Raw genomic sequence first — 576,716 nt, forward strand, 5'->3', positions numbered from 1 at the left:
TACTGACATTCATCACCAAACCATTCTTGTTTGACCATTCATATATTTCATGTAAGTCTTCACTGATTTTTTGGATGGCCACGTTTGCTTGTTGAGGCAAAAAGCCAGTGAACAGCTGAGTATCATCAGTATATAGATGAACAGTACCATGTGAAACATGTCCTGGCAAATCCGCGGTATAAATATTGAATAATAAAGGTCCAAGAATACTGCCCTGTGGTACACCCTTGTTATATGTGGTCAAATCAGATCTTGCCCCATCCAACTCTACTAACTGCATTCTATTCCTCAAGTAGCATTTTTTTTTCACTTCCTCGTCTGCAAGCACCCAAATAAATGGCGTATGGATGGTTGGTGTCATTTGAAAAGACAGATACGGTACTCCTGCTTTATCAACGACCATAATAAAGCATTTAGTTTTATCACACAGACTTATTCCTATTGAAAGTTTTCAAACTGGCAGAATATGTGCATTTAAATATGGGGAATGACCAATACAACCGATTATGTCTAAAATCTCATTATTGCGCTGTTTAAAATCATGAATGTTTTTGTTGAGCTTACTATACACGCCTATCGTACATGAAACGTGAATAATAAAATTGTACCACGAACAATAATTATTACTTTGTTAGAATCGCGCTTTGTAATTATCCTACAATTGAACAGGTCTATTATTTACGGTACTCTAGAATTAAATTCATTTGGAGCAATTCTGAAATAACGTCCCCCATAGACATGTATAGACGTTGAGCATTGCTGATGTTTCGCATCTGAGTGTCAGATGTTTAGTTTGTGCTCTTTTATTAAATTACAACAGTCCGTATTAAATGGGAGCGATGTAAATTGAATAATCCCGCGGTGGCGGAGTAAATTAAACTTGTAGTGTATTCATAACTTATTGTTTAGACGCAAGTTTGAAAGTTGTTTTGTTTAATTATAAAGATTAATTTAGCATAATGAACAACAAGGATGGATATGATGTTCTGGTCAGTCTTGTTTCACTCTGTATTTTTTTTCATAACTATACGCTCTTTAAAACTAGTAAGAGCGAATGAAGAAGCCTAACAGAGACAAGCAAAAGTTATCAAAACATTTTCCATATTTTTTTATGGGTTTTTGTGATTGGTGAATTTCATATTCCACGGTTGCGGAAAATCTAGGATTCCATATTTGTTCAGCCGGTTGCAATTGCCTACTTATCCGTTCTCTAAATTGTTAAGGAATAAACCAATATCCCTGATGTAGGAGTAGAAAAGTTTTATTTGAATTTCCAATCATTCATTACCTGCTTCACTCCACTTATTTTTGATACAATCAATACGGTTTTTGCATCCGGGTTTTTATTTAATACTTATTTGTATCGAAAGTAACAATAAAGGATACTTGACTCTATTGTTTCGGCATGCCGGAACAGTGACAAAATAATAGGAAACTGGATCCTAAAATATATTGACAGGCTGTTAGACTTTTTTGTCAACGAAATAAAAGCTAATTAGGTGAAAGCATCCGATAAAGCCCTCGACATTACACAACTCTGCCTTCAAACCGACTATAGAAAACAGCTGATGGGAGAAGAGAACGACCGATAAGTATCGACTTTATTAAAGAGAATGAATTAGGACCTTTATTGCTTTCGGAAATACCATGTTTAACGTCCAGGAAATAAATTGATTGCGGCTTTTATTGTAGTTCGTGTTGCGACCTGTGTTTGAGTTTTAAACTTTTATTTCCAGTTCAATTTAATATTTGAATGGGGTGGTATATTATTTTCCATTGTCTGGCACACCGGTTATTATTTACAATAACTCTATTTTCTTTTGAAGGCAACTATGGAAAGCAAAATCTATTAAATTGGCGAGTATACTCTAAAGTCACTAAGCCACATTTCTATTAATGAAATATGCTACATTATTAACAAATGTTACGTAACAGGTTTAGACATTTACTTCTAATGCCTTGATTCAAATTAGTAGTAGTAGTACAGCTACTGTAAACCCATACAGTAATACGCCATTATATTAATGTGAATTTCATGTGTATTATTCCACGGCAAATATCAGAGTTTCTGAATTATGCATTTGATGTTCGAATGCTGACAGAGGGAACGTATTTTGTGTTAAATAATGTACGATTTGGATACTAAGGTAAACATTATTTTTCCATTGCTTATAATAACTTCTACTTGCACTTTCTACTCTCTAAAGTTTTGTAGAAATAAAATTAAAGGCACGAGTAAGAGTCAAACGTAAACAACCACCCTTTTATTGGTTAATTGTTGCCAAGACTATAAAATTTGTTATTACCTTCCATTGGTGGAGATTAGGCTTCCATTTATATTACAGTCGTAAAAAGTGTGAATGCAAGCTTCAATAAATGAAGAATTCAATTAGAGTTCAATTAGGCACATTATTTTCGTAGGTAATTTTATTACCCGATAAAGACAGTTAGTTTCTTTCAAAAGGTAGCTTCAGAAATTGTGTTTTAATTGTTTTTAAGTAAAAAATTACATTAAAATTGTTGTATACTGGATCAATATCGATGTCAGAGCAAACAACGTATAGGAAATTTAATAACTTATAACATAAAAAAACAATCATAAAGGTTATGTTACATTATGTAATAAGTGAGTAGACCATTGCTGTGTCTCAAACATAATGATCTCTTCGATCACAGCTCACTCTGAATATCCAGCTCTTCCAGGAACCGGCTGATATTCCTGTGCGAGATGTTGTATTTGTGCTGTTTTGGAACATTTCGTAACAAATCTGAAATAAAAGTGTACTTACCTAATAGTTATGACAAGTTGCTGTGCCGGAATTATGCACCTGTTCTTCACAAAATTGCTGAAATGTTTTTCCAAACGGTTACTCGTTTTCTGCAGCAGATAATCAAATGCGCGAACTGACATTCTCATATAATTAAAAAATGATCTGGATATAGTATAAGTTTAAAATGCAAATGGTAAAATTCTCCATACAAGTATCATTTTGTCCTTCCGCCCCCATTTGCGGGCGTAAAATAGCACTTTTACTTTTACTAATAATCACTCTTTTAGCATTGAACAAGGGTTCAAAGCATTACATCTATGTGAAAAGAACAATCTTCTTAATCTTCTAGAAGTTTGAGAAATTAATAATGCCTCTAATGCCGGCCACTGCCTTCTTCAGATCTCTGAATTTCTAACGCTGCCAGCACATTTGCTCCTTTCTTTCCCTTTTCCATTTCCTTCCCTCCTAACCTTAGCCTCTCCCTTGCGATCTTCCTCCATCCAGGCTTCCATATGTCGCGCATGTATAAAGCAAGCTTACCAATTCTATAACTGGTAGTTTTTAAATGTATTCTAATTCTGCTTAAAACCTAAAAGTTTATAGTTAGTTTTAATCAATTAATTAAAGTCATTTGTTTACTTTTGTTTTGGTTCCCTCTCTTATTCCGCTACAGTGACATTGTTGGCGGATGACAACATGACTTGTTCATCTGTCAATTTTCAATTTTGTAAGTCACTTGCACTCACTTTGTTAAGGGTTTATCAGCACCATCTATAGCGTTTGAATTCGAATCTCAACGGTTCCCTTCTCCTCGCTTTTACAGCCTATCAAGGTGGTTTTAACGGTTTTTTGGAATTCTTTCACCTCATCGTCCATTTTGTCCTGACTGCCTGTACGGAATTAGTGGGATGGAGTTCAAGGACTGTAGCTTGTTTCTTTGAGGGTCACCCTAACCCAGGGCCAATGTAGCCCTTTGAAGCTGGAATGACCCGCAATCCACATTGGTGTAACATTGTTGGTTACTCACAGTGTAGGTGAAATCATAAAAGTGGCGAATAAACACGGAACCTTCTCCACAATCTATTAATTTAATTAAATCATTTTTGTTACTCTCAGGCGAACAATAACAACAAAATAAAGAGAAAGAAGGTGGGAAAGAGTGAGTTGGGATGGATTGGTGATTAAATTAAAAAACTATCACAAATTAAACATCAAAGATCAGTAAAGTGACTGCTGTCTGTGAGTAAATTAATCAATAAATTACCAATTGAATGAATGATTCGAATATTCTTAACCAAAAAGGATTCTTCTTTATGATAAAAAAATACTTCTTTTGATTGGTAATACACAAGTACATAAGCACAATACGAAAGTTAAAACTTGGCCAACTCTTGTTTTATGTTGTGCACATTTGTGCTGTGCTTCTGCATCTATAAATTGAGGCCGCATTCATTTTTACCCTCCATGGAGCGAGCATAGCTTTTTTGACGTCACAATGACGTAATTTGACAATTGGTCAAATTATGGTCTTGCCAAATTACGTCATCGTGACGTCAATTACGCTCTGCTCGCTCCATGGAGCTTGAAAACGAATCATGTATTAATGCCTGTTTCCCCGACTCTCTCAAGTCTTTTTAAGGAAAAATTAAACTAAGTTGAGGTTTAAATGTGACAGATCAGATGCAAAATAACACAGTTTAAACTAAATTTATCTAAGCTGTCCTAATTCAACTTAGCCAATGTTGGGGTAACGAACATAAGTTCCTATACTATGCTTGGGCTTGTGTTGTGTCGATCTATAGCTTTAGGGTTTAAACAGTTTTATGATAGATATTACTTTAACTGTGACATTTTTTTCACAATATGTCACAGTTAAAGTCACATTTAATATGGACCTGCTTAAATATATCTGGTGTTGTAAGTAACTTTAAATTTGTTGGTAAACATAAGTCTTCTATATTTATGACCGTCAGTTAAAAGCGTATTGTTGTATAGTTTGTTTAAAACATTTTTGCGTTTTACTGCCTTGGACATATATGAAATAAAATGGGTTTTGGAAGTCAATTACTCAATAGCTTGGCATGATCCACATTAATTAAACAAATAGGTAAAGTAATCTCATATTCAGTATTAAATGGCAAGCAACGTAGCTCCAATTTTTCTTCCCACAGATAGGAGCGGCTTTTTTGGTGATTTAGCGTTTCTAATTCGTTTCTGGCCATAAAACCGACACTTATCGTCAGTTATCTTTCATATCAAACCGTTTTTCTCCCTAAATTCGAAGATAAATCCTTAGAAGGTTCGGTGTTTCTAATGGAACTTGTATTAATTAATAGCGTGTTCGTTTATTTCTTTTACATGATGAAATCGCTTACAATTCTCTACTAGTGACAATAGTGTGTCACGTTTTTTTTTTCTTTAAAAGCACCGCAATCAAAACTCATTCAATAAAGGATTATTCCGGGTTCTCTTTTATTGTAAAAATATTTTTGAAAGTCCTCGAAGATTGAAAAATGTTCAAATGTGAAAATACAGTCACGTATTTTGCTAACAATGTGTCGCTTTAGTAGATTGAAAGAGTTATTTTCCCCTCTAGAGGGTTGACTAACCATAAAAGAAGGAAAGTGCATTATTGTGTGTTGTGGGACGATTTTTTAAAGTTGATTGCAGAGTCCCATTGTCAGTTTGCGTAGACGGAAAAGCTTGAAGAATTATAAAAAGCTAAGCTCATACGAGAAAAGTTTCATGTTCCCAAAAGTATTTCCTACTTGTGCTAAGTTAAAAATCGAACTAGGTTCGGGAAAGTTGAAGCTAAGTGAAAACGGAACGGTAAACTTGCTGGAAAATTGTCCCCTAAGTTTATCTGAAGATTTAAAAATCTCATCTCGCTCTTTCTACACGTACTAGCTTTTCCAAGCAAAAATTCTATATTCCTGATAATTGAAAGCATTGGGATTGGTCCACTTTTCTCGTTGACCGTTTTTGATCTTAGGCAAATTGTGAACGACCAAACCACTTTGCTAAAACGAAAGTGCGTTTTCTCGTTTATTTTTAATAAGCCCCATGACGGCACCGTATACAGTACGTGCCCTAATCCCAATTCGCTAATATTTTTCAATTTTCCCGGCGAAATTATTAATACAGCTTTTATTAACGACGCTTCATAAAACGTGAGCTTCAACCCCATGTTGCTCGTTTATATTTTAGGACGGCATAAATAAAGCGATTTTAAATGTTGCTTTTCGTATATTAAAATTTGCAAATGTACTTTTTATATCTCATTTACCAGTTTATTTTTCCTGGCATTGATGATTAAACATTTGAACCGAATGAAAATTTATTATCCACTTATCAGATTGCCTTCTTCATTAAAATAATCTTACGATAGGATTTTAATAAAAAATCGTAAATAACATATTTTCGAACTATTTCTTACGATGTACCAACCACATGTTATATCAGAACTTACTATTGAAAGCTTATAGTGCATGAAAGGATAATAATAATATAATAATAATATATTTATAGCTAACTGCTATATAATTTTAGCTAACAGCTATATACAAAAAACACACAACAGTAAGTATAGGTATACAATTCTAAATATTTTCAAAATACGGACATATTTACAATGTGTTCGCGTAAATGGACTTTAAACATTCTCACAGTATTACATCGTTTTATACTTTTTGGTAGCTGATTATAATTAAGAAGTCCTCTATATAAAGGCGAATTTAGGGCTTGATCTGTATTACAATGTCTTAAAATAATAAAATCATCACAATTTCTTGTGCTGTAACTATGGACCTCAGAAAAGGTTGTTATTTTTCTACACAGGTATTCCGGCAGTAACCCCCGTTTCATTTTAAAAATAAACAAATACACATCAAACATTATCATCTGACGTACGGATAACATATTTAAAGTTTTCTGCATGGTACTTATTGAGACATATCTGTTACACTTAAGGATGGTTCTCATCGCTCTGTTCTGTACGATCTCGAACTCCCGCACCTTAAAACTGGGTAGACCATAAAGAACAGTGGAACAGAATAGCAAATGCGGCGAAGCGATACTATTATATAACAATAGTTTGGTGTACAATGACAAATTTTTTCCGACTCTAGAAATAAAATTAACTTTCTTTGCATATTTCCTTAACGTATAGTCAGCAAGAGCATGGAATGTTAGACATGGATCAAAAATTACTCCCAAATACTTGATGTTTTGCTCATAAGATATGCTATGACCATTTATTTTCAGATCTATCTCGTCAATATTAAAGCTATTCAATTTACATTTTCTTCCAAATATACAAAATTTAGTTTTTGCTGTATTTATGCTCAGGTTATTCTTGCACAACCAATTAAACAAATGTTGAAACAAATCTTGATTTACTTTCTGCTGCATCTGCATTAAGTTAGTTCCAGATATATAAATCATAGTATCATCCGCGAACAGTTCGACTCCACAATTCTCAACCACGCCCACAATATCATTTATGTACAATAAAAACAACAACGGTCCCAAAACCGTCCCCTGTGGCACCCCATTCTCAACCGGTAAAGAATCAGACATACTATTATTTAACTTAACTTTTTGTCACCTATCATTCAAGTACGACTCAAACCACCGCACCACAACATGTTTGAGGCCCACATTACTAAGTTTCTGCAATAAAATACTTCTTGAGACAGTTTCAAATGCCCTCTTCAGGTGTAAAAATGCAGCAAGTACAAAATTACCACTATCTATACTATTAATAAAACTATCACAAACGCTGACCAACACAGATTCACTAGAATGTTTTTCTCTAAAACCAGACTGATTTGGTATCAAAATATTATTCTTATCACAGTGAAGCTGTAGTTGCGCTTTTACTACCAATTCTAATACTTTTTCGTACAACTCGACTGTATTTATGGGTCGAAACTCAGTGTGTACCCTAGTGTTCTGCACTTTAGGGACATGGATGTAAAAGAACTATTTGTCGGACGTTTGAAAATGTCCGTGTATGTATATCGAATACATTAGACACTTTAAGTGGCAGGAAGACGTAATATTCAAGATGACGTACGTATTTAAGGATTTTGCGTTTATGTTAAAATTGACTTTGTTCGTATTAAGTTTTACCTTACACGGTATACGCTATTTCAGGTATCAAATTGCACTGTAAGGCAGGACATCTGTCAACCTCGTGATTTCTCTTAAATTTTCTTTGATTTTTGCAGTTTATTGTGTGTTCTTAAGACGTTCTTGTTTTCTTTGTATGTTGTATACTTATAACACGTACGCTACATAATGGATGACATTCTTGAAATTGCCATTCTCAATTCCGACTGGGAAGATGAAGACGACTTGGATGATTTGCTGCTTATGCACTTGCATAATGAAAATAATATAGTGTTAAGAAAAGAGCTCTATGGCTCCCCATCTCTTGGGGTCTTCACATGGGATTTACCCATACACTTCCCTTGCCAAATATAAATCTAACTTCTTTGTAAATCTAAAGCGCAATTTGAAATCTGATTGTTCCATGTTTTGTTAGAAAAATAACATGAATCATTAAACGTTGATTGACAGAAACCTCTTTGCGGGTTGCGTATAACGTACACGTTATAGCCCGTAAAGTTACGTTACACCGCAATACGTTAAAGCCGTTATCCGTTATTTTTATTGGTAGTTTAGGTTTTGCTGCCACTTAAAGTGTCTATTAATATCAAAACGACGCGGCGTAAGCTCCATGTACTCGTCGTTCTTACGATTTGTCCTATTTTTGTTTGCATTATCCTAGTTTTAAAGCATTCATTAAATATTAAATGGAATTTGTATAGCAGCATCAGATAAAGTCAAACTCGAAAGATTATATAGGTGTCCAGGAGAACCCTGGACATAGGAGATTAACATGGGAAATCAGTTTTTATTTTTTTGCGCCTGCACGGTTCATTTAATGGAAAAACGCTTTAGATAAAAGTTGTAGAGCACATTTTCGGCTACCGACTTGTATTTTTTTCAATACCATAGATTTGACCATTAAGACGCAAAACGGTTCTAAAATTCGGAAATTTAAAAGTTTGCGCCAAGCGGTCGTTAAATTTACCTGCCGCAGTGCTACTAACCTTTCAAAAGCATAACAAATCGCGGTCCGTCATTTTCTAATCAAAACATTTAAAACTAGTTTATTTAGCAATAATTTTGAGTTACTACCCACATAATGCAAAGAAAATAAAAGGAAATCGTGATAAACTCATGCTGGAGTTTAGAGGATGACTGAACCACCTATCTCAAGCCTCTTCATAAGACTTCAAACGATTGCCAGATCTTTGAAGATAAAAGTTTCCTACTGTACAGGGACAACAACAAAGGGGCCAAATACTTCCTTCAAAAGTGATGTGATTTAGCTTCAATGTGCTTAACTTCATTAACTATCATCAGTGAGGGTATTCATCAGTGTTGTAACTAAACCTGAAGATGATTCAGTGTTGATATCTGACTTAAATCTCAAAATTTGATCTGACTATGAAATGTGAATAATCTTAAACTGGCTATAAAACCTCTGAGAAACCCCTTCTAGGAACAGAATATGGACCACAGTCAAATTATCAGCCAGGTGGCAAACGTTTTTGTATATGGGTAAGTATAATCGAAAAACCAATTTTTCAATTGATCTATCTACATGAGCTGTTCTGCTGTTCTATTCTAGGTTTATTAACAACATTATAATTGTGTTCTTTTTTCCACACACTCAATTGATCCAAATAAAACTTTGTACACTGAAGGTTTGTACTAATTATTTATTCACAGTTCAAGGTACAGTATACATTTGCTTCAAGTGAAAATCTTAGGTACAATAAGGTGGTAAAGAAAACTGGTCTTACCACATAAACAGTGATTGTTCCACAGATTGCGTGTGAGTGGGTGAACCTTTCACCATACAAGCTATGCTAAAAACAACTTTGTCTTACTAACCTAATGTTTGTTTGGATAATAGTGGAGTTCCAAATTAGCAAAGGTAAGTCAAATGTAGTGATTGAAAGTCTCTAAAGAGCTTGCTTCTAATTCAATAAATTTTACAGGGCATACCTTTACCAATCAAATATGAACTCGAGTTACACATTACTTGCAAATAAACTATTTTTGGTTAGTAGACATTTTACAAGTATCCTTGTAGGTGAATGATGTTCAAGTTAACTACGAGTAATAGAGCTAATTAAATATCAGTACTTACCTTACCCTGTAGAACTAGAAAAAAAACATTGATAATCAGTTATAAAAAATGCCTTATTATTAACATCATACAATATAAAATCACTTAAACACTATGGTGTGTTGACAACACTACAAAACAGAAGGATACAATAAAACTAGCAGTCACATAGGTCACTAAATCGCATCATTTTTGAGGGAAGTATTTTGTGGTCCGTGTATAGTAAAGCAACTTATCTTCAAAGATCTGGCAGGTTTCATTGTCCACTGTTTTCATCACTTTAAATTATTTGAACTGTTAAGAAGAGGCTTGAGATAGGTGATGCGGTCGTCCTTATTAAATATTTGCAAGCAAAACCAGTATTTTCTTAAAGAACTTTGCTACAAAGTAAATAAGTTGGGTAGAGACATTGAATGAGGTTATAAATGCAACTTTGGGCTGTGGCTACTGATAAAGTATCTTTTTCTACAAACATTCAATAATGATGCATTTTTCGCTTGCTGTCCAGAGCATCGGCCACAATGCATGCCATTGTTGAAAATGTCAGTGTCACCAGTTTGATATCAGAATTCAATTGAGTATAGTTTTGATCCTGTTTTTGAGTACCTACGCAGTAAGTTTAGTTGTATTAGATATTTAGCGATGTTTGTAGAAAAAATATTGTACGTATTACGCTCACAATGTGACTTTAATGCTCTCGAATGCTTGCTGCGCTCCACTTTGTGTCGCGCAGCAATCTTCTTCATTTTCAGAGCATAAAAGTCATGGTTTTCGCTCTTAATACATAAATAACTATTTTCTACAAACATTCAATAAAGATGCATCTGTAGCATTATATAAATTAGCTTATATCATAGAGTACATAAACATAAACCTCAGTTAAATTTGATTTGCCGCAATTTTCTATTCGTCTCTAGTATGCATTTACACGACTCCACAGAGCAATAGTTCGAATCATAGTGCCTTGCGTATCGAACTTAAAAAAAGTTTGGTATATATTTCCAAGCGTACCAAATCAAAAGTGACTTAACTTAATACACCACTGTTTACACCAAAAAGGCTAGAACTTTGATTTGAATATGGTTCGGGGTCAACCGTTAGTACGCGTATTAAGTTAGCGGTGTAAACTAGACCAGTATATCGTATCTAAGTATTGTAAAACTAAATTGTAATTACTAGAAGTAAAAATAAACACAAAAAAATATTTATAGAAGTTTGGTATAATGCCCACAGCTTTAAAACCCTCGTCTTAGCAACCAGAAGCTGTCCAGACCCGATCAAACAAAATAAATAAAGGTATGCTCTGAGATAATTAAGACAATCATTTCAACCATGAAAATTTCATTTGCATTTCTCCTACACTTTTGGTGGTTTTTATTACTCGGTTATTGATAACTTTTTAGGCAACTGCCATACGACGCTGGATATACTGGTTCCCGTCCCAGTTCCTGTTCGGCCTTTGTGCTTCTTCTTCTTTAAGTGCCATCTCCTCTCAGAAGGTTGGCAATCATCATGGCTATCCTCACTTTCGATGCTGCAGCTCTAAACAACTCAGTGGAACTACAGTTATACCATCCTCTCAGGTTATTCAACCAAGAGATACGTCTTCTTCCTCTGCTTCTTTTCCCCTGTATCTTTCCCTGCATAATGTTCTGCAACAATACATATTTATCTCCCCTCATCACATGGCCCAGATATTGCAGCTTCCTTATTTTAATTGTGTTTAATATTTCCTTTTCTTTTCTAAGGCCTTTGTGCAGTACAGAACAAATTCAACCAAACGCTATAAGCCGAAAAATACCAAAAATAAGTGTTTGTTTATTTACCATCTGAATAAACAATTTGTGCATTCCACTATTTGCCTAACAAACAACATTAGCTGCAAAATCTAGGCAATTTTTAAAAAATTGTGAATGTCATCTTCGGAAGATGACCAAATTTCCATATCATCATTAGCATCGCTAGTTTCGCTGGACAGTGAATTACAACCCACAGATGCAAGAAGTGTAAAACGGGGACTGATAGAATCCCTCAAATTAAACTCAAAGTGCCGACGTTGTTGAGATCCTACACAACTTAGAGCGCAAACAAAGGATTAAATTCCAAACCATCTCTAATCATCTTCGTGCTATGCATGGTGGTAAATCGATTGCTAAGTCAGGGACAAGGAAGCAAGATCCATTGTCCATTAAAGAAAATAAAGAAACACTAACCGCAAGTCAATTTGTGGTGCCTGCTATTCTTACACATACCCTTGACGAAAAACAAACTATAAATTCATCCTCCACTCAACCACTCGAGCCAAACAAAATGTTGCAGCCCACTGGTGACGACGATACTGGGGCGCAATCACCACCCACCGAAAATACCGATAAGTTCGTAACACCATTAAGAACAGTGAAATGGTCAAAAGCTTTTGATAATTCTGGCATTGTTACACAAACAAGCAACAAATTTGATCCTTTAAAAGTGGATGAAATGGAAATTGAAAGTACCGTCCCCATTCAGGATGAAATACGAACAAAAGCTCAGCAGGTGCCTTCCAAAAAAAATGACAAACCGCCACCAATTGTCTTACCCGGACACTTGAAAAGTCACTCTGAACTTATCCACAACATTAATCAGATAGTGAAAAAGAAATACTCACTAAAATACGCCAAAAAATCATTATTATTTACTGTGAATGTGCAAGCGACTTGTCGAATTTAAAAAGGAGTCTTGTTAGCGACAAAAGGGAGGTCCATACATATACATCCAGCAATGAACGCCACTCATGCTTTTGTTCTTCGTGGACTTGAGGGAAACATCTCACCTGAAGACATTAAACTGTATCTAGATGACGAATACAACATCACAGCCAGGGAGGTTTATCTCATGAAAGGTACCTTCAAACCTCTTTATTTAGTTGTTCTTGACAGTTCTTATACTGTACAATCTAAGAAACAAAGTGAGAGAAGTGCTAAATGTGAAAGTTTCGTGGGAAAATCGAAAAAACCAGCGGGAGATGGCTCAATGCAGAAAATGCCAGACATGGGGACACGTCTCTCGAAACTGTCATCGAAACGTTAAGTGCTCTAAATGCGCGGGAAACCACGAGATAACTCAGTGCACCCCTGAGAACACTGTCAAATGCGCAAATTGCAATGGTCCACATCGCTCTTTTGACACTTCGTGCCCAGTTTACACTTATCGCATTGCTGCTGCTCAAAGCAAGCGTCCTGTTCAACAACAGCCGAAGAAATACATCGATGCACCGTTACCAGCACGACCAGCCTGGGGCGCCCCAAGAAACCATGTACAGATGCCGCCAGATGCAACTGAGTCGAACTCAATTACCAGAGATGACCACAATGTTGAAGCCTCAAACAGAGTACAAGGGTGCAATGCTTCTGAAGCTGTGGGCGGAACTCAGAGTAAGTTTTTGACCCTAAGAAATAAATTTGAGGAACTAGAATCACTAATTAATCTTGATAATCTAATAGACGCACTTAATCATTACACAGCACAGCTCAAAAAATGTAGATCCCCTGACGAAAAGTTTTTGGCTTCGCAAAAATTCTTCACCTACGAATTAAAACAATTTAATATCTAAATTCATTAAATATCTTATTTTTCTTCATACTACCAATATCATGCAAAATTTATCACTGTTATTTACACACCTTTCTACATTTCAGCATTGTTTTCAAAATTCAACTTGATGTCGTGGAATGCAAATGGAATCAAAGGCCATAGTGCCGAATTAATTTATTACTTGAACCATAAAAAAGTTGATGTTGCTTGTATCTGTGAGACTCGACTAAATCAACAGGATAAAATAAAATTCAAAAATTTCTCTGGAAAGAATTGACAGAACTAATCGCCGTGGGGGAGGCGTAGCAATATTGGTAAATAATAAGTTTTCGTACAAGCGAATAGCACAAAATACGTCACCTCTGGAACATGTTTCAATTGAACTCCAAAGCGGTATTATTATTACCTGTATATATGCAACGCCAACGCGAAACTTTACTTTTGCCGACCTTGAAGCTCTTTTTCCTCCTTATCGCAAAACCATTGTGATAGGTGATTTTAATGCACGCAGCAGATTTTGGAAAAATAATCGTCAAAATAATCGCGGTATTACCCTTGCAGATTTTCTGATATCTCGACAAGACATTCAGTTGTTGCATACTGACTCACCAACCCACTATACTAGCAACCGAATGTCACCTTCTTACATTCACCTCGCCCTCAATGGGCCTGTCCCACAATTTTTTTTTATTTCATAACTACAAAGACTGATTGAAAATATTATACCCGTATTTTTTTGTTTTCAAAAATATTAAGTCTAAATAGAAAAAAAATGATGATAAAAACTACATTAATCTCATGTTTCAAACGCCCGCCGCCGGTGACGTACTACACTATCAACCAATCAGCGACAAGAAGTGAAACAGATGGCGTGCAACAGCCAATAAAATCGCCCAGAATTACGTACGTCACATGCGCGTCAAAACAGATCTTTTAAATTTATGGACAAATTCAAACTAATGTAAGAACATTTACGACCATAATTTTTTCTTCAAGAATATGAAAAATTAGTTTTTTGATCCTATTCTTTAGATTCCAGTCATTAAAACAAAAATTTATGATATGTGGGATAGGCCCATTACAGATGTTACATTGCACTATGGATGTATCTATGCTATTTGTACAATAGTGTAATTAAAGTAACGTGATACGCCGAGCGCACTATAGTTACTAACACTTCATGACTAAGTCATGTTGGTCGATGTTTTGGACCAGAGTAAAAGCATACAATACATTCAGGGAGCGCTGAGCGGAAAATTGGGTCTGCCTCCGAGGTCTTCAACCCTTATGCAGACATTTGAGGTATTTCGAATCACTAATGCGTTATGAGTATTGATTGACATGAGTTAATTGAGTATAAATCTTGATTTTATTCATTGCTGGAAAATTAAATACAAAAAACCAGCTAAAAAGTTATCAGGTACAGCAGCACGCGTTTTATAAAATTTGATTGGTTAAAGAAAAGTTGATTATGAGAAAGGTCGGTTAACTAAAGTAGTAGCGAGGAATGCAAAATGTTTATACAGATATTGAAATATTTATATATGAACTTCTGAATTTTATTAGGTTGTATTGCATTTGTGAGTTAACAATCCTTATGGTGGATGCCAAGGCTCGTAGAATAAGGAAAGTCTTTTATATGGTGGACCATGCGTAATAGGTTTTTGCGGGTTGAACCTTACTCCAGTCAAATTTGTCGTTAGACGGGAGCCAGTTATTCCATATCTATAAAATGTTTCAGATAAACTGTCAATGTATTGAGAAATGTATTCTACTCCGGTGAACTCATGGAGGTCTTGTATTCGCGTGTATCTTCCGGCGGACAAAACGCCACGAAGAATTCTATTTTGAAAAACTTGCAAGCGTTTTCTTTGCGTGTCAGATATTGAACACCAAATAGGTGCTCCGTAAGTTAAAGCTGGTCTAATTATAGTTTTATAAATTAACAGTTTGTTAAATGGTGATAGATGAGACTTTGGGCAGGTTAAGGGGTATAATTTTTGTTGAGCGGAAAATGTGCGACTGAGAGTGTATGAGATGTGGTTCTGGAATGAAAGTCGATCGTCCAGCCTCACACCTAGGTATTTTGCAACTTTCTTTTGTTTGATTTCAGCCCCGTCCACGATTAACGGGTTTATAATGCGATTGTTTGAAAACTTTCTTGTAAATACAACCAATTCTGTTTTAGTTGCATTCAAAGTTAGTTTCCATTTTTGAAAGTAGGGTAATATTTTAGTGAGATGGTGAGCCAGGCGTTGTTTAGCGGCTTGTGCATAAAAGCTTTGACTATATATTGCTGTATCATCAGCGTATAAAGCCAAGTTAGTTAGAGGAAATGTTGGAAAGTCAGCAACATAGAGCGTGCAGAGGAGTGGAGATAGAACAGTTCCTTGTGGAACACCTGACTTTAAATTTCCGGGGAGTGAATAAGCATTTTCTATTCTCACTTGAAAGCATCTTCCAGATAAATATGAACTCAACAGTGAAATGAAACATAGAGGAATATTATAAGTGACAGCTACTTTGTAAATTAAGCCCAGATGCCAAACAGTATCAAACGCTTTCTCCATATCTAATAAAAGCAAAGCGGTGTTCATTTTTTTTTGTAGCCTTCAAAATTATCATTGACAATTCGCGCTGCTAATAGATTGGTGTTATGTCGTGGACGGAAACCAAATTGTTCGTCTGGAATCAGGTTTAATTCGTCGTTCACATTTCTTAACCGACGCAAAAAAAGCTTTTCCACTAATTTTGAAAGGGTACTCAGTAATGAAATTGGTCGATAAGACGAGGGATTTTTATTTGGTTTAATAATCATTATTATTATTGCCTGCTTAAACTGAGAAGGAAAGTGTTGAAGTCTGAAGATGGCATTAATTATTTTGACTAACTGAACAACTGCTTTCCGAAGCAAATTTTTCAGCAATCGGTAAGGAATTCCGTCAGGCCCTGGAGCTTTATTATTAGGGAAGGTTTTAAGTGTGTCACGAATTTCTTTTGGGCTAACTTGTATTTTATCAATGATGTGAGGTGGTATGGGATAGGTGTCGACGGAATTTTTTTTGGCTGTGTCAGCTATTTTAACATGTTCTGGCATGGAGTTTGGCTTTTCTGTGTATACCGATTGTAAATAATTTGAGAATGCTTCTGCCTTTTCAGCGTCAGTAAAATTTTCTACCCCATTATAAGAGATAGTAGGAAGTTTTTCGTACTTGTAACGAATTTTTCTTGTCAGTCTCCATAGGGACTGATCACAAGGCGACAACTGATTTAAAGTGTTTGTCCACTTTTCATTTTTGAATGCAGATATTCGTTGCCGAATACTTACCGATAATGTGTTCATTCTCACTCTATCCACTTCACGTCTAAACCGCTGCCATTTTTTTCGGACTATATTTTTGAATTTAATAAGGTTAATGATATCTGGTGGGAGATTGTCTGAATCAGGTCTGCAACTAATTTTAGTAGCTAAACGGTCTCGTTCATGTTGAATTATACTAGTAAGTTTGTCGATTTCATTTTCAATCTGTGTGTTCGTTACAATGTCGTTAGAGATATTTACATTCTGGGATACTCGCAGTCGAAATAGATCCCAGTTAAAGTTTTTGTATGAAAGAATCGCCCTAAACCCATTTGCATGAGAAGTCCGACCTTCAGTCCAGCTTAAGTGAATTGGAAGATGGTCAGAACTTAAAGCGTTGTCAACCGTGATATTTGACAAATTACGCAAGCCACAATGGGCCTATCCCACATATCATAAATTTTTGTTTTAATGACTGGAATCTAAAGAATAGGATCAAAAAACTAATTTTTCATATTCTTGAAGAAAAAATTATGGTCGTAAATGTTCTTACATTAGTTTGAATTTGTCCATAAATTTAAAAGATCTGTTTTGACGCGCATGTGACGTACGTAATTCTGGGCGATTTTATTGGCTGTTGCACGCCATCTGTTTCACTTCTTGTCGCTGATTGGTTGATAGTGTAGTACGTCACCGGCGGCGGGCGTTTGAAACATGAGATTAATGTAGTTTTTATCATCATTTTTTTTCTATTTAGACTTAATATTTTTGAAAACAAAAAAATACGGGTATAATATTTTCAATCAGTCTTTGTAGTTATGAAATAAAAAAAAATTGTGGGACAGGCCCATTGAGGGCGAGGTGAATGTAAGAAGGTGACATTCGGTTGCTAGTATAGTGGGTTGGTGAGTCAGTATGCAACAACTGAATGTCTTGTCGAGATATCAGAAAATCTGCAAGGGTAATACCGCGATTATTTTGACGATTATTTTTCCAAAATCTGCTGCGTGCATTAAAATCACCTATCACAATGGTTTTGCGATAAGGAGGAAAAAGAGCTTCAAGGTCGGCAAAAGTAAAGTTTCGCGTTGGCGTTGCATATATACAGGTAATAATAATACCGCTTTGGAGTTCAATTGAAACATGTTCCAGAGGTGACGTATTTTGTGCTATTCGCTTGTACGAAAACTTATTATTTACCAATATTGCTACGCCTCCCCCACGGCGATTAGTTCTGTCAATTCTTTCCAGAGAAATTTTTGAATTTTATTTTATCCTGTTGATTTAGTCGAGTCTCACAGATACAAGCAACATCAACTTTTTTATGGTTCAAGTAATAAATTAATTCGGCACTATGGCCTTTGATTCCATTTGCATTCCACGACATCAAGTTGAATTTTGAAAACAATGCTGAAATGTAGAAAGGTGTGTAAATAACAGTGATAAATTTTGCATGATATTGGTAGTATGAAGAAAAATAAGATATTTAATGAATTTAGATATTAAATTGTTTTAATTCGTAGGTGAAGAATTTTTGCGAAGCCAAAAACTTTTCGTCAGGGGATCTACATTTTTTGAGCTGTGCTGTGTAATGTAGTTTTTATCATCATTTTTTTTCTATTTAGACTTAATATTTTTGAAAACAAAAAAATACGGGTATAATATTTTCAATCCGTCTTTGTAGTTATGAAATAAAAAAAAATTGTGGGACAGGCCCATTTGTAAATAAATATTTTTGAGTTGAGTTGAGGTTCCCGTCCGATCACCGCAGTCAAGCAGCGTAGGACGTGGTTAGTACTTGGATGGGTGACCGCCTGGGAACACCACGTGTAGTTGCCTTTTTTTTGCACTTGTGGACGAAAATGATATGAAACTTTTTTCTTTGAAGTCGATTATATCATTTTTTAAGAACTAGCTACAGCTCTGAGATAATTAAGACAGTCATTTCAACCATGAAAATGACATTTGCATTTCTCCTACACTTTTGGTGGTTTTTATTACTCGGTTATTAATTATTTTACAGGCAACTGCCATACCACGCTGGATATACCGGTTCCCGTCCAGTTACTGCCCAGCTTTCGCATGGTGCAGACGGAATTTTCTTATCTTGCGCCGTATTTATCGTATCGGTACCAACGTTATCTACCATCAACACAAACGTAGAAATTCCGTAGTTTTTTCCATATTAGTGCGTGTTTGAGAAGGTTTAAATTTCAAGCCCGTATACCTATATGCCGCATGTCATCATCGGATGATGATGTAGAGTCCATCTCATCTTTGGTATCTATTGACTCTACAATCTCCCCAACGGATGCAAAAGGTCAAAGAAAAAAGCTGATCCAATCCCTTAAAGCCAACCCTAAGTGCAGGAGATGCAATGAAATCTTGAACAGTCTGGAGCGAAAACAAAAAATTAAGTCCCAGACAATTTCAAATCACATTCGAGTGTATCACGAGGCCAAGCTACTTAAAAAATTAACTAGCAAGAAGTCCACTCCCACGTATGAACTACTATCAACAAACAAACACCTAGCTTCCATAAAAGACCTATACTCTACTGGAAACGAAACAGTGATTCCTGAAGCTGAACCAAGTATATTACCAGGTAGCACTTACAAACAAATCGAGGAAGTCAACATGGCAACAAGGGACGACAACGAATTTATTACACCTCTAAAAACGGTTAAATGGGATACAGCTTTTGGCGATTCTACTACCAATGCCACAATACCAGTTTCCAATCGCTTTGAACCACTCCATCAGGAACAACCCGAACCTACTAGCATGGAAGTAGCCGACAACTTGCCCGAAAACTCTCAAAGCCAAATCAGAAATAAAGCACAGGAAACCATCTCACAACGATCTGATAAACCGCCTCCAATTGTTTTACCCGGATATTTAAGAAGCCATGCAGAACTTATTAACAATATAAACATCCTGGTGAAGAAAAAATACTCTCTAAAATATGCTAAAAAATCAGTGGTCATTTACTGTGAATGTCCGACTGATTGGATGAATTTAAAACGAAATTTAATCACTGAAAAGAGAGAATTTCACACCTACGCAGCTAGTAACGAACGCACACACGCTTTCGTTCTACGAGGATTAGAAGGCAATATAACAGCAGAGGATATCAAGGAAAGCTTAATTGATGAACACACTATCACACCCAGAGAAGTCTACTTAATGAAAGGAACGTTCAGACCATTATATTTGGTAGTACTGGACAGTTCCTACACACTGGCAAAGTTAAGAGGCAAAGTCCGCAGTATATTAAATGTCAAAATATCCTGGGAAAATCGGAAAAATCAACGTGAGATGACCCAATGCCGAAAATGCCAAACATGGGGACATGTGGCCAGAAACTGCCATCGGACGACCAAATGTTCAAAATGCGCTGGCAACCACGAAATAACCCAGTGTCAGCCGGAAAATCCAATAAAGTGCGCCAACTGTGGAGAATCACATAGATCCTTTGACAGTTCTTGCCCAGTGTACGAATATCGTCTAGGTGCCATCCGTAGCAAGAAAACTTTGCCATCACAACCCACAAAGTACATTGATGCCCCACCACCATCACGGCCAGCTTGGAATCAGCAGAGAGCAACCTCAAGCCCCCCAGCAGCGCTGAAAGCATACAACTCAAATTTCCCGGAAACTCTAAAGAATAGAGACAGTCGCAACGCTCAGGCAGTGACGGACGAGACGCAGAGTAAGTTCATGACCCTTAAAAGTAAATTTGAGGAACTCGAGTCATTAATCAATATAAACAACCTAATATCCGCCATAACACATTACACAGCTCAATTAAAAACCTGCTCTACAGCAGAAGAAAAATTTCTTATCTCACAAAAGTTTTTTGCATCAGAATTAAAACATTTTCAAATCTAAAATAATTAAAGCTATGATGGGGACTGTTTATAACCACGTTATTGTACAAAATAATACCCAAAATCTTTTTCGAAACTGCTATAAACAATATCAAAAATACAACTTGTTGCCACTTTCAATATAATGTTTTGGAATAGTAATGGTATCAAGAATCACGTTAATGAGCTGATTTATTACCTAGCACTTAAAAAGATACACATTGCCTGTATTTGCGAGACCCGTCTTACTAATGCCGACAAAGTTAAATTGAGAAATTATAAAATAGAACGTGTTGATAGACCCAACAATAGAGGGGGAGGTGTCTTAATCTTAATTGAAAATAGTATAAACTATAAATTACTGCATCAATTTCAATCGCCGATCGAGCACGTCTCTATTGAACTAGAAAGTGGAATAATAATTACCAGTGTATACGCACCCCCGACGAGAAATTTTTCTCTGAACGACATTGAAGCACTTTTTCCTTACAGGAAAAGAACTTTAATACTAGGCGACTTTAATGCGCGTAGCAGACTTTGGAATAACAGACGACAAAATCGCCGAGGCACTGTCTTAGCAGATTTTGTCCTGGCTCGTGATGACGTCCAACTATTACATACTGACACACCGACCCACTACCCCTCTAATGGAATGACACCTACATATAGACCTGGGACTAAACTACGGTTTGCGTGACTTAACTGATCCTACGACTGACAATGCTCTTAGCTCTGACCACTTACCAATTCACTTGACCTGGAAAAGCGGACGTACTAAAATAAATAACTTCATTTACTCATACAAGAGCCTTAACTGGAACCTGTTCAGAAAAAACATATCACAGCACATAAATATTCGTAGTGACATATCAACACCAATGCAAATTGACAATGAAGTAGATAGATTTATTTCACTCATTCAACGCGAAAGAGACCGTTTAGCTACTAAAATTCCAAATAGCCCACAACTAGACAATCTCCCACAAGAAATCATCGACTTAATCAAGTTCAGAAATAAAATTCGTAAAAAATGGCAACGTTTTAGGAGGGAGGTAGACAAAGCTCGAATAACGGCCGTTACATCCTCTATTAAGCAAAAAATTCGTGCTTACAGAAATGAATGCTGGACGAAAACTCTAAGTGAATTGTCAATAACAGATCAGTCGCTCTGGAAAATGACCAGAAAACTTAATAAACAGCGCGAAAAACTTGATGTCATTTCCTATAATGGAGTCGACTATCTGTCAGACCTTGGCAAAGCAGAAGCAATTTCCACTCACATGGAGTCAGTATATAGCGAATTACCAGACACAACCACCGAACAAGAACATATCACTGAAACTAAAAACAAATTCACTCTTCAAACCTATCCAATCCCCCCTCGTGTTATGGAAAAACTCTTAGTAAACCCCAAAGAAATCTATGATATTTTAAAAACATTCCCAAACAATAAAGCCCCAGGGCCAGATGGTATTCCTTATCGCCTACTTAAAAATCTCCCCCAAAAAGCAATTGTGCAACTTATGCATATAATAAATAGCATTCTACGTCTCCAATATTTTCCTATGCAGTTTAAACGTACACTAGTGATACCGATTCGTAAACCTGGTAAAGATCCCTCTTCTCCTTCATCCTACCGTCCCATTTCACTCCTTAACACATTGTCAAAGGTTGTTGAAAGAGTAATTTTGCATCGTGTAAGAAAAATTGCCGATCAACAAAAACTTATTCCGAAGGAACAGTTTGGATTCCGCCCCGGTCATAACACTACCCTTTTGGCTGCTAAAATAGTTACCGACGTTTTTCAAGCATATAATAAACAAATGAACACAGCACTTCTTCTGTTAGATATGGAAAAAGCATTCGACACCGTCTGGCATGCAGGACTTATTTATAAACTTGCTGTAGTGCATAATTTACCTCTTTATTTTATTTCACTTATTCATTCATATTTAGAAAACCGGTCATTTCAAATAAAAGTGGAAACTAGTCTTTCAAATGTAAAACATATTAAATCAGGAGTACCCCAAGGATCGGTCCTGTCTCCACTTTTGTATATATTGTATGTTGCCGATTTTCCAAAATCTCCAACGACAAATTTGGCCTTATATGCTGACGATACGGCAATATATACTAGTAGTTTCTATGCACAAGCCGCCAAGCAACGACTTGCACACCATCTTACACTAATATCTCCCTACTTTGCAAAATGGAAACTGAAAATGAATCCAAATAAAACTGAATTGGTCGTTTTTACAAAAAAGTTCACGAATCAACGTATTTTTAACCCACTTATTGTGGAAGGAATACCAATCACTCAACAGAAAGTAGCAAAATATTTAGGAATCAAGCTAGATGAACGCCTATATTTCCATGACCATGTTTCATTCACTCTAGCGCGTACCTTTTCCGCACAACAGAAACTATACCCTCTGACATGCCCGAAGTCTCCACTCTCTCCATATAATAAATTACTCATTTATAAATTAATTATTAGACCAACATTAACCTACGGAGCGCCCGTTTGGTGCTCTATATCGGACACACAACGACAACGACTACAAAAATTCCAAAATCGAATTCTGAGGGGAGTACTCTCTGCCGACAGATATGCACGAATTAGCGATTTGCATGATTTCACAGGGATCGAATACATATCAGATCATATTAATATTCTATCTGAAAAATTTTACAGATGCAAAATTTTTGGATCACCAATCACACGAAACCTAACCCAAGTGAGGTATGATCCTGATAATATCACAAAGCATGGTCCGCCATACAAAAAATTGTCTCTCTACTACGAACCATGGCATCCTCCCTAATTTAAATATAAAAATAAATAATAAATCTAGTTAGAGCAAATCGAAAGCAATGTGTATACCTATTCAAAACAGGGTTCCTATCGAATATTATTAAAATTCCAATGCGGCAAAATCTTTACTATATATACATCTAACGGCAGATTCCATATCATATAAACAATAAACACCTGTTGTTCTTGTTGACTGTTTTTGGGCGAGTTCAAATCACCCTATCACCAAACTATAAAAACTGAAAATTGATAAGCGCGCTACTGTACCTAAACAAACTTAAGCTGGTTTTTTGTGTGTGAATTTTTCCAGCCTATAAAAACTTAATATCAATACTAAAATCAATTTCTATACCTACGCCTCTTTCCGACTCCGATTATAGAGATCCTCAAATGTCTACATAAGGGTCATAACCCAGGAGGGAGACTAAACTATGCGTCTACGTCTAAACTTCCTAAACATATTGTGACATATTTAAGGTCCATTACAACGACCGGCATGATGTAATCGTGTTTATAAAATGATTCTCTTTTGTACGCCCGGCGTATTGTGAGAATCAATACTTCAATTACTTAGTTTTTATATGTTTATAGTTTGTTCTTTACTATTCTAATTGTGTAAATAAATGTATTTGTTGTTGTTGTTGTGGTTCCCGTCCGATCACCGCAGTCAAGCAGCGTAGGGCGTGGTTAGTACCTGGATGGGTGACCGCCTGGGAACACCACGTGTAGTTGCCTTTTTTTTGCACTTGTGGACGAAAGTTATATGAAATTTATGCTTTTTTCTTTGAAGTCGGTTATATCATCTTTTTACAAACTAGCTACAGCTCTGAGATAATTTAGCCATTCATTTCAACCATGAAAATGACATTTGCATTTCTCCAACACTTTTGGTGGTTTTTATTACTCGGTTATTGATAATTTTATAGGCAACTGCCATACCACGCTGGATATACCGGTTCCCGTCCGATCACCGCAGTCAAGCAGCGTAGGGCGTGGTTAGTACTTGGATGGGTGACCGCCTGGGAACACCACGTGTAGTTGCCTTTTTTTTTGCACTTGTGGACGAAAATTATATGAACTTTATGCTTTTTTCTTTGAAAACTTTTTATAAAAGTCAAGTTTCTTTAGTATTACTGAAATCTACCGAAAAAACGAGATTTAAATATATGATTTTCATCATTTATAACCTTTTATCTTACCACGCAATGCACGGTTTAGCAGTAAAAAATCAAAAACTGACTTTGCCAAACTTTTCCGCAAAAAAATACGATTTTGTCTGCACAAATGCACTCATTCATAGTAACGGGAAATTTTCATCCACTCAGGACAGTTTACTACTGACAAAAGTGTTGTTGACATCGATAAAATCCGGTTTTTTATCGCGATAACGGTTTTTTGTCAGTGTTGTTATGGAAATATGACCAGTTTGTTTGATACCCGTGACTGCCACACTGTCAGCACATACTTACAAAAATTAATCAAAATAAGTTTAAATAATTGTTTATATCGATTTAGTACAAAATCACATGAAGAAATACGAGATTTACCTTTTTCGGAGCAGCACGTTCAGTTAACACTAGAAAGTCTATATGGCGCCAAACTACTTTTTTTTGTACTGCTAACTACGTGTTAGATGAGACCACTCCGACGTTAAAAATCGTAGAATGCATGGAAAGATTACAAAGAGTATTCAGTGAAGACAGTTTGGAACAGAACTGCTAATGTTCAATTATTGCTAAAAGATGATCAATCCATTTTTCGACATTGAGCTTTAACGTTGCCGAAAGGCAAAAAATGCTAAACGTAAACAACTTTAACGACTTCCTTCTTGATTTTAATTAAATGTATTCTTTGAAATAAATATTGAAATACTTTACAACTTCAGTGAGAGAGAGCATGAACTAATAAGACTATGGTTAAAGTGTGCAATAATTAGATTAATTCCGGCATTTGTCCAGTAGAATTTAATTCGACCTCAAATTTTTCTGATAAATTTTTCGTGCATTTGTATCAAACATTGTTTCCTTAAGCAAAACACCAGCATCAAAAAATACTCTGCACTAAAAAGCTCGGTATATTTAATCTTGTGCTGGTTTAACGTGGTTTTGCTAGGCAACATTGATTTCGTACCTACAGACAAAATTTATCCGATTATTTCTTTCCTATCAATTTTGACCAATCGCTATCAAGAATTAGTATAACAAATGTAAATTTTGACAAGTTGCCTTGTAAAAACAAACTTGATGGTTTCTATGCTGTGTTGCTATGTAGGTACCGTTACCAACAACAAAAATCACAAACGACGCTTACGAATTTATTAATTTTTCAACTGAAACTTTTTTTTTATTACTCCTAGATACATCAGCAATCTGCCAATAAGGCAATGAGCTTTACATTTGACAAAGTTAATGAATGACATGTAGAGTTTCACACCAGTGACTGATCTCTTTATAAATAGATTCAATTGCTTGAGAGTTGCCCGAAAATTGTTTTAAACTAATAACTTATACCATTTAATGCCATATTGCGACTCAATAACGTTCCTTCCGCCTGGAAAGTTGCCCAAATCATCATGATTCCTAAACCAGGGAAAAAGCCTGAGGAAGTTTCGTCATACAGGCCCATAAGTTTACTACCGATGCTTTCTAAAGTCTTCGAAAAATTATTTGCCAAAAGACTAAACACTGTAATAGAAGAAAGAAAAATTACTCCAAATCACCAGTTCGGATTTCGTAACAAGCATGGAACAATAGAACAAGTACATCGTGTGGTATGTCATATCAACAGAGATCTAAACGCGAAACGGTACTGTTCCGCTGCGTTTCTTAATATCACAGGCTTTTGACAAAGTGTGGCATACTGGGCTGCAGATAAAAATAAAGAAACTATTTCCTCATTGTTACTATCTGCTCTTAGAATCTTATTTATCGGAGAGGCACTTTCAAGTCAAGCATGGCAACGAATACAACAAGTTATATCCCATACATTCTGGTGTTCCCCAAGGTAGCGTGCTCGGCCCGATACTATATTTATTATACACTGCGGACCTACCCACAACAAGGACGACTTCGGTGGCGACATAGGCTGACGACACTGTTGTCTTGGCCTCCCATACGGATCCTGTATCTGCTTCAAGAAACCTCCAACTGAACCTTAACAAGTTGCAAATCTGGCTAAAAAAAATGGCGCATAAAAGCCAACGAAACAAAGTCCGTTCATGTCACATACACTCTACGGAAAGAAACCTGTCCGCCAGTAAAAATCAATAACTGTCAGCTCCCACAAGCAGAAGAAGCTAAGTATCTTGGCATGCATTTAGACAGGCGTCTTACATGGAAAAAACATATATTCACAAAACGCAAACAACTAGGATTGAAACTGAGTCAGATGTACTGGTTGATAGGCCGTAAATCGAAACTCTCTTTCGACAACCAACTGTTGCTCTACCAATCCATTCTTAAGCCCATCTGGACTTATGGTATTCCGCTAGTGACTCTAACCAGAACAAAGTATTGCGTATGATTGTTGATGCGCCTTTCTACATTTCCAACGAAATAATATTACACGACATTCCAATGGAGTCCGTATTGGCAACTGTCCAACGATACAGTGTGAGATACAGCGAGAGACTGGCAGTGCATCCCAACGCATTAGCTAGACAAATAAAATCGGGCGAGGCTAGGGAACAGCGCAGGCTGAAGCGTCTGTTGCCATCTGATCTGTCCAAACGGGTGGTCTAATCAACAATAAGTGAAATACTAAGACTATAGTGTACTCAAATAGTTTAATTAGTTAATTAGTTTTAAACTTAAACTCAAAATGAATCGGTTTGGAAATGTTTCCGAAAGTAAAATTAACGCGGCTGTTGAAAATAGTGTTCCATTAAAACTCAGAAGACTCACACATCGATCTGGAAGCAATTTATGGAATTTTGCCAAGCAAAAAATTACCAATTACTCCAGACAACAACTACAGGCGAGCTAAATTTAATCCTCAAGGACTGGGCATGGAACATGCGTAAAGCTAATGGAAAAGACTATAAAGAACTGTGTGTAAAAGTAATGTGGAATATCGTTGCCAAAAAACTACAGGAAAAATATTTTCAAGAATTTAATATCGTGTTCGACCCATTCCACGACATTACCTTTAAGCCAGCTAGAGACGCTCGAAATGCGAAAAGGAGAAGTCTCCAGGAACATGAAGAAAAAAGGAAAACAAGTTCAGCTTCTTTAAATATGGACGAGTACTACGGACTACTTATGGGATGAGACAACTCCAACCAGGTTGCAGCGTAAATTTTACTTTATTGCAGCAGTTGAGCTTGCTTGGAGGGGCGGAGAAGCGGCTCGTTGCTTAACAGAACATTTTAAAGAAGAAATTGATAATTATGGGATCAAAACAGGTGAGATATTGCTTTTTAATTTTGCAACAAAATCTGTAAATATTTATTGTAATTTGGCACAAAAAACGCTTATATCAAAACAAAATATGTGCGCATCAACTCTACAGCTCTACGAGAAAATTAAAGATACATCAACGAAAAATGGTAAGAGCAATGCTTGGATCGGCGAAGGAGGTATCGAATCGAAATGGACAGGCCACGTAGCTAGACTAAGAAAGTACTTGAGTGGAGACCACCAGCTGACAATCTTAGCAGAGGACGGCCGCCAACCCGGTAGATAGGTTAGGTTAGGTCAGAAGAGCTTCAGGGAATTGGATCGGAGAGGCATAGAGCAGGAACAGATGGAAGATACTGTGGGAGGCCTTCGTCCAGCAGTGGATGATAATACGGCGATTGATGATTGATGTGTGTTGGTAATAGCCTTACAATATTTTAGGCTAAAATCCATGAAATAGTGTGCTTAAAAATGCTCCGATAATGTTCTTTGAGGTAAATAGGTCATTATTAGGTTAGGTTAGATTTTCTTTAAATCTAAACTGGTATGGAATACTACAGAGTTCCTAAAACTATCGTCCAGCAATAAAAACCGAATCACGTTTATAGAAATAAAATTGCCGATACTGTGCAAAACAAGAAGCCAGGGTTTCTTGTTTTTCCTTTTACGGGACCGGACTTTTTCTTCGAACTGGCAAGTAGCTACCTAAAGGCGGACATTCGTAAATAGGAGACACTGGAGTCCTATTGGAGGTAGAGTACCACCAATACATCATAAGCTACAATCATAAGCTGAATTCATATATGTAGATAGGTCAAGCGAGACTACTGTAAGCAAGTCTTACCGCTTTTTACCCTACCATAACTGAAGAGAAAGAGGTAAGTAGGTCTGGAAAAAAGCACCGTTAATAAGCATGGGAATTTTCCTAAGTTCTAGTGGTGCCCTCTGTCCGGAAAAAAATATGTCACCTGACAGAGAAGGTCTTCTAGCGCTTTTTTTTCGTGAGGAAAAAGCAAGACACAGCTCGGGTAGCACCGGGTTAACTGCAGAAAGGTTCTACCCAAGTTTAGCAAAGAAATTCTCATCACCCAGGGAAAAGTTTTGTCATAGGGACGGCTGGTCAGTTTCCTTCATGGGGATACTATCTTACGAGTATACTGCTTCCTGTAGTACCTGATTGTCTCTGATGGCTTCTTTTTGGAATAATTCCCTGCGTTCTGTTTGACCCTGACATGCCATAGGGCTGTCAAAAGTCCGCTATTTTACACATAATGGGAAGAGGAAAATAAGTTACTTCAGATGAGTTTTATCTGTGTATACCTCGGAAACCGATGCGTAGTTCAGGTTCAGGGTTAAAATCTTACTGAGTCTTATTTTGTTCCAAAGTACCACATTCAAGACATTATTTTTGCATGTTATGAGGTACAGTTTGGCTGCTTGATTTTTGATCGGAGCATGTGGCTTCTCCGTCATTTTTTAATCCAGTTTTATCCCAAGGTGGGATGCCTTGTGGTCCCTACCCTTCGATATCCCCATCTTTCAACCCCACGTTTTTTTTTAATCGCACATTTGCTCGTCTTTTGAATACTATAGCTTGGTTTTTCTTCGCGTTTAGCTCAATTTTGCACCACTTCTCCAAAGCCCCAATCTTTTTCTGAAGGTGTCTGCATCTGGTCGCTCTTGCTACTGGTCACAATAACAATTTGGTCAGCATAGAGATAAACTGGTTCGCTGAGTTTTAGGCAAATCTCAAACATAAGTGTTACAGGGGAAAGACGGCTGACTGACCGTAAAGCATGATCTTAATCAAAAGACAACAAGATGGTAAAATCATAATGTTGTAAACACGTTACAGTTTTAAGACGCCATATGATAATATAACAAAAGATGTAAGTTAAACTTAAAGTATTGATAAATAAAAATAAGAAAGCAACAATTTTAGTGCAACAATGTTCTAATTTACTAAGATTTAATCTCAGTACTAAGGAAGAGCAAAAAACAATGCTTTAAACTGACTAATCATATTATTTTATTTTTGGAGAAACGCAATAAAAACTCATCGAATATAATAATCTCTAAAATTCTGGCGTCGTATGGTCTGAAATAAAACCACACACTAAACGACAATAACGAGTGCAAGAGGACAACATTTTACTATTAAGCGAACGAAATAATTGATCTTTATGCAGACTTTTATGTTCCCGCTAATTAAAAAAACGTATTTAATAAAAAGGAGAAATAAGCTATGGAATTTTCTTGGGGGCTCTGAGGAGTAATAGGACTGGAAAAAGATGTTAGTGCCTGCGAGAGACACGGTTTTTCCATTAACACCAACACAATAACTACTTAAGGAAACGACATTGTTTGGTGTCATTAGGGCTGCCATTGTTTATTTATACTGGCGCTGCCGGGTAAGGTTTCAAACTTTGAAGGCAATCAGTGCATTAGTGTTGATTGGGGAATACATCCTATAGGATAAAATCACTTTTTAAGTAAAGCTTTGTTAAATTGAGGTTTTGAATAAAAGTTTCTGTTTTTTTTTTCAGTCCGCTCGATAATAGAATTGATTAGCGCCGAAACGACAGAAGGTAAAAAATAGAAACTTTAGAGGAGTTTCAAGCCCGCGCAAATACTGTCCTTTGGCAGAATACCTTTTAACCCATCTGTGCCAAGTCTACTGCAGTATCTTATAAATTCATCTAATAACTCCTTTGCAATGGGTTGTTGCATATAATAGCATTATCAACTTGGCATTAACATTTCTTATTTTATGAAATATCCCCCCGAACACATAATTTACACAAAATGTGCATTAATTATAAACCTAAAAAAAATAAAATTACCACAAAAAATTAATATACTCAAACCTTATCTATACTCAATTATGTAAACAGTATCATTTGTAACATCTGACTGCTTCTTCTTTTATTATGATCATTAGTTACGTTGGACACTTTTTAAGTAGTTGTAATAAAGTAAAATACAACTAAAACACATTTTATACACTTTTATTCAATAACCAACTCATTAGCATGGATTGATTTTCGGTTCTGATAAGAAAGAAAATTACAATTCAATTCAATAATAATAGCACTAGCTTTGTAAGTATATTTCAAAGGAAATCATGTATATGCTTTTGAAACTAATTGGACCAACCTCAAAGCTGTCAGGAAACAACACTTTCCTCTTGCAGATAATTACGAGGCCAAACAAAATGCAAATCCTTCGGAAGAAACCCAACCTTTGCATACGTAATTACCACTTCCTTATACCTACACTGTCAACGTCTTTCTCTTTTCCTAACGAACTAATCAATTTTAAACCGAAACTCGATCCAGTAAATCTCAGCGAACAAGGTCTGAGTTGGAAATACTCAGAGGCGTACGCATTGATTTTACTTCATTAAAATGCATGTGCTGACCTGATATCTTTTCATTTAAAATAGCATCAATAAAATAGTTTTAAAAGTTTCAGCACAAGTTATTATTAATTGGAGTTTGGTTTGAATTTGGGACATGTTTGTAATATTGAGAGGTGAGTTTGGGTCGTTACAGATTAATGGTTTTAAAGAAAAAACGACATTTTGTAGTCTTTGAAAAGAATACGACGACAATGGTAAAAGAGATGTAGAAGGTTAGAACTGCGTGGGACGTCTAACAGCATATAGGAGGAAATAGGATTTTCTCCACATGAGTGCATAGCTAAATGAAAGTTGTAAACCCAAGGATAATTTTATCTGGAACATTGAGTAATTAATACGATCTAGGGGAGCGAAAGCCATCAACGATCCGTGGAATGATGCACGGCTACGTGGCAGGTAATTTAAGTTTTCCGCGTCGATATTCTCTAGTAAGATAATATAGACATCGAGCTGTGGCAATATTGTCAACGCATTGTCCCGTATTCTTGTTAGAATAATTATATCATATTATTAAAAAGATATTGCCTGACGCAAGTGGTCAGTTCTAACAACAAAGCAGCGTTAACCAAATCTAAAAATCATGTTGACAATGCTGCAGCAGAAAAACTGCACGTTAGGCGACAATTTTGTTTGCTACTACCAGCGCTCCCTAGTCAAACAAATAAGTACTTGAGTTGGAGCTAGAATTGTGTTAAACTTTCGGACGGTGATAAAAACAGTGGATAATGAAGACCTGCGAGATCTTTGAAGATAAGTTTCTTTACTGTACAGGGACAACCACAAAGAGGCCAAATTCTTCAAAAGTGATGTAATTTAGCTTCAATGTGCTTAACTTCATGGACTGTTATCAGGGAGGGTCTTCATCAGTCTTGTAGCTAAAACTAAAAGTGTTACGCTGATAATTTGATCTGACTGTGAAGCGTGAAGAATCTTAATCAAACTGGTTATAAAACCTCTGAGGAGGAACAGAATATGGACTTACACAGTCAAATTAACAGTAGAGTGGCAAAAGTTTTTGTATACATATAGATAGGTATAATCAAAAAACATATGAGTTGATGAGTATTTTAGTTTATTAATTAAAAAATAAAAAAAAAAACTTTTTTCTTGGGGCACATACGAGTACTTAGGGCCCGCTAGCTCCGAATAGGGGCAATTTTCAACCATAGTTTATGTGGCACTTTGTCGTGTATTTTTTATGTTTTCGACCCTTTAAGTATCCTACAATCAATTTGGACTACCCTGTATTATTAACCAAGGTTTAGACAGAAGCTTTTATTGACCTACATGCCAAGAACAAGATCTCAAAAATTTGGATATGCCGACGATTGGGCACTAGCAACTCAACACAAATGTATGGAGGAAACAGAGGGTATACTCACAAATGATCTGAGAACCATGGGGAGCTACTTTCGTAAATGAAGGTTCCAGACTAGCTCAGCCAAAACGGCGGCTGCGTGCACTGGAACAATAAATTAGCAAACAGAGAACTCACAGTCTACTTCAATAACAATCTTCTATCCCACAATAAAACTTCAAAATATCTAGCTACACCACCGCCACGCAGAATACCTGCAAAACTTATTGACATTACTAGAACAGTGAAGAAGAGAAGAAAAGGCTAAATTTGAAATATGTATTAGTAAAACTTTTCATTAATGAAAGCTGAAAACATACACGCCATTGGATTTGCTTTTTCTTTCTCCTCTCACCCTTCATCAAAACATCGGCCAGAGATACGTCACTGACCTTACTATTGAGATCATATAATATTATACTACAAATTCGTCTTTTTCATTGCGCAGATTCTAAAATTATAGTCGGCAACGGCTATATTTTGCACACCAGGGCAACAGTAAATTAAGCTGCAGTGATATTTCATTTAGCTTATTAACATTTTCATTTATTCTTCCAAATTGGGATGCGCGCCTTAAAATCATGCCTCTAATTTAAATGCGAACCTTTCGCTGCGAGATAGAAACGAAAAAGTTTGCTTAGAGGTAAAGTTGTTTTACCAGCTCTCGCATCTGCCAAACATTATTCAAATATTCTAATGTGAGGGGCTGAATGTACTTTTAGATGCAACGTCGATAAGTTTGATCTTTTCGCGGTCATTCCTGAACTGAATTACAAAAAATATTAAGTAGTTTTCTTTAAACAGGGTGCTTCGTCGTCGTCAACGTCGTTATTATTTACGTATATTGATCATACAAGACTTGTGACGTTAGTGTATATCTTTACTGATACAGTTTCTGTCTCATTGTAACTTATCTTGATAAAACGGTACATACGGTGTTACTACAGCTTAAAACTCAGGTTAACACTTGGAACAAGAATTTAATAGTTGACTAACCGAACTAACTAACTTTTGTAACGACAAACTTTGAACTTCTGAAGGCCTTTGTAAGAATAATGTATACTGACGTATTGGTGCCAGCAGTACCAATATCGCGCAATGAGTGGTTTGGTATTTTAGCAATAGTTATTTACATTACTAGTGGGGTATGAGCATTTTTATAGTCACGAGTGGGAGTGTTGCCACGACGAGGTCGTAGACCGAGTTGTGGTGATCACACGAGTACGTTAATTTGCCATACCCCACGGGTGATGTACAACATTTTATCTACGACCATCAGAAGCAGCGTAAAGTAAGAAGAAAATTCATATTTTGTGCAATGTGAACTATTTAGGAACGTCTCGTATAATATGCTTGCTACGGGTAGTTATTTGTTACCCTTAAATTTTGTCATCTACGCTGTACTGTTTTGGTGTTGTTGCTATGGTGGCCATTTGTTTCCACATATTACTTAAGCGACAATTTAACAGTGTCAGTCACAAATTTTTAAAAGTGCATTTCGTTATGAACATGTCTGAAGAACTTCCGTCAGATATTGAAGAAGCTGCCGCAAACGTGGTATCTGGCTTGTTGCCTGCCAAGTCAAAGGCGATATGAAAAAATGTATCAAAGTTATGTTTAAATTCAATAAACAATTACAGCAGAAATTTTCATTTAAAGTTGTTTTATCGCACTAGTGCGATAAAATCGATTATTATCTCACTAGTGCGGTAAAATCGCTCATTACGTAACTCAAAATGAGCTATGTAATGAATGATTACCATGCTAGGAGTAGATAAAATATATAAACAAGCCAGTCACAGCAATTTGACAGCCATATTGGTTAAATACCGTCATCGTGTCACTGTCAAAATTCAACGTTTTTAGTGAAATGCATGGGAAATTAGTGGTGGTAGTGCTCATTCTGGTGGAATTGGTGTGGGCAAGAAAACGATCTTGTTCCAGTCCGATTTACTGCGAGGGCGAGCTATTGCACCTGATCCAGACCGCAAAAATCTTTAACGACTCGAAAACGTTCGTGGACATGGCACTAAAAAACCCCGTGAATAAAACAATGGAAAATTTCGATGTTTTCATGCGCAAAACTGATTACCACCCTACACAGAACGAAATCCGCGAATTCGTTTACAAAAACTTTCAAATGATTGGAGAAATCGAGGATTTCCATCCAAGGGACTGGAGAGCGGAGCCCCGGATCGTGAAGGAGGTCGAAGACCCAAAAATCCGTTCATTTCTGATTAAACTAATCGCAATTTGGCCTCAACTAACCAGGAAGATTTCCCAGCACGTGTTTGACAGGCCTGACACGTTTTCTCTCATTCCAGTGCGTAATGCTTTTATCATCCCCGGGGGTAGGTTTAAGGAGTTTTACTACTGGGACACTTACTGGATTTTAAAGGGCTTGCTACTGACTGACATGAAGGAAACCGCTAAAGGGGTGATGGATAATTTCTTCTTCATGGTGAGGACGTACGGTTTTGTCCCTAATGGAGGGAGGATTTACTACCTCAACCGTTCCCAACCCCCTGTATTAACCCTAATGATGAAAGACTATATTAGGTACACCAGTGATTTTGAGTACTTAAGATCACACGTGGGGGTGCTTGTGCAGGAATTACAGTTTTGGCTCAAGAAACGCACGGTAAAGCTGTCGATCAACGGGGAGGTGTTCCAATTAGCCCACTTTGATTCCGAGAGTGACACTCCTCGACCAGAATCCTACTTGGAAGATTTGGAGACTTGTTCAGTGCATAACACCACCGAGTCCCAGTTAGAATGCTATACGGACCTAAAAAGTGGGGCGGAAAGTGGTTGGGACTTCTCCTCCCGGTGGATTTTTGATGAAAGTGGCAACCCTGGCCCAGACCTGTCAAAAATCAAAACTCGCCGAAATTTGCCAGTAGACCTAAACTCGTTCCTTTACAAATCATTTAAGTGCATGCACTTGTTTTATACCATGTTAAGACAACCCCAGGACGCCAAATACTGGTTGGAAATTGCGGATTTATGGAAATACAACATAGAGCAAATCCTTTATTCCCCTGAGGATGGTATGTGGTTTGATTACGACTCCAAACAACACAAACACCGCAAATACTTTGCGGCTAGTAATTTTGCTCCGTTGTGGGCTGAAGCTATGGAAGAGGATGTGCGGAAAGCGCGCGGTAATTTGGCAGTGCAATATCTGAAAAAACACGGTATTCTAGACTACCACGGTGTGCCGTCCACCCTAATGCCCACCGGGCTGCAGTGGGATTTCCCAAACGCTTGGTCGCCCTACCAAAACATGATTATTTTTGGTTTGGAACGGTCTGGTGATGAGGAAGCGCAGGACACTGCCAAATTGTTGGCGTACCGTTGGGTGCAATCGAATATTAAAGCGTACGACGAGAATAAGGTTATGTTTGAAAAGTATAGTGCGCAAGCGAGCGGTACTTTTGGCGGTGGTGGGGAGTACCACATCCAGTCTGGCTTTGGGTGGACGAATGGGGCTATTATGGAGATAATCGACTATTACTTTCGGGTGAAAAAGCGCAGACATAAAGGGCTGCAAGACTGATGTTGTTGATTTTATTGTTGTTTTTTTTTTTTAATAAACTTTATCAACCTTAGCTGTCTTCTAGTGGCCTAGTGGCCATTTTTCAATCTTGTTTTTTCTTTTGAGTTTTGAGTTACTACCCACATAGTGCAAACAGAATAAAACGAAAACGTTATAAAGATACTTTATCAGTAGTCACAGACCAAAAATCTGGTACGTTGCATTTATAACCTCGTTCAATGTCTCTACCTAACTTATTTACTTTGTATCTAAGATCTTTAAGAAAACACTGGTTTTGCTTGCAAATATTTAATGAGGACGAACGAATCACCTATCTTAAGCCTCTTCATAACATTTCAAACGATTTAAGATGATGAAAACAGTGAACAATGAAGGTCTGCCAGATCTTTGAAGATAAGTTTCCTTACTGTACAGGAAAAACCACAAAAAGGTCAAATACTTCCTTCAAAAGTGATGTGTAATTTAGCTTCAATGTGCTTAACTTCATAGACTATCATCAGTAAGGGTCTTCATCAGTCTTGTAACTAAAACTTAAAGTGATTCAATGTTGATATCTGACTTAAATTTCATAATTTGATCTGACTGTGAAGTGTGAAGAATCCTAATCAAACTGGCTATAAAACCTCTGAGAAACCCTTCTAGGGACAGAATATGGACTTACACAGTCAAATTTTCAGTAGGGTGGCCAAAGTTTTTGTATATGGGTAGGTATAATCGAAAAACCAACTTTTTAATTGAGCTGTCCTATTCTAGGTTTATTAACAAAAATGTGAATCAGGGACACTTTAGTGACATGTAGGTTAATTGGTAATGAACCAAATGGGACACTTTAGTCACATGTAGGTTAATAGGTAATGAACCAAATTTGTTTATTTTATATGTGTTAATTATTATTCCACCACTCCATATTTCCACACACTCAATTGTTCCAAATAAAACTTTGTACAGGGTGTCCCAATAAGCCTTGAACGCGGCTGTTCCTCGGAAACTATACATAGTACGGCTACGAGAAAAAAATTGTATTAGTAAATGTGACCAAGAGAAAAGGCTGGAAATAATTTTCAGCTTTCTAAATTCACCTCTAGGGGGCGTTTCGATACTACTAAAATGAAAAATGTCCAATAACTCTGAAAATTTAAATGGAAAGGTATAATAATAATAACTTTCCGGTAGAGATCGTTTTTCCGAAAGTTGCAATTTTATATTAGATATCTTGAAAAAAACAAATGCAATGCTATAGCTTCCTATTACCTATTCCAAAAGCCATCAGATTATGTATTGTTGTGTGAAAACTGCAGTACTCTATCTCTTTTGTAACACGAGATATTATTGAAAAATCGTTAAGAATAGACTTTTTACAGTTATAAACATTACATTATTAACCAAATTAGAAGACTATGGTCACATTCGTTTTCACGAATGGAGCTTGAAAACGAATGCGGCCTATATGTTGCTCAGGGGGTGGTTATAATGGCAGTCATTAGTACACGCAATTCCGTTTCGATTCAGACTATTTTCTTTTTTTTTTTTCGATTCAGTTTTTCACTTTCAAGTGGCGCCTTCTCGTGGTTCTACTTGCCATGATTTTTTTTGTCTGTCTGGGAATTGAAATTAGTGTAATAGTTTCAGTTCACCAAACTCAGTTTGTGTGGTATCAACTGCGTCGTTTGCTATCTGAAACACGTCCGACCTAGACACCAAAACTCTCATTAATTGGCATTTGATTTCCCAAGTGTAGGTACTCCCCATATACCTGAGGCAATTTAATATCCGCTACCTGGAGAGGCGTTCGATGGAGGACTAGCCACCCTACAAGGGGTATAAACAAACGAAAGTTAATCGATTCATCTATTAAGAGACAGCCCTTATGTCCGTTCTTATGACAGCTTAGGTAAATTTGGTTAGATAGTGTTATTTTTTTAAGAAATCCAACACTTCAACCTAAAAAAGAAGGTTTTCAACACATGTGTTTTGCCAGTCTTGACTTATGGTACGGAAACAATGACTCTCACAGTTAAAAGCGTGAATAGATTAAGCACAACATAATGAGCAATCGAAAGAACTATGTTGGGGGTAAGTTTAAGGGATCATATACAGAACGAGGAAATTAGAAAAAGAACAAAAGTCGTTGTTATAGAGCACATCGCACGTCAGAAATGGCGTTGGGTGGGGCATGTGGCACTACAACACAATGACAGATAGACAAGACGTATAGTACAGTGGCGTCCAAGGCAACATAAAAGAAGTGCTGGTCGTCCACAGAAACGATGGATCGACGATATTAAAGAGATAGCGGGAAGGAAATTGCACCAGATGGCAATGAATTGATCCGAATGGAAGCAGCAAGGTGGGGCCTATGTCCACGAGTGGATGCAAAAGGGTTGCTGAACGAAGAAGAAGAAGAAGAAGAAGAAGAGATGTAGTAGAAAGAAGATTATTTTTTTGTTCAGAATCTATTTTTTTTATTTAGTTTTCAAATCTACAGAACTGTACTACAACAAACAGTCGGAAAACACAACTCAAATATCAAATATAGGTTCGACTGCTATGACGAATAAAAGTTCAATTTTTAATAATTCGCTTTTAACATGAACACTGATTTATTAAGATTATCCCCGATTTTATCACTTTATTTATGTTTTGTTATTAAATCCATAAATTTGCTGTAACGGCGCGACGCTCGGCATCATCGAGTTAATATTTTCCTACCAACTTTTTATTTTCACTAATAAATCACGTCTCTGTTTCGTTTTTCCCTTGTGTCTATAGATAACGCTAATAGTTGTTGTTTATTTTTTTTAAGGCAATTTTTACTTCACACTGGTGAAATCCATAAAAAGTTTTTTTTAACACCTGCGTCAAACTAATAATTTAGTTTTTTCATGTGTTTAAATTTTTTATATTTTAATTTTAACAGATAACAGATTTTTTTTTCTCAAAAAAAATCGAATAATAAATCAAGTTAATTACAGTTCCAACATAAAAAATTTCAATGACAATTATTTAATTCGAAGAAAAATCGTGTTTGCAAAGAAGAATGAAAAATTAGGGTCGCAGATTTCAGGACATAGAATTCGCTAATTAAACAAATGGGCCTTTCAGTTCAAACAATTAGGAAAACCGTTGAATTTAAATCGAAACCCGTTTTAGAAAATTAATATTGCGCAATCGAAAAAAAAAAAAGAACGAACGATTTAATTAGGCATTTTAATTAAAGCGGTTTTCTCCAATATTGGAAATGAAAATTACAGTCTCAATTTACGCATATTAACTCGAAACCTTTTATAGTTCGGGTCTGGAGTTTACATTATACATTATGTAGTTGGAAATGGAGCGTAAGAAAATTCAATCAGCTTGGAGCATAGCATTTGCCCTTTACTAGAAATACAATGTTGTATCTGACAGTATTGACCCTTTCCCTAGAAAGAAAAATGGGTGCTAGAATGGGTAGATATATAAAAGAGAAACGAGCTTATTCAGAAACTAATTAAGTTGTACGTGTTTTGTTCCTTCTTGAGTCTCTCTTAGCGAAATTGCCGCTACCTGGAAAATATCGCTCGAAAAACTTTTATGGAGGTGCCGCTAATTTACTCGATGAATTTAATTAGCATGACTGTTATAAAATACTTAGGAGCAAAGTGATTTTTAGTTGAGTTATTTCTTCGACAGAAAATTACACAAATTTGGAAACGTGGGCGTCGACGTCGACCAATTTAGTACATCTGTTCGCTTTCAGAATGATGGATGATAATGTCGGCGTAATCAGCTTTGATTATGTGCCAAAAACTCAATGAAAATATGATGGTTTTGCTTCAAACGGCATACATTAGTAATATTATTAATACTCTTAGTACATCATGTCAGTAATAAATAGTAAAATAAGTTTAAAATCACTTGAATAGTTCTATACGTATCCGCAGAAAAGCGATATTTTATTTATTTATTTAAAGGTACTCATCACAAACACCTGCTAGAGGTAATTACATGCAATTCTTCTTCTTATCACGCCCTCTCCTGCCGAAGGTTGGCGATCCAAATGGCAATTGTAGCTCTGGAAACTGCAGCACGAAGGATTTCTGCAGACGAGAGGTCAAACCATCTCCTTAAATCTTTTAACCATGAGTTCTGGCGTCTTCCTACTGATCTTTTCATTTTTCTTTCCTTAATGGTGCTCGCATCCATCTAACACGTACATTTCGAAAGCTTCTATTCTCTTTTCGGTCTGTGGATTTAGTGTCCAGCTTTCACATCCATAGAGTAGAACAGAGAAGATGTAGCATCTGATCATTCAAGGTCTGAGTTGCAAACTGAGGTTAGTCTTATAAAAAATGATTTCATACTTATAAAGATTTTTCTCGCTTGCTCAATCCTTGAAAGTATTTCCCTTTTCGGGTCGCACTGGCTATTGATGTTAGCTCCCAAATATTGTATTGAGGTCATTTGTTCGATTGTTTGTCCCTTGACACGCAGGTGTGCATTTATTGGAGTCTTAGAAAAGACCAATAGTTTGGTCTTGGAGACATTGAGATGCAATCCAAACATCTCGCTATAGTAAACTACGGAATCTATGATGCTTTGCAGTTCTTGTACATCGTTGGCTATTATAACCGTATCATCGGCGTATCTGATTTTGTTTATTGGCGTTCCATTGATCTTGATTCCACCTTGGACTCCATCCAGTGCCTCTCTGAATATCGTTTCTGAGTACAGATTAAACAGGAGTGGAGACAAGCCGCAACCCTGTCGAACACCCCGTCTGATCTGCATACCTTCAGGCAATGGGGTGGCAGAAATAAAAGAACTACAATTAACTTAAAATTAGGATACGGACTAAGTAACATAACAAACTAAAGAGAGAAACACAACCAGAAAGTACCGACAATCAAGTGTTGGTCTAGGAAGGCTGAAGAAACTTAATTTGACTTTCAGACGTACGTATTGAAAATGTCTATGTTGTTTTCACATAAAAAACAATTACAATGACTAAGCGTGATGTCAAGTGGAGAACCACTTGTATTGACATAAAATATATTCTTATATCTTAATCTAAGCTGTAATTATATTTAATATTGTTTACGACATGTTCAGTAAAAGAAACAGTACCGAACGGACCACTCGCCTATCAAGGAGACTCTGCATTCCAAACATGCCAAGCATAATCCTGTAGGACACTAAAATAATGGATAGACAGGGTAAACATTACATTTTTTAAAATAGAGAAATCACAAGAATTTTTTTTTGTACTTTTTCAATAAGCTCTTTATGATAGTCAGTTGTGGGCACCATACTGTAGATGCATACTCTAAGTGAGACCTTACAAAGCTATTGTAAATCCTGATTACAATGTCAATATTCTGGAAATATTTAGTGTTTTTCTTGACAAAGCCCAGGACTCTATAGGTCCTATTAACAATATCTTCATAATTCATTCTGAAAGTAAAATCAGCCCCAATAGTGACTCCAAGATCCCTACACCGTTCCCTCCTTGGCAGTGCATTGTCGTTAATTAAATAAGTGTTTACTATTCTTACTAGACGTCTGGTAAAGGTCATGGAGAAACATTTCTCGACATTTAAAGAGAGTCTATTGTTTTTGAACCAACTGATAACAAAGTCCAGATCTTGTTGAACTGCAATAGTATCTGCCTGCGAAGAAACCTTTTTAAAGATCTTGAAGTCATCAGCAAACAGCAGGCACTGAGAGCCTGTAATGCACCTTGGCAAGTCATTAATAAAAATCAAAAACAGGAGAGGAGCTATGTTACTTCCCTGCGGAACCTTAGAATTATAGCATAGTATTTCTCGGAGTACCCCACAACATTATTAGTATAGCCAATTGAAGCAAGTAGTAGATGAGGATTTACTCTGTCAAAAGCCTTCTCAACATCTGTGTAAATGACATCGAGCTGCTTCTTATTCTCTATGGCTCTAGAGCAGAAGTCACTAAAACACACAATATGTTATTCATAACGCTTTCTGCATGAGTTTCGTAAATTGCTCTACGAATGATGCGAATGATGCGATCATGCAGGGAACCGTGTTTGTTTACATTTTGCATTTTGAGGTTAACATTGACAGCAGACCGGGCCGAATATCATTTTTAGTGCTCGAGGCGCTTTCAGCGTGAACAACTTGAGAGTACAAGGTTTTAGAATGGTTTTTTTATAAAATGCCGGGATTGCTGGGCTCATTGAGACGGCTATGCACCTGGAGAGACGTATTCGATGGGGTAACAGCAGGACTTACACCGACATTTTGTGACTGAGACGCGATTACAAACGGCATAAAGTCCCCATGTATGTTTTGATTGTCTTGTACGTACGGTTTTGGACTTTTACCTCCAGCTTTGTTTAGGGCTAATAAACCAAGTTTTCCTTCAGGTATTAATTCTTGATAATGACCATCTTGCCTTTGATAACATCTTCCTTAGCCAACAGCAACTCGCGTATACTTTCACGCGTGTTTTCGACGGAAAATTTTTTTTCCTCACAACACTTTACAAGATTATTCTTTCCAACGGCAACCAGGCCTACTATCCTTAATGCACAGGAAGTATGATACACTACTTCACAAATAACACATCTCGCAATTAAGTTTACAACACTTTTCTGGCAGTATTTGCAAACTTTCTAAGAACCACCTTTCTCGGAGTCATCCGAAGATCATGTTAGACCCGAGGAACTCCGAAGCAGTAAAAAACTGAACAACTCCTAGTGCATGACAAAAAAACATGAGGTAAGAAACTTTTTGGGATTTTCTGATATAGCGTGGTTTTTCTGATATAGACAGAAGAAAAATAATTAGTTTTTAGTGTACTAATCGTAGAATGTATATATTGTAGAATAATTACCCTTATTTAATTTCAAAACATTTAATTCCTAACTGGTACAAATCACAGATTTATTTCCAATTTAATTATTGTAAAATAATTTGGCGAAAAAAGGCACTGCCAAAATTAGCTCACATTAAGAATGATTAATGCTTCTGTGGTTAAAAAAAAAACACATATTTTATGTAAATTCAATTTAAAAAGGTACAAGATAATTACAGCAATTCCATTTAACTTTTTCCGGAAAGATATTGTGAATATTCCTCTCAATAACTCTTTTATTAATTAAAACTGTAATATTTTCCCGACCAGAGCTGGGATTGACCATTGAAAAGTTTTTGATTTATTGTTATTATGAAGAGGAATTTGTTTCTTTTTCTTTGAACTGTTTTTTAAAACGAGATCATAGCAAGCCCGTCCAATCAAAGCTAGATTAAGGATCAAATGACTTTTTACATATTTGTGAAGCAGTTTTGAAGGCGGGAAAATACGGATGGTCAAATGTGGTCTACCTGAATGTCGTTATGCAGCATGCAAGCATACAAGATACATCACGGTTTACGGTAACGGCATACTAGGTATACTAGAATTAACTAGAAGAGGGCTCAATACTTTTTAAGAAATTTGAAGTTTTGTCTATGTCGAGTGCAAACCCTCTTTTTAAAATATTTTCAATTGTGCCGTGTCGCCGGATCAACAGAAAATAAATACTTACCTCTTTGGATTTTCAAATGGCCTACCATGTGTATTAGCACATTTTTAAATACTCTTCACGATTCTAAGCGGTTTTCATATTGCACATTTTATACCGATACTCAACTGATGCGTAGTTTTACGATAACTAATAGAGGGGCCACTTTACGCATAACCCTAGAGCTAAATTATCTTAGAAGCAGTTATAGTAGAATTTTGAACGGTACATTTTACGACATCTGCTGATACACACGGAGTATTTTTTAGCACTTGAAAACGAATGAAACTCTTTTTTTATCAGCAGGAAAAAAGCACTAAATTTATTAGTAGGGAGAAATACATAATCAGAATAGAAAGAAAGCATAAACTTACTTACTTGTTGGATTTTATTTAATTCAATTGACATCACATCAGAAATTTCTTAAACTCTTTCTTTAAGGAAATCTTTCCTGGACGTTTCCTCCTCCAAAATAAACTAAAAATTGCTTTCATTAATACTCTAACTCATAATTTCAGATGCACTGTCAAAGAGACCTATTCATTGTTATGTTATGTTAATAAAAATGAATAACAACATAATAAAAACATAAATAAATATTTGCAGCAGTACGTAGTTTAATTCAACGAAAAGACTATGGTTATTGCAGAACTTAGACTAACATTGTTTTGATCAATTCCAATTCAACAAAAACCAATGTGTTTAAAGGTAAATGTTTAACTTAAAGCAACATTTATCCAACGTTAATTCTAAACCATATTTATTCAGCAAGAAATTAAAAAGGTTAAAATCAACGTTTATCATAAAGTCAATCCAATACGGCCAAGTCACCAGCCTTGTTGGACAGGGTTCAAAGACTTGTCTGCGTCTGTATTACAGGTGCAATAAATACTGCCCCAACAAGGGCACTGGAGCGGCTATGTGGGCTCGAGCCGCTGCACCTGTTTATACAAAAAGAACCCGCCAGGGCAGCCCACAGACTGGCAGGTCTCAATATGCTGATTATAGACTCAGCTGTGGGGTCATTTCGGGGGCTGGGGGGAGACGTTGAGGGAGTGCCCGGAACTGTTGATAAAGCAGGATTGGGTGCCTCCGACGCTTCTGTCAAGCGGACCTCTAAAGTTTGTAGTACCCGTGAGGAAGGACTGTAAATTCTTTCAAAACTCTATCCTCCCGTCGCATGGAGACGTCTGGTTTACAGATGGATCCAAAACCGTGATGGGGGCAGGGGCAGGTGTGTATGATGCGACTTTGGGGACGACGCTTAGCTTCCCTCTAGGCTGCCACTGTACCATCTTTTAAGCCGAGATCTTCGCGATCATCCGATGTGGGTAGTTCATTTTAAACTCACCGCTACGCCGGAAGGATATATTTATCTGTACAGACAGCAAGGCAGCAATGGCTGTCTTAAGAGCTGATTCAACTACGTCTGCGCTGGTGCTGGAGTGTAACAAGACACTCCTGTGGCTCACGCTGATGGCCAAGGTACGTCTAACTTGGGTTCCAGAGCACTCCAATGTTAGGGGAAACGAGGAGGCGGACAGGTTGGCCCTTCGTGGTTCCAAAGAGAGACCCGTAGGGCCCGAACCTATTGTAGGACTAGCCGCCGCGGTCGGATCCGCCATTGTGGACTCTTCTGGCAAAGATCCGATATTGCTTGGGAGGAGGCCGGAGGCGTGCGGCAGTCGCGATGTCTCATGGGCTTCTTTCCAAGAAACAAGTCGAAGTCCCTGATGAAATTATCCAGAAAGGACCTCAGATGTGTGACAGGACTTCCCTCGGGTCACTGTCAGATGAGAACACACATTCACATTCTGGGTCTGTCGCAGGATCCGGTATGTCGCATATGTCTGGAAGACGAGGAAACTCCGATACACGTTCTCACACAGTGCCCGGGACTTGCGACGATCAGAAAAGAGCTTTGGGGTAAGAGTATGATCAACCCCTTAGATATTCAAGGTACCCGGCCAAGGAGGCTCTGCGGCTTTGTCAGGGCCACCGAACTGGAGGGGTACTAGCTTGTGATGGGTCACAATGGGCCCGGCTAGCGGCCTAAGTGTTTTCTCCGAACGGAGCCCCTCTAACTATATTCATTCACAATATTCAAAGTATATCCAAGAAACTTATATTGAACGTTGATTAAACTTTGAACTGTATACAAATGTGACATTTTCAAAAGACATGCGGTTTGGTAACTCACGTAATTGTTTCATAATTAACATACTGTGTATTAATTAAATCCAATGTCAAAGCCTTTGAAATGCAGCATTTCTTTAAACGGTCCAGGTAAATAACCAAGAAGTTTTAAACTATTTAATAAGTTCATGTCATAAAAGTTGACTAAATACACCTGGATATATTAAAACGTTAAAACTCGGAGAAGTTCATTACAGCAAAGCAAACGGGTCATGAAATTCAGAGACGCCTTTGCTTGTCGGCATTTCTTTGATGTGTTTGTAATAAAGTGGGAAGAATTTAGTGAAGTTAACTACGTAAATTTAGTTACAAAACGACGTCGCGTCTAGCGTCTTTTTAAGTTGCTCGTTCGACAAACTGAGGACACGTTTTAATGAAAATGCCCGTCGTAGACCGGCAAATAAATTGCACGTCTATGAAAGGTTTCAAGTCAATTAAAAAAAAAATTGCATGTAGCGAAAGGAAAAGTTTCATGCCCTGGCGAGTTTAAAACTTTAGTACGTTAAATTGACAAAACTTTGCTATTTAAATTAAAAACAAGGATTAGTTGGTAAGTCAATATTGGTGATGAGCAGTTTCAATTTACATCTCTACCTCTGGACCCTCGATTCCACAAAACACAATAAATACCGTAAATCTGCAGTTCTTCGAGAAAAGCACTTAAGGATATTTGTCAAAAAGTTAAAGCAAACAAGTTTCGAAGTCTGCTTACGACTGGAAGTTCAGAGGTCTGATATTTCGGTATGTGAGTTCGGAAACTAGACAAAGGGATGGCTTTGTTTGTTCAACTTTTAGCGAAATAAACGCATATGCCTGAGTTGTGTAGAATGGTATTACGAAATAAGAAGTTACATTATAAATTTGTTGGTGCCTGTGAAAGAGACACATTTTTAACGTAGCAAAAAAATATTGTCACATTTAAATTGTAAATTCGTTTGCTTTTGCTTAACTTGATGGAAACCATAATGTATTAACTAAAAATAAATTAACCATGTAGTGGATATGTGAATTGAGTAAATCCAAATACAATCATTATTCTAGACATAAATTACAAAATAATAACTCTTCCATCCAATGCCAAATACTAACACTAAATAAAATGATACTTGCATTTGAAATAAATAGAAATAATAAAAACATAATCAAAAGCTGATAATGGTTGCCAAAAACTGAAACATTGTACAGGGTGATTGATTCAATTTTGACCACCCCCTTAACTTCAATAATTTTGATTTTAGCAAAAAACGTTAAATACAAAACTAGTAGATATTTAGGTCTACTTTATTCTTAGATAAACAGTTATTATACAGAGTGTCCCAAATCTGAGTAACGAACCAAACTTATGTTTTTTTAAATACAATGATGAACTTTTTATCCGACATTTGAATTCTACGTCAAATTCTAGGCCTAATTGATGTAAAATATTTGTATAGATATTGAACTGTTTCTGCAGCAGGGTCCTTGATTGGTTGAATTTTGACCACCCCCTTAACTTTTTTATTTTTGATTTTAGTTAAAAAACTAGTTGTAACAACTTAATTGTAGATATTTAAGTCTACTTTACTCTTAGATAAACAATTATTATAGAAGGTGTCCCAAATTTGAGTAACCAAATTAACCCTTAATCACATAGTCGAGGCAATAATATTAATATACAATAAGTATAACAGATGCTGCTGCGGAAAAAGTTGAATATTGATACAGACATTTTACATCAATTAGGCCTAGAATTTGACGTAGAATTCAAATATCGGATAAAAAGTTAGTCATTGTATTTAAAAAAACATAAGTTTGGTTCGTTACTCAGATTTGGGACACCCTGTATAATAACTGTTTAGCTAAGAATAAAGTAGACCTAAATATCTACTAGTTTTGTATTTAACGTTTTTTGCTAAAATCAAAATTATGGAAGTTAAGGGGTTGGTCAAAATTCAATCCACCCTGTACATGGTACATGGTGTCAGGATTTAGTGTGTTTGGACAGGAAAACCCCATTTCCCAGCTAGATAGGAAAAAACTAGTATAAATGGTTATAGGTCGATTTTTGGAAAAAGATTTATGGCATAAACCGTATTTCCATATCTTTTTAGTTTGCGGCGCTAGAGGGCGTTTTTAGAATTTGGCCCATTTTGAAAACTCTTTACAACTTTTTTATTTATTAAAATATTGAAGTGAAAAACATTCTCTTCTTATATTTTTCCGAGATCTTACGATCTGTTAATTCTGAACACGGCTTTGCAGTGTTTCCTGGGATGTTGATTGTCAGCTGTCCTTCCATCTTTTAGGTGGTCTTCCCGTTGGTCTAGTACCTACTGATTTTCCTTCCAACACGATACATGGTAGACGGTTTTTTTCTATTCCCTTTACGTGATTGTACCACTCTCTCTTTCTCTGCCTTCCCCATCATCGCACTATGTCCTGCATTCCACATTGTTCCCGGATATCCGTGTTTTTCACTCTGTTTCTTCAGGTTTTTCCTACGATCATTCTTAAAGTCTCCATCTCTGCTACTCGCATCATACACTTTGTTTTATCTGTTTTCTATGCCGTATGTCATAATGGGTCTTACTCATGTTTTCTATAGTGTCACACCCGTGTTAGTATGAGTTATGGTGCACACCCAGTACCGAGCGTAGTTAGCAAGGTTAAGGTAATGAGGTCGCTGATGAGTATAAAATATGCACCGCAGCTCCACTAAAGCACCCAACTCTGGGATCCTCCCCAGGGAGAGGACACTGATTAGCCTGGGTATACCTTCTGTGCAACGAACAGTGGAGCAGTCATCAGCCGACTTAACCCCTTTACTAAAGCGCCTTTAACGGTGTGGCAAATGCTTCGGAGCTTATAGCCTAGAGTTCCATTCACCCTCCGATAAGCGCTCGCCTTCCCCGCTCCCTGTGTATTAATGGAATAATAAAGATAGTATAGTAATAGATTTGCACACCTGAAGTTCCTTCCCTCTAAGCTACTTTGCTCTCTGTTAGCATGTATTGATTTGCAGATTTGCCCATACGATTTCCCTAAGGCATCCTGATAATGCCGCAGCTTTATTGATTCGACTGGGCCATGACTACTTGACAGATCTATGCCAAGCTATCTAAATTGTGATACTTGTTCTATAATTTTGCTTTCAATAGCAAGTTAATATCGAGCAGGTTTCCTGGCGACACTTTGTTTTGTTAGTAGAGATTGTTATGTGAAGCCGTTGGCTGATTTGGAGGAATCTGAAAAGCTGCCTTTGAAGGTCGTCTTCGTTTTCCGCCGTCTGCATAACACATCATGCTAAATTCTTTTGTTGTTAATCCTGTACCCAGGTTCAGGGATGTCACTTCTATAATTTTATCCATGAGGATATTGAACAGAGACGATCTGAGACTATCCCCCTGATTCCTTCTAGTATTGTAATGCTATTTGATATATGGTTTTAGGATTTTACTTTTGTTGTGTTGTGACTATTTAGATTGTGAATTACGTTTGTAATGTTTGCTGGTGTACTCTTTTCTATTAAGCTCTTGATTATGTCGTCTAAACGCTATTTACCAAATGTAATTCGTCAGATTTATGAAGCACATATACGCCGGTGTGTTAAATTCTATTGCCTTTTCTTATATTTGTTTGACAATAAAGATAGCATCTATTGTTGATCTGTTTCTCCTAAACCACTGTTGTTCTTCACAGTGCTCTATGAGTTTTTCTAGCTTATTCTTTAATATTCCTGTAATAAGTTTCATTGTAGTACGTAGCAGTGTAATTCCTCTGTGCATGATTGTTTAGGCATGTGTTCTCTCCCTTTTTAAAAATTGCGATTGTGATGTTTTGAAGCCAATCCTGCAGTATTTGTGTTGTACGCAGAATATTCTTAAACGGTAGGCATAGGCGCCTAGTAAGATCTTGTCCGCCATACTTCAGAAGCTCGTTATGTGTGTTATCTGATCCCGGAGCTTTCTATTTTCGATTTGTCAATGGTGGCGTTAGAAACTGTTTGATGATCTTCCAACATTTTAAAACATAAATATTGTTATTTTAATTGAATTCCAAAATTTAACCATTACATATGATACATCATCGTAACCAAAATAATAGTCCAATTCAAAAAATCTATCAAAAATTATAATTTTTTTGGATTCTTCAGAAAATTCTAGACATAATTCATGTACAATGACCCATACCTATCTTCAACTGTTTCAGAAATATTAAGTGTTTTCAGATGTCTAACTAAAATTAATATTAAAAAAAGAAAATTATTTTATTTCACAAATAATGTAAAAAAAAACAAAAAAACATTAATTTCAATGTAAGAGATGTTCAAAATGTTCGCGAAAATAAGTATTGAGTGTAATGTAGCGAATTTGTGAAATAAAATAATTTTCTTTTTTTAATGTTAATTTTTGTAATACATCTGAAAACACTTAATATTTCCGAAACAGTTGAAGATAGGTATGGGATATTGTACATGAATTATGTCTAGAATTTTCTGAAGAATCCAAAAAACTAATAATATACAGGGGGTTGTATTTAAAATAAGAAAGTTGGTATCGGCCACTGTCACAGGACACACCCTCTACATAATTTTATTTTTTTTTAAATGCGCATCTAAAAATAGAAATCGACGTGTCCAAGCGTTTTTCGCAACACGCTCTCGTTTATTCGTTATCGAATTTATTCCATTTGGCTGTTCCACACTGTATAAACAGCCTGTATATGTACCGATTGTTCCAATTTGGAAGGTTCTAGAGAGTCCTCTTTGTTCAGAAAACGTCTATTGATTCCCGAACTTTCTAGCTAACACATCTTCGATAATACTGGGGCGGTTTCGAAAGTAGTTGTGTCAGGCTCTGCAGTTTAGGTACAGGGGTTTATAATACATGTGGATAACTTCGTTATTTTCAGTCCTAGAGAATTAAGACCTTTTATTAAGATAGTTAGTTTGGTGCACAATTGTGCAATTTTTGCGTAAATTTAGCGAAATCTACAGCAAGAAGACCAAAAGTTTTGAATCTAAACTTCAGGAAATATTCTGATGTTCACGCGTCCTTGGTCAACAATATGTTCACTTATTTGTTACACATGTAGAAAAATCGATCGATAAAAAACAACACATGTGATAGTCTGCTGATAGGGATGTGACATCATTTGTCATTTGGGGGCTTCAGCATATTAGAAAAAAATACAAAAAACGTTAAAAGTATAGGAAAAGTGTTTTCTATATACTGGGTAGATAGAAATTATGTCAGAACGTGTGTGTGTGTGACATAACATAATGTGTTCTGTGTCAAATTTTTTTGACACAGAAACACTTTATTTTCAATCATCTATTCAGACTCATTCTGTATTTGTATACAACTGACAACATACTGACTAACTTTAACTACAATGGGTTTTCCTTGAAAAATATACAGTGGACATTATTTAATACTGTTACTGCAGACACCTACTTTCATTTACAAAGCAAATTAAAGGACCTTTACCACAAAGCAAGAGGCATCATTTGTAACCTAAAACTCAAATTTTGTTAGAACAATGGATGTTCGTTTCAGCAGTTAATTTATCATAACAAGAAATTACCTAGCCTTACCAAACAATTTCAACACAAACCTTCCACCTTGTTGACGGATGAGCGATAGTAGTAATTCTGACAAAGAGCTTGTCGTTTTTTTTAAATGGTGTCATAGTAGTCTAATTTTAATTGGCATTCGTAATTGCCAGCCATTGCACCACTCAAAGCTGAAATATGTTTTTGGTTATAAATCAAACCGGTTTGCACAATAATTATTTACCCTTAAAAAGTTTGAAAAGTGAAATTTTGTTCGCATGCGACTGCAGTTTAGTCGAAAAAACAGGTTTTACGCTAAAAGCAAGTTTTACATTTCTACCAGTTTATATAGAGTATCATTTTTTGAGAAACTGGGTTCATGTTATCATTGTTAAACAAAAACAAATAAAAAGATTAACATCGTATTGATCAAATTATTTATTACTTTTTCTTGGAAAAATTCCCGGTGAATCAAAGGGAAGTATTCTGATCTACCAGCCATTTTGCAAGATTGAAAAACAGTTTCGGGATAATGGGCAGTTTAGAAAAATTAATCAATGACAGAATGCGCTTAATGAAGATGTGAATATACTCCTCTCTATTTAACAAAATCATGTCCATGCAATGGTCCATGCCATAACTTGCCTCAACTGTCAATTTCAGCGGTCAATCGTTAATATTTCAAATTCATTAAGATTATAGGTTTTTTAAATTATATCTAAATACCTACCTTATGGCTGGACACACTTCTTCTACGACTAGTGTCTTAAACAGTCTGAAAAGGTGCAGAGTTATATTTAGTGGGGAAGATGATCAAATACTTCTGATGGAAATTGTAGCAAACAATCCCTATGTAGATGCAACCAAATGGAAGGACATCTAAATTTTTGCCAAACCACTGAAAAAAACCATCAATAAAACGAAAACAATTTGGAATTGGTGATCCTTTTGCTTCTAGAACTTTCCAGATTAAACCATTGCTGGTTTCTTAAGTTAGATCATAAATGTCCAAAGTTATTATATGCGGTTTACCACATAATCAATTATTTTTGATAAAGCTGGTGCTGCTCTGCCAAATAAGCGTTCCAAATCAATCAGCCTGTTTGGGTGTGGTAGTCACCTTAAAAGAATGCAGAGTCCTTCTTGTACTATATGTCGATAATTTATTGGGGATTTGTAGTGATTAAGTTAGGATTGGAATATCACCTTCCTTAAAGCGAAAAAACCTTTAACATTCTTTCTAGCTTAGAAAACCTAATCACAGACTCTATAAAATTCAGCCCTATTCTCATTCCGATTTCAATTTAAAACTTCCAGTAATAAAACATCATCCTAATCACTATCTGAATCAGAAGATTCAAACAAAACAATATTTTCATCAACCATTTTGACCGATTTGATTAAAATTTTAAATTGTGAGTTTAGGGTTGTTTTGTTATTTGTTTTTAACACTGCTTACAAATGCAGCCGTCTGGTGACGTTAGAGGCTATCTGAAAAACCGGAACCGAAACTATTTTAAAATTTGTCAAATATCGTTTAATGTAACGTATAAGCTATATGGTTAGCGGTGTGCTCTCCTTTTAAAACCGGCCTTATCCAACCTGAGGTGTGCTCCCCAAGCAGTTCTTCTCATCATGATGTGGAGGGGTGTGAGGTCGAGAATTACCTCTGTGCTTCCGTGAGGGTCGATCTCATTGGTCCCGTTATGCAAAGACATGCAAGTAAATTCCTAAAGGAACTAAATCTTGAGGGGCTGCTATGAACAAGGAAACCTTGAGATAGCAGAAGAAGATGGGGTACAATAGATCTAATCAGGTCGCAGTACATCTGTCACCATCCACACCTACCATTACCATGGTTAGCGATCGTTTGTCCGTGCCTTTACGAAAACTGTCTATTGGGCAAACAAAACCCAACCTAAATGAGGAAAAGTCGCACTCAACGTCTAGAAAAAATTTGGACAAGAATTGTTGGTGACCCAGTTTTCTAACAAGAAAATTTCAATGAGCAAGATATTTAAATTTTGTTGGCAAGCGGAATTGTTTTGAACTTCGGTAGTCTGTTTTCAAATCTGGATGAAACTGATATTTCGGATAGAAGCATATCATAGAACCAATCCGGTTTCAACAAGACCTGCCTCCTCATTTTGCAAGACCTGTGCGTAAATATCTGGTTGATTTATTTCCAGGCAGATGGATTAGAAAGAGAAATCTGAGTGGCCTCCTAGGTCTCCGTATCTAACAGTTCTGGACATTCTTTATGGAGATATTTCAAATGCAGGGAGGTGAAGGTACCAATAACAGACGAGTGTAGACTTATATTATACAGTGTGTCCAGGATAAGGAGGGCCACTATGGGGATCTTGGTAACGGTTAGAGATACAGATTTGGTTAAATGGAAGAAAAAGTTGCGTAATTATGGCCATAATAGAATGACATTTAGAAAACAACAAAATATTTTTTGGTTTTTGAGACATTTTGAAAAAAATGAATTTTTTGACTTTGCATTTTTTTTGTGGGGGTTGGGGGTTTCCAGTTAATATTGGACCTAGACCGAAACTAATGATACTTCTTCACCGCTCCTTGTAAAGATCTTTAAAGTGGCATCATCAACCTCATTTTTTAAAATGCGGTCATTGGTTTTTAATATCAGATTTTGAAAGCCACTTTTATTCCAAATTCAATGATGTATGACACTTTATGGTTAAAATGCGTTTTACTCTTTTTTTTGAGCTTAATAAAAAAATGTCCTATTACGGATCTGAAAATTGTTTTTTGTTATTTTTTTAAATTAAAAATTACATATGCCCAATTGTTTCGGTTATTTATATGGTTATTATTAATTTATACTTAAAAAAAAGAAAAAAAAACAGTTTTCTCCAATTCCAAAAGTAAAAATAAAAAAAAGTTTCATACATTATTGAAATCGGAATAAAAAGGGCTTTCAGAATCTCACATAAAAACATCAGGATCGTATTTAAAAAAATGATGTTGATAATGATTTCACAACAACAAAACGTCGAAGTGAAAAACTGATAATGCCACTAAAAAGAAGCTTTAAAAGTTGCTATGGGGAAATGACATTATTAGTCCAATATTAACGTCACAAAAAAATAAAATGCAAATTCAAAAAATTCACTTTTCACTTTTTCCAAAATTTCTCAAAAACAAAAATGATTTCTATGTTTTCTAAATGTAATTTTATTAAGGCCATGATTTCGCAACTTTTCTCCCATTTAACCAAATCTGTATCTCTAACCGTTTTCAAGATCCTCATAGTGGCCCTCCTTATCCTAGACACACTTATTTTCGTATCTCTTCAGTATCGTTTATATGATATGATTTCTGAACTGAATTAGATTTGTTCAATTTTTCGTACTAGTAAATTTTAGTTATAGTATATTACATACTCAGGTGGAAAGTGTTTGATTTCTGTAGAGAAATTAGGTAGTTTAGAACTTAGACATACTTCCATTGTAGTAAACGGCATAAAATGGACATTTTTTAGATAGAGCCAACTGTCATTTTAATTTAAAATGATAAAGTTAAGTACATTTTTTGTTTTACTTCGATATTTTAATAAACAAAAAAGTTGTGGGGCGTTTTCAAAATGGGCAAAATTTGAAAAACGCCCTCTAACGCCGCGAACTGGCAAGATATCAAAATACGGTTTTTGTCATTACTCTTTTCTCAAAAATTGACCTCTAGATATGAATACTAGTTTTTTCCCATCTAGTCCGGAAATAGGGTTTTCCTGTCAAAACACTCTAAATTCGCACACCTTGTATATTATGCTAACAATAATACTTACTGCTCGGTGCCCAATCCCACATGGTCCTTTTATTTTTCTGGATCGTGCTTTTCATTTTGTTCTCTCCCCCCTTTTATATATGGCAGCTAGGAATTCCCTTTGAGTAATGCTTTTAACAAATGCACTTTACAAGTACCTACACACACACTGAAAAAGTGCATTTTTTCTCCCGATGCTAATAGCATTTTAGTCTCGAGTGCGTTTTTGTTCTGTCTTTTAAATGGAACGGTGACGTATCATATTAAAGCGGTATACGGGACGTAAAAGAAACGACTTAAATTTGAAGAGGCAATTTACAAAAATGGTATTTCATGTCGGTTTGTTAAATTATTTTACTTACAACTGTCAACTAAAAAAAACGTTTTTCGTTTCTGCAGCGTGATATTTTTGAAGTAAAAACACAATAATATATTAGCCTTTCTGTTATGTGTAATGCAAAGTGTAATTTAGTTAATTAATTAGTAAATAATATGAATATAGGGCGTTAATGTCAACATGTTACAGACTTTGAGAATATACGCCACTCAAAAAACGATGAAAATGTTTCACCTATACATTATGAACAAATAATACCTTGGAAACGGTGTAGGTTATAGTGTCTATAACAACCTGAGGGCATTATAGGCAGGCGTTATGATAACGCCCACTTATACCGCCCTGAAACATTTTATAATATTAGCAAAGACACTTTCATTGTTCCATGTGATAAAAACTTCGTATTTCCTATCCTAGGATGCTTTTGACTTTTTAGGTAATAAACTATCATTATTAGCTTGTGCTTCATTTTCTTTTAGATTTTTTAAATTTCGTCCAGCGTTTGCCATTTTCAGGCCGAAACAGCCCGAGAACCTATGGCCCGAGGGACATTATGTTCACTCTAACGTCCTTGGTACATAAATAGCTATAATACCAGTATGTCCGAAAACATAACGTTTCTATTTGAAAATTCATGTTAAATTCATAACAATGAGGATTTGCTGATTTAATGATGGTTCAAATTATTTATACAGTTTATAGTCGATGGTTTGACATTTTTGCCTACTTGCAATCAAATAATACTCGTATGAGTATGTTGATATGCTTTTGATTTATGGCAAATTGCAGCGGCCAAACCTAAAGCACGGGTCACACTAGGCTGCTAGCCAACCGCGAATTTTGAAGAAACCAATATCAGCGGTCTATCAGCATGATGTGACCATAAAATTGGCCGCTAGCATCATCAGCCAGCTAGTATTTGTCAGCGGCTGACAATGTTGAACTTGTCCAACTTTTGCCAGCAGACAGCGGCCACTGTCAGCCGCTGATCGGCGTGTCAAATTAATCTGTCAATCCTGTTTGCATCGAACATTCATGTCATCACATCCATAGTCATCACCATTTCAATACCGTTATTTTTAATGATCAACTCGTCAATCACTGTTATTTATATCGACAATTTTGTGTCAGTTGACCTAAGCGGATTCAATTTGTTCAGTATAAACTTGGTTATTATCAGTCCCATTATGTATTACTCAATCTAATAATGGATGACGTTAAAGGTTGATGTCATTATGACGTGTAGGCATATTAATATTAAATAAACTGCTCGCCACGTCAACCGGGACCTTAATGTTTTTGGGTCATTTTTAAAACTACGCCATTCTGAAACGAATCAGCAGATTTTAATGCGGTTTGGACCGTCATTGAGCTTGGTTTATTGGCTCTTTACTGATGTAAAAAACCTTTGCTTTAATGCACTTTAACTGCCTTATACAGAGTGTGAAAGAAGTGCGTGCAAAAAAGGGAAATTTTCAAGTAGTAGTAGTTGTTTTTTTTTTGGGCGTTTCCCAAGTAACGTCCCATGTCTCAATAAATATTGATTTATCCAAAAAAGACGACATTACAGTGCTCAAGCTCGAATTAAGTTTTGGCAGCAGCTTTTTATGTGTCATTTTAGTTGGGTGTAGATCCAATATTATCTTTTACATAATTTTTGAACCAACCCCATGACCAATAAGACCATACGGGGTGGCTAAAGACAATCAAAGTGGGACAAGAACGTGCGCAATAAACGAAAGTATTAAGTTACAGCCACTTTACTAATAAATAATTTTAACTTTTTTCTTACATAGGAACTTGTTGTCTATGGTATTACCTTGGGACGTTTTTGGGCGTTTTTTAATTAACGTCATGTATCCGAAGAAATATCGATTTTTACGGAAAATGGATAAAACACTGTTCAATCTTGAATTGAGCCATATTAGCAGGTTTGTATCTATCATTCAAATTCCGTTGTATGTTCAACATTATCTGTTACATAATCTGAGTACTTGTCAGGACAAGTCCCATATTTGGTAAGACTTTACAGGGTGTCCAGCGACAGTGATTGAAACTTAAAATTGTTTGCACAAATTGTTCTTCCACTTGAACTGTCTCTAAACACCCTGTATGGTTCTATCGGTTAAAAGAGTTGACTTAAAATTATGCAACACATATGGGTCCTACACCTGACTTAAAATGACAGTTCAAAGGTACTTCCAATTCGAGATTGAGCACTGCTATGTCGCATTTTTCGGATACATCGCTATTTCTTGAGTCACAGGATGCTAATTTGCAACGGCCAAAAATGTCCCGAGATATAAACAACACTTCCTTAAGTTAAAACAAACCCAAATCAAATTATTGATCAATTGGGGACAACTTGAAAATTTTACTTTTTTGCACGCGCTTCTTTTCCACCCTGTATAGTACAGTGGCGGTGCATTTAAGTCAGAGTTTTTTCCCTCAACCAAAATCCCATAAATTAAGCTCAATGATAGTCCAAACTGCATTAAAATCGTTTCGTCTAGAAATGGCAAAGTTTTAAAAATGACTCAAAAAAATTACTGTTCCGGTTGAGGTGTCGCGCAGTTTATTTTATAGAAATGTGGTAAGTCGGTTATTATTACCGAACGACAATGAATCAATCGAGGATGGTAATAATTCTGTGGCCTGACCTACAGGGTGTTAAATTTCCGGACTTGAAAAAGCATCAGAAAATACTTAAAGTTGGCTAAATAAACTAGAGTCCAAAATTGTTTTGTTGTAAATATACAGAGGGTAAAAATTTGATTAAAAAAATATCAAAAACAAAGAGTGTTTTTCACATAATTCAAAGTTTTTGCCACTCTACTTTTTTAATAGGTGACCGGTTTCGGCCAAAGTCATCATCAGACCAATGTCGCAGGCAAACACTCAATGATTCAAATTGTGTGATTTGTTTCGTTGTTCTCCTTGTTATTGAAAATCTAGCGGCCCACTTTGAGTTTTTGCTGCACTCTTAAGCCCACTGGTTCAACAAAACGAAGTATCAACACAAAGATAACGAAACACAAAGTTGTAGCCACTGGGAAAAACCGAAAAGTCAGCTTTAGTGGTGTGGGCACTGATGTCCACAATAAAAAGGAGGCAGAAATGCAACAATGCTTTTAATAAATAAACGGATAAACGGATACGAAGGTGATATCTTGTACGTTCAAGTCTCAACTGTCAGTCAACAACAACAATAACGAAACGGTTGCTGAACATGTCACTGAATCAAAGTCCGTCGTGCCGTGGAACTTCAGGTAAGCAAGGTTGGCCCCAGGTGGTCAGGGAAAGGCTTAGTGACCTCCACAGGTACTCCCCCCCAAGCGACTTGGCCATAGTCCAGTTCAACCTGCCTGGTCACTGAAACAGACCTTCTTCTTGCGGGAGTAGGTGCGTAGGGGTGCTACTGAAGTTGAGGATCTGTCTGAACTGATTTTGAGACTGTTCTTGAAGTTCTTGGACTGGACAGCGCTCGATGAAGGTCGGCTTGATGAACTCTAAGAAAAACATGAGAACAAGTAAACAAATCTTGGTGAACAAAAGCGGCTTTCTTATGATAATGAGCGGCAGGCATTGAACGAATTAATTGCATGTGTTGTCTAAATCTTTCAAGAAAAGTTTGAGGATCAGGGAGCATATCGACATCTGTTAAGAACTCTCCAGGAAGTCGTAACGTAGTCTCATACACCATCTCCGCAGCTGTGCCTTTTAGGTCCTATTTGAAACTAGTTCTGAGGCCTAAAAGAACAGTGGGCAAAACGTCAACCCATTCATTGTTACCATGGCACATGATAGAGGCTTTCAGAGAAAGATGCCAACGTTCCACCATTCCGTTGGCAGCCGGGTGGTAAGCTGTTGTTCGAATCCTCTTGGAACCTATTAAATTGGTTAAAGATAGAAAAAATTGCGATTCAAATTGCGATCCTCGGTCGGTGGTGATGGTAACAGGAGCTCCAAAACGTGAAATCCAATGAGTGTAAAAAGCAGTGATGACAGTGTCCACAGTGATGTCCTTAATTAGAATGGCTTCTGGCCAACGTGTGAAACGATCAATAACACTTAAACAGTTACGAAATCCTCTGGATAGTGGTAAAGGTGCAACTAAGTCAAGATGAACATGAGCAAAACGACAATTTGATATGTTAAAATGTCCAACAGGTTTTTTGGTATGCTTGTGTACTTTACTTTTTTGACAAGCTAGACAAGTTCTTGCCCATTCAGCAATATCCTTGTTCGTACCTTGGCCAAACAAAGTGTTTTTGTATTAATTTACGTGTTGCTCGACCACTTGGATTTGATAAGTTGTGTGTGTTTTCAAAAACCGTTTTCCTGAGTGAAACGGGAACATAAGGACGGATCTCAGGAGTTGATGTGTCACAGAAGATGAGGTTTTCTGATTCATCAAGCTGCCAACGTTGCAACTTTAATTACGATCTTGAAAAATTCAAGATGTGAGGAAGCTCTGGATAAGTGGCTTGCTCCTGAGCAAGATCTTCTGTGGAGATGATCACCAGCATGTTGATTTTATCTACTCTTGAAAAAGCATCTGCAATGAGGTTGTCATCTCCTGAAACGGAAGTTATTGAAGTTGCAAATTGACTTATAAAATCCAAGTGGCGTAATTGACGAAGTGAAGCTTTATCTGCTCGCTGTTGCAGTGCATAAATAAGTGGTTTGTGATCTGTTTTTACTGTAAGTTGTCTACCTTCAACCATACAACGGAAAAATGTAATGCTGCTATAGATTGCCAAAAGCTCACGGTCGTAAGTGCTATAATTTTGTTCAGTTTTACTTAGCTTTTTTGAAAAGAACCCGATGGGTTGCCATTTTCCACCTATTTCTTGTTCAAGAACTGCGCCAATAGCTGCGTCTGAAGCGTCCGTGTCTAACGCCAAAGGGACGTTTTCTTTCGGATGCGCGCAAAGCATGAAGTGGGGCTTGCGTGGTAGTCGCATTTTTGAGAAAACGTGTGTAAAAATTGATGATACCTTAAAAATCTGACAAAGTTTTGTGTTTATTAAAATTTTGAATGGCCATGACATGCTCCGGAAGTGGTTGAGTTCCATTCTCATTGATCAGGTAGCCCAAATAAGTGACTTCTTTCTTGATGAAATGTGATTTAGCCACATTAATAGTCAAAATTCCATAATCACAGAGACTCTGAAAAACTTGCCTGAGGCGCTGTAGATGCTGCTTGCCATCTGTTGAAGCTATTAAGATATCATCAATATAACAATAAACAAAATCTAAACCACGCAAAACTTAATTCATAAAACGTTTCATTCTGTGTCTTCTATTATTTGGTGTATTTCCCCGATAAAATCTTGGGTCACCCTGTATAATTACTTATGTTAACCGGAGAATACACTTGATGTATTTTGTTTTCTAGAAACAAATTTCCTATTTTGCATACTTGCTCACTATTTGCAAAAACTGACTAAAGACATCAATTTCATAAAAAAGCTTAATTTGAAACTTTTGGGATATTGTATTATCATAACATTCATCTGTGCCACCCATATGCGGTTTAGGGTCAGTTTTTGCTTAATCTGTTATAAGTTGACGTAGCGTTTTCAAGCCGCTTACCCTCGAGATACCTTTGCAATCTCACGAAAGGGTCTCATAATAAACGAAAATTAAACACTGCCCTGAACAAGGCCTCGGCTACTCTATAGTCTTATCAAAAATATAATGAAGAACCCTTTCATTTACGAGCGACATTGTGTTTTTAGTCATTTCATCGTAAATTACATTTTTGTGTTCTCATAAAGTACAGCTACTACCGAACAATAAGAAAAATACAGAAAATTAATTAGTTACATTTTTTGCGGTAACAAGAGGTGGATCTGGGATATTCTGACTACTTTATAGTACGGTATTTGAATTCAAAGACAAAATTGTTCCTTGTTATTTAGGGGAGTTGGAGTTTAATGATTTATGGAAAAATAGATGGCTTTTGATCGAGGCGATAGAGGTAAATTATTTTAAGTGTCTAACCAGTGTCATTATCAGTAAATAGAGGACTAACCATAGACAGTATTTATTATTTACGTGAAAGTGTAGGGGACAGACTCTATTTTTAATAGTACGTGTAAAAAGACTCGAAAATAGTGTGGCAAAGCTAGTAAATTTTGTCTCTTTTGAAGTGGTAACGAAGCTCACAAAAATCTTTTTCTTGGTGTGTTTCTCTTTGAATACCCTTAATAGATATTGAGCAAAACAAATTTTAGTCTGTCTATAGGTGCATACGACTAGTAAACTGGAATTTTATTTGAAAAGTACATAATATCAATGATCAGCTGTATTAAAAGCAATTTCATCCCCTGCATATTGAATCGGCTCTAAAACGTGACATGTCTAAAGAATCCAAGTACACGTGTCCCTGTTGTTGTAATTCGAGAAGTTGCATTTCGCGTTATGAAAGTCGAAGTAATGCAATAGGAGAACTGCACGTGCCAACATTTTTTGCTTTGATTTGATTGCTAGTTAGGGCAGCCATTTGTTAGAACTGGAAGTTGATTGGTCAACTATAATTGAAAATTATTGAATCGGTTTACGTAATCGAATTTGTGGAACAATTATACGTAAATTTCCGTTTAAAACATTTTATTGTAATAAGAATGACAATAGCCACTATTTGAATTACAAATCCTTACATTGATTTCAGCTTCTTTCAGTTTTTTCCTACGTTCTTAGGAAGTTTTTGGATTAGTTATTCGATTACGCAAGGTGTTACGACTTGCAAAAATTGTTTAATGTAAAAGTTATTTAAAAATGTTGAATGAGATCATTGTTTTATTTGCTGCCGAAAGGGTGTGATATAATTTTAATTATATGTAATATTATTTAAAAATTATTATATGAAAAGGAAACTGAAAAGCCGTGTAGCAAAAATAAAATTTAAGGCGGCGCAGACGTCAGATCCTGCAGCGCATGCTCCGATCAGATTGCCAAAGAGTGATCGTGATAAAGATACTTAACTTAGAACCAAAAGGGTAGTCATCATCCATTTTTATAGCCGTAGTAGGATCCGCCAACCCTTTTATTGAAAAGCGGGAAAGGCGTAAGGAAACAACCCAAAAACATTACCAAAAAAACCAGAAATCAACAACAAAAATAAGTAGAATAAATCGAAAGGATATCTTAACCTACCTAATTAATGTCAAATGCACAAAGTTTACCGTATTATGATGGAAGTTTTTATATTTTCATGTGATTGCTGAATAAAATAAAGAATGTGAAATTTAAAAGAAGCCAAAGTTTGCAAATTATTCGAATAGCTTGAGAATAGTTGAGGGTATATCAACAAATTTTCTACCCGTTGGGAGCCTGTGGCGGATACGTCGGATACGTATCTGCTTCCAATGGACAAAAAAACAGCAATAAATAAATTTAAAAAAAACTGAAAAAAAATAACGAATTTCCATTCTTAGACATTCTAATCAAAAAAGACATAAACAAATTTGAAACAAAAGTATATAGAAAACTAACCCACACAAATAGATATTTAAACTACAAATCCAATCATCCAATAATAATTGTAAAAAAAAGGTATTGTAAACAGTTTATTTGATAGAGCCAAAATTATTTGCACTAATGAACAATTTAATAAAGAAAAATTGTTTACTAACCTTTTTATTCCTTACATTCCAGGTATTTCTGACAAAATCAAACGAATAGCTAAAAAATATAACATCAGAACAATATTTAGAACTCAAAACACATTAAGATCACACTTAACTTAAACAAAACCTCACAATGAAAATGAATCTACAAGCAACGCGATATACCAGGTGTCCAAGAGCATCCTTGACATAGGAGATTAACATGGGAAAACGGTTTTGATTTTTTTGCGCCTGTACGGTTGATTTGATTGAAAAATCGTAATAATGAAAGTTGTAGTACCTATCACGGACTAGTTTTCTGTATTTTTTTCAGATCTCTAATTTGAGCGCTTTCGTCGTAAAACACAAACAAAAATGCGATAATTTAAATTTTTTACCTGCACTGTATAAGCGGTTGTCGAGCAACCGTACCAGCAACAATGACCTGTTTACCCGTTGCCCGACAACCGCCTATACAGTGCAGGCCAAAAGTTTAAATTTTCTCATTTTTGTTCGTGTTTTACGACGAAAGGGCTCAAGTTAGAGAGCCGAAAAAAATACAGAAAACTAGTCCGTGATAGGTACTACAACTTTCATTATTACGATTTTTCAATCAAATCAACCGTACAGGCGCAAAAAAATCAAAACCGTTTTCCCATGTGTAATCTCCTATGTCCAGGAGCACCTGGTATAAAATTCCTTGCGAATGCAATCAATTTTATATTGGTGAAACCTCCAGACCTTTAAAAAACGTATTAACGAACACCAAAATTATTTAAGAACTGGAGACTTTCACAAATCTAATATATGCCAACACGCGTTTGATAATGATCATAGAGTCAAATGGAATGAATGTAGTATCATAGACAAAGAAACTTTTTCAAAAAGACGTAAAATAAAAGAAAGTGCATATATTAGATTAAACCATGACTCCTGTGTTGCGACATCCTCTATTAATATTGACCAAACTTGGTTAAATATTCTAGAGGAGGAGATAACACTTGGTCATATCAAACGAAACTGAAATTTCTTGTAATTTTGTTTTCATTATAAAACCCACCTTTCACTACAACAATAAATAATCTTTTCTATTGGAATGACAAAAAGTCAAAATTTATGTCAATTTTCATTGACAAAACCCTTCTCGGAGTTCCAAACTGAACATTATCAGGTTTAATATTTATTAAGTTGTTGTTTTCTGTGTTCTGCCGTTGTGTTCTTTTTTAGATTCTCTGAAGACGGTGGTAGATTTTCCACCGAAACGTCAGCGTTTTTAGGTATCAAGACCGAGCCTAAGTCAGTGGTCTTGTGTTGGGACGACTAGGTTAATGTTATTTTCATGTTATTTTCAACTTAGTTGAAAATAGTGCGAAATTCCATTTTTCCAACAAACCTTTTTTGTGTGAGACAGAAGACCCAATAAACAAAGAAAAAATAAATAAATAAGTTATACAAGGTTAGTTACTGAATACGTATCTAATTTCACAAGTTATGGAAAAGACTTTTGATGAGATACAACTATTCTGCACCAACGCATTCTCAGTTACACACGAGGTTACACCACAATAAGCGAGGAGCAGCAAGGTTTCCGGAAAAACCGTTTGATGATTGATGCAGTGTTCGTTGTCAGGTAGAAAAGGCAATAGATTATAACAAAACTACATATCTGTGCTTCCGTACATATCTGGGATCCGGAATATCGCTTGTGTCTGGAAGACGAGGAAACTCCGATACATGTTCTCACACAGTGACCGGCACTTGCGACGATCAGAAAAGAGCTTTGGGGTAAGAGTGTAATCAACCCCTTAGATATTCAAGGTACCCGGCCAAGGAGTCAGGGCCACCAAACTGGAGGGTTACTAGCTTGTGATGGGTCACAATGGGCCCAGCTAGCGGCCTAAGTGTCTTCTCCGTAGGGAGCCGATCTAACAATATCATCATCATCATATCTGTGCTTTATAGAATTGAAAGCGTTAAACAGAATAAGGCTGAAGGATGTAATGAATGAGCTGAAGCATCACTAAGATGGATAGAGAGCTCAACGCAAAAAACACCACAGCAGTAGGAACAGCATTATCAATAACAGAAAAATACAGCAAAAGCACAAGGATACGACAAGGAGAGAGTCTCAGTCCACTGCTGTTCAACATCAGAATGGACGGAGGAATAGAGTAAGTGCTCAAGGTTGACAAGGTAAACTGGGCATACAAGATGGGAAACCAACAACTTAAGATAATAATGTTACGCAGACGAAATAATAACCACCAAAACAAATAGCATGGTGATCGCCAGGGAACCACGCAGATGCAAACTAACTATCCGATAGTTCATCAAACATGAGTTGACATGCATTATGGCATTTTGCTGAAAAACGCTTCTTAAGGAAGATACAGTCCTCCAAAATTTAGTTTAAAAAATCTTTTTTTTTGCAATAACTGTCAGACCGTTGGAGTAATTAGGTATGATCAAATTTTGAACAAGTACTTTTTGAAAAACATAATTAAAATATTCCTCTTCCAAATAAAAAGATGCGTCAATAAAAACCTGCTTGACCGCCAAAGCACAACCCTCCAAATCACTGTAGGAGTAGAAAAAAACTAATTTTTCTACTCCTACATGGATATTGGTTAATTCCTTAACAGTTTAGAGAACGGATAAGTAGGCAATTGCCACCGGTTGAACGAATATAGAATCCTAGACTTTCCACAACTGTGCGATATGAAATACCCCAATCACAGGCAATTTTTAGCGTGCGATATGAAATAGACTTGTTTTTGTATGAAATAGGCTAGAAAGAGAGTAGTTTTTTTTGTGAAATTTGGTAAGTAAGCTCAGGCGAATTGCCCATATCGCCCTCGTCCGATTGAGCACTGTGCCTTCGTCCTTGTGCGATAAGGACATCTTATTCACCTTTGTTGAACAAAATACTATTCTAATAGCTAACATTTCAAAAAATGATTTAGGGTAATTTCACGTCGTCATAAAATCATAATAATTCCACTGTACGACTGGTTTATTTAATGTGGTAGATGACCAATTTTTTAAATTAACCAGAGAATTTTTATTCTAGCATGTTTTCCTTACAAATTATGCAAAGTTTGCTATCAAGAAAATTATCGGTAATTTTAAGTTTTCGTGGTATTACCACCGAATTTTTTTTTATAGAAAATATTTGCAGAATTTCAAGCACATTCCGAAAATCTCCATTATTAGCCCTGTTATTTTAAGGATAGGAATATTTTGTTAATAATTTTTAAATTAATCTTTTTAAATTACCTCAAATGGCTATCATTTTTGTAATTTCATACAAGGATGCCCGAAAATGGGGGTTGGTCAGTCCCCATTAAAAAATCCTTTACAACACATCTTCCATAAACGTTGATGATGGTTACATAAGCAGAAAAACAAATAGTTAAAATTAAAAAAATATCTCATCGTGACAATTTCATTGACCCTTTCCATTTAATAAGTTTCAAAGCTTTTTTTCGGATATCTCTAAATAATAAATAATTTACATACTGCTGACTGATATAGTCCATATAAAAATTTCAACACTCAAGGAAATTTTGGTATCCATAAAATGTTTAGAAATTTTTAAACGATTAAACCGAGTTTCATCTACCCTGTCGTGCGTTACAAATAAATGCGACATTCTCGTGACGGCACTAAACTCGGATTTACACCAGCAAGAAATCTGTTTCGGCCATTTTAAAAGCAATGCGAAATGCTAGTTGTTATCGTGCTGTACATTCGTCAACTGGTTTTCAGGATTTCGTGGTTATTTACTGCAGGAAGCGTCCAGTCTGTTTGCTTTTGTTGGATCGTCGTTAATGCAATTTTTCTAGTCCGCCTGGAAGATTGTATCTTTGCTGAAAAATATCCTATGCTAATCTAGATTTTTTTGTAACCTATACTGTTCAACAAAAATTAGAGATTCCAGGATAAAAATTAGAACCGATTAATCGAAAATTTCAACGAAGACGTAGTTCACAAAAGCAATGACCTGAAAGTTACAGTTTTAGAGAAGTCGTTCGGGAATTTGCGACAAAGCCAGCCATGTTGTACAACTAATTGGATTATCCGGAGCCCCAAAGACTTTTAATTATACATTGTCGAAAGACGGCTTGAACTTTTGGTAATTAAAAAAGGTTTTTTTACTTTTCAAGATACCGAAAATCGAACTCTAGGAAAAAGAAATATTATGGTTTCAATTTAAGTTCGGTGCCTTATTTCGAAGTACAAAATGACACTTTTAAATGAAAAAATAAATCTACTACTCGGCGCCTCCACCATGTCACGTTGCGGGGTAGCCCAGAGGGAAGAAAACTCAGGTTTCCACAGGTAACCCACTTTATTTGTGAAGTTAAAATAATAGGTACCTACAATAATCTTACCTCCAGATTGTCAAGATGGCGAGGAGCATGATGTGGGATGCAGGTAAGAGTAGGTAGAAGGTTCACGGAGGCAAACGCTTTATCGGCGATGAATGAACCCTAGACTCGTGTTCGATGGCATTCACCGGGCCAGTAAAGTCGTTATGGTTCTAGCAAAGGGAGGTAAGTAGGTGCGGCAACCCTTGCTGCACGCCCACACTATTTTCTTTGCTAGGGCTGATACTCGGGTGTGGCACTTGGTCACCTACTGCTTCACGTTTCGTTACACAAGAGGCGTACCCAGACTAACCCAGATATCAGTCAGTAACCTCCCTCTGGGGAAGACCCCAGAGTTCGGTGATTTGTACGTGCTTTTGGTGCTGTATTTATATCCACATCATGACCTCAATTCGCCGATCTTGCTTACACAGACATTGTACTGGGGGAGACCGAGGCAATATTTGGTAACGGAACATAGTGTAATTTCTATGTTACAATACTATTTTAGGCGTTTTATGAAAATCTGGACAAACGATTAATCTGAAAAGATGAATGTTTAAGTAATGTGTGTAACACTTGCTAAGATAACCGATAACCAATGGAGCTGTGAACAAACCGAGCTAATTATATGGTGATAACTAGCTTAATTAGGAACCTTGTGACCTGAACATTAAAACAACTAAAGGTCAACATTTGTGATAGCAGCTAATTATAAGTGCTTAGTTAGGTTAGGATGGGTCAATAGGCTTGCCTGACAACTGTCCCTAGACTCCTAGGCGATCAGCCCCTGTGCAGGAACGATATCTTTGTCCCACGTCCAACTTGAGCCTTTATGACAATCACGAGTACTGGTACAGGTTTCAGGATTATCCTGGTAATAGCGGATCGAGATGTCTAGCCCTATGGATTAAGAAACGAAACCCTGGTGTTTTGCCCTAACCAAGGGCTTTTTAGTTGTTCTTGAAAATAGTAGATATCCCTTCCGGACATTAACGGCTCAGCTGGCTCTAACCCCGGTTACAAATACAAAAGGCACAAGAAATCCACGTACGTGACAATACTAGGCACTCGAAAAAGTCCTCAACTACGAGTTACAAGGAAAATACCTAGGCGGTCTTGGGTATGCTACGTGCATTTTTTTGCAAAAATTTGCTCGTAGCATACGTTTTTCACTGAACTATCCTATAATGAAAAAAGTACTACCACTAATAAAATAAAGTGGCATAACCTCAAACTTCAGAAGTTAACAAATAACTAAACCGCAATATTATGAAAACAACCAGGTAAGTGGATTGTGCAGATTATTTAAAAAAATTGAAAAAATCAACGATCATTTCAAAAGGGTAAACATGCATGCCAAATTTCATTTAAGTAAATTTTTTTGCACTTCTGCCTTTTTTTTGAAGAAATCCCTACAGGGGTTTCCATTAAAAAAACACAAGTTTTAATGTTCTTATGACTGGCGACAAATATATAAATTTTCAGCCACTTTGTATAATTTAGAATCAATTTCTTACCGTAATAATAGTTCGTCAGCTTTTAATGAACTGTTACCAAAATGTTTTTGTTACAAATCAAGATAACTGACTAAAGAATTTATTGATGCAATGTTAGCATTAAAAAAATCAATAATGTTGCAAAATCTCGGAAGCGGTGAAAGGTACACAGATTGCCATTCTGAATTTATCAGAATCTATACAAGATCTTAAAATAACAAAGTTGCTTCTAGTTTTTAGTACAAGCAGCAACGTGGCACTGGTAAAACTATTTATATGGTAGAGCTGATACCTAAGACGCAAACTTTCAGAATGATCGTACCTTCAGATCTTCAAAAACGTCTAAGGTATAGTATATACGAAGTCAGTTGAAACTACTCAAAAAACAATTCTGGTGGAATAATCGTCGGCGTCTTTGTTAAACATGGGCGGCGTTATAAAAATTTATTAAGGCGCTTTTTGCATGAACTGATCAATAAAACAAGTAAGAAAAAGGTATCATTGTTAATAAACAATGTAACTTAAACCCCCAAGAACTGTATTAAATATGTAAACACACACTGAACAATATTATTTATATTTTAATATGATACGAATGAAAACTCTAAATACCGGCCTGCACTGCCTTTTCCACAAGTACGGAAGCTAATCGAGGGTCTAACAAGCATCTGAAAAAACTAACAATAGATTCTAAAATGCTGGCCAATAGAAACTGTGATGCAACCAATCAAACAGCTTTACGGTGGTTATACTCAGAATTATTGATGACACTCACACATCAAGTCCACGTTGACTCGCTGCAAATTTCTACGGGGGACAATCACATACAAATTTGCTCGTTTTTCCCTATGCTTTATGTGGTGTGTTGATCGAACCCCGTATTTTGACCTGTCCCAACTGACTTCGTATAGACTATACCATCCACTGTTGGACACTCTGTATGTGGTTACCATAAAAAATTGTTAATAAACAATTGATCATGACTGCATTACTGTTTTTTTTTTCATTATAAATTGTTAGGAAGTATGCCTTACATAAATTTTGTTCTTATTAATGCAACTTCTGTTTTTAAAAAACTTTTATTTATTAAAAACGAACGAAATTACATTTGAACGTTAACCAAGCGAGATATCTTAATGACTAATTACATGCACAAATGCTGCTGTATAAATAGGAAAATAAATGCTGACTTAACAAGCTAGTGTGAGGATGTCTATTTAGTATTAGATCATCAGAAATGGCCATATAACTCCTCCCTCACTAAGACTGAGAAAATCGGGGTACATTTTCGAGGGTTTCTAGTTGTATGTCCACTTTTACATTGTCCTTATTTTTCCTATAGTAAAAGTAAATTACAATACCAATAATGATTAAGATAATAACTAATATTAATATAATTGATACGCTAGAGCTAACAACATCGAATTTCTTAAGATGATGTACAGTTAATTGTTTTGCTCTTTCTAAGTCTTCATGAATCTTATCTAGATTAATTTCCGTTAATTGTAAAGGTTCAATTCCTTGTACCAATTTTTCATCAATAACGATGGTTGGCAATTTTAATCGTGAACTGATGATTTCTGGATTTTGAGATTCATAAATCTTATCTTTTATTTTTGTTGAACATTCTGATGGTAAAATTAATGATGGTTGATTTATAATTTCAATCGATTTTTGATTTGGACATTGAAATTGAATGTTCTCACTTTGAGTTGGTATTATTATAATAGAATTATCCTCTAATTGAGTGACTGAAGTTTTCTTGAAATTTATTGGAACCATTGGACAATGATTTGTTAGATTTATTGATTTCATTACACAAGGTTCGTTTGAGTTTAAAACTTCCTCTAAACAAAGAGATATTTTCTCAATTTTTGGACATTTTTCCTTTAAATTATAGAAATCATTTGAAGATTTTAATAGGTATGGATTGGTAAGGGTTATTATTTGATTATTGATTGGGATCGGATAAACTCGATATAATGTGTAGGGTTTACCGGATATCAACGGGATCGCAATGTAGAAAATGATTAGGTCATTTTTTATAGTTACGTCCGTGTGAGCTGTCTCGTAGTATTTGATTAAGTTGTCAAAAGGAATTCGAGTTTCTGGTTTCAATTTATGAATAATCGCTCGTAATTCTTTGTATTTTAAGATGCTGTGATGTAGTATGTTAATTTCTGCAAAATTGATAGCAGTTTGCACATTGTTGCGAATTTCATTGAGGATGTGAATATTGTTTTCCAAGTTATCTAGTAATATGACTAAGTACATAGTCGTTGACGTAGACTGAGTCATTTGTGTTAAGTCGTTCACACGGTCTTGCAGTTTTTGCTGATTTGACTTTATGTTAGACAGCTGAGTATCAACGTCTTTTATTAGTTGCTTAACAATGGTTTGAGTTGAGGAAATATCATCATGTAAAGTATTGATTTTCCTGGATGATTTTAATGTAATTGTCATAACGTTCGCCATCATCCGCATCTAATGTTCCATATAAGTATTTTTGTGCTTTTCCCAGAAAATTGAATAGTCCTCTTTTAGTTCTACGTTTTGTCTTGTAATGAGTGATAAAGTCTTTGATTGAATATACTTGATTTAGTAAATCACTAATTCTAGTAACTAAAAGATTGTACATAGGTTTTTGTACTTTATCAATTGTTTGATTAACTTGCAAAAGAGTTTTTTCAGTTAATATTAAACTTTGCCTCATATTAGTTAAGTTTATATGATAATAAACATGATGGTAGTTGGTTATTATGTAACTTGGTCCTTCCTGTACGGGCAGTAGGGGGTTTGAAATTTCTTCGATTTTATACTGAGCGTTGACCAGTAATGGTAGTAGAATTAGCACTATCTTCATCTGAAATTTACAATCGTCTTTTAATGTCTTTAGGATGTCTTTGATTTCTAAACTTAGTCAATTTATATTTAGGTTTTAGATTTTTTGTTCTAGTAAAAGGAGTTGACATTAGTTGTTCTGTAAGTTCAGGTATCTCGGGGTCATTTTCGCGTTTTTCATTTAATTTTGACAAAACGTTGGCTTTTTTAGCGCTTAATTTTAAGTTTATTTTAGTATTTAATTCCTTAAAGGTTTCAGCTAACTCATGAATGTAGTCTGTTTGAATTTGATCAAGGTTTTTCTCAAAATTTAACTGATAGTTAAGATTTCCTTTGAGAATTTGAAAAGGCGTATACTCGTGTGAGGAATGAATACTGTTATTATAATTCAGTATTGCGATATCTACAAGTTCCTGAATCGTTTTTGTTCGATGATCATTTCTAATTGCAATAAGACTTTCTCTGAGGGTCGAATGAAAACGTTCGATTGGAGAGTTTGAGTTTGGGTTGTATGGTGTTGTAAAGTGTAACTCAATTCGGTAAGTCTTGCAAAGGTCTTGCACTAAATTACTTTTATCTACTCCTAGCATGGTAATCATTCATTACATAGCTCATTTTGAGTTACGTAATGAGCGATTTTACCGCACTAGTGCGATAATAATCGATTTTATCGCACTAGTGCGATAAAACAACTTTAAATGAAAATTTCTGCAGTAATTGTTTATTGAATTTAAACATAACTTTGATACATTTTTTCATATCGCCTTTGACTTGGCAGGCAACAAGCCAGATACCACGTTTGCGGCAGCTTCTTCAATATCTGACGGAAGTTCTTCAGACATGTTCATAACGAAATGCACTTTTAAAAATTTGTGACTGACACTGTTAAATTGTCGCTTAAGTAATATGTGGAAACAAATGGCCACCATAGCAACAACACCAAAACAGTACAGCGTAGATGACAAAATTTAAGGGTAACAAATAACTACCCGTAGCAAGCATATACGAGACGTTCCTAAATAGTTCACATTGCACAAAATATGAATTTTCTTCTTACTTTACGCTGCTTCTGATGGTCGTAGATAAAATGTTGTACATCACCCGTGGGGTATGGCAAATTAACGTACTCGTGTGATCACCACAACTCGGTCTACGACCTCGTCGTGGCAACACTCCCACTCGTGACTATAAAAATGCTCATACCCCACTAGTAATGTAAATAACTATTAAAGGACTGTGCGTTATCCGTGGTTATTTTGCATGGGGTTCCATGATGTGAAAACAGTTTAATTAAGTTTTGACATATTTCGATTGCTGTTTCATTTATAGGATAAGCTGCTGCAAATTTTGAAAAATTATCGATTATTGTTAAGAATTTCTGACCTGAAATAGAATAGATATCCATGTATATATGTTCAAAAGGCTTATTTCCGGTTGGTGTCGGTTTATAAATTACCTTGTATGGATGTCTTTCATATTTTGTCCGTTGACAGGTTTCACATGTGTTTACGTAATTAATTACATCTCTTTCTAAACTCGGCCAGTAATATCGTTGTTTTATATTTTTGATATTTTCGGTCATACCTCGATGAGATGTTTTTGTGGTGTGATATCTTTCAATAATCTCTTTTTGTTCATTGATGTTTGTAATGTCTTCTAATAATGTGTTAGAAATAAAAAGTTTGTATGAGTTATTTTTGAATGTTTCTTGAAAGATTCGAATTATTATTGGCTCCAATTCCTTATTTGGAAAATGTAGACAGTAGGTGTCTGGGGGTAAATGATTTATAAATAGTTGTTGAATTTCCTCGGTCACTGGTTCTTTGTTTATAAAGATAATTATTCTTTTCTTTACTTCGAAAAGGCTCTTTGTCAGAGTATAGGGTTTATCTTTATCCGTCCATTTAAATATTAATTGATGTTTGTAGGTGTTTAAACTTTTATTAACATATGGTGCTCCTAGAATAGGATTTTCTTGAGACGTGTGGACCGTTAGAGTATCTGAGTTGTCGTCTAGGGGTTGGTTATTTTCTTGAGGAATTTCTGAATTTAGGTCAGACTCATTAGCTGTTTCAGTGCTAAATGATTTTTCTGAATCCTGTGGCTTTTCTGAACTTTGTAATTTTCTTGGTGGCTTTATTTGAATGTCGGAAATTATTTTGATTGGAATTTTTCTCGGATTTTCAAATAGATTTTCCTGTGATTTAAAGAAATGTTTAATTCTATCTCGCCAAGAATATTGATCGTTTTCCTCATTGTTACTTTCGCATGCGGCTGACATATGTGTTAATGGTGGTTGTTCATAAGAGATAGGGTTTATTTCTCTAGGTGGGCGCGAAAGAGCGTCAGCGTTGGAATTTTGTGTTCCTTTTTTATAATTTATAGTATAGTCATATTCTTGTAATTTTAGTCTCCATCTGACAAGTTTCGAATTGGGTTCCTTTATAGAAAAGAGCCATTGAAGTGGTTTATGATCGGTAACTATAGCGAATTTTCGACCAAAAAGATAGGGTCTAAAATATTTAGTAGCCCATACTATGGCTAAAAGTTCTTTTTCTATAGTGGAATAGTTACATTCGGAGGGATTGAGGGTTCGGCTAGCATATGCTATAGGAAGGTCAGTTCCAATTGAACCTTGAGACAAAATTGCTCCGATTGCATAGTCTGATGCGTCTGTTGTAAGAATAAAGGGTTTCTCAAAATCGGGGTGTTGGAGAATTGGGTCATTCATTAGAATGTTTTTACATAAATTAAAAGAAATTTAAAAATGGTTTGTCATGAATAATTTTTACATTTTTCTTCAAACAATTAGTCAAAGGTTTAGTGATTTTAGCAAAATTTTTTATAAATTTTCTGTAGTAACCTACAAGGCCAAGAAATTATTTAATTTCTTTTGGGGTGTTTGGAATTTTGAAATTTTTTATAGCTTGCAGCTTTTTAGGGTTAGGTTTTATTCCTTCAGGGGTCACGACGTGTACTAAAAACTTGGCAGGTTTTTTGTAAGAACTCTGATTTGTCAAGTTGAATTTTCATGTTGTATGAAATTAGACGGTCAAAAACTTGTTTTAGAGAATCTAAATGTTCTTGCAAACTGGTGGAATATATAATTATGTCGTCCATATAGACTAAACAAATTTTTCCTTGTAGTCCGCGTAAGACATTGTCCATTGCTCTCTGAAAAGTTGAAGGGGCATTTTTCAATCCGAATGGCATTCTAGTATATTCATAGTGACCATGCTCTACATTGAAAGCTGTTTTGGATATGCTATTGGGATCCATCTCAATCTGGTGGAAACCGCTGGCTAGATCGAGGGTTGTAAAATATTGGCATCTACCAAGCTTGTCTAATATATCAGTGATATTTGGTAAGGGATATCGATCGTCGACAGTTTTCTCGTTAAGTTTCCTGTAATCGACTACCAATCGCCATTTTTTCTGACCAGAAGCGTCCATTTTTTTTGGTACGATCCATATAGGTGAACTCCATGGGGAATTAGATGGTTGAATTATTCCGTCTTCTAACATTTGGTTGACTTGTTTGTTCACTTCTTCCTTATGAACGTAAGGGTATCGGTAACTTTTAGTGTGAACTGGTAATTCGTCGGTGGTGTTAATGACGTTTAACTTTATTTGAAAATGTTAGTTTATCTCCAGGCTTATGCAAAACTTGTGAATAATTTTTAATTAGTTTAAAAAGTTGAACCTTTTCTTCCTGATTTAGGTGTTGATGTCTTATTAAATTTTCAAAGTTAACTTTTTCATGTTCTGAAAATTGTTTTTTGTTTGTGTGATGTTTCGTTTCAAAGTTAAAAATTTCAAAATTATTAAGATCTATTGATTCTAAAGGAAGATTATTTTTTGTGTTACATTCAAGAGTAAGAGTTTTATTAGTATGATTGAGTATGTCAAGAGTGTAAGTGTTGTCTACGATTGATACTAGTGTTGGTTGAATTTCTATCTCGTTGTCACGATAATAGGGCATTGTCCAAGTCGTATTGTTAGGTAATTCAGTTCTTAGTGTTGTTTTCTGAATGGTTTTTGGTGGAATTTCAATGACATAATGATCGAAATCTCGTCTATACTGAAATGGAATTTCCAGATATTGATTGATTAATCTTTCATTTTCTATGTCAATGCCTAACTTTAGTTTACGAATGTCTTTTATTCCTAAGATTCCATCGAAATATTCGTGAAATGGGTAAAGTATAAATTCTATCGAATCTGTTATGCCAAAGCATAAAAATAAGGGAATTTTTGCTTTACTTGTTGCTTTCCTTGAACCTGCACATGTATGTAGTGTACTTACATAAGGTTCGATTAAATTTGGAAAATGTGTTTCTGCTATTGATGGTCTAAGAAGAGATGCATGTGATCCAGTATCAATAAGTAATCGAATGTTATAATTTGGAATTTCTATATAAGGTAATTGATTGATCTGCATACTGTTTAAACTTAAACATGGTTGGTTTTGTCCGAGGCTTGTAGATGAAAATTTTCAAGCTGATCGACTAAACTTTCTTCTGGAGGTAACATCGAACTTGATTGATTATCTTCAAGGTTTTCAGTTTCAAAGTATGCGTCGTCGTTATTGTCAAATTCGGGTTGGTAATAATCATCATTAAATTCATTTTCAAGATGTGTTAATTCTTGAAAAGAGAAATTGGGTTTTCTTGTCTGTTGGAAATGATTATAAGGTCTGTATTCAGGTCTATTCTGTTGAGGTTGAGGACCTGGTGGAGTTAAATTTCGTTTTATGGTACTTACACCGGACATGGGTTGTGGAAATTGCGGCTTTGGATGGTTTCGTTGATTTGGTGCATTTTGTTGATGGTTTTGAGGTCGAAATTGTGATTTTTGGAATTGATTTTGTGGTCTATAAGAGTTTTGAGGTTTGAAAGAGTTGAAAGGCTTTTGAGTGTTTACAAAAGTTTGATTAGCAGGTTTGTTACTTGGTTTATTTTGATTCTGTAAATAGTTATTTTTGAAAGTAGTTTGGCTAGTCAATATTTCATAATTAGTTATTATATCAATTGCACTGTCCAAATTTTGAGGATTTTGAACAATTAATAGAGTTCGCAATTCACTTGAAATATTTGCTAAGAGATTTTGTGTCGCGGTAAGTTCATTTTGAGAAATTAATATACTTCTTGCTTCCGCATTCATTACTTCAGTACAGATTTTTGTGTTAATTTTGGTAACTAGAGATTTTAGTTTTTGAATATAATCTTGTGTAGATTCATTTGTTTTAGAAAGAAATATTAGCTGTTGCTGCAGGTTAGCTCTGGTGATTGGGTCACTGAACTTTTGCTGTAATGCATTTTTAATTTCGTCCCAAGTTTTAAGATCTGGGCGAGTTAAAAGAAAATCTTCAGCAGCACCTAATATTTTAGATTTTATTGCCAAAATTACATATTCTTGCTGTGATGGATCAGCATTAAAGTAACGTGTGTGAAATGTATTAACTTGGTTTACAAAGGATTCCAATCTCAGTGGATTTCCGTCAAAAGTTTTTAAAAGAGTAACAGTTGATCTTAAAGCATCACTCATTTTGTCAATAGGGGTACTTACTCCTAAATTAGTCTCTAAACTATTTCTTATACTACTATTATCAATTTCTTCTAATTGAAGCGGAAAATTTGTAGAAATTTCCGTATACAAATTAGTTAAACTTGAAGTTAAATTTTTATCTAAACTAATTTTTCGTTTTGGATACGATATATCCTCTAATACTCTATCTTTTTGAGTAAATTTCTTCATTTACTTTTCATTCTTAACTAACAGGTACACCAACTATAGGAAATTACTGACTCACAGTTGTCTCCCAGTATTTCGTCCTGTATCAAGCGGTACGTCGCTAAGTAGCTTCACTATCCAGGGTAGTACTGCTCGTAGGGGACACTAGCACGGCTAATATATCCCTGCTGGCTTCTCTCGTTATGGCGAACCAGAAAGCGATGTCTGCCAGGAGTCACAAGATGCTTTTGCGTTGGTCTTTTCTTCAGAATCCTTTCTTAACTGTTGACACAGAGAGGGTGCTACTTAATCCAGTGATGTAACATTCACGGACACACGTTTCACTTCGAAAACTCCGAACTTTTCACAAAAACCGAATTTTTATTTCGCACTCCGAAAGGATCCTACCGACTGCGCCAATTTTGTTCTTATTAATGCAACTTCTGTTTTTAAAAAACTTTTATTTATTAAAAACGAACGAAATTACATTTGAACGTTAACCAAGCGAGATATCTTAATGACTAATTACATGCACAAATGCTGCTGTATAAATAGGAAAATAAATGCTGACTTAACAAGCTAGTGTGAGGATGTCTATTTAGTATTAGATCATCAGAAATGGCCATATAACTCATACAACAAGTGTTTGTACTTGAATTAAATAAATAAAAACTTTTAATGAAAAACATATTTAAATTATTTATTTACAATTATTTTAATTAAAATATAAATTTCTATTTCAAATGTATGATATTGAACAAATCAATACACAAGACCCAGTGGTTGATAGCCTTTTTTCTATTGAAAATAAAGATTGTTTATATATATATATATAAATACACAATAAGATAAACATAAATATGTTTTAACAAGACAAATGTTTATTTAAAAGATAGTGCTGACTTTTTTAAATAAAATGAAATAGTGTTTAATTGAAATATTTGATAAAAAATTATTAATTCGTACATGTCTCATTCCTGTTTCAATACATATCCCATTGAACTTTACATTGGACACTGAAACTATTTTCGTTCGTATTAAAGAAATGGATTCGATAATATCAATCATCTATTTTGACATTATTAACCAAATATATGTTTGAACGAACTTCATTTTTGTTTAAAACAAGTGAGATTTTTATTCTGTATACTATTTTTCACTGTGTATCACTGTATACTATTTTTCTTATGCCACAATCCAAGACCTTGAATAAGCAATTAAAAATAAAATAATTGAAATGGTCTTTCAGTGTCAATTTTGTTGATCATTACCAATTTATCAAACGAAAGTCTGCCGCAAAGCTCCGATTCGTACAGGGCAAAACAACTTCTTCAGAAATTAATAGGTGGATTAAAAGTTGAAGCACTCTTCATTAAATACCGGTCGTTAATAATCTTACTTCGAACACAAAGTCTATTTGCTTTGTTTGTACAGACAGGCCGATTAAAAGTTCAGAAAATTAATGGATAAAGGCCGGTAAGAAAGAAATATCACTTCGTTTAAAACATCAAAATGAACTGTTGAAACATTGGGGCAGCTGGCATTCAATCTGAAGAACTGCCAGTGACAAGTTTAATAACAACTAGCGTCTTTTTTTAAAATAACAGGATTAACCTCTACAAACTTATATGTTGTAATACACCGTTGAAAAAGTAAAAATCAACAGAATTAAATGACGTAAAAATATATAGGATGTTCCATTTAAAAAAATGTAACTTACTGTCATATGTCAGAAACTAAACGTAATAGAAAAAAACTGACTACGCCATTGGATTCTACGTCAAAACTTCTACCGGAAACCGTTTTTCCTTTTTTGATAACTTTAATAGCAAATGAAATACAGAGAAGGATCCAAAATGACCAATTTTCAAAAGCCCCCCGTATCTTTGAAACAAAAGAAGTTTGCGCAGCCCACTCTTGGCCAATCATCTCAGCTCAGAAAAAGAGATCAGAACACGTATGCTACTTTTTTTCTATCTATTACCGTTTTCTCTGTACCCCGTAAAACCATCGAAAATGCAGCACCCTGTACAAAAAATGCCATATATATGTCATCAAAACACGGTTTGCTATCGGCTAATAAGGAAGGAAGAGAGTTTGCAAGTGGATAAAAAAATCGGATAAATTTTGCTGTTGATTTCATCGTTTCCACGAATTTTCACTACACTTCTATTGTTGCAATGTCTCACCTTGAGATTTTTGCTGGCACTGTCAATTTTGATGTTTGTTCGTATTGTTCTGTTTATGGCTCGCTTCGGATAGAGTTCTACTGCAGAAAATCAAAAGAACCAGAAAAAATTATTTCTGCCAGTACAAGGTAGTCGCAGTCTTATTATATTATTGATTATATTCATGGAATTGTCTTATTAAATACCATTCGAGCTCAGATTTTGAACAGGATAATTTTTCCGCTTGTCTTCTCATACTTTCTTTATGGTACAAAACCTGTTTGGCAAAATCACTCGAGCTGCGCACAAAAATTATCCGGATAAATCTGAGCTCTTATGGTATTGCCCCCAATAATTTTTGGAAAAATGTGCTACTGCTTTTTTCAAAATATATTTTATTTGTGGATTAAATTGATTAGAAAAAAATTTACATTTGTTTTAATTAAATATAGAATAAAAATCGTCAAATTACTGAGTTATAATAATAGTATTATGTAATAAATTTAGGAAAAATTACAAAAACCTCCAATTTGTAGTAGTACAAACTTTTTTAACTATAAATTTTATTCACGTGTAAGAATGAGCTACAAAACACATAATGCATTTTACAATGACCGTGTTCTAGAGCTTACAATAAAACCTACAAAAACCTAAAAGAGATAATAAGATACGACTGCACAACAGGAGCAAAGCAAAGTATAACAAAAATTCTGGCAATCAATCATTCGATTTGGTCTCTTTTGGTCCACATGACGTCACGGTTTCCAAGCAAGGATTAATAGTTATCTTTGACAGGGCCGTTCCAAGCTCTTTGGAAACAGATGGCCATTAGAACGTTTTAACGTGAAATATAGTTCCTGAAGTAATTAATAATTGCATTAATCGACCTGAAAATGTCGGGCAACCGCTCCAGTTATAAATGATTATTTCGTTTCAGCGTTTTTGAGTACTCTTGATTTTATTGTGTTTCGTTGGTATTTTGTCTGTCTGGTAAACAATTACATTGTTAAAATTAGATTTATAAATAGGCAACACGACCAACGATTACGATATCGAAAACAGTCATGGAACGTGCTGTAGACAGCGAAACTGACAATCACATGCACGAGTAACTCCCAATTGGTAACAAAATAATACCTAATCCCTGTAGAAGTAGTGTTTCGGAACCGTATTACAAATTTAATACGTAGGTTATAGCAGTTTCAATTGGGATTTATAGCCTCAACGTTCTGGAACTAAAGGGATTATCTTGTTCCAGGGCTCAAAAGTCACTTTATTATTTATTAACCGAGAGTAGTATTAATTTTTGCCAGGATCTCGCCTAGTTTTGTTTATCGTTGATTTGGAGATTGAGAACAGTTCTATTTTGTTTGGACTTGTTGTATAACAAAACTTAGTCATAGGAGTAAATACTAATCAATATAAAACTTTGAAATGAATTACATCCATTTATTCTACTCCTACACGCTATAAGAATATTTCCAGTTTAGACAGTCAGTTAGTGCTTGAACGGATAAGAAAGCCCTAATCAATGACTGCTAATTCTAGCTGTAATAACCATCAAAACATTGCATTTCAGCTTGCGATGTGGGACAGAAGAAAGGTTTTTCATGTTTCAATTAGTGTTCACTTACAGGGTCCTGCATCTGAACTTCCATGAACTCAATATGGGTAAGACTCATGGACACATATTATTGTAAAATTAGTATAGCTATACAGAGAGTGGCAGAAAATTTTCTAAATGGTAAACACCCTGTATTTAATTGTATTTTGGATATTTTTGTAATTATAAGATAGACTTCTTGTAGTACTGATGCATCTAACATGCACCGTTTTAGTGTTACCGTTTCTACATATTTAGAAATTTCTAAAATTGTTTTTTATAAGCCGATAATGCCAACTTCAATTAAAATTAGAGACTGTCTTTTACCATTATTTTTTTTCAATTTAAGTACGAAATTTTCAAATGGTCAAAAGAATTTACATAGTTCAACATGTTAATATTCAGGAATTAGCCCACATTTTCTCGAAAACGGTGGCAAGATGTGTTACTCATTTAACATAATTATTTTTCATAAAATCAATACTCTCAAAAAATGCAAGAACAAACCGAGTGTTCCATTAAAAAAAAAGCTTTACGACGCTAAATCTTTTTGCGATCTCTTGTACAGAGGGTATTTCAAATTCGAGAGTCCATTATTATTAAGCAATAGCAATTTAGAGTCCAATATTATTATTTATATTGCCGTTTTAACATTCGAAAAGTTCCGTTTACCTACTTCCGGAGATATTCGAAATAATACGAAATTTTGAAAAATCGGTTTTATTTTCTTTCGTTTTTTGTTAACCATCATCAACTTTATTTTTTTAAATACGGACCAAGATTTTTAATTTTTTAATTGAATTGCTTTATTTAATCCAAACAATACGGTATGCAATATGCAATACGGTATGAATATTTTGCAATTACAGTCTAGTCGAAAATTGTTTTCTATTAAGTTATTATTCTGTACTATTCTATTAGTCAGTCGCGGAAAAGTATCACTTTCCGCATTTGTTAGAAAAATAACTATATGTGAATATTTAAAATTTTTGGAAAAAAAGAAAATATAATAGAAAAATGCAACGGACAATAAACAGCAATTTGCTTAAAAAAAATAATAATGATTTATTTAGCATAATCACAACGCAACCCCACGGAGGTCTACAAAGTGCTTTGGTCAGGTTAAGGGGTAGCCCAGAGGGAGAACCCACTTTATTTGAGTATATGAAACAACAGGTACAATAATCTTACCCCCAGATCGCCAAGATGGCGAAGAGCATGATGTGGGATGATGGTTAGAGTTGAAGGGAGGTTCACGTAGGGCAACGCTTTATAGGGGATGAATGAACCCTAGACTCGTGTCCGAGGGCATTCACCGGGCCGGTAAAGACGTTATGGTACTAGCCAAGAGAGGCAAGTAGGTACGGCAACTGTTGCTGCACGCCCACACTATTTCCTTTGCTAGAGCTGATACTTGGGTGTTGCATTTGGTCACCTGCTCCACGTTTACGTTGCACAAGAGGCGTACCCAGACTAACCCAGAGATCAGTGACCTCCCTCTGGGGTAGACCCCAGAGTTTGGTGAAATAGTCGAGCTACGGTGCATCTTTTATACTCTTCAGCGACCTCATTATGCTAACCTTGCGGACTATATGCTGGTTACTGGGTGTTCACCGTAACTACTAACACAGGTGTGACAATATCTCTACAAGATCGTCCTCAAGATCTCTCAAGCTCAAGTAAACCGCTCTTCATTTATTTTAACAAATGCTCTTTCATAGAACGTAGCTGGAAAAGATAAAACATCCAGCTCCAAAATCACACAATCATTATCATCCTCTTCTTCTTCTAGCCCATTGGGGTCCATTGATCAATTTCCTCACCTTGACGAAACAATATTGCTGCGTCTGCTATTCCATTCCAGTCTCTGATGTTACGCAACCACAAGTGCTGCTTTTTACCAGATCCTTGGCGACATTCAATCTTTCCTTGGAATTTTGGAATAGAATACCGTTCAATACGAAATAAACTGCTCGCGACGTCAACCGGGACAGTGATGTTTTTGGGTAATTTTTAAAACTACGCCATTGTGAAACGAATCAACAAATTTTAATGCGGTTTGGACCGTCATTGAGCTTGGTTTATTGGCTCTTTACTGATGTAAAAAACTTTTGCTTTAATGCACTCTAACTGCCTCATACAGGGTGTGAAAGAAGTGCGTGCAAATTTAGGTGTTATTTAGGTCAATATCTCTGGAGGTTTTTGGGCGTTTCCCCATTAACGTCCCATGTCTCAAGAAATATTGATTTATCCAAAAAAGACGACATTACAGTGCTCAAGCTCGAATTAAGTTATGGCTGCAGCTTATTATGTGTCATTTTAGTTGGGTGTAGATCCAAGATTATCTTTTACATAATTTTTGAAGCAACCCCATGACCAATAAGACCATACAGGGTGGCTAAAGACAATAAAAGTGGGACATAAACGTGCACAAAAGAAGAAAAGTATTAAATTAGAGCCACTTTACTAATAAATAATTTTAACTTTTTTCTTACGTATGAACTTGTTGTCTAGGGTATTACCTCGGGACGTTTTTGGGCGTTATTTAATTAACGTCATGTGACCGAAGAAATATCGATTTTTCCGGAAAATGGATAAAACACTGTTCAATCTTGAATTTAGCCCCATTAGCAGGTTGTAACTATCATTGAAATACCGTTGTATGTTCAAAATTATCTGTTACATAATCTGAGTACTTTTCAGGACGAGCCCCATATTTGGTAAGACCTTACAGGGTGTCCAGCGACAGTGAGGGAAACTTGAAATTCTTAGCACAAATTGTTCTTCCACTTTAACTGTCTCTAAACACCCTGTATGGTTCTATCGGTTAAAGGAGTTGACAAAAAATTATGCATCACATAATATGGGACCTACACGTGACTTAAAATGCCAGTTCAAAGCTACTGCCTTAATTGGAAATTGAGCCCTGCTATGTCGCATTTTTTGGATACATAGCTATTTCTAGAGTCACAGGATGCTAATTGGGAAACGGCCAAAAAAGTCCCGAGATATTGACCTAAACAACATTTCCTTAAGTTAAAATAAACCCAAAACCAATTATTGATCAATTGGGGACTACTTGAAAATTTCACTTTGTTGCGCGCGCTTCTTTTCCACCCTGTATAGTACAGTGGCGGTGGATTTAAGTCAGAGTTTTTTCCCGGAACTGTTGATGAAGCAGGATCGGGTTCCTCCGACGCTTCTGTCCAGCCGACTTCTAAAGTTTGTAGTACCCGAGAGGGAGGAATGGGATTCTCTCGAAACTCTATCCTCCCGTCGCATGGAGACGTCTGGATCAAAAAAACCGTGACGGAGGCAGGGGCAGGTGAGTATGGTGCAACGTCGGGGACGAGGCTTAGATTCCCTCTAGACTGCCACTGTACCATCTTCCAAGCCAGGATCTTCAGGATCAGCCGATGGGGAAAGTTCATTTTAAACTCACCGCTACGCCGGAAGAATATATTTATCTGTACGGACAGCAAGGCAGCAATGGGTGCCTTAAAAGCTGATTCAACGACGTCTGCGCTGGTGCTGGAGTGTAGGAAGACACCCCTGACGCTCACGCGGACGGCCAATGTACGTCCAACTTGGTTTCCAGGGCACTCCTCCAGGGTGTCAGGAAAAAAAGAGGCGGACAGGTTAGCCTTTCGTGGCTCCAAAGGGAGACCTGTAGGAGCCGAACCTATTGTAGAGGACTAGCCGGCGCGGTCGAATCCGCCATTGTGGACCGTACCTTCTGGCAAAGATCCGATATTGCGGAGGCCGGAGGCATGCGGCAGTCGCGATATATCATGGGCTTCTTTCCAAGAAACAAGTCGAAGTCCGTGATGGAATTATCCAGAAAGGACCTCAGATCTGTGATAGGACTTCTCACGGGTCACTATCAGATGAGAAGACACATGCACATTCTGGGTATGTCACAGGATCCGGAATGTCGCTTGTGTCTGGAAGACTAGGAAACTCCGATACACGTTCTCACACAGTACACTTGCGACGATCAGAAAAGAGCTTTGGGGTAAGAGTGTAATCAACCCCTTAGATATTCAAGGTACCCGGCCAAGGAGGCTTTGCGGCTTGGTCAGGGCCACCGAACTGAAGGGGTACTAGCTTGTGATGGATCACAATGGGCCCGACTAACGGCCTAAGTGTCTTCTCCGAAGGGAGCCCATCTATCAATATCAATATCATCATGGTAGCTGATTGATGGCAGTAAAGGTTTCAGGCAGTAAAAGATTTTTATCTCCACCCCCGTATTCGTGTTTTATTCTGTCGACGACCTTTTGATTTAGATCGGTCTATAAATTAGGCAGAAATATCATAGTTCATGTTCCTACAGCGCTAGAACAATACTTGTAGACAGAGGAGCCTACAAGTATTGTAAGAATGTTGGAAAGTTTCTTTTTAAACTAAAAAATCTGAAACTTTTTCTTGTAGTACTTTGCTTTCTAAATTTCCATCAAAACAGATTACATTTCTTCAATTAAACAAAACCGAGATATTTAACTTTAGTCATAAAGCCACCACGTTTACGTAAAAACCGGTTCTTTATAAGCTTTCGACGTCAAAAAAAAAATGAAACCACGAATGCTCCCACAATTCCTAAAAGCCGGAGGCGCATTTTTACTTGGGGAAGCCACACCGTTTAGGCAAAATATTTTTTTTTGCTTGCCGAACGTGTTCTGCCTTTTAAAGACGTAGCCACGCGGAAAAAATCAAAGAAAGAACCATATATCCCAGTCAGCTGGCTGGCGATATATTAAAAGAATAAAAAAGGCCACCGCATTACATATATGTTTGGAACGAAGCTGAATGCTTGACGATCTGTAAACTAAAATTTTAGGATCATTAGGCCCCTCTCGAGAATATTTTGCGAATATAACGATATTTCATCCTAATCGATCTTAATGTTGCTTTTTTCAAAAAGTCAAAACGTTTTGTTGCAAAGTATCATAGTTTTCTGGTTAGTCTAGACCGCATTATCTTCAGTGAAACAAAACAAACACATCTGAAATTACGTATACGGATTTCACAGAATTTAAGTTGGCCAAGTGTAAATTCAAAGTTATTAAGAAGTGCCTAAATAATCCAGCGAAGTTATTAACCGACAACTTTGCCTGGAGTTAGTTGCGAAAAGCGAGAACAGCGTGGCTGGAAAAGAGAATGTAAAGCGTTTATCTGAGGAAGTAAAGTTAATTCTATCCCGACACAATACTAGTGAATACGTTGAAGTATTTACAGTACACTTAAGATAATATTTCAGCGTTAAAGCTGTTTCCGGAGCTAAAATTGTATCGCTAAAATTCACTAAAAGCCAGATTAAGTTAATGTAGGCTTGTTATATAGATAGATTCTCAACATCCTTTTAGCCAAATCAAATGATTTATATATTTTTCTTTTTAATAATTAACTTTTATATTGGTCTAGCTTAGTTTTGATAGTATGCTCCAATGTTTACTCGATTATTACTACCCTAAATTTTAGTTCGGTTCCGAGCTTCGATATTCAAATTAGCGCCCTTTATTTCCATTAATAGCTCCAGGAGATTGTGGTAATTATGCTTGGTAACTATGGCTTTGCAGGCTTTAATACTGCAAGACTGTTTAGCCGCACCGGCAGGGGTGCATAACCAAAATATCGTGTGGGAATATCCTTTGTTTGCAAAAAAAATTGCAACAAAACTATGTTTACTGGAGTTTATCGTTTATGCTCAAACCACACAGAAAAATACAGTATCATTATCAAGCTGGAATTAGAATGGAATTTTTAAGTGTTTATTAGTGTTTGAATGCATGCATGGTTTAGTAAAAAATAAAACAGAACATTAAGATTTTAATAACGAGTTTTGTAATAGTTATTTATTGAACAAGTGACTTAAACCATTTTTTATTCACGAACAGAACAATTAGGCTCTCGAGCGTAGCGAGTCATCAGTCTAAGTTGTGTGTTCGAGTGAATAAACAGGTTTACATCACGTGTTTTATACAATATTTTACTAAATTTCTACTTCTTATAATAAAAAATAGTGATTAAGATACCAAGGGCATTATAAGGACAATAATGTGTGCTTCGCTCAGTTGTCGACCTCAGCTTCGCTTCGGTCTGACAATCTTCGGAGCTCAGCACAATAATCGTCTTTTTCTACTCCTAGTAACATAATATACTATCAATAGTTATTAGCATCACTAGGGAGGAAAGTGCAACTTTTGCTGCGTTAAATAATTGACTAATAATAGGACAAAATGCGGTGTCCAATACTTCTAATGCTGTGACCATATGTCCCTATTACTAAAGCCCCCTGGCTATGTCAGGGTCGTTGTCTCTGGTCGCAAAGACTGGGGGAGCGATAAGGCACCACCAATTATGAAAGAAGGATCCTGTTGGATCACTGACGGATTCCAAACAAAAGTGCTGGAGCTAGCATCTTCGCTGACTCGGATCAGGTCAGAATACTGGTATAGCTTTGGGACACATGCTACTGTCTTCCAGGCAGAAATATTGTCACGTTAAGGGGTAGCTCAGAGGTAAGAATACTCGGTCCATAGATAACTCGCTTTATTGTACTAAAACATACAGATATCGCAGATAGCGAACGCTTTAGTGGGGATGAATGAACCCTAGACTTTTGTCCGAGGGCATTCACCGGGCCGGTGAAGACGTAGTAGTACTAGCAAAGGGAGGTAAGTAGGTACAGCAACTCATGCTGCACGCCCACACTATTTCCTTTGCTAGGGTGCGGCACTTGGTCACCTAATGCTCCACGTTGCGTTACACAAGAGGCGTACCCAGACTAACCCAGGGGTCAGTCAGTGACCTCCCGCTGGGGAAGACCCCATAGTTCGTCAGCGACCTCATTATGCTAACCTTGCTGACTATGCTGGCTACTAGGTGTGCACCGTAACTACTGCACGGGTGTGACATTATTTGCAATTTTGTCCTGTGGGCTCGAATTGTTATGTAGTCCCCAAATTGGATGAAATGTCAATATCTGCTCAGACAGCAGGGCAGCCTTCCAAGCGCTCAAGGCTGAGGAGATCAGCTCCCGGCTGGTGCTGGAATGTAAACCAATCTTCGAGGCACTCTCGTTGGAAAATAGCATCCCCCTCATATGGGTGCCAGAACTTTCTGATGTTCCTGGCAATGCGGAATCCGACCGTTTGGCTAGATTGGGCGCGCAAGAGCCGCCCATCAGCCTCAAAGCGTTAGTTGGGATCTCAAAGAGCATAGCTACTTGATCCATAGTGGCTTTGGCCAGGCAATTATTTTACAGCCGCTGGGTTGACGCCCTGGGCATGAGACAGGCCAAGGAACTCATAAGTGGCCCCAACGCTCTGAAAACTAAACAACTACTGAGACTCGACAGAAGCAACCTAAGAACGGTGACAGGTTTATTGACCGGTCATTGTCACCTGAGACGACATCAGTCTCTGATGGGTGTTGCTGAGGATTGCGAGTGTAGGGGATGCATAGAAGATGAAGAAACTTTGGGACGGGACTTGTCGTCATGAATTGTTCTGCCTTTTATAACTCGTGTATGCGCTTTCTGGGACAGCCAGTGTTGCTGCCCAAAAACATATAGGACATACTAATATGTGGAAGAGAAAAAGGTAGATAGCTGGATCCTGCCAAACAAAGTTAAGCCAAATCTAACTTTCATTCTATTTCTTGTGCCCTCATATAGGAATATTTTAGTTTTAATTATTTTAGGTTAGTATGTTTTTCATCATTTTGTTAGAAACACAATTGGAATTTTTCCAGTCGTCCGCTATTGTCTTTTGCTAGGATATGTGTAAATGAAAAAAAAAAAGATCTATTATGGATCTTCCATCTGTAAAGCCTGCCTGCTCTTCAGCATTTATGTCTGTGTATTTAAGTATTTTTCGTATAGTCTGTTAATAGACCCTGCAACAATTATTTCCCGATAGTGATCACTTTTTTATCTTTTTCCTATTAATAGGGATTATGTTATGATATTTAGATGCACCTTTTGAACAAGTTTCTCAAAGCACCACCTTTTCAGTCTTACATTTTGAATAGTTCTTCCGGTATGTTCCTCAAAGTTTCAATGGAAAACCGTGTAGAACTAGATTTGGACTAGATTTGTGTTGGGGTCTTCAAACACTCGCCTATTTTCTGTTAGCATCTAGGAAGAGAGTTAAGTTGTATTACTTCCAATGAGGCTGATGATTCCTTAATATAGTTATTGAAATTCCTCTTCTATATTAACAAATCATGTTTTTTGGTCAGTCCTATTTTTACTTTCTTTGGGTTTTTGTTTTTCAAGGTGTTAATTTTATGTCGTGTTGTACTTTGTTCATTTCTTGTGGGGTATCTTCTGGTTTCACAAGAGTAATATGGCCATAAGGAAAATATCTAAAATATTTTCGTGATTTTGAATGAAATCAGTGGAAACAACGGATGTTCGTTCGACAGCCCTATTAACTGATAATATTTCTTGATTCTGTTGCTTAATCTAGACAATTTTTGTTCTAATCAGTTTCTCTCTAAATGTTGTGGTTTTCGAGATATTGACTATTAAACATGGGATCACTATTTGGAAGGCTGTAGCAGGCAAACGGTTGAAATAGGGCAAAACGGTTTACATATTCTCATTTAAATTTTTTTAAGATCTATCTTTTGATGAATTTTTCAAAAAAATAAACAAACAAATACTCCAAATTTGAAATTTGTTGTTGGCCACCAACACCTGTACCAATATTATTGTAAAGTTGATTTGCTCACATATCCCTATAATACTTTTTCTTGTTTTCATTAGCAAAGTGGCCTCTATACATGTTGTAAGGAAGAAGACCATACGGATAGCAGTTTGTGGATGGCAAAGTGTTAAATTGTTATCATTTTAGAAGTGTCGACTGTTGACTTGCGTTTCCTATAAATTATAAATCATTCAAGTTTAAATATAGTTAAGTGAATTATTGTTCTGTTAGTCGGTTATCCTATTCTAAAGCAAACTATATTGCTTCGTAATATAAAAAACTTCATACCATCGAAAACTCCAATTTTAAAAATCTTTAAAATACAAGAACAACCATAGAAAGTAGTATATAAGCTAGACTAACATTACGATATTTAAAAGTGGCATTTTGAGTAATAATAGTTATTTATGCAACAAGTGCAAAAAGTACATATTTTTTGCACTAAAAAGTGTACTTTTTTGTATGATTTTATAAAAAGTTTTTTTTTTATTAGTTACTGCATTCTTGCTACATGTATACTTACTACTAAATTGAAATATTAATAATCAACTAAACCAAAGAAATTTAAAAAAACTGTTTAGACCCTTTAAGTCCTAGTGTATGTAAGTTTGAAAAAAAAAACATTTTTCTAATCAGTGGTACTATTGAAACATTAAGCACTTAGGTGTTTTAATAATTTGATTAAGGGATTTACATAACTGTATTTCTGAAATGCGTTTTAAACTCGACGCTAATCAAACAATCTGTAGGTTTATTACGAAGGGGCATTTTATCGCTTTCTTGGATCACAAAGCTCCATATTTATTAGTTTTAGAGAAATAAATCATTTATTAACCGTTTGATGGAAGCTGAAAAAAAATCCATTTTTGTGGCATTTAGCCGTATTGTTTACGAAAATGTTGAAACTATTGGTTATTTCCGTGTGAACGGAAGAAAAACTTAAGAAGATTTTCGCGTAATTTTGTAAAAGTAAAAAACAGATACCGATACAGAAGAGTTGATCTTATACAAAAAGCCTTTCTTTTCTAGTAGCCCTGCATTTTAGACAAATTAATCAAGACAGTAATTTTCTGTAATTTTACGCTGAATGTACACATAATGCTAAAAACACTATTACAATGAAAAAACAAACGATGGAATTTTGTAAGGGAACAGTTTTGTTTTAAGCTATATTTGAGTGTTTTATAATATTTTTTCGATATCTCATGTAACACAAAAATCACGTGGAGTCATATCTGGTGAACGGGGAGCCCACAAAATCGGTTCCATTTTCTGATCCGTTTGAAAATTGTTTGCTTAGATATTTTGGCAATGTAAAACAAAGTGTGCTGGTGCACCATCATGCTGAAAAACAATATTTCTTCAAATGTTAAGTGGGATATTTTCAAGCAAGTGAAAAAGTTTGTTCCAGAAAAATCCGATACACATGACCATCTAACCGTGCAGGCAGGAATTATGATTCCACTCCAGTCAATTAATTCTTAGCTTCAAATATGACTATTGTGTGTACTAAAAAGCTAACTCTAGTAAAGCAAGCCTTGTCTGTTCATAATACACTTCTAGGAAATCTTGATTCGTTGTCAATTTTATTCAAGTAAAATTCGGCAAATTAAACTACTGGGATAATCATCTGGAATTAACGCTTGCATTATTTGAATGTTAAACAAATGGATCTGGTAGTATGCAATTAGAAAAAAAAAATATATTTATATTTTTTTAATTTTTTATATTTTTAAATATAAAGCGACCCAAAACAATTCTCCTAAAATAATTTGCTCTAAAATCACCTTCAAATGTTCTTGATTAAATATTGGGTTACTAATGTTGGGACTCTTTTATGCTAACACGTGGTTTTAAGAGCTTAAATACCGGTTCGTAATATGTCTTACGTCACAAAATTGACAAAATAAGAAGCATAGAAAAGAGGTTATGTACTATGCACCACAGAGACAAATGAAATGTCACAAATGTAAAAGGATGTATTTGTTTACGTTAAGGGGTTTTGGGTTTTACCTAGTTGAGTGGAGAAAACAAGTACATTTATTATGTTTACATTCTTTTTATTCCTTATTTCCTTTAGGTTAGGTTAGTTAGCTTACGATACTCACTACACAGATATTATATGGATATGACATCACGAAATCACCCAATACCTGTGTCCTGTTTGTGTCACACGAGATAAGGATAAGGCTACAACAGTATATTGACAAAAAAAAGATAGAAACAGCAAAGCAGAATCGGTCTTTAAAAAAACCTTGTCAACCGGTAGTGTGCCACAACTTATTATCCAGCAACTGAGGTCATTTGAAGGTGATCTTGGGTCAAATTATATTGGGCGTTTTTACGGGGGATCAAATTAAATTGGGTGACTTTTGTTTGGGCTTAATTATTTTAGACTGAAATATATTAGGAACAATTATTTTGGGAATCAAGCCTCTTTGGATCATTTTATTTTAATCGCATCTAAAATAAAATGATCCAAAGAGGCTTGATTCCCAAAATATTTGATTACTAATAAACATTGAAATTTTCAATATTTGGAGGGCTGTAGCAGGCAAACATTTAATGTTATGCCAAAACGGATTGGAAGTTTTTTACAAGCTTTATCTAATTTTCGAAATAAAATTTTCAAACTTTTAAGTTTTAAACATTATTGATATTTTTGTTAAATTTTGTTACTGATTTCACGTAGTATGTGTTAATGATAAAATTACAAAATTTTTATAAATGTGTTTCTCTTGGCACTTTGAGTTATTTTTTTTGTCTTTACTGTTTTTACGATGGATACTTTTCTGAATCCACCTCGCACTCTTAGTTGACCACCCGGTACATCAAAAGCCAAAAAACAGCCAAATTGAATAGTTATTTGCGCACCAAAGGGGAAAAGTACAATTGTTAGTCCCGCGATCAATTTCAAGTAGTGATCAACATAGTTTGAAAGTGCAAAAAGCAGTTTACTCCAAAGTAGAGCATCTAATTTTTTCTACGACCAATGTTATGTTTTTTGAACAAAATCAGCAGTTAAATACTTCTTTGTTAATAATGTTGGATACCTGAATAAAAAAGGAAGTGTTGTAACCAAGGAAAAGTTTGTCAATTTGTCAAGAAAGTGTCAGAGACATCACATTTCACTTTTACTGGTGCATTATACTCCCTAGGAAGGAAAATACTTTCACTCCCTTGGGAGTAAAAGTCAGATTTTTATCTCCCAAATGAGGAAGGAAAGTTTTATTTTCTGTAGGGGTCGTAGAAAAATAATTTTAAGCAAATTTAGTATTTAGTTTTATTTTTAATCAAATATCCGTCATAGTTTACAGTATGGCTGAATAAATTCAGATAACTTTTAATTTATGGTTATAAAAATTGTTGTGCTTTAAGGACTGCTGCAGTATGTGATGAAAGAAATACGTCATACTTATGTGATACAACTGATTTTCATGTTTGAAGAAACAAGGTCGATGGCAAACAAAAAAAGCGTTAGGATACTACTTGATGAAGCAGTACAAATAGAAGTATTAAGACATTTTGCTATAAATCCTACAATGTACCTAAGCCAATGTCTAGGTATACCAGTGTGACTAAAAATATGCATTTTAGCGACCAAAAATCATTTCTCTTAAGGGTTCTGTAAATAAATACAACTCTAGATACTAAAGTGATGACATCCCCATGCTTTAAGAAAAGAACACACACAGTATATTATTGTTGGGTCTTTATTTATTAATGGAAATTTTAATGGCGATACTTACTTGAAAATATCAGAAAAATAAAAAATCAGTTAAATATTATTGGAGGTAGGAACTTTCAGATTAGTTGATTGGAAGAAGAGATCCAATAGAATGGCCGGCGAGATCACCAGATCTAACACCCCTCGACTTCTCTGGGGACTTGAAAACTGTTAAATATAAAACACAACAGCTTCACTGGATAATCTTCTGCAACGGATTATTACTGAATATTCATCAATTCCGAGAGAAGCGTTTCAGAATGTGAGAAATTAGATTGAAAATAGATTATGTTCTTGTTTAGTCAAAAGGAAATCCATCCTGTACATCTGATTTTGAAATTTATTTGTCTATTTGTTTAAATCTGTTTTAAATTGAAACAAAATTCTAGTGCAGTTATGAATATGGTTCAAAAAAAACTTTAACTTAAGGAAACACAACAAGATGGTGTCGTTTAAAATTTTAGGGATAGGGTGTATGAGACTTAATGACTCACTCACAACCAAGAAATATGGTAATTCTATCTTCCCCTATCTGTATAACATTTCTACCAAATTGTGTATTACTAATTGTTATTAATGAGGTGTTGATTTAGCCACAAATCATTCACAATTTACCATTTGTAGTAATTTTTTCATGAAGCAAACCAGCTATACAGTGCGTTTTTTTTAACGCGCAACATAGGATTTCACGTGTTAAATTTTTAAGCCCATGTTAGACCATGTTATTTTGGAACTACAAGTATAAAACTTGACGGGTGGCTGTTTCGTACCCTGAAGCTTAAGTAAGTTTACCAATTCGGCCTAAAAAGTGTTAAAAAGCTTGCAAAAAATCATCTTTTTTCGAAAAGGTTTTATCGTTTCATACTCCCTGTATGCATTGTTGTTTGGTTGTTGTTTTGTGCCCTGTTCTTTCTTGTTTTTGATACTGGCACGGCAGGTAGCAGGTAAAATTTGGCGTAGAAAGTAAAACAGGGTGATCATTAACTTTATATCAAGAAAGTTAAGAACAAAAGAAGTATTTTTTTATAAGTGAATTGTTCAAAGTGACCTCCGTTTGAAGCCAAACAGTATTCCAAACAATCATAAAATGCCCTTTTGACGTTCAAAAGATGTCGGGTCGTGATGCAGTCAAAATATGTCACTTTACCTGCTACCTGCCTTGCCAGTATAAAAACAACAAGGAACAACAATGCATACAGGGAGTATTGAACGATAAAATCTTTTCGAAAAAAAATGATTTTTTTCCAGTTTTTAATCACTTTTTAGACCAAATTGGTAGACTTACTTAAGCTTCAGGGTACTAAAGACACACCCGTCAAGTTATAGACTTGCAGTTCCAAAATAAAATGGTCTAACATGGGCTTAAAAATTTAACACGTAAAATCCTATGTTGCGCGTTAAAAAAAACGCACTGTATAGATAATCATATTTTAAATACATATACTACTGTATATTCTCCTTATTTCCTTTCCAAGACGTTAAGTCATACCTTTTACTTAAACCTGTCCAGAAAGCAAAAATCCTCTCTCCGAGTCATGAAACGCGTTACCATCACCGACCGACAAAATAATCGAATTTCGCAAACAAATTGCAACTTTAAGACGATCCAGCCTCACAAAAGCCATCGTGTAAAGTAAAAACCGGCATAATCTCCAAGAATTGGCGATAAAAGCAATAACAACACAAAACCTTGGACAAACTGCACTAGGAGGAAAATATACAAGCGCCAACGCAAACGATATAGCGCCTGTGCCCTGCTTACGGCTTATAGAGATACTCTCGGTAGAAGTGAGGCTGAACTTAGTCTCTATTTCGGCTCTGTACGGCGCTGAGGCTTTTGAACGATAGAGCCGCGTGTATACGTGAATATTACGTAAAATACGGGGCGATACGCGCGATGTTTTTTGATCAGAATTAATAAGGTAGTTGACGTTATTGTAGGTTGTTATATTGGAATGAACAATCAGCAGTGATTTATTTTCTTGGATTAAAAGGTGTTAACTTTGTTATCAGTGTCAATATGTGGGAATATCACAAAATGATTTATGTGTGGTTTTTTGGAGTATGGCTATTGTCAGTGGGCGTTAATGGTCGTGGGGAGCTTTACGAAAGAATTGGTAAGTCGTTTATGCAAATTGTTTTCTGGCAATTAAATTATCAGTTAATACAGAAGCATCAATATAATAAGTCATTAATTCACTTGCATTGACCCAATCCGACAGTACCTTTATAGCAAGATTGATCTCTGTTATTAATTTATAGAATAGTGTTAGTATCCCTTTAATACTAATCCATTAACCTGAACAATATATCTGGGTTACTCCATTGTTAACCCTATCCTTTAATAAGCACTACCAAAACGGATACTTATTTCCGTCAAACCTAAAATATCTGTCCAAGACAGTTGTAATTATTCGTAATGTTTATAATGGCAACTCTAGAATCTGTAATTTGCATTGGTGCTTTTGGTATTATTCGATCCTCTCAAAAAATGCGTCACAAAAAAAATGTAATCGAATAAACGGTTTCATTCCCTGTTTTAAATGCTCAAAAGAATAGAGCGGAATTCGCGAATTGCTCTAGTATTAAATTTGCTGGATGTTCAAGTCGGTAGGAATGTCGTATTTGGAATTCAGGCATGTGTGCGTCTGTTCAATTTTGCACTGCGAGCTGAAAGTTTAAAGTTGGAATATTTAAAGGTTGACAAAGCGTATGATTTGTGGAAAATTGCTTTGTGGTCGCTTAAAATTTTTCATTGTGAAAATATAGATTTATTTACATTTACTTTTCTGGTTTAATGAAACTTATTTTCGTAATTATAAGGGATTACTTGCAGACAAAAATCAACAATATATGCACTTAAGAAATAATCAAGAACCAAAAAAATGTTTGGTAAATTTTTTTGGTTTTCTACACACTGTATCTTTGAAATGCCTTTTCTAAATTGGATAAACGAAAAAGGCATTGAAAGACCGTTTCTTCTCGAAACAATACTGAAGAGACAGTTTGAATAAAACTGAACTTCATGCTTATAGAGAGTATTGAAAAATGTTCTGCAAATTTGTTGCACTTCAATCCACTGCATATAGCTTTGAAGCTATATGCAGTGGATTGAAGCTAGCTTTGAATAATTTTCCGGCTTTCCTGCCTATATCGTCTAATAGTCTGTTTATTTACTTTTGATTAGAAAACACCCATTAGTATATTACATACTTAGGTGGAAATTGTTTGATTTTTGTCGAGAAACTTTATCTCGAGACAGAAATACTATTTTATTTTCAACCGTATTTATCAAAATCTCAGCAAACTTTTAATAAAATATCCAGTTGAAATATTGATCGCTAATGTGACTGGTGATGTCTTTACAATTTTGAAAACGTCATTGTTGTGTCTTTAATATTTTGGGCTCAAATATATCTTAGCGTGTTTTTAACATGAAGATTGTTGAAGACGCAAATGTTACTTGTCTCGTGGCCCCATCTGAACTTCTAGCTGTTACAGAGATCATCAGTATCAATAGATTCAACCGGGTGGAAAGTACTTTCCACCTGTGTAGAAAGTGAGAGCAAGAAATTTTCATATTGCCACCTGGTTTATACACATAGAAAACAACGTTATTATATACATGGTTGAAAATAATAGTCTATTGCATTACCAGTCCAGAAAAAAGTTTCTTTCTACTTTTTTTGCGGAATTTTGCGGCCCAATAAACACTTTTCTGTTTGTGTGGTTTCCATGTTGAAAAACAGCCTTAATGTCATCTGTTATCGAACGACAAAAAATAGTTTTGCCGTTGACAGTTATTTTACTCCCTCAAGTCTGATTTGAGTTTAGACTATGAATCTTTTAATAGAAAGCCAAAGCGAAAATCAGGTCTAAACTTGCCGTTAATTTAAACAACTAAAATGACTTAAAAAGTGTAGGACCAGTACACTTTTATATGATAGTTTATTCAAAGTTAATTCTTGAATGACATTTGGGTTGTAACATCAATTCCTTTTGAAAACTCTTAGTCACAATATTAACAATGTTCACTGTTAAATCATTCACCATTGCGGATTGGATATTTTCATTCTAATTGTTAACACAGTTGAAAATTAGCCACAGGACAATTTCTGGATAGTTCGTCCTAAAACTAGACCTAGTAATGATATACTTTAAGGAGTTTAGCCTTAGTTTATCTTTCTTCCGTTGATTTGATGACCTGAACGGAATAGCCATTCGAATTCGATAGAAGGTCACATATTTTTGTATAATAAAAGTGACACTAGAGCTCATTGGTCTAATAGAAACAAAATACAATACCTTTGGAACCAATGACAATTATTAAAATATATTAACCTTTTTCGCCAACTTAAAACTTCAATTGCCACTTTGTTAGGTAATGAGCCAATATTACAATCCATTTGCAAAAACATAATCAAAAGAATTATTCAATTCTATTTACTCAATATTTCATATTACTTTCTAATTATTTATTGAATTAGTTTTTTTTTTCATTGAATTAAGATTTTTGGAAAGATTCTAACGTCAGACTAAATACTATCTTATTAAAAAACCTATTGATTTATTAAATTGTCCATAGGAATAATAGCGGTATTCATAATGACCGGGCATTATGAAAACTGGCCGGAATATCGGTTACGGTCAATAATCAAATTGACCGTAACATATAGGTACATTTGATTTAAATTTCAGCACCAACAGGCTGTCAATTTAGATGTAGAATCTCAACATTCCAGATCTCTTGATCACGAAATGCAGTATTAGGGACATAAACAAAGCCCCAAAGCAGGGTTGCGATTATGTGATTGCATGGTAAGGGGAAGTTAATATCCTCAGTAACTGCCCCACTAATAATTCCATAATTGGGCAATTTAATTTAATATTAGATTGTACCTAAAATCAGGTATTCAGGGTGTTTCAGGTTTTAATACGCAAATTCAAACAGTGTATTCAACGTATAAAAATAATTATAGTTGCTATTGCTATATAAACTATATTCCAGGGGGTCTATTGTTGAGCATACGCAATTTTAGAAACGTATGAAAATTATATGCAAATTTGAGAAGAAGCTTTAAACAACACGCATTATTATATCTATATTTACATATAATCGCATACGTAAATTAACATATGATGTCAAAAAATTACCCCCTGGTATGTAAGTTTTTGATTCCTAATCTATTTTTCTAGTGTTCCAATGATCTTTTCTTATTAAAAATTCGAAATCCTTATTTGATTTAAACACTTTTTTGTATCATTTATTTTTTCCGTATCTGTAACCGCTTACCTACCTACGTACCTAACTTCATAATGCACATTAGTAGAGAAAAAAATTGGAATAAGCTCAAGAAAATGGGAAAATGGTTCAATGTGAGATTCTAGGAAGGTCAGAAAACCTCAAAAGATGCTAGTTGCCAAGTCAAAATATTTAATAGCGGTAGAATAATCGGTCAAAAAACGGTAGATAACGGTATATAAAAAAATAAACAATTTACATAAGAAAAAAAAAATTATTTTATATTATTATGCAGGATGTTTTTTAAATAATTGCGAACAATTTTAATCTACATTGAAAAATAATGCCAATTTGCTGTATAAACCATATACTTCAAAAATACAAAGTTTTAACATTCGTGACGGATATCACGTGGTTTTAGAATATGATTTAGCTAGACATGACAATAACAGTCAAAATATCTGTCATAAATATCAGAAACACGTTTTATATCAAATACTACAAGAAAACTGTTAAAAACCTTGACTTTTCCACCTTTTAGCACAGTCAAGTTTTACGTTAGTGTCAATAATCACGTGGTTTTAGTACACTATTTAGCTAAACGGTCACGTGATAATTGTTAAAATAACTGTCATAAATTTAAGAAACACGTCTCGTTTTTACAACTGTGTTAAACTTTAATTCTTGCAGATTTTAGACAAATTTGGGTTAGAGGATAATTTAGGCAGTCACGTGACCCACAGAAAATGGCAGTTCTAAGCAGTTTTTTGGAATCCTCATTAAATTTCCTATTCAATAACCTACAAAATTTAGTACAGTCCAAAACAAAAGCGTGTCAAAGTTTGAATTGTCAGAAACATAAGCCGCATTCGTTTTCAAGCTCCGTGAGCGAGCAGAGCGTTTTTGACGTCACGATGACGTAATTTGGCAAAGCCATAATTTGGCCAATTGTCAAATTACGTCAAAAAAGCTCTGCTCGCTCCGTGCAGCGTGAAAACGAATGCGGCCATAGTTTGAAAGGACAGTCAAATACAAAATCGCTGGTAAAACCCACTTAAAATAAGAAAAAGACTGTTTTAAGCACAATTTTCGAATCTTCATTAAATTTCCTATCCAATAACCTGAAAAAACATTACAAAAGCGGTGTCAAAATTTGAAGTGCCTGTTAAAAACGGTAGATTAAATACAATAATAAAAACAGTAGACCTGGCAACATTGGCCATAACCTACTTAAATTAGTCCATTTTAGGCCAATTTTGACCCACTGTAATCATTTTTAAGAGAACTTAATAATTCTATTTTTTGATCGGGCCTGGACAAAAGATCGGAGGAAGATCCATAGAAAAAATTGCCCGACACCAATGGGCTTGTCTAAAGTATCAAAAATTATCGTAAATTCAGCTAAAAACATGCACATACCGTTTATATCGATTTTACTATTTTTGTTATAACAAATTGCGATGTTGACAATTTTGCAAGAGTAAAAACAATACAGGTTAATGAATCAGAGAACGTAAAATCTACAAGAAAATTGCAAATTTTTGATTTAAGTCAAAACTAAAAAAGTATTTTTAACTGCAGCAATTTCTTCATTTTTTATTTCTTATTTTTCCTTTTGTTCATTAAACTAATAGTTATTGAAAATGGGCAAAAACAAAATGTATTTTGTTCCAGCAAAAATTCCAAAATCGGTACAAATCGTAAAAGTTCATGTTTTTAGCTAAATTTACGATAGTTTTTGATATTTTAGCCAAGCTCATTGGTCTCGATCAATTCTTTTCTATTTAATATTTATCTTCCTTCGTCCTTTTATCGACGCCCGATCAAAAAACAAAAATATAAAGGTATCTTAAAAAAAATCGAAAAAATCCTTCAAATGAGTAAAAATTGGCTTAAAATGGCCTAATTTAAATAAATTATGTGTTAAGTAAACCTATCAAAATCTTGGGTTGGCTTTTTTTGAGGTCCCCTGACCATCATAGAATCTCAAATTCAGAAAAACACCGGAAATTTCTGGTCACTGCTAGTGAGAGGCCGTTTTCCACTATTTGGGACTCAAAAAACCCAAAAAACACGTTTTGTCGATAGGACCATACATGACCCAAATTTTGTTACGTAGTGTTATTCGTTCTAATAAAATGATGAGTGATGATCTCGAAAATACAAGATTTCCGTACTTTTCCTAAAAGGTGATCTGAATTTTTTTGCATCTAGTTTCAATCAGCTATAATATTCAACTAATTATATTAACAACAAATTCCTTTAAATCAACACTCACCGAGCAAACCGACCTCCAACTTTAAACATGCATACGTCTGTGTCACTAACCACAGGAGAAAATATATTTATATTCATTAATTGGAATTTAGCGTGGCGAATTTTGCAAGCAGGCTATTAAACTTGGAGATATTAATTCTCATTTCGAATTTTGCTTCTCTAATAGCTTAACGAGGTTGCAAATTTCTATATAATTGGGTTGAGTAACTTTGTTTGCCTGTTAAAATGCCTTTAAATAAATGGGTCGGGGTAAACTGCATCCGAATCTTTCATGTCGCTAGTAATAGCTCCTGATAATGAAAGAACGCTAATACGTGATTCATTATTCTTACGATGACAGTAACAAAAGTCGATTTGAACGTTTTGATATTATTCAATTCGCACACGAACCAATTATTTTGTGCTGGAAATTCTTTCGGAATCAGGGTGGGTAAACAATCTGGGAGAAGACCTGATAAACCTTAAAGTTTGAAGCCCACCGTAAACAAGATAACAAAATATTGACATGACTGGGATTTCGGACAAATTCCTCAATGCGTATAATCCAGCTTTTGATGGGTTACAATTTTGTGGAGAATTTTAACTTTTAATTTTAGAAGCATACTTCTAAAGCATATAGGAAGTGAATCATGACCAGATATTAGGATGGAACATTAACGTCAAATCTCTAAATTGGACTTATCAACTTTTGCGTGAATGATCTACAGTTGACCTCCTTCTTTATTGCTCCAGAGCAGCTCACGTACAGTTAGCAGCTGAATGTCTCTCTGGTCCCTCTTTAACAAACTAATACCTATCATTATCCTTCTGGCGCCCTTGACAATACGAATTAACTAGCAACGTTGCGCCTATCGTATTTTACCAATCAAAGGATCCGGTAATCCTTTATGACTATGTGGACCTCCAGATGCACAACGCCTCTGAGCACCCTTTTGATCTTCCATATCTACCACCTATTACCTATTACCAGCATCATCAGGACAACCTTGTCTGCCCCGGTTATGGTAGACGTTTTGGGCTTCCACGACCAGCTTTCATAACGTGAATCCAGAAACGTTGACGTGTATTTCGTATTTGGGCATTGATTATTTAATCCCCTAGAACTACTACCCTGTTAAAAAAAAATCCTGCTGACCGTGAACAACATCTATAAACATTAAAAATCTTGAAAATGGTGAGGTTTTGTTTTTTGTTTATCAATCCCAATCCTCTGACCGGTTTCGCCGTATTACGGCTCATCAGAGAGGCTATAGGGCTTGATAACCAAAGAACAAAACCTTCGTTCCAGTATAGTCAACTGGATGCCAGAAATGATAGTTGTGTGCAACATCTGGTGACATCTGTACTCAACTCTATGAGTTAGAAAGTACAGATGGCGTTCCAAAATCTAGGAACAGCACCATTAATGCCGCATCATTCGGTAAACACCGATCTGATTGGTTGAAAATGGTGAGGTTTTGTTTTTTGTTTATCAATCCCAAACCTCACCATTTTCAACCAATCAGATCGGTGTTTACCGAATGATGCGGCATTAATGGTGCTGTTCCTAGATTTTGGAACGCCATCTGTACTTTCTAACTCATAGAGTTGAGTACAGATGTCACCAGATGTTGCACACAACTATCATTTCTGGCATCCAGTTGACTATACTGGAACGAAGGTGTTGTTCTTTGGTTATCAAGCCCTATAGCCTCTCTGATGAGCCGTAATACGGCGAAACCGGTCAGAGGATTGGGATTGATAAACAAAAAACAAAACCTCACCATTTTCAACCAATCAGATCGGTGTTTACCGAATGATGCGGCATTAATGGTGCTGTTCCTAGATTTTGGAACGCCATCTGTACTTTCTAACTCATAGAGTTGAGTACAGATGTCACCAGATGTTGCACACAACTATTAAAAATCTTATTTAGAAAATAACAATATGAGACTTTATCGTACTGTTGCACCATGTTTTGTAGGCAAAATGAGTAGCACTACTAAATAGAAAATTATAGGACAGTTTTTGTGAATAATACAATAAACCTCGGCAAATAAATCGCATTATTTTTCCAGGTTTTGACGAGCGTGCCCTTCGGATTACAATCGCGCTTTTGTCGGATTGGGAAATTAGAGATACGGGGATAATTTGTACTGAAATACAAAAATGCTTTTATTACTGGTACGTGACTAAAATACAACTGCACAGCGGTCGAATAGAAAAAAAATACGCATCCAGTCGGATATTTAGAACTTTTCCGCATGATTTATAAATATTACACGTTTATATCGCCTATTTTTCAGCTTGTAAATAATGATATTCCTATAATTTAGCTTGAACGATGGTTTTTTTTTTCTGTTTATGGCATTTTACGTATATTAATTGTTTATAAATAAATATTTGGCTGCTGTATTTATCCAAACTGTCCGTATATTTTCCATTGTATAATTTTAAGTTTATTCTAAAAAGTTAATACTAATCGACACAAAGCATTCTATTAATAAAATTATCAGTGGCGGTCAGAGGAGAAAAAGAAAATTGATTTCATTTTCATTACAGGAATAATTGTGTATAGACAACCTCAAATAAGTGAGCAATGTGATTAAGAGGTAAACTACGATAAGACGTACATTTGTTCCTTTTAGTACATGTCATTGTATATTTATTTGCTCTTAAAGTGTGTCTAGTGTCAGGCTACATAAAATCCAGTAGTATCCTACATTTTGGATGCTCAACCGAAATCAACGGATCAACTGGACTGGAACCAATAGATAAAATGACAAGATTGATACCTATCGAAGAAAAATTTTTGATAAAAACGATTTATAAGTGAACTTTTGACAAACACTGTCAATTTGTTTAAACTAGACTTTTAAAAGTGCAAGAAACTCAGTGTCTACTTAGAGTCAGCAAATTCATAAATTGATATTTGGGGAAATCGAGCCAATAGAAAAGATTAAAGAGATGTTAGGATTTAATTTACATTTTTGGTCAAAAGATTATGAAAATAGCTTAACATTCATAGAAGGAAATTGTGAAGATTTTACCTCCTTTGCAAATATTTTGGTGAATACCAAAGGCGTATTAACGTGTCAATAGAGTTAATTTTTGATAGTTTAAACAATATCGAAACAATGCTAAATAATAACAATGATGAACTCGGGATTGATGAAAGTAACAAAGTCAAGGATAGCAATATTGAGTTTAGTGATGAAGAAAAGAAAAGTTTTGTACCTGAAGCGCAAGTTGCTTAACACTTTGCTATTAGTTTCCGTAACATTGAAGGTTCTATCAGACAATTTGTTGGTAATGGTTCATATCCAATCCAAGAATGGATACCAGACCTGGAGGATATGGCTAAATTTCTTGGGTGATGTAATTTGCAATTGTTAATTTTTGCAAAGAAGTCGATAAATGGCCTTGCTAAACTCTTTATGCAGAGTGAATTTGTGGTATTAACTCTTGGACATCACTGAAAACTTTACTTCTTCTTCTTCAATTACCTTATCCCTTTTGGATGTTGGGTATTAATATGGCAATTCGAACTTTATTAGCAGCTTGTCTAAGCAATTGGAAAGATGACAGGCCAAACCACTTTGTTATATTTTGCATCCAAAAGTGTCTTCTTCTACCCGGACCCCTTCTACCGTCCACTTTGCGCTGAAGGATAAGCTGGCTGAAGGCGATATTTGTCGTGTCTCATCAGTTGGCCAAAGTATTCCAGTTTCCTTTTCTTTACCATGAATATGACTTCCTGCACAACAAAATTTGCTTCTCAGATAAACGGTGCTCAGTTTCAGCTGATGCTTTCAGATCGCAAAATGAAGAGGAATCAATCATCAAAGAGTACTTTCTTAAGATGAAGGAACTTGCAAATAGATGAGGTAACATTGATGATGCTTCACTTAGAGTAGGTAGCTGATGAAATTTCTAATTAAGTAGTGTTAGGGTGCCAGGAATATTATATCAAAGCCGAATACATTACAGGCCTGTCTGTGTGTAGAGGCCTCTTCCATCATCATCTATTGGTTCTCGTCTCTGAATGTCATCACGCCATCTTGCTTGCGGTCTATCAATGTTTCTTTTTTACTTACGCGGCTTCCATTCCATGAGTGTTTTGGTCCTTTTGTTATTATCTCTGGCCACATGACCTGCCTAGCGTCATTTCAGCCTTATTGCGTGTACCACAACATCATCAATTCCTGTTCTTTGTCGGATGTCTTCATTTCGCACCCGATCTGTGTCTCATGTGATCTGATCACTTCTCATGTGTCTCAAACAAAAAGTTTATGATCAATAAGTTTTTCCCTTTATAGATATTCCTTTTATAGAGCGACAAATTTATAGAAGACTTTAACGATGACGCAAGATTCCGCTGATAAACTCACACAACAAGCCATGAAACGTGTATCGCTCGGCGTGAGCCTCCGAAACCACATCACAAATAAACAAATCAGGCAAAGATCAGAATTCCAAGACAGGAACTTAGCAAAAACACAAAATGGGACTTGAACAAGACGAATCATGGAGTGGAGGCCCAGAAACTATAAAAGAAACCGAGGACGGCAACCGACCATATGGACCGTTGACGTGAAAAGATTAACAAGAAACTACAAGCGTTATAGGATAGACAAAATTAGAAAAAAGTGAAGGAGGCCTGTGTCCAGCAGTGCACGCGATTGGCTGCATGATGATGATGGTGCCATAAGTTTATCTGTTTTCATAGACTAGACTTTCTAATGACGAACGAATGAAAGTCCGTTCTATCGTTGAAAATTTGGAAAGAAACGGCATCATTAGAAAATTTCAATCTCCGTATGCAAGCCCGATACTTTTAGTGAAAAACTAAACCAACGACTGAAGAATGTGTGTTGATTACCGTGCATTAAACACCAAAACTGTTAAAGCAAACAAATATCTATTGGCCAGATTTGAGGCTTAGCTAGCAGCTAGCAGGATGTAAATATTTTACTAATTTACCATAGATCTAGCTGCAGGATATCATCAGATACCGATATCGAATGAGAAAACCGCGTTTATAACGCTTGGTGGACATTATGAATATCTAAGAATACCTTTTGGACTTTTTAATGCACCTAGAGTTTTTCAACGAACTGTAAATCATATGTTAGGACCTCTTAGATTCACTCTAGCTTTGGCGTACCTGGATGAAATACTTTTACCTTCTCCTGATATTGAGACCGTTTTGAATCATTAAGAAATGCTCTTAATGTGTTTAGAGATGCAAGGTTTACTCTCAATATTACAAAGTGACACTTCTTCCAATCCAAAGTGGATTATCTAGGGCATGAGATTTCTGAATGTGGAATACGACGGACGGTGTACCGACGGAGTTGCATATTGACGCCTCAACGTGGGATATTGATATTACACAACAGTAGACAAACCTCCAAAGAGAAGCAAAGATATCATTCATATGAGTTCGAAGCCATGGCGGTGGTGTATTCTATGAAGCATTTCAGACCGCATCTTCTAGGTTTTAAATTCAAAGTAGTCACGATCTGCAATGCCTTAAGAATTTTGATTCCACGTATTGGAAGATGGTGGGTGTCGATTTCCGAATTGATTTCGAATACATACCAGGTACGAAAATGGGTCATGCAGATTCGTTAAGTCGCAATCCAGTGACTAAAACAGACAATTCGAGAGAATTGATAGATGTTAATATTGTTGAATTTACTATAGATGATGGATTTTAACTATTGATGGATTGACTGAAGATGATTGATGATTTTAACTGCTCAACTTGTCAACACCGAAGATCATCGTCAAGCCTTTCAGTTGATTGACAATAGAATTTTTAAACAAACAACTTCAGGAATATGATGACTAGTCCCAAAACATGCAAGAAAACAGGTCGCTTACTATCATGACGATGTTGGATATTTCGGATTAGAGAAATTACTTAAAGCTATGGAAGAGAGCTTCTTGTTTTCTGGAATGTGGCGTTAATTAAAGAGATACATTCAATGCAGTTTGACATGTTTATTTAACAAAATTCCGACAGGAAAGCAACCTGGTTAGGTACAACCTATTGAAATAGTTGATTTTACAGCTTTTAAAAAGATGAAAAAATCATCACCCTTTGATAAAAATTTCTTGTCGACGTGTTTGGAAACTTTGGAGTAACACGAAGGCTTATATGCGATAAAGGAGCAGCTTTTACATCAAAGAAGTTCAGAGAATACTGTGCTAAATATAGTATCAAACTGATAAACAACGCTACAGCAACGCCAAGGGCGAATAGACAAGTAGAAAGATAAAACCGGAAACTACTCCATGCAATAGCATCATCAACGGATGATGAGGAGAGATAGGATGAGTGTTTGGAGCAGATACGTTTTGGAATTAATTCTACTGTTAATGCTGTTAAGTGGGAAAATCGCGACTTTATAGCCACAAACAAAGCCATAAATGACAGATGAAACGAGAAATGATAGGAGCACACAGAAACAAGACACTGCTGCGAAACGTAGATATTAGGAGAGAAATAGATTGAGTAAGCTAAGTACTAAGGAGTCCTTACAAAAGAGAGAAATGGAGAGGGAGTTAAAGAGAGTTATAGAAAATAAAGCAGCGTATCTAGAAAGACGAAGAAAGTGGGAAAGAAAGAAAGTAGGAGATTCAAAAACAAAGAAAACCCAAAGAGGACAAACGTGATGCGAAAGGAAATAAAGTTACAGAAGCAAAATGCTCAACATAATTTGAATTATGCAGAGATGACTTGACAGAAGACGCAAAAAGAAGATTACTGCAATACAAGAAGAAAACAAAACACGTTAAAGTTACGAAGGAAGTCAATGACGTACAAATGACGTGATTTAGTGGTAGTGAAGTGAACTCAGTATGGGTCGAAAATCTTCAATTTCTAATATAAACGTAAAGAAACATTTGTATTATTTTGTATATTGGCCCGACTTGAATTTCTACTGACTTGAGTAACATTTTCTTGTAGAACGTTTCCAGGCCTTAATTTGTTCTTGTATTTTACAAGTGCTAAATTTTAAATTTTCTTCAGTTAATAAGCTTTCTCCAGGTGCTTTTTACAAAATCTAAAGCTGCTTTCCTTTGATTTTATTAAAACACAAGATCAATGTGTTATTTTCCACTGATATTATCATTTTTGCCTTGCCTCCCTTCTTTCGGACTTCGGAACTGCTTCTGTAGCATTTCTTGATTGAAATACTTTTTTGCGTAAGACTATATTAATCTCTCCAGGAGATTACCAACTACACTTCGGTCCCATAAAAATCATCTCTAGCATTTTTACATTTATTAACACAAGTTTCCACAGATAGTTGTTCATATAGTACGTTTTAAAGATAACTTGCTACTTCAGTAACAGTTTGACTCTGAATTTGCAGTTTAAAAATAATGAAAGATATCACATCGAATCAACCAAATTCCGGTATTTTTGAGCAATTTCCCACTGAAATTTCAATCAATTTTCTGCTGTTAGTAAAAGTGTTTGAATCATCTTTAATCTGTTGGATGTGCAGGGTTAAGAGGAAAAACTACATATTGAACTACTGCATTGAACTTAATCCAAATAATTATCATAATTTTTTAATTAGAATAGTTCATTGTAAACTGATAAGGCCGTAAAAGCATAAGTACTATTAATCTTAAAGCTTATGAATTTAAAATTATTTTGTATATATTAGGTTAGCAACAGAATCAAGCAGAAGGTTTTTATTAAATTAGATCGTGTACTACAAATTTATCTATCTGTCTAAGTAAAGCAAAAAAACTGAAAAAATAGTAAAAGCAGCAACTCTGTTCGAGTTTTAACAAACCTCTAAAAATACAAAGAAAGACGTTTTGAAGTTTTTACATTGTATGAAACATGGCAGGGAATTGTGATGGATTTAAAAGGTTTAGTCCTGCAGCGAATTAAGGGCAATTAAGAGAGGAACTGAACATCTTTTCTCTAAATAAGTTTTTTTTGCTCGTTTTATCCGGCAATGTTGTGAGCGAGGATGTGGCGCGAACTTCAGACCAAGCTCTAGTATTTGCTTTTGAAAAAACGTTCTTGAAAGCTGTAGTTTCTCGAGAAAGAAAATGCTTTAAGAGCCCTTAGTTTTTAATCGAAATTAGATTGAGGAAACCTGAAAAATGTTGCCAGTTTGAATTGAGCGGTTGAACTTTTACGGTCAAAGAGTACATTTTGTGCTTTTCAAATGGAAATGTTTATGATTTTCTCCAATATCCCTCCGTAATTATTACTGATAGTTCCTGAATAAACTATTCTAATTTTATACAGTGTCCCAAATTGGTTCTTTTTTACGTAGGACACGATGACGTAATTAGAAAAAATCTATCGTCATTGGTTTCCGAGATAAGGATGTAAATGCTTATGGTCGCCATCTTAAATTTTTGCATTTTTGTAAAGCGCTTAAAAAAATCCTTTTCAATGATGTACTTGATTAATAGCTTAGAAAGAAAAACGTTTTTTAAAATTTTTGTCGTAGCTGGTCTTGGAAAATGTCCCTCCATTATGAAAAACAAATTACAATCAGTGTGCTTTGTGCTACTAATTTCTATACTACAACTGCAGTATGCTACAAATTTCAATAATTTACAAAATCGCAAAAAAATAGGAACAGAACAGAATGGTTAGAGCAACTTTACAAAAACTTTTACTTAATCAAAATTAAACCCAATTCCACAGTTTTTGATTTTTTTTATAATGTCAGCCAAACTTTATTTTATTCTGTACGCAGAAATCAAATACTGGAGTCAATAACTAGAACATTTTTTCCCGATTTTGTAAATTATAAAAATTCGGAGATATAACCAAAGCTATAACACACTGACAGTCACTTGTTTTTGATAATGGTGGCGACATTTACCCAGGCCAACTATGATAAAAATTAAAAAAAAAACGTTTTTCTTCAAGTGCATCCTTGAAAAGGACTATTTTAAGCGTTTTCTAAAAATGCAAAAATTCAATATGGCGACCATACAAATTTACAAACTTATCATCCATATTTCGAAAACCAATGACGATAGATTTTTTCTCATTACGTCATCGTGTTTTACGTAAAAAAGTGTCCTAATAATGTCTTAGCTTCAAAACTCTCTTTGGCTTTGTTAAGGAGCTGTACGTGTTGAGTTTGCACTTGCACCTTATGAATGCTGGTGCGAGTGTTTGTTGATAAGTAGTTGTAAAAGTTGTCAGTTGTAAGTCAGTCGTTGAATAAAGCGAATTCAGTTTACTCTGCCTGTGCTCCCTTTGCCACGACTCAACATTTTGGCGCAGTCGGTGATCCCTCTTAGGACTGGTCAATTATTATGGCAAGTTTGTTAATCAGTTACATCGCATCAAAGGTCCTCTTGAGGACGTTTTTAGAAAGGACAGTGCCTTCAATTGGAGTCAAAAGCAAAATTCCGCTTTCCAAACAATTAAAAACCTTCTGAAGGATCCACTTCTTCTTGCCCACTATGACTCTCGTCAGAATTTAATTGTGGCAGCTGATGTATGTAATACAGATGTCGGAGGAGTTCTATTGCAACGTTATGCAGATGGAACAGGAAAAGCAGTATTCCATATGAGCAAGGCCCTCTCAAAATCACAGCAAAACTACAGTCAAATTGAAAAAGAAGCTTTTGCCCTTGTCACTGAAGTCGAGCGATTTCACAAATTTATTTGGGGACATCACTTTATTCTTTAATCCGATCACCGACCCTTGGTTGACCTGTTCAATATATCGAACTCGAAAGGTCTTAGTGAACGTACTGCAGCAAGACTGAAACGATGGGCACTACGTCTCATTGGATACGACTTCAACATCGAATAGATCAAGACAGACGATTTCGGACAGGCCGATGCTCTATCCCGTCTTATAAATGAAACCCGTCAAGATGCTTTTGATGAAGAAGTCGAACAAGTTATCGCCTCTATTCAAACTGTTGACCAAGAAATCATCGATATTACTAAGGAAGCACTTGGCTCTAGTAAAGCACGTCGAACTCAAAGAAATGAAATCAATTCTGATCGGGTTTTCAGTAAACTTAAAACCTGTATACAAAAGAACACGTTCAACAAGTCTGATGACGACTTAGTTCCTTTTGCTTCTCGGTTTAACGACATGAGCGTGATTGATGACATCATTCTATTCGGTGACCGAGTAGTCATTCAGGACAAATTGACAAAGTTTGCGCTTAATCAGCTTTATCTTAGACATCCAGGAATCCGCCGAATGAAGAATTTGGAACGACTTTATTTCTTCTGGCCCAAAATGGACAAAGACATCGAGCTGTCTGTACAGAAATGCAGTCATTGCGCTATAGTGGCCTCCAAGCCAACAAAGAATCCTCTTTGCGCTTGGCCGGATGCCGAAAAGCCGTGATCAAGAGTTATAATGGACTTTGCAGAACCAAACAAAGGTCAAGTGTTTTTGGTTATGACAGCTATAGTCGTTTTATTGACGCAGAATGGTTAAATCCTGCAACGGCAAATGTTACAGTTAATTATCTGCGTGCCGTATTCCGTCATTTTGTTCACTTCAACCGAATTCACTAAACTGTGCTCTGAGTTTTACATTATTCATCTTTGTTCACCGCCACGTATGCCGCAATCGAATAGTTTTGCAGAACGAATGGTGCAAACTGTCAAGAAAGCACTTGATAGTTCAAACAATTTGACCACAGTTGTTTCTGCATACAACTACACTCCTCATCGTAAACTTATAGGCTTACTCCTGTTGAAGTATTTTTTGGTCGCAAGGTCAAAACCCCGTTGGACATCTTCCGTCCAATAAAAGCATCCACTGCTGCTCTGACTGCGACCCAAGCAAAAATGAAGACTAAATTCGACTCTCATCACAATACTCGAGAACGCAACTTTCAAGTAGGAGAAAAGGTAATGATTGCATTGTGGAATGGGAGACGCGTAAATGGTACCATACGGAGCATCATCGGTAACTGCATTGCTGAAGTTGAAGTGGGAGATGATACTCATCGTAAACATTTCAATCAGATCTGGAAACGCAGCATGGATACCACTTCTAGATGCAATATGAATTTTGACTTTCTAAATCCATCTCCATTTGATTTAACTCCAGTCATTGAGCACAACCAGGGTAACATCAATGATCATCAGATAATTCCGGAGTAGTTTCCAGAACCTACTGACGTCCACCTACAAGATTCTTCAGGCACCACTAACCAGGAGCAGTACACCAATCGGAAACAACCAAGACGTTCTTGTAAGAGGCTAGTGGACTACTGAACTCTTGCGGGATGTCGACATCAGTGTCGGGAATCCGAGCTATAATAGGGGAGGAGTTATTGGGTTTGCACCTGCACCTTATGAATGCTGCTGGTGCGAGTGTTCGTTGATAAGTAGTTGTAAAAGTTGTCAGTTGTAAGTCAGTCGTTGAATAAAGTGAATTCAGTGTACTCTGCCTGTGCTCCCTCTGCCACGACCCAACAGTAAGCAATTAGCAATTTAAAATTCACCCTCGGACGTTTTTCCAATTTTCCGGAAAACGGAGAAAAATAATTTAATTTGGAAACGGGGAATAAGTTTCACATAAAATTCTCTAAAGCTTTTCCCATTTAACCAAGACTCAACCCAGCTCTGTAGCTCTTACGGTTACCAAGATACTAATACACGTAGAACCAATTTGGAACACACCGTATAGTGTAATTGTCAAAGCGTGAAGCAGCATCATTTACTAGCACTTAAACACTAATTGACAGATTCAAATTTGTTTTTTCCACGTTTTACTTACTTACCACGTTAATTAAAATTAGTATCCAATTATTTCGAGTATACTAGGCATTGAGGTAAACCATATTAAAATCGACTAATAGTTCAAAATTAATTACCATACTTTATGAAATTTTGTAGCGCGTTTTTCACTATAGCATAACGTTATCAAAAGAGACCATCATGGTTTAAATTAAGTATCGACTTACCTGCCTGCAGGAAAGCTATCATGATAAATTGTCTAATATTAAAACTAGGTATTTATTATTGTTTTTATATGATTAAAATGCAGTTAAACCATATTTTTTTTTAGGTAATGTTAGATTTTTTTAAATATTTTTGTAATAAAATAATTGCTTTTATTGGAATACTTTGAGAGTATCAGTAATTTACACAATTATTTTTTGTATTTCAATTGAATGAATTATTATTAGGTAATCCAATTTCATCTTATATTCTAAATGTTTTAAAGATGAACTGAATATACAGAGTGTTAATGAATAAGTGTAACACACTTACCAGACAGTAAATTAAAAATGTACTATTTTGGAATATGCAAATGTCAAGTTTCCCATAAAATGATAATATCTCAGAAACGGATTCAGATAAGTGTATTTAAGTATGCATGAAATATGTCTAGACTTTGTTAAAGAATTAAAAAATAAAGTAATATACAAGATGTTTCATTTAAAATAAGCGAGTTTTATTTTAGATGAACTAGTCCCATCGATTTGGGTATATTACCAAATTTTCAAAATTATTATGGTTTTCCAATTTGGATTATGTTCATATAGTTCTTAATATATGACGAGATTTGGGTGTCCGTTGCTTTTTCTAGATTTTTCTCCTTCGATAGATATTGAAGAAACCTGGTTGATATTTGTAACTTATTTGTTTGGTCATGGACAGTACGTTGGCTAGTTTGTAGCACTAGAAAACTATGATTCACACAAGCTGCAATTATTGATGATATGAGCAAGAAATAGAACAACTAGAGGACAACACAACAAACAAAGAGACATCAGAACAAAATTTCAGACGCCTGAACAAAAAAGCTTTTTGGAATTGATACTACGACAAATCAAAAATATAACTTGTTTTTAAGAACACTATTTTTTAATTCGTTCTACTGCAATACTTAAATCTGTTATTTAAAACAATCCTTTGCTTCAGGCCGAATTGCACTTGTTCTTAGTTATCTAATTTTCGTGGCACTGCCAACCTCCAGTTATCTTTAACAGCCTGGTTAGTCTTTATATTATCCGTTTTGTGTGGTTGAAAAAATTGTTTCATATGTTTGGTATTTGCATCTTACACTCGTTTTTCTCGGCAGATTCAAAATATTTATTAAAATTTGATAATAAAAATTACAAAAAAAAAAACAAAATGTGTATAATAAATCACTACGACTACCTTATCTCAAAAGAAATTAAAGTCCTTACTTTGGAAACTACTACTAAACTATTCATTTATTTGGAAGGACGCACTAATCATCACGGATCTAATCCATTTCATACAGAACACAGATCTGTTAAACTAATTCTATACTGGTCAAATCAAACCACTATATTTAGTTCATTGTATATTGATAAAATCGAACTCATTCTGTCCATTTCCCAACATTTTCTTTTTCCATTTCGTAAAGAACTTAATGTATTTCAACAGTTAAAAAGGACAAAAAGCAAGCTGAAATGAGGGCTCTAAACCTGAAATAAATTATCCAGTTGGGAATCGATCATGTTTATGGCCACAAATTGCATGCAACAAGAATCATTAAGCCTGACCTCTACTATAAAATATTAAAAGAGGTGGTATGGTAATATTTCTGGTAATTTATTGAAAATATGCCTTCAGTACGAGAAAGTGTATAATAAAAATTGAAATTAGATGTTATAGAAGTGAAACTAATGGGACTACGCCTTAAGAATTGGATATTAAGAACGAGTTTGAGGTTTTAGGTTAAGCAGTAAATGCCACCATTACTACAAAAATATTCTCTGCTAAGTTAAAAACTCTTTTATCTTAGTTGTTAATTATTATTTGTTTTTTGAACAGTATGTTCTTAGATTCTCTTTCCACGTCACGATATCCTATAATAAAACATCATGAAAGCATTTTCGATTAATTTGAAGTACGGAAAACTGCAGGGTAAGCCATTTAGTAGTTAATTAGATATTCCCGTGAAAGCCTATTAAGCTTTTTTTGCGATTTTTTTCCTACGTAAGTCGTTATTGTCTAGGATTTAGAGGCTTATCGTTTTTTTACATAGCTTGATGGTTTGTTACTAAGTTGTGAAAATACCGAACAGGAAAAAACTTCACGTACATGAAGTAGAGATGGTTTACTTAATAGTCACACCATTTACACATATTTTATACTCTTTTTATTAGTATTTTACTATCTTATATAAACCCTGATTAATATAACTTTAGGTGCACGTCATCAGGGTGAAAATGGGCGGCATTGTCAACATAGAAAACCTAACATAAGTAGAACTAAATCTGCAATACTAAGCGGTGAGTCACTGTTTTGCCAGTTCTTTGAATAATTTATCGCCGCTAGATGGCGCATATTGATTGAAGAGCCATCTACTGGCTGATAACGGAATTATAATGTGGCGGGAAATTTAAACGGTTCTCTTTATGATTTATGATGATAAATTTATGGTATGATTTTGCAAATTTCTTACGTCGATGTCGATCTTGGCGTTAAATAAATATAAGGTAAATCAACACAGATCTATAGCATCGACGTATAAAAGTTACAAAATCATACTTAGTAGGTAAGTATGTAATTTCAGAGACATTGACTGCATTTTCTGTCACATATGTAGCAACTAAAGATAGATATAAATTTATTTAGTAAAATAACAAGAAATAAATAAAGATAGCAGAGGATACTGCAACATAATATTGACATCTTGATTAACATTCTTGCTTCAATTTAAAAAATCTTAGTAACACCTAAATTAGGTACCTATGTTGTATAAATATTGAGAAAATACCTTAATGTGCGCACTTCTAATAACGACTAAACTTATGTGTGATACACTTCTATATCTGTTCGCATTGTCCAGATCAACAAAAAGCTCAAAATCCTTTTCCATGGAGCAAAGCCACCACTGTCTGGTTTGCAACCAGGAATCCCACAACCAGCTTTTTCCATGTTTAAAAAAAAAAAAAAACGATAAGGAAACACTCACAAAAAAGAAAAAAATTTGTTGCACAAAATAACACAGAAATTACAACCAATTGTTTTCCTTAGAAACGCAGGTTAGAAATAGGAAATAGGGTTAGGATTTAGAAAAAAAAAAATTAAACAAGTTGATCTTGATGTATGACATAACAGTATTGACACAAGTAAAATCCGACTGGCCCTCTTGCGGTCATTTTTTCTTCAAAGAACGTTCATATGTCTGGCTTCAGGCTACTCCAATGAATAAAAAGAATGTAAACATAGCAGGAAGGAGCAATAGCAAACAAAGTGGGTGACAGAAACAAGGGTGAGGGGGGGAGTATTATGGCGGCCGTCAATACTTGTTAATCTTGTCCACTGTACAACTTAATTTAAATTTGCAAAACTCAACTGTTAAAGAACCACAAACAAACAAAACAAACTAACACTAAACTACAACAAATACAAACAACAAATTTTAGCGGGTTTGAAACTCCAAACTTTCAATGACATTGCGTCAATTCAACTGCGCAGTAGGCGAATGCGCAATCAAAGATGGTGGACTTCCGTCCCCTTCGCTTAATGCACAAACGGGTTATAATTTGTTTTATTGTTACCTCCTGATACTTGTTCTTTTTACTCATTGGGCTACTCTATCTCAGTTTAGTGTCTATTTTTAGGTTGTCTATGATTGTCAATGCTATAAAAAACAAACCGAAATGATTTTACTTTCAAAGGTGACATTTAATGTCTGAACCGTGTTTGTTTACATTTTGAATTGCATTTGCACAAAGGTCTGAGTGGTGTTTACTGTTTTAATTAAACCTTTGGGGTATTGAGGGTGAGAGAAGCTTAGTTTAAGCGTGTTTGGGAGACCTTGAGGTGGGCGTTTTGAGATCTGATGTGTTTTACTCGGCATTTGTGTATAAGCTTTGAGTAATAATGGAGATATTAAAAATTTTTTGGATATGTTTGTTGCGCCGATTTTATGCTAATAAATGGTAATACTTTAGTACTGCAGACACATCACTAGATAAAACTATAGACCTTAGTTTCACACAGTAATCCAATAGAATAAAGTGGTTTTGGGCCAGTATTCAATGGTTTTGGCATAACAGATAGCTAAATGACAGGATGTAGTTTATCCACAAGTGAACCGTTGAATAATGACCGCACGAACGTAAAATGGAATCACAAGAGGCAAAAAGTTTCGAAAACGCTGTGATTTACGTCAAACTGTAATACTTCAAGACGTATAAGGATCGGGTGAGATAACGGGTAATCGGAATAGACAACATTGCGCACAATGGCCAACATATTTTAAAGCGCGTAATTTAAATTATTTAAATTATTAAATTTCCGTGTCTATGCAATGTTGTTGTCCAGCAAGTTTGGTTGGCAATAGAATCTGTGTTATGATGTGTGTCAAGTTATAATAATCAGTGTATACATAAGTAAATTTACCCTTTTTTAAGTGTACTCAATCAAAAGTGGTTTACTCTATTTCAGACTAACTTTACAAAATAACATAATGTAACTCTTATTAACCTTAGTTATCTGTGTTAAGCTAATGTATCCTATTCCATAAAATGGTAATCGATAGTTCTGTTAACTATAATTATTCTAATAGTTTATGAGCTCGCGTAAATGGGGATCGATGGATCCGGCAGCCAGAATATGTTTTTTCCAATCACACATAAATACTGACCATGTAGCAAACTGTTGTACTATTTAGTAAATAGATAACTGGGCAATTGTAGTAAGCTGAACGGATATTGCTGTCATCGACTAATCACAGCTAATCGTAGGCGTATGATTTAAAATAGTGTCACGAATAGCATAGATTGCACTATGTTCCGTTACCTAGTCGGGCCCCGGTCTCCCCTAGTGCACTGTCTGAATCAGCAAGACCGGCAAATTGGGGTCACGATGTGGGTTTCGCTTGGCGACACTTCAAGAGGTCTTGCAGGGCCTTAAGTAAGTCCTTTGGGCGTGCCGGACATAGGGGACCCAGCTCGTATCGAGAGGGTACCGCTTGGCGGCACTTCAGAAGGCCTTACGCCCATTCCCCCACACCCACGCATCGACACACCCCCTCTCAGAAAGTGTTCCATGCGCGTCCCGCCAGCGGCGGTGCTAGCGGCCCTCCTAGTCTGGGGGTAAGATCTATTTAGTGTAATCGAAGTAATAAATAAAGACCACATACTTGAGCTACGATTGTTGTTTCTCTTCCTACGCCACCCCCAAAACGTGACATGGTGGAGGCGCCTTGTTGAATCCCGGGGCTACTGATCTCCATATCTGTGGCCAAACCAAGCCGTACGCCCTAACAGGAATGAGAAAAGCGTACAACTTGAGATCAGCAAATCCTAGCAGCCCCTTTCAACCAAGGCACAGGAGTTCAAGCGTAGGAGACCCTTGGATGCAAGAAACAGATTACCTAACCCTTACGCTTGTAAATACAAGAAGGGAAGACACTGAGCAGCCACAAGAACCAGAAAACGATCTGGAAAATACGGTGATAGAGACAGGAACACAAATACACCCTGAAAAAGGAGATAAAGCATTAGAAGGCAAGAAGAGATCAAGGGAAATGGCGGACATTACCATTTCGACTGTGGAGGCAGGAGAAAAAACACCCGCATTACCTCAATTTATCAGCCCGCCGACGTTTAACCCGGGTAGCGATTCAGCTCCCCAATTTATAGGCACATACGAACGGACAGCGGTGGCCAATAGCTGGAACGAGGCCCTAAAAATCCTATACTTCCACTCGTCCCTGCAGGGCGCTGCAAACATTTGGTATAAAGAGTATAAAGCAGCAAACCCTGACAGCAACTGGCAACACATTTGTCAAGCATTCAAGACTGAGTTTAGCGACGGTATTAACAGTCGCCATTTGCTTGCAAAGTTAAGGCAAAGGAAGCAAAGGGACCTGGAACAGACAAAGAATTATTTCTATGATCTAAGGGTCCTATACGAAGAATACAAAGAAAACGTGGATCTCGACGAATTCGTAGATATTTTCCAGAGTGGGCTAAAAGATATACCAAGAGCTAAATACTACTGGCTCACAAATTTTCCTAATAACCCACCTAGGAACTTGGACGAAGTCAAAAAACTTTGCATCACAATAGATAACGCTCCTGAAAAGTTTTCGACACCGCTCACTTTTAGACCGCAGCATCAAATAGAAGAACAGGCCGCTGGACCAGTAGCACAAAGACAGTCACCTTTTGGCAGTCCCCGCCGTTACAGAACCCCGCCACCGCTCAGGAGAGACTATGGCACAAACCATGCCAGTAATCCAGAAAGCCAGTACCAATCCACGAGGACATATGACAACAGGCTCAGGTGCTACAACTGCGGTAAAATAGGCCACTTTGCTGCTGTGTGTAGAAGTAGACAGCAGCACCCAAACTCCAGGGGGTGGCAAAACTAAGCCCCGTCACCCTCTCCACTCGGGGCACAACGTGCTATAAGATACTATACATAAATGCTGTTGTGAACGATTATTACGTACCGGCGATTATTGACACAGGTGCGGAACTAAATGTGATAAGCCATCTCCTGGTCAACAAAAAACATAGGATCAGAGACCCACCCACGTTGCTTGTGACAGCTGGCGGTCAGAAAGTAAGAAGTCTAGGCGACACATTGGCATCACTGGAGCTCAGAGGCAATTACGAGAAAAAATTAGAAATTAAAGCAACGATATTGGAGAATACACCACAACCCCTTATTTTGGGCATGGAGTTCTTAAGGGAAATGCAGGCAGCAATTTGCTTAATATCCAACATACTCACCCTAAATCAAGATTTGGTGATACCGCTCGGGGCAAAGCAAGATTCTGCACCCAAAAAACCATGCAAAACACGAAGCTGGAGAGAAGTGATCCAAGAAATACCTGGGTCCATCTTCAGTCTTCCAAGCAGCACTGCATGGGCCTTTGCAGTCTCTTCAGCTCCCAGTAGGGACAGAGGTGTGGGAAAAGCCATCAGGGACCATTTGGCGGATTACAGCACAGAAGAACTACCCATAGGGAGCGTGGTCCGTTTGTTTAAGAAAAACAGACATACCCTACAGATGATAGTAAAAGAAGAGGGTAGCGAATATATCCCTACTCATACGCTCCAACATTGCTGTAGGAAATTGAAAGATTGGGCAATACGAAATAAAATAAGTAAGGTGGCTATACCTAGATTGACATCCGCAAACGCAAACAGCGAGTCAGATTGGGAGAAGCTTAAAGACTTGCTGTATGAGACTTTCAAGGAAACGAGTGTGACGGTGCTGGTTTCAAAAAATAGAGAACCCCGACCAAGAAAGACCAAGAAACCAGCTCCTGGAACACCCTGCCGAACTACATAGAAAACGATAACCGCTTGATAATTAAGTTGAAGGTTTGTTGAAGGGATTACACTCTGAAGCCAGGAGAGAAAAAATCCATCAAAACTGAACCAAAAATACCCCTATCTACAGAGATGTTATTAGTACAAAACGAGGGATGGCTAGTACGCAACAACCTACTATGCAACCTAGAAAGAGCCGAAAACTCTATATCATTGACCCTCGAGAACATAGGGCCAACTAGAAGGGTTATTTACAAAGACACAACGGTGGCACGGCTAGAAGAGCCCAGTGGTTTGAGCACCACAGCACTCTTTACAACACAGAGAATAGACGAAGAAGTGGTGACATTAGAAGACCACAAACTGGACCACATTACGGATAAGCAGTTCAAAAGGGAACTAGAGAGTCTACTAGTTGAATATGAGGATGTGTTTTGCAAGTCACCAAAATATATGGGCAAAACACAACTTATAGAGCACAAAATAGAAGTGACAGAAGACAAACCAGTAAAATGCCGCCCTTATAGAGTATCACAATCCGAGCGAGAAATCATTGACACACAAATAAAAGAAATGCTCGATTGCGGAGTAATAAGACCATGCCACTCGCCATGGGCGAGCCCCGTTGTACTGGTGAAAAAAAAAGATGGTACCACGAGGTTCTGCGTGGATTACAAAAGAACTATAAACCCAGTCACCAAAAAATCATGTTACCCGATACCACAAATCGATGACATTCTCACATACATGGGAAATGCCAAGTACTTTACAACTTTGGACATGTTCTCAGGTTACTGGCAGATACCTATAGAAGAGTCATCCAAACAATACACCGCTTTCACGGCACAGGGACATGGATCATACGAATTCAACGTGTTAAGCTTTGGTCTATGCAATGCACCAGCAACCTTCCAACAACTTGCAGATAAAATATTTAGGGATTTAAAGTGGAAGGACATACTAATATATCTAGATGATATTATTATTTATTCAGAGAACTTAGAGGAACACTTAGCAAAATTACAAAAAGTATTCCAGAAAATGAGAGAAGCCAATCTAACCTTAAAACCGAGTAAATGCGAATATTTACAGGAAAAGATAAGGATTTTGGGCTACACAGTAAGCAAAGAAGGAATAAGCCCAGAGGAAGAAAAACTTGCAGGGATTAAGCAATTCCCCACACCCAAGAAAACAAAGGACCTACAAAGCTTTTTAGGATTATGCAATTTTTATAGGAAATTTATAAAGGATTACGCGGTATTGGCACGGCCCTTACATGAGGCCACAAAAAAGAACAAATTCTGCTGGGGTGAAGATCAAGTGAAAGGATTTGAGCTGCTGAAAGAAAAACTCACGTCATCCCCAGTATTAAAACATTACAATCCAAATGTAGGATGTACAATGCACACGGACGCCTGTATAGATGGAATAGGGGCAATTCTGCTCCAAGAAGGCAGTGACGGTCAAGACCACCCGATAGCATATATAAGCCGGGCCTTGTCAAAAGCTGAGAAGAACTATTCGATCAGCGAGCTGGAGCTATTAGCAGCAGTCTGGGGGATGACCTACCTAAGGCATCTAATTTATGGTCACCCTGTAAAAATCGTAACAGATCATCACGCTTTATGTTGGATTCACAATGTGAAAGATCACTCAAGAAGATTAGCACGTTGGGCTCTCAAGTTGGCAGAATTTGACTACACGGTAGTCTACAAAAAAGGCAGTAAGCACCAAGATGCGGACTGTCTATCACGGAACCCGGTGGCAGGGTGGAGCGAAGTCGAATTGGATGAATTGGACGATATACCCACTTTCACGATATCAACGTTAGACATAGGAGAATTGCAGAATAAGGATAAGGCCATACTAGAATTAAAATCAGCAATAAGCAACCCCGAATCAACAAACGTTGACGCACTGACACGACGAAAAATAAAGAATTTTAGGCTGAGGGAGGGCGTTCTGTATAGAGCAACACAAACCAAGGAAGGACTGGAACACGCACTCGTGATACCCCGGTCACTTAGGGAGGAAATTTTGTGGGAAGCTCACAACGCACCTACCAGCGGACATATGGGGGTAACAAAAACCATAAGTAGACTGACTCCCAAATACTATTGGGATTCTAGGACTAAGGACGTCAGAAATTACGTTAAAGGATGTAGGGACTGCCAGGCGAGAAAAGGGCCAACAAATGATAAGCCATTGGGGTTACTCCAGCCAATAAAAGTGGGCAAGGTATTTGATAAAGTAGGGATAGACCTACTGGGACCATTCCGGAGGAGTAACCAAGGCAAGACAACGATAGTAGTGGTGACAGACTACGCGTCAAGATACGCCATCACAGCGGCCCTGCCTAACGGGAAGGCAGGACCTGTGGCAAAGTTCCTATTAGAACGAGTAATACTAATTCACGGCGTTCCTAGAAGCATCCTCAGCGATAGAGGCAAGGTATTCCAATCCGAACTAGTGCAGGAACTACAACAGATTATGGGTCTGAAAAGCAGTTTTACAACGGCATACCACCCCTCATGCAACGGCCTAACTGAACGCTTAAACAAAACGTTGGCAGACATGCTGTCACTATACTGCAACACAGAGCAGACAGATTGGTGCACTTATCTGCCTTTCGTGACATTTGCATACAATACGGCCAAACAAGAGACGACACGTTTTAGCCCATTTCAACTAATATTCGCAAGGAACCCCACACTCCCACTCGACGCCACCCTTTTAGAAACTGAGGACGAATCGAACACAAACGAATTACGAGAGAAAGCTTTATTGTTAAGGGCAATTGCTGTAGATAATATCCACAAAAAACAAGAGAAGGACAAGGACATTTACGACAAATATCACAGAGATGGTGAATTTGAGGTAGGAGATAGGGTGAAAATATTCATCCCAATCAGGAAAGTGGGAAAAAGTGAGAAACTACTGCTACGATGGTTCGGACCCTACAGAATAATAAAGAAACTCAGTGAAGTTAACTATGAAGTAAAACAGGAAAAAGGAAAAAAAAACGGATATAGTGCACATAGTGAGGATTTTACCATTTTACGATGAATGGACTTTGGGGGATATATCCGATGTGGATTCAGACGTAGAAAGCAAGGAAGTTGAACAATAAAATAAGTTGTAAGGGTAACATTTTGCATAAGTAGGGTGCAAACTCAGTATATTTCATAAAGCTTACATAGTCTAAACAATCATTGAAGTAGGTTGACCAATCATTACGCCCTCTCCCGCCAGGACAGCACAACCTAGAGCGACCATCCCGCGTACTTCGAAGGTGACAAGGAAAGTCAGTCCAAAGGGGCGCCACCACCCGCGAACTGAGTAACGGGTGCTCTGGCGCACAGGCAGGCAAGACGAAGCGGGACAAGGCCGCCCTCCACGAAGGAGCGACGGATTGCAGGAGAACCGCATGGGAGACAACAAGAGGAGCGTAATAAACTTGAGTTACGAATGGTCACACATTGTAAATAAAGCCATGGGGCACGTAGGTTATACAATTAAGTTAGGGTTAAGTGTCCGGGGCGAACACTTTTCAGAGGGGGGAGATGTCACGAATAGCATAGATTGCACTATGTTCCGTTACCTAGTCGGGCCCCGGTCTCCCCTAGTGCACTGTCTGAATCAGCAAGACCGGCAAATTGGGGTCACGATGTGGGTATTTAATCAGCGTCTCAAGCCATCGACGAGGACCGAACTCTGGGTCGGTCTATCGAGCATCAGTCCGAACTTTCTAGTGCCCGGACGGCTCGATACCTTCTTGGAATCCAGGCTGAAAAGACGAGAGTTCTTACGCAACCCTGAGGTGACCGTCCGAACTCTTGAACCTATCAGTACTTGAAGTAAGTCCTTTGGGCGTGTCGGTCAAAGGGGTTCCCAGCTCGTATCGAGAGGGTTTCGCTTGGCGACACTTCAAGAGGGCTTGCAGGGCCTTAAGTAAGTCCTTTGGGCGTGCCGGACATAGGGGACCCAGCTCGTATCGAGAGGGTACCGCTTGGCGGCACTTCAGAAGGCCTTACGCCCATTCCCCCACACCCACGCATCGACACACCCCCTCTCAGAAAGTGTTCCATGCGCGTCCCGCCAGCGGCGGTGCTAGCGGCCCTCCTAGTCTGGGGGTACGATCTATTTAGTGTAATCGAAGTAATAAATAAAGACCACATACTTGAGCTACGATTGTTGTTTCTCTTCCTACGCCACCCCCAAAACGTGACAATAGTAATCAACATTATTATGGATATTCTAAAAATAACGAGTTTGGCTATTGGCTAGTGGTTTCTGTATACGCTACAAATTGATTGATAACGTGACACTAAACAAAATCTTTTTATTTATGAATTCTGATTAACTTAAAAATAGAGGTATCGTGAGTTCCACTAGAATTTAAAAAAAAAAATCCGATTTAATTCAGTTCCTGCATTCAAATTAGGGCCCCTTAGGTTAATTAAATAAATCCCACTGATCGCTTATTAATAATTTAAATCAACCAAATAAATACAAAAAAAAACCACAGGCATCCCAAAAAATAAAAATAAAACTGTTAAAAAAAATAAATACTAATAAACTACTTGCCAGAAGTGAAACTTATCCCAAAGCGTCGTAAGCGCCCTTGATTTGTAAGTACTTCTAATTCTAGTTCTCTTCTAAGTACTAGTTCTAGTCCGTACACCTAGGCCATCAATCACAACAGTAGATCGTTCTTCCCTCGCTCCACTTCTGTTTGATTTATCTTTAAAATTATTTCCTTGTTTGTGTGACAAATCTTCTTAAAGGCTCATTAATCAGAGTATAGTAGATTACCCTTGCTTCGAACAACAAAGCAAATAACCGCAAACTACTCCAGTACTTGTACCAGTACTGAACAGTATTCTATCTGCTTCTGATATTTCCCTTTCGGGAAAATCAGAGTTGCAACGACGTCTCTTGTCTTGGGTAAGGAGATGCCCCGGCTGACAACGGGGCTCTTCTGCGCTCTTCTTGTCTTCAAATCTTCTTTCTTCGTCAGCTGGTTATCCTGGTGAAAGTCTTGCCATTCTTGCATACAAGAATATTTGTGAGAAGTTGGATCGTAGGTGAGGATGTTGGTTTCCTTACCCTGTAGCCTTTTGGGCAGGCGGGGGAAAATCTGGGAGGTGTAGCCAGAGCCTGGTTAGCACCGAGTTAGCTACGGATAGGTTCTACCCAAGTTTTTTGAATAAATTCTTGCCACCCGGGGGGAAAGTCAATGAGGGGGGGTCTTCTTCTTCTTGGTTTGTTGGTTCTGGCTGTCATCTGAAACTGAGAGACAGAAAAACATTAATATTAACTTTACCTCAAAAGAAGTTCGGTCAAGATCGGGAGTTTGTGAAATCCGGGTGATTGTCAGTTTTTCCGGGTGAGGCGGTTCAGCGCTGCCATCTATCGTCTAGCAGCTGATGTCTTGGCCGTTTGGGGGGGTTTCCATTTCCGGGTCATAGTGGATGACGTTCCTTATGAGTGGATTCTGGTGTTCCGCCTTCTTGTCAAAGAACTTGCGTGCGTGTTCTTTGATCTTCTCTGCCGCTGCCTTGTATTGAAGATTTCTGGTGATGGTGTCGTTTCTGACATACCCCGGGGCGTCGATGGCTGATGTTAGCGCTATGTTTTCTACTCGTGAAGGCGCTTCAAGTTGGTCTTTGCTGCTTATCTCCAGGCTGATGAGGCCTATGTCAGGTGTGGTTAGATGATGGTCCTGATAAGAGTCAGCTGCTTGGTCTTGACGCTTGTTTTGGCGTTTCTACCGATGACTGGGTAGAGCTGACTCTTGGCAAGCTTTGCTTTCGTCCGGGCTTTTTCGACCTGACACTTCCATGTTAGTGTTTTGTCTAGTTCTACGCCGCGGTATGTCGCGTTGTTACTCCATGGAATATCTTCATCTTGGACTCGGAGGTTGGCTTCCCGTTTTAGTTTGCGTCGCTAGCTAATTAGAAAGCTTGGTTGTTGGCGGCATTCAGTTGGATCTTCCATTTCATGCACCATTTTTCCAGTGTCTCCAGTTCGCCTTGCAGTCTTCGTATGAGTAGCCTGACGTTCCTGGATTTGGCCAGTAGCGCGGTGTCGTTTGCGTATAGCGCCAGGATATATCCTGCTGCGCGAGGTATGTCGCTAATGTAGATGTTGTACAGGAACGGTGAGAGGACTGCTTCCATCTCCCTGTCCGTCTTCGCTCTGAATTTTCGCTCAGTTAGGAAAGATCTCATTAATTTCACTTGGCTGATTGAGAATCCGGCATCCAGCATCTTGATAAGCAGTCCTTTATGCCAAACGCGATTACAGGGTTTTATACGTCCATCAAGACTGCTCCGATTGCTTCCTTGTGATGCAATATACTTGCGATGAATTCTATCATTCGGAGGATCTGTTGTTCTGTCGAGTGTCGTCGTCTGAATCCAAACTGCTCATCAGGAATGATGTGCAGCTCTTCTTCGGTTTCTTTGAGCTTCTTCAGGATGATTGCTTCCGCTAATTTCCCCATGCTTGGAAGTAAGCTGATTGGTCTGTATCGGTCCAGAAAATGCCGCAATCGCAGTGAAGCGTTGATGATGTCGGTCAGGGCGGCTAGTCGGTAGTCTTGGCAGGTTTCTCAGTGGAATGTATCCAGTTCCATCACATCCTGGTGCCTTTCTGGGTTTGAGACTCCGTATAATGTCTCGGAGTTCTTCGGTCGAGGTATGCCGTATTGGTGTGTTGTCCGGCTGCCTGTTGATATCTCTGGCTCTTCTCTCTACTTCGGTTTCCCAATCTTCAGCTTCGAGGTCTTCGGTGTCATTTTCTCAAAACTGTTGCTCCAGACTGTCGGTGAATGTCTCTGCTTTTTCTTGCTTCAGGTAGACAATCCCGTTTTCTCCATTCAGAAGCGGAATAGATTAAATCCCTTGACAATAAAACCTAATGAGATTGGAGTAACTAAGTAGTCCAAAGTGGTAAATGCTTTATTTTTCAAAAACCAAAGTTCATTTACTTTGACCTCTCATACTTCGATTAGTTAAGAGATGCTTTTTGTCCCAGTCCCCCAAAGTACAAATGGTGTTCCCAAATCTAGGAACAGCCCCATTAATGCTGCATCATTCGGTAAATACCGATCTGATTGGTTAAATATAGTTAAGTTTTGTTTTTTGTTTATCAATCCCAATCCTCTGCCCGGTTTCGCTGTATTACGGCTTATCAGAGAGGCTATAGGGCTTGATAACCAAAGAATAAAACCTTCATTCCAGTATAGTCAACTGGATACCAGAAATGATAGTTGTTGTACATCTGTACTCAACTCAATGAGTTAGAAAGTACAAATGGCATTCCCAAATCTAGGAACAGCCCCATTAATGCGGTAAACACCTATCTGATTGGTTATTATTTGGGTTATTATTTGTATTACAATTTATTATTATTATATTAAAATTCATCTCATGTCTTGATTGGTTTCAAAAATTTTTCAGATATTTTGTGGTTGCCAGCTTCAGCATTTCTTCCAGGTTATGTTTGAGTGAACGACATTAAGCAAATGTCCGTAGTATCGCATCGAGTATTGTCCCATGTCAGTAAAAAAGTTTTGTTTTTCCATGAATTATTTGTAAAAAATCAAGATTTGTTGATGGACCGAAATATATTTACAACGCTCCATTTCTTTTTTGCTACCATTTTGAATTTCTGCAATCTTTTTACCGGTATTCCACCTTCCGATTACATAACCTTCCAGTCCAAGTATTGCTATTTACTTTTGGAAGCTTCCATCCGTTTCAGGTTGACCATTCATTATTCCATTATTTTCTTCCATATCAACAATAGTTTATATCCACAAATCAAAGGTTCAGCTATAGTGAGAAACATTTTTGTGGCAAAAATTAAACCCATTTTTGTGTCTTACTGTACTTTAAACAAAATAATCTTCTTTAAACGTTAGGTTGGTGACATCTTCTGCATTTTCAATGGTACACTTTCAATGCACTCCAAAACTTCTTCACATTTGTTAACAATTTGACCAACGCAATAGCATTTACAATAAAGTTTCATCAAATCTCCTTCGCCAGATTCATGATTATAATCATATCTCTTTCAATTTGTTTTTACATAATAAAAAGTATTTAGTTGTGAGAGATAGAAAACAAATTTCGGTCGCGAAAACAGATGGCTCATGTTTAATTGTCTAAAGTTTTCGAAATTGGCGGTTTAATTTTAACTTGTCCAACTTTAAGCTCAGCTGTCAGCCAGTATTAAATAATGCGACTCGATTAATTTTAAACTTCACCGCGCGGCAGCACCATCTATTCGAAGTGCACTTTCCGGGATTAAAACAACCTTTGCCTGGCATCCGCTCATCCAATAAACTTCACTAGAACGAAATTGCGTTACCCTGTGGTCACCGTATTATGACTGCAAACTCGCTTAAGCCATGGGGAAAAATTTCCCAGGATTATATTTTAGGTGCGGCTGTCGCCATTCCACAATGGAACAAGCTGAAATAATATTGGACTGTGATGTGGAAAGTTTTTTTTCCATTTTGACCCAATTGCAATTGGACAAGTGTTTAGTTTCATTCGTATCGACTCAATAACTAAACAGCTATTACAACCAGTTACGAAAAAACTGACTGTGTGTACGAAAAAACTAATGGATATTGTATTTGCAGGACAACCGGAGCGAGGTTTTTGAAATTTTAACCATTTTTTTACATGATTTTTTATAGTTTCACCATACAACTTCTATGCCTATCTCTCAATCCGTTACAAAGCTTTGCCAAAGATATATTTATAGTAGGTTATTGTTAACATATCAAAATATTTAAAAAGTCAAACGTTGTATATGGTGGTCCAGTTTTAAGTGTTAATCATTCGATAGTCCATCAAAAATAAGTTGATTATGTCACTTTCCTAAGGAAGACACAGACCTTCAAAATTTCAGTTTGAAAAATGTTTTTTTTGCTATAACTGTCAGACCGACTAATTTTGATCAAATTTGGAACAAGTACTTATGAAATGAATTGTCATTATGTGATGTGAAAGACATTTGTGAAAATTATTTAGAGGTGTTGATATAGCGAGATAGTTTCTATTTTTCTGCTCTATTTTCTACGCTCACTGGATGTTATTCAAAATTGACAAAAATGTCTACTTGGGTTATTGTATTTTTTACTTTAAAATGGATCAAAAGGATTAAAATCTGGTCATCTGTGAGGTTTACTAGTTCATTTTTGACACTGCAATTTTTTATACTAGGAACTGTGTAAAACTGATCATTCCAGACTTATGAGAGTCCAAATTTGTACTGAATAATCTCAAAACTTGTTATTTATCACTAGGAATAGTTTTTAAATTAGTTTTTTCATAGTGTAATCCATTGTTGAGTGTCTTAAAGTGGATTTGAAGCACGAAAATAGTCCGGAAATCAAGACAAAGATTGTTGCCCATAAAACTAATTTTTTACTACTAAAAATAGTCTAAAAGTTTACTTTTACGACTAGAAATGACTAATTTACTAAGACTAAAGACAGTCCAAAAGTCTATTTCAGGTCTTTAATTAGTGTACAATTCAATTTTCTGGATTAAAACAAGTCTAGAACTCAATTAAACACTGGAAACAGTCCAAATTAGCTTTCAAAACTGATATCGTAGCATTTAATGCCAAGATTTATTACTTTTATCGTTGAGAAGTCTGAAATTAACCTTTTACTATTATAAATAGTTTTTAACTGATTTTTCAGTTTTAAAACACTAAAAACAGTTCGAATTTCTTAGAAATGTCCTGATTTTTTGCACCGATTAGTGTAGAAATCAATTTAATAGTGAATAAGATTGAAATGACATTTTCAAGACTATGGACAGTGTACAAACTGGGCTGTCAGGCCTGATAAGTCAAAAACTCTATGAAGATCCTGAAGAGCATAAAAACTCGACTCGTTTTCAGCCCTTTTTCAGGCTGAAAACAGCCTTAAAGCACTAAAAACAATCTAGATTTTTAAGAACTGCTCGAATTTTTAAAACTGAAGTGTCTAGAAGTCAATTTAGAGTTCAATTTAATAATGACAAAACTTGAAATGACATTTTAAAGCCTATGAAAAATGTCAAAATTGTTTTTTAAGTCTGCTATGACAAAAACTTGGTGAAGATAGCCTTAAAACTCGATTTTCCAAGCTAAAAGCAGTTTTAAAGCCCTAAAAATAGTACAGAGTTTTAAGAAATTGAAAACCAAAGTAAAAAAACTTGAAAAGTTAGCCTTCAAGTCAATTTTCATGAATCTAACGTCAATATCCTGTATTTAAGACTATTTTCAAGACTAAAATAATGAAATTTGTTTCAAATGATGAAAACTTACTTCAAATGCAAATTTTAAGCTTCTGATGTCACTTTTCATTGCATCAGAGTAATTTTTTGGTGTGCAAGTGAATTTTCAAGGTTTAAATGTGTGAATTTGTAGTCAAAAATTCTAGAGAAAGAAGTTTTTCATGTCTACAAGTTTTCAATACTAAACTTTTCCAACTTATCTGAAAACTATGACGACTGACTACAAAGACAGTTTTTAAGCCTCTTAAGTCAATTTTCAAAACTAAAGTCTTTCAATTTGTCAGAAAACTATGAAAACTGGTTACAAAGAAAATCTTTAAGCCTCTCAAGTCAATTTTCACCGTTTCAAAGTAAATTTATTGGTTTCTAAGTCAATTTTCAGAACTAAAGTCTTTCAAATTTCAATTTGTCTGGAAATTATGAAAACTGGATACATAAACATTAAACATTTTTAAGCTTGTTAAGTCAATTTTCAACGTTTTCAAGACAATTTTTAAGTCGGGTTGGGTTAGTTTTGGGTGTTTCAACGTAATAACTCAATTATCTCGTAAACGAAGTTTCAAATCAGAATTTTATAAGAGATGCTTATTTTTTCAAAATGAACAAGAAAAGTAAAAAAAACTGTAATTTTTGAAAAAAATTCTATCCAATCTTTCTGTATATACACCACTAGACAGTTTCGACAAACGTCATTAACATGAGTATTCATTTCATAACTACTCGTTCGAAAAATTTGATCAAAATTGCTCTAACAGTTATGACAAGAAACCGATTTTTGAAACTGAACTTGAAGGGCTATATTTTCCTTAGGAAGTATTTGGCAGGAAAATGAAATAATGCATGCCATCTTATTTTTTGATGCGCTATTGAATGCTGAATTATTGACATTTGAAACTGGACCATCCTGTGTACTGTCACACCCGTATTAGTAAACGTGACAATACTAAGTACTGTTGTTTGATCAAAAGAGGCAATACTTTCAGGTAGTCATATAAGCTGGAGAGGATAACTATAGATTCTTTGGGTGACAGGGACTGTGAAAACTCTGAACTCTCCCACACTGTAATCTGTACCTACAGGTCTAAGGACAAAGCAACAAAAGAACAAAAACTTTTTACCATCGCGAACAAAGTTGCAACAAATGTAACCCAAACATTACATAAATATGCAATTTAAACTAGGTCAACAAAATATACAAACAAATATGGTCCATTCTCCCGGTATTTTAATTAAATTTTACTTTAAATGGTCTTCTTGGTGTATTTTATACAATTGCTAAATTGCGTTGCAAGAAAATCCCACTAGACAACCGGCATGATTCGGAATTCCTTCATGTACACTTAACATGCGAGGAGAGAGAGACCGTTATTAAATTTTAATGTCATACAGGGAAATGGCACTTTGTCAGTTTTCTCATTGTTCCTAAAACGATCATCTTACTAATTAGACGTTTAAACTTATAGTCATATTATAAGGCTTCTTACCTAAATTTCAATCGGCTTACGAGCCGGATTTCTAATCAATTAATTAAATTCCCGGTCACGTAAAATGTACATAAAACGCATTGTATATTAGGTTAGGAAACTACATCGAGGTTCTTTCTTATGCAAATTACTTTGCCTTGGAAAAATTCAATATTTCGTGAAACGCGATTTTCTATTTAGCGTTCAGTGAATTAGTTGCACCTTCGCCTTTGATTATCTACGTTTTTTTGTGAAGGTCTAGTTTTATGAAATAAAAAGTCGACCTAGTTGTAGTCTCTAAACTGTTTAATAAAATTAATTACACGAATAAAACGGAAGACGGATTTAAGTATGGTTAAATCAATACATAAATAATTGCCTTGGTTATTAATTACGTGTTGGTACATTTTTTTCCCAGCTCACAATGCTAACGGGAAAGGTCATGAAATATTAAAAAAGTTAATATCAACGGGGCATATTTTATTTCTGTAAATAATACGCAGGTGAACCACGTGTCCAATATTGGAATTTGTATAGAAATAATTTAATAAATTTCCAAGATTCATTCGGGATCAATTTATTTTATTTAATCCGTGGAACTCTCAGTTGGTTTTTCTTGAAACAATTGGGCTTCATATCAACCAGCCACATTTTAATTTAATTAAATAAGTTAAATAAGTTAAAATGATTGTAATGGAATATGATTCTGTGTCCTTTAATGTCAGGAAGAAAGAGAATCGTAGAACGAAGAGTAACATGTTTAAAAATGAGTCATTTATATAATGCTGAGGGTGAATGTTTAAAAATATTTTGAAACATAAATATTTAAATGCTTTGATTGTTTTACACTTTTTACTTAAACTGGACTACGTTCATAGTTTACGAATACGGCCAAGTCACGAGTCTTGTGGGACAGGGTTCAAATACTTGTCTGCGTCTGTATTACAGGTGCAATGAAAACTGCTCCAACAAGGGCACTGGAGCGGCTATGTGGACTCTAGCCGCTGCACCTGTTTATACAAAAAGAAGCCGCCAGGGACGCCCACAGACTAGCAGGTCTCAATATGTTGATTACAGACTCAGCTGAATCGTGGGGTCATCTCGGAGACTGGGGGAGGCGTTGAGGGAGTGCCCGGAACTGTTGATGAAGCAGGATCGGGTGCCTCCGACACTTCTGTCCAGCGGACCTCTAAAGTTAGTAGTAACCGAGAGGGAGAAATGGGAATTCTCTCGAAACTCTATCCTCTCGTCGCATGGAGACGTCTGGTTTACAGATGGATCCAAAACCGTGACGGGGGCAGGAGCAGGGGTGTATGGTGCGACTTCGGGGACCAGGCTTAGCTTCCCTCTAGGCTGCCACTGTACCATCTTCCAAACCGAGATCTTCGCGATCATCCGATACGGGGAGGTCATTTTAAACTCACCGCTACGTCGGAAGGATATATTTATCTGAACGGACAGCAAGGCAGCAATAGCTGCCTTAAAAGCGCTGGAGCTGCTGTGCTGGAGTGTAACAAGACACTTCTGTCGCTCACGCTGATGGCCAAGGTACGTCTAGCTTGGGTTCCAGAGCACTCCGGTGTTAGGGAAAACGAGGAGGCGGACAGGTTGGCCCTTTATGGCTCCAAAGAGAAACCCGTAGGACCCAAACCTATTGTAGGACTAGATGGCGCGGTCGGATCCGCCATTGTGGACCGTATCTTCTGGCAAAGATCCGATATTGCTTGAGAGGAGGCCGGAGGCATGCGTCAGGCGAAGATGAATCATCTGAGTGAGTAATACTCATGCAAACAATAACTGGGCTGTGTATAATAACCAGGCTGTGAGAGTGATAATAAAATAGAAATTTTTGATTTGAAACAGCAGTGATTTCAAAAATTTACTGAGGTGTGGAATTGATACTATTCATCAATTTAAATTTGATAGTCATAGTAAAAATACTATTACTTCACTTTCGACACACTTTGATTGTTTTTGATCATCTACAAATTCTGTAAATTAAAAGTTTTATTCTTGTGCAAAACTATAATTAATTGACATTTAAATAACCATGGAATGTATTACGAGAGGAAGTGAGAAACGTTACACAGAAACAGTAGGTATATCATTGCAGCATGAATCATTATAAAAGTAAGATTCTTCAAAATAGTCCCCTCCTGCATCAATCCACTTACGGAGAGATGTTTGTCATGCCTAGAGGGTGCTCTGCAACTTCTCCACAGGAATACCTTTCAAGAACTTTGTAACATACGTTTGAATGTTTTTTATGGACTCTCATTGTCCATTACACTACTGGATCGGGACTGGAAGTTGGAATTAAATTCCAACACGACACTGCCCCCAGTTACACGGATTGCATCGTTACCAAATTTCTGGCACCCCAGTAGTTCGTTCCCCAGCCTTCTTACCGTCCTGATTTAGCTTTCTGTGACATTTTCTTCTTTCCCCGACTAAAGAGAGCAATGAAGGAAATGCCTTGGGAGTCCGTAAAAAACATCCAAATGGAGGTTACAACCTTTGGAAAAGCGTTCCTGTAGAGGAGTGGTAGGGTATCTTCCATGCATGACAGACAGGCCTTCGTAAGTGCATTATTGCATAAGGACACAGTTTTGAAACTTCTTAAGAAGTTATAGCTATCTATACAGATTCCTAGAAAATGCGGATTACTTTTATACCAAACTTCTTCATAAGTTGAAAGCGGAGATTACTAATTGATAAGAAATGCAAATAATAGAACCCAATAATATTGATGCAAATTTAGAAATATAGGAAAAAAATGGTTTACAATGTAAATTTGAGATTAAAGAAAAAATAAAACGTAATCATTATTATTAAAGAAAGTTTGCAAAAATAATAAAGATTAAAAAGGAAAAGCAATTGAAGCTGCCTTACTGACCTTTTCTTACGAAGCACAGGAACTTGCGACTTCCTAGAGAAGCTCAAAATGTAGGTAAGTAATCTATCAAATTGATGGAAGACTTAAAAGATTGCAAAATTGGGGATGATGAAGCAAATGTCTATGTGATAGTGCACACAAGCAAGTGAAGAAACAAGCAGCACAGGAAGCATCGAAAGAAAAAATACTCTGTTGCTCTGCAAACCTGGACAGAAGACTCTGTAAAGCTGTACACATTAGCAATGAAGCTAGTTATTCAACCCATAATTATTTCAACTTTCTCAACACAGTCTTCCTTCAAGACTTTTTGATGTTGCTAAAGCGTATTTTTCAGGTGACCTCACAAGTAGTAATCAAGGCATGTCAAGTCAGAAGTTCTTGTAACTCTGCTTTACTAGAAAAGACAAGTATTCCGGAGCACAGATGTGCTAATGTAAAATGCCTTGTTTAATGGCACAAGGCAAACATGTGCTCATTGAGTGCAAACACATGGTTGGTATAGAACTTGCTATGTCTGCAGCCAGCTTGATGGGGAATTATCTGCAGGTTCATGGTGTGGCTTGGTCTTTCGTAGAATTTGCGATCGGAATTTTTCTTGGGTTTCAACAGAGCTGCTTTTCGACTTTTTATTATATTGCTTATGTATTTTAGGTTTTTAATAGGTTCTATCAGCACTCATCATTGAGTTTCTAAAAATGTTTCACCAAAACTATGACGTGACATGAAAACAAGCGCTTAAATGAAAAAATTATAACCAATGTATTCAATTGCGAAATATACTTAAATAAAAAGATCGTTCAGTTTTGCTAGTCTGGGACTATTAGTGTTATTTCGTTCTACGGTGTAAATTTTTACGACTAGTAGTAGAAATAAAAATCATAATACTTTTAACGTAGCAGTGGCTCTAAAAGTCAAGTGGAAAACTCAAAGCCCGGCAAGCAAAGTAAAATCTTTAGATTTCTAAAAGTGAATCGTTAGATTTTGCGTGTTTGGAATGAAAATTGCTTTAGTTTAATCAAACGAGTAAAGCTGTGCAACGGCCGGAGATTTTATTAAGATGTATTAGGGCTGATTGTAATTCATATCTCTCAAGTTTCTGATTTCGACAGAATTTCTCGCATTCTCTCGGAAATCCGAAAAGCTGTTCCCAAGTTCAAATACAATGTAAATGGGCCATAAATACATCTATACCGTCCGGATATTGCCTCTTTTACATATGTTGAGTGCTGATATTTCGCTCTCTAAAATTTTATTGAATATTTACTTTATTGTCTGCTTTTGTAGAGAGGACAGGCTTTGCCAGCTTATAACGGTTGTAAAGAACATAACATCACTTTGCCTATGCCTTTCCATTATGCTATTACTTTCAAACCTTGTACGAAGCTTTTGGTTAGGTTCACCAAAAATTGATGTCTAATAATTAAAGTTGTAGTTTATAAAAGGTCTACTAAATATTGATATGTTGACCGTTTATTTCCAATAGAGCTTAATGAACCTCGCATGCAATTTGCGACCATACACACCATCGCTCTTGCACTGGATAATTCACTTAGTTTCAGGCGCTTTTGTGAGCTAAATGGGACACAGCGACGTGGCTTTTAAGTGGAAGTTATTTAAATCATGAAAAAACAACCTCAAAATTCTGTTTCAATATACTCGTTCTCAATTCTTTTTCACCACAATTCAATCCGAAACCACGCTGCATAAAATGCTTTCTTCAGAGAGATTCCAACTTCAATGTTATCCACAGGAAAGTGGAATTTGAAATTGGAGGGAAAATATATTTTTAAATGGAAAAAGGTATAAACAAAATTTCAATATCAATCTAGAGTTGAAACTGGGAATACCAATTTAGTATTTCCGATAGAGTTGGCATTTTTATTACAATCTTCGTTACTTTGTGCAGACTTTTGCATGAATTTAAAACCAATATTTTTAGCATGACAATAAATAGTCATTTAACCTGTGTACATTCTTAATAATAAAATGGGTACTTTATTGTCTAGAACCTGTCATCAAATTGAGTATTTTCAATACTAATCAAACGAAGACCTTGTTAACAGCAATGGAATATTTGCCTTTTAAATAAAATTGTAGATTAACGTATTCCATTTTGAGTCAATAAATAATGGGGGTAGCCACAAAAAGCTGTTCTAAAAACCAAAGTGGGAAGTATTTCATTTGATATTTGATTTATATGCTTTTACTATATCAGGTAGCATTTTATCGGTAACTAAACCATTTAAAAGGCGAAATATTAGGTGTTTTGCTACACTGTTTTTAATGCAGGACTGTTAATTATTATATTTTAATGTAAGATGTATTTTTGTGGTGAGAAGATATTTTCGTTTAAAAAAAAAAGTTATGTTTGACAATGTGTGGTATGGCATATTAACCGTGGTTGTTCTAAATTGGCATAATTGACACTATTGGCTTTAATTAGCCGAACATATCAAATAATAATAAGATGTAATTATCCGAAATTTAACAAATAATGGGGAGTCCCGGCCAAAATTTATACTGAATAAATGTCTAATAGTTCCTTAGTGCATTTTGCCACCTTTGGAATTTCAGTTTTTTAAGTCTATTTCTGTTAATACTCAAGAAGGATACTGATTTCGTGTTACACCGTATAATCTTAATTCATTTTGTGTTACCCCGTATTTTGATTGTTTATGTTCTCGAACGTTGTAGTTCAGCTGTTTGTGAGATTATGTCATAGTTTGAAGTTTAAAAGAGAATGCCAATTTCATGAATATTCCCGAATTCTCTCGAATCCATGGAAGTCTATATAAACAGCTGGGCTAGGACCCGTAGTTAGTCGTTGTTGTGATTGTTAACGCGTTGTCAGAGGTTAGACCACAGTTGTCAGTGTTTGTATGTAAACAAAAGGAAACACATTGCGAGTTAGAAGAATCGAGTGGCGTTTTTGTAGGAAAAACGGTACATTTGTTGTCAGGAGTGGGATTAGAGATTCAGAAAGACAGCTAAGATTACGAGGAAAGAAGAACCCGATCAACCTGCGGGAAGTGGACCTGTGTGTACCCGATTACAAAGTGCAAAAATGGAGGACACAGTGAAACAGCTTATGCAGATGATGAAGGAAATGAAAGCAGACATAAAAGAAGAAATGAAAGCAAACCGCAAAGAGATGATAGCAAGCCCAGACACTAAGTTAGAGGAGTTGAAAGCAAGCCAGGCCACAAAGTTGGAGGATATTAAAACGAATCAGATAAGTCAAGACCAGTTTGAGGCAAAGTTGCAAGCAATGCTAGTAAGTCAAGAACAAAAACTAGAGAATATGCAAGCCAGCCAAGACCGTAAGCTAGATGACATAAAAGGACAAATCACGGACCAAGAACAAAAACTGGATTGTGTGATAAATGAACTGAAAAGCGAGATGGAAACCAGGGTGGAAACTTTGGAGAAAAATGTGACAAACACCATCGAAGAAGTTACAGGAAAATTGAACAGTCCTTGAAGCCAACTATGATTGCCAGCTCAAATGGCTGTTCAAACATTAAACCTCCAGTCTATGATGGTAAGACCTCTTGGCAGATATACAAGAAACAGTTCAAAATCAAAAATCAAAATCAATATATTACATGCGTTACAAATTTAAGTACATTTGTTTGCACACGTCATGGTATTTCATAGTACTTATATATATACAGGGTGTCCCACGACGAAAGACATCGATTGATATTGGAAAAAGTATAAATAGGAGAGTTTTGAAAATTTGACAGGATACTGATGTGGGCATGCCCAGTCCAACTAAAATATTTTCAAGATGGTTGCACTTCCGTTTATACCGGAAGTCGATCACAACTTTCTTATTTTAAATAGAACACCCTATATATTATTACATATTTGGATTCCTCACAAAATTCTGACCAACTTTTGTGTATGCCTATCTCTAGTCGTTTTCGAAATATTTGATGTTTTTCCAAAAAAGTGACAGTTGCAACGCTCAACATATTTTTGTACTATGTCAAAACCGTATTTCATTTTGCAATGAAACTTTGGGTTGTTGTAAATAAAGGATCGTTTTATTAAACTGAGGGTGCGTAATGACTCATTTGTATACAGGGTCGTCAAAAAAAAATCATAAACTTGCCACTAAAAAAAATGAAAAATCTCAAGTTTTTTAAATAGAAACCCACATTTTTTATGACGGAATCATTTTGAGCATTAAAAATTACTATAAGTTTCAATTTACTTGCCTATACCTAAATCCAACCCATTTCGTTTTATTTGAGAATTAACCTGTTTTTTATTATGCTGCACGGTTGGGATTAGCTGGTACTCTAGTTAGTCATGCTTTTGATACACGGTGATATTGGAGACCTGCAGGGCATGTTAATAACACTAGTTTTGAGTGTTTTGACAACTGCAAATATGCCGTCGCGGTTACGTTATTCAAACCAAGATTACTTAAATCTGTTTATTATTTACGGAGAATGTGATAAAGTTGTAAGTAGAACATGTGAGGTATTTGCCGCTCGTTATCCAGAAAAACCAAAGCCATCACCAAAAGCTGTCAAGCAAATAATTGAAAATTTTAAGAATACGGGATATGTGAAGATAAAAGCTATTAAAACAAAACCAATCCTTAATAATACAAATGTAGAAATTGCAATTTTGGGCTATTTTGTTGCAAATCCAACTTTGTCAATAAGACAAGTTTCCGTAGAATCAGGCATATCCAAAAGCTCAATTCAGAGGATCCTGAAGAAACATAAATTTCACCCTTTTTCATTTAAATTAGTGCAACACTTAAAAGAGGTTGACTTTCCGAAGAGAGTTGTTTTTAGTGAGTTTTTGCTGACTAGTCACTATGGAGATGAATTGAAGGGTGCACGGGAAAAACAAGCTAAGTCAAATTTTGAAGTTTTTGAGTACAGCAGTTTTATCTCTAAAATCATTGTTAACTGGTCACCTATAGGCATTAGAAACAAAAATATTTTTTTATATATAAAGCCCCAGCATGCTTTTTTATTTAATATAATAATTACAAGGTTGTTGTTGAAGAAGATACAAAAATAGGGGTTGACTTAGCCTGTTTTTCACCAGATTTATATTATAAATATTAAATTCGTTAAGCTTAAGTAGCAAACAAGGTAATTCATAAATTAAAATGTATATCAAAAAATAATTAGTTGAAACCTTGTTTTTTTTTTAACTAATTAGTTACTAAAAAGGATGAAAGGTAAGTAGGTCATTCCCGTGTACGTCTTTCCTAAAATATGTTCTATTAGACGACGTAGCTCGTTTTTCTTCTGACTAAGTTTGGACCCTGTATAGCATCGCTATTGTCTATCGGGTGAAGCTGTTTTCTCAATTTGGCAAAAAATTGACTTAGCTTGTTTTTCCCGTGCACCCTTCAATTGTTTTTGAATAATATTATTTGGAGCGACGAGGCCAAATTCACTAAAAATGGAATGTTCAATAGACATAATTCCAACTATTGGTGTGACATAAATCCACACGTAATTAGAGAGAGAAATTTTCAAGAAATCTGGAATTTTTATAATAAAAAATGTTTATTCTCAAATAAAACGAAATGGGTTGGATTTAGGTATAGGCAAGTAAATTGAAACTTATAGTAATTTTTAATGCTCAAAATGATTCCGTCATAAAAAATGTGGGTTTCTATTTAAAAAACTTGAGATTTTTCATTTTTTTTAGTGGCAAGTTTATGATTTTTTTTTGACGACCCTGTATACAAATGAGGCATTACGCACCCTCAGTTTAATAAAACGATCCTTTATTTACAATAACCCAAAGTTTCATTGCAAAATGAAATACGGTTTTAACATAGTACAAAAATATGTTGAGCGTTGCAACTGTCACTTTTTTGGAAAAACATCAAATATTTCGAAAACGACTAGAGATAGGCATGCACAAAAGTTGGTCAGAATTTTGTGAGGAATCCAAATATGTAATAAAACGGCTAGAGATAGGCATAGGGCATTCTATACAAAAGTTGGTCAGAATTTTGTGAGGAATCCAAATATGTAATAATATATAGGGTGTTCTATTTAAAATAAAATAAGAAAGTTGTGATCGACTTCCGGTATAAACGGAAGTGCAACCATCTTGAAAATATTTTAGTTAGATTGGGCATGCCCACATCAGTATCCTGCCAAATTTTCAAAACTCTCCTATTTATACTTTTTCCAATATCAATCGATGTCTTTCGTCGTGGGACACCCTGTATATACATGTATTAAAATGACAATTTATTGCTCAACCTAACATAAACTAAAATCTGACTAAAATCTGACAGGACAACACCAATTAAAACTCTCCCCCCTCGGTCACACTCATATGAAATGCACCACCCAGGTATAAGTTTATGTTATAAAATGCATTTTTAAGTAGATAACACTTAATAGTCTTATTGTCCAGAAGCTGCACATCACTAGGCAAGGCATTATAAAATAGGGGTCCACAATAGTTCACTCCGTACCGACTATGACTCAGTCTCAATTTTTGTATGTTTATATGTAAATTTTGCCTGGTATTATGATTATGTATGTCACTATTTATTGTATAAGAACCAAGGGTCTCTCGCACATATTTTAAACACGTATATATATACAAGGATGGAATTGTAAATAGTTTATTTTTGGTATATACTTCCGCGACATCTTTCCTATAGCCCATCCCAAAAATGAACCGCAGAACCTTTCTCTGCAGCCCAAATATCCTGTTGGAATGTGGGGAGTGGCCCCATGCAAGTAAACCATATCTTGGCAACTCATTTCGCAAAGACCTTATCACAAAAATACTCTTTGAGAGTTTTGCAGCTATAAATTCAACATGATGCTCCCAAGATAATATGGGATCCAAGCAAAACCCCAGGAAAATTGAACTTTCCTGCTGTTCTATTGTTTTATGACTGAACAATATTGTTTTAGTTTTTGTTTCATTCAGGCTTAGACCATTTTTACCAAACCAAGTTAGTGCTGATTCTTGAGCAGCAGTAATTTTTTCATATACAGTTTTCATCTCCCTGTTTTTAACAAGAATTGTGGTGTCATCAGCAAAATGTATGGAGCCTGAGCCGGAAAACAAATTAAAGTGGTTTATATAAAGCAAAAAAAGTATCGGTCCTAGCACCGACCCCTGCGGAACTCCACAGGTGATTTTTCGAACGGTTCGAGCTGCTGCTGACGCGAATAACTGGACAATAGGTGACAAGGCCACCGCCTTGGTTTTCGTCACTTAGAGAAGAAGCTCTGGAGGTTTTGAAGACTCTAGATGAAAGCCACTATAAAAAGTATGATACTTAATCCAGTACTTGGAAATGAGGTTCAGAAACAAGCACCTGGAGCAAGTTTAGGAGGCACAGTAAGCGAGCAGGAGCCAAAGAACCAACGAAACTTTGCAACAATACGAAGCCGACATTGCTCGTTTGGTATGCTTGGCGTATGCGACTGCCTCACAAGATATTAGGGAGCGAATGGCGGTCCGGTCCTTCGTAAGAGGCCTTAAGGATTGTGACACGGAGCAAGCTTTACATCTAGCCAGATGCCAAACATTGCACAATGCCCTCGCCTGCGCCCTAGAGTTTGAGGCAGTCAAGCAAGTATCTCGAAGACATACACGGGTGCGTCGAGTAAGAGGCCTTACACCCGAGTACAGAAATCAATATGCCAGTCCTGACCACTCAATCACCCAGTCAGACTTGAATCGCCAACTAAAGACCTTTCGAAAAGTCTTAATGGAAATGTGGAGTAGAAGAAAGCAGGATAATCAAAACCCGCAAACAAAGCTCTTTACAAGAACTTTGGAATGCTGGAACTGTGGGGAAAAGGGGCATATTAGACCACAGTGCCCCAAACCCAGAACGCTAGAGAACCAAGAAAACTAAGAGCAGCCAATTTTCCGGTGCAAAAACTGGCTAGGCAACACTGTCAAGGCCCACCAACGATCATCAAAGTAGCACGACAATACCAGCGCGATAGTGACCGGCAAGGTTTGTGGACGAGACTGACAAATGGCTGTTGACACTGGTTCTTGTTACATCAGCGTAAGAACGGATAAAGTGGGGAAACACCAGGACCAAATTTATAATGGAGACTGCTGGGAGTGATTCTATGTCTGTTCTGGGAATCCATGAACCTGAGGTCAAGCTTGGACGACAAGTACTTCATCATGTAGCTTTTGTGACTAACAACCGATGATGTACTTTTGGGATTGGATCTTATGGAGCAACACAAATTCCAGTTGGACCAGAGTTAAAAAGATCGGACAGGACGAGATTGTTATGAATGTTATGACGACACCAGAACAAAGTTTCCGAACAAGAAAGGTTTCATTGCAAGAAGATGTCAATTTACCAGCAAGATCAGAAACCATTGTTAAGATTCACCTGGATGAAGAAATCGACTCAAACCAACTTCAGCCAGTAGAACCAAACTATGAAGAGCAAGACGGCGCTGTAAAGAAGAGCTTACGGCGCTGTAAAGGAGTGCTTGTGGTTCGAACCCTAGTACAACAGAAGAACGGCCAAGCTTATGTGAAGGTTGCTAACTTGAAGGAATGTGACCAAAGGTTGAAGAAAGGCGACATCATAGCCAAAACCGAGAGAGTAATAAGAGATTACAGTGGAGTACAGTGACGAAGGCGAAACCAAATCTCGGGAGTAACTCTCTTCACTGTTTGATACTAGTGGAAAAGGCCAGCACCACCCTGAAAGGACAAGAAAAACGGATTTTTGGCAATCTGCTTCTCAACTATCATGTGCCTTTTTCATGTGGGTGTTTGCCTTAAACGAAGCAGATTTGGAAAGAACTCATTTGGTGAGACATAAAATTGAAACCGGTGACTATTTGCCAATCAAGCAGGGTCCCAGAAGAATCCCATTTGCTAAACAAACGGAAGTGGAGAATCTGATAAAAGATATGGCAAATCGAAGCGTTATCGAGCCAGCCCTTGGAGTTCTCCTGTGGTACTAGTTACTAAGAAGGATATGTAACTACAAGATTTAGATTCGATCGACACTCTGGCCAATGCAAAATGGTTTTCTACCCTTGACTTAAAAAGTGGATATTAGCAAGTGGAAATGGACCAACGGGACAAAGAGAAAACTGCCTTTTCAAATGGAAATAGCCTGTGGCATTTTAACGTCATGTCATTTGGACTGTGCAATGCCCCTGCAACGTTCGAAGGACTTATGGAGACTGTACTTCGAGGATTGACCCGCGAAAACCTGCCATGGAATGATCCCTTCGAATGGACCCCAACATGTCAAGAAGACATGGAGAGACTCAAGGAAGCCCTTTCTTCACCGCCTGGGAGAGTTTATTCTGGACGCAGATGCTAGCAACACTGCTGTGGGCGTAGTCTTGTCTCAAAAACAAGATGGAGAAGAACGAGTAATAGCCTACTTCAGCAAAGGTTATCGAAACCAGAGACAAATTATTGTGTTACCAGGAAGGAGCTGTTAGCCGTAGTGAAAACAGTTGGACACTTTCATAAATACTTATATGGACAACGGTTCAAGCTAAGAACAGATCATGCATCTCTGAAATGGCTATTCCAATTCAAGAATCCGGAAGGCCAAATAGCTCGATGGCTACAAAACAGCTGCAGAACGACGACACAGAAAGGGACGTTTGCATGGAAAAGCAGACGCTGAGTCAAGACGACCTTGCCCAGAGGGTTGGAACCACTGCAAACGGCTTACCTTGCGGGACACCTTCTATAAAGAGCTGGGCTAGGACCGGTGAGTAGTTAGAAGTTGTTGTAATTGTTAACGCGTTGTCAGTTAAAAGTTAGACAGCAGTTGTCAGTGTTTGTTTGTAAACTAAAGGAAATATAGTGCGGCGAGTTAGAAATATCGAGTGGCGTTTTTGTGGAAAAAACGGTACAATATTATACGGTCAAAGTAACTTGTTTCACTCAAATCTTAAAATTACGTCATCGATGACGTGAATGCAGATTTCGTTGGCGTTTCCTTTATCTCATTTTTTCTATTTGATAGGACCAAATGATTGATGACTAACGAGTGTAATAATAATAATAATTGCTGCTCTGGTTATTTCCAACATGCAGCGCGTTGTGGCATTTTCCGGACATACATATAAATGAAATATTTACGTCCGAAAAAGCCGATCGAAATTCCATTGAGCAAAATATTTTATTCGGCACGCGATTTATATGAGTTTTTATATCATGCTTTATCATGGTTTTAAATAAAGGGTCAGCACTATTAACAGTTCAGTTTTAAATCATGGGCCGTAACCATATTGCGATGACTAGCGAGCACGGAATTGAACGTCCGGTTTGTTTTGCACTAAATAGTGGCAAACCCCGATTTTTTTACTTATGAAAAGAAGATACTAGTGTTTCGTCATTTGGTGTTACTAATAGTAAAGGTTCCGTCACGTAACTATGCGTGCATGTCATAGACAATCATGACGTCATAGATAAGCAATGTAGCCACCTCTCAACAATTTGTGAGGTAAAAGACATTCTGTTAAAATAGGTTATTTCTCAACTCACAGTATTTGTGCCAGCTTATAGTAATTAAGATACCAAGGACATTATAATGACAATACTGGGGGGTCCACTTCGACCGAGGGCATTATTTACTATAATGCCTGTGGTGTCTTCAATGTTTAATGTCCAACTTTCATTCATTCGATATTTAATTATGATCTTGACTGAAAATTAGTACTAGTATAGCTAATTACATGTACCATTACAAGGTAGTTTGGGTAACAATGATAAAATAATTTTTGTCAAAATACGCGCCTTCAAGTCGAATAAGATGTTAGAAGAAAGTTGTGAAAACCTGTCCGAAGAAACTCTACAAAAGGCTACACATACGATTGAAGCAATCGTACCTCAGAAGAGCAAGGAAGCATACAAAAAGGAGTCTAAGCAGTTTAACGAGTGGCTAGCTAGGTACTCCGTCCCAAACGTTAACGAAACAGTGATGTTAGCGTATTTTAAAGATTTATCAGATACGTATTCTCCCAATAGTCTTTGGACTAAGTTTTCTATGTTACGTAAAGAATTAGTCGTAAATAGAAAGACTAAAAGTACAGAGAAGTTTGTTCAGTTACAAGAATATTTGAAACCGAGAGAAAAGCATTATAAATCAAAGAAATCAAAAGTGCTGACTCGGGAGCAGGTTTTAACATTTTTTAAAGAAGCCCCGACCGAACAATATTTGCTGGAAAAAGTAATATTAGTAATTGGAATATTTGGGGCATGCAGAAGAGACAAGCTTGGGAAGATTTCGAATATCCAAGATAAAGGCGACAGCATACTTGTTCGTATTTGTGAAAGTAAAAATGGTCAATCAAGAAGTTTCTTGATTGTTGAAGAAACTGAAATGTTTGCGATAAATCTTAGTCGAGAGTATATCTATAACATATCTTTATCGTATATCTTTAACACCTACAAAAGCTATTGAGAGGTTTTTTTGACCTACCGAAATAAAAGTGTACCCTCTAAGATTGCTGCATATCTACGACTCGCAAAAAAATACACAGGGCATTGCCTAAGGCGTACAGCAGCAACACTTCACTCTGATGCAGGGAGTAGTTCAGACAGTCTAATGAGATTAGGAGGATGGAAGGGTGCTTCTGTGACACGCGAATACGTTGACGATAGCGACAGCTCGAAGAAGACGAATGCTTCTCTTGTGGCCGGAAACGTCGTCGCTACCATTACAACTACTACCAGTAACACAATAAGCACTCTGAAGAATAGTGCTTATTAGTTAGACCCTCCAACTTTCGGGCAAATTTGAGAACTGTGCCTTTTATTTTAACTAATAAAAAATAACTAAAAATAGTTAATTATTGTTTTCTTATGTTCTTTTGTACTTGTTTCATTTATTTTTATAGATTTTATCCCAAATTGCAGTAAGTTTCGAGTTGATCAGCTTTAGTGATTGGATTGGGCTCTACAAGTGTGTTTGCTCAACTCTCTTCCGTAGAATTGGGCTGACAATACTTAAACAGATCTTGTACAACCGAAAACTTGAACCATTTATGATTTTGTCATACTACTTAAGACCAATGTATGCATATAAATTCAAACTTTAAAATGAGATTTTCTTAGATGACTGTTTGACACAAACTGATGTGGAGGGAAAGATTAATGGTAAACGACCACGAGGAAGGTCTCCGACGCGCTGGGTGTATCAAACCAAAGAAATCATTGGTCACGGTCTGCAAGAAGCTTCTCTTGCAGCTCAGGATGGAGAAATCCGATCCGAGCAACAGAAACATGATGTGACCATGCTCTCCCGAGAGCAAAAAGGACAAGAGAGAGACACCTGCTATGAAAACACTTCCAATTTTTATTGACAACCTTGTCAACATGAGTTAGTTCGTTTACACCCATAAAGCTAACACAAAATTAATATTCAATAATATGGTAAACAAATTGCTACCTATAAATAAAGTTAGTTGTAATTTACTTGAATATTAGATTGGGTAGACACTCGGTTGTTTCGGACATTTTGTATGCCTAAAATTATTTCAATTTGTTGTAATGAAACTTGGTAGAAACGTAGTTATTCTGGGTGCGTATTCTTGAAACGAGAGAAAGGAGTCATAAAGACAAAAGTGTCCAGAACGTGACAGGAACCTGCCATTGTCAGCTTTTTCTGTTACATTCTATCAAAACGTCTCTTGAGAGTCCTTATCCCTGCTTACAAAAATTAGGGCACCAGTCTCAAAATTACGTCATCGATGACGTGCACGCATAGTTATGTGGCGGTTCTTTTAGTAAAATAGTTTTGTTTGTAATGATATGCAAAGTGCTGGTTGAAAGAATTATGGTACAATTAAATTTACCTGAAAAGAGTATCAAGACTTATTATGAGGAATCAATATGAAATAAAACCTAAAAAAAACAACAGTACCCAAATTTGTCTGGATATTTGATTAGTTATAGAAAAACATTTTATTAAAAATTAATAATCCTGTTTGGAACAATATTTCAACTTTGAACCAAATGAACAACTAACATACCAGTTTATAGAACATAATTTTCGTAGTCTTGTTAATTGCTTGACTATCTTAAATAGCGCACCTGGTCGTCCGTAATTCCGTTCCCAAACAACAGTCCAGACCAAAAAGGTAATTAGCACAGTCTCTTGCAATATATCGATCGGAAAATAGCAGTTTAGTTTCACGTGACCGGACTCTGGAATTAGCTTAGCACAAAATCGATGAATCAAGGCTGAGCAAGGGAATTTTTAGGAACAAATTATCGTTGATTACGGAGTTTTATCGCTGCGCTACCTGCCGATTTAAAAAAAAGGTAAACGAATTAGAATGAATAAAATATTGGCAGGTAAGTTCTTTTACGTTCGCTCCAATTTGACACTCCAAGATTTACATATTTACTTGTATGTACTGCTTCGTGCATAAAATATTAGTTTAAATCAGTGTCTGTCCGACCGACTGGAATGATTAAAATTTAACAAGCGTTCTCATAAAAGTTGCCAATCAATCTAATTACATCACGACCAAAATCGACAGCAAACATGGCGTGAAAGCTTCAATTATCAATAAGATATTTGACAGGGAAAAGAGTAGAAAACAAACATGGCGTGTGCATGCTCGATCGTGCACACTGCGGAATCTAATAACTGCTGTCGAGTAATTTAAAAATAGTACGGTTTAATTTCGCGTGATTAACCCTGGGAATCACTAAATACTAAATCATTCCGCTAAAAGGCTCCGTAAATACTGAAACGCTTGATATTAGGCTGAGACATGCTGCCCCTAAACACATGATTAAATTTCTGTTAAGTGACTGAAAGGTTCTGTAATTAAATACGTCTCAAACAGAAACCCGACTGACTGGGCATCTTTTTTTTTTGCTGATATCAGAAATTAAAACAATCAATAATAATTTAGACGAGCGGAAAATTTGTTAAATTATACAGTCTGTGCCAAAATGGTGATGTTTTAGAAATACATTAATGGTTAAATGAGGAAGGTTTAAGATAAGATACGAAAAAGAAAATGTTGCAGCACTGCATTTTCAAAAATTGTTGGCAGACCAAAAATAAAAAATTAATAAACTTAATATAATATAATTTCCAAAAATACAGGGTTACAAATTTGATGCATTAGCATTGCTATCTCAGAAACTATTGTTGATAGAGCTTTAGTTAAGTTTAAGTTTAGTTAAGTTAACTGGAGGCAAAGTTGCGCATTTTATTGCTAAATAATTTGGTAAAAAGAAAATTTGAAACATTTTATTACATCAAGTCGCTATTTTTCCACTTCTTTGAAATCTTAGCTTACAAGTTTTTCTAAGGGGTTCGAGGTGCAAGCGCAATATCGGAAAAATCACAACACTTGCTATATAAATTCCATTTATTCAATCAGCCTCAAATATAGTACTATCTTTTAATTGGCTTCGATAACAATAGGCGCAAAGCATATTTATACAATTCTAGCGGACAATGTCATTGTTTTAACATACCTGCTGGACATTTTGGGTCTAATTTGGCAGAAGGAGCTGGCTCTGGAGCTGACTTGGTGGCACTTCAACTTAGACTGACACTGAATTTAACATAAACCAAATTACTTGTGGCCTTTGGACTAGATTTCTGGGTGGTACTCTTTAAACTGTCCAAAAATTCGACTGCACTAGAACGTTGAAGTGGCACTTTTTTGGAAACACGGATACATTTCGAACGGTAAAATTGAACTGTCTTTCTGTTAATTTTGGTGGGTCTTTTATACCATGAATTTACGTCATTTTGTCGCATATTTTTGCGCCGGAGATGTGTTGTTAGGACAAAAGTCAAACCTTGAAATTCCTACCTGGTCCCAGGTGTTCGAAAGTCACCTTATACGAAAAGAAAAATATTTAATTTTCAACCAGGTAGGTATGTAATAACGTTATTTCTTATGTGTAAACCAGGTGGAGAGATGAAGATTACCTGCTTTTACTTTCCACACGGGTGGAAAGTGAGTACACCCGGGAGGAAAGTGAGTACTTTCCACCCCAGGAGACTGTCAATATGCGTTTTGTCATATCTGGGCTTACTTTTTACAGTTAAGAGACTGTCTGCTGTCACCTCTACAACAGCTCGCAGCTCAGGTGATGAGGAGTAACATACGTCTTCAGAAATCTCCATGTAAAAAGCACTTTAAGAAACGTTTTAGCTCAAAATATTAAAGACACAATAGCACAATAATGACGTCGATTGTAAACCAATCACCAGTCTATGTATAAAAGGATTGGGTCTTTTTTCAACTTCTCAAAACATGGACTCTCACTTTCACTCAAAGGGAAAAATCAGTTACACACTTACTTAAAGAAACCTCTGAGACGAATTTAATGGCGTGTGTACCACCCATACCAGTAAGTTGAGACTCATTTACTTTTACAGTCGCTTATCTTAATTAACCAATTTTTGTTATTTTGTTGACTAAATAAGATACTGCTTTAAATACTTAATATTTATTCATTTATTACATTATTTTACTATTGATATAATAAATACTATATACATATTGAGATGCATTCTTCAGCACTATAGCCTTCGAGTTTGCCTGTTGGTTGGTCTGTTAAATGGGGTTTGCTACTTTCATATAGGTTGGCAGGTCTAGTGATTCCTTATAGGACAACAACTTTAATAAGGCACACACTATCACTGACTTTCTGTTCTATCATGAACCATTCGGGAACAAGTTCAACAGACAGTGTATTTTACATTGAGTTGATGGTGCCACTCCCTAGAGACACTCTTACTATGGTCATTTATGGTATAAATCGGACACTAATTGTATATTAGTTTGCTAAAATCTCACAATACCCGTAAACAAACACATAATACAGAATATTAATATTTTGACTTGCCTTTTGGGGTTAGATTTAATTTGACAGATGACAATTAACTTCGATTATAGGGACTGCTTGCAAGTCGTCCGCAATTTCAACAAATAATTTTATTTCATTTAAAACACACAGAGCGTTTACCCCAAACTAATCACTTAATTAAATATTAAATAAATGGTCATTTAGGAATGTCTCATTAGCATAATTAATTAGGTACGTTATATAGGTAAGTCTATATTCACCAAGTTTAGATAAGCTGATGACAACGTGACAAAATTCATCGCAAACTTAGTTTTTTGACTATTTTTCCGTCTTTGTCTCGCCCATTATTTAGCAATGTTCTTCTGTCTGTTACATGGATTTGCTATGGCCAGTTTTCGATTTTCCATATCTGTATGAGTTTCTAGAGAATAAACTCGATATCGTATGGACTCCAGTTTGTACCTAAATACAATCGACTTGGAAACTGCTGATTGAAAATTGTTTTTTTAGCAGTCGTAATATGAAGGCATCCTAGCATGCAAAAAACGCATTTGTAAAGGCAAATTTTTCACGAATTCTGCAGGATTATTTTTAAAAAAATATCTGATCCGTTTAAACAATTTGGGGAAACTGCCGATAGCGGTTCAAACAAAATTCCAGTCGAACGTACCTGCCCAAATGAAAATTAGTGAATAAATACTACTACAGATACCAAGTAAAATAAAACATTGCGGTAGCAGTTTTTAAATTTTTTAGGATTTACTCAGTTGCATTATTATGGTTGATTAGATTAAATTAAAACCAAGTTACCAAGAAGACCAAAAGTTACCTGGATAAGCGACATTCAGAGAGCAATGTCGCAAAGAAAAATCTGATCTGAAAAGACCAGGAGACTGGGAGGTTCGAAGAGGCTGGAAGGACTAAATGATACCATCATCAAGTACATCATTGAAAAGGATTTTTTAAGCGCTTTCCAAAAACGAAAAAATTCAAGATGGCGGATATAAGAATTTACAAAGTTATCATCCATATCTCGGAAACCAATGACGATAATTTTTTTCTAATTACGTCATCGTGTTCTACGTAAAAAAGTGCCTTAATAATGTCTTAGTTTCAAAACTTTCTTTGGATTTGTTAAAGAGTGTTTGAAATGCAGCCTTTGACGATTTCCCAATTTTCCGGAAAACGGAGAAAGATAATCTAATTTGGAAACCGGAAATAAGTTTCACATAAAATTTACTAAAACTTTCCCCATTTAAGCGACTCTGTAGCTCTTACGGTTACCGAGATCCCAATACAAATAGAACCAATTTGGAACACACTGTATAAATTAAAGTTATCTACGAAAGGCTCAAAGGACTAATGTGGATCAACCGTCCATTAATATTTGCACATGATTATAGGGTGTCCCATTTTCGACACTTTGGGGGGTACCTCGTTTATTTTTGAAGATACAGGGTTTAAGTTTTTGCAATAGTGTGCTACTTTTTCGTAAATTGAAACATGGCGCCAGCAAAATACAATAATTATAGAATACGAATTTTAGAATGTATACATAAAATACATTCTAATTTTTTAGTTTTTTAAAACTTAATATTTATATCACTAAACAACACTTATGTTACAATGCAAGCTTATAATTTACCATTTAAGCATTGTTCGTGATCTCTTCGGCTTCAAGAAGTAGAATAATTTTTGAAGGACCAAAACCAATCATTGACATCTGGTCATCTGTCATACGAGTATGACACAGCCGCATTTGTTTTGTCGCTTTATAGAGCGTGCAGAGCGTATATGACGTAATTTGACAATTGTTTCAATTATGGTTTTGTTAAATTAAGTCATTGTAACACAAAATTCTCTCTGCTAGCTCCATGGAGCGTCAAAACGATTGTATACAAATTAGTGGAAATAAGTAATTAACATGTTAATAAGTGGGTGACATGAAAAAAATGATTTCAATCTTAAGTTCTGCTAAAGTAAAAACTCCAGACCATTACGATGCACAAGGGTCGAGGAATGCGGTTATTTCTTTCAAAGTATTGAGTTCACTGTAACAAAACTTTAATACAAGGTTTATTGAACACTGGAAAACTGCAATTATATTTCCAACAAACTACAACACCGCCCTAATTCGTAGGGTTCTATAGGAAACCATTGTATCGGGCTTGTTGAGTGTAGGTTTCCCAAAACAAACACTTTGTTCACGCTAGAAAAGTTTTGCGATAAGGAAAATGCTGCAAACTGTAAACCGATCATTGCGTGTCTGATCCATACATGCAGCATGGAACAGTAACGGGAATTTAACTGCGATATAAATATAGAATCGTTTAATTTCGCGTGATCGGACTAAGCCATCAATCCAATAAGCGATGTTATGGAAGAGACTAGCCAGGTGTTTGCAACGGATTACATTTCGCAGCAGTTCTACTGAGAAGGATGAACGTTTTATCTGCAATCTCGTAAACTTACTTTGAGAAGGAGAGAAAAAGTAAAAGGATTTTTGTGGAAAACCTACTAACAAGGTTTAAGACTCGAATAAGGCTTTTTGAAAAACTGCAGTCAGGAAACAAATATGTTTTAATTGGGTGAAACCTTATTTTATTATCTGAGATGATTTGTTATCGAGTTGCAAACCTAAATTAATGATGTGGCCCAGATTACATTGTTATTCGGGGCTAACAGACAGTTGTATACCCTTTATCAGACAGACTTTTGAACCGCCAAAATATAAATTATGGATTAATTGAGATACTCGTGACTGTTGGTGTTTCTCTATCAAATGATACTCCAGAAAGCGAGACAGATTGACCTAGATTTAAAATCAGCCTTGCAGCATCTTTTACTGATTGAACTCCTTACCGTATCTTTTTATTAATAAACGCTAATATGCTCATCTTGGTATATTATAAAGTGCATGCATTATTTTTATGATAATCCGGTTAGCGGTTTCTGCTCTCCAACTATAAGCAGACCTATCTCAGAAAATATACTGAAGAAATAGTATATTAAGTATCAAGAACAGTAAGTAAGCGAAGCCTCTAATTTGTCTGAGATCAGTAAAGCTGTTACTGATCTTACACTATTTTTTTTTTCGGCTTCAACAAAATGATCCTAATTATTAAATAAAATGAAAATATTCTAACAAATTCCCTTTAATCCTGTATGTTACTTCCCGTTCAGCTGAACGGTAAGTACAGCAGGTATTATTTACTTCCCGGTTTGTTAGCCGTAGCAACCAGAAACTAGACAGGAACTAGTCCTTCCCGCGTTTAAAACAGATGCTGTAATCACTCAAAATTAGAAACGTCGTATAATAGTTATTTGCGCAACTAGGGAGGAAAGTGCAGCTTTTGCTCCCGCGAACAATTTGAGACCCGACGCGAAACGGAGGGTTTCAATGTTAAAGGGTGCAAAAAGCAGTTTACGCCAGAGTTGCGCATCTAATTTTTTCTACGACCAATGTTATGTTTTATGGAAAAAAGCAGCATACAACATAAATACCTGGCTGAAAAAAGAGGTTGTTAATAAAAATATGTCTGTCAATTTGTCAAGAAAGTGACAAACTGTCTTTAGAAAGTGTGACTTTTACTGGTGGCACTTATTCTATCATGGGAGAAAAATACTTTCAGTCTCTCAGGGTGCGTATTCTTGAGACGAGGGAAGGGAGTTATCAAGAGAAAGACCTGTAGAATGTGACAGGAACCCGTTATTGTCAGCTTCTTCTGTCACATTCTATCAACACTTCTCCTGAGATTTCCGTTCCCTGCATTTAAGAATTAGGCCCCTGGTGGCACTTTCACTTCCCAGGTAGTGAAAGTGATACTTTTACCTCTCAAATTAGGGGGAGGAAAATTTTATTTTCTATAGGGGTCGTAGAGAAAAACGTTTTTTAACAAAAGTCGGCCTTGTTTTAAACCTCGGCTTTAAAATAGGTATAAAAAAAGATGGTTTATTTAATGTTGTCTGAGCTCAACACGCCTTCATAGTTAAATTAATGAACAAAAGAATTTCATTCTAATGTAAAATTTTTCAGAAATGAAAAACTGGTCTTTTTTTTTACTCCGACCCAATTCCATGCGAATTACAGCAATAATTTGAACGAGTGCAATTATAAAAAATCATAGACTATAGAGATATATAAAAGTGCTTTTAAAATTCGACAAAATTCAATATGTATCTGAAATAAATAATTTTTATGCAACAAAAGAGCAGATATTAAAATAAAATCCGTTTACTACAAACAGCATCTAATAAAGCATAATAGGTACCGTAAACAATATTATAACTAATTATTTACAGTAGCTATCTATACTATTCTGTACTAGCGATAAAACATGCTACTCTCTGTTCAGTGACTTCTGACTCTTGAGTCACATCCTTTATCTCATTTTATTAGATAAAGATCGACAAAAAAATGTGTGTATTATAACATCATTCTACCAGCTATTGTCAGTTTGACGGTTCAATAATTAATGTCAGGTTATTCTGACGTTTGTATCAGTTTTGCAAATAAATAGGGCGAGTAGTCTCAAATAGCGTTGTTGGGTATTCGATTTTGTCCACTCTTTTGTTAAAAGAAGAAGAGATGAGTTAGTTGTCTACCTAACCTAACTTTGTATGTTTGAGAAAAAAGGTGCATGCGGTACAGAAAGATTTTATATAAGTTTTCTTGGTGGTCTTTAATGTAAAACAGCCGTTTTCGTTATTAATAAACTTGTTAAAGTGAATGCCCTGATTCCTTATTTAGAAATATCGACAGTCAATATCCATCGTGTTTAATAAGACGGGTAGTTTTATTCAGAAACGCGATAAGTGTTCTTATTTGGGTTCAAAATGCTTTTCCGATATAGTGAAAAGGATCAAATTCTTATGTCACGACTTATAGACTATTTCCAGAAGAAGAAAGAGGCTGGAAAATAGTATAATCTATATTAAGAGCGAAAAGTACATATTTGCCACTTGCACATAAAAATTTAGCGTTCGGCTTCGCCTCAAGCTGCAATCATGTAAAAGCGGCAAAAGTACTTTTGGCTCGAAATATAGACGATATTTTTTTGTAAAGTACTTTTCCGCACGATCGTAGGAAATAGTATATTACATACTCAGGTGGAAAGTGTTTGATTTCTGTCGAGAAATCAGGTCGAACGAAAGGGGAACTTTATCTCGAGACAGCAATTAAACTTTCTACCGTGGTTTGTATACTATTTTATTTCCAACCAGTTTTCAAAATCTCATCAAACTTTTAATAAATCATTCAGTTTGTTGAAATATTGATTGCTAATAGTCTCTAACAATAAGGTAGTATAGGTACGAGTAGTTATGACTGCAACCACAATAAACGACTGGTGATTTGTTTACAATCTTGACAACATTATTCATTCAGTCATTATTGTGCTATTCTGTCTTTAATATTTTGAGCTGAAACGATTCTTAAAGTGCTTTTAACATGGAGATTTCTGAAGACGCAGATGTTACTCATCATCACCTGAGTTGCGAGCTGTTGCAGAGGTGGCGGCACAGTCTCTTAACTATAAAAAGTAAGCCCAGTTATGACAAAACGCACATTGACATTCACCCGGGTGGAAAGTGACATTTACCCGGGTGGAAAGTACTCACTTTGGTGGTGGAAAGTAAAAGCAGGTAATTTTCATCTTTCCACCTGGTTTACACATAAGAAATACCGTTATTACATACCTGGTTGAAAATAAAAAAACTTACACTGCTTTTAAATGGTAGAAAACCACAATTTTGTTTTACGCAAACTTTGCTCATATTTTAAAAAATTGCTAAATCGGATTTTTGTAAGAAAATATACAAAATAGTAGTAGATATAATAGTGACAGATATCACTTGGTTTTAGAGGATAATTTATCTAGGCAGTCACGTAAAAAAACGCAGAGCTGTAAAAAAAGCGCACAGTTATAAGATCGGCCACAAACTGTCGCTATAATGGTGGGAAAAATTGATTTTGTTTCCATTTCTTCCTTTATCGTTCCAATACGTTAAAAATATACTTTTTCGACTACTGACTTTGAAAGTACCACATGTACGCTTCCATTTCAAAGCACAAAGTGGTTATTTGCCGCACGTGTACAGAAAGTGAATCATTTTCTGTCCTAAAGCGTTTTCGCTTCCTACTAACAATCTACCCACCAACTTTTTCGGCGTTTTCATATCAACGCTTGACATACCTGTTTGAAATAAAGCCATTCCGTTACAGTGATTTATCGGTGACAATGAGTTCGAGCTAGGAAAATGATGTGAATTGTCCTTCTATTCCACCCCACAGCAGTCGTCGAAAAAATATCGTCTATATTTCGAGCCGAAAGTACTTTTGCCGCTTTTACATGATTGCAGCGTTCGGCTTCGCCTCAAGCTGCAATTTTCATGTGCAAGCGACAAATAACTACTTTCCGCTCTTAATATAGAATATACTATTTTTAATGAAAAGTTACTCTGAATTATATGAATTGCGAAAATAGGACTTTCCAACTGGTCGTAAGTAAAGTATAGTTCGTCACACGTGCTCTAAGGCATTTTACGCACTCATGGAATTGCACACTCGCCGCTAAGCAACTTATTCCATATCGTGCGTAAAATGCTTCTTACAGCACTAGTTACGTAATATACTATTACAATGTCATTTGCTTATTTTCATGAAACGACATTTATTAACAATATTACTTTGAAAAATCCATCTACTTTACTCATTTTATACTACATCCAAATAAACCTGTTATTTTTAATCGAATGGGTTTTATGACAGAAAGACACCTGCAAGAAAAAAAACATAGGTAGAGCTCGAATCAGCTAAGAAAAGGCCACAGGCGTCATCAAACGATGATGTCACGATCTCTGTACGTCTCGCTTTAAATATTGCTGCTCTCGTTACTTTCCAAGTTGTTGCAGCCAGTCAGTGGCGTGCTATTATTTTATCAGTAAAATGAAACATTTTCGTCGTTTTTAATAAAGAAAATAAAAGACAACAAGTTTTTCAAAGGAATGGAAACTCCTTCTGCTTCTTTCTTCATAAATTGTAAGACGTTACTGACGATTTCACGGCCTTGGCTGTATATGATAACACCTTTCTTTCCAACCTTTTTGAAAGACATTTTGACAAAATAACGTTTTTTATTCATAACACTATGTGAACTTCAACTGCGACCATCAACAATACAACCAAAACACCAGACTAAAACGGAACCTAACCTAACCCCCTAAGTCTCCCTGTCCGCCACTACATTTTTTTAAACTTGGCAACACCGTTTAGAGTGTCGGCTAGTAAAAGCATATAAAAAGGTCCAAATGTACCTGGCCGCTGCCGCATCTGTTTTAATTGTGTCCAAGTAAAAACCGTACTACGTTGCCAAGTGGCTTTTTGACCGCTTAACAATATATTTTCGGGAATATTTTAATAGGACGCCTCTGATTATATCTAATGCGACGGCAACTGTAGAAGGAGAAAGAAATAGTTTTAAAAACTGCGTCATTGATGATGCGGTGGCCTTTTCTCATCTGATTCGAGCTCTACATAGCAACATTCTTCCTTTAAACGTAACACTGCGGGAAATGAGAGCTCATGAAATTGGATTGGAGGATATTTTAACTCTACGCCGACGTCCCACTAATTAAGACTAAAGAGTTAATTTGCTAATATAAGAGCAGGAAGACAAACTGTTACATACGAATTAAAACCAAGATGAAACCAGGTGAAAATATGAGAACAATGCGTCAGAAAAAGCAATTTTCTTAGATTTTGAAACCTCAGTGTGAATCGTTTTACTGAGTAATAGATGGCGGAAAATGTTGAATAAGAGGAGGCTAATCAATAGGGAACAATTCTTGAAAAAGTGCTCTGCTATTCTTCTGTTGGCACTACGTTTAGTCGTTTCAATGTATACGGATCCACAGCTGCACGGGATCCTGTAAACTCCAGAAGCCGATAAAGGATCCCGTTTGTCCTTGGCCGATCTGAGACTTTGTTGTATCGTCCGGGTTGGTTTAAAGACCGTCTTGACTTGTCTTGTCTGCGTAGTTCGATGTTTTTTGGGCGAGTGTCTCTGTTGAATTGTTGTCTACTGTATCCGTTCCATCCGAAAACCCTTTCCAGATGTTTAAGCTCCTATTCTAATTCTGATGGTTCTCTCTTCTGATCGCAAATCCTTTTTGCCCGCTCCGATAGGGTTTTGATCACTCCTCTTTGGGATAACGATCCGTGTGTGTTCGTTTTCGATACACCGTGTGAGCCAGTGTTCCATTAGGTTTCCTTGTCACCATTACATCCAGGAAAGGTAGACGTCCTTCTTTTTCGGTCTCCATAGTAAATTGAATTCTTGGATTTACGGAGTTTAGATGTACCAAGAATCGCTGCGGTTCGTCTTCACCGTGGCTCCAAACTACAAAGGTATCGTTAACGTATCGAAACCAGCACTTTGGTTTCTTTGGAGCGATGTCTAGGGCATTTACTTCAAATGTTTCCATAAAATAGTTTGCTATTACCGGACTGAGAGGACTGTACAAATTCCATTGGACCACGGCTTATAACCCCGGAAAACTTTTGTATTTCACTTTAGTTGATAGTTACAAAAACTGCTGGTTTGTGAAAAATTATAATCTAGTAATAATCTAGTTTTTTACACCCTCATTATTTTTATAAAAGACTTGAGAAGTCATTATCCGTTGCATTTATTAAACTTTCAATAACAAGCCAAGAGCGAAAATAAATACGTATCTGTTCCTCGTAGGGTTCCGACCCTATTTTTTTTTTGAATACTAAAATTTTTTTTGTTGATCAATTCAAATTAAATTTTCGCTAAAATATTACATTATTTTATTTATTTTTATTTGTAAGTTGCTTTGTACTTTTTCTTTGTAAGTTGGTGGGACCTATTATAGCTAGAAGACCAAAAGCCCAAATGGTGAGAACAGCCATACAGTGCGCAAAAAATTCGGAAAAAGTTTACTCTGAACAACTCTGAAAATAAAAAGCACGGTTTTACAAGCAAAAGTAGAAAATAACCGACTTCTTACGGTCAGAATAGGTTAATCGGAACAGAATTTTGTTATAATGTTGATAAGCCAACAAAAATAGCATGACGTAACGATGCAATACACATTTGAATGTTTTGAATGCCACCAATATGACAATTAGGGAAGCAATCGTCACTTTTAAAACATGTACCTGCCTATTATTTTGTTACATCAATCAATTTTTGCGACCGACCCACCACCAACCCGTAAAGTGATATACCTAGTTTTAATTTTGTTTTTTTCGTCATTTACAGGTAAGACGATTTAAACAAAGGTAAAAGGGGTACCAAATATTGGACACAATTCAGGAACTTCAGGTACCGACCAAAAAAATCTTATAATTTTGGAACCAGGAAACCGAGCAGTTTCCGAAAAACTAGTACTTTACTACACCAAATTCTTTTGCGACATCCTGTACCCTGTACGCGAGTAAGTACCTGAGTAACTTAAAAACGTGCCTTACTTTAGTTTAGTCAGATATCTGAAGCTACGGTACGCAGCTGCAGCTACTGCACTGATTAAAGAAATAAATGTTTGTTTTGTTTAATAATTGAGAAGTTAAAAATATTGTAATAAATTAATTTTTGGCATTTGGACGTAAATGAAAAGTGAGATAAAAAATTTGTTCCGCATTAATCTGGACTTCTACTTCTACTACTAACAACGACCTCTACTTTTCCAGGGTAACTCTCTTTTAAAAGTTTAAATACTTTTAAAAGTAAAATTTTAGCCTGTATGGCTTATTAGTCGTATTTAGAAATTATGATTCGTAATAATAATGGCATGTTATGAGATATTTTTCTTAAAAAGGGCTAGAAGTCATTTTAAGCAATGGGTTAAAGTGACTTTCAGTGAAACTTTTATTTCAATTTTTCACACCTGGTATCGGTTACACAAACAAAACTTGTTTACTTGGAAAGATCTAGGGGATAATCCAACCCACCCGGTCAAAAACCAGATCGACTACATCTTAGTCAACAAAAGATTCCGAAACTCTGTCAACAGAGTCACAACATATCCAGGCAGATATTGGTTCTGACCATAATCCACTGGTTGTCGATATCAAGGTTCAGTTAAAGAGACTAACAAAAAACACGCATCAGGCTAAAATCGATATAAACGAACTCGACAGGAATATATTGTAAACTACTTTAAACAATAACAACACCAATGATAAAGACATCAACGCCAATGATAACGTCAATGATATTTGGAAAATGTTCCAGAACCATCTCAGTAAAGTCATAAATCAACATCCAACTACAAATGTCAGACCCAAAAAGCGACGGACTGACGAAATACTAGAAGTTATGGAACAAAGAAGAAGACTCAAGCATAATACGATGGAATATAGGAATAAACAAAGGAAAATTAAGAACAGGATCCGGGACGCTAAGTAAAAATGGATGACAGGCAGATGCAGAGAAATGGAAGAGCTGTAAAGGACACATGACATGTTCAACATGTACAAGAAAGTTAGGGAAGTTGCTGGCCTATATACTAGGAAAACTCCTGGTTGATAATACAGGCAGACTAATCATTGACGAACATGAGGTTCTTGAAGCCTGGAGTGGATACATAGCTGAACTATTTGATGACAACAGATCAGATCAACCAGACACCACTGATAGCGTGCAATGTCTAACTTTTGAAAATGATCCAAGAAGACAACATCGGGATTTTAGTTAAACTACTCAACATGGTGTACATCACTAGGGAAATACCAGAAGACTGGCTGAAGTCCGTGTTTATAACATTGCCTAAAAAAACAACGTGCAAAGAAATGCAGTGATTACAGGTTGATAAGTCTTATGAGCCAGACACTAAAAGTATTCCTTAGCATTATTCATAGAAGAATACACAAAAAATGTGAAAGTGATCTGGACGAAACCTAGTTTGGTTTTCGAAACGCTCTTGGTACCCGGGAAGCAATGTTTGCCTTAAATATTGTCACGTTAAGGGGTAGTTGAGGGGGAAGAACACACAGGTTTCCACAGGTAACCCACTTTTATTAGAATGTAGTGCCTTAGTGGCTAGACAGTAATCTTACCCCCAGATTGCCAAGATGACGGGGAGCATGATGTGGTTCGGGTTTGTCAGGGGAACACGGGGGGCGACGCTTTCACGGGGATGAATGAACCCTAGACTTAGGACTGAGGGCATTCACCGAGCCGGTAAAGACGTGAAGAACCTAACAAAGGGAGGTAAGTAGGTGCGGCAACTTATGCTGCTCGCCCACACTATTTTCTTTGCTAGGGCTGATCTAGGGTGTGGCACTTGGTCACCTACTGCTCCACGTTGCGTTACACAATAGGCGTCCCCAGACTAACCCAGAGATCAGTAATCTGTACGTGCTTTCGGTGCAGTATTTATACTCACATCATGACCTCAATTCGCCAATCTTGCTTACACAGACATTGTACTGGGGGAGACCGGGGCAACTTAGGGTAACGGCACCTAGTGTAATCTTTATGTTACATGCCCCTCCCCTAGAAAGTGTTCGCCCCGAACACTAAAATATCCTAATCGTACAAGTCTATAACAGCTTACATGCTACCAGGTGGGTTAATATGGTGGAACGAATCCTCTATTTATATAAAAAACTACAAGTAAACAATTCATTACGCTATGCTTCCCAGGGGTTGTCTATCAAGTCCGGCTGTTCGAGCATCATTACCCGCTACTCAGTTCACGGGTAACTCGGGTAAAAGTTCTCCGACCTTCTCGCCGGCTGGTGTGTACCCAGGTTCCGTATTATGTTTTGTGCGCTGGATGGGGTACTGTTGTTAGGTCCGGCATCATGCAACAAGAATTGTTTATGTTATTTAAATTATGTTATGTGTTCATTAACGATAAGAATTATGTTCTACTACCTTACTAATTTCCCTTACTCTGAATTGTCTACCTTTTTTACTGCTACTACTACTACTACTACGAGGATTTGGTGTTCCTCATCATCCCCCTCTTCTTTTTCTTCTGATATGTCTCCCAGTGTCCATTCATCATAGAATGGTAGTATTCTGCCTATGTGTACCACATCAGTTTTTCTGCCTCCCTCTTGCTTTACTTCGTAATTTACCTCGCTTATTTTTTTCGTAATTCTATATGGCCCAAACCACCTTAACAACAATTTCTCGCTCTTGCCCACTTTTCTTATTGGTATGAATATTTTTACTCTGTCCCCAACTTCATACTCCCCCTCTCTATGCTTAGAGTCGTAGAGCTCCTTATCTTTCCCCTGTTTTTTCTGTATGTTGTCCACTGCCAATGCCCTTATTATCAACGCTTTTTCCCTTAGCTCCTTGGCATTCGTGCTCGTTTCTTTATCTAAGCAAACTGCATCCAACGGCAGAGTCGGGCTTCGTACAAATATTAATTGAAAGGGCGTGAATTGCGTCGTCTCCTGTTTCGCCATGTTGTACGCGAAGGTGACGAAGGGCAGGTATGAACACCAGTCCGTTTGTTCCGTGTTACAATACAGCGACAGCATGTCGGCTAGTGTTTTGTTCAACCTTTCCGTCAACCCATTGCACGAAGGGTGATATGCTGTGGTGAAGGTGCTTTGGACGCCCATTATTTGTTGTAACTCTTGCACTATCTCTGACTGGAACACCTTTCCCCTGTCGCTCAGAATAGTACGGGGTACACCGTGTATTAAGAGCACTTTTTCTAGCAAGAATTTTGCTACTGGCGCTGCCTTGCCGTTAGGTAGGGCCGCTGTTATCGCGTATCTTGTTGCATAGTCTGTTACCACCACGATGGTTGTTTTTCCCAGATTGCTTTTCCGAAAAGGACCCAATAGGTCTATCCCCAGCTGATCGAACACTTGTCCTACTTGAATAGGCTGGAGTAGCCCCAAGGGTTTCCTGTTTGAGTGCTTTCGGTGCAGTATTTATACTCACATCATGACCCCAATTCGCCAATCTTGCTTACACAGACATTGTACTGGGGGAGACCGGGGCAACTTAGGGTAACGGCACCTAGTGTAATCTTTATGTTACAATATACTTCTTCAAAAGTGTCGCGATCAACATCAAGACATTTTTGTATGCTTTATAGACTACGAGAAAGCATTCGACAGGGTACAACATGAAAAACTTATAGATGTGCTGAGGAGAACTTAAGTTTATGACAGAGACATACGCTTTATTAAGAACCTGTATTGGCGACAACAGGCAATGGTCCGGGTCAATGGAAAACTAACTGACGAATGTCAGATTCGGCGTGGCGTGAGACAGGGATGTATACTGTCTCCACTGTTGTTCAACCTATATTCTAATAAAATATTTAAGCAGACGTTGCATGACCAGGAGTGCGGAGATAAGATTAACGGCGAACTGATCAATACCATCCGCTATGCCGATGACACCGCAATCTTATGTGATGATCTCCATGACCTTCAACGGCTTTTAGACTTGGTCAAGAGATGGGTCTAAATATAAATATCACTTAAACTAAGTTTATGGTTTTCAGTCGTCAGCCGTATAATTCAAAACATTGAAAGGGTTCCATGTTTCAAATATCTTGGTTGTTACATTACACAGCATCTGGACCTGAATAAAGAAGTCAAGTGCAAAATCGAGTCGGCCCGCCCAACCTTTCAAAAAATGAGATCACCCTTCTGCAATAATAATCTAAATTTAAAACTCCCCAAGAGAATGATCAAGTGCTACATATGGTCTATACTGTTGTATGGGGCAGAGATTTGGGCCTTAAAAGCAGCAACCATTAAACGTCTTGAAGCATTTCAAATGTGGCAACATAGACGTATGCTCCGAATCCCATGGGTAGCCATGCAGACAAATGAAGCGGTTTTAAATAGAGCAAGCGCCGTCCGCAAACTACTAATAACAGTGAAATGCCGAAAGCTGTTCTATCTGGATCACATACTCAGGGGTGATCGATACCGTATACTTCAACTTATAATAAAATGCAAGACAGAAGGCAGTAGAGGAGTCGGTAGAAGAGCATCGTGGTTAAGGAATCTTAGAGAATGGACCAGAATTCGAAGCGCAGAACAACTCTTTGGACTCGCAGAACACAACGCGCTATTGTGATTGCCTACATCAGGAGGACCTGATATGGCACCAGAAGAAGAAGGGTCTATTAAGATTGACGATTATGTTCATATTGGAAGTAGTGCCATGGACATTCTGTGCTTGATTAGTAATTGTAAATTAATATCTCGGGAATTTCAGCAATCTCAGGACCTAACACTCATATCATTTCATTTAGTATGTTTAAACCACAGTATGTACAAACTAACTTATAAAGGAAATAGTTTGTTATCAACATCTACGGTATACAACACCTGAGAGAGTAAAATTAAGTGTAATAGAGCAACCCAAAGTAACACTAACGTTGGCAACAATGAACGAGCCTTTGCTTGGACTAATTATACGTTTTGCATAATTTAAAACCTTATACGACCTCTTCCTGAAACCACCTTCTTTTTTTCCAAAAGCTGACCGGAAAACGGTCATTAGAATTCAAGGTTGAAACCGGCCAGACACGCCATGTTTGGTTTCTGCAATTTTCCCAAGCCAAATGTCTTATTGATAATAGAACGGTTCACGCCATGTTCGTTCTCCGTTCGCATTTATACGAAAAGCGATGAAAGATTTATTATTTTGGGTTCAGCTGCAGGGGTACATTTAAATGCACGGAAGGACGAAATTAAAGAATGAAATAGATATGAAATTTTATTGCTGTAATGCGTTCTCATCGGAAATATGTTACGTCGATAAATTATAATGGGCGCAGGAAATGACTCGATATATGTGGGTAATATCCGACATTAAAATATTGTACAGTAGTTACGACTGTATAACATGGATTACTGATGACAAAAACTAATAACAATTGTAATTACTAATAACGCAATAATATTTTAAATATATGGCTTTAAAGAATTATGGACAATGGAGCAAAACCCATCGACTAAACAAAAATGAATGGCATAAAAAATGTAATAAACCACTCAAAACATCGGTTTGTTAGACAAATGAAACGAAACTAGTTTATTATCCAACAAGCATGCAATGATAGCTATAACCTACAAAGATGAAGTCGTAATTCAACGAGTGAGATGTATTTATGTCATTATATGTGAGTAGCTTACTATAGTTTATGTTTCACCTATACATTATGAACAAAAAATACCCTGGAAACGGTGTAGATTATAGTGTTCATAAGAACCTGAGGACAGTATAGGCGGGCGTTATCATAATGCCCGCTTATAACGGCCTGAAACTTATTTTAATATTAACAATGGCAGTTTCATTGTTCCATGCTATAAAAACTTCGTATTCCCTATCCTAGGATACTATTGAATTTTAGGTAATACATTTTCGTTACCTTTTGTTGAACTTTCTTTTATATTTTCTAAAATTTCATCCAGCTTTTGCCCTTTTCCCTGACTGACGGGACTATCAAAGTCACAACATTCAGGTAAAATAAACACTCAACAATATACCGGTAAAGGTATACCTTACTTTTCAATGCAGGAAACTGTAAATAATTGCTGAATTAGGTGAAACATAAAACTTTGTATGCACCACAAGCGTTAGGGAGAGTATAATGTCCATCAGGCCGAAACCTATCCCTCGAGCCATAGGCCCTCTGGCTGTTTCGGCCATCACGACATTATGTTCTCTCTAACGCCCTTGGTACATAAATAGCTATTTTCTACCTCTCTGTAAAGACAAGCTGTTCCAAAAATAGCATGTTATCACACAGAAGTTGAATTCGCATTAGTTGTCAATGCGAGAATAGCCACTAACCACTAATTGTTATGTCTGGATTAATAACCGTAAGTAATTTACTCATTTAATTAGCGTATAGCTAATTACATGCTTTACTTAAATATATGAACTTTTTACCACACATTGAGTACAAACAATGAATCATTACTGGGTAAATTTGATTTAAGACGCATTTTATTATCCAAGTTATAATTACAATATTAAGGGTTATAAAAACCACAGTAGGGGTTTAGTACCAAATTTAATTTTAATTGAAAGTTTTTAGAACATTAGGTTATTACATTAGGAGTAGGTCGTTTAAAAAGAGCCAAATTTCCAAGAAATTATTTAGCATTATAAAAATGAATTGAAAACAAGTCATCGCCTTTTCCTTAGAAATGACGTCACTCGAAAACGGTTCCTACGTCGAGCGCGAGCATTCTAGACGCCGCGCGTACGAGGCACGCCGCGGCGTCTAGAATCCTTACGCTGCTAAACCGATTTAGCGTTAACCCTAATACAGGGTGGTTCCGTAAAAAGCGTATGCTACGTGCAAATATTTATTGATCCTTTGTAAACCGGTTTCGGCCCTTTAGGCCATCAGCAGCACTCAAACCTGCCGAGAGAAAAACAAGGGACAGCTCAGAGAGGTATACTTGCTGTTGAATGCCAATGTTACTCACTCGTCCGATCAAGGTTGATCCACCGGAGACCACCACGCAATCAGCTACAGAACATAGGTCCAGGCTGAAGGACAGAACTCAAGACGTCCACAAACATTCAGGGGCGCAAAACCCAACACATTAACACTCAGTCTAAGATTGCATCTCTAATCTAATTTAGCACTGTATGTTTATGCTAGTTAAAATTGTTAAAAGGTTCAATAAGGGTTAAAACAGCTTTGGGAGGTAGTAAATTAAAAATTAAAACGTTTGACGAGGGTCGGACGTTTTTTATTTAAAATTTTCCCTGAACCGTCCCTTAGGTCGTTAGAGGTCGTAATGACCCTACGAAGGTCGCGATGGGGTTTTAGACGGACAAAGTAGACAACTCAGAGACATCTACCATCAAGCCGACGAGAAAAAGAGAGGTAGTGAGAGATAAACCTCCCGGCGTACCAGCAGTACCGCCTGCCCGGTCGATATAACAATGGAGATGATGGTTTTGGATATGTTTATTGATTAGTGACGTCAGTATTAGTTTAGCTGTCTCCTGTGCCGGGGGGCGTAACTTCTATTGAGATTTACTTGTGTATTAACACACCGTGAATTAAGAGCCATTTCCTTCGTTATTTCTACATCCTCCAGAAAGCCTAGCCTGTTGAAGTTGCGGATTGACAAGTTGTGCAGGATTTTAGCATTAGTCCCGATGTCGAATTTGTGTCCAGTTTCAGTCAAATGTCCACCAGAAGCAGAACTGCTAGTCCTACTGAGATGTTCTCGGACTCTAGTTTGTAACGCTCTGATTGTGCGCCCGATGTAGGTGACGTCACAATCATTACACTCCAGGGTGTTTATTCTTGAAACAAGGGAAAGGAGTTATCAAGAGAAAGGTATGCAGAATGTGACAGGAACCTGCCATTATAAAGTCTTCTGTCACGTTCTATCCGCACTTCTCTTGAGAATCCTGTTCCATGTTTTCAAGAATTAGTTTGTACATACCACTTTTGTGCACATGGGTAAGTTTATCTTTGGAGTTGACGAGAAAGGACTTAAGAGACAAATTGTGGGTGTACGTAACACCTGAAGGCCGCCTTCTTATGCTGAGGGTGGTGATTGGAATCTTCAGGGATGGCATGAGCCGTTTGTGTTGGTTTCCTAAATATGGCGAATTTCAATTTATTATTGTTAATTTTTTATTATATAGTCAAGAAAGTTTTTTGTCCAATTCGGTTTCCAGAGTGAACTTGATTTTAGGGTGTACATGATTGATTTTTTCAGAATGGATTCAGAACAGAAATTTGGCACCATTCGTGTGCTCTTTGAGTGCTGATGATGGCCTAAATGGCCAAAACCGGGTCACAAAGGATTAATAAATATTTGCACGTAGCATATGCTTTTTACAGAACCACCCTGTGTTCTTCACCGTGCACACTTGGCATTACCCGCTAATTAACACTAATAACCTAACCAGTGTTTTACAGTTCAGAGCTGTTCAGTGGAATTGTAATTCGTAGGTGAAATTTGCCACGTGAAATACATTTCTGTTAGAGTGACGTTTCTGGAGCCTTAGCTTATCTCTCATTGCAAGTGAAAAATCACTTAAGGAAAAAAATTTCCAATCATTTCATTGGTCGGGGAAGCCAAATATCATGGCCACCACGAAGTTCAAATTTTAATCCTCCTTGTGGATAATATAGAACCTGAAGTCTTTTGTGCATAAAGAAATGAAAGATAACCGAAACAAATAATTATTAATACAAATTCAAAATGCTGTTGACACATTTTGCAACAATAATGGGCAGACATTTCAATGATTATTCATGTTCCATTTGTCACTTTGCTATACTAGAGGCAAGTTAGGATAATTTTAAGCGAATTATCTGGTGCAGGTGGCGACTTCTGAGCGCTGGCGTAAAACTAAGTTGAAAATCAAATTTGTTATTCCCAAAAAACCCCCGAATATCTAATCTAGCAATAAACTCTAGTTTGTGAGTTATTTTGAAAAGCTCATTTTAAAAGAATAACCTTGACTCCTGTTTCCGTTGACTTGTCGTAAGGTAAGTTGTGCTAAATCATATTATTTTGATCCCAGAATTCTGTCAATAACATATTTATCATTACTTATGGGACACCCAGCATATTTTATCGTGTCGACTTTATGATACTTGTGCATCCTGACACCATTTAATATTGATAACCCATTCAACAGTAATTAAGAAAGAAAGATAATTCTCACCCTATGCTGACTGTTTTTTGTATGTAATTAACCAATTTAATAAATAATAAACATATGCAACAACCCTATTTATTAAAAAAACGGCTCTTTTCTGGTGTTAAACCGATCTTAACTGTCCCTTACCGGTTTTCATGTTTTATTAACATTGTTATGTCAGCTCCAAAGTTAGGAAGTCAAGTAGAACAACATTTGGTACTTTTAACTTGATATCATTTGTGTCATAGCACCAAAATTACAAATTCCAATAACTTTTTTTAAGGCTTTGCTTCCTCAGTACCTGAAAAAAATATGTGGGTTTTAAGTCCAAAAAGATTTTGAATACCATGATTTATAAATATTTTTAGGTTTCTGACATCACAAATGTTATAGTTTTCTTAACTTCTTCCTCTTCAAACACCTTTGATTTTTTGGGTTAGTAAAACTATCTTTCTGCCTTTTTAAAAATGCGTGTAGTTTTAAATTCTATAAATTTCATTTAAAACAGGTAAAAAGTTAATTCCAGTCGATCTTGAGAAGTACGGAAGAGCACTTCGATCGTTACGTAATCGCCTTTGATAATGTCCGCCGCAGATGTGGACGAAACGTCAGGAAAAATGCCATTGGACCACGGCTTCTAAGCCCGGATAACTTTCATATTTCAGTTAATTATTACTTTACACTTTTCTATATCTATATCTCAATTGTTTTTTGTCACTTTCAGTGGCTCTTAATCCTGACACTAATTATGACCAACTAGGTCGTTATAATATCCTAGTTCTATTTTAACATACTGTTATTGGTTAAAACGTTTCCAACAATTTGTAGAAAATTGCTGGAATTTTGGAGAATGTTTATTATTCGATACAAAACATTTATTATTCTGACGGTTTGGTTAATGGATTACCATTAGCCGATTGAGCCGATCAAGTTTTATAAATGTTTACTGTTAGCGAATATAGAGATAGAGATACAGCTACTCAGACATTAATCAAACGAAAATAGCCTTATAAAGGCTCAATTGTCGAATTTAGGATTTTTTATGTCATTTTCATTTACTAAAATAAAAGATTTAATCTTGATTTAAATAGTCTGGTATTTTTAATGTAGCTATTATTTAAAGTAAGAAGTAAGTTTCAAAAGGCGTTTTGTTCTAATCACATTACTAATAAACGTACGTCAGTCATAGGTAAATCTATGGCTGACTTGCGTTTATTAGTAACGGTCATTTATCAAACATGCCACTAGCCATTAATCAGACATCGTCTATAAATCGTCATGGGAGTAAAGCCATTACTTCGTCTATACAGGGTAATTCAAATTCGACCCTCACCATTGGGATCTCAGAAACCATAAGAGAAACGAGAAAGTTTAAATTGGGGCAAAGTTGCGCAATTTAAAGCTCAACCAAATGCCGTTTTAAAAATTTCGAATTTCCGATTTCCGAGTACTTCCGAAGATATCCGGAAACAACTGAAAAATTGATTTTTTGTTTTTATTTATTTCTAACCTTATTTGAAAATATATCCCAAAACTAAAAGCATCTTTTTATTGCCACTTTTAACCAGCTATTCGATAATGGATTCAAATTTGCCACACAACGTTTCGTTTTTTGGCAGCCATCATCAACTTTCTTTTTTCTTATGGGCGCCATATTGAATGTTTAGCCCACCAAATAGTACGTTTTATTCTGATTTTAGTTATGTATAATAACTTATGATTTGCTTCATAAATAACAAAATAATTCAATAAAAACTAATTTTACCTTAGTTAGCTTTGAGTTAATGAGACGTTTTATGAAGATTACTTGGTAGTACTTGTTACACGCAATTGGCCTGAACATACTTAGTCACAAAGATGTACACGTGACTTAAACCGGTTTATTCACTCGAAGAGCTCAGGCCTAGTTGTTCTTTTCGTGAATAAAAAATGGTTTAAGTTACTTGCTGTATAAATAACTATTATTAAATTTTGCCCTATTATGGGTCAATTATTCAACGCTCAGCAACGATTTAAACAATCTTTTATTCACTAGTGATTTAATTTTTTTATAGATCACTTGTGATTTAAAATTTTAAGTTTAAGATTTTAAATCACTCTAAACAACATTAGCTTATTCATTTCTCGCTCACATCATTTAAAAGTAAAGCAGATAGGAAAACTTATTATTACAATGTTTAATTTGTACAGTTTTTTATATAATAGATACACATTTTTTATTCCATATATGTAACATAAAAATTGCAATCTTTCAAATTATTAAACTGCAGTTGAACTTCACCATCTACTGGAAAAACAATATCTTTTTCCAAATAGGTTTCTTTAAGGTTTTCTTTTTCCTCTAAATTTACTGCTCAGTTGTTGCTGATTCAGTTGTTTGTGGCGATGTTGAACATAATAATTCAACTCTGCTGTTAGTATCTTTTTTTTCCCCAGTTTAACCTAGTATCTTATGGGAAATGTTAATTTTGTTGGCAATTGAGTCTTCCACGTAACCCTCTGCTACCGTATTTGATCGCCAACCCCCATGTCTCTTAAGTACTGACAAGTCGGCACCAGAGTCTGCTAATAGCGTCGCAGAAGAATGTCGAAAGCTATGCCCCGTGTACTCTTCAGGATTTGACAATCCAATGAATTTTGCTATCTTTTGTGGTATTTTTGAAAAAGTGTTAATGCCCACTGGTTAAATAGTACACTTCTGCTTTTCATATCGTAATAAACATGAATAGCATGTACCGAATTACTGCTGTCGACAACAGTAAAAACTCGTTTTTTTATAATATATGTCTTTGAATCCGGAATCTGGACCACTAACACATTTTTTCTATCTTCTACATCGTCCACAGACATGTTTACCAATTCGCCAATCCGAGTTCCTCCGGCAACGCCCATGATTAGCACCACCTGCAATAGTTACAATCAAGATGGTAATTTAAAAAAGGTAATAATAATAAGTGTAATTATTTACCTTTAATAATAAATAGTCTTCATCCGGCGCACAATCCAGAAACTTTTCCAGATCTTCTCGTGTAAAAACCTTAGATTTTTTAGGCCTGTATCCAACAGAATGTTGCTTTAGAAAAGCTGTTGATGGAATCAACAACTTGATGGAATCTTTAGATAGAAAGTCATGTAACTAATTTATTATTTTGAATTATGTTCCCCACAAACCTGCTTAAATCGATATTTTTCTTTATTAAGAGCATATTCTTGAGTTGAGAGTGGTATGCCCATAAAGATGATAACTTTGTCTTTTTTGAACGCTCTAATATGTAGGCCAGAATTATAGTTTCATTTACTACTTTTGCATCATTTTTCCGTCTCCATTCAGAGCTGATATTCCTTTTCATAAATGGATCTTGATTTCCGTGGCACTAACTGTTCAACCGCTAGCTTGGCTTCTGCCAAAACAGTAGCCGAAACGTGAGGTTTTTCGTTAAGTTCCATTTTTTACACACAGAATACTAATCACAATGCTGACAAAAATTTAACAGAAATGTAATTTTAATTTTCCATTTAAAATTTAATAAAATATTGTATAAAACACGTGACTTAAACTTAAAAAAAAAAAAAATGGTTTAAGTCCCTTGCTGTATAAATAACTATTATAGCACTCATCGAAAGACTCGCCGAGTCTTTCCTGGTTTAATTGATATAACTCAAAATAAACGACATTCTACCGTGCCACTCTTCCTCCTCTACAACGTAGCATTATCAAAAATCAAATAAAATGTTTTAGATTTTGGCAACCATCATCAGCTTTTAGGTTTTCGTTTTGGCGTCTCCATATTAGAGTTTTACTTTTTATTTTTTTTTTGTATTGAGTATGGTGATTCATTAACAATTAATTAAGTTAGAGCGCGTTGATTTCATCTTCGAATATCGAAACTTCCGATTTCCGATTTTAGTAAAAGTCATATCGTATTCCACCTCTGTCCAGTCCTTGCTATACCATCATCTAATGTATTTTATGAATGTTTTTGCCCACCTGTTGTAGTCCTTTCATTTATCTTCTCCATTGTTCTGTCCTTAGTTTGCCTTTAGTTCTTGCTCGTCCTTCTCGTATAGGCTGTTCTTTCGTCGACGAGTAGTACATCGATTGTATTTTTGACTGTATTTTGCAACCGTGATCACCTCCATTGTTGGAATTGTTCTAAATGCACAGGTTATCATTATCCCTAACTTCCTATTAACTCCCTCAATCATGGATACATATTTTTTTATATTTTAGCGCTCTTCCCCATATCCATGGAGTACTCCAAGATATCTTACAGTTTCACTGCTTTTCAATATTCCGATGTCGTCCTGTATTCACATGGGTGTGAGTTTTCCGAGAACCAGCACGGATTACCATTTTCGTCTTCCTTTGAGATACTTTGATACCCATTAGCTGCAGATTTCTTGTGGTTTGCTGGACCTTAAATGTAATTCTACTAGTATCTGTGGTATGCTGATGACACGATCTTGTAACTTTGAAGACACACAACACCAACAAGAAGAATCACAACGACAGGCTACAAGCATTCAAAATATAGTGCTACTGTAGAGTGTGGCGTATTCCCTGGACAGATAGAATTACTAATGCCGAAGTGCTGAACCGGTTGCAGAAGAAGTGCGAAGTCATTAACACCATAAAGAAGTAAAGCTTCAATAACTGGGTCATATAATGAGAGGACAGAAATACACACTTTCCAATTAATAGTCCAAAAAAAAATGAATGGAAAGAGGGGCATTGGCAGACGACGTGTCCTGGCTGAAGAATCAAAGGGGTTTAACTGTAGCAATGTGCAACTGTTCAGAGGTGCAGTCAACAAGGTCCGGATTGCTGTGATTATAGCAAACCTCCGATAGAAGATGCACTATAGTAAAAAGGAGGAAAATAGTTTTGCTTTCCAGCATCTTCGTAGTCCTCGCCTTAACGACTCTCCGCAAAAGCCACGAGTTTCACTCCTTCCTCCCTAACCTAACCATGTAGTTGCTTATTTTCCTCTTCTCAAGAGCATGCACAATTACAGGCCAAGGAGCAGAATTGAAGGCATTTTTTTCGTCTATAAACATCAGAGCACAAAATAGTGTTTTGAAAAAGTATTTTTTTGTTTTTCGGTATGATGTAAATTAACTTTTAAAGGAAAAAAATACAAAAATCAAAAAATTACTTTTTTCTACATATCTCAAAAATTAAATAGAATACCTGATTTTGGATAACGCCACGTATACCACGTGTCCAAGAGCACCCTGGACATAGGAGATTAACATGGGAAAACGGTTTTTTTTGCGCCTGTACGGTTAATTTGATTGAAAAATCGTATTAATGAAAATTGTAGTACCTATCACGGACTAGTTTTCTGTATTTTTTTCAGATCTCTAACTTGAGCTCTTTCGTCGTAAAACACGAACAAAAATGGGAAAATTTAAACTTTTTACCTGCACTGTATAAGCGGTTGCCGAGCAACCGTATCAGCAACAATAACCTGTTTATCCGTTGCTCGACAACCGCTTATACAGTGCAGGCTAAAAGTTTGAATTTTCTCATTTTTGTTCGTGTTTTACGACGAAAGAGCTCAAGTTAGAGATCTGAAAAAAATACAGAAAACTAGTCCGTGATAGGTACTACAACTTTCATTAATACGATTTTTCAATCAAATCAACCGTACAGGCGCAAAAAAAACAAAACCGTTTTCCCATGTTAATCTCCTATGTCCAGGGTGCTCTTGGACACCTGGTATAACCTCCTAATTTCGCAAGTTTTTCCTAATTTAGCCGACTTTGGATCTCTTCTTTTATGGTCTCGGACATCCCCATGCAATGCCTACTTATGCTACACACTGTAGGATATAATGTTGCGCAGATAATTTTAGTATCCTTGAAGAATTCCCATCGGCATTCCAGGAAGATAAACCATTTTGATTGGTTAGGCAAAACATTTGTGTTTTGTTATTGCTTTTTGTGACAATCTATAAATTCCGCTTTAGAGTCTCGTATATCAATTAAGTACCTAAATTATCATCATTAACCTCTAAAAGCAACATGAAAAAAAATAATTTTACAGATAACTGTATATTCTAAAAGTTGTGCTTATTACCAACCTGGAAGAGCTATTCGTAAATCCTTCCCAAGCCCAATTAATTACATTAATCACCAGTGCTTACGCGAATAGGTATAGGCTAACCACAGTTCTGAACCTGTAGTAATAACTAACGACGTCAGCTTCATTTTCAATTAATGTGAAGCCGAATAATTTTCCTAATTTAACTGACAACATAAATTTACAACAGATCTAAATACATCAATGTAATGGTAATTAGTCGGCCTCTAAAATAACATACGGCTACAAAACTTCTTTCTCAGAATTATCCGGCAATTAAATAGGCAATTATCTAGTCACACGTCGTTTCAAGGATCTCTAAATATTTGCCAAGGCGGTTAACCGCTAAAGTTCCCAACGTTCTAGCAATATAGAGAATAGCTTGGGCCTAACCTCCAACCTAACTAAATATACGCCTATAGAGTTTAATGGCTTTGTAACTTTCCCAAATATCCGACACTACGGTTTTCGGGAAGACTAACTGCGGCGTAAACTACAAGAAGATTCCGCCATGAAGACATATTAGCTACGCACGTTTGATACCGCTTAATTGCCGTAAAAGCTGCCCATTTGTTACTGTGCACGTTGCACATTGTTGCAATATTGGAAGTTGCGTTTACCTCGACAATTTACTGCCTGAATGATGATAATATTGTTGATTGTGCGGGTTTCCAGCAAAAATATTAAATGCATGTCGGGCTTACTGGAATAGGATGAGTGACAAACTATATTAATGATCTGCAATTTGAAACGTGCGTATGAAATTTCAATGTAATTTTCTCCTTCAAATCATTGTGACACAAAACCACCGCTGCAATGAATAGGAAACTATACATGATGTCCTTGAATTGGTGTCACAAACTGTTTCTCCAACAATATTAGAAAATGTTCCTATAAACATGCTCTTTTAAATGTTGCTACTTTGAGATACAGAGTGTCAAAGTTGAAAAAAAAAATAGTTTTTTGTAAATATCTCCGGAACCGTTTGTCACACTCAGAGTAACTTTGCAATAATAGTCTCCCGGGAAACGCAGTTTTTTGTGTGTCCATTGATTTTAAACAAATCAGGTGGGATGAAACCTTAAAAGAGGGAGAAAAGTTTTATTTTCTAAAGGAGTCATAGAAAAATATAATTTTGTTATTTAATAACTTTAAGTAAAAAAAGGGAAAACATGCCAAAAGTATGAAATTTTTGGTTAAAAATCATACTCTGAACTCTTCATGGAAGATGTTGTTTAAGTTTTTTTTTGTAAGCCAAACTTTATACTGACAACTATAAGCAAATTTTTCCAATTAACCAGTGCATAAATTTTGCATATTTAACTGACTTTAAAGCAAATATCCACAAAAATTATGCATATAATATGTGCATATTTTCTTGATTTTCGGCTGCATATAATCCGTGCCATAGTTATAATTTATTCTGGTATAATGTGATGTTATAATTTTAAATAGTTAGGTCAAGTTTGAGGATAGCATAAAATAATTTAACAGCTAAATTTAAACATACTTAAAATATACTGTGCAAATCCAATCGCTCTCAACAAGTGAATGTTACAAATCCACAATATTTACAAAATTTTACATTAATAGTTATTTATATAACAAGTGACTTAATAGTATAATACGTAACTAGTGATGTAAGAAGCATTTTAAGCACGTAAAATGCCTTAGAGCACGTGTGACGTACTATACTTTACCTACGACCAAATGGAAAGTCCTGTTTTCGCAATTCATATAATTCAGAGTAATTTTTCATTAAAAAAGTATATTTTCAACGTATTGACATCATATTTGTACTAATCATAGGTATAGGTTGTTCTTAAAATAATCATTTATGGTGACATTACAGTTATTAAGAAGAAAGGGAAAACTTTCAGTAATATTACTTGATGTGTTTGCTATTGCAGATAATATTCTAGACGAAGTGGTAATTACTTAAAACTGTATGAACAGTGCATTACGTGATGATTTCCATCTAATATACTCTGATAAAGGAAAAAATGTAAACAAAATCAATTTTTCCCAGCATTAGAGCAATAGTTTGTAGCCGATCTTAAAACTGTGCGCTTTTTTTACAGCTGTGCGTTTTACGTAACGGAAAACTATGCGTAAGTAGCTATTTACACTGAGGTCGTAGGTAAAATTGTTTTTAAACCTCTAGTGAATAAAAAATTGTTTAAATCTGTGAAGTTTTTTTATAAACTATAAAATATCAGTCAACGCTTTTGTCTAGCCAGTTTAATATGGAGAGCTGGGTCGTTGATACTTTTTCAAAAGAAAAATGGTATCGGACGAGTCACACAATTACAACCCCAGAAATTCAAAATTCGATTTGAGCGCCAGCTCAGGAGGTGTGGTCGGCTCTATCTGTGTGTATGGGTGGTTTAATCAGTTGCTCATTATATGCCTGAAGGACCAATAAAATGATTACAATTAAATGCAAATTGTTGTATGTAAAAACAAAAAAGGTCTGAAGGACTTACCACTTAGATGTTCAAAAGTCAAATTGTAGCTTTAACGTAAAGAGAAATTTTATGAATTTTATCAACAAAAATTCATTAACGATAAATAATCTGATTGCTTGTGGAATAAGTAATAGGAAGCTATACCATTGCATTTGATTTTTTCGAGATATCTAAGATCGAACTAAGAGAACTAAGCTCAGGTTGTGTTCCAAACGAACTGAAAGTTAGTTTAATTGTGCCAGTGCCCAAAGTTCCTAAGCCATTATCCGCATCAGATTTTAGGCCTATAAATTTGCTCCCTCTTATTGATAAAGTAATAGAAACAATTGTATGTCGCCAGCTAAGAAATTATTTTGAATCAAATAAATTATTATATTCGGGGCAATCAGGATTTAGATCAAATCACTCGTGTGAATCTGCTCTCCAATATGTTTGTGCTGTGTGGAGAAATGAAATGGCTCGTGAAAATGTGACTGTCAGCGTTTTTGTAGATCTACAACGGGCGTTCGAAACGATTGATAGGGATATTCTGCTAAAAAAACTTCATAATTATGGTCTAAGGGGTAGTGTACTTATATGGTTTGAGAACTATCTACAGAGCAGATTCCATAAAACTAAAGTAAATAATCGCATATCAGAAAAAATAGTAAGCCAGTGGGGGGTTCCTTAGGGTAGTGTACTTGGGCCTGTCTTGTTTATAATATATGTGAATGATTTGCACTTGTTATTAAAAAGGTCTTTTATAAGTCTATTTGCGGACGACACTCTTATTTGTATGTCGGGTAGGCCGAGCGAAAACATTGCGGACTTATTAAATAGTGAGCTTAGCATTTTATATGATTGGTTGTGCCAAAATAAATTAAAACTGAATGTTAATAAAACTAAATGTATGGTGCTGGGTTCAACAAGAAATTGTCAAAAATTTGCAGAAGAAGGGTGTAACTTGTACATTAATGGTTCCTTAATTAAATGTGTAACAGAAATTAAATATTTAGGAGTAGTCTTAGATCCACAGTTAAATTTTTCAAAACATATTGATTTTTTATCTAAAAAATTGGGCAAGAAAATTGGATTTTTTTACCGTGTCTCACAATACTTGTCAGTGTATGCAAAAAGGTTAGTGTATAATCCAATAATTTTTCCACATTTTAATTACTGTTTTTCGCTGCTGATTTCTTGTACCCAAGATAACATCAATAGGTTACAAATTTTACAAAATAAGGCTATGCGTATTGTTCTAGGTTGTAATAGGTACACCTCTACTTATGACATGTTACAGACATTAAAATGGTTGAATATTAGACAACTAATTGCTAAAGCAAATATTGTTACTATTTATAAGATAGAGCATAACTACTATCCTGGCTATTTAAGTTCTGGTACGTAGATGTAGCTCTGTACCATAAACATCCGATCGGGCTGTGATTTCAATATCTCTTTTGTTAAAAGTACTTTGCTACAGAAATCATTGTTATATGATGGATTGCGCCTATATAACTCTCTTCCTGATAAACTTAGAGAAATTAACAACTTAGGATTGTTCCAGAAGAGGATAAAACGCTTTTTGTTTGATGAACAGTTTTAGTATCATAACTTTGGTGTTTGAATGTTTGTATAGTTGTTAAATAGTAAGTAACTTCACGTTTCAATGTTTATAAATGTTTTGTATTTACTAGCAAGAAATGCTAAATAAAGTACTACTTTACTTTACTTTAGATGAAAGTGCAATTTTTGTAAAAACGCCCTCTATCGAAAAGACCGAAAACTAAATGGAACATTGTTTTGGGACACTCTACAGGACAGAAAATGCTTTTTAAAATTTCGCACAAACGAAGTTTCTACGATTAGCCGTTTTCGAGATATTTCATGTTTTTCAAAGCATACTTTGGACTACTCCCACCACTTTATTTGAAGAGATAGACAAAAAGTTAAATAGTAAAAGTCTTCGTAGAGAATAGGGGATTACTTTTATAAGATTTTTACTATACTTTTCCATTTAAATTTTCAGAGTTTTTGGACATTTTTCATTTCAGTGGTATCGAAACGCCCCTTAGCGGTGGATTTAGAAAGCAATTATTTCCAGCATTTACCTTTGGCCACATTTAGTAATCAAATTTATTTTTCGTAGCCATACTATGTATAATTTTCGAGAAACAGCCGCGTGCACGGCTTATTATCAGCAGGTATTATCTTCCCGGTTTGTTGGCCCTAGCAACCAGAAACAAGCCAGGAACTAGTTCTTCCCGCCTTCAAAACAGATGCCACAGATGCTGTAATCACTCAAAATTAGACAAGTTGTACACAAAAATTGTTTATGGAAAAAGTGCAAAACGTCCCTAGATTTTAAGTTTAATTTTCTGTATACACAACAAATTTCAGAGCCGTAACAAAAGAATTATAGTTTAGGACACACAGTTGCGTCAAGAGTTATACAGTCACAAAGAGCAAACATGTGAAACCATTTTTTTTTTCAAAATTTCAGAGGTTCAAGAACCAATATCTCAAAGTTAGTTAGTTATTCGTGACCGGATCACACTATCTCCTTCCAAAAGTTTCGGGCTCTGATGGCCTTGTCATTTGCTAAAATTAGGTCATTCCCTGTCCCATGTTGGTGAAGGTCAGCAGGTGTGCAGGGTTCTGGATTTCTCCTCAAGAACACCGAGGGTCTTCGTGCTCTGGTAGCATTCCTAATTTTTGCAGGCTTTCTCTGCACCTCGAGAACCCTCTGCGAAGTCTGTTGAGCGTTCGCCATACTCTGAATGTCCCGGTTCAGGTCCTCTTTTTGTTCGGTGATTGGGTCTTGACTCCCAGCGCGCCATTTTTGGAGCCCTCTGGCTTCCTGAGAAACTTGCAAAGGTGCTGTCCTGGCCAAAAAACTGTGGCGTGATCGGAGTCTGGGTCTAGCAGATTGGTGACCTTAGAGCGGGTGCTCTCTCCTGGGTGCGTATTCTTGAAACCGCCATTTTCAGCTTCTGTCACCTTCTATCGACAATTCTCTTGAGAATTCCGTTCCCTGCTTTTAAGAATTAGGCCCCTGATGTGAGGCGGTGCTACCACAGTGAGAGAGAATACCTGATGAAGTGGCGTAGGTTTCAGGCAGTCTGTTATTAAGGCGAACTGCTTGATTCAAAGGGACGTCGACTTGTTTTGCGTCAGTGGATGCACACCATACTGGAGCGGCGTACTCGGCTGCAGAGAAGCTTAATGCAAGGGAGCAAATTTAATCAGCTTTTATTTTGTATGGCGGTTATGGCGGTGGAAAACATAGTTTCTGAGATAAAGAAAAGTACCGAAAATGAGACTTTTGAAACCTCCTCACCTCTTCGGCTTAAGGGCTACTGACTTTTGATACGTTCAGCTTAGAACACACTTAACTAGTCCAACCAAAGTTACGAAGTCAAAAAATGTGTTCTAAGCATTTCCCTCTATACTGAATAAAAATAGAAAATTTGTAAAAAAGGGGACGGTTAGAGAATTTAAAAACATAAGATAAAAGAGTAATTAAAACCGAAAGTGAAACCAGAACATAACAGTGGGTATCAAGAGATGATTAGTGTTATCAGTGAAATAACAATATTAAATTTAAGTCAGAAGGAATATCTAGGGCGAAATAACTAACTTTATGTATTTTAGGAATGAAAAGTGCACTTTTAATCCTTCGGGAATTAAAAATATAGTTCCAATCTCTGTGGGACCATGCCAACAACTGTCAGTAATACGAGCTGTCAATTTTCAAATTACCGAGTACGGTTAGTTTTGTGATTTTTTTATTTATATTTTATCGCATTAAGGGCTTAAAATAGTATATAAACCTAGTGACTAATGTGTTTTTAATCCCTTGGCCAATTCCTTTCAAAAACACGAGAATATGATTTGCCGCGGAATAAAAAGAGGCACTTTAGCCCCTAAGTTTATAATATACTATTTTAAACAGATAGGTACATGAAAAAAGGGTAGGAAGTTTATACATATAACATTTTCCAAGACTTTAATGTACTTATAAAAATAACTTCTGGTAGAAAATAAGCACATATGTTAGATAAAGAGTTACCAATATCATATTTTGAAAAATACGCAGATGATTCCAAAATCCGCAAAACTCAAATTTTTATCTTCGTAAATAATAACCATAATTATACGCTCGTTGAAGAATATACTGATATTCAACCAAACTGCAAACAAACTGTGTAAATTACATCGACAAAATCCTAAAGTAACTTCTTCCCAAAGCACTTCTGCTTATTAAAGCGACATAAATATAAAAAAAAAATGATTTCCATGTGAGCCATCTCAAGTTTCTATTCAAAGGCGAATACACACAAATACAAATTCAGTTTGTATCTCACCGAGAGAGGAATATATTTTCCTTCTTATTGCCTTCATGCAGCTTCTCCAGATTGGCTAAAAGGACTTTAAATGAAATACGGCTTTTCCTGCAATTTTGTTCTTTTCCTCGTCGTTCCCTTTTAACAACCGTCATTTGTATGAATTTGAATTAGCCAGACGTGTTCGCTTTTTGTGCGGCTTTCATAATATGGCACTATGCAATGATTGTATTAATATTGCTACGTGAGAAGGATTGTTACGTTAAATTACCCAACCTTAGAGGCAAACATTTCGAGAGAAATGTATATAGATTTTCTGTCTGAGAAATTTTACTCTGGCGTGAAACATTCCTTGATTATTTCCAAGGGTGCGATTTCTAGCGAAATTTTTCTAAACGTGCCTTCTTACACAAGAATAATACGTCCGCATTGGAATATTGCATGCACATAAATCAAAATTCTTTTCGTAACACGAGTACTTCTGAATGACTTTCGTATTTTAAGATATGCGAACAGCTAAAAGCTATTCTGCAATGGAAGAATGTTTAAATGGAAACGTAATGTGTTGCACAAAAATGCGGTTTCTTTAAGAGTTCGAATGCAATGCACTTACATTGCGACAAACTTTAAATGCCAAAATGTAATTTTCCTTGCATACAAATGCTTTCTCGGCACTTGCAATAGAGCAATAAAGGAAGCTTCCTCAAATTTCCAGGACTTGTTTCACTACAATTGCTAAATAAATAGTACATTCAAACACGCCAAACTTTCAGAGTAGTATAATTAACAACGCTGGAATTTGATTAAATTTTGAACTTTACAATATGAATATATGAAAGAACAAAACACGTTTTCAGGTGGAAAAAGTTTTCTTTAAGGCTTTCAGTCTTGTTCACTATTCTCTTTCGTTTTCACTTTTACTTTCGACCTAGTTCTGAATAAGTTTACAGCGAAATACACTTCAATATTCTTTTAAAAGTTTTTTTATAAGCTGTATGGCATGCAGAACAACGCCTACCGTTGTTGTGGTATTGTTGCGATTTCTTTTGAGAGAAAATTATAATTAAAAACGTTTGTTCGAACTGATTCTTTTAGTCATTGTGTGAAAAATATATTAATTTTATGTGGCGATTAGATGAATTTTAACTAAAATCAATCATTCGGTATATTTCGACTAAGAAATTGAGTTATTAAATTAAGTGATATTATTCAATAAATGCATAATCGCATATTAAGAAGGAAAAACTTACTATACCAAACATGCCAGGCAAATTTGTTAAGGTTTAATCCAACATATAACTTTCGTATTATTTTTAGATTTGTTTTTATTCATCGCATATAATTTCACTTTGTAATTTACCAACAACAATGGCTGTTTGGTTCAATTTGGTCATTTTTACATTTTGCCCTTTGACGATACTCGTTTTGACGTTAAACATCTATTCACCAATGATTTGAAAAATTTTGTGGCTTTTGACTATTCTATTTTCTAGCTGAGTTAGCATTGTTTTTTTATGTTAACAGTTTAAAAAAAGTGTTCAACTCATGAATCGAACGAAATTTCAGATCGCAAACATTTTTTTTAAAGAGTGGTCAATAAATATAATCTCAATTAATTTAGTTTCATGTTATTTGAAATTCATCATCTGTATTTGTTATGCTCTTTTCTTTGAATAAATATCGAGAATTTACGTTTGGACCTAAAGATTTGACGTGGGGATTGCGGTTTGTATGGGAATGTTTAATACATTTGAATCATACCTTACATTGAATAATTATTGCAATTTCAGAAAACCTTCCTTGGTCACACGAGGCTCATTTGAACATATTTTTCTTCTTGCAAGCCTGAGAACACTACACGACTGTAATTATTTCAAAGACACTAAGTATATCTAGCGCTGGAATGAGAAAGTTTTGTATAAAGGCAGCATTCAAAACTCGAATGAGATCATGTGATCAGACCATCAGGCAACCACATACAACACTTTCGATTCATTAATAGATCGATACTGATTGACTAAATGACTGAATCGACCTGAAACTAGAAATTCAATTAAAATTTAAATTTGAAATACTCGTACATACCTACGTTTATAAGAGTCTTGGAATTCTATGGAGGGCGTAAAATGTATCACTACGAATACATTTATATCATAGACGAGAGAGAAGCGGATTTAAGTAAAACCTTTGGTAATTTTGGATTATTGAACGTGTTTAGGAGATCTTTAAAAATAGAAAAAAGATGAAAAGTCGAACATGAGGAGATGACAACATATTCGTAATTTTTGGCATGATATCTAATATAGTTTATAGAAATTAGCGCAGGATGTAGAGTTGCTCAAACTGTTGGACGACAAAAGAATCACAGTTCTTCAGACGATATTTAATCGAATCTATAACACAGGCGAATATCCCGCCAAATGGTTAACATTGAATTTTGTCCCCTTGTCGAAAAAGAACAATGCAACAAAATGTGAGGACCACAGACTAATCAGCCTCATGAGTCACACACTGGAGATATTCCTTAAGATTTTCCACTACAGAATATCAATAAAGTGCGAAAGAAACATCGGATCCACCCAATTTGGATTCAGACGAGATTTAGGCACGAAAGAAACATTAGTTGCGACTCAGGTACTGATTCAGAACTGCAACGATCAGAGAAAGAACATAATGCTGTGTTTCATCGATTATGAAAAGACGTTCGATAGAGTCCAACAATATGAACTGATCCAACTCCTAAATAGATTGGACATAGACCAAAAAGACATCCGCTGCATTCAAAGCCTATACTGGAACCAAATGGCTGAAGTCGGAGTTGGTAACGATCTCACAGAAGCAAGACTCACCACTTCTCTTCAATTTATATTCTGAAGCCATCTTTCAGGAAGCGCTAGAAGAGCGTAACATGGGCGTTAAGGTAAATGGGTCAACAATATTCGTTATGCGGACGACAGAGTTCTAATTGCAGACAACATGGAGGATTTGCGGGATATGCTTGGGACTGTCGGGGAATGCAGTAAGATCAATATGCTCAATATCAACACCAAGAAGACTAAATTCATGATAATTACTCGAAAGCCACAAGAATTTCAATTCTCAATCCCAACATTATGAGAATCAACCAATAGAGCGAGTAAATAAATTTAAATATCTAGGAACGTGTCTGTGTGAAAACTGGGAATCAGACACAGAAATCAGATGCCGGATTGAAAATGCCCACAGTTCGTTCATAAAATTCAAAAAAGTGCTCACCAATACTGATTTCGATCTTGGCTTGAAAATTAGATTTGTCAAATGCTGTCAGGACAGTGTTGCTTTATGCCATGGAGGAATGGACACTGAAGGTGAGAACTATGAACAAGGTGGAAGCATTCGAGATGTGGGTCTAAAGGCGTGTACTGAGGATTCCATGGACTGGAAGAAGAACCAATGAGAAGAATCAATAAAGACCGCGAACTGTTAGACACCATTAAACGGCGAAAACAGGATACCTGGGCCACGTAATACGCAACGAGAGGTACCAATTCCTGCAATTGATAATTGAGGGAAAGAGAGGAACCGGCAGGAGAAAGATGCCATGGCTCCGCAACGTTAGGCAGTGGACAGGACTGAGAACAATGCAAGAACTAATGCAAACCATACGTAATAGGGAAGAGTGGACAAATGTGATTGCAAACATCCATTAATAGACACGCAGCAGAAGAAGAAGATCTAATATAATAAATACATTTTTTTATTGAGTCACTAAGGTCTTAAAGACATAAAAAATATATTACCAGATGTATTAAAAAAAAAAAAAATTCTTTCTCGAAAATCTACCTTGTTTGTAAATCCTCAAAACCGTTTGAAGTTACCAAAACACAAAAAGTTTGATAGTTTGCAAGCAAAAAGCTTGCTTCGTGTAGAAACGGTTTTTACATACAGATTCCGATCGATTTTGCCGATGGGAATCTGGGTTTTGGTTCTCCAATTCTGTTGAGAGCAGTTGCTGTGTTAAACTGATAACCTTTGGGTGTGTGTTGAATGACCAATTAATAATTGTTTGGACTGCCTGATATTAGGTGAATTGGCCGATTTTTGTAAAATTCTATATTAGTTTAATAAAAGTCCAACGAACTCACTGTTAGGACTCACCTGCAAGGAGACCCGCAAATCTATGCCCAATATTTAGAAACCCCCGTAAATTCTGTTACATCTTGGCGCCCAACGTGGGGCAGAGATGGATTTAAAGCACTCTTCAGAACAGCAGCAGGCCGGTTACGAATTGCGTAGCAGACAAAAAGCTCATAATACAACGGAAGAGGTAAGGTCAACGGGAGCGACTCCGAGAACAACAATCGCCTCAACGCAAGGTCACGAAGGACTCAGCAAACCACACCTGTACAGCAAGGTAGCAGGGATTTTAATTCGCATTTGTCTAATCCACCGTCGGCAGAACAAAGGGAATTGGAAAGTTTAAAGGATAACAATAACTGTACGATAATTAGAAACGACTGTGTTTAACCGGCTGTTAAGACAAGTTAGACAGAATGCGGAACATGTCCGCTATCGGCCAAATGTAGAAAGGGAAAGTGACCAATGCGAAAGGCTTAATAGAGGCTTAAACCTGGTGGAGAGGAAAAGTGACCTTACGAGAAAGGCAAATGTACATTTGTCAAATAATTTTCTAAATGAGTTTCCCGCAAATACTGAGCCTCTTCTTTATGTACAGGGTGTTCCAATAAGCCGTGCACGAGGCTGTTTCTCAGAACCGTAGGACGGAGTAGAAGTATTGTGTTACATAGTAGTACTTCGGAAAAAAAATCTGTTTAGTAAATGTGGGAAAGAGAAAATGCTGGAAATAATTTTCAGCTTTCTAAATCCACAGCTAGGGAGCTTTTCAATACTACTAAAATACTCAACAAAAGTTAAATGGGCTCGTATAACAAAAATAAAATAAACGTAATTGCGTGTTTTCGACGAACAATTTTACTATTTAACTTTATTTCTAAAAGCCTGTTCTTTAAGTGCCCCAAAACAACGTTGCATTTAATTTGCGGCCTTTCCGGAAGAGGTCGTTTTTCCAAAATTGACGGTTTCATCCTGTATAGCTCAAAAAAATCAAATGCAATGATATTGCTTTTCCTTACCTATTTCATAAAGAATCCAATTATCTATCGTGTACTGTATCTCTTCTGTAACACGAGCTATCAGAGAAAATCGTTAATAAAGGCGTTCTTACAGTTTACTAAACATTGCATTACTAATTAAATAAGACTACTATATGTTATTTAAAATTTCTGTTGTTTCTTTTTACAAACAAATGGTGCGTCTTCTTTCGAAAATAGCGTGTGAAGGATAAAAGTTGTGTATTTTATTGAGGTACATTAATGATAACAATATCAATTGGTTAAGTTACCGAGAGAATAGGCTGTCTTTAGATCAGGATTCGGAACTAACGATCATCTTCAAGTTCTTAAGAGCGTGATTTAGAAGTCTGTCAAATTTAATAAATCTCTAGTACTAATATTTGTAGATTATGAGAAGGCATTTGACACAGTAAACCAGTATGAGATGTTAAACCATCGATATACGACACTCATAAAACATATATTCATATGACAACGCTACAGCATCTGTTAGACTTCAACAAGAAAGTACAAAGTAATTTCCCATTAAAAGAGGCGTAAGAGAGGTAAGGCGTAGGAGGTGGTACCATCGCACCCATACTGTTCACTACCCCTTTTAGAATATATGTGTAAAGTGATAGACTGGGAGGAGATAGGTATAAATATACACGGCGAAAAGCTGAATTTTCTCAAATTTACGGATAACATCGTCTAGATCTGATGAATGTTGGACAAACTGTAAGATAACTCAAAAAGTAGGATATGAAAAAAAACTGAAATCATGACATATTTTGTGCTCGGTAGAACTGTTAGAGTAAGTGGAAAAATAGTAAAACAACTGCCTATAGATATCTAGGACATGAGATACCTAAACTGCTCTTAGAATAGGGTTGACGTGGGCTGCCTTTGGTAAGCTTAAAAGACGTCTTCAAATCGACACTCCCAATATGCCTAAAGAGAATGATTTTAAATCAATGTGTCCTAACGGTGCTAACATATAGTGCGGAGGCCTGAAAAGTAACAAAACAGACTAAGAAGAAAATTAGACATATGTATTGGGATTATCCGTAAAGGATCGAGTACCATACATTGAAATCCGCAGACGAATTGGACTGCAAGATGCCGTACAAACTATAGTCAGGCTTAAATGGAATTGAGCAGAATATATCGCTAGAATGACAAAATGCATTACGGAATGGAGAGACCAAGAGGGGATGCCCTAAGAAGTACCCCAACCAGATGACCAGACCATCTAAGAGTATAAGTGCAACCGAGGTTTGTATGAGAGTTGCGAGGTGTTGCGGATCTAATCTTTTCTACAAACGCTGTTATGTTTTTTTAATGAAAAAAAACAGCAGTTAAAGCTGTTAATTGAAGCTTGAGATTTTGAAAAAGCAAAAAAAAACAAGAAAAATCGTAAAGTTTTAAATTAACAGTCAAACTTTGGTTCAATGGAGTAGCTCTTTTTGATACGTGTGCAAATGCTCAGGAAAGGTAGACGTCCTTCTTTTTCGGTCTCCATAGTAAATTGAATTCTTGAATCGCTGCAGTTTGTCTTCACCGTGGCTTCAAACTACAAAGGTATCGTCAACGTATCGAAACCAGCACTTTGGTTTTCTTGGAGCGGTGTCCAGGGCATTAACTTCAAATGACTGTGTCCATAAAATAGTTTGCTATTACCGGATTAAGAGGACTGCTCAATGCTACACCATCATTCTGTTCGAAGAATTCACCCTGCCATTGGAAGTAAGTCGGTGGTTAGGTAGTGTCTGAATAATTTGGCGATGTCCAGTGGAAAATCTCGTTCTATCTGTTCCATAGCCGTTTTGATGGGTACCATAGTGAATAAAGAAACAAGATCAAAACTCACAACACCTGGAGATAAAGTTAAGGCATGCAATTTGTCCACAAAATGTGCTGAGTCTATGACGAAGCTGTCCGTCTTTCCTATTTTTGGTTGAAGGAGTGTTGTAAGTTACTTTGCTATCTCATAGGTAGGGCCTCCTATGGCACTAACGATTCATAGTCTGATAAAATAATAATATTCCATTTAAATAAGTAAGTTAGTACCTATTTCCATTACAACCATTGTGTGCCATAACATTCAAAATATTTTAGATGGATTGGGCATGCGGAATTTACTATAATGCTCAGTTTTCAAAACTTGCTAAGATACTCTTATATCGACGTGTCTTAAAACACGCTGTGTAAATAAATTATTTTTTTTAAGATGGTCACAAGTTCTTTCTTATTATGAATAGGAAAATGAAAGACAGAAAAATTATTTCCTTCTTATTTTTTTTTTCAGGTTCAATCTGTACGGTATTGACAAAACTTTGCACCTAATTTACATTTATATGGTGTCACTGCATGCACTGCATAAAAAGTTCGTGATAATAAAATCTTTATTTCAAAAACTATTCATTGTATTTTTATTTCAAAATTCTAAATTTTACAGATAAAATAATCTGATGAGATTAACAATTATCCCATTCACTGTCTACAAATATGATATATCTAAATCGTAATACAATACAGTTGTTAACAGCTAATTTATTTCATATATTGTGTTTAGCAAATTAACAGAATCGACATCATATTCTATTAGGTTGTGAAACTGCAATTGAAAATTGGGTTAAATAAATTAATGACATTATTGTCCGGCCTTTTTTGTTGACATCGGTCTAATTGCTAGCATGAATTGTTTACATCGTCGTTCAGTTTTGAATTCATTTTAATAGTACTTAAATGAGATAATGGCAATTGGAGTTTATTTAACACAGTTTGTTGACTGTTTTTATATTCGAGTACACTTTATTTTATTTTTAAGCAATTTTTTCTGTTACCGGGTGACAATAAAAAAATGTCAACGAAATTGTCACGAATGTGACATGAAAGTCTATTAAGTTTGAAATTGCTGGAGATTTTTATTTGATTCTTCGTTAAAAATACTACATATAAGTTATGTTTTAATTTTATTCAGTACTTTTAAGCGACTTTATTAAGATGTCAAACTTGAGAGAAAAAATGTTGGCTTTACATGAGTTGGAAAAGCGTCCGATCGATATTACGCGAATGCTCGGCATCGACAAATCTAACGTCCGACGAAACATCAAGCGGTTGGAAGAGCTCGGCCATACTGGTCGCCATCCAGGAAGTGGCAGAAAGCGCACCGTTAGAACCGCTAAGAACCGAGAGCTCGTAACGAGTCAGGCGAAATCCGAGGGTCTCCATGCGAAAAATCGCTCGTGAGACTGGTATTAATCGGGAATGAAAAAATGCAAACGACTCCTTCGTCGCCACCCTCCCCTTCAGTGGGACAAAATCCTCTTCTCAAATGAGAAGCTGTTCACCCTTGAACAAGCCCACAATCACCAGAACGATAGGAGCTGGTGTGTGGAGGTCTCGGGCACTTCGGCCATCGTCGAACATCGCCAAAATCCCGCGGCTGTTATGGTTTGGGCCGGAATTTGCGCCAGCGGCAAGACCCCCCTCGTTTTCGTGGAACAGGGGATCAAAATCAACAAAACAAGGACGTCTACCGCCGTGACATTCTTGATGCCGTCGTACTTCCGTGGGCTTAGCAGCACTTTGGCGATGCAGATTGGACTTTCCAACAGCACTCCGCTCCGGCCCACAAAACAAAAGCGACTCAGGACTGGTGCCGGATCCATTTTCCGGATTTCATTTCGTCGAAGGAATGGCCACCCTACTCGCCAGATCTAAATCCGATGGACTACAGTGTGTGATCTATTTTGGAGAACAGGACCTGTGCTACACGTCACAAAACTTTGGAGTCGCTGCAGCGGTCACTGCGTCGGAAATGGGACCGATTGTCGCTGGATGAGGTGCGTGGTGCGGCAGAAAATTTTCGGAATGTTATAGTCAAAATAGTTGTAGATCGTTCTAAGAAGTAGAAACTACGCCAACAACGCATTGAAATTATTTAATTTCACTATAAAAATCGCGAACATTTGGCAGAGACGGTTCGTAAAACTCGTACATTTTTGGGTGGCCGTGAACCTTATTGTCAGACAGCAATACAGAAATTGATGGAATAATTTGAGCTGTTGGGACAAGTTAGTGATTTGAAGAATAAAACAAGTGCATGAAACCATTGATCTTTTACGGGAAAAGTTTTCGGACCGTTTTATCTCTCGAAGAGGTGATCACAATTGGCCACCGAGATCTTGTGGTTTAACACCTTGCGACTTCTTCCTTTGGGGCCACGTGAAAGATAAGGTCTACGCCAACAGCCCAGCGTCGATTCAAAACCTCAAAGATGGATTTCGTGAGGCTATCGATCGAGTACATATAGCACAGCTACTTTGCGATTTGGTTATGGAAAACTTAATGAAAAAGATACTATCCTGTAGGCGTAGTCGTGGTGGTCATTTGGCTGATGTTGTTTTCCATTATTAACGGCATACCTTTCTTTTTATAATGAAATAAACATCCGATCATTTATCTCAAAAAATGATATTTTTCTTTGAATATCAAAATAACACCTCTCTTGGAATAACATACTTTTACAGTTATTATAAGGTTGTCCACGAAATTTCTGTGGTAATCTGCGTTATGTTTACAGGCGCGTCGAACAACGGCCTACCCTCTAGAACTCCATCATCATTGGAACTGAACATACATACAGAATACAGAAATCATTCAGTGCATTTGTAGAATGTAACATTAGGCTTATATTGGAACCAGATGGCATATTTGTCAATTGATGGTAATTACACAAAACAAATAGATATACAGGGATAAGTGAGGCAAGACTGTATTTATTTTGTTACCAAACTTATTTAACGTGTACCTACTCAGAATAGGTCTTTCAAGAAGCCTCGACAAAGTTGAGGAAGGATTTACTATAAACGGTACTAAACTTAATAACATAAGAAATGCAGATGATATCATTATGTTTGCAGATAACCTTCAAGGATTAGCTCTTACAGAACGGGTTGGAAATGAACAAAAAGCCAAACTCCTCGCGAGATGAGAGACATGGCGGAAGTGGACAAAGAACCAAAGATGATACTACTCTCAAGAAATACACGATGTCGTACGATCGAAAAGGCCCGCTCCGTGTTTATTAAAATGAGCTCGCTTTTTAAAACCTTAATCTATCGTTAGACATGAAGCTTAGACTCTTGCGTTGTTACGTTTTTTCGATTCTTCTGTATGACATAACTGAACACTTATTAAGGAGAATACCAGGCTGGATAGAAAGATATTGTAACTATTTTGGACAGAAAAAATTAGCAACGCAGACGTGATGGGACGGATGTAGAAAAAACTAGAGCTGTTGTTGTATCGGAAAATGCAGTATTTTGGCCACATAATGAGGAACCCAAATAGATACGGGTTGCTACAGAAAATCAAATCAAAATTAGCAGCAAAAGAGCACCTGACTGAAGAAATCTTGGTTGGCAAATCTTCGAACGTGGTTTGACAAATCATTAGTAGAACTTATCTAACTCGCTGTCAACAAAGTAGTAATAGCTATGCTGATAGATAACATCTGGACCGGATAGGCACTTGGAGAAGCAAAACAGAAACATTACATTGCTTATAAGCCGTGCATTTTTAGTTACATTACATTTTTAGTACATAAAAAAATACGTATGAATTAAGCCATTAATGGGTCTTAATACAAGCTGATTCGATCCCAAAAAGTGTGTTTACTCTGCCATATAAAGCTGATTGTGCTGTGGCAAAGTGTGTTTGAAAGTTTGGGTTTAAATTTTAAACAAATGTTCTCAAACAGTGTTACTTTGAGCAAAACTGATTGACTGAACTTTAATTTGGTATGCTTCATAACAAGACACAAAAGCTCACTCCAATAACCTCAACTTATAAACTTGACTAAACGTAATTAACGGATCCTTGATACCTGTGAAAGATTCCTTTGGTTTATGTTCACAGAGATCGGTTGCCTTTGAGATAATCACGTAAATTTTCTATTATGTAACTCAAACTATTAAGTCAATTAGTCCAGTGGCATCAGATAAAGTAGAACTCTACTATGGTAAAACGAGATTTCCACTAAAAGTGTCATACTTATTGTTTTAATTTTGGTGCCGCTTATTTCTTAAAACGAATAAAATGGAAACAAATATGTATAATTTATTAATTTTATTTTCAAGCAATAATTATGAGTATTTCAGCTATTAAGTTTTTTAAGTTTATCCTAATATATATATTTTAATTTGGCGTGTAGCCTAAGGTTTGGTCCAAACTCTCTATCTAAAATATTTTGGACTTTGCGGTGTTGCCAGATCAGTCGGAAAGAACACCAACTTTTGATTTTCAAATGGAACACCCTGTTTCTAATCTCATTTTTGAATTCCTCGCAAAAAGGCTAGTAATTAGTGTTGATAGTTTTCTATACCTATATTCGACCGTTTCTTAGATATTTCATAAAAATAGTCGATTTGTTAGCAAAACATTAGTCTAAATATTAATTATAATATAAAATAGTTATACCAGGTGTCCAAGAGCACCCTGGACATAGGAGATTAACATGGGAAAACGGTTTTGATTTTTTTGCGCCTGTACGGTTCATTTAATGGAAAAACGCTTTAGATAAAAGTTGTAGAGCACATTTTCAGCTATCTACTTGTAATTTTTTCAATACCGTAGATTTGACCATTAAGACGAAAAATGGATCTGAAATTCGGAAATTTTAAATCTCCCGCCAAGCGGTCGTTAAGAAAGTTTATATCCGGTCGTGCTACCAACCTTTCAAAATCATAACAAATCGTTGTCAGTCATTCTGTAATCAAAACATTCTCAAAACAAGTTTATTTAGTAATAATTTTGAGTTACTACCCATATACTGCGAAGAAAATACAAATAAATCATGATAAAAACACTTTATCAGGTGCAACAGTCCAAAAATCTGGTAAGTTGCGTTCATAACCTCATTCAATGTCTCTACTAAACTTATTTACTTTGTAGTAAAATTCTTTAAGAAAACACTGGTTTTGCTTGCAAATATTTAATGAAGATGACCGAATCACCTATCTCAAGCCTCTTTATAACACTACCAAACGATTTAAAGTGATAAAAACAATGGACTAGGAAGGCCTGCAGATGTTTGAAGATAAGTTGCTTTACTATACAGGGACCACAAAAGAGGGTAAATACTTCCCTCAAAAGTGGTGCAATTTAGTGACCTATGTGACTGATAGTTTTATTGTATCCTTCTGTTTTGTAGTGTTATCAACACACCATAGTGTTTAAGTGGTTTTACATTGTATGATGTTAATAAAAAGGCATTTTTCATAACTGATTGTCAATGTTTTTTCCCATCTCTACAGGGTAAGGTAAGTACTGATATTTAATTAGCTCCATTAGTTAACTTGAACATCATTCACCTACAAGGATACTTGTAAAATGTCTACTAATCAAACATAGTTTATTTGCAAGTAATGTGTAACTCGAGTTCACATTTGATTAGTAAAGGTATGTCCTGTGACATGGTGTATTGAATTAGAAGCAAATTGTTTCTCTTTAGAGACTTTCAATCACTACATTTCACCTACCTTTGCTAATTTGGAACTCCACTATTATCCAAACAAACATTAGGTTAGTAAGACAAAGTTGTTTTTAGCATAGCTTGTATGGTGAAAGGTTCACCCACTCACACTCAATCTGTGGAACAATCACTGTTTATGTGGTAAGACCAGTTTTCTTTGTCACCTATTGTACCTAAGTTTTTCACTTGAAGAAAATGTATACTGTACCTTGAACTGTGAATAAATAATTAATACAAATGTTCAGTGTACAAAGTTTTATTTGGAACAATTGAGTGTGTGGAAAAAAGAACACAATTATAATGTTAATACCTAAACCTAGAATAGAACAGCTCATGTAGATAGCTCAATTGAAAAGTTGGTTTTTCGACAATACCTACCCATATACAAAAAGTTTTGTCACCTGACTGATAATTTGACTGTGTAAGTCCATATTCTCTTCTTAGAAGGGGTTTCTCAGAGGTTTTATAGCCAGTTTAAGATTATTCACATTTCACAAGCACATCAAATTTTGAGATTTAAGTCAGATATCAACACTGAATCATTTTAAGTTTTAGTTGCAACACTGGTGAAGACCCTCGCTGATGATAGTCCATGAGGTTTGAAACTAAATCACACCACTTTTGAAGGAAGTATTTGGCCCCTTTGTTGTTGTCCCTGTACAGTAGGAAACTTATCTTCAAAGATCTTTATTGTCCACTGTTTTCATCACTTTAAATCGTTTGGTAGTGTTATGAAGAGGCTTGAGATAGGTGATTCGGTCATCCTCATTAAATATTTGCAAGCAAAACCAGTGTTTTCTTTAAGAATTTTGCTACAAAGTAAATAAGTTTAATAGAGACATTGAATGAGGTTATGAATGCAACTTACCAGATTTTTGGGCTGTGGCTACTGATAAAGTGTTTTTATCACGATTTATTTGTATTTTCTTCGCAGTATGTGGGTAGTAACTCAAAATTATTACTAAATAAACGTGTTTTGAATGTTTTGATTACAGAATGACTGACAGCGATTTGTTATGATTTTGAAAGGTTGGTAGCACGGCCGGATATAAACTTTCCTTAACGACCGCTTGGCGGGAGATTTAAAATTTCCGAATTTTAGATCCGTTTTTTGTCTTAATGGTCAAATCTACGGTATTGAAAAAATTACGAGTTGATAGCCGAAAATGTGCTATACAACTTTTATCTAAAGCGTTTTTCCATTAATTGAACCGTACAGGCGCAAAAAATTCAAAACCATTTTCCCATGTTAATCTCCTATGTCCAGGGTGCTCTTGGACACCTGGTATATGCAAATTAACTAGTTGAAACAATAGCTGTTACTTCTTCTGTTTCATCCCGTACTTTTATTCCTATTGCTTTTATGTTAAAAACGTTCAAGAACAAGTAAACAGTTTTATGAAAATAGCTGTTTAAAAATATTGAAATATGAGTTATCGTTTGCCTGTTACAGACTTTCAACTCTTGAAAATTTCAATGTTTAATGGAAAATATCTTGAAAACGGCAAAGTCTAATCTAAAACAAAAATTGACGAGACCAAGTAGCAGAATCGAAAAATGGTAATGTTGCAGTTTATTTTATATTAATGAGCTAATTTAATAATATTACATTGAAAATTGACAGGCAAGTAAAAAACTATACTATATTCAATTAGTATATTAAAATAGAAATAACATCGAGTTGAAAATGTGCAGCAAATTAGAGCTATTGCTAATGTCGCTTATCAGATATCAAATGCATACATTAATTTAATATTGAAAATTTGTTTATGTGAATAATGGTTCTAAAAAAATGGTAAATACAAATTTCTCATCACCCGCAGAAACAGTCGTTAACCGACCCCTTTACCGCAATCTTCCTGAATTTATTAAGAAAACCTTTCTAAATTTAATTTCAAATTCAAATATTCACTAAAGGACCCCCCTAATAAACTAGTTAATTAAGGTAAACATTTAACTTTACTGGAAAATTATGTTTCGGTCAGCTTAGACGTTCCAAATTTGTCTCGGAGGATTACAAAACTTTTCGGTTACCAGTTTTAAATACCAAACTTAAACTATTTGCGGATTGAAATGGAAACGGATCGACCAAACGCCACTCATAACCGATCTCACTAAAACCCGTCACGATAAATCACATACTTTTTATCTAGCACTTCGAAAGAGATCCCATCACGGTATCGCAAAATCCGTCGTTCCATTAAAATGCACTTTGGCGATGTTGATTTTCATCATGGTCTGCATTTAAATGCAGAATGCAGCTTTGCCTAAAACAATGAATCCCACGTTTCAGTCCATTTAGGGGGATCAAACCCGCCATATTACGTGGCCTGTGTGATATATGAGAATAGCGTGATTAAGTTTTAGAATCGATAAGATGTCGAGTAGAGGAACCGAGATAATGACTTTATAATACAACCGTAAAATAAATATGATGCAACTTTTTAGTTAGTTTTAGCTGAAAAATGATGGCATGAATATTTCAATATCTATAGTAAGATAAAGTTTTGTGGTCGTAAAGTTTGTTTTGATAGAAAGTTGTTATTAGTTTTGCATTAAAATTAAAATGTACTTCCACAGAATACTGAAATAGTAAAAGTTATCTTAATATTAGTTGTTGTGCAACATCTGGTGACATCTGTACTCAACTCTATGAGTTAGAAAGTACAGATGGCGTTCCCAAATCTAGGAACAGCACCATTAATGCCGCATCAATCGGTAAACACCGATCTGATTAGTTGAAAATGGTGAGGTTTTGTTTTTTCTTTATCAATCCCAATCCTCTGACCGGTTTCGCCGTATTACGGCTCATCAGAGAGGCTATAGGGCTTGATAACCAAAAAACAAAACCTTCTTTCCAGTATAGTCAACTGGATGCCAGAAATGATAGTTGTTGTGCAACATCTGGTGACATCTGTACTCAACTCTATGAGTTAGAAAGGACAGATGGCGTTCCCAAATCTGGGAACAGCACCATTAATGCCGCATCATTCGGTAAACACCGATCTGATTGGTTGAAAAGATAGAGATCCCCTAGATTTGGGAACGCCATCTGTACTTTCTCTCATAGAGTTGAGTACAGATGTCACCAGATGTTGCACAACAACTATCATTTCTGGCATCCAGTTGACTATACTGGAAAGAAGGTTTTGTTTTTTGGTTATCAAGCCCTATAGCCTCTCTGATGAGCCGTAATACGGCGAAACCGGTCAGAGGATTGGGATGATAAACAAAAACAAAATCTCACCATTTTCAACCAATCAGATCGGTGTTTACCGAATGATGCGGCATTAATGGTGCTGTTCCTAGATTTGGGAACGCCATCTGTACTTTCTAACTCATAGAATTGAGTACAGATGTCACCAGATGTTGCACAACAACTATCATTTCTGGCATCCAGTTGACTATACTGGAAAGAAGGTTTTGTTTTTTGGTTATCAAGCCCTATAGCCTCTCTGATGAGCCGTAATACGGCGAAACCGGTCAGAGGATTGGAATTGATAAACAAAAAACAAAACCTCACCATTCTTTTATCTTAATATTAGAACATGGTAAAATATATTTTGTTACTTCCACATAGATATTGGTTAATTTCTTAATAGTTTAGACAACGCAAGTAGGCAATTGCTGACTGAACGGATATGGAATCACGCGATGTATTTGTATGGTTTTTATGCGGAGTTGCCAATATGAACATGCTGATTTATACCGTTCAACATGCTCCCACCTTGAAAGGCTACTTACAAACCAGTACTAATATGTCAAAGGAAAAGTTTAACATGTAGTCAATGAATAGCTATTTAACAAGAAGAGACAGTTGAAACGAGAAAGCGATTTAGAAAGAGACGGACTCTTCCTACCAAAGTTAAGAAACAATCGACTGATATCGGCTTTGATCGTTGAATATCAGGAGTTTTATTGGTTGATCGTTCAGGTTGTTGAAAAACGTTGCTATATCTCAGACCACATCAAATAATTGTATTAAAACATCAGTTTAAAGTTGATAATAGTTAGTAAGGATTGTTTTTTTCCATTGATTAAGAGGCAAACCTAAAACACTTTGACTCAAATAAGTAAACATGATTATAAGAAATTAGTTTATTCACTTCAAAAATTAAAATCCAATTTTTTCTTCAAAATGAAAAAAGATAAGAAACAACCGGCAACATGTTTCCTACCAAAGACAAACCGAGGTCTGCTAAAAACATCACCCCAACATCAAAGGAATTATGCCAGATGTCCCTTCTTGTTAAATAGCTATTCTTTGATGTAATGCTTAACCATAACCTTATTCTAAGTAACGCTATGTAGATAGGGAACAGCCACTTGCAATCATTAACCCTTGGTTACATACTAGTATCCATAGGCAATGGCGCAAGTTTTACGACTACTTGTTTAATTGTGCCATACGCGGTTTTGACCGTTGTAACTTGTACAACACCATCTGTGCCCGTGTGCACTTTACTTACACGTCCAAGTTTCCAACGAAACGATGGTAAGTCATTATCATGAACCAAGACCAGTTCTCCAACAGCTAAATTTATCTTCCATTTTTGGCGTTGCTGAAGTTGACGAATATACTCAACAGACCATTTGTGCCAGAACTGCTGCTTGATTTTCTCAAGTTTCTCGTACAATGCTAATCGGTTTACTGGGGCATGTTAGGATATGGTAAATACGACAATTCTCGACCGATCAAAAAGTACGACGGAGTCAAAGCGCACAAATCGTTAGAATCACTCGATGATCGCGGCGAAGGTCGACTATTTAACATACATTCTGCTTGATAAAGAATTGTAAAAAGTATTCAAAGGTTGGCTTGAAAAGAAGATTTAACAGAATTTTCATTAAATGCCTTTTAGCGCATTTTATCCCGGCCTCCCAAATGCCTCCGTGATGTGCAGAATACGCAGCAATAAATTTCCAATTGATATCTAAGTCGGTACCAAGTTGTTTTATGATACAATTTTGCTGAGCTGACTTGATTTTCTTATTTCGATGGCTTCACTAACTGAATCAGAACCGGAAAGAATATCGTCAACCTAAAAGTCCTTTTTTAAAGCGTTGGCTGCAAGAGGATTTGATTGCAGATGATCTAGAGTCAACTGACAAAACAGATGCACTTGCTGTGCCGTAGACGACTGCATTTAGGAAGTATGAACGAAGTTCCTGATCTGAACTTAATCTCCACAAAATCAACTGAAGAAGTTTAAACTCAACGGCTACTATAGTACATTTTACAAATGTCTGCATTAATCACAAAGGAATGCTGTCTGAATCTTAGTTATATAGATACTAAGTCTTCTTGAACTATATAGGTCCAACCAACTGAATTAAGTTTTAAGAGATACCACAAGAAGTGTTGTGATGGAACTATCTTCTCTCAAAACTCCATGAAGAAGTCAATAAAAGTTTGTTTGACCATCAGAAGGTTGAAAAAGTAACAAGTAACTGCTCATAAACTGTCAATACTTTTTTATAACGAAAAAAACTGCTTTGCGGTCCATCTCTGGAATGACCTAACTTAGAAATAGATTCTTTAAGCGGAATGGAAACCACAAACCGACCATCTTCACTTCGACGAACAGTATCAATAAAATGTTGTTCTGCCATCTGTTCTTCTTGACACCAAGGACATCTTGTTGCAACTTCTTCCAAGTCCCAAAATGTTTTAAGTTGAACTTGTATTTCAGTTTGACTAACAAGGTGACAATCTGCAATTTGTTGGGAGTTTCAATCAGACACCTGACTTATAAAGTACCCTTTGCACAGGATTCTCCAAAAAACTTCGGCACCTATTAGCATGTCTTGCGACAAGTAGAATTTAGGATCAGACAATGAAATTTTACAAGGGATTCTAATCAAATTATGGCTCAATAAAAAGTGGTGGTTTATTTGTTCTCTTTGGTAATATGTAACATTGAATGGAAACACTGATATTCGTCTCAAAGGAACAAACTTGAAGTGTTCAACCTTGTGAAACTCTGACATTTGCTTCGTCTATGCCAGTGACTGAAATATTTGTTTCAAACTTAGATAAAGACAACTTATTTGCAAATTTACTGGACACAAAATTAGACTTTGAAGCATTGTCAAGCAACGCACGACATAAATGAGATTGTCCAGCAGCATCTACTACGTTTACCAACACGGTGGCTAGCAAAACTTGCTTTTGATTATAGACTTGACATGATTGTCTATGATGTGCACGCAGAGTTATGTGGCAGATCCTATATCTAAGTACCTACAGGTTAAATATGACTATCGTGTTCCTTTTTGAAAGCTTTGTTTTTGTTTAGTCATTAAACATATAAAACTCTTTTTTGGGACACAAGCTTATACAGGGTGTCCCACGATGAAAGACATCGATTGATATAGGAAAAAGTATAAATAGGAGAGTTTTGAAAATTAGGCAGGATACTGATGTGGGCATGCCCAATCTAACTAAAATATTTTCAAGATGGTTGCACTTTCGTTTATACCGGAAGTCGATCACAACTTTCTTATTTTAAATAGAACACCCTATATATTATTACATATTTGGATTCCTCACAAAATTCAAACCAACTTTTGTATAGAATGCCCTATGCCTATCTCTAGCCGTTTTCGAAATATTTGATGTTTTTCTAAAAAAGTGACAGTTGCAACGCTCAGCATATTTTTGTACTATGTTAAAACCGTATTTCATTTTGCAATGAAACTTTGGGTTATTGTAAATAAAGGATCGTTTGATTAAACTGAGGGTGCGTAATGGCTCATTTGTATACAGGGTCGTCAAAAAAAATATCATAAACTTGCCACTAAAAAAAATGAAAAATCTCAAGTTTTTTAAATAGAAACCCACATTTTTTATGACGGAATCATTTTGAGCATTAAAAATTACTACTAGTTTCAATTTACTTGCCTATACCTAAATCCAACCCATTTCGTTTTATTTGAGAATAAACATTTTTTATTATAAAAATTACAGATTTCTTGAAAATTTCTCTCTCTAATTACATGTGGATTTATGTCACACCAGTAGTATGAATTGTGTCTATTGAACATTCCATTTTTAGTGAATTTGGCCTCGTCGCTCTAAATAATATTATTCAAAAACAATTCTTCTCCATAGTGACTAGTCAGCAAAAACTCACTAAAAACCACTCTCTTCAGAAATTCAACCTCTTTTAAGTGTTGCACTAATTTAAATGAAAAAGGGTGAAATTTATGTTTCTTCAGGATCCTTTGAATTGAGCTTTTGGATATGCCTGATTCTACGGAAACTTGTCTTATTGCCGAAGTTGGATTTGCAACAAAATAGCCCAAAATTGCAATTTCTACATTTGTTTTATTAAGGATTGGTTTTGTTTTAATAGCTTTTCTCTTCACAGATCCGGTATTCTTAAAATTTTCAATTATTTGCTTGACAGCTTTTGGTGATGGCTTTGGTTTTTCTGGATAACGAGCGGCAAATACCTCACATGTTCTACTCGCAACTTTATCACATTCTCCGTAAATAATAAACAGATTTAAGTAATCTTGGTTTGAATAACGTAACCGCGACGGCGTATTTGCAGTTGTTAAAACACTCAAAACTAGTGTTATTAACATGCCCTGCAGGTCTCCAATATCACCGTGTGTCAAAAGCATGACCAACTAGAACACCACATAATCCCAACCGTGCAGCATAATAAAAAAATGTTTATTCTCAAATAAAACGAAATGGGTTGGATTTAGGTATAGACAAGTAAATTGAAACGTATAGTAATTTTTAATGCTCAAAATGATTCCGTCATAAAAAATGTGGGTTTCTATTTAAAAAACTTGAGATTTTTCATTTTTTTTAGTGGCAAGTTTATGATTTTTTTTTGACGACCCTGTATACAAATGAGTGATTACGCACCCTCAGTTTAATAAAACGGTCCTTTATTTACAATAACCCAAAGTTTCATTGCAAAATGAAATACGGTTTTGACAGAGTACAAAAATATGTTGAGCGTTGCAACTGTCACTTTTTTGGAAAAACATTAAATATTTCGAAAACGGCTAGAGATCCAAATATGTAATAATATATAGGGTGTTCTATTTAAAATAAGAAAGTTGTGATCGACTTCCGGTATAAACGGAAGTGCAACCATATTTTAGTTAGATTGGGCATGCCCACATCAGTATCCTGCCTAATTTTCAAAACTCTCCTATTTATACTTTTTCCAATATCAATCGATGTCTTTCGTCGTGGGACACCCTGTATAGCTCGCTAGCTCCAATAGGGGACACTTTTCCTCCATAGTGTATATGAATTTTTATGTATTTTCTACCCTTTAAGTATCCTACAATAAATTTGGACCACCCTCTATAGAGATGATTGAATCAAGCTTATTTAAATGCGATTGAATAATCGGACCAAGTGGATTTGGTCACTTAGTGCTAATGAATTTTTCTATTGCATTATCACAGACTGACGTTATAATTTAGTATTTTTGATGCAGTGCTTCAAAATTTTGGCAATCCAAATTGATATCTCTTATATAAGCGATGTGGTTACTCCCTGGCCGTGCATCTACACTTAACATTAAATCCTATTTTATGTGTTACTTTAAAGATCAAATTTACTTAATTTTGTGTTTTATAAAAAAGTTTTTGAAAAAATAAATAAATCGCAGAATCAATGAAACTAATGGAATTAATGCAGAAATATTCGAATGTAAGCTTTTTGTTTGAAGTAGCTGAAACTAAATTCAGTTCGCTAGGTAAACCAGTGAGCGTGTGGTAAATCACAAAAGACCGCGGGTATTAGAGCTCTTTAGGAGATTAACGGTTGATATCGATTAATAAAGTGAAGACGCCAGCAGCATCCCATGCAGATAACTTTACATTTTTAAAAAAAGGGAATATTGTACTATTTTTCTATTAAAAAAAGGGTAGCCAGTTATTCGTCGTACACAGCCTTGAACGCGGCTTTAAACTCTTTCGTGAGTTTGTTTTTAAATTTAATTTATACATGCACGCACTTTGACTACACATTACTCGTTGAACTAAACAAATTGCCGTAAAAAAAGTTATACATTATTGTAATACTAAGCATTTGAAGTAATATTAGACTATTTAGTTTTGAAATAGTTTCGAAACTAGGGATTGTAATAACGGCCAAGTCATTACGTAAAGTGCTCAGGCAGTTTAATGATGACGGTCCCATTCATCATCTCAGGTTACTCATGTCTGACCTCCAGGCAAGACGAATTGCCCGAATATTTGGCCTTTTCGACGTGGGTTGTTGCCAAGGTGGACACATTCCGTTATTACCGCTCTGATATTCATACAACTCGACCCTTTCGAGGTTGAACCCTTCTGTTAATGATGCGCTTTTATTTGACACATTAGTTGACGTCTAAACATTAATATCTTTTGTGTATTTTGTTTGAGCTTGGTGTATCTACATTTGCTGGATAATTGGATTTTAAAATATGGTTTTTCTAATTTTGGCATATAAAGTGACACTTTTCAAAACTGATTAGAGTGACAAAACGTTTTACTTTATGTAACTAGTTACATAAAGTATCAGTATCACTGAGTAAAGTATCACTTTATGTAACTAGTTATGAAAAGTTCATTTCATCACTCCCTGTTTTTATGCATTTCCGTAGAAACATATGGGCGACATCCATCATAACATGTCGTTGTCACTGTTTATACAAGGTGCTATGAAAGTGAATATTTGTGTTAAATCACTTTAAAAGATGGTTTTTACCGCTTTTTGGTCAAAATTAGAAAATATGGTTTATCTTTTAATCCGTTACGGTTTCGTAATCCTATAATAGGTGTCTTTGGAAATTTGTAAACCCTCTAAACTTGATCACTAACAAACAGGACAAGTTCTCCTATCATTTGAAATGCATTGAAATAATTGTGCTTTTTGAAAAAGGCTATATTATTTTATTAATTGGACGAGCCAAACTCAAAAATCTATTTTGGAATATTTAGCTGCCAAAATGGGCCAGAAGGTTTAGCAGTTAGAGGGCTGTAGTGAAAAGTACCATCTCCCAAACGAATAAATAGTTCAAAATGAAACTGTCAATTTACACTTCAAACGAAATATCATCTAAGACTGACGTTAACCAATATCCGACAAAAACCACACATGAAACCCTAGAATTTGCAAGTGGTCATGAATTAAACAGGTCTAAACAGACTGCGGATGCCTGACTCTGTTTAGCACCACGTAACAGCATGTGATTTGATAATCGCAGCAAACTACTTTTTTTCTACTCCTACATATTGGTCAATTTCTTTTAGATAAATGATAAGCAGGAAATTGCCATCGGCTGAACGAATTTGGAATCCTAGACTTTCCGCAACTGTAAGATATGAAATAGACATCACAGACAATTTTCAGCGTGCGATAATAGACTAATTGCAGCATGTATTTGATCAGCAATGGTGTACTTATTTTGTCAAAATTCGTTCAATTTTAGTTTTGAGTCTTCCTGTTTAATAATATAATCAAACTTTTGCAATATTTTATCTTATAATTTCCAATATCCAAATGCAACCTTCTACATTATGGACATCATATTCAATATTGAAAACAATGTTCAAAGTCAGAAACAACATTAATATTTCAACTTACTCTAAGGGTACGGACATAACGGGGACCCTCGCTTAGGACCATCGCTCCGACCAAAGCATGGTACTGTAGACCCTTGCTTTGAGCCTCGCTCAAGAGTGGTCATAACGAAGCTTCGACCTTCGCTAATTTGCGCCATTGCGCCTGTTAAACGGTAACGAGGCTGAGATAAACATGGATTATCCTCTTTGTCAGATGAGGAAGACATTTTATGAAACACAAGTGCTAAAATGTGGTACCTGTATAATCCATCACAATAAAGAACAGTGCATCCACTCAACAAAAAACGTTTCTTTATGTTATGGAGAATTTCATCATCTATATCAGGACTTAAGAAAAGATTTGGACCGTTTTTTTGAATATATGAGATTGAAGATATCTGCTTTCGATTACCTTTTAAACAAACTAAATGAGCATGCCCCTTGGTGCAAGGTCTAAAAAATACTAAGCTCGGTTCGATGGTTCCAGGCCTTGGCTTCGAACTATGCGCGGAGCGCTGCTTCGCGCTCCGTTATGACCATATACATTTAAAACTATGCGTTTATTAGTTTTTGTGAACGATGCTAGGGTACGATGCTATGGTCAGAGCGATGGTCGGCGCTCCGTTATGCCGCCCACTTAGTGTTTGTCTTTCCTAAAAACCCAATCGAGTGCTTAAAAGTAAAAAAATATTGAGTTTGGGTTAAATCCGAAATCTAACTAATCTAAAGTATTTGTTTACAACTACTAATTAAGTTTTTGTAGTACCTGGAAAGTTCTAAGAACTATAAAAAAAATACTTTTACCTACGACCTCAGTGTAAATAGCTAATTACGCATAGTTTTCCGTTACGTAATGAACCTCTTTACGCACAGTTGTAAAAAAACACACAGCTGTAAAAAAAGCGCACAGTTTTAAGATTGGCCACAAACTATCGCTCGCGCTGGGAAAAAATTATTTTGTTTATATTTCTTCCTTTATCAGAGTATATTAGATGGAGATCATCGCGTAATGCATTGTTCATACAGTTTTAAGTAACTACCACTTCGTCTAGAATATTATCTGCAATAGCAAACACATCAAGTAATATTACTGAAAGTTTTCCCTTTCTTCTTAATAACTGTAATGTCACCATAAATAATTATTTTAAGAACAACACTAATAATTATTTAAGTAACATGATTTGTGAATTTTTTTTTAACGTTATTATTTTTTTCTTAAGTGGCATAGTACATACCTATGATTAGTAGAAATATGATGTCAATATATTGAAAATATACTTTTTTAATGAAAAGTTACTCTGAATTATAATATGAATTGCGAAAAAAGGACTTAACATTTGGTCGTAGGTAAAGTATAGTACGTCATGATGTGTGAACATGAATAGCATGAACTGAACAGCATCATGGAATCATGTGTGATGATTCCATGATGCTTCTTACAGCACTAGTTACGTAATATACTAATTATTTTCAACCAGGTATGTAATAACGTTATTCGTATGTGTAAACCTGGTGGAAAGGTGAAAATTACCTGCTTTACTTTACGAATGTCAATATGCGTTTTGTCATATCTGGGCTTACTTTTTACAGTTAAAAGACTGTCTGCCGCCACCTCTGCAACAGCTCAGGTGATGATAAGTAACATCTGCGTCTTCAGAAATCTCCATGTTAAAAGCACTTTAAGAAACGTTTCAGCTCAACATATTAAATACACAATAGCACAATAATGACGTTGTCAAGATTGTAAACAAGTCAAAACACGCATGTCTGGAATTAGATCACAAATTCTAACCTACAAATCCTTTGAAAAATTAGTGCGTTCGGAAGTGAGTGATGATCAAGTGCCCTGAAAATCACATGATCATGAGAGTTTCAGTTTAATCATCATTCATTCAGTGAATAGGTGTGCTTGCACTCACTTAAAGATCTCTTCTACTCCTAGTAACATAATATATTATTAATGTTCATTGATTTTGTGCTGTGTTATTGTACTTTGCATAATAAAGCGAAAATAGTAATTTGTAACTTAATCTTACGAAAAAGAATAAAAAGAAATACATACAAAGAAATTTACTATATGCATACATATATTTAATACACAACGGCAAAATTTAACGTGCTATCGTAGTAAAATTACAAGCTAAACCATACAATTTACAAACAAGTACTAATTCTAAATGTGTTTTTTTTTTCGAGAACAAAAAGAAACAATATCAAGATGGCATCCCGATTGAGCACTCCAATGTGTACGATAGAGCAGGATAGGCTTTAAAATTGAGTACTGCTACCCTATGTCGAATGAAAAAGGCTGGAATTCAAGCTGACGACTTCTATTTCACCAACATTTCTAAGAAAATGTTGGTCAGTAAAACCAAAATAACCCCAAAAATAAAGAATTAAGAAGATATACATGAGTGGGTAGCTAAATGAGAATATCTTCAATCTCGGAGTCACTTAATTCCGAGCTTAATTCAGAATCTGAATCATTATTGGCTTCAGTAATAATGAGTGGTTCAATGTCTGAAACATCACAGTATTTTATGGTGTTCCAAGAATGGTTTATGAGCTTGTTGACATGTTGAATGTAGTTTTTCCAATGTTCTGCTGGCATTTCTCTTAAAACCCTTTCCCAAGTTGTCAATACTTCCACTGCTGTCCCTTGTAAACTTATCATATGTTCATCATATTTTCTCTTGCACTCGGACCAGACCATCTCTATAGGATTGTATTGGCAATGATATGGTGGTAATCTTAAAATTTTGTGGCCAAAAGATTTTACATATTCATCCAGGTAATATTTTTTTTGTGGAATCAATTTTGAACAAACTAAAGTCCAAATTTCATCTTTCATCGCTTTTTCTTCAAAATCGTAATTTTGTTTCCTTAACCAGGTAATTAATTTTTGTTTTGTCCAAGATTTCTGGGGAATTTCTTCTAAAAGTCCAGAATGGTAACTCGCATTGTCCATTATTATAAGTGATTTTTCCGATAAATTTGGGATAAGTTGATTTTTAAACCAATTTTCAAAGTTTTTTCGATTCATGTTGTCATGATAATCGCCTTTTTTCGAACCGCTTTTAAAAACCAAACTCGCATTATTAATGAAGCCATTTTCATTTCCTGCGTGAAGTACTATATAACGATCACCTGAAATAGTAGCAGAAGTCATCGTCATTGTATTCATGTGGACTCTTACTTCAATAAATTAACTTGAGTACGTTTAGTAGAACTTGTAAACATCGTGTCATCTTGCCAACTACTTCGAAAGGAACCTTTGCTATAAATCCACGTTTTATCCAAAAAAACAGGTGCTAATCCATTCGACGCTTCCTGGATTTTTGTATACTCCCTCAAAAATTTCATTCGCTTCATTTGGATGTCTGGAAGTTCCATCAAATATTGGCGGTTACTTGTCCTTTTCCATTTAAAACCGATGCTTTTACACCATCTTCGCAAAGCAGAAATGAAAGCGTTAAAATGCTCTCCAATTTGGTCAATTAAATGTTTTCGCACATTTGCCATTGTTACATATTCTTTTTTAGCATACATTGAATAAATTTAATCTCTTATTTTGTTCTTCATAAAAGCGGTTATTTTGTTTTTACTGACGGACATTTTCTTAGAAATGTTAGTGAAATAGGAGTCGTCAGCCTGAATTCCAGCCTTTTTTATTCGACATAGGGTAGCAGTACTCACTTTTAAAGCCTGTGATGCTTGTTGTGTCGTGCACCAAAGAAACTACCCGTTTCAAGGGCCGTCGACCGGTTCGTTAAATAAAATACGGAAGGTCTGTACAAAACACTTTAATTTCCTGACAAAACTAGCAAAATCTAATAAGTTTCCCGCTATCTTTTTCCCTTCTACATCCATACAATAACAACCTTGCTTAACCACACTTTTTTTAGGTTGTCTTCTACTTCTCTTCTTTTCCGCCCCATTCAACCGTCTCTTATACCCAACATTTCTGACATTCTCCCACCTAAGAAACATTGCTGACAAAAAAAATGTTTCTTAAAACTAAAATTAAGCTCGTAAAGCTAAACAAACCAAAGATGGTAACTACATCAAATTTCCTATAGAACAAACACTAGTCTAAATAACGACTTGGAATCTTACTAATGCGTCCACACCTAGTTGTTTTCTCGACTTCAATGCCAACATCTTCCATCTCAGGTTCACAACTCTCCTGAGAAAGCGGTATCTGTGGGTTTTCGCATTCTGTCGAAGTCACAGGCGAATCCCCTTCAGTCTCAGTTCGAACACGAAGCTTAAAATCGCCCAACTCTGAGAGTCTTTCAGGATCACGTCCACACTCCAATGGAAATAGTCGTTGTAGCGGACGAAGTAAGCACCCTTTGATAGTCTCCACCTTGACTAAACGAATCTGCCCATCTTTTCCTGGAAGTACGCCTACAACACGTCCGATAGGCCATTCCAAACGCTTCGTATTGTCGCTGCCGATGAGTACCAACTCACCAATGTCAACTGGGCGGGTCACTTTTCCATCGCAAAATAACTTCAACTGTCCCAAGTATTCTGAACGAAAACGTTTTCGCAACATTTCACGTAAAGTCTGAAGTTTCCGTATCTTACGGCTGAATGAAGTTTTGTCGATGACGTCACAATCGGGTAATCGGTCTTCTATCTGTTCTCTTAAAAACATGAGGGGAGTCAGTGCAGTCAGATCTTGGGGATCTTCTGACAAGTAGGTGAGAGGTCTGGAGTTGACTACTGACTCGCACTCACACAATAGCGTCGATAATTCTTCATAATTGAGGCTGGCTCGTCCCAACACTCGCCTTAATATCTGTTTTAGAACACCTATTAACCTTTCCCAAAATCCGCCCCACCAGGCTGCAGTAGGGGGGTTAAACTTCCAGGTAATACGCTGGATAGCGGTCTCTCGCGTAATTCTCTTCCAATCTAATGTCGCAAAAGCATTTGCTGCTCCTAGGAAATTCGTACCGTTGTCACTGTAAACAGTATTAGGTCTTCCTCTACGCGCTACAAATCGTTGAAGTGCCTGGAGGAAACTAGAAGTGGAGAGTGAAGTCGTAAGTTCTAAATGTACGGCTCGATACACGGCGCAAGTGAATAAACAGATCCAAGCCTTCTCTCCAGTTCTGAGATACAACGGTCCCGCAAAATCTACTCCGGTCACCTCAAAAACTGCCGCATCTCGTACACGATCCATAGGTAGCGGTGGCGTTTTCGCCGACAAGTTCTTGGAGTTAAACCGGTTACAAACCACACAGTGCTTTATTACGGATCTAATGGTACGCCTTCCGTTAAGCAACCAAAATTTCTCTCGAAGGAGTGAAAGTAGACCCTGGGTTCCGACATGACATGACTTAATATGGACTTCCATGATCATACTCTTCACTATAGGATGTTTAGATGGCAACACTATGGGAAAACGAAAGTCATCGTTATCTGACCTTGTAGATATTCTGGACATGAGACGAATTAATCCTTTTTCGTCACACATGGGGGAAAAACCAATTAGTCTTGAGTCATTCAATCCAGTGAAACAGTCAGCTTGCACTAGTTTCAGGATTTGTACCTCTGCCGCGTTATGCTCGTCCGCATCAAGTTCACCATACTTCTTTGTATCTGGGCGCTTGCAATTGTTAATAAATCTCTGGATCCACCCAAACATACGTACGGTTTTGGTGTACTTCTGAAAGTAATTAAAGTGCCAAATATCGGTTTTTTCCAAATGGTTCAATGTAGTGACAAGTTTCTTTTTCTTTTCCCCATTAATCTCTTCCTCATTGGGAACTTCAACGGCAGTTGGCCAAGTAACCGGGTCGTCGTAAAGCCATCGGGGTCCCTCCCACCATTTTAAGTCGAGTAACTGCTTCGGAGAGCACCCACGGGATGGTAAGTCAGCTGGATTACACACTCCAGGTAAATGTCGCCAGTCGTCTGCCGATGTCAGCTTTCTTATCTCGTTTACGCGGTTCCACACAAACACTCCCCATTCTTCCTTTCGTTGAATCCAATGTACCACAGTGGAAGAGTCGCTCCAAAAAAAACATGGAACTTCTTGTTCAAAATTTACCACCAAGGATGAGTAAAGACGAGCGCCTATGGTGGCCGCCAACAGTTCCAGTCGAGGTATGGTCATTTTTGTAGCTGCTTTACACAGAGGCGATATCCTTGCTTTTGCACCCAACAGAAATACCGACACTTTACCGCCTCGGACAGCTCGTAGAAAGACGACACAAGCATATGCTGATTGGCTGGCGTCACAAAACGTGTGCCAACTCAATTCCTCCGCTTCGTTGGTACCAGCCATTACCCAACGAGGTATTTTAATCTGTTGCAGGTAATGCAACTCATTAATCCAACTCATAAACTTGTGAGCTAAGTCTTCAGTCACTGGTTGATCCCAGGTCAGGTCGTCCTTCCATAATTGTTGAAGCATCAGCTTCGGTATGAGCGTAGTGGGACTGACAAAACCAATTGGGTCAAAAACTTTCTGTGTCAAAGCAAGTATCTGTCGTTTAGTAAGGGCGTTCATCTCCAAAGTAACGTCTTTCATGAAACTATAATTCAAAGTAAGATAATCTCCTTTGGGGTGCCAATTCAGTCCGAGCACTGCGCAGGTTTCTTCAAAATCACCAAAATCCATTCCTCCAGTGCGCTCCCACCCTCTTAGATCAAACAGTCCTTGTTTCATGACGATTGTTGATTCTCTGATGAACTTTTCAACTCCTGCTTCTGTGGATAAGCTAACCATACAATTATCCACATAAAAACTTCGTTTCAATTTTTCCACCGTCTCACGGGTATACAGCAGATTACTACTCGACTTAGTGGAACAGCATAAATTTAAACATTGGGACAGGTGATGATCCAAAGTGGCCCCAAGAAGGAAAGGACTGCTATTCAAACCAAAAACTACTCTTCGGTGGTTGTATACGACTTCGCGTCCTTGAGAGTCTAGCCATAAAAATTTTAAGAAGTCGCGATCTGCAGTATGTACACTTATTTGCAGGAAAGCCTTACGAATGTCCGCCACTACCCCAATCCTTTTTTCTCTGAATCTCAATAACATGGAAGGGATTTGTTCTATCAGATTGGGTCCTTTTTCAAGGCAGTGGTTTAGAGCAGGTTTCTCTTTCTCATGGGCCGAAGCGTCAAAAACCGGCCTTATTTTTGTAGTTAGACTGCTCTCTTTGATGACGGGCCTGTGGGGCAGGTAATGTCCCAGAAGATGATTAACTTTGTCTGGACTAACTTTCTCGATAATTCCTTCTGCTTCCCACTCGGCAAAAATCTGTTCGTATTGATCACATAAACCGGTGGATTTCAACCTTCGAACAACAGACTCTAATCTCTTCTGTGTTAAGCTATAATTGCTGGAAAGTGGAGCATGGTCTTCTATCCATGGTAACCTGACTTCATATCGCCCTTCTGAATCGATGTGGATTGTCTGATTAAAAAGTTCCCTGGCAGCAATGGCAGCTTCTTCTTTGCTGCGTTTATCCGAGGGTTCCTTAATCCCAAGAGCTTCCAGTTCCCACAGTTGAGTAAGGGACGCGTTTTGCACGAACAAATTTAACGTCGTCATGACGGTAGTTGAACGAGCGCCATTTTTGCTTGAAACTTTTCCCATAAGTGTCCAGCCTAGTTGAGTCTCCATGGCGATCAATCCACAGGGTAACTGTTCTCGTCGTCCGGTGTACAACATGCCTATAACATCAGCCCCTAACAACAATTCTATGGGACCAGACTGCCCACTATCTGATACTTGGACGCCCAAAATGTCTAACTCATTGGTCCAAGGTCCGTAAAACACCGGTGGTACAGTTCCACAAATAGTAAGTTGATCCAGGGCTTCAAAAGTATGGGAAAATAGACCTCTACAAACAGTAATATCAAAACACTCATGTGTCACCCACATCTCTGATCCCCCAAAAAGGCAATGTACAACCTTTTCCACTCTTTTGGGTTGACAGTAAAGCTGTGTGGCAGTATCTTTCAGTATATACGACCGTTGTGAGCCAGTATCCACCAGAGCCCTAACTACTTTTGACCCTCTATCTCCTTTTATTGTCACACGCAGCGTTTGCAAAAATACTTGAGTAGACGTGTGATTAGCTAGCGTATGGTCACGAAAATGACTACCACTTGGTTCCTCCGTCGTAGTTGGTTCGCACTGCTTGTCATTTCCACCATCCTGTTTAGTAGTGGCGAGTAACTCTGAGCACATTAAAGAAACGTGTGAACGACCACATAACAAACATCTCATTCTGCCCCTACATTGTCTCGACTGGTGACCAATTTTCAAACAACGAAAACAGGCTTTATACTTAGCGGCCACTTCTTTCCGTTGTTCTAGACTCATTTTTTGGGCTTTAAAACAGGCTTCGGACAAGTGAGTACCTGAACAAAACAAACAGCGATTAATGCGACCAACCTCTGCATTTACAAGACCCAAAGCAGTTGGTTCGTTATGAAGTCTGTCTTTTCCCCGTCTTTGACCGGCATTGTCTCCTCCAGACGACCTCATACCACTTCCTAAACCAAAGCCTTCAGCTGCTAGACTAATGCGCTGCTCATTTTCCACTTCTTGCTTAAGGAAAAGCATAAGTCGCTTTAGCCGAATTTCCAACGAAAAGTCGGTTGGGTCGTCACCACTAGCAGGGCTATTAAAAATAGCTGAACGTTGCCAAACCCTAAGTAAATCCTGGGGTAAACAAGACTCTATCAATGGATACAACATGGCGGAACATTTATCAGTTGTTATCCCAAGTGTCTCTAAAGCTCGCAACTGAGTTTCAATTTGGTCATATAGACTGCTTATCTCCATCTTTTGTTTAGAGGTTGTGTTGGTTAAAATCAACTTTAATAACTCCCTAACATATACCTCTATTTGGAGATCCTCCCTGCCAAATCTACTTTGCATGCTTTCTATAATTTTATAATAGTTCTCACTCATGGCCGGATAGCTCTCAACAAGTTGTCGTGCTCGACTTCCAGCTAAAGTTGCCTGGATTAAATATTCAATTTTATCATGGTTATCGATACTCTCGTCTTGGTGAACCTTTTTAAATTGAGCCCAAAAAGCCAACCAGTCTTTGATGCTACCGTCATAGTGTTTGAACTCAATACGAGGAAGTCTAAATTTACGCATACCTGTGTGGTTATCTTCAATACTCACAGTGCTTCTTCCATCAGCCCCCCTGTTATCACTACTTCCAGTTAGGGTACTAGATTCAATAACCTTGTTACATTTCAGCCTCAGTATAGTAAATTTCTTGGCATAAACATCACAGCTTTCTATATCAGCTTCCAGTTCAGCGGCTGTCGACGTTTCCAACAAAAGATCATATAGTTCACAGTCAATTTTGCTCAGACACTCGAATTTTGACTGTAACATTTCGAGGGAAGCTTGTATTAAGTCTTTGTCAGGATTTTCCGACTGTAACCCCACTTCTAGTTCATTCGCGGCTCGTGTAAACGCACTCCGGTACACGGTACGGCTTTTCTTTGTAATTTCAAGTCCCGTAGCCATAATAAACGATTTGCAAACCCGATTCAAAATCACTCAAAGTTTCGAGGTTAAAACGACAAAGTTCGAAACCCGGTAAAAGTTTACAAAACTCGACTGCAATGGTACGGATTTTCCACGCACTTTCCAGAGTAACACGGGGGTTTTCCAGCTTATTTACAGACCGAAAAAGAGTTCCACTATTTTCCACAATAAGTCCTGTCACGGTCGCCAAATGTTGTGTCGTGCACCAAAGAAACTACCCGTTTCAAGGGCCGTCGACCGGTTCGTTAAATAAAATACGGAAGGTCTGTACAAAACACTTTAATTTCCTGACAAAACTAGCAAAATCTAATAAAGTTTCCCGCTATCTTTTTCCCTTCTACATCCATACAATAACAACCTTGCTTAACCACACTTTTTTTAGGTTGTCTTCTACTTCTCTTCTTTTCCGCCCCATTCAACCGTCTCTTATACCCAACATTTCTGACAATGCTCTATCATATACATTGGAATAATCAATTGGGATGCCATCTTGAAACTGTTTCTTTTCGTACTCGAAAAAAAGCAGCACATTTAGAATTAGCACTTGGGCTTGCTCGTTGTAGCGCGGCATTTTTAATACTTTGATATTTGTTTATATCAAAGTGACAGTAAATGTCAACGTTTTTAATTTGACAAGATGACAAAATCAACAACGTGCCTTTTTTGCTAAAATTGTTTATTTCACATGTTTGATATGCGAGAAACAAAGATGTAAAAAGATGACGTCATTCTCAAAAGGTAAAAATCCGACTATAGCAATCAATATTTCAACTGGATGATTTATTAAAAGTTTGATGAGATTTTGATATATGGTTGAAAATAAAATAGTATACAAACCACGGTGGAAAATGTAATTTCTGTCTCGAGATAAAGTTGTAATGCCACTACCTAATCTCTCGACAGAAATCAAACACTTTCCACAGTATGTAATATACTATTACGGGCCATAGTTACCGTGTGGCGGGACATTCAAATTTTTTGAATTTTTAGGGGTTTTTGGCGTCTAAACAGCTAAACCCATAGTATTGAAATACAGGTTGATAGCCGAAGATGCACTTTACAACTTTTATTAAGAAAGTTTTTCAATTAAATGAACCATAGAGGTGCAAAAAATCAAAACCGTTTCCAATGTTAATCTCTTATGTCCAGGGTGGTCTTGGACACCTGGTATATCTCGGAAACTGGAAAGTATTGGGAAAGAAACTAATGACTTTCATAGATACAGAAAATAGAAAAGTGGATCTTCTCCAAAAACAGAACAGACAAATTATATTTCCATTTCTTGATTTTTAAAAGTTTATGGCAAAAAATAATTATTAACGGTGGACCATAATTCACAGTTAGTTGCTTGTAGCAAGCATTTAGGTTGCCATAGTTGGGTAAACACCAACTTATCAGGTCAATTGTTTAATCTGGTTCCTAGTACTCCTGCCAGATTGGCTGTGGGAATATGGCAATAATACCATGAATCAATTATTGAAAAAATCATCTGGAATGAGTATAATATTATCTAACAGTCGTGGATAGGAATATTTTCCTTTTGTTTCACCATCTAAATGCATATGCAAGGCGTGAACTAAAATAGAATGAAAAAAGCAATGTATAATTGAGAAGCGACGGTGAAACCATTAAAGTTTTGGAATAAAACACGAAAACGTTATAAATCAACAATAATATGTATTCTCCGGACATACTGATGTATCGACAAGGGAAATAAAAGTTAAAATTGAGTTTACCGTAGGTCAGAGTGAATGCAATTATGCCATGTGGGTATATTTTCGAGTTTTATTGTATTAACGTCCGTTTAAAAATGTGAGCACTTTTATTGGCTCGGTCTGGATTAAATTAAATTTTCTGCAGTTGGCGCGAACAGGACGTAGCTTTAATACATCGATGGAAATTAATTTAAATGTTCGGGACAAAACGTTAAGGAAAATTGAATTGTAGCATATTTCATTTCTCTCATTTTCCAAACTAATGTTGCTTATACGTATTTGATAATTCAGTCTATTCTAGGTCTCAATCGTTATTATCATGCTATTTCTTCGTCAATATATACTTTTTTGTCAAAGGAACCTAAATTACTTTGACCTCATTACGCTTAGTCAGGAAATTGGTTCGGGCACGTATACACGTGTATGAGGGTCAAGGCAAACGTCTCGAATGTACTTTTATAATGGATGCGTTTAACCTAAAACTTTTCTGCTTTGCTAATGATACGGCAGCGTTTAAATTGGCAGTGTTTATTGAGGAAAATCAAAATAGTCAAAGCCCATATGTGAGATCGTGATAGTTTTTTTCCTAAGGAAACTGGATCCAATTTGAACTTTTATTTCCCATGTCATTTAGTCGAATATGGCCGAAAAGAAAAACTTATAATTGAATTTGTTTGAAATTTTTCCAATAGTTCACATTTTCCGTGAATGTACAAATAACTTAATAACGATATCTTTTAGAAAGGTAGTTTTTTATTTCAATGAAGTTTTTTTTCGAGTGCTAGTTTACAGTTTGCCATAACTTGACAACTTTAGATTGCGGATGCTTTCGTTAAGTTTCACAAAAATTTTTTCTTATTTTTTTTTGCTTTTTCTAACGTTTTTTTCATAGATTTCAAAGCAATCCAAGTACTGTCTTTGTCGTGCATCATCAAGTTTGATAGCGAGACTTCAATTATACTTGCAGGATAGGCTGCAGCTGCAGATTCTAATGCAATTGAAAACCATATGTCTTGGGTCCTCCGTCAGGTTGCGAAACTAGCAGATTGCGTAGATTGTGTTATGCAGTAGTATAAAATGCAAAATTTTCTTCGGAATTACAGTATAACCAATAGTTTAACAAAAGAAAAACAAAAAAGGGGGTACGCTTTGCATGTTTCGCGTGCATCAGAACTCATATTCAGGAGCTGGAAGGTGAAACAGTCTACTAAACGAAATATGTTACATTTTAATAATTAATTATACGGGTACAAGAGAAACACATTTTTAATTCACTCCGTTACTACATACACCGGCAAAATTAGGAGAAGGGTCAAAATTTAGACTTAGTTTAACATCAATTTCCTCTCCAATCCTTCGCTTGATTTTGATCATCTTTTTTATGAATTGTAGCTTGATTCTTCATGAATTCGTCTTATTACGATTTTTAAATGGTTTGTCTTTATGTCATATACAGGGACAAAAAAGAAGTAAGAAATCTTCTGTGCTTTTTGAGACACCCTGTGGAGAGAATAACAGAGAATTGAAAATAGTTTATAACATCAAATTGTAGCCCGTTATTTTCTGAACATTACCTTTTTTTATTCCCTCTGATACCTCAATTATTAAAGAAAATACACACGGTTTCGAAGAAAATACGGATATTGATATCATTTTTCCACTTTCGAAGAAAATGTGGATATTTACCTCATTTTTCCACACCTGTGTTAGAGGTTTGCCATGGTTTTCTAATCGAATTTGCTATAAGTCATTGGTCATTGCCAAGCATCAATTTGATTCTTAAAAATCCAACATGAGTCATATGGCTTCTGCTGATGTGCCGAAGGCTGTAGCGTTGATTGAAATTGGTACAAGTCAGAGCGATGTTGCTGACATGTTGGGAAAATCAGAATCTATCGTAATGTAAGACGTTGGAGACAAACGGGAGAGTATGTGAGGAGATGAGGTCAAGGAAAAACGGTCAACCACGGCTAGAGATGACAGATTCATAAACTTGCAAACATTATTGAATAGGCGTAAAACAGTACCGCAATTAAGAAGCGAACTGGAAGAAGTACGTGGAAGAAGAACAAATGTCCGGACCACAAGCAGAAGGCTTAAGGAAGTTGATTTGAATGCATGTAGTACAAAAAAGCTCCATTACTCCAGCGACGTCATCGTGTGGCCAGACTAGGCTTTGCTAGGAAAATTGGGAAAATGATCAGTGGGCCAATGTTTTTTGTTCACAGATGAGAGTCAATTTTGTGTTAATTTCATCGACGGCAGAAGAGAACAAGATGAACAATTTAATTTTCCTCCCACTATGGTGGAGGCTCAGTGATGGTCTGGGGTGGAATATGGTTAGAGGCACGAACAGAGTTGGTGATTGTTAATGGAGCTTTAAATGCAGATGGATACATTCGAAATGTTCCAAGAAAACTTTTTGCTAATGCACGACAATGCCTGCCCGTCCTCACAAGCTTCGTTGTGTCTCCGATTTTTTGAATGTCGACGGAATAAGAACAATAGCGTGGCCGGCATGTTCTCCAGACATTAATCCTATTGAATATGTCTGGGACATGTTAGGTAGACGATTAAGGTCCAGAACTCCTGCAGTTCAAAATACCGAACAAGTAGCAGCTGCTCTGGTTGAGATTTGGGACAATCTGCCTCAAGACATGATTGATAATGTCATCAGAAGCATGAGGAGTTCTTTTGACCAGTTGACCTTTAAACACCCTCCGGTTTATTATAAAGCACAAATTGGACCAGTCCTAAGCCTGGATAAAGTGTAAAGGAAGCATAAAACTTAAAGTAAAAAGTTCTCAGAGAAACGACATGAATTTCATATCCAATTCGAGTGTCGACGTTGGTGAAATTAAGATAAATATCCACCTTTTCTTCGAAACCCTGTATAGGTTCTAATAATTGAGATATCAGAGCGAATAAAAAAAGAAAATGTTCGGAAATGAACAGGCCACAATTTGATGTTATAAAGTGATGTCAATTGTCAGTTGCTCAACCTTGAAATCCAAAAGAAAAGATATACGCCGTATTAAACCGAAAACAAGTGGTTAAAACATAAATTTTAAAAAACAAGTAAGGTTAAACATCATGGGAAAGTTTGAATAGTGGAGCGGGGACAGAAATAGAGAGGGGTTAAAAGTTCAGAGATCTGAAAAAGTAGGTTGAGATGTGATTCAATTGGTCATTAAGGAAAACAGATATACGATTACGTGATGCCTTGTTTATTTCAAGAACTTCTAGGAGGTTCAAGAGGTAGTCCTTCATGCAGAAATATAAAACATGAACCTAGCTCTCTATATTAAAAGAATGTTGATTGAAGTGAAGGTATCTTGCAAAGGACTTAATGAAGCTATTATTCAGTTTGGGATTGTTGCAAAATTTATCGTTTTTTTTAGTGTGTTCCTGAAATCGTGTGATAAATGTCCTAACCGTTTGACTAATGTAAAAGGCATCACACCGCGGCGTGCAGCAAGATAACCGGTAAACCACAGATCTATGAAGTATTTTGAATTGCAGATGAACTGCCGTTCTGTGTGCTGAATTTTACAACAAATGTTAGTCTTATTATTTAAAAATGTTTTTTTATGTAATCGTGCAAAAAAATACCGTTTAATGAATGATTTTTAGTGCAAAAAGTTGTACTTTTTGCACTTTGACAACAAAGTCTGTGTTGTTGTTATATTTGTGGGCAATGGTCATCAAACAACTCGATTTTATAAAAAATTTTGTATGCAACCCATGCAAAAAGTCCTTTTTTGCACTTACGTGTTGTTAAATTCGACCTTCGGTCTTGTATAAAACTTTCACATGCGTGCAAAAAAGATGTACTTTTTGCACTTGTGGCATAAATTTCCCGTCGACCATGTATTAACAGCCTTTTTTAATAGACAATAATGAGTGCAAAATCATTGACTAAATAACTATTAATTGTAAAGAGATTAAATAGAAGGTTTATTTGATAAATTTGTTAATAAGGGTATAATAAATTTTGTTTACAATAGAATCAGGGAAATGGTTATTAGATACTACTGTTTTTATCCACGAGAGTTCAATGTTGAGGGGTGGTTAGAAGTAAAGGGTATCAGACAGTTGTTACTGGTAGTCAGATCTAGAAAGAAAGATGTCAAGGAAAAGATGTCAGCGTAATATCATTAAGCCAGGAAGAAAGGTGGTAGCAAGGAGAGCCGCAAAATGATACTACAGGTCGAATGTAAATGTCAGGTTTATGGATTTTAGGGATGCCGTATAGTTCCGGAATGGATGGATTAATTGGTATAATTTTGTATTTGTTGAAGCTTAAGGAAGACAAGGTGGTATAAGTTCTATGGACAGTAGACTTAACATTTTTGTATTTTTATACCTCCACTTTGAGAATATGGACTAGTTCAAGCCTCCACAACACACCACAAATTCCACAGCTACTCCAACACTCCTCGAAAACTTTCTTGTTCTGCACTCCTTAATAATGTCGGTCTTCCGCATGTCCACTCTCTTCTGTATTTCTCAGGTCAAACGGGGATAATCTTAAGGGTAATCCTGCTAGCACCAGGCCAGTCCGCGTAGATGCCATCCTATATGGGCAGGTTATAGGAATATCGAATCGTCGGTTTATCGTCTCTATAATATTTTTATATTTCCGAATTCTAAGAACCTTAATACACACGGAGGTAAAATACAAAATGGTGGAAAAAGGGTGGAAGTATGCTTTCTTTTGCTCATTGATAGACCACCGCTCCTCCGCCATCAATCGATTTAGTTGAGCGATCTTTCCGTTAGCTCGACTCGCAACTTGGTTGGTCTGCATGATATGTAAATCTTAATACGTTCTCCAGATAAACTCACAAATGTCTTTGCTTCTCCTGATTCATCATCCTCCTGCCCTCTAATACTACAATCCCAGTCTTGGGGCAAGCCACTGTAAAACCCAACCTCCTCAAACCTCTTATTGCTTTGTGGTGCATATTGGCTCTTACCACAATGGTTAAAAAAAATTAATAGTTGAGTTAAATCGTCCGCATATGCATTAAAATCTACCATAAGCTCTTGTGTCTCTTTTAATGTGTTATTGCAAAACAAATGCTATAAAACGGAACCGTACCTAATAACACTACGTAAGTACGGACTCAAGAGGGTTTCCTTAGGACACCTCTAATTCTTCTACACTCTGTGTAGTTAAAGACCTGTTTAATTGGTCTCTCATTCCTTGATCAGCGCTTGAATTGTGGAAAGTAGGGTGTACCGAAAACATCTTTCTGGACGTTTAAGAGGCTGGAATGAATGTAATTGGGAGCCACACAGCGTAACACCAAATTCTAAGCACAACTAGACATTATTTTTGGCTACGACGACTGTTGTGTTCTAGTGATTTAAATGATTATATTAAACATCATAGGGTTACTAGATCGTGTATTACCTCAGATGAGTATGGTCGGTTTACAACAGTCGCCATAACGCTTTGGTGGGCGTTGATTCCGCTGAGAACGGTCGCCTGAATTTGGGTTCAAATTCTGCAAAGCTCTCTACTGGCTGTCGATTCAAATCTTGATTTTCAACTTTAGCCAGTGGATACGGAATGTTTTGAGATGGCTCCTGCCTAGGGTTTGAGCAGGAACCGGAACTTGCGGACGATACAAGGACGAGATACTAAATGTGTCATGGAAAACATTGAGATTATTGGCTTCACTCACCTCTTTCAATGCATACTCTTTGACTGAGCGAAAACAAAATTGGTTGTGGTGGAATCGCGGGTCTCCGGTGGGTGTTTTGAGGTTCTAAACGACTCCTTTAATAGATTTGATAGTTCCACAGGTTCACGGTTGATTGCTTAGACGTTGACAGTAGATTAATTTGTCTACTTGGAACTGTCAGAGTTTAGCTCCGTTGTGGCGGTTAAATTGTGATTCCAATGCTTCGTCTCTAACACAAATGGTTGTTGTTGGTAGAAGAAGGCTAAAGATGGTTGTTGGCATGCGTCCAAAAATATTTTACCAGGTGCTGCTGAACAAAGCTGAAAAGAAATTCTCGGATTCTTTCACTCATTTCTCCTCAATATTGTGTTCAGATGGTTTATTAAAAGAGGCGAATAAGCAAAAAACTAAAAGAACTTTGCAGCATTTGTGACAAATGCGGACAATGACGGGACGACAGTTCTCAATGTCAACTAAGGCAGATCAAGGTGGGGATCAAGGAATGTAAACTAACATCAGTAAGGTTAAAGTTACAAGTTGATTAACCCCCGTTTACACCATCGTACTTTAGGCTAAGCTTAAGTTAAGTGTGATCCAGACTGTGTACTTAAGCTGGGCTGGAAGTTCGACGGTGCAAATGGCGGTAAAACAGAAAAAACACAAGCGAAATTAGAGAAAATTTGAATTTAAAATAATGCGTGCCGACCTGGGAAAGGAAATCAGGAAACGGGTCTCCAAAGAAGGTCAACAAAAGGTTCAGGTGTCAGCTCGAGGTCCAACAGATTTGGTGAGGGACAGACGAAAAGGGGTGGTTAGAAGTTCAAAGACCTGAAGAATGGAGCCGAGGTGTGGTTCAACTGCCTGTTGAGGCAGGCGTGTTTACCACTCTAAGAGGCTTTGCAAATCTCAAGAACCTCTTACAGGTTCAAAAGATTATTCTTTACACAGAAATGCTAAGCTCGGAAGACTTGTTCAATGTTAAAGGTGTGATGGTTAAAATAAAGATGTCTTGCAAAATGGGACTTAATTAGAGCTTGCATCAAGGGGTTAGGGTTGTTAAGTAATTTATCTGCCTTCCTAACATGTTCATGAACACGAGTGGCAAACCTCCTACCTGTTTGGCCAATATAGAGTGCAGCAGGAGAGTTCATAAACTCCAGATCTGTGAAGTGTAGGCGTGGTGTCTTTGGTGTTGCAAAGGAATTGGTGTGAGGTGTGCTCGACTTTGAAACAAAGAGTGATGTTTAGAGGTTTAAAAATGTTCCTTAATTGTAGGGAAACAGGGCCTAGAACGAGGATAGAATAGTAGTTCGTTGGTTTAGGTTCGTCAGTTGTAAGTAAATTCTTGTTAGTAAACTTGGGGGGCCAAAAGACAAGAACCCATGGCTAAACCTTTAGTATCAAAAACAACAAACACCTACCATACATACAGGGAATATAGAAAGATAAAATCTTTACGAAAAAAGATGATTTTTTGCTAGTTTGTAAACACATTTTAGACCGAACTGGTGGTCTTACTTAAGCTTCAGGGTACTAAAGACACACCCGCCAAGTTCTACACCTGCAGTTCCAAAATAACATGGTCTAACATGGGCTTAAAAATTTAACTCGTAAAATCCTATGTTCCCTGTAAATATAAAAATTTTCATGTAGCAATATCCGAAATAAAGATTACTCATTTACTTACTAATTCATTCGCTTAAAGGTCAAATATTCATCCAAATAATAAAACCATTCTCGTTATATCGTGCATCTATTGATATTTAAAGGGTTTCTATTTACAGAAACACCTTTTGATATATGTTAACGGTCACGTTTGAGCAAGATATACCATACATTTAATATGTAACTTTTGGTATAAAATTACAACCAAAATCTCTGAAATAAGGCGAAAATTGTACAGGTATATTAGTAAAAGTTACATCAAAAAGTTTTTCATAGTTAAAGTTTTTTTGTATATTTTTTTTCTCGTCCAATTTCTGCTGTTGGAAGTTGACAACTCTAATTTGTACTAAAAGTTAAACTTTCATAAATAGCATTGTTCCTAATTTAATTCGGTCCCCTAAAACTCTAACTTCTCCGCAGTTTTATTTTTTTTTAGAAAATATGATGATAACTTGCTTTGGGTATTTTTGGAGATAAATATGTAAAAATTTCAGGCAAAAAGTCAACCACATGTATGATTAATAAGTATAGGTATATTCTTCAACAAGCATATAATGATTATTATCCTGCCATATAAAAATTAGAGTTTCTCTATATTTTTTTCTGAAAACACATTGTATTGTTTAATATAAGCCTAGAAATTTTATAAATATCCATTCAATACCAATTAGAAGAAAAAAAACCAAAATGCTCTCACAAAATACAGTTTGTGTTATTTCACAACGTGCTCTGCACCTAGACTATAATATGTGTGAAAAGATGATTTTTGGGACAAATATTTATCTTTTTTTAATTATAGACTCGTTTGATCTTTAGCATAGAGATAGAGCCTTATCCAAAACCAACCAAAATTTGAATAAAACATAAAGGGTTGACTATGTCATCATGTTGCTAAGCTTAAACTTAAACTTTTGTAATTTCAGTAAATGAAAAATATAGTAGTTTGCAACAACTTTTCATCACTATTCCATGCTGATATTACTTTATGCTAAATATCTGATACTTAATATGTAGTGTACTCTCTGATAAGTGACTTCTGACTGTTGCGTCACATCTTTTATCTTATTTCATTAGACAAAGATCGACAAAAAACGTGTGTTTTATAACATCATACTACCAGCTATTGTCGGTTTGACGGATCATTTAATGTCAGGCTATTTTGACGTTTTTATCAGTTCCGTAAATAAAAAATGAGAGTCCTCTTAAATAGAGTAGTTCTGTGTTCAAAATACCTTTATTTTCAACCAGGTATGTAATAACGCTATTTCTTATGTGTAAACCAGGTGGAAAGATGAAAATTACCTGCTTATACTTTCCACCCGGGTGGAAAGTGAGTACTTTGAGTACTTTCCACCCGGGTGAATGTCAATATGCGTTTTGTCATATCTGGGCTTACTTTTTGTGAAGAGACTGTGCCGCCAACTCTGCAACAGCTCGCAGATGAGGTGATGATGAGTAACAGCTGCGTCTTCAGAAATCTCCATGTTAAAAGCACTTTAAGAAACGTTTCAGCTCAAAATATTAAAGACAGAATAGCACAATAATGACGTTGTCAAGATTGTAAACAAATTACCTTTCAAGTAGTACGGGAAGTCATAACTACCCGTACACCTATACTACCTTATTGTTAGAGACTATTAGCAATCAATGTTTCAACTGAATGATTTATTAAAAGTTCGATGAGATTTTGATATTTGGTTGAAAATAAAATAGTATATAAACCACGGTAGAAAGTTTAATGTCTGTCTCGAGATAAAGTACCTAATCTCTAGACAGAAATCAAACACTATCCACCTGAGTATGTAATATACTATTCAAGTACAGTGAAAAGGAACAAATAAAGAAGGAAAAAGTGGCTGGAAAAACATTATTAATGCTAAACGATGTTTTCAAGTTTTTTTAATAACGTGCAGTTTGTTGATTAATGCCACATTTTAAAGAGGGTTTCCGATGCTTTAGGCATTTCGGAATCTACTGTCCAAAAAATCAGCTTGTACGGTGTAAATAAAGGTAAAAGCTTTAAAAATCGAATTAGCAAAAGGGCAGTGCTATCCAGAGTTTTTTTTGAACGAAACGTAAATATACAGATGTGATAATTTTATAGGAAATCAACGTTATGAAAAGAGAACCAATCCAAACATTATTGCTCACGTCAAAGAAAATAAAAACTTTTGCTTAAGCTCTTTTTTTGTATTTTACACCAATCAAAATTACAATTTAAAGATAATGCTGTAGAAGTACAACACCAGCTTAATATACAATTTATTGTATCACCTGCCTTAAGTTATAACCTAAAACTATAATCATTTTGACAATCAATCAACATCACATTTAATTACCGACGTACGTTTTTTGCTGGTGATTGTGAGGCAACAGTCAGAAGTCGCTGAACATAGAGTAGTTATAGTATAACTTACTGTGTAAAGTATTAACTCTATTTTTTGTTGCAGGTAAGTGTCTTTAGAAGTCACCTAGTTGAGTCTACATATAATTAAGCTCGTAAGTGGAAAATCAATTGCTATTGGCAAATTATGAGGACTTTTTTAATTACTAATAATAATGATAGCAATATCGCTAGGAAAGATTATATAATTAGTATCCATGATGTTTTGGGTATAATGGAGTCGTGTACCATAGTGGAATTAAGGTTTCAAAATATAAACTTAATACTGTTTATGCCTTACAATGTGTTATTAAGTTTTGTTATTCAATATTAAATCGGCAGCATTTTTATAAAACGCTTGTATAAATAAAATAAAAAAGCAAAATAAAACGATCCCCCGTGACTTAATTAGTCATTTTTTGTATCCAGTGCATTGTTGCTAAAGTTACTAACACTTGCCTAATTATGTCTTTTATCAAATCAACTAATTTGTATTAATTTTTGTATGTTCTGTCGGAGTATGTACGATTGCAGACCTAAAAAGTAAAAAAAATGCAAAAATATTTTTACTTTCTAGTGTGTCTGGGTTTAATTTAAACCATGAAACACTGAAACCAAAAAACAAACATTCTGTATTTTAAAGTGAATATGGCAACCTGTCATCTGCAATAACATTAGAATGTTATTCAGTGAAAGACAGTTGAGACGTTGAAAGTTGACATTTGGTAAAAATTCATATAAGACATACGTCCATACATATGTATTTTGTTTCGCTCAGTTCGCTATAAGAGAGACGGGACAACTGGACTTTTCTACGTCACATGGGAAATTTTAGTATATATTGTGCGAAATAAATATGGTTTATACTAACGTTTTCATTCTAGTTTACAAATAGAGCAAAAAAAAACGTGTGTCCCATATTTTTCCGAGTAGAGAAGAAGACCTCTCGGGACCTCCCATCACAAAAGCGGAAATTATAAGAGCGATCAATACATCCATAGATAGAAAGGCGATTGGCCCAGACCGCATACCTTTAGAGTTGCTCAAACTATTGGACGACAAAAACATTACAGTTCTTCAGACGATATTTCATCGAGTTTATAACACAGGCGAATATCCCGCCAAATGGTTAACATTGAATTTTGTCCCTTTGCCGAAAAAGAACAATGCAACAAAATGTGAGGACAACAGACTAATCAGCCTCATGAGTCACAGACTGAAAATATTCCTTAATATCAATCCACTATAGAATATCAATAAAATGCGAATGAAACAGCGGATCCACACAATTTGGATTCAGACGAGGTTTACGCACGAAAGAAGCATTAGTTGCGACTCAAGTACTGATTCAGAACTGCAACAATCAGAGAAAGGACATAATGCTGTGTTTCATCGATTATGAAAAGGCGTTCAGAGTCCAACATCATAAACTGATCCAAATCGTAAATAGATTGGACATAGACCAAAAAGACATCCGCTGCATTCAAAGACTAAAGCGTAAAAAAATTTAAATATCTAGGAACGTGGCTGTGTGAAAACTTGGAATCAGACACAGAAATCAAATGCCAGATTGAAAATGCCCGCAGTACGTTCAAGAAATTCAAAAAAGTGCTCACCAATACTGATTTCCATCTTGGCTTGAGAATTAGATTTGTCAAATGCCATGTGTGGAAAGTGTTGCTTTATGGCATGGAGGGATGGACACTGAAGGCGAGTACTATGAACAAGCTGGAAGCATTCCAGATGTGGATTTATAGGCGTGTACTGAAGATTCCATGGACTGCAAGGAGAACCAACGATGAGGTCTTGAGAATAATCAGTAAAGACCGCGAACTGTTAGACACCATTAAACGTCGAAAAACAGCATACCTGGGCCACGTAATACGCAACGAGAGGTACCAATTCCTGCAATTGATAATTGAGGGGAAGATTGAGGGAAAGGAAGAAGAGAAGAGAATCGGCAGGAAAAAGATGTCATGGCTCCGCAACGTTAGGCAGTGGACAGGACTGAGGACAATGCAAGAACTAATGCATACCATACGTAATAAGGAAGAGTGGACAAATGTGATCGCAAACATCCATTTCCAATGGACATGCAGCAGAAGAAAAGAGAAGACTACTTAGCATAAAAAATTTTAATACTTATACACTTTTAATCATCTTTGCAAACAGAGGCTTTCATTTTAGTAATATTACCTCGAATTTTACTATACATTTTTGTTCAAGTGAAAGAAAATTAATACTCGTAAGAACAATTTTGTACCTAACACATGCGGAAAGCGTCTTTCCCGCCCTTTCGAGCAGTCTCGTGCTAACAAGTTCGGAAAGTACCAACTTTTGCACTTCACAGGTCAATAACTATTTCTAAAATTAATAACAAGTGTGTTGAAGAGGTAGTCAAAATGTGTTTTAATCAGTTTACTTTACGCTGAGGTGAAAGCCCTAAGTTTATTTAAACTCTTCATTATGAATCCCAGCTAATTTGTAATTTACCCTTTATCAAAACAAATGAAATGTAATACCGAGAATTGAAAATGAACTTAATGGACCTATTTCTTATAATAATAACGATCGGGCAAGAAAAATGAAAAAATGTAAATGCGACCTCGAAGCAGAGATATTCGGGAGCGACCTGATGCTGTAATCGTGCTATATCAAAGTAAATCAATTTAGAGCTTTTTGTGGTAGCGCTCGAGAAAATTTATTTTAGAAATTTCGTTTTGTAAATGGCGAATTAGGTTTTTGCTTTCAGCAACCTTCCACTCCTATAAAAGATCACGTCGTTTCAGGACTCGCTTATCCCGAAATATACTTATCGATTACCAACTCTGTTTTATAGTTTTAAAGTCTGTTTCAAGTTAACGTTACTACTGCAACGTCAATATCACAAAATGCAGGTTATTGATATTTTATTAGAAAGCCATAGTATAATGACTCTGAATGAGTAATAGGTGATTTCTTGAAAAGCGGGCTGCAGTTTATTGTGTTGTTATTCCAACGTTCGCTCGGAGAATACAAATAACAAAAGCAACAAAATATGTCGGAAAACGAGAAATTTCTTGTTTCGGTTTCAAGTTGCATTGTTTCCTTTTATTTAATAAGCGGAAACGCAATCAATGTTTCTCATTAAGTTTGCCGTTTCATTTAAACGCAATTACTGCACAAAGCTCCTCGAGTTTTATCAATATTTCAAGACTGAAATGTTTTTATTATTAATACGTATCCAAGAAATAATAATTTTGTTAATTAAAATACAAGTGCAAAAAGTTATTGCGGAAGTAGATTGGGTAAAAAACGAGTATTTTTGAAAATCCTTTTCGCCATTCTCCATTATCATCAGTATTTTACCACCCCTGACTTTTGTTACCCAGACGTCCCGTCTTCTGGACAAAAGCAAAGCATCCGTCGCAGTGGCAAAAATTCAATTCACTTTAGAAATAGCAAGCAAGTATCAAGGAGTTCAACATTATAGTTCTGATAATTGATTTCCGATTAACAAAACTTTACATAATTTTAACATTTACATCACTAAACCAAAATTCACAAAAACTATTATTATTGAAGTCAACTCAAATAAACGTGATAAAATAAACTGAATGTGGCTATTTGTTTATTTTTAGGCAAACAATACTAGATAATTTAATTTAACTTGCAGCGTAATTACTCGAAAAACTTAATATCAGAACTATACACAAAAGTCAGTTTTTTTGCACTACAAAACAATTTGTAATAAATATAGAATAACTCTGGAATTTTGAAGTTCATATGTAAACGAGTGGACATGTACGTTTGTATGAACTTTTAATGCTAAGTACCCTACAAAAATGACGTTGCTAAGAAAATTCAATGTAACTCTTATTATAACTCCTATAACTTTCCACTACCTGTGGAAAGTTGACGGAAACGGCCACAATACCTGCAGATTTATGTAGTGAATAATAATAATAATAGTAATAATAATAATTCAAAAAGAAGTAGTAGTCCATTTTCTTTCAGTGGAGTTGTACAAGTACAAAAGGACGGGAATGACACTCAGTCTTCTCCACAATACTTTATTACGACCTTCAAAAGGTAAGGCCTGCTCTACTAATCGAACAGGCTATTCGATCGCCGCTGCCGTGGATGGTGGATTGGTTTTTAAATTTATCTTTTTTCCATAGGGTCTAACCCAGCCCTTAAAATGGGTCTAATTTTAATTTTAAATATTTGTGTTTAAATTTAAATAGGATGTAGTGTCAGTTTTTTCTTTTTTTCTCCATTCAGCTTTATTCCCACTTTTAACAACCTTAAATTCACAAACCTTTACAACATGGGTCTCACTGTCTCCCCGTTTCTAGAAAGACAGCCCGCACATTAATTGTCGAGTTGAGCTCCTGAAGATGGCCATTTATATGTCCGAAACTAGTAGAGCAGGCCTTACCTTTTGAAGGTCGTAATAAAGTATTGTGGAGAAGACTGCGTGTCATTCCCTTCCTTTTGTAATAATAATAATTGTTTATTAACTCCTCTTAACATCATCATAACTAGAGTCCGGATTAAAAAGCACTAAAATCGTGAAAAATTTATATTTATTTTTTCAAAAAAACATAAAAATCTGTAAAAATGATTTAAAAGCTCACAAAACTCTTTCAGAGATGCCAAAATTTTTAATTTTTTTGAGTTCCAGTTCTAGAATTTTTTTTAAGCTTTTAAACTGTTTTAAAAGCATCCAGTATATGGAAGATTTAAGACTTTTGAAAACTTTCACAATTATTTTGACCTACTTGAGGAGCATTTGGAAGGTTTTTGGAGAGTTTAAAAAGAGCATACTGATGGTTCTAGAATGCATTTTGAATCGCTTAAACGGTTATAGAATATTTTGCAAGCTTTAAACTGTTTTGAAATCTTTTGAGAGCTTCTAGACTAGTTCAAGAGCATTTGGAACCTTTTAGACTGTTCTAAAAGCCTTTAGAACCTTCTAGACTATTTTGAAAGATTTTTGCCTGTTTTATAAGCATCTTGAAGTTTCTGTAGTGTTTTAAAATCTTTTTAAGTTACTTTAGGAGCATTGAAGGTTCTAGACCGCTTTTAAGACATTTGAAACCTTGTAGAATATTCTAGAAACTTTTGAAAGCTTTTAAACTGTTCTAAAAGCATACGTAAACTTTTAGACTGTCTTGAGAGCTTCTAGACTGTTCTAAAATCTTTTGGAAGACTGCTTAAGAAGCATTTTGGAGTTTGTGTAGTATTTTGAAACCTTTTTAGTCTACTTTAAGAGAGTTTTGAACATACTGGGCTGATTTTAAAGCATTGGAAACCTTGTAAACGGTTTTAGAAACTTTTGGAATCTGTTAGACTGCTCTAGAAGCATATATACATTGTCAAAAACTAGTTAAACCATACAAAAAATAGTAGCAAATAAGCAAAAAAAACTAAAAGAGCACAAAAAGCAAAAAAAGCATGAAAAAAATCTGTGAAATCACGTGTTTTTGCATAAATCGTTCACATTAGATGTCAAAGGTTGATTGCTTTTATTATTTACAAAAGCAAAATTTCTACAAATCAGGACTCTAATAATCACACCTACCTATGAAAAACGACTTAAATCTTCTTTAGTTTTTTTTATCACTTTTTTCCAAGTTTACGAAAGAGCGTCTGATTCTAGCTGAAGCGTTTACACCAAGTTGACTTGTCTCACCTGCAGACGAGAAAAAGGCAAGTCAAATTCTTCTCTGTACTGCGTGCCATAACTGTGAATCTCCTGTCGTTTTACCAACGATTGTTGGCACTTCATTATATGAATCACCAATCCGTATAATCAGAACTAAAGATTTTAAGTGATTCCTGAATGGTTCCTGGTTCCCCAGATTCAACATTGCGCGTATATTTTTTTTTATCGTAACCGAGCTTCGGAGGCTCCTCATCAAATATATGTAAAAGCTGAGTTTGATGACTGATATGGGAGTTCCATGCGACTTTTTGATATAAGCTATTGTAAAAGTTTTGAAATCCTGACTTATTGTATGTTATCGTACCGGTTTATTAAAGAAAATCAACAATAAGGTTATGGCATTACACATATTGTTAGCAGCGGGCATCAATAAGACCTTTTAAAAAGCATGATATTTGACATTTGACAACGAAATTCCTCACGAATTAATTGACAAAGCGACGAAAGCAGGCAGTCACTTAGTTCCAGAATTATCGAGAGAATAGAACTGCAGAAATAATTCATGGCCATTGACACATAGTGCTCTTCAAAAAAAGTCACGTCTTTATCTATGAAAGAGGAGGTATTTCTTAAATATTTTAATTACCTGTCAAATATGTTAAAAATGTATTCAAACAATTTTTAAATTATTTAACACGTTCTTATTGAAAATCAGTAACAAATTTTGCTCCAGGAAATCAAAGGTTCTCAAAAGAGAGAAAGATGAAAGATTCCTCTCTAAAGCGCCCGATAGTATATACTAAATGTGTTAAACATTTTCAGCACAGTAGGAGTTTGTCTTAAACAGGAACTCATGAAGCTTACCTTAGATGGTATAAAAAAAGACAAAGGGAATATCTTAGATGTAACGATTCCAGACAAAGACTCACGTTACGAGAAAATTTCTAGTGTGTAATCATGATGAGTCTAATGCATGGACCTCTAGAAAAAATTCAGATTATTACATCAGGACAATACTGCACATCGGCGCTTCTTGGTAGCATACAAGACATCCAGAAACCTGAAATGTACACAAGCCATTATTTTTGTAGGTCGTCATATCCAATGCTGGCGAACTTTGGATCCAATATCACCAACATTAAGAGACACATTGGGTGGAAGTCGACCTCAGTTGCGGACCTCTAACAATAAGAAGATTGTAGAAAATATTATTTAAAATCTTACAAGCAGTAAATCCTTCTTAATGCCACCATTAGATGAGTAGTCCATCAGACAATCTTACTTCGATAGCTTCACAATATTCTACAAGTATTCATTATACAACATCGACAAACTACAGCCCGACAGCAAATTGAAATGGATTGTGGCATAAATGCATTTTATATGGTGTTAACACATCAATATTTAGTTACTATTGTTTTTTGTTCAAAATATGATTTGATTTGAAGTTTTAAATTTTGCAAGGCAAAATTGGTTATATTTTGCTAACTTTGTAATTTAATCTCTATCAAAGTAAAGTGATACTGTAAGAAAAAATGTTTTACCTAAACTATCCTTGAACTGACCGCAATTCAAAAATATTTATTTAAATTGAAAAATAGTAACAGCATATTTCATTTCTTATTAATTAAGAATACTCTTTTAAACATGGTCATATTACTATACATTTACATTCAGTTTAATAAATTGTAGAAAAATGTTCGTACCTAACACATGTCAAAATTGTCTTTCCCACCGTCAACTGGCTGCCTGAGCTCTGCTTCGCGTCGTTCGGTACTACAGCCTCGAGCGGAAAAGTCTCAACATACGTTAGGTAATAGTTATTTATTCAACAAGTGTAATAAACAGGTTTAAATCACGTGCTTCAATTTCGTCCTATTTATTAATGAATTATTCAACGCATAGCGCACCGATGAAACATTTTTTTATTCACTAGAGTTTTAAAAAATATGTTTCTATTAACGGATTAAAAATTCAACTTTTAACACGCTACTGAACTATTAAAAATACATTTTAAGGCACTTGCTTTGCTCGTACTGCAAACTTTCTCACGTGTGCTTTAAAAACGCACTTCTAACCATCAATTATAAATAGCTATTAAATCACTCTAAATGACATTCGCTTATTTACAGATGTAAACAAACAAACCCAATGTCACATATACGGGGCTCGGTGCAAATTTAATAGAACTGTGATTTTAGTTTTTTTAAATATACGACGTCGAAATGTAATAGAATATTGTATGAAACACGTAATTTAAACCTGTTTATTCACTCGAAGACAATGGTTTAAGTCACTTGTTGTATAATTAACTATTATTAAATTTCGACGCCTCATATTAAGAATAATATGTAAAAGTGTAATTTTATTTTTAGTTTTGTTAACTGATAATTTAAGGTGAAACTTTAAGGTTTGGATATTTTTTTCGTGAAATTAACAACCAAAGTTAACTTAAACTTAAATCTTGTTCTACAAAAAATGTGTTCAGAAATTTCTGAAGTTGCCAAAAAAGCACAGTAATTGTTGGACGAGCTGTATCATCCAGAACGTCCAGCGCTCATTTCTGATTTCCTCTGTAGTATGAATGGTTGGTTTTTGTGTAACAGAATAATAACAACCATATAACGATGAATACTTGGTTGTCTTCCATAATTTACCTTGTCAGCAATATGTTGTTGGAATTTTTAGAGTTCAAAAAGTAGCACGGTTTTGTCTTGTGGTAGATAACTGTTATGCTACGTAAATGAGTTTAGTCAAGAAATGCGTATATTTTTATTATAAAACTGATTACAAAAAAAGGTCAAACTTAAAAGGTGAAAATAACAATTTGGTGATTTGTGCTTACTTAATAGAAATCGTTGTAGCCGTTGTCGCAATTACTTTTAACATTTAAACTAGCTCTTATAGTGCAAAAAAATCACTACTACCCTAAATGGCGACTTCTTACATCAAAAGCAGTTCAAAAAACAGATAGTTATTAAACGCTTATGGGTAATTTTTTTTAAATAGAATAGCAATTTAGTACCACTCAGAACTTTCTTACGCCATAACCACGCATTAGTTTACGAACTTTAGCAACACCCCCCCATCCAAAATATCAATCAAACTTTCCAATTTCTAATTTAAGTTTTCAAGAACCCCACAGTAGTCGGTTGTATAGGTGAAATCCTTTTTAAGTAGGGGGTGTTTATTAATCTGTCAAGCGCAGATTTACTCTGTCACTGACATCGATTGATTCGGATTTCCTAGGACATTGAAATACCGAACCTGTAGTTGCATCCTAATGGACAATTTGAAGGAGAAACCATGTTTTATTAATGGGGAATTTATATCAACGAATAATATCGAACAAAGGCCCGAGAGGATATTCGATAAACGTCGGAATGTGCTGGAAACCGGGCAGGGTATTGACGACTGGGAAATGAAGATGTCCGGAATCATGATTGTTCAGAAGTTGTGAGGAAGCAAACTCGAATTGAACATTGTTGGCTCTTTGTCAATTTCTATAGTCCGACAAAAGTTGCACCGTAGTAAACGTAGTAAAACACACAGTTGGGTTACAAAATTGTAATTAGGTCATATGGTTTGTGAAACTGCATAGTTAGAAAGACACTCTTTATCTGGAATTTGACAAAAATCGTATTGGTTTACATTGACATCAAAAACTTATAATGGGCACAATTTACGTATTTTATTTTTACAAACTGTTGCTTAATTGAGTTATTATTCTCCTGGCGATCAAAGGTTTTGAAGATACCAAGAAAATAATGAGTTTCATAGTGCCAACACATTCATAGTCGTTTTCGTTGTTTGAATTCATTTTAATTTCCCACTTTTGTGGAAACTGCACCTGTCAGACCTTACCATGGTGAAAATTTGATGACGCAAACGAAAACTTGTTTTAATAAAATACTATCACTCTCCGTGAGTAGTTGTTACCAAGAATTTTGGCAGGGTTCGGTATATTGATGCTTACCAGTTTGTATACTTACTAATTTATATTGCAAATACTATTTCCGGTAGATCTTTTATATTTTTAATCAGTTGTGTTTACTTAAAAGTTTTGAAGTAAAATGCAAAATACCCAAGTACCATTAAACACGGCCACTTCTCTTAATTATTAATATTCAATTCTAAAATTTAATGTTATTTTTTTTAAATAGCTTAAAAACAGTGAAAGATACAAAGAAGGGACAAAATTAACATTTTGGAGTGATCAGTGGGCAGTGACCATTGTAAAATAATTAGCTCACTAAGCCTCATAAAGTAATATACAGGGTGACACATGTCGTGTGAATAGGTGTGTAGAGAACGGTCAGAGCTTAAAAGTTGGTTAAATTATGGCAAAATTATGCAATTTCGAATGTCTATATCGTCATAAAATTTCAAAAAATCCGATTACTTATTTAGGTATCATCAAAAAAATATTGAAATAACCTAGTTTATATTTTTTGCTTATTTATTTGATAAGATAACTAAAAATTGATGACACCATTGCCACTTTTCCTATACAACGTGGCAATATCAAATTTATTTATTTATTTACCATCTCATCTTATGGGCACCATATTAGATTTGTATATTTTTGAAAAGAGCTTTTATGTTTTTACGATTGATAAGACAAATCAAAGTTATTTAAACATGGTAATGTCTTATTTAAAGTCCGATGTTTGTGTTTTTGGTAATCAACATTATTTTTTTGAAATACGACCTTACCTCTTTTAAAGCAAATTCTGTGTAGTTCAATACGTGTCTTTAATAGATGTAAAAAATGATTTGTTTACATTTTCATTTTTTGTCTATTTAATGATGGTAATTACTCCAATGCAAAACGTTCGTTATAAAATTTAATATTTTAAGTAGGTATGTTGTACAATGACGAAAGTAGCAATCTCACAGTGATACCCATTTTTAAATTGTATGTCTAGTAAAATGGTTTTTTAAGTTTGAAAGAAGCTAAGAGGTTATTTCCTCAAAGAACCCAATTTTTCAAACTCTAACCTAAAATTCATAATCAAATGATGAACATCTATTAAATCAGGACAAACACTACATTCAGAATCTGCTTCAAAAAAGTAGAGTCGAATTTAAAAAATACTGTTGAGGGTGGCCTATTTTAAATTGAAATATAAGTAATAAATTTCACATAATACAGGGTGGTCCAAATTGATTGTAGGATACTTAAAGAGTAGAAAGTACATAAAAAATAAACCCCTGGAACATTCTCTGGTTAATTGAAAAGCTCGAGCGGTATTTAGTGAGATTATTTCTCGAAATGTCACCAAAAAGTCTCATTTTTATTAGGCTGAAGTATATTTGGACATTAACCACATTAAATAAACCAATCGTACAGTGGCATTGTTGTGATTTCATTCATGACGACGTGAAACTATCGGGGGTAATTGCACGAGTGCATAAAAATTACCGATAATTTTGCATGAAAACTTATCTCTTAACTGCATGAGTTTATTTTCATATTTTTTTGGCTTTTTTAGAAAAAAATATGAAAATGACCGAATGCAGTTTGCAAAGAAGAACAAGTTTGAACGCAGAATTATCAGGTCATTTTTAAGCACGAATGTAATTTTGGGGAATATTTCCCGAATAAAGAAAATGTTTTGGTTTTGCTGCAACTATAGATTGCTCAATGGAGCTCAATGAGCAACTTCCAAACTGTTCATTAATTTTTGTTGACATCGCGTTTGACATTGTTTGGTTATAAAAAGTCAAAAAACTGCGCAAGGACAACAATTAGTGTACTAGCAATAGGCTCTACAACAATGCAGTCGTTATAGATACGTACAGTGCAATTATCAATTTGTGTTATCGGGGGCAATACCACAAGAGCTCAGATTTAGCCGGATAATTTTTGTGCTTGTCTTAGAACACTTTCTTTTTGGTGTAACTGCACGAGACCTGTTGTAACTAAATCACGAGAGCGCAGCTCGAGTGATTTCGCCAAACAGGTCGAGTTTTGTACCATAAAGAAAGTATGAGAAGACAAGCGGAAAAATTATCCTGTTCAAAATCTGAGCTCGAATGGTATTTGATAAGACAATTCCATGAATATAATCAATAATATAATAAGACTGCGACTGCCTTGTACTGGCAGAAATACATTTTTCTGGTTCTTTTGATTTTCTGCAGTAGAACTCTAGCCGAAGCGAGCCATAACCAAAACAATACGAACAAACATCAAAATTGACAATGCCAGCAAAAACCTCAAGGTGAGACATTGCAACAATAGAAGTGTAGTGAAAATCCGTGGAAACGATGAAATCAACAGCAAAATTTATCCGATTTTTTTATCCGCTAGCAAACTCTCTTCCTTCCTTATTAGCCGATAGCAAACCGTGTTTTGATGACGTATATATGGCATTTTTTGTACATGAGTGGAATTGTCGCTGTAATTTTCGATAAAACCCCTTCTCATATGGGAGATACAGGGGGGGTTTGACAACAATTGTTTGGTTATAAAAAGTAAAAAAACTGCGCAACTGCGCATTAGTGTACTAGCAATAGGCTCTACAACAATGCAGTCGTTATAGATACGTACAGTGCAATTATCGAAATGCAGTTATCTCTTTAGAATGCAATTATCGCTGTCATTCTGGTGAAAATGCACTGCTCCTATGGGACATTTAACACATGAGGGAAATATTCGCTGTATTTTTTTCGAAAATTATCGAATTACCTTACCTTTTATTATTAATTATTTATTAATACCTTTTTTTCTATAAACGTGGTTGAGTGGAATAATCACGATAATAATCACTAGCTTGTAATATAAGAAGTGTTAAATTAAAATGTCTTTATTAAAATCTGGAGGTTGATAATGTTTTTCTACTTTGTGAAATAATGTCATGAAAGTCTAAGCACCAGCAAATTAAAAAGTACTCCATTTTTCGGCCAGAAAATGAGATTATATCAACATACAAGCACGCTTGAAATTTAACGACTTTATGCCTTAAAAACCAATTTAAGCTTTACGTGAAAATTAAAAGTAAAATTTGTTTTTCTGTCGTATAGTGGTGCAGAACTAATATACTGAATAGATACATTTAAAGTAAATACACTAGTTTAATAAGTAATACTCAAAATTCAATATGATGATACGAGATACCGAACGCTACCGAACACCATTGTAAGTTTTAATCAATAACAGAACACAAATGAATCGTACCAAATTGTCATACAAACATCTTTGTCAAGGAGCCACAAATCAAGCATTCAAAACCCAAAATACTACTTATAGTATAGACAACATATTGTACGCTGCTTAAAGAAAATCATCCCGTATGGCTAAACTCAAGCAGTTTTGCCGCAAATTAAATCACAAAAGGCAAAACTGACCACTCAAAACTTATTTTAACCCTAAATATCCCCAAATGTACCCTTGACCAAACCTTCTCGAGCAGAGTAATTGCTGTCTCCCAGGGATCATCCAAATAATAAGTTTAATTCTATTATTTATTCCAACAGTTTAGTGAATAGGTCTCGGAGTAGGTATTATTCGAATATGTGATTTGGGAATATACGTGAATTAAATTTAATATTAATAAGTTGATGTTATAGAATAATTGGTTTTATAGCTGTTCCACAGAACCATACAAGGTTTTCCTTAAGGGATTTGAAATATTTAACCAGATTAATGTAGTGGCAATTTTACCACGATATAAGTGAAGCTTTTTTACTGTTTTCCTACTATTTCATAGGTCATTTCTAAACAATTTTAAAATAAATAAAAGTGGGTACACTTTTTCTTTGCAACTTGCTTCTAAAAAAAATGTTACTTATGCAAAAATATATTCTCTGATTTCTGGTTTAAATAGTTATTTATGTATTAAGCGCAAAAAGTATGACTTTTATGCTCTGAGAATGACGTTTGCTGCGCGACACAAAGTGGAGCGTAGCAATCATTCGAGAGCATAAAAGTCACATTGTGCGCGTAATACATACAATATTTTTTCTACAAACATCGCTAAATATCTAATACAACTAAACTTACTGCGTAGGTACTCAAAAACAGGATCAAAACTATACACAATTGAATACTAACATCAAACTGGTGACACTGACATTTCCAATAATGGCATGCATTGTGGCCGTTGCTCTGGACAGCAAGCGAAAAAATTTTTTTCGACGACTTACTTTGAAAGTACCTCATGTACGCTTCCATTTAGAAGCAGAAAGGGGTTATTTGCCGCGCGCGAGCAGAAAGAGAGATTTTCTGCTCTAGAGCGTTTTCGCTTTCTACTAACAATCTACTCACCAACTTTTTTCGGCGTTTCCATAACAACGCTTGACATACCTGTTTGAAATAACCACATTCCGTCAAAGTGATTTATCGGTGACAATGAGTTCGAGCGACGAAAATGATGCGAGTTGTCCTTCTAATCCACCCCACAGCAGTCGTCGAAAAAATATCGTCTATATTTCGAGCCAAAAGTACTTTTGCCGCTTTTACGCTTGAGGCGAAGCCGAACGCTGCAATCATGTAAAAGCGGCAAAAGTACTTTTAGCTCGAAATATAGACGATATTTTTTCGACGACTGCTGTGGGGTGGATTAGAAGGACAACTCGCATCATTTTCGTCGCTCGAACTCATTGTCACCGATAAATCACTTTGACGGAATGTGGTTATTTCAAACAGGTATGTCAAGCGTTGTTATGGAAACGCCGAAAAAAGTTGGTGAGTAGATTGTTAGTAGAAAGCGAAAACGCTCTAGAGCAGAAAATCTCTCTTTCTGCTCGCGCGCGGCAAATAACCCCTTTCTGCTTCTAAATGGAAGCGTACATGAGGTACTTTCAAAGTAAGTCGTCGAAAATATACTATTATCGCTCACTCCTCAGTAAAGGGTAACTTTTCGTTGAGATTTGGAAGCGAATTTAATATTTATGTTGAAAAGATATTTGAGCTGGCTCTTCAGGTAGATAAAAGAGAAATTAAGGTCAATGGAATCGCGATTAATAATATTAAGTATGCAGATGATACTGCCCTAGTGGCGCATTCACCCTAAGACCTTCAACAGCTTGTAGACAGAGTAAACCAAGTGGGTAAACAGTTCGGACTGACAATCAACGCATCTAGCATTGGCGAGGCCTAGTATAAATTCCTTGAAATTTAATGGGTTCAATAAAGATGTTAATATGTGTCTTAATTCATCGTTCAAACAGACATGCCCTTCTTTCTTAGATCTTCTTCTTCTTAGGTCGCGATCATAACGGCTTACCTGGTCCTTGATAATGCAGCTCTGAAGATGTCTATTAATGAACATCTAAACCATCTTCGGAGATTGGTTAACCATGAATTTTGCCGACTGAACTCTTTTCCTGTATTTTGCCTTCGATTATGTCTCAGAAACTCATACTTATCGCCTCTTATAACATGACCTATGTTATTCGTTTTTTGTTGTTTTATGGTCAGTAAGAGTTCCTTGTGTTTTCCCATACGCCCAGGGCCGTGCCTACCCGGTGGTGCAAAACACGATGGCGCCAGTGCATTAGGGGCGCCAAAACGCCGCCCAAATTTTCAATTTTATTCCAATTTTTCATTTAAATTATTGAAAAACAAAGGATGCCGATACACTTTAGTCGGGTTTGCGGGTAGCGGCATCGGCACCGGCGACAAAAGTAAAACAAACCAATAATTTTTATTTTAATTGTCTCGGCTTGCAGCTTACAAAATCAAAGGTGAGAGGCGTCGGTGAACATCATTACCAGCTCAAAAATTCTCTATACATTTCTCTTTTAATACTGCTAAAAACAATCGGAAACGCCACTGATAGTATGCTCATCTGAATTTTTCTCTTTCCAGAAAGTTCTTAGAGGGGTATAAATAAGAGAATTGAATCGAAGTAAGAGAATCGAAAATGGCGCATATTCGAAAATTGCATGTTGACCATCAGATACCTATATTTGAAAACTTTTGCTTCTTATTATTGTGAACTGTGAAATCATTTTAGTGGTGTGGTTTGTTTCTTGATAGTTGTGTGGTGTAGTGATTTTCGCAATTTTGCCGCACCGGTATGAAGTACACACAGTTCTTAATTTTTATTTTTAATTAAAATCAAACATTTGTATGCAGATGTCTGAGAAAAGGGGGAGTCAAATTTGATTTGTTACTCTTTTGTACACATGGTATGGGGAGTATTCTTCTGTACAAGTACATCTCGAAAGCCTCCAGGCTTGCCTCTAGACCAGGGTTAAAAGTACAACTCACAGTAAAACCGAGAAAATGTAGCACCTCACCAAAGAATAGCTATTTAACAAGGGACAGAGAAAGCTAAGAGTACTACCAAAGTTAAGAGAGAATCGACTGATATCGGCTTTGATCGTTGAATATCAGGAGTTTCATTGGTTGGTCATTCGGGTTGTTGAAGAACGTAGCTATATCCCAGACCAAATCAAATTTTTGTTTTAAAACATCCGTTTAAAGTTAATAATAATTAATAAGGATTGATATCTTCCAATGATTAAGAGGCAAACTTAAAACACTTTGACTCAAAAGAAGTAAACAATGATTATAAGAAATTAGTTGACTCTAAAATATGGAAGCAAGTTTTACTTCAAATTGAAATAAGATAAGAGACAACCGGCAACATGTTTCCTACCAAAAGCTAACCAAGCTCAGGTAAAAACATCACCCCAACATCGAAGGGCTATGCCGGCTGGCCCTTCTTGTTAAATAGCTATTCTTTGACTTGACTTGACTGAATCTTTCTTTGAGTCGATCTGATCATTTATTATTGTATCGAATTTATTATTGTGCCTAGATATTTGGAGGAGGATACTTGTTCTACAATATTCCCCTTAATCAACAGGTTTTCTTGGATGTTCGTTTTTGAAAAAGGAGCACTTTAATGTTCTCCAATGTTTATGAGCAGTCCATACTGCTCGCTGTATTGAACAACGCGGCCTACCAAGCCTTGGTCCATGCCCCAGTTGATCTTCTAGGATCTATAAAATGTACACACATATACGCAGAGTATAAATGTCAATATTGAAGGAGTCTTTGTTAAAGCCATGGTGTCTTGGAAAAAGGAAATTCATACTGTTGGAGATATGTTCTATAAGTTGGTTCATACGAGTTACTCATTTCTTTTCGTTGGTTGGGATTTTTCTCTCACCGGACCAAAAATGTTTGTGGGAAAAGTGAAATTTTGCCCTATTTTGAACTACGTAACTAATTTGAAAATACCATTATTAATCTAGTCACTCCACTCCACTCCATTTAAGGCAGTAGCTTTGAACTGTGATTTTAAGTCACGTGTAGTGTGGCATAATACAGGGTGTTTAGAGACAGCTAAAGTGGAAGAACTTGTGCAAACAATTTCAAGTTTCACTCACCGTCGACACCCTGTAAGGTTTTACCAAATTGAACGTACTGAAAAGTAGTCAGATAACATTGAACATACAACGGCATTTGAATGATAGATACAAACATGCCAATATGGCTTAATTCAAGATTGAACAGTGTTATCTCCATTTTTCGGAAAAATCGATATTCCTTCGGACACATGACGTTAATTAAGAAACGTCCAAAACCGTACCGAGGTATTACCCTAGACTATGTAAGAAAAAAGTTAAAAATATTTATTAGTGACTGTAATTTAATACTCTTTTTTTATACACGTTCTTGTCCCAATTTGATTGTCTCTGGCCACCCTGTATAATCTAATGGCTGTTTTAAAAATTATGTAACAGATAATATTGGATCGACATCCAACTAAAATAACAAATAAAAAGCTGCTGTCATGACTTAATTCGAACTTGAGTACTGTAATGTCGTCTTTTTCGGATAAATCAATATTTCTTAAGACATGGGATGTTAATTCGGAAACGTCCAAAAACGTCCCAAGGTATTGGCCTAAAAACACTTCCTTCTGTTAAAATAAAACTAAAAAAATTATTGGTCAATTGGGGACTACTTGAAAACTTCACTGTCCCGGTAAATGTGACAAGCAGTTTACTTTGTTTCCAGTGAACTAAATGTATCACTTACAGATTTCGAGTTTTCTATGTTTTCAGTCAAACTTGTAATACCCTGAATATCTTCATTTAACTGAAATTGAAAAACTAAATAAAACAAATGAACCCATTTCAGTGTAAAAATACCGAAACATTTTATTTTTCGTCCCGTTATTGGAACAAACCAAAGTTGGATTAAAAAAGTCAACGTTTCTTTATGCTAATTAAGCATTCTCATGCTAAATTTCAAACATGTTTATAAATTCACACAATGAAACAAAAACACCGCTAAAAATTGTATCCGTAATTAAACCCTTTATGTGAATAAGCTTCCAAGCTGCTATTCAAAAAGGTGGCCAATTTACCCCTTGACCAAAGTCAGTCAAGGGAAAATGCCCCAAAGGGGCAGCACAAATGTTTTGAAATGATCCTGATAATTTCGTGAATTATTACAGAGACGGATCAGCATTTTAATTAGTTGTTTTGTCTCTCGAGAGCAAAAAACTATAAGGACCGGTTTTTGTTTTATAAACTTGCTCAGACACGACAAATTAACTTTTAAGCATAATACAGAAAGAAATTAAAACATAATATAAATGCAAAACTCTAAACTCGTGTATAATGGAAATTTTGTAATTTTTCCTACAATTTTAATGACAGTACCCATACACTTGTACCCATACAAAGTTTACTATTTAGATTAACCATTTGTTTGAATGTTTTTTTTTTAATACAAAATGTAATCGCAAAGGGAAATGCATTCTCTGTTTGTACAGAAAAACAAAAATGTTCAATCGTTTGTGCAGCAAAGGCGTTTTACGAGATTAGACAATTTTGAGAAAGCGACGAAATAAAACTAACCGCATTCCGTTTCGTCGGATCGTACAAAAACCAGAAAAAAGAAATTCGCGTTTGTCCTGGTCCTTTTCATGTTCTCGGAGATAATTTACATGTTTTGTTTGTAGCACCCTCTTGTTTTACGACTAAAATAAAACTCCAGGACGACGGAATAAAGGGCAACAACAATACTTACCGTGCTTGTGGTAGCGCTTTCACCGGAAAAACGATTTTCCTCGTGATGTAGTCAAATTTTTGTTTAGTTGTATGTTTAATTTTTAAGGGGAAAATGGTATATTACCTCTCCAGGGAATTATATGATTATTGTGGATAGTGACCTTTTTGATTTTGAATCACATACTGCAAACAAATATTCCCTAATATTAATACATAATTTAACCCAGGAAAATTGATTAATAAAATGCTGACTTTCCTGTTAACAGAGCAGTACCTTGTCGCTTTCCAAATTCTTAAATGTTACTATTAGGTATTACATCAATAGGTAATCTTCTAAACTTTTGGAGGTGCTGGAAATCAGCAAATCCAACTAATATCACGTTGACTGCCGTGAGCAGTGATTGCTTCACACAACTTTAACGCTTGTAGCCGCGTAAAGCATCATATGCTTCATGGACGATCTGATATATTTTGGCCGAGTGCAGCGCCAATTGCTATTCGGCTTATGTAGTTTCATGCAGAGGTATTACAATATGACTATAAAAGTACAAAGCCGCATTTGGCCACTAAGTATGAGGTTAATCTTATGCTTCACATGTCTATAGAGCTAATAAAGAAAAACACCGATATTTCCAGTTATTGAAGAAACATATTAAAAACAACATAGCAGGAATCAAATTACGAAACTAAACATACCAAACTAAACTACTTTGATATAATTTTTATTGTTTTGTGCAACGGTGGGTTACAAAAAAACATAATGTGCACAAACCTTGCACTTGTATCGCGTAAACTTAGTAAGTCTTTGAGCATGAACTCTACCGTGTTGTTTACTCAAATTTTTGTAACAGTTTACACATCTGCGTCTTCTGTTCCATAGCGTGCTGTGACTCTTCCTCTTTGGTTGCCATGCATTTGAAGCAAACCCAATGCTACCATTTCCTTGAATTTAGTGATCGACATTTTTTCTTGTGTAACCTGTTGATGAACTATAAAAGCGTTGACTAAAGTGGTACCTACGAATAAGCAGTTCAATTGACAGTTTTCTGTATCACTTCACCCCTCTTCTGAGAGAGGTCGCATAGGCCTTCATTTGATCCGACAGGTCAATGAAGGCTGTATGATTATTGTAGGCAATAATAACTGACGGTTTCTCTACTTCGTTGCGTCCACATTTGACTTCTATCATCTCAGAGGTATATTTAGTGCTAAGCGTCAAAACATCGCGCTTGTCTTTCTATTTCTGAATTATTATTCCAGTGTTACTTTCTGCAGATATTGTCTCGCCTCTTTTTAACTGCTTTTGAATAACTTCCTATGGATTATTCTTCCGGTTAGATCTCAAAGTACCCACCAAATGGGTATTTTGACTTAATAACGAGTGAGCCAATGACACACTGGTGTAATAGTTGTGGGTGTAGATAATCCGCCCTTTATTCAATAAGTTCTTTGTGAGATTGAGAACAATATGTTCAGAAGATGACTGATTTTTCACTCTATCTTGCCCACAATATACCGTCAATTTATAGGTGTAACCCTTTTCGATATATAATTTATAAAGTTTTATGCCAAACTTGTGTCTCTTGTTTTTTATGAAATGCTTAAAGGAGAGTCGACCTCTAAATGAAACTAAAGTTTCATCGATACATAGTACTTCCTTTGGAGTTATAAACTTTTGGTAGTTTTCCAATAGTATATCCAAGAGTGGTGATATCTATTGCAGCCTGTCTTCTGTTACATTTTGATTGTTATGAAAATGCCACATTTTCAATAATAGTTGAAGTCTGTTACGGGACATAAATGTCCGTATTTTATTTTCAATTTTTTTTTTATTAGCCCAGTATGATTTTAGACAGGGATATTAGCAGAAGCCCATCCAAAAAAGTAAGGCAAGAAACTTCATCATTTCATTTCTGTTAGTATCTTGCCAGTTTCTGATTCTGGACTTTGGGGCAGTATTCATCCGCACTTTAGACTGGGCAGCATATCGGTTAGTTTCTACGACCATCAGGTTAAAATTTCGTCGCTCAAAAATGGTATATATAATTCAAATGGAGATTTATCATAACTTTAAAACAGGTTTATGGCGATGCCAGTATTGGATTCGAGAAAAATAAAATGTTTTAGATTTGTACCCGTTTCTCTATCCCAAACAATGCCATCGGTCTGCTCCTTAAGTTGATCTTCTTCCTCTCCACTGTTCTCTTGGCTAAAACTCTGTACAACAGACTCAATTGCATCCATAATGGAATCCACTTGCACTGTGGTCTCTACACCTGAATGGGAAGTAGTTGATAGTGGCTATTTGAACTAATTGGAAGAAAGTCTTGTGTTTGAACCACATTTGACTCGTGGACCAAGAATAATTATATTGAAACAGACAGCTTAAGGCCACGTGAAGCATATAATGCTCTCTTCTTCTTCTTAGCCCGTATTTATCCACTCCTGGATGTAGGCCTTTTCCAAATCCCTCCATGCCTTTCTATTTCTAGCAGTCCGTGTCCAATTCCTTCCTGCAACATTCTGGATATCGTCTCGCCATCGTCTCTGGGGCCTACCAATGCTCCGTTTGGTCTCTCTTGGGAGCCAACCTAGTATCCTATGTGCCCTAAATTTCCTCGTTGCGGATTCTATCCCTTAGAGTGATTCTTATCATAGCCCTCGGTAGACGTGGCGAGCAGTTTATTTTGAATTGTACTATCACAATATAATAATTGTCAAATTACATCATACTTACATTATGATTAGACAATGAAAACAGCTCTATGGAAGGTTTGCAATTCGGAATTTTAATAATTTAGAAATACTTCATAATTTGATAAATTTTACAAACGTGATGTAGATTGCAGAAATTTAGGCTGACTACTTGGTATTGCTCGAGACTGACTCTGCTTTTGACTGTCTGTTCCCCTAACGTATGTCCTCCGTCTCTTGTCCTTTTACTCTTGATGGTGACATCATGTCTCAATTTCTCGGATCGTAGTCTCCATCCTTCTCTATCTTGAGCCGCAGGAAAAGCTTCCTGCAGACCTTGACCAATGATTTTTTAGGTTTGATCCTCCTCCGATGCCACCCAGCGCATCGGAGACCAACCTCTTGGCTGTTTATTATTGATTTTTTCCTCCAAAATAAGTTTTCCCAGCCTATTCAAACGAAATCTTAAAATATGTCCAAAATACCGTTGGTATGATTCGTTTATTCTGGTTGATAACTTTGTAGTGATTTTTTGTTTCTTAAAAATTAACACGTTAATACGATCTTCTGCATATTCGCAGCATTCTACTTACGTCGTCTGTCTACTAACGTCTGTCCCGTCTTACATTAATACGAAATTGGTTTAGTAAAATATTCGTCACTTGTTTTTTATATTTCTGCTTACCAGAGGTGAATCATCCTTCGATGTTTCGCCTCTGGATTGCTCATCATGCATCTGAAACTAACCGTGACCGTATTATATTTTTCACTTTGCTATTGTCGAATTCTTGTTTTACTGTAATAAAAAAAATTTCGTTATAGCTTAACTACTGATTATAGGAATTTTCGAAGAACATACAAAATGTCTAAAAATACTTTCGATTCACTAAAAAATGCGGTGGATGCCGCTGTTCCTTTATCCTAAAAATTCAAAATAACCATAAATAGATAAATTTTTTAACCAAACGTAATATCCCAAAATTTCAGCTTTCACTTTTTGTCAAAAAGTTGATCTTTCCCGAATATTTGATATACCCTGAGTTACCAATAATCAATAATCATTAGGTTGGCCCTTAGGCCGGCCATACGCGCTCAAGTATTTCGGAGAGTGCCTGTATCGGTATACAATAACGTATATACACATACCTTGTAATGTTTCGAACTTTTGCAGGCAATAGATTTAGCAATACGTTATTTTCTAGATCCACAAGAAAAAGAGAACTTTTGAAGAAAGTTGCTTTAAAAGTGAAACCAATCGAAGTACAGTTTTAGTGTTGTTGTGCTTTGATATTTCTTCGTATAAACGTTATAATTCTCAACATTCGCTGTCCTAAAAAGCTAAATCCGCATGCGATATTCGGATATTGGTATACATACTCTGCCATCCTATTGGTATACATACTATTATACTATTATATATATAAAAAAACTCATTTTTTACATCACCTTGTGAAATTGATTAATTGTAAGCTTAGTTAGGGCAAAATGTGGAAACACTTAACATGCAAGTACCGTTGCGTGCTACAACAATTTAGTCTAATAATCTGTAACTTTACAACCATATTTTCTTTCTAATATAATTTATGGTAATCGCAGACATTTAATGATTGAAACGTTTATACAACTTGATTGCGTTCCAGCCCTAAACTTAATGAAAAATCGCGAATACGTAAATGAAATCCGGAAAGAACCGCAGAAAAATTCCGAATGGACATACGATAATATATCATCAAGGAAGATATATGGCCTTCTTCGGTAGATTTGTAATTGTAATGCAGTCGAATATTTTCTGCTTACCGAATAACGGTAAAATATGAGTGTCGAAATAGCGTTTTTTTCCTGGGTAAATGTGAAATATCATTTTGCTACGCTGGTGGGATTTTCCATTAATCATGTTATTTTTAAATGCATAAGATAAACTGGTTTGTTTGTCAAGTTCTATAAATAACTGTTTTACTTACTTTTTTAACTGTTACGTTTCAAAACCTTTTGATGTGCAGCACGTAATATTGCTTTAGTTCTTGTATTCGAGTCGATTGTATTTATTTATAACCGAGCGGTAAGTGCACTTTACCGCACCGGTTGCAGTGCATAAAACTTTATGCACTCGGTGTGGGGAATGACCAGTAATTTGAAACGTGACCACCAAATACGGCAGTGTTCTATTTTATTTTCACGTCAGTCACGTCAGTCATATAAAATATTGAGATTACTCTCAGATAGAATTCAGTTTTCTATGTATCGAACACATACATATAAAATTTTACTGAAATTCAGATAAATTTTATTACTAGGAGAATGTGTATCTGAAAGTAATCCAGAATGTATAACTTGGCAAATCCAGTTAACTCGTTTACCTTCTACCACTTACTTGTTTCCAAAACAGAGCTGCCAAGCTGGAAAAGACAATTTTTTTTGTTTAGTGTTGGCATTCTGTTATTTTATTTTGACTTTCGGTATTTTGAGGTCTTTTTCTTCCTTATAATCAGCACGGATCAGGTACCTAATGAACTTCGTCTCAGATTTTTTTTTCACTTTTTTCAATCATACTATATGATGTTCCTTACATTAAGAGTTTAGCAGACTATTTAGCAAGTAAATAATGTTTAACAATCTCAAGAATATAAAGCAAGCGCATCATCGGAATGCCAAAGATCAAAAACAGGAAGTCAATTGCAAGGAAATTGCAATTCAGTTTGGTCAATTCCTTCATTTCTATAGACATTATCCTAAGAATAAATGTATCCGGATGTGAAAGGACCCTTAACGATATATTGGCACCACCTAAGTCTGAGTCCTCGCCTGAATTAAAAACGTTAAATTAAATCAACAGTCGGAACAAAGCCTTCACAAGAAAATCCCGCAGATCAGATGTAAATATCTCTAGTAGTACACTAAAAGACATACATTAGTCTTAGAAACATGAAATGACTGGTAATTTGCATCACACCACGCTTCTATCTTAACCAAGTCAATTCTAATATTGGTCACCTGTTTAACAACATCACTTTTATGCCGTAAGATAGTGGTGTAGCTCTGATGTATCATCTGCAAACATTGTAAATTTCCCGCGAATTTGCGAAACGTGGCAGATCATTCAGATAAAGAAGAAAAAAGGGGGGATCAAGTCCATCGTCTTGGGGTACTCCCTCACTAACACCAAGATCGGCAGAATGTTCTATCAGTACGCTCAACTTAACTTACTTAATAGCCTGAATGCAATCTGATCATATGGAAACCAGGCTAAAACGGTGAACTCGGTTAGAACGGGTGAATTTGAATGGAATTGTCCACTTTGCGGAGAACCAACTGGTTGATATGGTTTTCCAGATTGTGTAGGTGCATACGATCCACATGGTGGGGGCAGAGTGAAAACGGGTTTGCTTGGTTCACTGTTTCCGTTTGTAGAAGATGTTGGTTGATTAGGTTGTGTATTTTTGATTACAAGTACCCCTGACAGCGTAAGGATAGTTGCAAGCTTGAATTTCCTGATCGTAAATTGTTTTATCAACACAGCTAAGCAAGCATTTTCAAGACAGCTGATGCGCGAGAAGTGCATTGGTTATTTATTAATTCTCTGGTATTTTCAGTACTGGTCATGGTAGTGGTTCTGTTTCAATTGCTGGAGGAATATAAAAACCTGGTTACGAAAGAGTGTCTAAGTTGGATGGTTATTTAGGCTGAGAGAGTAGTCCAGTAAGTAAGTAGAGTCCAGCTTGATACGATCCGCCAGGTTGCAATTGTGTTGTAGGTTGAGGTTGAATATTAGGTTGACTTGAGCTACTGGGCTAAGGATTGGTTTGGATAGGAAAGGATGGTGCTTCCTTTGGTTATAATGGAGCACGTGGTAGGAACAAGCCGCTTGGCTGAGACGAATGTTTTTGTCGAGAAAGCTGATTTGCCCCATCTGGTTGCAATGGCATGCTCTTCGGACTTGTTCCACCTATTTACTTATTGAACTGCCAGTTTATTGACTTTCAGCACCCTGTTAATTGTTTTCAGCGCGATGGTTGATTCCAGTTTGATTTCGTCCCCACAAGTGCCCTGTCGATTGCTTCTTCTAAACAATAATCTAAATATTACTAAAATTTTCTTTCAATAAATTAGTCTAAATTTTCAATTCGTTTCAATGAAAATAAGCGTTATCAAACGGTATACCTGAAAACCGCCGAAATCCACAAATGATTAAATTAGAGTTTTCTGAAAGGAAAAAGTTTTCTAAATGCCTCGCGAGAAAAAAATAAATTGCCTTATTATAATAGAAACATTCACGGAAAAAACGCTTTTAACGGATAAAAATATCCATTCAGTAGGAAAGCGATTTAAAATTCGCATTTTAATCTTCCGTCCGAACCAGATCCGCTTTTAATAGTAACAAAAAAGGCTTTGTCAAAGCAAATTATACGGCACGCCATATTTCAGCCGTTAAGTTGACACAAAGAAGCGATATGGACGATTTGCATACAATATGGGGTATTGAATAATTCTGTTTGTTTTTGTTGTGGTGTTCAGTTTAGATTGGTTGGTTTTCTATTTAGGGCCAGAAAAAGAGGATTTTGCATTCGACCACCTCCAAAACACTTTGATAGACGTCGTGCTATTTTTATTTTTATATTGCTTTATGTAGAGGCTTTTTAATAAATCTCAACCCAAATTGTGCTAAAAATGTTTTGGAATTTTTTGAATCTAAACTAGTTCGCGTTTTCTAAATAGTATTTTATAATTGAAATAGTAATACATTTGAGCTACTTGGAGGGAAGCTTTATGAGCAATACAGTTTTTTGTTTATAAATACTTCACATAGATATCCAATCTGTAGAAATAGGCGCACAGCTCAAGGCCACGAATGATGGAATGCTCACCTGCAGAATAAATGATTATATATCTCAGGTTATTGTAAAAAATTAGTGTCAAACGTTGGAAAGAAGGAGAAGGCAATTCTTGCTAGGATTGCGGATGATCTCACCTTTTTAAACCGGATTAGAGTATTGAGAGCTGACGGCGACAGCCTCTATTCAAAGAACAGCCATTTAACAAGAAGGGACAGCCGGCATAATTCCTTTGATGTTGGGGTGATGTTTTTGGCTGACCTAGGCTTGCCTTTGGTAGGAAACATGTTGCCAGTTGTAACAATTTGAAGTAGCAACAGTAAAGTAGTAGTATTGACAGTTTGTGACAAAGGTAATCGGTGTTCATGCTCAGAACATATCTTGCATTCTCTGTCTTAAATGCTTTGGTTATGTAACGAAAAGAGAAAGATAATTCGTTGACGTCGTTTCAATTATATCCCAAGGAAACTTAACCCAACTTTATCACTATATCATCTGTTAATGTTTATTGTAGGTATTTGTCATTGTAGACCGCTGCTCTCTATAATAATTTTTTTTATTCAGTTTTGAACCAAATTACCAATATGCAGATTAAATGTTGTAAACCTGTATTACAAATGTGTTTTTTTTTTTGGTGCAAATTAAATGTAAAATGCAAAACCAGTTCAGGACTGGAACTCCGTGTGACGTAAATAGAGTGAAATTCTATTTATCAACTATATTTGAGAAGTCGGACATGCTATGCATAAAGAGCTAGAAAGCCAAAACATGGCGTGAATTAGAGACTTTTAAGAGTTTGAAGAGAGACAGAATTATAAATGTACAATATTTAAGCGAATATTTGGTTGGGTTCTACTGTTGACTATTGGTAACATAGTATCGGGTACCTAAACTTGAGATTTGTGATTTTGTTTTTGGGGAATTCATTCTTCTTATCGGTATCGGTTAAAAAGGTTTGGAAAGCGGCAGTTCGGGACGCGCTAGTTCAAAACTTGTAAGTTCTAATTTTGTTAATCAGTTTTCTGTTTAATGGTTTTTCGACGGAGTAAACTTCGTACAAAATTTATTCGAAACACGAGAAGTTGGTGTTATTTCCGTCTTTCATCCCTTTAACTATCCAATACCCAAATTCCGTTTTTTAAGAACCAGTTCAACGAGTCCATTTGAACCAGCTTTTGCGAAGGAACCTCGGTAAGTGTTATTTACAGAAATTGTTTGTCAACGGATTTTCCTTCCTACTAAAAAATTCTTCATTTTATTCCGGTGAAAATATAACATTAGAGACCTTTTTTAATTTCTTATAATCATTGTTTACTTCTTTTGAGTCAAAGTGTTTCTTGTCATTAATTATTTGAAATATCAATCCTTATTAACTAATATTAACTATTAACTGATGTTTTAAAAGTATTATTTGATGTGGGCTGAGATATGTCAACGTTGTTCAACAACCTAATAAAACTGCAATATTTAACGATCAAAGCCGATATCAGTCGATCCATCTCCCAGAGTCCATCTCTCTGTAATTCACTTTCTCTTTTCAACTGTCCCTTCTTGTTAAATAGCTATTTTTTGCTCAAATACTGACAGTTACTAATGCCTGGTTTATACAGCAAATAAAATAAAATAAGAAATATAATAGAATAATATAAGAATATTGTGAAGGGTTTATACACCCAAAATAAAATAAGTCAAATATCAATAAATCAAAAATCAACAAATAGTAATAGAGAGAAATAAGAATTATATTTAGTTCTAGTTATTTATGATTATTTAACCTTTGTTGACAGACGTAGTTGACATTTTCTAGCCGCCAAAATAAAATAAAATTTAAACTTGGACAACTTTAAAATGATTCCTTAATTTATTTTACTGTATAAACATCCTATGGAATATCAGTACATTTAAATGCTTATTTTATTTTATTTGATGTATAAGCAAGGCATAAATCTTATTATTATAATAACATGCCGTTCTGCATCTGACGACTTCTACATTTTCATAAATAAATTTAGACATACTCTCCACCAATTACTTAGCAGCGATGTTAAAGCTATTTATGTACCAAGGGCGTTAGAGAGAACATAATGTCCTGAAGGCCGAAATGGTCCGAGAGCCGAATTGACATTATTTAATTAAAAGATAGACATTTAAGGCATTAAAAAGATTAACTTTAAAACAAAGAATTGATACTATAAGTATTAATTGACAAAAAATTTTTTTCAGCAGAAATAATAACAACATAATTAACGACTTTATTTTTTAACTTATTTGCGTGATTTTTTTTTTATTTAACACCTAAAGGTTTGGGGAATGTGCGAAAGTTATTATTGTCACCAAAAAAGTTTTGCAGGTAAGAAAAAGAGTGACTTGAAAATTATTGTAATTGTAGCATTTGGTTAAAATGCCTCTAAAATTTTTAATTGACGTAGTATTCAAATTATATTGACTTTCGCACATTCTATCAAATGTCTTCTTTCATATGCCGTTTAAACAACAGAAATATCTAGCCTAGATTTTTTTAATATGGGTTAAAAATTGTCATAAAATGCATTGAATCTCCCATAAGAAGTTTGTTGTTTATCAATGCCCCTATGCAGAAAATAAGGAACGGTAGAGACTCACCTTCAGAGTGTGTATTTCTCTGTCATGATATTTGGCGAAAAACATGCCAATACAAGGCCACATAGAACAAGAATTATTATATGATTAGACGTATTCTGTTGTTTGCACTGTTGTCTCAAAAAAATTGTTTGTCAATTAATACTTTATAGTATCAGGGGTCTATTTAAGATTTAAGTTAATCTTTTTAATGTCTTAAATGTCTATCTTTTAATTAATTAATGTTAATTTATATATTGAAATATTGCAAATATAAGAAAGACTATATCAATTATGCAGAGAGGAAAATATACCTAGGAGAAACAGTTTTCATGCTGCGTAATACAATTAAATCCAGTCTAAATATATACATATTTTTTTTCTAATTTTGGCATATAAAGTGACACTTTTCAAAACTGATTAGAGTGACGAAATGTTTTACTTTTCGTAACTAGTTACGAAAAGTGCTTTAAATTTATTTCTATTTTCACTGAAGCTTTCTGTAAGCTTTTACAATCTTTATTAGACATTTCACTTTCGATTGTACCTCGTTTCCTGACTTGTTTGTCAACTTTTCATAGTTTGCGCAACTGCAACTAAAACACACAATTTTACTTCCATTCGTACCCCTCCATTAAAATAGTGAATATAAAATTGTTTTGCTCTTCCATCTGACATACTTGTATGTCAAACCCAACTTAAATTATATAAGGTCCTATGTTTGGGGCAATCACTATATACTAACGTTACGCTAACCCAAAAGATTTAGGACTTATATAACCACCAAGAAGTAAATCCTGGGAGACATCCCTACTTTTCTCGAAAAACAAATGGCGGCTATTTAAAGCTGCAGCCATTTTCTGGTGCATTCCCCGTAGGACGTTTACAAATCCGGAAAAACCAGGAATTCTCCCATTTAGCGGTCAAGGATCAAGAACTCTCTCTAGCAGGTTCATTTTTACTTAATCCCGTAATAAATTGACTTTGATAAGGACTTACCCGCCAGCGTAGTATATAAATTACAAGGCGAAATTTCCAACAATATTGATAGCTCCTTCGGCCCTCTTATATTGACCTATAAGTTGAATCCTGGCCCTAAGATAAATTTATTACAGGGCTATAATCGGCAAATGAAGAACGCATCGTTCTCCATGTTAGTATAGGTTCTGTAGTGTAAATAAAAATCGCTGTTTTGTAATTCAAAAGCGACTGACAGGATATCAGTCTAGCAGAAAATAAAGAGATGCATTGTAAAGGCATTTCCCTTGCTCTTTCATGTCAATAAGTTATCTTTGATAATGCTAAGACCAGAATATGGAAACGAGTACTTCAAACAAATCGTTGTTACAACTTTTAACAACAGTCAAAGTATTTTACATGCCAAAAACACACGTAAAATCTACCAGTTGTGTAGAAATAAGTACGAGCTCGGACAAAGTAAAATCCAGGGCAAACTCAGAACTTCTCTTACACAGTCCAATAGCTGCGAGACAAATATTTCCATTAATAAAAAGTAAAGCTGGACGTTTTCCCTGGAACAGCTACATTTAAATTTTAAATACCACACATCTTGGGCGCAACATGCGCCACCCTCAGTTTTTATTACGCTTTTAGTGTCATTGCCATATGGGAAAACGGTGCGGATTCCTGCAGATCTCGTAAATTGTTCGGTTTAACTGTGTCATAATTTTTAGAATATTAAAAAGTAACTTTTCTGAATATTTATGACAACAAAATTTTATTATCAAGATTCGGTTGATGGTTTGAAATTTGTGTAATATAGGGTGAGTTTGTTCAGATGTTTAGTGAAGGTCTCTCTGAAAGTAGAGCTACAAAGTCGGTTAAATGGAGAAAAAATGCAATTTTAGAAAACCAATTCATAATCGATTTAAGTTTTGTGAAAAACTTTTTGGGTCACTAGATAATTAGCAAAAAACCAATTTGATTGATTTATATTTCAAATGTTATCGGCTTTAATTAACATAACTATCAAATAGTTAATTGAATTTTTAATGTCAAAAAGCGCTTATAAAGTATTACACAAAAAAGTCGAGATGTCGATGGCACTAGGCAGAATACAATCGCCATCTTGGTTTATTAATTGAGTGACACTGACAGTTGATATTATTTATTTTAATGTTTTACTTTAAACTTACTATTTGAAATTTTTGTGATGTGACATAGTGAGTGTCATATCATTTTTTGGAACACCATCTATAAACACGTCCCATGTTGTAGAGCTTGAAAAGATGCACTAAGAAATTTTTTTGCTCATTATATGATTGAAATAACCTCAAAAATTATAAAAAAAGAATTTTCAACAATCACGTATTAAATATCACAAAAATTAAAACAATAATAACTTCAATTAGTTCAATTGAGTCTAGAGATGTAGCGGGTAAAAGACAAAGAAAACTTTTTATTTATTTTTTTAAAGTGTCGACGTTTTGGTGTTTTTTTACTTCTTTATTTATTCATTTCTATTCAAAAACAGTTAATTATTATACCGTTTCAAATGTTCCCATACCGTACATCTTAAACAAGATAAACATTCTCCTTGAAACATCTGAACAACATTCATTTGATGAAATAATATAACTTAACAAATTAGTAAAAATAATAGCTATTTATGTAACCTGTTACGAAAAGTTCGATTTTGTGTAACGAATGAACGTTTGTAGGGCGAGCGCAGCGAGGTCCTACAATTTGAATGAACTACACAATAAGAAATTTTTGAAACGTGTTGCATACATAATTTTTTCTAATTTTGACCAAAAAGCTGTGAAAACCATCTTTTAAAGTGATTTAACACAAATATTCACTTTCATAGCACCTTGAATAAACTGTGACAACGACATGTTATGATGGATGTCGCCCATATGTTTCTACGGAAATGCATAAAAACAGGGAGTGATGAAATGAACTTTTCATAACTAGTTACATCAAGTCATACTTTTCGTAACTAGTTACGAAAAGTAAAACGTTTTGTCACTCTAATCAGTTTTGAAAAGTGTCACTTTATATGCCAAAATTAGAAAAATTATTTTAATGTCGATATTTAATTGCTTTTATCATTATTTGATAACGTAAGTTCTTGAGTAGTACTTGTTTCCTTTAATACAAAGAAAGGTTGTATACAGCCTCAACTTTAAGTAGGTATTTAAAAATAAAAAAACAAAAAAGTTTTCCGATAGGTACCGGGAATCGAACCCGAGCCTCCTGGGTGAAAGACCATATCGGACTACCGTTGAAAGCGGACGTTAAGCGTTGAGTTCTGTGGAAACGCACATTATTGCGGTTCAAATCGATTTCTTTAACGCGAAAACGCGCGGTAGTCGTCCCTGAGAGTCTGGAGAATCCAGAATTGCAGATTCAAGCAAATCGGACTGTCCAGCCGAGTGTGTTTGGCAACAGGCGAAAAAACCGGCTAACCAGGAAGGTGAGCGGCAAGATTTTGTCATCCATACACCTACCAAATACCTACGTAGTGCCGTCTTACATCGAGTGCGGGTGTACCCTCCCGAACATTTTCCCCAAAAAATAAGTAACCTAGTAGCTCGTATTAGAGCAATTTTAGACAACCTTCCTGGACGAACCCTAAAAGCAGTAGCGGCAAAATTACGCGAAAGCTACCCCGATACATACTATACGCGCAACGCCGAAACCGATATCGACAACGAACCTGGAGAGGAACCGCCCCAAAACCAACCGCCACAACAGGAGGAGGCCAGATACGACGGCGATATCCAACAGGAGCTGCATAGCCAGGACGGCAGGCAAATGCTGACCATCAACTGCAGCTAGAAATACGTCACAATTCTCAGCGCAGCACGAGTCTTGCGGAATCTGAGACCGAGGGTGAGGAGGGTCACGCCCAACCTCCAACACCCCAAACGTCCCACCCTGCAAGACAAGAGCCGTTATACCAAAAAACAAGGGCCTACTTTGACAAGTTGCTGGGACGAGTGGCTGACAAGAAACCAAAAATTAAAAGGTTTCTTATAAGACCGCAGAACAAGAAGACTGTCCGCCTGGTGGATGCGATATTGGAGGAAAGGATTGTTGAAATTCAGTGCCAACCCTCAAAAACCGACGTAGAAAAGCGAAAGGCCACCAAAAATGCAATCTACGTGGCAACAAAGGTACTGCGGGATACACTAGTCCGCAACAAGCCAGTCAAACAAGCTCACAAGCGAACAGAAGAACAAATTTACCAACTGAAGAAAAGAATCAAAACTGCCAACGAGATCAGGAACACACACGGACAAAACCTCACAAAACAACAACTCAAACAAGCCACAATCATCAAAAGACTAAAAATGAATATAAAAGACATCACATCCACACAAGAAAAACTGGCATTGCTCGAAAAAAAACTGGACAGGCAAAAAACCCGGGATGAAGCAAGCACTCTAAGGAGGAAGTTTCACGAACGGTCAACCATCGATGTGCTACAAGAAAGACCCAACACCGAAGGGAAGCTCAACACCGAAGATGCAGAACGTTTTTATCCAGTGTTCCACGAGTGGCTCCATAAAATGAAGCGGTTTTTCAGCGCGCGTAACTTTGACCAACAAACTTCGCCAGATAAAGAGCTACTTAATAAACAGCGTTCGAATGATCCTCACAGGCAGACAGAAGCTCACTGAGACCGACGTACGAGCCAGACTGGTGCTAATCCATAAAAAGGGCGACCAACACGATCCAGAAAACTACAGGCCAATTTCCATCTTGAACACCGATTACAAAACAGTGACCGCAGTAATCATGGCTACCCTGAGGGAGTCCCTCCCAACGTGGGCAATTCCCCTGGAGCAATTTGCTCAGGCAGATGTTTGGGGGACTACGCACGGCCTACTGGAGGATAAGAGCATCACCACACTGGCAAGAAAACGGGATACCACAAACTACTCCGCGTGGTACGATTTCCGCAAGGCGTACGACTCAATACACCACTCCTGCCTCAAAAAACTCGTGAATGTCTTGCCATTGCATTCTAACATTAAAATGGCCACAAAACTTGCCATAAAGCTGTGGTCACTTAGAATCCAGATGCACAAGCAACGCCCCACGCCAATCCCAGTACGAAGGGGCATACTCCAGTGTGATTCAATGAGCCCACTCCTTTTTATGCTGAATACGGCACTACTGATCCACCACGTGAACACCAACCCAGACATAGCCAAACAAAGCAAGGGAAATCACCGGATCCTTGCCTACGTGGACGACATAAAATGTCACGCTCCTACCAAGAAAAGTCTGAAAACCATCACGGACAAGCTCGCAAGCGCTGCTGCAGAGGTTGGGCTGTCACTTAACACTGCCAAATGCGGACCCTACTCGAGAACCGCTGAAGTGAGGAATGAACCTCGAACCGTTCCTGCCACAAGTAAGGCAGGGCTACAAATACCTGGGCTTAATCCAACTAGAAAAAAAATCCCGAAGAAAACTACAACAAAAGTAACACTGCTGCACTCATCAGTGATTCCGGCTGTCACTTATGTGATCTTCTCGGATGAAAAAAGAAGCATGACGCTAAAAAGGTGCCGTCGTCTTCGACTTACCTCCATAGAGGAGAAATGAACAGAAATCAGCTACGCAAATGAAGGAATCTACCTGCTGAAACACAAGAACCTAGAAAAATGCAGGGAGCGGTACCAAATACTCCAAAAAGCTGGCTCCAAAAAGCTACGCTCACCGACATGGAGTGAGTCCTTAAAAAGTACGTCGTAGACATCCCGGTGGAAGATGATATCAAGAAATGCTGCCAACGCGTTTCAGAAGCACTAAAGGCCAAAATGACGAAACTACGGCAAGAACAATGGTCCCAAAATATGCACTGTGGTTGAGTGGTGACACGCAAAGCCAAGAAGACAAGGGAGCGTCGAGGGCGCATATACCACACGACATGACTGTGTGGTGCACTGGCTGCTTAAAACACTATACACAAGCTTCCGGGCACCTCGAGGCTGCTCCAGACGACTCCAGTTTGCCAGAGCCAATTGTCAGGAGCCATTTCAGTGCGGCCAGAGAAAAGAAAAAATGCTTCATTATGACTTGTACGTACGTGAAGCCAAAAAACTTGTAACGCAAAACTCTGTCCAGCTCTGGCTAGAGCTTTCGGACCAAAACTTCGGATATGGTCTAGCAATAGTTTTTTAATGACGGCCACAAATTAATAACTACGCATATGACTTTAATCTATTTAACTTTTAGGAAGGGAGCAATTAATAAAACTCGATGTTACGTATGTTTTATGTATGTATTTCATTCTCTCTCTATCACTATATCCTTCCACTAATTGGATGGTTTAAGCTATCCTGATCTTCGGTATAGTTTTTTTTTTAAGTTGCGTTGTCTTAATAACAATTATATCAAATCGTCGTATTTTGATCTAAAGAATGTCACAGTATCCTTTTGGTCATATGCTTCCTGGGCACCCTGTATAATTAACTTAGCTCTTTCATAACTAGATAATATAGGAATTTCATAATATAACACATAAAAAATTGATTCTGACCTACACTTTCAGAAATTCTAATTATACAGAAATGCTGACTGAAACAAACTTTTACATTAACGAAATAAGAATATGTACTACGTAGACCCCAATTTCCCCGAATGTTATTTACGAAAGCTTGTAGTAGTCGGTATCTCGTGATATCCCAAATCTACATCGAAACAAATCAACTACAGTTACGAAGACAGATTGTTTCCCCTATAAGAAGAAACGTTCACACAATCTGACAATCATTTCGTTTCTTTTCTTTAGGAACGTCGAACCGCAATGCGTGACTGCGTGTTTACGCTCCCTTGTTCCTGAAACACGAAAATTGCGAAACACATCGAAAAGGTGTTTTTCTTCCCAATTTTAAATTGAAATAAGCTATCGGAAATAAAATTGGAATTGAAATTTTTTTGGTGATTTTTACTGGAGGAAGCAACAAACGTCAGGCAAAAAAGTTGCTATTACTTTTGATTGTTATGGGAAAAAAATCTATGGGAGTGTCTATCTTCACTTGATAATAAAAAATTGTTATTTTATTGAAACCTGCCTATAATGTATTCTATAAATACCTCGATACATACTATAGTACTTATTTGAATAAATTAAGCTAAAACTTAAAAAAACAATCCAGGAACTGGAAAAATACATTCATTATATCCAAAAAAGTTTTCTGAAAATTAGTTTCAGACAGCTGCCGTCGGCTTTACTAGAACCTCTGATTAGGGTTTGACCCATCTCCGATGTGTTCTTGCATATTTCATGAAGACGTCAATTGGAAATGTCACTCTGACCCATGACTGTTCAAGTTTGTTCGAAAAGTACAAAACTTCTTTTTAGTTGGTCCGCTGAAGCAAGTGTTGAATGTGATATATAGCGAACGATAACAGTTTGAATTGATGTACATTTTGATCAGGTAAAGAATATGTCATTCAAGATTTCAATCAAAAATGTATTCTCTATAAACACGCATATCCCTAAGAGTCGAAAAGATCACTGGGTATAGTGAATAAAAATTGCATTTGTGGGCAAAACCGAATTTTTATTGCTTAAAAATCTTAAAGATAATATGGAATTTTTATGATCAATTTAAATGATTTTGAAAACCATATAATTCGATAAATGCATACAAAACTAATATTGGACACTGCAAACCACTGGATTTCAAATTAAACAGAGTAATTGATATCGGTTTTAGAATTCTGAGAATATTCATATTTAATCCTCTGTTTTCTTTTTCATCTCATTGTACACTGTTAGGCCCTTTGACGTTGCCAATCACGATGGCGGTTTTCACCCATTCTGAACAATTGTTCGGCTCTATGTATACCTCTCCATTCCCGGATGTTCCTTAACCGTGAGATTTGCTTTCTTTCTACGCCCCTGTGGCTCTATTTTGCACTTCATTATTGCATAATCCGGTAACGCTTTCCTCAGAGGGCACTCATTTAATTATTCTTTGTCTCATGTTCAGACTATCGTTACAAAACAGTGATATCTTGTCTTCTGGAATGTTGCAGGCTGATTCAATTCTGCATCTAATTTTCTTAGGTGGGTCAAGCTGCTAGGCGATGTATTTGAGATATTTTAAATTGAAAACTTTCTCAACGTTCTATTCATTTATCTGTAGTGGCGCATTAAGACCATAAACTTTATCTTACCAACATTTATATTCAGTCTCATTTCCTGTCCATTAACGGAATTTAGATTATTTTGGTGACCCAGGAGGTTATCGCACAACATTGACGTATCGTCCGCATAGCGAATAGTGTTAATCGGTTCACCAGTTTTTTGAATCCAAATTCTCTTTTGCGTACAAAATTGTGACTGAGCAATTTAAACTCGATAATATTTAATATAACATCAAAGGCCTGTATGAAGAGGGGTTATACCAAAATTGCTTCAAACTAAGGACTTATGCACGTTGCAGAAACCTTAAGGACAATAGCCAACTAAGCTCTGGGTAATGATAATACCTAAGAAAAATAGTATCCTTTGGAATGAAGAGCTAGAACTACAAAAGAATACGAAACAAAAAACACATCAAAGATATCTTAATACAAAGAATCCAAATGATAAAGCCACCTACAAACGAGGGCAATCAGGATTTAAGCACATGGTTAATAAAAACAAAAATAACACATGAGACAGGAAATATAAACAGGTCGACAGTTATCTAGGAGGGACAAGACCAACAGAAGCATGGAAACTCATATAAACTTTAAAGACAAACATCATAAACAGAGTGAGTTTCCAGCCTATACAGATGAATGAATGGTACTAACACCAGCAACTCAGAGAAGACAGAGAAAAACATTGCAAGCCTCTTCAAATATGTACCACTTACAAGGCCCACCTGCCGAAATACACGAGGAACGAATATAGAGATTGGTTAGATCAATAAAGAATAACAAAACTAGTGGATCGGAAGGAATATCTGCGGAACTAATTAAATATGGAACACCAAAACACATACAAGAAATATTTTCGAGATACATAAACGGAGAAACAAACGTACTTTTGATGTGGAAAGAAGCCTGGATAACCCTCATTCACAAAGAAGGGCGTAGAGATGACTGCTCCAACTATAGGTGTATATCGGTTACTAGAACATGAGCCGTCTGTATGGAAAAGTTCTCCAAAGTCTCCTAGAAGAAGAATACGGAGATCAAGAAATCGAAAAACAGACAGATTATCGAGCAGGTCGTTTTTGCATCGATCAGATAGCCTTACCCAGCTGAACGAAGGGAAAGTGGCCAGAAATGGAGAGGTGTATATTCTATTTGTGAACCTGACGAAAGACCTTACATCTAACGTAACCTTTCTATTTGTGAACCTTACGAACGACCTTACTATACTGTCCCAGTGCAAAAACTATGACAAGTAATGGAGAGGTCTCTAATAACAGACATAAAACTACTTTACCATCAATGAACCTTCAGGGTTAAGCTAAAGGGTCAATTGTTGTCCAGATTTCCAGTTATTAGAGGTCTGAGACAAGGCTGCTTCTTATCTCCAACCCTAATTTTTACTGCATCACGGCCCGACATTTTTTGAACGTCAAAAGGGCATTTTATCATTTGGAATATTGTTTGGCTTCAAACTAAGGTCACTTTGAATATTTAAACAACTACTTCTTTTGTTCTTAACTTTCTAGATATAAAGTTAATATTGGCATTTTGACCACTTTGTTTTACTTTCTACGCCAAATTTTACCTGCTACCTGGCCTGCCAGTATCAGAAACAACAAGCACCTACCATAGGTACATACAGGAAGTATGAAACTATAAAATCTTTTTGAAAAAAGATGATTTTTTGCCAGTTTTTATTCACTTTTTAACTTACTTAAGCTTCAAGGTACTAAAGTCACACCCGCCAAGTTTTAGACCTGCAGTTCCAAAATAACATGATCTAACACGGGCTTAAAAAATTAAGGCGTCAAATCCTATGTTGCGCGTTAAAAACTCGCACTGTATAATTACTCCACATTTTGTCGATGATCAAGTTGTTGTTGCCCAAAACAAAGAGAACTTCATTTTATGACAAGAAGGATGTTTAAAGAGTATGAGGAATGGAGATCATCGGTAAACCACTTACAAACGAAATACCTATGCATTGGTAACGACAGAGATTACTTAGACTCAGAAGAAGACGAAACAGTAGGGGCGTGTACCGAATACCTAAACCTAGGAACAAAATATCAGAACTGGGACCCGTACAGAAAAAGAAATAGAAAGGAGAATTATAAAAGGAAAGAGAGTGCTAGGGTGCCAAAATTTGATTCTATGGTCAAAATGCATCTCTAGAGAACGAAAATACTTCCTATACAACTTCATATTTAAAAGCATAGGCTTTTATAGATGTGAAATCCTGGCAACGGACGGCAAGTCTAGAGCGATGGCTGCTTTTCTGGGAGATGGACTTCTGGCATAGAGCAGCAAGAAAATCACGAATGCAAAGAATAAAGAACGAAGACAACTGGTATATTACGGGCACGTTCAACGAATGGATGACATACGAATATCCAACCAAATTCTCAACTGGACTCCTACAGAAAGAAGGAAAAGGGGAAGACCTAAAACGACATGGATGGGAGGAATACAAAAGATCATCGGAAAGTGGCCTACAGCTAGAAGAGAGTGGAAGCGACCAAGGAGGAGGCGTAGGACGCTATAAAACCGGATGATGATGATGATTATTATTTTTCATATAATGTCTTTTTAAATACTTTGTTGGAGTAGGGGTAGAGTTAGGTTCCCGCATCTCTGTTGAACGCCTCGTTGGATTTAACGTTTATCTGTAAATCTTTAATTTACGAACGACTGCCTTCTGTCGCCAGTACAGGTTCTTAATTATACGTGTACACACATACAATTTAGTTATAACCTTTATCTTCATCTTGCCACTTATTTATTTTATAAGTGTTACAGGAAAGATATTATTAATATATTGCAATAGATTTTTTGAACAGATTTATTACTACCAAGTTTTATAATTACATTTTTATCTTTCAGAACACAGAATGTGATAGAACCACTGAAATTTATAGTTTGAGGATGTCACTAATGGTCACCTCATTAGTTTGCAAGGAGTATATTTCTACGTGGCTTTCCAAATAAGAGGAGCTTTTTCATATTTGAATGAAAACAAGAAACACCAAGTCGTGGAGAAGGCTTTGCTTCTTATTTTCATTCAATTGAATACATCACCTACACTATGAGAACATGGACTACTACTCTTCTCCTCTTTCATATTTGGTTGGTGCTAGAAGTTATCGTAGTAATTGTTGTTGCTGATGCCCTAGTAAATCAATTTAGTTTGAAACATAAAGTAAAAGTTCATTTTCTCTCCATGGAGTTGTATAAATACCGAAGGGAAGAAATAACACGTCGTTTCCACAATACCTTTATAAAACCAATGTGTATACCAAAGTAAAACGAGAAAACCATACCTCAAATCGCAACTTAGTGTTTCCAGTAAAATTAAATTTAAGAATATGGCGCTTAAAGGTTGTAATAAAGATGTAAAAGTTTGTACATGTAAGTTGAATAAGGTTAAAATGAAAGTTCAATAGTTAATTTATTATGAAGAAAAAAACTGACACTACATACTAAACTGATTAAACATAAAATTAATAAAAAAACCAAAGAAAACCCATTTTATTGGGACTGTTAAGGGAAATAATTAATATTTCTTTTTTAACATACCTACGTTAAGTGATCAGTCAGGAAACATTGAAACAATATGAACAGGATGCAAACTTTTTGAGTTGCCGCAATATAAAGGGTACAGGGGCGAGTTCAAGAAGAAGTTGCAGGGGATGAACGAGAAACACTAAGTAATTAAGAATATATTTAAGTTGGTTGTTCTGCCAGGTATGTTTACCATCCTATGAGGCTCTGTTGATCTCCTGCACTTCAAGGAGGTTTAGGAGGTTACCCTTTCCACAAACGTGTAAAATGTGTGGTAAAATCTTGAAATCGTCCCGAAAGTCTGTCCATTCAGACGAAGGTTTCGAGAAAAATTAGGTTTCATATTGGTGATATCTAGGTTAGGGTTGCTGGTCAACTTCAAGTACTCATGTGTGAGTTCGTAGAACTGGCCTGATCGGTAAACATACAGTGCGGTAAATTGTCGAGTGAAGCAGGACAATTGGAAACATTGGGAAATGTTAGTACTCGTATTCAACTAATACAATTAAACAACTCACTAGTCTCAAAAGATAAGTAGATAAGAAAGTGGCTTCCAAAACTACAAGAAGTTACTTTGCCTTTTCAAGGGACACATTATCTATGAACACTGAAAATTCCTGCTGAAAAGTAATTGTAAATTAATATGTTTTGCAAATTTTAATCTAATTGTAATCCTTGTTTTTGGTTTCCATATTTTTCACAAAGAATATATTATTATTACTCTGAATCTATAGTATCTACAATTCGACGAAAAATTTTTTGTGAAAACTTTTTCTGCAATCAAATTACAAATTGTGTATGTAACACTGCAGTCTATTCGTATTTCGTACAAGTACGCGACCATAAAATTCGACTTATGTTTTGTTGATTACCTAAGTTACAGTCGGAATACAAACGAAAAAACATCCAAGAGACAGTATATAACGAGGACGTCTCTTTTTGCGATCATAAGCAGTAAAACCCTTTGAAATTTTCCTTTCTCTGCGAGCTTTTCGATTCTTGGCAACGAAGCTTGGAAGCGTTCCGAGACTCTAAAAAGATTGCTGTGTTACTGTCAGTATAATCCCATAGATAATAGAGAACACGGATTCACTGGTTTGTTTAGTTCACAGAGTTTTCTTTCGATATTTTAAACTTCGTTGATAAGGTGCTTTAGCTGAAATCACATAGCCAAATACGTTGAAGTTTGGATTGACCTACTTACTGCCATTAAAATCCTTTCGGTTTTCAAGAAAAGATTTGTTTTCAGACTTTTGACAGGCAAGGTTCAACTAAAAGCAACTTTAGGAACTAAAAGTTCTATCTGATTAAAGGTACAATAAATCATTGATAAAAACTACTTACGGAACACTGGAATGAAGATAATGTTCCTTTCAAAGAGATCGTTACCATGCAGGATATTGAACGCATTAAAATCGGTAGTTTATGACAGTCATCTGGAAATTTTCAACTTTTAATAAGACCGACATATCAGAGCCACGTCACGACATCGTAAAAAGACACAAGCGAGGTAAGGTTAATAAAAACCTAAGTAGATTGGCTTTTTAGCCTCAATCTCATTGTGCAGCACGTTGCGGAAAATCAACTTACTCAGAATGTTTTGCGAAGTAATTGGTCGTAGGTTGTGAAGTTGACTGAGAAACGGTGTAATATACACTTGACACTTATTCAATAAACACAGTAGCAGAGTTTGAACCGTGGAAAAAACTTATGGAAAGAATAACAAGTGTAAAGGATATCTTGATGAAACTCGAAGAACGTTGGAAAATCGCCGAGATGGATTTTAACCGTAATAAAAAGAAACATTTACACAATCTGAAAAATAATCTCTTCGTTTTTGTTCTTGGAGCCGTTTCCCCACACGTGACTGCGTGTTCACATTCTTATCTTTACCACTTTAGTACTAAAACGCGTGTGAAATGTTCTGCAAAGGGATTTAGGTTTCTATGGGATTCTTTTATTGTGGGTGTTGCCTAAAACCCGGGAATACGATCGAGTATAAAAAATAAGTATTTTCTTGCCTCGGGGTTATAAAATCCTTCTAATCTGAGCTTTAGGGACTATGCTGCAAGTATTTAATGGGAATCAGGCTACAGTTTTTATTACTATAATATTAAAAAACCCCGTCGTAACTTTTTTATGAAAAATATAACTTAAGGTTGTTAAAAATATGTGGCTGCATCTGTTAGTTAATCTGACGTGTTTAATGTTTTATTGAATATCTACACCATGAGCAATCCGAGTTAATTTATGTTTTGCAGTGTTTTTAATGCTAATGAAGAACCTGATCCTTCTCCTTCTGACGCCGTCTTCCTCCGAAGGTTGGCGATCCAACTGGGTATAATGGTGCGCCAAACGGCACCCCTCAATATCTCAAGAGACGTTCGACCAAACAATTTTCACAGATCCTTTGGCCATGCATTCTTCTGCCGTCTACTTACAGATTTCCTGCCCTCGATTCTTCCCTCAACAACAAGGGGGAGTATTGCAGCTTTCTTTATTTTATTGTTGTTAATAGTTCTTTATGTTTATTCATCCGCCGGAGTACCTCTCGTTGGTTATTCGGTCTATCCAGGATATGCCTAGAATATGTTATGTTTGACAATACGGTTCATGATGTTCTAGAAATGCGGCAGGCAATCAGCAAGCACGACGCGTCAAATTACATTTGACAGTACCAAAAAACCCTAATAGAAAATAGTCTATTGTACAACAAGGGTGAATAAGACGTCCCTATCGCACGAGGACGAAAATTTGAGCACGACGCCGAAGGCGGAGGCATTATGGACAATTCGCCCGAGTTTTACAGGCTATTTTTTCTGCAACTAATTGGAATTACTTACCAAATTTCACACAAATAAACACTCAATGTTTGAAACGTTTCCGTGTTTATGCAGCCAAAGTTTGACCGGTGGTGAATGGATTTGATTCATTGTAAATTGTAATTTTGTATCATTTGCTTTATCATATAATAAAGTAGATGTTTTTATTCTTTAATTTAACACTAACTGTAGTAAAGTAGTAAAACATAAGCCATGCTTTGATGCCAACTGTCAGTGAGGATAAAAATCAGAAGAATTATTTTGTTTACGTTCAAGATTAGCTGTAATTAGTCTATTTCATATCGCACGCTGAAGATTGTCTGTGATTGGTCTATTTCAGATCGCACGCTAAAAATTGCCTGTGATTGGTCTATTTCGTATCGCACAGTTGCGGAACGTCTAGAATTCTGTATTCGTTTAACCGTTGGCAATTGCCTACTTATCCGTTCTCTAAACTGTAAGGAATGAACCAATATCTCTGTAGGAGTAGAAAAACTATATTACAAACTGCCAAAAATCTAAAATTAAAATCACAAACGGCTTTCTTGAATAGTTAAAAACAAAGGTAACAAGATAAGTAACTAGTTAATTACACAGACATGTGATGTAAATCTAAATTAACACTAATGAAGCAATCTGGTTTAAAAAATGAAAACCAGGAAAATTGATCAAATAAAAGTAAATTGATAAAACCATTACCTGTTTTAATTCACGGCACGTAAATTGGTGTCGGTGGCATTTTTCCAGTTAATACAACCATTTGAATGAAAGGAAAAAGTTAGGAAATAAAAACACGATTGAAATAAAATGCACTTTCAGGAGTTTCTTCCTCATCCCCACAGAATCTGCAGTGTCCATAATTTTCTAGGCCCATCTGCTTCAGGTGGCCTCTCAAATGACAGTGTCCTGAGAGCAAACCTGTGAGTGAGCATAGGTTTCTCTTACTCAATTTTACCAATTCATTACGCCTTTCCCGGTTGTAATCTCCAAGAAGTTTCTTAGAGTGCGTCAGTCCCGTGAGTTGTTTCCAGAGCTTGGCCCTTTCGTGTTCTTCAATTTGAGCTCGTGTTTACAGGTGACATCCCCCAAGCTACAGTAGGATTCTGGTCCCGTAAAAGGAGTCTCGGCCCCATTTTTAGCCAGAATGTGGGCTTTCTCATTTCCTTCAATTTCTCTGTATCCTGCAATTCAGATTAAAAGTTTCTGCCTAGTTCATTGAGTTTGCCTAGGCTTTTCAATACTATTTTAGAGCTGACTATGGGTGAGCTCAGCGCTGTCAATTCTGAACTGAGCGCATCTTTCCATTGCGTGAATTTCCGCCTGAAAAATACTGGGGTATTTACCCATTGGCTCAGAGTACTTGGTTCTTGCCCCAAACACTCCTGCTCCTGTTCCCTTGTGTGTCTTGAACCCATCTGCATCTCATTTAATGGTGTGTTCGCTCAGACGGTAAAAGTAACAGATTCATTGGTTCATTCTCTTGTTGCTTAACTTAGTGAAGAACGTAGGTACTTTCTGATAGTTTCATCTTTGGGATACATCAGCCGTGGAATGCTTTTTGATAGAGGTATTCAAGCTTTTCTACTTACCAGCAATCCTCCTCTCCTCCAACTCCATTCTTAGCCATTCTAAACAAAGCTGCCTCAGCGGCTCCTTGCACCGTGTGGTGCAACGGTGTAATTCTGAATTCCTCGGTCTCTGTTCTGATTTTATTGTACGAAGCAGTAGCATACGTAATAATGGGTCTAATCATGGTGGTAAACATCCATCTCAGAATGCTTAGGTTACAACCCTAGGTCTTTCCTGCCAGGCTTCTACAGCCTGACAGGAACGACAGCTTCTTGAATGCTTTAGAAAACAAAATTTTATAGCCCCAAGAGAGATAAAATCATAGCAAGACCTCATTTGGTCTTTCTATTTTGCACCGTCTTCGCCAACTGAAACATAGAGAGTACCATATATTACGATAGAGAAGGGTTTTCTATGATAGCAAAGAAATTTCCTTGCTATTCGTTACAGAGAGTAGTACTCGAGAATTTACAACGGAAGGAAGGTACTCTCTGTTCAGTGACTTCTGAGTGTTGCGTCATATCCTTCATCTCATTTCATTAGACAAAGATCGACAAAAAATGTGTGTTTTATAACACCGAATTACCAGCTATTGTCAGTTTGACGGATCAATTAATGTCAAGCTATTTTGACGTTTTTATCAGTTTCGTAGAAAAACAATGCAAGTCGTCTTAAATAAAGTAGTTCTGTGTTCAAAATACCTTTCAAGTAATGTGAAAAGGAACAAATCCAGAAGGAAAAAGTGACTAAAAAAACATTATTAAGCGCAGTTTTTAATTTTTTTTTAATAACGTGCGGATGGCCATTAATGCCACATTTTACAGGGGGTTTTCTATGCTTCAGGAATTTCGGAATCTATCGTTCAAGCAAGCCTCTCTCTCAGTCGAGGAACGAAGGACTCGATAAAACTGTTGAAATTTATAAAATCAAGTACTATGAAATAGTAATGTTGACTAACGGCTTAACTATTCTGATCATTGTTAACTTGAGAATTATAATTTAACTTAAGATTGTTTCAAGTTTACACCAAATTGTTAAAACCGATAACAATATTACCCTAGCATTAACCAATATTGTTAAATTAAACGAAGATTTGGATCTGGCTGTTATAAAAAGAAGAACTGGGAAAAATAACTTTCTAACCTCGTTTTATAATACTTGAATCCTTATTTTTATAAGTATAGGAAAAATGAATTTCAATGATGATTCAACATCATGGCGGCTTTTCACTTTAGCAGTAAAAACGGTGTATTTTTATGAATCGGTGAAATAACGATTTTAACTTTAAACAAAGCTAATTTATATTTCGAGTTTCAATTAGTTTGGATGTTTACCTGTCTAATGCAGCCAAACGCAAAAATATGTGAAATCAAGGGTTACAATTATTACCGGTCGATTATTTTTAATAAATGGTTTTTAGTCTGAATAACCTAGTTGATCTTCTTTTAGCGTACATTTTTTAAGTTGGATTGTACTAAATTTGAAAGATGAGGAAGTTTATTCAACCACTCACAACCAAACTATACAGGGTGATTCCAAAGTTGGGGCTTTCCTTTCACCTACGAATAGGGCTTCAAAAAAGTTTTTTTTTTCCTTTGACTCTTTTTCGAAATATGAACAATAACGAAGATACAGGGTGTCAAAGTTTTTCTGAAAAAAAAACAAAATAAAAAATAACATAATTTAATTTTAACTAACTACAGGTTATTCCTTATCAACAGATATTAACAAAAACAAAAGATTTCAGCCGCCTTTGAACTAAGTTTTCATAATTTGGCATTTTAAATTAAAACAGCATTTAATTTTAGGGACGCATTAAGACGATTTTTATTTTTTTTACTCAAAAGCGGTGCGTCGTAGCAAAAAATAATAAAAGGGGTTTTATTTTTAGAATTGAACAAGGAATTCAATAATAAATTTTATGTTGAAAAAAAACCAGTAGGGTAATTTTTTTTTTTAAAATGTTTTAAAAAAATTGTATGCGCGCCACTGGTAAACTGGCAAGAAAATTGTTGTTTCTTGGAAAATTTCCTTTCCACGTAGCTACTGACACCTACAAAATTTTGTTTAATTACTTCAAGTGGTTTGGCCAAAATCATTAAATTTTTATTTTTTCAGTAAAACTTTGACACCCTGTATCTTCGTTATTGTTCATATTTCGAAAAAGCGTCAAAGGAAAAAAAAACGTATTTTTTGAAGCCCTATTCGCAGGTGAAAGGAAAGCAACAACTTTGGAATCACCCTGTATAGGAAGGTCCATTTTTTTCCATACAAAAAAAAAATTGGTTATAACTAAGCATGAAGGATCCCAAATAGAAATAGAAAACAAACAACAACAATACTGAAGCTAAAAGTGAAAATAAAAACAAAATATAATTTAAACCAAATGTTCAAAAACAATAACAATTGAATATCATAGAGAATAAAAAGCTTTTAGGTTAGGATTTTTCTTATAATGTCGGAACCGTCATTTGTTGTAATTTCGAAATTCACTTATGTGAGTTGAGCATTTTACTGGTTTCTAGTAGGAGAAATTGAAAGTTCATCTATTTAGACAACTCGCCAAGCTACAATATCACCACCACATCTATCTATACCCTGATTATTATAACTTTAGTTGCACGTCATAAAACAGGTAATTTTGTTGCCAACCGAAATTACCAGACAATAACATTGCATAGATACGGGAATTTAAATTACGCCATTACGCGCCTTAAATTATGTTGACAATCATGCGAAATGTTGTCGTCTGTTTTCCGATTTTCTTGTTACCGAACTATTCCGAAGACCCATTATCTCATCCGATCCTTACGCTGGATTCATAGTTCTAGTTCCGCAAGAAGTAAGAAGTAATCAGTAAGGTGCGGTAAAGATAAACCATATACTTGTACCACTGTAATTCATAGTTTGACAAATAAGCGCAAGTCGCATAAACCGCCAGAAATGAATCATTTTCATTTCTTACCTTGCTCCTTACTGCTTCCGCCATAGACGACTGGTCTTTACCCCCACTCATGGGGTTGTGGAATATCATTTGACAAATATGTCTTTTGCTTTCGCCTAAAAATGGCAACCGACAAGATAATAAATAAAATTATGATGGTTTATAAGACTTTGGGGTTATTGGGATTATGTTATTTCCTTCTTACTAAAGTCGAACTATGAATGAAATGGCTTCTTTTTACTACTGCTTGTTGAATGCGGCTTACTTCTTGCGAAATTAGAACTATGAATCTAGCTTTATACGTCTCGAAGTGTCAAAGTTTGACGTAAATAACTGTAAATGTTTCTTGTGATCCTATTTTACATTTCTGCGGTTATTGTTCAAAAGTTGACTTGTGGACAAACAACATTTCAACAACCTGCCACGTAGCTGTCTGTTATACCAAAACGTCGAATACTGGCTCCAAACAACTTATTCTATTTGATTATTGTGTGATGCTTAGGTCTACAGATTTATCTAATGCTGTGTCTGTAGTACTAAAAGTAAGTATTACCATTTACTAACATAAGTAAAGTTATCCAAGCAATAAATAAACATTTAGTTGTTAATTCCCTACCTGAAAACCAGCGCAACCATCATCTCCACTATCACCCTCCAAGTTTATACACAAATACGGAGTTAAACATTGGATCTCAAAATCCTCAACCTACGGTCTCTTAAACACGCTAAAACTAAGCTTCCCTCACCCTCAATACCGCAAAAGTGTCGTTAAAACAGTAAAAACTTATGGTAAAAACTACTCAAATCTGTGCTAAATGTAAACGAACACGGTTCTGACATTTGATGTTATATTTGAAAGTAAAATCATATTTTTCTAATTTTGGCATATAAAGTGACACTTTTCAAAACTGATTAGAGTGACAAAACGTTTTACTTTATGTAACTAGTTACATAAAGTATCACTTTATGTAACTAGTTATGAAAAGTTCATTTCATCACTCCCTGTTTTTATGCATTTCCGTAGAAACATATGGGCGACATCCATCATAACATGTCGTTGTCACAGTTTATACAAGGTGCTATGAAAGTGAATATTTGTGTTAAATCACTTTAAAAGATGGTTTTCACAGCTTTTTGGTCAAAATTAGAAAAAATTATGTATGCAACACGTTTCGAAAATGTCTTATTGTGTAACTCATTCAAATTGTAGGACCTCGCTGCGCTCGCCCTACAAAACTTCATTCGTTACACAAAATCGAACTTTTCGTAACTGGTTACATAAATAGCTATTTTCAATTTAGGTTCGTTATTTATAACATTGTCAACGCCCTCCATTTTCACTTTGATGACGTGCAACTAAAGTTATAATAATCAGGCCTATTTAGCCTTCTTCGGGCCATTTTTCTATATAGGCCTCCCCCAGTCTTTTCCACTCTTCCCTGTCTGCCGTCTTGTTCATTCATCTAGTTCCAGTGTGTTTCCTCAGGTCATCCGCCCACCTTATCTGGGGTCTTCCTCTGCTTCTTTTGTTTTTCCAGTATCTCCAGTTTAAAATACATTTGTTCCATCGGTCGTCCTTTTGACTGGCATTGTGACCGGCGAATTTCCATTTTATTTCTCTAACATCTTTTGCTTTCGTTGTATTCCTTATCTACTAGTTTATCCTTTTATCTATCACTTTTACATGTAAACTTTGCCTTTCCATTGATCTTTGTGCAGAGTACACATTGGTTATATACTTGATTTTGACGTATTGTGGATATTTTTTTAGGATGTAGCTTAATTTGTCCAACTGCCCAGCCCAATCTAACTCGTCTCTTAATTTATGCTATTTGGTTGAGTTGAGTTTAATAATAATTTGTTCCAGATATTCATCGACTTGTTCTATTTTTTGTTGCTCTATTATTTTAGTTAAGCATAATGAAGCACTTCTAAACCCCAATGGGAGAAGCCCACCATATAAAGCGAGGAAAAACCCAAGAAAAGTAGACCCCTTAATACAACAAGACAAATAACATACATATACACCCTTAACCCAGCAGACTTTGCCAACTAGTGCAGATCATCGACAACAAAACAGAATGTTTTCTACAAGAGGACATATTGAAATATTTTAAGGAAATGCCTAATAACACAATTTAGCTTATTGTCTAATGCCAATTATTATAAACAGCCATGAAGTACAGGATGACTAAATGGGATCAGATAGCAAATTCCAACAAAATAGTAAATAATGTATGGTAGATGTTCTTAAAGAAGAGAAACCAGGAAATCATGAGACAAAAATTCAAAAATTACTGAACACGAAAACTTTGCAATGGAACATTCGGAGCCGAGTATGTAATAAACATGCACTACTTTCTCTCATTTTGGAATGCAACCCACAAATAATAGCACTGAATAAAACATGGATGAAAAATAATAAAAACATTTACATTAAGGGATACAATATTATCAGAAATGATTGGGAAGATGTATACGGTGGTGTTGCCATCTGGTCCAAAAACATATCTCATATAAGAATATCAAGAAGGCCTTAGTTCTCACCGACTCCAAGAGTGCCAAACAAAAAGTGGATGACAATACCATAAACCCTAAAAATGATCATATCACTTTAAAAACAAAAAGACTTTTAATTGAAGCAAGTGATGCAGAATTTGAGATTTCCTTAACTTGGATACCAAGCCATCCCAAAATAAACGGGAATGAAAAAGTGGATCAATTTACAAAATTAGGGAGAAACGTCAATGTTCCTTTGCAACTAGACCTGGACATTAGACCCATATCTGGCCTTACACAAGGCAAGAATTGATGGATAGAAAAAGGAATGAGATGCAAAGTGGCTTTCAAATAAAAGGGACACATTATGCGGGAAAGAAGAATGCGTTGAACCGAGGTTCAAAAAATAATATATAAAAACAGAAAAATTATCCCAACCATTAACAGCACATTGCCTGACTAAGGAACATCAATTTAGAATTGGGGTGGTAGATTCCCCATTTTGTGAATGCGGAGCAATCGAGGACTTGAATCACATATTTTTCCAATGCTCTATCAACTATGATGGAGCCTTTGACCTCTATAGAGACCTGCAGAGTGGGAGTGTATCATTCCCCATGGGTATTCCTAATTTGATTGAGAGCCCAACAAACATGTTAATCAACCATGTATTTGATGTAGAATGAGGTTGATAATAATGGCGCAAAATAATAATAATAAACTAGTAGTTTTAATTTAAAAAAAAAAAACACATATATTTGTACTTAAACTGATTTGATTGTTATAGAGATCTAAAGGGATTAAGATAGTATGATTGTAGACAACTGATCTTAAATGCCTTTCCTATATTGTTTGTAGATAAGGTTCCTGGACCCATTTTACTTTCAGCCAATAGTTGTGTTGTCTTTCTAACGCTCAGCACCGTACGCACCGCCCATATCAAGGAGGAAGCAAAGCTCAGAAACCACGCAATATAACTAATTGATTTGTATACCGAAGCACCAAGAGGCTCCCTGGCAAATTGCCCCATAAAGGAAGCAGAAGCCATATTCCCCTAGTTAGATAGGATATTCAGGAAGGAAGGAAGGAATTCTTAGTTACATATAACGAAATTAAAAAGTACCAGAAACATGATGCAAATGAATCAATATTTGGGAAGAAATTGAAATAAGATTTAAAAGAGAAGTTATTTGCAGAGTTGACATAAAAAAGCAGACTCAGCATAATCATTTTGTTTTTCTGTTAAACTGTATAAATGCTAACTACTAACAAACTCACCGAAATATTTCGTGCTTATGTAGTCAGACAAACCAAACCTTTAATCCTACGTGTTGTAATTTCTGTCATTGATACAAAATATTCGTTTACTCCATTTAAAATGTGTTTATGGTTTTGATTAAAAATCAGAAAAACAACCGTGCATATAACTACACACGCATAGGACATTTCCATATTACTATTTGTTAATATCTGTAGTACATGCAACTAACCATTATTTATGTTATTTTAGTGTAAAATGCATTGATAATGGCATTGAAATATGGACTGAAACAAATTCTAAACTTTTTCCACTGGAACATTTTTCAACTACATACTTACATGCATGCAATTTGATATTACCACGTCAAGTAGTCATCCTGTTTAGTACATAAATTCACGTCAAAACGTGTTCCACAAAATTGATGGCAATTTTGGTGTTAAGATCGACTTTAAATTCCGTAGATAATATCAATACGCGAGTGTAATAAATGAATAAAGTTCTCGTACTTTATCTGACACGGAGAGAAAGAAATGAGCCTGAAGTATTTTATAATTCTAGCACGGCTGCAAGAATATCAACCATCTGGAAAATAACATCAGCGTATTGGAAATGATCGAGTATTACCTGGATGAGAAAGTCTTGCATGTAAATAAGCTTATTTTCAGGTTATTTCGTGGATTCATACAATCCAATACTATTTACGTATTCATTACTTAATAAAGACTGGGTTTATATGTATACGATTACTTGAAAAAATCTTGTACAATCCAGCAATTTTTATTCCCAAAGCCGCAACTAAAAAGATTTAATCGAATTAGCCGGCATGTGTTGCCTGAAGGATTTATTGCATTTGAAATTTAAATATCCGTTTGGTTTTTCGTATCATGGGAGTTTGAGTAAAGCGGTGCAAGGCTTTAAGGCTGAAGTTTCTCAAATTGGAAAAGCACACCATTTTGATATATTCTTACTCCATTTTTCGTAAGCTTTAAAAACTTATTATTCCTCTGTATACAACAAGAACAAACTCGTCGTGTTATGTGAGTGAAAAGGTTTTTTTCTACAATCCCATAACATTTTGATATAATAAATTTATAAGGAAAGTATCCAAGCATTGTGAGGTTTTGCGCCAAATTTCGCATTGGCCCAATAATATTACAACGAGACTGTTTGTTTTCTTTTTCTCAATATGAAAAACATTTGCTTATACAAATTGATTTTGCTACAAACGAGATGCTGAGAAAAACCTATTTTTGATAGAGAAAAAAAAATAAATTTCTTGTGACCGAAATCTTCAATTATTTTGTGTATATGTTATGGAGGATGACTCATAAATTTAGTATTTAGCATGGGTGTACATCTAGTGTCGAACGAATAATTTGACATCATCTATTACATTTTTCTAATTTTTATATCTTTAAGTTGCAAAAAAAGACTCAGAAAAAACTAAACGTATGGCTTCTTACTGAAGACAAATCCCTACTTTAAAAAAGTGTTGTTATAAATATGCACAACCGTCATTAATATCCAGAAACAAGTTCACATAGGTACTACAATAACCCAAACTATAGTTTAAAAAAATAATTCGCATCTATAAGATCTATCTTTCAATGAGAACTTTAAAAAGAATTTCAAGTAAATATATGGACAGATAATGATTAACCAAACCGACGAAACGGTGCACACTACCTTTTCTAATGGAAGCGCTTCCCTAATTCACAAATGTTGTATTCTTCTTCTTTCAATGCATAGCCACCGAAGGACGTTTGCGATAACATTTTTCTTGTTGATTTTCTATTCCATGGGGTGTGTATCAACAACTATACAGCTGTAAAACTAATACCCGCCATAAGAAAACCATGTAACTGACAAGGATACATTGATATTTGCATGCGCGAGACAAAGATAAAATAACTAAAAAAGCCTAAGTATAGGCGGAAATTATACTGCGATGTTGTCAAACGTCTCTCTGAATTCGTCGGCTAGATTACTTGCACAACTAATTTTTTGACTTGAACATGCCTGATCATTTCAATTTGTTTTGAAAATGTACTTGCGATAAGTGCCCTGTTAAAACTTAGTGCCAACAGGTCAATATCAAAATTATGTAACTAATCCAGTGAACGAATTTACAAAAGCTTCTGGCAACATTGCTTTCGCCTACTAGATATTTTATTAGGTTTTCTGTCTTTATCTAGCGAATGCAATTATCAATGTTTTTCTGTCAGTTACACAGTTTTCCTATGGCCGGGATTAGTTGTACCACACCTGGATATCGTGTAGCTTTGTCTGATATTTCACAGCCAGGACATTTTTTTCCATTCGATACCTCTCCGACTTTTGATCTTGCCATTTATCAATAGATGCAATAATCGATATTTTGTGTTTCGTCATCTGTTGACATGTCTTAGGTATCTTCAGGATTTTTCAATACAGCCCCATCTCAAAATCCTCTCATTTGCTAAGTCGCAGTCGCCTTCAATGTCCAACCATCCATACCGTAAAGAAGCACTGACCAAACGTAGCATTTAACGAATCTGAGTTTTAGGTTCAGGTCAAAATCGGAACAGGTAAGCATTCTTCAAAACCACAGGAATGACTCTCAAGCTTGTTCCATGAGGGATTTTATTTCTTTGACGGCTGTCCAGTCTTCGCACAGCCAAATTCCCAAATATTTAAATTAGTGTACTCTTTATATGGGCATTGCTTTAAATGTTATGATGAAGGTTTAAAACATATTTATGTTTTTAGAGAGATAATCATAAACTTTGTTTTTTGATGTTTATTAAGCCTATTGATCTTCTCCTACCTTGTTGACCAGTTGTATGCGTGTATCATCAGCGTAGCTGATATTGTTAATCTACACTGTACTAACTTTAAGTTCCATTTCAAATTTCTTGAAATATTGCTTCCGAATAATATAAGTTAGATAAGGCTGCACAAATTCTTATCCATATATCCCCCTCTAATATACTCAGTAAAAAGAACATATTTTAAAATGTGTTAAGGTAGTATGGCGTCCCTAAAACAAAGATTTGAAATTTTTATCTTATTTATGATATTGCCACCTTCTATAGGAGGAAAACGACAAATGGCATTTCAATTCAAAATGGCAATATGTCTCATGAATAAGTGTGACATGGCTTAAGAGAGCATTGTTAAGCTATTATTTTCAAGGCATTCTTTATTCCAACATAAATTTTGACACATCGTCATAATCAGAAAATAAAGCCTAATTCAAGAATGAAACTATCCAATATGGTGTCTAAGACAAAAATCAAAGTTGGTGATTGTTGGTTACCAAAAACTGCTACGTTGTAAAGGACGAAAAGTGTCCATCTTCTTCTTGTCATGCTATCCGTTAACGGATGTTTGCGACTACATTCTTCATTTCATCCCTGTTCCCAGCGGTGTGAATCAGTGTCTGTATGTTGTGCATTCCCGTCCAATGTCTAATATTCCGTAGCCAAGACATCTTTTTCCTTCCTACTCCTCTCCGACCCTCTATCTTACCCTCAATTATCAATTGCAAGTATTTATATTTTTCGTTCCTCATGACGTGCCCTAGGTATGCAGTTTTCCTCTTTTTGATGGTGGTGAACAACTCTCGCTCTTTGTTTACAGATGCTAGCACATCTTCATTTGTTATTCTTGCTGTCCAGGGTATTTTGAGGATTCTGCGGTACAACCACATCTCGAACGCTTCTAATTTGTTGATGGGGTTTACTTTGAGGATCCAACCTTCCATCCCATAAAGAAGCACCGACCAGACGTAGCACTTCAGGAATCTTAGTCTCAAATCAAGATCGAAGTCCGAGCAAGTGAACACTCTTTTTAGTTTAAAGAATGCTTCCCGCGCTTGTTCAATGCGGCATTTAATTTCCAAGTCAGATGTCCAGTCCTCAGACAACCACACTCCCAAATACTTAAATTTATTAACCCTTTCTATGCGCATCGTGTTGAACGTTATCTCGGAGTCTTCAAAGGCATTCATATCTTTCGTGATCACTAAAAACTTTGTTTTCTTGGTGTTTATGTTGAGACCCACCGATCTACTGTGTTCCCCTACGATGTTGACTAGTCGTTGTAAGTCCTGCATATTATCAGTGATCAGCACTGTGTCGTCGGCATAGCGGATGTTGTTGATCCACATCCCGTTAACCTTAATACCGATCTCTTTCTCTTCCAAAGCTTCACGAAAAACCGCCTCGGAGTACAGGTTAAACAGTAGCGGGGACAGAACACATCCCTGTCGCACTCCTTTCCGAATCTGTACGTTGTTAGACAAGTCGCCATCCAATTTAATCTGTGCAGTCTGGTTCCAATATCAATTTTCGATGCATCTGATATCCTTTTGATCTATATCAAGGTTTCTCAGGAGTTGCATTAGTCTATGATGTTCGACTCGATCAAATGCTTTTTCGTAGTCCACAAAGCACAGGCAGATGTCTTTTTTGACGTCACAACAGTTCTGGATAAGCACTTGTGTAGCCACCATCGCCTCTCTTGTGCCCATTCCCTCTCTGAACCCAAACTGTGAATCACTAATATCTCTTTCGCACTTTTTATAAATTCTTTGGTGGATTATTTTTAGAAATATTTTTAGGGCATGGCTCATCAAGCTGATGAGTCGGTGGTCTTCGCATTTTCTTGCGTTGGTTTTTTTGGACAAGGGTATGAAGGTGGAATTCAGCCATTGTTGTGGGTATTGTCCTGTTTCATAGATGATGTTAAATATCTTTTGTAGAGCTTCAATGCTTGTTTCATCCAAAATTTTCAAAATCTCTGACGGAATCTCATCGGGCCCGGTGGCCTTGTTGTTCTTCGAGCTACGAATTGCTTTCTCTATTTCCGCTTTTAAAATCGGTGGTCCCGTCAACTGCCTATTATTTTCACTCCCAACCGAGGGTCTGTCTTGGTGAAAAAGTTGTTCTATATATTTTTCGCAAATTTTGACTTTCTCTTTGATGTCGGTAACTATTTGATTGGTTTCATCGACCAGTATACTAGATTTCTTCCCTCGGTGCATTCCAGCAGTCGCCTTGAGCTTTTTGTGGAGGTTAAACCCATCGTTTTTCTTTTGCAGTTCTTCTATTTCAGTACATTCCTGCTTCAGCCATTCGTTCTTTGCCATTCTTATTTTTGATCTAATTATTTTCTGTATATTCTTGTATTTGATGTCATCCTTGTTTTTATATTCTCGACGTTCGTCCATCAGTACCAATATTTCGTCATTCATCCATTTTCGTCTTCCAACTGTATTCCTATATCCCAACTTAGTTCTGGTTACATCTGCCACAATGTCCGATATTTTTCCCCAAGACATTGTCAAAGCATCTCCGATTTTTGTACTGATGTCATGTATCTGTGTGTTGATTTCGTTGCTAACCTCGTCTCTTGTTATAGGATCCCGCAATTTTTCTAATGCTACCTTTCTATTGGTGTTCAATTTTTTGATCTTCTTTGCTAAGGTGGTTTTTACAACTGCCACCAACAGTACGTGGTCAGAGGGTACATCCGCTCCGGGATATGTGCAGGCTTTTTTGACGGATGACTTGAATCTATCGTTGATGAGGATATAGTCGATCTGATTGCGTACCAGTTTCTGTGGATTATCGGCTGGAGATTTCCAGGTATAGAGACGACGTGGGGGAAGCTGAAACCAAGTGTCTGTTATTGTTAAGTGTTCTTCCTGACAGAATTCTAATAGACGGTCGCCTCTCTCATTTCTTGTTCCAAGTCCATATGGTCCGACTAAGTTCTCGAATTGAATGAAATCATTCCTGTAGTTCTCTTGGGAAATCGATAATGAAGGTGGTATCCCGTTGCCTTCCTTCATGCCAATTCCTCGGCTTTGATTTCGGCCGCCCATTGTGGATCAGACGCCGTTTGCAACCGCCCAATATGGGTACCGACGTTGCTGTCATGCTAGTTTTGGTCCGCCCCGGGTATTTGATTTCCCCGGTACCACCCATATCTGGGAGGCTTTCCCCTATCCGCCACATGGGGAGGCGCCCGATGGGGGACTAGCAACCCCTCACGAATTGTAAATGCAATTATCTCGTCAAATAAATTTGAAAAAACATAAAAACTTATTTTCACGATTTCTGTTTGTTTTGGTAGTACTCGGATTTTTTTTGCATCTCTTGTAATAACCGAGATTAGCATGGTAGGGCTCGAAAAACAGACACTGTATAAATGAGGTTTTTTGAACTAGGTGAGCTTCACAAAAATTGGTTCATACTTAACCTGTTGAAATTATTAAAGACTTTTGTAACAGCATCAACCATCGATAAATACAGGGTGTTTTTCAGTAAGTGTCCGATATTTCACAGTGCGATCCCTGAAGTATTTTAAAGGTTAAAAGTTCATATAGGCATGGGTCCGCAAAGCCTTACTTATCGAGTTACAGGGTGTTAAAAATTTATGTAAATTTTTGTTTTTTGTAAGGAATTTTGAAATAAAATTCAATTCGATATTTGGAAGAGACTTGGTATTCTTTAGAAGTTTTGTCAACATGAGAAACTTAAATTAGATCTTTGATCACACAAGATGTATATGGCGCTAATTAAAATTAATTTGTAACTCCCTGTAGCTCGATAACTAATATGTACTTTTTACCTTAACAATACCTGAGAATTCACCTTGTAAAATATCGGACAATTATTAAAAAACACCCTGTATATTATTATAAAAATTACTTGTAATTATTTAACAGAATGGAATTTTGAACAAACATTTTTGTAATGCTTCCAAAGTGTTTGTTACATCTTGAACATTTTAAGCGTTATTAACTGAAACTCACGCTAATTTTGTGCTTCCATATTTTTACAAACCAAAAGGACATTTGTAGGTAAACACAAATATCAGATATATCAACAAACTGTTATTCAACAACAAACATATATTTCAAAAACTGGAAAAGTTAAAAAAATAATATAAATTAATGTTACTACCTCGGTATCTTCGCAAAAATACAATTTTGCTATAGTTGAGTTGGCTTTCATTTTTTTTTTAATTTTTGTCCTTTTATTTACACGTACCTGAAACCTGCAGTTGCATTGCAAATCATCCTGTATATGCATGAAGTCTAAATCAAAAATCTGAAACTGTTAATTAAAGTCATTCGTAGAGATGTTTCGGTTTATTAATTTGCAATATACCTCCAGATCCTGTGCTTGCAAGGTAGTTATAATTTTATATTCTTCGCGCTAAAACTATGATTTTGAACTGTTTAGAAAGATATATTGTTGCTCATAAAATTGACTTCTTGAAGCGAAGATTCTCATGCTTGGAACACCCTGTTGACTCATTTGTTGAATATTCTGTATGTTTGTAAAATATCCAGGCAACTTTTAATAATATCCTCATCCCTTTCCATAAATATTTGTGCTTAAAGTATTCGCACGAAAGATCCATTGGAGCGAATATAGCCACTAGCGGATGTTCTGAACGTAATAACTGGATTTGAAACAACTTTATCCTGCCAATCATATTGCATTTTGATAATCCGATCGCGGATATCCGCTTTCATGAACACTAAGCTCATCGCCGGCCACAAGTGAAGCCTTAATTTTAATGGGATTTATTTCACTATTTTGATCAAGGAAACCCACGTATTTAAGAATTTTTAAAGGAAAACAGTGCACGTATTTTATTCAATTAGAAACTTTATATTGTGTTGGGTTTTATTTACTGAACAAGATTGGTATTGGCTAATTTGACGATTAATAGATTTGTCTTTTGCAACCAGAACGAAATAGCCAATTAGTAAAGAGTATTATTCAAAAAGTGGAATAATATTTAAGAGATAGTAGTCCCAATGGCTCAAAAGTAACATGCATACCGGCATCGATCTTTGCCGGTTTTGAGACAAAATAATACAATTTGCCACAGATTGACCACGAACGAGCCAAATTTAGCATCCAATGTAGTAGGCGTAGAATGGGATTACGTCAAGATAGCGTCATCGGAGTCAATTAACACTTTAAGTAGCAGCAAAACCTTATTCGTAATACTTTATTTCACCACCTGCATATGCAAAGATAAAGGCGGATTCACGTTCCTACTTACAAAGTCATTGTCGTAAAAAGTCGCACACGTAAAAAGTTAAATTGTATGTAGTTATATGAGGCAGTTTTCAGTAGTGCGTGGAACGGCGCAACATAGAAGTTCGTAATACGGCGTACTTCTATATATATATATAGGCCGGTTTAGAACGTCTTTCGACGTTGTCCGACACCTAATTTCCAGCCTCTTCGGTCTTCACAATCTTCAGGTGTTAGATTTCTCTCACTCATGCATTTATGCATGGTTTTCTGCCACTCCTGTTTTGGCCTTCCTCGTTTTCTTCTGCCTGTTGGTTGCCAATGAAGTACTCTTTTAGGCCATCGGGTATTTGACATTCTTTCCACGTGTCCGTACCACGTAAGTTGCTTGTTTTCGATATCCTGTGTTATTGCGTCTTCTATTCCCATCCGTTGTTTTATGATGTCGTTTCTTATTCTTTCTCTTCGTGAAATGCGCATCGATCTCCTAATTGCATCCATTTCAACTGCCTCAACTCTTTTCTTGTGTCTATCTGAAATTCTCCAGGTTTCTGATCCATATAGGAGGGTGCTTTTTACCATTGCCTCATAGATATTAAATTTCCGCTTCTTGGTTATTTCTTTGCTCCATAGGATTCCATTCAGAGCTCCGATTACTTTTTTGGCTTTGACTATTCGCTTTCCGATTTCTTTTACATCTGTTCCTGTGTTGTCGAATGTAATGCCCAGATATTCATATTCCTGACACTGAAGGATTTCTTGGCCATTGTCCAGTTCCAAATTTCCGTCCTGAGTTCCCACACATAGATACTTTGTCTTGGCTATGTTGACTGTTAAGCCCCATTCTCTGTATTCCTCTATTAGCTTTCGCATCATGTACTGCACATCCTCTTTATCATTGGCTACTATGACTTGGTCGTCTGCGAACTGTAGGGTAAACAAGCAACTATCATCAATTTCTATTCCCATTCCCTGGACCTTTCTTTTCCAGTTTTTTAGTGCCATCGCTATGTATATTTTAAAAAGAGTGGGAGAGACACAGCATCCTTGACGCAATCCTTTATTCACCATAAGCTCTTCAGTGACACATTTGCCTACCCTAATTCTTGATTTTGATTCCCTATATAGTTCTTTAAGGGCTGTTACGTAGGTGTGATTAATGTTGGATTGCTCTAAGACCCTCCATAGTTTTGATACTGGGACTGTATCGTAGGCTTTTTGTAGGTCAACAAATGCTAGGTGCGTTTCCAAGTTTCTAGCACTTCTCTTCTCTATAACTTGTTTTAGAGTAAACACGTTGTCTGTACATGATCTTCCTGCTCTGAAACCGCATTGTTCTTCCTCTTCTTTTCCTTTATAATCCTCTTCAATGAGATCACGTAAAATTCTACCATACAGTCTGCTCAATGTGCTTGTAACCGAGATGCCCCGATAGTTATTGCAGTCCAGTTTATTTCCTTTTTTGTGAATGGAGGAGATGAGAGCCATTTTCCATTCCTTAGGGACGGAATGTCCGTTCAAGCATTTATTAATAATAACTGTTAAATTTCTAAAGAGCTTTCGAGTTCCATATTTTAACATTTCGGAATATATTCCTTCTGGACCGCTAGATTTACCTGGTTTAAGGTTCATAACAGCTTTTCTCACTGTTTCCTCAGATACCTCAACTTCCTCTCCTTGCACATTGAAGTGTCTTGGAGACTCAGTTAAATATTCTTGTCTAGATTCCTGAAGTAGGTCTTTGTAGTGTTTTAACCATTCTTCGGGTTTAATCACTTGAATGTTCGCCCCGTCTTTTCCTGGGTTCTTGACAGTTGATATAAATTTCCATACTTCTGAACATTTTCTTCCTCCTATATAGCTGTTAATTTCTTCACACTTCCTATCCCAAGACTCGTTTTTTGCTCTGTTAATTTGCACTCTTAGTTGCCTTTTAATATATTTGTACCCTTCAAGGTCTTCTTCATTTTTTGTAGTTAGCCATTTCAGATATTTTTGTTTTTTTTCTTGAACCATTGTCTCTATCTCCCCATTCCACCAATGTTTCTTGTTGGTGATGTTCTTCTTTATTCCTATTGACTCTTGTGTGGCTTCTGTCAGAGACCCTATAATGTTCTCATAGACTTCGCCAAACGTGTGTTCTTCAGGACTGAGGAGTTTACTATCGAGTCGTCTCTGATAAAGGAATACTGTGCTCTCATCCTTAAGACTGTCAAAGTTGTATTTTGGTGTGTTAATTGTCTCCATGGTTGCCGTACTATTACTTTGATCTTCTTGATGGTTTCTAGTTTTTCGAAAATGTAGCCTTATCTTGGCTTTTACTAAATAGTGATCTGATCCGCAGGTGCTTCCTCTTAGGACTCTCACATCGTTAATTTGCAAATTTGTTTTTTGTTGGCTGATGATGTAGTCAATAATTGACTTAAGGTTTCGAGTACTCTGTATCCATGTATAGCGATGGATATTTTTATGCTTAAAGAAACCATTATTGATTTTTAGATTGTGAGTCTCGCAAAGGTGAATGAGTCTTTGGCCGTTATCGTTGATTGTTTCCTCTCCATAAGGCCCCACAGTTTGATTGTTAAGTTGTTTTCCCGTTCTTCCATTGAAGTCACCCAGCATCACAATTTCTCTATTTTGCCCGATGTCTGTAAGTATTTCATCTAATTTTTCGTAGAATTCCTGCTTAATATCGGCTCTTTCATCATCTGATGGTGAATAGGCTGCGATGATGGTTATGTTATGACCCTGTAGTTTTAGGTTAAGTATTAGAATGTTTTCATCAACAGCTTCCCAGTTACTTATTTTATTCCTCCAGTCTTTCCTTATTAGTATTGATACTCCTCTCGCTGCTCTCTTTTCTTTTGACACTCCGGTAAATATATGGACAAAGTCTCCGACAAATCCGGTGCCTTTTCCTTTTTTCTTGGTTTCAGTCAAGGCTACTAAGTCGATTTTCCTTTCCTTAGTTTCTGCGGCAATAATGTCAATTTTTTGTCTAACACCCTGTACATTCCATGTGGCAAAATTCATCGTCCATTTTCTTTGCTTAGTTCGTCGTCCAAGTGATCCATCCGATGCTCCGAGGCTTTGTTTAGGTTTTTTGGTATGTTTATGTTTTTCCAAGTATTAGAGAACCAGTCTAATGCCTTAACCCCCAACTTGGAGGACCAGGTCAGTTTTTGTTTCACGGTGGGTATTTTATTTCCCCACTACCCTCTGAATCTGCTGGCTTGCAGACCCAGTGAGCTTCCCCTAATTCCCATAGGGACGCGCCCGATGGAGGTAACTGACAAATCCCCACACGCGGCGTACTTCTACGTGACGTAAAAGTATGTACGATTTCAACTTTTTACGTACAAATTAGTACGTTTTTACTCCTGGTTGAAGTTGACAGTCGACTGACAAGTGGTAATGAATAAAAATTTAGCGGCGTCGACCGGAAATCTGTCGCAATTAAACCTAAATTGTATTATTGTCTTTTGAAATGAATGTTATGTTTATATGTATAGTGTAAGGTAGTGTTCATTGTTTAAAAAATGTTACTTGGCACATTTCATGACTCGTGCGACAGACGTTCCGCGTACCAAGAGAAACTCCATTTGTATGCTTCTGTAATAATTTCTACGCATATCTACGTTATAGTGTTATACGACTTTTTACAACAGAGAAGTCTCAAGTGTGAACGTGAATCCGCCTTGAGGGATAACAGCTTTAACGTATTGCGGTGTAACCTAACTTTACGGGCTATAATATGTACGTTATACGCAACCAGCAAACAGGTTTCTGTCAATCAACGTTTAATGATTTATGTCATTTTTCTAACAAAACATGGAATACGAAAAGAGTTAGATTTACTTTTGGCAAGGGAAGTGTATGGGCAAAATCCATGTGAAGACCCCAAAAGACGGGAGAGCCATAGACCTCTTTTCTAATCACTATATTATTTTCATTATGCAAGTGCATAAGCAGCAAATCATCCGTCTTCATCTTCTGAGTCGGAATCGAGAATGGCAATTTCAAAAATGTCATCCATTACGTAGCATACGTGTTATAGGTATACAACATACAAAGAAAATTAGAACGTTTTCAGTGCACAAAATAAGATGTCCTGACTTAATAGTGTCGTTTGATACCTGAAATGGCGTATACCGTGTAAGGTATAACTTTAAAAGAACTTAAGTCAGTTTCAACATAAACGCAAAAACTAAACAGACAAGTAATAGATAAAAGGGCATAAATAATAAATGTATCTAAAACTACCCGGTAGAATCCACTAAAATAGTGAACACCTTTAAATTTACTTCGATTTTTCGTTTCTGTTAAAAGTTTCACTTTAGTCCCAGCTAAGCTTCAAGCGTTAGTTAGCTTATAAGATTAAAGCAAATTTAATTTTGTTGTGTATTTATTTTTTAAATCACTTCTTAAATCACGGTATGGTACTGGAAGCTTCGCTAAGAGACTAATAAGGACTAGCGTCGCAAATTACGTTTACACAAGTAAACAAAGGATTGTTGAATGTGTCATTCAACTTAGCGCCGGTGTCAAGGAGCCCCTTATCGAGGTAAAAACTCATTGAAGCCCGAGAACATGGCAAGTCGATTCCCCTGTCCTTCATTACTGACGGGATTACAATGACACTTACCCGACCCCTGTCCGAAAGCTTTTAAGCTTTTAAATCTACAAGCCCGAACGAAATAGAGGCTTTGTCGAATGTGGTGTCAAAGTTTCTGTTTGTTTTCCTGTTTTCTTTACATCTAAATTTGGTCCCCAGTTAGAGCAAAGATACTTCAGTCGTTATATCGGTTAAGCGCAATTTATTCAAGATCCAGATCAAACGTTTGCTGAATAAACGACAAGTTCTAAACCAACACTTACACACAATATAAAGTCGGTCACAGCAACATAATATTAAGTAAAACAGGGTCGCTTTAAGTTACATCCTCATCCATAAAACTACAAAACTATATCACACTAATCAACATTACAAAAACCAAAGTCAAAATTTGCTGACAAACCTGGAGATTCAACCTCATCAAGAACCTCTTATACAGAATAGTAGCATTTCTCACAAAAGAGCAATTTTAGTTTACATTTAAATTTTCCGTTAACATTTAAATGTTTAAAATCTGAAGTTATTTTGTTTAATTTGCTTAGATATCTCACTCTCCATACATACATATATTCGGATTTTTTTGTCCTACAGTTAATCTGAAGAAGGAAATATCGTATTCCCTTCCGTGTCTGGTCACTCTGTATGTGCTTGTTTCCTTCGAACTAATGATTAGGATCAACGCCATGTTTAGTATCCAAATCATTCAAGAATATGCACCCACCTCCACCTCCGCAGACAAAGAAATTGAAAAATTCTACTAAGACCTAACAACTGCAAAGAGTGAGGAAAAGACCAAAATCTGTGTGATAATCGATGATTTCAACGTGAACGTTGGAGCCAAGGAACCAACGGATTTTGCTAAAATGGGTAAATTCTGGTTGGGAGCTAGGAACCAAAGGGGACAAACCATGATCAAATTCCTCAAAAAAGACAGGCTCTACTGCATGAATACCTTCTACAAAAATCATTCGGTAAGAAAATGGTCTTGGAAGAGCTTTGATAACAAGGTTAAAAACGAAATAGGCTATGCTCGGACGGGTCAGTATTAAACCGCTTTGACACAGGCACCGACCACAGATTGGTTAGAGTCAGGATCCAAATACGGCCAACCACAACTGGACATCAGAATAAGGTAGAAGAATTAATAAGCAATTGACAGAACAATAGGCAAATTGACAAAAAGCTACACCCAAACTATGCGAAACATGGGACTAAACCAACTCTCAACGAAGATCACCGAATGTATTAGAAACGCAGTGCGGAAAGCCTGTTCTTTCCAACGTAAGTCACCTCCAAAATTCAGTTTAGAAACAGAACAACTCATCGAAGAACGGAGGATCACTGACAAAAACTAACCTAGATATGAGGACCTGAATAAGATCGTGGAGAAAGCCATCAGAACAGGTTAAAGAGTTTATAATACGTGAATAGTCGAGGAAGCCATACAGAACAACGCAAACATGATAATTATCCGTTCCGAAAGGATCTAAAAGTAAAACGATCATCCACAAAATGAAAAGCGATCCAGGAATCATTGTGACTGAAAGAGGAAAGATCGCATAAATTATTGAAATATTCTATCGACGACTCTACAGCCACACAGATGGGCTGTAATTGTGATTTTCAGGTCAAAAAGGTCGAAAAAGTCGAAGTACAGCGAGTTGTCAGGCAGGGAGATATAATTTCATCAAAGTTATTCACCACAGAAATAACGCATTGAAAAGCCTATCGTGGGATCAGAAAGACATCAAGTTCGACAGGAAATATCTTAACCATCTTCTCTTCGCAGACCATATGGTCCAATTTAGGAGCGATGCAGCTGAACTTACGATGCTCCAAGAACTGAGAGTAGTCTCCGAAACCGTTGGTCTTAAAGTGAACCTACAGAAAACCAAAATTATGAGTACATCTAACATGAGTGTCACCATCGAGAGCCATACTCTGGAATTAGTCGAAGAATACATATGCGTAACTCTTACTGCGACATGACATCAAAATCGGAAAAAATAATCAAACCGCAAAGATTTCCAGGCGAATCGGCCTTAGATAGGCAGCATTTGGAAAGCTTAGTTGGCGAAGTATATCACCAATCAAAAATTCTAGTAAACCTAAAAAGGAAGGTCTACGATACCTGCCACTTGCCTATAGCAACAGACGGACTCGAAACAGCCACTCTTACAATGAACAGTGCCAACCGCCTTCGAGCTTGCCAAAGGGCAATGGCGAACAGGATCCGAAACGAAGACAGTAGGCAAAGTACGGGGGTTTGCGACGTTGTTAAAAGGATGGCGAATCACAAGTGGCAGTGGGCGGGGCACCTGGCCGATAGTAACTCCAAATGGACGAAAACCCTAATTCAATAGAACCCAAGGGAAACAAAAAGAAGTATAGGACGCCCTAGAGGCCAGATGGAGACACGACATCCAGCGACTCGCGGAGAAGAATAGAATGAAGACCTCCCAAGATAAATCGACATGGAAGTCATTGGAATAGGCCTATATCCAGGAGTGAACAAATACAGCCTAAAGAAGAAGAAGAAAAAGAATGAGTCCATTCTACCAACAGCCAAGGTTGATTGCACCAGCCCAAAATTAAGCAACCTTAAGGTACTTTCTGATATGGTATACAGACGATATCTGATTGAATAAGCACACGAGCTTGAATTAGCTTTCATCAATATACACGCCAAGGAACTTTGTTTTCGATGCATTCTCCATCGATATTTTCTCTGTTTTTAATAAAAGACTATAATCCAACGTTCGGTTTTGCGCGGCAAATTGTATAGCGACAGTTTGTGACGTGTTTAGTTCTAGTGCGTTTGTTTTGCATCAGTTAGACATTGCTGCCGCTCTGAGCGAGATATTTAGGTGCAAGGTCTTTTAGGATTACACTACAGTCGTCCGCATAAAGAACGGCAACATCTATGATATTCAGATTCTGTGACAGGTCAATAATAAAAATTGTTAAATAGCTTTGGTAAACGGCACGAACCCTGCGGTGTTTCAATCTCTCTGTTTCCTTCTTCTGATCTTATTCCCTTTATTTCCACTTAGTGTGTCCTACCGTAAGTACGACTTAATCCAGTTTAGAGTTTAGTTCCTCTTGAGATAATGTTCGTTGTCCACTTCAATTTTCAGAACTGTTCCACAAGGTACCACAGAAAGTTTACCTTCTCCGCTCTAGTTCCACAAGATCTGATCAATTATCAAAAATTTGGTAATTAAAATCTCTAACTGTGACATATGAAATAGGAAAATCACAGACAATTTTAAGCGTTATAACCACTAGACCAATTACATTAAATGTTGTCAGTGAAGAATGGTTGTCATATCCACTGACAGTTGGTATAAACAAAAAATCAGTTGGCGAACTCCGTAACGATGTAGGAAATAGAAAACACATAGAAATAGACAAGAAAGATAATTTCTTTCTATTAACTGTTGGTACTCTCTAAGTTATTTTCTATCACATTCGGCTGACACCGTCAACAGAAAACGGGAACTTATCGGTCCTAAAAACATTGACTAATTTCTAGTAATAAATCTAGGGATTTTACTTGTTTCGTCGTATTCGGGGTTAATGACAAGTATCAATGACAATAATTTGAATAATTCTACGTTTTTTACTTTCTTTTTCAGTAATTAATCATATATTTCAAAGTTTACATTCTAAAATAATCCGTTTTGTTGCCATTTTTGTTGTTGGTTTTATTTATTGTAGTTCTGCCTCTTCAGTTTCTTATTTTCTTGTTAGACCATTAATATTTTTCAGTTGCTTGTAAACATGCTACCAATTTTTATGCATTTTGTGAAGAAAGTAGGATGGGACTTTAAGATGTGTTGATGGAACCCATATAGCCATAACACAACCATTCCATCATGAACAGCTTACACTTCAAAAACAATAACTAATAGATGCATTAACACTTTAACTAAAAACTCAAAAACAAAGAAAGGGGGGTGCAAATTCAATCAATTGGTCCCCAACACAACCTTATTGACACAATGTTGACACTGACGGGCATAAAGGTTAAAAAACAAAACGTTTGAATTTTAGAAGACGACAGAAAAGAAAGATTGGCAAATACAAAATTTCATAGCCGCAAGAGAGATAAAATCATAGCAAGACCTCATTTGGTTTTTCTATTTTACACAACCCGAAAAGCTACGTTGAGTGCCGATCTTCGCCAATTGAAACGTAGAGAGTACCATATATTAGGATAGAGAAGGGTTTTCTATGATAGCAAAGAAATTTCCCTCCTATTCCTTAGAGAGTTCGCCTTCTGAAGTAACGGTATTTCATAAAAACAAAAATTCAATTTGTTTTCTTTGCTAAAAAATTGATTCTTATTAAAACAGCTGTCATGCGGATGACACAGATATACAGTGGCTTTAAAAAATAGAGTGACAGAGTAGTTATTATTATTGGCGCTCATACAAGGAATATTGCTTTTAACTCATATGGAAACTGTCTTCCCCGCTAATCTGCTGCATACAGAGTGTGGGAAAAAATCACTATCTACACAGTTTTTTTGGCTCAAGTTATTATCATTCTTTGGTTTTACTGTAAATTAAAGCAAATGTTTTAGTTGAACCACACATTCATTTTAAACGCAAAACCATTTTTTACTAATCAATTCAAATCAACAACCAAATAACGAATTTAAACTATTGAAGTTAGTTATTGAACTCAAAACGAAAGCATTTCAAATAACATTGTAATAGGAAAAAGCGGAACAGATTGCAGGGCACTGGAGTTTTCCGTTTTGAGAGCCATTGAGGCGTCCAGAACGAAGTTTTCCGGTGACAAAGAATCTTTTCGAGAAATCACATTTGGCATTATAGTTTTCTCGTCGAATAGGTAAATCGACCTTTGAACTGGAAATTTCAAATCACGTTCTACCTTTTATATTTCCTCTCCAATGCATACTGTCATTTTAAAATGATTATGCTAAGTGTCGCATATATTATAGTAAAAATATAAGACTTAAATTCCTATAAATCTACTCAAAATTTACAGTTAGCATTCTTGCTGACAAGGACACGATACCTATAAAAAATCGTTGATATCTTTTAGGTCCAAAATATTCAGGATTTACGTATCAGAAATAGGCGCATTCATGTCATAAATCAAATTGGATATAAAAGGTCAAAAGCCTATTTCGGATACGCATAAACGAAACCCTCTTATTCATATTGTGTTTGTTGGAAATATGGTTTGGGTTTTCTGATATGTACTTAATTATATATTTTTTTGAGATAAATACATTACCGTAACACAACCGTTATATGAAGGCCGAAACTTGTCTAAGCGCCCGAGAGAGGAAGAGGAGTTTTGAGGTTATGTAGAGTATAAGTTAAGAGGTTAGGTGAATTTTTCCCGGACTTATGTTTTGCTTTTGTCTTTTGATTACTTTGAGATAATAAAGAATTAATTAAAGTCTACAACCAGTGTCTGCTTCCCTGAAACAACAGAATAAAACGGTGGCCCGTTACATTACTTCTCTGTGCAATCATTTTAGATTTTTTTTTAATGTGGTAAGCTTGGTTTTAAACGAAGCTGCAAAGAAGGTCGGAATAAAAAGGAACTTACACAATGAGCAGCACTTGGAAAAACATAAGAATAGCAGGCAAAACTTTCGACATTGTTAATGAATACATAGTATATTTTGGTCATACTCATATCTAAAGGGTAAAGGAAAACCAAACGGCAGAGATAAAACGCAGAATAAAACTGACATTGGTGGCATTTGGAAAACTGAGTCATATAGTTAAAAAGCTTGACATCCCTATAAACCTTAAATGAAAAGTCAGCAGTCTTACCTGCCGCAACATATGGATTTGATACAAAGGTTGTTACCAAGAAGTACATCAATACCCTTAGAATAATGCAAAGAGCCATGGAACGGGCAATGTTTGGCGTTAGCTTACGAGATAAAATCCGCAACGAAGAAATAAGAAGGAGAACGAAGGTAGTGGACATATTCCAACGAACTGCTGAGCTAAAGTGGCAATGGGTGCGACATGTTGCCAGACTAAGTGTGGGTATCAATGCTTGTATACTGGAGACTACGGAAAACAAAGAAGTGTGTCAGCAGGCCACAGAGGAGATGGTTGGATGATGTTAAAAGTATAGCAGGAGGAAGATGGCCATCATCATCATCTAGCCTATTGAGTTCACTTGCTGAACATAGGTCTTCCCGAATCGTTTCCATTCTGCTCGGTCTTGAGCAGCTCGGGTCCATTGTTTTGCTATCTTTTTGATATCATCGCTCCAGCGCGTTGGATGCCTTCCTCTGTTTCTTTTATCAGCGCGGGGTCTCCAATTTGTGTTGCCAAGTCAGAATTCATTTTACATTATTATACAGTATGTTTGTTTAATAATTGCAAAAAATTTTAATCATCAATTCGGCATCGAAAAATAATGCCAATTTGCTTAATTTTAATTAAAGTTTTAATATTCGTGACAGTCATCACGTGGTTTTAGAAGATAATTTAGCTAGAAATTCACGTGACAACTGTCATAATTATCAGAAACACGTGTTATATCAAATACTAAAAGACTACTTTTCTGAACACAGATTTTTGCAACTTTTGTTTGACATTTTTGACGTTAGTGACAGTTGTCCCGTGATTTCAAAACAATATTTATCTAAACGGTCACGTGATAATTGTTAAAATAACTGTAATAAATCTCAGAAACACTTCTCGTTACAAAATTTAAATTTTTCCATAATCTAGACAAATTTGGTTTTTGAGAATAATTTAACTAGGAACTAGGCAATGACGTAGTTAAGCACATTTTTGAAATCCTCATTAAATTTCATATTCAATAACCAAAAGAAACACTACAAAATTTGGTACAGTGAGATAGAAAAGCGGAGTCAAAATTTGAACTGCCAGAAACACAGTTTGAATGAACAGTCAGAGACAAAATCGTCTGTAAAACCCACTTGGAGTGAGAAAATGACTGTTCTAAGCACATTTTTGGAATCCTCATTAAATTTACTATCCAGTAACATGTAAAAGTATTACAAAATTTGGTACAGTCACGTAGAAATGCGGTGTCAAAATTTTAACTGCCAGAAAAACAGTTTGAAAAGACAGTCAATGATAAAATCGCCTATAAAACCCACTAGAAATAAGAAAATGACAATTATAAGCACATTTTTGAAATTCTCATTAAATATCCTATCCAATAACCTAAAAGAACACAAAATTTGTTTCAGTCAGGGAAAAAAGAGACATGTCAAAATTTGAACTGCCAGAAACACAGTTTGAAAGAACAGTCAGAGACAAAATCGCCTCTAAAACCCACTTTCGGTAAGAAAATTACAGTTTTAAGCATATTTTTGAAATCCTCATTAAATTTCCTATCTAATAACATGAAAAACACTATAACATTTGGTACAGTCAGATAGAAAAGCGGTGTCAAAGTTTTAACTGCCAGAAACACTGTTTGAAAAGACAGTCAAGAATAAAATTATCTGTAAAACCCACTTGAGGTAAGAAAATGACTGCTTTAAGCACATTTTTGGAACCCTCATTAAACTTCCTATCTAATAACCTAAAAAAACACTACCAAATAAAACATGTGGATTTGGCAAAGTAAGTACTTATATAAAATGTTTCACAATCCACATAATGACAATGTTATTAAGAACGGTAGATTATATACAAAAATATAAACAGAAGAACGGTAGAAGAACCTCAAAAACGGTAGATATACCGTTTTAACTCTAGACCTGGCAACATTGTATCTATCGTCCCTGAACCATGAATTATTCATTTCCACTTAAGTGTGGTGATTGTGCCTACTTTTGATGGAATGGAAGATGGTACCATACAGCTAAAGACAGAACGCAGAATTGAAACAAATGAAAGTAGCCTTTAGTTAAAAGTGGCAGATGGCTGATGAAGAATAAGAAAAAAACTTGGGGAGTTTTTGAGCTTTTGAAGCACAAACTTCTGTGTCCATTTGTCAAAAATTGGAAAATGATTTCTGAACTTAGGTTCAAACCTGTTGTTCTTTAATCAAAGTTTGAACTCAGATTTGTCGTAATGGCAATCTGTGAAGTGAAAGTACTTACGTCAATGATGTAGCCTCCTCTGTCACTGTTGTTAACTCGACTTTAAACAACTTTGTACATTTCAAAAGCACACCTAGGTGGTCGGTTGGTGAAAGAGATTGAAGAACTGGGGAATGTTGAATGGTATCTATTAATTCAATAGTCATTAGTAAATCCTATAGTAAATCAGTTCGATTTTTTATTAATTTTTGGTATAATTAGAATGTTCGACGTCACAGGTTTAATAAAAACTAAAATCTATGTAAATCTGTTTTGGTCTAAGATGGAAATATGATGTATTGAGACCATGAATATACCGTTTTATGTAATTTTTCTTTCTTTCTAAGTTGAAATAATTTTACTTTTGTCTAAGTTAATTTTATGTTCAACCAAGGCAGTAATGCACAAAAATAATTTACATGTAGGAGACTAGGCAGCGAGCAGGACTAGAAGAAAAATCAAACTTGTGAGAAATGCCCTATATCTGCCAAACGATTCCAGATAGAGAGAAACTCTATCCACTTTTTGCTCTTACTACATTTTTGCTATGCATTCCAATAGCATATCTCAAATTTACCTGACATATTTCATTTTACTGGTATTATAACGCCCATCAATGGAAATTTGGGTAGGTGCAAATATTTTATTATATTTTGTAATGTTTAGTTAATTTGATTTAGTGCTACAATTAGTTGTTAGTTTGAAGCTTTTTATTTTATCAGTAATAAGGTAAACATTTTTGAATTTTTTTACACCACCTTTAAACAACATTTTAGTTTTAATTGCAGATTTTTTTAAATTTCTAATAATGCGGCAGTAATATTTAGCTTTACGGTATACTAATTTAAAACATGGGTCTTGCTATCTCCCACCTTAAAGAAAGATAGCCGCCGTTTTACTTTATTATATGAGGTATGTTTAACCAAACCCTTTAAGAGTTAGCACACCATGTAGACTTTGTAACTTTTTAGTTACTGAAGATGGGTACTCATGTGCCCGAAACATAAGTTGAGCGACCTCTCTAATACTTAGGGATTAGAAAAAATTTTTTGTGGAGGAAGCTGCGTGTTCTTTCCCATCACTTTTATATTTTATTATATTTGATAAACAATTTTTTTTAAACTATGTTTTTCCTTATGTAGTAATGATACTTTTCAAGAAACAAAGCTTATTAGCCACACTGAACACAGATTGCTTCAGGAAAGTTTGTCTCTGGTTGTTTCAATAGTCTCTCGGACTTTCCACTAAGTATCATTCTCCAATTTAAATCAGCGATTGTCGTAGTGGAAACGTCGTAGAGTCGTAGTGACCATTAGGGGCTACTTGTAAGTAGTTCCGGTTGCGGTTTTAAGACTGAACTTAAATTGCAAGCTGAGAGAACTAGAATAAGCAAACGTAATATCTGTTATTTGTACTAAACCAAGCTCGAAACAGAAATGCAATTTTGGGGGCAAAACCACTCCAAACGACAACTTACTAGTATGTGCAAAAACTATTAAATCATGAGGTGGAATTAATGGAAGCAAATTGAGATTTTATGTACAGTACAGTGACCAACAAAAGCCGACTAAGTTATGCCGGTTTCGGTTCAACAGTTAATGCACTGATCCTTGCAGGTCTCTTTGTGTAGGCGATTATAATCATGTCAGTAGAGTTGCTTGAAAACATGTCCTATTAAATTCCAGCTAGGCCGGGAGAATCTCAATTTTGAAAGAAATTCATTCGAAAATAAAACTATTTTCTTAATAAATTCGCTTCCGAATAGCTCCACTCGGTTACAACTGACTGCTCGGAAACTAATTGCAAAACTTTGCAATAACAAATTACCTTCGGCAAGAAATGGCTGCCATCCTTTTCGACGGCTCCTAGTACAGGACAAGCATTTTTATTAAAAAATGTCTCCGATTTGGCTCTGATATAAAATCGCCCCGCTGGCGAGGAAAGATTTTCTCCGTTTCCAGGAAGAAATTTATTTTTTATTTTCATAAATACTAGGCTTTCGGTTTCTGTAATATAGGGCAAACGACGGCAGCGATATTTTTATGTATTTGTGGGTTGAACCAGAAAAAGGTATTTCAGATATGCTAAGGAGGTTAAACTATTTGGATTGCCAGAATGTGAGCAATCTGGCACGATTTATATGCTTATGCTTGAGATTTTACCGGAGAGATACACCATATATCTAGCAAATATGTAGATTTTCAGTAAAGATAGACCATAAGTTGTAGGGTCGAGAATTATTATAAATTGTAAATACATTACGAATCATTTAAAAAACTATTTACTTACAATAGAGCTTAAAAATAATGGATTAGTGACACGATGAACAAGAAACTGACTGAATTGTTCAATATCTGCAACAACCAAACAACATTTAATAAAATGGACTTAATGCCTATTTACTGTACTACTACGGATACAACAATGACGAACCCAGCTACAGACACGGATACGAAGAGGAAAAGGAAATAGAAAAAAGAGTGGTGGAGGAAAAACACGATAAGCAACACAATTAAAAAAGAAGGCACCAACTATTTACGTAGGCAAACTGAATATCGAACCCATCAATGATCCCACAGAAAGACATACGAAAAAAGACTGACCCAAAAGATCAGAGAACAGCCAATCCTGGATCAGAACGACGTGGAAGCTAGTGGGGAAACAGTTAAATTACACATCAAAACTGCCGCCAATGAAGCATTAGGCAAAAGGCGGATAAACAAAAACTCAAATAAACATAACACACCATCGTTTACGTCAGAATTAAAACAAATGGCAAGAGACGTGAAACCTACCTGAGATACTTAAATAACAGAACACCGGAAGAGTGGATACGATACAAGGAAATAAGAAACAGAGTGCAGGCAGAAATACAAGGAATAAAGACCGAATACTGGGAAACCTTCACTGCGGATATGGAACACGACCTCTATGGCAGCCAAAAGAAGATATGGGGATTGATAAGACGAAGGAAACGCAAAGTCAACGAATATGTAACAGTAACAACTATCCCGGGCGAGGCATGGATAAATTACTTCAGACAAATGTTCAACGAAGGTGAGACTCAACACCAGGAAAAGCCAGCAATGGCAGAAGCCCCTCCCCCACAATCACCCACGAACAAGTAGAAAAATATACCAAGGAACTAAAAAATAGAAAAGCCCCAGGAATTGACGAATTGAACAACGAACTGATAAAGTACGGAGGTAAACCACTAAGCGAACAACTAGCCTATATATACATAATATATAAATAATCTTTATTTTCAACAGAAAAAAAGCTATCGACCACTAGGTCTTTCTGCCTATCAACTAGCCTATTTTTACCAGAAGATCTTAAATGAAACAACTATACCAACCGACTGGAAGAAAAGTATCACTATCTCTATCTTCAAGAAAGGAGACAAAAAACCAGCAGGAGGAACTACAGAGGAATAACTCTCCTAAGCGCCGTGATAAAACTATTCACGAAAATCATATTCGGTATCATCTCAGAACAAATACCCATAATGGAAGAACAACAGGGATTCAGGAAAAACAGGTCTACCACAGGCGCCATATTAATCATTCGACAAATAGTCGAGAAATCAATCGAATACGAGAAACCGGCGTATATGTGCTTCATAGATCTGAGCAAAGCGTTTGATCGAGTGAGGCTAAATGACATCACAACAATATTGAGACGGGGCAGCATTCCAGAAAAAATAGTTAGAACTATTGAAAACTTGAACACCAATACAACGACCAGAATACTTGTGAATGTGAACAACAGCCTGACCCAAGAAGTGCCCATATCAACAGAAATAAGACAGGGAGACTCTCTAAACCCGGTACTCTTTAACCTAATCATGAACGAAATAATAAAAGACGTTAAAAACGCGGGGCATGGTTACAGAACTAACAAAGGAGAAATAAAGTGCTACGCGGATGACGCAGTAATTATATCAGAAAACGATGATGAGCTGCAGAGACTACTTCATCAATTCTACCTGACAGCGAAATGCTACAATATATCGATTGCGATAAACAAGACAAAATCACTAGTTGTAGCAAAAGAACCTAGAAGTTGCAAACTAGCTGTTAACGACGAAATAGTACAACAGGTGATGTCTTTCAGATACTTAGAAATAACGTAGAAATAACCGCCCATCAAGACAAGAGATCTGAGGTAAAGAACCAAATAGATAAGGCCTCTAGAATAGCCGGATGTTTGAAAGACATTATATGGAAAAACCAGTTCCTAAAAATAGAAGCAAAGACCAGAATATATAAATCATCCGTAAGGCCAATAATCACATATGCCGCAGAAACCACGGCAGACACCAGCAGAACCAAGAGCATAACCCGAACGGCAGAGATGAGAACGCTCCGAAGTATCACGGGACACACGCTACGTGACAGAATACCCAACCAAGAAATAAGACGAATCTGCGACATACAGGACATTGTAAGATTGACGAGACAAAGACGGCGAGAGTGGTATCAACACATCAACAGAATGGAATACAATAGAATTGCTAAAATTACGAGACGGAAAACCACACTCTAAAAGACCGCCAGGCAGACCACCAAAGAGGTGGAGGGATAGCTAGATGTCGACGTCGCAAGGAACTCCTTAAAGCTGGAAAACAGGCTGCAAGCTTATTTCAAGAAGAAGAAGAGACTGTACTACTGTAACAATAGTCGGATAATATTTAAGGAAACAATTTAGAGATTATAGCCGCATCGGACCAATTGTTAGAGTTTTTTCTATTATGTATTGTGTAAATCTATCAAGAGAGAATTCAACAATACTCGTACACGTAAAAACCCAATTAAAAGAGCATTGCCCGATTACATTAACCTTCCAAAATGGCATGTGCACAATACAATAAAAATAGTGTCGTGTTTGTTAGAGCAATAGAAATTGGAAAATTCCGTTGAACAGAGTAAATTAAATTTGACCACCATGAATTCAAATTATGTTTTATTTTCCAACTGACGACAAGTACTAAATTTACGTTCTGTAAACATTTACGGCCGTTTTTATAAATAGTTGCCAATAATGATAATTATTGTAATGTTTATGATCTTAGGGCGAAAAACTAGCACATTTACTGCCGGAATAGATGGTTCATGCAAAAAAACTGTATTTATAACTTCTTTCACATAAATACATATAAAACGATTAGGCTCGATATTAGATACTGAGTTTTTTTAAAACACAAAAATAATGAGAACTTTTATGAATGTAATATTATTTCTTTTTTATTTTACTAAATTGTCTACTAAATAACACGAAAAAGCAAAATAATATCAGATATAATTGTGTTTTAGTTTTCCAATACACTAGACTGCATTCTAATAATTTACACAATTTTATGTGAAAAAGATTTATACATTAATCTGAGTGTGAGGATTTTCCTGAAGTTTTTAGGTGATAGTCCATTAAAGAGCTTTCTTAATTTGTAACAATAAAAGCGGCGGAAAAGTTACATAGAAGATATGGCAACAGCGCCAAAGAAAATAATTTTCGAATAAACTAGAGCGTATTAAGTACAATATAATAGACAAGTTTTTGTTTTAAACTTTTTTTTTGCAGCAAACAAAAATTGACAATACTTGCGCGTTTAACAATAATGAGATACGTTTCGAACGAACGAATATTTTAAATTTGAATATATTCCATACTTTATTTACAGACACACCAAAATACACGCTGTATGTGTACGTACCATACAGTATTATTTGATTGCTTAAATAAACCAAAATCGACTTCTAATGTTCCTCATATTTTGTCCTCTATGATTTACAAATCAGTTATTTCAAATACAAATAGGTACATTGATTCTTGATCATGGAAAATACAGAGAGAGTCGACAATGTCTCACATATGTTTCTCGTTGCAAGACACAGTCGCATTTTTCTCCCGAAAAAATAAACACAAATATATGAGGATACATACGGCCGATTTATGAACAACTGAAAGAACAAGAGTACCGGTTTGTTTTAAAAAACACGATAATCACATATTTAGTTGTATATGCTGTCTGAAAAACTAAGTTTTACGTTATTATATGCTCAAATCCATCTAAAATGTCACTCATCACAATGTAGATTTCGAAAAGTACTTGAAATTACGGGGATTTTAAAAAAGCCAGATCACTGTGATGGATTTTTCCAATTTTGAAATAAAACGCCCTCTAGCGCCGTACACTGACAAGATATCGAAATACGGTTATTGCCATTAATCTTTCCTCAAAAATCGACCTTCTAGACATGTATACTAGTTTTTTTCTATCTAGCCTGTCACCGTTTGACAGAAATAGGTTGCATCTCAGAATTTGTACTTTTCTTCAAAACTTCCAGGTAAAAATACTAAAAATACATTTCTCCAGCAACTTTTTGCGTAGAATCCAGTAGTGTAAATAGTTTTTTTTCTATTAGACACGGTTTTTAAGATAAGCAAAAAAAAATCGTTAAAAAAAATTGGAAATATCAAGTGTTATATGTCATTAATGTAATTTTAAAATGAAATAATATACAGGGTGTGGCATTAAAAAAAAAACAATTTTCATGTGCTTAGCTTGAAAACCATGTCCAATAGAAAAAAAACTATTCACACTACTGGATTCTACGCAAAAAGTTGCGGCAGAAATATATTTTCAGAAATAAAAAATAACGCACCTGGAAGACGCTAAACTTTTGAAGAAAAATACGAGTTCTGAAAACACTCTATATCTGTCAAACGGTGACAGATATTAACCAACGGTTTTCGTCATTAAGTTTCGTATCAAATTTCAGCTTCATACACCGACATCAGTTTATGCCTATCTCTATTAATAAGAGAACTTTCCATTTAAACGTCCACTTTAGCCCATCCTGTATAGTAGTATGTATTTATACAAGAAACTCTTAACAACGAGACAAAATTGTTATAAAGGGAAAATTAGTTACAATACTACCTACAAATTTAGAAAATCGATAGCATAAAGCTGTAGGGAATATCAATAAACCTAGTGAGTTATCATGAGATGTCAGAATCTGAAAAATACAGATTGTGACAGCCGTTGCTAACGTGTTCTGTCACATTCTGTCTATACCTGCTTTGAAAATTCACTGTGTTTAAAAGAAAGAAATTTGTGGCCGAATTCTCGATACGATAGATGAAAGTTGTCAAGAGAAACGTATTCAGAATGTGACCAAAGGCTGGCATTGTTAACTGATTCTGCAACATTCTATCAAGACTTATCTTGAGAATCCTGTTTTTAGTAGAAGTGGTTGTCGACGGTAGTTTAGACTACATGATACGCGAAAGAAGAATATACTATTCCCGAATTCTGTAGTATTCAAATATCTGAAATATAATAATAAATCACAATAATTACATACATAATTACCATGTAAAGAGAATGCTTGTTGAAGTTGAGTTACAAAATATTAAGGAGAATATTATTCAAAATACTAACTAACATCTAAATAACTAATAATTTGATTTAGTGCAAGATGTTTTAAATATTTTTTTCTTAAATCTTCTCAACCTTAAATTAAAAGTCCGTTCTTTGTGTCAAAGTTAAAAAAAAATCGAATTTTTATTGTTGCCATAAAGTCAGGATTGGTCATTACCACCATTTGTGCAAATAATGACGTAAACTTTGAATTAGAATCATTAGCCTTATAATTTAACGAATAAGATGACATTTTGAAGGGAAAAAACGCACTTAAAAGAGGTGTGCCCTTAGTATTTAAAAAAAAACTTTGTTTTATTTGAAATATTCGGGATAGCCTCATCCTGTCTGGAGATTAGGCTGTTGAAAACGGAACCTTCTTCTCTTGACAAATCTCATTGGATATAGAGAAGTATGTTTTTTTTTTAAATGGTATCTCCTACATAACAATATAATGTTACTATTGAATTAGGAAACACCACAAAATTCATCAGACATTTTTTCCACTTTAACAAATATTTATTCAAAGTAGTTGTGTTTTTTGTCCGCTTAACGCAAACATAAATTTTCGACAAGCACGATCATTAACTATTACCGATTGTGTCAACAGACACGGTTTAACCATTCAAAATTCGGGTAAAACACGATAAAATAACGCTAAAACTATTAAATTATCGTTGATTAGAGGATTTGACTATTTTGTAATCTGTCAAAAAAGCCCTTCGGCTAAAAAATGCATTTCGTGAATAAAATAGAATTCTTGGAAATACGTCAATTAAGTTAAGTTGTTTAGAGAGTTGAATCAAATTAATTATTTAGTAGGAACGTACAAAAGCTGTGGGGTCCCAAGAAAATCGTTAAGCCAGAACGAAAAAGCAGTCGACAAGCAGTCTAGCAGTCTAATGCGGACATTATCTTTACGACTGAGGTTTCATTTTTATTCTTGGTATTACGGCTTTTTAAATATTTTACTCAATGGTATTGAAATATTACAAGTCTTTTATGTTTTGTTCTACATACATTTTCTTGAAAACGACAAAGTATACAGAATAAATGATTGTGACAAAAAAATCTGGGTAAAGCTGTAGCATCTTAAAGTAGCATCAAATAATGAGTTGGTCGAGCAAATATACCACGTTGCTACTGATTTTAATTAAACAGAATTTCCGAAAATGGTGCAAATTTCAAGATAGTTCTACAGCAAAAATGAGAAGTGCCCGATTTGGGGGGACGCTTCTTCTTCTTCTATTGCCCTATCCGATTACGGAGGTTGGCTATCATCATGGCTAAGCGGATCTTATTGGCTGCGCATCGGAATAGTTCAGTAGATGTTGCTCCAAACCATTTTCGCAGGTTAGCCAGAGATGAAATTCTTCTTCTACTTCCAGGCCCACGTCGGCCCTGTAGTTCCACGAATCCTGTATTTGTTATTTCACATGATATGGCCAAAACACTCTAATTTTCTACGTTTCACAGTAAGTATGATTTCAGGCTCACATCCTATTCTTCGGAGTACTTCTTCATTTGTAATTATTTCTATCCAAGAGATTCTAAGAATTCTTCTGAAAATCCACATTTCAAATGCTTGCAGCTTTTTTTCCATACCGTCTGACAGCATCCAAGCCTCCCGGGGGGACGCCGGTAGTACTAAAAGCATCCAGCGGTAAATGTTTGAACGCGGTATAAAGCGAAAACGCACAAATATTCTATAAATCATCAGGGAACAAGCATACGAAAATGCAATAAGTCATACGAATAATATTTTTTAATAGGACTCTTGAGGATGTAAAAGTATTGAAATAGTACAAAAAGATAAATAAGAAATGCCTTAACTATTGCATTGAAAGTGATAACTAAGCCTAGCATAATGAGGTTGCTGACGAATATAAAAGATGCAACGTAGCTCGACTAAATCACCGAACTCTGGGGGTTCCCCAGAGGTCACTGACTGATCTCTGGGTTAGTCTGGGTACGCCTCTTGTGTAACATAAACGTGAAGAATTAGGTGACCAAGTGCCACATCCGAGTATCAGCCCTAGCAAAGGAAATATTGTGGGTCAGCAGCAATAGTTTCCGTACCTACTTACCTACCTCCCATTGCTAGTACCACAAGGTCTTTACAGGCACGGTGAATGCCCTCAGACAAGTGTCTAGGGTTCATTCATCCCCCCTAAAGCGTTTGCCCTCCGTGAGCCCTACCGCTATCTCTGTCCAGCATCCCCCATCATGATCTACGCCGTCTTGGCAATCTGGGGGTAAGAACATTGTAATTATTGTCTTAATTTCTTAAATAAAGTGGGTTACCTGTGGATTCACTGCTAGAAATAGAAAGGCGTGAAGTGATTTGGAAGAGTCCTACATCCAGGAGTGGATAAATACGGGGTGAGAAGAAGAAGAAGAAGAAGACCTGTGGATTCCTGAGTTTTCTTCCCTCTAAGCTACCCCTTAGCGTGACAATATTTTTCAATTTTGCCAGTGGCGTCCAATCAAACAAGTTACTGAATATTTTTGCATAAAAAACATTCACGCTACTGTTTTTCTATCAAAAGCAAATCAGTTCTGAATTCCTCATTTAATTTAGAGCCGAAAAGCTATCTAATAACTATTCGGTACACCTTTCCGTTTTTGAATAAAAAAATAAAAATCATGAAAATATACCAATAAGAATCAATACTAAATCATCGACTCTGTTTACTATTCGATTTAAAATTTTTTTATTATTATGATTATTTAAAAATTATATTCTTTATTTAATAGGAACAAGCAGTATCTTGCCATTTTTTCAATAAAAATCTGAAAAATCAAAATTTAAAACTTGAATAGTGACGAAAGTCGAAGATTTAGTATTATTTGTATTGGTACTTTTTGCATAATTTTTTATATTTTACTCAAAAAGGAAAAAACGTACCAAAAAATTTCAGGATACTTTTTCTGTTCTAAACTGAATAAAGAAGAATTTAGAACTGCTTTTTCCAAACTTGCTCTTTACTACAACATGTTCAGGGGTCTTTTCAAGAGGTACTCATCAAGTGATTGTTTCGACGATGATGTGTATCCAATACTTTCTGTTTCCGAACTGCTTCACTTTTTAAAACCACCCTTCTGCACGGCGCTTCAGTTTCAGCCATTTTAAACCTCTTGTAGTATTTCTGACAAGGTCTTGCCTCCATGGCCCTGGGCAAGTTATTTCTTTGCGATGTAACCTTTCTTGTTGCCCGTTCCACCATCTTCACACTGAACTTGTCTCGATTAGTTTTGATGACGCTATTCTCCAAATCCAAATGGAATTTATGTTGCTGCATACAATCCAGTCCCATCAGTACATTTCAGAATTACCAAAACAAGCATTGTTTTACCCCCGGCTGTTTCCAATATAAACTTTGCTCCGGTATCACTAATTCTGCAGTATTTCACTATGTCTGGTCTTACTATGGTGAAACTAGTTCCAGTGTCGACAACAATTTTTGGAAAGAAATTGTTCCAAAAATTTCCAATTTTGATTTGAGTTTTGCCTTCTCTTCCTCATCTTCTCTATTCTTCTCGGTTTAGGGCATTGAGGTCGAATCTCTCCACAGTTCGAGCATTCAAAAGAACGAGAAAACGGCCCAGTTTGCGCACTACGATTGTTTTGCCTGTTTACTTTACCCCAAATTTCTATTAACTCCTTTCGGATTATCATAACGGTTATCGTACTTGGGTGTACAGGTTCTTATTTGGCGCACTCGTGCATATTCTCGTGACACTTGTTTTACCGCCTCAAACTCCAAGGCGTATCGTGGAAGATTTGGCATCTGTCTAGTCTTAAAATTTGCTCAGTGTCACGGTTTTTCAAGTCCCTTACAAAAGCTCGAACTGCAATTATCTCTCTATTGCCTTGATATGCAGGTGGGTAAGTCAAAATGGAATCCTAAAGGTCATGCGACTGTTTTATACAATCGTATTAGAGAGGCCACATTTTTAGTTTTAAAGTCACTCTTTTAAGTATAAAAATCAAATTCATAATGTATTAAATACAAAAATCCGGCATTGTCGTTATATAAAAAGAGGATTTGAAGATTTTTTCATAATAGTATTTCTCGAAAATATAGCTTTATTGACAGGACAAATTGCAGCCACAATCGTAATGTTCGAGAAGCAGATACACTAAAACTACAGTCAGATGCAGCATTTTTCAAGTTCCCTAACGACTCTCGACCCAACATATCGGAGCACCAATATCCGACTTGTTATTTGGAATTCAAGTAGTTACATTCGCGTTGGGTACCTACAGCGAGTGATTACTCATAAAGCTAATTGATTTTTAATGAAGCAAAACGTAATTTGGCTTCGCTGCTAGAAGCACTACGCGTGTTGCAAAGAGTCCTTTTCAAATCTAATAAAATCGGTTTTTAACAACCTCTCAGGCAATTTTTTATTAATATAATTTCTGCAGCTTGGAACAAACCTATATTATTACACTTTTATTCACAGGATTCATGTTATTAGCCTATAAGCACTTTAAGTGTAAGTTAATTTTAGGTGAGTAACAATAACAAGAGTAAGGAAGTACTTAGGTATAAGACGGGCTAGTTGGAATATTCATGAATTTATTTCAGTCCTCAACTTAGCTTAGATCTAATATGGAAATTTGATTTAGTTGGTGGAGACTTTAAGTCGGGAAAAGCCTTCAGAGGTCGTTAGTCCTCCCTAATTGTTGCAAGTTCAAGATTTCCGGTCGGATGTGCCTTATTTGCATTGTAGGCTTCTGTACACAATGTGTCGCTCCTAATGAACTTGGTTTGCAGATTGTAAAGTTTTTAAGTAAAGTCATTCAAACTTTTCGAATTCGTTTAGAAATAATTTTCCGTGGAAAATGTAGGATTTACGAGAACGCCTGCACTTTTAAAGTGAAAGAAGTCGATGTGTCGGAAATGTCTTCTCTTTCGGAATGATGAACAACATAAAGTTTTCTATTTGGAAACCCTCGTTCCAATCTTATTTCTTCTTTTTATTAGAAGGGTTATTTGATTCCCGTTGTTACAGAACTATAAAACTGTTTCACGCTACTTTCCACTAAAACTGAAACTTCGTTCAGCAAAAAACGGATATCCTTACCAAAGCGGCAAAACACTGGAGCCCCTCTGGGGTTGTTTGAATATGGGAGAACTCGAACTCCACCTAACGCAGAAAACAAATAAGAAACCGAGCAAACAATAACACATCCGCTTATCGAAAACCCTTCAGCGACCAGAAAAAAAATTGAAACGTAAACCTTGTTATAAAGTTTTTCTTTGTGTCCCTCAGCATGCTAAAAAACCTATTCGATCATATTTTCAACTAGTCAATTTCCCCCGAGACGATCTGTCCCTGTTTCCCGGCCAGTTAAATCGCGAAAGGTTGCAGGCTTCGGTAGTGTTGGAATTTTGCGACCTCCCGGTAATTTTTATCCCGGGATCGGATTGGATTTTATGGAATTGAGAAAATAAATAAGTCACCGATTAAAAAAGACTTGTGGAGCTCTGGAAATTCGTTATGTTCTGATAATACATATAAACATGTGTGTTTATTTGAACCAAATGTTATTCAATATTTTAAGTCTAAAATTTTTTTACATATAAATATAATAATATAAAAATAAAATAATAACAGGATTCATCTACAGCAGTAAGTGTACTTTACCGCACTGATATGCGTGCGGTAAGTAGTATGGTCCATTTTTTTAACGTGGCGGTTACGTCACCATTTGCCTTTCTTATTTATTACATGTGTTCCGAGTGCGATAGAATTTTGACGTCATATCTATATATGAGAGCAAGCCAACTATAAATCAGTAAGACAACAGCCGCACATTACTTTATTTAGTTAAAACATGACCAAAATCCAAGATTCAATTATTTAAACTTGCGCTTAACTTTACTAGGCTCCAGAGAATTCTTCAGAGCAATCTCTTGGGAGAAGAGAGGATTTAAGCCCAGAGCCATACCAATACTGAAGAACAACCAAGGGCACATGATACTCAATGACGAAGAACTAATTGAGGAATGGAAAGGATATTTTAAAGACCTTCTAACCGTGAAACAAGAAAAACCGCACAAAGAAACATATAGCACAGTGGACCTACCAGTTAATAAACTCTCCTACGAGTAAACCCAGAAGGCACTAAATAAACTAAAGAACTCCAAGGCACCTGACTCGGACGAGATACCGGCAGAACTTTTAAAATATGGGCGAAAGGCACTACATCGCCGAATCCACCGAGTAATAACTCTTATATGGCGAGAAGAAAAAATACCAATAAGATGGAAAGGAAGAATCTACAAAAAAGGGGACAAATCAAAATGCTCCAACTATAGAGGAATCTCACATATAAACCCAGCATATAAAGTTCTATCAAACATCCTACTAAGTAGACTAACCCCATATGCAGCAAACCTCTTGGAAGAGTACCAAGCCGGATTTAGGACAAACAGATCAACAATAGACCAACTCTTTACACTGAGGCAGCTCCTAGAAAAAGGATGGGAATATAATAGAACAGTACATAACCTCTTCATAGACTTCCATACGATAGCATAGAGAGGAGCCAAATCTGGAAAGCGATGGCAGAATTCTCTATACCAAAGAAGCTCATTCAGATGACTAAAGTTGGTATGGAGGGCGGAGTATCTAAGGTACGAGTAAGTAACAGACTATCCAGCAGTTTTGAAATACACGGTGGGCTTAAACAAGGCGAAGCCATATCACTGCTAATTTTTAACCTCGTCTTAGCGAAAGCGGTGAGATCAGCAGAAATAAAAACCGAATTGCTAACAGCTAAAGGGCCCAATCTACTACTAGCATACGCAGATGATATTGATCTCATTGGAGACTCGGTCATAACCGTTAAAGACATTTCCAATAAGATCGAAAATACAGCAAGTGAGGTGGGATTAAAATTGAACGAAGAAAAAACCAAATACATGTGTATTAACAGAATGGGACGGAGAGATAGAATAGGACAAAACGTCATAGTCAACACTTTTAATTTTGAAAGGTTAGAACGTTTCAAATACCTTTGAGCCACAATAACTGCGGATAACGACGTCACTGGAGAAATCAAGGGCAGATTCCGATCTGCAAATTGTTGCCTATACGAACTAAACAATCTTATGGAATCAAAAAACATACTTAACAAGAACATCAAAAATTTAAATTTCTAAAACCGTTGTCAGGCCGATAATAACATATGGATGCAAAACGTGGACAATAACCACAGCAAACGAAAAAAAACTTAGACGTTTTGAACAAAAAGTTCTCAGAAAAATCTTTGGACCCCATCATAATCCGACCACAAATCGCATAGGACGAATGCTCAAGTGCAGGAGCTCTACAACGATAGTGAAATTGTCCAAGAGATGAAATCCCAACGGCTAAGATGGGCAGGCCACGTACACAGGCTGGATGACGAAAGACTAGTAAGACTGGTGTGGGAGGAACTTCCAACAGGAAAAAGACCACTCGGCCGCCCCAAAATGCGTTGGAGAGACAACATTAAATCAGACCTCCAAAAAATGAATGTGCCTTTTGACCATAGATTGATGGAAAACCGAACTGAGTGGAAGAGAGTGGTGCAGTCAGCCAGGACCCACCCAGGGTTGTAGCGCTAAAGGATGATGACTTAACTTTATAAAAAAATAAAATTCCTAAAATAATGACCTTTCTCTTGGATACATAAATGAGCGGTTTAAGTCAGAGATAACGGTGACATTAAATCTCTTCTTCTGATTAACCTAAATAGTGCAGCAATGCTTAACGCTTGCTTAACGACAATGTGAAACTAAAACTGGTATTACACTTGTCATTAAGGAGGAAATAAAGACAACAAACTCACCAGTCAGAAGGTACTTTTATCTATAACACAGAGTCAACGAATATAAATAAACTTAGTTTTAGTGTGATTATTACTAAATAAATTCGAATCGTGTGTAACACTGTAATACCTTCATTGTGACATTAAAAATAATATTGACGACCCAGATATATATTTTCATTTTACCAATAGAAATCTTGCTGTTCGTTCTCCCCCACATAGCATTGCAAGTGACTCTTCACATCACTTGTTCTTCCGTTCATCAAGGTAATATCAACATAACCTTTCACAACAAACCAACAATTAGATTAGCCTCGATTAAATTCGATGTCGGTAGAGCTCGAATCAGCTAAGAAAAGGCCACAGGCGTCATCAAACGATGATGTCACGATCTCTGTACGTCTCGCTTTAAATATTGCTGCTCTCGTTACTTTCCAAGTTGTTGCAGCCAGTCAGTGGCGTGCTATTATTTTATCAGTAAAATGAAACATTTTCGTCGTTTTTAATAAAGAAAATAAAAGACAACAAGTTTTTCAAAGGAATGGAAACTCCTTCTGCTTCTTTCTTCATAAATTGTAAGACGTTACTGACGATTTCACGGCCTTGGCTGTATATGATAACACCTTTCTTTCCAACCTTTTTGAAAGACATTTTGACAAAATAACGTTTTTTATTCATAACACTATGTGAACTTCAACTGCGACCATCAACAATACAACCAAAACACCAGACTAAAACGGAACCTAACCTAACCCCCTAAGTCTCCCTGTCCGCCACTACATTTTTTTAAACTTGGCAACACCGTTTAGAGTGCCGGCTAGTAAAAGCATATAAAAAGGTCCAAATGTCCCTGGCCGCTGCCGCATCTGTTTTAATTGTGTCCAAGTAAAAACCGTACTACGTTGCCAAGTGGCTTTTTGACCGCTTAACAATATATTTTCGGGAATATTTTAATAGGACGCCTCTGATTATATCTAATGCGACGGCAACTGTAGAAGGAGAAAGAAATAGTTTTAAAAACTGCGTCATTGATGATGCGGTGGCCTTTTCTCATCTGATTCGAGCTCTATCTGGTGATCTAAAGACGAGACTAAAGGATAGGGAAGAAAACCATAAACCCATTGTTCACTCATAGTGTGTATAGTATGAAAATGAACGATTATGTCGACCGTAAAATGAACGGTAAATTTAGCCAACTAAACAGCGATTTCAAAATAAATTTACTCGATTTCCAAGCGCTTTTCTCACGTAAGAAAAATTATGATTAAATGGCAAAACCTTCTTACCGGTCAAATTGACTGTCATCAGAAACACTGTAGTCTGGTCAAAAATCAAACCTTTTAATAGAAGGCCCTTTATAACCGTAGCTTTTGGAGAAATACAGGACGTCATGTATTCCAGTGGCTCATATGCAAAGCTCGTTCAAAAATTTTCTTAGTTTAATACTGGTAATCTAAAGCCCTGAAAATGCTATTGATCTGTTTATAATACACAACGCTCTACTACAAATTAAAGAGCCATTTCCATTCATTTCATTTACAGAGCACTACCTGCATGATCTGATTAGATTACCAATGCATCAACTTGCAATAGAAGTCGCTTAATTGAATGATCTTATAGTGGTCCGATCACCTTGACTTTTCTGGATCTTAAAAAATTTAGTATATAGATCGGCGAGATAATTCTATAATTGCTTTATGCGAGAGCTGTTTCAGGATTTTGCCGGAAAAGTTCATCAAATCCGAATGCTTTCTTCGGGTTAATATTGTTACGGTCTGGGCCTACTATGCTCGATACTTCTTAACGAGCGCTCGCTTCGGGATGAAACCGATGCGCCGTAATAACTGGCCGGGCGCGTATTAAAGTAGGCCACAGTTAGGAAGCGCCGCACCTGGAACAATCGTTAATATTCGACGCAAATCGCGAAGCGTTTCGCGGTCATTCTAGAACGTGGTTTGCGAATATAAAAGACGCGGTGTCAACCGCGGGAGTAGTGAATTTGGGAACGCGGTAAAGTTAAATAGTGGAATAATTGTGGAATTGTAGTAGCTGTGTTAATTATTGTACGGAGTGTTTTGAAGTGTAAATAAAGTTATTAATTGTTGAGTTAAATTGACTTTGTGTGAACCCACGGGAAAATCGTAACAATTGGTGTCAGAAGTGCGATCAGACTTTAGTGCGACGTGAATTGGAACTAAACTTCGGGTTAGAGACTTGTGTTCAGAACCGGACTAGAGATTTTCGGAACAGTGGTGTGTTAAATTTATTTTATGCCAATAACAAGACGTCAAAGTGCAAACATGGAGGCCCAACTTGCAGCTATTATGGCAATGCTTGAAAAACAAGAAGAGATTCGACAACAAACAGAAAAGACTCGACAACAAGACAAGGAAGAACAAGAAAGAATGCGACAACAAGACAAGGAAGAACAAGAAAGGATTCGACAACAAGAGAAGGAAGAACAAGAAAGGATTCGACAACAAGAGAAGGAAGAACAAGAAAGGATTCGACAACAAGAGAAGGAAGAACAAGAAAGGATTCGACAACAAGAGAAGGAAGAACAAGAAAAGATTCGACAACAAGATATGGAAATGCGTCAAGAAGATAAAGAGCGTAACGTAGAAATATTGAACGTTCTAGCGGGGACCAAAACAGAAATCCAAGAGTATGTAACCCGTAGTCTCAAAAAGATGGAGTGTGATGTTCAGGTAAAATTAGACGATGTTCGGGAGGACATTAATAAAATTCAGGTTGATGTTCGGGAGGACATTAATAAAATTCAGATTGATGTTCGGGACATTCATAAAATTCAGAATGATGTTGAGATAAAGCTACGCGACTTAGAGCAGAAAATTGACAGCAGAGGAGTCAGCTCTACAGTGTTCACCGGAAACGGGCTCAACAAGATCAAGCCTCCCACATACGATGATCAAACTTCATGGGCAACGTACCAACTCCAATTTGAGGCCGCTGCAAATGCAAATCGATGGAGTAACGAGGAAATGGCTGTAGCACTGGTGGTGGCATTACGAGGACCTGCATTGGAGCTGTTACAGACTCTGCCTATCGCCCAACAAAGCAACTATGACGCATTAGTAGCTGCATTAGAACGACGTTATGGGGATCAGCATAGGAAAGGAGTGTACCATACACAATTAAAGGCAAGACTGCAGAAAACTGGTGAAAATTTGCAAGAGTTTGAGGCCGAAATTCGTCGCCTTGTGCATCTGGCTTACCCAGCCGTCCCGGATGAAATCCAAGAAGAACTTGTGGCACAGTATTTTGTAGATGGGATTCGAGATCCGGAGGTAAAGAAAATGCTGAAGATGTTCAAAGGGACCAACAGCAGCGAATTACTGATTCGAGCGCTGGAAGTTGAAGCTGCGTGCAACGACTTAAAGCCAACAATCAGGGCCGTGACTATTCAAGAGGAGAGGGAACTGCCAGCCGATCATGTTGCTACATCAATAGATAAAATTGAATCAATGGTCGGCCAAATAGTGCAACAAGTGGCAGCATTAGGAAATGGTCTCTCCACACAGTTAGAACGATCACGCCCGATCACGAGAGTGGAGTGTTATCGATGCGGACGTACGGGACACATCAAACGAGATTGTCGAGTAAGGATACCGTCCCGCTCTCCAACGAGGGACGTACAACCATCCAGAAGGGACCAGGAAAACTCCCACTAGTCAACATTACGGGGCGAATGTTGACTAGCGAAAACAAAGCCCCCAGAATTATCTCCATCAGAAGCCTGGGTAGATCAATGGGAAGCCTGAACGTAGATGGAAAGGTGGATGCGATGAACGTTACTTTTACTTTGGATACCGGTGCGGCAGTATCTTTGATCCGGTCAAACCTTGTGGATAAAAGTCAAGTTAAGCCTTTACGAAGAAGTATTCTCCTGCGCACTGTGACTGGAGAATCGGCTAAAGTTTTAGGAGAAATAACAGTCAAGATTTGCCTTGGAAGGATTACGTTTTACCACACTGTGCTAGTAGCAGATATTGAAGATGAATTTATTCTGGGAATGGACCTGATTCGTCAACATGGATTTTCTTTTAATCCCGAGCAAAATATCCTAAGGTTTGGAAGTGAAGAGTTCATCCTGTCAACCAATCACCGCTATGAGTCACCCATTAATGTTTTGGCATCTCAGACAGTAAAAATATGCGGCAATTCCGAGCAAATAATCATTGGACATTTGGAGCAGAATTCTGGGAGCTGTGTTGGACTTGTACGAAACCCGGACCGACCAGGAAGATGCCTCATTGGGAAATCACTTGTAAATGGAGGAAGTGAAGTCCCAATTAGAGTTGCAAACATTTTTCCAGACGACGTCAAAATCAACAAAGGCGAAATTATTGCGGTATTCGAGCCTGTAGTCAAAATAACCAATTGCGATGGGTTACCAGAACAGGAGGAGCAGTTGGGGGAAAACAAGCTCTTAAATGAACTTGAAAAGACCTGGAAACATCTGTCAACACCGCAACTGAAGAAGGCTCGGAAACTGATTTTGGACCATGCTAGCATATTTGGAACACCGAACAATATGGGAAAAACTACCATTGTAAAACACCGAATTAACACCGGCATTGCACAACCGATTCGACAACCACCTAGGAGACTACCAATAGCCAAACAACAGGAAGTGCAGGAATTAGTGGACAGGATGCTTGACGACGGAGTTATAGAAGAATACTGCAGCCCTTGGTCATCACCTGTTGTTCTGGTCACTAAGAAAGATGGATCAAGCAGATTTTGTGTAGATTACCGAAAACTGAATGACGTGACCAAAAAGGACAGCTATCCACTTCCCCGTATCGACGACACACTGACGACTTTGGCAGGATCCTGTTGGTTTTCCACTTTAGATTTGAAGAGTGGGTACTGGCAAGTTGGCATTGAGGAGCAAGATAAGGAGAAGACTGCTTTTTCTGCTGGAAATTGGCTGTACCAATTCAATCTGATGCCCTTCGGACTTTGTAATGCTCCTGCTACGTTTGAAAGACTAATGGAAATTGTGCTTCGTGGCCTTAACTGGAAGACTTGCTCGGTTTATCTGGACGATATCATGGTGATGGGAAAAACTTTTGAAGAATATCTGAACAACTTGCAAGAAGTGTTTGCTAGAATAGGTGGTGCCCATCTTCGATTGAACGCCAAAAAGTGTTGGTTCTTCCAAAAGCAAGTCGAATTTCTTGGGCATGTGGTGTCGGTCGACGGAATCCAGACGGACGACAAGAAGATCCAAGCAATTAGAGAATGGCCAGTACCGAAGGATAAACACGAACTGAGAAGCTTTCTAGGACTTGCCACCTACTACAGACGGTTTGTGGAGGGATTTGCCAACATCGCAGCTCCGCTACATCAACTTACTGAGGACAAAACACCCTACTGTTGGAATACCCAATGTGATCAGGCGTTCAGAAGGTTAAAAGCATCACTTTGCTCCAGTCCCATCCTCAGTTATCCACAACCAAAAGGAAAGTTTATTTTAGACACAGATGCCAGTAATTCTGGTATTGGAGCTGTATTGTCTCAAATCCAAAACGGAGAAGAACATGTCATAGAATACTTCAGTAGGAAACTTACCAAAGCAGAACGGAACTACTGTGTTACGAGAAAAGAGCTACTGGCAATAGTAAAATCAGTCGATCACTTTCACAAGTACTTGTACGGACAGGAATTTTTGATAAGGACTGACCATGCGGCACTCAAGTGGCTCCTCGGAATGAAACAACCGGAAGGACAAGTAGCAAGATGGCTTGAAAAACTCCAGCAGTATAATTTCAACATCAAGCATCGACCCGGAAAGCTGCATAATAACGCAGATGCTCTATCAAGAAGACCTTGCGCCGAAGATTGCAAACATTGCCAGAAAACGGAACAACGTGAAGGAGTTGTGTCCATCAGAATGGTTCAGCTGAAGACCGATGATGAATGGAGTCCCGATGAGATTAGGAAGGATCAACTTGAAGACAGCGACATAGGCCCATTGTTGTTGAGAAAGGAACAAAGCGAGCCAAGACCAACATGGCAAGAAATCTCTAGCAAAGGCCTGACGTTCAAAGCACTTTGGGCTCAGTGGGACTCGCTTGTGGTTGAAGGCGGCTTGCTAAAAAGAGCTTGGGAGAGTGCCGATGGAAAAGAGATAAGGAAGCAGCTGGTAGTTCCCAGAGGAAGGGTCGACCACGTACTGGAGGAAATGCACAATGGAAAGACTGGTGCTCATTTGGGAGTAAATAAGACTTTGGACAAAATCCGGCAACGCTTTTACTGGGTGAACTACTGCCAAGACGTGAAATCATGGTGTCGACAATGTTCCATTTGTGCAGCTAGCCACGGACCACAGACGAGATCCCGGGGACCTATGAAGCAGTACAACGTAGGATTGCCGTTCGAACGTTTAGCCATAGACGTCGCTGGACCTTTTCCGGAGACCAACAGAGGCAATAAGTACTTTCTTGTTGCCATGGATTACTTTAGCAAATGGCCTGAGGTGTTTGCAATTCCAAATCAAGAAGCCAGCACAGTCGCTGATATTCTCGTCGAAAATGTCTTCAGTAGATTTGGTGTGCCGTTGGAGTTACACTCTGATCAGGGACGAAACTTTGAGTCCAAGCTCTTTCAGAGGCTCTGTGACCTGCTAGGCATTAGGAAGACCCGAACAACGCCGCTTCATCCTCAGTCGGATGGAATGGTCGAGAGATTTAATAAGACCATAGAGCAACATCTCTCAAAGGTTGTTGATCAGCATCAGAAAGATTGGGACCAGCATATTCCGCTCTTCTTGATGGCTTATAGAGCAGCAGTCCACAACTCAACGGGACAGTCACCATCTAAAGTTCTGTTTGGTCGAGAACTGCGACTTCCATGTGATGTGGTGTTCGGATCTCCAACAGGCCAAAGCACGAACATTGAGAACTACGTTGACGAGTTGCAAGACAGATTACTGAACATCCATGATCTGGTCAGGGAAAGTTTGAATCTAACTAGCGACAAGATGAAAGCTCGTTATGATCTGAGGGCCAATTCGGGAGGGTTCCAGAAGGATGATAAAGTTTGGTTGTTTAACCCTCAGAGGAAGAAAGGCAAATCACCGAAATTAACACCTGTTTGGGAGGGACCTTACAATGTGGTAAAAAGGTTAAACGATGTCGTGTACAGAGTCCAACGCAGCCCCAAAGCCAAGATGAAAATTGTCCATCTGGACAGACTCAAGAAATACCACGGATTAGATGAAGCGGATCGGGACGATCAGCTTTAAGAGGGGGGCAGTGTTACGGTCTGGGCCTACTATGCTCGATACTTCTTAACGAGCGCTCGCTTCGGGATGAAACCGATGCGCCGTAATATCTGGCCGGGCGCGTATTAAAGTAGGCCACAGTTAGGAAGCGCCGCACCTGGAACAATCGTTAATATTCGACGCAAATCGCGAAGCGTTTCGCGGTCATTCTAGAACGTGGTTTGCGAATATAAAAGACGCGGTGTCAACCGCGGGAGTAGTGAATTTGGGAACGCGGTAAAGTTAAATAGTGGAATAATTGTGGAATTGTAGTAGCTGTGTTAATTATTGTACGGAGTGTTTTGAAGTGTAAATAAAGTTATTAATTGTTGAGTTAAATTGACTTTGTGTGAACCCACGGGAAAATCGTAACAATATTTTCCTTAATTTCTTAGGCTACTTCCTTTGTGCTAGTGTGCTCGATACTGCCGTCAGGTTCTACGCAATGGTTCCAGTCAAGAATACTGTCTTCTTCATTTGGCTGAAAGGTATATTATATTTGTAAAGGTTTATTCCTTTGGGAAGTTGCTCAGTTTTGAATTACTCTTTTTAATTGTTGAGTTTAGCGTTATTTAGTCTAATTTTGTCGACCGGGTATCTCAACTGATGCCAAATTTTTCCTAGTTTCATTCCTCTGCCAATCAGTAGCTTGGCTCGTCAACCGGGAGAACGTTTTTTTTTGCGCAATACTGTCTCTCAACGTGAGTAGAATTGATGAATGATCTGAATTCGTATCGCAAGTTTCCTCCACTTGCATAAGGACACATTTCGAGTAATACAAAAGTCAATCAAGTCGGGTATTTTATTGAAGTATGTAGGCCAATAAGTAGGTTTACCAGTTGATAAAGTTTTTTGCAATTAAGCTGGTTTATAGCATGAAGAACTTTTTTCCTTTTGTAATTGTAACTCAAGATCCCCAATTGGTATGTTTAGATCTTCTCCAATGATAAATCTATAGCCACTGTTTCCCAGAAAATCTAAATACTGTTTCTGTCTTAAGGCATGTTTGTGGCAATGGTAAATTTGTGAACAAAATAAAGTGTCGCATATTATAGGAGTGTGTAATCTGGAAAAGTTTATAACTCTTGTTTATTAATAATTTAGTTACGGTATCTTTGAGGATTACATGGTCGTAAATAATGTTTTTGTGATTAAAAATATCCGTCTACCTTAAACAGACTCTCTCCGCTTAAAAATTTTGCTGGTTATTTAGAAGCAGCACACAAGCAATGCATAATTCAGTAAATAACAAAACGTTTATTTTAGCTTTCTCCCCTGAACTCTCGCAATTTTACCTACTTAACTAAATAGGTTTATTTTTATTGTAGCGTACATTCTCGCCGCCTTTTTACCCTAGTTAAAATTTATGAGTTGGCAGATGACGGTGAGTACGACTCGAATAAATAAATTATAGAATTCCCTTCTTCCGGGCTTGAAGAGGTTTTACCACTTGAAACTGCAGAAATGTTCTGTAAACATGCAGGTAAAATAAATTAATTATAAAGCAAGGTTTTTATTGTCGTTAAAGATTCTAAATTAGCGGGCAAAAGGCTAAATACTGCTGAGACGGTATTGATAAGCCGAATGGTCATTAATTACCTACCTTGTAAATAGACGACTTTGGTACGTCTAGATAGCTCGAGGAGCATTATCGTTCCTAATGGCACTGTTTGCTAATCTTCCGATCCACTTTGGCGTTAATAGACGAGCTTACTGGTAAATCAAATGGAAATCAGCGTCGGCAATTAAGGAAACGTAAAGTTATTTTCTGGTTGTTGACAGGTGTACTTAATGGGTAAACAAATATGCTTTCAAAATTGTTTATTCTAGCAGAGTTTAGATCATAGTTTGCAAATTGTATTTTTTTATTAGAAAGTGTTATAAAGAGTAATTTTAAGAACTGGAAGATTATTTATTCTCCGGAAAAGCTTTTGATAAACTGATTTTAAGCGCTGATTTATTGTTGTACTAGTTAGGAGAAAAAAACATTCCATAAGAGTTATTTTAATTACTAGAGCTTACTTTTTTCCTTAAGCACGACAATGTCTTGTTTTAGAAATATTCAATGCCGATGAATTCAGTATTCATTTTTATTTTTGGGCAATGTAACTGTCGCCGAAGAATATACTTGAAACATTTCGTATTGCAAAGGTTTCCTTTAATTTTTTGTCAATATTTATGACCAATCTACCACATATTAGAATTCAGATTGTGTCGTCTTTTGAAAACGATTATCAAAATTTGGTTGCTTGAATTGTTCAAACATTAACCGAAGGATATTTTGTAAAGTACATATTCAGTGTCCTCAAATTTTACACGTGTGGGAAGGAATTTTTGGAGACGTTATTGCCGAACCGTTCTTTTTACCTGGAAATTTATCTGACCAAATATATCTGGTCGGTTAGAAACTACGATTGATTCAGCATGAATAGATACGGTAAGGTCATAATGGAACGAAATGATCATTATTATGCTGAAATAGTACTTTCAACAAGCGGTCTAGTTCTCGTCAAAGGAAAATTCCTGGGCGTTGTCTGCGATTAAAGGCAGTAGGATAATAGAGCTATGGTGCATCAATGCTGGATTATCAGCACCACGGAGATACTGCTCTTCAAAAGAAGAAGACAACTAAAGAACTATAGGTCGCCAGTCTATACGGAAGACTTTCCACTTTCGTGGAAGAGGTTAAGTACCTAGGCTAATCCTGGACAATAAATAATGTAGAGAAGGTTCTACAAAATGCTACCGACACTTTGTGAAACCCGCGCAGGGCGCTGAGGAGTAACTGTGGTCTAAAGCGACACGTGATGAAGTGGCTATACACTGCGGTTATTAGGCTGAGAGTTTCTTATGGGTTTCTGGTCTGATGGCCAGCAGTGAAAGAGAGTTCTGCAAAGACTAGCCTGTTTAGCGATAATTGGCGCAATAAGGACGACACCGAGTATCGCATAAAACGTGCTTCTGAGCCTTCTTGTGCTTCCTCTGTGGATGGAGGAATGATGAGCTGAGAAGATGGAATGAGGCTCTACAAGGCGTGACAACTATCTATTTCAGTGACATACAAGTTTAGAAGGCGCCGTAATGCGGAACGTTCCAATCCTGATATCAAGAGCGGTTCTATCTGACAGTAGACTTAGATTAGATAAGAAGTTTAAGGTAGAAATCTCAACTAAAGAGAGTCGGGATCTCATGACAGTGACAACCCGAGACGTGGTGCAATATGCTAGGGCTCAAAATCAGAAATTTTCTCCGACAGCCGGGCTACCCTAAAAGTAATTTTTAGCTTTGCAAAGGCGGAAGGGTGCAGACAAGCTTGAGATTTCATTGGTTTCCGTAGCGACGCCAAGGCAACATCCAAATGATTGATGTCAATTAGTCGTTGGGCCTTGAAAACTCTAGTTGAGATTCTGAAAACCAATTGTGGTTTCAACAGATATATCTGCATCTTATAGGAATTGGTGAGAGCACCGTATGTTCTCAATATTGAACGGCGCGGCGGAGAAAACTTACTAACTACTTATCACCTATTAGTAGTCTACCACCGCTAGTTGTCAATAGGGAGGCGCTTTTTAGGGGCCTACACAGTTTCGTAAGATAAACTGTCTTTCTTGAAATGGAGACTTGCCTTCGTCAGAAAGACGCAGACGGGATGACTAGGTGGCGAAGGAGAAGGGCGGTAAGGTGGGAAGGGATGGTTGAGGGGAATTACTACTACTAACTATTACATACTTTCAACAAGACGGTGCGCCACCTCATATGCTATACCCGTAAGAGATTTCCTTCCTCTGGGGATATCTCATATTAAAAATGTATGCTGCATCTGCTACCTCATTAGAAGACTTGCGTCAAAGGATCGTATAGGTATTTAATCAACTTACACACCAGAATCTACAAAATGTTAAGAATCACATTGAACCAAATTTGTACCACATCTCGTTTGATTACTTTCATGGACTAATTTTACATTTTTTAATTTACATTTTACAACACAACAAAATAGTTATTTATGCAACAAGTACAAAAAGTACATCTTTTTTGCACAGAAGTAAAAGTTGTTATACGAGATCAAAGGTCCAGTTTAACAACACCTAAGTGCAAAAAAGGATTTTTTGCATAACTTCCATACAACATTTTTTATAAAATCTACTTGTTTCATGACAAAACACAGCAAATAATAATATAGCATAGTGCAATAAAGTGCAACAATAGTATATTTTATTAGGAGTACAAAAATAAAGGTTTTTCTGTGCGCGTATGACCAATTCAGTTGTGAGGCGAAACCAAACACCGGAAGTCATGCAAGCACGGAAAAACTATTTTGGAACGATTTATGAACTGATCATTTCTATGACTAGTTTACTAGAAGTAGTTCAAAGATGATTCAATTGTTGTAAGTTATCACTGTCAGGCAAATGACAATGCAGGTGCTAAATATTTGCTGGCTTATAAATTGTCTTAAATTTACGCATTAAAACGCGTTTTTTAATACTCCTAATAGAGATGAAAATACAGGGTTTTCAAAGAAGTATAAAAAATAAACTTTGTGCATTAAAAATCATTAAAAAAGTGTATTTTTTTGCACGATTTCATAACAATTAAAGTATTTTAAAGCATTTGATCTTGGTAGTCAATTTTTGAGAACGGTTAGAAAGAAATATTTCTATTTTTTTATTTTTTTATATTTATATATTTTTTATTTATTTTTTTTGAAATTCTTAGAAACACAGGCTTTCTAAAATCGTCCCTATTAGTATATATTATTATTCCTTATTTTAGATAAATTAGCATAATTAGCAGATATACTGATGGGTGATAAACAGACACTCAAAACATATTTGTTCCAGTTTAACACTAATGCTTATCAACATCACACAATTTAAACCAAGTAAATAACTTAATTATTTTTTTCTTTCAACTAGGTCTAACCGAATGAAAATTCGCGATTAAACACATAAGTTTATCATAAACTTTGTATGTCTAAATATTTTATAATTGATTTAAATTGGTGACAATCATTTTCTACTGGCAGTCTATTGGCTGATTTTTGTAATTTGAATAATGACATCGCCAAGTTTAAGTTTAAACTAATGATTAATGACATAGTAAACATGTTTAAATACGAAGTGTCCATTTGGCTCAATTGCAGCTTACCATCAAATGTTCCAGAACCACGAAGATCTATGTACATACTACGTAAGATTGAATTTTGTCTTTTTGAATGTGACAAAAGAAGCAAACTCCTCGTGAATTTAAATACTAAGTTTTTTAAAATAGAACAACCACTCACGTCGGCCTGCTAGTATTAAAACCCATCCAAAAATACTCTTCTTCTTCATAGGGTGCCGATCCGTTACGAATGTTGGCGATCCGGAATTTGTTTGCAGCAATCCGGAACAGTTGTGTAGATGTTTTATTGAACCAGGTCCTGAGCTTCTTGACCCACGATGTCCTGCATCTTCCTGGAAAAAAAAATAAAATACTCAGGCCAATAATTTGTAGCTCAGGTTCGGGGCTTTTGCCAAGCTGTCTGCCTCAAAATTAGATAACAGATATCTAGGGACCACCAATAGCTGCTTATTTAGTCTAGCTTCAATTACCCTCTTTCTATGTTCGAGTAAAATCTATTGGACTTACTGGATTTACTCAACTTGGAAACCAACCCTACTAGTTGACATGACAGATTTTTTGATGATGATTTATTGTATCCCTTCACTAGCAGGTGTAAAATAAAAACTGTGTATAATGTGATTGCAATCATACTCACTTTAAACAATCCATAGAAGCTTTTTCTATTACGTAAAATTTACTTACTGAAAAATGTGAAAGTTTAATAGTATATTACATATTCAGGTGGAAAGTGTTACTGAAAGTGAAAGTGTTATTAAACTTTCTACCGTGGTTTGTATACTATTTTATTTTCAACCATTTATCAAAATCTCATCGAACTTTTAATAAATCATTTAGTTCCAATATTGATTGCTAATAGTCTCTAACAATAAGGTAGTATAGGTGTACGAGTAGTTATGACTTCAACCATAATAAACGACTGGTGATTTGTTTACAATCTTGACAACGTCATTATTGTGCTATTCTGTCTTTAATATTTTGAGCTGAAACGTTTCTTAAAGTGCTTTTAACATGGAGATTTCTGAAGACGCAGATGTTACTCATCATCACCTGAGCTGCGAGTTGTTGCAGAGGTGGCGGCACAGTCTCTTAACTATAAAAAGTAAGCCCAGTTATGACAAAACGCATATTGACATTCACCCGGGTGGAAAGTGACATTTACCCGGTTGGAAAGTGAGTACTTTCCACCCGGGTGGAAAGTAAAAGCAGGTAATTTTCATCTTTCCACCTGGTTTACACATAAGAAATACCGTTATTACATACCTGGTTGAAAATAAAAAAACTTACACTGCTTTTAAATGGTAGAAAACCACAATTTTGTTTTACGCAAACTTTGCTCATATCTTAAAAAATTGCTAGATCGGATTTTTGTAGGAAAATATACAAAATAGTAGTAGATATAATAGTGACAATTATCACCTGGTTTTAGAGGATAATTTAGCTAGGCAGTCACGTGACAACAAACTGTCAAAATGACAGTCATAAATCTCAGAAACACGTTTTATATGAAATACTGAAAAAAAAATGTGAATCCTGTGTGTACAACTATTGTGTACAACTTTTGAGCACAGTCGATCAGTTTCGACGTTAGTGACAGTTGTCACGTGATCTTAGAAGACTATTTAGCTAACCGTTAACGTGATACTTGTGAAAATAACTGTCATAAATCTTAGAAAAGCATCTTTGGGAACTGTGTTAAACTGTAATTCTTGAAAATTTTAGTCAAATTTTGAAAACACGGGTAATGTTTCACAATTTTTGAAGGGAATGTATGGTGGACTTTTGATGGATTGGGCTCGGCCGTGACAGTGTTTTGCCAAAGAATAGCTATTTAACAAAAGAGACAGCCGGTATAATTGCCTTTATGTTAGGGTGATGTTTTTGGTGGACTTTGGTAGGAAACGTATAGCTGCTTGTCTCTTATCTTATTTAATTCTGAAATAAAAATTGCATCCAGTTTTATAGGTCACATATAAACTAATTTCTTATAATCATTATTTACTTCTTTTCAGTTAAAGTGTTTTAAGTTCGCCTCTGAATCATTGGAAGATATCAATGCTTATCAACTAATATTAACTTTAAACTGATGTTTTAAAACAAATATTTGATGGGATCTGAGATATTGTCCCTTGAACTTTGGTAGGAAGAGTTCATGTCACTCTAATTCGCTTTCTCTTTTCAACTGTTCCTTCTTGTTAAATAGCTAAAATTGCTGCTAAAATTCATTTGGAGTGAGGAAAAGGAATCCTCATTAAATTTCTTATCCATAAACTGAAAACCTACTACAAAATAAAACATGTAGATTTGGCAATTCGTATTATATAAAATGTTTCTCAATAAACATAATGGCAATGTTATTAAAAACGGTAGATTATTCATATACATATTAAAATAATCAGGAGAACAACATTGATCTGTATTTCTCTTGGCTTCCTGAGTCATCTGGCATAAACGCGATTCATGAAAATTTGTTTGATGTTTAGTGATAAATTCTTCTCTACATGTACGATCATTGGATATTAATCGGTATTGAAGAGGTTAAACTAGTGAATTTTGAACTGAACTTGCAATTGATTTACACTATGCACACGTGTATTACTCCATACCGTAAAGTTATATTTTCGATATAGTAAATATTCTTCAGATTCGTTCGTGCAAAACTACCCCTTAATTTAAAATGCATTTATTCCATACATTTTCACCAGACTGTCTAATCTCGAGGCAGCATCAGGAGCATCGATTAGGAAAACTATTAATTTCCGAAGTTGTGCCCGAACATCTTCCTCGTGCGTGTCCAGATAACTTGAGGCATTATCATCTCAATAGCTGTTTATATATACGGAACTCGGTCGACTTCCAACCCTTCGTTTCCTATTTATCTGAAACTTCCGGTCTGCGAAAGTTTAGAACGGTGTGGTCCTGTCGAATCCAAGCGCACAGTAAATTTACTCTTTGTTCGGGTCGCCCCTATATTCTGTTTTCGGACCGAAAAGGTTCATCTGTATACTATGGTTGGAACAAATCTTACTACGTTCTGTTTGTAGGGTTAAACTGATATGGATCAGTTTAGTTTTTTGACACAGTACAAAGTATTCTGAATATTTTATTAAGCAAACAGGTAATGTAGTTTTAGGTTGCTTTCAAATAATGGTGTACGGTACAATTGCTGCATCTCTAATGCTAATCTGAATTTCAAAACTAGAGGGATGTGAAATGAGCGGTCTCTTGTTCATTCCCACCATAAGCTTGTAATTAAATGCAAATACATTAGGAATTTATTGAATATTAATTAGCTCATATCCAGCTGTCATAACACTATGAATCCTCCATTTATTTCTGGAAACTATCATGCAGAATATATCATTATACATTTTGCATACAAAATGCTTTTATCATTACCGAAGACGGGATATTGAGTTATGTCATATTGATTGATTGAAATCATACGGGAAGCTTTATACGTACTGCGTTTATTTCATATGCAACTCATGAAATCCTGGTAAATCTTGGTGAATTTCTAAAAAAAATTGACATTTAAATTACTTCCTGTAAAAGAAACATTCTAATTATTTGAAAACAATAATATAAACGCATTTTACTATTGAAAGTTATATTTTCCGCTCTAGTGCGAGAACGTAATAGATCTATTGGAGAATAATAGAATAATTTGGCCATCAAACCGGCCATTTACTTTACCCGTAGAGGATTGCATAGTATACCGTAGCATCTCTGAAAATGTTTCTATAATTATTTGTAGTAAAGTAGTAGTCCATGATTCTCACAGTGGAGGTGAATGCATAGATTGATGAATTAACACATAACCTTCTCCACAATATGTTTATTTAGACCTCCGAAAGACAGAGGTAACGGTCAAAACGCTCTACATGTTTTGGGCACATGAGTACCCATTTTCGGGAGCTTAAAAAAGAAGGAAAAACGTGTCTTTTACAAAGAGGATACAGCGAGGCACATGTTAAAAGTTTAGTACTTTCTCGCACGAGAAGAAGGAGCCTGAACGACGCAAAGCGGAGCAAGAGCGGGAAAGACGCTTTCCGCATGTGTTAGGTACAAAGTTTTTCCTACGAGTATTAATTATCATTAAATTGAACAAAAATGTATAGTAAAGTTACTAAAATGAAAGTTTCTATTTGGCAAGATGACTAAAAGTGTATTCTTAATTGAGAAATCAAATATACAGTTATTTTGTTTTTTGATTTAAATGTATATTTTTGGAAAATAAAATTAGTGCGGAAAAGTAATTTTTTCTAATTTTGGCATATAAAGTGACACATTTCAAAACTGATTAGAGTGACAAAACGTTTTACTTTATGTAACTATTTATGAAAAGGTCATTTCATCACTCCCTGTTTTTATGCATTTCCGTAGAAACATATGGGCGACATCCATCATAACATGTCGTTGTCACTGTTTATACAAGGTGCTATGAAAGTGAATATTTGTGTTAAATCACTTTAAAAGATGGTTTTTACCGCTTTTTGGTCAAAATTAGAAAAAATTATGTATGCAACACGTTTCGAAAATGTGTTATTGTGTAAAACATTCATTCGTTACACAAAATCGATCTTTTCGTAATTGGTTACATAAATAGCTATTATCTCACTCAGTGTACGAAGTTTTTGCTTAAACATGTCATATAAAGGTTGGAACAAATGGGTGCTTTCAGTTTATACATATACACTTCAAAATTGAAGGTCTATTATTCATTTATTGTAAATTGATCTTGCAATGCGGAAAAGTAATTTTACCGCAACCGGTGCAGAAGAAAAATCTAAAAGTTCTAGATGTTCATTAAGTGGAAAATTTAATCCTGTTTCATATTAAATAGATTGAGATTTTTCGTCTGATACACCATTTGTGTGTTACAAAAAATACCGAGAAACTTTCGGTATTCAATTTGACAGGTCTAGTTCTGAATCTGTAGCTTTTAATACAATCATAATATAACTTATACTCGTATCTTTCTCCACGATCATTTTATACAAAATTTAGCATATAGAACAATCAAATATCATAAACGTTTCCGTATTAACTTAAATCTCATTCGTAAACCACACATTTATTTCCTCGGCGGACTCATTCCTAACCACCCAATTGCTCATATTTTCCTAATGGGGTTTCCCATTGGGAGGGCACTATATAAAGCTTATCTAGTTTGCTCTGACAGAGTAATTAACTAAAAAGTGAAATAAGGCTTTTAACTCATCTCGGCGTAGAGGACATTATTTAGTTTTCAGTTCCGGTTTGATAGAAAACTCATAGCTGGTTGCGTTTCCGCTTTTTACAAAGAGGCGCTGTTTATTTTCGCCTGGGAAATTTTGGACCGTTGAAGGAAGGCATTTTAGCTTTGTTTTGCTTTTAAAAACTACGTACCTACCTAGCTAGATAATTAAATCGCGTTTAAGACAACGTACAACAAAATAGCTAATTAAGAATTTATTAATTAACGCTGTTCTTTTAAAAGCCTTTTTATTATTGAGATTTCGCAAGTTAATTACTTAACACTTTGCTTCAAACTGAGTGGGAAAGTAGGTAGTATGCACTTTTAGGTAGAGAAGTGAGAGTGTCTCTTTTTAAGCTATGATGATAATCTTTAGAGGAATGTATTGAATTAAGTGCGACTGACAAAGGTTTGTAAACTTAGTGCAAGGTTCGGTTTATTTGCCAAATAATAGGGTAATCAACTCATTACAAGAAAGGTTTTATTTTAACAGAATAAGAATTAATCTTATACTAATTGGAATCATTTTCTTTGCTTTCTTAAGAATTGACATACCTAATAATTTTATTTATAAATAGTTTTTCTTAATTAAACTGGACGCTTTTAATAATAAAAACTGCATTTTTGGTTAAAATCAGATTTCTGGAACTGATGCACAAAATTGACGAAAAACTTAATTGCAGACACCGTTTGTTGCATTATATGTAGAGTCCGGATTTCTAGACATTTTGCTTTTTATAAATAATAAAAGCCACCAATCTTTGACATCTAATGTGAACGATTTATGCAAAAACACGTCATTTAACAGATTTTGTTCATGCTTCTTCTGTTTTTTTCTTCTTTTTGTGCTTATTTTAGTTTTTTGTTCTTATTTACTGCTAATTTTGTACGGTTTAACTAGTTTTTGAACAAACAAGTTTTTCAAAATAAACTTAACTAATATGTAACTGCTTTGACATAAAGACGCAGGAGTTTTGACGTAATCTTATTGGTTCTGTAACGTCGCACAGTGGGCCATTGGGCCCTAAGTGGTAATAATGACTTTTGCTATATTGAGATATTGAAGGCTTCTGAACGACAAAAACATGTTGCAAAATGTATAAGTAGTAATTTACAAATTTAAACTGACCAAAAAAATTCCAAATGTTTTAAAACATTCCAAAACACTATAGGAGCACTAAAATGCTTTGCAATGCTTACAAAGCAGCCTAAAAACTTCCAAATGCTTTTCAATTAATCTAGAAGCTCTCAAAAGATTTCAAGACAGTTTAAAAGCGTACGCTTCTAGAGCAGTTTAACAGCTTTCAAAAGTTTCTGAAACCGCCTACAAGGCAGTCCAGAACCTTCAAGGCTCTTTAAACTATCCAAACACCTTCCAAATACTCCTAATGTAGTCTAAAAAGGTTTTAATAAAACACTGCAGAAACTCCAAAATGCTCCTCAAGCAGTCTAAAGCCTTCCAAAACAGTCTAGAAGCTTTAAAAAGCTTTTACAACACTCTAAAGTCTTCTAAATAATCTTCAACTAGTCTAGAAACCCTTAAAAAATTTCAAGTCAGTCTTAAAGCTTCCGTATGCTTCTTAGAGCAGTTTAAAAGCTTCCAAAAGTTCAAATTCAAATGTCTTAAAAGCAGTCCAGAACCTGCAATGCTCCTGAAGTAGTCTAGAAAGATTTCAAAACACTAGAGAAACTCCCAAATGCTTCTAAAGCAGTCGGAAGTCTTTCAAAACCGTCTAGAAGCTTCCAAAAGCATTTAGAATAATACAAGTTTCCAAATGCTTTTCAACTAGTCTAGAAGCTCGCAGAAGATATCAAAACAGTATAGAAGCTTTCAAAAAATTCTAGAACTGTTTAAGAGTTTCCAAATAGTTCTAAAGCATTCCAGAACCTTCAATATGCTCTAAAAAAAGTTCAGAAACATTCCAAATGCTCGCTTCCGTATGCTTCTAAAGCAAAAAATATATAAAGTTTTTCATTTCTGTAAGAGTTTTGTGCTTTTTTAAATCTTTTTTTACAGATTGTTATGTTTTTTTGAGATAAATAATTTTGCTTTTTAAGCGCTTTTTTTCACGATTTTAGTGCTTTTTAATGCGAACCCTAATTATTATCAGTCATCGTTTGGCGGATAAAGATTGTTTCCAAAAATTTATACTTGATAATAAAAACTAAGTAGTACTAACTAGTTTTTACTCCTGAAAATACTACACAGCACCTTTTGCTTAGAAGTGAATTCTAAGAAAATTTGAAGGTTAGAGATTTAACACTGAAATCGAAAAGTTTGTTGTTTATCTCATTTCACAGAAAACAGATACTCTGTAAGTAGCTACCAAAGTAATCAGAAGCCATGAATTTTAACGTCGATGTGGGTTTTCAAGAAATTGGGTTTAACATGTTCTTTTGCAGCTTATTGAAATTGATTTGTTGAAAATGGGTAGTGGAGATTTATCGATTTCACCAATATTTCCAGTGCTACTGTTTATACGTTTTGCAGCAACAGAAAATTTTCAAGTATGATAGTTTCCTATACAGTTGCATCATTTGTCCTCCACTGCTGTATCTTTGTCCACTAACATGTCAAACAAAAGCTTCTCCTTTTGGGTATAAGCTATTTATTTTACTGGCCATAAAAATATTATAAGTGTTTATGATCCTTTTTGTAAAGATAAATATGAAATTATAGCTGAATACATACTTTAACGGAAATAATTATTATTTAAAATGGAAACCAAACCTTATAACACCAATACCACCAAATGCAAAGATTACTTACTTAATACGGTGTGAGGTTTCCTTTATTAGAAATCAATTACAATCCACTTCGTTTTAGCTTGATGCACTTTATTTGATATACCTATTTAAATCTAGCGGAAAAAGTTAATTCTTCTAAAGCAGTGCAGAAGAAAAAAAACTAGTGTAGTCAAAATACCTTTTCTTATTGATTTTTGTATCAATAAGTTTTTTTAAAGTTTCTTAACTATTACTCATTATCAGGCGGTTTCGGACTTCATACTTTAAGTACCATGTTTATATGGTTGCTACGTGTTGAACGTTGCGTCGTTCTTGGACCCTTTGATTACCAATTACAACTATGGGTGGGTGGTGGGGAAACCACCCATAGTTATACCACGTTTATGTATACAGCTAAAATGTATACAAATAATCAAAATATACTTAAAAGGTATGAAAATATCCATGGTAAGAAAATATCCATATATATTGACAATCAAAGAAAAATGATTATCTAACGTGTCTGTCTAATGAGTCGAGAAGGTTTTGTCCTTTTTATACTGTAGTTGTTACTCTCACGGGACAATTTTTAATAGTGTAGTAAGCTTTTTTGAGATCAAATTTTCCCAGTACTAATGCCAGATGTATTTTGTTTCAGCGTACTTTTGGCATATAACTGATATGCACTATGATGGCCATTTCAATTCACACTCCGATGTAAGGAAAGGTATGTAGTCTACTGAAAATATTCCTTTGATTTGTAGTTTTAACCATGCATGATTACTTCTCATCTAAGCTTTTTCTTGACCAACTAAAAGCGGTCCGCTAGAATTTTCAAATATTTTAAGAGCAAAACAAGATACAAATCTGTGGTTTGGGGTAACGATTAAAATCAGGCATCGAGAAACTGTTTCGGTTTGTCAGTTTCCAAAGTATCTATTAAGTTAGAGTAAACAGAATGATTTATAAAATGGTTACATTTTTAAGAAATTGTATCTTCTCCGAGAAGGAAAAAGATGCTTTTAACCAAATGAATAACAAGTATCAAAAAGTTCCGTTTTCAATTATTGCAACTACTTTTTGAGAAAGTCCACATTTTATGAAAAATGATACACTTTATTAGTCTTTCAGCTTGCATCTAGGAAAATGAGTATTACCTAAATATTTTTGAATAAATATTATTGATGGCATTCTCAGGGTACTCTCAAACCCTTATTCTTCTCAGTCTTTTTTTTGTGCTATATAGTGTAGTGATACTATTTTAGGTATGTCTTTGGATTTATTGCTTTTATGCGTATCTATCTTGTGCTAGATGTATTGCCTCGTGCATTGTGTGTCCGGTTATCTCTTTTAATTTGTCGGTCCACCCCATTGGAGCTCCTCCTCCTGTAGGTCTTCTTGCTCAACTTTTCCTTCTCGACTCGTGGTTTTCACCATCTCACCTGTTCCTCTAGCTATGTGGCCAAAGTAGCTGAAATATGCTCTATTGATTTGGTTTAGTAAAGGTTTTTTGATTTTTACTTCTTGTAGAACAGGAGCATTCGTCTGTCTTCCACTTATGACACTTTTAGGATTCGTCTGTATACTCATAATTTGAATGCTTCCATTATTTTTCGATCTGTTTTCTTTATGTGTTTACACTTTAGCGGAGTAGAAAGGAATTAGTAGACAAGGAAGATCAGATAATTGGCCAGCGCTACTTTCACTCTTCTTGTAATGGTTTGATCTCTCCATATTTTTATGAGCTTAGTTGATGCTAGTCATTGCCAATATTTTCTTTATTTTATCTGAACAGCCTCTATCTTGGTTATTAACGATTCCAGGTATACTCCTATTTGTTCATTATATTTATTAGGTGTTCTTCGTTTTCCCCATACCTCTGGTTACTTATTTTTCATGTTCCAATTGATATTCCACGTTCTCTACGCGCCAGATATTCAACACACTTAGCTCGAACCTAGAGCAGCATTAAGCAACATGAAGAATAAAGGAGGCTCTTACATTTCTCAATAGGTCTTCGCATTCGATTATTGCGATGCTATGTATTTTCAATTCTGTACTATGGAATGGAAGGATGGACTCTAACAAAGGCAATGTGTAACTGACTGAAGGGGTTCGGGTCGTTCGGGATGTGGTGCTACCGTCGCCTGCTGAAACACCGATGTACTTGCCCGTCTCTGTACGCAACCGGAAGTAATGTTTACCATTAAGAAACGCAAGCTAGAGTATGTTGGACACGTCATGAGAGAAGAATTGTACCGTATCTTGCAAAACATCATGTCAGTTCAACCCACCGTTTTCGTGTCTCTGCTGATAAAATTAAAATCATTATGATGATCGCCGACATCCTCGGAGAACATTGCACGTAAAGAAAAAGAAACTAGTTATACAACATTACATATTCAAAACATACTCTAAATAAGTGTTTCTACAGCATAAGATATATTTTGCAAACTTCAAACCAGAATATGGTTCCAATAATTATTGAAAAAAAAACAATATTTGAAAATAGATGATAAATTAAAATTGAAAAAATAAATTTTTAGTAATAGTGAATTTAACAATATTGTTCTTATATACATATTCATATTATGTATGTAACTAAAATATAACAGCACATTAAAAATATTGAGTACAAAACTAAAACTTGATTACCATAAATGGGTTATTGATGTGATGAATCCCTTAAACTTGTTACTAATTATAAGTGAAATCAAAACTCAGAGTCGATCTCCACAAATATTTATTAAAAAGGCTGTTAATTTCCTAACATGTTTCGGGTGTATTCAGACACCCATCTTCAGAGGCTTAACTAGATCACTAGTCTGCTGACTGTCATTCTAAAAGGGGGGACAGCTGAACCCAAATGTACCAAGGTGGTTTTTTATTCTGCACGGGGGAAAAAACCTTGATCAAAAACCCAGTTCTGGTATAGAGGTGACAGGTTGCTCCGTTTTTTATTCTCAAAGGGGAAAAAAACTTAATCAAAACCCAGTGTTGATGTCAAAAAGTGAAGTTACTAGCTCAGTTTTTATTCTTTAAGGGGAAAAAACTTTTTAATCAAAACCCGAAGAAGTTGAATGATGTAAAAACTGCATGTCTATCTGAGGAGACCAAATGGACACGAAAGGGACGTCACACAACAAAAAACCGCGGTGGACACTCACAAGTTCAACATTAAACAAATTAAAATGAGGGCGACTTTCCCTTTGTCACTGTGGAGGTGTGACCGTGCAGGGCAACATGGCTTGGGTCAATCGTCAACTAATTATTATATGGAATAATAATTTTGAATATTATACATAAATTAACATAATATAATTTTTCCACCTTGGGGAGTGAAAATGATTTCTTTACGCACTAGTGCAGAAAAGTCTATATTTCAAGAACAAAAATAGTGCGGGAATGTTATCATTCGCTCTTAGAAAAAGTACTAATATGGAATCAGTAATATTTTTAATATTCTAGAAGATTGCCGGGAATCTTAAAAAACCGAGCTTTACCGCAGAACGGGGAATTGGAATAACGAAATCAATTATCTTTAGCGTTCAAGCACAGAAAAATATCAGTTTACGCAATAACCATTGTTCACAAAATAAAAACACGAGTATCATAATTCTGGTTCTTTGCAGTTTGGTGATGCGAAATGATGGTAAACCATTTTACGAGTTATTTGACTAATTGTTTCGTAATAGAAACAAACGTCACCATTAATCAGTAGTGGCATTTCATATTTCATATTTCCACAGTTTTTATATTGCTGTTGAATGCTGTCGTTGTACACTGTGTAATAAAAAAATTATAAAAGCTGTTTCATGTTATTAATTTCGAATTAACTCGAGTGGCACGTGGCAGGCATTGTCTTGTCTCTTTATTAAGTTAATAGAAGGGTATATAAAAGTAATATGACGTACGTGAAAACTGTTCATAGAACTGACTTACATATTTCATGAATCTAATAAGGAATCTATAACTGCAAGGTAAATCGAACATGGCGCAAAGTTTATTTTGTCTTTTGTTTCCAGAATTACGGAAACTGTTCTATAGTTATAATGAGATATTATCTTTGTATTTTTAATGGAACATCTATATTTCTCTCATCTATATTTTCAAATTCTACATGCAACTCTTTTACTTTTTTTAGAAACATACCTACAAATTTGATAGCGTTTGTGCCACATCTTTGTGCAACTCTATTAGTTAGAACGTACAAATCGCATCTCAAAATCGAGAAACAACACCATTAATGTCGCATCATTCGATAATCACCGATATGATCATCAGTGAGGCTACAGGGCTTGATAACCAAAGAACAAAATCTTCATTCCAGTATAGTCAACTGGATGCTATAGGTTCTTGTGCTTCTTTTTCATCCTCGTTTAGGTGGTTTCAACTGTTTTCGAGCGTGCTTATTAATGATGTATTAATAGCTCCTTTTTATATCCGAACCAGTTCCTTTTGACTAGAACGAGCCAAATATGCGGTCGGCTCGCACGTTTCGACTAAATCCTCCTTTGGACTATCTCCTTCTTCAGTGTGGTCCTGATATCTTACCAATGGGTTGTAGTTTGAGTCATTCTGTTTCAGACAGTATTTAGTATCATCAGCATCAGTATCAGTATCTAGTTGGTCTAATTCGGTACTAACCATAATCTCGAACATAATGTGTAGATGGTTTGAGATGGACGGATAATTTGATAAAATTTTTCATTGAGTTTGTTGTAGGTATTTAATCTTTTAACCTAAAGATAATATGTGTGTTATATTAACATGCTAAAAGTGAGTGATCAGCATGGGGTTGGTAATGTTGTCTCGCGAACCCATTTCCAAAAAAGAAGTTTCATCCTTCATACATTAACTATTACCAAACCAAAACAAACAACTATTTTACTTTGCATTGTGACATCCGTAGTAATAAAAAATAATACAGATTTAAAGATAACTTTTTAATTAGAAACAAAACATTTTCATTTAAATCTGATGAACAAACGTGTTTACTAAAAACGGGACATGGAATCCACTTTGCATATTAATTGTTGCCCTGATTTCCTCACCTGAACTGACGCGTAATCCCGGTTTTATTGCACGTTTCATTTGCCTTTCCACCTCGTGGCACTCGCACAATAAGAGAAAATGTATCGCAAATTTGCGGTTGATCAAATTACCACCGCTAATTATAAATGTAACGCATTAGCATACGTGGTTAGGTTTCGACGCCCAAATTGCAAATGGAAATAAATAGAACTTTACGCTTTAATCATACATCAGCGCCTATTAGTTGTACGGTGGAATTTTATAATATTGAATGATTTCTCTCTCTTAGGTTGTTGGAGACCTAATTACGATGGCAGCTCAAATCCTAGAGGTCAAAGAGGACCCTTAAGTGAGTACGGTGACTACAGCTGTGATTCTACGTGGGAACTTATTGAATCTGCTGCTAGAATGATGATGACCAGGCAAAATGAGAATGTAGAATTTGTTCTATGGACCGGGTAAGTCTGATAAATGGTACTGCAATTGTATGCATTCAAGTGAGTTCAAAAAGTTCAGAACCACACAGCTATTCGTCCAATATTAGTAAAATTTCTTCTGCAGAAAAGCAGCTTGTTTCGTTCTAAATCCATTTCATTGATCAAAATAGACATCTGGCATATGTGGGAAGTATAAATCAAATAATGTAACTTGATTGAATTTTAAAGCACCTACAACCGAGTAACAACTGTTAAAACTAAATGACAAAATGGTTGTTGTTGATCAATTCAGTAAATCGGAATAAAATCATCAAACATGATCCCCAGAAGTAACACTTTAAACAATAACTTTTACATGCACAATTATAAAACATATTGTACTCACATTTGTTAAACGATGAGGGCAGGTTTTTGGAGGGTTTGGCACTCGCAATTATTATAGTTCAGAAAATAGTTTACTAATTTACGAACCCGGTGCGGGTTGCAGAATTCGGGATGAATACATGTATGTTTACATGAGGCAGAGTCTTCGACCGTCTGCCTTACTAAAGCCAATATTCTTTGGCTGGGAATGCTGCCTCAGATAGATGGGTCAAACAAAACTACTGCTTTTTACGTTCCCATCGCTGTAGACCAAAAGGAGAGGTCTGGAAGAGGAAGTCCAGGAATTTTTCCAAACAGCCGGCGTTCGTCCGTCTGTTTTTATATCCTAAAGTTTTGGGAGTTAGGGCCTGGTGAGTGGGGGATGGTTTTTCCCCTTTTGCGTAGGCAAAGCGGGAAAAAGTGCCAGGAGTGCAGCCAGAGCCCAGTTAGCACCGGGATAAGTGCAAAAAGGTTCTACCCAGATTTTGAGAATAAAATTCTCGCCACCCGGGGGGAAGGTCTGGGGGGAAATTGTGGTCCTCTTCTTGGCTGGTTGGTTCTGAATTGTCATCTATCTGAAACAGAAGGAAAAACTTTATTAATAATTACCCGTTATCCCACAGGTGGTATTGAGGTCATTTGTGGGGTGCTTCTAGCTCCAGGTCGTAGTTCACTGCTTCTCGCAGTAACTGATTTTCGCTGCTTTCCGCTTTTTGGAATATCTTCACTGCGCTCTGCTTGATCCTTTTCGTTGCGGTGATGAACTTCAAGTCTTGCTGAATGTCCCCATTTCTGACGTACATTCTGAAAACTTTCTTGAGGCCATGAAGATGATATGATAAATTTAAAGAGCATTTTATCGGTTTCTTGAGAAGTGTTTGGTGTTTTTTCATATGATGATAATTGAAGCTGACTTTACTATGGACCAATATTACGTTTCGTAATCGGTTGGTTTTTGAGTTTCAAAGCTACTAGAATTTCTGTCTAGTCGTTAGGTATGAGGAAGGTATTTGAAAATATATCATTGATTTCCTATTACTTCTACTTAAATTGAAAGACCGCGTTGCGAATATGGCTTGGCCAGAACGCAGTAGGGATCTGAACCACATTGAATAAGTTATTATTCAATGTGGTTTTATCATTAAAGCTCAGAGCTATGCGTCTATGTATCTTCAGAATAGATGCATAACTAGACCAATATTCAAAAAATACTCGACATTTGACGCGAAGAATTACAGATAGTGGAAATAGCAGAATTACTCACAATGGTACTGCCTAACCAAATGATCATCGACCCAAAAAGCAACAAAGTTTCTGCTCAAATATATAAAACAAAGTAGGAAATATTGGGTCCATATATTCCAGGCATGTATGACAAAAATGTCCTGTTAGCGTGCAGGCGGTGTAACAAGGGATCAGCTGTAACAGTTTCATTTATAATCATTATCGGAGGACACTCTTATCCTATGTCTTTGAAACCTGATAATGAATTAAATTGTGTATACGTCAGGCACTGCTCTTTAACATGTACTTTAAGCAAATTTTGGCCAAAGCACGGGAGGAAATTGTTGTCAACGGAGAAGTAATAAATAACTTGCGTGAAGCTAAACGGTTCTGCTAGCGGGAAGTGCTGATGATTTGCAGGCGGTGCTGGATAGGGTTGTGGGCAAAAGCGAACAAAAATATCAGCAAGACCAAAGCAATGGTTATTAGCAAAAATGGTGAGCTGCTGGCAAACCTGAGTACAGGCAACCAACAGATTCAGCAAGTCTCCAGTTTCAGATACCTGGGGTGCCAGCGAGTGGGATAACACGCGGGAAATAAGGTCCTGTATCAAGCAGGCTAGAGCAGTTTCCCGGAGCAATCCGAGCAAGCTGGAGTATTTTGTACACATTATGGATATAAGTACCGTATATACATATAGGGAAAAAGTACCGTATTATACAGAATATCATGCAAGGCAAAATATAAGGCAGAAGACGTCCAGACAGAAAGAGCACGTTTCGGCTGGAAAACTTGAAAGAATGGTATGATGTCAGTTCTGCGTGCATTTTTCGTGACGCTACTAATTAAATAAAAATCATAACAATGATCGCCAACGTTCTCGGAAGACATGACACGTAATGAAGAAGGAAAAGGAGAAGAAGATAGCAACGAACCAACCAAACACTTTCTTCTTATTTTTTCATATTTTTTTTCTTTGAGGACATATCCAGGTGTCCAAGAGCACCCTGGACATAGGAGATTAACATGGGAAAACGGTTTTGATTTTTTTGCGCCTGTACGGTTGATTTGATTTAAAAATCGTAATAATGAAAGTTGTAGAACCTATCACGGACTAGTTTTCTGTATTTTTTTCGGATCTCTAACTTGAGCCCTTTCGTCGTAAAACACGAACAAAAATGAGAAAATTTAAACTTTTGGCCTGCACTGTATAGGCGGTTTTCGGGCAACGGGTAAACAGGTCATTGTTGCTGGTACGGTTGCTCGACAACCGCTTATACAGTGCAGGTAAAAAGTTAAAATTTTCGCATTTTTGTTCGTGTTTTATGACGAAAGTGCTCAAGTTAGAGATCTGAAAAAAATACAGAAAACTAGTCCGTGATAGGTACTACAACTTTCATTAATACGATTTTTCAATCAAATCAACCGCACAGGCGCAAAAAAATTAAAACCGTTTTCCCATATTAATCTCCTATGTCCAGGGTGCTCTTGGACACCTGGTATGTATTTCCTTCTTCGACTTTTAGCAGTTTAAGAAGATAAATCAAATTGATTACAATCATCTATAAGAAATGTAATTTTGTTATGGTTTACCTTTATGGTTGACGCTTTATCATTCCTATAAGTTATCTACCACTTTTATAGAAGTAAGGGGTCCGGCACAGTGTATATCTACCAGGCAATCAAATCGACAAAGTTTAATTTGCTTGTAACTTTCTACAAGCAATAATGATTCTCTCTCTGCTACTGAAACCAGTAACATTAATTGGATACGCAGCAATAAGATAAATCTATAAATCAACCGCACACCAAAACTAGAACTGTATTAATTACATATAGAACCACAAATACATCCTACTTTAGTTTGAGAGTTGTGCAACTTGAACCGTAGTGGGGATTATTAGGAATATTCAAATGCACTTTATTGGATGCAACTTATTGTTAGAGTTAAACGGGAATTCAACTAATGGAGTTAGTTTATCAAACTTTCGTCATGTTTAGAGGGACTAAATACAGTTGGCCAGAGTAATTTCTAAAGTTTTGCAATAAATACATCAATTTTAAGTAGGTACAAAGAAGCTTTGTTCGTTGTGCGTCCTCACAAATCGATACTGGACGTATGCTGGTTAAAGCCAAAGCGAGTTTTCTAGCTGTCCAGTTCGATTCGACAAAAGACGTGGAGAAAACCTAAAATGAATCGTTGAATAATGCATTAATGCAGAAAAGTGTTACTCTTTTTGTCGTGAAAAAGTTGCCCAGGGTATCATAAATCTTATTTCACAGATTTAATAGCAAGTTTGATGACAGGGAACGAAATATATAAAAGTTTGAGCGTATCTGGCCAAAGATTTTTACAGCTCACCTAATGTGCGTTTTGATTGTGTTTACTCCTGAATGAGTTCAAATATTTCTAGAAAAAAAACGACTTTGTTTTATAAAATCATCTTGTAAGGATACCATATTGTACAAAATAAACTGAAAGGCGTTATTAAAAGTTTGTGTTTGTTGTTTCATAAAGTTTTTCATTTCATTCTGGACAAAATTGACCAACTGTGTCGGTGAAAACTTTATTTTAATAGAAGCTCATGACATGCACACCACTAGATTAGTAGTTTGCTCTCTTACTCTCCAACCGACTTTTTGCCAGGGATAACGTGGCTAAATTTGTGTTATTCTACTTTTGAACTAGTAGTAGTTTTATAATATGCGCCCCCAACGCTTGACGAGGTCAAACAAGCAATCAGAGTGCAAAAGAACAACAAGGCACCAGGAATCGACAAACTCCCGACAGAATTATACAAACTAGGAGGCGAACACCTAACAACACAAATGCATGCACTGATCACCAAGATATGGGACGAAGAACGCAATCCTAGCGAATGGAAAACAGGAATTATCTGCCCAATTTACAAAAACATGTGGGGGACAAATTAACATGTGGAAATTACCACTACTGTGTTCGGCTTACAAAATTTTCACACATATACTCAATCAACGCATTCAACCCATTACCGAAGAGATTATCGGCCAATACCAAACAGGCTTCAGGCAAGGACAATCCACAATTGATCAGCTTTTTACGGTGAAACAAATCCTGAACAAGTCCAGTGTACAATATTTTCGTTGACTTTAAACAAGCATACGATTCCATTAACAGAGACCAACTATACCAGATACTATGCGGTTTCAACATCCCCTCCAAATATATCCGACTAATAAAAGCAACAATGGAATCAACGATGGCAACAATACGTATACGAAACGAAACGACGGAGATATTCCCAATAAACAAAGGATTAAAACAGGGCGACGGATTCGCACCGACACTGTTTAACCTGGCTCTGGAATATGTCATACGACAAACAAATGCTGGGAGGTCAAAGTTATTAACAAACAAATCGGTACAACTGGCCGCCTACGCAGATGATATCAATATTATGACCCGCAGAGCGAAAGAGGCGGCAGAAATATACACACAACTGAAGAGAGAGGCCAGAAACATCGGACTCGAACTAAATACACAAAAGACAAAAACAATAACCCAGGCAAGAACAAGAGGAAACGAAAACTACCCCAGAGTAGAGGATGACGTGGATGTTGTCCAGAGCTTTACATATCTAGGTGTTGAACTCAACACGAGAGGATCAGAGAAATCGGAGATACAACATCGAATAATATCGGCAAACAAAGCCTACTTTGCTCTATCCCATATATTCCGCTCCAAAATCATACACAGAAAATCAAAAATCAGGATATACAAAACCATCATCAGGCCGATACTATGCTATGGATGCGAGACATGGGTCATGACAAAGAACTCACAGAATAAACTGGAGGTGTTTGAAAGAAGAATACTAAGACGGATCTTCGGGCCACTAAATGAAAATGAGATATGGAGAAGATATAATTATGAAATCTACCAACTTTTCAAGGAGGCACCTATCTCAGAATTCGTCAGACTACAGAGGCTACGATGGGCAGGCCACGTAGTAATAATGCCGGATAACAGGCTACCAAAAAGGGCACTCAATAGTAGGATGCAGGGCAGAAGACCAAAAGGGAGACCACGGAGGCGCAGAACTTGTTAGGTGTCAGAACCTGGAGGAGAGCGGCGTTAGATCGACAGTGTTGGAGGCGGAAGATAGAGGAGGCCAAGGCTCAATTTGGGCTGTAGCGTTATTGGAGAGAGAGAGAGAGAGAGAGAGTAGTTTTATAATAAAAAAAAATACATTTTAGTCTAAAAGTAAGAAAACAGTATTTAGTGTTCACCTAAATAGAACAAAAATGTAAAATAATTGTTCTAGAGATTAAAATGTTCATTTTTGATTTCATTGCAACTTAATTTGTAAATAAGCACTCATCATCTCTGTAAATGATTTAAAATGAAGAAAACGGTAACAAAAATGCAGCAAATAAGATTATATTTCCATCAAAATTTTAATAACAAAAGCAGCGTTAATACCAAGTCCAGTATCCATGTCCCAATACCCAATAAATTTCAGAGCGATAATATCACGCTTAATCTTTTACCCAGAAAGCTTTATTCGAAATTGTATACAATTTATGTATTTCCGTGAAACAAACTCTGGAATTGTTCAGTCACTAGTCATAAGTTATTCTAAAATTCACATATTCAGTTGTTTACGTCTAGAATATGTAGCAGAGTATTTATACTGCAATATGTTGAATTAAAGATATATTGTACTGAAAATAGTTAAAACTATTTGAACTGAATTGAACCATTGTTAGCGAATATCATGATCAGAAATTTCCGAATAGATGAATTAGTATTGTAACGTTGACTGGCCTTCAAAACCTCCAGATCTTATTCCATTACATTTTTTCTTCCTTGAAACCTTATTTCCGTGACAATGGCAAACTATTTGAAAACGACATAAGTTAATACTTTAATTCCTCTCATAAACCTGGGGTCTAACAACAATTTATGGCTATCTGTTGGTAGATAAGAATCGTAGGTTTTTCCCTCTACTATTCCTTGCTTCACATATTGAAGAAGAAGAGAGAGACCACGTGGACAGAATGTCAGATGATCGGCTGGCAAAGATTGCGAGAAAGAGAAGAAGAGAAGAAACCAAATACATCTCGACCTCCTGGACGACCTCCTATAAAATGGTATGAAAGCTGGTCTTCAGCATCCCAACTGTTCCTGGTTAACTACTGATGAAAACCAGGACTATATGACTATATGACTTTAAATGAATTGCCTAATTACCTCTTGACTACATTTGAAAAATTCTATTAAGCTTAGGTCGGATATAAGGCTTAGGTTCATTATTTGCTTATTTTACCTTATTGTTTTTTAGACAGGTAAGAGAAAGATGATTCGGGTCATACTACAAATTCGTTAGAACTGACAAATTTTCTTGTGTATATCGTCAATATAATTAGTCTAATAGCTACATACCTTTAGACGGAAAAGGAAAGTAAGACAGTTTTAGAGTTCGCTGTATTCCAAATTCCGAATACCCGTTATTTGACCAAAGTAAATTATTAGAGTTGTGAAATTTTTCAAAATTACGTTTTCATTGCTTCAATTTTAACAAATGACACAAAAATCCAATTTCGGAAAAATAACGGAAGTAAAAACAGTTTGCTAGCTACAGCTACGATATGATTTTATGATATGTTGTATACTTACATATTGTTACGGTTTGGGCCTACTATGCTCCATACTCGATGAAACCGATGCGCCGCAATATCTGGCCGGGCGCGTGTTAAAGTAGGCCACACTTAGGAAGCGACACCTGGAAGCATCTTGAATATTCGAAGCAAATCGCGAAGCGTTTTGCGGTCGTTCTAGAACGTGGTTTGCGAATATAAAAGAAGCGGTGTCGACGGCGGCGGAGAGAGTGTAGTAGTGAATTTGGGAACGCGGTAAACTTTAAATAGTGGAATAGTTGTGGAATTGTAGTAGTGTTTTTAATAGCTGAGTTAATTATTGTACGGAGTGTTTTTGAAGTGTAAATAAATTTATTAATCGTTGAGTTAAATTGACTTTGTGTACACCCACGGGAAAATCGTAACAATATGCATTCTGCTTCATTTTTTCTATAAAAGAAACCAAAGGAATTTCATGAACTCCCAGTCAACTCTATATGAGTCGGTTCCATTCTTCTTCTCCTTTATCAGCCATTTTCTGTCCACTCCTGAACAAATGCCTCTTTCATTTGTTTCCATGCTGTTCGTTCTTTCGCTGTATGGTACCATCTTCCTCCCGCTATTCTCTTCACATCATCCAACCATCTCCTCTGTGGCCTGCCGACACTCCTCTTTGTTTGCCGTGGTCTCCAGTGTACAAGCTTTGATACCCATCTGTCCACACTTAGTCTAGCAACTTGCCCAACCCATTGCCAAGATCCGCGACTCGCTCTATTATGTCCACTACCTTCGTTCTTCTTCTTATTTCTTCGTTACGGATTTTATCTCCTAAACTAACGCCGAATATTGCCCGTTTCATGGCCTTTTGCACTTTTGCATTATCCTCAGGTTGTTAGTGTACTTCTTGGTTAGAGCCTTTGTCTCAAACCATATACCACAGGCAAGATGTATTCGTTGAAGACCCTTTGTTTAAGGTTTATAGGGATATCAGGGGACCATTCTTAGAATGAAACTCAGGTACCCTGGGATAAGCTTGACCTACAAATACAAAGGTTGTCATTTTTTGTACTGTTAAATTAATGCTTTTCGACGAAATGTTTTGAAAATTGTAATGATTGTCATTGATAAACATGTCTTGAGTAGGTGACCAAAAATGATTAATGATATTTTTAAAAAGAAAAAGTGAGAGAGAAAATAAAAAATAGCTTACACCAATTTTGATCAAAAGTTAAGCTAAACGTCGCTCGCTTGTGAATGTGTGTAGCCGGTAATCCGGTAAACCCCTGTGTATTCGGTCTTCTGTGATTACAGAAACATCTCAACACATCAGTGAAATTGAAACAAAGATCTGGAACATTTGGTAAATTTTGTCTCTAAGCAAGGCAGCATAAACATTACATTACTAAAATCCAATCCCGTACGAATAAATTCTTCTTCTTCTTTGAATTACGGTTCCGGATGTTGGCTATCAACCCAGCAATTATGACCTTGTTGACCGCAGCTCAAAAAAGACCAGTGGTTGGAATCATTGCAAACACGTTGTTCAAGGATTGTTCCTTGTAATATCTGTTGAAGTAACTGGAATCCGTTTGGGTTACCCATAATATGTCCTAGATATTCGAGCTTTCTGGACTTCACTGTGGTAAGTACTTCCTTTTCCTTGTTCATCCTCCTCATCACTTCATCGTTAGTAACATGATCCGTCCATGATATACGTAACAATATACGGTATAACCATATTTCAAAAGACTCAGTTTTTTACTTGTAGCTTTAGTCAGCGTCAGCGACTCTAACCCGTACAGAAGAACGGAGTGCATATAGCAAGCAGCGCAGTAATCGTGTCTTCGTTGTTAAGGTTAGATACATGCTTCTAAAAACATTTCTCATTTTTAAGAATATAGCCCTCGCCTTCTCTATACAATCGAAACTTCTGTAAGTGGTTCCACTTGTCCTTAACCGTAGTTTCAAGATAGATGTTGTTACTGACTCATTCAATCTGCTCCAGACATATTGTTATTCTTCCTACGACCACTCCGATTGTACTGATCCCCATTAATTTTGTTTAACTATTATTCAGATCAAGGCCATATGGTTCACTGGTTTTTCTTATTTTGGTCATGATTTCCTGAATATCTTCAAGCTCTCAGTGAAAACCACAGTATCATCTGCATATCTAATGTTACTAATGCGGTTCCCGTTAATTAGTATACCACATTCTATTTCCTCACATGCCTCTTTGAATATTTGTTCGCAGTAAATGTTAACTAATAATGGTGAGAGTAACCAACCCTGCCTTACACCGCGTAGTATCTCTATTGCTTCCGTCTTTTTCCACTCGCACAAAGGCAAATTGGTTCCAGTACAGAATTATTTTGCATACAGACCCGCACCTGTATGCAAAATAATGCCTCTCTTGTTGTTCCCAATGTTTGTACACTCTTCTGTGTATGACTTTTAAAAACACCCTTAAAAAATTGCTCATCAGACTAATGGTCCTGTATTTGCTACATTTCTTTGCATCAGATTTTTTGGGAAGCGTAATAAATTCTGATACCATTTCCATACCATAAAAACTTCGTATCCGCTATCCTAGGTGCTCTTGACTTTGTAGGTAATAAACTTTGAAGTTCCTACTTTCAGGGCCTTTTCCTACTTTCATTTGCGTGATGGCAGTTTAAACTTCTTCGATGGTCCGTCCGGTTGTGAAAGTCTGCAGTTGCGGGGGTGTCTGGTCTGTTATCTCCTAAAAGTTGTTTAATCTTTTTTCCATGTAAGTATACGAGTTTGTTTGTTCATAATTGATTTCCCCGTGTAGTCTTCTAGCAGACCCGGAGCTCGATGGTTGTATATAGATACCAGCGGTTCCTTAACTTTCCGATGAAGATAAATTATAAGATTAATCGACTTACCTGTAAGGATGATTAATATTAATTTTTCGAGCTTGTCCGTAGATATAATTACACATGTAGTTTCCGTGAATCATGTTCTCGGCACGACGTTTAGAGTAAAAAAAAAAAAATTGTTTACTTTCCCCTTATCGCTGGTCGTTGTCCCGATCCTGGTATTCATTCCGTTGGAGTAAGAAATCGCTTTTGTGGGCATGAGTACCACCTCTACAGTGGAGGGTGGGTTTGTAATTATATCTACGGACAAGCTCGAAAAATTAATATTAATCATCCTTACAGGTAAGTCGATTAATCTTATAATTTTTCTTCGCTTGTCCTTGATATAATTACACATGTAGATGTTTAGAGTAGAAAAGCGATTTCAAGCGGCGAAAATGTATTTAACATTAATATTAATTTAATAAACAAAGTATAATACAAATTGATGAACAAAGTATAACCAAATTACACAAAGAAATATGGTAGCCGCTACAAAATAATTGCTTATTTAACAATAACGTATGGGATAATTCTCCCTTCAACACAATAATGTTAACTACAGAATTAGTAATAGTAACTTAACTCTTAAAAAGTAACTCAAAATAAGTTTAAACAAATTTTACTTTCCAGTGTTTAACACTACCTTAGCAAACTCTTCTCTGGGCTTAATCAAGGGTCTATTATAAAATTTAAAAAACGTATTTGAGGACGGAGTCCAACCAGCCGTGTGGCGTATTATTTCGAAGTTTACGCCCTTTCTAGAGGCCGCTGAAGTTGATGCGTGGCGAGTACTATGACCGGAAAAAATTCCAGTGTCAATTCCACCTAACTTGAGTACTGATTTAAGCCAGCGACTTATAGTCTGTGAAGTTGCTGGGTGAAACGGTTTCCTATGAGTTAAAATTAACTGTTCATTGTTCTCACGGAATTTCGACGTTCTTTCAAGATAACTTTCAATAGTGCTCGCCACGCATAACTCGGGTGTTTCTTTGAAGAAAGGAAAAATTAGAAGGGGTTGAAGTTTATTTGGAGCTGATGTTTTGATTCTTTCTGATATTTGTACTTCTATTTTCTGATCGTGCTTTAATATGTCTTTAATTTTTATTTTTGACAAAGTTTGCACCCTGCTTGCAGTCGAAATTGCCATTAAGAAAACTAGTTTATAGGTTAGGTGCTCCAAATTTAAAGAATTTAATGGATACCATGTTTTTAAGAGTGAAAGTACAGAGTCTGGATCCCATATAAAGGGATATCTCGGTTGTGGAGGTATAGTATTTCCTACACCTTTTAAAAATCTGTTGATGCATTTTCGATCTTGTTCATTCGGCGAGAGTATTAGATTTAACGCCGATCTGTACGAATTAATGACAGAATAAGACTTACCAGTGTCTACAATGTGTGTTAGGAATTCTAAATAATTTGTTAGGTTGTAAGTCAATGGATCACCAAATTGCTTCTGTTTGCAAAACAACCAGTATTTTTTAAAACAGTTGGTGTATTGCTTGAGTGTGCCTTCTGATAAGGAATTAATTACGATTGGTATCGCTGCTGCTGGAATCCCTCTGTTTTGATAAGCGATCCTGATAATTTCCCTGCCACTAGGGAAAGCTTCTTGGCCAGAGGATGACTGTTTCTGAAGGGAGATATGAGTAGATTAGGACTAGGATCAAAAAGTATCGGTTCCTTAATTAATAGTTTTTTAAAAATTGGGAACCAGGGTTGCCCGGGCCAATTCGGAACTACCAGTATGCCTACTGCTTTTTCTTGAATAATTTTTTCTAAGGCCCGTGCAACGCACGAAAAAGGAGGAAACGCGTAAAAGTAATATTTCTTCCAAGTCGTTGTAAATGCATCTACTAAAAAAGAATTTGGATCCGGGAACCAAGAAATATATTTTTTACATTTATTATTAATTCTAGAAGCAAACAAATCTATTTCCGGTTTCCCAAAATTTTTTATGATTTTTGTGAAAGCATAATAGTTTAATTGATACTCTGTGTCAATTGACAATGATCTTGACTCTTTGTCGGCTTTTATGTTGTCTGATGACGTAATGTAACTAGCAAAGACTGATAGGTTTTTGTTTTCGCACCATTCCCAAATAAGCTTCGTGGCATAATTCAAGTGCTTAAATTTCACACTCCCTCCTCGATTTATACAGGAGATAGCTGTTTGGTTATCAATTCTTAATAAAATTCGAATATCATGTTTATTTTTGGTCAGTGACTTAAGTGCGTAAAGTGCTGCTTTTATTTCTAAAAAATTGATGTGCATTCGAGACTCCTTTTTATCCCAAAACCCATGAAACATTCTTTTCTCACAAGAAGCACCCCAGCCAGAGGGCGACGCGTCTGAGAAAATTTCTAATGCAAATTGTTGTGGCTTTATATCTTGTCCTTTCCCAATGTTTTTTTTCCCACCAGGATAATTCGATTTTCAGTAAGCTGGGAATTTCGATTTTTCTATTGTAATTTTTATAGTCGTTCGAAATAACTGAATGTTTTAGTATTTCAAAAACTTTTAAGTGAGTGAACCCATATTTTGTTGCAGGGCATGATGCTACTAACCTCCCTATTAACTGTGCAAATACCCTAACAGTACAATGTGTTTTTCTCTTAAATTCCTCAATTTGACGTCTTAGAATTTGGGTCTTTTCTTGCGGTAAGGAAATCTTCATGCTAATTGAATTAAAAGAAAATCCGAGAAAGGTAATGCTCTGTTGAGGGTCTAATATACTTTTGTTCACATTTATAATGAATCCTAATTTTTCTAACAGATCTGTAGTAGTTTTTATGTTATTTTTACATTGATCTTTGGTATCAGCAATAAGTAACATGTCGTCCAGGTAAGCTACTAACAGAATATTCAGTTTTCTAAGAACTGCGGATACTTGTTTAATTATTTTAGTGAAAATAAATGGCGCTATGCTTAGGCCAAATGGGAGTGAGTTAAACTCATACAATACGTTCCTAAACTTGAATCTTAAGTATTTTCTATAATTTTTATGTATTGAAAGTAGAAAATAAGCATCTTTGAGGTCAATTTTAGCTAAATATGTATTGGGAGTCATAAGTTTCAGAACTGTTCTATGGTCTTCCAATTTAAAATGTGGCGCTTCTATGTGCGTATTGAGATTTTTAAGATTTAAAATAAACCTATTTTCTCCATTAGGTTTCTTTCTTAAAAAATATGACGATAGAAATTGACCTTTTATTGGGACACATTTTGAAATAGCCCCAATTTCTATTAGATTATTAATAGAATTAAAGTAATCTTTATACTGACATCTTTCGATGCTAATTTTGGGTTCCCGCAGTTGTTTCGGTTTCGAATTAAATTGAAGGGCTATTCCCTGAACCCAGGCCAAAATTCTGCTATCTTGTGTAACATTTTTCCACGCAAGTGAAAATTGACTTAAGCGCCCCGCGTATTTAGTTACCTTATTTAAACAGAGTATTTCCTGCGATAGTAATTCTGTTCCTTGTGATCGTTCCATTTCTTCCTTCTCATTGGCGACTTCTCTTCTTTCTGTTCCTTGAATCTTCCCTTGTATTGAGGGCGCTGGAAGTTTAAAGGCTGCCGGTTCTTCTGTTGACTTCCAGATGCTGCAGTTGTCATAAGAACAGTTTTCTTCTTCAGCTGAGTGCTTGATTTTTTTAAGATTTGATCGTTTTTGAAAACTTCGTGAAAGTCTTTCCCGAACAGATGCTCGTCCATCTTAACATTTTTGGCCACTTTAGCACAATCTGGATGTAAATGCGGCAAAATTTTGAACTTTCTGTGAAGAGAAAGAGCGTTGTGTACATTAGCTATTATTTGACAGGCCTCGCCGAGGATTATTGTGTCATTAGCTAGTTCAACGGCAGACAAGTTCTTGTTAATCACGGTGGCAATGGCCGAAAGCCCGTGGGCTAGTTGCATTTGCAAAGTTGTAATAAATTTATCATGCTTAATAGCTCCATCTGGGAGGCATGGTAGTATTTCTTGGTTTGTTTTTGGTGGGATTAATTGCACACAATTTTCGGGAATTTTGAATTTGTCCGTGATTTCGGTTCTTTGTGCACTGGTTAGCCCAGATTGCAGCACTGCATTCCATCGTAATGCTATTTCGTTGTGTATTGCGGCACCAATTTGTGCCTTCTCAATAGGTTTACTACCAAAATAGTCGAAATTTATTTCTGCTTGTTCCCCTGATGGAGCCACGGTCTGTATTTCCTCATTACTAGGTTCTTCGTCCGAGGAGTAATCTATGTATAAAAGGAAAAAAGTCCTTTTAACTTATTAGTAAGTACTTGTATTTTATGACTTTAATTGTAACACAATTTGTTAATGTTGCGCAGTAACGAGTGTTACTAGTTTTGGCTAACGCATGTTGCCTGAGATTAATTGAGATCGCATGATCTCATCTCATTTAAAATTTAGTGTATGTAGAAGAATAGCAAGTGCTACCTTTCTATTTGGCGAGCGCGTGCTGCCTAGAGTGTTGTAGAAATCGCATGATTTCACTCTTATTTCAACATTGTTACTTACTGGAAGTTTCACTGGATGAGGAATGAGACGAAGAAGAATCACTTGAAACCAGTGAGCTCAGCTTATTCTGAATCTTCTTAAGCTTCTTATTGAGTTTTTTCACTTCACTTTTCTTTTCCACACTACTAATTTTGCGTTTCGGCATTTCGATAACAATATTCCACTACGCGATTTTATTTTCGACGCGTACCTTGAACACGACAAAACGGAATGAATACCAGGATCGGGACAACGACCAGCGATAAGGGGAAAGTAAACAATTTTTTTTTTTTTACTCTAAACGTCGTGCCGAGAACATGATTCACGGAAACTACATGTGTAATTATATCAAGGACAAGCGAAGAAAAATAACGATAACATAAAACTATCGTATTTTTGTAGGAAAGTTTCAATCTCTTGACATTTTTTGGTAAACCAGGTTTCTTCAACTTTACAAATTTTGCTTCTATTTTTTTTTGTAATTTCCTGTATTTGGTTGACTGTTTTTTTGTACTCGTCTTTCCTCTATCATCTGAGGGATCTCGTCTGTCATCCACGATTTCCTTTTAGTGTTTTTTGCTTTTAGATATTTTACTGATTGCACCAATAGGTCATTACCAAATACATTTTTATATTGTAGCTTTTCTTTGAATATTAATATAATGATCCTTCTACATTAATCGCAGTATTGATGATTTTACTATAGCTTATAGAGTTGTAGCTGTTTGTAAATCGAAGTTTAATAGTCTAAGTCATAATAGGTCTATTTAAGATATAAAATTTTATTGTACTATATCTTCTTGATTTTAACAACAATAGATCGTAGTAGTGGCGTCCCAAATATGTGAATATTTAATGATTATTTGGCGGAGTTAGGGACAAATAAGTTCTACCAGTTCTTGGCCAGGCCAGGCCAAGAACTGGTAGAACTTATTTGTCCCTAACTCCGCCAAATAATCATTAAATTTTAACAACAATGTTAATTAATATGCCGTTAAACTGTAGATTAGATCATTATTATCACTATAAAAATGAATAAAATAAATGCATCTCCAATTTGGCCAATCCTGTATATGTTACTTATTCAATGGACTGGAAATAATAGATTCAAACTAGTATTAAGATTCTCTTCACTTGTGTCCAGGTAAAAGCTCCAGAATTTACCAGTACTCCCGCTGGTTAAATTTCAAAAGTAATATATTTGGGATTTCCTTGGGGTAAAAAGAATTTGCCTCCCTTTGCGGCATTACTTGAATAACCCTTAAATATCTGAAATTCTTTTCGTCCCCATGCTCGAGCATACTTTTCTGCTTAACAAATTCTAAACGTACCTTACTACATTTGCGGCTGGCAACGAGAAAAGCTCAATATCCGGGTCGTCGGGTCATTGTTATACGCTTAAAATTAGGTAATATTTTATGCAAAATATGACTATCTGAAAGGCGATCATTAAATTGCGCAATTTTGCACAATAACAAAGTGAAAATAAATTTAAACTTAATAAAAAGAAAATTAATGATCTATAAATAACAGGTACGCCGTTCTTCACTCTCTTGATAAAGTCACATTTTCCTCTTTAAGTCTGCTTTGTTATTTATGGCCCAGGGGGTGCCTCCATTTTTATAGTGAATAGACCGTTATATTATCTCGTTACGAGGTTTTTTCTGAGCGTGAAAGATACTTTGTAACGTTATTATCCCCTGAACCTTATTAATATAGTTACCATTACGCTGACTAATTAGAAAATATTGCTAAAAAGTTTGTGCCTGAATACCGTTCGGTGATTAATAAACAACTGTTTTGCGGGTTTTTGTAACTTACTTTACACAGAAAACATTTTTACGGTTAAAGGCTTGAAGGATGAAGATTACGCCCGCCTTTTTTTGGTTGGTCGTTGATGTAGTGAATCTTTCTTTCGACCCTCGGTAATTACAACAATGTGTACACAAATGATCTTTCAAACGCATCCAATGATCCGTAATTAGAGTTACCCAAATCTAGGAACAGCCCCCATTAATGCCGCATCATTCGGTAAACACCGATCTGATTCGTTAAAAATGGTGAGGTTTTGTTTTTTGTTTATCAATCCCAAACTACGACTATACTGGAATGAAGGTTTTGTTCTTTGGTTATCAAGTCCTATAGCCTCTCTGATGAGCTGTAATACGGCGAAACGGGGTCAGAGGATTGGGATTGATAAACAAAAAAGAAAACCTCACCATTTTTAACCAATCAGATCGGTGTTTACCGAATGATGCGGCATTAATGGGGCTGTTCCTAGATTCGGAAAGGCCATCTGTACTTTATAACTCATAGAGTTATAAACAGATGTCACCAGATGTTGCACAACAACTATCATTTCTGGCATTCAGTTGACTATACTGGAATGAAGATTTTGTACTTTGGTTATCATAGCCTCTCTGATGAGCCGTAATACGGCAAAACCGGCTCTGAGTGCATAAGCAATCAGGAGAAATCAGAAGCTTTTGCTAATTTCGTGGCTACTGTTCATAAACTCAAACCAAACAATACACAAAGACACGAAGAAAAAGAAATGTCTCAAAACATTTTTCAAGTAAACAATTTCCTATTCCTCTAACAGTCTACAGTTCATTGGTTACTTCTCTTGGTGAGGTATGTAAATACCTGCCTAACAACAAAGCTCCCGGGACAGACGACATTCCTAACGATATTTTAAAAAATCTGCCCCGGAAAACTGTTGTCCACCTCGTTAATATAATCAACGCAATTTTTCTTTTACAACATTTTCGAAAGCAATGGAAGGTGGCCTTTAATTACCATGATTCCCAAACTAGAAAAAAACCCAACTAACCCAGAATCTTATCGGCCAATCTCATTGTTAAACTCTCTCGGAAAGCTCACTGAAATAGTATATTACATACTCAGGTGGAAAGTGTTTGATTTCTGTCGAGAGATTAGAGTGGAAAGTACTCACTTTCCACCCGGGTGAATGTCAATATGCGTTTTGTCATATCTGGGCTTACTTTTTATAGTGAAGAGACTGTGCAACAGCTCGCAGCCCAGGTGATGAGGAGTAACATCTGCGTCTTCAGAAATCTCCATGTTAAAAGTACTTTTAGAAACGTTTCAGCTCAAAATATTAAAGACGGAATAGCACAATAATGACGTTTGTCAAGATTGTAAACAAATCACCAGCGGTTTATTATGGTTGAAGTCATAACTACTCGTGCACCTATACTACCTTATTGTTAGAGACTATTAGCAATCAATGTTTCAGCTGAATGATTTATTAAAAGTTTGATGAGATTTTGATAAATGGTTGAAAATAAAATAGTATACAAACCACGGTAGAAAGTTTAATTTCTGTCTCGAGATAAAGTTCACCTCGACTTCGTCTCGGCAAACTATCTTTCGACAGAAATCAAACACTTTCCACCTGAGTATGTAATATACTATTTCAGTGAGCTTTCCGAGAGCGTTTAACAATGAGATTGGCCTATAAGATGCTGGGTTAGTTGGGTTTTTTCCTGGTTTGGGAATCATGGTAATTAAAGACCACCTTCCATTGCTTTGGAAAATGTTGTAAAAGAAAAATTGTGTTGATTATATTAACGAGGTGGACAACAGTTTGGTAATTTTCATCTTTCCACCTGGTTTACACATAAGAAATAACGTTATTACATACCTGGTTGAAAATAAAGATTATTTTAACTAGAATTGAAAAAATTGCAAATAATATGTCAGTTGTTCCAAAAGAGCAATTTGGCTTTCGCAAAGGGGCACAGCACCACTCTACTAACTGCCAGGGTACTTTCTGACGTTTTTTCCGCTTTTAACAAACACATGTGTACAGCTGCTCTGTTTTTAGACTTGGAAAGGGCATTTGATTACAATTTACAAGACACTAATTTACAAACTTGGAACAATTTTTAACTTTCCCCTTCATATAGTGTCACTAATTTCTTTCTATCTAACAAACAGAACATTTCAGGTTCGTTTAGAAACCGCTACCTCCTCTTTAAAAGAACTGGTGTGGTGTGGGATGGCCGGTGTGCCTCAAGATACACTTTACAGCTTTACACTGAATTAATTGTCTTCACACAAAGAAAAGTCAGCGAGAGGATTTTTCAATCCAATAATTATTAGCAACATACCAATAAATCAATCGCCTAGGGTTAAATAACTTGGCATAATACTTGACCAGAGACTTTTCTTTAATAAACATATAGACCATGTACTGAAGATTGATCAAACTCATCTCTAAGCATTCAAAATAAACTACTTCTATATACAACTACAATTCGTCCCATACTAACATATGGTGCTCCAGTATGGAATATAATATCAAACAAGCAGAGAAAGAGACTTCAAGTGTTCCAAAACTTTATTCTTAGAAGTGTTCTGTCAGCTCCACCAGGAACACGAATTGAACACTAACACAGACAAACTCACATTGACATGATAGGCGACTACATTGACAAAATCTCGGAACAATTTTATACGACCAAAATCCTGTCATCAGAGCTTACAGCTCATCTGGCCGACGCTAGTCAAAACAACACTACTGAAATAAAATACGGACCATTGTATAAACGCTTGCCAATATTTCAAAAACCTCTTTTTCTTTCCCGCAATCGTTGTGTCACCGTTTTCTTAAGAACATAATTTTCACTTTTCTATTCTATTAATACTACTACAGCCTACAGCTGCTCCCACCCCAGAGATCCACCGCCGGACCTTAAAACCGGAATGGTGGAAAGGACTGGAGCCCGGAGGGGCCCTGGGGGACACAAGTCAAAATGTGTGTTTCTCTCGAATGGTTTATTTTTCTTAAATCTTGCCCACTTGTTTTTGGGTTCTCATACTTAAAATCGGGTTTTTGGGTCAATTTTTCCCGATTATGTTCCATCCAGCCTCAAAAATAATTTCATCTCGCCTATGCCATTGAGCATTTTTAAACTTAAAAATCACGTATAAGGAATTTAACCAGGAGACGTAGAGACTGACCTCTGTTAAAAGTAAAAATCTTTTGACTGTATAGGTACCATAAAATCGGTAAATGTGAGAAATCACAGTTTTTATTGCGGCTACTTATGTATACGCCTTGCGTGGCGTATTAGTGTAGTTCGCCTACATTAGTGTAGGTATAGAATTTAGTTTATATATGCTTGTATAGGTATATTAGTCTTAAGGTTTAACATTGTACATACTGAAATCTGTAAATAAATGATGATGATGATGATGATGAATACGGCGAAACCGGTCAGAGGATTGGGATATTGATAAACAAAAAACAAAACCTCACCATTTTTTATCCACTTTTTATGTTTCAAACACTAAATTTTCACCATTCTCCAGCAAAACAACACGACTTATAAATTATTGTCATGCCGTGACTTCTAAAGGTATTGGACGAACAATTATTACCCCTACTAATTACAGTTTTGATTCAACACATGACCCAAATTCAGCGTCATGCGATCTCATGCCTTGATTTAATAATCAACTGACGTGACTTTTTTTAATAATCAAGGAGGTGTTTCTTAATTCGCTTTATTGCATTATTTACCGTACATTCAAAAAAGTTTCCATTTTCGTGATTGCTTTTCCGTAGTCGCATTAGGTAACCTTTGTGTCCCTACTGTTATTTACGTTTAGGAAACACGTTTCGATTTTTATTTTCTCATCTAACAGGACAATTTTTAATAAAACTCGCTATATCGGCTCGAGTTTTATACCAGCTCATAAAACACTAAAATTCATTTAAATTTAATTTCGCAAAGTTGAAAAGTTTCTAGCCCCGGCGGTTTTTCTACTATGCCGGAAAACTGGCAAACTTTCTAATGATGACACTAACAAACGAGGTGTAAGCTTGTCGCCTGCAGAAACGGGTAGCAAAAATGTTGCTTTGCCATTCTCATATTTCAAAGAATGCATCCGCGATACATTAGTCAGAGTTCTGTAGAGAATGTCTGGTCCAGGACAGAACTTCACTAGATGGTTTGCTTATGTAACTGGATTGAAACAAATGACTTTCTGCTTTGCCATAAATGGAATATCATTTTTCATCGGAACGGAAATATTCAGCGACTGTCTTGGAGTGGAAAATATGTTTGTCGTAACGGTGGAATGCCACGCTTGGAAATGTATTGTTCTTTGTTTATTAAAGTTACTTTGTGCTACGTTTGCTCGTCGATATTTCATGTAATGCAAAGGGGGAGCAAATGTACACATGGGACCTGATGTTTTACTTAAACACACATAAACCAACTATCCATACTTAAGGCATTATGTTTGTAGAAAAAACAATTATATACAATTGTACAATTTTTATCCAGCGTCCCATCAGTTACAATTGCACGTATTAGTGCGAAATTGAAACATTATACAACTAGCGTAGTAATAAGTGTTATTGCGGAATGACCAATAACAATCCAGAGCAAAATAAAAATCATTCAATGCACGTACACACGTTGTAGAAATATGTCAACTCCATAATAAAAAGTCATTATACATATATGAATCACATTTATAATTTAACCAATACCTAAATCAGTCATATTTAACTAGTCGGTGAAATAAGGTATTATTAAATTTTAATTAATTTAACTTTACAATTTGATCTTACAAAAAAGTTATCAAAAAATAACACGGTAATTGTATAGAAAAAATGAGTGGGATTAACTCCCATATACTTTTTCGAATATTTAATAATAACGGATACATAGGGTGTTAAAAATAATTGATAACCATGACACACTTTTTTAAAACAGTGGAGTAGTTATTTACCTAATAATTGTGGAAAGTGACACTTTTGCGCTCGCTGTTGCAGTTGTAAATCGGAGGGTTAGTAGATCTCGCCAAAACAAACGTTTTTTGCTTCTAAACTCATAGGCAAATGCGCCTTATTTCCGTACTACAAGTGTCACAAGATAAAATTAAAAATGTTTTATTAAACGTCAAAAATACCCTGATTTATTGAAAAACTTGTATGAACAGTCATACTCTAGATTGAAGTTGGAAAACACAGTTTCGCCAGCATTCCCGATGACAAAAGGCCTTAGAGAGGGCAGGACTAATTAAAATTTATTTGAGCGAAGCAAGGAATGGGAATCAGCTCACAGATGGCGTTACACTCTACACACTCCACTTTGCTGATGACAATGAAACTTATGTCAAGGAAACTTTTCGAAGAACATGAAAACTGGGGTCTCACAGCAAATCTTCAGAAGACTAAATATATGTGCATTGGTGGAGAGGAAGAAAAGCTGATGTTTTGGGTAGGAAGAAATATATTGAATTAACTTCTGGACTGTGTTATAACAAAATTTATTGTTTAACTTTAACAAAGCGTGCAAGGCTTGTGCATCGTAACTTCTCTCTCTCTCTCGATCTCGCCTCACGGTTGGTGTTGCCAAGTTTCACTTCCTAACAGCTGGTATTAAATGCATTGAATTGACGATGAATACATTTATTTGGGAAGAAAAATAACAAAAGCTCTCTAAACGGATTTCTGGCGAAGATCAGCTAGAGTATCGAGTTTAGACAGAATAAGGGGGGGAATTAGTAAGGGTAGAAATAGTAATTAAGATACCAAGGGCATATACAGTGCGTTTTTTTTAACACGCAACATAGGATTTTACGTGTTAAATTTTTAAGCCCATGTTAGACCATGTTATTTTCGAACTAAAGGTCTAAAACTTGACGGGTGTATCTTTAGTACCCTGAAGCTTAAGTAAGTTTACCAATTCGGTCTAAAAAGTGAATAAAAACTCAAAAAATCATCGTTTTTCGAAAAGATTTTATCTTTCCATACTGCCTGTATGTATGGTAGGTGCTTGTTGTATTTGATACGTGCAGGGCAGGTATCAGGTAAAATTTGGTGTAGAAAGTAAAACAGGGTGGTCAAAATGCGAATATTAACTTTATATCAAGAATTAAGTACAGAAGTATTTTTTAAAATAAATTGTTCAAAGTGACCTCCGTTTGAAACCAAACAGTATCCCAAACGATCGTTAAATGCCCATTTGACGTTATAAATAAATATGTCAGTCTACCTGCTACCTGCCCTGCCAGTATCAAAAACAACAAGTACCTACCATGCATACAGGGAGCATGGAAATATAAAATCTTTTCGAAAAAAGATGATTTTTCGTTAGTTTTTAAACACTTTTTAGACCGAATTGGTAAACTTACTTAACCTTCAGGGTACTAAACACACACCTGACAAGTTTTACACTTGTAGTTCCAAAACAACATGGTCTAACATGGGCTTAAAAATTTAACACGTAAAATCCTATGTTGCGCGTTAAAAAAAACGCACTGTATATAAGGACAATAATGCATGAGGTCGATAGGGTTAAACGACCGTGGGCATTATTTCCTATAATGCCTGTGGTGTCTTCAATGTTTAATGTCCGACTTCAATTCTGTAGATATGTATTCAAAAAATGGCCAGAGGGCATTATAAAAAATAATGTCCTCACTCATGAAATATAAAACCAATAAAAATCTAAAATCTTTAAAGGCATAACCTCAAACTTCAGTAATAAACAAACTAACGGAAATACGTGTGAAACCAAAATAAATACAACTAAATTATTCCAAAATCAGGAGAGTTAGTAAGAAAGAGGCTAAACCGTATCAAAATACAGAAAAGATTATATGTTAAGCACATCAGGCATTTTTAACTTAATCAAAAATCTTTTCTTCTGAAATCAAGTTGTAGATTGCAGATACTAAAAACAAATATCCTCAATGCAATAAACAATTGAAACGGGTTCCAAATAGTGGTTGTAAGTTGACATAACTAAACACGTTGAATTAAGAAGAAATTTATTATTCAATATTGTAACATAGTTATTACACTGTTCCGTACTAGCGTTGCACTAGTCTCCCCCAAGATGTTAACAATTGTGCTTAGGTAAATAGTACTTAACGCAACGTGGGCGTTAAGGTTAATGGTGTATGGGTCAACAATATTCGTTATGTGGACGACACAGTTCTAATTGCAGATAACATGGAGGATTTGCGGGATATGCTTGGGACTGTCGGGGAATGCAGTAAGAACATAGGCCTCAATATCAACACCAAGAAGACTAAATTCATGATAATTACTCGAAAGCCACAAGAATTTCAAAACTCAAGCCTCCCATATGAAAATCAACCAATAGAGCGAGTAAATAAATTTAAATATCTAGGAACGTGGCTGTGTGAAAACTGGGAATCAGACACAGAAATCAGATGCCGGATTGAAATTCAAAAAAGTTTTCACCAATACTGATTTAGATCTTGGCTTGAGAATATAGGCGTGTATTCCATGGACTGCAAGAATAACCAACGATGAGGTCTTGAGAATAATCAATAAAGACCGCGAACTGTTAGACACCATTGAACATCGAGAAACAGCATACCTGGGCCACGTAATACGCAACGAGAGGTACCAATTTCTGCAAAAGATAATTGAGGGGAAATGGGGGAAAGAGAGGAATCGGCAGGAAAAAGATGTCATGGCTCCGCAACGTTAGGCAGTGAACAGGACTGAGGACACTACAGGAACTAATGCATACCATACGTAATAAGGAAGAGTGGACAAATGTGATCGCAAACATCCATTAATGGAAAGCAGAAGAAGAAGAAGAAACAAGACTGGCAAATCAGGGTCATGATGTGAGTATAAATTCAGCTTCCACTCACGTACAAATCACCAAACTCTGGGGTCCTCCCCAGGGGGAGGTCACTAATCCTTGGGTTAGTCTGGGTATGCGTTCTGTGTAACAAAACGTGGAGCAGTTGGTGACCAAGTGCAAACACCCGGGAGCCAACCTGCAAAAAGGGAATAGCACGGACGTGTTGCAAAAGCAGCCGCACCGACTTACCTCCCTTTTCTCAGTAAACACAACGCTTTATTCTGCATGGTGAATGCCATGGGACATAAGTCTAGGATTCCATTCACCCCCAATAAATCTCAGACACCCTACAACCCTCCTCCGTCATGATCCTGGCCATCTTGGTTATCTGGGGTAAGGATCATTGTAATAACTATACGCTCTTAAATCGAAATAAGTTGGGTTACCTGTGGAACTTGTGTATTTGTCGTCCCTCTGAGCTACCTCTTAACGTGACAAAAAAAAATAGTTTTTCCACGACTAACACATTATTGACCGATTAGTAACTTGAGAAATTCTTTTTCTCTACCTTAAAGGTCATTGTTGACCTAGATCAAAAATAGAGTCTAATCTCTAGTTGCAGTCTGGCACAAACACAACAAAAAAGGAAATATTATTGACCTAGGTAAATAATAATGTCAACAACTATTAAGACATAAGACATATGAAATATACTTGACTCGTCGCTTTACTCTTGGGGATTTAACTTGATATACGGTGAATAAAAGCTTCTGTCTAACCCTGGTTAATAATACGCTATTAAGTGAGTTCAAATAGCTGAATTGCACGAAAATAAGAAAGCCAACTGATTATTTGTAATGCTAAAAGTGAACACACATTCTGTATATTTTCGTAAAAATTTATATGAAACTTTTAATTAAAACGATCTTGTATTCCTCAATACTTCTTAAACTTTCAACTTACTACAAGTTGCTTTCTATAAATAAAGCCTTCTTCTATTTTATTCATTTTATTTATAGATTACTATTTTCGGGCAACGAAACAACTGGCATGTTCGAAAATGCTTTTAGTGTTTTTATATCGTTCTTAAAGTTTATGATTGTTTCCTAACGGGTTCAGTACACATTGACTTTAATTCGTCTGGAACGAAGATATAGCCATTATAACTTTTAAACGATTTTCTTTGATATTTCATGTCAGACGTAAAATTTTTACTACTTTAATAAAAGGAAATCTCGGTTGTCTTTTCTCGTGATATTAACTGAGCGGGGTGGCTTCGATAACACCGAACTTTGGCGAAAGAGGAAATTATGTAACATTACTTGAGGGTTTGAATGCATTTTCTTTGTGCCGCGAACTTTTGAATTCAGTTTTACTGTTTCCTTTACGTTCAGATAACAGCAAATAGCAGTAAAATTAGCGCCCTAAATTAGTACTTACTTGAAATTTACAGACAGAGGAAAGTGGGAACGACACCTGGAACTTTAATGCAGTTCCTCTAATTAGCTTCATAATTAGTTAGTTGCTTTCTGCAAAACTTCAACTGCAGAAAAACCATTTTGACTGATGGATGAAAGAGGGTTTTATTAAAATGGTGTAAGAACAAAAGAAAACCCCAACTTTCTTGTCGGTTAATAATAGTGTGTTTGTTTCGTTTTATTTAAGTAGTTGCTACTTTAACGTCACAAAGTTTAATAAAACGGGTCTGGAAGATAGAATGTGAGAAGAAAGGCGAATGCACGAAGGCACTGCAACGACTTGAAGGTGCTTGTTTGCTTTGACGTTAGTAAATATTTGCCACAGCGAATTTGTGCGAGAACGATACGACACATAATTGAATGAGAAATGTAATAATAAACAAGTTCTGTCGAGCCTTGAAAATGTCTTTTAGCGAAGATAAATAAGGTTATAACTTTATTTAAATACAGCTATTTGCCTTATTATTTGAATGTAATTACTGCTCTCAGGTACAATTCTCGTACCTCAAAAATTCAGGTGTAAAGGCGAGGGGTAGATCGTCGAGGTATTTTGGTATACACATTCGAGGTATAATGAGGCACTTTTTCATTATTACGAAGCATTTTGAGGTATTACAAGACATTTTGACGTATCTTTAAGGTATTTATAAGGCATTTGAGAGAATTTGGAAGCATTTTCTGTATTTCAAAATGTTTTGTGATATTTTCATTGGAATTTTGAGCGAAATAAAGGTAATTTTGCTATATTTTAAGGAATACATTGCAGTAGACAATATAGTGTAGGTATCAATATAACCACATTGACTGAAAATTGAACAGAACAGCATAGGCACATGTAATTATTATGGTCAAATCTTTGTTACATGATATTGAGATGAAACAATACTTATTACAAATTATTAGAATAATTTACCAATTTTTCAACGTTTAAACTACATTTTTAAGGTCACGTAACTATTTTTGACAGGTGTCAACTGGCTTTTACAGTGTTGCAAGCTCTAAAATTGCATAATCAAAGTCACGTGATGTGTCTCTTACAATTTCGGCTTTTACGACTGTCTAAAATAGAGTATAAATTTAATTTATTAATTTTTTTAATTTTAAACCACATTTTAAAGGTCACGTGCCTCATTTTGACAGATTTTAACTGGCCTGTACAGTGTAGAAAGAATGTGCAGAATTGCATTTTTAACGTCACGTAACGTGTATTTTGCAATTTAAGTTTCTAAAATTAACTTCTAAATTAACTGTCTAAATTTAGTTTACCATTTTCCAAGTTTACGTGACTGTTTTTGACAATGTCAACTAGCCTTTATAATGTTGCAAGCTCAAAAATTAAATTATGAAGTCACGTGACGCAGTTCTTACAATTTTACTACAGTCTAAATTTAAATTTCTAAATTTGTCTAAATAAAAAAATATTTCTAATACTGTCTAAACTTTATTTTCCAACTGTTTATTTTAAATGATAAGTGTCTTTATTTGACACGTGCTAACTTAGTTACTATGACAGTTAGAAGATTCGTGCAAACATCAAAATATAACCCGTAATTTCAGGCAACCGTACAAAATTTTTTTTTTGTTTGTTAGAATTTGGAAAAACAGTCACCTGACCTTAGAAAATCAATTTTAAGCTTTCGGCACAAAGTCAAATCAAGTGTCAAAATTTTGGAAAAACGTTGTCACCTAAGGTAACCTAAAAACAGTCACGGGAAAAAATCAATTTTAAGCTTTTGGGTCTTTAAAATTTGGAAAAACAGTCATGTAACCTGAGAAAGTCACTTTTATTGTATCATTAATCCTTATGACATTTTGACAATAGTCATAAGTCATGTACAAATTGTAAAAGCAGACATGCTACTTAATCCAACCTAAAAACTGTCACTTGACCATAAAAAATTTAACTTCAAGGGTGTATAACTCAATACCAGGGAACTTACCACTAAATTTGAAGGTATTCTGAGGCAGTTTAAATAATTTAAAAACATTTCGATGTATTTCAAGGCAATTTGAGGCATTTTAGGCACTTTTAAGGCATTATCACTATGAAGCATTTTGAGCAATAATAGATACATTGTGAGGTATTTTAAAGGCATTTCAAAGTATTTTGTATGCAAAAAGGCATTTTGAAGTACAAAAAATTATCCCCAGGTTCTTATAGAGAATGATCTCAAATTCGTTTGAAAAGCTCCATAGGAGAGAATTACTTTGTTAGTTCTTACATAATGTTTATCATCTTTCTCTTCTCAGGATAGGACAAATATACTGACAACTTTCCAGACTTCTGGAAATCGACTGCCACCCACAGATAGGTTGAAAATATCGCAAAGAGGAATGTTTAAATATTTCGGGGATGAGTGCGAGAATATTGACATCTGATGTTGGTTTGTTTGATGGTGCGAAGGTACCCAACTTAATTCAATAAATAAAAGTGATGCAGGTATTTATGGGAATTAGTAAGATCAAACAAAGCTATAAAAAACCACCAGAATTCAGATATCCATGAATAAACTGGAGAAAATTAAACATTTCCGTAATAATGGAATGATGTTTTGAAACCTATGCAGAGATTCAATTCGTTTAGAAATCACTCTTTTGGTAAGGTAGTAACTTCTATCGTTCAGTATTTCTCAGTTTTTAGCAAATCATCTACCTATTTTGCATCTGTAGTTATTTCGTATAGTTTAAGGGTATAGGAAAAGTGCTAATATGCAAATAAGAAAAACTCTATAATTTTTCATTTTCGTATCGGTCTAATGGTGTAAGATTCGAGGATTTGGGGAGCCATTCAATAGGTCCACGGCATCCTATCCACTCGTTAGAAAATATTTGATCCAGATATTACCGGCCTTCTAATATGGGCATTTGCGTCATCTGGTCGAAACCATACATTTTGACAATCAAACAAACCATCATTCTCATTTGGAATTAAGAGAAGAAGTGTGAGAATAAGAAAATGTGAGCAAAAACTGAAGGTATTTTATGCCATTAACGATACCATGGTTCTATTATTTTATTTTCAGCAATATCTTTTTACTCATTTATTTCTTGGAGAAGTTGCGTATGATGTTTCCGCATCTACCTAAGATTTTCTCTGGATTAATATCAGCACTTTGATTTATTGTTCAATTAATTTGAAAGCAGAATCTTCCGAAAAAAGTAGATTTTTTAACAATTAATGAGTTATGATTGCACATGACCATTAGTATTTTCGACAAAATTCCAGTCTGGTCTGACTGATGTAAAGAATAGGTGTTATATTATAAGAATATCATTATTCTGATTTGAGAAACTTATGGACTGTCGTACTAAAAGAAGATTTAGATTTAGATTCTCTGAAGACGGTGGTAGATTTTCCACCGAAACGTCAGCGTTTTTAGGTATCAAGACCGAGCCTAAGTCAGTGGTCTTGTGTTGGGACGACTAGGTTAATGTTATTTTCAACTTAGTTCATATCTGTGCATATCTCCAACAGAGGTATAGTTGCGTATAATATTTTACAAATATTGCTTATTAAAACTAAATAAACATTTTATACGTAAGTATATATTATAAATAAATAGGTAGGTATTTACTAAACAATCTGAAAACAAAAAAATCTCCCGAAAAAAAACTGTATGGCGGTAACATAAACGTCAAATTTAAATTTAATACTTACCGACATTGAAAGTTAGAAATCTCTTCTTAAAGAAGTTAAGTCATGAATTTTCGACCCTTAAGTTAAGGAAGCTTTAAGTCACGGTTACTGTGCGGTGGAACCAAAATTAGCCTGTTAAGGGATACTTAAGCCGAAACCTCACTTAAACCCTACTTAGCGAGTGTCGGGGAAATGCGCATAAGTACTTCAGCTGCTATGCAGTAATTGAACCTTCCTACTATAGTATCTACTTGTCTGTGTTAAAAGATACTACCTTTTTAGCATCTTGTGGATAATGAATTAAAGTGGAGTAAAACTTGTTTTAGATTAACTGATTTCGATCAATTAGCAAGCAACCAATTTGCAGACAAAATAATATTTTAACCCTAATACTTATTTTTTTGGAGGTGATGGAAAAAAATCGATCATAAATCATTCATAACGAAAATACACAGAAAAAATGAAATCCTCGATGACGAAGGAACAAAACCGGTTTTATAACAATCAGGTTTAGGGCGGTAACGTTCCGAAAGTATAGAGTTACAAAGAAGAAATCCCGTAACGAGACAAATTGCTTCGTCTAGCAACAAAAATTGAATTTGGCCAACGTCTGAGCAGCATCATTATTCAAAAAGTGTTCCACGTCACCTGGAGCGTCACGGAACGTAATCAGATCAAACGTTGCCGGCATCCCCGGGGTCTGGAACTGCGAGAAAAATATTTCAAGATATGTTTTTCGCGACGTATTCTGTTGCTAACTTTTGCTGGTAAGTATAGACGAAGTTTCGAAGTATTTTTAATACTATTCCGGAAACTTTTATTTAAAACTTTTGCGCGCACTGCGGAATGTAATAATTATTGTGCTTGGTTTTCGACAAAATGATATTCCATCGTTGGAGAGCAAAAACCAACGAGACGTAAATAGAATTATATGGAGACAGTTTTAGTTCTTTTGTTGAACATTCCAGTTTAATTTTCCGTACTTTTACTGAAACTAAGTAAAACAAGTTGAGCGATTATTACGGTGCAAACTTTTTGTCATAGACGATAAAGTGCACATTTCTATACTAAGTTAGTGTTTAAGCTTTTTTTAGGCTAGTGGTTTTCAAACAACCTGATAGCTATTTTTGCAAACAGTAACGAAAAGTTTAATTTTATGTAACAGGTTCCTAGCTATGCTGGTTTGGCAAAAAACTTGAGTCTGTTTATTAATTTATCTAAGAAATTAGTAAAACAAGTTAATTGTGCACACTTATAAACTCAACAATTCAAATAAAACGTACGTTTATGGTTTTAATAAATGTCTTTACCGAAATCTTGTTTTAAAGGTAGAATCAAACACTTACGGAAAAAAATAATTTAAAAACTTTACTTTTGCCCGGCTGTTCTTGCCTAATGCATGCACCTGCCATCCTAGATCTCATCTCTGGTCTTGTAAGTACTGGATCATGTATGAAAAATGACATAATGTTTTTCACTTTAGAATTGAATATTCTGCATTACCTTAATGATTCTATATTTTTAAATAATAACAATTTTGTTTGTTACACGAATCCTACCTCCCAATCAACTATAACTATTCAAAATATCATTGCCTCTACAGCAAGTTCAACCAATGCGTGAAATCTTCGGGTTTAATTAAAAACTGATATTCAGAAAATACACTAAAAATAGCCACATAGTTTGCTCAATAAACAGTGCTGCATTGATGTTTCGTTCAAAATTGAATAAATAATGTAATTGTGTTGATTTTTTCAAAACCGCTAGTTATAAACAAGCATTGTGGTCGCCCAATAACTGACTAACTGTAATTTAAAAATGGTGTCTTTATAAATGGCTGTCTAATTAAAAACGTTGTGTCACTTTGATTTAAATAAATATCAAAGTTAGAGCAGTTGCAGTATAGACACAAAAGTAGAAATATATGACAAACAGTATACAAATAATATACACAGAGCACAAGTATACTAAGACAAGCTACATATAAGACCAACTAAATATTAATATCTAAGTTTCCAATCCAAATTAGTGCTGTAAGATCAGCCTTCATGAGATCGCTCCAGCTCCCTTGAAAAGACCGTATGGGGCAAGTTGTATCTTTCAAACCATTTCCACTTTATTAACAGCTAGTCATTCAGCATAACAGTGGGTTTCTGGAGCGCAATCTATTTCGTCGTAGAGTAGGTATATCTTCCTGTACAGGTAGTTCTAGGTTATCCTGTATCTTACAATGCTCTCTAAGCAAGGCCTGGGTTCTACGTATTGCTACTCAGCAAGGGAAGCCATTAGGTAGGTGTTGGTCGGATTGCTCCAGTTATTAATCGCATTGTATGGTTCAACTGGACGTCGATCAGATTTGTGTGGCAGCTGTTTAGCCATATACTGGAGCACAGTACTCGGCTGTTGAAACAACCAGCGCGATAGACGATGCACGCAGGGTGTCCGCTGAAGCTTTAGCAGCGGTATTCTCAAGGTGTTTCCTATAAGAAAGAGTACATTTGAGGGTGACGCCAAGGTATTTCGGCTGCTTGTTGTGCCGAAGAGTGTTTGCATTAAATTGCACGTTGAGCTCCCTGTTTGCTTGTTTGTTGTTCAGATGAAATGCTGTTCAAAACCTCAGTTTTGCTTTCACTGGGTTTAAGTGGCCACTTTTTAAAGTAAGAGCACAGAGAGGCTAGATCTTCTGTGAGAGTTGTCCCCTTCTGGTCAAGATCTTTGGCTCTGTAGGCTAGAGCGATATCATCAGCGTAGCCAAATTCTTTCGACCTGGTTTCGGGGAGGTCGGAGATATATAAATTGAACAATAGAGGAGCCAAGACCGAGCCCTGCGGTAGGCCATTATTCAATTTTCTCTCCCTGCTTATATTACTTCCTAGGTAAGTGCGGAAGTACCTGTTGCTTATCATGTTATTGAGAAGGGCTGTCGTTTTTCGGCAGCGATTTGTTTTTAGTAATTTGTAAATCATCACCTCTCTCCATATCGTATAGTAGGCAGCGGACAGGTCCACAAATACGGCAGATGTTTTAAGTCTTTCTTGGAAACCAGCCTCTATAAAAGTTGTTAAAGCCCTACTTTCAAGAATAGCCCCTCTGGTAAGTTACGGGCAAAGTTTAGCAAGCAAATCTACAGGATCACAGTTACGGCTACGGCCCTCTGCTAGAAGAATGGAATTTAAATGTTCAGCCCCATCCTCGAACCCTTTAGTTAGTCGTAAAGGGTAGGTTTCTCCAATTGCACAGCAAGCTACAATCCCAGCTGCAAAAGAAAGCACAAAAAAACGCTTAAAGCGACTATACTCAACCACTCACTAAATCCTCACTGAATGCGACAAACAAAGAGTGGTTGAAGTTTGGCTTGCGTCCGCAACTAGTTTCACCGGTCAAGAGCAAGTCAAAATGGCTCCTCTGTGTTTAAATAGTCATGGGATAACCGGAAACGCGGTGGGGATTATCGAAGCTAACCGAATGTTCCAGAGCACGTTTTCATCCACAAAATAGCAAGAAAAGTCCACAGCACTTTCAAGATTCTTCGGTAGATCCACATTTAAAATGTTTCCAGCCTATCCATTGTGTTAACCTTTAATGTCCAGCCTTCCATACTATATAACAGTACGGACCATACGTAACATTTTGTGGATCTTATTCTGCGATTGAAGTCAAAGTCGGAGTTCGTAAAGACGTTTTTGAATCATAAGAAGGAGTTCCTCGCTATTTCTATCCGGCATTTGAGTCTTTATCCGAAGACCAGTCTTTCCTCTATGTCGTCATTAACGTATGAGAGTTTAGCGTTCTGGAAGTCATTCTATTTGAGGGTGATAACTAGGAATTTGTTCTTTTTCATGTTAATGTTAATTATCTATGTCCAGGAGCTTTTGGAGGTCATTCGTATTGGACTGTGGCATCTGCGTACCTTAAATTGTTAATCCATGTACCATTTACCTTGATGCCTAACTTGTAATTGTTGTTCTTTCATTGTTGTCCCAGAACTTCTTGGAAGATGTTTTCAGAGTAAATGTTAAACAGAAGTGGGGAGAAGACACATCCCTGCCTTACACTTTAAGGATTTTCTGTGCCTTTCTAACTTCGTTGTTAAATCTAACCATAAATAACTAATAACAGCGTATGTATTTTTGGTCTATGTCAAGTTTATGATGTTGCACTCTAGAGAATGCTTTTTCTTAACCTATGAAACATCACCACAACTTTTCTGTACAGATCATAACTGTTCTGAATCAACACTTGACTTGCGACCAGTGCCTCTCTCGTACCGAAACCTCTTCTAAATCCTAATTGTGAGGTTCCAAGAACGCTTTTGCATTTTGTGGCAATTCTGTATTAGATAACTTTCAAAGTGTGGTTCTTTTCAACCTGACACTTGCAAACTTTTTTGTTTTGGTCTAGAGAATTGGTACCTAATAGCTCTCTCTTCATATCTTTCAGTCTCTATGAAATGTCCTCTACACATAAACTAACATTTTTAATAGGGTTCTACGAAAAAACTTCATATTTCGAAATACCACCTGTAATAAAAAAATTCCACGCATTATGCTTGTTGCAACTGGCTAATTGAGTCTCTAGACTATTAAAACGAATACCTGAAATAAAATAGTAGAAAACGGAAAACTCTTAGCGAGTAGCATAAAAATAAACTTTTCAATAAATGTTTAATTACACGATATGTACCTCTGCAGTTAGTTTCTCTCTGTTATTTTGATGTTGTTGTGGAACGAAGTAATTACTGTTTCTCAACGTCTGCAAACTAACTCACGGTTTATATGTAAGGACGTTTTAATTAAATCAAGAACGTTACAGACATAAATGTGAAACAATTTTCTGTGTCTCATATACCTGTCACTTTTTGCCATATAACATGAACTAAATTTTAAATTGTATTGCAGATACTAAATAAAAAACTTAATCAGTTTCATCTGTAATACAGATATCATTATCATAAAACCAAGCAAGTATGCAAAATAATAAAAATTGCATTTCAAACCGTTCCAGAGACACATGAAACACTAAAATTTGCGTAATGTGTTGCAAATAAAACATAACAGCCACTTCTCCGACCATTACGGAACTGCAAACGAGAAAGTTTCAGGATAACAGAGCGCATTGTGGCCAACTCCTATTATTTCGGCCACGAACGTAATCGGTAGTTACAATTCTGACGTTAACATATCAATCTTTGGACATTTTAAAAGTTTTAAATCACCTGAAGCTTTTGACTACACTTTTCCCTTTATAAGTGTCATTTAAACTTTTAAAATAGATCATTGAAGCAGCTATTCTTAGTACTTTAGACAGTAAAGATATATTCACAAAAGCAATAAAGGCAAATTGATTTTCCCCTTCGGCTTGGATGTATCGCGTATCTTATTTCGCATGGAAATTGTACTCTCCGAGAATCACGTGCATCTCTAAATTTCACGACACACGACCCTAGAAATTTTAAATTTGTCTTGAAGGATCGTAGGGCAATTCCACACGTAAATCGATCACACTTTTGCGGAACTTCTACATTGTACGTGCTATTGTGGAAATAAATTCGACATGTAACCCAAAGTCAATTTTTGACTTTAATATAGGTTCCGGCCGCCAGTAAGTGAGAGAGGTTGCTTTTCGCGTTAAAAAATCACACTTTTAAGGAAAAAAAATGGACAAAACAGTATCAGAAGAACATACATTTATGGAAATTTTTTTCCCTACCATAGCTAGGAGTCCCGACCCCAATGTCGACATTGGTTGATTCGGATTGGTGTACTGCTCCTGGTTAGTGGTGCCTGAAGAATCTTATAGGTGGACGTCAGTAGGTTCTGGAAGCTGCTCCAGAATTATCTGATGATCATTGATGTTACCTTGGTTGTGCTCAATGACTGGATTTAAATCAGATGGAGATGGAATTAGATAGTCAAAATTCATATTGCATCTAGAAGTGGTATCCATGCTGCGTTTCCAGATCTGATTGAAATGTCTACGAAGAGTATCACCTCCTACTCTAACTTCAGCAATGCAGTTACCGATGATGCTCCGTATGGTACCCTTTACACGTTTTCCATTCCACAATGCAATCATTACCTTTTCTCCTACTTGAAAGTTGCGTTCTCGAGTATTGTGATGAGAGTCGAATTGAGTCTTCATTTTTGTTTGGGTCGCAGTCAGACCAGCAGTGGATGCTTTTATTGGACGGAAGCTGTCCAACGGGGTTTTGGCCTTGCGACCAAAGAATACTTCAGCAGGAGTACGCCTATCAAGTTCACGATGAGGAGTGTAGTTGTATGCAGAAACAACTGTGGTCAAATTGTTTGAACTATCACGTGCTTTCTTGACAGTTTGCACCATTTGTTCTGCCAAAACCATTCGATTGCGGCATACGTGGCGGTGAACGAAGATGAATAATGTCAAACTCAGAGCACAGTTTCGCAAATTTGGTTGAAGTGTACTCAGTTCCGTTATCAGAGACCATAGTTTCGGGTGCACCAAAATGACGGAATACGGTACGCAGATAATTAACTGTAACATTTGCCGTTGCAGGATTTAACAATTCTGCGTCAATAAAACGACTATAGCTGCCTGCAATGACCAAAAACACTTGACCTTTGTTTGGTTCTGCAAAGTCCATATGAACTCTTGACCACGGCTTTTCGGCATCCGGCCAAGGGCAAAGAGGATTCTTTGTTGGCTGGGAGGCCACTATAGTGCAATGACATGCATTTCTGTACAGCCAGCTCGATGTCTTTGTCCATTTTGGGCCAGAAGAAATAAAGTGGTGCTAAATTCTTCATTCTGCGGATTCCTGGATGTCCAAGATGAAGCTGATTAAGCGCAAACTTTGTCAATTTGTCCGGAATGACTACTCGGTCACCGAATAGAATGATGTCATCAACCACACTCATGTCGTTAAACCGAGAAGCAAAAGGAATTAAGTCCTCATCAGACTTGTTGAACGTGTTCCTTTGTATACACGTTTTAAGTTTACTGAGAACTCGATCCGAATTGATTTCATTTCTTAGAGTTCGACGTGCTTTACTAGAGCCAAGTGCTTCCTTAGTAATATCGATGATTTCTTGGTCAACAGTTTGAATAGAGGCGATAACTTGTTCGACTTCTTCATCAAAAGCATCTTGACGGGTCTCATTTATAAGGCGGGATAGAGCATCGCGCTGTCCGAAATGGTCTGTGTTGATGTATTCGATGTTAAGTTGTATCCAATGAGACGTAGTGCCCATCGTTTCAGTCTTGCTGCAGTACGTTCACTAAGACCTTTGGTGTTCGATGGATTGAACAGGGCAACCAAGGGTGGGTGATCTGTTTGAAGAATAAAGTGATGTCCCCAAACAAATTTATGAAATCGCTCGACTGCAGTGACAAGGGCAAAAGCTTCTTTTTCAACTTGACTGTAGTTTTGCGGTGATTTTGAGAGGGCCTAGCTAATATGGAATACTGCTTTTTCTGTTCCATCTGCATAACGTTGCAATAGAACTTCTCCGACACCTGTATTACATGCATCAGCTGCCACAATTAAATTCTGACTAGGGTCATAGTGGGCAAGAAGAAGTGGACCCTTCAGAATGTTTTTAATTGTTTGGAAAGCGGAATTATATATAATAATAGCGGAATAGGAAGATATCACAACCAAGTCAACCAAGACAATGATTATGGCACGCAGAATATTGCAATTCTGTCATTTAGTCGAGCAGCCATAATAGCGCTAAAATAGTATAATAATAATAATCTTTATTTCAGGACTATGTTTACAACATATGTATAATGAAATAACGTCAACGTAGCCCAAAGGCGGGCAAATGTATAAAATCTTACTTAAGGCTAGTGTAGTATTCCTTTAAATCATAAGGCTCTATCTCCACAAGTAGCCTATAAATAGATTTCTTTACCTGGTTAAGGTTGGACATACTCTTAATGCTTTTTGGTAAAGAATTGTGTAATTTTATAAACACAACCTTGTTCATACAGCGAAAGTATCTGTTTTGGCATACTATAGTCAGTCTTATGTTCTTGTACAAGAAGGTGCATAATTGCTAAACACTGATCTAGGTTTGAAACAAAAACAAAGCTTTTTGAAATTATTCCGACAGCTATCTCTGGCATGCATACCCAAAATTATTCTGATTACTCTCTTTTGGACGGAGAAGATTATAGCATAACTAGCACTATTTTCTAATTCTTCTATCTTCTGATTCTAAAACTATAACATATTTTGTTAAACTTTGCTGAGACATTTTCAATATGAGGTAGCCAACTCAGATTAATCTGCAACGTAACGCCCTAAGGCCCAAGAACTTAATAGTATTACTTACTACTAGGTTTTGATCCGCTTTGCACGCGAGATTTGAATTATCAACATTAACCTTCGATCTACTTGTACCAAAGATCAGTGCATTTGTTTTTTTGGTATTAACTCCTAGCTTGTTTTTAGCAAACCACCTGATGGCGCGCTGGACCAAACTCGCTGCATTGTTCTTAAGCTCCAACTCAGAAATAGCTAAGTCTTGAGCAGCTGACTTATCCAATTAGAAATGCTTTTGCTGGAATCTTTTCTCTCCAGGGGCACTTCTAATTGTCTCATAAGAAGTGTTACCTACGCTAGGCTAGGTCAGGTTAGGTTAGGTCCGAATAAGAGCGATTAAAAGGCAGTCCAAATTCTCTAATTTTTTGGGACAAAAATTCTTTGTCTTTTTCCACAGCACAGGAATTTATCCTAGCTAGGCTACTCATGGGAAAGCTGAGTAGGAAAAGAATAATTTTCTTAAAAACGACTTTCTTACTTTACTTTTTTATGCCCATAACAGTAACCTCCTAAAATTTTGACGCTTTTGCCCTTCCTCAAGATGAAATAGGATTATGACCAAAACAATTAAAAGAAAACTTACAATACCTTTATTGAGGGCAAACAGCAGGTTAATACACAAATTGGCAAAGTTTCCGACAAGCTAAAAGTTTTCCCTATTGCAAAGCATGTAATGCTCATTTCGGTGGCCAATTTCGCATTATCTAAACTCCCTTTTAAGGCGCATTGTAATATAAACCTACTTCATTTACGATCACATTTGCATTGTTTTACATTTAATCCTAGTTTTATCTAATTTAACATCGCTAATCTGAATGAAATATTCTTTACAAACTGAAAGGAAGTAGGTCACCGTGCATTGCGAAAATCTTGATCATAGAAATCAATACCTTGTTATACAAGATAGCTTCATTAATAAATTGCACTAGTTACGAAATTTGTCGTATCGTGTTTTGTTGGCAAAACTTTTCATTATCAAACTTTCAGAGGCGAAACTTTGTTAAAGTCATATTACGCGCATAGAAGCTGAAAATTAAACTTCCCATCTTAATACTAAAGTTAAACTAGGCATTTTATATTACTTCCCTATTGGTTAAATATTCTAATTTTCGAGTTTGGTAACGTTTACCCTATAAAGTTAGCTTCCAATTGGAACTCTACCACCTGTTTCAAAATTTACTCGGTGAAAGTTGCATGATTTGATTGGGTTTTGTTTCTTTATGGCCTTCGACACGCATATGTTTGCTCAACAATAGGAAATAATAGAGATTTAAAGGTTAGCTTGTCGCAAATTATCAAAATGAACATTCCGCTAAGTTGTCAAAGCTATCGGAATTAAAGACTTTATCGGTCAGTTGTTTTTAAGATTAATTTTAACTGAAAAATATGACGTTTTTGCTTTCGTACCTTGATACGAATATTGCAATCTTTAATGACTGATAATAAAAAGTTGATTTCATCACTAATTGTTTTAATGCGCTTTGACCCATTGAATACAAAAAAATATACAATTTTACATGCAATAAATTGAAAACTAAATACATTTCGTAGAAAAAACAATGGCCGCATTCATAAGAACAAATCGATCACCATTCGAAAAATCGATCGATTTATTTCAGTGCATTCAGAAGAAAATTGTTCATCGATTGCTAATCGATGTGTTCCTATGAATGCGGCTAGTATGTCTTGATTTATCGACGATTTGACTTACAGCTCGATTCTCGAAAGTTGACCATAACGTGACAAAGGCAAATCCTACGCATTAAGACACATACGTATTGTTGAGATTGATCGCTATTACTAAACGAATACTAGTACTTATTTGCCAATTTGACAACTGGCATTAGTCATGAAAAGAGAAGGCGTGAGTTCACAAGTTCCATTGGTCACAACTTTAGCAAATCAGACTGTAGATAGAACCAGTTTAATTTACCTAGTCGATATGGGAAACACCTTGTATATCAGACTTCTCTGGTAAGTACAAATATCGTGTTAGAAGGCACATCAATCCTCTATCAGGAAGTTCTCTTTTATTAATTGTTTATTGAACGTTAGTGACAATCTGTAACGGAAAAGCATGACACGTAATACTCGAAACAGCAAATTGCATTGACAAAGAAAACAAAGTCAGGGTGGCTTTTGTCAAACATCAATCGCAGCAGTAACTTTCGTCTGATCTTTAGAAGCTGCAAGCATCTGTTCTGATACTCTGCTTTCATCTAGCTCTAATGAATCAAAGTGGTCCAGTACATAAGAAGTGATCGAATCCAATACAACACCATAAGTAAAACGAGTCCCAATCAAATGGTTTGTCTATGAATGATATCTATGACTTATTTATATCCAGTAAAAAACTTTAATAGTAAACAACAACCCTGGAAAGATGACTACGATATATCTAGTAGATTTATTAGTGCTTGAAACGAGCGCCTCGTGTATCCGTGCGAATGACTTGGAACCCAAAAATGCTTTTTTCGACGACTGACTTTGAAAGTACCTCATATACGCTTCCATTTAAAAGCAGAAAGTGGTTAATCGCCGCGCGAGAGCTGAAAGTGAATCATTTTCTGCTCTAGACCGTTTTCGCTTTATACTAACAATCTACTCACCAACTTTTTCGGCGTTTCCATAACAACGCTTGACGTACCTGTTTGAGTTCGAGCGACGAAAATGTTGTGAGTTGTCTTTGTACTCCACCCCACAGCAGTCGTCGAAAAAATATCGTCTATATTTCGATCCGAAAGTACTTTTGCCGCTTTAACATGATTGCAGCGTTCGGCTTCGCCTTAAGCTGCAATTTTCATTACGGTACGATGGGGTGTCTAATAGAGTGTTTGAGAACCTTTCGAAGCCAGCTTTGCTGTCGCTTGCAGATGCGATTAACGTTTCTTTTGAGACAGGCGAGTTTCCTTTCTGCTTAAAACGGGCGATTGTGATTCCTTTACATAAGGGTGGGGACTCGGAAGACCTATCTAATTTCCGTCTCATATCGCTGCTTATCATTCTGTCAAAGGTGGTTGAGAAGCTGGTAAAGTCGAAGCTGGTTGGCTTTTTGTCCGCTTTTGACATTTTAAATTTCTCCCAGTTTGGTTTTCGAGCGATGGAGTTTTTTCACTTCTTCTACACTAGCCTTAATGCTGGGGATGTGACTGCGGAAGTATTTTGCAAATTTTCAAAGGCTTTTGACGCTTTTGCGTTGATCAGGGAGTGCTGCTGCGGAAACCTCACCGTTATGGTGTGCATGGGACTGCTCGGTGGTTTGAGGAGTATCTTTCGGATAAGATCCAGGTAGTGAGGCCTGGCGACGGTGAATTTGCGCCTTTGGTGTGTCATCGCGGCGTTCCATAGGGTTCTTTGCACGATGCTGAATGTTCGGGGTACAGTAACACTTTTTGCCGACGATATGACTCTCCTTTGGCATGCAAAGACGAGTGATGGCCTCAAGGAGATGATAGCCTTGGATCTTCCAAAAGTTAAAGAATGGTGTGATGTCAATTCCCTTTGCTTAAACATCACTAAAGCAATAATATACTCACCATTGGTTTTGATTTTGATGAGTTATTGTATGTTGGCGATCAGCATATTGCAAACAAGTCGGTCACTAATTTTCTGGGTCTTACAATTGACTATAAGCTTAAGTTCGAGACACATATTTCTCAATTGAGATCTAGGTTGGCGTCGGGTTGTTATGCCGTTAGGGTGGTCTCGGGCGAGCTGGGGAGTGAGACCGCTATGATGGTTTATTTCTCACTTTTTGAGTCGCACTTGCGTTATGGTATAGCGTTTTGGGAATTTTGTTATCAACAGCTGTTTAACCCAATCTTTGTCATACAGAAGAGAGCTCTCCGGTTTATGTGTCGTGTGAGAGCTAGGAAACACTGTAGAACACTGTTTCTTAAGCATGGAATAGTGTACAGTACAGGTTTTGTATAATTCTGAGGTCTTTATCATCGATTCCGGGACGATAAAGACCTCAGAATTATACTATTATACAAAACCTGTACTGGAACCAGACAGCCACCAAAAACCAACGCTGGAGATAAAACAACAAAGGCAGTTAACATTCTGCGGGGCGTACGACAAGGGTCATCATCTCCCCTCTGATATTCAATCTGTATTCAGTGGAGATATTTAGAGAGGCTCTGGGAAACGATGATAATGGAATTCTTGTAAACGGTGAACTGCTGAATAATATTCGATATGCAGATGATACCGTCATATTTGCAGATAGTATAGAATTTCTACAACAGCTAATGAACAAAGTAAATGAAGTAAATGAAAGATATAGGCTAAAAATGAACATCAACAAAACGAAATTTATGGTCATAAGTAAAGAAAAGAAAGAGAATTGTCAACTATTTATTAAAAATATACCAATAGAACGGGTATCCAAACTTGTCTACCTGGGAACCTTAATAAACGAACAGTGGGACCACTTACAAGTAATCAGATCTAGAATAGAAAAAGCAAAAGATGCCTTCATCAAAATGTCTAAGCTCTTCAAAAGCCATAACCTCAAATTAGATATTAAAGTAACTCCTGCACTGCTATGTGTTCTCCATATTGTACTATAGCATGGAATCCTGGACATTGATCGAAGCTACACAAAAGAATTTGGAAGCCTTCGACATGTGGCTATACAGAAGGATCCTTAGAATATCATGGGTAGATAGAGTGACCAACAAAACAATACTGGAAAAAATGGGGAAGAAAAAACAGGAGATGAAAACGATTAAGAGAAGGAAATTGGAATATCTCGAACAATAATGAGAAATGACAACAAATACAAACTCTTAAAATCAATCCTCCAAGGAAAAGTGTTTGGAAAGAGAGGACCCGGAAGAAGAAGGATATCATGGCTCAAGAACCTAAGGACATGGTATTCAAAAACAACCACAGAACGGTTTAAAGCAGCAGTCAACAAGGTCATCATAGCCAGGATGCTCGCCAATATTCGAAACGAATAGGCACTAAAAGAAAAAGAAGACATCTTTGTTGGTACTCGAGACGGTCTGTCAGATTCACAAGACAGCTTATGGTGGAATTTCTGATCGCTCACATAATACGAGGTTGAGCACGGACCAGAGTTTGCGCTTGCCTATACCTCGGTCGACCCTTGTGAGGAGATCGGTCATATATGCAGGCCTCAAGATCTACAACCATCTGGACAAGAAATATAGGCAAATGCCATACCCACAATTTCGAAGGGGGGTTATGTCTCGGGTCTGCTATTTTAACTAACTTTTATGGTTGTACTCATTCTGAGTTTTATTGTTACTTATTTTTATTATGCTTTGTACACAAGAATTTTGTTCTTATTACAATAAAGCGTATTTTTGTCTTTGACTATGCTGTAGGAAAATGTATTGATATTATTATTTATTAGTATTGATGATAGGAAAATGTATAATATGCACTCATGGAATCACCGCATTCGGCGCCAACTGATTGCCTCGTTCGTCCGTAAGGTGCTTCTTACAACACTTGTTATGACAAAACATCACGTTTAAAACGTAATGGGCCTGCCCCACAATTTTTTTTTATTTCATAACTACAAAGACGGATTGAAAATATTATACCCGTATTTTTTTGTTTTCAAAAATATTAAGTCTAAATAGAAAAAAAATGATGATAAAAACTGCATTAATCTCATGTTTAAAACGCCCGCCGCCGGTGACGTACTACACTATCAACCAATCAGCGACAAGAAGTGAAACAGATGGAACAGCCAATAAAATCGCCCAAATTACGTACGTCACATGCGCGCCAAAACAGATCATTTAAATTTAATGGACAAATTCCAACTAATGTAGGAACATTTACGACCATAATTTTTTCGTCAAGAATATGAAAAATTAGTTTTTTGATCCTATTCTTTCGATTCCAGTCATTAAAACAAAAATTTATGATATGTGGGATAGGCCCATTGTTATCGAAATAATTTTGTCGACGCACTATGAATTATTTTCCTTCTAAATGTGGTCAAAAGTCAATTTTTTGAAAATGCTTTAATGATCATAAGAACTCAAACAAACTGTAGCTAAGGTATTTAACTACAGAATGTATTGACTATTTTAACTTAAATTTTGACATTTATTTAGCGATATTGATCCACTCTAAGTAATAGTTAATTGAGTTAGTCCTGGTTAAATTAGATAATTCCACAAATTTTGTTACACTTAACACACCCGGTATAAATAATAAGCCATCTATCTTAAGAAAATAATTTTGACCAACCTCGTTTAGGAACATAATGATGCTGTGGACCCTCTTATGATTACTGCAGCTTAGGAGATTTTCCTTTCTTCCATGCTGGATTATACAAATAAACCCGGTCACCAACTTGGTATCCCCTCCTACTGGCCCTCGCATTGTATCTGGTCTTTAATCGGTTGCTCTCAAATTTCAGCTTTTGACGGACCTTCTGATGAATCTTTCATCAGGAGCGTAATCTCATGGCAATAATATCACACCTTACTGATGTAGAAACAAGCAGAACCAAATCAGCTAATGCTAAGTAAAAAACCGAATTTTGCCTCGTTTTGCGGTACTGCCCAATGTCGTCCCAAAACTCAAAAATTAACTGTAACTATGTTATTCTGAAGCCAGAATTCAATGGCGTTCACCAACAAAAGTTAGGCACTATTGATCAGGAGTCTTTATCACCACGAGTGATATTTTTGACTCTATGGAACCATGAGTAATGAACCATTTATCAACAGTTACGAAAAGCAAAACATTACGTTAGTTGTCAGTTCTGAAAAGTCTGTTTATCTGTCAAAATTATGAACAGAGGTATAAGAATACTTTTACCCGAACTGGACACCAATTCCACCAATCAATTTGGTTATCTTAAAAGATCAATCAGGTTCCTAATCTGCTTTATCTGTTAAAATGGCAGTGCCGTAAAAACTAAGCTGTTAAATTAATTACATGTTAGGGTTTGTATTTATTAGGTCAACAGTAAATTCCATTCAAACCCATTGTACTGTTATTATCTTTTAATATGAGTCTCACATCTGCATTGAACTGTGTTTAGCTAGGAATTTAGGGATGGAACAACTCCATTCTACAACTTTTAACTGGCAATGTTATACACAGTTCCATGTAGTGCAATAGCAGAATATGTATTTCCAGTTCGTGTAGCTGTAATTAACGAAAACATTCGAACGCGTTGATTGTACAAAACAAAGTACCCTCGAACGTGTATAACGCATCAAACTCAGTTCGCAGTTTCCAACTGGAACACTGACCTAAACAAACGACTTTATAATTAAACCCTAATGGCGGTCATTATCATCAGTGATCGAATACAATATAGACATTTCTATGTGCTGGCGTACATCAAGTCTGATCAACAAAGATATTCAGTTTCGCAAACCAATAATTAAAGCAAACAAGCGTTTCCGCCTCAAATTTGCGCTGTATGCCGTTTAATTCGCGTAACGAATAATTTCTGCTTAATTTTAGGACAAGTAAAGCTGATAAACGGAAACTCAAATCCGTCACCGACTTGGAAAGTTCGGACCCGTTTACGTGAGAACTGGGTGAAGCTATAATCTTCTCTTTCGGCCTGTGAAAATTCCGCAGCTTTGAAGTTAATAGCTCGTTTCATAAGCTTTATTGAGGTTCGATTTGCCGAAATGACTGTATTTATTTGGAAAAATGGGAATGATTTTGGAATTCATTGTGAAACATTGTGTGTCGTTATAAAAAACGGCCTTTAGATGATTGAGGTACGCATGGATATAGTAAGGCATTGCATTTAAGTGTAAAAATAGAAATTTGGACTACAAAGTTTGTTTATTCGTAGTTGGCTTCTGGAACCCTTATCAAAGTATGTACTCTCTGTCCCAGGAGAATTAAGCCCCAGTGGCGACATTAACTGTGCCGTCATGTTGAAATTCGCTTATGTCTTAGATTAGGTCTCAAGATTTTCTTTGAAAGCTTTGTTTTTGTTGAACTAGACATCCAACAAGGTGCGTTTGTGGTTCAAATTTCAGACCTATAACATGAGGCGTTCCTGAGATATTCAAGCAAAACAACGAAAAACTTCCCTTCTACCTCTAGCGGCCAAACGATGCATCTTGCTCAAAGTCACCTGATTGCCCCAATTATTAGCTTTCGTTGGTTATACAATGTGTCGATACAGAAATGTGTCAAATAAGCGGGTTATGGACGATTTTATGAAAAAGTGCACAAAATTTTAAGTGAAATTTCGGATTTTTGCTCCATCAAAGTGACGTCCATTTTGGTCAAACTGGTTTCGGAGAGGATCTTAAAATTATGACAATTTTGAGAGTTTTTAGAACGCATACGTAATTAAAATTTTTCACCCCTAACTTAAAACCGCTTTCGAGATATTCATGAAAATATTAGAAAAAAAATTATCAAATTTGACGTCTTCTAGAGGCCAAACGGTACAACTTAGTTTGATCAGGCAAACGTCACGTGATAGCCCCATCCATTAGCTTTCTTTTGTTATATAGTGTGTCTATACAGAATGTTTCAAATAAGCGAGTTATGGACGATTTTTTGGAAAAGTGCACGACATTTTAACATAAATTTCGGATTTTTGGGCCTACTATACTAATAGCGCCCATATATTGGATTTTGCTCAATCAAACTGACCTTTTTTACTAATTTCAAACTGGGAAACATGAAGATGACGTCCATTTTGCTCAAACTGGTAGGGTTTTGGAGATGATCTTGAAATTATGGCAATTATAACAGTTTATAGAGCGTGGCACCCATAAAAAATGTCATTTTAGCAAATGACATCCCACGTCACATTTTTACCATAAACCTAAAGCTATCTAGGTAGTCAAAAACAATTTTCAAAATTAAAAACATTTACTAAAAAATGTATCTCCCTTTGTGAAAAATAATAAAATTTAGTCAAATGGTGCACTGTACAAAAAAATGTCATAATTAGTAAAAATTGTCTCCCATGTGGTTATATAAACCGTTTTCGAGATATTCATCAAAATATTCGAAAAAAAATAATACAACTTAGCCTGATTCGGTCAACGTGAGCCCCATTATTAACTATCTTTTGTTATATATAGTATATCTACATATACAGAACGTTTCAAAAAAGCGAGGTATGGAGGTCTTTTTTGAAAATGGCACAAAAATTATCTAACAAACGTCAAAAAGTCAAAATTGATTTGCTGAACGCACAAAGTTGCGTTCAGAAAAATCGTCGGTGCACACTCCGTGAAGTCATTTGACAGTTTGTCACGTGAGACCGATTTGTTGTTTAAATATGCTAGATCAAAAAACACATTGTCAAATTACGGACGTTGAGTTTTGTTACGTCAATGACGTCAAATTTGTGGTGTGGAGAGAACAACTGAGAATTGAAAATAGTTTATAACATCAAATTGTAGCCCGTTATTTTCTGAACATTTCCTTTTTTTATTCCCTTTGATATCTCAGTTATAAAAGAAAATACAGGGTTTTGAAGAAAATGTAGATATTAGAATCATTTTTCCACAACTGTTTTAGAGGTTTGCCATGGTTTCCTAAGCGAATTTGCTATACGTCATTGGTTATTGTAAAGTCAAGAACATTCATCATTTTGATTCTCAAAAATCGAACATGGATGATATGGCTTCTACTGATGTGGCGAAGGCTGTAGCGTTGATTGAAATTAGTACAAGTTACAGCGATTTTGCTGAAATGTTAGGAAAATCAAAATCTACGGAGACAAACGGGACAGTATGTGAGGAGACGAGATCAAGGAAGAAAACGGTCAACCACGGCTAGAGATGACTGAGTTTTATAGTATTGCCAACATTATTGAATAGGCGTAAAACAGTACCGCAACTAAGAAGCGAACTGGAAGAAGTACGTGGAAGAAGAATAAATGCTCGGACCATTAGCAGAAGGCTTAAGGAAGTTTTATTAGAAGGAACAAAGAAAGCTCCATTACTCCAGCGACGTCATCGTGTGGCCAAACTAGACTTTGCTAAGGAGCACGAAAATTGGAAAAATGATCAGAGTTTTTTGTTCACAGATGAGAGTCAATTTTGTGTTAATATCATCGAAGGCAGGGAAAGGCTATATCGTCGCCGAGGAGAATAATATGAACAATTTAATTTTACTCCCACTGTCTCCTATGGTGGAGGCTCAGTGATGGTCTGGGATGGAATATGCTTAGAGGTACGAACAGAGTTGGTGGTTGTTAATAGAGCTTTAAATACATGGCTACATTCGAAATGTTCGGAGAAAACTTTTTGCTAAAACACGAGAATGCCCGCCATCATAAGTCTCGTTGTGTCTCCGACTTTTTGAATGTGGTGGGAAAAAGAACAATGGCTTGGCCGGCATGTTCTCCAGACCTTAATCCGATTGAACATGTCTGGGACATGTTAGGTAGACGATTAAGGTCCATAACTCCTGCAGTTGAAAATCCCGAACAAGTAGCAGCTGCTCTGGTTGAGATTTGGGACAATCTGCCTCAAGACACGATTGATAATGTCATCAGAAGCATGAAGAGACGAATGACTGCCTTGATAAAGGCGCGTTACTAAAACAATTTTGAAAATGATTATGCCGTACAGGTTCTTATATTCTTGGTGAATCTTTACCTACATACATGTTGTTCGTTAATTTATTGTTGTTGTGATTCTTAGGACCAGTTGACCTTTAAACACCCTCCGGTTTATTATAAAACACAAATTGGTCCAGGTCTTTTATGACACCAGTCCTAAGCCTGGATAAAGTGTAAAGGAAGCATAAAACTTAAAGTAAAAAGTTCTCAGAGAAACGACATGAATTTCATATCCAATTCGAGTGTCGACGTTGGTGGAATTAAGATAAATATCCACCTTTTCTTCGAAACCCTGTATTTTTTCTAATAATTGAGATATCAGAGCGAATAAAAAAAGAAAAAGTTCGGAAATGAACGGGCCACAAATTGATGTTATAAAGTGATGTCAACAAGTTGTTCAATCCACAAGGTGTCTCAAAAAAACCCGAAAATTCCTTACTTCCTTTACGTCTCTTTACATGACATAAAGACAAACCATTTGAAAGTGGTAATAAGGCAGATGTATTCATGAAGAATCAAGCTGCAATACATAAAAATTATGAAGGAAATCGATCGAAGAGTTTCAGAGAAAATTGATGTTAAACTAGTGGAAATTGTGACCGTTGCCCTAATTTTGCCGGTGCCGGTGTGTGTATTTCCGCAGTATTTTTTGAAGTTTTGTGGACATTGTCTGATAGTTACAACAATTAAATCTCCTTTGAATTACTTTAAAAAGTCAAGATGATCAGTTTTATGCCTTCGTTTTCAAAGAAGTATGAATGAAAATGAAAAATATCGTTCATAATTCGTCCAAAAATAGGTTTTCCGTGCTTGCATGAGTTCCGGTGTTCGGCGATTTGGGAAACAACCTTAATTTTTGTACTCTTAATGAAATATACTATTCCCGTTCTCGCATCACTTCCCGTGTCGGCCTCGCCTGTCTCGGGAAACTGTCACGCACGCACGGGAAAAACATTTTTTCTACGAATGTTTGCAAATAAGCTACTTTGCATACGTAAAAGTGTGTGCAAAGTGGTACTTTCCCGCACACTTTTTAAAATGCTGATTATACCTTGCAACAGTGGTTTTATATAGACTATTATACATAAAATCTGCTTAGAATTTTGCGTAGAATTCAAAAATGTAATAATATTCAGGGGTTTCATATAAAAACACGACTTTTTTCACATTATTCTTCCGTACAGTTTAGGTAAATAAACCACCTTGTCTCTGTCTTTGAAAATGAGGCTTGTTTCCTTAGAAACCAAAGCTCATTGTCAAACAACGCATTTATATGCAATTTAAAGTCTACAACAGTGTTTATTCTTACTTATTTAAGTGAAGATGAACTTCAGGAAGATGTTCTAAAAGCCGCCAACATGGCTAGTTTGCAATTGCTGCCTCTCAAATCGCGAGAAAAATACGAGAAACAGTACGAGTTGTTTACCCAATGGTGCGAACAAAAGGGGATAAAAACCTTAAAGGAAGAGGTACTTTTAGCGTATTTTGTTACTTTAAGCAAAGAATTCAAACCTAACACAATGTGGTCAAAGTATTCAATGCTCAAAAATGTAATAAAAATAAAAATATACATCGATATCGGTGAATTTTATAAGCTCACTGCATTTCTGAAAAAGCAGAATGTCGAAAATTTTTACAAAAGAAGAAATATTCAGTTTTATGAACTCCGCACCATATGAAATTTACCTGTTAATTAAAGTTGCCACTATATTCGGACTTGCTGGTGCATGTCGAAGGGAAGAGCTAGCCAATTTAACCACTACAGATATTGAAGACAAAGGAAACCTCGTAATTGTTAAAATTAGGGATTCCAAAATCATACAGCAAGAAACTTTATAATATCAGAAGAAGTTCATAACGGAACCTACCTGCAACTGTACAGAAGATACACCGGCCTACGTCCAAAAAAGTCAAACAATCGTTTTTTCCTAGTTTACAGAAAGGGTAAATGTTTTTCGCAAAGTGTTGGAGTAAACAGTTTTGGAAAAATGCCTTCTGAAATAGCTATTTTTTTGAAGTTGCCAAATCCAGAACTCTACACAGGGCACAGTTATCGTCGATCATCGGCAACGTTCCTGGCCGATTCTGGAGAAGGAATCACTGACATAAAACGCTTGTGGGGTTGGAAATCGACTACGGTAGCTGAAGAATACATTGATGAATCCACAAGTTATAAAAAAGGATTAAGTAACAAAATTCTGACCTTCAATCCTAAAGAAAGTGAAGCAGTTCCAAGTACCAGTATTTTACCTTCAGTTGCTCAATCTGCGATCAATTTAAAAAACGCGACCAACTGTACATTTAACATTAATGTTGTTAATAACAATAAATAGTTATAAGTTGTTGTTTTTAATATCAATAAAAATTAATAACAAAATGTATAGATATTTCATTCGTAGAAAAAATATTGTTCCTAACACGTGTGCAAAGTAGTTTTCCCGCACTTGAAGCTTATCCGAACTCCGCTTCGCGTCGTTTGTCTAACTGCTTTCGCGTGTGGGAAAACATAACTTTGCACACTGAATAGGAAAACTACTATTTTCTGGACTGGTAGTAAAATCTCCTATTTCAGCACGACTTAAAGTTTGAATATATTTTTTCTCTTTATCGTCAACAACTTGCACGTCTCAAAACAACCCCGCCTACGATTCCAAAGTACATTTTGCAAATACCAAAACATTACAATTTACAGGGAGCGCGGCAGTATTTTATCGGGTTAAGCTTTTATTTCGTTTAGAACAGTGCAGGCAATTTCGAACATCGACACTAACACATTTTTTAGAATAATGGGCGCCATTTTTCACGCTCTAAGCTCCGTTTTCCTTGTTCTTTGTTTATGAATCACATAAAGTTTATTACGCATAATAGGATGTTTTATGTTCGTTTGCTCGTGTGAATTCGACCATTTTTGCGACTTTATACTGCCATTTTGTTTTCGGGGGTTTGAATTTTATTTTTTACCAGTTGTGCTAGTAGCAAAAAAATGTAATACAAATTGGAATCACACAAAAAAATTGTTTATCCCGTAGGTCATAATTTTGTGTGTTCTAAAAGCAACGGGATTAACACTGTTAATTCTGAAAGCTTAACATTTTAATCTGAAAAAGCCGTAAACTCAAAAAGTGTAGAAACAACAGGTAATAAAGATAAGAGGCTTAACAGTTGCCTTTATGCGGAAAAAGGGTGTGTTTTATGGGAAAAGGGTCTTTTATGAAGGTTAACACGTTCGGTACAATTATGATGTTTTAAAAATCACATTAAAATGTAATACATTTCTATTTAATGCGTCCAAAACTGGTCAGTTCAGCAAACACTTAATGGTATACGCTGATAAACGGCCAGTCAATTAATGGCATATTCGCTGGCCTATCAATATTTGGTTTGACTGTTAGGTAGTGTGTTTAAAGCATTAGGCCATTAAGCATTAAGTTTATATTTAGGTGCAGGGTCAAGTGACGTTCAATTTAGATAACGTTAAATTGGTATCGACAAACCCTATAACACAGTTTCAGGCCAAATTAAAATGTATTGTCCTCTTCTAACACTAGAAGAAAATTGTTTGATAACGTATGTTATTACATGGAAAAAATACACAAAAATCACGACCATGAGAAGAAAAGATCTAGTGTTCCGGTTTAATATTTTCGCTAATGACTTATTTGATTTTAGCACTAATTGGCGGCTATATTAACTTTAACTGCTTGTCTTTACCTAAAATGAATAATTGATGCTAGCATATTTTCATATAAGATTTGGGAGCTAGCAGACTTTAAGAGGAAGTCTTATACTGTAAATCTTCTAAATATCTGAAAAAAGTACCTAATACCGCCTTCTAACCATATAATATAATAAATTTTACATAAGTAAAGATGACCCGTTTTTTTCGTTGAACTGAACCATCCATTAGTGCAATGCAAACGCACTTGCAATGCGACCTCATTCATCATAAATGTTTGCCACATATTATTAACTTTTACATGCCTTTTGCATGTCTTCGTGGTACTTTTTAAATACAGAGTATGTGTAAGATATACATTTACTAATTTTATGAATATATTTAATATGGTCAAACCCGTTACATTTTTTGATTAAAATTTGATATATTATGTTGTTACTGATGGTATTTCGTTGCTTTAGAACTGAGGTCACAGGATCTAAAACCAACTATTTATCCCTAAAGAATTCGCTCACTCGTATCCAAATTATCTGCATCAATTTTGTCGTTTTGTCAATCTTTTTTCTTAGATTCACATTTCAGTTTAGTTAACTACCAGATTAACTCAAGGTTTTCCATACGGTTTTCCCATTTATTCCATTACACACAGTTCTGGTTCTGTCTGAACAAAATCTTTTTCCCATGTTGCTATTATTTAATTCTAATACATGTTATAGTATATTTCATTACTAATACCGAAATTAGGCTATCCCGTGCATGCATGACCGTTTGCGAATGTCATGCGATAACCTTGCGAGAACGATCTAACCTTGCACCACTACTCTTCCTGTTTGTCCTGTTATTCTTAAACAAAATTGTTATGAATAACAAGAACAATTAGCCAATTAAATAATTGTTGTCAATTAAAATCCAAAACATTACTATTTGCTGATGACTTAAAATTGTACCTTATAATAAAAAACATAGAAGACTGCCAATCACTATGATATGAACAAAGTTTATAGTTGGTCAGTTGAAAACGGTTTGGAACTTAATGACAATAAATATTATGTCCTTAGCTATACACGAAAAAAAGTGTATCCTATTTTGACTATACAATTAATAGAGCAGTGTTGCCTCGTGTTACCAAAATGGTGGATCTAGGAGTTATTTTGACTTTCAACTTAATTTTAAAACACATATAGGTAAATTTGTCAAAACAACATGGAAGAGTGTTTACGCGGATGTAATGAGTTACATGAAAGTGTTTATTGGGCAATTCAGCAAAAAGGTGAAGCAGAGAGGAACAAGGATGATAACCCGGCCACACGTGTTTTTGCTTTTTGGCTTCATTAAGAAGGTTCAAAAACCAACTGCCATACACATAGTGAACATATATGAGTGTAACCTGGAAAAGGAGGGACAAAAACAAACATGGATATCACAAACTGCACGGGTGACGGGTGACGCTAAAGCCAACCGTTGCGAGTGATCCTACCGAAGGAAGTGTAAAACATGGAAGAGTGTTTACCCGGGTGTAATGAGTTACAGGAAAGTGTTTATTGGGCAATTTCGCAAAAAGGTGAAGCAGAGAGGATCAAGGATGATAACCCGGCGACAAGTGTTTCTGCTTTTTAGGTTTCAACTTTATAGGAGCATTGTTCTCATCTCATTCGTCAGACAAGCTCTGGTTTAACTGATCAGATCGGCCCGAAATATTTCGGTAATATTGCACGAAATAGTTCGTTCTGGCTCGGAGACAGTATTTCATTCAGAAGTTACGTCTTGAGTGGTTTGTATCATTTTATGCAAACTTCAGTTCGCTGTCAGCTGTTAAATATGATTGTTGAAATAAAATACTAATTTGAGATATGCGCGCTCAAATAATGCATACAAACATCATTTTCCTTATCCCTACGATTGTCGAAGATTCATATCTAACAGCAGACAGCTCAACACTGATATCTAACCGATGACAGCAACCTGAAGTGTGCAAAAAGATACAAACCACCCAAGACAAAACTTTTGAAGGGAATTCTGTGTCCAAACTAGAATGAACTTCTTCGTGCTATTTCAACGAAACATTTCGTGCCTATCTCTTCAGACAAACCAGGGCTTTACAGGGCCATAAAAAACTATAATGTAAAACAGACGTAGCGCTTTAGAGCGAGAAAGTTGTTTTGTAGTGTGCAGTATGCGCATTTTGCATTTTTTGACAATGATTTTTTTTAAGAAAATAAAATGACAGTTACGATAACATAGCAAAGACAGGCAGCTTATGGCAACGTTGCAAATAATGTTTCCTGGTCATGTCATTGCAATATTTGGAGAGGTTGCGTGGTCTGCACTATTACCGGATTTGTCAACTTGTAATTTTTTTCTTATGGGAATATCTAAGTCTAATCGACAGGAAACGTTCCCAGTTAGAAAAATTACGTCTCAAGATGTCCAAATTACGTGACAAAATGACATATGACGTAACCTTTGACGTTATTAAACGTTAACTTGACGACCGAATGTCACAGCAATAACTACCACACACGGCAAGTGTAACGTCCTGTAACGTTACACACGGCTATATAACGTTATAGGACGTTCCTTCTTAATGTATTTTTTTTAAGAAAAATCTCCTAGTCATAGGCGACGTCATAGAACGTTACCACTAGATGTTACGGTGACAAAACTATCGATTGAGACTTAAGTAACGTCTTCCTGCGCCGTACTCATCCTTCCTCTTCTCGTCATTGCTTGCTCAGTAGGTTGGAACATAAGATCTGAACCAGATTAACGCAATACCAGGCGAAATGTTGCACATTTTTGTGATAGACTTTATATCCCTAATTTTTACAACGGGATTTTGATAGAATGTTATAGAACCCGTACAGTAAGCATTTCTATGATACATTTTTTCGCCTGTCCCAAGAACAGAGCTGCAGGAGTGGCGGATCAGAGAGGCGAAGTTAATTGACTGATATGATTTCAGAACCTTTTTAAGGTTTCGTATAGATACAGAGATACATTTAGAAAATGGATTCTTCATTCCACCTAACCATATAATTTTGTGTTTAACTCATTATCATCAATCAGTCTATTGTCATCCACTGCTGGACGAAGGCCTCCCCCAGTGTTTTCAATCTGTTCCTGTTTTGTGCCTCTCTGGTCCAATTTCCTGCAGCTTCTGAGATTGTCTGTCCGTCTGTTCATCAGGTTGGCGGCCGTCCTCTGGTACGCTTGTCAGCTCGTGGTCTCCGGTGGTCAGCATTGCAAAACCTGTAAAAAGTGCCTCTGATTAACTTTAAATTGCTAAGGTTTGGCCAATCTAGTTTTAATATTGACTAATAATGAAAGATCGACTATTTTACTCCAATGAAATGTCAATGGCTCTAACAGCGGATCAATCAATCATACACTATTAGGTCGAGTAGACGATTATTGTAATTAAGAACGCCGTCTTTTGTAAAAGCTCATTAGCTGAGTCAATGAATAATAGTTTTAGTTTTGTTGCTGTAAATGAGAGGATTCTTATTACTATTTGTAGTGGAATCTGATCAATTGGATGATTAAAATAGGATTTGAGATGTTGTTAAGTTATATTGTTCATCAGTAAAAGGTGGGTTTAGTTATACAGAAAAAACTTGAAGTAACAAGAAATTGGTTTTAACGAACCTTCTTACGTACTTGTTCGGTTCGCTGGACGGGATTTGGATCGGGTTAAAGAAACAAAAGTCTATTTTTTAAAACAACCGTTTTTCCTTTTTTATTGTGTCATCATCATATTTTTTAGTGAGAATTTTATGGTTAATACTACAATATTCAATGGACCATAAAATTCTCCACCTAAAACTGCCCGGACGATGTCTCAATAAAGAAAACGAAACAACGTCGGTTTTTTGAAAAATAAAATTTGACATTATTTACTATGCAAAAAGCAATACAGAAGTGATTAATTCTGCTGTCAAAGTTATTGTTTCTTTGAACTGCAATATTAAAGTACAAAGACATACCAAAGATTTCCCAAAAAGTCCATTAGCCAAACAAAGACTATCACAATAATGGTAGTTACTGATAAATCTCTAGTAAGTATTAGTTTAATAAAAGTGGAAGAGAACAATAAATCTTTACTAAAAAAAAACTAGACAAATCTCCTGGAGAATCACAATAAATAATGTGGATCGCCATGAGGATCAAATATTCTAAATTGTAATCTGTAATATGTCATCTGCAAAATCATTTTCTGACCTATTAATAATAACGTAATTGGTATTAATATCTTTTCTAGAATATGATCTTTTATTTTAACTTTGTTGCTGCTTTTCTCTGACAAGTTTTGTAACCAAACATTTTGTTTCCTAAAACTACGAAATCGGTTAAAAAAAATGAGCAAAATGCTTGCACAGATTAAATACAACTGCTAAACGTTATTGCATATTTCAGAAACGTAAATCCAACCTATTAAGCTGATTGTTTGTTATATTAACTACAAAATGGACTATTTTAATAATTGATTCGCAAAGCGGAAAATTATTTTCAAACTAGTCACATAAATGAAATTTTGTTGATTGTTATGGATACCCATCAAATAAACTGTAATGATTCAGTTTAATTACTACAATAAATAATTATTTTTAGTAGAAACGTGCGAACACAAAAGTTGAAATTTCACATTGTGGAGATTAATTATGATCATCCATTAATCATCATCCACGTGACGTGTTTTTGTGAAGAAGATCATTTCAAACGAAATAAAGAAAACTAATTTAGGACTTTGATAAATTAGGAACAATCTGTTTTACTAAGCCTATTACATTGTAATTAAACAGAATTCAACTAAATATTTTCTCAGTTTAGCAAAACAGGATAGATTTTATTATTATAGGAATGTTTAATGTTGTTTTGAACAATCCATAATGTTTAAAATAAGCCCTTAATTGGCATTGGTCGAAATGTGTTGTCTCAAGTAAACTTCAACGAAATTTTAGTAATAAAATGGCAACTGTTATTAACAACTTTGCCTTCTTGGAAAAGCTTTTAATTCACCAATCTGAAAGTAGAAGAAAATAGAAAGAAGTAGTAGTCCATATTCTTTCAGTTGAGTCGCAAGAGTACGAAAGGAAGGAAATGTTTCCTGTTTGATCGCCTCTTCAGTTTTAAGATCTTTTTTTCCCCCTAGGGTCTCACCCAGCCCTAAATGGGTCTAGTTTAAGTTTTTTGTTTAATTTTAATTTAATGTGCTATAGTTAGTTTTTTTCTCCATAATGAGCTTTGTTCACCTATTTAACTATGTTAAATTCACTAATTCGTTATAACATGGGTCTCTCTGTCTCTCCCCTTGTAAAAAGACAGTAGTCACATTGATCGACTGATTTGAGCTCCTGAAGATGGTCATTTATGTGACCGAAACTTGTTGAGCAGACCTTACCATCTAAGGTCATAATAAAGTATTGTGGAGAAGACTGTTTGTCATTTCCTTCCTTTCGTAGAAGAAAATAGTTTGCATGTTCTGATTTTCGGAGTTTGTACTTGGATTCTATTTTGAAAGTTTTATTACATCACTATTATTACCAGTATACCAGTAGGTTGAAATAGTCATTAACATAACTTAGGACCAGTACTTTCTCTTCAGAATTATATTATTTTAAATATAATTTCTACAGAAACCGTGAAATCATACGATGTTTGTATTTGCTTACAGATTTCCACTGTCGTTTTCGCTGAAACTGCACCGAATATTTCCCTCATGTGTTAAATGTCCCATAGGAGCAGTGCATTTTCACCAGAATGCCAGCGATAATTGCATTCTAAAGTGATAATTGCATTTCGATAATTGCACTGTACGTATCTATAACGACTGCATTGTTGTAGAGCCTGTTGCTAGTACATTAATTGTTGTCCTTGCGCAGTTTTTTGACTGTTTATAACCAAACAATATCAAACGCGATGTCAACAAAAATTAATAAAAGGTTTGGAAGTTGCTCATTGAGTTCCATTGAGCAATCTATAGTTGCAGCAAAACCAAAACATTTTCTTTATTCGGGAAATATTCCCCAAAATTACATTCGTGCTTAAAAATGACCTGATAATTCTGCGTTCAAACTTGTTATCTTTGCAAACTGCATTCGGTCATTTTCATATTTTTTTCGAAAAAATCCATCCACCTCCATCTTCGGTGTCGGGCTCTTTCGCCAAAAAAATATGAAAACCAAATTACCCCCGATTATTTATTAGTTCCTACCGAGTAGGAAATTTGAAGACATCTTGAAACGATTTCTCATTGAAGATACAAATTATAAAATTTTTTCACAATTTATTTCAAAATGCATGACAGGACATTCAATTGCAAAACAATGGGTTGAATGCAAATTAGTTTGTACGAGTCTTTACCAAAGCGATTATTTTGATATACAATATTTCCGCCAAGAAACGATATTTTTGCAATATTAGCGTGCCCTAAATAAATATTTTCATACGCTGGAGGCAAGACGGCAAATATATCGAGTTTCCATTAGATAGTATAAATTCTGCAAATAGATTTAGCTCTTGAATAGCTAGTGCAAGCTCGTCGAAAGGCAATTGTGATGTTACGGAAACTGGATTACTTTGCATTTTAGAAGCGTTCTTATTTAATACTCTTGTCACATATCAATAAAATCGATTTACAATAGCATGAGGAATGTGTCATTTACAGGATGTGTGAAGTCATATCAGAAACAGATTGGTTTCATTAACCAAAATTTTCGGAAAAATTCTTAAATATCATGGCCGAGCACAGCGTAAAACTAAAGATTAATATTATTTGAAACTTAAAACATGAGGCATAAGCACAATCGAACAAAAATTACTTAAAAAAATTATGTCATTGCCACTTTCCATTCATTCACCGTTCCGAAATTTGGCTATGATCAAATATATGCGTATTTTTGATACTGCAGATCTAAACAGTTGGCAGTTTTACCATTTCCTCAAGTTCTTCAACTATGAATTCATTCTTCTTCCTATGAATCTTTTGTCCATTATTTTTCGTTGGATAGTAAGACGCAGCAGACGGTATTTTTCTGCCCTCATGACATGTCCCAAGTATCATTACATGCATAGTAAGTAAATTCTTTCTTTTTCTGCATCCTCCGCAAAACCTCCACAATTGCCACTCTCTGTCTACGATATTCTTAGTATTCTACAGAACATCTACATTTCAAATGCTTCTATCTTAGTATCGACCTTTTTCAGTGTCCACGCTTCCATTCCGTAGAAAAGAACCGACAGCACGTAACATAACCCGAATTTTAAGCTTAAGGCTTAGATCTTGCCCCCGGAACACCTTCTTCATTTCAGTAAATATGGCTCTAGCTTTTTCCACTCTAAACCTGATTTCTTCAGAGATATCGTTATTTTCGTTGATAACAGTTCCCAGGTATAGTAATGTTACGGTTTGGGCCTACTATACTCGAGTCAGGATGAAACCGATGCGCCGCAATATCTGGCCGGGCGCGTATTAAAGTAGGCCACAGTTAGGAAGCGCCGCACCTGGAAGATTCGAAGCAAATCGCGAAGCGTTTCGCGGTCATTCTAGAACGTGGTTTGTGAATATAAAAGACGCGGCGTCGACGTCGGCGTAGGAAGTAGAGTAGTGTGGTAGTAGTGAATTTGGGAACGCGGTAAAGTTTAAATAGCGGAATAATTGTGGAATTATTATATATTAATTAATTATTGTACGGAGTGTTTTGAAGTATTAATAAAGTTATTAATTGTTGAGTTAAACTGACTTTGTGTAAACCCACGGGAAAATCGTAACAGTAATTAAGATACCAGGGCATTATTTCCTATAATGCCTGTGGTGTCTTCAATGTTTAATGTTCGACTTTCATTCTGTAGATATGTATATAAAAAATGGTCAGAGGGCATTATAAACAATAATGCCCTCACCTGAGACCATTAATAGGTGTAATTATTAATGAAATAATGACCCTGTCGGACATTAATTATATTTTCTCACAGGCTCAATTTTTTGACCATGCACGATTATGTCAGGGAAGTTTTGTGGTGATTTAGATAACACCATTATTTTTGTTTTGCTGATGTTAAGTGATAATCCGTATTTTTCACTGCATTCTACTATATTCTGTTAATTAGTATCTAAAGATCTTCTGGAGTTTCTGCAATTACAACCGTGTCATCAGCATATTTTATGTTGTTTATTGGAATGCTATTTACTCTAATATCTATATCTTCTTTTGTTTGTGATGTCCTCTGAATATAGGTTAAATCAGATTGGTGAGAGTACACATCGCTGTCTTACGCATTTCTTGATCTCAATTTCCGTGGTGGTTTCTTGCTCTATTTGAATATTAGCTTTTTGGTTATAGTAAATCCTGATGTCCATTTTATCCAAGCTTTTTTCTACCAGCAGTCTCATTCGCTTATCGTGACGTACTTTATCGAACGCTTTGTTATAGTCATTGAAGCACTAAGTATCAACTTTTTATAGAAACTTGAAATTCTGGAATTAGAATAAGTTAAATACGTGCTATATTTTAAAAGTGTTTTTAGGTATTTTTACTTCTGGTTGGACTTCTGGTTAAATGGGACACCCTGTATGTTTTTGCACTTTTGGATTCTGCTTCTTGTTTCAGACATATGTTGTGTATTATGTCCTGTACCTAAATATAATCGTTTTGGCGATATTTGAACTTTTGAACTTAAATAAAAATGTGCCTCAGACTAGTTTTAAATATCGCCATAAACCTCATATTTTGCTAAATGTTAAAACACATTGTTTAAACGTTATGCTTCTGTCCTTTTCCATGATCATAATAATAGCGTATATAAACAACCTTAAATAAATCTTGTGATCAAGTTTTTTAAGTCAATTTTTCACCTTGAAACAAGAAAGAAAATGTGAATATTGACTATTTAGTCCAATTATAAAGTTAATTTTCAGGTCTGAAACGTAATTTAATTAAATTTCGCTGTAATTTCCTTTTAACTTTAAGAATTAACTTTAGAAATAAAATAAAAAATTATAATTTATGCATACCCCAACTATGCAGAAAATCATTAATTCGTAATTATTTCAAAAGTATCAATTACTCAAATAAGTAACCTAATACAAACTTACCCTAATTTTGAACAGGAAATACAATAAAATAAAAAAATAGGGATGTTCCATTTGAAAAACTTGCCTTTCTGCCCTATTTAAATCTGACTTTTTGAGGCCAATTTTCAATTCATTTTTGACGTTTTTATCAGTCACTTTTAGGACAAATCTTGTTTAACAAGAAAAAACTGTTTTCTGATATGTGTAAATTAATAGTATATTTTATTACCAGTCCAGAAAGAAAGACAAAGCCGACACGGGAAGTCATGCGAGAACGGAAAAAACCAATTCGAACGTCTTATAAAAGATACTTTTTCTAATTTTGGCATATAAAGTGACACTTTTCAAAACTGATTAGAGTGACAAAACGTTTTACTTTATGTAACTAGTTACAATGTTACAAGTGAATATTTGTTATAAATCACTTTAAAAGATGGTTTTTACCGCTTTTTGGTCAAAATTAGAAAAAATTATGTATGCAATACGTTTCGAAAATGTCTTATTGTGTAACTCATTCAAATTGTAGGACCTCGCTGCGCTCGCCCTACAAACATTCATTCGTTACACAAAATCAATCTTTTCGTAACTGGTTACATAAATAGCTATTTCATTATCAGACTCTGAATAGTTATTTACCGATAGATAAATGACAACATTATACAAAAAATCTGTCTAGAATTCGACGTAGAATCCGTTTTGCGTTTGCCTTTTTTGGTATGGTGACAAAAGTTGACAGAAGCCATTCGTTTCGTATTTCTCCAGTTTTGTAGATGCAGTTAAAAAGATCGACTAGAGAATTCACTGAATCACCTTGCCCAAGCTTTCTACCAAGAAAGAAGTTTTCATGTAAGCACGTCTGTACCCGGTGATTTAGCATTCTTCATTGTTACTAGCGCGTTTTTTGTTTCTTCTTTACTTATTTTTGGTTCTTTATCGCGTTGTACGTTATCTATTTTATGTTCTTGTCTTTCATTGTCAAACAATTTTTCTACATAGTTCCTCCAAGTCATATGCTTTTATTGTAATTCGGTTGTCATTTCCTCGTTTTCGTTGCATAATTGATTGGTGTAGCTTCCGTTTTTGTATACTTGTGTTTTAGTTCCAGTTCTTCAATTTCCTCGCACTTTCTTTCATAAAAATGTCTTTAGCTGTCCTTATTTTATTTATACTTTTGTCTGCATTTTATCTTGCAATGCCTTTGTGCGTGTCTCAGATAAGAATGATTACATGAGAATTTCAACGGTACTAGATCCAACTTTAGTTAAATGAAAGAAAAGTTGCAGACTGATCTGCCTAAAAATAATCTGAGATAATAATATATCCAAGTTAATCAAGTTTTAAATACTGTTTTGTTGATACTGGTTGAAAACCAAACAAGATTATCTGAAAACTACCTATATTTTTCTTATTGCAAGAGATGATATTGTACTATTATGAAAATTTTATTTTCCAATTCAGAATCATTGTGCTTCCTTATCCTTTTATATTAAGTTTTTATAATCCTAGTTCTTGCACCCAAATAATATGAAAATATTTCAAATATTTTTTCTTTGTTTTCACCATATATCAAAGGAACAGTACCTGCGGATTTAAAGATTTAAAACAATATTTACCCGGTAGCTGCTGTGCAACATCTGTTGAAATCTGTACTCCTCAACTCATTCTTCAAATATATTGTGTATTTATTTGTTTGCAAAAATTTTGGCAAAAAATAGTACTTTTAAAAATTATTAAAATGTTTTTCGTTCCTGTGTTTGTTTTACTAAAATTTGTATTTTTCTGTTTGTTTAGTGTCATGAGGAAGTCAAAATAAAAATAATAAAACGTCGGAAAATTTATTACTAGTCATTTACTAAACTAAACCTATACAGGGTTTTTCAATGAAAAGTAGCCACCCTGAATATCTTCCAAAATAATTTATCTGTTAGAAAATGCTAAGACACGTCAACAAAGATTGCAAAGGGGACATCTTTTTACGTAGGATTTGAATTTCTGCCATCAGCTCCTTTGCCGCCATAGCCACCCCCACTAAGTTTTCAAATGGCACCATACCCTGTGTGGCACATCGTTGGAAAGGGTATTTCATAAGGAATTAATTGCACTATTTTATTTGTACATTTGCTTTGAATTGAGACCAAAAAAAATAAAAACTACGTTTTGTGTTTATTTTTTGTTAACTGCAGAAATAATAGCAAATAGCGGTTATCAATTAAATGATCGATTGAATGGCTCAAAATAACCTCCGTTAACTTCCATACAATAATACAAGCGACTTTGGAAGAGTTCGCGAACATTTGTGAGGACTTGCGGTGTCAGTTGTCGGCATTCATGTATTATTCTCTGCCTAAGGGCTGCAATATTTAATATTGGGTATGGGTTTCCCTAAACCAATGTGGATTCGTGTCTGACCAATACCTACAGTTATGCCTGTTCACTTCTCCATTCAAAAAAAACATACACTCATCACTGAACCAAATATTGTACAAGTTCACGTTGTTTGTCAGATTAGTAGACATAATTTCACAAAATTGTAGTCTTCTATCATAGTCATCTTCGTTCAATTCCTGAACCAATTTTACCTTGTATGGATGAAAATTGTGTTTTTTTAAAATTCTCCATACACTGCTTGTCGAAACACCCGATGCATGGGAAATTTGATTTAAAGACTGATTATTATCCATTGCAACGTGTCCCAAAACAGCAACTTCAATTGGTTCATTAATAATTTGTCTTTCAGGTTGATGTTTTTTGTTTGTCACTGAACCAGTTTCCATGAATTTTTGCATCAACTTTAAGACATACTGATGACCAATTAATTTATCTGGATGGATTGCATTGAAAGCGCGCGCGGCAGCTCGTGCACAGTCGTTTGAAATAAAAACGTACAATTTCTATTCTTTCGGCAGTCGTGTAAACCATATTGACAACGTTCCTTCAAAACGAACTTACAAGTTGACCGACTGAGGCAAAAACATGGAATGGAAAACAGGTATTCGGTAGTGTTATCAGCAGTTTGACCAAAATAACAAAAAAATGTTTTTATTTTTTTTTTGTCTCAATTCAAAGCAAATGTACAAATAAAATAGTGCAATTAATTCCTTATGAAATACCCTTTCCAACGATGTGCCACACAGGGTATGGTGCCATTTGAAAACTTAGTGGGGGTGGCTATGGCGGCAAAGGAGCTGATGGCAGAAATTCAAATCCTACGTAAAAAAATGTCCCCCTTGCAATCTTTGTTGACGTGTCTTTGCATTTTTTAACAGAGAAATTATTTTGGAAGATATTCAGGGTGGCTACTTTTCATTGAAAAACCCTGTATAATAATATACACTGGGTCAATAAAAAAAACAACATTTTTAGTATGTGTTATTTTTAATTTCAGAGATGCCCTGTCACATCAAGTGGCTCATCATGTCAAACAAGACAGACAACTGGACATGATCCAAAATGTGACCGATCTACTAAGAAAGACGTTTTCTTCGCAATTCGTTTTTCCAGCTTTAGGACACGACGATCCATCAGCTAGAAAAGAATTAGGAAAAATGTGGAGTCAATGGCTACCTACCGATGCTATGCGAACATTCGAAACAGGTAAGTTGATGTTAAAGCAAAAAAACTTTGCTATAACAGCATTGCAAACATTTAAGTTTCTGGATTACGCTAGTAATAACGGTGACATGTAATTTACGATTTGCTGGGAAAAGGTCGAGCTTTAGAGTTACGGACTAGCTTAAGATTAAGCTGAGAATACAGGGCGGTAGTGAATCAACACGTCACGAAAACCAGCTCGTTAAATCATGTGTTTAAAATCGGACCCGGTATATTATGACCGAAGGCCGGCCTTCAACATATCCGATTTATTGCCAGCTGCCGATGCTCCGACCAAAGTCGTATTAATCATACGTTTTGGTGATAAATTTTGTCGCAGTGGAAGATTCTGGCTCAGTGAGCATTTTCGAATTAAAAACCGGGATTTATGGTGGATGGTGGTTTGATTTTGCGGTGTGAATTACGTGTAACCTGAAAAATAGAGGAGAATTTGTCCCAGGCTTTCGCCAGCAGCAAATTGCTAATTTTATTGTGAGCTCCCGGAGAATAAACGATAATTCAGTTGGGCCGCCAATATGTCGTTGGTTTGATGGAAAAATCGTATTTCGAGTCTTTTCTTTTTTTCAATTGACAGCAGGTCATTTCTCTGCCAATTTTATTACTCGCATATACAACTCAAAACAAAGATATCATACATGTAATGTTACTATGGTGCTTTATAATTATTTTGATGCATTTTTTTTTGGAATAACCTTGTTCACAAACTAACCTAATTGCTGAGAACGTGAAAACTAATTTGCAGACTGTCGCACATAAAACTTATTTTTTTCACTGAGGTTATTTCTCACAGCTATTTTTATCTCCTGTATAGGGTCGGCCAAAATGGACATATTTAAAGGGAAAGTGCTCTTATTAATAGAGATAGGCAAAAACTGATGTCGGTGTCTGATGATATTGAAGGATGGGCTCCCTTCGGAGAAGACACTTAGGCCGCTATCCGGGCCCATTGTGACCCATCACAAGCTTGTACCCCTTCATTTCGGTGGCCCTGACAAAGCCGCGAAGCCTCCTTGGCCGGGTACCTTGAATATACAGGGTAATTCAAATTCGACCCTCACCATTGGGATCTCAGAAACCATAAGAGATACGAGAAAGTTTAAATTGGGGCAAAGTTGCGCAATATAAAGCTCAACCAAATGCTGTTTTAAAAATTTTGATTTTCCGAGTACTTCCGAAGATATCCGAAAAAAACTGAAAATTTGATTTTTTGTTTTTATTTATTTCTAACCTTATTTGAAGAGATATCCCAAAACTAAAAGCATCTTTTCATTGCCACTTTTTCCTAGCTATTCGATGATGGATTCAAATTTGCCACACGACGTTTCGTTTTCTGTCAGTCATCATCAACTTTCTTTTTTCTTATGGGCGCCATATTGGATTTTTAGCCCACCAAATAGTACGTTTTATTCTGATTTTAGTGATGTATAATAACTTATGATTTGCTTCATAAATAACAAAATAATTTAATAAAAACTATTTTTACTTTAGTTATTGGCTTTGAGTTAATGGGCCGTTTTAAAAAATGTCATTGTTTGACAGTACTTGTCAAACACGATAATTCGGACGATCATTAGAGCGTCAATCATAGTTAAAAATGTATCTAGAAAAGAAACCCCCGCAGAAAATGTTATTATTATACAAGCATTGCTGAACTATTTAGGTTAATCAGAAAAAGAGATTTGTTAGCATTATCTCTAACTTAAAAGGCTTATTTATGTTTCCATCATTTTAGGAACTTCATTTTTTGCCAAATTTCAATTTTTTATAATGTTAAGTGCAAGTTTATAGTTATTTATTTTGGAAGTGACAAACCATTTTTTATTCATTCATATTTATTCGAGTGAATAAACCGGTTTAAGTCACGTGTCTTATACAGTATTTTATTAAATTTCGACTTCTTATATTAAAAAAAAAACTAAAATTAAAGTTCTATTAAATTTGCACAGCGCTCCGTAGATGTAACATTGATGTTTGTTTGTTTACATCTGTAAATAGGCGAATGTCATTCAGAGTGATTTAATAGTTACTTTGCAGCAAGTGACTTATACCATTCTTTATTCACGAAAAGAACAACTAGGTCCACAAGCGTAGCGAGTGGCCTAAGCTCTTCGAGTGAATAAACCGGTTTAAGTCACGTGTACACCTTTGTGACTAAGTATGTTCAGGCCAATTGCGTGTGACAAGTACTACCAAGTAATCTTCATAAAACGTCTCATTAACTCAAAGTTAACTAAGGTAAAATCTCTAAAAGCTCTAATGATCGTCCGAATTATCGTGTTTGACAAGTACTGTCAAATAATGACATTTTATGAAACGGCCCATTAACTCAAAGCCAATAACTAAAGTAAAAATAGTTTTTATTGAATTATTTTGTTATTTATGAAGCAAATCATAAGTTATTATACATCACTAAAATCAGAATAAAACGTACTATTTGGTGGGCTAAAAATCCAATATGGCGCCCATAAGAAAAAAGAAAGTTGATGATGGCTGCCAAAAAACGAAACGTCGTGTGGCAAATTTGAATCCATCATCGAATAGCTGAGAAAAAGTGGCAATGAAAAGGTGCTTTTAGTTTTGGAATATCTCTTCAAATAAGATTAGAAATAAATAAAAACAAAAAATCAAATTTTCAGTTTTTTTCGGATATCTTCGGAAGTACTCGGAAAATCGAAATTTTTAAAACTGCATTTGGTTGAGCTTTACATTGCGCAACTTTGCCCCAATTTAAACTTTCTCGTATCTCCTATAGTTTCCCAGATCCCAATGGTGAGGGTCGAATTTGAATTACCCTGTATAAGGGGTTGATTGCACTCTTACCCCAAAGCTTTTTTCTGATCGTCGCAAGTGCCGGACACTATGTGAGAACGTGTATCGGAGTTTCCACGTCTTTCAGACACAAGCGACATTCCGTATCCTGTGAGAGACTCATAATGTGCATGTCTTCTCATCTGACAGTGAGCCGTGAGAAGTCCTGTCACACAACTGATGTCCTTTCTGGATATTTCTATAAGAGACTTCGACTTTTTTCTTGGAAAGAAGCCCATCAGACATCGCGACTGCCGTATGCCTCCGGCCTCCTCCCAAGCAATATCGGATCTTGGCCAGAAGATACGGTCCACAATGGCGGATCCGACCGCTCCGGCTAGTCCTTGCCGAATCCCGTTTGTCCTTGGCCGATCCGAGACTCTGTTGGACAAGCCGGATGTACTACTGAGACCCATCGTTAGTGCCATCGGAAGCCCTACATATAAGGTAGCAAAGTACCTTACAACGCTTCTTCAACCGAAAATAGGAAAGACGGACACCTTCATAAGGACTCAGCACATTTTGTAGATAAATTGCATGCCTTAACATTATCTCCAGGTGACGTCCTTGTGAGTTTTGATGTTGTTTCTTCATTCACTATGGTACCCATAAAAATGATTATGGAGCAGATAGAACGAAAATTTCCACTGGCCATTGCCAAATTGTTCAGGCACACCACTTACTTCCAATGGCAGGGTGAATTCTTCGAACAGAATGATGGTGTAGCAATGGCCAGCCCTCTCAGTCCGGTAATAGCAAACTATTTTATAGAAACATTCGAACTAAATGCTCTGGCCCTCGCTCCAAAGAAACCAAAGTGCTGGTTTCGATACGTTGACGATACTTTTGTAGTTTGGTATGTTGTATTCAATTTACTATATGGAGACCGAAAAAGAAGGAGGTTTACCTTTCCTGGATGTAATGGTGACAAGGAAATCTGATGAAACATTGGCCCACAAGGTGTATCGAAAACCAACACATACGGGCGGTTACCTCATCTAATCATCACCTTAGCCAAAAAGGAGGAGTGATCAAAACTCTATCGGAGCGGGCAAGAAAGATTTGCGAACCATCAGTCGAGTCAGTCATCGACGAGAGAAACGGAAGAGCACTTAGACCGTTACTTAATTGCCTTTGATAATGTCAGGAAGAAATTACATTGGACCACGGCTTATAAGCCAGGATAACTTTCATATTTCAGTTTTGACCGTCCGTGGAAGCATTCATAGCATCAATTGTTATTTCTGACTGTTTCTTCTGATAAACTTTTCAAAACGTCTGTATTTTATTTCATTTTTGAATGGTTTGAATTCTAGATAGGTTTTGTATCATGTTATCAGCAATTGAGGCATCCTAATGACAAATTTATTTTCCATATTTTTCAGAATTCCATGGGATATTTGAACAATTTCTATTCTGATGCGGTTCTCTGGCTCTTTAAGATTGTTAGGTCATTGTCTGTAAGCTTTGTGTTCGCGGATATAGGCACGTGTGGACTGTATTTATTGAATTAAATTAAACTCTTGTCTTGATACCTAAATCACTTCACTTTATTAAACTTTAACATGAAAATATAAAACAAAACTACTACTAAAGAGCACACTGCTGTCTCTCTAATAATTATGACATGACGAAGACAAAAAATGCAATGTTGCCTCTTGTTGGATCTCGCATCCAACACTTTGCTCATTAACTAACTCAATCCCATGGACTTAAATCCCGGGATTTTGGTGGCCATTCTATCTATCCTCTCCTCTCAGTCAATTTACCTGAGAAAACATTAAGTAGATTCTTACAGCAACGCAGTGGTGTCAAGGCGCTTCATCTTGGTGGAATCACAAATCGTTTCTATTTGGAAATAGTTGGTTCTGTACGGTTAACGTAACCAATGAGCATAACACTAGCTTCGTCTGAAAAAATCCCTTTTGATACAAATCCCTCATATTTCTTATAACATCTAACATCTTATAATAGCTCGCTCATAATTCAAACCTGTTATCCAAATCATCTTCGAACAGTTCCTGAACCAGGTGTATTTCATATGGATGCCATTTTTTAAGCGTTTAAAGTATTGTTGCATGGTGTAAAGTGATGATATCCAATGCTACTTGTCTGGTGCTGTTGCTTGGATCTTCCTGCAAACAAGAAATATGTCAAGTTTCTTATCTGTGGGACTTTTTCACAATTTTGTTAATTGTGGATTTATAAATGGATTATCGATTAGAATACTAATTATGGTTAAACAAATTAGACAGTTGTCTCAATTTTAATACTTTTTTTTATTATCTTTATTATTAAAAAACCAACATCTCGTCCTCTAAATCACCCCAAATGCAAATAAAAAAAATTAAAAGTTCCAGTGATTCAACCCAAATAGCGATTGATGAAATTTCTCCAAAGATTAGAGGATCAATTCCAGACAGACGTCGGATCCTTTCTAAAAAAACTATCCTTTCTACAAGAAGATCACCTACTCAGTAGCGAAATTTCTAGTCGCATATTATCCTTTTGTTTGTATTTTCTTCCGCACTACACGGTTGTGGTCAAACTGTACTGTACTCTGCTCTACACATTATTTTCGCAAGATTTCACGTTTTTGAGCCGTTGCAGCGTATTTTGATTACCTATTCAAGGGTTAGAGAACTTTCACATTAAGATGCTAATGGAGTCTTTCTACATAATTTCTGGCTACTCTAACAATCCTTTCTGTGATTTGCCTCACCTGGAACTCCCGATGTGGATTTTTGTTACCGAATATACCAAGGAGCACAATGTTTATTAGTCCATGTTCATGAAATCCTGCAATGAATGTCCGGCTGCACCCAAGCCATGAAGCCCTGCACGGTCACACCACCATAAGGAAGGAAAAAAGGAAAAAAGAAAAGCCTCCTCCCTTTTAAAAATTTTAACCTGTTCAGTGTTTAACTTGTGAATGTGCACCGCGGTTTTTGTTGTGTGACGTCCCTTTCGTGTCTACTTGGTCTCCTTTAGATAAACATGCAGTTTTGACATCATTCAACTTCCTTGGGTTTTGATTAAGTTTTTTTCCCCTTTACATCTGGGTTCAGCTGTCCCCCCTTGTAGAATGAAAGCCAGCAGACTAGTGATCTAGTTAAGCCTCTGAAGATGGGTGTCTGAATACACCCTAAACATGTTAGGCAGATAACAACTTATTTAATATATATTTGTGGAGATCGACTCTGAGTTTTACTTTCACTTATATCTATTTATTTGTTTCATTGGTATATCTGTGTAATCACCATAACCTTTAGAATTATTATTAATTTTTATATCTAGCTACTTCTTGCGGTGTAATTAACCCTATTTGTAATAAAGTTTATTTCACTTCTTAAGGGATAATCTTCACCAAATTTTTGTAGAAAAAAGAAGAACTTAGATGATCTGGCGTAATATGGCAACATATTTGATGATATTTGATGGTATCGGTGTGAATGATTTCTTTTTTCTCTTTAACAATCTTATATTAACTAACATCTAAAAATCAGGTAAATATTAGTTTACAATATGCATTCACTAGAAAAGGTAGAAGTCTTCGGTGCAAGTCCAGTTAAATGTGGATTTGTATTTATTATAATAATGTATGTTTGAGTGCCAAAAATGATTTTCTAGCACTTTATTATTACATGAAAATCGTAGTAATGTTATGATAAACATTCCCAGAGCTCCTTCCCAGAGAACAGGCTTTTTGGGAAATAAGCAACGTTGCATTATATATTTGCACTATTTATCTAGGGTATCCGAAAATATTTTGAAAGATTTAATCATAAATTAAATCTAACCTTCCATCCAGGTCCTATGCAGTCAAGGCAAGACAGTAAAACCGTTGGCAAAAATAATACTAAAAATAGTTAAAATTTGAAAAAAAAAACGCGTACCTGTGTAATATTGTATGTATAGGTTAACAAAAGTGTCACTTTACTATATGCAGGCAGCTGTTATCATTAAAATATTAAATTAAAAACACCAAAAACCCTTCTAAAATCTATTTACAATCTAACGAGTATTAACGCTTTATTTACAACCCTTGATTATGCACCAGTATTCAGGAAAAATGAAATATTTTGAATAATAACCTTTAAAGCTCGAGCGAACGACCTCATTTTGTATTCAATACACAACATTACTTCCTCATTCAACTTTTCCTCTGTTAATTAATAAATGTAATTTTCTACGAGTCCTAAAAAATTAGTGCCTGTACAAGAATGAGGTGAGTTAAGTGATGGAACAACAAACTGAATAACCACACAAAACTTGTACCAAGCATATCCCTTTAATTAGATTTCTTTTATCTTTCCAGGGAAAGTAATTTAGTGTCAGGCAGAATAAAATAAAAAAAAACTAACGCACCTAATTAAGTTGGCAATAAAATTAAACATAAAAGCGCTCCTAGTGCTAGGCAAAACGCTTTTTATTGTTAATATTAAATAACTCGATTTCAAGCTAGGAAAGCGTTTTTCAATTAAGTACTTCTGTTGAATACTTCACAAATAGCCATGTGAAAAACATGCTTATTAACAACAACTAATTTCATGAAATTGGAATGTAGTCTCCTTGACGTCATTGCTAGAATTTTATCGTAGATTCCGGAATTATTAGGAAAATTTCTTCCCCTTTTAAAGCAAAGAATAGGAGACGAGTTCTATTGAAGAAAATATGCGGAATAAAAGGCTGTAATTTCATTTTGCAAGAAGCAATTCTTTTCTGGGCCACTGCTAATGGATTGGATTGGCAAATAAACTAAGTAACCTAGAGAGTTTTTACCTAGTTTTTGTTCGTAATTTTCTTTAGAAAAGCGTACTTTTATTCTGTGATTAAAACCCCATTTATTCGATGTTTTTAATATGATAATGATAAAGAAGTAGTCCATAGCAAACCTAATAAGGGTAATTTTGATTTAAAGTGTCAAAAAGAAGTTATTGGCATATATATATATATATAAACAATCTTTATTTTCAAAAGAAAAAACGGCTATCGACCGTTACGGTCTTTCTGCCTATGTATACATGTTTTTTTTTTATATGTACAGGTTATCTTATTTCTAATTATCTAAAGAAAAGAAAAAAAAAAAATAGTTTCAATTAAAATGTTCTAATAGGGTGAGAGCGGGGAATAGGTAACGGGATTGTCTGGTCTGTCTTGTTATGCATAGTGGATTTACAATTGTCCAGTTGTTTGGGTTATTTTTCCACTTGGTTTGTAGTTGTATGAGTCTGTCAGTTATTTTAGTCATGTTCGTACGTTCGTAGAGAAGTTGGTTGGAAATTTTTTTTTTTTTTTTTTGCACCTCCATTTTGTTTCCTGTTTGATCGCCTCTTCTGCGGATGGTGTACAAATTTTAAACTCTTTTTTCCCCATAGGGTCTCACCCAGCCCTAAATGGGTCTAGTTTAAGTTTTTTGTTTTTTGTTTTAATTTAATGTGCTAGAGGTAGTTTTTTCTCCATAATGAGCTTTGTTCGCCTACTGAACTATGTTAAATTCACTAATTCGGTATAACATGGGTCTCTCTGTCTCTCCCCTTGTAAAAAGACAGTAGTCACATTGATCGACTTATTTGAGCTCCTGAAGATGGTCATTTATGTGACCGAAACTTGTTGAGCAGACCTTACCATCTAAGGTCATAATAAAGTATTGTGGAGAAGACTGTTTGTCATTTCCTTCCTTTCGTACTCTTGCGACTCCACTGAAAGAATATGGACTACTACTTCTTTCTGAAATTATTAAACTCCTTGATCTTTCCTATTGTCACATATGCCTCTGAGACCTGGATTTTAAAAATGGCCAATCAAAGAATAATAGATGCTTTTGAAATGTGGGCCTACAGAAGAATGCTGCGAATATCATACACAGAACATCGTACTAAGGTGTCAATCCTTAAGAAACTAAAAGTTACCACAAGGCTATCAACCAGGATAAACCAGTCATACCTACGATATTTTGGACACATCTCAAGGAGAACGAATGGGCTGGAAAAACTTATTGTGGAGGGAAAGATTAATGGTAAACGACCACGAGGAAGGTCTCCGACGCGTTTTGTGGATCAAACCAAAGAAATCACTCGTGGTGGTCTGCAAGAAGCTTCTCTTTCAGCTCAGGACAAAGCAGGATGGAGAAATACGATCCGAGCAATAGAAACATGATGTCACCATGTTCTCCCGAGAGCAAAAAAGACAAGAGAGAACGAGAATGAAGTAATTAGGGACGTAAATAGCCTGAAGTTGAGTTTAAGGAAAATAGGAATGAAAGTAGATTTGGGTGACCGGTAACTATGGGATAGGTCAGAAAAGTGTAGGTGTAAGGCTGTGGGAAAGTATTAGTTGATTTGCCGGTCAGAAGGGTACAGTTCCTCAAGGGACCAAAATAACTCTCTGGTCAAGTCGGTATAAGGGGTGGTGATTGATGCAAAAGGTGTGTAAGGGGGTTAAGGTGCAGAGGAAGAATGTGGAAACGCATGGATGCAACAGAAATGATACGGGAGTATTTTTGTCTCACTAAAAGAGAAAAATTGAATATTGGCGGAGGTATAGATGATAAATTAATGAATGAAAGAAACGATTAGGGAGAACGGGTAACGTGGGTTCTTTAGGCTAGAATATTTTAGGGATGTTTATTGTAGAAGACATTTTATTAAAGACAAGGTGTGTCGAATTAAACTTAAATAGGTAATTGTTTACTTTGTCAATTTAACCATAAGAAAAATGTATACATATATTAGAATTGTAATTTTTGTGGTTTGGAAATAAGGGAAGCAGGCCATAGATTGGATAATTTTTGATGAAAATGGTGGGTTCTCTTGAAAGTGCTTTTGCTACGTAAATAATTATTCCGGATCGGTAAAAGCCCTTAAACGAGTCGATAAACCGAAATCTACTAATGTTTATACTGTCGTGTGATGCATTGACAATTAATCTTTTTAAATATTTATTTTTCGTATTTCTGGCAGCAATACAATTATTTTTATTGTGAGGTCATTTGAATTTAATTTGGTTCATTGTTTCAGGGGGATACTACATAATCGAAAGGAAAACTAACAAACTTCAAATTGTGGTGCTCAACACTAATTTAATGAAGCGTCAAGATGAAAACGACGAGGATGCTCGAAAACAATGGGATTGGTTGGAAACTGTATTAGAGAAATTCAGCAGAAACAAAGAAACTGTAAGTAGTTTTAGTAATTGCTCATTTATTTCACAGGTAATTCAAAATGATTGTTGGTGCACATTTTCAAACCAAACGTATCACATTAATCATGCTAAATTCATGCAAATTATTCTGGAATTTCCATCAAATTGTTATAGCTTTATTGTGATTGACAAATAAAATTTATTGGATTTATTCGCTTAAGTCACGCTATTTGAACACAAGCTTTATGATTCACTAATGGACAACGGCATTTTTGATGTAATTTACAGAAGAAAATTCCTTACTAATGATTATTGTAAATAAATTACCAACCGCAGTCAACAATTACTGTGATCTAAATTAAAATCCATTTTACAGTTTTAATGATTTGCATAACATAAATTATTCATTTACACTTTTAAATGGATTGCATTAATTTGGATTGGATTTTATGACATAAAATTATAAAATGTATCAGCCGAGGTTACAAAGGCCGGATTTTTACCAAATTAAAAATGAGGCAATTTATTATTTTGATCTTTTCAGTTTAAAGGAAAATTCCACCATCCATTAGGGATTAGTGAATTCAACAATGTTTCAAAGGGATTGCGTGGCGGCTTTTTACTAAATTATTAGCCTGCATTAAACCAGTAACGACAAGTAAATTGTTTGAAATTTTTTTGTATAAAAAGTAATTTAATTTGATTGAACACGGAGAGAAATCGATATTTAATAACTCGCATTTTTTAAATTGACTCCACATCGGAAATGTTTGAAGTATTTCATAAATTATTAATGTATAAAATTATTTTGGTATAGTTTTCAGTATTATGCATATTAATTAAAATTGTTAAAAAGTTCAAAAGTTAGTTAAACAATTTATTAGGTTTTTATTTTAGACTCTTTATTTAAACTGTATTACTTTTTTCGTATTTTTATGCCCCAACGCGAATAATTAGTTCAAAAGCAAAAACGTTAGTAGATTTTAACAATTTGTTATACATGCTGCCACAAATTCGTATTTAAGTATGGGGATCTCAAAAACGGTAACAGATACAGAGTTTTTTATTTTATTGTAATCTTATTTGATGAGATAATTTAAATTTATTCACAGTTTGTCACATTGTCGGTTAAAATTTGCTGAATTATTAATTATTGATGATGGTTGCTCTTATACAAAAGGCATTTTGTTAAATTTAATACATTAGTTATTAAATTGAAAAAATTCGTAAACATTCCTACATATGTCTTTTATTTATCTTTAATTATAAATTGATAGAATATTAGAATATTTTCATTAATTTGGTTTTTCTGCTTCAATCTTCGAAAATACCTTCTTGGCACTTTTCGATTTAAGAAACCCTTTTATTGGACATAAAATTAAAAAAGTAGATATCACCTATTTTATTTATTTTACTTTTGACATTTTACAGCATACATACTAATGTATTAAGTTTAACAACATACAAGACTACTACACAGGAAAACTACTATTTTCTACGAGGAACCCAGACTTAATTTATTTTGCAACATAGATATAAATTCCGCCTTGACACACGCTTGTCACATGCACAGTTTTTGTGTCATATTTAACCTTAACGTCACTGTAACAAGTTTTACGACTGGTGTTTCTATTCATAAATACAACGTGATTTGATCTATTTCATATCGCACGCTGAAAATTGCCTGTGATTGGTCTATTTCTTATCCCACAGTTGTGAAAAGTCTAGGATTCTATATTTGCTCAGCCGGTGGCAATTGCCTACCTATCCGTTCTCTAAACTGTTAAGGAATGAACCAATATCCCTGTAGGAGTGAAAAAAAATATTAAAATCAAATCAATCAGTTTGAAGAAACAGATGCTGAAAAAAAAGCAAAAATTTTGCTGTCCCATTCTTTTTGACGAGCAGTTTAGGTATTTTAGTAAAATTAAAACATATTTATATAAAAGCTAAATAAAGTTACGTAGGAGAAAAAAAAAGAACTAAACTAATAGTAATTACACATACTGGCTTGCTCTAAATACTTAAAAAGGCCCATTTTTGGGTTTGAGGGACTGTTGAACAAACGGTAAATAATAACTCTATATATAAACTCTCACTTTCAATTAATTACCAAATGCTTGCATATCGCTGGGTAGAAAGACAGTAAAACTTATATAATAATTTAATATAAATTATTATTATTTAATAATTTTAAATATTGCATAAGCTCCTGATTTCTATGCCCCAAAACTAGTCGAGCATGCCCTTAAAAGGGCTTTAATAAAGTTTTAGTGGGGAAGATTGTGTGTTATTTCTCCTCCTGGTACAAAGTGTTTAATTTACCCATACACACTAAAACACAAAATTTTACCTATAAATTGAAGCGTTTTTTAATAAATATTTTGGTATTGACCATAATGAAGATGTCCCAGATTTATCTACGACTAGCAATGATCTATTACATATCTTCTTTTCAGTTGCATAATGATGATATTTTCCACTACTAACATGATAAATATATTATTATTGACCGATTAGTAACTTGAGAAATTAATTTGCTCTACCTTAATGGTCATTGTTGACCTATCTCTAGTTCTAATCTGGCACAAACACAACAAAAAACGAAATATTATTAATGTAAATAATAATGTAAATGTCTATTAAGACATAAGACATATGAAATATACTTGACTTGACAGAGACAGATAAATTAGGTTGTCTCTTCATGTTGTTGCTTTGCTGTTGTTATCTTAAATTTTCAAATTTTCAATAAAAGGACCATTGAAAATATGGTTATAGTGAAAAAAACGCTATATTATCCACAGTTTAGACAGCTTTTATTGATCTTATGTTTTAAATCCCGAGGAGTGAAGCGACGAGAGAGAGAAAACTTATTGACATACGGTCAATATAAGCTCCTGTCTAAGCCTCGGTTACTAATATACTATTATCACACTAGTGGCTCATTACGTAACTCAAAGTTAGAGTAAAAAATGACCAAATTTTGACTTAATAGGTAGTGGATAAAGTATTGTATGTACAGGGTGGGCCAAATTCTCTGCCAATTTTATTACTCGCATATACAACTCAAAACAAAGATATCATACATGTATTGTTACTATGATGCTTTATAATTATTTTGATGCATTTTTTTGGAATAACATTATCCAGAAACTAATCTAATTGTTGAGAACGTGAAAACAAATTTGCAGACTGTCGCACATGAAACGTATTTTTTTCACTGAGGTTATTTCTCAGACCGCAATTTTTATCTCCTGACAGGATGAGCCAAAATGGACGTATTTAAAGGAAAAGTGCTCTTATTAATAGAGACAGGCAATAACTGATGTCATTTTCTGAAGCTGAAATTTGATACAAAACTTAATGAAGAAAACCGTTGGTTAATATCTGTCACCGTTTAACAGATATAGGGTGCTCCTCAGAATCCGTACTTTTCTTCAAAACTTCCAAGTGCATTATTTTTATATCTAAAAATACATTTCTATAGCAACTATTCGCATCGAATCCAGTAGTGTAAATAGATTTTTTCAATTAGACACGGTTTTTGAGATACACACAAAAAATCGTTAAAAAGAAAATATTTTGAAATATTGTCACGTTAAGGGGTAGCTCAGAGGGATGAAAATGAGTGCATCTTTTATTTTCGTCAGCGACCTCATTATGCTAACCTTGCTTACTATGCTGGCTACTGGGTGTGCACCGTAACTATTAACACGGGTGTGACATCTCCCCCTTCCAACAAGTGTTCGCCCCGAACACTAAAAGTAAAGCTTATACCTAAAGTCTATCTGCTAATTTTAACCTATAAATGCTATAGGGTGGAGGAAGGTGGTGGAACAAGTCCATTATTTTTTCACCAGATTACAATTTATTAGCTTAATATAGTCCTATTCTTAATGCCTGAGAGAGATAGGGGTGTACTTTTTTTTAAAAACATCACAAATGTTACATTGGGTCACCTTTCAACCGTGCTGATGCGTCTATGAAATGAAATTCTCGTAAATTGCTCATTGTACCCTTCTTTTGGCACTGTATTCTCTAAGCGGCAAACTTCATTGCTTAGCTTCTTTTCTTTATACTGTGTTCTTTGCATGCTCCTTTAGCACACCTATCCTGGTATATATATTGGATTGGACATGTATATATATTTCTTCCTAATTAACGTGAGCCCATTTGGAGATGCTTATTCAGCTTGACTTATTAAAGACTTCGGGTGCCCACGGGTGTAAGTAGAACCGTCGTGGCGGGACCCATCTGAAGATGTTGGCTTCTCCAAAACATAAAGCTAGTTCGCTTTTCAGCAAGGCTGTAGCAGTTGATCGATAGACGCAACAAGAGTGCCAGGTGGACCCTAAAATAAGTAAAATAAGATTCCAATTATTACTTTGTTTACCATTCATCTCTTAAAACATAAATAAAACCTTTATGTATACCAGCACACTTTGTTGTTGTAACCTAAAACTTCATAATTGCACGAACTCGCTAGGTCATCACATACCTACACCTAGGTCAGGGAGCGCGACACTGGCCTAGAAATCAAGTCACTGATTGTTAAATTAAATATGTATGTACACGCTTTCTTTAAAAAAAAATAATTACCCATGATTATTTCTACCTTATCGAATACTCATAATATTACATGGTCCGATCGAGTAGTGCTCTTTAGGCGTCCTACAGGCCCCTCTTGACATTGCCCTACTCAGTTCAAGCAACTGTGGACCTGCAGGCTAACCCTTCAGAATTCTCTTGTTTTTTCATGTCGCTAAGTCTCTTCTCTTTTTCGGTTATCACTTTTTACTTTTGAGGTATCTTTCGACGTACTCCTGGTACCTTTTTGGCCCTTGTCATAGCGTATCTTCTACACTTGAGCTTCTGTACCCTTTTTCTCTTTGCCTTTATTTAGCGAGGATGTGTCTGCCAATGTGAATATTAGCAGACGGGGATCCAACGAGGCGCCTCCAACATGTCACGTTAAGGGGTAGCTCAGAGGGAAGAAAACTCAGGATTCCACAGGTAACTCGTCTCGACGCTTTAGCGGGGATAAATAAACGCTATACTCTTGTCCGAAGGCACTCACCGGACCGGTAAAGACGCTGTGGTGCTAGCAAAGGGAGGTAAGTAGATACGGCAACTCTTGCTGCTCGCCCACACTATTTCCTTTGCTAGGGCTAGTTACATAAAGTATCACTTTATGTAACTAGTTATGAAAAGTTCATTTCATCACTCCCTGTTTTTATGCATTTCCGTGGGCGAGATCCATCATAACATGTCGTTGTCCATACAAGGTGCTATGAAAGTGAATATTTGTGTTAAATCACTTTAAAAGATGGTTTTTACCGCTTTTTGGTCAAAATTAGAAAAAATTATGTATGCAACACGTTTCGAAAATGTTTTATTGTGTAACTCATTCAAATTGTAGGACCTCGCTGCGCTCGCCCTACAAACATTCATTCGTTACACAAAATCGATCTTTTCGTAACTGGTTACATAAATAGCTATTACACTACTGGATTCTACTCAAAAAGTTGCTGTAAAAATTTCAGATTTCCGACGAATTTTGAGAAACACCCTATATTTGACAAACGGTGACAGATGAGAGAGGTAACTCGGTCTACGACCTCGTCGTGCCAATACTTTCCACTCGTGACTATAAAAATGCTCATACCACGTTAGTAATGTAAATAACTATTTTTCCCTTTTTAGTCGCAAGAAAAACGTCTCCCTCGTAACATTACGAAATGAATTTCCTACGGAATAAGTGCTGGAATAAGCGTCAAATTATCGAATATGCAAAACCATTTGAACTATTCCAAGTCGGCAGTTAGAAATTGTGGCTGCTAAAACAACTTTCAACGTAACAAAATTACAAGACATTTATTTAATTTCCCAAACTCGAATAGCAAATTCTTACAAATTTGGTTTTTTATAATGATGTTTTTTTTAATACTTTGCAGATGTAAGTATGTATATTTTTGCATTTTACCCCCCTGTATATTGACTGTAACAAACAAAAACCATTTACATTTGAAAGAAAATTTAATTACCATTGGGTCAAATACCAATTACCATGTTCAGTAACGCTTGAAGCTTAGGGAGCGATTTTGTTAAATACGTTAATTAGTAAGTGAAATTAATGCAAATCTCCCCTTTTTGTGCTTATTTGAGGATTATTTAATTAAACGGTAAGGGAGTATAAGTATAATCAAATCTTTGTTATAATGATGAATTATACCGGACTTTAATTTTAGGACAGTAAGTATCTTTTTTTGGTACAAATATTTTTTGGATTTGATTTTCTAGAGATTAGATTCAGATTTGAAAGGATTTCAAGTTTTCCACAAAACAATAATTGGAATCAACTATATGCCGTCTAAAATAAATTATTATTTTTTTTTTTCTATAAAAACATTCAATAATGATGCATTTTTTGCCTCAAATCTTCTCGATTTACCCTTTTGTGTAGAGTTTACTTTATCATTTGTTCACCAAGTTTGCTTCTGTTTTTGAGCATCTTCGCAGTAAGTTAGTTGTACTAAATAATTTGGCATTGTTTGTTGAAAAGATGTTGAATGCAAAAGTCACTTTTTGCTCTCAAATAGTTGAAACTTCATTGTCAAAGCAAAAAGTCATACTTTTTGAACTTTATACGTTAACAAACAATAGTTATTTGTATACTTGGCCGTAAAAGTGCATTTCACGGCAGCTAAACAGTACGTGCAGTGAGTAATTCACGTCCGTTTGAACAAAAAATTCGATTAAAACAGAGTTTTTGTTAACATAATAAATAATAAAGTGTTATGTAAACTGTACAATAGTCATTAAACTAATCTAGTGGGTTAAATGTTGTCTGCCAATATCTAAAACCAACACCAACATTTAACCAAAAACAATATTGAAATAAAATTTGTAAAATACTGGCGGAACAGAATGTTTGTAATCGAATAAAAGAGCAAAACGATAATGAATTAATAGAAGATTTACCAAACAATATTTAATATACGTGTTGAAACGCGTGGCCCGAATATTGACGAAAATATTCGCAGTTGGAAGCTTTATTTAATTTCGCGGTAATTTGATTACCCCTGTGGCGCAATTTTCGACAAAAATTTTAATAAACCGGGGATTTTCGGGAATGCAAATCAGCACCAGGGATTTAGAGATTTTGTAACCAAAATAATTATTTATTAGATGAACAGCTCCGAGTTTAAACTTCTCTGATCCCGGCTTAACGATATTAGTAAATAAATGGTTTAATTACAAAGTTCAATGACTTTGGAAGCAGCATTTGAACTAATGATCACATTACCTAGAAAAAGTAAGGATATCAAAGTCTGGAACTTGTCCCATCTTATTAATGACCCGAGATCTCCTGTAAATGAGGCTAAATGCTCTAAGCCAAGATGAACAAATTTGGCAAAGATGGTAATTACCTTCTAAGGGTTAGGACGATGCCACATTAAAGTAATTTGTGTTGGTACTAATTAGGTGCTATTTAGTTTTCTAGATGATTCCTAGGTTGACGTCTGATAATAGTCATAAATTATATGTATAAGGGAACAAGTCTTTTCCTTTAGTCTATTTGTAGGCCTTATTACTTCTATGAACGCTGAATTTGGCTCGTTTGAGTCAATAAGTCAATAAGGGATGTGCCCAATCCCTTCTTAATTCATGTTAATCGTTACAAAACCAATAACTGACAACTCAAAGTGCTAACTAATTGCAATGAATTCTGAATTGGGTTCGTTTGTATCTAATCTCTGCCCAATTGATATCAATCGAATAAAAACCAATAAATAACAACATCGACGATGTTCTTCTTCTCCTCATTGCGCCGTCAACAACGATTGTATCGTCGGCATATTTTATATTGCTAATTGTTTTGCAGTTTGATTTTGATTCCAGCGCTAGTATTTTCAAGACATTCCGCGAAAATATTTTCCGAGTATAGATTGAAGAGCAGCGGGATAATATTCATCATTGTCGCACTCCTTTTCTTATCTGGCTGTTTCGTCCGACATTCTGTTCTCTACCCTTACTTGAGCTGTCTGATGCCAGTAGAGTTCTGTGATGATTCGTACATCACCTTTGTCTTCGTCTGTTTTTCTGAGTAGAGTACGATGCAGGCGTATATTTCTACGTTGCGTAAAGTACGTTGTTGAGTACGTGTGTATGAGCTGCTTGCATATCTTGAATATACGGATGTGTATAACTCTCAGGAACGTTTTTAGTATATGAGACCTCAAACTTATCAAGCGGTAGTCATCACATTAGGACGCGTTCATTTTTTTGGATAAAGTGACAAAAGTTGACCTTAGCCATTTCAAGGGTAATTTTCCAGTTCTATAAATAGCGTTGAAAAGGTCTGTGTCAAGCTCTCAACGTGTATCTCATCAAGCCCGACAGATTTTCCCTAGTTCTGTATTAGGATGGCATGTTTCACCTCTCTCTCCTTTAGTGATGTGTCGTAAGGCTAGATACTTCTCCAGCCTTACGAGTATTTATTTTTGTTGTTCCCTCCTCTAGGTCTTCGAGGTTTTTTAGTTTTAAATTTAAGTTTTATTTTATTTTATAAATAGTTTTAGACCAGGAGCGAAACTAAATAAAGGTTCGGATAAATGGTTGAAAACAAAATAGTATACAAACCACGGTGGAAAGTTTAATTTCTGTCTCGAAATAAAGTTTACCTCGACTTCGTGTCGGCGTACTGCTCGTACCTAATTTTTCGACAGAACATTCCGCACCGGATACAGTAAAGTTACTTTTCGAACCTTGTTTTGTTTTAGTAATTTTACTATACTTGTCCGTTTACTCAGAAAAATGTTGTATCTAACACATGCGGAAACGTTTATTGCTTTGTACACAAATACGAACGACAAAGTTCAAAGTTTACACAAAAAAAATGTCTTTCGAAAAATTTCACCAAAAAAACTAACGGAAATCCATCAGCGCTAACAATCCTCAAATAAATTAGGTACATTTTCTTTTGTGTAAAGTGTCCATTGAGGCACGCAACAAGGACTATTCAAATAAATTAGTTGATGGACTACAATTTTGGTCGACGTAAGTAAATGTCACTTGGGGTTCTTACCAACAAAAAAAAGCTGTGAATAATTTATGAAATGTGTATGTAAGAAAACTTTTGTTTTCAATCTAGATAAGTACAGACCGTAATAATATTTGTTTCGTAATATAAGAGAATACAGTGTGATTGATGTTCGATGATTTGTTATGTTTATGGACAACCAGACCTAATGTTTTGCAAAGTTGGTTACTTAGATTACATATTTATAGATATATGTTTCTTGTTAGAAGCTGAACTGTCTGCAACGGCGCTTGTCAGACTTGCATAGTTATTCTGTTATTATCAACCACACGGCCTAAAAAATATCTTTGTGCAAATTTCGGGATTGTGGTTAAAATTATGATGATATAATGTAGAATATGGTACATTATTATAAGTTATTTAATTTGTAATAAAATTTATTTTTACAATAATTGTAAAATTATTAAAGTGAGTATAACTGAAATTTGACATTGTACACAGTTCATATAAGGGTTGTAGGGAAGTTTAAATATGTACTAAAGTGTACCATGGAGATTCATGCGAATTAAGTTTGTCCTGTCGTAGTATCCAAAGGTAGATAGTCCTTCACAAAGCTAATTTGCAACTTTCTCTGATAGTACACTGTTAAAGATATTTAAATCTCTCTACAACCATTTTTTATTGAATTTAATATAAAGAGTAGATTTTATCTTGTACGACGTTAATCCACATGAATCTGAAATGGTACATTTTAGTACATATTTAGACCTCTCTGCAAACTTTATATAAACTGTGTACAACGTCAGATTTCAGTTTTTTTTTATTTTATAAAAAGAGTTTATTTTACTCTATTACCAATGAAATAACTTTTACTAGGGTTTGGTATTCTTTATACTTAGAGTACGGATTTCTAGAAATGTTGCTTTTTGTAAATAATAAAAGCAAACAACCTTTGACATCTAATGTGAACGATTTCTTCGTTTTGTGCTTATTTTAGTTTTTTGTGCTTATTTACTGCTATTTTTGTATGGTTTAACTAGTTTTTTACAAAACAAGCTTTTCAAGTTTTTAAAAATAAACTAAACTAATAACTGCTTTGACAAAAAATTGCTATATTGAGATATTGAAGGCTTCTGAACGACAAAAACATGTTTCAAAGTATATAAGTATCAATTTACAAATTTATACTGACCCAAAACTTTTCAAATACTCCTGAAGTAGTCTAAAAAAATGTAAAAACATTCCACAACACTATAAACCCTCTAAAATGCCTTGCAAAGCTTACAAAGCAGTCTAAAAGCTTTCAAACGCTTTTCAATTTATCTAGAAACTCTGAAAAGCTTCCGTATGCTTCTAAAGCAGTTTAACAGCTTCCAAAAGTTTCTAAAACCGTCTTGTGACCGTCTTGTAGGTTTCAAATGTCTTAAAGACAGTCCAGAACCTTCAAGGCTCTTTAAACTGCCCAAACACCTTCCAAATGCTCCTAAAGTAGTCTAAAAAGATTTCAAAACACTACAGAAACTCCAAAATGCTTCTAAAGCAGTCGGAAATCTTTCAAAACCGTCTAGAAGCTTCCAAAAGCTTTTAAAACACGCTAAAGGCTTGCAAATAATTTTCAACTAGTCTAGAAGCTCTCAAAAAAATTCAGGGCAGTCTAAAAGCTTCCGTATGCTTCTAAAGCAGTTTCAAAGCTTTCAAAAGTTCAAATTCACATGTCTTAAAAGCAGTTCAGAATCTTCAATGCTCCTAAAGTAGTCTGAAAGGATTTCAAAATACTACACAAACTCCAAAATGTTTCTCAAGCCGTCTAAAGTCTTTCAAAATAGTCTAGAAGCTACCAAAAGCATTTAGAACAGTCTAGAAGATTCCAAATAATTTTAAACTAGTCTAGAAGCTCTTAAAAAATTTCAAGGCAGTCTAAAAGCTTCCGTATGCTTCTAGAGCAGTTTAAAAGCTTCCAAAAGTTCAAATTCACATGTCTTAAAAGTAGTCCAGAACCTACAATGCTCCTAAACTTTTGAAACTTTTCAAAACAGTCTAAAATCTTCCGTATGTTTCTAGTAAGTAAGTTGAACTTAAGAAAATGTTGCATCTCTGAAAGAGTTTACAGATTTTTATGCTTTTTTGAAGAAAATAATTTTTCTTTTTAAGCGTTTTTTTTTCACGATTTTATTGCTTTTTAATCTGGACTTACTGATGGTCATTCTAGGTCCTAAGTGGTAAAAATGACTTTTGCTATATTGAGATATTGAAGGCTTCTGAGAGACAAAAACATACCAATTATCTGTTGCAAAATGGGTATCATTTTACAAATTTAAACTCACCAAAGAATTTCTAAATGCTCCTAAGTAGTCTAAAAAATGTAAAAACATTCCAAAACAATATACAAGCTCTAAAATGCCTTTCAAAAGCTTACAAAACAGTCTAGAAGCTTCCAAAAGCTTTTAGATCAATTTAATTAAAAGCAGTCCTGAACCTTCAAGGCTCTTTAAACTGTTCCAAATCCTCCTCAAGTAGTCCAAAAAGGTTTTGAAACACTACAGAAACTCCAAAATGCTTCTAAAGCAGTCGAAAGCCTTCTAAAAGGTTTTAGAACACTCTAGAAGCTCTAAAATATTATTTCAAGACAATGGTTTAAAGGTTTCTTTATGCTTGCGGAAGTCTTTTAAAACTGGAATACTTTAGCGTTTTTAATGATGTGGCTGATACCTTCCCTATTTTTCCCAACATGGTGGTTATTTTATTTCGTCAGCGATATTATTAATTTTACGAAGCAGTTCAGCTCTCTGATATGTGATTTCTCTACATACACTAAACTCATCATTTGCTTAATATACTAGAGATAATTATTATTATAGCATTGTACTTTGGCACAATAACACTATTAAATTTAAAAAAAAATCATATCTTGGTAAAGAAGCATTTGCGGGCCCATGTTTATAAAACATTTTTTACTCAAGTTTATCTAAAGAACTCAAAGTGAAATTTTGTACCTTACCTCGCGGGACACCCTGTATACTAATTAGTAGGAACTAGCTTTTGGCATTTAGACTAAATTTTTTGTTGTTTATGTACTAATGCTAAAAATATTTTTTACTGATTATCCGCATACACTTACTCATCTAATAATTCACTATAATTAATAAATGAGATTACGTATTAGTAAGTATCGCTAATAATTATTAAATATCGCAGATATGACTGTAAAATAGTGACTAATTTCTGGCAGCCAAATCAGTTCTGCAATAAATCTGTTAATAATTATTTGGAACATTTTGAAAATATCGGATATTTAATCAGGATAACATATTTAGTTAGTCAAATGAGCACAAGGAGTAATAAGTAATTTATAATGAATGTTTGTTGGAATAAAATGCTCAGTTTATAAAGCTCTTTCTAATATATTAGCAGACTAATTTTACACTACCATTTTACATTGTTTAATATTGGAATAACGTTGATCAGTGCTCCATAATTAGTACGTCGATGATAGTTATTGGCTTATTGCAATATTCAACTCATTTCAACAGTATATAGTTTCATAAACTATTCAGCAGTAAATTCTAATAATAGCTTGATTTATCCCAGATTTATTGCATTCAAAAATACCAGTTCCAATTCCACTCTACCTTCAAATTTTGCGATTAAATTAAACCTTGATTTGGAGGATAGAGTTATTTACTATATACTAATTTGTTGTGAAATAAATACTTTGCAGATTTATTCATTGTTTGAATTAAAATAGAGATTAACGTTACACTCTAAAATTCTCAATTAAGGTAGAGAAAGACTGTCATTTACCTTATGGTCTTAACTAAGCAGCCGCCTGAAAACTTTGCCAGGTGGCTTTATAATATTAATTGAAATTTCCATAAATGAAAAATTGCGATCCTCCAATTTAATACATTGGAATTGGAAATTACGTTTTTTTAATTTTTGCAGTATTAAAATACGATATTTTGTTTCAGGTTTACTTAGTTGGTCATATTCCTCCAGGCTCTGACGAAAGACATAAAGGCCAATCATCACCAGTTCATGCAATGTATAAGGATCATCACAACCGAAAATTTTTGAACATTGTCCGAAAATACCATTCTATAATAGTTGGACAGTTTTTCGGCCATTTACATTCAGATACTTTCCGTTTGATGTACAGTGAAAATGGTAAGCTCTAAACAAGTTTTAATTTAATCATTTACAATATATTTTCATACTTACCAAAGGAGATATTCCATTAAAGCGCAATTTTCCATTTGCTTACCCGCCAAGCACCCATCAAGCATAATCCAAACTCTATAATTAACAGCCTGCCAAAACGAGTTTCAACAAAGTGGTTCGGAGAGCTTAAATTTGCAAGCATTTAAACGAATGGCAAACACTCATAAAATAAAACTCCGGTTGATGTTCTATTCATAAATAAAAGTCGGATAAAACTCGACGATTTTTCGTTACATCAGGCCGAAAGTGCCAGTCTCATCAAAAAGGACTTTTAAACTAATGTAAAAGAGCAGGACCGTAGTATTTCTGTATTTTTTACAAGATTACATTTATTTTATCAAATCCGTTTGTAGTTTGAACGCAACATAAAAGCGATGAGGGCTCTGAGTTGTTCAAAAAATTTAAGATGTAAATGTAATTAACAAATTACATTAACCACTTAGGGTCGGTAATTTTACCTCCCGATAAAATTATTCTTAGGTTAATTTCTATAGAAATTACGGAATTGCCTAATAGTAGCGTCTGATTTCACGGATTCTATACAAATTAACTTTGGAATAAAATTATTCTAAAGTAAAGTACTAGTCCTTCTAATTTTTCTGTTATTAAGTAAAAGAAGTGTTACTGACCTGATTGCCGACAAACGATAATCAACGGATCGGCAAATAATTTTGGATAAACACGTTAGGGAGAGATGCCCGAAACGATAAACAAGGGTTTCGATGCTTGCCGAGATATTCGGCTCATACATTTTTATTTCTGGTGCCTGAAGCTAATGAAATAGGAAGCAAAATTACGGATAAGGTGTTTAACATATTTATTGGAGCGGGGAATTGAGATTTGTCTTCGAGTTTAATCGGATCCATTGTTTACATTTTATTTCGTGACTCTATTTCGATTGGATTATGTTACCAATTTATTAGGGCTGCATTTTGTTTTAAGTAAAGTTATCACAAGCAGTTTGTTTAATTTTGTTTTACTATTCACACAATAGAAATTGTTTATGATGAGTTATGTTATTGTACCGTCGTACTCCTTAATAACACACTTCTTGCACAACACTGTATATTGTTTACAAACAATAAACTGACACTGACTTTTAACCTCGCTAACTGTCAACTTCGACTTCACTACAACCATCAACTCAACAACTAACTAACCAGGCCTGGTTCAGCTGCTTATATAGGCTTCCATGGTTTCTAGAAAATTCCCAAATATTCATGAAATTGACTTTCTCTCTCACACTCATTAAGCTATAACATAAATCTCTCTCTATATAAGCAACGGAGCCAGGATTTTCTAGAACACAGACAAAAGAATGTAGAACGTAAACAAAGCAACGTAACATACAGGGGTAACAACAAATTACTAAAGAAATCCTAACTAATAATCAAAAGTTCGCTTTGCAACATTATAAATTTATATACCAGTGCGTTCGAGACAAACGGAATATGGGAATAAGATCTCCAAACTCTAAACAAATTGAACATCGGTGGAATTTTTTTCAATTATTATCTATGAATTTAGGCTCATAGTTTCAAGCATAACATCTGTTAAACCATTCGATTAGCCGCTTATCTGATGTCTGTGATCTCGTGTCTGTTAGGTTGGGAGTCATTGTCTTCTACACAAATTTGACTATAACGTAATAGGTTTTTTCTAAAATCACTAAGAAGCGTCAGAAAATAAAATAAAAGACTCAAGGTAAGGAAGATATAAAAATGATATATTTGTATGGAACACCATATATGTTGTCTGATAAATTATTTTTCTTTATGTGCCTTGCCCGGTCCTCCGGACATTGGCGATTACTGTGGAGAATGCTTCTTTATCTTTTACTAATGCATTTACATGATTTTAAGGTCATTCTTATGACTTATGTGCATACTTTAGGACAGTTCGAGGTAAGTGTTGGGTCTGTCCATGTTTCCTGCGCTCTTCTACAGAAAATTACATATACTTCGTAGCCCTGATGAATATACAGGGTGTCCGGAAAATACGTGTACAACGTTTGACGACAGACTCCTGACGTCAAAATATGTCGATCTAAGCCGACTTAGTTATATCCAAAATTGTCTCGTTTAGCCGGTAGAGGGCGTCAAAAATTTGTAAAAATATTGGGTACAATTTCATTTCTTAAAGAGTATTGATAAGTGTATTCAGCAAGATGGCGGTCATTTTACACATTTGCTTAAGTAATGTTTTTGGTTTACTTAGTTTCTTACAATAAATAATTTCAACTTTATTATACCTACTTTGATGTATGCAGGTAATTGTTAATTTTTTTTTTCTGGCGAAACAGCTCATCCACCGGGAAATATTAAAGAGGTAAAATAGCTTCAAAATACTTCCGGTCACTCGACAAAAATATCTGGGTTGTCATAACGCCGTTCATATAAAAAATGAGGAGAAATGTTGACGTATTATATCACTTTTATAACACTTCCACTTATTTACAGCCGGTGACTATACTACTAGAAAACGTCATTTTATAGTATTAGTCTACATACTAAAATTCATTAAAATCCATTAGCAGGTTTTCACGTAATTTAGTAAAAAACCAATATTTTTACAAATTTTTGACGCCCTCTACCGGCTAAACGAGACAATTTTGGATATAACTAAGTCGGCTTAGATCGACATATTTTGACGTCAGGAGTCTGTCGTCAAACGTTGTACACGTATTTTCCGGACACCCTGTATATGCTTAATATATCGAAACGTTGGCTATAAACTCCGCCAAATAACCATTAGACATTGAGATTATTGTTACCGGATAGATATGTCATTCATTTAAACGTCGTTCCTGCTACTTTGTACTTTAATCTCGATTTCAGGATCTAAGCTTTCCATAAATGTACTGCTTACGTTCTTAAACCGGCTTTCCCACTCAAACAACGAATTGTTGACGCTCAGCCGAGCATTCTCATGTCTCTCTAGGCTGAATGCCATGAATTTAATTATGCTGAGGTTCATGTTCAGCCCTTACTACATTACAGCTGCACTCAATTTATTTAACTATTGGAGATCCTCCATCCTATCACAGAAAATCAAGGTATCATCTGCGTATCTAATTGTGTTCAGGAGGAGGCCGTTGACATTCATTCATTCCCTATCCCATGTCTTTTAAAGCTCCTTTAAATATTTTATCTGAGTATAGGTTAAATAACAACTCTCCTCTTCGGATTTCCACGACAGGCGTACTTGGCAATCCCGTTGTAACTTCGGAACTCTGACCCCAGTAGAGATTCTCAATTATTCTAATATCCCTGCTGTCCAGTTGAGTCTGGTATAGCATTTTCACCAGCTTTGACTGATGTACTCTGTCGAAGGCCTTTCCATAATTGATGAAGCAGGCGAATACATCTCTTCGTAGAACTCTACACTTTTGGAAGTAGGGCATTAATTTCATCAAGAGCCTCTCGTATTCCGATCACATTTCTAAATCTCAGCTTAGCGTCGCGTCGTCCAGGGGGCCTATTCTTGAAAGCAGGGAACGTAATTCTCAAGAGAAGTGTTGATAGAATGTGACAGAACAAGCTGACAATGGCGGGTTCCTGTCAGTCTTTCCCTTGATGATTCCCTTCCCTCGTTTCAAGAATAAGCACCCATATCAAACTCGCACTTCCCTCGCATCCTGGCATGTATGATACCTAGAAAAGTTTTCAACATATGCCTCTTTCGGTTAATCAGTTGATCATATGCGCAAGATTTAGGATGCGTCTTTTTCGAAACGGTCACAAATGTTGAAGTTATCGCCGTCAATAAGAAGTTTCAGGTTCTATTGGAATTTCATCAGGTCCAGGTGATTTTTTGTTTTGAGCCGAAGAAATAGCGCGAACTATCTCTGCCAGTAGTATAAATAGGGGTCCCTCCACAAGTAGGGGTGGTCTTTCGTCACTAAATAGATTTTCTATGTATTGCTCCCAGGTGTTTTTTGTTACTTTTTCTTTACTAAAAATGGGCTGGTTAGATTCGTCGTAGAGAGTCGGAGTCTGTTGTTTCTTGTATGTTGCAGCTACCTTTTTAACCTTTTTCATTCACCTTCATTTGGGTTATGTTCTGCCTAATTTCTAGTTCTTCCATTTCTCTGCATTTCTCTCTCATCCACTTTTCTTTGGTTTTTTAAAATTCAATTTTTATTTACTGTTCTTAGAAAGTCTTCGTTTCCTTCTCAAGGTTAATATGTCGTCAGTCATCCATTTTCTTTTCTTGACTCTTTTTGATGGTCGAAGGTTCCTAGATCATACTCCTACTAATACAGAAGTGGCTGCACTTCTGTATTACTTTTGACTGTCACTTTAGCCAGTTCACTGTTCTTGTCGCACAGTTTGGTTTGTCTGTGAATTTTATAATTTTGCAGTGTTTAGTGCCGTTTTTTTAGTTTGCGTTTAATGACTTTGAGTTTTAGCTTTAGTACGCCACTAATGCAATATTATAATAATAAAAAACGATATAAAAAACGAGAAACGAAGTTATCAGCACAGGTCGGTCCCGATGTTGAAAAGCAATAATGGAGACATAATAATCAACGAACATTAACACTTGAAAACATAAAAAATCTCCTTTGAAAAACTGTTCAATATAGAACCCAATGAAGAACACACTGAAAATACATAACACACAGCAGATCTCCTTGTAGAAGGACCATCTATAGAAGAATTTCGAAAGGTATTAAAAACTTAAAGGAGACGGATATCATACCATCAGAACTATTAAAGTACGGAGGTCATTATACAGACAATTACACCAACTTATTATCATTTTCATACCATATTATGATATGGTAAGAAAAGACCATTCCTACAAAATGGCAAGGAAGCATCATAATACCAATCCACAAAAAAGGTGACGGTGAAGTCAAAATGCTCATACTACAGGAGAATCTCACTCATCAATATACCCTACAGCTATACCATACTCAGAGAACGTCCTAGGGGAATATTAGGCGAATTTCAGAAAATTTAGATCCACTATTAAAAATTTAGATATAAGTTTTTACACAGGCAATCACTAGAGAAAGGATGGTGATGGGTTTGATGGTCGATAATACAGGAACACTTATTTAACAACATAACTAAAATACAACTGACAACATAACTTAATACAATTACAACAAAATACATTAACAACATAACTAAAATACAACTGACTTTTCACTTGACAACTAGCCACCCTTTTACCTCCCTGATACCCTTAGTCGACCTGGACCCAACATTCGGGAGTTCAACCGTATTCTCCATAATCTATTCATGGATTTTCGGAAAGCTTACGACAGCATTGAAAGATCTCAGGTCTGGAATGCAATGGCCGAATTTGCAAGTGGTTGAATAATCAAGTTAATTTTGAAAGTATTTTGAAACTTTAACGCTCTGTATCTCTGAAACCAGAGACAGTTTATTAACACATGTTTCTTGGTCATATTTTAGCATTTCTGATCACTATACAGGGTGATTCCAAAGTTGGGGCTTTCCTTTCACCTATGAATAGGGCTTCAAAAAATAAGTTTTTTTTTCCTTGAACGCTTTTTCGAAATATGAACAATAACGAAGATACAGGATGTCAAATTTTTACTGAAAAAAAAACAAAATAAAAAATAATTTAAATTTTATTTTAACTAACTACAGGTTATTCCTTATCAACAGACATAAACAAAAACAAAAGATTTCAGCAGCATTTGAACTAAGTTTTAATAATTTGACATTTTAAATTAAAACAGCATTTAATTTTAGGCACGCATTAAGACGGTTTTTATTTTTTTTACTGGGAAACGGTGCGTCGTAGCAAAAAATAATAAAAGGGGTTTTATTTTTAGAATTGTACAAGGAATTCAATAATAAATTTTATGTTGAAAAAAAAACCAGTAGGGTAATATTTATTTTTGTTTTAAAAAAATTGTACGTTACATACGTTGTAGTGGTTTGGCCAAAATCATGAAATTTTTCAATAAAACTTTGACACCCTATATCTTCGTTATTGTTCATATTTCGAAAAAGCGTCAAAGGAAAAAAAACCTTATTTTTTGAAGCCCTATTCGCAGGTGAAAGGAAAGCACCAACTTTGGAATCACCCTGTATAATTTTTGGTCAACATAAACGAGACTTCCTGTATATCACTGACGTGAAATATTGTGGTTATTTTTTACTTTGGTAAAAATTTAGGTAATAGCGTTATTATTGAGGCGTATCAAAGGACAAAAATTGTTTTCATTATGTGAACCAGGTTTCACGCTCAGAAATCATCAGACATGCTAAAGATGTGCTTTTAACCTTATTGCTTGCTAATATGTACTCTCTTTTAGTACAGAATGGATTATTTTTTGTAGCAATTTATTAGAGCTGTAATATTGTAACTAAGTATATAATTTATATCAGAGTAAAGAAATTCTTACAAATTAAGTCTTCAACTACCTTTTTACGTTATTTTGGTTCTACTAGGGGTCGTTCTGGCATATCAATCCATCGTGTGGACGAGCACTTGATGGAAAATATGCAATTTTTAAGTTAAAAACAACACGTTTTTTAGAATTTCATTTATTGCTCGGTGCTTATGATTTACATTACTTATTTAAAACGAAGTAAATCAATAAAGAAGGATGCATTAACATGCTTCTAACAGACGACTTCAAAAATTTATATTTAATAGAGCAAACCCCCCCTGTTTTAATCTAGTAAATATTTGGCGTTTATGTGGATTTCAATACAATAAACCCAGTAATCCATTAGTAATTAAAACCAAACACCAAATATACAATCATCTAATTATTGAACGACTCTATATCTAATTATTTGCATATTTGTTGTCCTCTGTTGAAACTCAATTTGGCTATTAATTATTGCATTGCTATTTTGTAATTATAAGATTTATGTCGATACCAGTACCCATGAAGGTTTTGAAATTCGATTAACTATTCGATTAAATATTTTCAAATACCGGAGATAACCTAAAAATTCTGAATGCATGTTTGAAAATGATTTAGCTGTGAAAATTATAATTCACATACAAGCGACTAACGACTAAAATTAATATCCGGATATCCAAGTACGATAAAAAATCGTATTATGAGTTAAACGTCAACGCTGCATGGCGCAAAGCAATCATAAAACGTGGATAGATTCACAAATCTCATTAAGCTTGGAATAAATTTCAATATTCCTAATATACGCTCGTTTAATAAGAAGTAGAAATTCGTGAATTATCAGTCAATTGAGTTTTCAATTACTCGCAAATATTAGCAAATAAACTTGAAGAAGTTTTGTGAAATCAGTATTCCTCTTGGTTAAACCAGACGATTACTGCATTACAAGTCCCTTTTCGCCCATTACTTGACGTTCCCCCACAATTTCTCTCTTGCTTATAACTTTAAACGGTACAATATACCCTTAACTGAATCCAGCGGCTTAACTAAGTTATATTCTGTTTCAATCTGGGTTGCTGTAATCAATTTGATTAAAACGCTGCATACTTGGAATAACAGTTACCTTCCTTTCAAATGACGGTTCTTAATTAGGATTTTATCTTAAGATTTCCTTATTTATTTGTTTTCAGCTAATTGATGCAGATGTTTTAGAAGCTTTGTGTTATCCATTGTTTTGCGAAATGAATGATTTTAAATATTAATATTATTGGAAGTTTTGTTTGAAAATTTAATTCTAAGAAATTAGCGAAATTTGTATATTTTGTGCACTGTGTTTCAAGATCTGCCTATTCATGGATTAGATTTTTTAAGTCTTGAAGTCATCAAAAGGTAGATTTTTTGAACCTTATGTGATTGACTGAAATTTGGAGCCTGCATATTGTGGCAATAGATATTTCCAGAATTTTTTAAATACTCTGTATTACTAAAATAAATTTGCGTACGTCTATATTTCTACGGAGCCGAATGGAAAAATAATTATTGTGGGAATGGTAAGTAGATTCAAAATAAAATCGAAACACCACTAAATCCAACACTCTGTAATATTCCTTTATTAAATTTCGTCCTATAACTAGTGAATTATTCAACGCTTAGCAACGATTTAATAGTATATTACGTAACTAGTGCTGTAAGAAGCATTTTACGTACGATATGAAAAAAGTTACGTACGAAGCCCCGTAGCGGCGAGTGCGTAAAATGCCTTAGAGCACGTGTGACCTACGACCAAATGGAAAGTCCTGTTTTCGCAATTCATATAATTCAGAGTAACTTTTCATTAAAAAAGTATATTTTCAACGTATTGACATCATATTTGTACTAATCATAGGTATTATGCCACTAAAGAAAAAAATAATAACGTAATAAAAAAAATAGCCGATCAGTGGAAAAGTGGAAATTAGTAAATATAAACATTTTTTAACATGATGCAGCGTAGAAAATCAAGCTTTTATCATTATTGGCGTTTCAAGTTAAGATCGCAACACGTTCCTAACCTAACAGCATAAATAATATGACACTGTCACTTCAAATGTATGAAACCAGTGCTAAATTCCTAACCAAACCAAAAATGTAAACAAACGGAGAAATGACAGCTGGAATGCCCAAAACTGTTTTCATAACTGATCACCAGAGGGATAATCTCTTATCTTGAAACGCCAATAGGCTATTGGGCGGAGGAAATCTAAGAAAAAAATCTAAGGCTAGCGCTCTAAGGATAGAAGCTGGGAAGACTGGAGGTGGTCCTTTAAATGCCCATCCTCTTAGTAACACAGAGAAAAAGTTAATGAGCCACTTACTAAGCAAATCTATAACGGGGGCTGTAATAAAGAGCTAGGCATTGTAAGTGCCTAAGAAAAAATAAGTATTTTATATGTTTTAACCTGATCTGATGATTCCAGTACAACATGCAAGTGATTTAGATGTACAACATACAACAGTTGCTTTAAATCAACAAGAGTCTCAACAATGGACAGAATCTGCAATAATTGACTGGCCATCAAAAGGATCCACTCCCTTTGTTACTTTTCACAACGGAAAGCAAAGCTGATAAAGGACAGCAAATTGAAAAAGGGTAAAAACGATTGTCAGAATTTCCAAACTTGTTAAAATGGCAAAAATGCACAGTGAAATGTAGAAAAATTACCAAATATTGAAAAATATACTGGTGCACTTGCCAGTTCTGCAAGCGAGATATGCAAAGATTTTAAGATTTATGTTAATCAAATTATACAAAATCCTCCTGATGAATGATTAGAAGTTCTTAGTGTTGAACTATATGTTATAAAAAAAGAAGTAGTAGTCCATATCCTTTCAGTGGAGTTGTACAAGTACAAAAGAAAGGGAATGACACGCAGTCGTAATAAAATAAAAGTATTGTGGAGACGACTGCGTGTCATTCCCTTCCTTTTGTATATGTTATAAATTTTGCTGTATACTGTGAAAATGTTTATTTGTTCTGCCTCGGTTAAGAATTTTTTTTTTTTTGTTTGACTTACTATTAGAACTACTAAAAAGAATGTTAAATATTCAAACACCTAATCATATGAACAACCTATTTTATTTATAAAACATTTCAATTAAAGTACTGTTGAATTAGTTGCTGTCGTTTCTGTTGACCCTGCCTTAATACATCTGCTCTAATAAAATCATTATGCCCCTGTTCATCAATTTCTTCTGCAGGTACCACTTCATCTTCCATTTCAGCATTTCCGAATATATTGTGTAGTACACATACTGAATTTATTATTTGTCCCGCTTTGTATGGCTGATACTTTAGCATCCTTTCTTTTAAAATGCATCGGAAACGCATCTTCAAAACTCCTACAAAAGAGAAAATATGGTAAGGTAACTGACAAGGGTTTATGTAATGATTCTTACCTATACACCTTTCCACACAGGGTAGGGTAGTATTTAATGTCTGTGTATAACGTGGTGCGCCTCTTATTGGTGTCATTAGCCTTGGTTCTTGTAGATACAAACTATCACCTAATAACCATGTGTTTGGGTCTCCTGCATCAAAGCTCTGCTCCATGTGGAACCTCACAGCGCAATTCCTCCACATAAAGGCATTATGTGTAGAACCTCGAAATTTGCAAACACATTTAAAATTAAACATCCGAGTCGCATATTATTTGGACATTTGCGGTTAAAATATAAATGTTCATCTTCTTTGGGCTGGTATATTGCTATATGAGTCCTATCAATACATCCTATAATTAAGGCTCTCATAAAATCAAGTTTCTTCCTTTATTTTTCTTCAGGAGCTTTTGGAAACTTAATCTACAGGGGTGCAATTACTTCAATAGCTTCACAAACTTCGATAAGAGCCTTACTCATGGTCTGCTGAGCCAATGCCACATCCCTTTCATTACTTACACTTCTTTGGTAAGAAACCGGTGCAACAAACCGTAAGGCGCCTAATATTCTTCCAGCGATGGTTACTTTTGTGCTCCGCACTCCTGCATTCATATGAGGGGTTAACTGCTCAATTGGAGTCCTTGTTAATTCTCGACTTAACCGATAATGTATACGAAAATGTGCCTCGGGCATTTCAAATGGGTTCGAATTATCACGTCTAGTCGTAAAACCTCCATTCCTTCTTCAGCTCCGGCATCATCAACAAAATGTAGAAAAATAGGATACATATTGGTGCAACAAAAAATTCAATGCCATTATAATAAAAAAAAAACGAAAACTAGCAAACGAAATAATATCTAACTAAACTAATCAAAACTCAGTCAAATAATTAATTATTAATTTAGTTATTTAGTTAAATTAATAACAAAACGAAAATGTATTGTAAATTTTTACCAATAATAAAACTTATAAGTTATAGGTGGCATATATGCAAACACTTATAACTTCAGTTCAGTCTATTTCTATAAAAAAATAAGAAGTCCATAAAATAAGAGAAGAATTAGTCAATATTTTCAGCTCCTGTAGTTCCAAGCTTTCCTACAAACGAAGTCATCCGAATCAAATAGAGAATAACCTAAGGAGTACCAACTGTTAATAGAAAGAAATTTTTCTTTCTTGTCTATCTTTTTACGTTTTCTATTTCTACGCTGTTACGGAGTTTGCTTTCAGAGTTTAAACTTTGAGCAAACAACAACAGGTCTAATTGATAACTAAAATATCTTTTTTTTTTTGTCCTTCCATATTGAGGATTTAGAGAATGCTTATCTATGCACCCCTGCGGCGTTGGTTGTTCGGGAGCCGCAGGGAGTGTAGAACTCCGGTCGAGGCCGACCCACTAAACTCCTTTCCTTCTGGTTTCCTACTTCTCCCAAAGGCGAAGATGGAACTACGCGGTTGAGTTTGGCGTCATCTCCTCCTAATGGGTGTTAGTTCACTAGCTTGTTAGGGATGCCCTTGATACTGCCTTTCTTCTTTTTCCTTCTTTTTCATAATGTCCCTCACCATTTCATGTCCAAAGTTTCACTTTTCTGCTGATTTCACCATTTTGCTCAGCAGGTTATCGGCAGACAGTGTGCTTCCTATGCTTATCGTCGCCCTGATTCGTTCAATTTCCCACCGAATACACTCGAAGAGGGTGTGGTTTGGAGTGTCTTATGGCAGTCGCAATATATACATTCTTCACTAGTTTTGCCAATTCTTGCTGTGTAGCTTCGGAAACTTCCGTGCCCCCTGAGTGCCTGGCATAGAAAATATACCATCTCCCTATGTTTGCATATCAGCCATGTGTTCAGATCGGGAATCAATTCCTTCGTCCATTGGGCAACCTGCTCGTTTTCTTCCCATCTAGTTAACCCAGTTAACTAAGAAGGTATTAGGTGTTTGGGGATGTGAACGTCTACTGACATCATATCTTACCACCACAGGTAATGTTACTCGTTCTCTTTTATTTAATTGAACCATTCTCTGTTTAACTTGTAATGTATATGTATAATAGAGCTTGTGCAAATGGTCATAAGCAGGTAGCTTAACTAAACACTCGTCAATGCACTTAAATCATTAATTAAACCAACCAGTTTATTGCCTAATTTCATAATATTGAAAGAACGAAGTAAATAAATTTCTGTTAATTCATCTTTGGTTATTAACATTTTTACGGTTAGTTGGCAACGTGTATAGGAAATTGTAAAAGAAAAATGTGTTACAAACCTACAGGAGTGTTCAAATTTTATAGATTTGGTAAATCCATAATCATCGTGATACGATAATATCAAAATTTTTCTAGTAAAGTATACAGCAAAAGACCAACGTTTATTAGATATTCAGCGGTGATACCCACTAAGAAAATGCGCAATCCTAATTCAATTTATTAGGGAAGCGTAGGTCGGAATAGTGGTTTAACTAAGTTAAGTCGCCGGCTTTAGTTAAGTATGCATTAATACCGTCTAAAGTTGCAAGCAATACCAGTATTTTGGAAAGGACGGTAAAATACGAGGGAGAAAAGATGACTTGCTCGCTCGCTATGCAGCAAACAGTCATCTTGTACAGCCAGGCGGTGCTAAAGTTGGGGAAAAGGTTTGCCAAGATGCTAAACGGTATTGAAATTGAGGACGGCGAAGTTTCGGTGACAGTTGGCCGTCGTCCAAAAAAATTTATTAATTTCACTTTCAAAACTACGTAGAGCAATCTACCTGCCGGCAATTGATCAAATCGAGGAATGGAAATCAACCACCAAAAGCAAATTTAAAGCATAAACACGTCATCAATTACATGAAACATGGTTGTAACTGGAACATATGCAGTAATAAACGCAAACTTGTAAACATGAATTCTGAAATTAATGAGTTTGCAATTGATCGGAATAATTTCTGCTTGTTTCAATTTTCAGTTTTCATAACATTTTTCCGTTCCGTTATTCAAAGTGTGATTTTTATTTTTTTTAGGACGACCAATTTCCTGGGCAATGTTATCTCCATCTGTAACGCCAAAGAGAACACACGATGGACCGAATAATCCTGGATTAAGGATATACAAGTTCGACAGAGATACAGGAGAGGTAACTATTTACTCTATTTATTCTGGTGTAAAATTTAGTTGAGTAATTTATTTAGAAAGCGTTTTAATGTTTACTGTCTGGAATTTTTCATTAATTTTTCCATCAAATTTACTGAACAATAATTGCGTCGCACACCTAATAACATAAATCAAATTTTAAACGTTTATTTTTTTGTAATAGTAATGGAAACCCTATTCAGGGTGAAACTCAAACCCTCTTATCGTGCAACTGACAACGCAGCATAAGAAATTGGCCCAACGGGATATTTTAGGCCAGTTTGCTGTCTTTGTCGAGAGCATAACTTATTGGGATTTCTCTATCCCTAACATTAAATAAACCCTCTAGGGTAACTTAGCCCTGTATAGTGACAGGTTTTAAAGTTTGAAGTTTATATTATGAATTTATTCAGCAACGGTAAAGTTTAGATGTACCTACAGGGTGCTGCATTTTCGATGGTTTTACGGGGTACAGAGAAAACGGTAATAGATAGAAAAAAGTAGCATACGTGTTCTGATCTCTTTTTCTGAGCTGAGATGACTGGCGAAAAGTGGGCGGCGTAAACTTCTTTTGTTTCAACCTCTTCTGTATTACAGTTGCTCTTAAAGTTATCAAAAAAGGAAGAACAGTGCCCGGTAGCAGTTTTCATGTAGAATCCAATGGCGTAGTCAGTTTTTTTCTATTCCGTTTAGTTTCTGACATATGACAGTAAATTACATTTTTTTAAATGGAACATCCTATATATTTTTACGGCATTTAATTCTGTTGATTTTTACCTTTTCAATGGTGTATTATAACATACCAGGTGTCCAAGAGCACCCTGGACATAGGAGATTAACATGGGAAAATGGTTTTGTTTTTTTTGCGCCTGTACGGTTCATTTAATGGAAAAACGCTTTAGATAAAAGTTGTAGAGCACATTTTCGGCTATCAACTCGTAATTTTTTCAATACCGTAGATTTGACCATTAAGACGAAAAACGGATCTAAAATTCGGAAATTTTAAATCTCCCGCCAAGCGGTCGTTAAGGAAAGTTTATATCCGGTCGTGCTACCAACCTTTCAAATTTTCAAAATCATAACAAATCGTTGTCAGTCATTCTGTAATCAAAACATTCAAAACAAGTTTATTTAGTAATAATTTTGAGTTACTACCCACATACGGCGAAGAAAATACAAATAAATCATGATAAAAATACTTTATCAGGAGCCACAGTCCAAAAATCTGGTAAGTTGCGTTCATAACCTCATTCAATGTCTCTACTAAACTTATTTACTTTGTAGCAAAATTCTTTAAGAAAACACTGGTTTTGCTTGCAAATATTTAATGAGGATGACCGAATTACCTATCTCAAGCCTCTTCATAACACTACCAAACGATTTAAAGTGGTAAAAACAATGGACTAGGAAGGCCTGCAGATGTTTGAAGATAAGTTGCTTTACTATACAGCGACCACAAAAGAGGGTAAATACTTCCCTCAAAAGTGGTGCAATTTAGTGACCTATGTGACTGATAGTTTTATTGTATCCTTCTGTTTTGTAGTGTTATCAACACACCATAGTGTTTAAGTGGTTTTACATTTTATGATGTTAATAAAAAGCCATTTTTTATAACTGATTGTCAATGTTTTTTCCCATCTCTACAGGGTAAGGTAAGTACTGATATTTAATTAGCTCCATTAGTTAACTTGAACATCATTCACCTACAAGGATACTTGTAAAATGTCTACTAACCAAAAATAGTTTATTTGCAAGTAATGTGTAACTCGAGTTCACATTTGATTAGTAAAGGTATGTCCTGTGACATGGTGTATTGAATTAGAAGCAAATTGTTTCTCTTTAGAAACTTTCAATTACTACATTTCACCTACCTTTGCTAATTTGGAACTCCACTATTAGGTTAGTAAGACAAAGTTGTTTTTAGCATAGCTTGTATGGTGACAGGTTCACCCACTCACACTCAATCTGTGGAACAATCACTGTTTATGTGGTAAGACCAGTTTTCTTTGCCACCTATTGTACTTAAGCTTTTCACTTGAAGAAAATGTATACTGTACCTTGAACTGTGAATAAATAATTAATACAAACGTTCAGTGTACAAAGTTTTATTTGGAACAATTGAGTGTGTGGAAAAAAGAACACAATTATAATGTTAAAACCTAAACCTAGAATAGAACAGCTCATGTAGATAGCTCAATTGAAAAGTTGGTTTTTCGACAATACCTACCCATATACAAAAAGTTTTGTCACCTGACTGATAATTTGACTGTGTAAGTCCATATTCTCTTCTTAGAAGGGGTTTCTCAGAGGTTTTATAGCCAGTTTAAGATTATTCACATTTCACAGGCACATCAAATTTTGAGATTTAAGTCAGATATCAACACTGAATCATTTTAAGTTTTAGTTGCAACACAGGTGAAGACCCTCGCTGATGATAGTCCATGAAGTTAAGCACATTGAAACTAAATCACACCACTTTTGAAGGAAGTATTTGGCCCCTTTGTTGTTGTCCCTGTACAGTAGGAAACTTATCTTCAAAGATCTGGCTTCATTGTCCACTGTTTTCATCACTTTAAATCGTTTGGTAGTGTTATGAAGAGGCTTGAGATAGGTGATTCGGTCATCCTCATTAAATATTTGCAAGCAAAACCAGTGTTTTCTTTAAGAATTTTGCTATAAAGTAAATAAGTTTAGTAGAGACATTGAATGAGGTTATGAATGCAACTTACCAGATTTTTGGGCTGTGGCTACTGATAAAGTATTTTTATCACGATTTATTTGTATTTTCTTCGCAGTATGTGGGTAGTAACTCAAAATTATTACTAAATAAACTTGTTTTGAATGTTTTGATTACAGAATGACTGACAGCGATTTGTTATGATTTTGAAAGGTTGGTAGCACGACCGGATATAAACTTTCCTTAACGACCGCTTGGCGGGAGATTTAAAATTTCCGAATTTTAGATCCGTTTTTCGTCTTAATGGTCAAATCTACGGTATTGAAAAAATTACAAGTAGATAGCCGAAAATGTGCTCTACAACTTTTATCTAAAGCGTTTTTCCATTAAATGAACCATACAGGCGCAAAAAAATCAAGACCGTTTTCCCATGTTAATCTCCTATGTCCAGGGTGCTCTTGGACACCTGGTATAAGTTTGTAGAGGTTAATCCTGTTATTTTAAAAAAATACATTTGCGTAGCTAAAAAAAGGCCAATATCTAAAATACCAAACAAAATCGGAAATCATATAAACTAACACATCAGAAAATTAAATATTTTTAATAAATCTTATTAAAAATCTAAGTTACAAACAGTTCTACCGTCACTTTAATAAGAAAAGTGGTCATTTCTATTTTCTACTATTTTTAAGGTAGAAGTTGAAAAAACTGTTTATAAACGACATGTAACATGTTAATATGAACATATCCAAATTTTGTTTCGACTGTGGGTAATTTTATACATATTATTTAGCACTTTTTTGTTAAGGAAACGCTTTTTTTCTAATTACCAAGATTAACGTTTACAAACTTATATGTTTTAATAGACCGTTGAAAAAGTAAAAATCAACAGAATTAAATGAACTAAAAATATATAGGGTGTTCCATTTAAAAAAATATAACTTACTGTCACATGTCAGAAACTAAACGTAATAGAAAAAAACTGACTACGCCATTGGATTCTACGTCAAAACTTCTACCGGAAACCGTTTTTCCTTTTTTGATAACTTTAATAGCAAATGAAATACAGAGGAGGTTCCAAAATGACCAATTTTCAAAAGCCACCCGTATCTTTGAAACAAAAGAAGTTTGCGCACCCACTCTTTGTCAGTCATCTCACTCAGCTCAGAAAAAGAGATCAGAACACGTATGCCTCTTTTTTTCTATCTATTACCATTTTCTCTGTACCCCGTAAAACCATCGAAAATGCAGCACCCTGTACAAAACGTAAAAGCTATGTATGTACAGGGTGAGTCAACGATAGAGTAAAGTTCATTATCTCATTTGTTTCGAGAAATACAAAAGTTTTAGAGAATTTTGGGATGCTTAATTTAAAATTACTTTTGGACCTACAGGGTGGTTCATAAAGGCGGGAAAGATAAAATATTATTTTTTTTTTTAAATGGAACCCTCTATTTTTTAACAAATTTTTAGAATCTATGAAATTTTAAAACTTTTTGTTAATAATGTCATATACCTAAACCTAATAATTTTCTAGTATCTCAATTTTTTCACAAAAAATAAAAAATACAGTTCAGATTTAACTAAAGTAAAATCTGAACATGGCCTTTGAGATATCAGTTGAGTAAGAATAAACATTTTAAATTGTTGGCACTGACGTAAAAAATAAAAGATTTAAGGTATTTTCAAAAAAAAATATAGATTTACTATGTAGATCATTTTTATATACGCTTTTGGAAACTTTACTAACAAAAATAAATCTTAAAAATAAGTAATAATAATTTTTTAAATAGCTTACTAATTTTACATGTCAAAGTTTGGTAACACCTGCATATATGGTTTGTCGTAAGCAATTTAGTTATAAAACTTACTCACCTTGTAGAGACTTATTTACTATAAATTATCCACCGCTTGTCATAGAAAAAAAATATATACAGGGTGAATCGCGGCACCGTCTACAGAAAAAATAGTTGACCCTCGAATATAATCTCCCCAGTAGTTTTAACTGAGAAATGACATAATACCATCCATTATTACGGGATTTAATAAAAATAATACAATTTTGCAGTTCAACCTACTGGGGAGATAATTGTAGATTGCAGATTGTAGCTGTAACAACTGCTGCTGCTTTAAAATCTACTTTGTCTTCCGTTACTAGGATTTGGTCTCAAGCTAGTGTTATCATAGCTCCTCCTCTAGCTTCAAGGCGTTAATAAGGACCCGCAGCTGAGTCGATTTTTGAAAATAAATTTTTCCATTATTGATGCTACTAAACAAAAAGTTGGTCTTTATATTTGAGACTGCATCACATTCACAAAGCAGGTGTTCAAAAGTTTTTTTTTTCATTACCTCAAGAGTCTGTGTTTTCCTAGGACTATCCACTTCAGGTAGTCTCTCTAGCGACAAGGTCCTGAGAGGAAACCTGTGAGGGAGCGTAGGTTTCTTTTGCTCATTTTTACAAATTCTTTACTCTTTTCCCGGTTGTAAGCTACAAGAAGTTTCTTAGAGTGCGCCAATCCAGTAAATTGCTCCCAGTGTTTGTCTCTTTCGTGTTCCTTCTTCAATTTGCGCTCGTGTTTACAGGTGTGATCCTCCAAGCCATAGAAGGGTTCTGGTCTTGTAAAAGGAGTTTTTAGCCAAAATATTGGTTTTCTTATTTCCCCCAATTCTACTGTGTCTTTGAACCCAGATTAAGATGACTTTGACAGACATTCCCATATCATTTTAGAGCAAACTATGGTCGAGCTCACCGCTGTTAAGGCTGCTTGACTATCGGTCAGAATTGGAATATCCTGCTTGCGATAGCCGTTTTCAATGCTAAACTGGATAATAATGCGGTGGATTTTAAGCGGTGGAGGATATCTTCAAATCGGATCCAAGATGCCCAAGACCGAGCAGGATGGTCTAGACTAAGAGAGGCTTATGTCATATGTCCAGCAGTAGACGCGACAAGCTGCTGATGATGATGACTATGACAATGTTATCTACGTACTCTATGCAGTGTAGGCCAATGCTTGTTAGCTTGATAAGTAGTTCATCTACTACTAAGCTCCACATCACAGGTGAAAATACCTTTCTTTGTGGACTGCCACGAGTCGTGACAACTTTAATGGTGCAGTGTAGTTTCAGCAGACCTTGTCGCAAACATCTCGCTCATCCAATTCGAAATTGCTTTGTCGACACCCTTTTTCTATAGGGCACTTCTGATGAGATGTGTTATCAGCACCCGAAATGTCGAGGAAAGCACATACCGCTATTTCTCCGCTTTCGAGAGAATTCTGGATCAACTTTTTCTTGCTGTCAGCAGAAAAGATGGGACGCTTATAGTTCGGAACGATTTGGAGTCAGACACATCTTTCCTACCTATTTTTGGTATAAAAGTGCCTTTTGCCTTGCTCCAGATTTGCGGAATATATCTCAGCGCTAAAAGCTACTTCTGGCAATGCTGAGTAGATAAACAAATTCTCTTTTCCCTTTTTTAGAAGGACGGGACAAATTCCATGCACTCCAGGCCATTTGTACAGTTGAAGAGTGTTTATGGCCCATTTGAATATCGTTGTGATGTGCATATGGTTGTTATGTTCGAGTACGCCCTTGTGAGCTTTATGGTGACATAATCTTTTATCGGCTTGCTAATCTGGAAGTGAGTCTTTAGCAGGAGCTGAGCCCGCTTTTTCTCACTCTGTGTAGTCTCTCTAGTCTGGTTCGATAAATTTAAGTTGAAAAGTTTGAAGAATCTGGCCGCTGATTCTTCAAACAGAAGAAACGCCAAACAGCAAAAATTATAAGTTTTCAATTGGTTGGTTGGATTGGTTAAAGAACATACGTTAATGACTTCAAAATTTCGTTTCTTTCAGTTCAAAACTATTAAACAAAGAACGACAATTATTACGTCACTGCCGCTAGCCCTGGGATTGACTTTAGTCTAGATACTGCTGTAGAAGTTATATTTTTGCAAAAGATTTTGCGGAGATTTGGGGAGATAATAATAAAAGCTTTTAAATCTGAAATCTCTGAAAACTCGTTTATCTGATTTTAAAAATTTACGATGTGATATACAGGGTGTCCAAAATAAAGATGGATAGCATAGGGATCTCCGAAACCGTAACAGATACAAAGTCGGTCAAATTAAGAAAAAGTTGTCAGTTTGGGGGTCATATACATTAGGTACATTTTTGAAAATAAAGTAGATGGATAATTTGCATGTCAATAATGTTCAAAAAGTAAAAATAATGTTACCTGCTTTTTGCCATTGTTAACAATGCATTTGGGACAATTAACTCTACTGAATATACAAATTAACCTTCCAGTACGTTACTGTACAGTTATGATGAAAGAGGTAATACACAATTTTTTCAATACTTCAGCGTTTAAGTACTCATCTCATAAGCATGATTTAGTGAGTGAATAAATTAAGAAACCACGTTCATAGTTCGTATAGGAATACTAAAAACACGGAAAATCAGTTAAAGTTTAATTAGCAAATACAAACCTCATGGAAATCTATTCAAGAAATCTCGTATTGGTTAATTACGCTACATTCGTGCCGTTCCTACACTTCATTTACTCTATTCCCACTCATCATTCATAACGTATCTCTGTTGGCGCAACACACCTTTCGTCAGACAGTTTAAATATAGAGACAGCCGACTCGGTTGGCAATACTGTAGAGGATATGAAAGTGCGGAAACGGAAATGAGACTTGTAGCTATCAGTTCCCTCTCGGTTCTCTCGAAAACACCTTTATATGCATGTATATGGGTTTGGAATATGCCTCTGGAATAGGTTTATGCGTTAGGAAATCCGCTACTAGACGCCCTCCTTTGGGGGAGATAAAGCCAAAAGGAACTTGTGTCACTATCTTTACATCTGCTGGGAATAATTTTATCTTGGTATATGTTTCTAATCGATGCTATAACATAATTATATGACAACTTTTGAAGTTCAATAATATTGCACGTATATGGAGTGTCCCACGACGTAAAACAACGATCGATAAACGAAAAAGTATACATAGGAATAATATTATGACGACAATTTTTATGTTCATAGTCTTATTGTTTCTCTGCTTCTTTTCGAAGTATTTGAGGTTATGTTTTTCAACAAAAAACATTTTTGAGACCACGAATTTGTTAGGTACCTAATATAGACAAATTTCAGTTTTTTACGAATCCATGATTTTTACAAAGGGTTAGTGTTTACATTAAAAAATACGCTTTCTCTATCAATCATTTTTTTCTAATAATAGTAGTTAGGTATCATGATTTGATAATTGACAATATTTTAAAAAAACTTTTTTGTTTTCGAGAAAGCAACGAGAGACAACTAACTCAAATCTAGGTTAGTCCTATATTTAGTACTTTAACCTACACAATAAGTAGCAAGCATTTAATGTTACAAAGTTAGCATTTGAGAACCCCCCCAAGCGTGTTACAGTGTTGTTAGCGAGCAGTTCACAATTCAGAATACAAGCAGTTTGCAAACTGTTACACGACCACGTCTACATGAAACTTAGTTTTTATTTGCTCCTGTTTGTCCAAGTATCCAATTAGTGTTCCGCGTTTACATGTTGTCTGAAGCAGAAGATCAGAGACGTCGCCCACGATACTGTGGCAAGGACAACTTTTCCAAAGAGAAGAGCAACTTTTTCCATACGTCGTACTTTAATTTATTTTTGTAACTCTTTAATTTTATATTCCACATCACTTCTTTCTCTTTATATTTATCTATTAGAGTAATCACTTTTTCATCCGCCCACACTATAACAATGGAATCTTATTAACTAAGGTTTAGGTAGGTTAACAATGACCATTAAGGTAGAGAAAGCTAATTTCTCAAGTTACTAAAAAAAGCACAAAAAAGAACAAAAAAAGTAGGTATGAAAAAAATCTGTCAAATGTCGTGTTTTTGCATAAATCATTTCTCATTAGATGTCAAAAATGGGCTGCTTTTATTATTTACAAAAACCAAAATGCCTAGAAATCTGGACTACACCATTTACACATGTAGTTTAGAAAGAGTCAGTTGAATTTTAGAAATCATAAGATGGTTTTCAACAATATCACTTGTATTTCAGAAAAGGTACTTTTAGAATAATAACTTTGATTTTAGAAATTACAAGTTGTATTTCAGATTAGTCACTTGTATTACAGAAAAGAGCAGTTGGATTTTAGACACGGTCATTTGTAATTTGGAAAATTAATGTTGTAATTCAGAAATTTTCACATTAATATTTGCAGTCAAAGGTATTTCCACAGAAAAAAAAACAATTTATTAAAGTTGTAAACAGAAATACTAATATTAGTATATCTTATGTAATTCAAAAGCTTTGTATGTATGTATACAGTTTTGCAGTGGATGCAGAGTACCTATCCATGTTAAGAGGTCGTGTTCTTGGATAGAAAGCTTGTAATCATCTCTTTCACTCAAATTGCTTAGAACGAATAATTGTGGTACCAGAATCTTTATGTCATAACAGTATAAGTACTGGACATAGGGCATTGCAGAGAAAATCTTTCAGAAAATATTCCAAAAAGGATAGGTTATTGTTGTTGAGGGAAAGGTTAGTTGTTTGTGCCATTAGAGGTGAAGATTGGGTAGTCTGGTGGAAACAGTAAACATAAAGTACAAAACGGATTACAGTTGGATAAGCAGTGGAAGAGGGTTTTCGCTTAAGAAGGAAGTAAGCCGAAACTTTTGTCTGAAAAAAGAGTAGACGTTATAATACATTGGTTGGAATAGGATCCTACAATGTATTTGAAGAGTTTAAAGAATAAAATTTACAATGAGTTTCAGATATTGATTAGTATAATGGCAATAGGTAATTAGACACTTTAGGTGGCAGCAAAACCTTATAAGTAATACGTTATTTCAAATAACAAAGTTACACATTATAATGACAATTTCACAATTTTCGAGATTGGTATGTTACTTGAAATACTTTGAAACACACTTCATTATTATAAAATCAATTATTAAACACACACATTCCCATATAAAGCAAAATAGTCCGAAAACTAACTCAATCAACATACACATTACTAGAGAACTTGGAATGTTCCTTTCTCTGTTCTTGAAGCTTGTTGTATACCAGGTGTCCAAGAGCACCCTGGACATAGGAGATTAACATGGGAAAACGGTTTTGATTTTTTTGCGCCTGTACGGTTCATTTAATGGAAAAACGCTTTAGATAAAAGTTGTAGAGCACATTTTCAGCTATCTACTTGTAATTTTTTCAATACCGTAGATTTGACCATTAAGACGAAAAATGGATCTGAAATTCGGAAATTTTAAATCTCCCGCCAAGCGGTCGTTAAGGAAAGTTTATATCCGGTCGTGCTACCAACCTTTCAAAATCATAACAAATCGTTGTCACTGTTGTCAGTCATTCTGTAATCAAAACATTCAAAACAAGTTTATTTAGTAATAATTTTGAGTTACTACCCATATACTGCGAAGAAAATACAAATAAATCATGATAAAAACACTTTATCAGGAGCCACAGTCCAAAAATCTGGTAAGTTGCGTTCATAACCTCATTCAATGTCTGTACTAAACTTAGTTACTTTGTAGTAAAATTCTTTAAGAAAACACTGGTTTTGCTTGCAAATATTTAATGAGGATGACCGAATCACCTATCTCAAGCCTCTTTGTAACACTACCAAACGATTTAAAGTGATAAAAACAATGGACTAGGAAGGCCTGCAGATGTTTGAAGATAAGTTGCTTTACTATACAGGGACCAAAAGAGGGTAAATACTTCCCTCAAAAGTGGTGCAATTTAGTGACTGATAGTTTTATTGTATCCTTCTGTTTTGTAGTGTTATCAACACACCATAGTGTTTAAGTGGTTTTACATTGTATGATGTTAATAAAAAGGCATTTTTCATAACTGATTGTCAATGTTTTTTCCCATCTCTACAGGGTAAGGTAAGTACTGATATTTAATTATCTCCATTAGTTAACTTGAACATCATTCACCTACAAGGATACTTGTAAAATGTCTACTAATCAAACATAGTTTATTTGCAAGTAATGTGTAACTCGAGTTCACATTTGATTAGTAAAGGTATGTCCTGTGACATGGTGTATTGAATTAGAAGCAAATTGTTTCTCTTTAGAGACTTTCAATCACTACATTTCACCTACCTTTGCTAATTTGGAACTCCACTATTATCCAAACAAACATTAGGTTAGTAAGACAAAGTTGTTTTTAGCATAGCTTGTATGGTGAAAGGTTCACCCACTCACACTCAATCTGTGGAACAATCACTGTTTATGTGGTAAGACCAGTTTTCTTTGTCACCTATTGTACCTAAGTTTTTCACTTGAAGAAAATGTATACTGTACCTTGAACTGTGAATAAATAATTAATACAAACGTTCAGTGTACAAAGTTTTATTTGGAACAATTGAGTGTGTGGAAAAAAGAACACAATTATAATGTTAATACCTAAACCTAGAATAGAACAGCTCATGTAGATAGCTCAATTGAAAAGTTGGTTTTTCGACAATACCTACCCATATACAAAAAGTTTTGTCACCTGACTGATAATTTGACTGTGTAAGTCCATATTCTCTTCTTAGAAGGGGTTTCTCAGAGGTTTTATAGCCAGTTTAAGATTATTCACATTTCACAGGCACATCAAATTTTGAGATTTAAGTCAGATATCAACACTGAATCATTTTAAGTTTTAGTTGCAACACTGGTGAAGACCCTCGCTGATGATAGTCCATGAGGTTAAGCACATTGAAACTAAATCACACCACTTTTGAAGGAAGTATTTGGCCCCTTTGTTGTTGTCCCTGTACAGTAGGAAACTTATCTTCAAAGATCTTCATTGTCCACTGTTTTCATCACTTTAAATCGTTTGGTAGTTATGAAGAGGCTTGAGATAGGTGATTCGGTCATCCTCATTAAATATTTGCAAGCAAAACCAGTGTTTTCTTTAAGAATTTTGCTACAAAGTAAATAAGTTTAATAGAGACATTGAATGAGGTTATGAATGCAACTTACCAGATTTTTGGGCTGTGGCTACTGATAGAGTGTTTTTATCACGATTTACTTGTATTTTCTTCGCAGTATGTGGGTAGTAACTCAAAATTATTACTAAATAAACGTGTTTTGAATGTTTTGATTACAGAATGACTGACAGCGATTTGTTATGATTTTGAAAGGTTGGTAGCACGGCCGGATATAAACTTTCCTTAACGACCGCTTGGCGGGAGATTTAAAATTTCCGAATTTTAGATCCGTTTTTTGTCTTAATGGTCAAATCTACGGTATTGAAAAAATTACGAGTTGATAGCCGAAAATGTGCTCTACAACTTTTATCTAAAGCGTTTTTCCATTAATTGAACCGTACAGGCGCAAAAAATTCAAAACCATTTTCCCATGTTAATCTCCTATGTCCAGGGTGCTCTTGGACACCTGGTATTTGATCCAATTCATTAATATTGACGGCGTCCAAGTCCAATGCTGATAATTGTTTGGCAAAAATCAAATTGTAGAAGTATCAACTCGTGTTATAGTAGTTGGTTTGGTTTGATCTGGGTCTAAAATGTCATTTTTATTTTGATTAGGTACAATGCTGCTCGAGTGAATGACAATTTTGTTGGTGACACTGTTTCTTCTTCTTCGTCTGACTAGGATTGCTTCTGTTTGTCCGCCTCTCATACTGTTTCTGTTGTTAGTAGGTTGTCAGCTAATCTGTCAAGTGCCATTTTATCAACATGACTATCCCAGAAACGTTTTCTTGCTTTTACCCATTTTTTGATAGTCTGGATGTTACATTGCTCCTATATGCTCTTATTTTGTTTGTCTGTCTTCATTTCTACGTTACTCATTAACTGTTTTGTTCTTTTGGTGTCCGCTCGAGTTTCTGCCGTGTAGGTTAGAATCGGTCTCACAGTTGTTTTATACAGTGATCGGCAAATGTATTGCATATAATTTTTAAAAAGTCAGGTGCTTATTTTTCGAAAAATTGCTCAGAGCCGTCAATTTTTGTTTTTAGTTGTATGGGGAATAGTATTAAAGTTGATGTGAGCGGGTGAAGGATAGGGATAGCGCATGACGTTGGTGTCATGTGGACTTGCCTGGGGTGTGTTGCCTCAGGCGTGGGCGTGGACTTGCCAACTGCTATATGTAGTTAAATCGTGACAGACGATGCGGTCTTGATGTTAGCAGAGTTTTTGATGTGTGGTGCCATCTGTGTGGACGTGTGCGAAGTGAGTCGCCACACTTGCGCATTTTGGAAAACAATTTTTATTTATACAGGGTAACCCAAAAAAAAGTTATGATATCAAGACTTTTTTTTTAAATAGTAACCAGTCTTTTTTGTAGATTAATTTAGTTCTGTACAAAATTCTAATCATTTTTTAGAAACGGGTTTCCAGAAAATGTCCTGTAATCGTGTATGGAAATTACTGTTTTATACAATTCTTAAAATATAAAAGTATACTTAATTAAAAATTAGTAGTTAGTAGCAAAGAAATTAGTAGTTTGACATTATCTGCTATTTGGTTGTTTGGCGGCGGCAACAATGTGATTGTCGCGAAAAAGGTTAAAGAAGGTCTTTTCTACACGATTTTCAGAGGCCATACAGAGTTTTGTAGAGAACTGAATAAAATTACTAAAAAAAAAATGGCCTTGATATCATAACTTTTTTGGGTCACCCTGTATGTATGTTTGCGGTTATATTCCTGTCGCAAGTGATATCAATTCCAAGGTAAGCAAAATGTCATATAACCTGCTCTGTGCTTCTGCCATTCTCTTCCAGTTTACACATTCGGGGTTCCCTACATCGGTTACAGTGTTTCTATTGAAATAATTACATTTTTTCTATCTAATGGCATGAGTCATTGCCTCCAACGTTTGGGGATTTTTTAATCTAATTACTTGTTGCATATGATGATAAGTTAAACCATTAATTCAAGTTTTCATGGTTAGTTTACCATATTCCGAAATTTGGTGTAATTCTACTTCACGAGGATCATTTCACGCGTTAACTTAAATAGAACAGATTTGTAGCCGCTTGCAACCTAATACCGAATGGCAAATAACTTTCCGACTTATATGGTTTCTTCAGCTATGATGTCGTGCACTACACAATCCGTGGATCTTTGATTGGAAAATGGGGCAATAGCATCTTTTACCTAGATTCCAATTATTCAATTCGATTCTTGAAGCTATGAAATATTCTGCTCTATCAGTTAGTTTGCTTAAAATAATGCAATATCGTGCATTTACGTTATCCCTATCTTGATGTGCGCCTAGAAAGCGCAACAAGCTGTAATAAGTCTATCTATGTGTTTGGTTAGAAATCTAACTGGCTTCATATCTGATTAATGAATAATTAGTAGCCATTTAACGAAAATTAAACTTTAAACTATACTGCTAGATAAAGAAATGAAATATTGTGAGAAAATAAATGTAATAATCATTAATAAATCAATTATTTCAACTTACAGTAGTAATAGAAGTAGCTTCATCCCTTAGTGTAGAGTTCGATAGGTTGTCTGCTCGCTGAGACTGCTTATGAGGTCTTGAAGATGACTTTTGATCGTTGGGCTTCGCACCAATAGGACCTGTCGAATTGGTCAGTTAGTTGCATGCCCGATTCCGAAATGAGTTTCTTGATGTTCGGATCTGTTCATGAATCTTTGAAACGAACTGGAAAATGCCGATGCACGGTTTTGAACAAATCTACCGACTGCGCCAGTTCGGAATCGTGATTCGATAACTAAATTTTTAAAAACTTTATTGTTTGCGGTAAAACGACAATCATCTCAAATCTAGGTAAGACCGCTATTTAATAAAATATATAATCTACTTAGTTAAGCATTTAATGTTACAAAAGTAGCATTTATAAGAATGTAGGTGATGTGTTTTAAAATAATTTCAATTCATTCTAGACCACACTATAAGGAAAAGAAAACTTTTCTATTTTATTTACCTTAAGATGCACTAGTTATCTTGCAGTTCTTGTACAGACTTCGTATATCAATAGTAAAAAGTCTTCGACGTCTAAATAAATATTCTAAGCTACGTCTCTCTTGAGATCCGACTTCAGTTGTGTGCCGAGACTGTTTAAACACGAATGTAGTGAGATAGGTCGAAGTCAAACTTTGTTTACGCCTGACAAACAGGGCAACAGAATAAGCAAATCTGGTACGTGTAAGTTTATTGACAGCTTGCGTTGACTTACATTACAATTTCAACAAAGTTTATGTTTAAGTTACGATGAAAATTTGCATTATTGCGGTTCGTTTCGAACTAATGCACAATATGTCTCTGTCATTTAAGAGGGTGATTGTCTTCGTTATCTAAGTCCGGTTTTGGGGGAACTAATCTAAGAGACAGTAGCGCTAGTATCTGTCTTTACTTAATTGAACTTTCCAAACAAATAAATCACATACAGCTATAACTAGCACTAACTTGAACAATTATCCTTGTTCCAGGTTTTCGACTACACTCAGTATTATCTCGACTTGACGGCTGCTAACAACAACGGGAAAGCAGATTGGATAGTGGAGTATAACTTTAGCACTTACTACGGAATTAACTCCATAACTCCTCTGAATCTGCATACTTTAGCCGATAAGTTTACTCAAGAGACTTCATCTGACAATGGAGTTTTTAATAAGTAAGTATACATTTTCCCACTAATTTAAAAAATGTATTAAATTGATAAACACAACATAATAAGGCAATGTTAAACAATTTTCCCACGAATCTCAATCTCATCAACTTCGCGAAGTACGTCTCAAACAGACAACAACAAACTCTAAACAGAACTTCGGTAATTCTCGGCAAAGCATAACCTATTGCTAGTTATTTTAATTTCTTTATTACTATTTTCTAGTAACTTTCGTGTTAATTTCATTGCCAATGTCAAAAATGTCTGACACTTTACTGGGAATGTGAGAGTTCTTGTTCAAATCGTAACTTGGCCGGAAATTACCGGCCAATATCATTACTTCCTACTCTTTCAAAAATTATTGAGACTCTGGTGAAAAGACGGTTGATGTCCTTTTGTAAGGAACAATATTTTGTCAGAGAGTCAGTTTGGTTTTCAAGCATATAAAGGCACTAACAATGCAATGTTTTCATTTCTGGAAGATTTGTACTTTAGATTAAATGACGGCGAGTGTGCGGTTGCTGCTTTCTGTGACTTGAGAAAGGCATTTGACTGTGTCAGTCATGCATCAACCCACAAAAACAAAATGCCTGACAAAATAAGACATCAAGAAATGAAATTCAAATATCTCGGTATAGAACTATCGGGATATGGCGATATCCACACAGAGGTGAGACAACAAACAACAAAGACACTAAGAGTGGCAGGGTGTTTGGACGACAGGACGACAGGACGCCACTGTATGGATGATGGAAACAAACACATAGGCATCGAGGTCAAGTCAAGAATATACAGAACCGTTATTATGACCTACACACAGCAGAGACCCAACCAGACACAACAACGAGGCTCCTGGAAACAAGCGACATGAAGGTCCTACAAAAAGTTTTTAAAAACGCTACTGGACAGAGACTGAGCCACAATATAAAGCGAACATGCAAGGTGGAGAACGTTAATGACTGGGTTTTGAGCAGAAAGCGCGAATGGGATGAGCACATAAGTATAATAGGAGGAGAGAGTAGGAGGAAAATGTTTGCTAGGTAGGAAACCTTGGACATCTCTATTGGAAAGCATTACACATATGTGACATTTACAGAAAAAATGAAATGCAGGACCAGAACCGTTTTGTGGATGGAGAGATTAGAGCGTCAAAAAGAACTCAAATTAAAAGCGCCAAGCTGTGGAAGTAAGCAAGATTTGGCGTACTCCAAGAAAGTTTTTGGAGGTTACAATCGGAATAAGAGTAAAGCATTGGTTGCATTAAGCAAAACAAACCCACAACCTTGACCAGATAGGCCTAGAAATCAGAGAGCCTAAAGACTTTCTATGAGGATGAGTAGGAAGCTCTTGATTTTGCTCACAAAATGTATGTGTATGGATGTGACGCAGTTACAAACAATAAAGACCAAACCGTTTGGTAGCTGCAGCATCAATGTTGGAGAGATTTCTTTTCCAAAATCGATTCAAAGCAACTAAAGACGACTCACAGTCTAGATCTTAGAAAAGGGACCACGATGCATCTCAAAGATGCAGTGCATTTTTTATAAATCTATAATTCACAATTTACAACCAACGTAGCTGTCTGTTCAAATAATTTTACTTGTTCTAAATATAATATTCTTTTATTACAAACCATAATACATTGGTGGTTCTTTTTACAAAAAAACGGACTTCTGGCAGTTTTTCTATCTGTCCGACTTAATTTTCACTTTCTGGGCTTTTTCAACCATATGGTATTGTCTAACTGAGGACTAAAGGTCGCATCAGCAAACCTCTTAGGACTTGAGACTTTAATTAATGTTTAGACTAACGTTTTGCTGACAAATCCACCATTTCTTTGAAATATCTAAGAAACGGTGGAAGATAGTTATAGGGAAGTATTAACATTAATTACTAGCTTTCCTGCGTGGAATTCAAAAATGGGATTAGAAACAGAGGGTGTTCCATTTGAAAATCAAAAGTTGGTGTTCTTTCCGCCTGATCTGACAACCCCGCAAAGTCCTGAGTCCCTTTAGACCCAACTTGGGCTACACTCCGAATTTCAATGAAAAATATTAAGTTGTTTTCTAGATACTTCTGATATACCATCAGCGTGAATCACCCTGTATGTATGTTCATTCATCTTGTATGTAACTATCTAACTTAGAACTCAAATCGATCAATCATTAACGTTTTTTTCTTCACACATCAAAAAATTTTATCAAAATCCTTTGAAACTCCAAACCTTGTCTATCCCCAGTAAAATATGATCCTTCCTTCTCCGCTTTTATCCGTAAAACACTGCATAATAAAATGAAATTTTTACCTCGGGCACTCTAATCTAGAGCTACAAAGTCTTGCGGATATTTAAGTTATTCATCTTGATGTAATTTTCTATGAAAATTTTGCTCATATAATTTTTTTTTTGTTTCAGATATTACAGAGCAAATTCCGTACGTATCCACAACAAAGTTTCGGCAAGTTGCGACGATATTTGTATTCATACCCATTACTGTGCAATAACTAGAGTGGATTACAATGAACATGAAGAATGTCTGAAGATAGATGCAAGTGCACTTTCGTCTTCATCTTCTCACCTGTTTTCGTTAACCTGTCTCGTTTTTACTGTGACTACTATTGGACTAGTATTTGGAGTGTAAATATGTGGTGTTTAAGTGAATATTTTTAAACTTATCATTATTTTAATTTAATCCCTAATTAAAGACATTTTCTCGTTAATTATTGTAAAATATATAAAATGGCTGTGGTTTTTTACATGTACCTATTAACATACAAACGTATAAAAGTAAATAAAATTATGTATAGCAAAGAAAGTAGTAAGTGTAGGCTTTAATTGTATTTAAACTATGGTGACTTAGTCTTAATTAATTAAAATAGACATTTGTGCGCGGTGTATAAATGAAAATGTATAGAACTTAAATAATATTTTTTAGTAATTAAGTTTAACTCAGCTCTTCTAAAGTGGATGCTTAACTCTGTATCTATTAGGAAATTGAGGTCAATCCACTTTTGTTAGTATGTATAAGTGTTCTTTATTTAATCTTTTTTTGGTAAAAGTTGTACTTATCTGTGATAATGATTTATTATTGTAAATTGGTCCGACCAATGCTATATTGAGTGTAGCGCAATACGTAATTGTTTTAAAATTAATATTTCAAATAGTGTGGCTTTCAATAATTGTCTGTATTTAATACGCGGTAGATTTTCAGTTAGTTTTCTATTCTGTGAATACAAGGATTTGTTTAACCAGATCTCTGCATTATAAATATAAAATATATATTATAATTGTCTACACTGGTTTTTATTTGAACCAGATTATTGGTTTATGCCATAAGCCGGATGACTAAGTCCTTATTTACATTGGCAACTGTCTAATTAAGTTCAAGTTAAAAAAGGCATAATTTTTTAATTATTATTACAAAAGCTTTTTCTTTCACCTTTGAACAATGATCGATTGATCTCAAAAGAAGTAACAATCTTAGCTGGGGTTTTACAAATAATGACTAGCCTTGAATATCACTACACATTTACACATTCATTCACCATCAAAGATCAGATAGATCAGACAGATCTGCCGTTGAAAATCCGTTTCTTGTGGGGTCGGGGGGTAGCAATCAGTTGGTTATTTAAAACTCCAACATCTTTCGTGGTGAACAAAGCTAATTTATTGGTTTGGCTGACACTCTATGCTTCCTTTCCACTCGGTCGTAACACGGAATATTTGAGTCAAAGGATGAAGCAAAATATTCTTCAGAGAGTTTTGCGATATACGCCGCCAACGTTTCTCCTAAACTACTTTAACAGGTTACAAACGAATATCTAAACTAGTTATGTAATCTATCGACTCTAGCTTGGATAGTAATAATGCTCTATTTTCTTTAAAAATACTCATTTTTCAATCATATTTGTAAGAGCGACAAAATTGTTAAAATGCTCTCCATCTTGGTTCAAATGAGGGTTCAATAATTGTAAATTTTGCTTAGCTTTCATTGAATGAATTTCAATATTTTTATTTAGGGTTTACTAGTTTTACGAATCGATATATTCTTAGGAATATGAACAAAATAGGACCGTTCTTCGAAAATTCCGCTTTTTGATAAGTCAGAATAGGATAGGGCTACTCATTTAACTACATTGTTATATTTGTTCGAAAAAAATACATAATTTACGATTAGCAATACTGTGCTTTTTCGTTGTTTTCCGGTATTTTATATCTTTGCTAAGAAAAAACAAGATCGGCGACGCTCTGCACGCTCCAGGAAACACTAAAATCTTGAATTTCAAGTTAAGTTTCAGGGTGTCCGTTATCGAAACACACCTCCAACTCGGATCTCCGTGATTTGAAAAGGTACAATGAAGTTTAAATTGGAGAAAAGTTGCGTAATTTTGTATTAAATTAAAAAAAGTTTTTTTTCCTAAATTGTCGGAACAGATAACTAAAAATAAATGGCATTTTGCGGCTGCCATCTTTCTTCTTTTACCACGTGACATTATCATAAGTAAGATAAAATATTTAAGTTTTTGGCAACCATCATCAAATTTTAGGTGACCGTTTTGACATGAAGACATTATGAGACACTTTTTTACGAATGATTTGCTGACGTTTTTAAAAAGATGTATCGTTATTTGTTTTTGAGTTTTGTTCGATAAATGTTACAAACGCCATTTTACTTTATTTATTTTATTGGGTCATCGAAAAAAGCTTAAAATTTACCTTTTAACGATCTATTGACTGATACCATTGACATGGCCCTAACGTGAAAAAATTGTGTTTTTTTAAAGTAAACCTTGAAAACTTTCCTTATAAAAACCAAAAGACATAGGATTTGCTCACTGTCAAAGTTAAAAATTCCATTAGTCCATTAATTTGCCATACCACACGAGTAATGTATGTACAATACTTTATCTACGATCTACACAGAAGTTTGTCATTTTATAACTCAAACTTGGCGTTACGTAATGATAGATTTAACAGCCACTCGTGCTATAATGATTGTTTTATTGTACTCTTACAGTGCTTTATCACACTAGGTTGTTCACAAAAAGAGGGTGTATTCTTTGTGCAAGTTTTCATTAATAATCCTTTTGGTGGACCGGTTTCGACCTATAAGGTCATCTTCAGCACCTAAAAATCTGACGAGAGAGAGACTTAGTTTTTGTAAGTAAGGGGGTAGGTACCCCTGACAAATAGGATTGAACAGTTCCCAGTACTGGGACTCCATGTATTGTAGGTAGAGTAGAATTCTATTTGTCTACCATATTCTTGGTATTGGGCCTTTTGTGCTCAAACCAGTAGGAAGCCACAACATCGCGTGAATTTAGCAGCTTTTAAACATCGCTAATTCTCGCCATGTTTTGGCTTTCTACCTCTTTGCGTATAGCATGTCCGACACCTAGAATATAGTCGATAAATAGAATTCTACTGTACTTATATCACACGGAGTCTCAGTGCTGGTACTAATTCGTCAAATTTCCGGCCGTCCACCAGATGAACAGCACAACAGACTCTCGACCACCACTGACGCATCCATTTTAAAGCTTATTGTATTAAAATTTATGTAATAAAATAAAATAGGGAACAAATATACTATGTAAATTCGTCAACGATCCCCGGACAGAATCCACCCGGTGCTCAAAGTGTACCCTGTGGAATAAGGCTACTTAGCCCAAGGGCAACCTTGGCCGATCCTAAACCCGAGCAAAGACCATCCGGATCAATTAAAGGGCATATCGAAAAGTAATTTTGTTTTTGTGTACTTACTATTCTGGCTTCAGAGATGTGCTGCCGCACCACCCTGCCTAAGCTGCGGTAGGGTGGTGCGGCAGCCCGTCCCTGAAGCCAAAATAGTACACAAAAACAATTTTTCATTGAAATCCTTGCTGGTAAACTCTAAGGATAAATTCAAGGGACAATATCAGCTTTGAATCGATCGTTGAAGAGAAGGAGTTTTATTAGGTTGTTGAAGAACGTTGCCATATCTCAGACCACATCCAATATTTGTTTTAAAACATATCAGTTTAAAGTAAATATTAGTTAATAAGGATTGATATCTTCCAATGATTAAGAAGCGAACTTAAAACACTTTGACTCAAGAGAAGTAAACAAGATTTATAAAAAAATCATCATCATCATCATCAAATAGCCCCTGATGTCCATTGCTGAACGTAGGCCTCCCGCATGTTCCTCCAAACGGTCCTGTCTTGCGCTACCTGTATCCAGTTCGTTACTATTCTCTTGATGTCATCGGTCCATCTTGTTGGAGGCCGTCTCGCTACGTGGCCAGCCCAGTTTCACTTTAGGGTGGTTAACCTCTGTTACTCCTGATCGCTTGTGGATGGCGGCATTAGGAATCCTATCGCGCAGCGATACCCCCAACATTATTCTCTCCATCGCTCTTTGGGCAACTTGCAGTTATTATAAAAAATTAGTTTATATTTAATCCTGAAAATTTGATGCAATTTTTATTTCAAAATGTAATTAGATAAGAGACAACCGGCAACATGTTTCCTACCAAATACAAACCGAGGTCAGCCAAAAACCACTCCAACATCAAAGGAATTATGCCGGCTGTTCCTTCTTGTTAAATAGCTATTCTTTGAACACGGTGTCTAGAGACAGCTAAATTGGAAGAACAACTTATGCAAAGAATTTCAAGTTTCACTCACTGTCGCTGAACATCCTGTAAGATCTTACCATAGGACTTGTTCTGAAAAGAACAAGAACAGATTATGTAACAATTAATGTTGAACATATTAGGACATTTGAATGATACATACAAACCTGTGGCTAAAATTAAATTAAAACTATACGTGGTAGAAAATCGAGTATTCACAACAACGACACAATGTTTAGTTTTTCAGTAATAGTAATAAAATTCGAAGTAAATTAATAGTATATTACACAAAATACAAAATAGTATATATATAATATTTTATGCACTTTAGAATGCGAGAAACTAAAAATAAGAAAAATTACAAACAACGGTACTCTCGTATTACTGATAGTTGTTATTGATTGTTGTTGGCATGGTGGATTCACTTAAAATTTATTGTGCCCTGGAAGTGTTGCTATGGCACAAAACAAATGTCAATCAGTTGTTATCAAACGGTGAGTCCAGAAAAATCGTATTTTTTGAAAATGAACATTGAAGAGGCCGCCCAAGAGGCCATCGCTAGCCTTCTTCCAGAAAAATCTCGCGAGGCTTACAAAAAACAGTTTCTTGTTTACCACAAATGGTGCGTTGAACAGAATGCAGAGAATTTAACGGATAAAAAGGTGCTCCTGGCTTACTTCTTGCAGAAGTCTAAGAAGCTCAAGGCATCTTCTCTATGGAGCCAATATTCCATGATCAAAGCCACGATAATATCTGAAGCAATCGTCGACATCAGCAAATACAGTAAACTCCAGGCATTTCTAAAGAGACAGAATGACCATTATAAGCCGAAGAAGTCCAAGACATTGGATTTCGACCATATAAGAGATTTTCTTCAAAATGCTCCAGATGAACAATATCTAGCCCAAAAGGTAATATTATTTTCTTTACTTTGAATATTTTCCTGATAGTACTACTAAAAATAACACCATTGATTATTTTTGTCTACAAAAATACAAAATGTACTGACAGGAGACAATTTTGTTGCAGGTGGTGCTGATTATGGGAGTCGCTGGAGCATGTCGAGGAAAGGAGCTCTGCCAGCTAGACTGCAACGATGTCTCGGATCATAAAAGCTTTTTTCTGGTAAATCTACGGGGTACAAAATCAGGAAAGGATCGCTTGTTTGTGATAAAAACGTCTGGCGAAAACTCTACGAATGTAGTGGAATTAGTGAGAAAGTATATTGGTCTAAGGCCACCTACAAAGCATACACGATTTTTTGTGTCTTACAAAAATGGGAAATGCATGACTCAGCCCATAGGAAAAAATACATTTGGACAGCTACCAAGGAGAATTGCTGGCTACTTGAGTCTACCAAACGCAAACCTATATACTGGGCATTGTTTTCTCAGCTCATCAGCTTCTTTACTTGCCGACTCTGGATCAACCATAGATGTGTTGAAAAGGTGGCTGGAAAAGCAGTTCTGTTGCTGAAGGTTATGTTGAAAATTCATTGTATCAAAAGAAGAATGTTGCCGATCAAATATTAACCAATGTCTTCTCCGATGTTGATATGGCATCAGCATCAACCATAGAAAGATCAATTTCAGAAAATGAGACAACGGCAACGGCGACTGCTACGTATGTGCAGAATATGTTTACTACTAAAAATGTTGCTTCCAATTGTCCACCCTTCGTTAGCCTTGCAAACTGCACCAAAGTCAATATAAATGTAAATATATATAATAATAAGAACTAGATTTAAGTTATGTTTATGTTAATTATCCTTTTTCGTCCTTACACTCTAACAAATAAATAAAATTTCAATAAAATCATTGTTTAATTTGGAAAAATTTACTTTAAATCCCCCAGGGACTAAAATTACTTTTAATCCCTGCGGGTGCACTTTTGATCCCTGCGAGTGCACTTTTAATCCCTAAAGTGCATAAAATAATAATAGTCATATTCTAGGTAATTCTAATTTTTGTGCCTCATTTCTGACATTATCTTTCTAGCTTAGCCTTGATGAAGTTAATGCAGAATAAACGAAACGTGGGCTAAGAATTTTATTGTCCCCTTCTGCTGATACAGAGTACCTGTTTAACTAATTAATACTCAAAAAGTGTAAATTTGAAATGAGAATAACATTACTGTACGTTGCTTGTTTGTTACTGTTTTTTTTAAATCCTACTTTTTACCTTCATTAAATAAATTAAACGGACACTTTCTGGTTGCGGCTCAACTTTTTCGCTTTACTCTAATCCAAACTAATATTGTATTAGAAAAAGTTTGTAAAACAATATCCTGTCCGGAAATGTAAATACATTAGTATAATGGTTAACTACGAGTTGTTAAAACTTTTAATGACCCTCAGTTCTGTGTGTCGGATAGAAATATTGGAGAGTTGCCCACCGCTAACAAATGAATGATGAAAGTTAGAAAAAGTTTACCACCACTTCGCTAAATCTGCGAAAATTAATTAAAGGCCTTTGCACCTCTGGTTGCAATTTTGAATAAAACGCGACCGAATTTGTGGTAAAAAAATCTTTTGTTATAATTAAAATCTCAATGTATCTTAACATATCATTCAACGCTTTTTTTTACAATAGACATTGTTGAACAAGGGGAAATTATGCGCCACAAGCCTGAATTGAGAAACGCAAATCCCCCATGGAAATAATGGGGTTAAAAAGAGTGGATAATACTATATTTTGTTCACGACCACTATTCATTAGCACTGACAAAAAAACTCTGAAAATTGAAATGTCAACTTGGCATAACTTACGCCAGACCGGGAATAATGATATTACTGGCAGACCAACATCATCATTAATTCCTCTGACGCTAATTTACCTTCTAGCAAGTTGAATGAGATTGTACTATTGAGCACCAAAATATTGACTGCATAAAAGAATGACTTTAAAATTATGTTGTCAATAGATCAAAGTTAAAATCGACAAGTTAAATTCAGAATCACGAATGAAGTTTTAACTACCCGATCCCTTCCAGGATAAATAGGTAAAATTATTATCGAATTAAACCCTACTAGAGATTCAATTTTCTTTCACGAAACGTAGGCATATTAGTGGAAGGGTTAACTAGAACTTGTTAAAACTTTTAATGGTCATCTATTTTGCACGTCGAGGGTCGGAAATTGTGAACTGGTCTAAACCGCAAATCATCAAAGTTGGGAAAACTTTTTCAAACCTATCTTTAATGAATGATAAACCGCATCCCGCAACTAATATTCAACAAACATGAATATCAACGCTGCTTGGATATTGCTCTAATTTCACTTTAGTTTTTCTTAGTTCCTTGTTAACTATAAAAAGGATATTGTATCACTATACCACTGTGTCCAAGATAAGGATGGCCACTATGGGAATCTTGAAAATGTTTGGATATACTGATATGGTTAGATAGGAGGAAAGTTGAGTAATTATGTCCTTTAAAGTCTGGTGGGTAAACCTAAGTGTGCACGGTGTAGAACCCAGGATGATTCAACAGAAAAACGAATGCTTCTTGCAAATTTTGATTATCCTTTGGGAACCGGTTTCGGCCCATTAGGTCACCATCAATCAGCACTCAAATTTGCCAAAGGAGAAACAATAATCAGCTCGGAAGAGTACTTGTAGATGAAGAGGTGGAAAGAGGATAAAAAAATGTTATTCACTATGTCAAGATTAAATCCTGAGGAGCAAAGCGTCGAGTCGTTATGTCTCAAATCCCTCGTCGCTTTTGCTCATCGAGATTTAATCATGACATACGGTCAATAAAAGTTGTCTAAACCGTGGATAATATAGCGTTTTTTCCACTATTATCCCTATTTTTAATTGTCCTTTAATTGAAAATTTATTTTCTTATATGAATGTAGTTTATTACATTAAAAATAGCAATCAATGGAAGAGTTTAACGCGGATGAAATGAATGACAGGAAACTGTTTTTTTGGGTAAATTACGCAAAAAAAAGTGAAGCCGAAAGGAACAAGGATGATAACCCGGTGATACGTGTTTCTGCTTTTTGGCTTCATCAGGCATGTAACTCCATCTGTATGAAAGGAGGTTCAAAAACCAACTGACATACACATAGTGAAACATATAGGTTTGTAACCTGGAAAACGAGGGACATAAAACAAACAGGGATATCACAAACGGCCAGCAGCGACATAATTGTGATTGACGTCTTTCAGAGACTAATAATGAAAAGTATCGTTGATTACACGTCCGAAATAGTTTTTCCCGTTCTTGTATGACTTTCCGTGTCGGCTTTGCCTCCCACGGGAAACTGTCACGCATGAACGGGAAATGGAAGGAAAATACTTTCCGTCTCTCTGGTGGCACTTTCACTCCCTAGGTAGACTTTCATCTCTCAAATTAGGGAGGAACATTTTATTTTCTATAGGAGTCGTAGAAAATAGTATATTGTACAACAAGGGTGAATAAGATGTCCCTATCGCACAAGGACGGAAATTTGATCACGACGCCGAAGGGAAAACGTTTAACCGGTGGCAATTGCCTATACTTATCCGTTCTCTAAACTGTTAAGGAATTAACCAATATCCATGTAGGAGTAGAAAAAAACGTTTCTTCTGGACTGGTAATAAATATACTATTTCCGGACTAGTCCGGCAAAGTAATACAATTTTGTTAGCAACCTATTTTACAGTTGGTGTCCAAAATGTATAGTGGTGTGTCAAATCACAAAAAAAACTAAGAATTAAATAACTATTGAATTAAATGTGAAATGCAATTAAAGTACTCGCCTAGAAATTCCGTAAACATATCTAGACTTGTACTATAATAACCCAATTCCCGGACTTGTAACGAAAATTACTATTACATTATTAGTGTGATATGAGCAATCTCATAGTCACGAGTGGAAAATATTTAAGTGATTAATAGAATATCCATTTATCATTGATTTGAATGCAGTAATGTTGCCATAAGCCTCAAATCTTCAAAAAGAAGTTAAGTTAGTTTTCAGAAATGTGTAGGATTAAATTTAGACTTTAATAAACAGGCTTCTTCCTTAAGGCTAATACTAAAATTTATTACTAATGCAAATTACCTTTTATAAATTAGGCTTAATAATACCACCATTATCACCAACCAACGAACCAGAAGTGTCAGAGTTAGGGATCCTGTCAGGAAAGTAACATGGCAAATTTGTTTTGATATATGAATTAGTAACATTCATATCCTAACGCTTAATCCTAACCTAACCTAACCCAATAAATTTTAGCTAAATTAGTCATCCTGTCACAATGCTCTCATGTAATTACGGAAAATAATCTAACTACTTCATTCATAGGTGTAAAGTGCTTCTTACAACACTTTTGTAGTGTACCCCAATCTTAATTTTTTGGTATCTAGGAGGTATTCGCACGTATTATAAAATTTAATTGATACTTATTGTATTTCTTCAAAACGTTTCACTTAATTTCTCGCTGAAATAAGTTGTATCAATGAGATAATTATAGCTACTTGAACAAAATTACTGGTGTAGAAACCGAATTCTTGTAATTCGTTGGAAGAGGAAATGTATTCAACGGTATAACCGAAACATCGTCTTACAATCGAAACCGTTTCCCGGTATTTCAAAAAGTAAGGAAATCAAGCGGCATTTATACATAAATATGAAGCGGGACTAAAGAAAATCTTTGCAACAGGCATTTAAACTTTTAAGAGCCTTTTAGGTACTTAGACGATTATCTAACTTTGCTGGAAATGAGAAACTAAAACTTTAGTTTGTCGTTTAAAGAATGAACCGAGAACTTCTTCAAAGTGAGTCACTTAACGAAAGTAAATTTTACTTGTTAACGTTTTCATGTTTGATCTACTTTTGTGATATAATTAAACTATAATCCATTTACAGAAAGTATATCTTTTTAAGCTGGGTCAATGGTAGTATTATAATCTCCCTAGTTAGGAAATGAGGCGTCATAATTCCAATCCGGCTAACAATATTTTATTCCAGAGCAGAAGCGAAAGCAAGAGGATTTTCCGCATAGACTTGTAGAGCTTAAAGCAAGCTTCTCGTTTGAACTTTTAATGACCTAATTTACATTAGAATAAAGAACGGAAAACGACAGATTAGAGTATAATAATGATGAATTGAAATTATATGGAAATTCGGTGCTCTCAGTTTCTAGATGTACTAAATTGATTTTCATTGTATTATAGTTACTGGTATGGCTTTTATTTAGAATAGTAAACACTACGCAAGACAGTGTGACATTGTAGTCCAGAGCTTATGGTAAGATTTGCTGTATCATAGTTTTTTTTTATAATTTTTCCTGTGCATTCAATGAATCTGCTATTATACAGGTATGAATCATTTCAGGGTACCAATACGAAATTAACGGCGACAACAGAGTTGCAAACCAACGACTTCGGAATGATGATTTTATGAAATGATGATTTCATTTCGAAGTCGATTTCGAAGTCGATTTCGAGTCGACACACTCAATTAGAAGTGGAAAAGCAGGCAAAATGGCCTGGTTTCGAAAAATGTCAAAAATTTGTGACAATCTCTTTATTCTTGCTTAAATCCAGCAAGAAGCTCAAGAAGCAACGTTATGTCTGCCCAGAGAAAAGTAAAAGTGTATACGAAAAGAAATTGGTGGAATTTAACAACAAAGAAAAAAAAACGGTATAGCAGAAGAAGCAATTACAGAAGAGGTTCTATTATCCTATTTTTTTAATGGGAAGAAACGGTTTGCTGTGTTTTCAATGCGGACAAAATATTCGATGTTAAAATCTATGTTAAAAGTGCATAAAAGTATTGATATTTCGAAGTATGGTAAACATACTTCATATTTAAAATCCGCATCAAGAAATTATAAACCGAAGGGTTCAAAGATACTGCTGGAGAGAGAGCAAATTGAAGAATTTTTGAGAAAAGCACCGGATCAGGAATATTTACAAGTTAAGGTAGGAAGTTCACGCTGTTAATATTTCAATTTACATATGAAATGTTTTATTTTGAACCTTTTACAGGTTGCATCATGGGAGTCGCAGGTGCTTGTCGATGCAACAAATTATCAGCCAAGTCTAAGACAAAGGTAGTTACTTCCAAGTGCTCATTTCGAATACGAAAACCAACATTTCAAGAAGCTTCACGATTATTGAAGAAGCCTTTTTAGTCAATGCTGTAGAAATGTGTCGAAAATACATAAATTTGCGACCAAAAACTGCTGTTGGGAGATTCTTATTGCGATATGTAGATGGAAAACACAACCTATAGGCGTCAACACAATTTCGAAAACTTTTTCAAAAGGCGTCGTTTCTTGGACTCCCTAATCCAGAAGGTTTTACCGGACATGTAATGAGGCGCTCTTCGGCAACATTACTGGCCAATGCTGGAGGCGATATTAGCACTCTCAAGCGCCACGGAGGTTGGAAGTCGAGTACGGTAGTGGAAAGTTATAATGAAGCTTCATTGTGCAGCAAAATGACAATTGCTAACAAAATACAAGTATTACCTAAAGACCTCAATGTTGTTTTTCTCTCCAGTTCTTCAGAAACTCCAAAGCAAGTAGATTCGAAAACTGCTGATTAAAATAGTTTTGTTTTCGACATAAATGTTAATGTTAATCTTAATAATAATTCCAAATTAAACTAAATTACTATAAAATCGAAGGGTAGTATTTATTGTGATTCCGACTAAAAAACTGGCCAATTATAAAAAAGTGAAAGCATAGTGAGAACAGGAAAAAAAACAATTTTTCATAAAAATAGGTAATGACTTTTCAGGTAAGCGTAGTGTTAGTTTAATTCACAGTGTCGTCAATAGAGTGTCGTGTATTAGAAGGTCTTTAATACACGCCAAAACCTTCATAATTTACCGGTCGTGGATAATTTTTTTTTATATTTTCCCAAAGTTAATATGATCAACAACTAAAATTTAACAAACTTTTATCCAGACATTTAACTGTCAAAAATGCACTAATTTCAAAGTCAGTGACTAAATGGCGGCAGTTACAGCAAAACGGACACCAGATTCGTGTTCTCCATGCCAAAGTTAATTAATCTGGTGACCTTAGCACGTCTAAATCTAAATACTGACTAAATACTATAGTATACTGACCGCCGCCGTATAGGCGGTGAGTATAGTATAGGCCAAAAACAACCTTCAATTATTGAACAAAATTTTGGTCCATTTTTAAAAAAATTGCGAATAACTTGATTATTTTAAACATTTCGTAGAGACATATCCGATGATCGTAGGTAGCCAATGAATAAAGCTATCACGTGACGTTAAGAGGGCACTCCTTAGTTGCCCCGTTTTGCTACAAGCTTTTCCTTGGTACTTTCCAATTCATATGGGTCCATTTTCGATACATTGCTATTAAGCTGTGTTACAAAAATTTTTATTTTTTTTTTGTCTAGTGTTATCAGTGTTTTTATTCATTTTAGAAACGCAGTGGATTTAGAAATCTAAAAGTTATTATCAGCATGTTCTTGTGGCCACATTTACTAGACACATTTTTTTCCCGCAGCGCTACTATGTATAGTTTCTGGGAAACGGCTTCGTGCATGGCTTATTGGGACACTCAGTATATAACCCAGACTGTCTGGGTTATGGACCGACTGTTGCTATGTGCCACCTTCCGACAGCACCAACCACCTGGTAGGGTCTTGATAGATCCGGAAACAATTTATTGTGTTGGTCGGAAGTACCCCCAAACAAACGGTCGCTTTGGCGTAACCAAAGGTCGCCGTTTACACACTTTGTGCCTTTGTTAGACGCTACAGACATTTTGGGTCAGTTCAGATAAGATGGTCCATCAAAAGCGAACCAGGCGCGGTTTTAGGAACCCGGTAGATTGGTTCGAAAAACCTTCGGACACACCTTTACTTTTGAGAGAAAAATTGTTATAAAAGTCTATTACACAGGGTGTTCCAAAAAAGAGTTATTACATAAAGGGCAAGCTTTTCAAATAAAAATGTATTTTTTATATTTTTTTAGGTTTGTTTTTGAAATTCTAAGAATGTCACATGTAAGTAACGTCAGTCTATTGCCGTTAGTGACTCACCTGAATGTTAGACTTCCTCGTCAATAAATTTGAACAAAGGGCCCAATTAAATGGCCGGTGTCCTCTGATTGGTCATTGTTAGATTTCTTCCTATGAGTACATCTCAAATCAAAAATGTATGCTAGATTTGCGTCAAAGGATGATATGAGAATATGATCAAATTCTGGGGTGTAATCAATTCTACAAAATGTTACACTATGAATCGGATTTGTGCTAGGGTATGGAAGTAATGTTAAACATTATCAGCACTTGATAGAAACATCTTGTTTCATTAATTGTATGTACATTTTTATTGACAAAAAACCTTCCATAAATTCTAAATTATACCTTATCAGGTTCAATATTTTTTATAAGTTAGTGTTTACTGTGTTCTGCCTTTTTTAAATACTGGTTTGACGTATAGTTAGGGTGTTTGATCTATATACAGATTTTGCAAAAGTAATTGACAAATAAACTTGGTTTTTGATGATAATATTAAACACAAGTGCAATCAAAAGCCTTTCAATAATACAAAAATAAAGAGTAAAGTGAGGTTAGACAAGAATGTCATGAGCTGTTTGTCTATAAAGCATCATTCACATAAACTACGAGTATGGAATGTGAGTAATGCATCGGTAAGTAAGATATGTGTACCTACTGCATCAAGAAATGCATAACAAAAATTGAGAAGTAAAGGCGATAGTATTAGTTAGTGACATTTAAATTACCAGTAAAGTAGATATTTTACTTTACCAGGGCCATTTTACCGGTAAATTACTGGTAAATTACAAATACTGGGTTTCTGGCAGTTCATACTTTTACACCGCTTTTCTCCCTGACTGTACCAAAGGTTGTAATATTTTTTCAGGTTATTGGATAGAAAATTTAGTGAGGATTCCAAAAATGTGCTTAAAACATTTATTTTCTCACTCACACAAGTGGCTTTTACAAGGCGATTTTGTCGCTGACTGTCTTTTCAAATTGTATTTCTGACAGTTCAAACTTTAACACCGTTTTCGATCGTTACTCGATTTCGTAGTGTTTTTTATTTCATTAAATAGCGATTTTAATAAGGATTCCAAAAATAGGCTTAAAACTGCCATTTTCTCACTCTAAGTGGATTTTACACGCGATTTTGTTCCTAACTGTCCTTTCAAACCGTCGTTTTCATAGTTTATATTTTGACCACTTTTCTCACTGACTACCTCATTTATGTAGTGTATTTTTATGTCATTAGACTAACACTACTGGAAAAAGGAGCTCAAAACGGTTCTTTTAAGTGGTTGGACCACTAAGAAATCCCAAAAATAACCGAGTTATAGGGTGTTAAAATTTTTGAAACCACAACTTCAACTGATTATTTTCACAATTTCACTGATTTGTAAATTTGTTGCACCAAACCAGTTTTTCCTAAATAACTCGAAAAACGGTGAAAGTTACAAACAAATTGCACGAGACCAAAAATGTTCCCAATCAAATCTTTAACCCAACACCGTAAATTTGGAGGACCGTTTTTGGGTCCAGTATACAGGGTGTTCGTTTTACGAGCATCACCATGGGAAACTCGATTATTTGAAGTTTAAATTGGGTAAATTTGAGCAATTAGTAGTCGATTAAAATGCCGCTTTAGAATTTTCAAATTTTTTTGTACTTCCGGAGATATCCAAAAAAAAACGAAATTTTGGAAATTAGTTCTTATTTTTTTACTAATTTATTTGATAATTTAACTGAAAACAAAAGGCACATTACCATTGCCACTTTTCCTCCTCTACAACGTGATAATATCAAATTTTATTTCATCATCATCAACTTTGATTTTTCTTATATGCGCCATAATAGGTTTTTACATTTTTGAAATGAGCTATTTTTTCTGATTACGGTGATGTGTCATATGACATGGTTCAAATTGGCAGTTTATTGAAAATAACAAAAATTATGTTTTAATTAAGGGTCTCTTGAAAATAACAGCTCAACAATTATCTGTTAAGTCACTTGACACTTCTTCACGTGACATCATTAACATTTTCTGACGTCACGGAATTTCCTCTGACTTTCTAATCAATTGTTGATTGATGTTACTTTATCTCACTTTTCTGGGTACTTTGCAAATGACAGTAATATCACGTGGGTAGTGTCATTTGACCGATTTTTGGGATGTCATTTTCAAAGCGCTCTTTGCAAAAACATTATTTTCGTGATTTTTACGAGTGTCTTTTGTTTTCAGTTATCTTATCAAACAAATTAGTAAAAAAATAAAAACTAATTCCAAAATGTCGTTTTTTTTTGGATATCTCCGCGGAAGTACTAAGAATTTTTAAATTTTTAAAGGGGCATTTGAATCGACTACTAATTGCTCATATTTGGCCCAATTTAAACTTCCTTGCATCTCTTCAAATAACCAAGATCCCCATGGTGAGGCTCGTAAAACTGGCACCCTGTATAGGGTGTGCATGAAAATTATGGTGATTCTCTGTTTTTGGTCACTCTGTACGCAATTAAAGGAGCTCAAGACGATTAATTTGAGTGGTTCAACCTCCCTGAACTCGCAAAAATAACCGCGCTACAGGGTTCTCAAATTTCAAACTAGAGTTTCAACTGATGAAACCTTGCGTCGAACCAGTTTTTGCTAAATAACTCAGAAACTGTGAAAGTTAAGAAAAATTTGAAGGAAAGCAAAAATGTTCATAAAGAACTGCTAAACTAATCCCCAGAAGTTTCACAGTCTCTCAGTGCCGCTACTATACAGAGGGTGCATGAAAAGTGTAGTGATTCAGATTTATGACTTTTCAAATTAATGATATGAAATGACGGAAAATTATATCTTTCAAGCAAATTACAATTGGACTCATAAATTTACTGGTAAAATTGGTACATTTTCTTGCCACATGGAATTTTACTTTTCCAATTTTAAATCATAAAACTCGTTTTTAAGTCTGTCATTAAATGGTACCTGTAAATAGAAGTTGTTGAATTATTTGAATTCAAAACAATCAAAAGTGTTCTCATTTTGGTCCGGACATCTGTACCTTTCTTCCATTTATTATTCACCAAAAAGAGATAAATATTAGCATTACATATTTATTATTGTACTTTACCTCTTACTAGTTATCATTGGTTATGGTCATTGGGACTGTGGACATATGGGAATCTGAAAAACATAATTTTAAAGTTACCTTAAAATGCTATATTTTTCCATTTGCTATTGATTTTCAAATTTTGAAAACACAGTATTGTGCATAACCTAAGATGTATTTTCAATATAAGACTAATAACACCAAGCTGAATTCAAGGCTTCCTAACATTATGCCATATATGTAACAAATTAACATGCATAAACCAGATTACAACTGCAACACAAACCTCGACAAGCAGCCACATTAGCAATCCACAACTGATAATATGCAGCTTTGAATGCAAATTCCGTTATCTCTTGGAATGGCAACACTGTCTTTCTCCATGCCTGGGATTTTGGTACAATCTCATCAAAAGCCATCCAAAGCCAAATGACCCACAGACCTCTCGAATTTACATTCTCTCACGCTAAAGTTTACAACTTAGCGTGAGGCTTTCAGGTGGATGTTTCATCATTTTGGTCAGTACTCAGTGTAAACGTCTGCATTTCGCATATATTTTGTAAATTTTACATACATTTTCTCATTTGTCAAAGAGCAACCAAATGAATTTAAATTTACACGTAAGCGATGTGTCAGATATGATGTTGCTAATTCGAATCGATTTCCTTTCAGCTAAACAAAAAGTGTTTCTGTTGCCGGTTTTATTTTTTGATTATCGTTTATTGTATATATTGATACAGTTCGGTAAATACTAACTCGCTTTTTAATGCTTTGGAGCGATTCGGGACCAATTATTTTTAATGATTTGTACGAATTGCTTAGACAGGTCAGTGAATAACGACTGTTTGTTTTGAACTTAACAGCGAGCGATGGAAGCTACTCGTATATAGAGGCGCTGTTTACAGTTTTAGATAATTTATTATGCTAATAAAGTTTAAGATTGTCGCTTTGTTGCTCGTTGGAGTTTCCTAATTGGAATTTATCGTAAGAGAAGGTGTTAAAGTGCGATAGTTTATTATTTTAAGACAGTTAGTACTTAGCTTATTTTTTTTTATTTTAAACAAATTGTTAGAAACGCATTAGTACGTTTTGTTGAAAAAAAATTAATCTTAAACCAAAGATTACTTAACCGAAATTATGTTTTGGCTTCGAGACAATGTGACTACATCGTGGTGCCTACAACATGCTTATAATTCAGGTCTTGTTAATTGTCACATCACTAGGAAGCTGCTCAATGCAATGTTTCAATGTCTGGAATTTTTAAAGGATACTCAAACGAGAAATTTATAAAAGAACTATTAAGAATGAATAGCAAGATAGAAGACCTACCAGGCCTTGATTTTTCCAAGGTAATCACAGTAATAGCGGAAAGAAATTGCCGAAATCCCAGTAAAGAAAATTGGATCCTAGAGGCCATCTTCAGTAGCTAAATGGTTCTTAAAAAGAGCAAACTATATTTTTTGATTTAAGAAAGTATATGAAACCGAGTATTTTAACTTGGCGTTATGCTTTAATTGTTCAGTTATTATTCTTATTATTGTTATAATTGTTAATGGTTATGTTTATTGGGCAATTCGTATTGTTGCATAGGTTTATTCCAATGGAAATTGGATTCTGTAAAACTTCACTTATTGAGGCAGATTTCTCGCAACTATTTTTATTTTCTTGAACAAGTGGTGTGGTTGCTGTATTCTGCGAGTGAGAAGCTTTAAACAGTCTCCGCGATACTTCCAATTTACTTTCGATGGATTCTTTTATGTAGTCTTCTGCTACGTAAGAAGACCGCCATCCTCCGTGCTTTTTTAAAGTCAGTAAATCGGCGCCGCTTTCCATCAACATGATTGCTGAAGAACGCCTTAGTCCATGTCCAGTATAATTTTTCGGATCCTCTAGTTTTAGATATTCTGCAACAAGTTTCGGTAGAGCACTAATGGTATGGCAGCCAACATGTTACGCGTAACACCTGCCGTTGCGGTATGCAACAAATAATCTTCTGCTTCTCATATCTTTAGGTCGTAGGGATGCATATTTTTGATATAGAGTGCAAGGCTCAAATATATGTTCTTCGGACTAATGGTGAAACTTCTTGGTTTATGAGTTTTTCCATCTCGTAAAAATACAACAAGAAAGGGCTTATTATCTACCACATCGTCTATATTTAAACGTATTAAGTCATCTCTTCGACAGGCACCAAAGATCCCAAACACTAAAATGGCTTATGCTAGAAAATATTTTTCATCTGATGCTTCACATAAAAAATGTGTCACTGTTCTGCTGTTGCAACAAATCACAGTATCCAAAAGCAATAGTTTTTGGATACTTCCGACGTCAGCCCTTTCTTTTATGACCAAACAACTCTTTAGGATTTAGAATCGGCTCCATAATGTAGAAGATTTCTAAGACAAAAAGCTTTTTCAACAAAGTAAACTAAGACAACATCGTCACTTACAGTTTTGATTTTGTGCAGACCTCCACGCCGCCCATTGTCACCTAAATTACGTGCAAATAAAGTTTAGTAAACAGATCGTAGTATTCCTTCTTAAGCTGAAAGCCAGTAAATAACGTTTCAGGTATTAATAACTTTTTCTAGAAAAGGTTTATAACGTCTAGCAGAAATCGTCGGTCATTCTGACGATAAAACTCTAAAACCGCTTCCTTTCTACAGTACGGTCGGTACTTACTTCTTAGTAGGCATATTTTACTCTTTCAATTTACGATTTAAGATGTGGAATCTTTACTAAATTTTAGCATTTTACAAAACTTAAAAAAGTATATGGTATTTCAATAGTAATTTACGTTTCCGGAAAACGGGTTAATACAAGTCTAGATGTTTGAAATTTCTAGATTGCATTTCACGGAAGAACATCGTAAAACGTTTTAAGTCATACTGTAAGTGGTAATAATTATTTGATTCTTAGTTTTTTTTTGTGATTTCACACACTTCTATACACCAACTGTAAAACGCCTAACACCCTTAACAAAATTATATTACTATGCCGGACTAGTCTAGAAAAAAACATTTTGACTAACTAGTAACGTAATGAATCATTTCCCGGACTGAAACCGACTACATAACAGAGCTTATTACGATACAGTATGAAATAATAGTATATTACGTAACATGCTGTAAGAAGCATTTTAGGCACGATATGGAAAAAGTTGAAGAAGCGACTGTGTAATTCCATGAGTGCGTAAAATGCCTTAGAGCACGTGTGACTTACTATTTTTTACCTACGACCAATTGGAAAGTCTTGTTTTCGCAATCCATATAATTCAGAGTGACTTTTAATTAAAAAAGTATATTTTCAACGTATTGACATCATATGTACTAATCATAGGTATTATGCCACTAAAGAGAAAAATAATAACGTAATAAAAAAAATTCACAAATCATGTTACTTAAATAATTATTAGTGTTGTTCTTAAATTAATTATTTATGGTGACATTACAGTTATTAAGAAGAAAGGGAAAACTTTCAGTAATATTACTTGATGTGTTTGCTATTGCAGATAATATTCTGGACTTAAGTGGTAGTTACTTAGAACCGTATGAACAATGCATTAGGCGATGATCTCCATCTAATATACTCTGATAAAGGAAGAAATGTAAACAAAATCGATTTTTCCCAGCATTAGAGCGTGCGCTTTTTTTACAGCTGTGCGTCTTTTTGCAACTGTGCGTAAAGAAGTTCATTACGTAACGGAAAACTATGCGTAATTAGCTATTTACACTGAGGTCGTAGGTAAACAATATTGTTGAAAAAAACTCCAAGTTAGGTGCAGCTATACTATTATAGAGCAAATATTTTGTACCAAGTGGCAATGCATTTCCTACCCTTGCTAAAAATCCTACTTTTTTAGAAAACTTTCTCATTCAGCATAGTCAGCCGAGAAATCTGAGCCCGAAAGCTCAGATTTTAGTCCAAGATTACGCCCAAGAATTTATTTTACAAATTTTACGACTTTACCGTTCATACTAATATTAATATTATCCATATTAATATTACTTACCAGGTCTCTCATTTTTAAGTGAATCCAAGCACATCTATTTGAATAAATTGTAATTATAGTTATTTTCCTAACAAGTGCGGAAAGCGTGCGGGAATAGGAGAATATTTATTTGATTTTCAAAATCACTAAAAATGTTTCCATCTACCAAATGCAGTAGTTTAAACATTTTAAATCGACGAAAAAAACACTTTCTTGAAAATTAACCGGCAAATTTGTTTCAATAAGAAACGCTCTTTCAAACCTTTTTTTTTATTCATTTTAATATCAATAAAGGCGTTTTGGATATAATGAGCAAAAAATTTGTTTAACACTTCCATTGTAAAACATATCTTATTTTTTTCCTTTTATAGACTTATTTTCAAATAAGCTAACTAAATGCTAAAACCTAACAATATGCACACACTAAAGATTAAATTTTCTAAACAGGTTTCTTGAATTCTGCGTATTAAACTAGTGTCTTAACGAATTTGTATTTTTAGAATTATTTACAGTTTATCGTATTAAAATTATTTTTTTAATATTTCTCGACCTTCCGACAAAATGAATATTCTGGCCAGGTAAAGAGATAGTAGAGTTTTGGCTTAGTCTGTCGAAATTAACGAGGTTCAATAAATTTGGCAAAGCATAAGCCCTATTATTCTAGTTCGTCCCAGTCCCAGTAATAAACTTTTATGATTGTAAAGTACCTTTTACTTGGTACAGGAACCAGCCTATCGACCAGGTACCTTTTTCAGTCAAACTACAGAACTCAAGTAGTAGTTATGAGACTGTTTCGACGAGGTGTTTAAACCAAAGTTATTTGTAAATATTTAGTGAAAAGTTAAGTGCAATAATGGAACCAACCTATTCATTTAATTTTAACTTTGGTGAGTTTGTTGTAATAGCTGATAAATTGTTCAAGTGAACAACTAGTTTTATAATAATAACATACCGGCTTTTACAGTGTCTGCCCCGATAATCTGCTTTTGTATGGGAATGTGTCCAGATGATAGTGATAGTGGCACTTGTGAAACTAAACCCGGAGGAAAGTGTTTTGCAGCAATTGAACTTGTATCTGACGACGATGGAGCGATTATACCACAATTTACTTACGGATGCTTGCCACCAAATGAAATGGCTTTGTTTCAAGTAAGTAACTTGTTTTTGTATTACATATAGGGTGTCCCTAAAATCTGTGGAAAAAATGTTATCACAATGTCCTTAAGGCTTAAATTTTAACGATGTAAATTAACTTACGTTAGTCCAAAAGTGGTATTGTCGGAGATACAGAGTGTCAAAAGTACAATTTAGTTTAGAGACACTGTGTATTTACCTCTAAAATAAGAATTCTCATAAGAACTCTCTCTTCTTCTCTCAACGTATTTTGCCTAAAACAAGGTATGTATAATTGGTAAGAGTTGATTTGAGTCGCGGTTTTTGATATATTTGGATTATAAAACCTAGCTTCATGTATGCATAAACTATAGTAAATGGGTTCAATTAAAATAACTGCCACTAAAAACTAAATTAGTATAAGTAACAGTCAATACGAGTTTTTAGAAAAAAATAATATCTTAATAAAAAATGCATTTTACACAAATTAATGATCATTTTGAACCGAGGTGTATACCGCCGATAATTTTTTGTACACCAAAATGCCTTTTTGCATACATAATACTTTGAAATGCTTTAAAATACCTTACAATGCTTCTATTATTGCCTAAACTGCCTCAAACTTCCTTAAAATACATCAGAATGCCTTTAAATTATTTAAACTGCCTCAGGATACTTTCAAATGTTTACACATTCGTGGCATTCTTAAATTTACTTGTAAGTCCCCTGGTATTGAGATAATGGTAAATCTTGATGAAATACACCCTTAAAATTAATTTTTTTATGGTCACGTGACAGTTTTTAGGTTGGATTAAGTAGCATGTCTGCTTTTACGATTTGTACATGACTTTTGACTATTGTCAAAATGTTGATAAGGCTTAATGATTCAATAAAAATAACTTCCTCAGGTTACGTGACAGTTTTTCCAAATTTTAAAGATTCAAAAGCTTAAAATTGGCTTTTCTAAAGGTCCCGTGACAGTTTTTAGGTTAGGTTAAGCTACAACGTAAAGGTTTTACCAAATTTTTAACACTTGATTTGACCTTTTGCCGAAAGCTTCAAATTGATTTTCTAAGGTCCGGTGACTGTTTTTCCAAATTCTGACAAACAAAAAACATTTTTTGTACGGTTGCCTGAAATTACGGGTCAATTTTGACGTTTGCACGAATCTTCTAACTGTCATAGTAACCAAGTTAGCACGTGTCAAATAAAGACACTTATCATTTAAAAGAAAACAGTTGAAAAATTGGTAATTTAAATTTAGACAGTAGTGAAATTGTAAGAACTACGTCACGTGACTTGATAATTCAATTTTTGAGCTTGCAACATTGTAAAGGCCAGTTGACATTGTGAAAAACCGTCAAGTGAACTTCAAAACGCAGTTTAAACTTTAAAAAATGGTAAATTAAATTTAGACAGTTGTAAAAACTTAAATTGCAAAATACACGTTACGTGACGTTCAAAAAGCAAAACTGTAAAGGTCAGTTGACATCTGTCAAAATTAGTCACGTGATCTTTAAAATGTGGTTTAAAATTAAAAAAAGTTGATAAATTACATTTAGAATGTCTCTTGCAAATTTACATTTGCAAGAGACACATCACGTGACTGTGATAATGTCATTTTAGAGCTTGCAACACTGTGCAAGCCAACTGACACCTGTCAAAAACAGTCACGTGACCTTAAAAATGTAATTTAAATGTTGAAAAATTAGTAAATTATTATAATAATTTGTAATGAATATTGTTGCATATCAATATCATGTAGCAAAGATTTTTACCATAATATTTACATGTGCCTATGCTGTTCTGTCTAATTTTCAGAGAATTTTGTTATATTAATACACTACATTTTAAAATATACCTCAAAATACTCTCAAATGCCTTATAAATATCTCAAAATGCATCGTAATACCTCGTAATACCTCACAATGCTTCGTAATAATGGAAAAGTGCCTCATAATACCTCGAGTGTGTACACCAAATTACCTCGGCGATCTACTACTAATAATACCACAGTCTAAAGATATAACATAACTTAGTCTATTTTTATACTGTGATAATACTTGGTGAGGCAAGGGCCTCAATTTCTGCCAGTACCAGTTTCCGAAATATTGCTTATTCTGTTATATGAAAATTTGGCTGAAGTAAGTGACAACAACTATAATAACGCCTTATTCTTTGTTACGCTTATCTCAATGGGGCCGTTATTCATAATATACCGGATAACCCAATAAGACTGTTACTCGAGCCATATCTCGAGAACCGTTTGTCGTATGGAAAATATTTTCAGCTTGAATTTTAAAATTTGATTTTCTATAAATTGTGCATAATAAACTAAGATGTTTTGTTTTAACATTTTTACCGGAAACCAATCTATTGTTATTTTCATATCAGAGATGATATCAAAGTTTTTGCAACATAAATGTTCTGGTGATATATATTTTTTAATAATGCATAAAGTATATTTAGACTCACATTTGCCACTTTAACAACTTAATCATTTTGTAGCAAATTTTTTAGTAGATTTAGGAAATTTGCACATCTATTGGCCTTCAAAGAACCATTAATCTGGATTAGAAATGCGATTTTGGAAAACGGATTTTACTGGCCTATTTGAATGTTATTTAGCTACTTTTTTATAAAAAAGTCATATTCTATTTGATTTTTTAGGAATATGGTTATGGTGCCAAAACTAGCCACTTGGGGGTCAATTTTTGACATCATACGTTAATTTACGTATACGATTATATCTAAATATAGATATAATAATGCGTATTGTCAAAAGCTTTTTCGCAACTTTGCGTGTAATTTTCATACGTTTCTAAAGTTGCGTACGGTCAAAAAAAGGCCCCCTGGCAGGAAAAGATGCCACTAAATTGGTAGATTCTTATTGACCAAGGGTATTTTCAACGATACCAAATTTGTTCAAATCAGTTAAATTGTTAAGAAATTATAACAGGTTATTGCAACATTGAACACCCCCCACTATCTTTGTTTTTGAAATAACTGGACTTTTGATTTTACAAAAATGATAAAAATTTTCTTTTTAAAAATGTGAAAAAACTGTTAAGTTTATTATGCAAATTATATAGAAAATGCAATTTTAAAGTGTAAGATGACACTTACGCCTTCTGGTGGCCATTTTAACACACTTCAAGACAGATTTACCTAATAATTTTGTTTTACCCTAAAGTCATACTACGACCGATTTCCGAGATTTGGCCGAAAAACTGTCTTATTGGGTCACCCGGTAAATAACCCATAAACCTAGTTTATATTGACTATTTTAAAGGTTGGTTACCTGAACTACAGAATAAATTGCTAAAGCTCCAAAAAAAAACTTAAAATTTTGATAATCATATCTCTACAAAAATCCGTCTAGCCGCGTCGACAGGCAGCTACTTTTTAATTTTCTTGAAAATTTTCGGTGAAATTATTTATAAACTTGGTTCTTGGTATTAATCCTCCTTGGGTATTAGTAATTTTTAAATTGCTTGGAAATTTGTCTGGTTAAAATGGCGAAAACTGAACCAGTTTCTACTTTGTGAGGAAATTGACGTGAATTTATTCGTCTATAAAGTGAATTTGTGAGTGAATAAATTAATTGAAAATGGTGAGGTTTTGTTTTTTGTTTAACAATCCCAATCCTCTGACCGGTTTCGCCGTATTACGGCTCATCAGAGAGGCTATAGGGCTTAATACATTAATATTGTCGTCAATTTCGTTGGTGTAAAGCAATTTTATAGAAATACTCTAATTTTTACGTAGAAGTCGATGACGTTTTTAGAAAAGAAGTATCCTCATTTATTTTTTAACTAGACGTCAAATAACTGTAAATTTTTAAACGGCCCATACATTATACAATTAGTTGTACGACAAGTTGTACGATAGATTGAACAGACAATTGATGCGACAAGTTGCAAATGATTTTGGCCACAAACACAAACGATCTGAGCATCAATCGGTCTTAAAGATTTGCAGTACGTTTTAAATTTCTGTAACACATAGAGCATCATGCCGCGTTCGTTGTCAAAAACAACTACAGCAGCAATAGTGGTCGCTTTAGTTCATGATGAAAGAAAAGTTAGGAAAAAGAAATGAAAGAAAAGAGTTTATGTTTATTGGCATATTCATTGAATTTCACATCCCACAAACAAACCTGCTCACGATAGAGATCAATAAATTCAGTCCAAAATGTATTAGTCTCCATATTTGCGAGAGTTTTAAGTTCTTTTTTTCAGTTTATGTCGAATTGAGTCCGATTTGTCGTATATCAAACGCCGTCGTACCGTACGATTCGACCGGGTCGTACGACTTGTTGGACGACAGCATCACACACTATGCAATTATGGTTTCGACGGTCGAATCTACCTGAGTTGTACAACTTGTCGTACAACTAATTGTATAGTGTATGGGCCGGGTCGTTTTATGGGCACAATTTGGTTTGGCACAACATTGGAAGGAGGTCACTATTTTTCTTATCTGCAAAACTTTTTTGGTGACAAAAATAACTTTCGCACATTTCCCAAACCTTTAACTATTTAATAAAAAAAAATCATGCAAATAAATGCGAAATCCTGCATCTTTGTTCCACATCACTCTAGGAGCATCGTCGCTTAAACAGTAATGTCTGCGTTAATACTGCCGTAGTTTTGTCGACAGAAACAAAGAACGAACACTGTTTTTTATATATTTTTCTACACGTAAGCCAGACATCGCGATCGAAAAACGTAAAGTCTTTACCGATCCCCTTAACGTGTGAAAATTGTTTTTTTTTTATTTTTTCTATAATAGGTTTTGAAAAGTTGCTTAATAGAAAACAAAAGACATTCTATTTGTTAGGTTTGTATTAAATGAAATATTATTAAATTATTAACAATTATAATATGTTTATTTTATTACAACATTTAACTACTACAAGAAATAAAGTTAAAAAATACTCTCAAACTGCCGCCCAGTTGAATGCACTTCATGGTATTATGATTTTGTTAATTATTATCTATCTCGCTTTATTTGTTTATTAACCAATGTAAAACGTATATAAATCGGACAAAAACTGTATTAAAATAAAACATTCTGCAATTAACAAAAATCACTTGAAACATTACTCAAAATGTAATGCACCCACATTACTCCATTATATTTCTGTTAAAACATTAACAAAAATACACCTCTTGAGCTCTCTCTTCAAGTATTGCTACATATTTTTTAACTTTAAGAAAAAACAAGAAAACTTAATTTTTAAAAGGGTTGTTATGCTTAACTTGAAAACCCATGACGACACATCTTTTCTGAAAACGTCTTCAAATGTTATATAAATCATGTTTTCAATTCAAAACTGCTTTCTATGTGATATACAAACTGTATCTATGTAGAGTTGCGTATTAATTTTTAGAAAACTGGAAACAATAATCCATTTTGAAAACGGGGTCATAAAATTCCCTCAAACTTTTCCCAGTTGACCGATCCTGTATTAATAATAGAGATGAACAACAATCCCCACACATCATGAAGTCGACCCATCTTGTATGACTTATTTCTCTTCTACTTATATGTAGGGAGTTGAGTGGGTTGAAATATGTGGATGAAATATAGTTGTCATTTCAATCCGGATTGGTTTTCAAACCTTACACGTCGTTAAAAACAGGATCCTCGATCCGCTTCGTTAGTCAAATCCACTTGAAAAAGAGGATTATATTGAATTACTCGATAGAAATGAGCCGTACAGGCGCAAAAAAATAAAAACTGATTTTCCATGTTAATCTCCTATGTCCAGAGTTCTCCTGGACAGGCTGTAGGTGGTCCATCTTTTGGAAGTTTTTGAATTATTGCTTTCAAACCATATACACCTAAGAATTAATCGATGGATTCAATAATTATATAGGGTGTCAGTAAAGACCTCTGATCCCCACAGAGTGTTTTCAAAACCTCTGTTCGGATACGCACTAATCAAAATTTCAAAAAACAAACTCAACCAATCTTTTCGGAAAAGGGTAACTTTTTGTTGAGATTTTTAAAAGCGAAAAATACATTATTATTATGTTTGTATATTTAATGTTTGTAGGAAAATTAAATTTTTCTCGTCGGGTGGCAAACTTCATTTTCAACGCATTAAAGCCATACTTTTTGCGCTTATTACATAAATAGCTATTTTTCTCAAAACGAAACAAAAATTGTGATAGCTCATTTTAAAGAGAAGCAAATTGTTTTTTTAGTAGCGCAATAAAGGAATATACATTCACATTCCATTTAAAAAAATACAACTTGATGTGATTACTCGAATAATAATTACTATAAAAAATTTACCTGCGCCACTGGAATCTACTAAAACAAAAATGTAGAAGTTATACTTGGTTTAAATCAGAAATAACAAAATTAATAAAGTTTTTTAAAATTTGGATAAATCGGGTTTCTACGCTTATCTCAAAAATAAGTTTTTGAGTATGTTGTTAAACGTATCTCAAAAAAGTTACATCGAAACTAGGGTACCAGTTTTTTTCTATATCTTACAGTTTAAAGATCTCCTATAGAAACATCGAAAGTTACCCACCACACTGTTCAGGGTGAGTCAACGATAGAGTAAAGTTGATTATTTCACTTGTGTCGAAATTTAGGACAAAATATCGCTTACAAAAGTTTTAGAGAATGTTCAGGTGCATAATTTAAAATTATTTCTGAGTATACTGGGTGGTCCAATAAAGCGTGGAAAGTATAACTACTTTTTTTTAATAGAACACCCTGTATATTTATAGATATTTGGATTCTCTATGTTATCATAAACATTTTTTATATAACGTGTCCTATGCTTATCTCTAACCGTTTTTGACATATTATTTTTTGAAAATAACAAATTTAAGACTTTGTAGGGCTATAGCTCTCAAACGGATCGAGTCAGAACAAAAAGGATTGCATGTTCTTATCTTAACTTTTCATGCCCTATCTAACCTTGGTATTTTTTAAATTTGTATATGTTTTGTTATGTTATGTTATTTATAATATTTGTATATGTTATATAAAAAATGTTTATGATAACATAGAGAACCCAAATATGTATAAATATACAAGGTGTTCCATTAAAAAAAAAGTAGTTATACTTGCCACGCTTTATTGGACCACCGGGTATACTCAGAAATAATTTTAAACTATGCACCTGAACATTCTCTAAAACTTTGGTAAGCGATATTTTGTCCTAAATTTCGACACAAGTGAAATAATCAACTTTACTCTATCGTTGACTCACCCTGTACAATATGTTCTATTTTTGACACTTTTGTATAGTATTTGGCGTATTTTTCAAGCTATATGGGTTCCCGTTTGACAAAGTCTCTATCGCATTTTATTACAAGGACTTATTTTAGACATAAAAATGTATGAAACGACTGAGAATCTGCTTAAAATAATAATAAACTTTAAACAATTTACTATTTTGTATGATTGGCATTTTGTTTACAATATTATTTTGAATATCGAATTATATTTCGGTATTACTCTTAAACTAACCAATTCAAGTTTACAACGTTGTTTGATGAAACTTGTGGTGGTATAAGTTTCTGTCACATAATGACTGAAGATGAGAGGAATCAACGTACTGTATACACACCACATCAATTTTCTTTCTTGAATTGTTACAACTATTTTTTCGACTTTATCTATTCTGTTTCTAACCATCAAAACTAATTTCTTGATTTCAGTGCCAATCAGTTGAACTTCAAGCACTGAACAACCGTAGCATCAAATGCTGCGACGGATTTGACTATTGCAACAAACATCTTTTAGCCACACTGAACGATACAAAAATACGTCTACACCACCCGTCTACCGAAAAAGTGCTAATTGCATCCATTATAATAACTATAGTCATCGTGCTGGTTGGAATTTTAATAATATATTTAAAATACCAATTGGATCTTAAAAAGAAACAAAGTAACGGCGACGGAACAGACGCAATACCTGAGAATGTCGAGTTGGAATCTGTACATTCTTGTGTTCCTGAGGAGGTCAATCCCAAAACGCAGTTTGGAACCAGTATGTGTGTAGATCCCAGTCTGACAAATCTGAGTTCAGCTCAGTTAACTACTAAAGGAGAGAGGACAATTAGTAGCGAAATTAGTCTAGAAATTATGATTGGTGCTGGTAAGTGGATACATAATCAGATATACTTTAAGAGATTTGACATGTGACTATATCAATTGGCTTTAAGTTTTTTCCTCTGCAAGTTTCACTACTTTGTTAAAAAAGCAAGTGATCAATTCTATGGAAAATATTTTGCAAACTTATTCTGCTGAATTGAGTGGACGCAAAATTTAATAACCATCTAATTTTTCTAACGTCTGAAAAGTGAATTCTTGTAATCGGGCTTGTAACTTGTAAAAAACATGTTACCCGTGAGTAACACAGGATTTCTACTTTTCACTCAGTTGTCTATGGTCTAGTCTAAATTAAAAGCGATAGATTAAATGATAAGATTGATAAGCAAAGACAAACAGTGGATATGAAACTAAAAATTAATTTATGTAAACACCGAAAGGTAAAACCGCTAAACGCATATTCAAGTAATTTTATAGCCACACACAACAATTCCGATTTGTTCGAAAACGTAAGTTTGAATGTTGATGTTATTACAGTGCAGGTAATTACGACCGAAAAAATCTGCTAATAGAGATGTTAACCTAGATTTGTTTGCTCAACTGCGTTTCACTTCTTTTTATTTTTGGTTCAGTTATTTTTTATTAGTTTACTTTTAATATACCTACTTCTTCTGGTGCCGTATCAGGTCCTCCTGATGTTGGCAATCACAATGGCGTGTTGTGCTCGGTCTTCGGCGAGTCTAAAAAGTTGTTCTGCGCTTTGTATTCCGGTCCATTCTCTAAGATTCCTTAACCACGAGGCTTGTCTTCTTCCGACTCCTCTACGGCCTTCTATCTTGCCCTTTATTATAAGTTGAAGGATACGGTATCGATCACCCCTGAGTATCTGACCTAGATAGAACAGCTTTCGGCATTTCACTGTTATTAGTAGTTCGCGGACGGCGCTTGCTCTATTTAAAACCGTTTCACTTGTCTGCATGGCTACCCTGGCTACCCATGGGATTCGGAGCATACGTCTATGTAGCCACATTTCAAATGCTTTAAGACGATTAATGGTTGCTGCTTTTAAGGTCCAAATCTCTGCCTTATACAACAGTATAGATCATATTGAGCACTTGATCATTCTCTGGCGGAGTTTTAAATTTAGATTATTATTGCAGAAAAGTGATCTCATTTTTTGAAATGTTGCGCGAGCCGACTCGATTCTGCACTTGACTTCGTTATCCGGGTCGAGATGCTCTGTAATCTAACCAACAAGATATTTGAAACATGGAACCCTTTCAATGTTTTGACCATTTATTTGCAGTGCAGCATCATTATACAGCTGACGACTGAAAACCATAAACTTAGTTTTAGTGATATTAGATTATTTAGACCCATCTCTTGTCCCAACAATTTGACCAAGTCTAAGAGCCGTTGAAGGTCCTACAGATCATCACATAAGATTGCGGTGTCATCGGCATAGCGGATGGTATTGATCAGTTCGCCGTTAATCTTAACTCCGCACTCCTGGTCGTACAACGCCTGTTTAAATATTTTATCAGAATATAGGTTGAACAACAGTGAAGACAGTATACATCCCTGTCTCACGCCACGCCGAATCTGACATTCGTCATTTAGTTTTCCATTGACCCGGACCACTGCCTTTTGTCGCCAATGCAGGTTCTTAATAATGCGTATGTCTCTGTCCCCAACTCCATTTCTCCTCATAGTCTATAAAGCATACGAAAATGTCTTTACGTTGATCGCGACACTTTTGAAGAAGTATATTTAAGTCCAACATTGCTTCCCGAGTACCAAGAGCTTTTCGAAAACCAAACTGGGTTTCGTACAGATCACTTTTGAGCATTTGTTGCGTATTCTTTTATGCACTGCATTTCTTTTCACGTTGTTTTTTAGGCAATGTTATAAAGACGTCTTCTGATATCTCCCCAGTGTTGTCTTCTTGGACCATTTTCAAAAGTCCCGATGTTGTCTTCTTGGACCATTTTCAAAAGTTTCACTGGAATATCATCTGGTCCGGTCGCTTTTTTAGATTTTGCAAAGTGTATGCCATATAGTACTTCGGACTAGGATTTCTGGACCTTCCACGCTAACAGTGGTGTCTGGTTGATCTGATCTGTTGTCATCAAATAGTTCAGCTATGTATCCACTCCAGGCTTCAAGAACCTCATGTTCGTCAATGATTAGTCTGCCTGTATTATCAACCAGCATATTAGGAGTTTTCCTAGTATACAGGGTGTCCCACGACGAAAGACATGGATTGATATTTGAAAAAGTATAAACAGGAGAGTTTTGAAAATTTGACAGGTTACTCATGTGGGCATGTCCTATCTAACTTAAAATATTTTCAAGATGGTTGCACTTCCGTTTATACCGGAAGTCGATCACAACTTTCTTATTTTAAATAGAACACCCTATATATTATTACATATTTGGATTCCTCAGAAAATTCTGACCAACTTTTGTATACAATGCCCTTTGCCTATCTCTAGCCGTTTTCGAAATATTTGATGTTTTTCCAAAAAAGTGACAGTTGCACCGCTCAATATATTTTTGTACTCTGTCAAAACCGTATTTCATTTTGCAATGAAACTTTGGGTTATTGTAAATAAAGGATCGTTTTATTAATCTGAGGGTGCGTAATAACTCATTTGTATACAGGGTCGTCAAAAAAAAATCATAAACTTGCCACTAAAAAAAATGAAAAATTTCAAGTTTTTTAAATAGAAACCCACATTTTTTATGGCGGAATCATTTTGAGCATTAAAAATTACTATACGTTTCAATTTACTTGCCTAAACCTAAATCCAACCCATTTCGTTTTATTTGAGAATAAACATTTTTTATTATTAACTCCAGATTTCTTGAAAATTTCTCTCTCTAATTACGTGTGGATTTATGTCACACCAGTAGTGTGAATTATGTCTATTGAACATTCCATTTTTAGTGAATTTGGCCTCGTCGCTCTAAATAATATTATTCAAAAACAATTCTTCTCCATAGTGACTAGTCAGCAAAAACTCACTAAAAACCACTCTCTTCGGAAAGTCAACCTGTTTTAAGTGTTGCACTAATTTAAATGAAAAAGGGTGAAATTTATGTTTCCTCAGGATCCTTTGAATTGAGCTTTTAGATATGCCTGATTTTACGGAAACTTGTCTTATTAACAAAGTTGGATTTGCAACAAAATAGCCCAAAATTGCAATTTCTACATTTGTATTATTAAGGATTGGTTTTGTTTTAATAGCTTTTCTCTTCACAGATCCCGTATTCTTAAAATTTTCAATTATTTGCTTGACAGCTTTTGGTGATGGCTTTGGTTTTTCTGGATAACGAGCGGCAAATACCTCACATGTTCTACTCACAACTTTATCACATTCACCGTAAATAATAAACAGATTTAAGTAATCTTGGTTTGAATAACGTAACCGCGACGGCGTATTTGCAGTTGTCAAAACACTCCAAACTAGTGTTATTAACATGCCCTGCAGGTCTCCAATATCACCGTGTGTCAAAAACAGAACCAACTAGAATACCAGATAATCCCAACCGTGCAGCATAATAAAAAAAATTTTATTCTCAAATAAAACGAAATGGGTTGGATTTAGGTATAGGCAAGTAAATTGAAACGTATAGTAATTTTTAATGCTCAAAATGATTCCGTCATAAAAAATTTGGGTTTCTATATAAAAAACTTGAAATTTTTCATTTTTTTTAGTGGCAAGTTTATGATTTTTTTTGACGACCCTGTATACAAATGAGTCATTACGCACCCTCAGTTTAATAAAACGATCCTTTATTTACAATAACCCAAATTTTCATTGCAAAATGAAATACGGTTTTGACAGAGTACAAAAATAGGTTGAGCGTTGCAACTGTCACTTTTTTCTCGTTCTATTTAAAATAAGAAAGTTGTGATCGACTTCCGGTATAAACGGAAATGCAACCATCTTGACAAAAAATTAAAAAACGTTTTTCTGTCCTTTAGAAACTAAATATCTACTACTAACTATACTCTACTAACTATGTACATCATCAAGTACATCATTAAAAGGGATTTTTAAATCGCTTTTCAAAAAAGCAAAAATTTACGATGGCGGTTATAAGAATTCATATCTCGGAAACCAATGACGATAGATTTTTTCTAATTACGTCATCGTGTTACGTAAAAAAGTGGCCTAATGTTGTCTTAGTTTAAAAACTCTCTTTGGCTTTGTTAAGGACCTGTAAGCAATTGTTTAAAATGCAGCCCGTAACGTTTTCCTAATTTACCGGAAGACCGAGAAAGATAAATAAATTTGGAAACCGGTAGTAAGTTTTACATAAAATTCTTTAAAGCCTTAATTTATTCGACTCTGTAGCTCTTACGGTTACCGAAATCCCAATACATGTAGAACCAATTTGGAACACAATGTATTGACATAAATAAATACAATTTTTTATTATATATAAAAATATATTATATTTTTTATTTTTTAAGTATAAGTAATACCCGCTTGTAAAAGAAAAAATGCTTTGTAACACTTGTGGAAAGTGTATTTTCCACACTCTACTGTCGAATTTCCGTAATGGAGTGCGAAAAAGTATGGCTTTCCGCACTTGAGACAAAAAATTTAAAATATTTGCATTTGGAAATTTGTAAAATTTAACGTATTGAACTTCGGGCAAAATGGATTGAACATTCCTATCTTCAGCTAGTAGATATTTTTTTTTAATTTATCAAAATTAAGTGGACAGTTCCCAAAAACTTTGTTATACGCAAAAAGAATTACAAAAGATATATTGACATAGATCCTGAAAAATTAATAAAGGAATGTGCAAATCATTGTCCTACAAATTCAATACTTTAGGTTTTTAAATTTGCTTAATAGACTTACTTACTTTGACCTAAATTAACCACGTATATGGACTTTTCTTACCAAAATCAGCCGTTTTTGACTTTACTTACTTACCTTTTTTAATTCAGCCACTTTCAAATCGTCCGCCAAAGCAAAAATTTATTGTTTAGTGACGTAACAAAAGAGTAAGAGCTTGTCACTGAAACTCTTCATAAACTTGAGCATACTTGTACAGAAAATGGTGTTCGGTGTTGTATGATATAACAGCTATCAGCTGATTGGTCATCTTTTTTCAGAACTTTGTGTTCTTCTATCCTGTTTATGCTTTCTGTCTCCGTTTTTGAATATTTTTTGCAAAATTGTTTGTTTTTCTGACAATGACCGATCGACAAATCGTTAATTGTACCGTTTTGTACTAACAGTTCAGTCCCACTCAATCAGAACGCACTTTCTGGGTATAAAGCGGTATAAAGATAATAAAATAAAATAAAACACTTAATATTAACATAAGTATTATCTAAAAGTTTAAAAATCATTTTAAAATTTTAGCAAAATCTTATAAGTAACACTAAACTAATTACAGGAATCAACACACAAATTTGGAGAGGAACATGGAGGCAGACTAAGGTAGCGGTAAAAATTTATAAAAAAGAGGATGAGCACATTTGGTTGAGAGAACTTGATATTTATCAGACCCGGATGGTGAGGCACGAACATATCGTGGGTTATATTGCTTCCGATATAAAAAGTAAGCAATTTCAACTTGTTTCAATTTTTGGTTAAGTATGAATTACATTAAAACATTTTTGACTTAAATTTCAACTTTGTTGCAGATGAGGAACAGAGATTTACAGTTCTAGAGTATCATCCTTATGGTTCTTTGAGACACTTTCTCCAACACAACACAGTTACTTCCCGAGAGCTGATTGAAATAGTAAAAGGATTGGCTAGTGGTTTAGCCCATCTGCACACTGAAATAATAGGCAGCAAACACAAACCTATCATTTCACACAACAATATCAATAGCAGAAACATATTGGTGACAGCCGAAAAAACGTGTTGCTTTTCGGACTTTTCTCGTGCGATTAAATGTAAAAGCAACGAAACCGTCAGTTCTATATACAAAGACACTTTCAACTCTGATGTTCGGTATCTGGCCCCTGAAATGTTAAATCACACATTTAATGACCAGGATGTTGCTTCGTATATGCTGAGTGACGTGTACAGTTTTGCTCTCGTAGTGTGGGAAATATTAAAGAGATGTCAAATTGATGATAGTAACGAGCAGGTTGAAAACTATCGAATACCCTACGATGAGGAATTGGAAGCTGCAAGTATGGAGCCTACGGAACAGAACCTATTAAATATTGTAGTGACAGAAAGTCGAAGGCCGAAATTTAAAGAGGAATGGCTGCAAAACGATATTTTATTTCAAGTTGTAAAAATCGTAAGTGAGTGTTGGTGCGGTGCGCCTGCAGCCAGGCTTCCATGTCTAAGAATCAAAAAATCTTTATTTAAAATTATGCAAAATTGTACAGCTAACTAAATGTCCGTTTTTAAAGCCCAGCATAAAAATCTCGATTATTTGAAATTTGGGCAAAGTTACGCAATACATCCGACCAATTCTGAAGTTATCCGAAAGAAATCTATATTGCCCATCTTTTTACATAATCATGACAGCTTGAAATGTCAAAGTGATAGTTTTACGGCAGTTTCGTTTATTTTCCCTAATGGACCTTTGTTTTGAGGGTCTGGTCATGCTCCAGTCATCCTTCAATTTGTACGTGATTTGTTTCAGTGGTTTTCGAATAACTGATCTCCAACTAAATATCTGGTGAGTTTGTTGTTTTTTTTAACACTGTACAAACATTACCTAAAAAATACATTGTGATTTGACAACAAATTGATATTGTCGCCAGTATGGTCACCAATTCGCAGCAATCTTCAGAAAACGCCGCTAAGGAATGTCAAGTCCCAGCAACAACTGTACGAAAATATCTTAAGAAAAACAAGTTTCATCCATACAAAATTACTCTAGTTCATCAGCTAACATAAGATGATCCGTATCCGTATAGGAGGATGTAGTTTTGTGAACTCTTGTGCGAAAAAATTGTTCAATTTCCAGATTATGCCAGAGGAATTTTCTTTACTGACGAAACGGGACTGTGAATAGGCAGAATGTTCAGTATTGGTATGATGTAAACCCACACGTATTTCGGAAAACCCATCCACAATTTCCACAGAAAATAAATGTTTAGGCTGGCATACTTGGCTGGCTGGGAAACCATTTTGTCGGTCCCAAATTTATTGATCATAATATTACCGGTGATCTTTATCTAGATGGGTTAAAAAACCAGATTTATCCACATATACAAAGAATCGTTAGAGAGGATTCAGGGGAATTTCAGAATGACATAATTTTTCAACAGGATGGTGCACCCCCGCATTATTCAAGAGCAGTTAGGGAATGGCTAAATACAGTATTTCCTAATAGGTGGATTGGACGGCAAGGGCCCCTTGAATGGCCGGCACGGTCGCCCGATCTTACCCCAATGGACTTTTTTCTCTGGGGGTATCACAAGAACTAAGCATATATTACAAAACCTTTGCCTTGCCTTAGGCAGGCAAGGAGACACAGACATCTTATCAAAACTTTTTACCCTTGCCCTGGAGGGTCTTCAAAAAGCTTGACTGGCAAGAGAACGGGATTAATATCTATGGAGTGCGTCTAAACCATTTACGATTTGCCGACGATATTGTGGTCGTTGCCAGCACAGGTGAAGAGCTGAAAAACATGCTTCGGGAGCTTCATCGAGCATCGCTGCAAATTGGACTTGAAATGAACTTGAACAAAACAAAGATCATGAGTACAGAAGACATCTAGGTGACCGTTAACAACCAACCCATGAAGGTTGTCTTGGAATATGTTTACTTAGGCCACAAAATTCAACTTGGCAAAGAAAATCAATTTTCTGAAATCATAAGAAGAATAGGCGTCTTCTGGGCAGCCTTTGGCAGAATAGGATCTATCCTTAAATCTAGTGAATTTCCTATAAATTTGAAAAGGAGAGTGTTTGATGCCTGCGTGATGCCGGTTTTCTTATATGGACTAGAGACAATGGCAATTAGACGCAAATTTGCCAATAAACTGCAAACCACCCAACGAGCAATGGAGAGGGCTATGCTAGAAATCACTCTAAGAGATAGAATCCGCAACGAGGAAATTCGTAGAAGACCTAAAGTGACAGACGTTTAAAGGCTTGTGGCACAACTGAAATGGAGATGGGCTGGTCATGTGGCAAGGCAGGACGACCACAGGTGGGCGCATAGGATACTAGTTTGGAGCCCAAGAGAGACCAAACGGAGCATTGGTACCCCCCGGAGATGATGGCCAGACGATATCCAGAATGTTGCAGGAAGGAATTGGACCCGGACTGCTAGAAATAGAAAGGCGTGGAGGGATTTGGAAGAGGCCTACATCCAGGAGTGGATAAATACGGACTGAGAAGAGAAGAAGATTACAAAACCTGATTCAATTGAAGACCTTAGAGAGAGAGAGAGAACGTTTTAGAGAGAGAGAAATTTTATAAAGTTTTGAAGTAGTAGTCCATTTTTCTCAAAGTGGAGGTGTAAGTGTAAAAGTGATGGGAAAGAACACACAGCCTTCTCCACAAAAAATTTATTCAAGCCCCCCAAAAATGTTAGAGGGGTCGCTCGACATATGTTTCGGGCACATAAGTACCCATCTTCAGGAGCCCATATGACAAGGTGAAACGCCGGTTGTCTTTCTTCAAAGGGGAGACAGCAAGACCCAAGTTTAAAAAATTAGTATGCCGTAAGGCCAAACATTACTGTTGTGCTTAAAAAATCTTATTATGGAAGAGAAAAAAACTAAAACTAGAGTAAAACTAAATAATTCACATTATGTGTTTAGGTCTGGTCTCTTTTATAAAGTTTTTAAATATCTGGGTAAGCTTTTCTGTATGTGATAATTACCAATAAGGTGGAGTCGGTTGAGATACAAACACAATTTTGTACAGCGTTAAAAATAAACTCACCAGATATTTAATTGGCGATCGGTTATTCGAAAACTACTGAAAGAAATGACGTACAAATTAAAGGTTGACATGCTCCAGTGCAGAAAAGACCTTCAAAAAAGGTGTCATTTGACCACTCATTCCATTAGGAAAATAATCGAAAGTGCGGTAAAACTTTGAGCTTGACATTTTAAGCCGTCATTATTATGTGAAAAGATGGATAACTTGATCTTCTTGATTTAAACGTTTCAAATTTTGTGGCAATAGCTATACAGGTTTGCTGAGATAATTGAAAATAATTCTGCATCTTTTCCACCTTTACAACGTGGTAATATCATGAGATAGATACATGTTTCAGTTTTTCGCAGCCATCATCAGCTTGTTGGTTTTTTCTTGTGAACACCATATACCAACACTGAATGATGGTACCTTTGACGTTTAAAAATATCTGAAAATTTTTGTGTGTAAGTAATGAGTACCGCTCTGTTGATCTGAAATAGGTCATTGTAGTGTTGCCGCTTGTATTCAAAAGAAGCAGCAAACAAATCTGTTTCTAATTATTTTATGCCAATACAACTAACTAACCTATTCACCGTTTCCGAGATTTTGCTAGATTTAATGTTTTTTCCGTTGAAAACACTGCATCAATTAAATTGTTCGTATTAGGTTATCTTGAATGTTAGAAAACATATTGCTCACAGTTTAATAAAATTTGCTAGCTACTATTTATTACGAGAAGAAATTGTAAATTTGTAAATTATACAGGGTGTAAATTTACGTTTTTAACACCAACAATATTTTTTCATGAAACTTGGTGTAAAAGTTATGTTTTTTTTTAAATAACACCCCCTGTGTATTATTATTGAAAATAAAAGACCTTTAAAATTGCATTAAAATGATATATTCTGTTTCTATACATAAAACTTACGGATTTTAAAATAAACTCAAATTTTTGAAAATAATGGTATTTGTTGCAAAACTACAAAATTGAAACGATAATAAAATCTCACGTCGACAATTGATTAAAATGACGATCATTGTATTTTTAAGGCATTTGAAAACGCGATTACTGACACTATAGTAATTGTGACTTTTTTGTAAATTAACTACAAAATCATTTCAAACTAAGCTTTCCGATTTTACTGTTTACAAATGTCATCTACAGTTTTTCTTAAAATTTCAGCTGAAAATATCAAAAACACAATAGCACAATAATGACGTTGTCAAGATTGTAAACAAATCACCAGTCCTTTATTATGGTTGAAGTCATAACTACTCGTACACCTATTTTACCTTATTGTTAGAGACTACTAGCAATTAACATTTCAACTGAATGATTTATTAAAAGTTTGATAGAATTCTGATAAATGGTTGAAAATATAATAGTATAAACCACGGCGGAAAGTTTAATTTCTGTCTAGATATAGAGGTCAACTACATAATTTTTCGATAGAAATCAAACACTTTCCACCTGAGTATGTAATATACTATTCTCAGCTCTTATTAAACTGTGTTTTCTTTCTACGATTCAAGACAACCAAATACTAACAATTAAAACTCAAAAATATCAAATGTAGCAAAATTTTGGAAACGGTCAAAGATAGGCACAAGACATAAGTCGTATTAACAAAAAATGATTAGAAACAGATGGCGATTCTGAATTTATAAGAATCTATTGGGTGTTCCATTTAAAATAACAAGGTTGCTGCTCCTTTTTAATACAAGCGGCAATGTGGCAATGATAAAACTATTTTAGATCAATAAAGCGTTACTTTTTCAGAATGATCGTACAGTTGACGTCAGATAAAATCGTACCCCAATTATTGACAATAACTTTATCATAGTTGAGTAAATCAGGCTTACCTGCAAACAATTAACCTTGTCATACTCATTGATTTAGGGTTAATGTTGATGTGGCATTTCAAAAATTACGGACACATGTAATCAAAAACCGACGTTACTGTAGGTGGTAGGTAAATGGGTAGAGCTCGAATCAGCTAAGAAAAGGCCACGGCCGTCATCAAACGATGATGTCACGATCTCTGTACGTCTCGCTTTAAATATTGCTGCCTTCGTTACTTTCCAAGTTGATGCAGCGAGTCAATGGCGTGCTATTCTCTGCTCAGTGAAATGAAATTTAATTAACGTAAATAGGTGTAGTTTTTGCTTTTTCATTTCATAAATTGTATTAAAACAGGATAGGTAAGTAGGTTTTATAAAACAAACCAAATACATATACATACATAATATTGACGCTTTGAGAACAAAATTGGCCTAGGTCTCTGGTCCCATTTCTTTAAATATTAATTTAAAAAATAAACAAGAAAACAAGCAAAGGGTAAATTAAAAAAACATACAGTGTGTTTCGGTTAAAAAGATCTGTGCAAATTATTTTTCTGCTGTAGCTGCAGGGTGATGATTGATGAAGAATATTAAATACCAATTAGTTTAAATCCAAATTATATAACTTAACTTAGGGCAATGTTAACCACAAAAAAACATTGTCTTGGGGCAATTAATCAATTATTGGAAGATAAAAATAGGCAGCTGGTTTCTTTGTTCAATTATTCTTAATTTGAAGGTCCTACAGTGCAGCTAGACCTTGAAAATGAAGTCTCAAAGTAACTTTCAGCTTGCCTTTGCATCGTTTTTGATATACAGGGTTTCATGAAGAAGAGGTAATATTTAAAATTTGTTATCTTTGTTAAATTTAATAATCATATATTTTTATAAATTTGATAATTTTGTTTATTTATAAATACATATACATATACAAATTACGAATTCATAACATAAAACAAAAATCCAAAACTTAGTCTAGGAGTGAGCATCCTAATTCTTCTTCGGATAAACTGGCATCACATTCATCATCATCACCAGAATCTTCATCGCTATCATCAGATGAACCAGTGTTAACAGTAAAAATAAGCTGGTCCACTGTATCATCAAAAATATGCTCTTTTTTTATGAGCTCCTCTTCATACTTTTTTACATGCTGGCAAATGTCAAACCACTCTTTTTCAGACACCTCTTGAAATTTTTGTTTTGTTAAAGCTTCGGTATCAGACAATTTAAAAGTGGTATTATGAGCTGCTACCCAATTTTTAACCAAAGCCCAAATTTTTTCTATTGGGTTTAATTCTGGATGGTAGGGTGGTAAACGCAACACAAGATGCCCATGTTGTTCTAACAGCCTATCTAAGTTATATTGTGGAGGAAATCTAAATTTATTTTCTTGTATGATTTGATACAGCTCTGGCTTTGTTAAATGAGGATCTGCTGGGATTCCTTTTTCCACTAGCCAACTTAACATATCTCCTTTTTTAGTAGCCGTTGTAATATTTTTGTTAACAGTAACATTGTGGTAGGCTGCATTGTCTATAATAAGGACTGAGCGGTCAGGTAAATTAGGAAGCAATTGCTTTTTTACCCAAGTCATGAAATTCTCATGGTTCATATCATCATGATAATCTCCTGTTTTTAAACCTAAAAAAAAAAAAAAAAAATCATAGTACAAACATTATGTGTCTTATATGATGTGTAAAATGTGGTTAAACTTATTAATTACTTGTTATATAAACTTATTTTATTTAAGCAGGAGGAAGTACTTAAGTAGGTTTGAGGTGTACATAAATATTACCTGACTTAAATATAAGCAATCCATTTTCAATAAATCCTTTTTCTCCACCTGCGTGCACTATTATAAGGCGTTGTCCTTTAGAAATTGGTTTTTGTAAGCCTTTAAAACTTTCATCATACCATCCTTTGTCATGAATATGACTACTGTGAATGTATGTCTCATCTGTATATACAATATTGCGACCTTCTGAGCGGTATTGCACCAATTTTTTTAAAAAATTTATTCGTTTTAAGCGAATGTCATATGATTCACACAAGAATTTTCTTTTGTCTGGTGTCTTCTGCCACCTACAAAAGATAAAGTTATTTTGATGTACATGATTGCCAAGATGTAAAACATACTAAAATCCAATGTTCTTAAGCAATCGCCCTAAGCTGCTTACACTAATGGATTCAGTCAAGATTTGCTGGTCAATAATTTTTTGCAAAATACCTGTAAAGATAAAAAATAATCCCATTTTAGTCTAAATTTTGTTGTTTTAAATTTTCAATTAACACATTATCAAGGTTTATACATATAGCAAACTAGGCTTACATTTAATTGTAAAAAACATGGTAAGTTCTGCTAGAAAAACTCTGAAGACTCTGTAGGTATACCTAATGTATTATAAACTTACCTTTTAATGTTGGAAGTTTTTTCTCAAGAATATAGAAATCATAAATAATTTCTCTGATTCTTTTGATTTCATCAGGTTTGATGTTATCCAATTTTAATTTTTTAATCTGTCCCTTCTTTGTAGGAGTGTGAAATGATGAGCTTGGCCCTCCCCATTCAACATGTAGTGCTTCTCTAGATATCTTCTGCACAGTAGATCTAGACACCCCTGTAGCTGCTATAGTTCTCTCTCTAAAATGATATTTATTATATTATTCAACGTTTTCGTCGTTTTTAATCAAAGACAATACCTGTAGTTATTCAAAGGAATGGAAACTCCTTCTGCCTCCTTCTTCATAAATTCTAAGACGTTACTTACAATTTCACGCCCTTGGCTGTGTATCACAACACCTTTCTTCCCAATCTTTTTTGGAGACATTATGACAAATTAACGATTTTTACTTATAACACGTGAACTCAAACTGCGACCATCAACAACACAACCAAAACACCAGACTAAAACGGAAACTAACCTAACCTAATTTTTAAACTCAACCTGTCCGCCACTACATTTTTTTAAACTTGGCAACATCGTTTAGAGTGCCGGCTAGTAAAAGCATGTAAAAGGGTCCATCTGTCCCTGGCCGCACCCGCATTTGTTTTAATTGTGCCCAAGTAAAAAACCGTACTACGTTGCCAAGTGGCTTTTTGACCGCTTAAGAATTTATTTTCGGGAATATTTTAATAGGACGCCTCTGATTATATCTAATGCGACGGCAACTGTAGAAGGAGAAAGAAATAGTTTTAAAAACTGCGTCATTGATGATGCGGTGGCCTTTTCTCATCTGAATCGAGCTCTAGTTTAGACAGCAACAAATTGGGGTACGATTTTATTCGACGGCAACTGTACATCCAGATCTCCATTAACGTCCATAACATCCACTGTTGGACGGGTTGGAAGTAAAGTAACTAGACGGCACAATACAAATTAAAATTCACATTTTACATATTGTTTTAATAACATTTTGAACACACTAATGTTCTACCAATCTTTAATATTACTGGATATCTTATTAAATTCATATAATAACCGAACCAAATAGCCTTTTTGGCATTAGTTAATAAATACAATTCCTAGCATTATGTCGCCTGATCATTATTCTGCAAATGCATCAAATGAACTGTTGTTACTTGATCTAATGAAGTACTGGGTTACCTTGAATGTTAGTATTACCTAGTATGTTATTTTTAAAGCGCTTTTGACCCTGGACTAAACCATAATATGTCACATTATTGCAATCAAAAAATATTGGTCAATTCAAATGTGATAAAATCCAATATGGTGCACGTAAGAAGAATAAAAGTTGATCATTGATGAACTAAAAACTAAAACGTCAGATGTAAAACAAAATAGGTATTGTCACGTTGTAGAAGGGAAAAAGTGGCAATAGTAGTATTACAAATTGAACAACTTTACTCCAATTTTCTTCAAATATCCGGTATTCCCATGGTAGGGCTCAAGAACCGGACACCCAGTATACGTAATGTATAGGTATACAGTGTATATGTAAATATCTTGTACAAGGCTTTTGAATGTGTAGGGGATTATAAGTTGTGGTCCATAGTTTGGACATATTTATATTCGTATTTTTTTCAAACTAATTTGTTCGTTTTATCACTCATGTGCAACTTTATTAATTACTAGAAAGATGTCGTACATTTGAGAGGGTTGGGAAATACTGTAAGGAACACATAAATGTTAAGCTCCAGTTGAAAAATTATTTGTTTTTGTAATTTAATATCAGTTTTAGTAAAATTCACAAAAAATTAGTTTTACATGTGTATTTTGGGTTTTACTAATGTTGAGGCCGATTGTCATAAAAGCGTTTGAAGAAATATACTTTGACTTATACGCATTTCCTTAAACCAACGGGCAATTCAGTACTGAGAAACAATAATTAATAATGTGATAATACAAAAAATAGTGCGTTATGGTTTGATAGACACTTTTGTAAATTATTGGTTTAGTTTTTAGTTAAGTTATTTAAAGAAATATTTAAAAAAATTTAATGCATTCAAGTTGCACATTAACCAGGTTATTCTGAAATCTAGAGCTTGTAGAAAATAAAAATGATACATTTGGAAGAATTGCATCATCATGTGATTATTGTTCTTTATTATAAAGAATTCATTTAGATATGTTAAGTATAATAATTTATATATTATTCAGCTTATTTTTCAAGGAATCGAGTTTTAGTATATTTTCTAGTGTAAAAAAAAATCTTAAAGACATGAATAATTAAACTTGCAAAACAAATTATTCTAATTTTTTAAATAAAACAGAATTCGGTACTTTCGGAAATGTAAATGAATTTTCCATAAGTCTCTCAATTACTTTAGGTTTTAGATTGTTTGTATTTTTTAATTTATTTGTTTTTTTAGTTGCAAAGTTTTTTTAATTTTTGCACAGTGTATTAAAACTTTCATGATATGTCCATTTATTGATGGGTTGCTTTAGCATTTACTATTTATTACCAATTGTACATCATTGTTGTTAACGTAAAGTTGAAGAAAGTTGTGATTTTAAATAATTAGAAACTGTTTTTAATTAATCCATAACGCATTCCCATAGAGAACAACGTTGCTTCCGAATATTATGATCTGACTATATTTTTTAAATAAATTTTTTGAAATTTGATCTACAACCGTGCGGTAAATACGTTTTTTAAATTTTGTACTATTATTAGTCAATAATTCAACGGTGAGAAATCAGTTTTATTTTTTGCGCCTGTATGGTTTTACTTCGCTATATTTTCGGCTATCCACACTATCCACAAAACCGGCTCTTAATTTCGGAAATTTAAAAACTTGCGCTAAGCGGTCGTTAAGGTAAATTCACCTGCCGCAGTGCTACCAACCTTCTAAAATTATAACAAATCGCGGTCCATCATTCTCTAATAAAACATTCAAAACAAGTTTTCTTAGTAATAATTAGAGTTCCTACCCACATAATGCAAAGAAAATAAAACGAAAACGTGATAAAGATACTTCAGTAGTCACAGCCTAAAAATATGGTACATTTATAACCTCTTCAATGTCTTGACTTAGCTTATTTACTTTGTAGCTAAGTTTTTTAACAAAACTCTAGTTTTGCTTGCAAAAATTTAATGAAGACGAATCACTTATCTCAAGCCTCTTCATAAGACTTCCAACGATTTACAGTGATGAAAATAGTGGACAATGAAGGCCTGCCAGATCTTTGAAGGTAAGGTTCCTTACTGTAGAAGGACAACCACAAAGAGGCCAAATACTTCCTTCAAAAGTAATGTGATTTAGCTTCATTGTGCTTAACTTCATACTTTATGGACTATCATCAGTGAGGGTCTTCATCAGTCTTGTAACTAAAACTGAAAGTGATTCTGATGTGTTGATTCCACTCTCGCCCTCTCTGTCTCGTCAATATTACAATGTCCTGTAGATTCGTTTTATTTCTTGGATGGATATTGTCACGTAGCGTGTGTCCCGTGATACTTCGGAGCGTTCTCATCTCTGCCGTTCGGGTTATGCTCTTGGTTCTACTGGTGTCTGCCGTGGTTTCTGCGGCATATGTGATTATTGGCCTTAGGTATGATTTATATATTCTGGTCTTTGCTTCTATTTTTAGGAACCTGTTTTTCCATATAATGTCTTTCAAACATCCGGTTATTCTAGAGGCCTTATCTATTTGATTCTTTACCTCAGATCTACTGTTTTGATGGGCGGTTATTTTTACCCCTAAGTATCTGAAGAACATCACCTGTTCTACTGTTTCGTCGCTAACAGCTAATTGCATCTTCTAGGTTCTTTTGCTTCAACTAGTGATTTTGTCTTGTTTATCGCATTAGACATACAGGGTGTCCCACGACGAAAGACATCGATTGATATTGGAAAAAGTATAAATAGGAGAATTTTGAAAATTTGGCAGGATACTGATGTGGGCATGCCCAATCCAACTAAAATATTTTCAAGATGGTTGCACTTCCGTTTATACCGGAAGTCGATCACAACTTTCTTATTTTAAATAGAACACCCTATATATTATTACATATTTGGATTCCTCACAAAATTTTGCCCAACTTTTGTATAGAATGCCCTATGCCTATCTCTAGCCGTTTTCGAAATATTTGATGTTTTTCCAAAAAAGTGACAGTTGCAACGCTCAACATATTTTTGTACTATGTTAAAACCGTAATTCATTTTGCAATGAAACTTTGGGTTATTGTAAATAAAGGATCGTTTTATTAAACTGAGGGTGCGTAATGACTCATTTGTATACAGGGTCGTCAAAAAAAAATCATAAACTTGCGACTAAAAAAAATTAAAAATCTCAAGTTTTTTAAATAGAAACCCACATTTTTTATGACGGAATCATTCTGAGCATTAAAAATTACTATAAGTTTCAATTTACTTGCCTATACCTAAATCTAACCCATTTCGTTTTATTTGAGAATAAACATTTTTTATTATAAAAATTCCAGATTTCTTGAAAATTTCTCTCTCTAATTACGTGTGAATTTATGTCACATCAGTAGTGTGAATTATGTCTATTGAACATTCCATTTTTAGTGAATTTGGCCTCGTCGCTCCAAATAATATTATTCAAAAACAATTCATCTCCATAGTGACTAGTCAGCAAAAACTCACTAAAAACAACTCTCTTCGGAAAGTCAACCTCTTTTAAGTGTTGCACTAATTTAAATGAAAAAGGGTGAAATTTATGTTTCTTCAGAATCCTCTGAATTGAGCTTTTGGATATGCCTGATTCCACGGAAACTTGTCTTATTGACAAAGTTGGATTTGCAACAAAATAGCCCAAAATTGCAATTTCTACATTTGTATTATTAAGGATTGGTTTTGTTTTAATAGCTTTTATCTTCACAAATCCCGTATTCTTACAATTTTCAATTATTTGCTTGACAGCTTTTGGTGATGGCTTTGGTTTTTCTGGATAACGAGCGGCAAATACCTCACATGTTCTACTCACAACTTTATCACATTCTCCGTAAATAATAAACAGATTTAAGTAATCTTGGTTTGAATAACGTAACCGCGACGGCATATTTGCAGTTGTCAAAACACTCAAAACTAGTGTTATTAACATGCCCTGCAGGTCTCCAATATCACCGTGTGTCAAAAGCATGACCAACTAGAACACCACATAATCCCAACCGTGCAGCATAATAAAAAAATGTTTATTCTCAAATAAAACGAAATGGGTTGGATTTAGGTATAGGCAAGTAAATTGAAACTTAGAGTAATTTTTAATGCTCAAAATGATTCCGTCATAAAAAATGTGGGTTTCTATTTAAAAAACTTGAGATTTTTCATTTTTTTTAGTGGCAAGTTTTTGATTTTTTTTTTACGACCCTGTATACAAATGAGTCATTACGCACCCTCAGTTTAATAAAACGATCCTTTATTTACAATAACCCAAAGTTTCATTGCAAAATGAAATACGGTTTTAACATAGTACAAAAATATGTTGAGCGTTGCAACTGTCACTTTTTTGGAAAAACATCAAATATTTCGAAAACGGCTAGAGATAGGCATAGGGCATTCTATACAAAAGTTGGTCAGAATTTTGTGAGGAATCCAAATATGTAATAATATATAGGGTGTTCTATTTAAAATAAGAAAGTTGTGATCGACTTCCGCTATAAACGGAAGTGCAACCATCTTGAAAATATTTTAGTTGGATTGGGCATGCCCACATCAGTATCCTGCCAAATTTTCAAAACTCTCCTATTTATACTTTTTCCAATATCAATCGATATCTTTCGTCGTGGGACACCCTATATTGTAGCGCTTCGCTGTGAGGTAGAATTGATGAAGTAGTCTCTGCAGCTCATCTTCGTTTTCTAATATAATTACTGCGTCATCCGCTTAGCACAGTATTGTTATTTCTCATTTGTTAGTTCTGTAACCATGCACCGCAATTTTAACGTCTTTTATTATTTCGTTCGTTTCGTAGAGTCTCTCTATCTTATTCCTGTTGATATGGGCACTTCTTGGGTCATGCTGTTGCTCACAATTATTCTGGTCGTTGTATTGATGTTCAAGTTTTTAATAGTTCTAACTATTTCTTCCGGAATGCTGCCCCGTCTCAATATGGTTGTGATGTCATTTAGCCTTAGGTACTCGATCAAGTGCTTTGCTCAGATCTATGAAGCACATATACGCCGGTTTCTCGTATTCGATTGATTTCTCGACTATTTATCGAATAATGAATATGGCGCCTGTGGTAAACCTATTTTTCCTGAATCGATGTTGTTCTTCCATTATGGGTATTTGTTCTAAGATGATACCTCAGATTCAGTGTTGATATCTGACTTAAATCTCATAATTTTATCTGTGACTGTAAAGTGTGAAGAATCTTAATCAAACTGGCTATAAAACCCCTGAGTCCATCTCTAAATCCCTTCTAGAAACAGAAAATGGACTTACACAGTCAAATTATCAGTAGGGTTTTTTTCAAAAATTTTTGTATATGGGTAGGTATAATCGAAAAACCAACTTTTCAATTGAGCTATCTACATGTGTTCTATTGTAAGTTTATTAAAAAAAAATGTGCATCAGGGCCTTTAGTGACATGTAGGTTAATTGGAAATAAGCCAAATTTGTTTTTCTAATTTTGTCATATAAAGTGACACTTTTCAAAACTGATTAGAGTGACAAAACGTTTTAATTTTCGTAACTAGTTACGAAAAGTTCATTTCATCACTCCCTGTTTTTATGCATTTCCTTAGAAACATATGGGCGACATCCGTCATAACATGTCGTTGTCACAGTTTATACAAGGTGCTATGAAAGTGAATATTTGTGTTAAATCACTTTAAAAGATGGTTTTTACCGCTTTTTGGTCAAAATTAGAAAAAATTATGTATACAACACGTTTCGAAAATGTCTTATTGTGTTGTCTTATTACTCATTCAAATTGTAGGACCTCGCTGCGCTCGCCCTACAAACATTCATTCGTTACACAAAAGCGATCTTTTCGTAGCTGGTTACATAAATAGCTATTATTTTATGATTGTGTTCTTTTTTCCACCCACTCAATTCTGATGCCGACAATGTGCTCCAACTTTTGTCTAAATCGTTTTTCCATTAAATAAACCGTACAAGCGCAAAAAAAAACTGATTTCCCATGTTAATTTCTATGTTCAGGGTTCTCCTGGACAGGCTGTATACATTTAAATCAAAAAATAGGATGGTATAATTAACTAATGTGTTAACCAGCAGTGTATATCCTCGTTTGTTTGCAAATACTCTGACAACATCACTTAAAAATGACAACTTCAGACAAAAATCGTTGTTGTGATTGTGAACTAATTAAAATAAAGTCTAAGCCTAACTGTAATACAAGTTTCTATGGTCACCAGAATATTTACAAAAATTTATGAAATTTACCTTCTCTCTAAATCTTCAAAGTATGTCCAAACAACATATTAAAAACTGTATTGACAAAATACTTTAAATTGGATGACAGTCTTCAAACGTATACAACTGACAATTAGTTTTTTTGGAACTTTTTAAGATCACAATTGTTTGCTATAAACTATAGTCGACGGAAAAATTTTGTAATTAATGTGGTGAAATATTATTAATTACACCATATAAGTACAAGTTTTTATTCTTTCAGTTAATCGAATTGTCATCTCAAACATGTCACTAGACCAAACTAAGCTCAAGCTTTCTTAACTACCCTTCAGCAGCACTGATTAGCGTCCATTCTCCGAGAAAATTAGAAAGGAAAGTTTCAAGAAGTAACTTTCCAACTTCCACCTCTAATGATGCAAACTCGTTGCGTCAAAACCGTACAAATCAAATTTTCTTAAACTTTATTAACTGGGATTTTACTAGTCGAGGCAAATTAGTTAATCAGCTTAAGTGATTTGTTTAGTTTAGACTTTAACATGGAATCGACTAACGGACGTTTTGAAGAATGGATTTTGGATTGCGGTTTCTTAAATCCTACAATGCGGAATTAACTTAAATGAAATTTGTTTCACTTGAATGTAAATGGATGGTTTTTTGATGAAAATGATGGATTTTAAAGATGTCGCTATACGGTTGCAGGGCGAAATTTTCAAAGTTGTTCAACGTTATGACAAAGTTTACTTGCAGTTTTATTTGATGTTTTATTGCTCCTATACTCTATATTTTCCTATACGCCTACTTCTAAGTATACAACAACCGGTAATGTATGCAGAGCTTGGTTGCAAACAAATAATGGATGGAGGAAAATTTATCCCGGAAAATTTCCTGAGAATATAAAAGTCAACTTCCCCGTCAATATTTTATGTGCATTTAAATTGATGAATGTATCTTAGAAAGCTTCTATTTAAATTTTTACGAATTTTTCCGCTTTCTCGTGAATTGTGCAACAATGACCCCATTGCAGATACGAGATAAATAATAATATGTTACGGGTTTTGTACAGGCAACCAGTTTATTAATAGTATTTTCGTTAATATTTAGAGAAGTTTGTGAATTTTTCGTGTTGTGAATATCTTCTTCTTCTGCTGCGTGTCCATTAATGGATGTTTGCGACCACATTTGTCCACTCTTGCTTATTAGGTATGGTATGCATTAGTTCTCGCATTGTCCTCAGTCCTATCCACTGCCTAACGTTGCGGAGCCATGACATCTTTTTCCTACCTCTCTTTCCCTCAATTATCAATTGCAGGAATTGGTACCTCTCATTGCGTATTACGTGGCCCAGGTATGCTGTTTTTTGATGTTTAATGGTGTCTAACAGTTTGCAGTCTTTATTGATCATTCTCAAGCCCTCATCGTTGGTTCTTCTTGCAGTCTAAGGAATCCTCAGTACACGCCTATACACCCACATCTCGAATGCTTCCAGCTTGTTCATAGTGGTCACCTTCAGTGTCCATCCCTCCATGCCATAAAGCAACACTGTCCAGACATAGCATTTGACAAATCTAATTCTCAAGCCAAGATCGAAATCAGTATTGGTGAGCACTTTTTTGAATTTCATGAACGCACTGCGGGCATTTTCAATCCGGCATCTGATTTCTGTGTTTGATTCCCAGTTTTCACACAGCCACCCACGTTCCTAGATATTTAAATTTATATGCTCGCTCTATTGGTTGATTCTCATATGTTAGGCTTGAGTTTTTCGAGTAATTATCATAAATTTAGTCTTCTTGGTGTTGAGGCCCATGTTCTTACTGCATTCCCCGACAGTCCCAAGCATATCCCGCAAATCCTCCATGTTATCTGCAATTAGAACAACTGTGTCGTTCGCATAACGAATATTGTTGACCCACACACCATTCACCTTAACGCCCACGTTGCGTTCTTCTAGAGCTTCCTGAAAGATGGCTTCAGAATATAAATTGAAGAGAAGTGGGGAGAGAACACACCCTTGTCTGACCCCTCTACAAACTGGTCTTGCTTATGTGAGATCGTTACCAACTCTGACTTCAGCCATTAGTAGAAACAAAGCGGGGGGATCCGATATATGTCCGACGAGTAGGCCTCAACTAGAGTTTTCAAAGCCCAGCGACTCCTTGATATTGTCGCAGATTCCCAACATTTACAAACGTACTATACACCGAATAATCGCATATGTCAGCAAGTCTAGTAGGAATCTGGGTCAATCGACGAGTATTTATTCAGCAAGGCTGGCCATCTAAAATTACTGGTCTCCGGGTTAGTCGGCGAGCAACATTCCCTAACTTGAAGTGGTGGGTCGGCTCGCTACCTTCTTAGGATCCCAGGCTGATAAGAGAAGGGTTCTCTCGCAACTTGAAGTGACCGTTAGAACCCTTAACCCTGTCAGTTGTTCACTTGGTCTTTTGGTCACACCGTACAAGAACACCTTTGCGTGCCCCTTTACGGTGTAGCTGAAGGACTAAAACCCCCACTCGTCTCTCCCGAACTCACATGCGCTCTACGACAGTTACGGCCGTGTTGGCCCTTTTATTCTGGGGGTAAGCATAACCCCTCTTAAGTGTATAGGTTACATTATTTTATAATAAACGAGGCTTGCCTGTGACCTAGGTTGTTTATCTACCACTACCGGCGCCTCCACCATGTCACGTTTAGGGGTGCGTAGTGAGGGATGGTAGATAAACAACCTAGGTCACAGGCAAGCCTCGTTTATTATAAAATAATGTAACCTATACACTTAAGAGGGGTTATGCTTACCCCCAGAATAAAAGGGCCAACACGGCCGTAACTGTCGTAGAGCGCATGTGAGTTCGGGAGAGACGAGTGGGGGTTTTAGTCCTTCAGCTACACCGTAAAGGGGCACGCAAAGGTGTTCTTGTACGGTGTGACCAAAAGACCAAGTGAACAACTGACAGGGTTAAGGGTTCTAACGGTCACTTCAAGTTGCGAGAGAACCCTTCTCTTATCAGCCTGGGATCCTAAGAAGGTAGCGAGCCGACCCACCACTTCAAGTTAGGGAATGTTGCTCGCCGACCAACCCGGAGACCAGTAATTTTAGATGGCCAGCCTTGCTGAATAAATACTCGTCGATTGACCCAGATTCCTACTAGACTTGCTGACATATGCGATTATTCGGTGTATAGTACGTTTGTAAATGTTGGGAATCTGCGACATCTCCCTCCCCCAAAAAGTGTTCGTCCCGAACACTACTTACCCTAGTTTCTATTGTAATGCCTTAATCTATCAGAAGGTGTGGCCACTGCCTTTATTCGTAAAATAATATATCCTAAATTATACGCTCACTGTTTCTTATTTCTGACGTGGCATCGTTCCTGGACAAGCGGCTGGGTGTTGAGGTTGGCCCAAGTTGGACTTTGTCTGACTGGTACCGGAGCACCTGTTACTCAGTTCGCAGGTGGTGGTACCCTGCCATCTTACGGTTCGCCTGCTCATTTGCATGAAATCACCAGCTATGCTCGGGTAGGTTGCTGTGTTGTTCCCCGGAGAGTCCTTGTTTATGCTGCTAGAGGCGCTTGTGGTTTAGTGTGGTTTTTTGCCTGCCTGCAGAAATGAATGTTTGTCATAGCATATTTCGTTAAGTTTAAACAATAATATACAACCAAAATATAATTTTCCTTTATACTTTAACCATATTTGTAATAGGGCACTGGCTGACCTGCGCCAGTTATTGTTCTTCCACCACGTTTTCTTCATCTGAGCTATCTTCTGACGCGTCCCCCAGCGTCCATTCGTCGTAAAAAGGCAAGATTCTTCCTATATGTACCACGTCTGTTTTCTTCCCTTTCTCTTGCTTCACCTCGTAATTCACCTCACTAAGTTTTTTCGTGATCTTATAAGGCCCAAACCACCGTAGTAGCAATTTCTCACTTTTACCCACTTTTCTAATTGGGATGAAAATTTTGACCCTGTCACCTACTTCAAATTCCCCTTCTCTGTGTTTGCCGTCATAAATGCCCTTGTCTTTGTCCTGTTTCTTGTGGATATTATCTACTGCTGTTGCCCTTAGAAGTAGTGCCTTTTCTCTCAATTTATGGGAGTTCAAGTCATCATTACTGTCCAGTAGAGATGCGTCCAGCGGCAGTGTGGGATCTCTAGCAAACACCAGTTGAAATGGACTGAACTGCGTTGTTTCTTGTTTTGCTGTGTTGTAAGCAAAGGTGACGAAAGGCAAGTATGAGCACCAGTCTGTTTGATCAGAGCTGCAGTAGAGTGACAACATGTCAGCCAGTGTTTTGTTCAGCCGTTCTGTAAGGCCGTTGCAGGATGGATGGTAGGCAGTTGTAAAGGTACTCCTCATCCCCATAATTTGCTGCAACTCCTGTACTATTTCCGACTGAAAAACTTTTCCCCTATCACTGAGGATGCTCCGTGGGACCCCGTGAATCAGTATTACTTTTTCTAGCAGAAATTTTGCCACGGGACCTGCTTTTCCATTGGGTAGGGCAGCTGTAATGGCATATCTGCTTGCATAGTCCGTTACTACTATAATGGTGGTTTTTCCCTGGCTGCTTTTCCTGAATGGCCCCAGTAAGTCTATGCCTATTTGATCGAAAACCCGACCAACTTTTATGGGTTGAAGAAACCCTAGTGGTTTCCTGTTTGTGGGCCCCTTCCTAGCCTGACAATCCCTGCAACCTCTAATGTATCCGCGGACATCTTTAATCATAGAGTCCCAGTAATATTTAGGGACTAATCTGCTTAGTGTCTTCGTGACGCCCATGTGACCACTGGTGGGTGCATTATGAGCTTCCCATAGGATTTCTTCTCTTAATGCCCTTGGAATTACGAGTGCGTATTCCAATCCATCTTTCGTAGGGGTAGTTTTGAATAAAATGTCGTTTTCTAGTCTATAATTTTTCGCTTTTCTGCGTGTCAGTGCGTTAATACTGCTTTCTTCAGGATTGCGTATTGCAAGTTTTAAGTCCTGTAAATTCTTGTCCTGATCTTGCAAGTACCCCATATTGACTGTTGAGATGGTGAACGTTGGTACCTCGTCTAAGTCTTCTATGATGTACTCATCTGCACTACCCACTGGGTTCCGCGACAGACAGTCTGCATCCTGATGTTTACTCCCTTTCTTGTACACTACAGTGTAGTCGAATTCTGCTAGTTTAAGAGCCCAGCGCGCCAACCTCCTTGAGTGATCCTTAATATTATGAATCCAGCATAAAGCGTGGTGATCGGTCACTATTTTTACCGGGTGTCCATAAATTAAATGCCTTAAGTAGGTCATTCCCCAAACTGCTGCTAGTAACTCTAATTCGCTGATTGAATAATTTTTTTCTGCTTTCGACAGCGACCTGCTTATATAGGCTATAGGGTGTTCTTGTCCGTCGTCGCTTTCCTGTAGTAGAATTGCCCCTATTCCTTCTGTGCAGGCGTCTGTATGCATTGTGCAGCCAATGTTGGGGTTGTAATGTTTCAGGACTGGTGCTGAAGTGAGTTTCTCTTTTAGTACTTGAAATGCTTCTTCTTGTTCCCTACCCCAGCAGAATTTGTTCTTTCTTGTTGCCTCATGCAAGGGCCGAGCTAATACTGCGTAATTTTTAATAGACTTTCTATAAAAATTACATAATCCCAAAAAGCTTTGTAATTCTTTTGTTTTCTTAGGGGTGGGAAATTGCTTAATTCCAGCTAACTTATCCTCTTCGGGGCTTATTCCTTCACTGCTTACAGAGAATCCTAGAATTCTTATCTTTTGCTGTAAATATTCGCACTTGCTTGGCTTAAGGGTTAAATGGGCTTCTCTCATTTTTTGAAACACTTTTCTTAATTTTGTGATGTGGTCATCTAGGTTTTCTGAGTAGATTATAATGTCATCTAGGTATATTAGGATGTCTTTCCATTTCATGTCTTTGAATATCCTATCTGCTAATTGTTGGAAAGTTGCCGGTGCGTTGCACAGTCCGAAACTCAACACATTAAACTCGTATGACCCGTGTCCTTGTGCCGTAAATGCCGTGTATTGTTTTGACGACTCTTCAATTGGTATTTGCCAATACCCTGAAAACATATCCAAGGTGGTAAAGTACTTGGCATTTCCCAGATATGTAAGAATGTCGTCGATCTGCGGTATTGGGTAACAAGATTTTTTGGTCACTGGGTTTATCGTTCTTTTGTAGTCTACGCAGAATCTAGTGGAGCCATCTTTTTTCTTCACCAGTACAACTGGGCTTGCCCAAGGTGAATGGCACGGTCTTATTACGCCACACTCTAGCATTTCTTGTATCTGTGCGTCAATGATTTCTCGCTCAGTTTGAGACACTCTGTAGGGGCGAAATTTGACTGGTTTATTTTCCGTGACCTCTATTTTATGTTCTATGAGTTGTGTTTTTCCCATGTACTTAGGTGATTTACAAAAAATGTCCTCATATTCGGTTAGTAAATTTTCCAGCTTCTTTTTGAATTCTTTTTCCGTGATGTGATCTAATTTATGGTCGTCTAGTGTTACTACGTCCTCTTCAGTTTTGTACGTTGTATAGAGGTGGCTTATGTCTCCATTTGTAGCTTCTAACCGTGCTATCGTTGTGCCTTTGAAAATTACTCTATTTGTGGGTCCTATGTTTGTCAGATTTACCGTGATTTCCTCTCCGGCCTGATCTAAGCTGCACAAGAGGTTATTGCGGACCAACCATCCTTCGTTTGGCACCATGAGTTTGCTGTCGTACCCTGGGGGCTGAGGTTCAACTTTTACTGCTTTCTTTTCGCCTGGATTAAGGACGCAATCTTCAAACATTCTTACTTTTTCAGCCATGTTTTCTTCGTCCTTTACGAAGTACGGCAGGGCGTCCCATGAGCTGCCTTTGCTCAGTTTATGGGCTTTTGGCCGCGGGTTTTTATCTTTAGAGACCCATAATGTTAGGTTTGTGTCTTTGAATTCCTCGTAGAGTGCATTTTTAATTTCTGTCCAGTCGGTTTTGTTATTTGCGGCAGTCGACCTAGGGATGGCTATGTTAGAGATACCGTGCCGTACTGCCCATTCTTTTAATTTAGCGCAGCAGTTTTTAAGTGTCTGGGCGGACGTGCATTCACCATTATTTTCTATTAACGCCATCTGTAGGACGTGCCTGTTTCCTTTCTGAAAGCTGGTAGTACTGCCTAAGCTTATTTTGCCTGTTTCTTTCTCCGCTAGGTAATTTCTAATGGCTTTTCCGACTCCTCTGTCTTTGCTTGGAGTAGTGGAGCACGTAAAGGCCCATGCGACGTTGCTTGGCACGCTGAAAATTGATCCGGGCATTTCCTGGAAAACTTCTTTCCAGCTTCGTATGCTGTTTTCCTGTCTTGGCTCTAATTTCAAATTGTGGGTGCTTCTTATATTGGCAATTGGGTGCAGCTTGTGGGTGCTTTTCGTATTGTGTCTTAGTGGTATAATCATGTTTTGTGCCAAGCTGAGTGTGTTCATTATTAAACATATGGAGGCCTTCATTTCCCTTAAAAATTCCATCCCTAATATCAAAGGTTGGGGTGGGCCTGTCAAAACTGTTGCTTTCACTCTCAATTTCTTTACTTGGTTGCCTCTAAGTTCAAGAGATGCCCATGTCTCTCCTTGGCTAGTTATTCTTTGTCCTCCTGCTGTGAGTAGCAGAGTAGGGTGTTGGCCACGCTTGTACAGCCCCTCTGTGAGGTGGTGGCTTATTATATTTAACTCTGCACCTGTGTCGATAATTACTGGAACATAGTAACCGTTCACCACCGCGTTGATGTGTAGAATTTTGCAGCACGTTGGGCCCTGAGTGGAGAGGGTGACAGGGCTTAATTTTGCCACCCCCTGGCGTTTGGGTATTGCTGCCTGCTTCTACAGACTGCAGCAAAGTGCCCTGGTTTCCCGCAATAATAGCACGCGGGTTTATTGTCTCTAGTTCTTGTGGAGACGTAGCGCCTTTCTGGCGGGGGTGTGCGCCTTGTGTCGTACGTCCTTCTGGGTGGTGGTGGGGTTCTTTCTCGATATGGGCGGTTTACTTCGTAGCGTGGCTGCTGCCTGGGGACCGAGTTGTACTCGACTTGGCGCTGGGGTCTAAATGCTGGTGGCGGGGTGGTTTCTACAGGGGCGTTGTCTATAGTAATGCATAGCATCTTTATTTCATCTAAATTTCGAGGGGCCTGGTTGGGAAAATGTGTGAGCCAGTAGTACCTTGCACTGGATTCATCCCTTAGGCCATTTTGGAAAATTTCTTGGAACTCGTCAAGGTCTACCACTTGTCTGTACTCTTCGTATAGAACCCTTAAGTCATAAAAATAATTCTTGGTTGATTCCAAGGGTCCTTGTTTCCTTTCCCGCACTTTTGAGAGTAGCCGGTAACTGCTGTTGCCATCACTAAACTCGTTTCTGAAGGCCTGGCAAATATGCTGCCAGTTGCTGTTGGGGTTGGTTTCTTTATAACCCCTGTACCATATGTTTGCCACCCCCTGCAAGAAGGAGTGGAAGTACAGTATTTTTAGGGCATCATTCCAGTTATTAGCTACCGCTGTTCGATCGTAGGTGGCTATGAATACTGGAGCTGAATCTGTACAGGGGTTGAAGGTTGGAGGGCTGATAAACTGTGGTAGAGCGGGTGTTTTTTCTCCCGTTTCCACAGTGGAAATAGTAACGTCTGCCATGGCGTGGGTGCCTATTATCCCTTTCTTTCTGCTTTCTAATTTCTCTGATTGTGCTTGTGCTAGCGGGGGTGAGTTTTTCTCTCTTATTGTTACGTCGAGTTCGCTTTCTGTATCCTCGTTGTCCCCCTGTCCGCCTTCTTTTTTTCCAAGTATTGCTTTTTCTTTCTGTCTTACTACCGTGAGGGTGATGTACTCAGGTAAGCCCTCTGGCTCTTGTCTTCGTGTATCCCCCACACTCGAGCTTCTATGTCTCGGTTCAAACGGGCTGTCTGGCTTTATTGACCTCAGGTTGTATTTCCCTCTATTCATTCCTTTTTTTTCCCTTCGCCTTCAGTGGCTTGGGTTGCGAGGGTGTGTCTACCAATATGGAGATCAATAGACGGGGATTGAACGGAGCGCCTCCACCATGTCACGTTTAGGGGTGCGTAGTGAGGGATGGTAGATAAACAACCTAGGTCACAGGCAAGCCTCGTTTATTATAAAATAATGTAACCTATACACTTAAGAGGGGTTATGCTTACCCCCAGAATAAAAGGGCCAACACGGCCGTAACTGTCGTAGAGCGCATGTGAGTTCGGGAGAGACGAGTGGGGGTTTTAGTCCTTCAGCTACACCGTAAAGGGGCACGCAAAGGTGTTCTTGTACGGTGTGACCAAAAGACCAAGTGAACAACTGACAGGGTTAAGGGTTCTAACGGTCACTTCAAGTTGCGAGAGAACCCTTCTCTTATCAGCCTGGGATCCTAAGAAGGTAGCGAGCCGACCCACCACTTCAAGTTAGGGAATGTTGCTCGCCGACCAACCCGGAGACCAGTAATTTTAGATGGCCAGCCTTGCTGAATAAATACTCGTCGATTGACCCAGATTCCTACTAGACTTGCTGACATATGCGATTATTCGGTGTATAGTACGTTTGTAAATGTTGGGAATCTGCGACAATATCAACTATTTGGATGTGGGCTTGGCATCACTAGGAGGGATTAAAAGTGCTCTTTAAATCCTTAAAGTTCGTTAAGCGTTACTGTCAGCGTGAACACAATGTATGTAGTTTATAAATTGATACACTTTCTTGTTAGGGGCATAACCTATTGTGTTTCATAACGCTTATTAAGTATCTAGTATATTCTGTATGTTTCTTATTTGAAAGTTTTGTATATCCGCTTTTGTTGTACCAATCTTGAAATAATCTTTTAATTCACTGCATATATGATCGATAGAAATACTCAAAAACAAAAAAACATTTACAAATGGTAAAAAATGCGTTTTCTTTTTAGTGCACGGTAAGTTTTACACCCTGTATAGCCGATCATAAAAGACCAGACCATGATAATGTTACGAAAAATTCCGAAGAGACCAATAAATTCTCGCTTTCCTTAATAACACTACAAAGTACCGATCCCGCTCATGCAGAACGAATAGAAGTTTTATTTCACCTCCTGTTTTTCTTTTAACATTTAAACGCTCCAACGCCAGAAATATTAAGATTAGGAGCACCAATATGCATACATGAACCCTGCTGGCATTTCAACTCTGAAACGGAATTTCCCTTATAAAATGGCTCCCTGTTAAAGGCCAATATAAAACTCGACTTGCAAGATGTAATTTTTCGATTTTCAATGGCCATTTAGATACAGACTGGCAAAGTTTGGGAGAACAATATCCTTGGAAGTCCTTATATTTTTCGTCATATTCGAGGCGTGTTGCACCCACGAGGATGGTTTGTATACACTTGTAGACTGTGCTCGGTTTGGAATTATTCCCTTCGTTATCTTTTATTGTTCATAGTTACGACAATGTTTTGAATGCAAAGTTATATCGGTCGGTATGACTGTTGTGAGTACACCGTTAGATATTTAGAGTTGCAGTTCAAATATAAATAACCTTGTATTCTACCTCTGCAAACTACCAAGTCGAATAAAAATACATGTTGTCTTATTCGACAATCTTTGACTACTAAATAGTATATGTATGTTTCACCTATACGTTATGAATAATTTAGACGAACCTTGTACTTGCGAGGACCATTTTGAACGAGAACATTTTCTTAAGCAGCTCAAATATATATGTCGCAGGCGTTGTTTGTTAAATTATAGCAAACTGTTAAATTGTTCTCTTGACGTACATATCCAACATATGTCAAGACCTAGAATCACACTCGCCCCAAAATGAAACCAAAGATATGTTTCAAAAAATCAAACTTCTCGCAACAGAATTCTAATCAAACAATTATGCAATTCAAACGGTACAATGGCACTGTCGTTGGGAACATCGAAGCAATATTAAAAAAGTTTGGCAGAAATATTGCACGTTACTGTTCAAGGAACAGCAGATCATAGATGAAGACGATGGAATTCTCAATATAAATGAAATAACTTCACATCATGCATGCAGAGGTAGAAGAAACAATAACACTTTTGAAAAGGGGAAAATCACCAGGCTGTGTCAATATAATAGGAGAACTTTTACAGACTTTAGATCAACAGGACATTAAAATCTTAACCGATCTATGTAATATAAAATGGAAGCATGGTCTCTGGTCCAAAGACTAGTCCTACCTCTATATTCATCACAAAGTGTAGCAACTAACTTACCATTTCCTTGATATCATACCCGAGTAAGATCCTACTTCGTATTATAAAGCGACAGATTCCCCAGGAACAGGCAGGATTTGTGAAGGGCAAAGGTACCAGAGAACAGATGCTTCATCTACGAAAACTCATAGAGAAATGCAGAGAATTGGCATTGACAATTGGCACAAAAGGCCTTTGACTGTGTAAACTGGAAGATGCTGTGGAGAGTTCGTCGAGAGATGTAAGTGCCTGAACGTCTAATTGCACTCATAAGAAACCTTTACGACAACAGTATGGCCAAGATCAGAATAGAGAACCAGCACTCGCTCCCATTCAATATCTGCAGGGGCGTTTGTCAGGGATTCATCCTTTCTCCAGATCTCTTTAACACTTGATCGTTCCAACACTCCTGTAATTGACGGAGGCTCTACAAAGACTGCAAATCGTTGATCATATCATGTGCCTGGGCTGCTATTAGCACCCCGGTTCAAATGAAAGTGACATCTGCAATGGACTCTCTTCTACTTGCTTGGCGAACATATACGTTTTTAAACGGATCTATCGGTGTTTTATGGTTTTTAATAAAAGAACAATAATTTTAGAACATTTATCCAAAGTCCAAAATATTTTAGATAGAGAGTTTGGAACCAACCCAGTCTACACTCCATATTTCAACAAAAATATTTAGTCGTTCTCTAGATACTTCAAATACATCATTAGCGTGAATCACTCTGTATATTACGTACACATTTTAATTTTTAATTTTCGAAAAACTTTAATTCTTTGGTTAAGTTATGTTTCAAATGTTCAGGTTCTTCCTTTTTTTTTTCTTTTATATTTTGATAAGAAATTTAGTTACTTGCAGTTTTTTTTACTGAACCGAATAAAAATTTGATAATTTTTTCCTAGTCGGGGGAGGTAAAGTGCATTTTTTATCTTTTCAGCGATCGGCAATTTAATGAACTACATACACACGTAGATAATATAGTTAATGTAAAAAATTTCGCTAATGTACTAAATATAATTAAATACGTTATCTGCATAATTTTGAGGTTATGGTCTCACAATATCCTGAATCAGGGTTTTAACATGTTGTATTTTGATTTTTATTGAGGCAAAAAAACTAAGAATGGTCAATTGACAATGTTAATTTTAATCAAGCTGAACTTATATTCTCGACTATCATAACTAAATACTTCAACTTTTGTGATGTCTTCTTTATGAAAAGATAACAATATTTTTGCCATAAAGTAAAACTAGTTATCATGCAATAAGATATGTCTGAATAGGAAATATCCAGGAACAAGATCCCACAAGGAACACATTTCTGGATCTGGAATTTGTTACATTAGTTATATTAGATACATAAATAATTTACATTTTTACGTCAACTACATGTCATTAATTACATTAACTACATACATACATTTACGCCATTGCCCTGACAGCACTCATTTTATTTTTCATTTTTCCTTTGTCGCCCTTTAACTGCAGTCTCGTGCGGGAAAGTACCACTTTCCGCACTTGTTAAGTAAATAACTATAGGACAATTACTCGTATTTCAAAAAAGTTATAAATAACCCTTAAAATGAAAATATATGAAAATGTAACGTAAAGCCCACAATACTAGTAAAAGTAAAGAATAATATACAGGGTGTTCCATTAAAAAACATGTTAGTATTATAATTAAAAAACCGACGACGTTAAAAAAAACTGGTTACGCCACTGGATTCTCTGAAAGTCTGAAATCCGTTTTAACCGAGGTTTTAACTTTTTTAAAAAGTTTGCAGATGTCTCGGATATGGGAGGTACCTCAAAAGTGATATTTCGCAATTTACAGAAGTATCTTAAAAACGAAAAGCGATTTTAAATTCCGCTCACGTCATGTTTAATATGACGAAAAATTAGCAACTCGTCGCAAAAACCCTGTGTCTTAAAAAATAAGCAAGCATACCATGTAAAAGCCTCGAAAACTGCACACTCTGTAAACGGTTATTGATTGAATTAAGGCCACTCCACTACAAACTACATTTTTAGTTTTAGAAGGAAATGGTTTCTAGACGCAAGAAGTTTTTCTCCTTCAAAAGAGAAACCAGAAATACGTGTTTCTTCAGCATCGTATTCTGGTCTTAGCAGATCTCAGTCTCTCAATTTGAATGTAATAATTAAGGGGATCCTCGATTTTGACTAGTTCCTTTTCTATATCTAGCAGACTGTGTATTTCTAAATTCGGTTGGCGGAATTGTTTGTAAGACAGACCATTTCCTGTAGATTTAGCTCGTTGTCTGCTAATTGGACCACTTTCAGTTGCTTCTATGTAGCTTGAATGTGACAATTCATCCATTTTGCTAAAAGCAGTAAAAGTGAACACTCACCACACTGTTACCTTGATAGTTGATTTATATTTTATTCACCGCAAAACTATTTGTGATTATAACAACGCCCATCTGGCAACCACTAACTGAACAAAAGTAATATTAAAAAGACCAGTATGACTACCTTTATCCTTTAACTTGAGTACCTGAAACTAATCTTGTTTACAATCATCATTCTTTCGATTGTAGAATAAACAATTTTTTACTTTCCAAGATTTGAGGCTTCAAATTTACAGTTGTCACAAATAGTGTACACTAAAAGTGGATTTATGCACGACGTTAAATAGTATATTTTATATTAATAGCGGAAAGTACATATTTGCCGTTTGCACATGAAAATTGCAGCTTGAGGCGAAGCCGAACGCTGCAATCATGTAAAAGCGGCAAAAGTACTTTCGGCTCGAAATATAGACGATATTTTTTCAGTTTATTTTGTTCAATTTATTCCACACTTTATGGACACACTGTATAATCACTTACCAACTGAGTAAAGTAAAACTGTATTTAGAAGAAAAGTAATATTTTTTTTAGCAAAAAAGGCCTGGCCTAAATTGTTAATTTTGAGCCATTCTACGTGTGTTGGGACTACATTGGACGCTGAATTTGACTCGTTCGTGGACAATCGGTGCCAAAATGTATTCTTTCGTCTCAAAGCTCAGAAGCCACTGTACAAAGATTACGTGACTTGCGATGGGATGGACCTGACGACATGCACTGTCACGACCCATACTCAATAGGGATTGTACGTGACACTAATCAATCCAAAGCACTATAAAGCGGTATGTAGGTTGTTACAGATTTCATTCAACAAGTACATTCCTGTTGTCATGGCCTGATGTTCTCGTCGAAAAGGCCTTCAGTAGATTTGGTATCCCGTTACAGAAGTTACATTCTGACCAGGAACGAAATTTAAAGTCCAAGCTCTTCCAGAGGCTCTGTGACCTGCTAGGCATTAGGAAAACCCGAACACCACTGCATTCTCAGTTGGATGGTATGGGCGGGTGGTTTAATAAGAACATAAAGAAAGATCTCTCAAGAGTTGTCGAGCAACATCAGAAGGATTGAGACCAGCATATTCCGTTCTTTTGTTCCACAACTCAATAGGAAAGTCACAATCCAAAGTTCTGTTTGGTCGAGAACTTCGACTTCCATGTGATGTTGTATTTGGATCTCCAACAGGCCAAAGCAATGACACTGAGGACTACGTTGACGAGTTGCAAGAAAGATTACTGGACATTTATGAGTTTTGCCAGAAAAAGTTTGAATCTAGCTAGCTAGTCGATATGTGGCTAGATGAACGCCCTTTATGATCTTCGGCAGGGTTGAAGAAAAATGTTAAAGTTTAGTTGTTTAATCCTCAGAGGAAATTACCGAAATTCACACCGGTTTGGGAGGGAATTTACGATGTCGTGTACAGAATCCAACGCAGTCCCAAAGGCAAGATGAAAATTGTTCATCTGGATTTTCAACAATTTTTGGCCTGGCGCGTGTTACTGAGGTTCGCCATTGGAACCGACAATCTTGAGACTTCTTTAATGTTACATGCAAATGGCTAAACATTTCTAGAGCGCTGTTTGCCGATATAAAATAAATAGGCTCAACACGGAAGTTTAATCGATTTTATTACATACATATACATTTGTTTATTTGTATTTGAATAGTAGCTTGTTTCTTAGGAGTATTTTTTGTGGTTAATGACTAAATATTTTACATTTTAGTCAAATCAAGTCTGCATAACGAAGAGAACAATATCAAATTTATCTTCAAAACTAGAACCGCAAATTTAAATAAATTTGAATACACTTGTACGAAACAAATTTACTCGCAGTTCTGCAAATAAAATTCAATTTAGTCCAGCCAGTAAATAAGGGAACTTAAACAATTATTAATAACTATTATATTTATTTTTATGTGAGTTGAAGTAGAGCTAATAACGTATTTGTACTACACTACTACACATGAATAATAATTCAAAACTTGATTTGTTTAATTAAAAGTTTTTTAATAAAACTTATTTTAGAAGTACATAGGCAAAAAACTGTTATTTATTGTTAAAAAGTAAAACCCACAATTTTTTATTACCTAAATTTATTTTTATTCACCGGAAAATTTTTTCCATTTCCAGTCGACAACAGTTTAATTAAAAATTAACTGAGCGATCATAAAAAAATACAACATACCTCAGCGTTTTTTACAAATTGCTTTACACGATGTATTTTTGCAATTTCCTGATGCGCTATATTTATTTGCGGTTGCAATATAGATTGATCTCGAACCGGTGCAATTTACATTTGTAATGAATCCCAATTTTTTGACAGCCTAATGTATTACAGAGGCGAACAATTAATTTTCAAAAACCTGATATAAATACCAATCGGTCCAGTTCTATACGGAACGTTACGTTTTCATTTTGCTTTCGCAATATATGTACATTATATCAAATCTGTTGTAATATATGACTGTAATAAACTAAATGAATACGTAGTAAAGCTGTCCAATAAACAATCATTTGTCATTAAAAATGCATATGGTAAATTTCGGTTTTATTGTCATTTGATAAAATTAAGCACTCGACAAATTAAAACCATCTACCATTTCTAGATTGGTGCTTTCCATCCAATCCTACCGAACGTTTCATAATATTTAGGTGTGTACCTAGTAATTCAACAAAACAAAAAAACTGGAAGTGATTAAGGACGTAAAGATAAATATGTAGGGGTCTGTTTTGTTTTACAAACTGCATAATAAAACTTTAAAACAGTCATAATTCTACACTGTACACCCATGTTTTACTGAAATATCCGGAAGTTGTTTATGTGTGGAAAAACTTTAATGGTGGAAGTTATGATTATGGAGAAAAGTTTACAACGATTGTTTTATGCAGTGCCTAATTGGGATTTCAAAAATAAGACCCTAATAAAACTGTTGTTGGATTGCAACGTAGAAACTACTTTTTACTACAAAATATTTTATGTTGTGTATAGGGTGTAACAGTCCGTTTTTACTACATCAAATAAAACTGAACGTACCCGAAACGTAATTTTCGTAAACACGGAGCCTCACTATAAACTGGTCATAAGTTACACAATAGTATATTACATACTCAGGTGGACAGAAATTAAACTTTCTACCGTGGTTTGTATACTATTTTATTTTCAACCATTTATCAAAATCTCATCGAACTTTTAATAAATCATTCAGTTGAAATATTGATTGCTAATGGTCTCTAACAATAAGGAAGTATAGGTGTACGAGTAGTTATGACTTCAACCATAAAAAACGACTGGAGATTTGTTTACAATCTTGACAACGTCATTATTGTGCTATTCCGTCTTTAATATTTTAAGCTAAAACGTTTCTTAAAGTGCTTTTAAAATGGAGATTTCTGAAGACGCGGATGTTACTCATCATGACCTGAGCTGCGAGCTGTTGCAGAGATGGTGGCACAATCTCTTAACTATAAAAAGTAAGCCCAGATATGACAAAACGCATATTGACATTCACCCGGGTGGAAAGTGACATTTACTGGAAAGTACTCACTTTCCACCCGGATGGAAAGTAAAAGCAGGTAATTTTCATCTTTCCACCTGGTTTACACATAAGAAATAACGTTATTACATACCTGGTTGAAAATAAATAACTATTATTGCTCATGCCACTGGCTTTTTGTCTTTTACCTTGCATAAATTAGACGTAAAATTTACGTAACGCTATGACATCGAAAGGAGGGTACATGGGACAAAAAATAATTTACATATATACACACCTATACGGCGGGGGAATGGATATTTATCCTGCAGAAGACATCAATCACTTTGCTCGCGAAACTAATAATGATTGATCGTTCTTTTTTTAATGAATTTAGGTCTTGGTTAAACGTTTTACTCGTTTTTCTCGGTGACGATAAAGTCTGGCGATGAATTTAGAGTTTGCGTCACGTTCGCCTTTATCTCTAGTGAGTTGACGGCTTACTCCAAGCTCACTCCTTGTAACAGGCAGAAATCCGCATTTTAACTTTGAAATTGGCATTGTTGGTTCTGTTTAGGGCCGAGCCAGATTTGCATCATTTAAAGGCCTTTAATAGAACGCTATAATCAGTCTCTTTGTTCCTTTTTTACTTGCTTTAATTTCCTGCGATGTCTAAAACTTTAAGATATCTCTGACGTAGGGTGTAGTTCTGTAATAAAAGATTAGGTTACATCATGTTTGTGTTTTGAAGATGTGAGCAAAAACTGGGCGCAAAATGTCTTAACTCATACGAAATATTGCCTCGGCAATAATGATTACACATACGAAAGCTACATAAAGAAGGAACGCATAGAAAAGTCTTAATCAAAGATGTTTATGTTTTCGTTGAGTAAATTATTGTGTACGTTCACCCGACGTCAGCGGCTTAGAAGCTAAGTAAGCAGTCATAACAAACTAAATGGGACCGCTCACTTAACCTCTAAGTTAACACCTGATTTAATAAACCTGTTTATTCTAACAGATTTACTCCTCTTTGAGTTACTCCCAACTTAAGCCCGTCTTACGTTCACTAAAATCTCAGTATCACCTGGACGCCCTCTTGACGTCCCCGCACATGTGAGCCTACTTTCTGGCGTACCCGAACTACCTTCCAGCTAATCAGTGAGTTGTCTCTCTCTAGCGCTCCTAAAGGCCCTGCTCCCACGGCCTATTATGCCCTAGATCTCGTCTAGGCGCGTCTTCCATGCCAAGCACTAAAGAAGAGGACATCCACGTCATCACCGACGAGCAATTTGAATTTCGAAGGACACTATCAACGGAGTTGATGCTGCATGCCGGCTTTTCAGTCGGCCTGGTAATACTAATTAGATCTTTTCATTCAGTTCGTCGCTTTCGAGTCAAAATCGACAGCGTCTATTCAAGTTATAGAGAAATGGAAGCAGGAGTTCCGCAAGGTGCAGTACTGTCGCCATTTCTCTATAACATTTATGTTTCAGATCCGCCTAGAACTCAGCGAACCAGCTTAGCACTCTACGCGGATGACACTGCGATCATGGCCCGGAGCAGGAGCGGCCGACTCCTGACCATTAGAGAAATGGTGCAACAAATGGAAGATCGATCTAAACGCGGAGAAAACGCAGGCCATAGTCTTCAAAAGAAAACCCAAAGATGAGGATAGAAGGCAACGTCAGATTAAAAGACATGGACATCGAGTGGCGCAACGAGGCGACGTACCTTGGGGTCAAGATGGACAAGAAACTCACGAGGGAAAGCGATATAGAATACGCCAGACAGAAAGCCAGAGCGACCAGAGCAAAGCTGTACCCCATGTCAAGCAGGACATCAAAGCTAGCACTTCGGAACAAAGTGACGCTCATCAAGTCGGTTCTTCAACCGCACCTGAACTACGCCTCGGCCGCGTGTGGGTACGCGGCCAAAACGCATCTGAAGAAACTCCAAGCTGTGGAAAACATTGTAACATTGTAGACATTCTGGTCTGGTCCCATATGACTCCTCTCTACACTACCCCCCCTAATCTCTGGTAATGTCACAACAGATATACCCCTTTTATGTTGCTCATAATTACAATCTAACTACTGTGTATACAACCAGAACTCCTACTTCTCCTACCAATGGCAATTGGTCTTCACTCAACACATCAACTAGGTAGTAGCTACACTACAACTACACAGTAGTATAATCCCTGTAAATAGAAGATTAAATACTTGTAAAACACCGCGCTCAGCATTTGCAGAGTACCACCCTGTATGAGATGTGTACTGGGCGATTGCCGAAACCGAACTCCTAGTACCAGAACTTCCCCAAGAGGAAGTCCTTTCGGACATCTGTTTACTATCAACTCAATAGACAATGGCTATCTCAACCATGTATTTTTCACAATTTATATGTTTTTTTTACAATTTAAGGAAATATAAATTATACTCCAACAAAAGCATATTTTACACTCCCTCGTTGATCACAGAGACGCGTTGTTTATAAAAAAGTAGTTTTTTCTCATTCCAGCTTTGGCGGTCTTCTATAATCACTTCGTAGAAAATTTGAAGATTGCAGAGTCTATAAAGTACTAGATTCCGAGATGCTGATGATTGTGATCATCTGCTTTAAATTTTGCTGCAACTGCTTTCAGAACGCTCAAAAAAGCCTCTTTTTTGACCTGAATGGGCAGAGAATTGATGTTTAAAAGATAATATGTCTGCCATTGGAGCAGTTCGCATGGCACCTGTATACACGCGTATGTCACTATGAGTTTTATCACCGCCTGGTACAGCCAATCTGGAAATCGTAGGCTGGAATAATGCGCATAGTTTAATTATTTCCTGACCTAACAAAACAATTTTTCTCATTTTTATCAAAACACCAATTAATAACACTCATAAACTTGTATTTAAACTGTAATATAACTAGACAAAAAGTTAATGAAAGCGTTATTTAAAATAACCATAGTTTTAAATGTAAAAATAGAGGATTTAAACTAGATGAAAATGCATCAGGGATTGTTCACCCCCGTGCCCACATGGGAAACACAATTTTCATTTAACGCAATTTGTCGAAAGAGTTTCCTCGGGCCACTGTTCCAAACTTTGCTAAACAAATATGTTTTAATCATGACAAATGACATTTCGGAATAAAGTATGTGCCTTGCAGCTGAAATCGCGCCACCCTCGAGAGTTTTGTTTTAGCACCGCCGAGAGAATGTTAATAAATAATTCAGTTTTAGATTTTTTAATGAATTCTTAATTCTCTTCTGTGAATTGCATGTCAGATGAAATAAAAGTTTATTTCACCGTTAGTTCATATTTAAGTATATTTTCTTACAGAGAGACAACTGATTTTAACAACATGACAATTTTTTGGACATATCGCATATTATTCAAGTGTTTTTACGGTTAATTGCCATTATTTATTGCAGTAGTTAATGAGTTAATTAGTGCGTTAGTGTGTATCTGTGTACATATTAATATTACATTATTTTGGTGTTTAAGAGTGTGATTATGTTAAAAAAACTGCTTTAATATCGTTTTTTGAACGTGAACGAGATCAGGAAAGTCTTTTTATCCCTTTGGCTGCTGTGAGAGAAGTAAAATTATTGCAATAGAGTTTTTTGTTTATCAACAGTAGTTTTAGCGTGTAGCTGAAGCACTTGGACTTCGTGTTTCTACAGTAAGTGCTATATCACAGAAAGTAAAACAAGGCATTCCATTAAGTTCACCAAAGAAAAGTCCAGGTAGGCCAAAGTCTTTTACGGATATTGCCAATCTTGATGTCCCAGCTATTGTATAAGATGTATGAACAAAGTAAGTTGTTTTATTTACTTTATGTCTTGTTCATTAATGTTTTGGTAACACTTTTGTGTAGAAGAGCATATAACCATGGAAAGTATTTATAAAAAGGTAAGGAGTAAAAAAAAAATTGTTGGTGGATTAAAGTCATTGCTTAATTGCCCTCGTAGAAGATTAATGGAACTTCCTGATATAGATTTTAAAAGAATTCAATTCTTACGCAGGTATGTAGAAATAAAGCAACAAAATCTCTATATGAGACATGGATATTCCAAAATGGGACCCTAGGCCATTCCTGGCAGGGTGAAAGCTAAAATGGTGTGAAGAGCACCAGGGTAGATGGAAAAAGGTTCATCATCATCATCATCAGTCAGCCTAGCTGCGTCCACTGCTGGACATAGGCCTCTCGTAACAGTTGCCACGTATCTCTATTCTGTGCCGCTTGCATCCAATTTGACTCGACGCGCCGTATGTCATCCGTCCATCGGGTCGGTGGACGCCCTCTATTTCTGTACTGTGAAAAAGGTTAGCTACAAGCAAAACCCTTTAAGTCAAAATGTAACTTTTTTTTTGAAATGTTAGTTCTAAGGTCATAACTTTTTATTAAAATGTGAAATTGAAACGATTTCTTTGATTTTGCTTTTATAGAGTCACAAGATAGTTTTAGCAATTTTTAAAAGGATTGGGAAATAAACCTCGATATTAATAATATTAAATATTATTAATTGTCCCTTAAAAGAGCAACTCGACAATCCCGCTTCACGCTTCCCCACTCTATTCTGTTGGAGCATGTCAATCAAAATCAAATCAAATGTAAATAACATCCCTATGTAAATATTAGTGTATACATATAACAAACACAACCTACATTAAATACGAAAGATAACACACAAAAATTTGACTTAAATAAAACAAACATAGAAAAAGTTCAACTACAAATAAATGACTACGTACAATCACAAACGATAACACCTTCCATAGAAACCTTACAAGAACAATTCACAGTGGCAGTAGAAAGGTTTTCTCCACGGGTAAAAAACACTTTCTACCAACATACCCTGCCAAAATGTATACTTGATGACTGATCAAACGAAAAAGAGAACTATACAGACTATACACGCACACACAAGACAATGATTTAAAAAGAAAACTTAACGAACTCAACAGAAACGTCAAGACTAATAGACCAATACAAACAAAACAAACGGCTGCTGAAAAACATACTGGCAGAAAATTAAAAAACTATTACGCTTCAAGAAAACAAATCCGCTAGGACCAATAAACGAAAATGGTACCGAACAATACACAGACCAAGACAATTACAGAAAGCTTTTCAAACATCTACCAACCCTAACTTTGATGACCAAAACTGGACCTTAATAAACGACTGGTACAACAATTACTTTGACAACCAAACTGACAACACATTTCCGTTAATCTCTAACGATGATGACGATGAAGCACTGACTAACTTAAAGAACACCGCACCAGGCAAGGACAAAATTAAAAGCAAATTGTTAAAAAACTTGACCACCGAAACTCACAAACTTATACTAGACTCACTTAACAACTGCATTCGACACAACATAATACCGGATGCATGGAAAACGGGCATAATAATACCCATTCCAAAAAATGGACTCGACAACACACAAACTCAATATTACAGACCTATTACACTACTTCCAGTACTAAGCAAATTACTCGAACTCATCATAAAAAACAGACTTCAAGAACAGATTGGACAGCACATTCCATCATACCAGTTTGGCTTTAAACCAAAACACTGGACTATACATCCACTTTTTATCTTAACTAACAATATACAAACAATGCACCTCAACGGCAACAAAACAGCTTGTTTGTTCATGGACATTAACAAAGCTGTTGACAGTGTCTGGCACAAAGGACTACTTTACAAACTACATAAACTTGATACACCAAAATACTTACTTTACACAATCAGATATTTACTAGAAAATAGACAACACACTTTCCTTTCCTTTCAGTCCTGAACAAGGACTACCCCAAGGATCACCCCTCTCACCTTTACTTTACAACCTATACTGCCGCGACATATACAATCACAACAAGCAGGACATAAATCAATTTGACAAAACCGCATACATATTACAATACGCAGACGACACTGCACTTATAGTACACGACAAAACTACGTCAAAAGCAGTGTCAAAACTACAATCAGTTACTGACGATACTATGACATGGTTCTACAGATGGAGACTGACCCCCAACGAAACTAAAAACCAACTTTTACTACCAAACCATAAGATCAAAGACGACTCCCCAAACATAACGGCGGACGGCCACATAACTGAACCCAAACATGACGTAAAATACTATACGTAATACTGGACCAAAAACTAAAATTTACAAAACACTTAAAAAATGCAAGAACTGAAACTATTAAACGAACAAAACACTTACTAGATCACTGACATACAAAAACAAAGGTATCAGCACGAAAACAGCCACACAAATATATAAATCCATCTGTAGACCAGTTCTAGACTACGGACACTTACTTAGAGCAAACGCTACTGACAAAATTAAAAGATATACTCAGACTATGGAACAGATTGCTCTAAGACTAATAACCAAAATAAGACACCCAGAAAACCCACTCCACAACCCATCCAACCAACTTCTCTATGAACGTACAAACATGACCAAAATAACTGACAGACTCGTACAACTCCAAAACAAATGGAAAAAAAAATTCACACGACTATAATTACTCCACTGTGCTTAACAAGACCAACTAGACAATCCCGTTACCTCTTTCCCGCATCCACCCTGTTGGAGCACTTCCAATAAAATTATTTTTAATTTTTTTATCTATAATTTGTAAATATTGATTAGAAATAAGATTGTATATAACTAAAACCTGTAAACATAGGCAGAAAGACCACGTGTTAAAAACGGTTAAAACGGGTTTTTACGGTTAAAGTAACAAAGATGGAATTTTGAAATATCACTTAAGGTTAAAAAATCTATCTCTTGATGGTCATTTCAAATTTTTAGGACCTGGGTCTTTGGACCAGCGACATCCACCACCATTTTTTTTTAATGGATCGGTTTTATGATTATGATTGGGCGACAAGCTTATATGCCCATTAGTCCGTCACGGCACGTTACGGACCGTACCGTCAATGAAACCTATTGCTCTTTGCTCAAAGTTTAAACTCAGATTTCTCAAAACAGCCTGAATAAAACTTTGCAAAACTTTATTTGCTGATCCAAGAAAATTTGAAATAACAAAAAAAATTATTAAAATTATTACCGACCCATTAGAAAAAATGGGGGTGGATGTCGCTGGTCCGATGACCTAGGCCCTAAAAATTCGAAATGACCATCAAGAGATAGATTTTTTTAACCTTACGTGATATTCCAAAATTTCATCTTTGTAGCTTTCACCTTGTGGAAAAAGGTAGACCGTTTCGAAACCTTTGGAACACCCTGTACAACTATTCTAAAAGATACAATTCTCACAGCTATTAAGTTAATTACAAATTTGGTTATACATACAGGGTGACCCAGTGATTGGTAAAATCCGCAAGCTGATATAGAATGACTAGCAAAAGAGTTATGAACCAATTACGCACCCCTGGGTCACCGTGTATTATATTTTATTTTGTAATAAGTAACTTAAAAAGTAACTAGATTAAACCAACTAGTAGCTTCAGTTACTTTCTAGCTTTACTACTTTTTGCAAAAAGTGGCTATCCAAATTGTAGCTTGAATAATAGAATAATAATTAATGTAGCTTGTAGCTGTAGCTAACTACATTATTTTAGTAACTTGCCCAGCTCTGGTGCAGAAAAACGTCGAAAATAATGATACGGGGTGGTCAAATATTCGCCTCAAAAAGTCAGTTCTAAAAAGGGTAGAAAGTCAAGTATCTCAAATGGAAATGGAACTTATTTTTCCAAATAAGTAATAATTTAACCATAATTTTGAACAGAGAATAAAATAAAAAGATTAGCGAACAGTGTTGCCAAGTCAAAATATTTAATGGCGGTAGAATAATCAGTCAAAAAACGGTAGACAACGGTAGATCAAAACAAATTTATAAATTTTACATTATTATACATACGTCTTTAAATATATGTCTTTTAATAGTTGTCAAAAATTGATTTAAATCATTGATTCTTCTTATAAAAACCGTACTTCAAAAATACAGTTTTTTATTTTTTTCATTAATAATTGTTTTTTTAAGTTTTGACATTAGTGACAGTTATCACGTGGTTTTAAAGGATAATTTAGCTAGGCAGTCACGTGACCATTGTCAAAAATCATAAATCTCAAAAACTCTGCAAGAAAACGTTTCTAAACCCTGATTTTTGCAACTTTAAAGCACAGTTTGACAGTTTTGACGTTAGTGGCAGTTGTCTCGTAATTGTAGAACACTATTTAGCTAGACGATTACGTGACAATTGTCAAAATGACTGTCATAATACTCAGAAACACGTTTTCTATCAAATACTGCAAGAAAACGTTCCTAAATCCTGAATTTTGCAACTTTTGAGCATAGTTTGACAATTTTGACGTTAGTGACAGTGGTCACGTGATTGTAGAACACTATTTAGTTAGACGGTCACGTGACAATTGGCAAAATAACTGTCATAATTCTCATAAACGCGTTTTATATCAAATACGGCAAGAAAACGTTTCTAAACCCTAATTTTTGCAACTTTTAAGCATAGTTTGACAGTTTTGACGTTATTGACAGTTGTCACGTAATTTCAGAAGACTATTTAGCTAGACTATTAAGTGACAATTGTCAAAATAACTGTTAAATCTCAGAAAATCGTCTTGTTTCGAAAACTGTGTTAAAATGTAATTCTTGCAAATTCTAGTAAAAATTTTACAATTGGGACAATAGTGACAGACATCACGTGGTTTTAGAGAATAATTTGGAGTAAGAAAATGACTGTTTTAAGCGCATTTTTAGAATCCTCTTAAATTTTCTATTCAATAAACTGAAAAAGTATATAAAAAGTTTCCCAACCAACATAATGGTTATAACGTAATTAAAAACGGTAGATTATATACAAAAACAGGAGAACGGTAGAAGAACTACAAAAACGGTAGATATACTGTTTTAACGGTAGGTCTGGCGACATTGTTCGCGAATTCTGATCGATTTGTTCTTTAATGAATGCAACCTATAACTCTTTTATTTAAGTTTTCATATTTCCACAGCTCACGTGACCCTTTCCAATGTTCGTAATAATACCACAGAACGCACGTTAATATTCTATCCGAACGCACCCAGCTCTGTGAAGTGTCGCCACCTTTTGGTAAACCTCTACATTACTTTGGCTAATATTTTGTAACTTGCACAGACGCAGTGCTGTGAGGACCTTCGTTGTCTAAGCAGCTTTTCGTCGCTTCTGATAAGAAGGGGTTTTTCGTAGTATTAACAAGTGTTTTAGTGAAACCTAGCTGAATCAGTAAGTGGGCTTGTATTTCTGCATTGGTTTTTGTTTTATTTCGGCTTGCTTTTCGCACGTTTGCTTTCTTAATTGTAATTATTGGCTTAGTGCATAGGCTTTTTGTTGAGTGGTTGTCCTAATGGATGACCAAGGTGGGGGAGGGGCCCGGAAGGCACCCCCCTGGACGAGTTTAGTGGAACAGGATGAAAACGATTTGAATAAATCCTTGGACTCTCAAAGAGTTAATACGGAGTCAAACCAACTTGTACTGCAAGATAAAGTTAAAGTTAATAAACCTACAGTTTTTTACGATGATAAGGATTTTGGTCCCTTTTTTGTTTATATAGAATCGCAAAATAGTACGGACAATATCGGCAGGTTCTCGCATCTAAAAATAGCAAGAGATATATTTAATCTACACTTGAAAAATGTTAAGACCATAAAAAATAAAGGTTTGAACCGTGTTTGCATCGAATTCATTTCTGCCCAAGCAGCTAACTCATTTATAGAGAACAAAAATCTTAAAGACAAAGGATATAACATTTTTATTCCTTTAAATTTCACCACATCTAAAGGATTAGTAAGGGAAATAGACTTGGATCTTTCAGAAGCAGAGCTTTTGGAAGCTTGTAGCTGTAGAAATGATATAATTACTATTAAAAGGTTAAATCGCAAAGTATTTAAAAATGATACAATTGAATATGTTCCAACTGGGACTTGTCTATTTACTTTCAAGGGAACAATAATGCCTAAGGAAATTAAATTTTTCGGTCTTTCTCTGCCAGTTGCAGTTTACATTTCACCAGTGACACAATGTTATTCTTGTTTATTATACGGACATACTAAGAAGAATTGTAAAGGGCAAGAGAAATGCTTTAATTGCGGCGAGAAAAATGCTCAAAATCATAAAACCATGGATAATGGGAATGATAAAATTGAATACACTTGTGAAACTAAATGCCATTTCTGCAAGGAGGCTCATAAAAGCTCTTACAAAAAATGCCCCGAATATCTAAGACAAATGGACATTAAAAAATTGATGGCTTATGAAAATATGACTTTTCACGATGCATCTTCGGCTTGCAAAAAAACTTATCAGACTAGAGATGATTTCTTTTTTAAACCTTCGGAATTTCCCCAAATGAATACTTCGCATAAGCCTAACAATGAAAACGTTATTACCCCAAACCAAAGGAGAACTGTACACTTTAATAACAATTCAAAAAAAAGAACTTTTAGCCAAACAGTTATAAATGAGCCCACTCGAAAAAGAGTAATCCACCAATCAGGTTATGACAAAAAAGCACATAACGATAACTTAAATTTCCCTAATGGCAGAACCCAAAACGCTAACAGCTCTACTTCAATCTCTAATCCCATGCCTTATACATCACGCAACTCTTACAATACAGATTCAGAATATTCACTATCATACCATAACATATCACAATCGCCTTCTAGTGCCGCTAAGAATAATTATGACACCACAAATTTACCGAAGTATACAGCCCCAGAGGAAGACACAATACAATTAATTGAAAAATTTTTACATTTACCTAGCGCCAAAGAAGCGCTCCATGGATTTATTCTAAGTTACATGAACAGGGAAACATATCAGGATCTAGACGATCCGGATATGTTTTAATATTTTAACCGAACGCTGTCAAAATGACTAAGAAAAACAACATCAAAATTTTACAATGGAACATTAGAAGCGTCAATAAAAACAGGGCTAATTTAGCTAAGTTTTCAGAAGGATTCGATATAATTTTTTTAAATGAAACTTGGTTAAAAACCAATCATAATTTCTACTTTAAACCCTTTTGTACGATACGACAGGACAGAGAAGACGGGTACGGAGGAGTTGCCACATTAGTTAAAAATAATATCTCTTATGATATTATTGAACGCTTTAATAACGATCATATACAATTTATAACAATTAAAATAAAAAACATTTACCTAACAAATATTTATTGTAATTCAAATGTCAACCTATCTCAAGAGATTCTAAAAAACATCTTACAACTGGGCACCCCTATGATTCTCATGGGGGATTTTAATAGTCATCATCCCTTGTGGGATAAAGTTACACCCAACAAAGGTGGAAAAATTTTGCAAGATTTTGTTTTTAACCACGATTTAATTGTACTAAATGATGGTACGCCTACACTTCTCCAAAATCCAAGTCATAACAAGAGTGCAGTTGACTTGACAATAGTGAGCAGTGACTTAGCCGCATTTGCTAATTGGGAGGTGATGTCAGATTGTGGGGGTAGTGATCATTTTCCAACGTCATTAAAAATAGGTGATTTTGACCATAATTTTGCTGACATTTGGGCTGAACCATACAAATTAAGAAATTTTCATGAAGCCAATTGGGATCTTTATTTCGATAAACTGAATATGGAAACGTTTGCGGAGGATATGACTTTTTTGGAGTTTGAATCAAAATTAAATTATGTTGCGGATCAAACTATCCCTTACAAAACTTTAAATAAACCTTCGAAAGGAACTACGGTTTGGTGGGACGAGGAGTGCTCAACATTGGTTGAAAACAGGAAAATTGCGATCCGCAATTTTTCTAATAACCCCAGTATGGAAAATTATTTGGAAACAAAAAGAATAGTTGCATATACTAAAAGAGAACTGTCAAAGAAAAAACGTAAAAAATTTATTTCTTTCTGTGAGACCCTTAATCGTAATTCCAATACTTCATACGTTTGGAATAAGATTAAAAAGTTTGCCAACAATAAAAAATATACCACGAAGAAAATTGTTAAAGATGAGATCAAAATTGCAAATTTGCAGAATATGGGAATATGTAATTTAATACCTGATTTTCACTTATTGAAACCTAAAGTCAACCCAATTGCGCTTTTCTCTATTCATGATTTAAATAATAGCCTAAAAAATAAAAAAATGTCATCAGCCGGTATGGATGACGTTTCTTATGCAATGTTGAAGAATATGCCTAATGACGCAAAAAGTTCTTTGTTGAAATTTTATAATGATATATTACAAGGACACGACATCCCAGACTCTTGGAAGAATTATAACATTGTCCACATTTTAAAACCAAATAAAAACCCAGACTTTCCTGATTCGTATAGACCCATAGTTTTATCATCGTGCTTTCTTAAAACCCTGGAAATTATGGTTAAGAACAAAATTGAATGGTTGCTTGAATCCAAAATCACATTTTCCTTTTTTCAAACGGGTTTTAGGAAGGGCATGGGTATACAGAATAATATATCTTATTTATGTTCATCTGTTGACTTGGCTTTCAAGAGTAACCAAATGGCCATTGCAGTTTTCTTGGATTTAAAGTCAGCATATGACTGCGTTGATCCTTATGCACTGTATGAGGACTTGAACAGTTTGGATATTCCAATTGAAATGAATAACGCAATCCTTAAATTGTTGCAGAATAGACGTTTATTTACCAGAAAGAATGATGGTTCCTTTTTTGGCCCAATAATAACATCGGCTGGTTTACCACAAGGTTCGCCCCTTAGTACGATTTTATTCAATATATATATCAGGGAACTTTTCAACATTAAATTTAAAAACGTCATTCTGATGGGCTACGCAGATGATCTGGTATTGATTACTAAGGGTTCGAATATAGAACTATTGGTGAAAGATATTAACTCGGCATTGGAAATGACACTGGAATGGTTGGAAAATAAAAACTTCCAACTATCTTTACAAAAATGTGAAGCGATTCACTTTACAAAAGGGAGACGCAGACAGATGCCACCTAACGTGATTATCAAGAATACAATTATACCATATAAAAACGAAGTTAAATATTTAGGGGTGATTTTGGACAAGCATTTAAAATGGAAAATGCATGTAGAAAACATCTCAAATAAGGCCACAAAAGGTTTGAATGTTCTGAGGGCAGTAAGCAGAGTGTGGTGGGGGGCGGACCCTCGTACCATGCTTACAATTTTCCATGCTTTGGTTAAATCTCATTTGGACTTTGCTTCTTTTTGTTTTGGCAATGCTGCTAAAACACTTCTTAAAAAATTAGATACAGTGCATCATGAAGGGTTACGTATTTGTTTGGGTTCCATGAAATCGACCCCTATTAAGGTACTGCTCTGTGAAGCAGCTGAGTTGCCTCTTTCGGTGAGAAGAAGTGTTTTGGCAGTAAGATTCTTGTCCAGAATCTTTTCCTTGTCTGACCACCCCCTGCTTGTCTTATTGAAATCACTCAGAATAAAATACTTGATTAACACCACTACCAGAACCCTTAATGTCCCGTTGCTGGTTCAGATGCTATTCAGATTTTTTCCTTATCATAGGAGAGTTTTCAGAAGTCCGTCTCTTCCATGCTTTGTTTTTGGTTTTGAAAATCAAATAACCCCCATTAAAGTTCTTACGTTAAATATTGATAAAAGGGATTCGGACGCTAGACATCAATTTCTATTAAAAACTGAACACCTTAAAGATACTCACGTTTTTGTTTTTACTGATGCCTCTAAAAGGGAAAACGTCGGTATGGGAATCTCAATACCTAAAATAAAGTTTAATTTTGCATCAAAACTACCCAAAGAACTATCAATATGTAATGCTGAGTTAGCTGCCATACACGAAGCAATTATCGTCACTGTCAAGAAACATATAGATAAGGCAATTATTTTTACAGACTCGCAGAGCGCCATCAAAAGACTTCAACGTGCACTCCTTACAACGGATGATGATTTTCTAACTTGTCAAACTCGGAATTTAATTCAAGAGATTAATAAACTTAATAACTGTGAAATTCTATTAGGATGGATTCCTAGTCATGTGGGAATTTTAGGGAATGAAGAAGCAGATAAGTTGGCAAACGTTGGCAGAATTCTGAATGTGCCTAAAGAAGTTTTTGTTCCTATTGGAGACATAGTTAACATCATTAAAAATGAGTTGTCTTTGCAATTTAGAGAGACATGGAGAGAGTTAAATGACAGTTCTCGTTATAGTAGAGTTCAGGAAGACTTCTTGTCATGTCCGTGGTTTTCTAAAATTCCATTTCAAAGCAGAAAACATTTTACGACAATAATCAGAATGCGATCTGGGCACTGTCTGACGAGAGAGCATTTATTTAGATTAAATCTTAGAGACGACCCCTTATGCGATTGCGGCTCCGTTGATCACTTGGATCATATATTTTTTGAGTGTCCAATTCATTGTGTTCCTACTTTTAATATCTATGAAGAGCTTAGGAGAGTTGGCGTCAAAACGCCTATGAACATGCATGTTGTACTTGGTCATCCTACGGAAAAATCAATTAACATAATTATAAAGTTTTTAGCTTTTAATATGCTTGAACTGTAACTGATACCATGCACTAAATGATATATACCTATACTGAATTGTTTAATTTTGCAGAGTACAAGTTCATCGGCTGACGGTCTCGTGTCATACCTTTTCCCGCTGTTTTTTGGTCTGGGGGAATCCCAAAAAGAAATTTTTTATGTGTAGTGATTGAGCTTCCTTTGTTGTTTTGTTTACTAGACCCCAGTTTATTCTTGAGTATGTATTTGTTATGGTTATTTTTGAACTAGTAACCTCACAGCACTTTAATGTCGATTGGAAGAAATCCGGGGGTTGGGGAGTGCCAAGCTCGTCTATCCTGATCCCCCTCAAATCGTGCTGGCAAATTGCTGAGAGCAGAGCCAATTAACAGACAAGACAAGACAAGACAACTTGCACAGAAGATTGTGTAAAATGCCGTATTAGCTTTTGTGCTATTTAGCTCTTCCTATTTGATTCTTAGGTAAAAAGGGCACTTATTAGTAATTAGTTAGAGTTTATATACGTTAAAATTCAGTTTGCATACTTTGCTTACGCCTGTGGCGCTCTCTATGATCGGAGCTTCTAGTTTCCATAATCCCCTTTCCAACTGAATGCAGATTTCTGTCAGTTGGGAGGCGTCTGTCAATTGATTTGCCTCTTACTTCAATGACGTAATTCCAATCGACCAATGGGAGACGTTAATGAAAAATTGACAAACAAAAATCCGCCATTTTAAGATTGGGAAAATCTTGAGGTTGGATTGCAAGTTGAAAGTGTGTTATTGTGATCAAATTTTACTATTTTCTGCTTAATAAATACATGTTAGTGTCTGTGATTTCTAGTGTTTAGGTTTATTAGCAATCAAAGATGGGTAGGAAGAAGAAGAAGCAATCGAAACCATGGTGCTGGTATCCTTTTTTACGTCAATTGATCTGATTTTAAATGCCGTTAATATTTGACACCTTGTAGTGCTCTAGTTTTAAACTATCTCTAGATATTTTTAGCAGCGTTGCTTCCTTATCCAAATTTAGGTATTGTAACAGAGAATTCGACGATGAGAAAATTCTTATACAGCACCAGAAAGCAAAACATTTCAAGTGCCATATATGCCATAAGAAACTATACACAGGACCTGGTTTATCTATACATTGCATGCAAGTTCATAAGGAGACAATTGACAAAGTACCTAACTCCTTGCCCAATCGGTCAAATGTTGATATAGAGATATATGGAATGGAAGGTAAGACTATTAATAGCCTCAGTTAGTAGCAGGACTCAATATAGTTGTGTGCCATTTAACCTTGCCAAATATTGTTTCAAAATAACTTATTTTTTGGATTAGTTACTATTTTTATTGTTAATTATTTCTTAATTCATTAGTTTTGTGCTCGGTTTTGTGTTAGTGTACTACTGTACTAACATGTTTTTTAATCCACATCTAGTTTATTATGTTAGTGGTAAGTTTCAAACTAAAACACATGTTGTGAAATGTTGATTGTTTTGTGGCTTGCTTTTGAAAGTGTATTAGGCTTGGGGTTGGTTTACTTTACAACATAAACAGTAACACAATGATAGTGAATGCAAAGTTGATTGTAAGTATTTTCATAAAACCATTATGTATTTATGAACACAACTCGAAAAAAATTAGGTCATAACATTATTTCAACTAATTTAAGGTCCTTTGGTATAACCTTTTGATCTGCATTGGAACCCTTTGAGAGCAAAATAAAGAAATGCACTTTTTTACCAAAAACTGGCAGTATTCCACTGACAGTTATAACTTTTGAAAGGTGGAATGGAACAATAAGGTCCTTTATACTCATTTCTTTACAAGCACTGTACCTTTCTGGAACAAAATAAAAAATGACCAAAATTGCAGTTTTGACAAAATGTGTATTTTCCAATTTTTGAAGGGTCCCTTCCTTTATTTAAACTGCCATCATTTTTACTAACCCTCCATTAGAAAGAACTTGAAAAATACTACAAAAAGAACCAAAACTGGTATCTATAGCTCCTCACGTTTCAGAGATATTCACTTTCAAAAAGCAGTTAAATAAAAACACATCTAATCTTTTTTTTTTTTTTTTTGCAAAATGAAAATTGAAAGCATTTTTTTCTGATTATTTTGCCTAATATAATGTACTTTTGGCATAATTATGCCTGTTGCTGTGCATTGGAACCCTTCTGGAGTAAAATGAAAAATTTCACTTTTTTAAAAAGGTTTAAGGTGCTTTTTTTGTGCTTATAACTTATAACAATCAACATTAAAAGTTGGGAATTTTTATGTCTTGGTGGAACAAATATAAGATATAAGCCTAAAAATTGAAGGTTTGCATATAAAGTGATATCCTAGTTCCTAACTAAGTAATCTTACCTTATGTTTTAGAGCTTCTAGTAATTCTAGCTATATTCACTGTACTAGTGTGTACTGTGTGTATGTGGATAGGGTTTATACTTTGTATATATTAATTCATAGTATAATCACAATTGTAAAAATTGTGCCTTCTCAAAAATGTGCTTTAAATAAGTTGTTAATTAATTGAAATGAACCACAGAGCGGGAAATCTAGTAACACCTAGCAAAACACACTAATTTTCTGATTTACCAACGTCTAAAAAAGTAGAAAAAAAAACAATATACCTACTTGAAATATGTATGCAACAATTTTTTTTTCACTTTGAAGTTTATCTAACAAGAAAGTGCTATTCTGTCAAAAGTTCTAATAAAACATAAGTTGCTACATTAATATGAGTTGTAATTTTAATAACAAAACAAAAGTAACAAATACATCTTTTGAAACATGTTAAATACAGGGTGGTACAGTTTTAAATGTCAATAAGTCACCATTCAATAGCCCATCAGAAAATAGGTTGACATGCATTATGTCATTGACACTTTTTTTAAATTCCTTGTTCAATTTGATAAAGACAGTATTTTCTGTAGAATTCTGATTTGAAACTTTGTTTATGAGATAATTGAGTTATTACGTTTTAAAACAAAAAAAAAAGTATATCTGAGTGAGCAAAAATTGGATAGTTTGTTTTATAAACATTGAACCGCAACAGTGGTTTGTCCTTCAAAAAATAAGTAGAGATGGATGTTGTCATTTTTTCAAAGAACTCATTCCCAGGAAGATCCAAAGTTCAGCTTCAAAAATTTTGTTTTTTTGTCATAATTCTGAGACTGTTGAAGCAAGTTAGATCAACTTTGGTACAAGTACTTATAAAATTGATACTCATTACCTGACAAGAGTAACTTTGGTCTAAGCTGTCTGTGTCCATACAAGAGAATTGGTTCACTTATTTTGAGCTACATTAATTTTTATACCTCTGGACTTTGCTCAAAGAGATGATAATTGATTATAATGAACGGTTTTTTGTAGGTGGCTTTAAGACCCGGTAATGAACATCAGTTTCAAGTTCTTGTACCAAATTTGATTGGTTTGCACTTTCAATGGCCTGAGATTATGACAGAAAAACGATTTTTCTGAACTTTAGAAGGCTGTACTTATTACTCTTAGGATGAGGTCTTTTAAAAGATGACAACATACATGTCAACTTATTTTTTGTAGGAGAAACCACTTCTTGCAGATTGATTTTTACAAAATAAAATTTTCACAATATTTGGTTGCCCCGATATCCCTCTTTTTTTGGGTTTTAAAACGTAATAACTCAGTTATCTTGTAAAAGGAATTGGATCAAAATTTTACAAGTGATACATTTTTCTTTAAATTGAACAAGGATATAAAAAAACTGTAATTTTTGGGAAATATCCAGTCAGCGTAGAAAATAGAGTGGCAAAATAAACACCGTCCCCCTGTTTCTACGCCACTTAACAAGTTTGACAAACGTCATTCACATCACATAATGAGCATTCATTTCATAAGTACTTGTTCAAAATTTGATCAAAAATATGTTTCAACCGTCTGACAGTTAAGACTGACAGAATAAGATTAGAAGTAAAAAACGATTTTTTTAAACTAAATTTTGGAGGAACGTTTTTTCCTTAGGAAGCGTTTTTCAGCAAAATGATATAATGCATGTCAGCTTATTTTTTGATGGACTATTGGATAGTAGATTATTGATATTTAAAACTGGACCACCCTGTATGACTAGACATATTTCATGTAATATAATGTCATATATCTATTTGTATTTGTTTCTGAGATATTGACACCATTTTATGTTACATAACAATTATAAGTTATCCTTATCAACAAATTCTTCCTGGTTTTGGTGTTTTGTCATGTTAAACTGTTAAATAAGGTTTTTTCTAAGGGTGGGTGCAGAATAATGTCAGATATAATAATACAGGGTGGTCAAAAATTGGCCTCAAAAAGTCAGCCCTAAAGAAGGACAGAGTCTAGCTGGTTGTTGAAGATTAAATACCACCTATTTTTATAATTTTTTTCTGTTTCTCTGTTAAAAATTAAGGTAAGTTTGTATTAGGTCACTTATTAGAAAAATTAATACATTGAAACACCTTGTAATCTTGTAACTCAAAATAGAACGTACAAGTATAGTCAAAATTTTACCCATCTAAAATGAAGTCAAGCAGGTGAAAAACCACGCATGTCTTGAATTAGATCACAAGTTTAAAAAAAATGGAGTTCAATACCTAAATTTGAATATCATTGGCCGCATTTATAAGAACAAATCAATTAGCAATCGAAGAATCGGATTTTCAGTTCGATCAGCAAAATGAAGTTTAAGTAATGCTTTTTCGATCAGTAATCAATTTGTTTCAGTGCATTCATAAGAAAATTGCGATTGCTAATCGATGTGTTTTTATGAATGCGGCCATTGATCAAGAAGCAGGGACACTCATTTTTCATTCACACTCAAAGTGGAAATCTTTTGTCACTGTATCTAGTTTTCAAGCTAAAAAACTACATAACATAAATCACAGATTGATAATTAACAACATTTTTGACTTTTACTAAGATTACTGACTGATTTTTCAGTCGGATATAGTTTTCTGTGGCTATTTATAGTTACTGGGTTTATTTCCATTTAAAACCAATATTTGCAAGGCAGAAATGGCCCTGCAAGTTTTTAAATGTTCTCCAATTTGGTCCAATAATCTTTTTGCAAAATTTTGATTCTTACACAGTAATTCTGTTTTAGCATACATTAATTTGATCTCTCATTGTGTTCTTCATAAGTGTAGTTATTTTGGTTTTCTGGTCGACATTTCCTTAGAAGTGTTGGTGAAATGGGAGGCAGCTTAAATTACTTTTTTATTCGGCATAGGGTAGCAGTACTCACTTTTAAAGCCTGATGCTCTATCAAACACATCATCTTACGAGGGGTGCATGCCAATTTTTCCAGAGTGTTTTTATTACTGAAATTTCAATTCTTTATAACGGCATGCAATTTGAAAACACGGAATTATCCAAGGAATTTTCCTTACGTGTTTATATAATATTACGTGTTTTTCAAAGTTAACACATCATATATTATTAAGTACAATGGCTAATATATAAATTTTAGGTATTCCACCTGGTGACTTGAAAGAACATGAAAGACAAAAACAAAGCACAAGGGGAGACTCTTCTGACGAAGATGAGCCTGCCAACAAAAGACCCAAACCTGAAGGTTTACTTGGAAATGCCCCTCCAGGCATGCCTGCTATGTTACCCCATGGAGTTTTACCGGGAATGATGGCACCTGGTGGTATGCCACATGGTATGCATATGATGCATATGGGACATATGGGTGGGCCACCATTTATGCATCCAGGGTAAGAAATTTATTTGCAATTAAGTTTTAGTGTTGTTTGCGCGTATAATGTTTTGTAATGTTAGTTGGTTCATTGTTGTGACTCCATTGTTTGCAAAAGTAACATATGTCATCCAGCAGAAATCACTTGCTGAATATTTATCAGTGTCTCATTATGTATAATAATAATTTTTATTATTATCATTATAATGAATAGGAAAGACTTTCCACTTTTCATTTACACTACATTTTTCTAAGTTGAATTTACTTTTATCTGAAAATATTCTGGAGATTATCGGTGGTTCTTTAACTTCTATCAGAAACTCAATTCTTTGGACAATGTGGTCAGAAACAAAATTTTCAAAAACTTCAGCTCTCAAAGAACCTATACTCGAAAAAATGTTATCAATTCAACTGGCACTATGTCTGAATATTTTAGTGTTCTAAAAATTTGTTTGATTTACATTAAATAATCTCAGCACTGACAGGAATTCTCCTTAATTTTAGTTGTTTTTTAAATGTTCTATATTAATATCGCTTACAATAACTATTAGTTTGTTTTGTTAAAAAAGCTCTATTTTATCTAAAAGAGAGATATGTCGTACATATTCTTCTACATCTTCACTATATTTTTCCATGCTTTCTTGTCTTGTGCAAGTTGATGCCATCTGTTGCCCACTTTGCCTTTAATATCATCAAGTCAACGTAACTGTGCATGCATGCAAGGCCTCCATTGAATGATGCGTCTTGTATCACGGGCAATAAGCAGGAATTGAAGACCTTTCTTTGTAAATATTTCGATTTCTCAAAACTTGTGACAGTTTACCCGTGGCTGCCCATGTCAAGCAAATACGTCTTTTTATTTCAGCAGTTTGATTTTCTTTGCTTAATTTGATATGTCCCAAATATACATATTCTTCAACATTGTCAACGATTTGATCTGCTATATGCACTTGTACAGGGTGTCCGGATTTAGTGTGTGTCTACTCGATTTTTGAAAAAAGATTAATGATAAAAACCGTATTTCGATATCTTGTCAGTTTGCGGCGCTAGGGGGCGTTTTTTCAAATTGTGCTCTTTTTGAAAACTCCTCATAACTTTTTTGTTTATTAAAATATCGAAGTCAAACAAAAACATTCTTAAAGCACTTTTTCGATGTGATTCCAGTGGCGTACTTGGTTTTTTGCTAATGTTTACCGTTTTCACAAAAATGTACCTAACTTTATTATTTTAAATTGAAATGATAGTTGGCTATAACGTTAAAAAATGGCCATTTTATTCAGTGTGCTACAACGGAAGTATATCTATAGTTAATCTTAAAAATCACTGAGATGAGACACTTTTTTGTTTTTATTCAAGTTGGCTTTGACTCAGGTTTTAAAATCAGCTGTCCAAAGTGACGTTTATACATTTTTTGTTTCTATGACAACACTTGAATGTTTAAAATTACTGCGTTTTTAACTTTTGAGTCAGTTAAAAATGTTTTTCTTTTATTCTATTTTTAATTATTTTGCTACCGTTAATTTAAAAATTAGTTCTTTAGTCGTTAGTTACTGTAATGTGTGAAAATACTGAAAAAGTAATTTGTTATTGGGTCTATATGTGTTACTTATTGCAAGTAAACCTTATTTCAGTTATTTGTAGAAATGACTATAGATAGACATACTTATATCGTAAAAAACGGCAGTATCAAAAAACTAAGCACGCCACTGGAATCGAATCAAAAAAGTGTCTTGAGAACGTGTTTGTTTCACTTCAATACTTTGATAAACAAAAAAGTTGTGAAGAGTTTTCGAAAAGGGCGAAATTTGAAAAACGCTCTCTAGCGCCGCAAACTGACAAAATATCGAAATACGGTTTTTGCCATTATTCTTTTTTCTAAAATCGAGGTCTAGACATGTCAAAACACACTAAATCCGGACACCCTGTATATTGTCAGGTGTCATGACTTTTGTTTTATATAAATTCATGGTCTATCCTATTTTTGCGGATTCTCTCTGAAGTTCTTATAATTCCATTATATTCTGGCTAAAGAGCACTATATCGTCCGCAAAACGTAGATGACTCAGAAGCTAATAGGCCGATAGTTATCGAATCTTAAGGCTGTTTATTCGGCAGACTGTGGCTGTATCAAAATTAATTTCTACTATGTATCGTATGTATCAAATTCAAAACTGTCTTTTTTGTTAAAGAAAAAAGGGCATATAGGTAATATAGGTCTTAAGAACGTTTTGCAAGGGAATTATCTGGAGGGAATCACGGATCTATTAATGAATATATTTACGCCAACTTTTTTTAGATGCATAGACCAAGGATAACTCTTGTCAGTGTTTAAAAGCATAGTTAGATATTACTACTTTAACATCTTCAAATTATAACACCAACTTAATCAAAATTTTCCTATTTTTATGCATAATAACTTTTTATATATTATTATATTTATATATTCCATGATTCAGTCAGTTTTTGAGATTTGTAGAAATGTTTATTCAATTAGCTGCAATTTATTCCGGAATATTGACAAATATCTGGTCAAAAATAAAGCGTGTTGACGCCTTTAACTTAGCATTCTTTTTGTATTAATTAAAATGTTTAATAAAAATCACCCTTTCTGCTCGAATGTGTGTATTTGAGCAGAAACACCTTTTTATTACGCTTTCTCTTAGACAGAAGGTGAAAAATAGAAAACCTTCTGTTTTCTACATATTATTTATTGTAAACTTCATTTAATAAATCCGGTAATGGGCCTATCCCACATATCATAAATTTTTGTTTTAATGACTGGAATCGAAAGAATAGGATCAAAAAACTAATTTTTCATATTCTTGAAGAAAAAATTATGGTCGTAAATGTTCCTACATTAGTTTGAATTTGTCCATTAAATTTAAAAGATTGTTTTAGCGCGCATGTGACGTACGTAATTCTGGGCGATTTTATTGGCTGTTGCACGCCATCTGTTTGACTTCTTGTCGCTGATTGGTTGATAGTGTAGTACGTCACCGGCGGCGGGCGATTTAAACATGAGATTAATGTAGTTTTTATCGTAATTTTTTTTCTATTTAGACTTAATATTTTTGAAAATAAAAAAATACGGGTGTAATATTTTCAATCCGTCTTTGTAGTTATGAAATAAAAAAAAATTGGACAGGCCCATTATCGTTTCGAAAATTCCATTTATTTATTTATCGTATGGCACACCCCATAATATGTCGTGTAGATTTTCGTAAGATTCCAATAATGGGTTATCTTGAAGGTTCACTTGTGTATCTATAATTATAGAATGCAAATGATGCATCATCATATGATGATACAGGGTCAACAAGGTCCTCCAAAGCCCTTATTTCCCAGTGCAATTCCCACTTCGTCACCGGGAGCGGCTGTTGTAGGTGCCGATTTTAAACCTATTTCGTCAGGTATAGCAAGCCATATCACACAGTTTCCGATACTGATCAAAATGTTTTTGAGTAGGAGCCACGATAAGCGCTCCTCCTACGACAAATAATCCAGCTGCTAACGTACCACCGCCTAAAGTGAATACGATTGCAGCTACGGGCGCTTCTAGTAAAATTATTCACCCTCAGGAAGATGTGTCGTTAGAAGAGATCCGAACGAGGAATCCAAAATATTCAAAAGGATCTTGGCAGAAAAATGATGACAGGGGATCGACAAGCAGTACGATGAGCTCGGAGGTACGTGTAATGGACGATAATAAAAATGTTTTAATTTGTTTCTATTATTTTGTGTTTAGAAAAATGAGCTACTCGAAAATTTTCAGTTGTCAATAGCGACATCAGTTGCTCAGCAGGCAATGGCCGCTACTCAAGCAGCTGTAATCCAAGCCAAAGCGCAAGAAGCCCAACACCAACATATGGCAATGATGGGAAGAATGGCTGCTGCAGCTTCAGCTGCAGCTGGATTTCCTGTTAGAGTTTCGGGTGAGTAGTTGTGATATTTCTCAGTCATTGTTTTTTACTAATGTAAAAAATCATGCGCTTTGAATTGTGTACACTAATGGATTAATAAAGTGAAGTAACATGTTATTTTGGATTCAAATTAAATGTGAAATTTGTGAGAGAATCGACCAAAACTCTTTTTGTACGATTTGATAGCGTTTTTTGTCTTTTAATGTGTCCTTAAACACATGTTCAATTTAGTTTTCTAACTTCTCGGCAGACGGAGATATCTCAAAAAAATCAAATACAATGCTTTCTACTACTGATTCCATAAAGAGTCCTTTTACCTATCTTGTGAAAACTGCATCTCTCCTTTAACATGAGATATCTTTGAAAAATCATTAAACAAAAGGCCTGTTTATGGGTGCAAACATTACATTACTGACTAAATAAGATTACTTTTCAACTTGCAAAATTATTCTGGTGGGAAAAGTGTATTAAGAAATATTTATTGACTGGTTTGACCAGTGCAATTTTTGTAATAATATACTGAAAAATAGGCATAAATTAAGAGAATTTTACAATTCTCGCGGAGCCAGTTTACCCGTACGTCATCAACTTATGATAAGGAAGCGCACATGCAATATTGGTTTCATGCTTGTCTATCAAGTGTAAGTATCTAAATGAATGTCTTCCGCAAAAAAAAACAAACTTTTGAAAACTGTCAATTAATTATTTGATTTGTTTACTATCGGTTTCGGTTAATACTCATGTAGAGAGCCGTGTTTTTAGTATTACGCCAGTTTTTTAAGAGCATTATTTCTACGGTTTAAACAAACAGTAAGTACTTTGATATTAGCATTACTATTATTATTGTTTATCCGTTATTATAAACTGCGCGCCACCTCAACCGGGACAGTGAGTCATTTTTAAAACCTTGCCATTTCTAAACGAAAGGACAGAATTTGATGCAGTTTGGACTATCATGGAGCTTAATTTATGGGGTACTTAATTTATAGGTACGGTTCGGTTCCAAAGTCTTAGGTCTACTTAGCAATTCTGGCTTTAACATACCTTTTGGACATGTAGAGTTAAGTTGAAGTGACAGGCTTTAGGTCAAGCGGCTACGTGGTTTCTTTACAACAATTTTGAAGGGTTTTCCAAACACTTAGGTTTTTGAATTTTGCACACTTAAGAATTTTGGTAGCACTTATTTTGCACCACTGAACATGACTAGAACTAGACCCTTTTGGGCCTTTTTGGACTTTAACCGAATTTTCACATTTGTCTTCGACTTGACGACGTTTCAATTCTGACTGCCTGTTTGGCAAAGATTTGAAGTCAGATTTTTCTCTCAATCTAGTTTTTCATTTAAGCGTTGTGTCTAGTAGTGTTCAGATGTGTCCCAAACTAATTCCGAAAGTACTAATTTAATTTTGATTTAAATTTTGACTTTGAAAAATTGCTTATATTTTCGCGGGGCATCACACTCAAGAAATAGCGATGTATCCAAAAAATGCGACATAGCAGTGCTAGGCAGTAGCTTTGAACTGTCATTTTAAGTCACGTGTAGGTCCCATATTATGTGTAGGATAATTTTAAGTCAACTCTTTTAACCGATAGAACCAATACAGAGTGTTTAAAGACAGAAAGACAGGAAGAACAGTTTGTGCAAGCAATTTCAAATTTCACTCACTGTCACTGGACACCCTGTAAGGTCTTACCAAATATGGGGTTTGTCCTGAGAAGTACTCAGATTATGTAACAGATAATGTTGAACATACAACGGCATTTGAATGATAGATACAAAACTGCTAATATGGCTTAATTCAAGATTGAACAGTGTTTTATCCATTTTTCGGAAAAATCGATATTTCTTCGGACACTTGGCGTTAATTAAGAAACGCCTAAAAAAGTCCCGAGGTAATACCCTAGGCAACAAGTTTCTATGTAAGAAAAAAGTTAAACTTATTTATTAGTAAAGTGGCTGTAATATAATACTTTTCTTTTTTTTACGCACGTTCTTGTCCCACTTTGATTGTCTTTAGCCACCCTGTATGGCCTTATTGGTCATGGGGTTGCTTCAAAAATTATGTAAAAGATAGTAATGGATCTACACCCAACCAAAATGACACATAAAAAGCTGCTGCCATAACTTAATTAAATAAAGCTTGAGCACTGTAGTGTTGTCTTTTTTTGGATAAATCATCATTTCTTGAGACTTGGGACGTTAATTGGAAAACGCCCGAAAAGGTCCCGGAATATTGAACTAAATAACACTTCCTTATGTTAAAACAAAAACAAAATTTTTGGTCAATTGGGGACTACTTGAAAATTTCACTTTTTTGCACGCACTTCTTTCACACCCTGTATATAGCAGTTAGAGTGCATTAAAGGAAAAGTTTTACATCAGTAAAGAGCCAATAAACCAAGCACAATGACGGTCCAACCCGCATTAAAATCTGTTGATTAGTGTCAGAATGGCGTAGTTTTAAAAATGACCCAAAAACATCACTGTCCCGGTTGACGTGGCGAGCAGTTTATTAGCCATTCCAGCAAAACAGCTCACTTATGTCAAAAATTTTAGTTAGGGAAAAATTCAGTCTTCTTATAATTTTTTGAACTTTTTAAAGCAGTTAAAGGTGATTTATATATTTTAATCTGAGAGAGAATATACATGAGTAACTACTATGGTAAGATGCTCCGATTATCCGGATGTAGCCGTTAGGTACTGTAGCGCTTTCCTCCCGGATTTCTTCGGTTACGTTGCCTCGGGCGCCACCTTCGTTATTTATAGTGGCTGAAGGTCCACTTTGCGGTACCTGGGTAGCCTTTAGACAGCTGGAGAAAAGTTCCAAAGGGTTCGGGAAGAAAACAAAATTAAAACAACTGTCTCCTCTAAATGCACTGTATTGCGGCTCTCGGGTGCTTACAGTAAATACTTACGGTAACGGTTACCCAATGAAACAGAAGTTACCTTATTCGGCGATACGGGGAAAGCGTGTAACGGTAACGAAAACTAGCTACGGACCTTTCACTACTGTTTAGCCTGACTGTAGATTGAGACTGTCTGTGTCACGGTGTAAGTACGGCGGTACGGTACGGTTATGCAAAACTGACTACTCGGCGCCGGAATTTGTTCCAAAAACCCAAAGAGGCCCAATTACGTGACCAGCGGTGTTCCCGTCACTCGACCTAACCTCTAGGTGCCGCCCCGATTCCCCGGGGTTCGACAAATAGAGCCTCCGTTGCACACTGTTTCCCCAATCATGCAACAGAGGTTTCAAGTCTCGTGACGTTGCCAGTCACACAGCCGCTAATCCCTCCAGTATCCCAAACCCGTTTACTACTCCGTTTCCCCGGAGCCAAGCAAACGAGCTACAGGAATCACCGTTCCCGCTTGCTGCACCGTTTCCCCGGTGTCCAACAAACAGGAACAGGACCAGAAGGATTACCTAACTGTTTTCACAATAAAATAACTGTAGCCGGCGCCGTTTTACCAGAAATACCCTCAAACGGAAAACCCCGGAAAGATATTGTAAATGCCCCAAACGGAAATCCCCGGAAAAATACTGAAGATGCCCCAATTTACAGTTTGTTAAAACAACTACAGTTAACGGTACGGGTTTAAAACAGCAAACAGAACAAATACCGGACGGTCGGTATGTGCCTATTTTTTACTTACAGATTCGCGGAGATAAGAGTTATTGGTCGGCACGGAACGGCTAAGCTGGCTGGTTTCGATCTTTTGATGATCGAAGAATCCCCGTTTTCCGGTGCGGGGCCTTCTTTTATACACAAAACCCACGGTGGGGGCTGTTAGTGGCGGTACCCACTCCCCGCGCCCACCGAACCATTTCGAACGGCCCCGATAAAATCGACGCCACGACGGCCGCGGTCTAGCACCCAGCAATGAAGGTCACGCGCATTTAAATAAATTCATTAGAAAAATAGTAACTTCGTTACAGTACAAAGAGAAACTAAAAGCTGTTAACAACTTTAGTATCAATCCAGCAAATTTTCGTTCAATAAGATGTTTTTTCGTGTTTTGGAGTTAATACACGTGGAATGCGGAAAAACCCTACATTGTCCCTGTTTCCTCTACTTCCACACTTAATCACACAACAAAAACCGGGCATATTCTTCTTGTAAATTTCAAAAACTCTAAATGTATGATAAATATATATAATAAGTACATAAGTTTTGTTTCTGTAACATTGGCAGAAAGACCGGTAGGTCGATAGCCTTTTTCCTCGGAAATAAAGATGGTTTATATATATATATATATATATAATATATATATCTCTAAGAAGGTCTCACTTGTATGGAGTAGTATGAATTGTTTGTCTTATCAAAAATGTACGTCTGTCCAAATCAGCTGTTTGTAATTCCTTAAATTATTTTAATAGACAGTGCCTCATTATAGCTCTACAACGGGTACTCTCCATCCCAGCCGAAGTGGCAATGACGCAATAAATGGTGACGTCAGATTGAAATTCACTCATCTCTTAAGATAAGTTTTCAAAGATTTTCATTGATATTTTGCGGTTCCCAGCTTGAGCGTTCCAGATTTCCGGTGATTTAAAAAGTTTTGTTTTCGTTAAAGCTAGGCATATTGTAGTTAAGTTCGGTTATAGAGCATTTTTGATTGGATTCATATTGTTATATTGACATCAACATTGATGACACACGGGTAAATTGTCTCCGCGAGAAGGTTATTAATAAACGCCTTGTCGATCTTTAAAGGGTCCACTGAGAAAGTAATTTTAGTGTTTCGTTATCATTTGAAACAAAACTCGCCAATTAAAATGCCACCAAGATGTCCTTATGATTCACTGTTCTTGTGATATTCGACATATTTCACAACAAATTTTGCATCATCTTTCCTGCTTTATTTCAAGAAATGTTTATGACATTTTTGCTATAAGATTCCATTTAAAATTTCATGATTTCTGAGGATTTTTGCTTCAAATGATAACGAAACGCTCGCTAGTGGCGGATTTAGAGGGCTATAATAGTAGTTTTCCTAATCGGTGCGCAAAGTTATGTTTTGGAAAAACTACTTTGCGCACGTGTGTGGAACAATATTTTTTCTACGAATGAAATAACTGTACATTTTGTTTTTAATTTTAAACAATTTTCCGCCTAGTGTGCGGGAAAATGCTACTTTGCATATGTAAAAGTGTGTGCAAAGCAGCTTCTTTGCGGTCATTTGTAGAAAAAATAATTTCCCGCAATTGCAGCATTTTTTTCTCATAAAAACAAACCCTTACTTAATTAAACACTGAAGTATCCATTAAGTGCTTCAAGTCGGTTTGAAAATATTATTTAATAATACTTGCAAAGTTTAACCATAAAATCCATCTACATCAGCAGGAACTACGACTTATTAAATCCTTATGAAATTAGTTTAATTATTGAGTTGAGGACAGTAAGTCACAGAAAATTCTGTATGTACAGGGTGATTGATTGAATTTTGACCACCCCCTTAACTTCAATAATTTTGATTTTAGCAAAAAACCTTAAATACAAAACTAGTAGATATTTAGGTCTACTTTATTCTTAGATAAACAGTTATTATACAGGGTGTCCCAAATTTGAGTAACAAACCAAACTTATGTTTTTTTAAATACAATGACCAACTTTTTATCTGATATTTGAATTCTACGTCAAATTCTAGGCCTAATTGATGTAAAATGTTTGTATAGATATTGAACTGTTTCTGCAGCAGCGTCTTTGATTGATTGAATTTTGACCACCCCCTTAACTTCTTTATTTTTGATTTTAGTTAAAAAACTAGTTGTAACAACTTAATTGTAGATATTTAAGTCTACTTTACTCTTCGATAAACAATTTTTATACAAGGTGTCCCAAATTTGAGTAACCAAATTAACCCTTAATCACATAGTCGAGGCAATATTGTTAATATGCAATAAGTATAACTGATGCTGCTGCGGAAAAAGTTGAATTTTTATAGAGACATTTTACATCAATTAGGCCTAGAATTTGACGTAGAATTCAAATATCGAATAAAAAGTTAGTCATTGTATTTAAAAAAACATAAGTTTGGTTCGTTACTCAGATTTGGGACACCCTGTATAATAACTGTTTAGCTAAGAATAAAGTAGACCTAAATATCTACTAGTTTTGTATTTAACGTTTTTTGCTAAAATCAAAATTATGGAAGTTAAGGGGGTGGTCAAAATTCAATCAATCACCCTGTACATACAGAATTTTACTGTACATACAGGGTTCTAAATTAGAAACACATTATTGGTATCTCAGCAAGGAAAAAGATATTGGATTGGTCAAATTGGGTCACAGTTCAGGTTCACGTAAATCTAATTGTTTTTACAAATAAGCTCAGAAAATACAGTATACAGGTTAGCTCAAAAAAGTGTTTCCAAAATTTCATAGTTTTTTAATTATCTCCGGAAGTAATCCAAATTTTTCAAATGCTGCTACTTTGATCCATATTTAAATTGATTTTGTACGTTTTGGCTTTATGATTGACCTCAAATTTTGAAACATCTTTTAGCTTAAATAAACTTTTTTTTGTAACTTGCCGTTACCAAAATAACGATCACATACAAATAATTTGTTGCTTCACTGTTGTCTAGTAGTGTATACTTGTTAAAGAAAATCTTTTTTTTTTGTTATTATTTATGTTATCTGTTTTTTGCTCTAGTATTTCAATTAGTCGCATGTTTAACCGTACATTAATTGCATGGTAACAGCTTGACAGCACTTGATTTTTATAGTAGTATTTATTTTACGCAGTTACTTTTTTATTCGGTTTTTTTTTACACCGGTTTTGTGCAAGTGCCAAACTTCGTTTCTTTGGTGATTTTCTGCGCTTCTCGGCCTTGTGGAAATCCGGAGTCACTTTTTTAAAGTAAGTCAGAACATTTTTATTTCAACGAATTATTGTAGCTTACTCTTGATTGTTTTTGTTTACATATTTTTAATATCTGTCTTTTGACGAATGCAATGAAGGAGGTGCACTGTTAAATATAAGAAAAGGAGTTTGAAAGCTTCCACTATTTTTATTTATTGTTTTGTTGCTTATTTACGCTTTTGTTGTCTACTCTTAGTTCACATAAAAGTGTATATCTTACAGTCAATTTGATTATTCCGGGCAGTTTTTATATTGCCCGGTCAAGGTACAGTTTCCCAAATTTCAGTTTAAAAATCATTTTTTTGTCATAACTTTCAGACCGTTGGAGCAATTTTGATCAAATTTGGAACAAGCACTTATGAAATTAATACTTATTATGCGATGTTAATGACGTTTATCAAAATTCTCTAGTTGCCTACAACTAGGCAGATATACAGGCAGATGGTTTTCATTTTCCCAATTTATTTTCTACGTCGCAAATTTTTTAAAAAGTTACAGTTTTTTTAATTTCCTTATTCAAGTTGAAAAAGAAAGAATCTCTTATAAAATACTGATTTGGAACATCGTTTACGAGATAATTGAGTTATTACGTTTTAAAACCCAAAAAAAGTTGATATCTGAGCGGACAAAAATTGGATAGTTTATTTTATAAACATTGAAATGCAGCAGTTGTTTGTCCTTTAAAAAACACATGCATGTTGTCATTTTTTAAAAGAATTTGTTTCCCAGGTAGAGACAGCTCTCCAAACTTCAGGTTCAAAAATCGTGTTCTTTTGTCATAATTCTGTGACTGTTGAAGCAATTTAGATCAACTGGTACAAGTACTTATAAAATTGATACTCTTTACTTGACGAAAGTAACTTTGGTCTAAGCTGTCCATGTAAGATACGATACAAGACAATTGGTTCACTTATTTTGAGCTAAGTACATTAATTTTTTTACCTCCTGACTTTGCTCAAAGGGATGATAACTGATTATAATGAAGGGTTTTTTGTAGGTGGCTTTAAAACCCGGTAATAAGCATCAGTTTCAAGTCCTTGTATCAAATTTGATCGGTTTTCACTTTTAACGGGCTGAGATTATGGCAAAAAAAAACTATTTTTTTTAACTATAGAGGGCTGTGTTGATACTACGTCTTAGGATGAGGTCTTTTAAAAAATGTCAATTTATTTTTTGTAAGAGAAACCACTTCTTGCGGTTTGATTTTTACAAAATAAAAGTTTTACACTTTTTGGCTGCCCGGATATCCCCCTTTTTTTGGGTTTTAAAACGTAATAACTCGGTTATCTCGTAAAAAGAATTTGAATAAAAATTTTACAGGTGATACATTTTTCTTTAAATTGAACAAGGAAATTAAAAAAACTGTAATTTTTGGGAAATATCCAGTCAGCGTAGAAAATAGAATGGGAAAATGAGCATCATCCCCCTGTATCTACGCCTCTTAACAAGCATGACAAACGTCATTCACATCACATAATGAGCAATCATTTCATAAGTACTTGTTCAAAATTTAGCAAGAGAACGATTTTTTAAACTAAATTTTGCACCAAAATGACGTAATGCATCAACTAATTTTTTGATGGACTATTGGGGATTATTGACATTTAAAACTGGACCATCCTGTATATTAATCAAACAAATGCAAGGTTGATAATATTCTCAATTTCCTTATATGAAATTATTAATAATGTCCGTGCAAAATTTTCTTTTTAATTTATCATATGTCCCAATCTCTTTGTGCAGTTTTTAAATTGCCCGGTGTTTTAAATAAATGCTCAATTATTCACATTGGCCGTAACATATACAATAAGGACGTAAAGGCTGGAAAAGTAGGTTTTTGAAGTAAACGAAGCACTTGAGTAAAAAATGCTCGGACACGTCGATTTTATTTTATTGAATTTTTTAAGAATATTGAAAGGTATACAGGGGTGCTTCAAAGAAGTTTTAGATTCTATCGGACGTCAAAAAACGGGTCATAAAATAGTTAAAATTTGGTTGTATTAAAATGTTTTTAGGTCTACAGTGTATTTAGCCTGTTAGCAAAATTACAATTGAGACGTAGAGCGTCGTGAGTAGAACGTCTTTTCCCCGTATTTTAACGTAATTGGTCATTGCTTATTGCTTGCTCACTGGGTGCTTGTCTAAGACAAAATATGACCACTTTGCTATTTTAAATAGTATATTTTTAACTTTTTGAAACCGCCATAAATTTCTAATAATGTATATTAACATTCTCCTATATCTATCTCTTACCATTTTGGAAATTTAATTAAATGTTCTTATTTTCTTATACGAAATAGAGCATTGGTTAATGTGTTTTTGCACAGAAATTTAGCTACAACCGAGGATACAACTATAGAAACATGAATTTTGGATTGGGACATGAGGTTAGCAAATTAATTTAGCATAGAAAATATATTTTTTATAAAATCGTGCAAAAAGTCCTTTTTCTGCACTTAAGTGTTGTCATACTCGACCTTCGTTCTTGTATAACTTTCACGTTGCGTGCAAAAAAGATGTACTTCTTGCACTTGTTGTATAAATAACTATTTTTATTATTCGGACTGATTGGAAATTAATTATTTTGACGAGTCATACGAAAACTGTAGAAACTTTTCTTAATACTAGGTATATTAACTTAATAATAGAAGCTTAATAGAAAACTTATAGAATTTTCCATAAAATCTATGAAGGCACAGGATGTTCCATTTAAAAAATATGTTAGTTGACAGCCGCCTCATTTATTTAAAGCACCCTGTACACTCTTCAATAGTGTTAAAACATTATAGAAAATAACAGAAAATCGACGCGACGTTTCCAATATTTTTTATTTAAAGGCTTTGTTTATCTGAAAAAAGTACTTTTCCAGCATTGATGGCAAATTATTATGGTCTAAGAGCTTCACACTCTAGCAAAAGTGGCGATGGCACTTTGCGCTCAGCAATCTTCTTTAATTTTCATCTAATGACCTGTGTATTGACATTTTTGCCAAATGCTGCAAAGACTGGTTACTTTGTCAATTTCTATATTTTTTCTGTTTAATTTCTGTTTTTACTGTGTTTTTTTGAACTTAATAAAGAATCAAATTTTTTTCCATACCAAGAATAAAGGAAGTAAAAATAAGAGAAAATAAATAATAAATTTCATACAACATTGAATCGTGTCGGAATAAAAAGGGCGTTCAGATTCTAACAAAAAAAGTTTACGAGTTTATTTGTTATCCGACAGAAAGAAAATTTTGAGAATATTTGTAAGACTAATGTAGGCATATTTCAATATTAGCTAGGACTATACAGTGTGCTGCAAAAAATTGTGGTGTTCTAAAGTTGTATTTTTTGATGGTTCTATTATTTGTAAGATAGATTTGTCAAACGAATGGCACATGCACCGTTTCTGGGAAATTGACGTACTAATGATGTTTTACCCGTGTTTAATCGGGTTGTGCTTTAGGGGAGTTGAAAAAGCCGTTCAAGACCAAAAATTTGAGCTTTTTACAGTCGCTTAAACCCCAAAAAAAGGCGGAGATACAAAATTTTTTAAATTTTGATGCAAAAAAAGTGTGATACCTTCAAAACGGTTAAAGTAGCCAACAATATTCCGAATGACTTTCTACACCCAGTGTGTAGGACAACCACTTAGAACCGAGTAAACACAGTCACAACTGGCAGAGCGTTAGTTTCAAATTAAATTGTTTTTTTAACACCCTATATAATGCTCAATCAAGTTACAGTTAGAACGAAGCTCAAGAGCAGTGCAAAACGAACATTCTGAGCTTTTTCAGTCGCTGAAACCCCAAAAATGGCGGAGATATAAAAAAAATAAATTTGTTTTAAAGAGTGAATAGTTGAACATTTCGAAAACGGTTAGAGTTACGGTGTTACTGAAATTTTGCAAGATACCATAAATGTTTAGAAACCAAATTATGTTTTCAATAATTTACAATGCTGCTGTTAAATTCGAGGATTTAAAGAAACTGTCTAAATGTTGTAGTTAGGAGACAGATGTTGTTTTATTCAGTATTTCAAACTTTTATAAATAAAAATTAAGACTTCAAACAATAATGAGATTTGTGATTATTAAGAGGAAAGAAAGGTGAAAGTCACTACACAATTATATTTTTTATTTAATTCGTTTCCAGAAAAGGGTTTTACAATATTCAATTTGGTATTTTCTTGAAAAGCACTTTTTTGAACATTAATTATTATTCTCCCTAGCTATTCATATGTTTTGAAACTTAAACATTCTGTAGAAAACTTTTTCTATGATCTAATATCTTCTACAGTTTTGACTTTGATTTTAACATGTAAGTCAATTTTGGTTTCTTAGTAAATTCGCCGTTATTAGCAACGGATTTTATGAAAGTTCTTGGGATTTATTTGTCATTTTTTTCTTTAATTTTTTTGTTTTCCTTGACCTGTTTTTGTATAGATAAATTTGCTACAACCTGCTGAGAAAATAAGTTTTATTTGAAATAAATAAATTTAAGTTGTTTTTGTGCTTTTTGAAATCTTCTGAATTGTTTACAGGCCCACCTATAGCAGTGGTAGCCGGGTCCCCTGTTATGGCCGGCCCCACAATGGGTGTTCTGCGAGGTCCCCTGATAGGGGGGCACTTAATGCGACCTCCGCCTATCGGTATGCCCCCAGGTAGGTAAAATGTCAGGAAGAAATGTTTTCATTAATGCCTTAAAGCATTTTCTGATCCCCATAATGTTTACACAGATAATTACGTACCTATTTCTTTTGGAATAAATATTTGAAATAAATTGAAAGGGACAGAAATTGGATGGTTTAAGGCGAAGTAAAATGATGAATTTATCAATTGATAGTATTACTTCATGTTTCTGTGTTAAGGACTCGTATGGACTGTGTTTAAGATTTCTTTTACAAAAACGGTTTTTTTATCAACACGGATTTGTTGTTTTGATGTATATACAGTTAGTTTATTTTCTTTCAAAGTTACGTTTCCTCCAGGCTGAAGGAAAATGACCAGACTTAATCAAATTAAATCCAATTGGATTGGGTATGTGGACTGCGTTGATCAGTCAATTTGAACTTCTATATTAGCATAACCAAGTTTGTTTTTTTAACATTTTACGTACAGAGAAATCATTATTGATTTGACATTCCATTCATCATAAATCCATCTTAGCTATCAAGACTCTTATTATTTAAATACACCATTCACTAAATTTTGCTTGTGTGTACTTATAAAATAACTAATTTCCATATTTTTTTAACTGAATTTTCAAATATTATTTTTATAAAATGGCTATTATAGACATTGCCCTAATTATAATTATTGGGCATCATTGATATAAGTCTGAACATTCTCACTTTTTTGTTAAAATGAGTAATTAAAACTTAAGAAAAATAAAGTATAAACAATATATTTTCTCAACGACATAACATTTTCCAATTTGGAAGTGTGTTAAATATTTAATTGTAGGTTTAGTATTAGTGAACTTAACACGTTATAAGCGCAGCAAGCCAAAACCGCAGTATGGCCCAAAAGTGATTTGCTGCGTTCGTTTTTTTTTGTTTTGTTGTGTGGCTCCACGTTTATTAACCTTAAGTGTAGCAAATAGAACAGTTATTTTTTGTATTTTTTATCATTTTTGAGCGCTGCAAGTTGACTTACGGTAAATAAAGTTTATTTTAAGCAATTGACGCGGTTTTTATTCGCAATAGTTTGCTGTCCTATTCGTTACGACCTGTAAATTGACGCAAACAAGCGAAGAAATGTACCGAAACTGTATAAATTGTGGCTTTAATTTTTGTTTTATTTTGTTTTTATGTTGTGGTAGGAAATGTATCAGATCACAAGCGACTTGGTCTATTTTTCTGAAATAACCATTAATTGTTTTTTATTTATTCTTCTTCCTCTATTGTTCTGAAACCTTTTATAAACAACAAATACGTAACACAGAAAGGCAATATCCGCTTAATTTCCTCAGAACTGCAAACGATTATACAGGGTGAGCCAAATTGGCAATGCATGAATGGGGATATTGTTGAAACGGGAAAAGATAATCCAATTTGGAAACCGGGTATGAGTTTGTCATTAAATTATCTAAAACTTTTCCCATTTAACCGACCCTGTAAACATAAACAAAATCCCCATATATGTATCACCAATTTGGCTCACCATGTACAGCCCAATTAAGTATAAGCCTGTTAAAAACTTTGAGAGTTGAATTCTCTCTACATCATGAAATATTGGCAAACACATTCTTTAATAAGTTTGTCCTACACTCTGCATACCATTTCATCTGGGCTGGTGAACAAAATATGTCTTTCTAATTATTCTCAATTACCGGTTCTGAGAAAATTGAGTTTCTTGTCTTTATAAGGTTAGATTTAGAATTTAATGTTTTTAACTGGAAAAAGACAATCTAGGCTCATTATTTTGCTTTACTTTTAACTTCTTAAGCAGGTTTCAAAGGTCTGATTATTGACTGTCGTTTACCTATGGCATTTTCCGTGTCATTTGTATATAAACTGCTAAACTTTTATTTCTGATATTAAACTACTAGTAACCAATATATTTTTTCTAGTTTAACCCGTGAGTAATGCTTCTTTAATTCTTTGAGTAATATTTTATTTTTATTACTCTCGATAATCGGTTATCTTAAAAACTTGCATAATGGACAACAACAGTATTCTAATTACAGACAGGCTGGTCATCCAGGAACTGTATTGTACAAAATTTAACTATGTTAAAAAAATAAAAATAATTTGAAAATTTGGCAACTCACCAACGTCGTTCATCTAAAATCATCATTAATCTTAAAAGAAATGTAATTTTTTTTTTCTACATTTTTAAAAATACTTAAAACATTTGTAAGTTTCACAAAATTATAAACTTATCGTGGTTTTGAGTGCTTATATATTATTACTATAGAATATTCTTTACTGCTTTAAGTCACCTTTCTTTGATGTTTTTCCGGTAATAAAATTACTGACAATATAAACAATTCTACCATATTCGTTTGAAGCTTAAAACCAACGAAAAACCAACTAAATAGCTACATATAGGCACTGAAGTGATCTGTTGAATTGTATAGTCTATAACAGCATTTTTAATATGAGAAAGTTGCTCAGTAGTAAAAGTCTCAACATAGAAATAGCAATAACGTACCATTTGGTCAAAGGTTATAAAAAGCTAACACAATCAACCAAAACGTTAAAGATGCGGATTTTCAAAACACTGCCAATAAGGATAGTTTGGAGCAATCACACTACTATACGCGGAAGTATTGAGACCGATGGACAAAGACAGAAGGGGTAGAGCTTATGAGTATAAAGCAGGGAAGAAAAAGTGCTTATATTAGTCAGTCCGCAGGTGGCAATACTATGTACAAGTTCCATGTAAGAAATTGATATTGGCAGGAAGAAGCACTTTTCGCCTAATGTTACTATTTAAATTTTGCCGTAATTATTGCCAGAATGTAATCACACACCTTAAGAAGTGAAAGAAAAAATGAAACCAACTTTGAAAACAGAACAGATCAATTTCCATCTAAGCAGAGAAAGTAAATTGACTCCATTGGAAATGTGAATGAATCAAATAAGACTCTTTGAAGTTAATTTCATTGTTTGCAACAATTTCTTCAAGATTATATTGCTTTGAGATTAATATTGCTTGATGGGTATAAATTAGAATTATTTAAACAATTTGCTTGATTATAGTTTAGCAGTTTATCTACTATTTAAGCACAAGTGAAAGGTACAAATTATAAAATAAACTATTTTTAAGACATGAAACTCGTGTATCATATAGAATAAAATTTAAGTCGTGTACAGTGTACAGTGTTGTCACTTATGGGCCGATTTTTGGACGACGTACGCAGGTACCGAAGTAATTCACGCACTCTTATGTGTTAGCATGCATTGCATTTATTCAACATTTACTATTACTTAATGTCACTCGCTTAGTTTTGCCGTGGTCTGGTTGGTTTTTGTCATTTTTTTTGATTGATGGTATTTATATTTGCATCCGTCGATTTGATTTTCCTACTGCGCGCAGTGATGCCTTAGGAAGCGATTTATTCGTCTCGAGTTAACGTCCCATTTAGTAAACTCACTAATCAGTTGTGTTTTATTAGTTAAACGTAATGATAGTGGCGGCGTTAGCGAGAGATAAATAAACTGGCCTTAGTTGGGGAGTTTTAGATTTGAGGAATGACTCACTAATCACCTGAAAACCTGTAGATGGGGTTGAATATTGCCATTCGGAACTGGTCTGTCAATAACAATTTAATTTCGATCTTATGGTTAGTTGTTTTGCTTTTTTTTACGGGGTGGTGGTAATTGGAGTAGCTGGATGTTTACGTCTATTTTTAGTTTTGTGATCACCTACGATTATTCTTGTAAGCTGCCTCTATTTTCCTCTTTTATTATTATTTATTATTATTATTTTATATTTTTAGTCTGAGGTAAGTATCTCTGTTAAGCCTTCTGATTTGTTTGGTGGGCTAATACCAGCGCATTCCTGTAATGGCAATATTCAATAATATAATAATACTGATCTTGGCGATTTGCTCTTTCAATATTGTAAACGACTAACTTGCCGATTGTTCAAGTAGACTTACACAATATACAGGGTGATTCAAGAAAAGTGGTCTATTTAAAGTTCTCAGGATCTAATGAAGATAACTTACTACAGCAGGCTGTGATGCAACATTTTCACTGTTGCAGTGTTGTCAGAACTACCTAAATTTAATTGCAAATTAAATATTTCAAATGGGTGTGCTATTTCAAATTCTGTGCACGCTAAAAACGAAATTTGATCTGTCATAGGTTTAATGAGGTACTCTGTAGCTGCCCAAATAGTTAAATCCCTACAACAGTTTTGTATTTTTATGTAAATTCAAGTAGAAAGTATTTAAGGGAGGTGCAAAAAAACCTGTACAGGGTGTCCAAATACGAGTGGCTAAGAGAAAGAAATGTTATAAAAAGGGGCCCAACACTAGAAAATATTTTCAGTTTGGAAAAATTTCCACAAGCAGACATACTACCAAGTTTATTTCAAAAAAGAAATCTCTAAAATTTCCAAAATTTCAAACATAATGATACTTTGAAAATAGAACAGAAAATAGACTTGCTAAAGGATGTTACGTTTACTAGTAACAACTTTGATTAAAATCGTCTTTCTCTATCTCTTGAAATAAAGTGGTGAGGGTTAGTAAAAAGTTGCTTAAAAGAAACTGCAATAACTTCAAAACCCTTCATCTTACGGCATTGAGTTTAATACCATTAAAAAAAGCATGTTTTTTTTCTACCAAACGCATTATAAATGATTGTTTAAAGTTGTATTCTTTCGTCAACAGGTGGCGCTGTTTATAAATAATTATTATTTTACCGCCTAAGTCAAAAAAAATCAAATCCAACCCATTGCAATTATTAGTGTCAAAAAACTTAAGTGTGATTCAAACTGTGACTTTTATCACCTCCCATCACAGTCAAAACTAAACCTAACTTAAGTTCAATGAAAACAAGAAGACAAAGCTTCCTCCACAACCAGTTTATTAATCTCTAATTAAAGAATAACGCTCAACATGTTTCGATCATATAAATGGCTATCATCAGGAGCTTATTTGAGCCAAATTGCGCTGGCTGTCTTTCTAAACAGGGGAGTCAGTGAGACCCACGTTAGATGTTAATTAAATTGATTTACAATTACATTACTTAATATCTAATTAGAGCCAAACAAGCCCTATTTTTGAGAAAAGTCACTAGCAACTAAAGTAATAAAGTTTAAAAAAACTACATGATGAGGCAACCATTATTTAATTTTTAACCCCATAATAAGGGCGGGGACGACTCACCTTGCTATAACTCAAGTCTTCACCCGGAAGACTGTCATATTATGCTCTGAGCACTTGGAAGACGAAGGTTAACCATTAAAAATAACATTTTTGTGAACAACTTGGAATAGAAGAAAGCTAGAAAGCTGCTGTTTTTGCGGTCTGATGTAGTAATTAGTTCTCTTCAATTTGATATTATTCAACACTACGGGTTGTACTTGATTTTTTTGAGTTAGGCGGAAAAATAGTAGGTCTGAAAAAGCGCCACCTGTCGACAAAAGGATACAACATTAATTAATCATTTATAGTTCATCTGCTAGAAAAAAATGTATTCTTTTCAATGGTGCCAAACTTAATGCTCTACAACAAATTTCAATGTTTGCAGTTTGTTTTAATCAATAACTAGTAAACATAGCTTCCTTTTGCAAAGTATTTTCTAGCTATTCTTTGGGCTTCTTTTTATAACGAATATTTTTTCCGAAGCTCTACGATTAACTGTCCAATAGTCCAAAAGTCATTATTATTTGGACATCCTGTACATTTATAAAAAATATGTACATTGATGATATGTTAGATTGATTAGACTTTATCCCACTTTTCAAAAGAAAATCAATTTTTGGATTGATATTTTTTTCCAGTATCGGCGAGAGATAGGAATAACCAAAATGTTAACAAAAGTTGCTTAGAATATTTTTAATAGATTCGGAAAAGACAAACATATCCAAGGTGTTCCTTGATGAGCTTCACGAAAACTACAGTTAATTTTGTATAGACCTGACAACTTTGCGTCTGTAAAAATATGTAATCAACATAGCTATCATAATCTGCTATATTTTTAAATAATTATGAATAAGTGATTTATATTAGTTTTACAGAACTTTTAACGGGTCAATCTATTTGAATCGCCCTGTATGACCGAGTCATATTAACATTACGCAATTTTGGTAATGGGTGGATACACTTGTCAGTTGCCATTAATCTGTTCCAGGTAATATGAAATTGAGAAAATCTTTAACGTCAAACTCTTTTGAGGGTTTTTAAAAATTAAATTTTGATTTTCTACAATTTGTATATTACTTCCCCAGATTTATGTCAGCATTCACATCAAACGTGCCTAACTTTTCAAACCCATTTATTTTGCAAAATTATAGAAATCCTATCATAAAACTCTATCCATAACTTACTTCTTCGACTCGTGTATATTTAACCTTAGGAGCATATCGCTATAGGAGCGGATATAATTATCAACTACAGCAGCTTCATATTCAAAGTTTCTAAATCCATACTCTTGGTGTTTTAGGTATGATTCAGATGCCTCCTGGAATGATGTACGGTGCTCCCATGTTTCCAGGGCCGATGATCATGCAGCCGCGCTTCAGATGATCTTCGTTGATGATTCTCTACCATCCGCAAGTTTAAGTTTAAGTTTTACTTAAGATATAGTTACTAAGTAGGATCCGTAAATTACTCAGTTCGGTTTTCTCCTCTTTCCGGTTGTTCTTCACTTTCTAAGTGTTTTTTTTTGCTTTCTAGATTTATGAATAATTCGAAAAGTTTTCCAAATTTTTACTATTTTTTCAATAATTTTGGCTGTACAGACAAATCAACACTACTGTTAACTTGTACAATTGTTGAATAGTGCTTTCTCTGATGATTGACATTATTTTTTTTATTTTTGACAGGTTTGCGAAATGTCAAACCAAATGCGACACTCGGTATGTAGTTTTTTTTTATTTATTTTCTTCGAAGCGGACCCATACACTAAAAGGTTGGTCATGGTTTTTATTATTTTTTTATTTTTTTTAGAATAAGAGTCAAGGAAATTTGGGTTAGCACAGTTTTCATCAATTATCTAGTTTTTGTGACATGGATGTGCGCGTCAGTGGGTTTTTCTGTAACAGTGAATTTTCCATTTCAAACCGGCTAAATAGTAAGCACATTCAAACCATATTTTAAATATAAGACCAAATTAGTTCAGTTAAACTAAAGTTATGTTGACAGCAAGGTAAACGTTCAAAACTCTACGGTGAAAATAATAAATAAATGTAAGATGTTTACTTAAATAAATATTATACTAAATTTAAGACATTTTCTAAACATTTCATTTCATTAAATTAGCATATTTCTTATTTTCTCCGATATTATTCGTATTTGATTTTAATTTATTTCAAACACTACTTATTAACTTAACTTATTTTTATCATAATGTTAAATTTTTTTAAGTTATAAACACTTTTTTATTAATACACAAAAACACAAAATCTTTCTTGTCATTTCATTCTCAAATACTATTTCTGAAAAGTGTTTAGTACCACGATTTCTATAGAGGGTGTTCTACGACGAACTACATCGATCGATATGTTACCGGTAAAGTCCTTTGTGTCTAGGCAAAGTGCGCATTACCGGTTAGCTTTAGAAAAAGTCCGGAATTACGAACAATTTCGAAGTTTGCCTGAATTGTCACCGGCAATCCCAGGTTTGCCAAATAATTAGCACGCAAGTCTGAAATAATTTGTCAGTCACAAATAGCGACAAAAAAGAAGCAAAGTAATTTATAACCTCAAATAAACTTTCCCTTAATGAAATAGTATACAGGGTAATTCAAATTCGACCCTCACCATTGGGATCTCGGAAACTATAAGAGATACGAGAAAGTTTAAATTGGGGCAAAGTTGCGCAATGTAAAGCTCAACCAAATGCAGTTTTAAAAATTTCGATTTTCCGAGTACTTCCGAAGATATCCGAAAAAAACTGAAAATTTGATTTTTTGTTTTTATTTATTTCTAATCTTATTTGAAGAGATATTCCACTACTAAGAGCACCTTTTCATTGCCACTTTTTCTCAGCTATTCGATGATGGATTCAAATTTGCCACACGACGTTTCGTTTTTTGGCAGCCATCATCAACTTTCTTTTTTCTTATGGGCGCCATATTGGATTTTTAGCCCACCAAATAGTACGTTTTATTCTGATTTTAGTGATGTATAATAACTTATGATTTGCTTCATAAATAACAAAATAATTCAATAAAAACTATTTTTACTTTAGTTATTGGCTTTGAGTTAATGGGCCGTTTTATAAAATGTCATTATTTGACAGTACTTGTCAAACACGATAATTCGGACGATCATTAGAGCTTTTAGAGATTTTTACCTTAGTTAGCTTTGAGTTAATGAGACGTTTTATGAAGATTACTTGGTAGTACTTGTCACACACAATTGGCCTGAACATACTTAGTCACAAAGGTGTACAAGTGACTTAAACCGGTTTATTCACTCGAAGAGCTTAGGCCACTCGCTACGCTTGTGGACCTAGTTGTTATTTTCGTGAATAAAAAATGGTTTAAGTCACTTACTGTATAAATAACTATTAAATCACTCTGAATGACATTCGCCTATTTACAGATGTAAACAAACAAACATCAATGTTACATCTACGGGGCGTGGTGCAAATTTAATAGAACTGTAATTTTAGTTTTTTTTTAATATAAAAAGTCGAAATTTAATAAAATACTGTATAAGACACGTGACTTAAACCGGTTTATTCACTCTAATAAATATGAATGAATAAAAAATGGTTTGTCACTTACTGTATAAATAACTATAAACTTGCACTTAACATTATAAAAAATTGAAATTTGGCAAAAAATTAAGTTCCTAAAATGATGATCTTTCTCTTGGAAACATAAATAAGCCTTTTAAGTTATAGATAATGCTAACAAATTTCTTTCTCTGATTAACCTAAATAATTCAGCAATGCTTGTATAATAATAACATTTTCTGCGGGGATTTCTTTTCTAGATACATTTTTAACTATGATTGACGCTCTAATGATCGTCCGAATTATCGTGTTTGACAAGTACTGTCAAATAATGACATTTTTTAAAACGGCCCATTAACTCAAAGCCAATAACTAAAGTAAAAATAGTTTTTATTGAATTATTTTGTTATTTATGAAGCAAATCATAAGTTATTATACATCACTAAAATCAGAATAAAACGTACTATTTGGTGGGCTAAAAATCCAATATGGCGCCCATAAGAAAAAAGAAAGTTGATGATGACTGACAGAAAACGAAACGTCGTGTGGCAAATTTGAATCCATCATCGAATAGCTAGGAAAAAGTGGCAATGAAAAGATGCTTTTAGTTTTGGGATATCTCTTCAAATAAGGTTAGAAATAAATAAAAACAAAAAATCAAATTTTCAGTTTTTTTCGGATATCTTCGGAAGTACTCGGAAAATCAAAATTTTTAAAACAGCATTTGGTTGAGCTTTAAATTGCGCAACTTTGCCCCAATTTAAACTTTCTCGTATCTCTTATGGTTTCTGAGATCCCAATGGTGAGGGTCGAATTTGAATTACCCTGTATACTTGTATAATAATATCTAAACAAAACCAAAAATATTAAATAGTTATACTATATTACTTATTGACACAAGATACCAAATGGTGACAGAACTGCATAATAATTTTGCTTTCTTACATTTACAGGAGTTAGTGGTACATTTCTTAGTACAATTGCATTTTTGAAAGAGTTCGCCTCCAAATGCAAAACTGTGACTACGTTTATATCGTAGGCTGTTAATCCGATCGACAAAGCGGATTGAATTTAGGATTATTCCATGTAGTATTTATCGTGTTTTACTTATATTTGATAATTTTGGATTGGATGCGTTTGAAAGATCCGTAAAGATCGAAAAAAGATCACTATTCAAGCAGAAAGAGATGACAACATATTCGTAATTGTTATCTATCAGCATTGTTACAAATGTTACAGAAATCTTCTTCTTCTTTTTATTCATATTTAAGATCTCGCGATCTGTTAGTTTTGCTGGTTCCACTTCCATCTGTTAGGTAGTCTTCCGAGTGCTCTTTTTCCTATTGGTTTCCCTTCAAGTGCGATGCGTGGCATCCGTGGTCTTCCCTCTTCCATTCTTCTCACGTGAGCGTATCAATATCTTTTCCTTTGTCACCCCCATCTTACGATGTCTTGCACCTCACATTGTTCCCTAATGTCAGTGTTCCTAATTCGGTCTATTCTTGTTTTTCCCATTACAGTCCCGAGCGTTTTGTTGGTTTCTTCTCTGGTTTCTATTCCGTATATCATGATTGGCCTGATACAAGTCTTATAGATCCTGACCGTGCTAGCCTTTCGCATGTATTCGTTCGCCCATATTATCTGCCTTAAGCAGCCCGACATTGCAGACGCTTTGTTGATCTGGCTTCTTAGGTCCTTCACTGGGTCGTGATAACTCGACAGATCCATACCCAGATATTTGAATTGCGAGACTTGCTCGATGATTTTGTCCTGAACTACCAGCTTACATCTTACGGGATCTTTAGCAAAGGTTATGCTTTTCGTTTTTCCTATAGATATGGTCATGTTCATAGCTTGGCTGACCTGGCAGAATTTGTGTAGTTGTCTCTGTAGATCGTCCTCTGTATCCGTGAAAATAGCCGTATCATCGGCGTAGCATACCATGCTGATTATTTCATTCTGTCCCATTCGGTATCCCATATTTAGTGATGATTCTTCACCTTGTCGGCAAAACAGCAAAGCCCCAAATCTGTTTCGCATTATTGAAAACAAAACTCAAAAAGTTTGATAATTTGAATTTGAGATTAATAGTACACAGTACACACTTCAAATAAAAAATGACAACCGTCAGAGTTGATCCTTATATTTAAACCAGAACCCTGTACCATAACGTTTTGTCTGCGCAGTTCAAGACGTTGCAGACAAATCACTGCGTGCGGACTCGAAAACTACGCAGTTTTAAAGACTGCGCAGAGACGGTACAGTGGAAGCGATAACTTCTATCATCTATGCGTGAGGGCATAGATATCTGCCCTCACGCATAAGTTATAGTAAACTGCAGTCTGCACAAATATACACAAAAAACTGCACAGTACGTAATAACTTGAAACAGAAGACGTAGAAAATTGCGGTTTCCAATGTGTGATGTAGTATTTAGTTCTCTTCTAAAATAGTAATTCTTTGCAAAAAGCGCCACCTATCGACGAAAGGAAACAACATAATTACTATTATTATTTATAGTGCATCTACATGATTTTACAAATTTGTATGCATTTAAGTTATTAAGGCAAAAAAAAAACATTAAATCCAGAAACATCGTTTTTTTTGCAATTGAGTTACTTACTTATTTGAGGTGATTTCAAAATGTGTTGCGTACAAAAGTTTTAGATTTTTTTATTACTTACAACTTTTGTATTGAACGTTTTCCGCTAGAAGGTAAAGTTTTGCCGCAATTCGCAAAAAAAAATACAATTTTAACCTCTAAACTGCATTCACCATTTTCAGTGCTTAAATTTGAGTTGAAGCCTCAACAACATTCTCCACCTGCTTCTTGTCTGTTTTTTTTTACAAAGTTTATTAGCGTTTCAAATTAAGATCGCCCTGCCCTTTGAAACAAATAGACGGGTAACCCGTTCCTAACCTAAAATTTTGTGCTGTACTTGCAAAAACACCATAAAATTATGAAACCAGTGCTGAATTCCTAATCAAAATCAACGTAAACAAACGAAAAAATGACGGCCAGGATGCCTAAAGCTTTTTCTAAAATTATCTACCAGAGGGCGTTACTCTTGTCTTGAAGCGCCATTAGGCACCAGCCTGTTAAAATAAACGATTGTTAAATCATCTTTTATGACCACATATTGTCGAGTCAGTCAATGATTTTATATGTCAGTACATCACAGTCAGTCAGTCATTCCTTATTGAAATATGAAAAATTTCATATATTTTATGTGAATCATAAAATTTTCTACATTTTACTAAATTTGAAACTTCAGATATTTTGGTAATGAAATACAAATATAATACAGTCAAAAATAAATTGTACAAATTCAGTTTTTCAGATAAAATATTTTTCTGGAATCGATAGCACACTTAAATAATGGAAAATTCACATACAGAAAAATCCAGTAAAAAATTTAATAATTTTAACTAAAACCGATCTGATTGAGATCACCTTAAACCTTCTGTTGGAATATTATTGTTTAACTGTCAAAGTACAGGTAAGCTCCAAAATAACTTAATTTATAAATTTAATTGCGTTGTACGTTTTCCGATTTTTTGTTGTTTTTGTTAATTGAACTTTACCTAATAACGTGTTTCGCTGTTCATGCTAAATTTGTCCAAATCTTTAAAAGGCTAAATTTTTAAAATTCTAGCTGTTATTCCGAAAGAAAAACGGAAGTAGTAATTTAATTGCTGACAAAGGTAGGTTTTATAGGAGTTAAAGTTTTATATCACTGGTTAGTTTGAAGTTCTAGTAAATTTGAAATGAAATATAACCTACAACTGCCCACTACGCAACCGTAAGGTAATTTTTCAAATTTCAACCAAGGTGTATGGTGCACAATGTGCGGTAAATTTGTAGTTTATGTCGGAACTAGCCAAAGGTTTTCAGTCTAAGTTAGCAGTTTACGTTGATTGCAAATTCCCACATTACTATTTAATCTACCGCAATTGTGTACAGGGGCTGGTAGATAAATACTAAAAAAGGACAGCAGGCGATACCCGTCACAGCTTCTAACGCTGTTGGATTGGGGCTACCCCCTGTATTTTGTTACTTTCGCGATAATTGCTTTACCGTACAACATCATCATCATCATCAGAACTTTATTGACACAATGAAGGGCATTATCGTGAAATGCACCTAATACAGGTGATTAAAGTCACAGCTTAGCTGTTGGGTCCTCAGTCCCCTGCTACTGACTTGGCTTGACCACACAGGCGATTGTGATTGGTTAAAATTATCAGTCACAATCACAGGCTTTCCGCCTGTTGGCAGGAGAGTCACAATATCCGATCTGAGGTTGTGGTTGTGCAATTGATGTTTGTTAAGTTGTTTCGCACCCACGTTATCCTTTATTTTGATGGTGAATTTTGAAAAAGCTGCTTTTTGTTTATTTTGTTTGTTTTTCACATTTTTCAACGCATTTTCGAAATTTTCCATTTGCTCCTAACATCCTTTGATTAGTGTGTTAGTTATATTTATTGACAATGACTTGTACATATTATTGAATTTCTACATATTGCGTTAAGTAGATGTGGATTGGTGAGTGACTCCCCACCCCTGTAAAACACTGCTATTGATGTATTTATTATTTCTGTTTTATAGGTAGTGATAAAATAAGTGTATTGTGTAATTTTTTTTGGGTAATATATTTAATTGTTTAAATTAACTTGTGGTTTTATTATTTTATGTGACATTTTCAGGTATTTTTATATTAGAGAAGAAGAATGCATATTCTGTGGAATGGGTTCTTGCGTTTGGGCAAATTTGCTAAAAAGCTGATGTAGCCGTGGCCGCATTAAAAAAGAAAAAGGGACATGTCCAGAGTTTTTTTATATTTTAAACTATTATTATATTATCATTCTTAAAATAGGGTAAGGCTCTTTCCTTTACAACAACGTAACGTTCGGCAATTTAGCAAATCTATAGTATACCGAATAAAAAAAATGCTAGTAATAATTTTAAGTTTTTTAAATCCGCCTATAAGGTAAAATGAAAATGCACGAAAATTTAAATAGAAAGGTATAACAAAAATACAATGAATGGAATTGCTTGTTCTCAACGATTTTGGTTTTTAACTTTTTTGAGGGTAAATGTTTGGGTAGAAATATTTTACAATGTTAGGGCCATTCTATGAAGAAACTCTTAATTCCACGAATTACTTAGAGTTCTTGCAGAACAGTTCACAAGACTGTACTCCACCAAACAATAGAAGACAAATTACAAATTTGTTAAACATGTAGTTCCCTAACAAATGGATGGGAAACGAAGGTGTACTTCGATGGCTAGCAAGATCTCCTGATTTGTCGCTTTTGAATTATTTCTTTTGAGAAAATTAAACTGCTCACGGAAAATATCGATACAGCAAGATTTTTCGTCATTTTTAACGGACTGTAGAAATCTCCGATATCCCTCAGCCGAATTTGAAAAGAAGAAACAGTTTTAAAAGGTGATGTTTCTTCTATAATCAGGACCGTCATTCATTTTGCCTCATAAGTGATTTCCTCACAGATATACAGATAAAGAAAAATGTACTGCAAATTTATTGAATTTTAACCCAGTGGATTTCATAGCTAAGATAATTTTAGAACATTCTTTCCTGTCATTTCTTGGGCTTGGTTGATATCTCGAAACATGTTTGAGGGTTTTTAAATTTTTTATCTGCAAAAGGAGTTATTTTTATGGGGTGCTTTTACAACAGAAATGCTTTTATTAATCAACAGCCTATGCCCCTAGTTTAATGTTTGATTTTGAAATTATTAAAATTATCCCCGGTATCCCTGGAGTTTTATATGTTTTTTACGTTACCTAGTTTTACAGGGTAACGTATTAGAACATGTAAACTTTCTACCACGACATATACAATCAAAACCTACAGAACAAAACACAAATAGACAAAACGGCATACATACTACAATACGCTGACGATACCGCACTCATTGTTCATGAAAAGACTACTGAAAAAGCGGTAAACAATCGATTAGCAATCGAAAAATCAGATTTTTAATTCGATGGGCAAAATTACGTTTAAGAAATGCTTTTTCGATCAATAATCGATTTATTTTAGTCATAAGATACAGGGTGGTCCAGTTTTAAATGTCAATAATCCACTATCCGATAGTTTATCAAAAAATAAGTTGACATACATTATGACATTTTGCTGAAAAACGCTTCCTAAGGAAGATACAGTCCTCCAAAATTTAGTTTAAAAATTCGTTTTTTTTGCTATAACTGTCGGACCGTTGGAGCAATTTTAATTAAACTTTCATCAAGTACTTATGAAATGAATGCTCATTATGTGATGTGAATGACGTTTTGTCAAACTTGTTCAGTGGCGTAGATACAGGGAGATGGTGTTCATTTTTCCACTCTATTTTCTACGCTGACTGGATATTTTATATTTTATAAAAATAAATCTGCCAGAAGTGGATTCTCCTTCAAAAAATAAGTTGACATGTTTTTTCGTCATTTTATAAAAGACCTCATACTAAGAGACATACAGCCCTCTAAAATTCGGAAAAATCGTTGTTTTTTGTTATAATCTCAGACCA

The 576,716-nt window shown here is 35.6% G+C and overlaps 7 protein-coding genes, 8 long non-coding RNA genes and 1 other non-coding gene across 23 annotated transcripts; 9 read left to right on the forward strand and 7 right to left on the reverse strand.

The window, feature by feature from the left end:
• The first annotated feature begins 24,461 nt into the window (after positions 1–24,461).
• On the forward strand, positions 24,462–24,580 carry LOC145740513 (5S ribosomal RNA). Its single transcript, XR_014181452.1, has one exon. It is a non-coding gene; the product is annotated as a 5S ribosomal RNA (ribosomal RNA).
• A 9,938-nt stretch (positions 24,581–34,518) lies between these two features.
• On the forward strand, positions 34,519–36,323 carry LOC145730195 (trehalase-like). Its single transcript, XM_081981284.1, has one exon. It carries the CDS (start codon positions 34,582–34,584, stop codon positions 36,268–36,270), a length of 1,689 nt encoding a protein of 562 aa, XP_081837410.1. The 5' UTR covers positions 34,519–34,581; the 3' UTR covers positions 36,271–36,323.
• Positions 36,324–63,992: 27,669 nt separating this feature from the next.
• LOC145731435 (uncharacterized) lies at positions 63,993–65,574 on the forward strand. Its single transcript, XR_014178803.1, has 4 exons — positions 63,993–64,716; positions 64,773–65,172; positions 65,223–65,453; positions 65,510–65,574. It is a non-coding gene; the product is annotated as an uncharacterized LOC145731435 (long non-coding RNA).
• A 1,092-nt stretch (positions 65,575–66,666) lies between these two features.
• Positions 66,667–70,043, forward strand: LOC145740150 (uncharacterized). The gene is made up of 3 exons (XR_014181353.1): positions 66,667–67,601; positions 67,661–67,816; positions 67,869–70,043. It is a non-coding gene; the product is annotated as an uncharacterized LOC145740150 (long non-coding RNA).
• Positions 70,044–95,734: 25,691 nt separating this feature from the next.
• On the forward strand, positions 95,735–459,569 carry LOC145740131 (acid sphingomyelinase-like phosphodiesterase 3b). Of its 2 annotated transcripts, none has more exons than XM_081995501.1 (9): positions 95,735–96,032; positions 335,505–335,573; positions 340,170–340,338; positions 404,641–404,849; positions 414,695–414,852; positions 427,833–428,028; positions 440,857–440,969; positions 456,101–456,285; positions 458,693–459,569. In XM_081995501.1, exons 1-9 carry the CDS (start codon positions 95,936–95,938, stop codon positions 458,916–458,918), a joined length of 1,422 nt encoding a protein of 473 aa, XP_081851627.1. In that variant the 5' UTR covers positions 95,735–95,935; the 3' UTR covers positions 458,919–459,569. The 2 variants fall into 2 exon arrangements, with proteins under 2 accessions (XP_081851627.1, XP_081851628.1); XM_081995502.1 differs by lacking the exon at positions 95,735–96,032 and adding an exon at positions 254,039–254,281.
• LOC145728338 (uncharacterized) lies at positions 195,584–196,507 on the reverse strand. Its single transcript, XR_014178060.1, has 2 exons — positions 196,212–196,507; positions 195,584–196,155 (listed from the first exon to the last, which is right to left on the reverse strand). It is a non-coding gene; the product is annotated as an uncharacterized LOC145728338 (long non-coding RNA).
• LOC145725937 (uncharacterized) lies at positions 208,001–209,604 on the reverse strand. The gene is made up of 2 exons (XM_081974864.1): positions 209,142–209,604; positions 208,001–209,079 (listed from the first exon to the last, which is right to left on the reverse strand). The coding sequence occupies exons 1-2, from the start codon at positions 209,477–209,479 to the stop codon at positions 208,353–208,355; spliced, it is 1,065 nt and encodes a 354-aa protein (XP_081830990.1). The 5' UTR covers positions 209,480–209,604; the 3' UTR covers positions 208,001–208,352.
• LOC145727018 (uncharacterized) lies at positions 221,403–223,610 on the reverse strand. Of its 2 annotated transcripts, XR_014177767.1 has the most exons (4): positions 222,902–223,598; positions 222,612–222,841; positions 222,297–222,556; positions 221,403–222,113 (listed from the first exon to the last, which is right to left on the reverse strand). It is a non-coding gene; the product is annotated as an uncharacterized LOC145727018 (long non-coding RNA). The 2 variants fall into 2 exon arrangements; XR_014177766.1 differs by having other exon boundaries at positions 222,612–223,610.
• Positions 350,411–355,282, reverse strand: LOC145740134 (uncharacterized). Of its 3 annotated transcripts, none has more exons than XM_081995508.1 (3): positions 354,939–355,282; positions 353,848–354,655; positions 350,411–350,636 (listed from the first exon to the last, which is right to left on the reverse strand). In XM_081995508.1, exons 1-2 carry the CDS (start codon positions 355,081–355,083, stop codon positions 353,853–353,855), a joined length of 948 nt encoding a protein of 315 aa, XP_081851634.1. In that variant the 5' UTR covers positions 355,084–355,282; the 3' UTR covers positions 350,411–350,636; positions 353,848–353,852. The 3 variants fall into 3 exon arrangements, with proteins under 3 accessions (XP_081851634.1, XP_081851633.1, XP_081851632.1); XM_081995507.1 differs by lacking the exon at positions 350,411–350,636 and adding an exon at positions 351,040–352,041; XM_081995506.1 differs by lacking the exon at positions 350,411–350,636 and having other exon boundaries at positions 351,040–354,655.
• LOC145725882 (uncharacterized) lies at positions 441,835–443,614 on the forward strand. Its single transcript, XR_014177426.1, has 2 exons — positions 441,835–442,193; positions 442,250–443,614. It is a non-coding gene; the product is annotated as an uncharacterized LOC145725882 (long non-coding RNA).
• Positions 452,024–452,784, reverse strand: LOC145732472 (uncharacterized). Its single transcript, XR_014179017.1, has 2 exons — positions 452,658–452,784; positions 452,024–452,601 (listed from the first exon to the last, which is right to left on the reverse strand). It is a non-coding gene; the product is annotated as an uncharacterized LOC145732472 (long non-coding RNA).
• LOC145740146 (uncharacterized) lies at positions 456,562–457,800 on the forward strand. The gene is made up of 2 exons (XR_014181349.1): positions 456,562–457,319; positions 457,376–457,800. It is a non-coding gene; the product is annotated as an uncharacterized LOC145740146 (long non-coding RNA).
• Positions 459,570–479,399: 19,830 nt separating the features above from the next.
• Positions 479,400–495,357, forward strand: LOC145724951 (bone morphogenetic protein receptor type-1B-like). 2 transcript variants are annotated; one of them, XM_081973469.1, is made up of 6 exons: positions 479,411–479,534; positions 479,680–479,843; positions 479,921–480,105; positions 487,761–488,202; positions 493,581–493,745; positions 493,831–495,357. In XM_081973469.1, the coding sequence occupies exons 2-6, from the start codon at positions 479,810–479,812 to the stop codon at positions 494,541–494,543; spliced, it is 1,539 nt and encodes a 512-aa protein (XP_081829595.1). In that variant the 5' UTR covers positions 479,411–479,534; positions 479,680–479,809; the 3' UTR covers positions 494,544–495,357. The 2 variants fall into 2 exon arrangements, with proteins under 2 accessions (XP_081829586.1, XP_081829595.1); XM_081973460.1 differs by having other exon boundaries at positions 479,400–479,843.
• Positions 495,358–499,264: 3,907 nt separating this feature from the next.
• LOC145724963 (uncharacterized) lies at positions 499,265–502,124 on the reverse strand. Its single transcript, XM_081973481.1, is given in 5 exon segments — positions 499,265–500,520; positions 500,675–500,961; positions 501,016–501,106; positions 501,291–501,520; positions 501,580–502,124. Coding segments are annotated over 5 exon segments (1,410 nt in total). The 5' UTR covers positions 501,708–502,124; the 3' UTR covers positions 499,265–499,846.
• Positions 502,125–521,043: 18,919 nt separating this feature from the next.
• Positions 521,044–522,452, reverse strand: LOC145731676 (uncharacterized). Its single transcript, XR_014178855.1, has 2 exons — positions 522,326–522,452; positions 521,044–522,259 (listed from the first exon to the last, which is right to left on the reverse strand). It is a non-coding gene; the product is annotated as an uncharacterized LOC145731676 (long non-coding RNA).
• Positions 522,453–541,006: 18,554 nt separating this feature from the next.
• BuGZ (Bub3 interacting GLEBS and Zinc finger domain protein) lies at positions 541,007–574,834 on the forward strand. Of its 3 annotated transcripts, none has more exons than XM_081995941.1 (8): positions 541,007–541,210; positions 541,334–541,542; positions 545,795–546,044; positions 549,302–549,435; positions 549,491–549,711; positions 549,798–549,957; positions 561,340–561,459; positions 567,922–574,834. In XM_081995941.1, the coding sequence occupies exons 1-8, from the start codon at positions 541,170–541,172 to the stop codon at positions 568,002–568,004; spliced, it is 1,218 nt and encodes a 405-aa protein (XP_081852067.1). In that variant the 5' UTR covers positions 541,007–541,169; the 3' UTR covers positions 568,005–574,834. The 3 variants fall into 3 exon arrangements, with proteins under 3 accessions (XP_081852067.1, XP_081852068.1, XP_081852066.1); XM_081995940.1 differs by having other exon boundaries at positions 541,008–541,210; positions 549,771–549,957; XM_081995942.1 differs by lacking the exon at positions 561,340–561,459 and having other exon boundaries at positions 549,771–549,957.
• Positions 574,835–576,716: the final 1,882 nt, after the last annotated feature.

The sequence above is a fragment of the Ips typographus genome, linkage group LG1 (assembly GCF_016097725.1).
Source record: "Ips typographus isolate SLU linkage group LG1, UJ_Ityp_2.0, whole genome shotgun sequence".
NCBI lineage: Eukaryota > Metazoa > Arthropoda > Insecta > Coleoptera > Curculionidae > Ips > Ips typographus.

What these genes read in the sequence shown, in the direction of transcription:
- LOC145725937 (XM_081974864.1), bottom strand. Translation starts at nt 209,479, where the DNA reads ATGTATGCTAAAAAAGAATATGTAACAATGGCAAATGTGCGAAAACAT. An exon ending in AGTTCTACTAAACGTACTCA is followed by an intron (nt 209,080 to 209,141) that starts AGTTAATTTATT and finishes TGCTACTATTTC; the next exon opens with AGGTGATCGTTATATAGTAC.
- LOC145740131 (XM_081995501.1), top strand. Translation starts at nt 95,936, where the DNA reads ATGTGGGAATATCACAAAATGATTTATGTGTGGTTTTTTGGAGTATGG. An exon ending in GGAGCTTTACGAAAGAATTG is followed by an intron (nt 96,033 to 335,504) that starts GTAAGTCGTTTA and finishes ATTTTGTTTCAG; the next exon opens with CGTACTTTTGGCATATAACT. An exon ending in TCAGCAGAAACAAAGAAACT is followed by an intron (nt 414,853 to 427,832) that starts GTAAGTAGTTTT and finishes ATTTTGTTTCAG; the next exon opens with GTTTACTTAGTTGGTCATAT.
- BuGZ (XM_081995940.1), top strand. Translation starts at nt 541,170, where the DNA reads ATGGGTAGGAAGAAGAAGAAGCAATCGAAACCATGGTGCTG. An exon ending in AGAGATATATGGAATGGAAG is followed by an intron (nt 541,543 to 545,794) that starts GTAAGACTATTA and finishes TATAAATTTTAG; the next exon opens with GTATTCCACCTGGTGACTTG. An exon ending in GCAGTACGATGAGCTCGGAG is followed by an intron (nt 549,712 to 549,770) that starts GTACGTGTAATG and finishes TTTTGTGTTTAG; the next exon opens with AAAAATGAGCTACTCGAAAA.
- LOC145740134 (XM_081995508.1), bottom strand. Translation starts at nt 355,083, where the DNA reads ATGCCGAAACGCAAAATTAGTAGTGTGGAAAAGAAAAGTGAAGTGAAA. An exon ending in CTCATCCAGTGAAACTTCCA is followed by an intron (nt 354,656 to 354,938) that starts GTAAGTAACAAT and finishes TTTTATACATAG; the next exon opens with ATTACTCCTCGGACGAAGAA.
- LOC145724951 (XM_081973460.1), top strand. Translation starts at nt 479,810, where the DNA reads ATGGAACCAACCTATTCATTTAATTTTAACTTTG. An exon ending in TTCATTTAATTTTAACTTTG is followed by an intron (nt 479,844 to 479,920) that starts GTGAGTTTGTTG and finishes CGGCTTTTACAG; the next exon opens with TGTCTGCCCCGATAATCTGC. An exon ending in ATGAAATGGCTTTGTTTCAA is followed by an intron (nt 480,106 to 487,760) that starts GTAAGTAACTTG and finishes TCTTGATTTCAG; the next exon opens with TGCCAATCAGTTGAACTTCA.
- LOC145730195 (XM_081981284.1), top strand. Translation starts at nt 34,582, where the DNA reads ATGCATGGGAAATTAGTGGTGGTAGTGCTCATTCTGGTGGAATTGGTG.